This window comes from Chanodichthys erythropterus, chromosome 13 (genome assembly GCF_024489055.1).
Source record: "Chanodichthys erythropterus isolate Z2021 chromosome 13, ASM2448905v1, whole genome shotgun sequence".
Lineage (NCBI taxonomy): Eukaryota > Metazoa > Chordata > Actinopteri > Cypriniformes > Xenocyprididae > Chanodichthys > Chanodichthys erythropterus.
In genome coordinates, this window is record NC_090233.1 from 16,366,721 (window position 1) to 16,943,436 (window position 576,716).

The 576,716-nt window shown below is 38.4% G+C and overlaps 12 protein-coding genes and 1 long non-coding RNA gene across 17 annotated transcripts; 4 read left to right on the forward strand and 9 right to left on the reverse strand.

The window, feature by feature from the left end:
* Nucleotides 1–7,733: 7,733 nt before the first annotated feature.
* Nucleotides 7,734–193,444, reverse strand: specc1 (sperm antigen with calponin homology and coiled-coil domains 1). The gene is made up of 8 exons (XM_067407929.1): nucleotides 193,394–193,444; nucleotides 88,893–89,087; nucleotides 84,934–85,069; nucleotides 26,594–28,050; nucleotides 14,414–14,621; nucleotides 12,789–12,862; nucleotides 12,307–12,482; nucleotides 7,734–10,389 (listed from the first exon to the last, which is right to left on the reverse strand). The coding sequence occupies exons 2-8, from the start codon at nucleotides 89,052–89,054 to the stop codon at nucleotides 10,335–10,337; spliced, it is 2,268 nt and encodes a 755-aa protein (XP_067264030.1). The 5' UTR covers nucleotides 89,055–89,087; nucleotides 193,394–193,444; the 3' UTR covers nucleotides 7,734–10,334.
* A 686-nt stretch (nucleotides 193,445–194,130) lies between these two features.
* Nucleotides 194,131–200,936, forward strand: timm22 (translocase of inner mitochondrial membrane 22 homolog (yeast)). Its single transcript, XM_067406256.1, has 4 exons — nucleotides 194,131–194,395; nucleotides 195,097–195,293; nucleotides 196,554–196,626; nucleotides 196,734–200,936. The coding sequence occupies exons 1-4, from the start codon at nucleotides 194,137–194,139 to the stop codon at nucleotides 196,808–196,810; spliced, it is 606 nt and encodes a 201-aa protein (XP_067262357.1). The 5' UTR covers nucleotides 194,131–194,136; the 3' UTR covers nucleotides 196,811–200,936.
* A 177-nt stretch (nucleotides 200,937–201,113) lies between these two features.
* Nucleotides 201,114–264,070, reverse strand: tlcd3a (TLC domain containing 3A). The gene is made up of 5 exons (XM_067407272.1): nucleotides 263,595–264,070; nucleotides 212,524–212,610; nucleotides 207,072–207,291; nucleotides 204,756–204,851; nucleotides 201,114–202,233 (listed from the first exon to the last, which is right to left on the reverse strand). Exons 1-5 carry the CDS (start codon nucleotides 263,714–263,716, stop codon nucleotides 201,913–201,915), a joined length of 846 nt encoding a protein of 281 aa, XP_067263373.1. The 5' UTR covers nucleotides 263,717–264,070; the 3' UTR covers nucleotides 201,114–201,912.
* Nucleotides 264,071–291,352: 27,282 nt separating this feature from the next.
* usp2b (ubiquitin specific peptidase 2b) lies at nucleotides 291,353–303,908 on the reverse strand. 2 transcript variants are annotated; one of them, XM_067407810.1, is made up of 12 exons: nucleotides 303,028–303,908; nucleotides 298,751–298,801; nucleotides 298,230–298,353; nucleotides 297,993–298,104; nucleotides 297,747–297,857; nucleotides 296,667–296,731; nucleotides 296,466–296,569; nucleotides 296,273–296,350; nucleotides 295,370–295,448; nucleotides 295,121–295,228; nucleotides 294,829–294,984; nucleotides 291,353–293,416 (listed from the first exon to the last, which is right to left on the reverse strand). In XM_067407810.1, exons 1-11 carry the CDS (start codon nucleotides 303,184–303,186, stop codon nucleotides 294,860–294,862), a joined length of 1,116 nt encoding a protein of 371 aa, XP_067263911.1. In that variant the 5' UTR covers nucleotides 303,187–303,908; the 3' UTR covers nucleotides 291,353–293,416; nucleotides 294,829–294,859. The 2 variants fall into 2 exon arrangements, with proteins under 2 accessions (XP_067263911.1, XP_067263910.1); XM_067407809.1 differs by having other exon boundaries at nucleotides 291,357–293,416; nucleotides 294,864–294,984; nucleotides 303,028–303,902.
* Nucleotides 301,426–312,658, forward strand: LOC137034687 (uncharacterized). Its single transcript, XR_010896967.1, has 3 exons — nucleotides 301,426–302,287; nucleotides 302,391–302,463; nucleotides 311,567–312,658. It is a non-coding gene; the product is annotated as an uncharacterized lncRNA (long non-coding RNA).
* Nucleotides 312,659–356,578: 43,920 nt separating this feature from the next.
* On the reverse strand, nucleotides 356,579–394,259 carry tecta (tectorin alpha). 4 transcript variants are annotated; one of them, XM_067405599.1, is made up of 27 exons: nucleotides 394,249–394,259; nucleotides 393,968–394,084; nucleotides 376,326–376,398; nucleotides 375,817–375,956; nucleotides 375,365–375,652; nucleotides 375,090–375,227; nucleotides 374,738–374,903; nucleotides 374,309–374,541; nucleotides 373,350–373,529; nucleotides 372,609–373,179; nucleotides 371,830–372,443; nucleotides 371,042–371,612; nucleotides 370,306–370,955; nucleotides 369,519–369,623; nucleotides 368,854–369,394; nucleotides 367,879–368,078; nucleotides 366,514–366,894; nucleotides 364,951–365,237; nucleotides 364,566–364,846; nucleotides 363,956–364,066; nucleotides 363,507–363,709; nucleotides 362,375–362,538; nucleotides 361,753–362,001; nucleotides 361,420–361,582; nucleotides 361,081–361,165; nucleotides 360,593–360,712; nucleotides 356,579–357,813 (listed from the first exon to the last, which is right to left on the reverse strand). In XM_067405599.1, exons 3-27 carry the CDS (start codon nucleotides 376,387–376,389, stop codon nucleotides 357,710–357,712), a joined length of 6,609 nt encoding a protein of 2,202 aa, XP_067261700.1. In that variant the 5' UTR covers nucleotides 376,390–376,398; nucleotides 393,968–394,084; nucleotides 394,249–394,259; the 3' UTR covers nucleotides 356,579–357,709. The 4 variants fall into 4 exon arrangements, 3 of the variants coding, with proteins under 3 accessions (XP_067261700.1, XP_067261701.1, XP_067261702.1); XM_067405600.1 differs by lacking the exons at nucleotides 393,968–394,084; nucleotides 394,249–394,259 and adding exons at nucleotides 378,756–379,045; nucleotides 381,278–381,365; XM_067405601.1 differs by lacking the exons at nucleotides 393,968–394,084; nucleotides 394,249–394,259 and adding an exon at nucleotides 378,756–379,217.
* On the reverse strand, nucleotides 382,802–407,028 carry tbcelb (tubulin folding cofactor E-like b). The gene is made up of 9 exons (XM_067405602.1): nucleotides 406,945–407,028; nucleotides 402,770–402,926; nucleotides 400,271–400,440; nucleotides 399,471–399,610; nucleotides 398,551–398,732; nucleotides 394,774–395,030; nucleotides 394,249–394,375; nucleotides 393,968–394,084; nucleotides 382,802–386,393 (listed from the first exon to the last, which is right to left on the reverse strand). Exons 3-9 carry the CDS (start codon nucleotides 400,407–400,409, stop codon nucleotides 386,069–386,071), a joined length of 1,287 nt encoding a protein of 428 aa, XP_067261703.1. The 5' UTR covers nucleotides 400,410–400,440; nucleotides 402,770–402,926; nucleotides 406,945–407,028; the 3' UTR covers nucleotides 382,802–386,068.
* Nucleotides 407,029–408,226: 1,198 nt separating this feature from the next.
* On the forward strand, nucleotides 408,227–421,194 carry ttf1.6 (transcription termination factor 1, tandem duplicate 6). The gene is made up of 9 exons (XM_067405775.1): nucleotides 408,227–409,201; nucleotides 409,352–409,537; nucleotides 414,875–414,953; nucleotides 415,059–415,183; nucleotides 415,284–415,491; nucleotides 415,587–415,673; nucleotides 415,775–415,840; nucleotides 418,899–418,984; nucleotides 421,010–421,194. The coding sequence occupies exons 1-9, from the start codon at nucleotides 408,526–408,528 to the stop codon at nucleotides 421,192–421,194; spliced, it is 1,698 nt and encodes a 565-aa protein (XP_067261876.1). The 5' UTR covers nucleotides 408,227–408,525.
* Nucleotides 421,195–421,561: 367 nt separating this feature from the next.
* gsnb (gelsolin b) lies at nucleotides 421,562–428,429 on the reverse strand. The gene is made up of 16 exons (XM_067405774.1): nucleotides 428,318–428,429; nucleotides 425,817–426,013; nucleotides 425,572–425,726; nucleotides 425,294–425,455; nucleotides 425,048–425,197; nucleotides 424,528–424,617; nucleotides 424,307–424,439; nucleotides 423,909–424,213; nucleotides 423,675–423,808; nucleotides 423,331–423,421; nucleotides 422,855–423,025; nucleotides 422,554–422,728; nucleotides 422,322–422,443; nucleotides 421,981–422,058; nucleotides 421,820–421,880; nucleotides 421,562–421,741 (listed from the first exon to the last, which is right to left on the reverse strand). The coding sequence occupies exons 2-16, from the start codon at nucleotides 426,007–426,009 to the stop codon at nucleotides 421,572–421,574; spliced, it is 2,190 nt and encodes a 729-aa protein (XP_067261875.1). The 5' UTR covers nucleotides 426,010–426,013; nucleotides 428,318–428,429; the 3' UTR covers nucleotides 421,562–421,571.
* Nucleotides 428,430–428,996: 567 nt separating this feature from the next.
* Nucleotides 428,997–433,932, forward strand: rab14 (RAB14, member RAS oncogene family). The gene is made up of 8 exons (XM_067407666.1): nucleotides 428,997–429,107; nucleotides 429,788–429,846; nucleotides 430,033–430,086; nucleotides 430,741–430,918; nucleotides 431,040–431,106; nucleotides 431,279–431,366; nucleotides 431,815–431,845; nucleotides 431,956–433,932. The coding sequence occupies exons 2-8, from the start codon at nucleotides 429,795–429,797 to the stop codon at nucleotides 432,131–432,133; spliced, it is 648 nt and encodes a 215-aa protein (XP_067263767.1). The 5' UTR covers nucleotides 428,997–429,107; nucleotides 429,788–429,794; the 3' UTR covers nucleotides 432,134–433,932.
* cntrl (centriolin) lies at nucleotides 432,770–475,100 on the reverse strand. The gene is made up of 41 exons (XM_067407667.1): nucleotides 474,404–475,100; nucleotides 472,577–472,707; nucleotides 472,334–472,464; nucleotides 472,009–472,150; nucleotides 471,342–471,528; nucleotides 471,068–471,261; nucleotides 469,077–469,196; nucleotides 464,300–464,489; nucleotides 463,765–463,874; nucleotides 462,096–462,290; nucleotides 457,554–457,707; nucleotides 457,204–457,424; nucleotides 456,921–457,100; nucleotides 454,666–454,800; nucleotides 454,317–454,462; nucleotides 453,262–453,451; nucleotides 452,982–453,140; nucleotides 451,179–451,358; nucleotides 450,980–451,087; nucleotides 450,163–450,304; nucleotides 449,883–450,025; nucleotides 449,593–449,764; nucleotides 449,217–449,506; nucleotides 447,800–447,957; nucleotides 447,489–447,651; nucleotides 446,247–446,377; nucleotides 445,778–445,918; nucleotides 445,573–445,699; nucleotides 445,014–445,178; nucleotides 444,764–444,923; nucleotides 443,834–443,949; nucleotides 443,538–443,746; nucleotides 442,400–442,557; nucleotides 442,237–442,301; nucleotides 438,514–438,702; nucleotides 437,568–437,760; nucleotides 437,313–437,476; nucleotides 436,547–436,675; nucleotides 436,152–436,355; nucleotides 435,084–435,146; nucleotides 432,770–434,741 (listed from the first exon to the last, which is right to left on the reverse strand). The coding sequence occupies exons 1-41, from the start codon at nucleotides 474,549–474,551 to the stop codon at nucleotides 434,520–434,522; spliced, it is 6,525 nt and encodes a 2,174-aa protein (XP_067263768.1). The 5' UTR covers nucleotides 474,552–475,100; the 3' UTR covers nucleotides 432,770–434,519.
* Nucleotides 475,101–475,290: 190 nt separating this feature from the next.
* On the reverse strand, nucleotides 475,291–495,935 carry c5 (complement component 5). The gene is made up of 42 exons (XM_067407665.1): nucleotides 495,684–495,935; nucleotides 495,223–495,418; nucleotides 494,904–495,057; nucleotides 494,712–494,782; nucleotides 494,531–494,625; nucleotides 494,149–494,231; nucleotides 493,985–494,075; nucleotides 493,253–493,358; nucleotides 493,037–493,172; nucleotides 492,821–492,936; nucleotides 492,495–492,695; nucleotides 492,174–492,368; nucleotides 490,114–490,320; nucleotides 489,867–490,022; nucleotides 489,578–489,704; nucleotides 489,391–489,459; nucleotides 489,178–489,280; nucleotides 488,706–488,818; nucleotides 488,512–488,596; nucleotides 488,215–488,297; nucleotides 486,544–486,680; nucleotides 485,501–485,722; nucleotides 485,170–485,230; nucleotides 485,001–485,090; nucleotides 480,539–480,751; nucleotides 480,176–480,260; nucleotides 479,857–480,016; nucleotides 479,680–479,778; nucleotides 479,415–479,586; nucleotides 479,107–479,312; nucleotides 478,873–479,025; nucleotides 478,707–478,769; nucleotides 478,122–478,215; nucleotides 478,004–478,043; nucleotides 477,812–477,914; nucleotides 477,647–477,721; nucleotides 477,437–477,542; nucleotides 477,266–477,349; nucleotides 476,358–476,447; nucleotides 476,156–476,239; nucleotides 475,875–476,016; nucleotides 475,291–475,631 (listed from the first exon to the last, which is right to left on the reverse strand). The coding sequence occupies exons 1-42, from the start codon at nucleotides 495,746–495,748 to the stop codon at nucleotides 475,493–475,495; spliced, it is 5,070 nt and encodes a 1,689-aa protein (XP_067263766.1). The 5' UTR covers nucleotides 495,749–495,935; the 3' UTR covers nucleotides 475,291–475,492.
* Nucleotides 495,936–497,084: 1,149 nt separating this feature from the next.
* On the reverse strand, nucleotides 497,085–500,668 carry prdm12b (PR domain containing 12b). Its single transcript, XM_067408281.1, has 5 exons — nucleotides 500,449–500,668; nucleotides 498,684–498,874; nucleotides 498,421–498,576; nucleotides 497,677–497,791; nucleotides 497,085–497,509 (listed from the first exon to the last, which is right to left on the reverse strand). Exons 1-5 carry the CDS (start codon nucleotides 500,666–500,668, stop codon nucleotides 497,085–497,087), a joined length of 1,107 nt encoding a protein of 368 aa, XP_067264382.1.
* Between the last annotated feature and the right edge of the window lie 76,048 nt (nucleotides 500,669–576,716).

Consider the following 576,716-nt stretch of genomic DNA (forward strand, 5'->3'; position numbering starts at 1 on the left):
CACCAATCAACAAAGATTGACCATTTCTGGGCATAGAGACGTCTCGTAGACGGAGCTCTCGCCTGAGAGATGGTGTTCAACACGTCCCCGGGGAGGTTAACTGGCTCCCGTCGAGGGACCATAAGTGCAGAGCCCAAAGTTCTGGCTGCGGGTGCCAAATTGTCCTGTTCGCCTGAGAGAGAAGGTCCCGTCTCAGAGGAATGGGCCACGGGGCACTCGTGGAGAGCCTGAACAGCTCTGAGGACCAAACTTGGCTCCTCCAGAGCGGGGCCACCAGGAGGACTTTGTGCTTGTGTTCCTTGATTCGTCTGATAACCTGAGGGATCAGAGCGATCGGGGGAAATGCGTAAAGAAGGGTGCTGGGCCAATGGTGGGCCAGCGCGTCGTCCTTCTTCGAGAAATAAGTTGGGCAATGAGAATTGTCTTCTGAGGCGAAGAGGTCGACCTCTGCCTTTCCGAAGAATTCCCATATTGTGAGAACCGTCTGGGGGTGGAGCGTCCACTCGTCCGAGGGGACATTGCTCCGAGACAGCATGCCTGCTCCCAGATTGTTTTTCCCAGGAATGTGTGTCGCCCTGAGCGACAGAATCCTGGGTAGAGCCCATTCCAGAAGACGCTTCGCCAGTGTGCACAAGCGGCTGGACGAAAGACCTCCCTGGTGATTTATGTACGACACCACCGTCATGCTGTCCGATTGGACTAAGACGTGGCGTCCCGTCAGGTGAGCCTGAAAGAAGTGAAGGGCACGTATCACTGCCAGCATCTCCAGGCAGTTGATATGAAGATGGCTCTCCTCGTGTGACCACGAGCCGAAGGCTGGGATGCCCTCGCAAAGAGCGCCCCAACCCGAGTTGGAAGCGTCCGTCGAGAGCACCGTCCTTCGCGACGCCGCCTGAAGGGGTACGCCACGCTTGAAACACTCGGGGTTCAGCCAGGGTTTCAGGGCTGATAGACAGGCCTGATTGACCTTGAGACAGAAGCGGCCATGCCGCCAGGCATGGGGGGGGACCCGAAACTTCAGCCAGTACTGCAGAGGCCGCATCCGAAGAAGGCCGAGCTGTAGAACTGGGGAGGCGGAAGCCATCAGCCCTAACAACCTCTGGAAGGTCTTCAGAGGAAGGTAGGCTTAGTTTGTGACGGAAGCCGCGAGCTGCTGAATGGCCAGAGCGCGCTCTGGCGAGACCACTGCCATCATGCGGACAGAGTCGAAAACTGCTCCCAGGAACGGAATGCGTTGGCTGGGAAGTAGCGAGCTCTTGGATAGGTTGACCCTGAGTCCCAGGCATTGTAGATGGCTGAGGAGCACAGATCTGTGACGTTCTAGCTCTGCTCGCGAGTGGGCCAGAATGAGCCAATCGTCGAGATAATTCAGAACGCGGATTCCCATCTGTCTGAGTGGGGAGAGAGCCGCATTCATGCACTTGGTAAAAGTGCGAGGAGCCAGGGACAGCCCGAAGGGTAGGACCGTGTATTGGTAAGCCACACCCTCAAAGGCGAATCTCAAGAACCACCTGTGGTGGGGGGCTATCTGGATGTGAAAGTAGGCATCTTTCAGGTCCAGTGAGCAGAACCAGTCCTCGTGACAAATCTGTGCGAGGATCTGCTTCAGCGTCAGCATCTTGAAGCGGTTCAAGATCCTGAGATCTAAGATGGGTCTGAGACCGCCATCTTTCTTGGGGACCAGAAAGTAGCGGCTGTAAAAGCCTGACTCGCTCTCTGGAGGAGAGACTATTTCTATGGCCCCTCTCCTGAGCAGCGCCAAGACTTCAGTTCGCTGCGGAGGTCCCTGAAGGCAGGTGCGTCAAAGCCGGACTCGTCCATAGAGCGGAGAAGCTTGGCTTGAAACACTTGGAAGATGGCCATAGTGTGGAGTGCCGAGGCAGCTTGGCCTGCAGATGCGTAGGCTCGCGAAGCCAGGGTGGAGGTAGTTCTGCAGGGCTTGGAAGGAAGGGCCCTCTTAGATTTCCAGCCCACAGCCGTGGGAGGACAGAGGTGAGCTGCCACTGCTTCATCCAGGGGCGGCGGGTGCTTGTAGCCCTTCTCTTCAGCGCCATCCACAGTAGTGAGGGCTGAACGATGTGAGGTGTGCAGGCGGGCAGAGTAGGGAGCGCGCCATGACTTGGTCAGCTCCTCGTGTACCTTGGGGAAGAACGGGGCAGCACGTTGGCGAGGGGCCTGGCGTCTTCCCGGCAGGAACCACTCATCCAGGCGGCTACGTGACGGCTCTTCCGGCGGAGCCCAATCCAGGTCTAGCTCCTCCACAGCTTTTGAGAGTGTAGGGTATGCACACGTATCAGGATAATCAATAAACTTTGGAGTTTTCAGAACGCTTTTAACCTGATGAACTTTGTTTCTTAATCACTAAATCGGCTCCGAACTGTCTACTAAAGATGAGCCCACTTGACACCTTTGTGGCCCTCCGAGGTAACACAGCAGGCCCAATTTCCTTGCTCTTAGGACATCAAAGGGGCCCCTCATGTGGACTACGGGCCAGATCCACATTCCAGCACCCACACACACTGGCACACACAAAAAACACACACACAGACACACATACAGAAACACACAAACATACACTTTTAACTGTATATATATATATATATATATATATATATATATATATATATATATATATATATATACTACCACTATGCTGAAATATATATTTCATATATTTTAGGGCCTATGCATGTTTCCTAGTGTTTAAATGAGTGTATTTGTGCTAGTGTGCATTTTAATGATATAATTTTGTCTGTAAACCATAACTTCTCTCCTATGCCTTTCTGACCTATCGAGTTTGATCTCGTTTCAAAGCTCCGGACTCGAGCTATTCATTGAGACATGTCACCAAACGGACAAATGCATTTTTCTATGTGTTTAATGATACTGTGAAGAACACACTCCTTTTGGAGATCTGATCTGGTAGTCATAAATCATTGGATTAAGTCGTGAGGCCAAACAAAGGGAAAGCTTTCCCGCCAACTTTGCACCCATGTTATTGGCTACCCCACCTCAAGGAGGTGTGTCGGCTTATCTGTCATAAAAGCAAAGACGCACAATTTCTTGTGTGTTCTCTCCCGATTGTCTCACGAACATCTCGTGCACGTTTTTCCCGGACCTCTCCGGTGACCACGCGCTGCCATCGCGCTCAGCTTCGGGATCGCCATCTTCCAGCGAAACTCACTCTCGTCCTCAGTTCAAACCTTCCCGCTGAACGGAGGAAGCCAACGAACTGTACCAGCGCTAACCTGAAATTCGACACATGCAACCAATGCAAGTATACTGCCGTTTCTCAATCTTAGATGATGAAACTGATTTCCGTGCTGGCTTAGGACTGGTTGTGAGTTTGCTACTTGCCTTCTCTCTTTCCTTCTCTACTTCTATTCTTGTACATAGGTGTGTATTTTCTTGTATATATATTTAGATGTATAACCTCTGTATTCGTAGTTTGCATATATTAAAACGTTATTCATGCTCGATTGTTCTGTTTGTTCTTTCAGCTGAAAACCAAGTCACTTTAACGTTTTTCGATCGCTTTATGCTTTGATGTTATAATAGCAAGTTATTTTCATGGCCAGATAATAACTCTGTTTATAATATTCTGTGAGGGACTTAGTTTGCTGGACAAACGAACAGTTTCTCTAAATAATTATTATACCAGAACTAATCATATATGTAATTGATTATAATTCGTTGTAATTGATTCACACTATATGTTTAATTCCCCGTTGGGTCGATATATGAATCATAATTTATTCATAATCTTATGAATTATTATATTCATATTTCATCCATAAATTGGTTAATAACCGCTACATTTTGTTACAAGAGGACGCGGAGAAGTTCGCCGTCCATGCTTGAGCCGTGTTCAATGGGCTCCAGCGGAGGCGGGGGGGCGGGGTCGTCCGACTCGCCAGCCCAGCCTTCTGCTTCGGAAGCCGCGAGAGACATGGACTCATCTAGCGGCTCTTCATCTGATCCACCGAATGAGACGAGGTCACTTGCGTATGCTGAGGGACGCTGCTCAGGGTGGGAGAATCTGACGGGCGACTGCTCTCTGGTGGGAGAGGGCGAGGCACACGGGGGCTGGGCCGACGTGAGCTCGCTCGACTCCGTGCGCAGGGTCTCTCTACCCCGCTGTCTCTTCCTCGCAGGCTCGCGGCGGGACTGCTTCCGGTGAAGAAAGCAACCCGCGAGCGCAGAGAGGCCAGACTCATGCACTCGCAGTGCGGGCATGAAGCGTCGGTGAGCGCGGCTTCCGCATGGGGCTTACCCAGGCATCCAACGCACTCGTCGTGTCCATCACTGTCCTGCAGAGGGGCTCTGCAGGTGTCACAGGAGTGACGCGGCATTAAAAAACGCAGTCCACGAGGGCGCCGGCGCTGTCGTAGTCCGGCGGCTCAGCTGGGTCCGCTGCGGGGCCTCTTCAACGGCGGCGAGAGCTGCTTCTTCCAGGCGGCGAGCTTCTACGGCTTCAGCGCAGAGATCAGCGAAGAGATGTGTAGTCGTCGCTGAAGGAGAAAGGACTGAAATCCTATGGCGAAACGCCCGCTTATATAGCACTAAACCCCGCCCCTTTTGGCGGGAATATTCACGCGCTTTCTCGCCATAGGTCACACAGCTATGCCGCGCCATCATTGGTTCATCAACTTCTCATGAGTGAACCATTGGCGATGCAGTTACACTGCGTTATTGAAAAAGGCTTCAGTGACGGGGAAAAAGGGAGACTTTTCCCCCATACGCAGTACGAGTGAAGTATCGAAAGGGAACAAAGCATACAATCCTCAATGGTGGTGACAATAATTATTCATACTGCAGTGCATGAAAAACTAGGAGGTTTTTGTCCTATGGTGATACCCAGCATGTATTGCAGCGTGAAGCAGTTTTCTTTTTATCACCATTTTGAGATTCATATGCTGATTCTTGATGTCTCTGTGTTTAAGTGATCCTGTAGTTCAATTTTTTATGCACTGCATGGTTTTAAAATTACTTCTATCTCTATTTCTCTCTTTTCTTGAAATGTACAAATGACAAAACATATGATCAGTTGCTTTGGATGCAATCAGGCAATCTCACAATGTCTACATCATTTAAGAGCAGCTAATACCCTCTCAATATAAAGCACTGACTTCACTGCTTTCCAACAACATAAGCAGTGTTGGAGAAAAAAAATCTAACATCGAAAGTCAAGGGTCAAGAGCCAAACTTAAGCAAATGCTGATCTCCTTGATGGTGGCATCTTTTTCTTTTCTTTTCTTTTCTTTTCTTTTCTTTTCTTTTCTTTTCTTTTCTTTTCTTGACCAATAAACCTCTGTTAATTCTCAATTCTGTAGACATGAGAAAATAAAGTCAGGTTAGTAATATGTGAAGCTGGTAATCAGGCATGAAAACGGGTCAGGGGTGAAAAAGGTGAGAAGGATATTACCCCTCTAGGGGGGTCCGGGGGCATGCTCCCCCGTAAGAAAAATGTAAATATTCCACATTTTAAAGCATCAATCTGATGCATATATAATAATTTTCTCTCCTACTGTGTTCAATGACTTAATTCATCAAGCTGTAGCTAATGTTAGCTAAGTCTATGTCAACAGAGCTCCTGGGTAACTTATATACCAGAAAATATTAAAATTATTAAAACCATTCAGGACTCAACGCTAAGGATTTGTCTCAGTTGGGCCAGTAGTTAAAATTTTTACTTGCCCCGCCGAAATTTTCCGGGCCCCACAACAAAATAATTAATAAAAGTAAAAGACAAAAAAATGGGCCTATAAAATAAGCATATTTATTGTTTTCATTGTTTTTGATAAATTTAACCTCAATACATAAGGTTATAACACCCAAAGCTACTAGATGTATTTTAAATATTATTAGATAAATAAACAGTAAGTAGTAAAATAGTAACAAATAATCAAATTACGAGTAATAGCACAAATAAATACAACAGAACAAACATATAAATTAAATGGTGCTTTTCAAGTTTTTTATGTAGGTTTAAACAGAAGATTTTCAGGTACAGAAATTGTAATTAATGTATAACTATAGAATAGATAACTTTATTAAAGTTAATCAAGAGCAGTTACAGATGCATAAAAATGTTTTTAATGTTCAAAATATAAAACGCTAAATACTGTTATTTGAAATTTTTAAAAATGAAGACACTTTAAATGTGAAATTTAACCCGCCAGTAGGTGGCAGCGAATCACTGTTAATGAGCGAATCATTGAGATTCAACTGATTCATTCAAGCGGCTGATTCATTCAGGAAGTGCCCTTCTGGCACGTGCACCTGTTCGCAGTTCACTGAATATGAACACCCCCCCCTTTCAAAAAAGAATTCTCATAGAATCTACACGATTCATGTAGGTCACCTATTTTGGTTTCAAAACGGCGAATTTCGCCGAAAGGTGAGGGATTTTCATGCCTGGGTAATGCTGTTTGTGGAGTTGTTTAATCAGATCTACAGAGATTTAACGATTTTTATCTTCAGTTTCTTCAGTTTTTATCTAAGGCTGTGACTGAAGTCAGTTGTAGTTCTTGTGTTTCTCTTTTCTTCGGTGATTCGGCTTGTTAACAGCAGGTGTTCATCATTAATGTTCATTCATCACTTAATTAATTGCTTAATTATTTCATTAACTTTAACTCTGCTTTAGTGTTATTTTAACACTATTTAGAGAGGGACCAAATGTTATCTGAGCAGAGTTGATTTAACTCTGGGGATTTTACTGTGCATCATGTTCCTTATGCACAATAAAATTTCTATTTACTTTCTTTTGATTATGGGGTGCAATATGTCAGGTTTTCTGGACAAGTTTTGTCAAGATTCAACAAGTATAATCATTGTTAAAAAATGCTGGCTGATTTTCATAAATAAACGTATAATGTTCACAAAAGGCTTAGAAAGAACAGCAATAATGGATTATTAAATAATTTTTCAAACAAGAAAGATTTCTCATGTTTAATCAATACTAATATAGTAATTTCTTTGAGTCAGGCAAGTATTAAGACAGATTCTCAGTGCGCTTGTGTGTTTTAAAGACAACGTTGGTATATTAAGGCTAATTCTTCACACAGGGTGAGATTGTATATGGACATTTGAACACATTGAAGTGAAGTTTTACTACATGAGGCAGAAATTTCTTGTGTACAAAAATAGCTCAATATGCATAAAGGATGCATGCAAAATATCAGCAAGAACTCTTAAAACACAGTTCTGGTGATGCCTCTGTATTTTAGGATAAAGTCCTAAACTGCCTGTATCATGTTTCTTCACTCTAAATGGATTCATAGAAACATGGGAAAATGAAAGATGAGAAGCCCCAGAGGAAACAGCCTTAAAGTCCGGGTGAACCGGAAGTTGCAAACGACTTTTCTCCAGTGTTGTCACGTATTTCCAAGTGAAATGGAATATTGAATAGAGGGCAGAGTTTTACTTTAGCGCTCCTCCTCTCGATCTCTTGCTCATAGCAGACTAACGGTTGCAGGGGAGTGGTTTAAGCGATTTCAACCCAAGCCGTCAAACTGACGTTATCAGAGAAAGGGAAAGCCGTTGCAGAGGGGAGGAGCATTTTCAGATTATGATTAAATATTATGAAGCCAAACAATTTTTTGTGTGGATTGACTTGCACGGATGAATTGTTCACCACAAAACTAGCAATTTGAGCTAACAAAATAAATAAAGTCAATTTTGATTTCATGTGTACTGTACTTTAAAACACACATAGATGTGTTACATGCTGGAATGGTTTGATTTATTGACCTCAAAAGAGCAGAATACATGGATGACACATTTAAACATGTACATTTAGAACCCCATGTGCTAGAGATAAACAATATGTATCTCTCATGAGTACACAAGTCATTGCAGTCACATAGAAATAGTACATAAGTTACATTTGCACATTCACTGACTCAAAACATACACTGCATCATTTAAAGGCAGAGGAGGTGTGATACTACTGAACATGTAATCATATTTCGGCACAGCCATGATCTGAACTGTTGAATACCAGCATTGTGATTTCTGATGGACTGCATCTAGAGGAATATGCTCCTGTGAGACATACAACCTGAGATTTGACAAACCGGCAGTTGAGGACCTGACACTTCACGCTTGAAAATCATGTCTTATTTGCATTCCTAATTTCACTGTGACTCACATCCATCGATTTCAGTGAGAAACTTTCAAAGTGAAGTTGGCCACAGATCATTAACCAGTACAAATAGGAATGGGAGTGGAGTAGAAAACGTCATGCATGAGTAACAAAAACAGAAGTGCTTAGCAAAGTTGTTTACTTCAAACGTGATGTAAAGCAGGTTTCTCAAAAGCTCAACTGATTTCTTATCACTACTTCTAGTGATGAAACAGAAACAGGGATGAGACAACCACCTTAACTCTACAGCAAATGTAATGCAATACAAGTAATCTTCAATGGTTAGTGCTTGTGTAAATCAAATGAAAACACGTATATACTGTAAACCAACTTGGTTTTAACTATTAGAATCTAATTGTTTTTAAATACTATAGAAAGCTTGATATGTTGGAGTGTTGATAAGAATTATTTGTCTGCCATCTAGTGTTGGACTTGCACACAACAGTAAAAAAAACAATATTTCATCATTTGAAAAGTAGCACATGAAAATTCCCAAAGTTTTCATGTAACTCAAATAGATGTATCTGCTATGCCTAATGTGTGTAAACACAGAAACTATGAAAGAAATAACACAGAATATAGGCAATTAAACTGTTTACCCTGTTTAATTACATATATTTGCCTATGTAATTCAAGTTATGATTATTTTAGGCAGAAACAGCTCTTTGGCTGCTGTCAAAATAAAAACCATTAAGACAAAATCAAAAAGTGCTGGTAAAGGTCTGTACATTATTGGCTTTATTCTTAAGGCAGCACAATACAAAGCTATTTTTGTACTTTAAAAGGACAGTTAGGGATTTAATAACTTAATGTTACAGATATATCCTTACACAATTTGTTTACTTTTTCTTCTAACTATCACCCACATTTTAGTTGGCCCTGCTTAAAGGTGCAACAACACAAACCTAAAGCAGGTAACATGATCAATTCAAACACATTTCAAATAGTGCAGAGGGCCTGTACCATGAAGATGGATTAGCTGGCTAGCCAGGCAAGTTTCAGATTAGTTTGCGCCAATCTTGGGTTTTAGGTACCATGAAAGTGACTTGGCTTTTAGCAATGTTCATCACCATAGTAACTTATGCTCAACAGCTAACCTGATCCGGGGCAGGTTATGTTCTGGGTCAGAGATCTCAAACCGAAACTGGGCCAATCGAATGTGAGCTAAGTGACACATCCAACGCAATAAAGTCACTCCAGTTTCTCTTCCTCCAAATTAAAGGTCACTATACAGTAAAAAATTGTTTAACAATGAAATTGTCTGGCTTTAATGATAATTACTCATTTCATATTTATTTCAATTATTATATGATATTATTAATTCTGCATGAAGGAATGGAGAAAAACATTTATTTCATAATGTAAGTTTCCCCCCACTTTCAATTATTTTCCTTAAATGAAAGGTTATAATTTTGTGAATTTTTTGAATGAAAGATCAAAAGGATAAACAATGCAGATTTATTTTCACAGCTGCTTTTGCTCATAAATACTAAGGGTGCCAATAATTGAGGAGGGCACTTTAATAAGCTTTAAATAAACTCTTTAAATATGCCTACATGTGACCTTACATATTTGAGTCTCTATTGCTATATATCATATAACTATATAAACTAACCTCACAAGTTTCACATTCACTGATAGAGCAAGATAATTTCTTTTATTTGTCCTCTTTCATGGACAAGTATTTTCAGTGTAAATTTAAATTCTTAATTTTCTTCAATATCTTAACCTTTAGCAAAAGAGTTCTGAATTGCGCTGACTCTCTTGCGAGAAGTGAATCACAGTTTCTCTCTGTTGCAAGGCATGTGACTGGCTGTTTGCCATTGATGTCACACATTCATGTGCATGCGCTCCACAAACTCAGGATCAAAGCCTGAATTTACAGAGAATGTTGATGATCAGCATCATGGTACCAACAAAGCCGGATTGGAGTGGTTTGGTTTTGTCAACTCGAAACCAATCCTACAACCCTGAGTTTGTTCAACTACCATCATGGTACAGGCCCCAGTTGCTGTTGCTTTAGAACAAATACAAATATCTCCTCTGAGCAGTTGTGGAAACAGCTTTTTTTTTTTTCTTGTCAAAAATTCATAATATGTCTCCACTTTGTTTTCATGAATAATACTGATACACAGATAACTCTGTATTACAATACTGTAAAGCAGTAATTGGTTTTAACTCTAACTATCTATCGCCCCTCAACTGCAGTCTTGGAGGTCTCAAATGCAGGTCCAGTGGTGATTCTGAAAGAAACACAAAGAAAACAATGGTGTCCAAATGAAGGTACTTTAAATACATGCTAAATTGAGTTCATTAGGATGAAAGCCTCAGATTGACTTATGAGATGAGCAGCATCACCAGTAATTTGAGCATCATTTATAAAACAAATGTTTTCATCTTGGCAGCAAATGCTCATTTGTCATTATCAACCTTCATGCATCTATCTGGAAATCAATAAAACATCTGACATTTTTTATTAGCAGATTTATAAGCAGGTCTGAAGACTTAAGAAAGAAAACCTTCAAACTTTTCCAGAAATATGAGATATTTGTTTGATATTTGTGTGCAAAAACCATAGCAAACAGCAGATGTCGCCACATACAAAGTTTTGAGGGCAAGAACTTAAGAAAAGGAAAGCAGACCCAGCAAGCAAAGCAGACCCAGCCACTTTTGAATAAAATGAGCACAGCCAATCAGAAAGTAGTATTGTTCAAAGCAGTGGGCGGGTGGCTAAGGCAAGGAAAACAGGCAAGACACATCCTTAAATCACTCTGACCATCAATAAGTATTCGTACTAGCATTCAGCATGAGTGCTGGGGCTGGTGCTAGCAGTGCACTCACCTGGGTCAGAGGGAAATCCTTTAGAGAGCAATCTCAGGGAGCATCAAGGGAGGGAGGGGGAAGATCGACGAACACTGGCTGTCCGTTTGAACGGAGGGCAAGAGTTTTTAAATATCTAGCAAGCAACTCAAACGCATTAATTATAAAAGTGCTGTATTTTATTAAGCCCATCTCAAAATACTTAAACCGGTATAATAATACACCGGTATAATACATGCACTCAGGCTCATAATCTTATTGAATTTCTGTTATGAAGTGCACAGATCTAGTGTCACGTGATGATAATAGGGAAAAAGTGTTGCTTGCACTGCAGTCAGATGCAAAATGTTCTACAAAGCTAGGAGTACACAAAAAGTAAAATGCATCAATGCCAGCCCAACACCAGAGTATAAACACAATTTAAGACATTTAGAGATGTTGCTGTTCATTTCCATAAACAGTTTGTTCTGTGCATTTCTTGTGTAAATTTCAGAATAATATTTCAAAAATAATATTTGTTAACTGAAATGGAGTTATAAATAAAATAACAAATATTTGATAAATTCCATTTGCCTTGACAACTAAGTTGAAGTACTAAAAACAGTACTAAAAATTACTAAAAACAGAAACTAAACGAAATTTAAATAAAAGAAAAAAAAATAAATAAATAAAATGACTTAAGAACAAAATTACTAAAATATGAACTGAAATTAAAATAAAAAAATGAACAAACTAAAAGATGATTTAAAATATTAATAAATAGTATAATAGTATATAAATAATACTAAAATAACACTGAACATTTACAAATGTCCAACTTTTTAACTGATTCCATTTCTAGGTAGAAATAATCAAGCAAATATTTAATGACTACAAAAAGTATCTAAAGTTCACTCAGATCTTAAAAAAACATTGACTAACTGAGCAGCAAGGCAATTGCCTTTGATCTCAGACACAGCAGGTGAATTTTTGGGGGGCTGTATCACAGTTTGCAGCTACTCAACACACACACACAAAAAAAAAAAGAGTAAATAGATGCAAGAAAGTGTAAAAGCAGAGGAGTGAGGGTAATTTTGCATGACTACTGGTTTGAGTGTTCATTGGTACAGTTTACTACAGCCTTTCAAATATCAGTTAATTAATGTCAAATGACTCATTTTTATCTGATTGTGAGATTCTATGATAATTTAACTTCATGATGCTATAGCAAACTATACCAGTGAATCCAGCCAATGGCTTTCAGAGATTGATATTTGAATAGAGGAGAGTTTTGTTAGAGTTGAGAGCCCAGATGGATAGCGGAGGGGAGGGCAGTGATGAGTTGATGAGTGACTGTGTACCTGGTGCCCTGGATCTGCTCTAACTCTGAAGCCAGTCTTGCGCTGTGCTCCTGCTCCTCCTGCAGACGTCTGCGCAGTGTGCGCAGCTCCTGCTGAGCTTCCACCTTTATGTCATTGGCGACTACTACTGCTGTCTGGAGGTCAGCCTGGAAATGGCGCCACTCCTCTGTCTCATCCTGAAAGTGCACACACACACACACACACACACACACATTTTTAGTCATGTGGAGCGGAAGTGTTTTGGCCTTCTCATGAGCTCATGGGGCTGGTAATGGAAATGTCATTTTCAATCAGTGTGACTGATGGACACTAACATGCTAGACTACAATACAGCTTGCATTTGCTCCTCGAAGTTCTGTACAGATGGAAGATACTTTTCTTGAATTATAGAAACTGACGTACGCTGTCAAACATGCCTGATTATGCTGTAGTTCATTAAAAAAAAAGAAGAAAGTACAAAAACAATAAATAAACAATTCCACCTTCATCTGTTTATTCATGGCCTTAATCTGCTTTTCCAGCTCAGCCTTGTTTTCTTCCAGCCTTTTGATTTGATCTGAAAAGTAAGGGGAAAAAATTAAAAATAATAATTCCCAAAAATGAAATATACATTATTTATATATACATTATATATTTTATATATACACACTACTGTTTTTACAGTAAATTATTTTATGTTTGGTAAGAGATGAATATTTAGGTATGTATTCAATTTATGATTTAAAAAAGTCACAGTACCTATATTTATAATATTACAAAAGATTTCTATTACAAATAAAGTTGTTCTTTTTAACTTTCTATTCACTAAAGGATCCTGAAGAAAATGCATCAGTTTCCAGAAAACTGTGAACAGTGACATCTAGAAATTGTTTTCAACATTGATAATAATAAGAAATGCCTCTTGAGCACCAAATCAGTGTATTAGGATTAATTCTGAAGGAAATTTCTGAAGGATTTCTGAAAATTTAGCTTTGCCATCACAGGAATAAATTATACTTTAAAATATAAATAAAAATACTTTACATTTTAATAATATTTCATAGTATTACTTTTTTTTCCAAATAATTGCAGCCTCAGTGAGCATAACCATCCTCTGCTAGTTTTAGCCAGTTGTGGACTAAAGGTTAGAAAGATCCAGTTAGGAAAGGTTTGATTCTCCTGGTGTGCGTGTTCACTGCTCACTGCTCCTAATATGTGTGCACTAACTTCACTTCACTTCATAAGATGCATAATAATATATATATATATATATATATATATATATATATATATATATATATATATATATATATATATATATATATATATATATATATATATATATATATATATAAATATATATATATATATATAAATATATATATATATATATAAAAACACACAAAAAAAATTGTGTGTGTGTGTTGATATATTATTTTCATGACAATAAAAATTTTCCCCTAAAATCCTCATTACTGAGACATGTTACTTTAACTTGTTTTTTTAAACAAAGTTCTTTTCTTTTTATTATTATATAATTTTTTTTATCTGGGGTAAACTATGATCCACTTTAATTAGGTTTTAATGTATCTTTATTTAAGTTATTTTAAACTGCAATAATATTTTACAGTATATATATATATATATATATATATATATAGAGTCTTGAAATATAAATACTATTTACATGTCACTAAGGGTCATAACAAGAAGCTATTTGAAGTTATTTAGTTCATTGCAGCTGGACTGGCATGGGCCGAGGCTGCAATAAAACTATAATCTGTACCATGAAATTTCCTCCCCCCCTGCTTAGAGAACAAAAGAGAGAAAGGCAGACAAGCTCACTGAGCAGATGAATCCTGCATGATGCAGTCTGGCAAAGATTTAAACTGGAGTTTTAAACAGCTCAGTATCTCAATCCATCCAGGTGCCAGATCCAATCAATGTGTTTTACTAATCACAGACTCCAGCCAGTGTGTGTGCAAGCCAGATTCTGCCAGATGATGCAGTATATTTACCATTGGCTGAAGGATAGCAGTTAAACACACACACGACATGTGGCATAACTCTTTGGCTAAGTGGTATATTGACAGCCAGAGACAGACAGGGAGACAGATAATGGTCATACTCTCAAGGTCCAGGATGGTCTGATTGGTGTGCAGACTAACTGCCCGTTGTTGCTCCACCTGGTCCTCCAGCTCAAAGATGGTCTCTTTCAGGTCCTTGATCTGGTTCTCAGCATCTTTGCTCTTTTCCTCTAGAGCGAGCATGTTGGCTTTATGATCTTGTACCCGTTTCTCCACCTTTTCCAGCAGCTGCTGCCTGTCTGCCTCCACCTGTACATACAAACACAAACATGCCACAATAACACTGTTACTATTTTTAAAACACAGTAGTGCTGCTATTCAGGGTTTATCACATATAATATTTAATAAGACCATTCTATTAAAGCTGTAGCTGGCGGCCTTCAATGATTTAACTGTACTAGCCCTGCACACTGACTACAATCTATGGCCTTTGACTAATCAAATAACACCTAGAGTTTATTGGAAAAACCTAATTACAAAACAAATAATTTTTAAAAACACCTGATATTGTTTTGAAGAACTAAAAACAAGATAATTAGAGGGTTTGCATTATACTGCCCATTCCAGATTTCCTATTGTATTTGACCAAACACATTTTTGGGCTATTGTAAGATGCATAAAAACAAATAAAAAATATGAAGTTGATTGGTTGGTTTATCCATGTTTAGGTCTACAATACTCTTGAAATGTTTTGGGTCAGTTTTTTTTTTTTTTTTTTTAAGAATGTATACTTTCATTCAGCAAAGATGCAATAAATTGATCAAAAATAACAGTAAAAACATTTATAATGTTACAAAGAATTTCTATTTCAAATACTTCTGTCACACAACAAAAGGAGGCAGACAGGTAAGTTGATATAAAACAGTTTATCTGAAACAAAGGCACAGAACTGGACAAGTATGCAGACTGGTGAGTATAACAGTTTGGAGATGTAATGATGACTTGATGGTAATGGTTATTGTATCTTTGCAGGTTTGACGGTGAAGACCAGGAACTGAGATGGAGCAGACGAAGGACAGAAGACAGATGAAGGATGACTGAAGACAGGTGACAGGTATCCACAAAAGCAGGTAAGTGTAACCAGGTAGATCATGTGACACTGAACACTGGAGTAATGGCTGCTGAAAATTCAGCTTTGCCATGACATTAATAAATTACATTTTAAATATATTTTAATAGAAATGTTATTTTAAATTGTAATAATATTTTACAATATTACTGTTTTTACAGTTTTTTTTTTTTATCATCAAATAAATGCATGCCTTGGTGAACATAAGAGACAAAAAAAGATTAAAAAAATCTTAGCGACCCCAACATTTTAAACTGAAGCGTATTTAACTGTAGCATTTAAGACAACATGTTAATGTGGAGACAACAGGTTTTAATTAATTTCAATTTAATATATACATATATGGCTGGATATATAAATATCAGTGGTGGTGACTGGGTGGTGCCTTATGTCAAAACTGCACCTGGTGCAAATACATTTGATGGACAGTCTTATTACTGCTTAGTTGCTTACTCTCATGACACATAGCAACACAGCTAAATGTATTCCTTGTTTGACCTTTTATTGAAAGTAGTCCACATTTACCTGTTGCCTTCATGAGCACCCATAAAAGCTGTTGTAAAAGCTGGGGTTTGAGTTGAAAATATGCTTTATTTTTGTAATTCCGCTAGATGTCACTAATGTCGCAGAAATAAGTAGGCCTATAATATAAATATAGCTGCAAGCAGCAATTACGGGGCCAAGCACAAAAACGGCACAACAAGCCAGCCAACATGGCATGGAGCATCAGACCAACTGCAACAGTGAGCAATTAAAGACCTATTAAGACCATTTTAGGAAAAAGAGCTGAAAAATTATATATACTGTCAAAAGTAAGGATTTACTGGTTCATCACTTTCGACCAATAGGTGGCGCTGTGACCAAATTAATGTGGTATGGTCAGAGTGAGGTGACAATGACACTTGCAAAATTTGGTGTCAATATGTCAAAGCATTGCAGAGATACAGCTTCAAGACTGGGTTTTGCATCATGCCTCAAATTTGTTGCTCTGGTATACGAAAACGGTTTAATGTATCGACTTGAAATCCATAACTTTTTGTCGGCATGGTCTGAAGATGATACGGTTTGATTTTGGTGAAAATCGGAGCAACGGTCTAGGAGGATTTAGAAAAAGTAGGTTTTTAAAGAAAAACAATATGGCGGACAGCAACTTCGGCCGACTATGGAAAATTTGATAACTGTGTTCACAGCAAGACCCAAGGAATCTACTGAGACCAGTTTCATTACAATCGGTTAATACAGTCAAATGTTATTAGCATTTTTGTAAATTGTTAAAACTTTTGACCACAAGGTGGCGCTGGTCCGAAACTTCTCAGGCTCCTTCAGGGCATTGTGCTGATGACCCATACCGAGTTTCGTAATGACACGCTAATGCGTTCGTAAAATACAGCATTTTAGCACAAAATTCAAAGTGTCCGATGGTCAAAATGTCCAATATGGGAAAATTTGATATCATTTGTTTTGGCATGATGCCCTGAATCCAACAACACTGAATTTATGATTTTTGGAAAAACCAATCAGAAGTTATAAGCAAAAATACCCATTTTTTTATATTTCCGCACCAGTAGGTGGCACTGCGATGAAACGCTGCATGATGCCTCATGTCATGATTTTGATGAGATGTACCAAGTTTGGTCTAAATACGATAAAGCATTGCGGAGATACAGGTTCAAGAGTTTGTTTTGCATCATGCCTTAAATTCGTTGCTCCGGTATACGAAAACGGTTTGACGTATCGACTTGAAATCCATAACTTTTTGTCGGCATGGTCTGAAGATGACACGGTTCAACTTTGGTGAAAATCAGAGCAACGGTCTAGGAGGAGTTCGAAAAAGTAGGTTTTTAAAGAAAAACAATATGGCGGACAGGAAGTTCAGCCAACTATAGCAAATTTGATATCCGTGTTCTCGGCATGACCCAAGGAATATACTGAGACCAGTTTCATTACAATCGGTAAATGTATTCAAACATTATTAACATTTTTGTAAATTTCATAATAACTTTACCACAAGGTGGCACTGGTCTGAACCTTCTCAGGCTACTTCAGGGCATTGTTCTGATGACCCATACCGAGTTTCGTAACGATACTTGAATGCATTCATAAAATACAGCACTTTAGCACAAAATTCAAAATGGACGATGGCCAAAATGGTTGAAATGGGAAAATTGGATATCATTCGACTCGGCATGACTCCCTGAATCCAACGAGACCAAAGTTATGATTTTTGGACAAATCCATCTGAAGTTATAAGCAAAAATAGCCATTTTTCTTATCTCTGCACCAGTAGGTGGCACTGCGATGAAACGCTGCATGATGCCTCATGTCATGATTTTGATGAGATGTACCAAGTTTGGTCTAAATACGATAAAGCATTGCGGAGATACAGGTTCAAGAGTTTGTTTTGCATCATGCCTTAAATTCGTTGCTCCGGTATACGAAAACGGTTTGACTTATCAACTTGAAATCCGTAACTTTTTGTCGGCATGGTCTGAAGATGACACGGTTCAATTTTGGTGAAAATCGGAGCAAAGGTCTAGGAGGAGTTCGAAAAAGTAGGTTTTTAAAGAAAAACAATATGGCAGACAGGAAGTTCAGCTGACTATGGAAAGTTTGATATCTATGTTCTCAGCATGACCCAAGGAATCTACTGAGACCAGTTTTATTACAATCGGTTAATATAGTCAAAAGTTATTAGCATTTTTGTAAATTTTGTTATAACTTTTGACCACAAGGTGGCGCTGGTCCGAACCTTCTCAGGCTCCTTCAGGGCATTGTCCTGATGACCCATACCAAATTTATGAATTTTTGTCAAACCCATCAGAAGTTACAAGCAAATATAGCCATTTTTCATATTTCCCCTTCAGTAGGTGGAGCTGCGCCGAAACACTGTATGATGCCTCAGGTCATGCTTGTGATGACACGTACTAAGTTTGGTCTGAATATGATAAAGCATTGCAGAGATACAGCTTCAAGAGTCGTTTTTGCATCATGCCTCAAATTCTTTACTCTGGTATACGAAAACGGTTTGACATATCGACTTGAAATCCATAACTTTTTGTTGGCATGGTCTGAAGATGATACGGTTCGATTTTGGTGAAAATCAGAGCAACAGTCTAGGAGGAGTTCGAAAAAGTAGGTTTTTAAAGAAAAACCATACAGCGGACAGGAAGTTCAGCTGACTATGGCAAATTTGATATCTATGATCTCAGCATCACCTACGGAATCTACGGACACCAGTTTCGTTACAATCGGTTAATATAGTCAAAAGTTATTAGCATTTTTGTAAATTTTGTTATAACTTTTGACCACAAGGTGGCGCTGGTCCGAACCTTCTCAGGCTCCTTCAGGGCATTGTCCTGATGACCCATGCCAAATTTATGAATTTTTGTCAAACCCATCAGAAGTTATAAGCAAAAAATGGAGCTGCGTCGAAACACTGTATGATGACTCAGGTCATGCTTGTGATGACACGTACCAAGTTTGGTCTGAATATGATAAAGCATTGCAGAGATACAGCTTCAAAAGTCGTTTTTGCATCATGCCTCAAATTCTTTGCTCTGGTATACGAAAACGGTTTGACTTATCGACTTGAAATCCATAACTTTTTGTCGGCATGGTCTGAAGATGATACGGTTCGATTTTGGTGAAAATCTTGTTAACGGTCTAGGAGGAGTTTGAAAAAGTAGGTTTTTAAAGAAAAACAATATGGCGGACAGGAAGTTCAGCTGAATATGGCAAATTTGATATCTATGTTCTCAGCATGACCCAAGGAATCTATTGTTCTAACTATTTGTTATAACTTTTGACCACAAGGTGGTGCTGGTCCGAAACTTCTCAGGCTCCTTCAGGGCATTGTGCTGATGACCCATACCAAGTTTTGTAAAGATACGTTAATGCGTTCGTAAAATACAGCATTTTAGCACAAAATTCAAAATGGCCGACGGCCAAAATGGCCGAATTGGGAAAATTGGATATCATTCGACTCGGCATGATTCCCCGAATCCAACGAGACCAAATTTATGATTTTTGGACAAACCCATCAGAAGTTATAAGCAAAAATACCCATTTTTCATATCTCCGCACCAGTAGGTGGCGCTGCGCCGAAACACTGCATGGTACCTCAGGTCATGCTTGTGATGACATGTACCAAGTTTGGTCTGAATACGATAAAGCGTTGCGGAGATACAGCCTTACTTCTGTTTTCGCAAGCACTACGTACAATTCGTTCGTGAGTTTTTCGAAAACGGTTTGAGGAATCAACTTGAATTCCATAAGTTTTTGTCAGCATGGTGTGAAGATGATCTGATTCAATTTTCATGAAAATCGGAGTAACGGCCTAGGAGGAGTTCGAAAAAGTAAGTTTTTCAGAAAATTCAAAATGGCAGGAAAATTTTCATGACGGAAAATGACGTCATAGGGTGCGATCGATTCGTCTTGACCCAAGGAATCAGAGGAAGAAAGAGTTTTGTTTCTAGCCCTTACGGTTCAAAAGTTATTAACATAAACATAAGTGCAACTTTGGACAGCTGGTGGCGCTAGAGGGATTGAGTTAGAGACTCCAAATTGGCTATGGTCATAGATCAGACTGTCCTCTAACTGTGTGCCAAATTTCATAACTTTCCCGCAAGCGGTTCTATGGGTTGCCATAGACTTCAAGAGTGGAAGAAGAAGAAGAAGAAGAAGAAGAAGAAGAAGAAGAAGAAGAAGAAGAAGAAGAAAAAAAAAAAAAAAAAAGAACGCCAACAATAACAATAGGTGCCTCCGCACCTTCGGTGCTTGGCCCCTAATAATAAAAAAAAAAAAAAAAAAAAGAACGCCAACAATAACAATAGGTGCCTCCGCACCTTCGGTGCTTGGCCCCTAATAAGCGTACGGAACGCCAACAATAACAATAGGTGCCTAAGCACCTTCGGTGCTTGGCCCCTAATAATAAGCGTACGGAATGCCAACAATAACAATAGGTGCCTAAGCACCTTCGGTGCTTGGCCCCTAAAAAAAAAAAAAGAACGCCAACAACAACAATAGGTGCCTCCGCACCTTCGGTGCTTGGCCCCTAAATATAGCTGCAAGCAGCAATTGCGGGGCCAAGCACAAAAGCGGCACAAGAAGCCAGCCAACATGGCTGGGAGCATCAGACCAACAGCAGCAGTGAGCAATTAGACAAAAAAGTTATTAGCATTTTTGTCAATTTTGTTATAACTTTTGACCACAAGGTGGTGCTGGTCCGAACCTTCTCAGGCTCCTTCAGGGCATTGTCCTGATGACCCATACCAAATTTATGAATTTTTGTCAAACCCATCAGAAGTTATAAGCAAAAATAGCCATTTTTCATATTTCCCCTCCAGTAGGTGGCGCTGCGTCGAAACACTGTATGATGCCTCAGGTCATGCTTGTGATGACACGTACCAAGTTTGGTCTGAATATGATAAAGCATTGCAGAGATACAGCTTCAAGAGTCGTTTTTGCATCATGCCTCAAATTCTTTGCTCTGATATATTTTATATATTTGACTTATCGACTTGAAATCCATAAGTTTTTGTTGGCATGGTCTGAAGATGATACGGTTCGATTTTGGTGAAAATCTGAGCAACAGTCTAGGAGGAGTTCGAAAAAGTAGGTTTTTAAAGAAAAACAATATGGCGGACAGGACGTTTCGACCACAAGGTGGCGCTGTTCTGAAACTTCTCAGACTCCTTCAGGGCATTGTGCTGATGACCCATACCGAGTTTTGTAAAGATATGTTAATGCGTTCGTAAAATACAGCATTATAGCACAAAATTCAAAATGGCCGAGGCCAAAATGGTCGAAGTGGGAAAATTGGATATCATTCGACTCAGTATGATTCCCTGAATCCAACGAGACCAAATTTTTGGACAAACCCATCAGAAGTTACAAGCAAAAATACCCATTTTTCATATCTCCGCACCAGTAGGTGGCGCTGCGCCGAAACACTGCATGGTACCTCAGGTTATGCTTGTGATGACATGTACCAAGTTTGGTCTGAATACGATAAAGCGTTGCGGAGATACAGCCTTACTTTTGTTTTCGCAAGCACTACGTACAATTCGTTTGTGAGTTTTTCGAAAACGGTTTGAGGAATCAACTTGAATTCCTTAACTTTTTGTCAGTATGGTCTGAAGATGATCTGATTCAATTTTCATGAAAATCGGAGTAACGGCCTAGGAGGAGTTCGAAAAAGTATGTTTTTCAGAAAATTCAAAATGGCGGAAAAATTTTCATGACGGAAAATGACGTCATAGGGTGGAATCGATTCGGGTTGAGCCAAGGAATCAGAGAAAAAAAGAATTTAGTTTCTAACCCTTATGGTTCAAAAGTTATTAACATAAACATAAGTGCAACTTTGGACAGCTGGTGGCGCTAGAGGGATTGAGTTAGAGACTCCAAATTTGCTATGGACATAGATCAGACTGTCCTCTAACTGTGTGCCAAATTTCATAACTTTCCCGCAAGCGATTCTATGGGCTGTCATAGACTTCAAGAGCAGAAGAAGAAGAAGAAGAAGAAAAAAAAAAAAAAAAAAAAAGAACGCCAATGTAACACGGTTAGTAGTTGTGGGAAGAAGGAGGCGGGAACCGGCGAACATTCAACGTAACTTTTAATTCAAACCTCGCGGACGTCTGCCGGCCACACAAACATAATAAAACATAAAATAAAGTCCAGGCCTGGTCCTCTCTCGTCTTTCATTGTAGTCGCTCCTCCTTTTATGCCTCCGGAGCTCCTCTCATTATCACTCGCGTCACCGGCCTCGCGCCGTTCCCTCACGGCTCTCGCCCGCCCTGCTCGTCACAGCCAACAATAACAATAGGTGCCTAAGCACCTTCGGTGCTTGGCCCCTCATAATAATTAAAAAAAAAAGAACGCCAACAATAACAATAGGTGCCTCCGCACCTTCGGTGCTTGGCCCCTAATAATAATTTAAAAAAAAAAACAACGCCAACAATAACAATAGGTGCCTCCGCACCTTCGGTGCTTGGCCCCTAATAATAATAAAAAAAAAGAAATCTAACGGATACAATAGGTGCCTCCGCACCTTCGGTGCTTGGCCCCTAATAATAAGCGTACGGAACGCCAACAATAACAATAGGTGCCTAAGCACCTTCGGTGCTTGGCCCCTAATAATAAGCATACGGAACGCCAACAATAACAATAGGTGCCTAAGCACCTTCGGTGCTTGGCCCCTAATAAATGTAAGTATAATAAAAATATAAGTACTCTTTAAAAAAATAAGTTAATAATAATAATACAAATTCATTTAATAATGCAAATTGATGACTTTAGCAAAAGCATAACCATAGAATATCAATTAATAGCCTCGGATAGTTACAGTAACCTACGTCTACTTACTGTAGGTCTGTCTTTAACAGTTTATACGTTTTCGCTAAACATATATTTCCCTGTGGAGAAAATGAATTACTATTAAAATAGTTTTAGTTATGACTTGATTTAGTCTAGTTAGTATTATCGGTAACACTTTATAATAAGGTTCATTAGTTAAACATTAGTTAATGTATTAACTAACATGAACTAACACTGAGCAATACATTTGTTACTGTATTTACTAATCTTCGTTAACGTTAGTTAATGAAAATACAGTTGTTCATTGTTTGTTCATGTTAGTTCATAGTGCATTAACTAATGTTAACAAGATTTTAATAATGTATTAGTAAACATTGAAATTAACATTAACAAAGATTAATAATGCTGTATAAGTGAAGTTCATTATTAGTTCATGTTAACTAATGTAGTCAACTAATGTGAACCTTATTGTAAAGTGTTACCATTTTATGTCAAATACAATGTGATTTTTGTTTGATCGAGATCTGGCAGCAGCAGCTCATTTTTCCTCTTGGGCGAGCGATCTGCTCATAGCTTTTCCTGCCCATGAAATCCCCCATATGCCAGCAAACCAATGGAATGCGGGACAATGATTGCGATACATAACAACAGAGTGACGGCGGAAAAGCTGCTGTAGATCAGCTTACCCGGAAGCCTCTGTAAACTGGCAGATTTAAAGAAAAAATTACAGTTGTTTGGCAAATAAATAAATATATATATATTATCTCATGTTTAGGTTCAGTCATTTCACTTTAATGGCAATTAGAAGGTTATTAGTTATTGAAATGCCTTATTTTCAAAAATGTCACTTTAGTCAATTCATTGGTATTTAAAGGTGTGGTATGTAAGAATGACAGCTAGTGGTTGAAATGGGTACTGCGGTCCAAATTCAAAATATTGTTTGCCCCGCCCCCTCCTCCTCTTACTCTACGCTCAGGCGGGTTGTCAGTTTGAGGACACGCAACAGGAGCAAGCTGAATTGACATTGGAAGTCGAGGAGACTTACACTTATAATTAAGTTGATTTATGATGAGTTGATATCGTGTTTTAATATGCTCCCGTTCAGAGATTTTTAGATGGATGCTGAGGCTTTTTAGGTCATGTAGAAATCAAAAACCTCATTGGACAACAAGACAAAGTAAAACATCAGTTTCTGTCAGTTTTACAGCAGCAAAAGGAACACAGTTGTGTTTACTTGTTACTCGCGAAATCCTGTCATTGCCACTGTAACAATGGACAAAACATGATAAAAACTTGCAGCTTGGCAATTGAAAGCAGGCTCATACACACACCGTCATTCATCTTGAAATCCTATAATGAAATTTGCATCTTCCGATTGGTTCTCCTGTGGATTTAGAGGCTTTTGCTGACAAAGGGAAGTGGCATTTAGCGATTTCTGCCAACGACCAGTATTTATGAATGGGCTGACGTTGGGATTTAGCGGATTTGAAGCGAAAGTATTTGATGAACGTATACTATGTAGGGAGAACATTCGCTCAATATTATCTCATTTTTGAGGTGGCGTTTAGTGGCTTTTGCATCTAAACTCTTCATAAACGGGCCCTCGCACCAATGCCGCCAACCACCCGGTGGACGCTTAATTGAAATTTCGTAGGTTGCGCTATCGAGCCATTTTGCCACACCTAATTCTGAAACCCATCAGACGTACATCTTCACCACTTCTGATGCATTTGCAAAGTTTCATGAGTTTTCCGAGCATGTTTAGGCCCTCAAAAATGCAATTCATTTAGGAGAAGAAGAATAATTGACCAATCAATTACAATAGGGTCCTCACAATCATTGGTGCTCTGGCCCCAATTCAAGTTTTGACACTTCTACTAAAGTAGTAACAAGTACCTATAATTATCCTCCTAAACTTAACATCTGAAATCTCTAATATGTTTAGATCAGACAGCAGAAATCAATATTGCTCCAGTGTTGCATACTAATTCATTGAGAATTAGATCACTCTTGTAGCAGTATAGGCCAAGCCATGATTCACTTGACAGCTGGAACATAGAGCAGAACAGCCGAGTCACACACACACCTCTTTCTTCAGAGCCTTGTGTACAGAGCAGAGCTCCGTGAATGTGCTGTGAAAAGAGAATGGCATCCTAAAGCTCTTTGTAATGGCAACTCCCTGGATGACATCTGGACTGAGGGTGTATGTTAAAGCCAAAAGGCTCGGCTCACTCACAGAGGTTAAATCTTAAAGAAAATTAAAGTTCATTTTGCATTTCGTGGTGCACTGGGTTCAAGTGACAGCCATGAGGTGCCAGTGATGTTCATGTTCTTGTGGGTTTATAACAGTCCTGTCTGTGTATAATTATTTTAAAGGATGAAGTATACCTCTAAACTACATGACTACAACATTTAGAAGTGCAAACTAGGGAGCTACAAAAGTTTGCCTTTCGATATTTATGGGGCTCTATATAGAATATGAAAAAAGATATATTCTCTGTGGTTGGATGTAAAACAACATCTGTATATGTGGTAGCATTTTTATAGGTTACTGCATTTCTTTTTTGACATTAAGTGTGAACTAGAGAGCTGACAGGGCACCCAGAGAGGGTATTAGGCACCAAAGTTGTTTACAAAAGTTGTCCTTTTAAAATTAATATACCACTTAAATGTTCCCCAATGGTACATAATAAAATGTCCTGAAGGACCAAGGTCTAAAAAGCTTTCTGTGTCCCAAAGACTGTTGTTCAAAAAAATCTATAATTAAAATAGGACTCTCGAGAAGCTAAAAATATAAGTATGTCAAAAATGAGTCATGACTAATTTGGCACTAAAAACATCTGAGGTGATGATAGTCATAATACAGCCACCTGGACAAAGAATTCACCCATTTCCAACACCAAGGCTATTTTCAATACTTTATGAATTTAAAGTGCCAGAGCTTTGGAACTTTGAAACACCAAATGCTCTTAAAATAACAATAATAAGGTGCTGGAACTGTTGGTTTGTGTATACCAGGGCTTTCCACATTCCAGCAAAGTTCAACAACAAAGTTCAACAACAAAGTTCAACATCCCATATACACACCTGAATCATCTAATCACAGTCTGTGTCTGAAATCGCCTCTATACCCTAATACAGAGCACTATTTGAGGAGACAGCCATTTTTAATGGTGTCCATAGTGGACATTATCAAGTGCACTCATTGACCTCCATTATGCAACTAAATAATGAGTTAGCAACCGCTGTACACTCAATGGCTAGCTGCTATAGAATAACCATGGACTATGATCATCACGCTAAATAAATTCACGCATTTCGCTGGAAGATGGCGTCCGCAGCACATGCACACTCAGTGTCTGAATTCACACACTCGCTTTCATTCAAGTCTTTTAGCAGACTATATAAGTGAAGTAATGTAGGGAATAGCGACTGAGGGTGTAGGGGCAATTTCTGATACAGCCGTCTTCAGGGTAACTACAAGCTTCCAGGCAGGTGTGTTGGAGCTAAATTCTGCAAGAAGGTGGCCCTCCAGGAATAGGATTGGATATCCGTGGTGTATACTATATGACCACCTGTATTCATAGAACATTTTACAGTTTGCTTTACAAATCCTTTAACAGTTGTAGTTGCATCTGTGGACTTCAAAAAATATCCTAATTGCATACAAGCATTACCAAATTAAAAACTAGTGATAAACAAATAACTTTCTAGTATTTTGGCCCCTTTAAGATTATCAGAATTGGGTGATACCTGCATTTTTATATAATAAATTACCAGTGTCGTTCTCTACCTAGTCTAGCGTGCCCTGAGCACACTCCGTTGTACTACGCACCTGCTGCAGCTCTTGACGTAGCTCCATGCAGCTCAGCTTCAGCTTGTCTCTATCTTCATGCGCTGCTTTGAGCAGACTTTGCAACTCTGTGTTGTCACTGGCGCTCTGCACTGCCTTCAACTCAGCTACTTTCTGCCTCTCCACCTCAACCTGTGTCTTCAGACTGACATTCTCCACTCTCAAAGCCTCAGAGGATAGCCGCTGTTCCTCAGTTTTCCTCACCGCCTCATCTCTAGCAACCTTCTCGCTATCCAGATGCCCTTGAAGAAGCTCTAATTCTTCATTTAAGCTCTTCACAGCAATTTGTGCCTCCTGATTCTCCTTTTCCAGAGCTCTAAGACTCCCTGTAAGTTGCTGCTGGATGTCAACCAGCTTCTCTCTTTCGAAGCGGGAGCTCTCCACATGCTCAGCCAAACGCTGTTCAAGCTCTGCAACCCTAGAGGAACGTGAAGCCTCAGCTTCTTGACTTTGAGCTTGTTCTCTGAGCCTCTGGAGAAGGGACTCATTCTGTTGTGCCAAGAGTTCTACACGCTCCCTTTGCTGCTGTAGGGAAGTCTGTAAGAGACCATTCTCCTCCACGAGACGCTCATTTTCAGCTGTTAGCTCCTGGACAACCTGTTGCTGGTCGGCCAGCTCCTGTAGAGTGGCCTGTAGTTCTTCGGCCGTGCTGTGGTGACTCTCTTCCATCTTCTGGATGCGGTCTGTCAGGGACTGCACTGAGAGCTCCTTCACCACACAACTGGGCACAACACTCTTAATGCTGCCACTGACTGAGTTTGAAAGTGAGGGAATCTTCTCAAACTCTGAGGAGTCTGAGGAGGGTAAAGGAACGCCTTTAATATCACTACCAGATGACACAGAAGTTTTAAGGTGGCTTCCGTTTACGGCATCTGAAGTGGTATTATCTGGTAAAACCCCATTTACTGAATGCTTGCTGGAGCTGGTAAGCAGTGTTGTAGTGCTCTCTAATGTAATAAGCTTCTGCTTCAAAGCCTGATTCTCTTCCCGCAAGGTGGCCAACTCAAGCTGGAAACGTCCATTCTTCTCCCTCAGTTCCCCTACGAGCACCTGGATATCGCCAGGCTGTGCCGGTGTCTTTTCCATCTCTGAACTCCCCTCTGGTGTACCAGCCTCTGATGATGAATCCTTTCCTTTGTGTCGTTGGAGCTCCATCCGTAACTTACTGATCTCAAACTCTTTGGTTTTGGCTTCAGCCAGGAGCTCCCTCACCTGACTCTCCAGCAGAGTCTTGTCCAAAACAACAGACTCTGCTTTGGTCTTGACAGAGCCACGAGAATGCTTGGTCAACGTGGACAGGCTGGAGGTGCTGGCACTGGTGACCATCTTTTTGGATGTAGAGCTTTTCTGTTGGTCACGCAATGAGACACGTTCTCTGGAGATGCTTTGTGGGATCTCACGAGGAGCTGGGATCCCTGACTTTTTGGTTGACTGGACACCTGGGTAGAGAGGAAACAATGATATTTTGTTAGTGTTGGACATCTTAGTTGCAGCATATGCTGTACAAATTTGTTTGAGAACTACGACCACCCAAAACCATTCCTCTGGGCAACTATATCTCTTTTTTAGCACAATATTTGATATGATAAAAAATGAATGATGTTTTCGTATGACTAAGCCATACAAATTAAATAGCAATATCTTGAAACAAATAAAGAAACAACATTTTTCGAGTCTAACAAACTCATGTCCTTCATACCAGGGATATTTGACAATGTGACCATTTTTCTCATTCCACTGTACAAAGCCTGGCGTATCTGTGTGAGGGATCATTCATTTAGAGTGATGACAGGACAAAATGTGTTTTGTCCCGTCACATTCAAATGGCCACCAGGCACTGCTTCACTGCACTGTAGCCACAGCAGCACAGCAAAAACAAGAACACTGGCATCTGAGTGGCATCAGAGCGGGTGTGAGTGACATATATCCCCCCTTTACACTGTTTGTAAAATGGAGGTTAATTATTCTTTGGGAGGGCAGGCTGGTGAAAGGAATTTGTGGGTTTTGGAATAATCAGCAAATACCAACACAAAATATGCTGGACTGGGGATTGTTAAAGCTGATGCCTTACACTAATACATAGATTATTTCAGATCTACAGGGTTTTAAAAAGAAATCACTGTTTTAGAGATCAGAAATAACATGAAGCGAGCCAAATCAGTCACTGTAAAATGATGTTAATCATTGAATATTTTAATGGTTGTGATTTGATTATGAACCTATTTCATCAGAAATTGATTGTATTGTGTGAGATTTTTAAATAGAATTTCTTGGTAAAGAACAGGACAGTTAACACAACTCATTAAAAAAATGTTTGCTGAGGTAATCTAAAAATGTGCTTCATTTAGTAACTTCTAAATTAGCTGCTTGTTTTCAAAAATCTGATTTAATATTAAATACCCACCCTCTAACACTATAGTCATAGCTGAGGCCTGGAAATGTTTGGTTCGCGATGATGACGTCAAGAAGACACTGTTTTCTGTGCTGCAAATTCACTTTGCATGCACATCAAAAGGATAAGGCTTAAATTGATACGGTAAAACTGAGGCTATCAATACCGTTGGCATCACCTTCAAATACATGTGCTGAGGAAGCCTCCAGAGCTGAAATTTAAATATGGTAATAGACACGCTGTAAGCTGTAGACAAATCACAACAGACTGGGCCATCTGACCAATCAGATCAGAGTAGGCTTACAGAAACAATAACCGTTTCAGAGAAATTAGGTGATGTGCAATGTATATTAAAGTTATAAATTAAAGTGTTTGACCATGGGTGCATGTAATCCTGTTGTAGGAGACCTCCAAAACAAAATACAGCATAATAGGGGCACTTTAAGTTATATAAAATAATTAAAAAAAAAAAAAAAAAAAAAACTTTTGCACAGCAAGAACAAAAATTAAGGAGAACATTGATAATCACTATTATTACTGCTCATATTTTTATTTGAAATCCCAAACCCTATGAATTATATTTGGTGTGTAATACTGTTTGTGCTCTGGATATGAATGATACATCAAATTGTGCAGCTTGTAAAGAAGAGATGTGCAGTTAATTTTTCAAGCAATCAGACTAATAATTTTTCCTCTGGTTTACAATAAAACAGACCAAAAAAATAAATAAATCCATAGTCTTCATTGAAGTAGACTTGAAGTGGGCTCTTTTTACTAGTTAAGTCACCACCCAACTCAAATCTCAAAAGTAATTCCCTGGCAAGCACCTAGAGTGTGGTGGCATATGTGCAAAAAGACACTCAAACTGTCTTTAGAAAATGTAATAATTTAGTTTACAGAGCCATAACATCATCTCCACTTAGCCACACTGGTTGTTTAGTAGCAGTAATGTGTTTTATAAATAAAAAAATAGCAATAGAAAATAGAATTACAATACAATAACAATGAATGAAATTGTTTAGCGCTGTGGTAAGGTGAAGCATTGCATGGGAAATGTGATGGTACAGTTTAGGGTGGCAAAGACTGATTTTAGAGAAAGCATGATAAATTTGATTGAGCTCCCTCTCTCATATAACACTGAAAGGATTGTTCTGAGTGACTGGATATAGATATTCAGATTCAGATTAATGTATTTAAGTTTTCCGTCCCTATCTCAGAGCTGTAAGTGAATGAAACACTCCACTGGGATAGGCTGTGCTGGGACCAGAGATGCTATAAATCTATAATCTACCACTCTCACACACATAGATTCATCAAAGACAGAACCAGGACACACACTCCTGCATTATACATTAACACTTTCATCTTCAGCAACATCATAACTTCTCAGAATTGCTTCTTTTTATTGCTTCTTACTTCTTAATAAAATATTGGGTTTTAGCGGCACAGGGACATCACATCACCAGAATTGCTTCTTATAGAGTAAGAGCATTTTAGATGTAGCCTATGACCCCCAACCCCCAGCCCCCCATGTCAGGGAACGCCAAGAATGCACACAATAGACAAGTTTCAGTCAAGAACAGATAGTACAACCTGCCATGATTGACTTCTGAAGTTATTTGTTATTAGTAAAGTTGTTGATTCTGAACAACTACAAATAGGCAAGACAACTAATTTGACATGTTGACTAGTTATTGTGTTCTTTTGTCCAGTATACATGCATATATGCAACTTAGGAACTAAATGCAACTTCATTACATCTGAATATATGGTCTGCTGGTGTTGGGTGATTCAAAGGGTGAATTTATAACTCTTGTTAGTTGGCAAAGAGGTTACAAATCTACTGCTGGTTCACTCAAGCGGTTAAATAGAACAAAAAAGCTGGATTATGCCAGAAATTGATTAATGACCACACAAAAGAACCTTAATTCTTGTGCAAGACAAGCTTTTCCTGACTCTAAATGTATCTGTGTTTGGCTGTCCTCATGCTTGAATGACTATGAAAACTTCCTATTTTTAGCCTTTGGAAGGGGAGAGAAAAAAGAAGAAAAACAAAAAGAGTGACAGAGAAAGCAAGACAGAGATGCTGTGGGACTGAGAATGTAAACATCAAGCTAATGCATTTGCAAAAAAGACTAATTGTGTGATGAAAGAGGCGACAATGAAGGTTTGAGAAAAAAACAAACAGAGAGAGAGTCCTTACTGAAAGCAGTACTTCAGCTTTGTGTAGAAGATCAGACTGTGGAAGATATACAGGTCTGAGTCATCTGTCCATCCTCAATCTTGAAAACCACAAGACAAGGTCTGTATTGTCCTACTTCCACTAAGCGGAGGCTGTTACTGGTACATGGAGTAAATAAAATCGGACACTTTATTCAGAGACAAATATATTCAACATCACAATGAATGGGGTTTTGGTTTCCATAGTGCCAGTAATGAATTCACTCTAATTTGAGTTGGTTTAGTGCATAAACATAACTCAAAGAAAGAGCTCACTGTTGGCTGAGCTGCAATGTGAGGGAAGCTAATATAATCATCTAAGAATTATGTTGTCAAAAAGAGAAGCCAATGAAAGCCAAGACCAACAGTTCTGAATGCAATAATACCACCATTAAAAGCAATTGTTATCTGAAAGGGGAATGGTTCATCTTAACACTAAGTAACATTACCAAAAAACATTATACTTGAAAAAAAAAAACAAACAAAAAAAACAAACAAACAAAAAAAAAAAAAAACCGTTTTCAGTCTAAATAAAATGTTTCACTGCATTATGTGGACAGCACATTCAATCATCTGCAGGTAATTGTGGATCAAGTTTTACAGAAATAATAATCACAAGACTGGACAACTTTGATGGAGTGCATCATAAAATGACCCTGGAGTAATTAACTGCAATGTGTTGAAAGATAAGTAAGCAAAGTCTTGGGCAATCAGCTGTCATGGCATTAGGTATCAGCAGTGTGATGACCAAATCACAGGGATGATCAGAGATGTATTCATAAGATGGGTAAAGAATCCTCAGAAATTCATTTTAAATGGCTAATAAAAAACCTTATCCTCAGGGCTGGACTAATGTTTTCCAAGCAAATGTACTGTATGTAGTAGCAACCGCTTAAAAACAATTCCTGGTTCTCTGCCACATCTTCCTGTTGTCCAGCTAGTAAATGAGATGGGCATATTGTGGCTGGTTGTAAACATGTAGATGTAGCCAGAGAGCCCTGCTGACATTCCACTCCACATCCTGCATGCAGGGGAAAACGGAATCAATGACTTTCCATGTGCGTCAGAACAGTGACATACTTTGGCCATCCTGAATGGTGAGAGCGTCCATGGAAAGAGAAGTAAAAGCCTTTTATAATCTTCATATCACTATGCCAGTCAGGGTGACACCAAAATCTAAGTAGTCTGAGAAAGTGTCCAAAGGACCTTAAAAGCATACCAACCTCTTGAATGAAAGTGTGGTTATAAAGAATTGCATGATTAATAGAAATATACATTAAAATATTTAAAGTTCTCAAACAATGTGTTAAAGTGAAAGTGTCATGCTTTGCACCACAGATAACTTGCAGACTTTAAAAATCTCCTTGTCTTGTCAAAGCAGGATATTACATAATGTGGAGGTGTTTGCAATGATATGCGGTTAGGCCTAGAACCACATTATGTACAGTAAAAGGATCTGGTCCTTTTACATATGTGAAATTTAACACTGTAAACCCTGACATATGAAATAATAGAGTATAAAAATAGAAATGAAAGTTTATTGAACCTTTTGACAAAATCTAAAAAAAAGGTTTGCATGTATGTTTTTGTAGAATATTATATTTGATACATCAGACTTTTATGGCTCATATGATATAGGAGAAATTGGAGCTTATACTCGAGGAGGGGAAAAAACCCCACCTCAATTTTATATACAGGTCCAAACTAAGCAAAAATATGTAATTTGGTGCAGTTGTTGTTATTTATATAGACAAAAAGTCAGATGAAATTCCAATAGCTGTAATGTAAATCAATTAAATGTTTATAACAGTATAGCAGATTTACATAAAGTGCATTAAAATATCAGTTGTCACTCTTTATACAGCAATTTTTGGTCTTATTAATCTATTACTGGCAAAGACCATCTTTGTGAGTGAGTCAGTCAGTCCCAAAGACTTTTAAATTGAATGGGACTGAAACAAGATTGTAAACAATGATTTTATTTTTACTTTAAACAACATCTTACAAGACACAACTGACATGCATTGACTAGCGCTGTCATGGGAAATCCCCTTAAATGTTAAAAGGACAAAGGTAATGCACTTGCTTAGTCAGTCTCTCTCTCATAGTACTCTACTCAGTGTTCCTTCATTACAAGTTGTAAAGTTACATTTTAGAGTAAGTAACAGAGGCTTGGGCTCAACTGTTAAACTGTCAATCTGTGGCGGAAGAAAGTAGTGTGTCACAAAAGAGGTTAAAGACACTCGATTGTTTCTTATTTACATAATTGTATCATCGAACTGTTGTATAAATGAAATATCACACTTGCAGCCGTGCAATATGGCTCTATATCAGCACAGCTGTGATTACCTACAGTCAAATCACAACCGTGCTGACATAGAGTGATATTGCAAGGCTGATGTTGTGATGTGGCTTATATATCACCCAATAATGCAGTATGTAAGCAGACCCCCACTGTTTTCTTCAGAGCTACTAGATGAATTGAACTCATTCCATAATTGAATTGAATGAATACAGTTATTGAACCACACTGAATCAACACAAATGATTTCAACTGAACAATGACACTACTGTCTTTCTATAGCTGCTTTTAAATTACAGCAGAATTGAATTCTGTTTGCATCATTCATCATTATTTACCTGTTTATTACTGTAAAGCTGAAACAATCTGTATTGTGTAAAGTGCTATATATGTAAAGGTGACTTGACTTGATGTGAATGATTTTTTAAAAACAAATAATGTAAATAATTAAATGAACCTTAGTGGCTTTAGTCCAGCAAGTGTTCATCTTTAAATATTACAAATATATAAGTTATTTGTGTTGTTTACTTATAAAAAACTGTAAAGATTTCACAGAAAAAGGACACATGTACCACAACTTGAAAGTGAACATTTTTACAATTATTATAAGTTTGATTGTATAACTTCAGAGCAGTGTAGGGATTGCCATTTGGCTCTAGAAAAGAATGAAGTTTATGTATCGTATGCAGTAATGAGGATTGCTGTGGTTGTCCAATATGCATTCATCACATAATGTGGTTTGTGGTTACTTTTCATGATTAAAATGTAATTATACAAATATTTTAACCACGCTGATTATCCATAAAATATATATATATATATAAATAAAAAAATAAAAATAGGACAAGTATTTAAAATCCATAAAAGGCTCTATTACTTGCACCTATTACCTTCCCTTCAGCATAGACTTCATGTTGTCCTTGTTGGGAAAACTTCCTATACTTTCTGGTCTAATGTATTACATACCAATGTTCTGTGCAATCAGCTGATGGACCTTTACTGCTTTCTCCTTCATGAACCAAATGCATTTTAAGCCGTCAACTTGGATACTGAGTCAGCTGTTTGATTCTACTTGGATGCTTGCCCCAGTCTTGTCATTTGACAGTATGTTGTCTCCATTTACTGCACTGCATGACCTCACGCTTTGGTCAGCTTAGCTGTATGGTAAAATTTTGCATAAATTCTTTAAACAGAATCAGTATCAGATTAAATGAGAAAAAGCAAGTGAGTACACAGTGCTTCTGTCTTAATTTACGTTGGTCTAAGGAAGGACAGCTAACCGAGGTGGAAACAGGGCTGTATTAAATCTGGGCAATTTGTAGTTACAGGGAAATGTGGATTGTGTAGCTTAGTATGCCACTAGTGGCCAGAAGTCCACTGACCTACCACTTACCTTTCTACCACTTACCTTTCTTTCTAAGATCTGAAGTGGCATAAAATGATGTATGGACACTGAGCTAAGCTGCCTTGATGAGAACATTTTAGCACTTGGTTCAGACATACTTGGTTCAAACCCAATAAAAATGCACCAACTTATTCTGGGAAAGGAAAAAACAAGCCAAATATAGCTCTGGAATAATTTTTCTTCAGAAACAAAAAGACCGAAAATATTAAGAGAGCATTTATGTACACTAAATTTTGATTTCATTCCATTTCTATTTTGAGATATTTCTGCTATGTGCATAATATTTCTGAAGCATCTCCAGTAATATTAAGACTGCCCATTTCCACTTGGAATGGAAGAAAAAAGAACTTCATGTGCATTGGGACAGATCTGACCACGAACTTGACTTATGTAGAACTTTAACCTCATCTGCTGATAGCAGAGGTAAGTTCTTGCAACCTTGCCCAGAGAAAGACAGGAAAATACCAACTAAGCAGCTTCAATGGGTGCGTCAAGCTATCCTGTCTGTTGACTGTGAAAGCTTTTTAACACCATCACTTTAATGTTTCATGACAGGAAACAAATGACTTCTGTAATGGACAAATAAATTCAAAGGTGCCTATCTATAGATCTGCAAGCTAAGTGTTTTATAATTATTTGATTATATCATGGTGATCTTATCTTGTCTTGTCTTTGCAAACATAATAAATGATACTGCATCACTTTATATGATCTAGCTGCACATATATACTTTTACTTGTGTATGTGCTGGGATACAACACCCGTAGTCTAACAGGACAGAGAAGTAATTCAAACATGACACACCTGAGCTGGCAAACATACAGTGTGTACAAGAGAGTATGTTTACTACAGTAAATAAAACTCTAATATCAGCAAAAGAAAAATGAAAAAGGAAAAACAAAGAAAAAAAACAATACAAAGAAAAAGACAGAAACACATTAGCTACATTTCCATCCACCTATTTTTATGTGCATTTTGGGATATTGCATAAAAAACGCTGAATGGAAACACCAAGATGCGCATAAATTCTAAAAATCAAGTCAGATAAAAAATTTTATCCGATAAGAAAACATGTGCATAAACTACACATTTACATTCACACGGAAACACATTTACTGAATAAATTCCACGATGCACATCAAAAAAGACATCTGAAATGCTGTTTTGGTCATTCAATGCTGTTTTTGAAATGCCTGAGCAAAATCTGTTGTCAAAGTGGTCTTACACGACTGCTGTATAAAGAGTGACAACTGATATTTTAATGCACTTTATGTAAATAATCTGCTATACTGTTATAAACATTTAATTTATTTACATTACAGCTATTGGAATTTCATCTGACTTTTTGTCTATATAAATATCAACAACTGCACCAAATTACATATTTTTGCTTAGTTTGGACCTGTAAATAAAATTGAGGTGGGGTTTTTCCCCTCCTCGAGTATAAGCTCCAATTTCTCCTATATCATATGAGCCATAAAGTCTGATGTATCAAATATAATACTCTACAAAAACATACATGCAAACCTTTTTGGACTTTTTTTTTTTTTTTTGATTTTGTCAAAAGGTTCAATAAACTTTCATTTCTATTTTTTTACTCTATTATTTCATATGTCAGGGTTTACAGAGTTAATTGGAGTAGTAGCACAAGCTACGTTTACATGGACACGTTTACATGATTGGATTGAAAATCCAAAACTGGAAAGTACTCTGAAAGAGCAATGGAGTAGAAATGCAGTAATGATGTACGACGCACGGAACGAGCTGTTGTTGTTGAATGAAGTGTCATAACTGTCGTGTCACTCTAAAGTTCTTCTTTCACCCGTGTCTATGAAGTGGAGCAGGACAATATCCCGTTAGTCTTTGTTTCGGACTCTCATCCACAAACACCTTGTTTTGGGCACAGGAAGGGGCATTTTTACTGCTTGATAAATATAAGCAGCATGGCACAAAACTTCATGTTTTTGTAGTTTCATAAATTAGCACCCGAAATAGAAAAATATTACGTCTACTCTTTAAAACAAAGGAAAAAAGCAATGTAGGAGAATGTAGATGCTTTTGACATATAAACACGCACACCAACCCGATCACTTTATTTAGCGGCCAGGTAAAACCTAGGTTCGGATTCATCAAATCGGAATGAATTCATTCCAGCATTCATTTTCAGCATCATTACTCCAGTCTTCATTGTCATATGATCATTCAGATATCACTACAATATGCTGAATTTGATGCTCAAGAAACATTTCTCATTATTATCAATCTTAAAACAGTTAATATTTTGTGTGGAAATGGTGATTTTTTGTTTGTTTTGTTTAAAAGAAAGAAAGTTCAATTTAAGTAACAATGGGTGACAGGTAACAATATAAACTGTCACTTTTGATGCATCCTTGCTGAATAAAAGCATTCTTTTCTTTTCTTTCCATTTTTTTTTTAAGAAATACATCTTTCTACCATGGGAGAAATTCAAGCTTGCAGTACCACCATTGTTGTGCAATAATTATTCAATTATTTTGTCTTTTTAATTACGTTTTTTCTTTCTTTCTTTTTTTTCATCTTTTTTTTTTCATCAAATTGATATATGAGCAATATATTGGAGATGATTGTGGAGATGACTGTAGACTTTAGGAGAAACACCTCAGCATTACCCCCACTCACCACCATTAACAGCACTGTGGAGTCATTCAGGACCTGAAGTGGGACAATCATATTTGCTCTACTGCAAAAAAGGCCCAGCAGAGATTCTACATCTTTCACCAGCTGAAGAAGTTCAACCTGCCACAGGAGCTGCTGATGCAGTTCTACTTTGCAGTCACTGAGTCTGAGCCTCTGCACTTCCATAATTGTCTGGTTTGGCTCAGCTACAAAATCAGACACCAGAAGACTACAGAGGACGGTTCGGACTTCTAAGAGGATTATTGGTGTTTCCCTGCCCACCCTCCAAGAAATGTATACTCACATCCAAATCACTTTCTCTTTGATCTGCTGCCTTCTGGCCGGTGCTACAAAGTGCTGAGATCCGAAACAGCCAGGCACAAGAAAAGTTTCTTCCCCCAGGCAATCTACCTCATGAACAGTTAAATATTCTCCCCACTCAGCAATAAGTGCAATACCACTTATATTTATTTGACAATAACCTACCTCTTTTTATTCCATTCCATGTAAATTCTAATCTGCTGTATATACTGTATATGCACACCTGTATATACAAATTTGTCTATTTTTGTTATATATATATCTATATATATATATATATATATATATATATATATATATCTATATATATATATATATATATATATATATATATATATATATATATATATCCCATATCTCTCTTTATTCTTTCTTTATTTATTTTTTTTACCTAATTACCTTTATCTGTGTACTGTTGCTGTAACTGTGTACTGGAAGCTTCTTCTGTCACCAAAACAAATTCCTTGTGTGTGCAAACATACTTGGCAATAAAGCTCTTTCTGATTCTAATTTCTGATATTGACATATGAGATTAATTTCATTCATTAATCAGCACAAAATTGATTTTATTTCAATTTGCAATTTCAATTGACAGCCCTTGTTTGCATCCATTTGGCTGCAGCAGGAAAGTGTCACTTTTAACCGTGAGAAAGAAAACCTGCTGAAGTGAGGGCAGAGCTGTGCCCTTGAGCACAACAGCAGGTCACCACCCTTTTACAGGTGAAGCACTTTGCATAATCTCCCCATTAATCACACCTCTCTGCACACAGGACACAGAGGCTCATTCAGTGAATAGCTTATAAGACTGGAACTAATTTACCTCACACACTGTATATACTGCACATAATAATACATCTACATGAAAATCTTGAAGAGCATTGTTTATTTAATTTATATGTTTGTTCTGTTGTATTCATTTGTGCTAGTACTCGTAATTTGATTATTTATTACTATTTTATTAATTGTTGTTTATTTATATAACAATATTTAAAATTTAAGTGAGCTAATCTTGTAGATTTTGGTGTCATAACCTTATTTATTAAGGTTACATGTATCAAAAACAACAAAAACAATAACTTGGCTTATTTCATAGGCCCATTTTCTTTTTTGTTACTTTATACATTTTTTAAATTTGAACCACTGGCCCGACTGGGCCAGTAGAAAAAATCCTTAGTGTTGTGCCCTGCCCTTAAAGGGGTGATTCAGTGTTTTTTTTTTTTTTTTTCTAGGCTTGATTGTGTTTTGGGGGCACAGTTTAACATGTCTTAATGCATCGTTTTTTTTGAAAACGCTGTATTTTTCATATATTTTATCTTTATTCTACACCTCTGTTTCCACTTTCATATGAACGGCTCATTTGACTTCCTGCTTCTATGAAGCCACTCCCTCCGAAATACGCAATGTGCTCAGATTGTTCAGCAGGTTGGTACCTGGCCCATTGTATCATGATTCGCTGAAGCGTCCGGAAACGCCACGCCCCTTTAGTTAGCGCTTCAGAGGAAATGTAAATAATAGCGCCTATATTGCTGTATCAAATCGAGTCGAGTCAGACCCAGATGAAGAGAGTAAAGCAGAACCTCTGCAATCGCGGGTTTTAAAGGACGTTTATGAATGGTATTTCATTTTGTATTTGTGTCAAAGTGTTTAGATATGCTGTCACTGTTGTTTGTTAGTTTTTAATATACAGTTTTATCCTGATTAAAGCTTAACTGTAGCCAAATACATGAATGAGTAGTCACATTTTTGTAAAGGTACCGTTTAATTTATAGCATGAACAACTGTTTGTCTATGAACACAGACGTTTGTTGGTGTCTGTTGCACTAGAACTTAGCTAACTGGCTAGCAAAAATGAGTTGCTCTTTGTATATGTCCTTGATGCATTAAAAATAGCAACAGAACTATAACATTACGTTTAAAAGACATGTACAAACAATAAAACGTACTTACAGTTTGAAGCCAATAAACAGCAGCTTCTGCTTTTAAAGTAGGAACTGTTTCATCTTTCAGTAATAGCCTTTGTGCAAATCCAGCATTGAACTCGTGTAGATTCTGGAAACTGTCTTCAGCACCTCATCCAGTGTAGAAAATATCACAGATTATAATGGGTTCTATTATGTTTTGACGCGTCGCGTCACGCAGCTCGCGTTCAGTGTAAACAACTCTTCCGCTTCCATTATACTGCACCACATGGCCTCGCCCACTTTGTTGCTTGTTCCCGTGGGCAGTGTTTATGTTAATAGCAAGGGTTTATGATGTTATCAACCCGGGGAGAAGCTTGTTGTAGTCCAAACCGGCTGTTTTTGTAGGAAATAAACTGCCATATCTTTAAAAGACAATATCTCCGTTTGCATTGAACTTTCAGTGCTGTAACTTTGCAGATACTGTTTATGCTTAAGCAGCAACATTACACACTAACTAAAGTTAAAAAAGTGAAATCGCATGTAACCACCCCTTTAATGAAATGAAGAAGACTAAACAAGCTAATCGTTGACACAAAGCCTGTTGGCCTGAGCTGGAGAAGAAAGTTCACGGCTTCTCAAATAGTTCAGCTGCACTCTTAGCCCGGATTTTATATTTACTTAAACTATATAATTACAATATACTTAAAATATTGAAGTTTGATTGCATTACTTATAAAATATAAGTATATTAAATTGTGGATGTAATTAGAATGTGTTAATAAATTTAAGTTAAATGCACTTAAATTATTAAGTTTTTCTCTTGACCACGCCTCTTACACATTGGTTTACGGCAGGTAATGACGCCATTTTGTCGTGGTGTGTGTGAATTCAAGGAGCTGTTGATGAGAAGTTGGAACATTTGTTTTGGCAAGTTCTACAGACATTTTTTTTCCAAACATTTGCCTTTTTATCGTTTCCCCCCCCTGAGAAACTATTTGTGAGCAGTGAAAATCGTTTGTTAAAGTTTAAACGACTTTTTTCTCCGGCTAGCTAGTGTTCTCTCGCGTGCGGTGGATCACCATGCATGAACCCCTGATCGGCGAGTTCGACGCGTGTTATTTCGTCGTTTGTTTCTTTTTCACACGAGGAGCTGTTGTTGGGCGTGTAAACTTAGTTTGAACCTCTGGCTGTCGGCGAACGCCGCGGCCGCACCCGCGCTCCCAGCAGAGGAGGGAGGATGAAGCGCGAAAATGGTGAGTGCAATAATTTAACGACCGTGTTTTATTTCGACACGGCTATTGATTGAACGATTAAGTTAAAGTTAATTAACGAGTTGAAAACAAAAACAGATGGATATACTGTTTTATTTAGGTTCATAGCTTTCTTAACAACAGACTATCTTGTTTTGTGTTGCAGGTCAAGAAGAGATGCTTTGGATTAGAAGTGTAAGTATTGCCCTTATAACTGTGAAAAAGCTCAGCTATTTAAACATTATAGGCTCAAACAATGAAGTTATACAAGAACAGAACAATTTCCTTGTTTACATCTGGAACATATACATGTACATTTATATCACATGTTATGCACAATATAAAACTCCATATCAGCTGTGTGCCATGTGGGTTTACTGAGACCAGTTCTTTGGCTGATTATTTTATTAATCTGCATACTGCACAGTGCACAATTACATGTAAACCATCAAATCAGGTGCCATAATCAAGACTTTAACTTTAATGTTTGCTCCTCACAGAAAAGTTGTCAATGACGAGCCTGACTTCAGCCTGATGGTACTTCAATGGCCAGCTCTTTCTACAGTAAACCAGGTATGTATTGATGCATGGAGTATTTGACAATACCATTATCTGATGCATTATTATATGATAATGTCTTTCTCGATCTTTGTCTTCCTCTACTAGGTTGCAGCAGACAAGGACTCATACAGGCAAACTTCAGTGAGAATCGTCTGTGTTGATCTATAAAGTGCTCAGCTAAACCCATCATGAGTGAAGATCGTCATGGAAGGATGTTTGGTGATGGATGAACCGACCAACCTCAGGACTTCTGTGTCCTTTTTTCTGACTGATTTATGCCCTGCAACTGGACTACCCTAACTGTATGAAAAATACTTTATATTTTATTCAGCAGGTAATGCTCAACCTAGGAAAATGTGAGCTGGCACCTAAAATGGAATACTGCCACTATTGTGAACTCAGGAGTGTGAACAAACCATATAGTTTTGATGCAATTTGTTGTGATTCTGAGATAGACTATTTATGTGCTTAACAATAAGCTGATTTGTTAAAACTATTTTTTTCACGTTTTATAAGGAAATGTTTTCAGGACATAAAATGTTGTATTTGGAATTGAATTAAAATAAAACAAAATTGAATTAATGTACCTTTTATTTGCTTTTTTTCTTAATTTTGTGGTAAAATAGAAGTTGCTATAAATTAATTTGCTTAGTACATTGAACTTAACTGTACTATGTGTAATAACTACAAAGTAATTAATATTACAAAACATTTTAAGTTAAATGAACTTGAATTTTTAAGTTCACATTACTTAATCATTACTTTTTTAGGGCAACCAGTTTCCTCATTTTTTTTTAAAGTAAATTCAACTTATCCGGGCTAACAGTGTGCCGGCAGAGATGGCTCCACTATAAAATAAAGTTACATCACTGTGCACATTCACATTTGTTTCATAAATGTATTTAGGTTTGGCGTTTATAATAAATATTGTTTATATGAACACAACTATAAGTTATGTTATGCACTGGTATTTTATATTATGAATGTAATAATAAAATCGGACTTTCACGCCGATGAGACTTTCTGGAAAATACAGTACCTACTGGACAAGAAAAGTTGAAGGTGGAAATAAAGATTTTTGGAGTGTTTTACAAGAAAATACTATTTCAGTTTTTCTTCTTCAAAATTTGGATACCCCATTAGAGGAAAACCTGAAGAAAAATCATCTTTTAAACCCTAACACTATCTTTAAAGAAGAACATCTTTATAAAAGTGTTAAAATAACTAGATGTGCTTAAAACAAGTATCATGTTTACTCCCACACACAGATGAACCATCAACACTGTAGCTGTTCTCTTTGTAGTGAACGGGCATTTCGAGTCCAGAAATCCAGACCAAAATTCCATTTCCTTCTGTTGTTCTCAAAAATAACTCTCCCTGCTGACAAGTAGATACTGCACACTTAAAGACTGATGAGCTGGACAAAGAAAACAAACAGTGCTGTTGTTATAATGACCAGCATTGCTGTGTTAAAATCAAAACACTTTCCGCTCAACAGAACACTTGGCATCAAAGTTCAGTATTACACAGACCCTAAAACATGTGGACAATATGAACCTAGCTGGAGCTCTCATCAGTCCTTTTTTGTTCATGCATTTGCTGTATTTTCCTCCAGTTTTTCACTATTTTTCTAACCCACCCCGATGGACAAACAGCATACAGGGTACAGGCTGGTGCTTTTTATTTCAGATCTGAAAATAACCTCACTGTTGGGCCATATTTGAATGAGAGGGTCATCTGAATAGCTGCTGAGCACAGGCACCATTTCATTCTCCGCTCAGCTTACTGCAAAATAACACCCTATTGCTTTGCTGGAACATCCCACATTGCTGCAATTAAACATCCAATCTGTCTACTTACAGATACACATGAATAGAATAAAGTTTAAAAGACACATTCCGTTTATGAGAAAATAAAGAAGAAGAAGAAAAAAAAAACGGAAAAAGAATGTCATGTATTTTTGGGATAGTCGCTTTTGACTTCCGTCCTTGGTATATCTCAGCTGTAGCAGAAGGGAATGTCTGAAAAAAGAAAAATGAGATTCCACTTCCAATGAACCACCTCATTCTCACAACATGAAGCCAAACACCAGCTCTGACTCAGAGACTGTAACCTAAGCTAACCTTAAAAGAGTATTTCTGCTGTGAAGATTACTAGGTTTTGAGTCTCTTCTCTCTCACTGGATCCAGGGGTTGGGGGTCTTCTATAAAAGAAAATCTGATGGCTTTAAAAATTCAAAGAAAAAAGATGTACAGTTTTGCATGAATCCAAATATTATGGTCCAATGTAGGTGTAATCATTAGACAGAAAAAACCCACTTTATTTTAATTGTCTTTAACTACTACACTGTAAAAAAAATCCAACTTGCAAAAAGTTTTAACAACTATTATCTATTAGTTAACTGGACAATAAAACTAAAAAAAGTTGACTTAAGTGGAAATAAGTTGGTTCAAAAATTGTCTAACCAACTTGATTTGAACTGTTGACTGGATATACACACGTAAGTTTACAAGCACACATGTTGGTTTGGTGGTTGGAGCATGCGCACTGTAACATGCAGACGTTGGAGCTCACATGGAATGATAGCGCCATTGATCGTCAGTCAAACGTGCAGCAGGAGATCACAATAAACTTCATCTTTTAAAACTTCGTTTAAAGTAAGTATCTTTATTGATTTTATTTATTAGATTGTTAAAATGTTTGTAAAACATAAGTGTAATCATTAAGCATTGTTTGTGACATGTGATCTAACAAATATAACTTCATGTTTTGCAATCCTGGCTATATTTACCAGTTAACAGAAATAATGTGTAGATTTGTTATATAGACTTAACTCAAAATGTAATCGTGTTGTTAATTACATAACAGAAAAAGCATGATAAAGTGGACTAGTTAGATTAACCGTCTACATATCGCACACAAAAGACTCAACGGAAATGGATATGAATCCATAATCAGTGTATGTGGCGTGAAGCTACAAATGTCTTGTTCTTAATGGGTTTATTGTCTTTTGTCGTGTCGCTATCATGTCCAGCGTAGACATGGTGTAAGACTCAGTGTAATGCGCTTAAAACTCTTCTTTTACAAGGGGCGCAATATGATTTATTAGGGCCAAAGCCAAAGGCTGAAGGCCCTATTGTTTTACCTAGGAAAATATTTTTTTCAGATTATTCGGGCATTTTTGGGGCCCTTAACATGTTTGGAAAACGCATGCTTTGGAATTTGATATACTCCTAGACGATTAATCCGATCACCACCAAACTCGTCAGCTTGAAATCAAGACATTGAGGATGCTAAATTGTGAGCGGATTTTTGATGTATCGAATTTGGCCGTGGCGAGGCAACGAATTTATGGCGAGAAAAGGGAAACAGGAAATATGTTATAACATCAGCATACATTGATTGTAATTTATGAAACTTCACCTGTGTGTTCGTTATAGGATACTGATCACATGGATGTGACTATTGTGAGTCAAAATTATAGCACCACCAATTGGCAGCAGGAAGTGTGTCACTTTCAAAATGCTTTGAGATCACCCTCTTTTTTTTACCCGTTTTGTTTCAAACTTCATCAGAATAATGTTAAAACATGGCAGATGTAGACCTGTGAAAAGAATTGTGATATCTCAAACACTGTTGCCATGGCAACGCATCAAACTTTAATTTTTGTTTTGGGTGCTTTTGAGATGCTTAGCATGCTTCAAATTGGATGAAACTTGATACAAACATCAAAGATGTCAACCAGTAGACATGGACAAAACCGTAGAAACAGGTGGGGAGGAGGGCCTCTATAGAGTCATCTTTTGACAAATGTGGGGGGGGGGGTTAGTTTAAACTTACATTATTAGTTTGATAATTAGGTTAATTCAAATATAAAAACACACTGCAAAAGATAACTTCACACTCATTTGAAATTTAACTATGACACTATATCACTATTGGTACAGGACTAGTTTTCAAAATGTTTGAGTTATAATAATTATTTTTTACAATTAAAATTATTTTTAAAATTTAAAAATTCAAATTCAAATTATTCAAATAAAATCTTTAAGTAAATTTCACAAGATTATAAAAGTGTCTGTTTAAAACAAACTTGCATAAGTGAGTAGAAAAATCTAGACAAATACCTTACTATTACCTGAGACTGACATTAAAATGGTCTTTGCAGGTTCTGTGATTTGGCTTTATTTATTAATTTTTTCATTTTATTTTTTTATCTTATACCACACATATTAAAATTAAATGAAAGCATGCTTTTGGTGCATAAGATTGGTGCACAAACAACAGCTCAGGGAGGTCAAAAAAACATGAAAAGAAGTGTGAGGATTATTGACCTTATTCCTGACTAGCCTACTGTGTTTCGAATTATGGATTCCACTACCGGTTTGGGGAACATCTAGCCTGGGTGCCAGCCCGAACCCCGCCCACAACATTTTTTGGACGGGAAGTTCGGTCTGGACTCGACCCATTGTGGAGTAACTATGCTCGGCTCCCAGAAGGCCGAGCCAATCAAATTGCCAGGGCGGGCTTTAATCGATGATGGACAGGTTATCTGCGGTTACGTAACCACCCACGTCATCAAAGAGCTTGGGGAGTTTGATTGACAAGCGATCTAACCAATCAGAACGCCGCATCCGCCATTTTGTCCAACAAAGCAGTCAGGAGTTAGAAGACTTACATCGGTGGAGTTAAACTTGAAAAATTGTACATATTGACGTCTTTCCGCGTTTGAAACAATATTCATTCTCATGTTCATTCATGTTTATTTGATACTATAAATGGACTAGTAGGAAGAGATGATCGGTTCACGAGCCTCTTGAGCTGAGGCGCTACAGCAATCTGTCACGATCATGGTCACAACACATTAAAGAGCCACAAAACGGTTTTTATTGTTTGAATTTTTTTAATAACTACACAGTTTGAAAGCTGGGACTTTGTTTAATATCATAAGTAACCTGCTCTGTCTCGTCTGTCGATGTGTTGTCAGTTTCTTCTTTGCTCCGCGATGTATTTTCCACTCTGTGTGGCGTGACAGCACCACGGCTTGTCGGACAAAGCAACAGTAACTAAGGGGGACGAGTCTTTGCAAAAGGTCAATTAGTTTACAACAATGATGGCTGTTGAAGAACTGAGATATGTAGATTCCGCCATCGCGTCCATTCAAAAAGACAAACTTATTTCAAATCATAAGGTTGCCCTACAAATAAAGCTTATCTGTCAGCTTGACTGAATGAGCTGTCAATTTTTCTTTCATGTTTTATTTTCAGACTTGGTATTGCAACATAACATGTTATAACAAGGATATCTATGGCAAGAGTAGAATAATGTCATCTCATTGTGCCAAGTTTAAAAATAAAACGCATTACTGCATTCATAGAGTCTATCACTGACTGTTTACAGCTTAACGGAAATTAATCCCATAATTTGCACAAAGCATCATGGGGTGTTGGAATAAGGTGAATACAACATAAGCAATCACAGACATTTGCATTAAGGCTGGATTCGATTTATCAGAGCACTGTGGAGTTTGCACAAATAACAGTATGTAATTTGCTCTAGAATTTTTATAAGGGTTGTCTGAGAAAAAACAGACATGGCAGATTAGGATGATATTCTGCACTCATTTGAAATTGACATAACATTCTATGACATGAAAGTCATTTCAATTTAAACGATCTCATGGATGTGGCTGTTGTGGTTTGTGATAATAGGAGCATCAGCTGCTGCAGTAAATGTGGTGTGAAATTGACAGTCATTTTATGTTTAACCGTTTTAAATGCCCATTGCCCGCCGTGCACAGTTGCCCTGAAGCCACCGGGGTGGCGATGCCACCAGATTTTGTCCCATCATCGCTGCTTGCAGCTATATTTATTTTTGTATTCTTTCTTGAAAATAAGTTTTAGATTGTTGGTGTACATCATATATTGCCTGTAGCTACACCATAGCATAACATGCATTGGTCAGCAATAGCCACAAACACATACAGCTTATTTAGTGGCCATGTTTTTGGGTTTCAGGTTTAATACCCTTAACAAGTATTTAGCTCTAGTGGTCTTTATAATTTTGTGATGTTTTTATGTTTGTTAAACAATTTTATAGCTGAAACCTGTTTTTTCTCTCATCAGATGACTTGAAACGCATTACCAGTGTGGACCTCCTCGATACATTCAGATCATAGCTACACCAACATACACCACAACTTCTGAAGTTGTACAGAGCAATACAGGGGGCTTTTGGAAAAGAGATGGAAGATGATCTTAACAAGCTTGATCAACAGGTAACATGTTAATGACAACCATGTGTAATCTCTAAACTGTATGATTTATCAGAGCCCTTTTGTTTTATTTGCAGAAAATAACATTGTCTCACTGTTTTCAGGAGGAAACTGATTGTGTATTTCTCAAGTGAACATGGGCTGAAGAATTTAGAATAACACATTGCTACAAAGATTGAAAGAATTTACTAAATGCCTTTTTTTTTAAAGGAGTCAATTCATCGGCTCATAAGTAGATGTTTTATTATTTTACAAATGAAGCATGCATGTAAACTCATAAGGCCCTGTGCTTTAGCACACAACGTGGCACTACATGACATATCTTTAGCAATTATTTTTATTTGGTACCTATTTTTCAGACCTCAAATATTGTGAATCACAGAAAGCAAGCAGTTCTGGAAGGTCTCCCTTTGTTTCTACATGAGGATCCTTCTGCACTGTTCATAAAATGTCTGGTGAGTATGTTTCATTAATTCAAAACTTTTATTAAAGGATTAGTTCACTTTGAAATGAAAATTAGCCCAAGCTTTACTCACCCTCAAGCCATCCTAGGTGAATATGACTTTCTTCTTTTTGATGAACACATTCGCAGAAATATTAATAAATATCCTGACGCATTCAAGCTTTATAAAGGCCCAATCCCAATTCTATTTTATACCTTTCCCCTTACCCTTACCCCTAAGCCTACCCCTTCCCCTTGCACCTTGAAACAGAGTGTCAAGGGGTAGGGCTGAAAATATTCCCCTAAGAAATGGGACACCACTACTAGACCGTTACACGTCATCATAAGTCGTCGCTAGCTCCTACGTCATAGATGCTCTGATGTATATCACACACTTCTAAAGGCCAATTCACACCGCACCGACAACACTCGTCTGTTGGAGTTTGTTGGATCGGCGTGATACCCCTGTTGGAGTCGGTTTTCACCCGACTAAACATGTTTAATCTGCGTTTGTCGGGTTGTGGAATGTCGGGGCGTGGTGTGAACAGTTTTCCAAGAGACGGCAACAAACTCTGACGTAATCTGACCTGGCCACGAACCATTGCCATGACGATGAGGCAAGTCCCCTGCAAAGACAGCTGTTTGATCGCGCCCACGCCTCACACACACACAACAAAGCAATGGAAACCTGACATTGCAGCTTGTTCATTATAAGAAATAAAATACTGTTTAAAAAAAAATAAAATATACAAAAGGTACAATAGTCCATAGTGCAATCCGTGTCATTCAGCAAGAGCAGCTGCTCCACTTCACCGAAAGAGAGAGGTAACGTTAACCACTATGAGAGCAACACAGGTTTACCTTCAGTTTCGTTTTTAATAATTCGTTTTGGCTTGTTTAGCTACATGGTTGTATATGCTTATGGGTCTCATTAATAAAAAGGGTCGCGCTAAAAAAATTGTTTGTTGGTGTGGTGTGAATTGGCCTTTTAAGATGCCATCGATAGCTGTAGTGATCTCTGTTGCTTGGGCGACAGCTATTTTTTTGCATTTGTCTTCAGTTCTTCGCATAAGACAAAGGAGACAAGCCTGCGTGTTTCCTCAGGAGTCCCTGGTTGATACAGAACATACAATACTGATGAATAAGCACGCAAACTGAATGCACTTTTTGTTTATATCATGTAACGTACATGTATTTATGGACGTAACCACAACAAAACAATACATTAATGAGGCATGCGGCAAAAAGACAAGTTAGCTGCCACCGGATTTGAATTTATGTTGTCAAATCAACGCGGGTTTCAATAAAATATTTTAAAAAAATTGTTGTGGAACTATAAAGTAAAAAACATTAGCGAACTGTTTTCATAGAGATTTTAAAAAATCTTTTTTCGGAGAACATAACCGTATACATGAACACAAGATTAAGGCAACATAAAACAAGTGATTATTTATTACTAAAATACTGTTTACCGTAAAAAAAAATACTTACATTTATGGGTCTCTCTGCTCGCTTGGTCGGCCATGTTGGAAATTTATCATACCCCTTCGTCTGAAGTGTGGTCCCGAAAAATCTTCGTTTGAAGGGCTACCTGGCCCTTCCCCCTACCCCTTCCCCTCTAACCAAATGAGAATTGGGTCACCCTTACCCCTTCACGTGAACGCGCGAAACAAAGGGGAAGGGGAAAGGGGAAGGGGTAAGGGGTAGAATTGGGATTGGGCCAAAGGCAGTGATGGGGTTCAATGAGTATGAAGCGAAGCGATGCGTTTGTGTTAAGAAAATATCCAGCTTCCGCACGAGCTGCCTTCCATATTCAGGTTATGATGAAAGTGTAAACTGGGGTTGCATCTGTTACACTTATTCCGTAAGTTGAACAGGGAAGGCGTAGAATGTAACTTAAGCGTTGTGAACTGCTAGAGTTTTAAACTTTCTTTGTATCTTGGATTTTGGATACTCAAAAGAACTCAAATATACTTTTGAGGCAATTCAGAAGGTGTTTGTGGAAATGGGCCCTGAAAACTAAACTCTTGCTGTGAACGTTGAAATCTTATGTGAGCATCTTTAAACCGATATTTCATGACTATCAAGATTGTTTCATGTCATTATTATTTTTTAGTTTTTTTGGTTTTATGGAAATAGGCACTTTCTGCTCTGCAAGGGTACAGTCCCTGAAAACGTCTCGGTTACGTATGCAACCCTTGTTCCCTGAAGGAGGGAAAGGAGACGTATGTCAGTAGTGACCGACGAATTGGGATATCACTAGACAGCCCTATCAGCTTCGAGTGAACTAAAACAAGCCAATGGAATTGGCGTGCGATATTTGTATAATGTGCACCGCCTCCGACAGGTGTATATAAATAGGAAGCAGATGCAATCGCACTCTGTTTTTCGCTGAGGAGACAACTGGTGTCTGCACAACAGTGAGGGTACAGAAACTGTGGTGACGGGACGTACGTCTCAGTTCCCTCCTTCAGGGAACAAGGGTTGCATACGTACCCTTTCAGTCGGTCATGTTCAACGTACGTCAGTAGTGACCGACGAATTGGGATCCCAAATAAAGCACCACAGTTACGAAACCCCTTCCAGTGCCCAGCTCAAGCTCTAGCCACCTGTCGCACCAATTGGGACGGTGAAGGGGGCGAGCTTATGCCGAGAGAGTCTACTGCTGTTCTGACATACCCACTAAGTAAACTAGACTACACTGGGAAAGCGAACGGAGTCCCTGGGATGGCTCCACCTGGGTAGAGGGAGACTCATCTGACAGGTGACAGCAGAGCTGGCTCTGCTAAGGAAAAGACACAGGCTCACCGTAGGGAGTAGACCGTGGACAATTACACATATGGGACCACTTACGTAGAGGAGTCACAACATATGGAACCCAGCCAACAGACAATGTCAGTGATGGATGTTGGCCTGGCATCAGACACTCCGCAGTGTCCGAGCCGAAGGGGGAGGCGGAGGAACTTGACAGGGTTCGCCAAGCGGGGAACACGACTGGAGTCAATAGATGCACGTATCCGGCCCAGGGGGCGGGAATGGCATTGCATTACACTTGGAGCGGGTTCAACGCATCTACCGGCTGGTGGAAGCAAGTACACAGGAAGATACCGGCTCTACACATAGGCTAAAAAACCTAGCGAACGTGTTGGGTGTCGCCCAGCCCACAGCTCTACAGACATCTGTCAGCGAGGCACCCTAAGCCAGCGCCCAGGAAGAGGCCACTCCTCTGTTGGAGTGGGCTCTCAACCCGAACGGGCAAGGCACGCCCTGGGATTCATACGCCAGGGCGATGGCATCGACTATCCAGTGGGCCACCCTCTGCTTGGAGACAGCCTTTCCCTTCTGCTGGCCTACGTAACAGACGAAGAGCTAGTCTGAGGTCCTGAAGCTTCACGTTCTGTCAACGTACACTCGCAGAGCATGGACAGGAGAGAGTGAAGCTAGGGCTGGGTCTGCCTCCTCTGAAGGGCCAGAATGGAGCCACTAGCAAGATCTGCTCCTCGTCCTCCCTGACCTTGCACAGGAGCTGTGCGAGAAAGCTCACTGGGGGAAAACGCATATTTGCGTAGGCCCCAGGGCCAGCTGTGTGCCAGGGCATCCGTGCCGAGCGTGCCGCCGGCCATGGAATAAAACCAGTGGGCAGTTCTGGGGAGGCAAACAGATCTATCTGGGCCTCGCCAAAGTGCTGCCAGATCAGCTGGACCACCTGGGGATGGAGCCACCACTTGCCCGCAAGTGGAGGCTGCCGTGAGAGATAGAACTGTTTACTTCATCTCCAGGTCGCCATATCCCCAGGACCGCCTCCCGCTAACCAATTGGGTTGGCTGCGGGCGGAGCAGGCTGGGTTTTAGGCCAGCTTGTGACTAGCCAGGGGTGTTTCCGGACCACCACGGTGGACATTGTCTGGCCAGGGGCCTGCTCTATGACTTGCATCATGCGTAGCTCAACCCTGATTCAGAACTACCCACATGCAATGAGTGCTTTGGCCTACCACGGACTTGCCGGGGGCCAAGACTCATGCAGGGCAGAGGTAGTGTGCCCGTAGCGCTGCCACCCCACCCTAAAGGGTAGTGAGAGAGAAAAAACTTGTAATGCAGATTATGGCCCTTTTGGCGTTCCATATTTGACACCAAAAGAGGCTACAAACTGCCAAGTTTTTCCATGCATGAAGTATGCGAAGTAGGCGAGTATGCGTCGCACGACGCCCCCAGGGGCCCAGGAAAGCATGATTATCAAGTCTGAATCTGACTCAGCATGAGCACATCACAACCGTGGGACGCTCAGCATCATCTTCATGTTCAGAGCCCAACAATACTCTCTCCAATGTAGCAGTAGACATCTGATCCTCTGCTGGAGCCCTGACTAAGACGCCCCTGACTAAGACGCTAGGTCCCCCATGAGAAGGACCAGCAATCCATGCAGAAGCTACCAGCCATGTTGGACAGTGAACGTGGCCATCCAACTGGACGACACACGGCGCACTGGGCACCGACGTGGCCATGTAGTACTAAACATGAACCACCCACGAACATAGTCACAACATGTTTGCAATGCACTAGAGGAGTGGGGGGCCCACGGAGAATGGCTCAGCGGGTATTGCCCCACTGTGATCCTCTGGTCACCCAGGCTTATTAACCAAAGTAGTATTTTTCTGATTCAGAAAAATAAACTAGATCGGGGAATAAGAAGGGGACTCCACCTCATTAAAGGCGCTTGAGTCTCGACCATGCATCTAGAGCGCCAGACAATGCTCAAGCCCTTACGAGAAAGGTGAGACAAACAACACGCCGACGTGGGCATATTCTCATAAAACAGCAGTTGAGAGCTTAAACTCAGGCTCCCCGGGAAGCTCGCGACCTCGCTGTTGTGCCTTAACACCAACACAAACAGACACTGAATCTTCAAGAAGGCTGTTTAATTTCACTCTTGTGAAGTCTGAAAGCTGGACACTAACTGTTGGCCCCGAAGCGAAAGAAAGAGTGCGATTGCATCTGCTTCATATTTATATACACCTGTCGGAGGCGGTGCACATTATGCAAATATCGCACGCCAATTCCATTGGCTTGTTTTAGTTCAGTCGAAGCTGATAGGGCTCTCTAGCGATATCCCAATTCGTCGGTCACTACTGACATACGTCGAACATGACTGACTGAAAGGGAACTAAACTCTTGCTTGTCTTCAGTTCGTTTTTTTTTTTTTTAATTATTATTGATTTTGACATTTTTCCAGGATTTTTTTTTTTTTTTCCACTGTCATTTTTTCTGTTAGGAAGTATGGCTATTATTTGACCTTGTTTGTATTTCTTTCAACATTCAAGATAATAAAACTTGAAGCCTGCAGTTATAGCTTTATTTTATAACATTGTGTAAATGCTAACTAAAACATCTTTGTCCATAAAACTCATGGAAAAAAGTTAACATAACATCATTTTTTGAAAAAAGTTAACATAATTTTTTGAGACACACTGGAAAAGAATTACAAGTTTTTTTAACCGACAAAACTGTGTTAGCTGAACAAAAAAGAGACCTGTGACTTTACTCCGTGATTTGGGTTGAGTGAACAACTTGGTCCAAAGTTGAGTAAACTCAAAAAAGCTGTGCAGCAAGTTGCCTTGAAATTTTAAGTTAAGTTATTAAGTTAGTTTTTACAGTGTGTGTGTTAACATTTAAATAAATGATTTGATACAGTGTACTTATTGTATACATACATGTGTTTTTATATTTAAAACATGTGTTTTATATTTATAGTACTTTATATTTAAAATATACCTGTATCTGTCACGGTTGGTGGCTCTAATGAAAGCGCATGACAATAAAGATACTCTAAAGGGGGTCGCACACCGGACGCGTAGCTCGGCGCTGCCACGTCTTTAAAATTCGAACGCATTGTTTTCTATGAGAGTACACACACCGGCGGCGGCGCCCAGCAACGACTCAGGAAGTTGTTTAAAATCCTGCCGCGCCACAGAGCGCCATGTACATTGTTTCACATTAAATGTATATTATATTTCTCTCAAATCGTTAATGTACATACTGACTTCACCCTGCGCTGCAAGATACATCAGTTTCACATTCTTAGTTTAACAGCTTGAATAAAGTCTAAACATGTATAATAAACGTAGCATTTTTCTTTCCTTTTGCTTTGTTGTGCCATTTTTCCATGTACACTAACCTCAGTGCAAAATATTAAAGCATAGGCATGTAACGTTTCCCTGTTGACGTAAAACCCTCCCATTGTACAGCTCTTCTATCAGGAGTCGAGTCAAAATTGAGCTTGCGTGTATATGATGTGCGCGGCCTGTGTGCGATACCTGTGAGTTGTCAGAGACGCGCCGCTGCGCGGCGCCAAGCTTCGCGTCCGGTGTGCGACCCCCTTAATAGTCTTTAATCCAAGAATCGAAACAATAAACAGGAGAACCAACAAGGAGAAAACAAAACCATGAACACGTTAACATCAAATAATCCAAGACAAAGAACTGCAAGAGACTAGGGGCTGAAGTTCAAGGGCAAACAAAGGAGCTATCGAGATAATTAACAGGGGACAGGTGAATGGGAAGAATCAATGAGACACAGAAAAACTGGGTCAAAGGAAAACAGCAACAGAACCCCATGAAAACTATGACAAGACAGAACATTGTATATGCGACCCATGCTGGCAAAATGAGTCGCAATGAGCAAATTTTCAAAAATGATTTTTTGTTATTTTCACAATCTCTATTAAAAAACCTTCAAAATGAAGGAGGGGAGCACGAGGCACAAACTAACGCGGGTTTAGCTGTAACACACATGGTTTAAATACATCCACACATAGCATGAAGAAACTTAGCGTATTTACTAGTTGCCATATCGGCAATATATATAGAAAAAATTGCGCCAAAATTCAGAAATTTTTGGGAGATATCATTGAACATTTATTTAACAATAACATAAGTAAACGTATTACTTAAGCTAATTTTTCATCTATATTTTTTTGCGTTTATTTAAAATTAGACAAATCTGATATTATTTTAATCTCTTGTTTAGCAGTTTGGGTAGTTCTTTAATGCTTCACTATTTATCAGATGACACTAACCAGGTTTAAAGTCCAGTTAAGCAAATAGGGTTCGTTGTAACTGTATTACAATGTGCCCCGCTATTAGAACTATTCTATTCTATACAGTTACGATACAACTGGCATAATCAAATTTTATTAATTTCTGTTGATAAACTATGGAAAAAAAGGTGAATAAAGACTGAGAGGAAGAACCTGAACATCCAGAAAATATTTCAAGAAACGTTCAGCATTTGTACTGGCTTGTCTATTTGTCTCATGTTCTGTGAGAGCTGTGAGTGGAGGGAGAGGAGTGTTTTTGTTCAGCTCTGTGTTTTTCTGAATGTCTGAATATATTTCTTCATCTGTTTGGGTGTATTGTTTTGACCAGTGCTGTATAGCTTTGTTTTACAGAGTGGTTCATTGTCAAACTACAAAATTATTTAAATTTGAATTTCTAAAAAAAATGCTATTTTATATAAAACAAATATTTATTGTCTTTTATTGACAAAATATTTTAGTTTGTCATGTATATTTTTTTTTTATTCAATCACATAACATTTTTAGCTGTCAAATAGTCATGTTACAACGTGCCCCATCACGTTACAATGTGCCCCACCTATGGGGCATGTTGTCACATTTTACTTCCCTTCTTTCGGGGTAAATAAAGAAAAAAGTATACACCGTATTAATAAAACAAAGCCACATATTTGTACCAGACATGCGTGAAATTAATGTGGAACAAAAAAATTCTCTGAACACTAAGTAGATTTACACAAACTGAGAAAGTCAAAAAGCGTTAGGTTGTGCTCCGCGCTCCCTTATATTTTGTTGGAAAAATGACTGAGCTACACTTGTTTGTCAATAGAATCAGCAGAGTTGGCAAAGTAAAATCACCTAGCGACCATACCTTAAAATCCCTGTTAATAACACAGAATTTGGCACACACCTCGTAAAAACCAAATATCTATAGGAAAATATATAATCAACTTTTTTTCAATATTTTACTTCAATATTTTGAAGTGCTGTAATTCTGTTTATATGTGTATATCAGGATCGCATGCTGTCTGAGGCATCTTTATTAGAGCGCTTCGGATCTGTCAGTAAGCGTGAGTAAGATGTTTACATCAGCATTAGTTTGAAAAACACATTTCATTGGTTCAGACTCATGCCATCAAAAACTGAAGCAGAGAAAACGTACTCGGTTACGAACGTACCTCGTTTCCCTGAGATACGGAACGAGTACTGCGTATGGGGAAAGGTCTCCTTTTTTCCACGCTGCTGAAGCCTTTTTCAATAGTGCAGTGTAACTGCACGGCCATTGGTTCAAACTTGAGAACTTTTTGAACCAATGACGCCGCGGTGGAGCTGCGCGAGCCTATGGCGATGAGCCAGTCGTCAAGATAATTCAGAACCCGGATTCCCATCCATGGAAAGCGCCGTGTTCCTGCACTTCGTGAAAGTGTGGGAAGCTAGGGACAGCCCGAAGGGAAGGACTGTATACTGGTAAGCCACGCCCTTAAATGCGAATCTCAAGAATCGCCTGTGGTGGGGGGCTATCTGGATGTGAAAGTAAGCGCCTTTCAGGTCCAGTGAGCAGAATCAGCCCTCGGGGCAAATCTGCACGAGGATCTGTTTCAGCGTTAACATCTTGAACTTCCGTCTCATGAGGGAGAGGTTCAGGAGTCTGAGGTCTAAGACCACCATCTTTCTTGGGGACGAGAGAATAACGGCTGTAGAACCCCGATTCGCTCTCTGAGGGGGGAACTATTTCTATAGCTCCTTTCCCTAGCAGAGTCATAACTTCAGTGCGGAGGACATGAGCGTCGTCCGGATTAACTGAAGTGGGAAGCACCCCGCTGAAGCGCGGGGCCGTCGGGCGAACTGCAGTGAGTAGCCTTGATTTATTATCCCCAACTTCCATCTTGACACTCCGGGGATGGCCTACCAGCCTCAGCCCGTGTGTAAGGGATTGAATCAGAGAGAATGTGTCATGTTCAGCTAAGCAAAAAAGAGCACAGAGTGCGCTCTCATAGAGAGGATGTGTCCTCAATGAACGCGGCTTGGATGGGCTGAGCTGGCAAGCGACACGCTGACAAACTCAGCAACATATACAGCTATGGAAAAAATTAAGAGACCACTTAACATTGATTTCTGAACTTGGAGTGGTCTCTTAATTTTTTCCATAGCTGTATATGCTTCTTAGAAAAAATATACATCATGAGTACCACCTGAGTCAGGGGAGAGCGTCAAGGTATATTCAGCAGGGCGTTGTCGGAAGTGAGACTGCTTTTCCTCAATGAACATGGCTTGTGGGGCAGAGCCAGCAAGTAACATGAACAGAGGTCCAACATAATGAGCATATGTTAGTTCCACCGAGCACGAGTGAGCATTGAGCTCGCTTTCAGTGAGCGAATACGTCCTCATGAACGTGGCTTGCAGGGGCGGGGCTGGCAAGCGACACGCAGAGAGACTGGAATAAATATATGAAGAGTTCAGATGCAAAACCCTCTAAATCCATCAGACATCTTTTCTTTTAAATGAGCATTTTTTACCAGGCTTTTACAATCAAGATCAGGAGTTTCATTTTAAAGGTAATGATAAGGTTATTAGCTAGTGAATAAAATAAGTTTTTTTCAAAAATGTCACTCTAGACAATTTATTGGTTTTTAACGAGTTAGATTTTCTTTTGCATCAAAACCAGCTAAATCCACTTGTGCTTATTTTGCAAAAACCTAGAAATCCACCTATTTGTGGCAAGGCATAGTAAATAGTTGAAAAATCACTAAAGATACAAATGACCCTGAAAAAGAAGATCATTTAAAAACTAAACAGTAGACAAACCTCTTTACACCGGGATCTAACACGTCTCTTCTATTCAGCCTCCACGTTTGCCTCCTCCGTTTACATGGCACAGCTTCCATATGAGACAGAAGAATAGCATCTTGTTTGACTTTGTCTTTGGCGATATAGAGCTGTTGTTTGATGTATAATAAATCTGATTCCTTCAAAGTAATGGCACTGCACGAAGAACTGTTATGAGTGCATGATACAACTGCGACCAAGCCATTTCCTCTGTAGGCTATTTTGCCTTATGACAGGCGGAGTTTTGAGGTAAATAACGTTTTCTTCTGCCATTCAATGTTAGTAGGACAGGCTGATCCATTTCATCGTACTCCATCTTTTATTTTAAAAAACTCAATCTGAATCTGAATCTAAAAAAATCTCCTCAGCGCTATATTGAAACCGCTCGAAATCATATGATTCGATTCGCGCCTTCTGATTGGTTCTCGGAATATAGCGGCATTTGCTGCCAAAGGGAAGTGGCGTCTAGAGGTTTTTGCCAACAAACCGATATTTCTGAATGGGCTGACGCTGCGATTTAGAGGATTTGAAGCACGTGATTTGTTGAACGTGTACTACGTGCCGTAAGCATTCGTTAAATGTCATTAACTCATTTTTGACAGAGATGGCGTTTAGCGGCTTTTGCATCTGAACTCTTCATATATAACATAGCATAATATAAATAACATAGGTCTCACCCAAGACGGGGGAGAGTGTCATGTTATATTTCTCAAAGAACGCGGCTTGCAGGGCGGAACAGGCAAGCAACGCGCTGATAAATTCAACAAACTCAGCAGAAATACACTGTATCAACTGAACATATATAACATAAATCTCACCCGAGACAGGGGGGAGAGCGACATGTTATATTTCTCAATGAATGCGGCTTGCGAGGCAGAACCGGCAAGCAACGCGTAGAGAAACTCAGAGCAAACAGCAGAATAAGCTCAATAAAATAGAGTACATAAACATGTTTCTCGGCTGAGCTGGGGGAGAACGACATGTCATATTTCTCAATCGACGCGGCTTGTGGGGCAGAACCGGCGAGCAACGCGCAATGAGATAAGGAGATACACTCAATCAGATAGACAATGTATCATGAGTCTCGCCTAAGTCAGGGAAGAGCATCATGTCAAATTCAGCTGAGAGATTCATATAACTCGGCAAAAATCTGCTATATAAACTGAATGTATATAACATGGGTATCACCCAAGAGGTTAACGAAAATTAGTGCATGTAAACGTAGCCACTGTCTCTAAGAGAATATGCGCTGTAGTGAATAGGCCTAACTGACTGGAGTTTGAGACTTCTTCACCCGCATAACTCTCACGCAAAGTTTGCACATTGTTTGTGTGATATCAACTGGCTCACCTTCAAGGTTTAAAATGGAAATATTTTCAATATTGCGACGTGGCATTTTTCTTTATCACCAGTTGTTCGCAAAATGATGGACACTGATTCACATATGGTCCACATCATTTCCTGTGATAATAAAATTAAGTGAATTAATAAATAAATGAGTAAATAAACAAGCAAACTTAAACTTGTTTGCTTAAAATTTCTGCAAATAATTTGCTGATGATTTGTAAAAAATGCACATAACACAGACTCTCTTGCATTAATGTATATACAGACTGTTCTATAAATGAACAGGCACAATCCCAGGAAATGAAATATTATCCATTATTACTGTTTCTGTATTACAATCATTGTATTCACGTATTTATGTGTATGTTTTATGATACATTTAAGGTAACTTCAATCATGCCATGTTTAGTGTCTATACGTTCGTAGCGGGAAGATTTAAATGCTTGTGTATGCGGTATGTCCATACCTGTGCAACACATCAGTATTACAAGAATCTTTAATAGTTCTTATTCAAAAACCAAGCTTGTTAATCTGCTTAGTCGTAAAAGCCCCTTTATGGGGGATGGTGGTGTTGCCACCTGGAATTACAACATCTTCATTGGTCCGGTCAACAACTGAGAGGTGTGACTTTGACCAGAGGTTAAAAGCCAGTGAAAAATGCCACTCCCTCTCTTTTTCCTTGCACCTGGGACCACCGAACAGACATCTCCTTGCTGCAAGGCCTTTTCAGGCCAAGGCCTTGCCGTTGTTTATAGGCCCGCCGGCCTCGGCCTATAAACCAGCCATGTGCTCAACATCCAACATAGAAAAGACTTACAACAACTTCAGACGAAATCCTCAAGATCTCTCCTCAACCTGCCGATCCGACGCTCCTCAGCCTAAAGGCATCTTGCAAGTATCGTACATTTGAACACTAAATAGCAATTTAGTATTGATGTGTAAAACTTACCTTTGTCAGCAAAGGTGTTTTATTACTGAGGAAACAGATGATTCTTTTCCAGATTGTCTTTGACTTTTCCTATAGCTCTAGTAACAGTACCTCTTCCGGTTCAACTCTATCATAACTCATTCTGACCTACGTATGTGTGTGACCCTTTGTGTATGTTATGTTATGTGTTTGTTAGTTTAGTTATGTGTTTGTGAGTTAGTTAATAAAAATTGTGCAGGATACATGTTTGGTTCTGACTCTGTCTGCTAATAAGTTGCCTCTTAAGTGATTTAGATCCCGATTTAGATATGGTACAATAAGAATGTTATTTTTCATTAACCTGGAAATTAACATTTCTTAGAATTAAAAAACAATCAACACTGAGTGTTCACTGGACAAACAGGTTAATTGATTGTAATATTAATCTTAATGTAGCTACATCCAGTTAATCCAATTAACTGATTTACATATTCATAATTAATCATAATTAATAATCATAATGAGTTATGAATAATTATTAATATTCCCCCTTGGAGTTAATTTCGATACAGTATGTATGTGTGTATATATATAGTTCTTGATTTTCTTGACATTTATAGTCCTCAGAATTAAATCTATACTATATTGTGAACAACTTTCTATATGGAGAGTGCATTAAAGGTTTATCAAAGGTCATAGAAACCGCAAACATCATTTTATTTAACTGGGCAAGTGGTCAAAGCACTGAGCTCTGAATTAATGACTTCATACAGATCTGTAGTTCAGACAAAATTGAGGGCTTGTATATATTTAGTCAGATATGTTCCAGCATGCTGTACTTGCTTATGTAGTATTGAATATTGCATGTATTATTCATGTACTCATTAAAAATTAATACATTTAGTAAAACATACAAACAAACAAACAAAAAACTAAATTACAGTGTTAATACATTCCATTCCAGATGTGAGACATCCAAATGTTATCGTTATAGCAAAATCTCTAATAGGGTGATCTTTATGAGAGGGAGACAACTGCCTATGGTGAAGAGGGAGCATTTGCATTTCCTGACATGAAGGTAGTGACAACAGATCTGTAGTACAGACTCATGGATTCCATCTGTTTTAAAATGATGTTCACTTATTTTTATTTTACAATTTCAATTTTAATTTTAAGATTTATCTAATCTTGACTCTTTCAAAGACTCTTTTATCAGTCCAAGCCTTCTACATCATAAATTAATCGTCACTCATTCTCTTTTCAATGTGACGACTGCTTTACTAAAAATTATACTTGATGAATCAGAAATTATCAGCATCTGGACAGTGGAAGGAAATATTATCAGCATCAAAATGAAACTCTTTATGTGAACATTCACAGCACTGCAACTGATATTTTTTTAAAACAATCTTTACTTTTGCCAAAAGGTGTCAAGCTGTAGGGGTAGATAAAGCCTAACCTCAGCTCAGGAGTGTTTGTGTGTGTTCAGTATAAGAATCTACTGTTTCATCTCAAACACATACATAAAGACATACAAACACAGAGTTTGGCAGCACTTTCCATCGTAGATAAGGCTCCTGCAGTGGTAAAAGTGGCAGTCAGCCACAATCTCTCTGCCAGACAACACACATCCTTATTTACCAGCCACACACACATCAAGACTTCAAATTCCAGCAAATCTAACAAAGAAATGTACTAAGTGGCCTTACAAAGAAAACCACCCGCAGAGAACTCAATTTTCAGAAAAATCATGATTTTCACTTGTGTAGCAAGCCCACGATTCAGTCACCACAACAGGAGAAGATTACAATAACATTACCATTGAACTGAATGTCAACTTTCATAAGCCACAGTAAATAAGTCAAGAACAGAGACAGCCCAATATATAAAGTGATATGGTGAAAGAGCGACCCAAGAGACTGAGGATGTGCAGGAGGACAGCAAGATAAAGCAAACTGTTGCTTTCCATCTGCTGTTAAGGATGGTTGAAATGAAGCAAACTTTGAAATGCAATAGAAAGTTTATCCCACAGGGTGGATTGTGGATATGTAACCGCACACACTGTAGAGAGACAATATATTTTTAGCATTGAGACTCTTTTCATTCACAGGCATGAAAACGGGTCAGGGGTGAAAAAGGTGAGAAGGATATTACCCCTCTAGGGGGGGTCCAGGGGCATGCTCCCCCGTAAGAAAAATTTAAATATTCCAAATTTTAAAGCATCAATCTGATGCATTTTGAGATGCTTTTTTTGCCAACCTGGGGAGAGCTGGAGAAACTTAACTTCAGCCATGAGTCAAAAATGATGGCCTCCTTACTAAGTATTATGCAAGCCATTTCATGCCAGCCTGTCACTGGGTCTAACATTTACAGTATATTTGGGGGAAGAACCTAGCGCTATGATTGGTCGAACTCTTCTTATTTTGCTGTTGCTTGATTTGAGGACTGCGCGTGCACAGAGGTGTCATCAGGTTTTTGCATAGCTTAGAGTTACAAATCGTACCAGCGTACTTTGAAGTCAAAATGCGTATCCGCTACGTAAATTGCGTACAGGTTGGCAGGTCTACTTATTAGAACAGTGGACCACTTTACCTTCTGCCTTGTCAGTCCCCTCACCTCAAAATCTAACTCCTCAAAAACGGTAGCATTAGCTAATAATTTTCCACCGGAGCTTTAGCTAGCTGGCTAACGTTGTGTTCTCTCCTACTGTGTTCAATGACTCAATTCATCAAGCTGTAGCTAATGTTAGCTAAGTCTATGTCAACAGAGCTCCTGGGTAACTTATATACCAGAAAATATTAAAATTATTGAAACCATTCAGGGCTCAACGCTAAGGATTTTTTCTGCTGGCCCAGTTGGGCCAGTAGTTCAAATTTTTACTTGCCCTGCCGAAATTTTCCGGGCCCCACAACAAAAAAATTAATAAAAGTAAAAGACAAGAAAATGGGCCTATAAAATAAGCATAGTTATTGTTTTCATTGTTTTTGATAAATTTAACCTCAATACATAAGGTTATAACACCAAAAGCTACTAGATTTATTTTAAATGTTATTAGATAAATAAACAGTAAGTAGTAAAATAGTAACAAATAATCAAATTACAAGTAATAGCACAAATAAATACAACAGAACAAACATATAAATTTTCATTTTCAGGTACAGAAATTGTAATTAATGTATAACTATAGAATAGATAACTTTATTAAAGTTAATCAAGAGCAGTTACAGATGCATAAAAATGTTTTTAATGTTCAAAATATAAAACGTTAAATACTGTTATTTGAAATTTTTAAAAATGAAGACACTTTAAATGTGAAATTTAACCCGCCAGTAGGTGGCAGCGAATCACTGTTAATGAGCGAATCATTGAGTTTCAACTGATTCATTCAAGCGGCTGATTCATTCAGGAAGTGTTGCTCAGAGACGCAAAACAATTCGGTGGACTTTGGAACTATTTTCGTTGGCGAAATACAGCGAAACAGACGATTTGGTGTCTAAAATGTAAGTCACTTGATATTAAGTTCTTGTTCATTAAAATGTATGCTGAATAAAATCAATATCACATTTGTAATCATGCTAATATTTGGAGAAAAACAGAGCTCTTTGTGTAATATTGATTAACTTTATTAAATTATATATGAAATATATACAGGGCCATTTTTGCCCCTTATCTTGAATTTTGGGGGCATTTTAATAGACTAAATCACGCAGTGAAAGCATACACTTTAATATAAGCACACACTACTCTAACCATAGGTAACAATAACTATGCTGTGTCTAGTAACATTAGACTGTTTTTTGTAAAGTGAGGGACATACTCGATAATTTCAGATCGTTAAATCAATAATTAGCCTACGATATTATAGACGATATATAACGCACACCCTACATCACTGGCCCGATCGGGCCATCGGGCAGTCCTTATTGTCGAGCCCCGCCCCGCCATCACTCACCAAATTCAGTCAGGTAAATCGCTGAGGCCAGGCGTGCTTTCAGCTTCTGATGGTGGTCTGCACTGGTGATGCAAGGCCCTTCGCGTTAATATTTCCATGCACTCGCGCGCCCTTCTGGCACGCGCATCTGTTCACAGTTCACTGAATCGCAGGTCGCAGTTCACCGACTCTCGCGCTCCCTTCTGGCACGTGCACCTGTTCGCAGTTCACTGAATATGCAAATTCACACACACTGAAAACCGCATAACAGGATTTTTATATACAGATTTTATAGAGCTTGCAAATCTCACCACTGGGTGTGTGACTGCTTACAGACCCAAAGTCTAAAGAGCCCAGTCTTAAAGTTAAAATTAAAATGTAATGGTTTATCGAATGAGAGAAAAAAAAAAAAAAAAAAGGGGGAGAATGTCTATTGCTACTGAATGGATAGTAGAAAGTGAGCATTGCGTAATAATTCCTTAATAAATAAATTAATGATTGTTTCATGTGAGTGACAGGTTGCTGAGGTGAAAGAATCAAATTCTGGCCATTAAACAACCTTATAGCCCAGCCCTCATGTATACACGTAGTCATAAAAGAGATGTTGTTGTGAGGGGGAGGGAACATTAATATTTTTTATGAAAAACTATATATATATTAAAAAAAAAAAAAAAAAAAAAAAAAATATATATATATATATATATATATATATATATATATATATATATATATATATATATATATATATATATATATATATATAAAACATTCTATAAAAAAAAATAAGAATTGCCAATTTTGAGTTTCTATGATATTATGGTCTCTAAATATAGCTTGGGTCCCTCTTTTAAAGTGAATTTATGATATTTTTATTGCCCGTCAGATCGCAATCAAAAGTCGTCGCAAGTGTTAGGGGTTTGAAAAAATCCCTAAACCTAAGTACGAACAAAAGTGATGTTTGAGAAATTTATTTGCACTTTATTTGCGCTTAAACGGTCAAACACACAAAATTATGTCAAAATGCCTAAAAATTGTTGTGTAACAGTATATTGGATCTGTACATAAGCTTTGTCATGTTATTCAGAGAATAAAAGACAAAGAGAAAGTCATTCTTTGTTCTTGACTGAATAACTTTTGTAACTTTAATTGCTAGCATTAATCTATATTTATTTATTTATTTTTACAGTGAAGACTATGCAGTGTCATTTTACATTTGATTATTTAATTTCTGTAGCATTTCTTACTCGAATACTAGTGTTAGACCCACCTGAAAAACTTTCAGTTGTCTTTTTATACTGTTGTATGTATTTGTGCTATTGTTTGCAATTTATTTGTCCTTATTTTATTACTGACTGTCTACTTGTCTTTTTATTTGTAAATTTAAAGTTTCAAATAAAGCCTCTCTGTGCTGTGTGTAAGCTATTGCAACAAAATGCAAAAATTACCAAAATTATCAAAAAAAATATGAGATAATAAAAATATCTATATGGCAGTACATGTGGCAGTTTTCCCAGCAGTATCAAAAATAGTACTGAATATCGATATTTTTCAAGGTATCGTATCGTAGTTAGAAATTCCAGTATCGTGACAACACTAATCCAGACAAGTTTGAATAAAAGCTCCATTTGTCATTCAATTTACATTCACCCCTACAGCTGGACGCTCACAACAGTGCCAATGACAGAAAGAAGAGGTTGATAATGAAAAGATGCAGAACAGACAGAACCAACAGATATATAGAGTAAAAAGAGAAAATGTAGGAAATAATAATAAACAGAGAGTAAGCATATTAGAGAGCTAATCACACAAAGAGAGTTGATCGCTCTAACAAACACACAATGCCAAAATGAATGATTATACAACCGTTCTTTCAGAACAGTGATATGTTAGTCAGACCTGTGTCCGGCTCCTCCACCCGGGTTTCCTGGTTCCCCATGGCTGCTACACGCTGCTCCACAGAAGACACTAATCCATTAGAGCAGAGCTCTGACACACCTGACAGTGCACACTCACTTCACTGCTGCTGGTGCATACAAGACAAAGACAATGAGACAGAGGTGTTTGTCCTCTCCTCTCACCCTGCTGGCTGTGAATCAGCAGCCAGACAACATTCCTGCTGACTGTCAGTCTGTCCCAGTGCAACTCTTTCAATTTTCTTCTCATTCACTTGTTCTGTCGCTCTCTTAGCGTCGGGCAGCAGCTGCAGCAGGAGTGTATTCAGTATGTTATTAGTAGAGTCTCTGTTTTGGGGGCGTGGCCTCTGTCTGTATATCTGCTCCTCCTCCAACTGAAGCATGAAAATTAGAGCAAGCAACTCCCTCTTTTTATCTTGCTCTATCTTTCCTTCAGTTTACTCCATCTCCAGAAATAAAGAGTATGTATGATGGAGAGGAGGTTCTATTCATCTCCTTCCACATCAACTTTTCTGACCTCATTCATCTGTTCTGTAGTGGAGGACACTGGGCAGAAAGGGGGCAATTACACTGGGACACACATGTGCAAAGCTACTGTCTCATAGATTGCTGCATTATCACAGTACAGGAGATTAGAGCCCCCGAGTTAGACTGATCCATTTTTTCTGTTCTCAGTAGGAGGCATGAAAAGATAGATGTGTTATTTTCTTTAGCTCCATCCCTCCCCCTTATTCTTTATTCATGTAGAATGCATACGTGTTAAAATATTTATGCCATCTTTGCCTGAATCTGTCCCTGGCACAAGTTTATGATGAGCTACCTGATGATCATGTTGTCCAGCATGATTTGAGATGATTGAAGCTAAATATGCTCTTTAAATAACATGATCAATGACACTAAATATACTGACCTAGAAATTGTTCAGAATAGTCAATATTATTTTAAATCATAAAATGTATTTGTTTTAAATTCTTCAAAGTACTAAAAATATCAGTTTATTTTCCAGTTTTTTTTTTTATTTAGTTTTTTCAGTGGTTTAATATGGTAAAATAAACTCAGATTATCCTGCTTCTTATACAGCTACTTACAAAATCAATAAATAAGCAGGCATAAAATATTGATTTGAGTTATTTTGTGTGAGCAGCAAGAGACTGTGGTGTGATATTAGAAAAATTAAATCAGCTATATAAAAATTTAGTCAATTGTACAGTTTAGCATGACAAACATACACAAAAAAATCTGACCACAAAATTCTGCTAATTTACCAATTAGAATCAAGTGTTCCAGAGAACCATGTATTGACCTATTCATTACATGTTTTTATTTTATTTTAACACTAGTAGGACAAACTATTGTCATGGGGTGGAACCCTTCCCCGTAACACTTCTCACCAAACTTAATTGCATAACAATGTCACATAAATACATATTCAACAATTAATTTCTTACATTCCATCATCATAATACCAACAAGCACAACAAATAAAGCATGAAAGAAACATTTAACACATCATAGCATTCACACATCTCTCCCTGCTTTAGAAAATATATTCACCATATTTGAACAATTGCTGTTGGTATTGTCTCTTAATACATACATCCACATGCATCAGATAACAAACCTTTCATACAATCAATGCAAACACAAAAAAATACTGATTACAAGTACTCTAGTGATGATGGCATTGTCCAGGTTCATCATCACACTTTTTGATAGTTATTTTAAGGGTGTGTGAATTATTAAAGTAATTAAAGGGAGTGTAAATTATTATAAGAATTATTTTATTATTTTTATCTTATTCCTGAATTTTATTGGGGTTATAAAAGTCTCTTCACCCTTGTTAAATAAGCCCAGTTCTAATCTGCACTCATGTAGCTCACAAAGCCTCTGTAAACTACAGCTGAGTGGATCTGTGTCCACCCAGACCTCTTACTGATCTCATGTCACTGACCGTACATGAGTTCAAAGTTAGCACTGTTAAACATTAAAGGAATGTTCCAGGTTTAATACAAGCTGAGCATCAGATTTTCTATTACCTCTAAAATAAATTGTTGGTGCATCCCTCAGTTTGTAAAAACAAACAAAACATTTTACAATTGAATTCAATGGGGCAAGGCATTCCAGGAGGGTTTACAAACAGGAATGTGCAGCTAATGTTTTTTAAAGGACATACTGTATATTAATTTTACATGCAAAATGTGTATTATTTGAGCTGTAATATCTAAATCATTTTATAGGTAGGACTACTAGTCTAGGAGTTTGTGAACAGGACATTGCAGATACTAATGTCATGTCCCATTCTGGTATTCCTGTTGGTATAAACCCCAAAGTATACTTCAGTTTTGAAGCAAACACTTAAGCCATACATACTGCGGAATGCATAGCCTTTTAAAGAATAATGCATTTGCTAGCATGTGCAAAAGCAGGCACTCGGAATGTGCACTAGAAAGTTTCATCCGTATCCAGTGTCAGCACTATTTTTCTACAGAAGATAAAAATGTCTTTGTACTCGTTTAAATTACAGTGGGGAGGTATGTCTGAACCCTGTCACACAACAATCTTCAAAGTCCTTCTATAGCCACATTCACAAAATGTCATCAGTCCTGTATTTGATTCATTAATACGATTACGTTCACACACAATTTAGTTATCTACAGTAATGACCGCATTCTATAACCAAACTCACATCCATATTCAGGTATCATAAACGCAATGGATGACGCCATCTTTGGTATTACTTTTGACACTGACGTTATGGTTACTGGTAAGAGAATATAGGCTTGACTCCTGCACGTTCATACAGACAGAGACACTACTGTAAGTTGCTGTGTGAATAGGACATTTCGAGACATTTGACACCTGTAAGTAAATGCTGTTGTCAATCCCAAAAACTGACAGCATGAACATAGCCTAATTTATTAGATTTTAAAATGTAATTTATTCCTGCGATGGCAAAGCTGAATTTTCAGCATCATCATTCCAGTCTTCAGTGTCACATGATCCTTCAGAAATTATTCTAACATGCTGATCTGGTAACATTCCGTCTTATTGTCTGAAGAATATAAATCTAATGTTACAACTTTTGTAACATTATAAATGTATTTACTGTCACTTCTGATCATTTTAATGCATCCTTGTTGAAAATATTAATTTTTTTTAAAAAAAGTAGGGAAAAAAATCTTTCTTTCCCTAAACTTTTTTTTTTTTGCATAATTTAGTATGCAGAATGGCAACACATGGCCTATCAAGGGAGAGATTAACATGGCAGCTCTGTCTAATTTACCATCAGCTTCAGCTGAGCCCACTCTGTGAGTCTCAACTACTGTAAGATGGTGGTGTGGAACAGAGTGACAATGCACTATTCACACATACGCTAAATCCTCAACACTGAGTCATAAACTTAATACGTCTGACAATGACATAAGCGCTATTATAGCCAGCCTAACTGCTCACATAAGCAGTCTCTATATGGTAACTGATACAGCATCACAGAGCTGGGAAGTGTTATGTATTGGAAATGTGAGTGTTAATTAAAAGACGACACAGAAGGACATGTGACCTTAGGCACAAATGGGCAGGTTGTCCACTAACGCTGACATAGATGTTATTTATAGACGAGAGACCAAGTGGCTCTCACTTCATTGCACTTTTGAGACCTAAAAGCAAAGGAAAGCTTCATTTAAATATTAATGATGCCCTGCTATGGCTGGCTAAGGTGATGTGAGTTGTCATATACTGTAGCAGTGGCTGATAAGTCTCCATAAAACATTGTTACTGTCTCAAACTATATATCATGGCAGTTTGTAACAATTTTACATTTTGGCAAATTAGTGATGAATTTGTATGATCTCATTTATGTGTTTTCATACAATCTGCTTAAAAGCCACTTGAGGGTTAGGTTTAGGGTGGACTTTTTTTGGGGGGGGGGGGGTTGTTATTTTTAATAATAATTATATTATTTTTTTTATTTTTTCTAAAAATCGTATGGTTTCATACACATTAAGTTGTGCTAATTCATACTAAATATTTTCTCATTTTGATATTTCAGAATGTAATTTATGTAGTATGTATTATTTTCATTCTGGCATTAGCAGGGTATTTTTGTATTATATTAGGTGAATCCCTAATTTAAGACCAGCTTCTGAAGGGCTGCTGATGTATCATGATATGTAATAATTAAGACCAACCGTCTAAATTTTCATGGTATTCCTTGGTTAGCAGCCAGCTACTTAATCATTCAGCAACATGACAACAAAGCACATCAACAGACAGAATAGGAGCTGAAAAGGCGGTTGCCCTGCTAATATACCGAGAGCAAAAACATGACAATATTAAACCATCAGACATCTTGACTCACATGATGAAATTATTACATAGCTATGCAGTCAGTGTTATATTTGCTCTCCTTTGATTCTAAGAGTTGTTTCACCAATGTTGCAAGAAAAAAGCATCATGCTACATTTCCTGTCTAGTGCATGTAAGATTTTGATTTTGTTCTTATTAAAAAATATATTTATTTCTACATTTCATAACAGTAACACAAATATTTTATTACAAAGATACACAAACGCTAACACCATTTTTTTTTAAGTTTTATTTAATACTTATGTATGATATAATATAACATTTTAGAAATATGTAATATAAAATTAATTTAAAATACATATAGTTTTAAGTTTATTGGAATTTGTATACAGCAAGGACACATTCAATTGATCAACAGCGACAGAAAACATGGCGTTAGTTTTCACTGTTATGCAGATGATAGTCAGCCTTTACTTCTTCGAGGCCTGATGAAACATACCATTTCACACAACTAACAGAACGCATAGTAGATTTAAAAAAAAAAAAAAAAAAATTGGATGACTAGTAATTTCCTACTACTAAATTCTGAAAAAAAAATGTAATAATTGGACTAAAAAGCTCCACACACAATAAACTAGAATACTATCTTTTTAACCTAGCATACACATAACACACTATCTCATTCCTATAATTAAAATCTGTTAAATGATTATTAGGCTACATAAATTAGGACAAGAACTGGGAACACTACCTATAACATCTGATGTAACATCACGGCATTTACGCTTATATTATTCTCTCAGCTTTCTCACTACAGCGTTCTGACACTGGACGATGCCATCGCTGTTTTCCATAGAACTGTTTTATAGTTGAATTGAACTCATTTCACATTTGATTTTGAATTTAACTCTGTTTGCATCATTGAATCATTTTCCTGTTTATCCTTGTAAAGCTGCTTTGAAACAATCTGTATTGTATTATATAAATAAAGGTGACACGATTTGACTTTTACATTGTTACAAACAATTTCTATTTCAAATTTCTATTCTATCCATCAAAGAATCCTGAAAATGTTTCACGGTTTCTACAAAACTTTTAAACAGTAAAACTGTTGTAACGAATGTAGCGGTTATTAATCAATTTATGGATGAAATATGAATATAACAATTCATAAGGTTATGAATAATTATATTCATATATCGACCCAATGGGGAATTAAACATATATTGTGAATCAATTACAACGAATTATAATCAATTACATATATGATTAGTTCTGGTTTAATAATTATTTAGAGAAACTGCTCGTTTGTCCAGCAAACTAAGTCCCTCACAGAATATTATAAACGGAGTTATTCTCTGGCCATGAAAATAACTAAAGCATAAAGCGATCGAAAAACGTTAAAGTGACTTGGGTTTTCCGCTGAAAGAACAAACAGAACAATCGAGCATGAATAACGTTTTAATATATGCAAACTACGAATACAGAGGTTCTAAATATATATACAAGAAAATACACACCTATGTACAAGAATAGAAGTAGAGAAGGAAAGAGAGAGAAGGCAAGTAGCAAACTCACAACCAGTCCTAAGCCAGCACGGAAATCAGTTTCATCATCTAAGATTGAGAAACGGCAGTATACTTGCATTGGTTGCGTGTGTCGAATTTCAGGTTAGCGCTGGTGCAGTTCGTTGGCTTCCTCCGTTCAGCGGGAAGGTTTGAACTGAGGACGAGAGTGAGTTTCGCTGGAAGATGGCGATCCCGAAGCTGAGCGCGGTGGCAGCGCGTGGTCACCGGAGGGGTCCGGGAAAAACGTGCACGAGATGCTCGTGAGACAATCGGGAGAGAACACGGGAGAGAGGGCGTCCTTGCTTTTATGACAGATAAGCCGACACACCTCCTTGAGGTGGGGTAGCCAATAACATGGGTGCAAAGTTGGCGGGAAAGCTTTTCCTTTGCTTGGCCTCACGACTTAATCTGCATGAGTTATGACTATCAATTCAGATCTCCAAATGGAGTGTGTTCTTCACAGTATCATTAAACACATAGAAAAATGCATTTGTCAGCGGTGTGACATATCTCAGTAAATAGCTCGTGTCCGGAGCTTTACGGCGAGACCAAACTCGATAGGTCAGAAAGGCATAGGAGAGAAGTTATGGTTTACAGACAAAATTATATCGTTAAAATGCACACTAGCACAAATACACTCATTTAAACACTAGGAAACATGCATAGGCCCTAAAAATATATGAAATATATATTTCAGCATAGTGGTAGTTTACAAATACAGTTGAAAATGTATGATTGTGTGTTTCTGTGTCTGTCTGTGTGTGTGTTTTTGTGTGTCCCTGTGTGTGTGGGGTGTTGGAATGTGGATCTGGTCAGTCTCTGGGGGGTTTTACAACCCAGTCCAGCATGCTAAAAGCATTCTGAACATTCCAAAGTTTATTGATTATCCTGATACGTGTGCATACGCTACAGATTCCCCCTTTCGGCCAACGAAGTTCCTGTGCGGACTTCGTTGGACGGTAACCAAGTTCGATGGCACATGGATCCGGATGGTCACGCAGCAGGTGGTTCCTACTGGTCCTTGAGGGAGGGCAGATAAGCACCTGTCCATGGATTCTTGCATCCCTTTGATCCCTTGGGATAGGATGAAGGCCAGGCCCAGGGCGAGTGCGTACTTGATTGCCATGGAGAGGCAACGGATTGTGTTGGCAGCAGTCCAAGCTCGGGCTCTAGGTGAGCTGGTCAGGACAGGCAGTCGTGAGAGTGCTTGGAGGGCTGCATCAATAGGAGTACTGTCACTTAGCTGGGACCCCCTTTGTCAATCCTCAGTTCCATTCCTGGATCTAAGGTGTGATTGTGATCCCTGGGGGAAGATGGGATTTCCAGTTCTGACTGGTCCTCTTTGCTTGAGAGACAGTGCACTGCCAGATGGCTGTGATAAAGGATGGAACTCAGGGGTACCTGGATCCTCTTACTTGGATTGGGCAGGCTGACACGAGTGGTGGTGTTGTGCTGATTGTAGATTAGGATGGCAGCATGAGTGGGGGTGTGGATGAGCAGTCGATCACCCACAGTCTCGGCTTGTGTTCCGATAACTGGGGTGCGAGGCTTGGCCGGGCAGCGTGTGTCGCTGGTCATGGGCTGCAACCGGCCCATTCCTTCAGTGTGGTTTCTGAGGAAGAGCTGGTTTGGGCAGAAGTACTGAAAGTCTTTGGTGAAACTACACCTGCGAAAGTGGGGAGCCGGGCACAGCCGTGGGTTGCTGTTGTGGTAGGCTACCGCAACTGAGGTGTGTTTCTTGGCATGGGTGTTACGTTGCCGCCACCTGACATTGACCATGTCTTTGGGTCTGCCAGTAGCAAAGTCCAGCACAGTTTGTGTAGGATACTGAGGACTCCTATTCATAGCCACTCTGTCCATAGAGAAGCTAATTTCTCGCAGCAGGTCTGTCAACAGAGCTATAACCAGCTGATTTTGGGCAAAGTCATTCTGGAGGACTGTAAACAGTTGCTTCCTTGAGTTCGCAGTTTGGATCAGCAGGAAACTGTGAGTGCGGAGAACCACCGCAATACCTTTCCAGGATTTGCAGGTGGTTTGCAGGGTTTGGCTCTGTGTTGCGAGTTGCTTTCTCAGTTGTAGGCGGAGCTTGTTGTGCTGCTGATGAGGGGAGCAGGCTGTGATGAGACTCAAGTCTCCTGGTTGGTACAGATGCAACGGCAGTGGCACCTGCCGTGCCAACAGTAGTTCTGTGGGGAACACCTGAGTTGACTCCTGTACGGTGTCTGTGATGGCCATGAGCATCAGAGGAGGTTTTACCGTCCAGTCTTTCTGGTCGACTGACCGTGGAAATGTGATTCCTCGGTTTTGCAGTGAAGCTCGGTGCTTTGCGTTTGCAGTCTGGACATGACGGTAAACTTGACATCCTCTGGCGTGCTCTGCCACATCTTGCTGCATGCTGGGCCAGTGCGCCACTTGTTTTAATGTCTCGTCCGTAGTTCTGGTGCCATGGTGTTTGGCACATGGTGTGTCGTGGGTGTATATCAGTTCACCCCCCTTTTGGCCCTGTGGCAGTACAAGCTTTGGCGCTGTGAGGACATCAGGGACATACTTTAGAAAGTTTATTCCCACACGCAGCATGTGGTCGGTCTCGTGCAGTCGTTTGTTGCTAGGGGCCGCCGTGGGACCAGATGCCGGGAACGGGAGGTTGGAGGGGTCTGAGTGGTGGTACAAAACATGTCGAATGGAAATGTTGGAAAGTTTGGTTGTCAGTGGCAGTGGCAGTAAGGTGGGAAATGTTGCAGGAACAGTCCGCTGGCTGCGGGTTGTTGTTGCCACACTAAGGGTGGGTGAATGGGGTGGGTGTGACCATAGCTTGTTATGCAGTGTGCCAGTCTTGGCAAGGGCATTAGTTTGGTCGTTCACACCTTTGTCACGCCCTGGTTGCTTCAAGCATCTTTTCACCTTTTCCCAGTAAACGATCATGTCGTGTGCTTGGGTGAGGTGATCACGTGTCTGGAACATGTGTTGATGTTTCACCTGCTTGTTGCATTCAGTCTTGAAACCAGTTTGTTTCCAGCCCAGAAGATGGCATGTGAAACAAGGTCTGGCAACGTGTGAGTCTGTGCACATGAGTTCCCTGATGTTATGAGCTGAGGAGACGTGAAGGGTTTTGAGGGTAGCTGCTGCTTCACCATATTGACATGACTGGGGGCCCCACCTGCTGTTCTGTGGTTGGCAGGGTTGGTTTCTTAACCATCGTACCCCTGCATTTGCCTGTGGGATGCCCTCATGGTTGTAGGAACGTCCATCGACATAGGCCGTGGGCATTCCTTGGCACGCATTCTCTTTGAGGTATCTGTGACAGGCTGGTCGCTGTTGTTGGGGTACCAGTATCTCAAGTGTCAACGCTGGTGTGCTGTTATAGCAGTTTTGATAGGCAGCTGAATCTCCGCTCCGTGCAGACTTGTGCTTTCTGGCACGTTGTGGCAGTGGCACCTGCTGGTTCAGCCTCCTGAAGTCGCTGGTGGGTCGCCACTTGCTGTCTGGTTTGACAATGGACCAGGTAGGGACTGAATAGGTGCTGTTGCATGGGCAGATAACACCTTTTCCTTCTGTTGAATGAACAACCACCTGTACTGGTTCATGTGGGGCGATGTGACCTTCGTACTGCCTGATTAAGGTGGGAGGAGCATTTGGGTGTGTTGCACTATGCACTGTGTGAAGTTTAGTGAGACCACAGCATAAAAGGTCTTTGTCAAATGTCACTTTGAATTTGTGCAAGACGTTTCTGAGTCTTCGACAGTCTGCATCATTCTTTAGCGCACTTGCATCTTTCTGGATCTGTTGGCCTTTAGGCTCAAACCTTGGGAAGGGCTCCTCTGTTGTAGTGTAAGCTGTCAGGTTGGCTGTCCGAGGTGCAGCGCTTTCCTGAGTTTCACAGGCAGGCTGGTTAGCGACTGTGGGTACTGCAAGGTGTTTGTCCTCCATCAGCTCCGTTCTGTGCACCTGTTCTGTGGGTACCAGTTTGATGGAAGTGATGGAGATGCTCTTGAAGGATGCTGTGAAACTTGTGTTGCTTAAGCTTCCTTCTGGGACCATGGCAGCTGGTATTAAGTTAATGACTGTTAACTTGCGTTCAAAGTCATAGGGGCCGTGGTCCATTATCCATTCTAGATGGTGGGCTTTGGGAATGCTGATGTCTGTGACCATGCATTCGTTGAGCCAGCTGTGAACTACGTAGGGTGACACTTCAGTTAGCGGTGTGGCTTTTAGAGCAAGTCCAAGTTCCACGCCTTCAGGTGACAGTGTGAAGGAGCCCAGCATGTGGCTTAGGGTTTGACCACATTGCCTGTTGAGCCAAACAGCACCCCCTTTGGTGTAAGGTGGTACTACAATTTCCTGTATGTTGATCCAAACAGCACCCCCTTTGGTGTAAGGTGGTACTACAGGTTCCTGTATGTTGATCAGGATGCAGACCTGTTGGATAGTCTGGCCTGACAGGAAGTTGGCAGTGTTGACAGGAACAACAGGAAGCTGTACAGTCATTGGGGCCCACAACAACTCATTTGCACTGTCCGTATGAGCACTAGAGTGCATCAGGATGTCTGGAAGGACCAGGAAGTGATGGGTTAAATGCCGGTTGTTCCATTTGAAGTTCACAACGCAGATGTCCTTGACGGTCATCATGGTTGACAGACGAAAGTCCAATGGGAAGCGTATTTGCATGTTGACAAATGGGAGGTCCGGTGTTCCTTCAATGAGGGCACTTAACAGCGTGTGGCTGAAGGCTGAGTTGTCTGCCCACAGTGTGAGAATAATGTCTGTTGTAGTTACATCATTCAGCTGTGAGTCTGTCATGACCTTGGAGCAGAGGGAGCTACAGTCTATGGTGGGTTGAAGTGTGCCGGGTAGCGAACTTGAACTGTGCTCTAAGACCGGGTTCCCGCGGTTAGCTGGGAGATTTCCCGCGACCTCTGTGACCTGACCGTCTGGCTCAGGTGGCCTGGGTGACTGGGAAGGCAGAAGTTCACACACTTGAGCCCAGATTTTCAGTGGTCTGGCGTTCAATAAGGGCTCAAAACAGTCTAGCAGGTCTTTGTGAGTGGAACAGAGAAACGTGTCCATTTGCGCTACGCACACAGGAGGTACCAGGCTCACTCGACCAATGGTGTGGTGTGTGGGAGCTGTGTGTTCAAGGTGGACCTCATTTGGACTGTGCGACTGCACATTCAGCTCACATCTTTGTGACTTGAGAGTCTGAGTTTGTCTTTCAGCTTCATTTCTCAGTCTTTCAAAAAGGTAAGGACAGGTTTCTGGACAGTGATCGGAGTCTGGGTAACTGGTTGGAATTTCTACAGTCTTTTTAGACGCAGTTCTCTGCTTGGCTTGAGCTTCGTCGACCAAGTCTCGCGGCTGCTGAATAGACATGCTGCTTGAGCAGGCCAAGGCTGCCAGATGATCACTCACCGCAGGGTGCAGCTCTCGGAGAAGCAGAGGGTTGAAGATGAAATCTTCCTCCGTTGCTGGCTGGTTACGTGCTCCGTAGTACCCTCTTTGCATTCGGCTGTAGAAAGTGTATGGGTTATTCAGTCTGCCCCGTTTTAGGTCCATGGCAGCAGGGAGCCCTTGATCTGATGCAGGGTCAGAAAGCTTTTGGATCAGAACCTGTCGCAGGTGCTGGCAGTTGGATGTGACAGCTGCTGGCGAAGGTTCTTGGCCGTTGGACGTTTTGGGCAGTGGACTTTTAACCCCATTTGGAATTAGGGCTTCTTGACTGGTTAGGGGAAACTCGGTGATGTGTGTTTCCCCTCCCATGCCACTTTTCAGTACTCTGTAACCAGTGTCAAGTTCATTCACATAGTCTCTTTGTTGTTTCGGAGCCATAACTCCTTTCTGGGCCTGTTTGAGATGATTTTCACAGGTCAGGGCTTTAGTGTGTCTGTCTTTCAGTGTAGTCTCTGCTTTGGCTAGGGGAGCTTCGCTGTGTTGGAGTTTTCCAGTCAGTTTTCTACGCTCCACCTCCAGGTGGAGCTCTGCAAGGGCTTTTTGAAGTCTTTGCAGCTCCTCCTGCAGCTCGGGTTTGGATTCGTCCGCTGTCCAACGCTGGTCCTGGGTCTCGACGAGTCGCTGATCGTGGTGACGATGAATCTGGGCCTGATTCCTCCGGGCGTCCTCCGCCTGGAGCTTGAGGTTGTGGGCGATGGCTCGGATGACTCTCGCCCACTCTTTGTAGCTCGGCATTGGATCGTGGGCCATTAGTCGATTCAGGTTGTCGTCCAGCTGCTCGTTGCTTAGGTGCTGGGGATCCACAGCGTCGTTGGGCAGGATTGTGCTGGTCAGGGAGCCCAACCCGGTCTTGAGTCCGTCCCCATGGGTGCTGGGGCTGGCTGCTCTGAACACGTTAGCTTGCTGTTGGCGAGAGAAAGACAGCACAAACAGAACCAATGCAAGCACGCGCAGGGCTAACGACTTATAATAATGCATGATTATATAATTCTTTGGTTTGGTTCCAGTTAACTGGTGCAGACAGTTAGTGGAATGTAGGCTAGACACTTAATTGTCGATAGCCAAAAGGACCACGCGGGTCAATTTGTGTGGGTGAGTGCCGGATTTGAATAAAGATTTTGACAGGCGGTAGCCCTAAGAGTCCTTTGATGACTCTCGCTGCTCGGTCGTCTATCTATTACTCAGTTTTCCGTGATGGCTCTCACAGGCTCTGCTTTTACATGAACTGAAAGAAACAAACACAGTAGAGAAGCAAAACAGAACAGGGTGGATGCAATTAAATGAGAAATATAGCAGTAAACAAATAGAAAGGAATAAAAATAGAATCGCAATAAACTAAAACAGAAGGGCTAGAGGGGAGAAGTGAAACTTAAACTTCCTATTCCAGCTGGGTTTATGACGGTGTCCGGCGAGTGCACTGTTGCGTCATAAAACCTAGAGGGATGGTATGGATCGAGAGCATAAGGGTTGGCCCGCACCTGAGTAATTGAAGAATATGTAATATTCTGTGGCTTTCAATTAGGTGAAATGACTGTATGTCACTAATTTAGGCCTGGGTGAATTGTGGGTGCTCAGATAAGAACTCAATGGCAGGCAACCTTTCCTCGACGTTCAAACACTCTACTGCGGTGTCCGTGGCCACCTGTCCCCTTTGTACCACGGTGCAACCTCTCAAACAGGGAACACCAGTACAATTGCGCACTTCGGTAAGGTATTTGCGCCAACGGCCCGAGTGACCAGTCAAGATTGAGTTTTCCCTGAACTCAGAGTCTGTCCCCTTTACGGGCAGTTACTCCAAACGGGCGGTTCTGTCGTGCAGAAGCCTGAGCAGGGAAATTAAACAAAATTGCCGCTTGTTGTCACCCCGGGTCTCGTTGCCTCCCTGTACCTGATACACAACTCGCTGATGTCCTTGCGTGTTGCCCGTGATACGGGGTCAGAATGTCCACGATTCACACACGGTTAGTGTAAGAAGCGCCAGGCCAGGTAGCTCCACTCACTGGAACTCACTGGAGCAACCGTCAGCTCACCCCAGGGCGCTAAAGGGCCTTATCTGCAAGTGCACAAACAATCAGGTAAACACGACTTAATTGTAAATTTAAAACTCAATTTAAATCTTGTTTAAATAGAATTTAACTAATTAAGTGTGTAGGATAAAAGAGTAGGGGTCTAAAATGAACTAGCTAGAAGCAGAACAAAAGTAAAAATAACAGAAAACAAAAACAAATCAGATGCACTTGATTCAAATTTGAATTAAACTCTGTTCAATTCAATTTAAATGAGTGCATAGAATAACAGGATGGGAAAAAGCGAAAAGAGGATAATTCAGAGGCACTTGATTCAAATTTGAATTAAACTTGTTCAATTAAATTTAAATGAGTGCATAGAATAACAGAATGGGAGAAAGAAAAGAGAAAGCCTTCCCTATTTGCAGATTTTTCCTAAAGAGAATTGCTTGTTGATAGCAAAATGCCAACTGATTGACACTACTTAATTTTAAAATTGAATTAAATGTTATTTAATTAAATTCAAAAATAAGTGTATGAAATAAGGGAGGCTTGGGTGTGCGTGAATATTATTGCCAGCCAATAACACACAGGACCCAGAACTAAGAGTGAATAAAATAAAACATTAAGTAATAAAGGGAATGAATTTCCAAAGTAAACTAAAGAAATAACTTGAGAGAGAGAAAAGACAAAAAGGGAATGGATGAAATAACACAAAGTGGAATAAAAATAAAATAAATAAACTGAAATAAAATAAAATAAAGTAGATCTGTGAATACAGGAAAAAGAATACAAGGGAAAAGAGAATTGACTTATCTGACAGTGTCCACCAGGGGGCGCACTCTCAGAAAGTGAATTCCCTTGTTGGAAGGGAAACAATTTAAATTAAAAATTTAAACGTGTTTAAATTAAATTTAAATCAGTAAACCACATTCCAACAATGATTGGAAAGCATAACCACCAAAAGCAAATTACTTTTACAACTCCCCGCAGTATAGAGAAGCAAAAGATAACTTGGAGATAATTTCAGTTCAAAGTATGGAGCGGCTTTAACTCAGAACGTCCACGCGGTGGCGTCACTGAGTCCACACAACCAATAAGTAGGGAGGGGTGGCACACCTGAGCAGACTGCCCTCTGGCGTCTGGTCAGAGTTACTGCATCCCCTTTCTTTAATTCGTGATACAAAAACGAGCGCGCTTGTGGGTTTCTGACCCTTACGCTGTTTTAACTGCACGGTCACGATTACAACTATAGAACCTCAGCGGATTCTTTCATAAATATATGTGTACCGTTTTACTCACGGGTACACAACTCTGGGAATCAGTCCCTTTGGTGCAAACTTTAATGCACGCGAATATGTAACTTTTGCGGGATTGCTTCGCCGCTGTTACTAATCAACATTGGATCAGAATGCTGATACGAGCTCCAAATTATTACACATCAATCGATAAACCAGACGGACTGCTTTTCCGATTAGATCTGTAACGGGGATCACGTGGTTTTGGGTAGCTAGTCCAAACGACGTAACCCAGGAGCAAACCGGCTATTGTGAATTTTTGGACGACACAAGAAATTCAGATTCAGTAGCGGGTAAATATAATGAGGCCTCGAAAGAGTGGTCGCAGGAATCTCGCCACGACCCTCTAAACTTGCTGAACACGATTCAATTCGTTTATTCAAGCGGAAATTAATATTCAAAACTGTAACTTACTGCAAAGATTGTCGTCCTTCACAGATACGAGCTTGAAATATCAATAGACTGCAGTGTATTTCACGGTCAACCAAGGCTAGGCCTGCAGTGTTTTTAGACACAAACAGCAGCTTGTTAACGGTGCGTAGAGAGGACCCGTGCGTCTTCTCACTGAATAAAACGCGCATGTAAGTTAAATCATACAAAATTATTCTACATTGCTCTTTTACCGAAAACCAAGTTTAAAACGTTGCTCGCGAATCCTCCACCAAATAATATATGTAACGAATGTAGCGGTTATTAATCAATTTATGGATGAAATATGAATATAACAATTCATAAGGTTATGAATAATTATATTCATATATCGACCCAATGGGGAATTAAACATATATTGTGAATCAATTACAACGAATTATAATCAATTACATATATGATTAGTTCTGGTTTAATAATTATTTAGAGAAACTGCTCGTTTGTCCAGCAAACTAAGTCCCTCACAGAATATTATAAACGGAGTTATTCTCTGGCCATGAAAATAACTAAAGCATAAAGCGATCGAAAAACGTTAAAGTGACTTGGGTTTTCCGCTGAAAGAACAAACAGAACAATCGAGCATGAATAACGTTTTAATATATGCAAACTACGAATACAGAGGTTCTAAATATATATACAAGAAAATACACACCTATGTACAAGAATAGAAGTAGAGAAGGAAAGAGAGAGAAGGCAAGTAGCAAACTCACAACCAGTCCTAAGCCAGCACGGAAATCAGTTTCATCATCTAAGATTGAGAAACGGCAGTATACTTGCATTGGTTGCGTGTGTCGAATTTCAGGTTAGCGCTGGTGCAGTTCGTTGGCTTCCTCCGTTCAGCGGGAAGGTTTGAACTGAGGACGAGAGTGAGTTTCGCTGGAAGATGGCGATCCCGAAGCTGAGCGCGGTGGCAGCGCGTGGTCACCGGAGGGGTCCGGGAAAAACGTGCACGAGATGCTCGTGAGACAATCGGGAGAGAACACGGGAGAGAGGGCGTCCTTGCTTTTATGACAGATAAGCCGACACACCTCCTTGAGGTGGGGTAGCCAATAACATGGGTGCAAAGTTGGCGGGAAAGCTTTTCCTTTGCTTGGCCTCACGACTTAATCTGCATGAGTTATGACTATCAATTCAGATCTCCAAATGGAGTGTGTTCTTCACAGTATCATTAAACACATAGAAAAATGCATTTGTCAGCGGTGTGACATATCTCAGTAAATAGCTCGTGTCCGGAGCTTTACGGCGAGACCAAACTCGATAGGTCAGAAAGGCATAGGAGAGAAGTTATGGTTTACAGACAAAATTATATCGTTAAAATGCACACTAGCACAAATACACTCATTTAAACACTAGGAAACATGCATAGGCCCTAAAAATATATGAAATATATATTTCAGCATAGTGGTAGTTTACAAATACAGTTGAAAATGTATGATTGTGTGTTTCTGTGTCTGTCTGTGTGTGTGTTTTTGTGTGTCCCTGTGTGTGTGGGGTGTTGGAATGTGGATCTGGTCAGTCTCTGGGGGGGTTTTACAACCCAGTCCAGCATGCTAAAAGCATTCTGAACATTCCAAAGTTTATTGATTATCCTGATACGTGTGCATACGCTACACTGTTTTCAACAGAAATGTTTCTTGAGCACCAAGCTGGCAACAGAAGATTATTTAAAAAAAAAAAAAAAAAAACCTTTGTTTTTTATTCTGCATAAAAAGTAACAGCTTACAGGTTTGCAACAACATGAAAGTAATGTAAATTATGACAGTTATAAGTGAACTATCCCTTTAAGAATGAAAAAAATCTCCCATATTTCCCACTGTCCTCTTGTCTAGTACCTGACCATGATGATTTTCTGTCTATTCTTTTTTTCATGTCATAATCCATCTTAATAATTGAGCACTATAGCACCTCCTTCACCTACAGATAAAACAGCCAGCAGAGCATTATATGAAGTACAAAGAATTCTGCTACACCCTGATACCGGTATTTTAACATATAGCCAATCCCACAGAGGTCATGTGGCCAGGCAGCATTCCTGTTCAACACAATGTCTATTCCAGCTTGTATCTTTCTTCTGTGTGTGGGAATGTTGACAAAAGAGGAATTATTGATATCAGACTCCATCAATCTACTCCAACAATCAACACAAGTACAAAATAGTACAGGGCATAAAACAGTCTATCCCTTGTTTTCATTTGCGAATACATTAAATATCCCCATCTGAGGTCAATAGAGAGCACAGATACATGCACTCTACAAAGACACAATCCCTCATATCTAATTTCTCAAAGACAATTTAATCAGAACCAAATCAGATCACTTTTGGTGGTTCTGTTTTCATCGTCTAATACTGGAAGACTAAGTCATGTTTTCCATATCAGCTTTGGATTCTGTTCATTTCTGCTGGGAAAACAAATCTGTTGTATTTCTTTAGTATAGTTCAAATTCAAGGAGTTGTCTTTTACACAAATACTGTACATTGTTAAATATTGAACTGCCATCATCTGCATACAATAGAGATTTAATATCAGAGAACGGTCTCCTGGTGCCCTCTAGAGGTGATCATCTGCACTCACAAGAGCTGGGCAGTGATTTTATTCTAAAAGGGACCTTAAAGGGATATTTCTGCAGGATTTGTTTGTAAATTTAAGACCAAATAAAGAAAATTTAAAGACTAAACTGAAGGGAACACAATACATCAATATATTCTCTGAATGTAAATATCTAGGAAGAAACACAATCATTTGTATTAGCACTTCGGAGTACATTTACTTTTTAATTCATTTATTAAAAAAAAAACAAAAAAAAAAAAAAACACATTTGATTCGCTCTGCTCCCAACCACTACAATATGGAAATATCTTTCTAATCACACTGCAAAAAACTATTGTTTTCCAGTACAAACATCTAAAGATTCTAAAATCAAGATACATTTACTGGAGATACAAAATATAGGAAAGTATGAAGTCTTGTTTTCTGTGAAACTGATGAAAATGAAGTGAGTTTATGATTAAAACAAGAATAAATATCTGCCAATGGGCTTGGAAAAATCAGCTTAATTCAAAGGGAAGTTTTGATAACTCATTGACAGATATTTGTTCTTGTTATAAGCATAAACTCAATTAATTTTGTTAATTAGTTTTTTTTACAATTGCATTTCAAGTTAATGTATCTAGATTCAAAGATGTTTAGATATTTGTATTGGAAAAAATACTGAGGAAGATATTCTTTTTTTGTAATGCATGCAATGTTTAATGCCATGATTTTAGGAATTTAAGACCTTCTGCTCTGATTAAAAGGAAATATTAAGACTTTTTAAAGTTTTTAAGACCCGCAGAAACCCTGATAAATATCAATATAGTGAAACGTGATTGAAATTTGAAATATATAGTATTCCATCCACACGTTACTTACCATTTATGAGATAAATTAAGAGATTAAATAAACATAATTATTAAATAATTCAAAAAGTAACAAAATCATCTCTGTTTAAACCGCACACTATTTAGGAAATAAGTATGACTGCATGAGATTTATGTCTATAGGTTGTAAAATCCTACTTGAAGCGCTGCGTGGTCTGTTGTCTGTAAGCTCAGAGATGGCTCCTGTGGTGATGGTCTTCTTCATGCGGGACACTGCAGCCGCTGAACCCAGAACAGGTTTAGCCAGAGCATCATCACTGCTCGCCCTTTTTATCTACACACAAGAACATTAAAGGTGCCCTAGATTCAAAAATTGAATTTACCTCGGCATAGTTGAATAACAAGAGTTCAGTACATGGAAATTACATACAATGAGTGTCAAACTCCATTGTTTCCTCCTTCTTATATAAATCTCATTTGTTTAAAAGACTGAGGGTTATATTAGCTGTGTGAACTTTGTAAATGCGCTGTAATATAGTCGACAGCTCATGTGGCAGGAAGCACGCGTCTTAAAGGGGCGGCGCCGAGTGTAAATCAGTGCATTGTTGATGGTGCCCGAAAATATGCAGTTAAAAAAATTAATTAAAAAAAAAATCTATGAGGTATTTTGAGCTGAAAGTTCACAGACACATTCAGGAGACACCTTAGACTTATATTACATCTTGTGAAAGAACATTCTTGGGCACCTTTAATACTGGCAGTGAAAACAGCTGAGAATCAATTTTTTCACAAAATATTGTACTGTGACCGGGAAGGGACATGTTCATGGTCACGACATATTGGCTGCATCCGAAAACCTAGACAGCTGACTTGTTGCCTCGCTGCCTTATCAGGTAGCGTTTGTGCATGAAGGCACTTAACGAAATGGATTTCTGAGGCAGCATAACAGTTTAATTATCTATAGCAAAATGGCACTAGCTTTTGTGAAACCTAAACAAATATTTATTTACTACAGTTATTTCTTGCTAGAAATGACATCAAAAGTGGAAAACGTTGGTCAAAAACACACATTTACAAACAAACTGACCAGCAAACGCAACTTTCGGATGCCATCTTTATTTTTCTAGCTCAACTGTCACAGAATGGAAGGCACAGACAGGATTGTGGGATATCAAAGGCAGCAAAGGATACATCTATGCTGCCTTCAAAAATCGATGAGATGAAGGGATCTTAGGAAACAGTGAAGCTAACGATGGATTTAGACATGCCTTGATACCTTCCTACCTTGAAATGTGTCCTCCAAAGGCAACATTTTCCAGTTTTCGGATGCAGCCATTAACTCATGAGAAACTGATGTAAAGTCATACCTACGAGGGAGTCATACCTATTGAGGGAATGATATATTTTTCTCGAGGCCACAACTTCTTTATGTTGAGGGATCGACATATTTCTCATGGCCATGAGTTAAATGTGTAAACAACCTGTGTGACCATAGCAACCTGGAATTATCAGAAATGGATAGGCCTATGATCATTTTTTTTTTTATTAAGAAAAAGCGCAGAATTAAGAAATTAGTATATTAACATATTGCATATTGTATTGCATGCGTGTTAAATAAATATTGTGTACATTTTTATCTATCCAGTACAACAGTGTTTTAAATCCATTCACTGATCGTTTTATTTTTTATTTTTTATATTATTATTATTATTGGTTGCATTTTTTTATTCATTGTTACGTATTTGCTTTATTTTCCCCTTAATATCCCGTATCTCTTTAACTTTCTGTACATTATGTTACTTAAAGTATAACATTATATTGTGTAAATACTGTAAATGCCGATCATGCCAATAAAGTTTTGAATTTATGACTATTTCTGTAGACTATTAGCCTGTTTTCATCTGTAGCCCCTCGTGCCAGTGACAGCATTCAAATGAAGTTTGAATAATTTGTTATTATTAAAGGCTTTATGTTAAAAGAATATTTAAGCTACAAAAAAGCCTATTTGTGTGTAGCCCTATAGGCTATATAAAGTAATAAATAATAAATAATACATTTGATCTCATTATTTCTTTACCAAATTAACGTTATGTATTATCTTATAGTCTACCATATAGCCTATATTTGGTAAATACTGCAAATACCCGACAGTCATGCAGGAATGCTTATTGTAACATATAATATTTAATTTTATTTAGTTTTAATAGGCATAATAATAATAAATAAATAAATAAATAAATAAATAAATAAATAAATAAATAAAGACACAATCAGTGAATAGATTTAAAAGGCTATGAGATGGAATGGATAAAAATGTTTTCTTGTAGGCCTATATTATTTTATGTTTTTACATATTCTTTTATCATTTATCAATAATAACAAACTTTATTCAAATGCTGTCTATGGCAACATTGCTCGCAATATAAATGGCTATAATATATTATTATAATCATTTCTTATTTAGTCATTCTTAATTAAAAATAAATATTATTACAGGCCTGTCATTTCTAATATTTCCAGGTTGCTATGGTCGCGCAGGTTGTTTATGCATTTAACTTGTGGCAATGATAAATACGTGGTTCCCTCAACAAAGAAGTCATGGCCACAGGAAAAATATATCATTCCCTCAAGATAGGATCTTGAGACCACGACTTTACATTGCGTGGCCACGAGTTAATATGACGTTCCCACTAATTATTAATGTCATGGCCACAACAAAACTAAGTGAACCGAAACATGTCCCCTCCCGGTCATCGTAGTTTTGTATTCAAAATTATGTAAATAATTGGTAAAAAAAAAAAAAAAAATGGTAGTTTTGTGACTTTTAGTCATGCTTGTTATGCTTGTGTACTTATAAAATTTGATAAAAGTATCTTTAAGCTGATTTATGAATTTAAATGAACAGTTTTTCTCTATGAAAATGAACCTTTATACTAGAACTGCTCAATTCTAGATAAATTAAGAATCACATTTGTTTGTCTCAAATAGAAATCATGATTCTCCCACAATTCTGAATAAGCCAATAAACAATATAACATGTAATTTACTAGAGGTTCTGCAAAATGTTAATTGCTGCAGTCTAATTAAAACTATTTAACTAATATTTATTATTTAAAAAAACTGGTTTGAATAAATGATTCAATGACTTACTCATAAAAACTCCAATTGGCTCATTACTGGATGAATCAATATTTTTAAACTACTCTTGAATGAATAATTCAATGATAAATATATTTTATTAATGGTCACTTGTCGCCACCTACTGGTGTAATGATGTAATAGATACAATGTTTATTTGAAGCATCAAGTTGCTTTCAAATGTTGATTTACTCTATTCTGATCACTGCCGTAGACATCAGTGTTTATATCTGAACTATAAACTTTTATCCCAGTACTTCTGTAATAATTTGAATTATTGTAATGCAGAAACAAAAAGAAAAGACTTTTTGTGAAGTTGTTTCATACCTATACATGACACCTGCTCGCTCTGGCACAGTGGCAGCGCAAAGATAGATTTGAATGTTCCATTCTGATCATACTTGTCAAAGGTTTAATAGACATAGCCGAATCATTGTCATTTAGGAATAAGATTGCATAGGTGTTTGAATTGAGATGGTGATCTTTTTTACCAGTTTTGACTAGCAAGAGCAATAGCAATGTATCACCAGCTGTCTTAAACAAACCTCTTTGGATCAGTACGAATAACATAAATTACATTATTTTGGATTCTGTGAATTTAGCTGAAAGGTGACACGTTTACAGTGCTGCTAAATATTGAGATATATATCAAATATTAGGAATATAATTTTATAAATATAACATTAGTAATAAATATTAAAAATATTTTAGCAATACAGCCCAGTCCAGTAGTGACAACCAAAATAATATATACTACGGGGAAAAAAATACAGTTTTATTAAACTATCATACACTATAGCATACACAGGTAAAGATCTTTTGTCAAATGTAATTTTTAATTGGTCCTGTGTATTGTACACGTTGGAAACACATCTTTATGTGTGGCATCACATCTTGCAGCTTACTTAGTGTTTTGCCTTTTTTTTTTTTTTTTTTTACTCAAGAACCTGTGCTGTATCAGGGTCCCATGACTCCCACTTCTCATCCATTCCACTGTCAAATTATATATTTAAGCTCACCTTGCTAAGTCGCAGATCAGAGGCGATGGTGCTGGATGATCTCGAGGTCTTCATCCCGATGTTGCTGGAGTAAGAGCCTTGAGAGCTATTTGTAGACAGTTTTGCACGTTCTGGAGCACCCATTCTGGGCAGTGCCGCCTTGACGGTGCCCCCTTTCAACATGGTCTTCTCAGTTCAAGACTCTCGCTACTTGTTCTGTGGACAAAGCAATAAAAGTAAGAAGATCAGAGTTTCCCATAAATTACCTAGACTCCCACCATCTAATCTGTCCAGCCATAATTTTCTAATGAACCGAAAATATTAAACCTCTAATAAACCTCTAATAATAATATAAAAGGTCTCTATGTTGCATTTCGTAGCATTTCTTTGGCATAGCAACCGTCAGTCAAATGAACAAAAACTGAAAGCACGAAATGACTTAATGCCTTTATCAAATCACAAAAGGCTGCTATTTAACTGTTGCACTGCGTGTTTCAAAGCGAAGAACAAATTTTGCTCACGTGATCAACTTGTGATTCAATGTTTTCAGCATCTTCGAGCAGCTCGGTTCACAGTGAATGCAGCAAACTCCATCTTTGCATGTGCTGTGAGTTTAATATGCATTTTGGAACACAATAGACACCAGTTATTAAATTTCCTGCATTTTTGCTGACAGTTGATAACAGCATTTCACTAGACTTGTCTGTAAACCTGTTTTCATAGAAACTGGAGTTTTCTGCCAAAAAAAAGGCTTTATAATTATAATTATTAGTAATATTTTAATTGTTTGGCTTGCTAAAACACCAGTGTAAATGTAATCTAGACTGAGACACTATATCTCACCTTAAAAAAATCCACTTTAAAGACCAGGTACAAGTCAATCTATCCTCATATAGAAAAAAAATATCCTGAGGGAAACACTGGAGTTAGATGGTTGAGTTCAGATTAAAGTACAGAAAATAGTTTAGTCCCAATGGGATTGCTGGAAACAAACACAACACAAGTGCTACACTTTTCATCATAACTAGAAACTGAACAGACAAAATTCAGCAGAATCAGAACACCCGTCATTAGAACACGCACATTCTACGCTAAGCTGCAGGTCTGCTACCTGACCCAAGCCAGATGAAACCTGGCAAACTTTAGAACTTGATACAGATTTTTCATGTAGGTTATAACTTTTTAAGTTTCAGAGATTTGGATTTGTTGGAAGTTATTATAAAACATTAAAATAATTTAATTTTTATTTTAACATTAAATTAACCAAGTCTGTGAGACTACTTGCTCATTGAAGAAAAATTCAAGTTTGGTATTAAAAGTTCATAGTACCAGCTGGGTCAGATCATGGGGTTGATTTAGTTTTAGGCCTCAGCCAACATAGTGCTCATTAAATCGTTTTCAAAACTTTAAATGCACAAAAAAAAAAAAAAGGCAGCAACAAAATCTGGAAAAAGGAATAACCCGTCCAGGAACATGCAGGATCATTCAAGAGATATAAACTTAATGCAAGTGAAAGCAGGGCAATTTAGAGGAAAATAGATAGGGAAGAGAGAAAATAAGAGACAACCCAGGGAAAAATCCCAAGAAGCTTCCTGTGACTAAGCATGTCCTTTTTAAGTGATCTATTAATCAAAAGCCCCTATCAGAGACCCAACACCCTCAATGCAAAGGGTAGGTTTCACCTTAAAAGATCTTTAAAAAAAAGACTGGGTGACAAAGTGATATATTAGTGACATATTAGTGAACAAAGCAGAGGTAATGTAAGAGGAATGGACAGGTGGCCACTGACTGAAAGAGGCATAAGTGCTCTTCAAAGCAGAGAAGGGAAAAGGGTGAGGGAGCTAACGTCTCCTGCAGAGAGCTGAGCATATACCCTTGTGTATTGCTCTCATTGACTTGAATAATGGTGGCATGCAAATGTACATAGGTTCAACCATTAACAACATCCCAAGAGATGTGGAATGATAAATATATGAACATCAAAAATCAGTGAGAAAGACTTGCTCAGTTCACAAAAAAAAAACACCTCTTTGTTTTTCACTCTCTCTGTTCTTGTCTTTCCATTCACAAAGAGCCATACGTTGCCTAATATTCAACTATAATATATAAAACTATTTTTTGCAATGCAGGGTGTCACAATCACCGTCTGCCCCTGTCAAGTTCCGGACTACATTTCCCATCATTCCCCCTGCCGGTCACATGCTCACACTCCCCTCCAATCATCATCAGCCACATACACCCTAAGCACACTCCCTGGACTATATAAGACTCTCACACACACCACCCATTTGCGAAGTCTTGATTACCTTGTGTGTCATTTCCGAGCGTTTATATCCTGTTTACCTGTTGTTACTGTTCCTGTCTGTTACCCGTTCTTGACCCGTTGCTGCCTGTCCTGACCCTTGCCTGTTATACTGTTCTGTGAATGATATCCGCCTGCCTCGATCTACTGCCTGTGCCCTGACTACGATTCTGCCTAACCCTCTGCTGTACCTGTTTGCTCCTGATTTACCCTGCCTGTACGACCACGCTTACTTTTGTAATAAAAGCTTGCAAATGGATCTCCGCCTCAGTCCCGCTTCGTTACACAGGGTATAGAGCTGCATGATTAATTGTTAAGATCACAATCTTGATTCAAACACCCGTGCAATCTTATTCCTAAATGACACTGACTTGTCAATCATTGTCAATCACATAACATAGTGAAGCAGCCACTGTATCGAGTGAATTATCGATTCTCGAGCCATCGATATCAACCAATTCAGCCTCAACGCCATGGACAGCACCTGGTAACATCGCACTTAAGAAGATATACCTTAAGCAACCTCCTAAGGGATAGTTCGGGGAACACGCCTGAAAAAGGTATATTCAGTTAAGGTCTACCTTTAGGTTCTTCGTAGCGTGCTGAGAGACAATGTTATCGGGAAATCCAGCCCTGGAGCACATGTCTGTCTCTGGTTCAGTGCCAAAGCACATTTTAATTTAACAGTGAAGTTTTTGCATTTTATTCTTTGCCATAATCCTAATCGAACACTGGGTGTATTACAACTTCAGAATTAAATTCGTACAGGCTGTCAACAGTGATAAGGTATAGCTAAGAGTGGTTCAGACCAACCTTACGAAAGTATGACTTACAGAAGGTATACTTAACTAAGAACATTTCGGGACACACAAATTAACGTTAAGGTACAGCTTAAGGTATAATTTAAGAACGACGTAGAGTTAAGAAGGTTTCGGGAAACCCAGCCCAGCGCGTTTAAATAATAAATAGGATATAGGCTATAGCATCCAAATAGTGCATATGGAAACATTTGGATTTATGCCAAATGGGTTTCTATTTCAGTTTAGCTTTAAATTAATTCGTTTTAGGTTGACGTTTATATATTATATTTTTCATTATTGTTCTGTTTTTCTGAATACCATTAAATTTAAAATATTTGTAGCGCAAGGGGAACTAAAAAAGCCTACGTAGTGGTGGGATTAAATACCCCTATGCCAACCTGAAGCCGAGCTAGCCGGTAAAAAAATAAATTTTTACAAAAAAATATGCTAAACATGTATTTTAGGCTATTTCCACAACAAATCCTTTACATTGTTCTATACAAAATATAAGTATTAAATAAACATAAATTATATTGGCATTCATTACCTACAAACAATATTTTAAAGGCTAAATTTTGTCATACATTCAAGTTAATTTTACTGCACAAAGGTAGAGTTTAAAAAAATAGTGTTTAAAAGATTACATGTATTGGAAAAAATATTAAAAAGAAAATGTTAGCCACATATTGCCAATCTATACAACTAAGTGACAACTAAGCCTACTAAGGTATTCTGAACGAATACATTTTTCTGTGTACTATGCTTTCTTAGTAGGCTACAGCGTTTAATATATAGGCTAGGCCTATACATTTTTTCTGGACATCGCTCCTTGTTTCTACCTTAATACATTGTTAAAATTAATGTTAGCTAACTACATATAGCCTATGTAGGTTATATATGTCTGAAATTAGGCCATAACTTGTACAGTCACCTTTGATAACAGATTACTCCAAATTGTAATGTTAAAGCATTTCCTATAAAGCGGCTTTAAAACTATAGGCCTAAGTATTGTGAAAAGCGCTAAACAAATAAATGTAAATTGAACTGATATTGGCTATGAGCTCTATAGATAAGATAAAGGTATACAGGTATTTTTCGTACACGTCACGTACAAAATATGTCGTTTTAACGACATAACATCTCGTTTTAATGAGAAAAGATGTCGTTTTACGACATAACTGAGTGGAAAAATATTACGCCAGGCAATACGCCACCGTAATATATAGCCAAGATGATCATACAGGTGTAGTATTTTATTGGCTCCTTACAAACTTGATCGAAGGTATATCCACTGTCATCCCCCCACGGCTATTTTAAATAATAGTTTTACGTTTTCATATGCATATTTCATATTAATTATACTGTATTATAACTCAACCATTATAATCATCTGCCAAATTTATCCTCGATAATTCCATGTTGTTTTGGTTGAGTTTAATGATAATGCTGTCCTAAACCTATAGCGGACAAAAACATAACAGACTCAAAGCCCTAAAGAGTGAGCACACGCTTTCGACATGCACTTTTGAGAACACTAAGGAAAGAGCGCGTTCTCTTCGCCTGATGGACACTTCAAACACACGTTTGCACTGCCTGTTTGGTTTACCTGTTTAAACGTTCATAACGAGCGTTTTGTCTGACTCAAAACGCACGTATTCGACGCCCATTTTTGTTATGAAAAACGCACGTCAAAAGCGCGCGTTTTTTGGTAACTCCAAAGCGCACGTCAAGAACGCGCGTTTTAATAGCAAATCACACGTCAAGAACGCGTGTTTTCCATGATACCAACGCGCACGTTAAGAACGCGCGTTCTTAATGCAAATCACACGTCGAGGACGCTTTTGACGCATCAGTGTGCAATCAGACGTCCGACCAGGCGTTTGTGAGTACTTTGGCTTGCCATAGCCACACCGCTTCTCCTTATTTCCAAAGCGCTTGCGCTCCTGTGACGTCGGTCGTTACTATGCAACCATGAACTGGAGGATCAGGAAGTTTTAGCAAAGGATAAATGATTTATAGCCCTTGCATTAGCTTTACTACGAGATATATTAATGGAGATAAGATATAAAAACCACCCTGTACAGCTATGATTGTTCATCTCGATGCGCCTGGAAAACGTACCGCATGCGCACCACGACCGCGAAGCTACATTTGAAATAACTGACTTGCACGCGGAAAAGACGCAATATGTGAACGGCCCCGTGGAACTTCTTAAAGCAAAGCATCGCAAGCATCTTTTGCTTTTCTGTGAGCACAGCTGTTGCTGTGGAACTGCAGTGAAAGAAAGCCATGACTTTTCTCATGCGACCAAGCAAGAGACTGACGCGAGAAACGTTTAAACCTGCTTGCAAGATTCGATGTGTGCACAAAACACTTACTGAACTAGAGAGCTGATTGAGACACACCCTTTATATGCGGTGACAACCTGGCTTCTCTCACTGCCACCTCCATGTTGCAGAGTAGGTCACGTCGGCAGCTCAACCAATAAGATTAGACTGACGTCATATCGTAAAAGTATCGCCATCACTCAACGATACATATCGTAACATTTTTGCATTGCGAAATATTGTACTGCGATAAATTGTTACACCCCTAGATGCTATGCAACTAAATTTGCACATAGTGTAGACACTGTGTTAGTTTTAAGTCCATTGGACCACTTGAGATAGATTGACCCCAAAAGCAGTGGAAAACTATTCTAAAAGTAATTCAACTACTCCAACTCAAATGCCATTGAAACTACACACTGACTGCTAAGTTTATCTGATTACAGCACAGTATGACGACTGTCTGAAAGAACAGTCATTACAACACAAGTACCCAACAGGCCCATCTAAAGATAATACAGCAAACAGAGAGCACACAAGTAGACCGTGATATGGACCTATGGATTGCAATTGTTAAGTCATTATTTAAAATGCATACATTTATAAATGCTGAAGTTTGAGTGTAAGTGTTAACTCTCTGGAATCGGAAAACACATCGGCACGTTTTGCAGGATTTTTTTTTCACATTGCAGCAAAACAGATTTAACCCTCTACTGCATAGTGTTGCCATATGGCAACATACTCTTTGTGTTTCATTTCCTTGCCACCGTTTCTTTAAGAGAACATTCTCGTTTTTTTTTGTTGGTAAGAGAAGACCTTAGTTTAGCCAATGATGTGCTTTGGTTAAGTCACATGACATACATTTTTTTTCTGTAGCGCGATTTTCTGACAGACTGCCGTCTCTTGTCAGTAGTTGCTGAAAGCAAACTAAAACGTCAGTAACAAACAAGGACCCGCCCATGTCACATTCACAAAAAAATTGTTAACATCATCTCAGGTAAGTTATGATGACATATTCACCACTCAAAGTTTTTATGAAATTAGTTTTTGGTAAATCGATAAAATGTCTGTGTTGCCATATGGCAACACTGTGCAATATTGGAATGAAATTATTAGAATAGGTAAGATAGCTAGCAAAGGCCAGCTGCAGTCTGTTAAACTATATCAATAACAACATTAATGCTAGTGATATAATGTTGATTATTCATATGTTAAAGACTGCCACGACATTTGTATTATGGATTAAATCAACATCAGAGATCTGCCACCACAGCCAGTATACTGGCCCAGAACAACCACTGGCCTACCATAGTGTCTCAAAAAGGCAGGTGCAAGTGGATGTAAGTGTATTGTTAGGGTGAAGAGCACCAAATGTGATGTGTACATGTGTCTCACCTCTGAAAAAAATGCTTTTTGAAGTTTCATACAGAAAAAAGGTGAAGTTTCAAGGATTATGGGGGGTTCATGTTCATAACCTTCCTCTCATAAGTTTGCGTAATGTTGAATTTTCATGAACTGCAATGTTTTTGGTTTTATGTCAATGTTTTATGATCAATAATGAACAATATTAGATTTGTTTTTAACTGTCTACATTTGCAATTTAAATAATATTCACGAAAAACGTAATGAAATTCAAAGAATATAAAGCATTATTCAGCAAAACAGAATAGAATAAATAAAAGCACAAGATGTTGGAAAATATGTATAAGGTGTTGTTTATATTTACAGCTAAAGCTTATAATAGCACTAATTGATTCAATACAAACAACATTTCTGAGGAAAAATATTAACTATATACACTTACACTTATTTTAAGTTATTTCCACTATTGCACGTTGTTGCCATATGGCAACATATCATAAAGTACCTTAAAATTATATTTTTTTCCAATTTTTTTTTACAGCACTTTAAGTTAAGCCATTCTAAGAAAAGAAAAATAGTCAAATTTTTTTTTTTTATAGATTTATCATAATGTGTGCGGTAGAGGGTTAAAATACTCCGTCAGTTTTTTGTCATAGAGACAGAAATAATATATCAATTGGAACTACAGAATGTCTTCTTTTATTTGTGTACACTCAGAGTAAAAACAAAATGTTGTGCTTTTTGCAAAATAAAGGAAACAAACATGATGCGTGATCTCTCGTCTCCCTCTGAACAAAGTCCAATCTGATAGTTCTCAGAAAATGAACTGTAACTTAGTAAATACTAATGACACAAAAATGAGTCTTATGTCTAAAGAAATGTCAGGTTTAAAATCGTGAGCGAGTGCTATTCAGAAGCAAATTCTGAGTCAATACATGTATACATTGTAATGATCAGCCAAATCGGTTAAGTCACAAGATTTAAAATTGGGTCAGATTTTACTGTGCGAGTTTGTTAGTGTTTAAAAGAATGAGACATAAAACAGTGATACGTTTAAATAAGAATTGTGTATTTACAATATTCACATGAAACTTTAAAACAACACAATAAATCCAGGAAAACTCAGTCTGTTAAAAGCATACAGTTTAAAGTATCATACTCTAAAACAGTCCAAGAATCCTAGTGTGCTGACAAAGTCCCAATGTGAGCGTCCACCAGTGTATACAAATGTCCACGGCAGTGATAATCCAAAGATTTGGAGGGTTGTGACTGGAGAGGTAAGTCTGCAAAATGGAAACTACACAAACCAGGATGACTGTTAGTGAGACTGTGGGTGTGTCTCAATCAGTTCCCTAGCTCCCGAGCTCATGAATCAGTATATCGTGTACATGAATTCGGGCACTGGTAAGGACAGTAAAAGATGCTGGTTCACTACACATTGGGACACTTATGACTATTTCCAACATCCTCATTGTACAACATCACTACTGGTATTTATGAACAATAACAGAGCTGATATTTTCTGACATTACTTGTAATGTTATTTAAACTACATTATGATTAATTATTTGCTTGTTACTTATACGTGCAACATTTCAGCCGTGAATAAATTATAAGTGTTAGCTAGATTATGTTCATTGCCTGTCTAGCGATGTATGTTTATGCTGAAATATAATAAAATAAAGATTTGCATTTTTAAAAACATCTATCGCGTATCGTTATGTGTAGTGAGTTGGCTCACGTGATTCAAGTTTCGCGCTTTAGAACTTCTGTTAAGGGAGCATAGTGAGCATCGATGCTCCCTGGTTTTCACGGTGCATTGTGGGACTTTTCAGGGAGCGAACGTTTAAGTGCCCTGGAAGGATTCTGCGAATGAGACAGCCCTTAAAATTGCCGACTCCCTGGTCAGTGCCCTGACTACTGAACTAGGGAGCTGATTGAGACACAGGGTGTGTTTGTTTGCCATGCTGCTCTCTTTATACAGATGTATTTGCTGCTTCCTGTCATGTGACTGGTCACATGACAGGCTAACCATTCATTTGTTAAAGACACACACACTTAAAATGTTAAGAGGAATAAAATGGACTAAAAACATGTAAACAAATTAAAACTCTATTATACATAAAATCTTTGTAATAAATAGAGCGGTAAAACATGTATTTTATGTGACAGTGTCACAACATCATCGCAATCGTGTATTTATTATCTTCAAAAGTGTTTATCTGCATGTTATAGCCATGGTTAACGTTCTCTGGAAGCCTCTGTCACATGGTATGCCTATTCTTCACTGAGGCATTTGTGGACTAAATATGCACAGTGCGCCCTCTGGCTGCAAGTACGAATTGAAAACACAGTATCCAGCACTCATAGTGATGACAATATAGAATAAATGTTACTCCTCTGTATAGAAAATTGACATAAACATGAGAATCCATCAGTATTCCTCCAAATGTGCATGCTTTTAACTCCCTCGGGTCGATGGTTTTTTTCATACCAATGTGAAAGAGACTCAAAATACTCAGTCAATGTTGCACATACAAATAAGACTTGTACACCATTTTAATCTGTGGAATATCTTATTTTATTTGTGTACACTCAGAGTAAAAACAAAATGTTGTGCTTTTTGCAAAATAAAGAAAACATGATGCGTGATTGCTCGTCTCCCTCTGAACAAAGTCCAATCTGATAGTTCTCAGAAAATGAACTGTAACTTAGTTAATACTTATCACAAAAAAATAGACTTATGTCTAAAGAAACATTGAAATGTCAGGTTTTAAAATGTGTAAGTCAAATCAAAAAACAAAAATTCTGTGTTTATGTAATCTGTATGAAAAGAGACATGTCAGAAGTCTGTGATTCAGCTCATTATCCGCTAATGCGGCCACGCCCACTGAGGAAGCGCTATTCAGACGCAAATTCTGAGGCAATACATGTATACATCATCTCAATCGTGTATTTACTGTCTTGAAAAGTGTTTATCTGTATGTTAAAGCCATGGAAGACATGCCATTAGTTCCTGGAATATCCTGTTCTTCTTTAGATTAATTTGTGGACTAAATGTGCACAGAGCGCCCTTCGGCTGCAAGTATGAACTGAAAACACAATATCCAGCGTTCATAGTGATGACAATAAATATTAAATAAATATGACTCCTCTGTATAGAAAACTGACATAAACATATGAGAATCCATCAATATTTCTCCAAATGTGCATGCCTTTCAGCTAAAAGGATATATGAAATGCCATAGAGGTAACATGAATGTTCAGACGCTTTGCATCACAGAAAAACATTATATTTTAAAGTATAACAGAATACAATTATTTTAAATTGTAATAATATTTCACAGTATTGCTGTTTTTTCTGTATGTTTGATATACACCATGATGAGACATGATCACAGAGGGTTTTTTCACAGCCTACCTGACTGAAAGGCCTCATAAAAATGCAGCTCATTACAGGTCTTTTATGTGATTCTTTTGTCTTCTCAGGCGTGAATTACAGTATTATTCATGATGATTCATGCCTCCATGCATACTGTGTTTCTTGACAAAAAGTATCTTACAAAAACTAAAGCTTTCTATTGTTTTATTTGAAGGAGTAGGCAGGATAATTTTTACATCATTTTGAAGCAAAAACTCTACTCTACAACCTCCAATACCCAGAAGTCTTGTGAACACAGATTTAATATATATATATATTTTTGGCTTTATTTCAGTGACTTAAGTTTTTTGTTTTTTCAATAACCATGCATAAACGTTATTCCTTCAAAAACACAAACATGTACATACATGTTCCTCACATATTACGGTAGCCTAGTTTGTGCTGAATTCAATATAATGACACTTTTTCCATTAATATGTTTATGAACAACTGAAAAAGCACAAATGTCAGGGCATGTCAAACCTTCTCCAGGGCCCTGAAAATCCTCAGACCCCAGAGGGTTAAGCTAAAAGCCTATATGAAATGCCATAGAGGTAGATATAGAGATGTTCAGACGCTTTTCATCACAGAAATACATTATATTTTAAAGTATATTCAAATAGAAAACCATTATTTTAAATTGTAATATTTCACAGTTTTGCTGTTTTTTTTCTATATGTTTGATATACACCATGATGAGCTTGAGACAGAGGGTTCACAGAGGGTTTTTTCACATAGCCTACCTGACTGAAAGAGCTCATTATGCAGGTCATTATGCAGGTCTTTGTCTTTTCAGGTGTGAATCACAGCATTATTCATGAAGATTCACACCTCCATGCATACTATGTTTCTTGACAAAAAGTGTCTTTAAAAAATTAAATATCTATATTGTTTTATATGAACAAGCAGGCAGGATAATTTTTATATACAGCAAAAATTCTAGTCTACAACCTCCAATACCCAGAAGTCTTGTGAACACACATATAATATTAGTTTAGTGGTCTTAATTCAGTGACTTAAGTTTTTAGTTTTTTTCAATAACGCATAAACTTTATTCCTTCAAATATACAAACTTGTACATACATGTTGCTCACTTATTATGGTAGCCTAGTTTGTGCTGAATACAGTGTAATGACACTTTTTCCATTAATATGTTTATGAACAACTGAAAAAAGTACAAATATCAGGGCATGTCAAAACTTCTCCAGGGCCCCAAATCAGCCTCAGACTCCAGAGGGTTAAACCATGATAATTCACACCTCAATAGGTTGCAGGTCCACAGCAACAAAAACCATTCATAACGAGCCACCTAACATAGACTGTCATTGCAAGTCTCACAGCCATTTCTTCAGGTCAAAATGGTGCATTAGTTAAGACTTGTGTATTGCAGCCAAAATTTCAACTTTAGGAACTCAAGAGAATTTAACATTTATCCTAGCTGTTTCAGCACAATAAAGGTTAGCACACATTGCTCTAACAGTTTGCAAACAGACCGTTACACTGGCACAGAACGTACAGTTATCTGAGGATAACCTTTAGTTTGTCTATGAAAAACATGTTGGTCTAATGATATTGTCCCTTATAAAATGACCTAAATCGAAATCCACCATTCAAAAAGCAAGAAGGTAAAATCTAAACCTCCAAGATCAGCCTTTAAAAATGAACCTAGCCAGAATGTCAGATAATGGTAATTATGATTTTTATAATCTCCACCACTATATAAATTTAATCTATTTAAATAAGGATCAAAGTACTATTCTACAGACTATCTATGAAAAATAAATGTCCTCTCCACATACTGCACATTTAAATAAAGGCTTTTGGAATACAAAGTGCAGTTTTAATCCAATTCAATATTTTCTCTTGACAGCATGTTGAGCAATAGGGCTGGGTTGATAATATTGATTAATTGGATTTAAGCTATCTTTTTTTTTTTCCGGTTAATGATTTTTATTATCCAATATTAATTCTCAAATCCCAAGAATCAATGCATTCTTCCTAGTATATATATATATATATATATATATATATATATATATATATATATATATATATATATATATATATATATATATATATATATATATATATATATCCAAACTATCAATAATGAATTGAAACAGAATCAGAATCAAATCAAGAGCTTGTATTAGGGCTGGGCGATATGGCCAAAATATAATCTCAATAATTTTTTTCCCATATCGATCGATAACGATATATATTTTGATATATAAACTGTTAATGCTGCCAGCTTTAAAAGAGTGTCCCAACTATGACTGAAGCCACAAAAATTTGAGGATTTATTAATTACATTTTAAAGTATAGTTTATTAACAAAAACAGATTACACATTTGGCCTTAAAAAATTAAGAAAATTTACTAACTTAGCATGTGACTTTTAATTATAAACAAGCCCGGGACAACACATTTGCAGGCTGATCCTTCAGATTCTTACAACCGTCTAAAACATTTTATATAAAGGCCATAAAGTAGACATTGTCATAATTCATCAACTTGAGTTCGCGAGCATGTGGAAGTGTAGAATGTGCAACAGCACCGCCTTGTGACATTGCAACATGCACGTGCGAATGTCAGCGGGAGTAAACCGTTCTGACACACACAAAACGAGCAGGTACAAAACACGTAGGGCGAGGGAAGATTTTCCACTAGTTAATCGATCGTGGATGGTTTCATTATCTTGGGCGGATACAAAAGTATGAGAGGATAAAAATAATAAAAGTATAAATGTGTCTCCTAATATACTTGTCTGTGTGTGGGAAGCACTGGAATAGGTTGGTTGTGTTGCCAGTCTTGTTTTTCACCGTCCGACAACATATTTTACAGATCGTTTTAATCTGCGCCTGATCGCTTTTCAAACAACTAAACCACTTCCATATAACTGAATTTGTGCTACCTTTTTTGTCAACAATTTCATCATTTTTGGATGATAACTCGAGGTTAGTTTCACTTTCGGCGCTGCTTCCACTCATTTTTGTCGTCCTTGTGTAGAATTTTTTTTGCAAAGTGCCATGGGAAATTCACATTGTTCTTTGACGTGAAAGCTACACGCTGATTGGCTGTTGTCGCATATTTTTGCTGTATGATTGGCTCTTAAATTAATCCATATAGAGTAAAAATGCCTAGAGCTTATCATCGTTATCGACATATATTTTATCGCGATTCGTTATGATATCATTTATCAGCACAGCCCTAGCTTGTATACAAAAACATTGATTCATGAAATCTGTGTCAGATTTTGTGTGCTTAGAGAAAGACATCAACTAATACCTACACTTTTCTCATTGCCTGATGCATTCCTTTTACACAAAATACTCTAAGACACAGACAGAAACACTAAATGACTAACTAAGCACTAATTGTAAGCACTGAAACTGACTATAGCTATTCTGAAGCAAGTAACAAAAATCACAAATAAAATCAAGTGACTTGCTGTCAGGAATTAGCAGACACAGAAACGAGAGGCATAGGAATACAGATGGTAAGTTTATTGAACCAACGACAGGAGAAACACAAGGCAGGTGACCAGGTTGACCTTTTCTAGGATGGTTAAGAGACCAAAGTATCTGGGACTGAGCTTCTTAAAATTCATATTCAAATTCATTCAAAAAATCTTACCTGCTACTTTATTTCACTTCAGAATTCTAGATCAAACAGCCATAGATAAAATAACAAACGCAAATTACCTTTATTTTCAGGGCTATCTATATCCGTTCAGTCAGATTTCACACTGCAAAACATCCATGACACTGACAGCTGTTTACTTATCCATTCTGGCAGGTAATCATGGCTAACCGTTGTCTGGCTATCACCAGACCAAGCTCAATTTAAAATTGAACACTGGTCTGGAGAGTCTGTATTTTCTACTGCACAAGAGGCGTGATCAACGAGCATTACTCACGCAAATGGATAGTCCTTCAACCAATCAGATCAATGATCCGGGTGACGTACTTTGCAAAGCGACGCGAAAACTCCAGACAGGTTTAAGCTGCTTTCCATTCAACAGGGTCCCTACGCAGTGTTCACTGCTCCCTACACCCTGAGCACGGTATATCCGTTGAAGTGGACTTCGCTAACAATAATCACTCATTTGGAACACACTACAAACGTCATCAAAGAAAATCAATGATGGTGTCGCGCAGATTATGATATAACAAATAAATAGATATTATAATTTACTTTCAAATTTAAAATGGACTCAACAGATTTAAAGCTGTAGCCTCTCATGCCATATGAAAATAAATTCTCATTTTGGTTAATAACTGTATAAATGTATTCTTAATCCACCGTCTGGGTCACATCTTGTGTGCTTTTTCTTTTCACGCGCAGCCACATAATAAACACTTCTGAGGTAAATAAAGTAAAATAAAAAATGACAGAGCCTCAGCTGCTTTTCAACACTTTTACTTTGTCATGCCTCTTCATACAATAAAATATGCAAATACACTCATCGCCATAATCATTCATACTTTTGTTCGTATAATAATAAAAAAATTTATGAATACTCAAAATTCAAATGTAAATTCCTCCATCGGAGAGCCGTTAAAAAACTCTCTCAACAGCTCTGCTCCATCGTAGTTCTGACTGGTGACGCGGTGCCCAATGACAGTTGGGTGATTTTACCTCTCTACTTCCTGTGAAGTGATGTATCGATGTTCCCTTATTCCCTATGCCGTTTGCAGTGCCCTTCGAACTGAACATGTTCGCTCCCTTCGGAATGGAATCTCACTTAAGATGGTGAAATACCCTGTGAAGTCCACTTCACAGTCCACTTGCGGTCGAATGGAACGCACCTTTAGTTTGTATTGGTTTGTAGCATTGATCAGCGGTTTGCAGAAGCAGCAATGGCATCGAGCGATTTTTGCAGGTTGTGCAAAAAAAAACAAAACAAAAAAAAAAAAAAAACATGAAAGTGAGTGGTATTTACACCCACTTGAGTGATTTGTTTGCTAAACTAAAGAAGTCATTCAGCATCGTCGAGAGGTTAAAAGGAATTGGATTGACGGTCGTGCTTGCCATCGCTTCTCCATCGTCATCGTGTTATACCCGCCAATAGCGGGTAAAAGTGTAACAGACGCAGTAGAAATGAATGTACGGGTTTCCAGACTGAGTTACCGGACGAAATCAAATCGCCGGCAGATCAGGCTGGGTTTACCCAGTCTAGGCTAACTGATGTGAAATATATAAATAATTTTAATAGCATGGCCATTAAAAACCCAAGGGTCTACCATGTGCACGTAAAGCTATCAATGACAATCATTTTGGGTGGGAATTAATGTAAACACAGATATTGGATACCAGTCATGTCTAAAGTGAATGTAAACAGACTGGCCAAAAAATCGGATATGGTCAAAAGATTGGATCTGTGCATTAAAACTTGCAGTGTAAATGCAGCCATTGTCAGCTCGCACATTGTCAGCTTAACACCCCTAATTACAGGCATTCAAAAGTAGTCAGGTACTTTCAGCCAAGCATTTGGCATTGACATGAATAGCAATGCTAACAAATATTTCCAGGAATTATAATCCGCCAAGCCTCTTGAAAAGTCAGGGAGAAGAATGAAGCAAAATTTCTTCCTGAACAGCATGCTAAATGCTAAATGTAGGGTGAGTCAAACAGTGTTTTTATAATCACAGATTAATTTCTCCTACTTGCAATTTGAGGATGATGCAGTATAACCATCTTCCTGTTAGTGAGCTACAAAGGAAGAGAGAGAGGAAGCTCATAATGACTCAAAGAGTTCTCAGTTTCAGCTGTTAATGACACATGTACTCGAGCCACAATACAAAGTCTGACAAATACTGGTCACTGGTAAATTTAAAAAGGACTACATCCTTCCCTTTCAACAAAATAAATAATAGCATGCTATTTTTTTTAACAAAAGAAAACTACAAAAAAAAGCATAAACATTTCTTTTGTCAATGCATTTGAAATAAGGCTGAGGCAGACAAATCCTTCTGGTTTGAGGTTCAGTTTGTCCTCAGTAGTGTGTACTGCATGTTATCGCTGAGAGACCAGTCATGTTTAGGCAGAGTCGGTTTGAGAGGATGTAGAAGATAAATATCAGGCGGCTTCATCACATCCTCTCAACATTTTTCTGGCCTCAGCTAGAGTCTTAAAATAAAATCAACAGCATTTCAACAAAAGGGGACATGAAAATCCAGCTTAGTTCCTTAAATTTTCATGTAAAGACATGAAACTAAAAACAAGGAACTTGAAATGAAAGCTGTTTGTGCAAGTAATTGGCCTCTGCTCTCTCAAACATAAGCTCATTACACACACCCACCCACAAATATGTAAGTCCTCCCATTAAAGCACCAGTACCAGTAGCTAGAGGTTGACCGAATGATTAGTTATGCCATTTAATCGGCACGATAGCAGATTGCTGGAACAATAGGTTTTAGGTTTTCGCAGAGGAACGGAGCAGGTCAGCCGGCCGCACAGCGGGGTACAACGACCGTGGGGACAGGACGTACGTCTCAGTTCCCTCCTTCAGGGAACGAGGGTTACCTTTGTAACCGAGATGTTCCCATTCAGTCGGTCACATTCGACGTACGTCAGACAGACCGACAAATAGCGATCCCTACCAAAGCACCACGGCACTGCCCCCTTCCAGTGCTCTGTGCAAGCCTCCTGCATGCCCTTGCCTAAAGGACGGTTGGACAGGGCTAACACAGAGAGTGTCTATCACTGCTGTTCCACACAACCCATTCAGTGAGACAACCGGATAACACTGGGAAAGCGTACTCTTTCACTAGGAAGGGAATGCTGTAGAAGCCACATACTTCCCAGAAGGAGTTATGTGGAGATGTATATATGGACTAACCCCGTAGGGCTGCAGTACATATGAAAGTACTGTGGTGACTCCAACCTGATAAGAGGTGGGTTCTCCCAAAGGGAAAGACACAGGCTTTGTTTAGGAGCAACCGTAGAATACAAATATGGGATCTCCGTAGGGGCACACATATGGAACCCAGCCTAAATCGGGTTCTCAAGGATGCAACGGAGTATAGGCCTGGCGCCAGATGCACCGCCACGTCTGGCTCCCGAAGAGTAATTGGAGGACTCAACAGGGTCTGCCTTGTAGGGATTCTCTGGAGCAATAAGCGCATTAAGCGCAGCAAGTTGACAGTAAGCCGGGGCCCCTCTGTGCCTCTGACCGGTTGAGGTGAGAACACTGGAGGAGACCGGCTTGACACGAAGGCTATAGAATCTAGTGAACGTGTTAGGTAGGGTTGGGCGATGTCCCCTAAATTGGCAGTTGGCGATGTTTACAGTAAAACATCGTGATGGACGATGATATCGTCCGGGGGGGGGGTCTTTATTACTTTATAATAGACGCGTATGATCACACCGGTGCATCACGTGATCAATTGCCAAATTCAAATGTGCGTGTGCGCTTTAGCTGGCGCCAAACCAGAGATGGACGCGTGCGCGTGCGCGTGCGCAGCACTTTTCATATATCACAAATATGCAGTGTTTTCAACCACATAATGTTTATTTTAGGTTTCGGACGTTTAAATACATATAAGATGTTGTGAATCCAACAGAACCTGCGGCATATAACGTGTATAGCTCAACTAACGCAATCATTATAAAGTTGTTTAAACAGCAAAACACATCCACTTTCACATATTTGACAATTGGAATATCAGATATTTCATGTTATAGTTAACAAATTAGTGAATATTTTGAATAAAAAAGGAAAACTGAAATAAAAGCAGATCATCAGTCATACAGCGCTGCGGTGTGTGACATGACAAGTAATGACGCGTCACCATGGAAACCATAAAGCGATACGTTCTAAATAAGTGTCGCCTTGAAAAACTCACGCTGGGGGGGCAGCCAGAATATTTTAAACTTATGTGCGAAAGGGTTATTTTATTTCCCAACTAATGACTCATCCAGGCTTTCCAATAGGTTGCACATGAGGGGAATAAGAGGGGAATAAAAGGGGCGGAGCGGGGCGGGGGCGTGGCATCACGATGGTGTCTCTCCATCGTGATGTCGGTCAGCCATCACGATGGACGATGATATCGCCCATCGGCACAACCCTAGTGTTAGGTGTCACTGAACGCTTGTTAGGTACTACCACTGTGGCTGCCATTTGCCCCAGAAGCATCTGAAAGAATTTCAGTGGGACCGCTGTCCTGCCTTTGAACGTACTCAAGCAATTCAACACCGACTGAGCTCTGTGAGGCGTGCTGTCTGATCAACCAAATCCAACTCCATACCGCGAAAAGAGATCCTCTGCACAGGCGAGAGTTTGCTCTTTTCCCAGTTGACCTGAAGGCCCAAATGGCTGAGGTGACTGAGCACCAGGTCACTGTGTTCGCACAACTGATCCCAAGACTGAGCCAGTTGTCAAGAGAGTTGAGGATGCCAACACCCTGTTCTCTCATGGGAACAAGGGCTCCCTCCTCGACTTTCATGAAGACGCGGGGAGACAGGGCCAGACCAAAGGGCAGGACCATGTACTGATATGCCCAACCCTCAAACGCAAAGTGCAGAAACAGCCTGTGCTGAGGGAGAATCGAGACATGAATGTACACATCCTTCAGGTCGATTGCTGCAAACAAATCTTGGGGAGGGATGCACTCGAAAATGCGTTTCTGTGTGAGCATTTTGAATTGTTTGCGGAGGCTCCGATTCAAAACTTGCAGATCCAAGATTGGTCGTAACCCACCGCTTTTCTTGGGTACAATGAAATAGGGGCTGTAAAACCCTGACCTTATATCGGCTGGAGGGAACAGCTCTATTGTGTCCTTCGCCAGTAGGACCGCGATCTCTGCACGCAAGACTTGGGCATCGACAGCTTCCACTGAAGTGAAGTGGATGCCCCAAACTTGGGGGGACGCTGGCCGAATTGATTTGCATAGCCAAGCCTGATGGTCCGAATGAGCCAGCGAGACGGACTGGGGAGCACTAGCCAGGCTCGCAGAGACCATAACAGCGGGACCAAGGGGACTGTAGGCATACCCGCAGTGGGGCAGCGAGGTGAAACACAGGGACATGGCTTGGGGTGCTCTCTTTGCGAGGTGGCCCCTAGCGGGGTCTAAGTGTGCTGTGCAACACTTACCTGGTTCCACGGTTGGGCAGGGGGTGCAGGAGAGGCTTTGGTTGCCTTCTTCTAGATTTTGGCACTTTTGGCATTCCATATTTTTGGCACCAATATAGTTCCATACTGCCAAGTTTTCCATGCACATCCAGAATGACCCGGGAAAGCATGGCTGTAAACTCTGAATCTGAGTCAGCATAAGCACACACCATTACAGTGGGAAGCTCAGCGTCACCCTCATTTCCAGAGCATAACAGCCCTCTCTCCAATATTAAATCGACATCTGACCCTCAGCTGGAGCCCTGAATGAAATGCTAGGTTCCCCTATGAGAAGGACCAGCAATCCAATCCAAAAGCTTCACAGCTTGCAATGCGCTAGAGGGGGAGGGGCCCTAGGGGTTTGGTTCCCTGAAGGAGAAGCATTCAATCACCCTCAAATCACCCAAGCTATTTCACCAAAGTAGACCTCTTCTGGTGCACCATAGAGGGAACTACAATGGAGAGGAGGCCGCGCATCTAGAGCGCTGAGCGAGCGCTGGGTTACTGTGACAACCCGTGCTGCAGCCTGACAGCTCGATGGTACACGACACGCAGAGGAGCGAGAGGTCTGCTCTCGCTGATCTCCACAGTCTCCCAGAGTGTTGGGCCAACCAGCGGCTGTGATTACACACAAGCGGCAGCTGACCAACAACAGAGGGGACTCAAGCTTCCCGGAGAAAGAAGAGCCATGACCGGCGTGTCGACATAATCATGTTCTCGTTCGAAGACATGAATCACCCACAAACATCATTTCTCATTTATGCCCAGACATGTGAAACAGTGATCGTAGCCGTCAGTGAGGACAGGAAACTACCGTATCCAGAAACACACGGGTGGAATGTCATCTTTGGAAGACACAACTCACACCCATGTAAGCTCTTTTAGGAGACTTGCTCTCTTGGTGCTGAAACACACGGGGGAAAGATCATGGCAACACTGACAGGGAATGTGCAGCCTTTAGTGTGCACCTCATTGAAGGCGCAGCTCTTACCAGCTGTAATAACAGCTTTTTAGCGTTCTGAAAATGCGCACAATTGCCAGCTGTAAGAACAGCCTTTTAGCGCTCACTGAAGGCACACACACACAAACGAGAGGACTCAATCACAGCCGTAGCGCCATCATGCAAACACCAATAAAGAGAAAGCTTCTTCCCTGAAGAACTGGCTCTTTTTTAGAAAACACTGCTTGCAGATTAGAGACAGGAACAAATGAACCACTCAGCTCCAATGCAAAAATCTAAAGATGCAATGCACCTGCTGCTCATTATATACCCGTGCAGAGCAGGGCAGAACAGCTGCTGCAAATAATTGCATGCCAATGTGCATTGGCTTGTTTTAGTTACACTACACATCAACTATGACAATGATAATCTCAGGTACAGTGTATGTGCTTTATTTAATGTTAAAAGCATCTAATGTGAGTTTGAATATCAAAAGGAAACAAGAACGTTTAAACTTTCAGCAACTCAATACGTGTTTTCATAATGTTAACCCTCTGGAGTCTGAGGCTGATTTGGGGCCTGGAGAAGTTTTGACATGCTCTGACATTTGTGCTTTTTTCAGTTCTTCATAAACATATTAATGGAAAAAGTGACATTACACTGTATTCAGCACAAACTACGCTACAATAATATGTGAGGAACATGTATGTACATGTTTGTGCTTTTGAAGGAATAACATTTATGCGTGGTTATTGAAAAAACAAAAAACTTAAGTCACTGAAATAAGGCCAAAAAAAGTATAGTAAATCTGTGTTCACAAGACTTTTGGGTATTGGAGGTTGTAGACTAGAATTTTTGCTTCAGAATTATATAAAAATTATGCTGCCTACTCCTTCATATAAAACAATATATTGATTTAGTTTTTGTAAGACACTTTTTGCCAAGGAACACAGTATGCGAGGAGGCGTGAATCACCACTGAAAATGGGCCATTCTCACCTGAGAAGACAAAAGAATTGGATAGTAATGAGCTGAAATGACTTGCATATTAATGAGGCATTTCAGTCAAGTAGGCTGTGAAAAAAAACCTTCTGTGATGTCTCAAGCTCATTATGATATATGAAACATACAGAAAAATATTATTACAATATAAAGTAATGGTTTTATATTATACTTTAAAATATAATGTATTTCTGTGATGCAAAGAGTCTGAATATAGGCTTTTAGTTTAAAAGCATGCACATATGGAGAAATATTGGATTCTCATATGCTTATGTCAATTTTCTATACAGAGGAGTTATTTTTATTTAATATTCACTGTCATTACTATGAGCGCTGGTGTTTTCAATTCATCCTTGAAGTCGGAGGGCGCTCTATGCATTTTTAGTCCACAAATTCATCTAAAAGAAGAAGAGGCTATTCCATGAATGGAGTTTCCAATTCATACAGCAGCAGGAGGGCGCTAAAGAAACAAAAACTCATCTAAAATTCATCCATAGAAGAAAAGTAAACAGGAACTAACTGTATGTCTTCTAGAGATCGCTAACCATGACTTTTACATCCAGATAAACACTTTTCAAGACAATAAATACACGATTGAGATGATGAATGCATGTATTGCCTCTGAATTTGCGTCTGAATAGCGCTGGCTCCGTGGGCGTGGCCGCATTAGCGGATAATGAGCTGAATCACAGTCTTCTGACATGGCTCTCTTTTCATACAGATTACATAAACACAGAAGGTTTGTTTTCGATTTGACTTACATGATTTAAAACCTGACATCTTAACGTTTTTTTAGACATAAGTTTAATTTTTCTGTGATTAGTATTCACTAAGTTACAGTTCATTTTCTGAGAATTATCAGATTGGATTTCGTTCAGAGGGAGAGGAGAGATCACGCATCATGTTAGTTTTCTTTATTTTACAAAAAGCACAACATTTTGTTTTTACTTTGAGTGTATATAAATAAAAGAAGACATTCTATAGTTTCAATTGATATATTACTTATGTCTCTATGACAAAAAATGACGGAGTATTTGAAGTCTGTTTTGCTGCAATGTGAAAAAAAAACTGCAAAACGCGCCGGCGCGTTTTTAGACCTCAGAGTGTTAAAATGGTGTACTATTCCTGAACTTGATTAAAATTGTTGCTCGAAATCCACCAAGTAAATGGACTAATCTGTTTAGGTCTGCCCCCTTATACGTCACGTGATTGACAGCAGAGCGCCGCAAATGGGGAAGAGAGAGGAGAGAAGTGATTGGGATTTATGTCTGAATCATTCGCTAATCTCTGGCCTGATTGGTGTATTAATAGTGTTTTGTTTTACACTGTGTGAGTGTGACCAATAAATTTGACTGAAATAGTATCTTGGATTGTTGTAAAGTAAGTGAACACGTGAATGCAGCATAATCTGAATACAGGGAAATACATGCAAGTAAATCGCCGTCATTTAGAAAGAAGATCGCATTTATGTATGAATCAAGATCGATGAAATGAGAGGGTGCTAACATTACTTCAGAGCGGTTAAAACAACGTGAGAAAAACACTGCATTAATTTATATCAAGCTGGTCAATTTTATGCAGTCGTTAGCCAGCAAAGTTGCATAATGTCATGAGAAAGCAAATCGATGTTCATGCAGCCGACAGAAACATAAACAAATATAGCTGCAAGCAGCAATTATGGGGCCAAGCACAAAAACGGCACAAGAAACCAGCCAACACGGCTGGGAGCATCAGACCAACTGCAACAGTGAACAATTAAAGACGTATTAAGATCATTTTAGGCATAAGAGCTGAAAAATTATCAAAAATGAGGATTTACTGGTTCATAACTTTCGACCAATAGGTGGCGCTGTGTCCAAATTGTTGTGGTATGGTCAGAGTGAGGTGACAATGACACTTCCAAAGTTTGGTGTCAATATGTCAAAGCACTGAAGAGATACAGCTTCAAGAGTCATTTTTGAATCATGCCTCAAATTCTTTGCTCTGGTATACAAAAACGGTTTGACATATGGACTTGAAATCCATAACTTTTTGTCGGCATGGTCTGAAGATGACACGGTTCAATTTTGGTGAAAATCGGAGCAACGGTCTAGGAGGAGTTCGAAAAAGTAGGTTTTTAAAGAAAAACAATATGGCGGACAGGACGTTTAGCTGACTATGGCAAATTTGATATCTATGTTCTCAGCATAACCCAAGGAATCTACAGAGACCAGTTTCATTACAATTGGTTAATATAGACAAAAGTTATTAGCATTTTTGTAAATTTTGTTATAACTTTTGACCACGAGGTGGCGCTGGTCCGAAACTTCTCAGGCTCCTTCAGGGCATTGTCCTGATGACCCATACCAAATTTATGAATTTTGGTCAAACTCATCAGAAGTTATGAGCAAAATAACAATTTTTCATATCTCCACTCCAGTAGGTGGCGCTGCACCGAAACACTGTATAATGCCTCAGGTCATGCTTGTGATGACATGTACCAAGTTTGGTCTAAATATGTCAAAGCATTGTAGAGATGCCGAAACTTCTCAGGCTCCTTCAGGACATTGTGCTGATGACCCATACCAAGTTTTGTAAAGATACGTTAATGCGTTCGTAAAATACAGCATTTTAGCACAAAATTCAAAATGGCCGACGGCCAAAATGGCCGATATGGGAAAATTGGATATCATTCGACATGATATCGGCATGATTCCCCGAATCCAACGAGACCAAATTTATGATTTTTGGACAAACCCATCAGAAGTTATAAGCAAAAATACCCATTTTTCATATCTCCGCACCAGTAGGTGGCGCTGCGCCGAAACACTGCATGGTACCTCAGGTCATGCTTGTGATGACATGTACCAAGTTTGGTCTGAATACGATAAAGCGTTGCGGAGATACAGCCTTACTTCTGTTTTCGCAAGCACTACGTACAATTAGTTCGTGAGTTTTTCGAAAACGGTTTGAGGAATCAACTTGAATTCCATAACTTTTTGTCAGCATGGTCTGAAGATGATCTGATTCAATTTTCATGAAAATCGGAGTAACGGCCTAGGAGGAGTTCGAAAAAGTAAGTTTTTCAGAAAATTCAAAATGGCGGAAAAATTTGTGCGATCGATTCGTCTTGACCCAAGGAATCAGAGGAAAAAAGAATTTTGTTTCTAGCCCTTATGGTTCAAAAGTTATTAACATAAACATAAGTGCAACTTTGGACAGCTGGTGGCGCTAGAGGGATTGACATAGACTCCAAATTTGCTGTGGACAAAGGTCAGACTGTCCTCTAACTGTGTGCCAAATTTCATAACTTTCCTGCAAGCGGTTCTATGGGCTGCCATAGACTTCAAGAGCGGAAGAAGAAACGGAAGAAGAATAATAATAAGCGTACGGAACGCCAACAATAACAATAGGTGCCTAAGCACCTTCGGTGCTTGGCCCCTAATAAAAAAAAAAAAAAAAAAAAAAAAAAAAAAAAAAAAAAAGAACGCCAACAATAACAATAGGTGCCTCCGCACCTTCGGTGCTTGGCCCCTAAATAACATAAGCATAGGCCTAAACAAATCAGAAATGCAGTTATTTTATCGTCACTGTAACACATTTTGTTATTAGGGCCCGAGCACCGATGGTGTGAGGACCCTATTGGAATTGCTCCGTTTATTATTATTATTATTATTAGGGGCCAAGCACTGAAGGTGCGGAGGCACCTATTGTTATTGTTGGCGTTCTTTTTTTTTTTTTTATTATTATTATTATTATTCTTCTTCTTCTTCTTCCGCTCTTGAAGTCTATGGCAACCCATAGAACCGCTTGCGGGAAAGTTGTGAAATTTGGCACACAGTTAGAGGACAGTCTGACCTTTGTCCACAGCAAATTTGGAGTCTCTATCTCAATCCCTCTAGCGCCACCAGCTGTCCAAAGTTGCACTTATGTTTATGTTAATAACTTTTGAACCATAAGGGCTAGAAACAAAATTCCTTTTTCCTCTGATTCATTGGGTCAAGAAAAACTTACTTTTTCGAACTCCTCCTAGGCCGTTACTCCGATTTTCATGAAAATTGAATCAGATCATCTTCAGACCATGCTGACAAAAAGTTATGGAATTCAAGTTGATTCCTCAAACCGTTTTCGAAAAACTCACGAACGAATTGTACGTAGTGCTTGCGAAAACAGAAGTAAGGCTGTATCTCCGCAACGCTTTATCGTATTCAGACCAAACTTGGTACATGTCATCACAAGCATGACCTGAGGTACCATGCAGTGTTTCGCGCAGCGCCACCTACTGGTGCGGAGATATGAAAAATGGCTATTTTTGCTTATAACTTCTGATGGGTTTGTCCAAAAATCATAAATTTGGTCTCGTTGGATTCGGGGAATCATGCCGAGTTGAATGATATCCAATTTTCCCATATTGGCCATTTTGGCCGTCGGCCAGTTTGAATTTTGTGCTAAAATGCTGTATTTTACGAACGCATTAACGTATCTTTACAAAACTTGGTATGGGTCATCAGCACAATGCCCTGAAGGAGCCTGAGAAGTTTCGGCACAGCGCCACCTTGTGGTCAAAAGTTATAACAAAATTTACAAAAATGCTAATAACTTTTGACTGTATTCACCAATTGTAATGAAACTGGTCTCAGTAGATTCCTTGGGTCATGCTGAGAACATAGATATCACATTTGCTATAGTCAGCTAAACTTCCTGTCCGCCATATTGTTTTTCTTCAAAAACCTACTTTTTCGAACTCCTCCTAGACCGTTGCTCCAATTTTCACCAAAATTGAACCGTGTCATCTTCAGACCATGCCGACAAAAAGTTATGGATTTCAAGTCGATAAGTCAAACCGTTTTCGTATACCGGAGCAAAGAATTTGAGATGTGATGCAAAAATTACCCTTGAAGCTGTATCTCTACAATGCTTTGACATATTTAGACCAAACTTGGTACATGTCATCACAAGCATGACCTGAGGCATTATACAGTGTTTCGGTGCAGCGCCACCTACTGGAGTGGAGATATGAAAAATTGTTATTTTGCTCATAACTTCTGATGAGTTTGACCAAAATTCATAAATTTGTTATGGGTCATCAGGACAATGCCCTGAAGCAGCCTGAGAAGTTTCGGACCAGCGCCACCTCGTGGTCAAAAGTTATAACAAAATTTACAAAAATGCTAATAACTTTTGTCTATATTAACCAATTGTAATGAAACTGGTCTCTGTAGATTCCTTGGGTTATGCTGAGAACATAGATATCAAATTTGCCATAGTCAGCTAAACGTCCTGTCCGCCATATTGTTTTTCTTTAAAAACCTACTTTTTCGAACTCCTCCTAGACCGTTGCTCCGATTTTCACCAAAATTGAACCGTGTCATCTTCAGACCATGCCGACAAAAAGTTATGGATTTCAAGTCCATATGTCAAACCGTTTTTGTATACCAGAGCAAAGAATTTGAGGCATGATTCAAAAATGACTCTTGAAGCTGTATCTCTTCAGTGCTTTGACATATTGACACCAAACTTTGGAAGTGTCATTGTCACCTCACTCTGACCATACCACAACAATTTGGACACAGCGCCACCTATTGGTCGAAAGTTATGAACCAGTAAATCCTCATTTTTGATAATTTTTCAGCTCTTATGCCTAAAATGATCTTAATACGTCTTTAATTGTTCACTGTTGCAGTTGGTCTGATGCTCCCAGCCGTGTTGGCTGGTTTCTTGTGCCGTTTTTGTGCTTGGCCCCATAATTGCTGCTTGCAGCTATATTTATTCTTCTTCTTCTTCTTCTTCTTCTCCAAAATGAATCGCATTTGAGAGGGCCTAAACGTGCTCGAAAACTCACGAAACTTTGCACACGCGTCAGAAGTGGTGAAAATTTACGTCTGTTATGGGTTTCGGAATTGGGCGTGGCAAAATGGCTCGATAGCGCCATCTAACGTACAGCCCCGCTCGCTACATTACATTAGGGCTTTGAAATTCGGTACACACATTTATCAGCCCAGTACCTACAAAAAATTCTCTTGGAGCGAAATCCGAAACCAAACAGGAAGTCAGATATTTTTAATCAATTCACCGTTTTTTGCATTTTCCAGACGTTGTACTTTAACGAACTCCTCCTAGAGATTTAATCAGATCAATGTCATTTTTGGTCAGTCTAATCTAAAGGCCTTTGTGACGTTAAATTACGAAGATCTAGAGTTTTCACTGAAGGGCGTGTCCGTGGCGGCCTGACAAATTTGATGTCTTCGCCATGAAAAAGGAAGTTGTTGTAACTCAGACAAACAATGTCGGATCTGCCCCAAACTTCACATGCTTTATTAAAGTCCTAACCTGAAGACATCTTCATAACAATATTCAGTTACAGTCATAGCGCCACCTGCAGGCAACAGGAAATTACATGTTTTATACTGTGATTAACTCCTCATAGAGATTTAACCAGATCAACATCAAATGTTATCAGTCTCATCTCAAGACCTTAGCAATGATAAATTTCAAAGATCTTGAGTTTTCGCTGAAGGGCGTGTCTGTGGCGGCCTGACAAAGTCTGATGTTTCGCCATGAAAGAGGAAGCTGCTGTAACTCAGGCATACAATGTCCGATCTGCCCCAAACTTCACATGTGTGATAAGAGTCCTGGCCTAAAGACATCTATATGACAATATTTAGTTAGTCATAGCGCCACCTGCTGGCAACAGGAAATGGCATGCTTCACAATGTAATTCACTACCAGAGTCACATTTCATTATGCCACGAAGTACCAAACATGCTAGAGACACGTTAAATCATGCAACACTTGGCTGAGTGCTAATTTATGCGATTAACGCCACGAAAGAAACAGGAAGTTGTTGTAACTCAGGCATACAATGTCCGATCTGCTTCAAACTTCACGTGTTCAATGATAGTCCTGGCCTGAAGACATCAACATGGCAAAATTCAGTTACGGTAAAAGCGCCACCTGTTGGCCGCAGGAAGTGTGGCATTTCGAAATGACTTTGCCATAATTCTCCTGTATTCACTCACTTAAATGCATAACGGCCACTGTTCGCTGTTTTCCTGAGGCCAACGGGTGGCGGTGAGCCCGGGTGCGAGGGCCCTCTCAACGCTGCTTGCAGCTTTAATTCTGATTAGATTCTAATAGAAGCAAATAAAATGGGAGAGTATACATAATATACATTTCAATGCTATGGCCTTTGTGTAGATATTTAAAGGTGACCTAGAATCAAAAATTGAATTTACCTTGGCATAGTTGAATAACAAGAGTTCAGTACATGGAAAAGACATACATTGAGTTTCAAACTCCATTGCTTCCTCCTTCTTACGTAAATCTCATTTGTTTAAAAGACCTCCGAAAAACAGGCGAATCTCAACATAACACTGACTGTTACGTAACAGTCGGGATCATTAATATGTGTTTACAAATGTAAACATCCAAATAAATACTATACTCACATTATCCGACGCATGCATGAAGTATGGATGACGAACATCTTGTAAAGATCCATTTGAGGGTTATATTAGCTGTGTGAACTTTCTAAATGCACTGTTTTATCATCGAGAACTCGGGAGGGGGGGGGGGGGGGTTCACGATTTAAAGGGGCCACGTGCTGAATTGGTGCATAGTTAATGATGCCCCAAAATAGGCAGTTAAAAAAAATATTTAAAAAAATCTATGGGGTATTTTGAGCTGAACTTCAGACACATTCAGGGGACACCTTAGACTTATATTACATCTTGTAAAAACTGGTTCTAGGGCACCTTTCTTTTTTCATATTTTTTATATTTATATGAAATTGTAACACTTTACAATGAGAGTTTATTTGTAACATTAACTAAGGTTAATAATAAATGCTGTAGAAGGTTCATTGTTAAATTCAACATTTACTAATAAATTTAAAAGTTGTATCTCTTTGCCTAACATTAGCCAGTGCAGTAGAGAATGACACAGAATTTACTTGCAGACTGAAGTCTATTAATACTGTGATCACAAGGGTATCAAACCATTCCCAGAGTCGCAGCTAAATCACAGTAAGCAGCTTTCAGCATCTATGACGCTATTGTTATTCCCCACGAGTAAGTGACTACTGTCAGTACCCACAATCACTATGTTGTGCTGTAACTTCCTGCTGAAAAAGACCTTTTACAGGAGTAGAAAGGTGGCTGTAAATCACAACTGGACAATTTCAATTTAAACTATATTATGTGATCTGATGTCAGATGTGTTTTCTATCTATAATATGGCATATATGTGCAGTGTGTAATTTGAGACTGAGCTACACAGATATTAAGACAATTGACAGTTTTATTAAACCAACCGTAGCTTGTGTCATCTTTTGCACCACTGTGAATAAAGTTCTAGCTGCTTTTTGTTGCGAGATCTACAACATGACTAGAGTGGAAGGACGGAAATGTGAGCACAGTTGTTTTAGGAACATCCTGGCCTAAAGTTTGGACAATCTAAAGGAATCTGTGAGTGTCGTGAGTATAATAGTGCTGTGACAGAGGCTTTCCTAACTTTGAGCAATTTATACACATTTTGTGTAGTTTTTTTGTGGTTGGCCACTCATAATGTAGCAATAAGGGTAGAATGAAAAAAGAGAGCTAGAGAAACAGGGACAATCAGACTGCATTAAAGACCATCCTTGTGATTTTTTTTTTTGTTTGTTTGTTTTATTTTAAATTATTTATTTTTTAAATAAAACAGCGGCAGTTTGTGGTCTTCAGTACAATGGAACCTGAAGTATAAAAAAAATTAAATAAAAAAATTATTTTATTTATTTTTTATTTTTTCCCCCAAAGTAAAACAGCAGCAGTTTGGGGTCTTCAGTAAAATGGAACCACGTCTGTGTGTCCACGGCTCAGCATCTATCTTTTCAGACTTCGCTAATGAGCTAGACATTTAAAGAGGGCTTTATGAGCCACTAAATTCTGTTTTACACCCAAGACAGAGATTTCAAACGTGATTAAGGCCACATCCTGCATACTTGTAGCCCAGGATCATGCAAGGAAAACAAACCTAGCTTTTAAAGTTTCAGACAGGCCACAGCATGATATTGTGGAAATTTTTTTAACAGACTGCATGAGGTGGATAGAAAGCAAGGAACTTGGGCAGCAGTGGGGAAACAATTTCTCTGATCAGCCAAGCTTGAGCCACACTCAGGTGTAAATTAGGAAAAACATTTGGCTGGGTTCACTGTGGGTGAGCCAACTATGGATAATATTCTCACAAGCAAAACTTTAAATCGAATAAATTACCTTGCAATCATATCAGCTGCAAAGACAATATAAACTCTAAATTAAAGCTGCAAGCAGCGATGAAAGGGCCCTCGCACCCGGGCTCACCGCCACCCGCTGGACTTAGGAAAAGGGTGATCAGTGGGCGAAAAATAGTAAATAGTAAATACCAGAGAATTATGGCAAAGTCATTTCAAAGTGCCACACTTCCTGCTGCCAGCAGGTGGTGCTGTGACCGTAACTGACTTTTTTGTAGGGATTGGGCTGTTATATGTGTGTACCGAATTTCATACCTGTACATGAAACATAGCGCAAGGGGCACTTCATTGAAATTTTGCAGGTGGTGCTATTGAGCCATTTTGCCACACCTAATTCTAAAACCCATAACAGAAGTAATTTTTCACCACTTCTGATGCGTGTGCAAAGTTTCATGAGTTTTTGAGCATGTTTAGGCCTTCAATAAAGCGATTCATTTGTCAGAAGTGCAAGAATAATAATAAGAAACGGAGCAATTAGAATAGGGTCCTCACACCATCGGTGCCCAGGCCCTAACAAGGGTTGACATAAATCTCTATAAATCGATCGTTGTTTAAATTATTTCAATTGTTAACCTTAACCTCTTAAATCCAAAGCAGGGGTGCTACTAAGTTATCATGTTACTTAACCACTTGCTTAACCAACACAAAATAGGTGCCATTTTAAAACATATTTGTTTTGGTTAGAGACCAAAACAAGTATGTGTATGAAAAAGTGCCGCCGTCGCAGCATGTGTAAGCAGTGAACACATGATGCTTTTGCTACACGTTTTGGTTTGAAATGTAACGTGAAATGTTTTTGTAATTTGAAACATTAGTAAACCATAGTAGATAGTGCATCTTTATTTAGAGCAGGTGGTCTCGAACAACACCAAAAACAATATAAGACAATGCAAGCTATAAGACTTCCGGGATCGGATCTTGTCGCTATCATAACTCAGTGTTTTTCAACGTCATTTGAATAGTTCAACCATTGTAAACTGGATTTTGGGTTTGGTGGGTAGGGATGATGTGTTGAGATGTGTGTTTGCTGCACTTGTTTTTGCACATGAGCTGCACACACTCAAAACTACAGAATCTAATGATGACTAGGGCTAGGTATTGATACAGATGTCCTGATTCAATTCGATTCTTAATTCATAATTTGAGATTTTCGATTAGATTCAAAGAAATCACTGGCCCCACCACAAAAAAAGTAATAAATAAATAAAACAGTTACTGTTACCCATATGTCTTTGTATTGTAATAAATATGGTTATGACACCAAAATTTTAGATACCATTGAAATTTAACAATTATTGATTGCAATTTCAATACCACAATTTAAACTACTATCTAACTAATATAAACTTCAAAGATTATTAAAGCCAAGTAAACAGTCATTAATAAGAAAGAACAAATAATCAAACTACAAGCAATATCACAAATAAATAAATACAATATAACAAAGATTCAATTGAAAAAATCTGTGCTTTTCAGGTTTTTCCCGGTAGACCTAAGAGTAGTTTAAGTACAGAAATTGAATAAAGTAATCAAATGTAAAATAACACTGCATATAATCTTCACTGTATAAATTAAATAAAGATTAATCCTTATTCTGTCATGACAACTCTTGGGATATTGGTGTGATATTTGACATTGGCATGGACATGGTAATGAATATGATGTTAATGTATTTGGTCTTGGCGGAATAGATCTGCTACGCTGCTGCAGCTGCAGAGCAAGTACTGAGACTTGCTACTGCCAGTACATTCACAGACATTGCTGTGAGCATGTAAGACATGCTGCTGCTGCTGCTGCAGCACATGTAACATACATGAATTAACCCCTGTAGCAAATCTATACAGGTTGAGCTGGGGAAGGAAGAGGGTTCTGAAAGTGCGCTGCAGACTGCTAATGGCAAACAATGCCAAATATTTGAATGTGTCAGCAGCAAGCTCATTGGCTGCTGATGCAATCTTGCCAACCGGCTTAACATTAGTGACCTAAGGCTATGTGTGCCTTGGCTACCTTGCCGACTGGTTTAGCAATAGAATGCATGCTGTGTGTTCTCGTGAGCAATAGATATAACATTTGCAAGCTGATAGAGATGGGAACCCAATAATCACCTGAACATTCTAATCAGAAGAATCTGCTTATAATGCTGTGCCATTTTTTATTATCTGTGAATGTTTCAGGAAGTTATGAGCAAAAGACATATGACACATGACTATCTGAGCAGTATGATGTTATAAACTTTGGTTTATAGGGACTTATCCGCACTCGTTAAGAGGTGATCAAAATGGTTAGATTCATTAAAAAGCTGAGTTTCTACGCTTTAAAATGATATCTATTTTGTGTTATTCCATGTTGGAAAACAATCATGTGCATGTTTCATGAATTTATGAGCAAAAACGCCATGTGAGATCTACATATTTATTTTCAGTTAGTGCCTGTGTCCTGTTTTTGTTGTAAACGCATATTACGCAATTTGTGCAGACTCATTACAGGGTGAAAACAATCCAACAGTAGTATGTTGGAGGCTTGATCTTTGTATGCAAAAGGAATTATTGTACCAATTATTTGTTTTCAGTTTCTATTGGCTCTTACACAGAAACACGCAAATGGGAGCATGGGTGCTCCCGTAAGTTATAAAGGGTTAATCGAAAAATCTATTTGCCCAGCCCCAGTGATGACCTTGCTTAATCGACCAGCATCCTACTCTAAATCCTTCAATTATGCTGAACTGTAGAGACAGTATGTTTTTACTCTCACAAACTGATGCTTGTAAAAAAAATATTATTCCCTTTGTTATGTAGGGTAAATGCTATTTAATGTAAGATCAAGCTCATTTAAGCAGTTAGTTCCTCTGTAACCACATACAACTAATAACTGTAAATGGATGCAATGAGCAGCCACACGATAAAGCAACAGAACATAGTGTAACAGTGTTAATAATGCAGAGGAGTGGGTAAGGCCTACAGCCAATACAGACAGACTTTCTGATACTGCCACCTGTTCTGTGATGGAAAGAGAAATAGAGACAAAAAGTGCAATCTGTGGGCTGCAGCTCACAGAATCTTTTCAAATCTTTTCTAAATTTGACCGCACTTATAGAGATGTAGGAAATTCAGAATCTGGGCCAAAAGAAATGTAGGAACAGTTAAAGGGTTAGTTCACCCAAAAATTTGGAACACAAATTAATATATTTTAGTTGAAATCCGATGGCTCCGTGAGGCCTCCATAGGGAGCAATGACACTTCCTCTCTCAAGATCCATAAAGGTACTAAAAACACATCTAAATCAGTTCATGTTCATTCAGTGGTTCAATATTATTATTATAAAGCAACGAGAATATTTTTGGTGCGCCAAAAAAACTAAATAATGACTTATTTAGTGATGGCCGATTTCAAAACAATGCTTCAGGAAGTTCAGATCATAAATGAATCAGTGTGTCGAATCTGCTGTTCGGAGCGCCAAAGTCACATGATTTCAGCCGTTTGGCGGTTTGACACGATACGAATCATGATTCGATACACTGATTCATTTATGATCCGATGCTTCCTGAAGCAGTGTTTTGAAATTGGCCATCACTATATGAGTCGTTATTTTGTTTTTTTGGCACAGCAAAAATATTCTCGTCGCTTTATAATATTAATATTGAACCACTGTACTCACATGAACTGATTTAGATATTTTTTAGTACCCTAATGGATCTTGAGAGAGGAAATGTCATTGCTGGCTATGGAGGCCTCACTGAGCCATCGGATTTCAACAAAAAAATCTTAATTTGTGTTCCGAAGATCAACGAAGGTCTTACGGGTGTGGAACGGCATGAGGGTGAGTAATAAATGACAGAATTTTCATTTTTGGGTGAACTAACCCTTTAATGCAATAAATAACTGGCAACTTCAATCATGAAAAGTATAGATTACAACATCTGATTTACTCTATGTCTACTGCCATTTTGTCATTTATTTACATGTTTTTTTGCTACTATTGAACACTTTAACAATTTTTAATCGGAAATCACAAATTGATTTTTTTTTTTTTTCATGAAATCGTACTGCCATAATGCAGAGACTTGTTAGTTGTGCATATCAATGCAATGCAATCAGTAATAAATCATGATTTTTGTCATTATCATGCAGCCCTACTTCAATGTTTTAATGGTGAATTTTTAGTTTGTTAAAGGGCTGGACTGGCAGGAAATGGTCCAGAGCATTTTTTAAGTGCTGTATTGTTTTTGTTTGCTATTGAAAGCACACTATACAACTAATGTTAAATCTTTTCATAACCATGTCTAACTAAAATGCCCAAAGCACAAATGACCAAGCAATGAATAATGACACTAACATGCCAATAGCAACATGGTTTTATTTACTCATCCATGTTTTAAATCACTTCTTGAATTCCTTCATCAAAGGAATCCTGTTGTGTCTCCTTTTCATTCAGATGCTGCAAAACTACAGCGTCAAAGAAAAATAAATCAAGGATAAACTAACCAATCCCAGAGTAAATATCAACCATCCGCATTCAATGTCTATTAGCCAATGAACAGTGAGGCCAACACCTACATGCTGGTATACAATAGCTCCCTTTACAATATTAACATGCAACAATGCAGACAGCAGTCTACAACAGAAGACGGAGGCATGTGTAGTAGGGCCAACTATTCATGTCTTTTAAATGACCCAAGACAACAAGGCACCTACACAATGAACAGACAAGGGTCTCTATTTATGCATTACTCTATGACATGACTAGTCTTCTGAAACACATGGAGATTCTGGTTGTGTCCCAATCCCCATACCTTCTGCCCTAAATCAGATGCAAGAAAAAAATGATTCAGTCTCAAATCATGGTATTAAAAAAAGTATGCCAAAAGTGCGCAAATGGTATACTACTGTATATATATTTCTGGAAGGTTTACAAAGTGGGCAACTGTGCTTGTCTGAAAAAGTTCTGAAAGTGATTCCAATGATATGAGTCACTATCGTAAGTTGTGGTGTGGACTGCTATTCTCATAGAATTAGGATGATCATTAAAACTTAGTTATCGTTATCTTCCTTGGTGTGAACGTCCTTTACACATAAAAGTGTGCATTTGTCATCATCATAACTGAAGTTCATACTTGGCCTAAGACTCTGCTGAATCCTCTACAGCAAAAACATCAGCAACAGAGGAGGGTTGCATTCAGTCACTACTGTGTTGATGACTACATCTGATTCTCCAGTCTCAGAAAAAAACTCATAAATATCACATGAATGTATGATTTTAACATCCCCTCAACCCAGTTTCACTTCACTGTCTGCTGCTAACAAAACCAGAGTACTTTCCAGACTTACTGCTGATTTGACATAACCAGTTAACGACTAGACCTACTCTGCAAGTCTGGACAACAGCTGTATCTCATATGAACAACTGGTTTCAGTCAGACCAATCTTTAACTGAAGGTCTACATTCTACTTCAAACTCTACCAACTCTGTCTGAGAAAAGGGGAAACTTTTTAGTAGTAGTGTAAGATTTGACAAACAACAGATGTGCCTTGATTTTCTGAGCCATTGGCTGTGATCCAGCCTAACAACTGATGTAGACAGCAGACAAGCTCAAAGAACTGCCAATTACACATGTGTAACTCTGCCATTTGTATGCAGGCTCCTGTCACCCCATGAGTCCACTTAATAAGGGTAGTGATTTTTACTTTCAGCATAAACTATTAAACTATTTAACATAAGCGTAAACTTAATTTAAATGTGACCCACAGAGAAGGGCAATACCTGAGCAGAAACAGCAAAAATTTATCATGAAAACACAATTGTATGACCTGATTTCACACTATTCAAAGTCAGATGTATTCATATGTGCCAAAAATGTGTTATATTGTGGATTTTAACACTTATTGATTTATCTGATCAGTATTCAAACTGTCAAAATGCACACCCCTAGGGATGCTGAGGATTTTTGCAGCAAGTGTGACTACCAGTGTGATCATGATGATATTTTCTTATCATCATGATCGGCTGACACCGATCTCGATACCGAACATTCAAGCTTTTTCGGATAAAGTAATACCACAGATGTTGTAAGACCACTTTATTTTGTGCAGCTCTAGCATGAACACAAATAATTTTACCTTTTACTACATATTGTTATTTTCCTTGTTATTTAGAATAGTGGCTGACCAATATTGATTTTGTTGATGATGCCAATATCTTAGAGAGCAGGGTGGCTGCTCTCTAAGATATTCTCTATGTCCGATATAAAGCATACATATACATATCAGTGTTTAATTTAAAGATAGTAAAAACACATGCATAGCACTTAAACTGAAATTAAGTTTATATTTATTTGACATATTTACTAATATTTACTAGAAATGAAGTATAATAATAAATAATTTGAACTAGTTAAAAATAAATCTGTAAAATAAACTGATTTAGATGGCAATAGATGATTCTGTAATCCTAGTATATTTCACAAATTTAAAAAGTTTGTGGTTTGTGCATCTCCAGTGACAGCTGAACACGATTCGCACAGACTAACTGTTACACACAGAGTAACATGCGTTTGCATACAGGCTACAAATGTACACTTCACAAGATCTCACAGCTGGATTTGCCAAAGTTTGTAAGGTATGTGAAATTAAATGTTTATTAGATATTCAAATACTTGCTTAAATTATATAAATGCTTATTTGCTGAATGTAGACAGTAGATGAGAAAGTATTATAGCATTTGCTGTTGTATTACTAATAATAGAAAAGAAAATGCCATAAAACATTTGTATACGTTTACTTTTTTGTTTAACAGCTCTGTATAATCATTTATTAGACAGAACTGTTGAACAGAAACAGTAAACTAATGAAGATGGACAATGGGAGCTTGGATGCTCAGGTGCTGGATGGCGTTCAATAACAGCCCTGCAAAATAACAGCCCTGCTTCCAACAGCCAAACAGAAAAAAAACATATCGGCCGATTCTGATAATTAAAAAAAAAAAAGCCAAATATCAGCTGATATATCGGCCTTGGGAATATACAGGTGCTGGTCATATAATTAGAATGTCATCAAAAAGTTGATTTATTTCACTAATTCCATTCAAAAAGTGAAACTTGTATATTATATTCATTTATTACACACAGACTGTTATATTTCAAATATTTCTTTTAATTTTGATGAGTATAACTGTGCTACTTTCGATCACTTTTCCAGTGACGCTGTTTTAATGACAGCGAGGAGCGCTGGGAGCACAATAATTCCTCTTTAAACTAAACTGCAGATGACAAAATATTTTTTCGAGAATGACGATCAGTGATGCACACTTAACTTAGATATTATGGAAGACACTGCTGGATTCGGTGGTTGAACGGACTGTTGTCCAGTTTGAATAGGTCCAATAATATCTTACTGTACAGCCACAGCTGCAGGAGGTGTTGATGTTGTGTGAAACAATTACCATTTGAAGGATATAATTTGAGGAAAACGGTAAGATTTGCATGTTTTCTTTTTAAAATACTTTGTCAGTGACGCGCCGAGTCAGACAATTGTATTTACACTGCAATAAATAAGTAGGCCGATCTGTTTCCACTAAAAATAGCCTATAAACTTCCTAAAAGATATGTTCACCTCATCAGCAAAACTGCATATATTTGATTTGAATTGTTTAAAACTATTAAAATACTATCTGGCCAGTGGAAATGAATGAATCAACTCTATCCTAAAACCTTTATCTGAAGTATTTTATACAATTTTGTTTTTAAGGATATTTTGATATATTTATTCTAAAACATAAAAAGGATATTGGATGATCTTTATCAATATAATGTGTGGCACAAATGGCATTATATTTTCCAATGTCTTGTACCTTTGACGGTCTTAACCGTGGTGTCACATGGATGGGAATATGTATGGAAATTATATGCAGATGAGGTTATGCATAGTTAAACTAGACGTCAAAAGCTCCATATATGGTAATGTCGGGGAGGAGACAGGGTGGAGATGGACGTACGCACAATATTCCGCTGACTGGGATTTATAAAGGGATTTGTACGCAGGTTCTGGCGTACGCATGGTTTTATAAATCTGATTTTTTTTTTGTGCGTACGCAGAATCTAGCTTTTGCGCATACGTACACTTTTAGTAGGGATCCTACGCACAGTTATATAAATGAGACCCCTGGTTCCTTTTCTTCTTTATATGAATTTGTGGCCTAAAGGTGTACAGAGCGCCCTCCGGCTGCAAGTATGAATTGAAAACACAGTATCCAGCACTCATAGCGATGACAATAAATATTGAATAAATATTACTCCTCAGTATAGAAAATTTACATAAATATATAATAATCCATCAATATTTCTCGAAATGTGCATGCTTTTAAACTAAAAGCCTATATGAAATGCCATAGAGGTAACATAATTGTTCAGACACTTTGTATTACAGAAATACATTATATTTTAAAGAATATAATAGAATACCATTATTTTAAATTGTAATAATATTTCACAGTATTGCTGTTTATGATGAGCTGAGACATTATTACAGAGGGTTTTTTTTACAGCCTACCTGACTGAAAGGCCTCATTAATATGCAAGTCATTTCAGGTTATTATTATGTGATTCTTTTGTCTTCTCAGGTGTAAATGACCCATTATTCATGATGATTCATGCCTCCACGCATACTGTGTTTCTTGACAAAAAGTGTCTTACAAAAACTAAATCAATATTGTTTTATATGAAGGAGTAGGCAGCATAATTTTTACATAATTCTGAAGTAAAAACTCTAATCTACAACCTACAATACCCAGAAGTCTTGTGAACACAGATTTAATACTTTTTTGGCCTTATTTCAGTGACTTAAAACAAAAAAACTTTTCAATAACCACGCATAAACATTATTCCTTCAAAAATACAAACATGTACATACATTGCGTTCCAAATTATTATGCAAGAGACAGATTTCAGTACACAAACTTTCAGATTTTAGTTTTTCTAAGATAATGTTTGTTTGTTTATTTATCCATCTCTTTTTAAATGACTGGTATCAATCTCAGACAAAATAATTTGCCAGATCTATGGAAACCCTACTTAGAGGTTGTTCCACATTATTAAGCAAGTCACAGTTCTCATGTATTATGAGGATGAAGAAAGATCTTTCTGAATATGAAAAGCATGAAATGGTGCAATGTTGTGCAAAAGGCATGAAAACAACTAATATTGTGTGAAACTGAATGGAGATTATCTAATTATCATAAGATTTGTGAGTGATTTAGAGCACAGCAGAACTCGGTCAGAAAAAGGCTTATTGAGGAAAGTTCCTGTCAAAAAAGTTAATTGTATGAAAAGGGCAGCTATAAAAAAGCCAGTGTTGAGCAGCAAACAGGTATTTGAAGCTGCTGGTGTCTCTGGAGTCTTGAGAACCTCACCATGCAGGCTGGCAGTTGTGCTTAAAGATGCATTTTAGACACCACTAACCAAACCTCACAAAGAGAAACATTAACAGTGGGAAATCTTACTGATATGTCAATTGCATAATAATTTGGAACGCAGTGTACATGTTCCTCACATATTATGGGAGCCTAGTTTGTGCTGAATACAGTGTAATGACACTTTTGTCATTTATATGTTTATGAACAACTGAAAAAAGCACAAATGTCAGGGCATGTCAAAACTTCTCCAAGTCCCAAATCAGCCTCAGACTCCAGAGGGTTAAAACAAATATTTTATGTGATGACATCTGACATTCAAAGTGCTTTCATGGTGCCTCTATGGTCTGTATCATTCATCAGTGATTGACCTCTGCTCCAGATACACAAAAACAACCTAGTACCTACTAACAGAGGATTATTTGTGTGTGTCCACGTCAGTGAAGTAACATCTGTAGAGCACATGGGAACAATAAATGTGCATGCTGGCCTTTAAAGTGCCAACTCATAAGCTTGGAATAGCAAAGCAGGAAGTTATAATTTTCATCCGATTACTTCTCCCCTACTGTAAGATAACTATCCCACAATCCCCTCTGATCTAGCATGGGCTTTTGGACACTCTCCCCAATTAATTATCAGGAATAAAAACTCATTGATTAATATATAAATAACAGCAATACCTCTTCTTAAGGCAAAAAAAAAAAAAAAAGAATATATATAATATATATATATATATATATATATATATATATATATATATATATATATATATATATATATATATATATATATATATATATATATATATATATATATATATATATATATGGTGATATGGTGATTAGAATTGTGTGCTAAAAAAGATGATGCAAAGCTTCTAATAACCACAACACTTTTACCGAAGCCACCTTTCTTGCCACATACACTCTATGCACAAACAAATGGTTTTATTTTAAAGCCACGGGTACACTAAAAAAACGCTGTGTTATTTTGTCAGTCAGACAGTCAGTTTATTTATCCCCATAGGGAAAGTAAGTTTGCAGCATACTCACACAGACATTTAACAATCACAGTTGGCATATATAATCATATATATAGAGGGTATGCATCAACGTCACTTTCCTGCCGAAAACGCACTCCCTCAGCTGGACTGAGTGGCAAAAGAACCTGCTTGCATGACTGGATTTAATAAGGGAAACTGCGAAAACGCGAGTAAAACTAACTAATTACACTAAAGGTTGGAATTGAATGTGTTCCTTATCTCTTTTCAAATAAACCTAATCCATGGATACTGACATGCAGCCAGGAGTCTTGTTTCCTGACATTTATATGTGCCTGATTTCGACGGCGGGGAAATACATAAAGCAAATCTGCCTGTGAATATTTTATACTACAATATAGATAGGTTTAAATCCACGTGATCACTTATATCAATGTTATATTGTCATATTGTCCATCCTTAAAACATATATAGTTTTATAGTATAGTTTTTGTCAGTGTTGTTTATTTAAAACAACCTATTATGCAGAATATAAGATGGAAAATATTTAATTGATGAATTGTCAACATAATATATAACAATACAATATATACGGAATGATTTTACCTCAAAATCCAACAATTTGACACAAAATGATAACTACAAATGTTTCTCTGCTGGAGTCCAGCTGTTTCTGTGAATTGTAGTGATCCATTTGCTTTTTTCTGTTGCTTTCTGCAGTAGCTAAAGCTATTTGTACAGTCAAACACAAAGCTCTTTCCCGTTTTGGAAGTGTTTTGTGTGTTTTTTGCGACATTCACACTGAAAACCAATGCTGCCACTCAGTCTTTTGCCACTTAGCGGGCGTGACCGCAGTCGTAACGGTCGACGGTGACGTCAAGTGCATACCCTCTATGCACTATATTGCCAAAGGTATTGGGACACCCCTCCAAATCATTGAATTCAGGTGTTCCAATCACTTCCATGGCCACAGGTGTATAAAATCAAGCACCAAGGAATGCAGACTGCTTCTACAAACATTTGTGAAAGAATGGGTCGCTTTCAGGAGCTCAGTGAATTCAAGCGTGGTACCGTGATAGGCTGCCACCAGTGCAATAAGTCCATTCGTGAAATTTTCTCACTACTAAATATTCCGCGGTCAGCTGTTAGTGGTATCATAAAGTGGAAGCAATTGGGAACAACAGCAACTCAGCCACGAAGTGGTAAGCCACTTAAACCACAGAGCAGGGTCAACACATGCTGAGGTGCACAATGCGCAGAAGTCGCTAACTTTCTGCAGAGTCAATAGCTACAGACCTCCAAACTTCGTGTAGCCTTCAGATTAGCTCAAGAACAATGCGTAGAGAGCTTCATGGAATGGGTTTCCATGGTCGAGCAGCTGCATCCAAGCCTTACATCACTAAGTGCAATGCAAAGCATCGGATGCAGTGGTGTAAAGCACACCGCCACTGGACTCTAGAAGAGTAGCGACATGTTCTCCGGAGTGATGAATCACGCTTCTCTGTCTTCTCTGGCAATCCGATGGACAAGTCTGGGTTTGGTGGTTGTCAGGAGAATGGCACTTGTCTGACTGCATTGTGCCAAGTGTAAAGTTTGGTGGAGGGGTAATTATGGTGTGGGGTTGTTTTTCAGGGCTTGGGTTTGGCCCCTTAGTTCCAGTGAAAGGAACTCTTAATGCTTCAGCATACCAAGACATTTTGGACAATTTCATACTCCCAACTTTGAGGGAACAGTTTGGGGATATTGGGGATGGCCCCTTCCTGTTCCTACATGACTGCGCACCAGTGCACAAAGCAAGGTCCATAAAGACATGGATGAGCGTGTTTGGTGTGGAGGAACTTGACTGGCCTGCACAGAGTCCTGACCACAACCCGAGGTCAAATTTGGGATGAATTAGAGCGGAGACTGCGAGCCAGGCCTTCTCGACCAACATCAGTGTATGACCTCACAAATGCGCTTGTAGAAGAATGGTCAAAAATTCCCATAAACACACTCCTAAAACTTGTAGAGAGCCTTCCCAGAAGAGTTGAAGCTGTAATAGCTGCAAAGGTTGGGCCAACTTTTAAAACCTATGGATTAAGAATGGGATGTCATTAAAGTTAATGTGTATGTAAAGGCAGGTGTCCCATATATTAGTGGTGGGCCGTTATCAGCGTTAACGTGCTGCGTTAATGTGAAACTCCAGCACCACCGCCTCGGGCAGCCTATTGCGGTCTTCACTCTCGTGCTGCCCGAACTCCGCAGCACCGCGATCCCCCTCAGCAGCGAGGGCTCTCCGACAGCATGTCCCTCCTTCCTCCCAGGTTTCAGCACCAATGTAACACAGTTCGTAAATATGGGAAGAAGGAGGCGGGAACCGGTGAACATTCAACGTAACTTTAATATAAAATAAACAAAGAACAAAACGAAAGTAATGCCGGCAGACCCTCGCGGACGTCTGCCGGCCACACAAACATAATAAAACGTAAAATAAAGTCCAGGCCTGGTCCTCTCTCATCCTTCACTGTAGTCGCTCCTCCTTTTATGCTCAAGGCCGGTGCGCCTCCCAGGTGAAGCTCATTAACACTCGCGCCACCGGCCCCTGCGCGGTTCCCCCACGGCTCTCGTCCACCCTGGTCGCCACAATATATATATAAAAGACAAGTCTAATTTAAAATAACCAGACCAGCTGATCAATAATTACTGCAAGAAGAAGAATTTAAAAATGTAATTGCTTGGGGGATGAAAGATAATTTGGACCCATTTTTCATGCATCAGGGAACACAATACCACCAACCAGATGGCAATAGTTCAAAAGCATAGGATAAGGCATGCATCTTATCATTCACAATGACATTAGCTTTATTCAGCACTCTCTCTTTATATATGCTCTCTATACTTTTTTCTATTCAAACGCTGGGTTGAGCCTGTTGGGTACTTTTTTTAGGTTATTTTTTCCATGGTCGGGTAGTTTTTATTACCCAGCTGTTGGGTTAGGGGCTGGGCCAATCTCATTGACAGTTGAAACAATACACCCATCTCCCACACCCATCTACAACCCATTGTTGGCATTACTACAACAACCCAGCTGTCACAATATCTTTTGGCTATGAGAAATGTGGAGCGACGGTCTGAGGTTCACAGTTTCCCTGCCGAACACCAGCCAATCACCGGCTCGGATTTTGGCAACACACACTGCTGCACTTATGACAGGAATATATGTGGAAAACAGAAGGAAACTAATCAAAGTGGAGAGTATAAAGAACTGTTAAATTATCTGCTGCGAGGAACGTTTTCTTTCAAAAGTGCAGGATTTTGTCAGAGTGTTTTCTTAACATCCGAATCACCCGAGCGGTGTCGTGTGCTTATAAACGCTTTAAAAGGAGAGGGTAAAATCCTGTTGATTCCCTCTAATACATAGTTTGTTCTCAACTTCCAATGTTTATTAAAGGCTTTCAGTCAGTGTGTTTCTTGGTTTTGGCCGTAGTGCTATTAGTGTGTTCATTGCCGTGAGAAAAAATTAAGCGGAATATGGTCAAATTTGTCCTTAAACAAAAAACGTTTAAATGTTTTTAAAAAGCAATTTAATTTACCTGCAAAATTAAGCTGCAAAACTGTTGTCATATTTTTCTGCACTTTTCCTAACTCACATAGACATTGTTTTTACTCTTGACTATATTTTTGTTCTTGCTCATTAATACTGAAATTTTGATTATTGTCACAGAATGTGGACTCAGACAAGATGATGATGTTTAGAAGAACAGTTTATTAACAGCAATGAGCAAACATAGTGAATCAGGTGAATAAACAATTAAGGTGCAGGCTGGATATACCCGTTGGAGATATGCGCTGGGGATTCACACTGGAGATCAGACACTGGAGGTCCACGCTGGAGATATACACTGAGATACAATTCGTTGGAGATACACACTGGAGATACACATTGGGCATTCACACTGGAGAATGAGATACACACTGGAGAACAGGAGAGTAGTCCACTTTGTAGAAACGTACAAACGTATAAACGAGACTGGAAAAATTAATGGAGAAGAGGTGAGTGCTTAAATTGGGTGCTTCTCAAATGGAAGGCTGCATCCTACGAAGGCTGCATATCTCGGCTGCCATGTCATCAAACATCGCTGAAAGCATCTCAATATGGAAGGATCCATGAAAGGCAGCCTTTGTTTCACGTCCTTCATTCAGCTTAATCAGATTGTGCACAATCCTTTGTACACATTCCAATTCACGAAAATAAACTGACGGAAAATGAGACGGTATTGAGCTCGTCTGAATTTATTATGAAATGTAAAACAAAAATAATGTTTTCGGACATGAAACCATAGATGTTACCTTTTGTTTTGGTGTAAATTACTCACTTAACTCTAAACTAATGTAAGCCAATGGGACACTGCAGATGGCTGTTATTCTTTGTATTGCATAATTAGAAAGCCAGATAATATAAAGATTTGTAATAAAGTATTTTTCAAAAGTTAAATTTTATTAGTATTTTCGTGCCGTGATGGTGGGGGCGGGAACATGTGTGACGTAGCAATGTGCACTAGACCGTCTCATTGTAGCATTTAATGCTGAGGAGGTCTCAAGCCTACAAGCCTCTAAATGACTGAACTACGAAGGACACAGCCTCTGTAGGAAGCAGCCTTCCATTTAGCACCCATTAGTTGTGTCTCATTTCATTTAATTTCAAAGGCTGCATCCTCAAGAGGACGAATCCTGTTAAGGATGCGGTATATGTGTGAGTGTCCTTAGCCAGAATTAAACAAGACGTCCTTCGTAGGACACACAGGCAGGAAAGGAAACTGGAAGTATATCGTTGCTATGCCAACGTGTTCACGGCAGCCTTGTTGCGCTCTCAGCAAATGAATGAAAATTATTAATACATTTGTATGTAATTTGAAAATAAAATGTATTTACTTGTTTTATTTTGGTTAATGCTTACGGAGCTGGCTTATGTACAACATATCTGTTACAGAGACAAAAGAGGAGGATATTAGGAAGAACAAAGTTTAAAACAAAAACAAGCATGAAACTACTTACATTTAAACACATCTTCACTTGTACATTTGATGACGCCGCCATTTTATTTTATTTTTTTTCAAATAAATTATGGTTGTTAACAGCGACGCAAGTTGAGGGCTATCTGCAGCAGCAAAGGATACACCTCATGCATCCTCTGAATTCCTGTGAAAGAAGGATGCATTCCAAGGTCGCGTTCGGAGAGTCCTACTTACTTTTCTGAAATGATACAGCCTCAATGACATATGAAACCTTCGAATGCGACCTCCGGAGGATGCAACCTTCGAAATGAGACACAGCTATAGAGTAGCTGATGAGGGTGATTGCTGGCAGGTGCAGCTGATTGTGAAGTGCATGCAGGTGGGAGCCAGGGAGGATGATTGTAGATGTACTGCAGAAGTGACAGACCTAGTGACCGTGACAATTATTATCATTGCCTGTGTTGTAGGACTGTACGATTAATCGTAAAGTAATCAAAACCGAAATTCAGAACCTCTAACCTACGTAATTTTCCCATGTCGGTTATTTTGGTTTTTTAATCCTGTTAATACTTCCCCCTTAAAAACATACTACAGCGTGTGAAGCCACGTAACTTGGCCTTGTCCAGTCTGCGGCATGGAATCAACACAGAGTTGAACCTAGGGCTGCACGATATATCGCATTAGATTGTCACGCGCATTTCCTCAGTAAAGCCGGTTCCCTGATTACCACTAAATCGCCATCACCTGCTTTCAAATGGAGTGGCATTTAATAGACAGAGCCGTAGTGCACTGAAAAGGTTGATTTTAGGTCATAATCGTCCAGTCCTACTGTGTTGTTACTCTAGTAAATCTGTGTGCGATTTTAATATCTAACCCATTTTGGGTCCATTTTAACCCAGCAACATGGTCATTTTAAATATCATGTGAATTGTTTTTCATCACGATTTCAAATTAAAAGTTTAAACCCTCTCTCTGAGTTTTCATGTTTTGATGTCCACTAGGGGTGAAATGGTTCTTGGTAAAAAAAAAAATAAAAATAAAAATAAAAATAAAAATAAAACCATACCGTTCTGCGCACTTGGTTCAGCACGCACTTGCACCGCGGTTCATATCATATCGGATGACGCATAGGCATCTATAATATGGTTTGCAGAAAATAAATAAAATGGACAGACAGAGTTAGGCTAATGTACGTTTCTGTCGATGGATACGCATTCTGGCTTCCCCTTAACTTTGGTCATATGAGCATACGGCACTCGCATTGAACAGTCATTTATGCCATGTAGGGACCCACACCCTAGGAAGTAAAATTAGCTCAAATCAAATAATTTATAGGGAATTATAAAGAGTTTAGTTTACGACCGAGCAACTGAGTCGTCCAGCGTTCATTTGCTCAAGCCATAATAAGCTCCTGTAGTAGATATGAATATCCAACAATTGTGAAAACACTGATTAGAGCATGGTAACTTTAAGATTGACAGTTTAAAACATTAAATTTTAGAAGCACATAATACAAGACACTTTCTTTTAAAAATCTACAAGAGACTTTATTTATTCTAACACAAACTAATCTAACACCAACACACACACATTCATTCATACGTGTTGCAGTAAGAAAGGAAATGAGAGAGAGTTTTAAGAGAGACAGTGATTTGATGAACAGAATTCCTAGCAAAATTATGCACTTAAGAAGGTCTGACCTGAACGAACCATGAATCATTCATTTAAATGCACCAGTTCAGTTTTAATCTGAGGTACTTGCTTGAGTCGACTTTAAATGTGAATTTCAGAATCAGAAAGAGCTTTATTGCCAGGTATGTTTACACATACTAGGAATTTGTTTTAGTGACAGAAGCTCCACAGTGCAACAGAGTGACAGCAACAAGACAAGACACAGATAATAAAAAGAATAAAAGAATAATATACAAATATAGCTGCGAGCAGCGATGGCGGGCCCAAGCCCGGTGGCACCGCCACCCCGGTGGCTTCAGGGCAACTGTGCACAGCGGGCAATAGGCACTTAAAACGGTTAAACATCAAAGGACTATGTCAAATTCACTCCACATTTACTGCACTACAAGGTGCCGTTATAGAGCCCCTCCTCCCTGCCCATTTTCAAAGGATTACATGTGCCAAGTTTTAACATTATTCTGATGAATTTTGAAGCAAATCAGGTAAAAATAAGAGGGTGATCTCAATGTATGCTGAAAGTGACACATTTTCTGCTTCCAGTTGGTGGCGCTATGACTTTGAATCACAATAGTCAAATCCATGTGATCAGCCTTGTACAACGAAGACTAAGCCAAAGTTTCATCAAAATCAATTAATGTATGCAGAAGTTATAACACTTTGTTTCCCTTTTCTTGCCATAAATTCGTTGCCTCGCCACGGCCAAACCGTTTGAGATATCCAAAATCCGTTTGCAATTAAACAACTTCAATGTGTTCGCAACAAGTTAAAAAAAGCTTGGTGTAAATTGGATAAACCCTGTAGGAGTAGTAGTATAAAATTCATAGCCTGTTTTTTCAAAAAATTAACATTCAAACCAAAATAGCTGACTTCCTGTTGGTCGGAGCTAATGAATGTAAATTAGAAAATTGTCCGGCTTGATGAGAATAATATGTGTACCGAGTTTGGTGACTGTAGGAAAAACTAACCCCCACTTTTGTCAAAAGGTGGCGCTACTGAGCCCCTCCACCACGCCCATTTCTATGGCTTTGTCCATGTCTACTGGTTGACAATATTGATGTGTGTGTCGAGTTTCATGCAATTTGAAGCATGTTAAGAGCCTCAAAAACACTCAAGAATATTATTACAGTTTGACCTGTTGCCATGGCAACAATATTTCAAATATCAAAAATCCTGTCATAGGTCTACATCTGCTGTGTATTGACATTACACTGATGAAGTTTGAAGCAAATCAGGTAAAAATAAGAGGGTGATCTCAAAGCATTTTAAAAGTGATACACTTCTTGCTGCCATTTGGTGGCGCTATAACTTTGACTCACAATAGTTACATCCATGTGATCAGACTACTACAACCAACACACTCCTGAAGTTTCATAAACATCAATCAATGTATGCAGAAGTTATAACACATTTCCTGTTTCCCTTTTCTCTCCATAAATTTGTTGCCTCGCCACGGCCAAACCGTTTGAGATATCCAAAATCCGTTTGCAATTAAACAACTTCAATGTGTTCGCAACAAGTTAAAAAAAGCTTGGTGTAAATTGGATAAACCCTGTAGGAGTAGTAGTATAAAATTCATAGCCTGTTTTTTCAAAAAATTAACATTCAAACCAAAATAGCTGACTTCCTGTTGGTCGGAGCTAATGAATGTAAATTAGAAAATTGTCCGGCTTGATGAGAATAATATGTGTACCGAGTTTGGTGACTGTAGGAAAAACTAACCCCCCCACTTTTGTCAAAAGGTGGCGCTACTGAGCCCCTCCACCACGCCCATTTCTATGGCTTTGTCCATGTCTACTGGTTGACAATATTGATGTGTGTGTCGAGTTTCATGCAATTTGAAGCATGTTAAGAGCCTCAAAAACACTCCACCACGCCCATTTCTATGGCTTTGTCCATGTCTACTGGTTGACAATATTGATGTGTGTGTCGAGTTTCATGCAATTTGAAGCATGTTAAGAGCCTCAAAAACACTCAAGAATATTATTACAGTTTGACCTGTTGCCATGGCAACAATATTTCAAATATCAAAAATCCTGTCATAGGTCTACATCTGCTGTGTATTGACATTACACTGATGAAGTTTGAAGCAAATCAGGTAAAAATAAGAGGGTGATCTCAAAGCATTTTAAAAGTGATACACTTCTTGCTGCCATTTGGTGGCGCTATAACTTTGACTCACAATAGTTACATCCATGTGATCAGACTACTACAACCAACACACTCCTGAAGTTTCATAAACATCAATCAATGTATGCAGAAGTTATAACACATTTCCTGTTTCCCTTTTCTCGCCATAAATTCGTTGCCTCGCCACGGCCAAACCGTTTGAGATATCCAAAATCCGTTTGCAATTAAACAACTTCAATGTGTTCGCAACAAGTTAAAAAAAGCTTGGTGTAAATTGGATAAACCCTGTAGGAGTAGTAGTATAAAATTCATAGCCTGTTTTTTCAAAAAATTAACATTCAAACCAAAATAGCTGACTTCCTGTTGGTCGGAGCTAATGAATGTAAATTAGAAAATTGTCCGGCTTGATGAGAATAATATGTGTACCGAGTTTGGTGACTGTAGGAAAAACTAACCCCCCCACTTTTGTCAAAAGGTGGCGCTACTGAGCCCCTCCACCACGCCCATTTCTATGGCTTTGTCCATGTCTACTGGTTGACAATATTGATGTGTGTGTCGAGTTTCATGCAATTTGAAGCATGTTAAGAGCCTCAAAAACACTCAAGAATATTATTACAGTTTGACCTGTTGCCATGGCAACAATATTTCAAATATCAAAAATCCTGTCATAGGTCTACATCTGCTGTGTATTGACATTACACTGATGAAGTTTGAAGCAAATCAGGTAAAAATAAGAGGGTGATCTCAAAACATTTCAAAAAGTGATACACTTCCTGCTGCCAGTTGGTGGCGCTATAACTTTGACTCACAATAGTCACATCCATGTGATCAGACTCCTATAACGAACACACTCGTGAAGTTTCATAAAGATCAATATATGTATTAAGACGTTATAACACATTTCCTGTTTCCTTTTTCTCGCCATAAATTCGTTGCCTCGCCACGGCCAAACCGTTCGAGATATCAAAAATCCCCTGGCAATTTTTAATCATCAGTGTCTTGACTTCATGCTGACCGAGTTTGGTGGCGATCGGATTAATCGTCTAGGAGGAGTATATCAAATTCCAGAGCATGCGTTTTTCAAACAACCCTTAATAGCTGACTTCCTGTTGGCGTGGCGTAACTTAGAGCGCGAAAGTTGTTCGGCCCGATGAGGTCTATATGTGTACCGAGTTTCATACTAATACGTGCAAGCATGTTTAATATATGGACCAAATTTTCAGACTTTTTTCAAGGGGGCGCTGTCGAGCCCCCCTGCCACGCCCGGGTACCAGCCTCTCGGCATCCTAATGGCCGCGGATTCCAATGTGTGTGCCAATTTTCAAGAGTTTTTGAGCATGTTAAGGCCCCCAAAAAGCCCCGGAAGACGGAAAAAAAAAAAATAATAAAAAAATAAAAATAAATATAGCTGCGAGCAGCGATGGCGGGCCCAAGCCCGGTGGCACCGCCACCCCGGTGGCTTCAGGGCAACTGTGCACAGCGGGCAATAGGCACTTAAAACGGTTAAACATCAAAGGACTATGTCAAATTCACTCCACATTTACTGCACTACAAGGTGCCGTTATAGAGCCCCTCCTCCCTGCCCATTTTAAAAGGATTACATGTGCCAAGTTTTAACATTATTCTGATGAATTTTGAAGCAAATCAGGTAAAAATAAGAGGGTGATCTCAATGTATGCTGAAAGTGACACATTTTCTGCTTCCAGTTGGTGGCGCTATGACTTTGAATCACAATAGTCAAATCCATGTGATCAGCCTTGTACAACGAAGACTAAGCCAAAGTTTCATCAAAATCAATTAATGTATGCAGAAGTTATAACACTTTGTTTCCCTTTTCTTGCCATAAATTCGTTGCCTCGCCACGGCCAAACCGTTTGAGATATCCAAAATCCGTTTGCAATTAAACAACTTCAATGTGTTAGCAACAAGTTAAAAAAAGCTTGGTGTAAATTGGATAAACCCTGTAGGAGTAGTAGTATAAAATTCATAGCCTGTTTTTTCAAAAAAAATTAACATTCAAACCAAAATAGCTGACTTGCTGTTGGTCGGAGCTAATGAATGTAAATTAGAAAATTGTCCGGCTTGATGAGAATAATATGTGTACCGAGTTTGGTGACTGTAGGAAAAACTAACCCCCCCACTTTTGTCAAAAGGTGGCGCTACTGAGCCCCTCCACTACGCCCATTTCTATGGCTTTGTCCATGTCTACTGGTTGACAATATTGATGTGTGTGTCGAGTTTCATGCAATTTGAAGCATGTTAAGAGCCTCAAAAACACTCAAGAATATTATTACAGTTTGACCTGTTGCCATGGCAACAATATTTCAAATATCAAAAATCCTGTCATAGGTCTACATCTGCTGTGTATTGACATTACACTGATGAAGTTTGAAGCAAATCAGGTAAAAATAAGAGGGTGATCTCAAAGCATTTTAAAAGTGATACACTTCTTGCTGCCATTTGGTGGCGCTATAACTTTGACTCACAATAGTTACATCCATGTGATCAGACTACTACAACCAACACACTCCTGAAGTTTCATAAACATCAATCAATGTATGCAGAAGTTATAACACATTTCCTGTTTCCCTTTTCTCGCCATAAATTCGTTGCCTCGCCACGGCCAAACCGTTTGAGATATCCAAAATCCGTTTGCAATTAAACAACTTCAATGTGTTCGCAACAAGTTAAAAAAAGCTTGGTGTAAATTGGATAAACCCTGTAGGAGTAGTAGTATAAAATTCATAGCCTGTTTTTTCAAAAAATTAACATTCAAACCAAAATAGCTGACTTCCTGTTGGTCGGAGCTAATGAATGTAAATTAGAAAATTGTCCGGCTTGATGAGAATAATATGTGTACCGAGTTTGGTGACTGTAGGAAAAACTAACCCCCACTTTTGTCAAAAGGTGGCGCTACTGAGCCCCTCCACCACGCCCATTTCTATGGCTTTGTCCATGTCTACTGGTTGACAATATTGATGTGTGTGTCGAGTTTCATGCAATTTGAAGCATGTTAAGAGCCTCAAAAACACTCAAGAATATTATTACAGTTTGACCTGTTGCCATGGCAACAATATTTCAAATATCAAAAATCCTGTCATAGGTCTACATCTGCTGTGTATTGACATTACACTGATGAAGTTTGAAGCAAATCAGGTAAAAATAAGAGGGTGATCTCAAAACATTTCAAAAAGTGATACACTTCCTGCTGCCAGTTGGTGGCGCTATAACTTTGACTCACAATAGTCACATCCATGTGATCAGACTCCTATAACGAACACACTCGTGAAGTTTCATAAAGATCAATATATGTATTAAGACGTTATAACACATTTCCTGTTTCCTTTTTCTCGCCATAAATTCGTTGCCTCGCCACGGCCAAACCGTTTGAGATATCAAAAATCCCCTGGCAATTTTTAATCATCAGTGTCTTGACTTCATGCTGACCGAGTTTGGTGGCGATCGGATTAATCGTCTAGGAGGAGTATATCAAATTCCAGAGCATGCGTTTTTCAAACAACCCTTAATAGCTGACTTCCTGTTGGCGTGGCGATTAACTTAGAGCGCGAAAGTTGTTCGGCCCGATGAGGTCTATATGTGTACCGAGTTTCATACTAATACGTGCAAGCATGTTTAATATATGGACCAAATTTTCAGACTTTTTTCAAGGGGGCGCTGTCGAGCCCCCCTGCCACGCCCGGGTACCAGCCTCTCCGGCGTCCTAATGGCCGCGGATTCCAATGTGTGTGCCAATTTTCAAGAGTTTTTGAGCATGTTAAGGCCCCCAAAAAGCCCCGGAAGACGGAAAAAAAAAAAAATAAATAAATAAAATAAAAAAAAAAATAATAATCCTTAGAAGAACAAGAGGGCCCTGCGCGAATTTTCGCTTGGGCCCTAATAATCCTTAGAAGAACAAGAGGGCCCTGCGCGAATTTTCGCTTGGGCCCTAATAATCCTTAGAAGAACAAGAGGGCCCTGCGCGCTAATTCGCTTGGGCTCTAATAAAAAAATAAAATAAAATAATAATAATCCTTAGAAGAACAAGAGGGCCCTGCGCACTTAATTCGCTTGGGCCCTAAATATAGACAAATATTATATATTTCCCTCGTCGGCGTGCAGAGACGGGTTCCAAGTCGATGATTTGTCTCTTCAGGTCCAGATAGTTTTGAGGTTTGAGCTTGCTGGAAAAATTAAAGAAAGGAAGTCTCTTTGTCGTGGCTGGAGTTAAAGCTGAAGCAGCAGAATGCGTTGGTTGAACTCGTAGAAAAACGAGACTTTCAGCGGAAAAGAAAATTTAGTAAAAGAAAAGAAAAGTGAGTGAAAGTTGGATGGCTTGAATGAGCTGCTTGTCTGTTCTTCTTGTTACTCCATGGTTACGCGTTGTTCTGATTACCCTGATCTTTGCTGACTGGTTCTTTCTTCTGTTTGTCTTGTCTAGTCTTAACTTGACCAGTTCACTATCTTGCGATATGACTATTTAAACTTAGGTGTTTGTCACACCTCAGAGGAGTTCTGGCCAATCAGATATCGCCCTGTTTCAAAAGGGTTTTTCTCTGCCCCCAATCATGAATAGGTGTTACTTCCTGTCTCTGTACCATTTTAACCACAATTTCTATTAAATGGAATATGATACATTTTAAACAGATTTCATTCAAGCCTGGATTTAGGAAAGAGGAAAAGAATTAAATCAAGTCCAAATAAGGCATACTTTCAGTCAGTCATTCAAGAATTATCACATTTACATGAATTGTGAGTGTTCTAAAGCAAAACTGGTTACAGGTAGTATTTGTGGATACATGATGTAAAATGTATGTAGTTAAAAGATGTTTGGTAAGTCCATTTAAAATTGTTTGGAACAATATTGATGCAATTTTAGTTGCAGAACAGTCTTCATTGGTTTTTCTGTAAAGTTTTAGGTCCCTTAGAGAAACCAAAAGGGCCTGCATTGTTTCGCTTTTCTCTTTTGATCTGGTGATTAAAGACTCTTTATCTTCTTGGATGACCATTTGGTTTGTCACTTCTCCTGCTGTCAGGAGGCATGGGGGTTATAAAAGTAATTAACGTTGGTTTTCTCTGTAGACGAGCTGGAGTCGGAACCTTGATTCTGAATTAGAATTATGTTCTGAAAGAATCATCTGAATGATTCATTTGTCTGGTTTATCCACGGTTCCTACAGCCATCATCACCAGGGTGTTGATAGGGCACGAGCGCAGCTGAGACCTGAACAGTACACGTTGCTATCTGCGTTTAAACTAGACTCATTTAAGCCTTGCCAATTTAAACATCAAGTGCAAGGCGCAAAAGAGAAATTGCGCGAGCTCTGCGAGAAGATTTGTGCTCTCATCCGAAGCGAGCACGGGAAGCACGTGTACAGCGTGCAAATATTGAGGTCTCTTTCAAGTCTTGTTCTTGAATGGACAAATTCACACAAAATTATGTCTACATGCTGGGCTTGGCGAGTATCCTAGCAAGCATAGTTGGTTATGTCTTAAGTGAACTTAAACACTCGAGAAAGAACGCATGTGTTCAGTATCAGTGTACTGATCTGTGTATTATGTCTTAAAAAGATAGCAGCCCTTGCATTCTTGCTGTCTGAATGTGTTTTTTTAATGTTAATCAAACAACAAAAGACAAGGAAATCACTCATTGCATTTGACCGAATAGTAACTTAATAATTAATAATGATTGATCTTTATTTCATTTATACAGTGAAGATTACATGCAATGTTGTTTACATTTGATTAGCCACTTTATTCAAATTCTACCTGAAAACTGGATTAATGAAAAACCTGAAAGGCTTTATTTATTTGTATCTTTGCTTTACTGTATTTATTTGTGCTGTTTGATTATTTGTTCTTATTTTCTTTATTTTTATTTGACAGTAGTATTTTTTTACCTGAACATAAGACATACTGAACAGTACCAAAACCGTGAGCCTAAAACGGTGATACAAACCGAACAGTGAGTAATCTGAACCGTTGCATCCCTAATGTCCACATGTTCTTGTTCAAGAAATTACAGTGGCTGTAATTATGGACATTGAATTGATTTTCTGAGTTAAACGTAACGTTACGTGACATTGTTTACAAGCTGTTTCTCTTTCCTCATTTGAAACACTGATTGGGTGATTAATACATGAGACAGGATACATTTCAGTAAGTTGTACTGTATCTTTCAACATACCTTCTTATTCATGTTTATTTCACGCTGTAGTAGTATAAAGAGATGAAGATGAAGAGATCATTGATTCACAGCACAGACCAAAAGATTGATTCTTCAGATTTAACTCCCTGAGGTCTGAAAACGCGCCGGCGCGTTTTGCAGGATTTTTTTCACATTGCAGCAAAACAGACTTAAAATACTCAGTCATTTCTTGTCATAAAAACATAAGTAATATATCAATTGAAACTATAGAATGTCTTCTTTTATTTGTGTACACTCAGAGTAAAAACACAATGTTGTGCTTTTTGTAAAATAAAGAAAATGAACATGATGCGTGATCTCTCCTCTCCCTCTGAACGAAGTCCAATCTGATAGTTCTCAGAAAATGAACTGTAACTTATGAATACTAATGACCAAAAAAAAAAAAAAAAAAAAAATGACACTTACGTCTAAAGAAACGTTGAAATGTCAGGTTTTAAATCGTGCAAGTCAAATCGAAAACAAACATTCTGTTTATGTAATCTGTATGAAAAGAGAGCCATGTCTGTGAAGAAGTCTGTGATTCAGCTCATTACCCGCTAATGCGGCCACGGCCACAGAGTCAGCGCTATTCAGACGCAAAATCAGAGGCAATACATGCATTCATTGTCTCAATCGTGTATTTATTGTCTTGAAAAGTGTTTATTTGGATGTTAAAGCAATGGTTAGCGATCTCTAGAAGATATGCAGTTAGTTCCTAGTTCCTTTTTTTTTTCTTTATATGAATTTGTGGCCTAAAGGTGTACAGAGAGCACCCCAGCCTACCTGACTGAAAGACCTCATTAATATGCAAGTCATTTCAGGTCATTATTATGTGATTATTTTGTCTTCTCAGGTGTAAACGGCCCATTATTAATGCAGATTCACGCCTCCATGCATACTGTGTTTCTTGACAAAAAGTGTCTTACAAAAACTAAATCAATATATTGTTTTATATGAAGGAGTAGGCAGCATAATTTTTACATAATTCTGAAGCAAAAACTCTAGTTTACAACCTCCAATACCCAAAAGTCTTGTGAACACAGATTTACTGTACTTTTTTTGGCCTTATTTCAGTGACTTAAGTTTTTTGTTTTTTCAATAACCACGCATAAACATTATTCCTTCAAAAACACAAACATGTACATACATGTTCCTCACATATTATTGTAGCCTAGTTTGTGCTGAATACAGTGTAATGACACTTTTGTCATTTATATGTTCATGAACAACTGAAAAAAGCACAAATATCAGGGCATGTCAAAACTTCTCCAAGCCCCAAATCAGCCTCAGACTCCAGAGGGTTAAAAACCGATATTGGTTCATCAAAATGAAAATCAAGTCAAATTGAGAGACCCATATTGTCAACCAAGCCCTAGCAAATATATTTGTGCTGGAATTTCTTGCAATATGAATATGTAACTTGCAGGAAATGATTATAATTGTGTGCAATACACATGCTGAATTTCAGGCTCAGAAAGTTCAGAATAAGGAAGGGACAAAGGTTTATTAATAAAACATTCAGCTGAATATCACAAACAAGGCACAAGACAAAAAGGGGGGATAATAGTTTATTTTTTCATAACTGGACAGAATGCTCAAGGGTAATCACTACCAACATTTCCTTATTATAGTGGCATATAAAACATGACTTATTAACAGAGTATGTTTACTGTTCTATGAATGATACATTTAATCCCTAAGAGATAGTGGAGTGAAAATGACAATTATTATCAAAAAGGATAAGAGCATAGAAGGGCTATCAAATTAAAATTTGAATTTGTAATATTAGTTGAATTTAAAATAAAAATCCACATTCGTTGTTGTGTTTTGATGTTTTTGTTAGCCTATCCAGTTGAACCCGCTAGATTCAAAACATTGCAAAAACAGAGAAGCTCAATGCAGAGAAGATCTTGGTTATGTCAAAACCATAACCAAGCTGTTCACACAGAATTTTCTGCACTGCTTTTCCATTGTTTTATTCCTTCTCCAGTAACTTGTTTTGAACTGAGCATCGGGAGTACCGGCACTTTTATTTTTCCCACTTCAAGCACTGCCACCCATAGCCATATATCAAAATGCTCAAGCAGTATTCACAGCAGCGTTCATCTTTCTCAGAGATTTGCAGTCCATGGAGTGTAGCTTCCTGTATGTGTGGTGTCAAAGCACTGGATGTGTAAACACTCCACAAATTACACTATTTTTTTTTTTTTCTTTCCTGAAACACTAACCTCATCTGACCTACACACAGACTGAATTCTAAAGGATTCACATGCATATCAATCATTAACATTTCAATGAATGCTGCTTTGTGTTTACAATGTATTTGGATACTTAAATCATGGTTAAAATGTATGAAAATACCAAATTAAGATAAAACATATTTGGACATTTTCTGCATGTCAAACGTTAGTGGATCACCTTGCCAATTAATGCAATAGGACACTTGTGTGAACTAGGACTTAATGCATCCACTAATCTTGCAATCAGCTGATTTAAATTTCATTACAAAAATGACTAGTTAATTGTGAGAAAAGGTCTGGGGATGTCCAATCCTGCATCTAGAGTCTTAAAGTCCTGCAGAGTATAGCTTCAACCTGCCTCAACACAGGTGCCTGGATGGGTATAGTAATCCTGAAGATCTTGATTAACTTGTTTAATTATGATTGTAGTCAAACTCTGCAGGACAGTGGCCAGCCAGGAACAGGACTGGAAACCCCTTTTCTAGCATAATTTGCTTGCAGATGGCAGTTGGTTTGATAAATTGTATCGCAGTACAAAACACAGTAAAATTCATACAGTAAGTGTGACATAAGTGACCAAATACCTCTTGTAGCACATGCCCTATTTGTTGATTCACTGCATGTTACTGCATGCTTAGGGCCCTATAATTTCCGCGATCACGGAATCGTGGAAGGAATTGCGGAATCCATTCATAAAAATGGAATTTACTATATACAGGGTTCCTACACATTTTCCATTTCAAAATTCCATACTTTTCCAGACTCAAATTTCCAGACCTCCTTCCAAACGTTTTTCTGCGATTGGTAAGCCTCTGTCTAAAAAGTATGTTTTCTCTGCTACATGTTTGTAGTAGGGTTCTTACAGTCTTTTAGTGATTTTTAAATCAGTGTTTGATTGTTGAAATAAAGTTTTGTATTTAGTATTTACGTCTAGGCCCTTCTCTTCTTAAAACTACGTTGCTGTGTGTGTGACTTCTGTTGTGGATTAATTTACAAGTACTAATATATTCTCTGTTTAAAAGGGCAGTGACTTTGTTTCCCTTTCTGACCATACCACTCGCTACATAGGCGTAAATATTTAATTTGTTTAACATTCTAATAATTCGACACATTTACTTCATGGACATCCTTCTCTGATTTATCCATTCTGTTCTGTTGTCAGTATTTGTTGGTATCAAAACATTTCTATAGAGTAGCCTACAAGTACAAGTAGCCTACAAAAGCGCAGTATCAGTTTTAGAAATTGTAGAAATATTTTAGAAATTCACAAGTTTATAAACATCTGCAAAGTAAAAAGAGGTGTAAAAGGTGATGTGTAGGGGGGTCTGGGGGCATCCTCCCCCAGGAGAAGATTTTTGTGATTTTAACATGTAAATGAAGCATTCTGGTGCACTCTGACAACAACATAAATGGGAAAACCAACATTTCCTTCAAGTAAAAAAAATAAAAAAAAATAAAAATAATAATAAATTATTGACAGTATGGCTGAGAATTGACAAATTTCACAATTGAATGCGATTTTGATTCAGAAGCTTGCTTGATTTTGATTTTGAAAATTTTGATTTTGATTTGATTACCTTCGATCCAATATTGATTCATTTGGGGCCTATCAGGTCAAATACATGGCAAATTTCCGCAAAGAAAAAAAAATTCAACTAATGCTGTAAATTATACAAGGAACCACAGCTGGTACATCATTATAATAATTGGTTAAAACTGATTTGCAAGCTACTTTCATATAGGCTAAATTACACATAAGGAAGTTTATATACATTTTTAATGACAATTATTTTTCTATTTTTTTTTTTTTATTATTTAGGCCTTAACATTTAAATGGTGGCTGTCATGAAACAGATTTATACATTTAACAGGCTAAATGTGATATTTTTACATGCTGTTTTATTGATGCCTTTCTGCAGTTGAAACAATGATTGATCGATTGCATGTGATACAGAATTCAGTAAGTTGTACTTTATCTTTCAACATTACTGCGGATGTTCAATCGTGTTTATTTTGTGCTGTAACTAGTAAAGCAGAAGAGATGGTCGGTTCACGAGCACTACAGCGATCTATCACGCCACAGAGCACCAAGAAAGATCACGACTCACTCCAGTCTATGGGAAAGTAGCCCATTTTCGATTCTTGTGAGAATCCTGAGACACGCGCTCGCCCTGAAAAAAACCTCTTCGGATCTACACGATTCACATAAATTATGTATTTTGTTTCAAAAGAGCTAACTTCGCTGTAAAGTGTCTAGTTTGCAGGTATAATAAACTAGAAAACTGAATAGAGACAATAGTCTGGAAACACAAATATTTTTCCATACTCTGATTTCTTTTTTCCATACTTTTCCAGACCTGGAAATTACTCAAATCAAATTCCATACTTTTCCATACTTTTCCAAACCGCGTAGGAACCCTGTATATAACCCGGAATGTCACGGAATTTGTCAAATTTTTGATAAATGAATTAAATCAGGTCAGTACACTTAAATTAAATCACGATATGGACTAGTGTCTGTGAATATTAAACCGCAAAAAGACTATCTAAACATGAATCCTGCATGCCTGTGTGCCTCTGAAATAAATGATGCGGAAGCGCAGTTTCATTTACCTCACACCGCCTCACACCGCCTCACACACACTCGCGCGGGGGCGCACACATGCTGAAGCACGTGCGATGCTTGCTGTGTTTTCGTCCTCTGTCGCCTCACCTGAACACACGAATTCATCTCCAGAGCTGCTCTGAAAGTCACTTCATCAGCATTTAAATGCTTCGTTTGAGAAAACTACCATCATAAACACAGAGAAACTCAAAGCTCTAGACAAACCGTAAAAATAAAAGTTCGATTTAACTTGACAGAAATATATTACTGTTGTACAGTAGAATTTAGATAATTTTTTTTTTTTTGTTAAAGGGCATATTGCAGGTTAGAGCTTTAGTGATTCAATGTGTAGAAAAATAATGTATGAAATAGATTTTCTTGAAAAAACACGCATAAATACGTTACATAGGCTTCTGGAGTCGTTTTTTGTGAGAGAATTTTACTTCCGCATCTGAAAAATGCCCAATCAGACGTGATTGAATCAGTCACTGAAGGGAACGCGATTAATATAAACCATAGGAAAACAATGGATCGCAATGACAGTTCGGATGCTGAGGAAATTGTAAATGCTTATTTATACTCGTATAACTAATCACAGCCATACAATTAGCCTGCTGTGTGGTCAAGAGAGCAGGGACAGGCCAGAATTAGACAGAAAAACGGTCAAAAGAGACAAATTGAGCTGTTGTGTGAGGAGAAGCAGTGGAGAACAGGACATAGACCGGTGTTAGCTTATAGATACACTGCGTTCCAAATTATTATGCAATTGACATATCAGTAAGATTTCAGTACAATAAACATTCAGATTTTAGTTTTTCTAAGAAAATGTTTGTTCGTTTATTTATCCATGTCTTTTTAGATAACTGGTATCAATCTCAGACAAAATAATTTGCCAGATCTATGGAAACCCTACTTAGAGGTTGTTCCACATTATTAAGCAAGTCACAGTTCTCATGCAATATGGGGACGAAGAAAGATCTTTCTGAAGATGAAAAGCATGAAATGCAATGTTGTGCAAAAGGCATGAAAACAACTAATATTGTGTGAAACTGAATGGAGATTGTCGAATTATCATAAGATTTGTGAGTGATTTAGAGCACAGCAGAACTCGGCCAAAGGCTTTTTAATGAAGTTCCTGTCAAAAAAATGTATTGTATTAAAAGGGCAGCTATAAAAAAAGCCAGTGTTGAGCAGCAAACAGGTATTTGAAGCTGCTGGTGTCTCTGGAGTCTTGAGATCCTCACCATGCAGGCTGGCAGTTGTGCGTAAGGATGCATTTTAGACACCACTAACCAAACCTCACAAAGAGAAACATTTACAGTGAGTGTACAAATACATTTTCAAACAGTTTTATTGCTGTGGTGTTTTTTGCAGCATGGGATAGTGCATAGTGCATTGTACAATAGTGCATTGTACTATGCACTATCCTCCTTTTTATACCATAGCTGAAAATGGCCAGTTATGAACTCCACATATCTTGCAAAAGTCATTTTAATACCCTCCATCTCACTTCCCAATATTCCAGCCCAAATCATCACCCACCAGCTCCTTGCTGACATCGCAGTCTTGTTGGAACTTGGTGGCCATTCACCAACCATCCAGGAATCCATCCATTTAGACCATCCATTGTAGTACGCATTAGTCAGTGAATAAAACTATTTAAAAATGAGTCTTCATGTATTTCTAAACCCACTGTAAATGTTTCTCTTTGTGAGGTTTGGTTTGGAGTGGCTGAAATGCATCTTTACGCACAACTGCCAGCCAGCATGGAGAGGTTCTCAAGACTTCAGAGATACCAGCAGCTTCAAATACCTGTTTGCTGCTCAACACTGGCTTTTTTTATAGCTGTCCTTATAATACAATTACTTTTTTGACAGGAACTTTCCTCAATAAGCCTTTATCTGACCGAGTTCTGCTGTGCTCTAAAGCACTCACAAATCTTATGATAAATATAGCTGCAAGCAGCAATTCGGGGCCAAGCCCCAGAAGGGGCAGTAGCGCAATACGGAGCAGGAAGAGCAAAAACAGCAGAAATTGAATGTACATGCAAAACAGCTGGTTCAGAAGGACAGGTGGAAATGAAATGAAAATCAATAGAAGTTCAGAGAATGAACAGGGAATGAACTAAAAACACTTGTATCTCATTCAAGAGGAATAAAGATTAGTACAATGCTTATTTGGATAAAAAAGGTATCAAAATGACTCATTACACACAATTGTATAAAGGAACCCCACACGGGATTCGAACCCACGACCTCCGAGTCCAGTGTCCATTTCTCATCTCATTGCACCACTGTGCAGGTGAATGTTGGCACACCTGCCGAAGTTCATTAGTTCATGTGAAAATGGACTCAAAATGAAGAATTTTTATAAAACTGCACTGAATGTTATATTTAATAACTACTTTAGATCATTCTGCAGCTCATCATGCTGTAGCGCAATACAGAGCAGGAAGAGGAAAAACAGCAGAAAATGAACAAACATGAAACAGCTGGTTCAGAATTACGGGCGAAAATGAACTCAGAATGTACATAAGCTTAGATGAAAATGAACACAGCATGAAACAAAAAGCATTTATTTCTAATCCAAGAGGCAGTAAAGGAATCAAAACACACTATTTCATAAAACCACTCCACCTGGGATTCGAACCCACTATCTTGGGGTGCAGAGCTCATCAGGTAACTGGCTTTACACATTGAGCTACTTGAGGATGCACATTCAACAATCTGTGGAAGAGAACTTTTAGTGTAAGAAAGAATTTACAAAAAAGCATTACTTAGCATGCTAACCATATTAGCATGCTAAGCTAACTTAATGCTAATGAAGCTCATGGTTAACTTGATAGCTGAAGAGCCACATTAAAGAGAATGACAACTGGTTAGAATGCTAAGCAATTAGCATGCTAAGCTAACTAGCATAAGACAACAAACACAAGCAAGGTCACATTCAGAGATGAATATCTTGGGAATGGTAGCGAATATCAAAAATCTGTTCAGTCATTTCTGTGCGGCTCAGACCAAAGATCACCTGATCAAAGTTTGGACAAAATTGGACAAAAATTGTAGGAGGAGTAGTGAAAAAATGGAATACTGTACTTTTCAAAATGGCCACTACTGTACTGGGTGGAGTCTTAATGTAAGATATTGAATGTGATCAGTATGAAGAGAGGAATCAGTTGTATTGACATTCATTTTTCTGGAACAAAGGGTTCAAAAGTTATAACCTTTACAAAAGTGAATATTTGAACTGGTGGTGGCGCTATAGACTTAGTCCTAGATACTCCAAAGTTGGTCAAATTACTTTTAATTACTATCACTACAAGCATGCCAAATTTGATAATTTTCCTTCTTATGGTTCATTGATTACCATACAGGGGGAAGAAGAATAACTACGAATTTGGACATAAAGGAATTGCATGTGATAGCTTCAGATTAGACCAGTTTTAGGCAGAATGCCTAGAACAGACACAAGTTCTGCATCTTTTCCTGCCACAGTACCTCATGCGGTCTGGGCATGTGTCACACTGAGTTTCGAACCCACGATGCAGAGCATTCGGGATCCGTGGCGTAACACATTGAGCTAATCAGCCATGCAAGTTCATCAGTATGCTAAGCAGAGGTTTCAGTGTGAGAAAGAGTTCACAAAAAAAAAAGCTTCATAGCATGTTAACCATATTAGTATGCAAAGTTATTTAATGCCAACTAAGTTTTGGTTAACCTGTTGACTGAAGACCACATTAGAAAGAATAGCAATAGTTTAGCATGCTAAGCAATTACTGTGCTAAGCTAACTAGCATAAGACAACAAACACAAGCAAGGTCACATTCAGAGATGAATATCTCGGAAATGGTAGTGAATATCAAAAATCTGTTCAGTCATTTCTGTGCGGCTCGGTCCAAAGATCATCTGAGCTGATTTTGGACAAAATTGACCAAAATTTGTAGGAGGAGTAGCGAAAAAACTGTTTTTCATTTACTTCAATATGGCAGACAGGTACATTTAAGGAAAATTACAAATGATACATTGTCGGAATCGGCATAAGCCAGGGAATAAAATGACATGAAGCATACACATTTTGGAAAGTGTTTTCAAAAGTTATAAGCGTTTTTGAAATAATCATTACATCTGTGGAACAGTAGGTGGCGCTGTGCTGAAACTTCTCAGGTACCTTCACGACCTTCTAAAGGTCATACATACCAATTTTTGTGAAGATATGTCAAATTGTTTAAAAGATATCGCAATTTATGACAAAATTCAAAATGGCGGACACGTGATTCATCCAATATTGACAGAATCGGTATCGTCGGATTCGGCATGATCCAAGGAATCCATAGACACCAAGATCTTGATTTTCTGACAAACTGTTCAAAAGTTATTGGCCAAAATAGCCATTTTTCATATCTCATGACCTGTAGGTGGCGCTGTTCCCAAGTTTGGCATAGACCCTCAGACCATGGTTCTGATGAAGGGTACCAATTTTTGTTTCGATTGCTCAAAGTTTGGCCGAGATACAGCCTCTATACTAATTTTGGGTCGACCTCGTTAACTTCGTGACATCATAACCTTTGAACAAAGATGAATAAAAAAAATCTGTTCAGTCATTTCTATGCGGCTCAGTCCAAAGATAATCTGATCAAAGATTGGACAAAATTGGACAAATTTTGAAGGAGGAGAAGCGAAAAAAACAAATACTGTACTTTTCAAAATGGCCGCTACTGTAATGGGTGGAGACTTAATGTAAGAAGTTGAATAGCATCAGCATGAAGAGACGAATCAGATGAACTAAATTTAATTTTTCTGTGACAAACAGTTCAAATGTTAAAACCGTTAGAATGTTGAAATTTTGAACTGGTGGTGGCGCTATAGAGTTGGTTCTAGAGACTCCAAATTTGGTCCAATCACTATTCATGAGCATCTCTACAACTGTGCCAAATTTCATCATTTTCTCATGTTCCGTTGATAGGGCTGCCATAGACTCCCATTCGGGAGGAAGAATAATAATAATAAAAGGGAAAACGTACAATTACAATAGGGGCTACAGCCCCTTCGGGGCTTGGCCCCTAATTTGATAATCTCCATTCAGTTTCACACAATATTAGTTGTTTTCATGCCTTTTGCACAACATTGCACCATTTCATGCTTTTCATCTTCAGAAAGATCTTTCTTCCTCCCCATATTGCATGAGAACTGTGACTTATTTAATAATGTGGAACAACCTCTAAGTAGGGTTTCCATAGATCTGGCAAATTATTTTGTCTGAGATTGATACCAGTTATCTAAAAAGACATGGATAAATAAACGAACAAACATTTTCTTAGAAAAACTAAAATCTGAATGTTTATTGTACAGAAATCTTATTGATTTGTCTCTTGCATAATAATTTGGAACGCAGTGTATAGAGTTAACGACATGTGCTCAGATCACAATATTGTACAGATTATTATCATGAGTCAGGCAATAGCAAAGCTATTGGTCATCTAGGAGTAGGCCTAACTGATAACTAATAACAGAAACGAATAAACTTTGATCAAGCGTATGTCACACGCGTTAATATCCGTCCACACTAACGTTACGTGATATAGCCGTTTCTCATCACGACTGCTTTGGTAGTTAGCAAATGTAATAATCAAACACAAAACTTCAAATGTGCACCGTAAGTCTTCATCGAGCTGCATCTCTGACGGATCCGTGATCATGTCCCCCGCCGGCGGCCAAACATATAACTAGTGTTACTGTATGTTTCATGTTATCCTTTAGTCATTAATTCTGTGTTATGAGTTTATTCCGTGCCCATTCACTGATAGTGAGGATGACGCCGTGATTATATAGCTGTGTGAACTTATGTATATATAAGTTTACATACATGGCATGCATGAAATTGGAGTATTTACATTACCAGCACATAATTCAAAACTGTTTTGTGTAAGTTTGAGACTGTATGCATGTGTACATAATTTGTATTCATCAGTGTTGAAATTGATTCAAGTAAAAACGGTGAAGAAGCATAGCGTGTGTAAGTTTATTCATTTAATATAATCATCTACAGAAGTATTACAATGTTGAACTCCATATTGCCAGTATGATAATCCTCCAGTCTAAAATGAACGCGTTTTTCGACGCAGATGCAGAAGTGAAGTCCCGTCTCTTCACCTGCTCAAAACACCCCGGCACGGAAGATAGCAGCGTCCTTTTTCTTGTTAGTAAACCTCTGTACTCGATGTCCTGACAGGCTGAAGTTTGTGCAACCTCCACAAACACAATAATTTACCATTACGATGATAAATAGAATACAAAAACTACCGAAAAAACACTGATTCACGGCCGCTGTTGCTAAATACCAACATATTCTGCACTGAATCAACACAGAGCTCGGCGAACATCTCCCTGTAGTGACGTAAAATGGCGCGACGCTGAAAAAAAAGCGGTTTTTACAGAGACCGTCACTTTATCTACTAAATTAATGCCCTTATGTCTCGCAAAACATTTTTAAACCCTGCAGTACCTTTTTATATGGTATTTTTGTACAAGGTTATATATTCATCTCGAAAAAAATGTTAAACCTGCAATATGCACTTTAAACAATAATCTCAATGTTTCTTCCATGTTTTAATTTTAACAGTAAAGCTCTGTTGTGCAGCACATTGTTTGACAAAAAAGTTGTCATGATTAAAAGATAAATTAAATGTTATGCGTTCATTTGATTGCCAGAAAAATGTAAATACACAACAGAACTTCTGAAAAAAAAAAATAATAATAAAAATAATAAATATTGTTGTTTTTAAGAATTCAATTAGTTATTAATGTTTTTTGATTATTAAAATGGAATTAAACCATTAAAATGGAATCCAGAAAACAGAATTTGGTAAAAATAAAATTTGAGGGGAAAGAATAAAAAATATTTATCATAGGGCCCTAAAAAATTTATTTTTTTTTTCTTAAACTTTTATTACATTGTTAGTAAATTGGACAAGATTCATTATTTAAATTAATTAGACATGCTTTTTGACTATTCAATTTAATTTAACCATTAAAATGGAGTCAAAAAAATAAATAAAACAGGAAAAAAAAGGAATCCAGAAAAATGTAAACTGAATTTGGGAAAAAATAAAAGGGATTCCATAGGGCCCTACATGCTAGGGCTGTACAATTAATCGGAAAGTAATCTAAACCAAAAATCAGAACCTCTAACCAAGGTAATTTTCCCATGTTGTTTATTTACAGTTTTGTGTGCTGAACATCATAGAAATCAATGTTACTATTCGTTAGTTTTGAAAGTAGGAAAAAAAAAAGTTAATTTTAAACCTTTTTGCACTATTTTCAACTTCCGGGTTTAAATTAGTCTTTGTGTCAACGTCACAGGATGTGACGTTTTCTCATAGTATAGTACAGTGATGACTCATCTGTGTCTTGTAACTAGGGATGGGTACCGAAACCCGGTATTAAATTGGCCCCGGGGCTAAATTCTGAAAGACCGGTAAGGTCTGACATTAACGGTTCTGCTATCAGTACTGGAGAAATTATGAAGAAAATACACGTGCATTCATTATTGCTATATAGACATTATCTTGCGAATTCTATCTCGCCAGAGTCGTCAGCTATGTCTGTATGCAATAATATTAGGACACTTGTCCATAATGCATTTTTGCTTTCGCAATCCAGGAGAGATCACGCTCACGCGCTCAGGAGCTACAGCGCGCACAGCCACTCACATGAAAGCCCTGTTTAATGGTGACGATTGAGGAGAGAACTAAACAACTAAACGTCTACTTACACTTTAGGACTGTGATATTAAGCAAATTTAATTTTTGATTTCGATTTTGGCTTCCAAGGATCAGAAGGAAGATATCTGAGGTAAAACTAGTAAAGACTAGCCAATTTTCATCTAGCACACCTTCATTCTCTTCACAGCTGTGCGCGCTCGTTCCTCCCTAAACTCAAACTTAACGTCAGAATCAGAACAATCGGTGATTGTTGTAAAATGTCTTTACTGTTGCTAAATTGCAGTAAATGTTTCAAAGGTTTTAAAACATTGAAAGCATACAATAATCCACGCAATAGATGCTGTTCCTCGGGCTGAATTGTGTGTGCGGCACGCGCTCCAAAACGGATCACAGATAGACAAACAAATTACATGTTGGGCTTCAGGTGCACGTCCAAACAATCAAGTACACACAATAATATGTTAAAATGACCGGATTGGAGCGTTTAGCTACTTAAACACACAGTTTATATCGTAAGTGTACATGAATAGCTGGGAGAAAATCCAATGTGTGTTAATACCTATTGTCTTAAAGTGACAGCAGTCTCCTTCTGACAATTATACCATCAGTGTTAATCAAACAACAAAATGCAAAGAGAAAATCACTCACAGCGCATCATCTAAATATATAGTTAGCTTTAATAAACATTAATCTATTAATTTACACTGCGTTGCAAATTATTATGCAATTGACATATCAGAAAAACTAAAATCTGAATGTTTATTGTACTGAAATCTTACTAAGAAAATGTTTGTTCGTTTATTTATCCATGTCTTTTTAGATAATTGGTATCTATCTCAGACAAAATAATTTGCCAGATCTATGGAAACACTACTTAGAGGTTGTTCCACATTATTAAGCAAGTCACAGTTCTCATGCAATATGGGGACGAAGAAAGATCTTTCTGAAGATGAAAAGCATGAAATGCAATGTTGTGCAAAAGGCATTAAAACAACTAATATTGTGTGAAACTGAATGGAGATTAACGAATTATCATAAGATTTGTGAGTGATTTAGAGCAGTGGTTCCCAAAGTCAGGGGGTCACGAGACAGTGAGGGAGGGGTCGCAAGATGATTTCCAGAAAAAAAATAAAAAAATAAATAAAATAATAATAATAATAATAATAATAAATATAGCTGCAAGCAGCAATTACGGGGCCAAGCACAAAAGCGACACAAGAAGCCAGCCAACATGGCTGGCAGCATCAGACCAACAGCAGCAGATAGCAATTAGAAAAAAAAGTTATTAGCATTTTTGTCAATTTTGTTATAACTTTTGACCACAAGGTGGTGCTGGTCCGAACCTTCTTAGGCTCTTTTAGGGCATTGTCCTGATGACCCATACCAAATTTATGAATTTTGGTCAAACCCATCAGAAGTTATAAGCAAAAATAGGCATTTTTCATATCTCCACTCCAGTAGGTGGCGCTGCGCCGAAACACTGTATGATGCCTCAGGTCATGCTTGTGATTACACGTACCAAGTTTGGTCTGAATATGATAAAGCATTGCAGAGATACAGCTTCAAGAGTCGTTTTTGAATCATGCCTCAAATTCGTTGCTCTGGTATACGAAAACGGTTTGACTTATCGACTTGAAATCCATAAATTTTTGTCGGCATCGTCTGTAGATGATACATTTCAATTTTGGTGAAAATCAGACCAAAGGTGTAGGAGGAGTTCGAAAAAGTAGGTTTTTAAAGAAAAACAATATGGCGGACAGGAAGTTCAGCCGACTATAGCAAATTTGATATCTATGTTCTCAACATGACCCAAGGAATCTACTGAGACCAGTTTCATTACAATCGGTTAATATAGTCAAAAGTTATTAGCATTTTTGTAAATTTTGTTATAACTTTTGACCACAAGGTGGCGCTGTGCCGAAACTTCTCAGGCTCCTTCAGGGCATTGTGCTGATGACCCATACAGAGTTTCATAATGATACGCTAATGCGTTCGTAAAATACAGCATTTTAGCACAAAATTCAAAATGGCCGACGGCCTAAATGGCCGAAGTGGGAAAATTGGATAACATTCGTCTCGGTATGATTCCCCGAATCCAACGAGACCAAATTTTTGGACAAACTCATCAGAAGTTATAAGCAAAAATAGCCATTTTTCATATCTCCGCACCAGTAGGTGGCGCTGCGCCGAAACACTGCATGGTACCTCAGGCCATGCTTGTGATGACATGTACCAAGATTGGTCTGAATACGATAAAGCATTGCGGAAATACAGCCTTACATCTGTTTTCACAAGCACTACGTACAATTCGTTCGTGAGTTTTTCGAAAACGGTTTGAGGAATCGACTTGAATTCCATAACTTTTTGTCAGCATGGTCTGAAGCTGATCTGATTCAATTTTCATGAAAATCGGAGTAACGGCCTAGGAGGAGTTCGAAAAAGTAAGTTTTTCAGAAAATTCAAAATTGCGGAAAAATTTTCATGACGGAAAATGACGTCATATGGTACAGTCGATTCGTCTTGAGCCAAGGAATCAGGGGGGAAAAGAATTTTGTTTCTAGCCCTTACGGTTCAAAAGTTATTAACATAAACATAAGTGCAATTTTGGACAGCTGGTGGCGCTAGAGGGATTGAGTTAGAGACTCCAAATTTGCTATGGACAAAGGTCAGACTGTCCTCTAACTGTGTGCCAAATTTCACAACTTTCCTGCAAGCGGTTCTATGGGCTGCCATAGACTTAAAGAGCGGAAGAAGAAGAATAATAAATATAGCTGCAAGCAGCAATTACGGGGCCAAGCACAAAAACGGCACAAGAAGCCAGCCAACATGGCCGTGAGCATCAGACCAACAGCAGCAGTGAGCAATTAGAAAAAAAAGTTATTAGCATTTTTGTCAAGTTTGTTATAACTTTTGAGCACGAGGTGGCGCTGGTCCGAAACTTCTCATGCTGCTTCAGGGCATTGTCCTGATGACCCATACCAAATTAATGAATTTTGGTCAAACCCATCAGAAGTTATAAGCAAAAATAGCCATTTTTCATATCTCCACTCCAGTAGGTGGCGCTGCGCCGAAACACTGTATGGTACCTCAGGTCATGCTTGTGATGACATGTACCAAGATTGGTCTGAATACGATAAAGCATTGCGGAAATACAGCCTTACATCTGTTTTCACAAGCACTACGTACAATTCGTTCATGAGTTTTTCGAAAACGGTTTGAGGAATCAACTTGAATTCCATAACTTTTTGTCAGCATGGTCTGAAGATGATCTGATTCAATTTTCATGAAAATCGGAGTAACGACCTAGGAGGAGTTCGAAAAAGTTTTTCAGAAAATTCAAAATTGCGGAAAAATTTTCATGACGGAAAATGACGTCATATGGTACAGTCGATTCGTCTTGAGCCAAGGAATCAGGGGGGGAAAGAATTTTGTTTCTAGCCCTTACGGTTCAAAAGTTATTAACATAAACATAAGTGCAATTTTGGACAGCTGGTGGCGCTAGAGGGATTGAGTTAGAGACTCCAAATTTGCTATGGACAAAGGTCAGACTGTCCTCTAACTGTGTGCCAAATTTCACAACTTTCCCGCAAGCGGTTCTATGGGCTGCCATAGACTTAAAGAGCGGAAGAAGAATAATAATAAATATAGCTGCAAGCAGCAATTACGGGGCCAAGCACAAAAACGGCACAAGAAGCCAGCCAACATGGCCGTGAGCATCAGACCAACAGCAGCAGTGAGCAATTAGAAAAAAAAGTTATTAGCATTTTTGTCAAGTTTGTTATAACTTTTGAGCACGAGGTGGCGCTGGTCCGAAACTTCTCATGCTGCTTCAGGGCATTGTCCTGATGACCCATACCAAATTAATGAATTTTGGTCAAACCCATCAGAAGTTATAAGCAAAAATAGCCATTTTTCATATCTCCACTCCAGTAGGTGGCGCTGCGCCGAAACACTGTATGATGCCTCAGGTCATGCTTGTGATGACAGGTACCAAGTTTGGTCTGAATATATCAAACTATTGTAGAGATACAGCTTCAAGAGTAATTTTTGCATCATCTCTCAAATTCTTTGCTCCGGTATACGAAAACGTTTTGACTTATCGACTTGAAATCCATAACTTTTTGTCGAAATGGTCTGAAGATGACACGATTCAATTTTGGTGAAAATCGGAGCAACGGTCTAGGAGGAGTTCGAAAAAGTAGGTTTTTAAAGAAAAACAATATGGCGGACTGGACGTTTAGCTGACTATGGCAAATTTGATATCTATGTTCTCAGCATAACCCAGGGAATCTACAGAGACCAGTTTCATTACAATTGGTTAATATAGACAAAAGTTATTAGCATTTTTGTATATTTGCCGTGTATAAACTGTGTAACAGAGACTTTGAACTATATGAATCTATGGTGAAATTACTATTTTCCAATACATGTTTATTTTAATGCGAACAGTGCGCTGTCGTTTTAATTCAGCGCTGTGCAGCACAGCAAAAATAGACTCGGCGCATAAATGATCGCTGCACTGCTGCAGACGCGCTGCTCCTGGAACGCACTGCCGAACCGCATCCGCGTGCAGTGTGAAATCCGTTAATATGGGCACAGAAAAAAATGCGCACTGCAAACAGAGTATGTGTGAAACATGCGTTAGTGCGTGTGCGCCTTTGTGCACAACTCATTAACCACCTCCAAGGATAGTGGGGGTCGCGAATCACTGTCATCGTTATTTTGGGGGTCGTGGGCTGAAAAGTTTGAGAACCCCTGATTTAGAGCACAGCAGAACTCGGCCAGATAAAGGCTTTTTAATGAAGTTCCTGTCAAAAAAATGTATTGTATTAAAAGGGCAGCTATAAAAAAGCCAGTGTTGAGCAGCAAACAGGTATTTGAAGCTGCTGGTGTCTCTGGAGTCTTGAGAACCTCACCATGCAGGCTGGCAGTTGTGCGTAAGGATGCATTTTAGACACCACTAACCAAACCTCACAAAGAGAAACATTTACAGTGGGTGTACAAATACATTTTCAAACAGTTTTATTGCTGTGGTGTTTTTTGCAGCATGGGATAGTGCATAGTGCATTGTACAATAGTGCATTGTACTATGCACTATCATCCTTTTTATACCATAGCTGAAAATGGCCAGTTATGAACTCCACATATCTTGCAAAAGTCATTTTAATACCCTCCATCTCACTTCCCAATATTCCAGCCCAAATCATCACCCACCAGCTCCTTGCTGACATCGCAGTCTTGTTGGAACGTGGTGGTCATTCACCAACAATCCAGGAATCCATCCATTTAGACCATCCATTGTAGTACGGCATTAGTCAGTGAATAAAACTATTTAAAAATGAGTCTTCATGTATTTCTAAACCCACTGTAAATGTTTCTCTTTGTGAGGTTTCAACACTGGCTTTTTTTATAGCTGTCCTTATAATACAATTATTTTTTTTGACAGGAACTTTCCTCAATAAGCCTTTATCTGACAAGGTTCTGCTGTGCTCTAAATCACTCACAAATCTTATGATAATTTGATAATCTCCATTCAGTTTCACACAATATTAGTTGTTTTCATGCCTTTTGCACAACATTGCACCATTTCATGCTTTTCATCTTCAGAAAGATCTTTCTTCCTCCCCATATTGCATGAGAACTGTGACTTGCTTAATAATGTGGAACAACCTCTAAGTAGGGTTTCCATAGATCTGGCAAATTATTTTGTCTGAGATTGATACCAGTTATCTAAAAAGACATGGATAAATAAACGAACAAACATTTTCTTAGAAAAACTAAAATCTGAATGTTTATTGTACAGAAATCTTTTTGATTGTCTCTTGCATAATAATTTGGAACGCAGTGTATACTGTGAAAACAACTCAGTGTTATTTACATTTAGTTCCCTTTCGATACTTCACTTGTACTGCGTATGGGGGAAAAGTCTCCCTTTTTCCCCGCTACTGAAGCCTTTTCAATAACGCAGTGCAGCTGCATCGTCATTGGTTCACTTATTGCAAGTCGTTGAACCAATGATGGCAACAAAGCGTGTGAACCTTCCCGCTAAAATGGGCGGGGTAAAGCCCTATATAAGCGAGCGTTTCGCCATAGGCCACTCAGTCCTTTCTCCTTCAGCGACGCCTCGTCTTCTCCTCGCTGATCCTCGCCGTAGCCTGCTCGCCTGGAAAGAAGCTCGCCGCCTCGGAAAAAGCTATGCCGCCGTCGAACAGGCCCCGCAGCGGACCCTGCTGAGTCGCCGGATTCGCCAGCGCCTTCGCCCTCGCCGACTGCGCGCCATCGACAAGCCGCCGCCTCCCGCTTCCGGCCCGCTCTAAGCGCGTCTCCTGCCGCCATCCGGCGCATCTAATTGAGCGTTTTTCCGCGGTTTACCAACCGCTTCAAGAGCACTTTCCACAGCGGTTTTCACCGCTTACGGCCCTCGATGTTCTAAGAGCCACACAATAGCAGTTTTCACAGCGCCCCGGCATTTTTCAATGTCCCACCACTGTACAACGTGCAGAGCCCCTCTGCATGATGCAGATGGCCACGACGAGTGCATTGGATGCTTGGGCAAGTCCCATGCGGATGACGCGCTTGCTGGGGGCTCATGCCCGCACTGTGAGTGCATGAGCCTGGCGTCCTTGTGCTCTCGGGCTACTTTCTTCAGGGGAAGTGACCCCGCCGATCGCGCCCTCCTCTCGCCTTCCTCCCGCGAGCCGGCTAGGAAGAGACAGCGGGGTACCCCGGCCCAGCGCACAGAGTTGACCAGTGCACAGTGGCCACCCACCTCTGTCCGCCGGCGGATGTGGGCTGGAAGACTAAGCGTTCCCTCCCGTCCAAGCCCTGCAGGACCACCTCCGCCCTCGCAGGAAGAGCGTACACCTCTGTGGACCAAGCCGCCTCAGCGCTCCACTCTATGGCCATCTTCCAGGTCTTTCAAGCCAAACGTCTCCGCTCCATGGATGAGTCTGGCGTTGAAGAAACTGCCTTCAGGGACCTCCGCAGCGTGACTGACTTAGCCCTGCGGGCTAGTGATGCGCGGGTCGGCTTTTTTTCCAACCCGCGGGTCCCGCTTTTATGAAATTATTTGGCCCGCCCCAGCCCGCCCCGCACCACTGTATCCATTTTTACAACCCGCCCCGCCCCGCACCCGCAGCCATTAAATATACATACTAGTAAGGTGACCACCCGTTCCGCATTTCGCGGGACAGTCCCGAAATTGGGAGCTTTGTTCCGCGTCCCGCAAGACTTAAGTAGTGTCCAGCATTTCATTTACGTCTGTAGTTTTTTTTTTTTTTTTTTTTTTTATCCCTGAAATTACAACACAACAGTAAGAAATATAATAAAAACTATGACTGGCAGGCATTTAAAAATCTGTTTGTGCAGCCGTCATATTCTAGCTGTGAAAATAACTAACCAATGCAATCAGTGCCGTTTCTAGGCATAGGCAAGCAAGGCGGTCGCCTAGGGCGCAAACAGCTGGGGGGCGCCAGTGAGAGCCCCCGCCCCTCCAAGATTTTTTATTTATTTATTGTATTATTATTATTATTATTATTATTACTAATATTATTATTTCGTACTTTTGCTATTTTGAGGCATTATGATTAGGCTAACGTTACTTGCGATTATCTGAGTGACAAGTCTCCTGGTGATAGGCTAGTGGATCGCATCGGGATGTTAAGTGAGCTCTCAGATTCAACCGCTGCTGTTAATAAGAGAATAGAGAAATGAGACGTAGAAGGCGGCAGGGAACGTCGTTATCCATGCTTACTGGATTAAGTGTTTTAGTTTCAGAAAGAGGATGAGAAAAAGAAAGCGAAATATGCAGGTATGTTACTAATTGATTAATTGTTCTGTTCTATACAAGTTGCTCCATCATCACGAGCAAAACATGACACTGCATATTAACACAGGACAGGTTTACCACGTCATGCTCATTTCAGCAACGGAATATTAATTTATAGCATAATAAAGTTGAATAAAAAAATCATTATCAGAGATGGCTGTTTAGTGTAAATTGACCAAGTGATAGTACCATAACTATGACAAGTTTGACAACCAGCGTGGACCTGCCAAACGAACATAGCTTCAACAGAAAAACAAACAAAAAATAAATAAATAAAAATTAGTTTACATGAATTCAGTGCATATCAAGAAATAACTTAAAAACATCAAATATATACATTTCTTCATGCTGTAATAGTGCAGTTGAAGTCACAGACAGACAGGCATTGTGATTTGGGTGTGTAGATCACGAGAATCTGTTTCTGCTGGAGAGTTTTATATTAATTCTACAAACAATCATAAGGTGCACTCAACACATTTTTGGAGAAACACAAGGCAGATGCTACTGTAGAAAGAGAAGCTAAAACAATTATAGAACATAAATGAGTGGTGTATTGTTATTCAACACATTTTTTAACTTTGGAGAAAAAAAAACATTCTTAAAAATATTTTATTTCTGTAGGCTACATGAACACCAAAATACCATCTTCATTAGATTGTATTTAGAGTTAAACTAATAACAGTTTCATGTAGTTTATTTTATTAACTATCATTTTTGTGAGTAGAATACAATTTTAACTAGCTTAAGAGTTTCAGTTTGCTCTGAAATATATGTTTAAAAATTTTTTTTCATCATCTTTTTTTCATGCATGGGTTCTTATAAATATTTTTGTAAATATATAACATGCAGAGAGCTAGTAGAATTGACTCACAAAAATGGGGGGGGGGGGGGGGGGGATGTTAATAGGAATCTTGCCTAGGGTGCCAAAAAGTCTAGAAACGGCCCTGAATGCAATCATAGAGAGAGTGGACATAAACTCAGTTTACTCAGTAAACAACCAGGATTTATCTCACATAGCCTACTAGATAAGAACCTCAGGAGCTGCTCAAAGCTGCCTAAATCGATGATTTAAAGCATGTAATCATCCATTCTGATGGCAAATATTTCCAACGAACGGCAGCGATCAAGCGCCACACACGGAAATGGTCGAGCACCTACGAAAAAACGAGATATTCTCCATTTGTTTTAACCAATACAAAATTGCGACGTTCAGACACGACTTTCTTCTCACGTTTATAGTTCATTTAATGCGGGTTATATATGGCGTTGTTATAATGAAAAATGTTGAGAGCGCATTATTGTATCACGAGAGCGCATCAAATGCACGAGCGATCTCCGCTCACAGGCGGATTAACTGGACGCGCCCGCGCTCTCTCTCAGATATTACATCTGCGCGCTCAAAATTTGTCATCCTGCATGTGTAGCCGTGAATCTAGAATTTTCTGTTGTATTTAATGTTCTGTTGTATTTAACATTAAATTCTGTTGAATTTAATGTTGCCATAAGAGCAACATTGTAGTGTGGGCACCCAACGGCAGAAACATTAATCGGCGCGTATGCCAAGTTTGCCAACAAGTGTAAATCACTATTTACATTTTAATTCACAAATGTATCTGTCTCACGTGGTGTCTCGCATTGTCCAGCAAAATCACATCTACTGTCCTGCAACAGATCAATAGCCAGGTGGTCACCCTACATACTAGGCATTGTAATATAAATGAAAACAGCCTTTATTTCAGCCTGAAAGTGCTTGGAAACATCGCCCTGTAAACAGGCAACAACACACGATTATGAATATGAACCATAAATCAGGTCATATTAATAACAAGATAATGATAAACATTTTCAACATTTACAAAGCAGCGTCTGTATTCATCTAACAGGCTTAATAATTTTTTATTTCAAATTTGTATTGGCCAACAGTTTACAGCTACATAACCACTGCACTTTTGTTTTATTTAACACACGGAAAATATGTCTTGACATGCTGGAAGTGCTCATTTTGTGGCTCTCGTGTTTGTATATTTTTTCACACGAGTTGCACTTCACGTACTGTCTCGATTGTCTCTTGCTGCAGCTATTTCTGAGAACCGGTCCCAAACATTAGATTTAGCAGCCTGAATTTTTTTTCTTTTAATTATGTAAATTCCCGACCTCAATTTCTCCCACACCTCGTCTTCCATCTGCACATTTATTTCTCCGTTTTTGTTGTCGTGGCTGGCGCCGGGAGCTGCTTGGTGCGCCGCTTTCATGACGTGACGCCAAAGGTTTGGGGACATCACGCAAGTTATGTTGCTACGGCCTTCGTATTGTAACCTTATCAAAGAACCTAATAAAATATGAAAATCGATATTCCCAAATATTTAATATAGGCTATAGGGAATTGCACGCAACAAACATGGATTTATTTATTTATTTTGTTTTTAATGACCCGCCCCAACCCGCCCCGCAAATAAAGTGACAATTTCTTTACCCGCCCCAACCCGACCCGCGGGTTACCCGCGGGGTCCGCGGGTTATGTGACGACCCGCGCATCACTACTGCGGGCCACGAAGGCCGCAGCCCAGGCCATTGGGAGGTCGATGGCCAGCCTGGTCGTAGTGGAGCGCCATTTATTGCTTAACCTGATGGAGATTAAAGATCAGGGGTCTCATTTATAAAACCGTGCGTAGGATCCCTACTAAAAGTGTACGTACGCGCAAAAGCTAGATTCTGCGTACGCACAAAAAAAAAAATCAGATTTATAAAACCATGCGTACGCCAGAACCTGCGTACAAATCCCTTTATAAATACCAGTCAGCGGAAGATTGTGCGTACGTCCATCTCCACCCTGTCTCCTCCCCGACATCACCATATATGGAGCTTATGACGCCTAGTTTTACTATGCATAACCTCATCTGCATATTTCCATACATATTCCCATCCACGTGACACCACGGTTAACACAGTCAAAGGTACAAGACATTGGAAAATATTAGATATGGACTATAAATGCCATTTGTGCCACACATTATATTGATAAAGATAGTATTTTAATAGTTTTAAACAATTCAAATCAAATTTATGCAGTTTTGCTGATGAGGTGAACATATCTTTTAGGAAGTTTATAGGCTATTTTTAGTGGAAACAGATCGGCCTACTTATTTATTGCAGTGTAAATACAATTGTCTGACTCGGCGCGTCACTGACAAAGTATTTTAAAAAGAAAACATGCAAATCTTAAAGTTTTCCTCAAATTATATCCTTCAAATACAGTGGTAACTGTTTGAAGATCCTTCACATGACATCAACACCTCCTGCAGCTGTAGTTGTACAGTAAGATATTATCATTGGACCTATTCAAACTGGACATCGGACCGTTTGACCACCGAATACAGCAGTGTCTTCCATAATATCTAAGTTATGTGTGCATCATTGATCGTCATTCTCGAAAAAATATTTTGTCATAACATCTGCCGTTTAGTTTAAAGAGAAATTATTGTGCTCCCAGCGCTCCTCGCTGTCATTAAAACAGCGTGTCACTGGAAAAGTGATCGAAAGTAGCACATCTACTATCTCAATTCATATCACTTTTGTCTCCAGAATGTGCGTACGCACAGCTCAAAGTTTGCTTAAAGGTGCGCACATTCTTCCGTCAAGTTTGCTTTTATAGATCACAACCTTTGCGCAGGAACTGGCGTACGCACGTTTTTCAGCCCCATTTTGTGCGTACGCACGCTTTATAAATGAGACCCCAGGACAAGACGGCCTTCCTGGATGCACCCGTCTCCCCGTCAGGACTCTTTGACCAAGAGGTAGAGGGGTTCACAGAGTGCTTTACGGCAGCACAGAAGTTCTCAAGCGATGAGACATTTCCTGCCCAAGCGTTCAGGCTCCGCGTCTGCTCCAAGCCGCCCCAGGCCTGCGCCGGCTCAGCAGACAAAACCAGCTCCCTCTGCCTCACAAGCTGCGCCACCCAAAGAGCACCGCCAGCACTCGCGCTCCTCTAAGCGCTCGACTTTCCCAAGACGCCAGGGACCCCGGCCCAAGATTGTGCTGGACCCGGCACCTCCTAAGTCATCCTGATCGGCCAGAAAGGAAGAGGATTGGGGCATGTCTCATTGGACCACCCCGAAAGCTTGCTCGTGCATTCTCCCCTCTGCCTCGTTTAACTCCGGTCACGGGACAAATGCAGTCTGCTGTAAAAGGGCTCACACGTTGCGCCCTCAACAACCGCAGTTATCACGGCGACCAATTTTTTACACTCTCCTCAAAAGAGCTTATTTCCTCTTCCTCCCATATCGGTGTGCGACCCCCCTCTATGCGGGCCACCGTCCGATGTCATTCTACCCCTTGCTACCCGGGCCGAGGCTTGGCAGTCCATCCCCGGCATATCAAGTTGGATTCTGAGAACCATAAGCCTAGGCTACTTGCTCCAGTTTGCCAGAAGACCCCCACGCTTCGGCGGGGTTATTCAAACTACGGTACAGCCGGACGATGCTCACATCCTCCGGGCCGAAGTTTTAACTCTTCTGAGGAAAGGGGCTATAGAAATAGTTCCCCCTTCGCAGAGCGATTCGGGCTTCTACAGCCATTACTTCCTGGTTCCAAAGAAAGACGGCGGTCTCAGACCCATTCTGGACCTCAGACTTCTGAACCTTTCCCTCATGAAGCGAAAGTTCAGAGTGCTAACGCTGAAACAGATCCTCACACAAGTATGTCACGGGGACTGGTTCTGCTCGCTGGGTCAATTTAGCCAAGAGCTCGCTGCTTCCCACTCAACGTATCTCGTTCCTGGGTGCAGTTCTCGACTCAGTCCGTATGACGGCAGTAGTCTCGTCAGAGACCATTCAGCAGCTCGCGGCTTCCGTCAAGAACAAAGCCTACCTCCCTCTGAAGCTATTCCAGAGGTTGCTGGGGCTGATGGCTTCCGCCTCCCCTGTGCTGCAGCTAGGCCTGCTATGAATGCGGCCACTTCAGTACTGGCTGAAATATCGGGTCCCTCCTCACGCGTGGCGGCACAGCCGCCTGCGCCTCAAGGTCAATCAGGCCTGTGTAGCAGCCCTGAAGCCCTGGACGAACCCTTCTTGGTTCAGTCTTGGAGTACCCCTGCAGGCGGTGTCACGAAGAATGGTGCTTTCGACAGACGCGTACAAGCTGAGGGCAGTCCGGCCTTCGGCTCGTGGTGCCACAAGGAAAGCCATCTGCACATCAACTGCTTCGAGATGCCGGCAGTGATTCGAGCCCTACAGGCTTTTCAGGCTCACTTGACGAATCGCCACGTCTTAGTCCAATGGAACAGCATGACAGTGGTGTCATACATCAACCGTCAAGGAGGTCTTTCGTCCAGCTGCCTATGCGCTCTGGCGAATTGACTGCAAGAATGGGCTTCTTCACGGGTTTGGTCGCTCAGAGCGACCCACATCCCCGGAAAGAACAACCTGGGAGCATACATGCTGACCCGGAGCAATGTCCCCTCAGACGGGTGGATGCTCCATCCCCAGACAGTTCACACCATTTGGGAGTCCTTCGGGAAGGCGGAGGTAGACCTCTTCACCTCTCAAAACAACTCTCATTGCCCAATTTATTTTTCAAAGAAGGACGCACTAGCCCACTCTTGGCCCAACACCCTTCTCTACGCTTTTCCCCCAGTCGCTCTGATCCCTCAGGTCATCAGGCATGTCAGGGAAGACAAACACAGAGTTCTGTTAGTGGCCCCGCTCTGGAGGTGCCAAGTTTGGACCTCAGAGCTGTTCAGGCTTTCCACGAAAGCCCCCTGGCCGATTCCCCTGTGACGGGACCTTCTCTCTCAGGCTAACAGAATAATCTGGCACTCACGGCCAGAGCTGTGGGCTCTGCACCTGTGGTCCCTCGATGGGAGCGTGCTAAATACCATTTCGCAAGCTAGAGCCCGTCCACTAGATGCCTCTATGCTCAAAAATGGGAGGTCTTTGTTAGCTGGTGTTCTACACACAGCATAGACCCCGAGGAATGCGACGTAGCCGCTATACTGTCCTTCCTCCAAGAGCGCCTGGACGCGGGGCAAGCCCCCTCCACGCTCAAAGTTTACGTAGCAGCCATCGTAGCGTTTCACGCTCCCATTGCTGGCCAGTCAGTAGGTCAGAACAACCTTGTCGTAAGGTTTCTAAGGGGTTTCCAGGCGGTTGCATCCACCCCTACGGTTCCTTCCTGGGACCTCTCTTTGGTCCTCAGAGCTCTAAAGGGCCCACCCTTTGAGCCACTGTGTCTGGCAGACCTTAGGCCCCTGACGCTTAAGACCGCCCTGCTTCTTGCACTGGCGTCGATCAAGCGTGTTGGCGATTTGCAGGCCCTTTCTGTTAGCCCTGCATGCCTTGAGTTTGGGCCAGGCGACTCTAAAGGCCTGAGTGGCCTATGGCGAAACGCTCGCTTATATAGGGCTTTACCCCGGCCATTTCGGTGGGAAAGTTTGCGCGCTTTGTCGCCATAGGCCGTGCAGCAAAGCTGCGCCGTCAATGGTTCAACGACTTGCAATGAGTGAACCAATAATGATGCAGCTGCACTGCGTTATTGAAAAGGCTTCAGTAGCGGGGAAAAAGGGAGACTTTTCCCCCATACGCAGTACTCGTTCCGTATCTCAGGGAACCGAGGTTACGTTAGTAACAGAGTAAGTTATTTTACTTAGATTTCTTTTATAGGCTAGGCCTACATTACTTACTTGAACAGATGAACAAATGAAAGCACTTTGTTTAATTTGTATCTTTGTTTTATTGTATTTGTCAGTTTGTTCATGTTCTTACTGTATCTTATATAAAATACCAAAAATGCCAGTCACTATATAATAAAGCAATTCAGCCCTTATATATATATATATTTAATTTATTTTAACAAAAAGTACCGATAGGAATACCGTTAAAGTACCGGATCGATAAGCAGTATCAATAAGAGTAGTAATACCGTTAAAACCTTAATGATACCCATCCCAGTGTTTCCCATACATTGACTAGACTGTGGCGGCTCGCCACATTCTAATTTGTCCCGCCACAGTCTCAGAATGAAACGGAAATTAGGTTTGTCGCGATATATAAATTACCGTCTGATAATTGCGCCCTTTTATATGGCAAAAGTGGGAGACATAGAGCAAAATAAGTAGACTAGCACCAATTCATTTTTCGTACACTATATTGAAAGTCATCCGAAGCCATTCCATAGCCGCATGTGAGGGACAGAAGAAATATACATCGATAAGTTCACGGTCAGAAACTCCTCTTCCCTCCGCTACAGCTGTCAATCATTCAGCATTTAAACAGCGCGTCGCGTTCGGTAACGACAGTCAGCACGGTAAAACTCTCCAATATGATATATTCCCATTATAATACTTCATATGTAGATAAAGGGCTGTGGATTTGCATAAAATGACTATCTTACTGGAGTTTATTGCTGTTTCTGAACGATGTCATCATACACTACAGGATGTCTGTTAGATCGCACAACACAAGGACTATGAATTCGTGTCACACGCACAATAACTGGAATTTAAAAATGAAAGAAACATATGATTAATAAACTGTTAGATACAGTCAGATGTACACAGGGATTCTCTTTGTACCGTGAACTTTTCAATGCGCAGCACAACTGCGCGCTCTGACTCGATATTGCTTCAAGCGCATCATTCTGCACACGGGATGCGCATTAGCGTTTTTTTGCTGCTGTTTTGAAGCGTTTCATATTATCATGGTTTTGCACACTGAAATATTATTAATAGCCTATTTTGTTCTGTCGTATCTATAGCTTGTTGCCCCATTAAAAAGCTGCACAATACATTTAAAATAAGCGCCTTTTAATGTTACATTAATATAAATACATTTCATTATTTACATATAAAACTAATATAAATCGTTTTTTCATTTCAGAATACAAATAGTAATTTTAAACTTTTTATTAACATTTGGATTTATAAAATTACTGTGCAAAGTTTTTAGGCTAGAATATTTTTTGCTGCTGAATTATATACTCGCCTAGTTTACTTATTTATTTATTGGTCAGCTTATGAATATATTTTTATTCATTTGTTATTTAATGAGATGTTGTGTTTAGTGCATTCTGGATTGGTTAACAAATCAAAGATACAGGCTCCCACTAATAAATTAATTCAACAAAGGTAACCTCTTTTGCTACATATTTTTAATGGTTTAAATGTGTACTCTACATGTTTGACCACTTATGAACTCTCATTTAGCCTACTATATTGTGTACATGACTAATGTGCCCTACCATCACCAATAAATAAATTACTTTTAGAGCACAAAATTGTTTACAAGAGAACAAATTTCTTTATTGATCTAGTCACGTAATTTTGCTCTCAGAATACACCAGATTTATGCATTTAAATTTAAAATGTACAAAATTTTCCTCCGGGGGGGCATGCCCCCGGACCCCCCTAGACGAACCGATGTCCACCCACAACAGTCTCACAAAATCCTGTGGGAAACACTGCATCCCTACTTGTGCCTAAATCCTACAAGAAGACATGATGCTTAATTCATGACAGCACGCATTGATTTCCTCTGACAGGCGCTCCAAAACGTGAGATCGGATACAATAAATGAGATGCATTAATGGATAAAAAGACAAGTGTTTGTTTTTGGTTTGTAAGAGTTTCTGCACCGCATAAGTTCGAATCAAACAGTGAGATCACATACAACAAGCGAGAGATGCATTAATGGATCAAAAACGTGTGTTTGTTTTTGCTTTGTAAGAGTTTCTGTGTTGCATAAGTTCTCTTCAATATCTGTGTCTATGACACAAACACGATTCATCCACATTTTTCTCCTTTAAGCACTGCCACCCATAGCCATATATCAAAATGCTCAAGCAGTATTCACAGCAGCGTTCATCTTTTGCAGAGATTTGCAATCCCTATAGAGTGTAGCTTCCTGTATGTGTGGTGTTAAAGCACTGGATGTGTAAACACTCCACAAATTACACTAGGTTTTTTTTTTTTTTTTTCCTGAAACACTAACCTCATCTGACCTACACACAAGTGGTTGTTTTTGCTTTGTAAGAGTTTCTGCGTTGCACAAGTTCTCTTCAATATCTGTGTCTATGACACAAACATGATTCATCCACATTTTTCTCCTTAGCGTAAGGTTGAGAGGTCCATCTATCACCCTTTTCCATGTTTGTAGAGTTACTTCGTCGACTAAATATATAGGCTGTGGTGTTGTCATGATACTGGAATTTCTAACTTCGATACAATACCTTGAAGTACAGATATTCGATACCATTTTCAATACCATGGGGAAAATAACAATGCATATTGTTTTTACAGTAGGGTAATTTGCAATATCTTACACACAGCACAAGGAAGCTTGATTTCAAATGGTAAATAAATAAGAACAAATGAACAAATTACTAACAATAGCACAAATAAATACAATAGAATAAAGATAGAAATTATATTTAATTTATTTTTTTATTTTTTTATTTAACAGGGACATTGCACAATACATATATTGTACAGACCAGAGATGGCTACAAGCTAATTTTCATCTGTTGTCCCTGGGCAAGCAAAGTAACAGCAGGTTAACAGTGCATTTAAACAGCCTATCACATACAAAATTAAAAAAAAAAAAAAAAAAAAAAAAAAAACAGACAACCAACATAGACTGCTTTATTTTTTTCAGTTAGGTCTAACAGTAGTGATCAGGTAAGAAACTGAATAAAGAAACAAAGTAATCAAATGTAAAATAACATTGGATAATCCTCATTGTAAAAATTAAATACAGATTAATCAATTGAAGTTACAGAAGTTCGCCTGCTGTCCCTTTAATGATGCATGGACACATTCTTCCTGAACTGTTTTACGTTAATACTCACCAAGATGGGCATTGTGACATTGTTTCCGAGTGTATTTGACCATTAATAAGCCATAATTTTTATTATGTGTTTGTGAGCGCGAAATTAGCAGGAAGGAATAGAATTATGTGAAATCCCAGGCTGAAATTCAGACCCGGTCACACCAACACTATCGAACCTGAGAGCTTGAGATGATTGAATGAGAGGAGGCATGTGCATCTCAACTCGCTGTCAGAGAGGAGAGCAAGCAGCTGGTATCGGTGTATCAATACTGCAGAAAGGAGCATTGGTATCATTTCAGATATTTCAGTATCGATACATATCAAAATATCAATATTTTTGACAACACTACTGTGTACACGGCTTTTTAAAAATGGCGGGTCCTGGTGTTTTCCATCAGCGTACACCTATGTCACTGGTAGCTCCTTTTGTGGTGGGTAGTGTTGTCAAAAGTACCGGTAGTTCGGTACCAAGTCAGTACTGAAATTTTGAAAATGTGACGATACCAGCCTTTCTGTAGTACCGGTAGTACAGAGAATCCGGGTATATTCGGTACCCACTGATAGGGCTGTGCCAGTATTTACTTGAATATGACACAAGTGAAGCACAAAGCTTTGTTTACAGAAGAAATAATAGCTAGGTTAGCAATTAAATGTGACATCGCAGCCATGGAAACATTTTGGTTCATGCCGAATGAGAGAGGTGCGTGAGTCCATACATTTAAGCTTTTCTGTTTTGCGAATCGCAATCTGGTCACCCGATTAGCAGAGAATTTAACAATATTCTATAGTTATTCCACGGAACATGGAATCCGTTTCTTTTCCAAAATCTTCACTCACGCAGGGGATTATAAACATTTCTTCCTTTGGTTCGCTTTTATTTAAGCCTATTATATTCTGATTTTTTACTGTGGTAAAGTAAAAGAAACACTGTAGGACAGAAGCCTTTTTGCTTGTACATCAATTTCTATTTAACACAGTTTGTGATTGTTATTAGACTTTATAAGGCGCGTCAAGTTTATTTGTATAGCGCGTTTCACACACGCTGGGGATTTTTACTTTCGTTTTCTCTGACAGCGCAAAATTAAACATAGCCTGAATGTCTTGCCCCTGCGGAGGATAAAACTCGCTCTTCAGACCTTTTACAACTTGTGTCAGTTTCTTTCTAACATCAGGAGATAACATTAAGATATTATTAAAGAGAAATGGTCTTTTTCCTGCTCGTGTCCCACATACCTTTCAAAGCGCAGAACGGCAGGCTTTATCAAAGACTATAATAACAGGACTTTGGCTATATGATGCATCTTTGTGTGGAAATAAAAAACGAATGTTTGAAGCTGGTATGCTGGCTTGAGCTGGTTTATGGTGGTCCAGGACCAGTTTAGGACCAGCATGGACCAGCACTTGACCAGCATAAACCAGCTCCAACCAGCATACCAGCTTCAAAACCTACCTTACCAGCATATGCTGTTTTTTTTTTCAACAGTACAAAATGGATGTTTGAGCATTTTTTTTTTTTTTTTTTTTTTTCCACAATTTATTTCATTGAAGTAGCCTATATACACACACAAACAAACATACACACACACTCCAAATCATATTTAATGTTTTTAAAATAGGCTATATAAAATAGTAGATTAGTTCCAACAGATTTTGCTGTGGTACTGAAATTGGTACCGAGAACCGTAACATTTTCATGGTATCGGTACCAACTACTGGAATTTTGGTACCGTGAACACTAGTGGTGGGTTAGACCTTTTACACTCTGAAGTAGTCGTGATTCACCTCTCATAACATGAAATGCTCATAACACCTCTTAAACACGCAGAATAATATAAGTGGATATTTTTCCTTGTAATGGCGCCTTTGAACGAATACAAAATCATGATCATGATTAGAAATTTGATTAATTGTGCAGTCCTAGTTCACGGCTAGGTCATTTGCCAATCCTACCCCCCTCTCTCCGCCCAATGCTTTCCTGTCTGCTCTCTACTGTCGTCTCCGAATAAAGGCACAAAAAGCCCATAAATATAATTTAATAATAAAAAAAACACCATACTACCACAGGTGCAGTCACGTGACTCCACCCCATCCAGTCAGCTGTGAGAAATGTTAGTGAGCTGTCAGAGCACTTTCATTAGGAAAAATATCCCACCTTTAATAGTTAAGCAAATTTACAGTACACATCTTGTCAGCAAACTATGAGGGCAAGAAAAAGAAGCAAAAAAACAAAAACAAAATAATCATTCATTAATTGTAATCAAGGTAAAATGTTCAATTAATCATCATATCGTCCAGCCCTACTGCATGTTTAACATTATTTCTAGAAGACTACAGCAATAGAATACAAACGTTGGCTCCTAAGAGCTGAATCTTCCTGAATGACAACCATCACAGAACATAAGAGGACAGACTATTATGGATGTACAATGTCTTTTAGAGTGTGTTATTCAAGCAATTACTTCACTTTGGGCACACAAAAGACACACACAATGACACAAGTAACAAATAAGCCTGTACTAATTCATCAAAAATGAAAACTGGCCAAACACAGCTATCCTAGTTTGTCATTGTAGGGTAATGTCCTTTCTGCCTAGAATGTAAACCACTCCACACCAGCTATCTTTTCTACTATTGATATTTCTCATTTCTGCTTACCTAAGTTATAGCACTCAAAAAAATAAAGTGAATTCTGGATTAATTTACCAAATTATAATGCATTAAACACAAAAGCAGTAATGAGTTTAAAATAAAAAAAAGCACTGTCTGCTTTCCTCAAGGGTCAAGAAACGTCAAAAATTCAAGACTGGATGTATGAAATTAGCTGTGGCATTTCACTATCTGATGTAGCGACAAAATTCCACACAGTTACCCAGGCTGACTGAGATTTACACAGCAAGTATGCAGTCCATTTCCTGTCGTCTGAATTCAGACTTGCCAAATCCACTTCGACTGCACTTTCAAATATTCGGCTTCAGAACACATCTGTCTGTTCTTCAAAAATCTACACTTAAGTTTCTTTAAATCAAAATGCAACAGGCTTCATTGAACTACAAAACAATAATCACCATCATCAAACATGTTCACAAAAAAAAAATCAATAGGGTCAATTACCTTTTATCCCAAACTCCTCTGTAGTGTGGAAGGATAATTATTTCCTAAAAGCAGAACAAGGAAGAGCCTACAGAATGAATGAGCAGCATTAGATAGACTGAAAACACACCTCCATCTGCCAACTCACAGAAAATATAAGAGGCTGGTGCAACAATCATTCTCGGTAGCAACCAAAGGGTGTGTACTTGAAAAAATGCAAACAATCTACAGCAAAGTATCAATGACAACATCAGTGGTGTTTACATCAGGATCACTATGTGGGAAGTGTAGTCTAATGAAATGTTTGAGACTGAGAGTGAAAAATCATAGATGAAAAGAGATTCAGATACTGTACCTTTGGATGAACTTTTAGGGTTTCACACATACAGTGTCCATCCAGATACAAAGGTAAATTGGAACATGTCCTATCACCCTGCTGTCTTTATGTCTGCAATTAGAGTCACAGCCCTTAGTTCTCCTGGGTACTGCTAAACTAATCCACCCACAAACCAAACAGCAGCCACAGAACAAGAGAGAAGTTGAAAATATGATCAGAGGAGGAGGACTTAATGACTGCCTGTAAACAGGTCATGAATAAAGTGAGTCTCTTGCTCCAAAGTCAAAACAGGCTTCCCTGGTTTTCAGAGAAGTCCAACACTATGTCCTAACCAGGTGTGACACTGAAGATTCCAGTGAGAAGCAATTCATGTAACAATGAACATGACAATGGGGTGTGACATGACACAATCACAAAACACAGCGAATCAGATCAGTTCAACCTGTTTGTGTTCTCTTGCACTAACAATGCACTAGGATAGCCACACTTTTTTTTTTTTTTTTTTTAATTATTATATTGCCTTACACAGCAAAGAACATATATCGAGTCAGAATTCTCTTCAGACCTGGCAGACTAATCTTTTGTTGATTTGTTTGAATTCATGACACATCACATGCAGTTTCCCTGACAACTAAACATGTCTGATGTTGCCAGGTCACATATTCACATATTCAGTGATTGATAATGCTAGGGGTAGGCGGTCTGATGATTTTCTATCATGATCAATCTTGAAGACATCCACAATCTACTTTTCACAATCTCCTTTTTTTATGTCCTCGTAATAATGTAAAAATACAGCAACAACTGCCTAGATGGCTGGCCAAATTATATCATGTGTCCTTGTTATATGTCTTTGCATGGTGACACATTTGAAAAACAATTCAACAGCAGTATAGGGCTGTGCGATTAATCACATTTTAGTTTCTCTTTCGATTTTGACTTCAAACAATTATGAAAATGTATTTTTTATTTTAAATATTTTCACAAGATAAAATGATCACTGTGATGCATGCTGTTCCTTTCCTTTAAACGTGGTGTGGTTTCGCTCCTCCTTAAAAGCCTAAACCTAAAGTACAAATCAGTCAAATCATGTAACATGGCTGTCTTAAAATGCAGACTATGTGGGACATTTTAAAACGGCCATCTGTCAGAAGCTAGTTATTTTAGTTTTTAAAGTTTTAAATATGGTTATTTTTCTTACACAAATGCTTTAATTCGCTTCAGACGGCCTTTTATGATGGATGGTTGCACTTTTTTGGGCTTCAAAATCTCATTCTCTATTCACTGCTATTATAAAGCTTGGAGGAGCCAGGACATTATTTAATATAACTCTGATTATATTCGTCTGAAAGAAGAAAGTCATATAGGATGGCTTGAGTAAATCATGGGGTAATTTTCATTTTTGGGTGAGCTAGCCCTTTAAGTGAATAATCAGTTGGGAAAGAAAACAGATGTGTGTCATTATATTAGATCTATGCATTCCGTCTTAAAGCCTAATACAAGAATCAATGTATATTTATTTTCATACAGTGAAGACTATGCAGTGTTTTAAAGTTTAACTCAGGGTTTAATAACTATTTTGACAACTGACTGTTTAATGCAAAACTGTGCTTTGAATTGTGCAAATATAAGACCATAGGCTAGTTCCAGTCAGGATATTCTCGATTGTCCATCTCAAAATTGGGAAGATCACGAGTCAGATTCAGAAGATTGCCCACCCCGAGATAATGCATAGTGTATGTAGATGCAAATAACTAGTACATTACACATTGTCACCAAACGAAGATGAAGACAGATGAAGGCAGATTCAAAATATATACAAGGTTTAAGCCAAAAGCAGGCGAAAAGGTGTAACAGTGTGCCCAACAGAAACACATACAACAACAGACAACTGAAGGCTGAAACAGAGCAACTTAAATACACAGTGATAATGAGATAATAACGAACAGGTGTGATGATTAGATGAGTGTCTATGACAACTGATGACTGCCAGGAAACTAAGACAAAGAACACATGTGACACATAAGACACATAACTGATGTAAACAAACTGAAAGTTCATGAAAACAAAAACTAAGAACAAACAAAACTGACTACTTTGAAACATGCAAGTAGTAGCCTAACATTAGCCACTCGCTCTAGCTTTAATGTTAACCTAGATAAATGTGTGCTATTATTAGGCGCATATCCAAGGGTCCGTGCAGAGTGTGGAAGTTAAAATTAATACAGCGGTTACTGCATGACATGTTTATCTTAACATGCCTTTTTCTCTATGGACACATCCACTATACTGCAGAGATAAGAGTCAGCATCGTTAACTTCATCTTTGCCGCCAATACTGACTCAGAAAACTTTAAATTATTAAAATGTCAAGACAGTCCTCCAAATCATTTTGATGGCAGTCTTTGTCTCAGGTTTTTCAAAATTATTAAACCAAATTTTGAGGTTATGTGCAATGAAATTGGCCCACTGGTAAGTCCAGTTATCCAATCACATACGCTGTTGAGGCAAAGTCACGTGATTTTTTTTTTTTTATTGAGAGGTTTATTCAGTAAATTTGTTTCCAACGTAGTTTATGCGCAAGTCTTCTTATTGTATAAAAATGTATTGTATATTCCTCAATTGAGCACATTTTTTTGCGCATTTGGCATCAAACATCTTTTATGTGATATCCCAAAATGCGCATGAAAATAGGTGGATGGAAATGAAACATAGCTAGTGCTCTTTCAGTTAAGTCTGTGAAGTGTGACTTCAGAATGACCCTTTATGCAAAATGGAAATACTCCTGCAAATTTAAAATATTTACAGATATGTCAGCCTGGTCTTATTGTTAGTACGTTGTTATTAATATGTAACTTTCAAAGACACAAAATGTATATTTTTGTTAGGGATGGGCGATATGGCCTAAAAAAATTATCACGATAATTTCAGGTATTTATTGCGATAACGATACCAATGACGATATACATCCCAACCTGCAAAAAGTCATTTCAGGGAGGTATCATCATGTCACCGAACTTGTCAACTCACCTCACTGATAACTGATTGGTTGATTTGCCAAAAAAGGCCATTCGGGATGCTCTCTGTCATACATGCGCTTCGCACACACGCACACACACGCAAGGTCTCTCTTTCGCTCCCTCTCCCTCTCTGCCGTGCGCGCTGGTTTGAAACACAGTCTCTATGTGCGCTCTTGCTCGCTCGCTCTAGATTCCGGGAGATTTTAACTAATTTGCGGGCATCAGGGAGCCGCTATCAATATGCGGGAGACTCCCCGAACTTCCGGGAGACTTGGGATATATATAAACCATAAACTTGATAGTCATTAGTCAGCAAGAAAAATAAGAAAACAAACAATTTAAAACAAAACGAACTGGATTAGAAACTGAATTATTTAAGTATCATAACTTTATTATTATAAAATATACCTAAACTGAGTGCTTGTAATCAAACGCATCATTTTATTCTGGAGACTGAACTCACGCTCTGCTGCCACACTGGAGCGCGCTCACCACCTACTGGGCAGGGGTGGGAATTACATTTACAAGCTACATCAGCCTCAGTAATCTTTCAAAATGACGGACGGCCTTCATATTTTTTCCGTCATTGCTAAAAAACAAAAACAGTTAACGTGACCTCATATATATTATATATATATTATATATATATATATATATAATATATTATATATATATATATATATAATATATATATATATATATATATATATATATATATATATTATATATATATATATATATATATATGTCACACGACCGCGGTGGCGCGATTGTCATGCGGACCGTAACAGCCCTAACTGTATCAAAAAGTAACAATCCCAACTATGTCTTCAGAAAATTACAAAATATATCTGACGCAGCTCTCCGTGTACGCGCTTCGGATGAGTACACACAAATCTCCTTACAGCGCGCGCAAGTTCTCTTTTGCGTCTTACTGTTGAATGTTTAAAGTGGCAACTGGCAAGGTTTAAATGAGTTTAGTTTAAACAGTAGCAACGGGAGATGTTCAGGTCTCATCAAAACCCGGGTGATGATGGCGTGAATGACATACGGCTCATTCATTGAACATTTGTTTATAGTGATTACCGTAGTTTGCTCCACATCTGATTTTCTATAACCAAACCAGTTCCAAACGGTGAAGGGAACTCTTCGCTTAACAACAAGCTGCTCCTCAGCCTCACGTCTTTCGTCATGCTTGTTTTAACTCCACACGTGAACAGTGAATCGGTTGCGCACGAAATACGTCAACAACTAGACTTATCGTAATTATCGCTAGGAGACAAATTTTTATTGTAAGGAGAATTTTCAACGGTATTCATCGCTAACGATAATATCGCCCATCCCTAATTTTTGTACATTTGGATAGGTGCTGAAACATACAATATGGACATATTGGCAGCATTTAAACGTAGCATTATTACGTTTTTACAGCGAAAAAACCTAAAATATTTTTACGAACCTTTCATGTCAAAGATATGTATAATTTCCCTTTTATCATTTTATAGATAAGATCCCTAAGCCCCACCCCAAACCTAAACATACCCATTTTACACAGAATATTAAAAGAATAAAACATAATGAACAGAAATGTGTAGGAAAATGACAATTTTAGTAACAATATAGCATTAAAATTATATTTTGAGCCATTATTCCTAGGCCTATCCTTAAACCCATAGCTATTTCTTAAAACTACATACGAAAACGTCAAAAGTGGTACCAAAAGTAGTTCAAACGATGATGAGCTGCAGTCACAGTCCTCTCCGCAGGTAAAAGTTTTTTAATGGGTACAGAGCAGAGTTTAAGTTATTAATCCATAAAAATATGAATACGGCTTCTCTGCTTGAAGGCACGCACTCATTACAAATCTTCTGCATGTCGCAATTTGTGATGAAGCAGATGAGAGCCAATGAGCGTTGTATATCAGTGCCATAAACCACTCTTAACACTTCTTAAGGGTGCAACTTTCAAATTTGATTCATAACGAGCGCGGGCTTTGACTGTGATGGTCGCTGCTGGGAATGAAGATAAAGATTGCTGGATAAAGGGCTGAATTTGGATCTGTTCCTTGCAAGCATATGAATTCTAAAGATTTGGAGTACAGCGAAAACAAATAAAATTGATGTGATTTGTGAATTTATGTTGTGTTTTGGTGTATCTTATGATTCTATTGTCAGTCGCTGCATAGGAGAAAACACCTTTTGTGTAGAGATCGACCGATAGAACGATCTACCAATATTTTCCCTGATATTTAAGCATTTTACAATAATCGGATATCGGTTTTGTAATATCGGATTTACCAATAAACGGCGCCATCTTGTGGGTGTTTTGAGAATTGCGCACAGGATCGCCATTACAGCGCATCTGAGTTGAGACGAGACGACGGCATGCAGAGGTAAAGTATACTTACCTGCTTTGCTGTAATTAGTAAACTTTATTTAACATAACAGCCATTAATGCACAAATTAGATGCCAGCCAACATGGCTGTGAGCATCAGATCAACTGCATCAGTGAGCAATTAAGAATCTATTAAGATCATTTTAGGCAAAAGAGCTGAAAAATGATCAAAAATGAGGATTTACTGGTTCATCACTTTCGACCAATAGGTGGTTCTGTGACCTAATAAAGTGGTCTGGTCAAAGTGAGATGACAATGGCACTTGCAAAGTTTGGTGTCAGTATGTCAAAGCATTGCAGAGTAGGGCTGGGCGATATGGCTGAAAACTGTATCACAATATCAGTGTTTCATATCGGTCGATATCGATAATTATTGATATTTTTTACGACCCATTTAAAATAAGGACCAGGAGAAAAATATATTACATTTAAACATTTTTATTTTAAACTTAACCTTCCTCTGATCATAATCCCATCAGTTATTAAGACAGAAATGTCAACAACCATGGAAAACTCAAATAATTAAAATTTAAACATAAGTCTAAAGTCACAATGAACACTTAACAATTATCTCTTAACATTTAAGGTGCAAAATGAAAGAAAATGTAAGAAATGCTTAATAAAGTGTAATAAAATAGTGCAAATAATAATGCAGCTGTTGGTTGAATACAGCTGTGCTCCAAAGGGTGGTACGTCAAGTTCGCGGTATTACCAGTCTTGGCGGGGACGACGGTCTTGCATAATTTGCAGGCGACATTGGTCTGACTACGGTCAGACTTATAATATCCAAAAAACTGCCATACTGGTGAGCTGACTTTTCCTCTTTTATTTACAATTTCCTCGCTCGCTGCAGCACTCATTTTCTGCTTATCAGTCGCCGGTTACTGAAGAGTAATCCAGCAGACCAGCACGAGACAACAATATGGCGCAACCAAACATGATACTGTTACATGATTGGCTGTTAGCATGTCACTCCCTACGTTGCTAGGTTACCAGAGAGCGAGTGCCTTTGTTAATGCAACCAAACTTGCTTCGCAACCTCTGTTTTCTTCCGATGAAGAATAAAAAATATCGAGTGTTTTATCAAACACATTTTTTATTGATATCGATCATGTGTCTATCGCGATACATATCGTTATCGTTTTATCGCCCAGCCCTATTGCAGAGATACAGACTCAACGGTCATTTTGGCATCATGCCTCTAATTCATTGCTGACATATAGGAAAATGATTATGTCTGTCAACATGAAATCCATAAGTTTTTGCCGGCATGGTCTGAAGATGATACGATTCGATTTTGGTGAAAATTGGACCAATGGTCTAGGTGATTTTAAAGAAAATAAAAGTAGTGGAGAGTTATGCTGACTATAGCAAAATTGGCATCAATGTTCTCAGCATGACCCACGGAATCTAATAAGACCAGTCTCATTACAATAGGCCACATTTATATAAAGCTATTAGCATTTTTTAAAAATATCATTATAAAACTTGACCACAAGGAGGCACTATCTCAATCAATGCATTTGTATAATATAGCATTTTATTTCATAATACTGTATTGTAGTTAATGTAAATTTAATGTTTTGTTCCATCATAGCGCCACCAAGAGGCACAATCCCACCAATTTTTTTGTGTGTCCTCAGGGTGACCCCATTTTTTTGCCACTTCCTATCAAAATTTTGACACTTGGGTATTAACATTTAGTTAACCAGCTTAGGTTTCGTGTTTCCTACGCTGGTTTCATCTTGATCCGACTAACGGTTCGGAACCTAGCATGTTTGGTATCGTTGGACTCGGCAAGGATTCAGGAGTCTAAGGATATGACTCCCGCGAAAATAAGTTAATCACATCAAATGTTATAAGCATATGAAAAAAAAAATTCTCTACTAGGTGGTGCTGGTCCGAAACTTCTCTGGCTCCTTCAGGGCATTGTCCTGATGACCCATACCGAGTTTCATAATGATACGCTAATGTGTTCGTAAAATACAGCATTTTAGCACAAAATTCAAAATGGCTGATATGGGAAAACTGGATATCATTCGACTCGGCATGATGCCCTGAATCCAACAAGACCAAATTTATGATTTTTGGACATACCCATCAGAAGTTAAGCAAAAATAGCAATTTTTCGTATCTCCAGACCAGTAGGTTTCACTGCGCTGAAACGCTGCATGTTGCATCAGTACATGCTTGTGATAACATGTACCAAGTTTGGTCTGAATACGATAAAGAGTTGCAGAGATACAGCCTTATATCTATTTTCGCAAGCGCTACATAAAATTTGTTTGCGTGTTTTTCGAAAACGGTTTGAGAAATCAACTTGAATTCTATAACTTTTTGTCGGCATGGTCTGAAGATGATCTGGTTTAATTTTCGTGAAGATTGGAGTAACGGCCTAGGAGGAGTTCGAAAAAGTAGGTTTTTCAGAAAATTCAAAATGGTGGAAAAATTTTCATGACGGAAAATGACGGTTGCATAGTATGCATTCGAATCGTCTTGGGCCAAGGAATCAGAGGAAAAAAATTTGTTTCTAACCCTTACGGATCAAAAGTTATTAACATAAACATAAGTGCAACTTTAGACAGCTGGTGGTGCTAGAGAGATCGAGTTAGAGACTCCAATGCTATGGACAAAGGTGCCAAGTGTGTCAAATTTCACAACTTATTACCATACGGTTCTATGGGCTGCCATAGACTCCCAGAGCGGAAGAAGAAGAATAATAATTAAAAAGAAATCTAACGATTACAATAGGTGCCTATGCACATTCTGTGCTTGGCCCCTAATAATTCTATAAATATACCAGTTGAGAAATGCAATAAAATACGATGTTTTGTTTGTTATATTCCAATATTCCAGAGAATATTATTCAGTTATTTAACATTATCCAGCAAATTATTCTTCACTCTTTAGCCTATTAAACAGCTTATCTACTAAAATTGTAGTTTAAAATGAAGTATTACATTTCTGCAAAATTAAAGGGATAGTTCACCCAAAAATGAAAATTTGATGTTTATCTGCTTACCCCCAGAGCATCCAAGATGTAGGTGTCTTTGTTTCTTCAGTAGAACACAAATGATGATTTTTAACTGCAACCGCTGCCGTCTGTCAGTGGTATAATGCAAGTCAGCGGGAACTTGGACTATAAGAGTAAATAAAACACGACAGACAAATCCAAATTAAACCCTGCGGCTCGTGACGACACATTGATGTCTCAAGACACTAAACAATCGGTTTGTTCGAGAAACCGAACAGTATTTATATAATTTTTTACCTCTAACACACCACTATGTCCAATGGCATTCATCACTCGATTCGTGAGGTCGGATTGCGCTCTGACAACGGCAGCGATGTCTCGCGCTCATTGAAGTACATGCGAGTGATGAATGCAGTTGGACATAGTGGTGTATTAGAGGTAAAACCGATCATTTCATGTCTTAGAACATCAACGTGTCGTCACGAGTTGCAGGGTTTCTTTTGGATTTGTCTGTCGTGTTTTATTTACTCTTATAGTCCAAGTTCCCGCTGACTTGCATTATACCACTGACAGACGGACCTACATCTTGGATGCGCTGGGGGTAAGCAGATAAACATCAAATTCTCATTTTTGGGTGAACTATCCCTTTAACATAAAAGACTACTAATTTTCAACAAAAACAGTATAGTAACAGTGCACTTTTTTATTTTTTGCACTTTCAGACCCCTCTATTTATTGGTGTATAAATAAGATTTGTTTTGTTTTCTATGCAAGGAGGGAGCGATTGTTATAAATAAAATGGTTTGTTCAGTTCAGTGGTCTTGTAATCGTGTCAAAAACAGAAGTATAACAGTTAGGGGTGTAACGATACACCAATGGCACAGTTCGGTTCGGTTTATGGTTTTGGAGCCATGGTTCGGTTCGGGACTTTTTCTTTATTAACTTTGGCTTCACATTTTTAGTGCAGTCAGCATACCTGAGTAATAAATAAATAAATACTTCCAATGTAGAATAGTCAGAGTAAAACATTTATCTCTTTAGTGCAGTCAGCTTAACGGAGTAAACTCAAATTAAATAAATAACTCCAAAACTAGTCAAAAATAAATTTAGTAATGTATTGCGCCGTGATCATCATGAAAAACTCGCACCCGCCCGAAATTAAAGCAATGAATTTAGCATTGCTTCAGTTCCTTGACTAGTTTGGCTTTTACTTCGCTGTAAAAGTAAGGCAGCACATTCTGACTGAAATGCGGTCGGCTCCGTAATTGGCATCTAGGCTCCGACACACTTAGCAAATGCGTGAATCCGTCATTCTCAACAACAGAAAACAGCTGCATATATAGTGCCATGAAAAGACCTATTGAGTTAACTATTCTGAAGGCAGTGGGAAAAGTTTCCTGCTTTTGAGGCTTCTTACGTTTGCCGCTAATATCAATGTTGGAGTGATGTCTCCGGAGATGCGCTTGCATATTAATCGTGTTTCCTGTCATATGTAAGTTTTGTTAAACACTTACAACAGATTGTGTTTGCTTTGTCTATGACACGAATTCCTGTACTTCACTGGAAAACCAAAATGTTCCCACACAAGAGACTTAAATCTGTCCAGGGGATCTGCAACCTCAGGCGGAGCAGCCATCCTGCGTGTGACGCTCACTACCAAGTCACGTGACATGACATGCACTTGGAAAACATTAACTTTGGAATATAATATTTAAAACAGCATTTAAAAAGCTCTTATTAGTCATTACTAATACAATTTAATCAAATGTATGCAAAGAAAATTTATTAAATTAATAGATTAGTAAGTTAAAGAGAAGTGACATTTACCTCAACAATGGGCAGCAGGAGGCGTGAGAGTACCGTGGTACGCCACGAGAGTTCCGCGATTCGTATCGTGGGTGGTGTATCGCGATCTTTGGGTTCGGTTTCTGATATCGTTACACCCCTAATAACAGTAAATAAATATCGGTTCTGCAATAAATATCAGTTATCAGGCACATAAACACAAATTATCGGTATCGATCATAGACTGTAAAAAAATATGGACGTAGTGTCCGTGACGTCACCCATAGATTTCTGAACAGCAGTTCTGATGCATAAATGAGGCCGCGGCCATCTCAGCTGCGCGTCACCGCACGTCACTCCTGGATAACTGAAAATGGGCAGAGAGGCAGGGAGGTGGTTTGAGCTGATGTGACTGGTTGCTGAAACCACGCCAGCCTAGCTCGACGTGACCATGTTAGCAAGCAAAGGAGCTATCTATCTATCTTAGATACGATCTAATATATTAATGAAGATAAGTTTTATCATCAGAAAGTTATAAAGTTTACTCGATCTACAGTGTTTAGTCGATCTACAGTGTTTTTTTTTTTTAAGATATAGAACACCAGTAATTTGTGTTGGGTGTGCAAAAAACAACATGGAAAATTAAAATGGGACTTCATACCTTTATAATAGAGATCGCGAGATGAATCCAATCTGTGGCACTTGGGTAAAATATAAATGTCCATTGCAAAACAAAAAACAGTACTTTTTGTCCATGAAATATTGATATATTATCCATTGTTGGCATAACATTTCTTCTTAATGATCTGCTCTCTGTCATCGTTCTTCAAGAAATAATGCAATCTGAGCAGCGTTTATGTTGTAAAACTGTATACGATCGTATCTAACAAACAAATGAGCCCGTGTCCAAAGTATATTTTTTCAAAATAGTGCAGCAGTTTTAGTTATAATATCCAAGCAGTGCTGTCAGAGTATATCCTCCTGGTATTGTCATTGTAGTAAATCTCACAAACAAAACTTTCAGCCAACGCCACGATCCAACAACGTGTGTTCTGTTTCTTCCGCATGCATGCACGCACATCTGAAATATTGATATATTATCCATTGTTATAGATGCATCCAATTCTGGCTGCATCTATAATTCAGATTTTTAATCCCCGTGTCCGCTTACATATATTTATATATAATCGATTTTTAATCTCTATAATAAAAATGTACAATTCAGATTTTGATCTCCATATACATTTACATATATATATCTTCCAAGGGGTTTTTTCCCTCCTAGGACTTTTTTCCCAGTGCTAGCACGCTGGGTTTTTCTCCTAGGGGTTTTTTTCCACCCCTGGAAGTCAGCCGACATTGGCTTAATGTAGCACCATCTTGTATATGTTACATATTACCACGCTTGTTTGTACAGTTTTAACCACTTCCCTTTTTTTCTGTGCTTCTAATATGTAAAGCTGCTTTGAAACAATTACCAATTGTAAAAGCGCTATATAAATAAATTTGACTTGACTTGACTTGACTTGACATCTACACAGACACACATCAGTCTCAAATATTGCAGCAAGCCATATTTTATAATTGTATAAAATAATCGAGCACAAATACGGCTGAGATGCCAAATTTAGCTGCTGGAATTAGCTGAGGTAAAGTGACGGCTCTCAGACAGCAGCGGCATCTACCTGTCACTCAAGTGACCACGCCCTTAATTATGCAGAACTTTAAGGCTCAATATAATTTAAAAGAATGAGTTAGAAAAAAATTCACCCCCCTCAGAGTTGTCATGAAGGGCAAAATTAGCAGTATAGACCAAAACCACAATTTGAACCAACTTGCAAACATGTTTTTTTATGCTATAAACTTGGCCAATTTAACATGGAACTCAATGAGATTCTGCTCTCTTTTGGAGCCTGTCCCTAGCGGCCAGTCGATGAATCACAGTTTAAGTCACTTCCGTATTGGCTTCACGAGAGACTGGGGGAGGTGGCCGCTTGGTATCGGTTCTAAAAAAAATTAGTATCGGTCGATCACTACTTTTGTGTCTCACAGCAAACAAACTAAATATTACAAAATGGTTAAACAATTACAGAAATGTTATCATTTTAAGGTTTTATAGAGTAGTCTTGTTTAACATTACGTAATCATCTGAAATGAGTTTGCAGCACCAGTCACGAACAGAAATGTTATTTCATATAAAGAAGACTAGTAAACCACATTTAATAAATACAACAAAACCATCAGCCATCACGTCAATTTAATGAATAACCCATTTCTAAAATAACCCATTTCAAAATAATCGTTAGTTGCAGCCCTACTTAAGTCACCACTCTTTTCAGGCTAAGAACTGACACTGTAGAGACATGCTGAGCATCCCTGTTACTAAAATAACTCCACTGAATCAGTTCTCTTCTAATAGTCTCATTGATTAGACCAGAGCTGTGACATAGTGTGGTGTTGCGGTGGGATGTATGATGCTGAGCTGCTGTGTAAGCAACATCCCTAATGTAATGTAATTAGGACTTTACTTTACACACTCACATTCAAGCAACCACAAAGGCAACATAAGAACTAATGGTTAATTTATAACTTTTTATAGCAGAACTAAATCATATATTCAGATCTTCTAATTTATATTTACCCAACAAGTGCCTAAATGTTTTTAATTACCTATTATGCTAATAACAGGGAATTTTGTCAAATTCAGTGACTACCGATCAAGTCATAGAACGTGATTATCCGCAGATACTGATCTGCGGCTGATCGATCAGAGCATTCTTATTTTCCAGAGGCCAAAGACTATTTATAGTGACTTTTTATAGTGACATCTGTAAATGTGTGCTTTTGTTAGAGCAAAGAGGATATGACCAGGAAACTGGGCTGTATAATGTCAATGCTTTTCTAAATTATCAATTGATTTTGATATTCTCTGAGTATCAGTCAAAGTCTATGACTATTCAAAACACCTGCTGGTATGACCTCACCAAACCCTGCATCTCACAAAAACACTCTAGTACACATTATAAAAAAGCAAAAGACATTTAACCTTATCATTTGAGACAGCAGGGATTTTATTCTGATCAAACTGCTGCAGTATAGACTCAGAGATGCAGAGAACTCTATCTAGGGCAGTGTGTTCTAGAGAGCTTAGCTGTCTATGCCAGAGACACACTTGCTATTTCCTTCGATGGTTTACCCAGAAAAAAAACTTGAGGCTGTAATTAACTACAAATAGCTAGACACTGGGTGATTTAGGGAAGTTTTACTTAGGCTGTTTTTAGCTCTATTTTGGTTGGTCAAAGGAGAAGTATGAAAGTTTTCGAATAATATATAACTTGTTTTTCATTGGGTTTTTTTTCTATTGCGGTGTAATCACACTGGAGGACTGCCCAGGACTGATTGACTTACTAAGATGCAATAGAAGTCTAAACATTTCCTCTATCGAGGGTATCTGTAGTAGATCAGTTTAATTGTAAGTTTGTATGCAAAGCTGTAGTTATGAAAGCTGATTCACTCTGACGTACAAGGTCTCATAAAAAGTGATGGACTTTATATTGTTACGGCTACATTTTGTTTAACATTTCTCATTATAAGTTCTGAAATACTATAAGAAATGGTTGTGCTCCACATGGGTAAAAGATCATTTTAGGGACCAACACAAAACTAATCAATATGGCTAGAATAAAATAACCACATTATTAGGCCTAAGTTACGCCATCAAGACGCACATGTGACAGCATGATGAACTAGGTGCTTTACAATTCCATAATGATTCCTTACAGTCTCCTTAATTTTTTCAAACAAGAAGTAAAAATCAGCTTAGTGGTCATATCATAATACGTGTGTGTGAGCACTTAATAAGCCTTTGAGGATCTATTAAAATTCAGACAGCAAGTTCTCACAGACGCCCATAGTAAAAACAAGAACTATACTCTAACCAAGAACAAATGGTGAGAAGACTATAGGTGCTTCAAAACACAACTAACTGTTGTAAATCCTATTAATATTCTAAACCTAAATTCGACAGTTCCCATTTCCGACCATTTGAACGGGCGGAAATATTTGTTCCTGACATTACCCACATCGGAAAACATCGGCAAACTATACATATATAACGTTACATATCAAGTTTTGCTTAAAAAGTTTAAGTTAACAGTTAACGCGAGACTCTTCTAAGTCCCGAAAATTACTAACACACTAGATAGATAGATAGATAGATAGATAGATAGATAGATAGATAGATAGATAGATAGATAGATAGATAGATAGATAGATAGATAGATAGATAGATAGATAGATAGATAGACTAGTAAGTTCCCTTCATAAACATGTACAATCTTAAAAATACGCTTTCAAATGAATTAAATATGATATCTAAATCCTGTCAATGCATCTCCGCAGTGACTGGAGTCTTATGTCTCTAGTTCACACAGCTCTCAGAACAACTGCAGTGTCTCACCGTTGACTGTATCGCTGTCCAGAGAAGTCATCAAGCGGAAATAATATAAAATAAAAGCAATATATGTGCGCTTTGAATCGCTATCCTTATCACACTAAAGGGCAGGTGAGAAAGCACAGCAGCCAGACAGCGGTCACCATTAAAAACAGCAGCTCATTCACTCAAGCGCGCAACACGAAAACAACATCCGTTGATAAAAGTGCGGGTAAGTAACGTTACAGTGTTTCTCCCAATGACGACTATAAATGATTTCTTTAAGTGATAAAATGAATTAAGCAGAAGCACTGCAATGACAATATAATCTCCGAGACAAGAAAAACAAGAATAAATATTCACCTACTCACCTGTTCCCTGACGCCGAGGAGCACCGCTGGCCGCTGCTACCAACTGAAGATGCTTGAGCGCCAAAATCAACTTCTCCGCCAGGTGGGGCGCGCGACATTTTGGTGCAGTGAACGAGGGGCACGCTGGGTATTGTAGTTGGCATAGATTATTTACAAGTACATTTATATTTGAATGTAAGCTTCTTAAGAGAGTCAGAAACAATTTACACATTTTACACATATGTGTTTATTATTAATGTATATTTGTTTATTATTAATATGTAATATAATATTACATATTATAATATATATATATATATATATATATATATATATATATATATATATATATATATATATATATATATATATATATATATAATATGTAATAATTCTAATCTATGTAGACTTAAAGAAAATCATTTTAGGATTTAAAACACAAAAAAGTCGCATTATCGTTATATAAAACATGCTCAATCGTGACAGTCGTGATAGGTCGACTGCAGTGCCAATGCAAAGGTCACCTTCCCTTTCTGTCGAATCTGCAGAACCAATTATTATTTTATGGGAAATCAAATTACTAAAAAAATGTTACGTGAAAACACACATATTATATAATATTATGAGTATTTACGGGACTTTAAAACTAAACAAGCTGTGTGATTTATGTTATTTGGTCGGGTTTTTTTTTTTTTTTTTTTTTTTTTTATGAATATTGACGAAAGTGCTCTTGTTTAACGTCCCCGTACATGCTTTGTTTTAACATGGCTGCGCCCGCAAAGATCACGGATGCATCACTCTCAGTTACTACAGGTCAATCGGCAACTGTTTCATCTGTGGAAAATGTCCCACTACAGTATAGTCTTCTTTTGGATCACCTTATTGGTGACAAAAGACAGATTAAAGACTTGAATCCGACCGTTATGGGTGCTTTACCGAGTCCTCAGAAAACAGAGGAGCAGAAGATGATCGAGAGGGGAATGGAGAGCTGCGCGTTTAAATCACTTATAGCATGTGTCGGAGGTATTTCATTGATAGACATTTAACACGTTTTACACTGGTTGCATAGTTACCCGATCAAATAAATGTGCTGTCATGTTTGACAGTTTTCAATGAACACTGTAGACTCAAGTATTAGGCATTCTGGGGTACATTAATACTAAAATACTGAGTAATGCAAAGCCATATAATACATTCCAATATTTGTTGAGTTGCTCAATATGTTAATAATTCATATGTGGATGATAATTCATATGTGTGAGGTTTGTGACGAAACAAGCGATATTCCCTATATCAATATATAGTCAAATCAAAATTTATTCAGACACCTTGAACATTTAATTATTTAATATAGTTTATTTACTATAGTTTAAAAAAAATGGTAATAAAAATGACTAGATCTCAGAGTTAAACTGTTTCAGAAAAAAAAATCATCTTAATTATGTCAGATAACATAAGAAAAACATGGTCAAGTCAAAGTGTGAATAATTTTTGGTTCCAAATTTTTATCAGTTTTACTGGTAGTCCACTGTATGAAGAATTTTTGGGTATAATATGTCACAGTTTACTTTATTTTGCTATCCTTACTTACATAAATGAACTATAGTGTCCTGCACCCACTAGTAAAAATATATAAAAAATGTCTGAATAATTTTTGGTTTGACTGTATATTTAATTCATAATCAAAATCAACAGCTCTAATTCAGCCTTTCTCTCTCCTTTAGGGTTTGTGTTGGGAGGTGCTTTTGGTGTCTTCACAGCCGGAATTGACTCAAATGTTGGTATTGATCCCAAAGACCCCCTAAGGACCCCCACAGCAAGGGAGGTGCTGAGAGACATGGGGCAGAGAGGAATGTCATATGCTAAAAACTTTGCTATTGTGGGTGCAATGTTTTCATGCACGGAGTGTCTCATAGAATCAGTGAGTACCATTGTCTTATTTTGTCTGTCTGATTACATTCCGTTGTCATCTCCTTTTTCTCTATCAAATAAACACTAGTCTCGTGTAGCCAGACTGACAGCAGAAGGTTTGGACTCCATTGCAGCTTTTATTGACCAAGAACTGCCCAAGAGGCTGTCTGACTGACATGAATCGGCCAGTTGCGATGTCAGCATCTGTTCTTTCATGTTTACCCCAAATATGCTGCTGATATCCCCTTCTCAGCTACCTGATCTTTCATAATTGATGTGAGAGGGCACACTAGGGAATCATTCCAAGTGCTAGCAAATGGTCGGCCAGGCTTGAAAAATAATACTCTTCCAATATCCAATCGGCAAACAGGTTAAAATATCTTTTTTTCGTTTTGAATAAGTGCCTCAAACAAAACTCTTGGACTTTTTTTTTTTTTTTTTTAAGTCTATGCAATGAACTTCACATACTTTTGAAAATCCAGTGTTGAGCTGATTCCTGATAAACGCTTATTGTCACAATAAATATGACGGCTTTTCTTTCATGAGGGGGTTTGGTGAAACTTCAGCTTTGTTTCCACATGGACCGTTAAAGAACACGACATGCACATCTTCTGGAAATCAGATGATGATTTCAAAACTCCCGAAGTGTTTACTGTTTTGTGTGCCTTATGCATCAGATGTTCAGCCAACGGTGGGGGTTAAAATTTGAGGTTGAGACTAAATAATCAAAAATTTTCACATGGTGGCAGTCCAAGGAAGAATTTTCTAAAATATTACTGCTGAATGTAAACATGTTGTTGCATGTGAAATAGCACACGTTTGTATTATATTTGTAAATGTGAAATGTTTTACATGATATTAATATTTTATGCATGCAGATTAAAGCTGTCAAATTCACTGTCTAAAAACAACCAGTTATTTAGTGTTTTACTTCCCACAATGCATTGCATATTCAAACTTCCACTTTCATTTTTTTTCATCTATCCACTTAAATAAAACTAGCCATCATATTTAATTTACTGATGTAGACTGTATGAAATACTATAGCAGTATACTATTTCAAATATGTTTGACTAATTCATTAAAAAAAATGTACTTGCATTTGCTTATGTTGCTTAATATCTCTCAGTTTAATATGGATTTATGGCGTCACCTAGTGGTTCTGTATTTGAGCAGTCTACTCATGCATGGATGTTTTGCAAAGATTTTTCAAAGACCATTTTTTTCAGTACTGATCTTCTGTGTGAAGAATTTTATTTCTCTCTTCTAGCATCGTGGAAAATCTGACTGGAAAAATGCAGTATACAGTGGCTGTATTACAGGAGGTGCCATTGGATTCAGAGGTAATTTCAATTTGGGATTAAAGATCAGAAAGAATTTAGATGTGTGGTAATTTGATATGGTTATTATTATTTGGACAATATGAATAAGCTGTTCCTCTCTTCATTAGCTGGTCTTAAAGCTGGAGTTCTGGGCTGTGGAGGTTTTGCTGCTTTCTCAGCTGCCATTGAATACTACCTAAGATGAACATCAGCTTCAGGACAGTTGCCATGCACTATTGTTTGTTCCTCACAGTATAATGAAAGACATTATCACAGGGGACATCGTGCAATCTTCCTTTCTCCCACTAATCAAGAGGTGTTCCATCCCTCCAGAAGAGATTTGGTTGCCTGAATGGACCAGTATGACAACAAACTCAAGCAGAAGTCTTGTACAATTTAAGGGATGCCTTGACCTTTCTGTCTCAGACCATCTGATGATCTGAAAAACTATTTGTACATAATTGTACTGAAAATGTCATCCTTTGTGTTGGTTGATGCTCTGAGCGAAGTAAGACAAAATGTAAAGCATTACACCTTGTCTGTGCAAAAATAAAGTGTGGTATCAAGTATTTATTGAAGTTCGTAGTGTAATAGGTCATCATTTCTTTAGATTTTTTCACACTTGTTGCCTGTGGTATGTTGTATATCAGTGAAATGTTAACACACAGCTTCTTAGTAAACAAAGGCAGCTCAGTTTAAAAGAATTCACCAAATCAGATTTATTTTCTCCAAAGTGGTGTTTGGATTTACAAGTTTCAAGAAAATAAGCTCAATCAAGTGTTTATATTAGTTTCACTCTGTATCCCCTTTCTAAAAGGAGAGTTCTTAAAATGTCATCCTACAAACAAACAGAAACCTATATATTTATATGAAATCTGATACAATATATGTGTGAAAATCAAAAATAAGAGGCAGGGAGTGCTAAAGGTTGTGCATTAGGAAATTACAATGAAATCATGCTTTGAGGTCAAGCTGACATAGCAAGGAAATGAGTTTTCCTCAGCAGGAAACAGATAATGCAAACATGCTTTCTGGCCTCTGCCCAGTTCTCTGAAAAGTTTCCTTTCCCACTTCTCTAAACAAGAGTTAATAATGCTGAATTGAGTTTGGAGATGCAACCAAGGAATGTGTTTGAAGATAAGATGCTTCTCAATCCGTGCAAAAATCTAAAAAGAGTAGATGTGTAACATGGCTTGAAACCTGCCTAAGATTGTGCCAATACATTGTCCAATTATGTCTATTTCATGAGGAATGGACGCAGTTCAGAAAACTGGGTAACATTAAAGACCTTTAGAGTTTAGATTTGTTTTAAATTGGCTTTAAGAGTGCAAATATAAAGACAACACAGCAAGCATAAAGAACCTCACTTAAAACAATTTTAAGACTTAGAAGCATGTTTGAATAACAAAGTTAGCTGTAACAATTTATCCAAATTAAAATCAAACCTACTAGCATAAAGGCTTTAAGTGTACAGTACACTGTGCCTGATGATGCAGAGATTTTTCTTAGTTTTGTGTAATGTACTGTGAACAAAACAAAAGTGTGAGTAGAGACAGTCACAACCTAAAACACCACCTGCCCAGGGCTGCTGTGCACTGAGCTTGTGTCAATATCACACACAACTTTAATACAAGGCACTGTATTTTACGATATTCCAGACAACACGTAGTTTGGGGGTAAAACAAAAATTTTATAGATATTATAATATTTAATATAGCTCAATTTTCTATCCTCAGACTTTTATGCATATATTTGCCTTCATCCATTCTTGTTACATCCATTTACAGTAAACTATAAAGCTCCAAACAAAGCACCCATCAAACCAGCAAGAGTGCAGTCTAGTTTTGATATGTATTAAAAAACAGAGCAGCTGATAACATTCCTGAACATCTACATCTATTTCTCAACTTCTGCCCTTCTCACAAAACCTGTTAAAAGCATGTCCGGGTCATATATTTAAGAAAATGAAGTCCATTTCATGACCAATAAGCCTTTTTTATGACAATTAACTTGTTGATTTCTCTTTTCATTTTATTTTTATTTTATTATTCACTGCTTTCGGGGGTGAAATCTGATCTGGACATGTTTTCATCGGATTCACCCAGTTTGTAATTTACAGTAAAACAACATAAGCTAAGCCCAGTAAGTATTCCATATATTCCAGTAAGAGAATTCCAGTTTGCCTGAGCCATATTCACAGCCATTCCTGTAGAGATCTGATCCTGTGTGGATGTTGAGCAAGGGAAAGGCAATGATGTGGAGTCTCAGACAGTTTAGCTACATGTCACTTATCTATAAAAAGTGTCTAAGAATCTTTGGTCTACCAAACCCAAAAAGTGTTGAAAAAAAATATTTCAATTATAAATGTGTCTTATGTAAATCCTTTTTAATCACAGTCTCATCTTTCATCTCTAAATAATTGATGATAATGTCTTTATCAAACCCTGAGCTGAGAGAGGAGGCTTTGAAGACACTAGACTTGTATTATTATTTCCAAAAAAAAAAAAAAAATTTGATTATCAGCATTATACACTGCACTATGATTTAAAGGTTAAGTGTGGCATAAATAAGCCTGTTGGACAGTACATATATTGATTTATGATAATGTTCCATGCATTTCAAAACTCTGAATATAAACCTGTTCATATATTCTACGCTTACACTACACAGCAAAAAGTTTGTGGACATCCATTCATAATTAACAATAGGCCCCTTAATTCAAGTAAAAACAAATCTACACCACACAATGATATTCAACTGAATAGTATGCATCCAACTTTGTTCCTCAGATTGGGAAGAATGTAAGATGTTATAGCAGCAAAGGAATGACAAACTCCTAATTAATGCCCATTGATTTGATTTTAAATGCTTGTTGGGTGTCCACATGCTTTCTGCCATATAGTGTATATATTACATTATGGGTATGTCTTATAAAACACAATCTGAAAATGAAGGAGTGAAAAATGAGAGAATGTTGGTTATAGAAAAACGTACAACGTACGCTACAACTGAGAAAAACAACTGAGAAAAGCATTGACATGATATACTACTGAAAAAAAATGAAAATATCAGAAACATAACATGCATTATGATTAATATGGCCAACTCATCTGCCAAATGCATCCCATCTCAGCAAAACTAAAGAAAGCATAGTGTTGCCATAGACAAGAAGCAGCAGCTTGAAAGACTGCATAGTTAGTTTTGAAAAGTACTAAAGCTTTAGAAATGGAGAGCAAAACATGCATTCTCTCTTTCAGTCCAGCAAAGACCCCGTTCAACCTCCTAGAGAGTGAGCTGGGAGCTTATACACACTGTTATATAAGTCTTCTTTCTGTCTCTCGCACACAAACACACTTGCTAAAGGCAACCTTTAGGTCCAGTTTGTCTTAGAAACACACTAAATAAGAGTGCATGGGTATGTACTGAGCAACATTTTAATCTGACAGTTCTGCACTACTGAAAAGTGCTTAATGGAATCTACAACTGTTAGTTGCATTCATTCAGCATCCAGCATTCACTAAATGTATTATGAAAGATGCTGCAGGTTATGTTAAAGCCCTGAAACAAAGGCTTCTGAGTTCCTTGCTACACTTACACAAGCTCTCATAATCCACAGATTTTCCCTAAAAATGACCCTAAGCAACAGCAAATCACCCATTTATACTGCACTATTCATCAGTATAGAAATAAATACAATTATTTATCTACAACTTAAAATTTAGGCTCAGTTAATAGAAAGATTCATAGAAAACTCATGCCCCACGTCAAGAGCATTTCACACTCACAAACACGACACTATTACCAAGGATCTCACATCTTTTGACCAGCAAATTTCTGACTTTTTCCATGATTACTCAAAATTTTCTAGAAATTATTTAGTAGACATTGCAATCATAAAAAGTGATTATAGCCGAAAAATGATTCCTCCGAGGAGCTGAGCATAACATAAAAAAAAATTGACTACTGAAATTATGAATTTTAAAGATTACCAATGACTGTTCCATACATGAAAGTCACAAACATAAAATTCCCTGATATTTTCCATCTTCCCAAGACCATAGGAACCCAGTATTGTGCCCTTTAGATATACAAATATCAGTTTTCAGAGTAGGTGGCATGCAACTTTTCTATCCTTGCCCATTTGTTCACATGAGCTATCCAGCTACCCACAGTCCCTTGCTTTGAAGCTCCCTGTGTTATTGCTTTGACTACTGCCTGGAGATGCCTTTGGGCATAATGTGGCCTAAAAGATATGCCAAGCGTTATGTGCTCACTCTTTGTACCCTGCAAAGACCCCATCCCCCTATAGACCCGAGTCCTGTGTATGCCAATTAAACCAGGGATGGGCAACTTTGATCCTGGAGGGCCACTGTCCTGCAGAGATTATCTCCAGCCCTAATCAAACACACCTGAGCAAGCTAATCAGTGTCTTCCAGATCACAAAAAAGCTACAGGCAGGTGAGTTTATTATCAGGGTTGGAGCTAAACTCTGCAGGACAGTGGCCCTCCAGGACTGAAGTTGCCCATCCCTGGTTTAAACATAAATACTGACTCTCTACTGCCCCCTGTGGATGGGAGGACTTCGGATTCTAAGAAGGCCCACAGAAGTGAAGCAGAATTCATTAGCAGCCTCCAGAGCATGTGTGGGGCGGTGTGTAAACAGTCACAGCAGGGCAGTGTGTGTGTGCAAACACATTCACAGAACTCTAATGAGCTGTAAACAAGAACAGCAGCACTGCAGCCATGGAAATGCTTACCATGTGATAGGAGCTTTGAGGCGAGTGGGAAGTGATGTAAAATGTTGCTCGGATGTGATCTGAAATACTGTAGGTTTAATCTGATGAATTTATTATAATGATGGCTAAGCCATTCACATAATAATTTCTCTCATTTAAACCAGTGTATTTCTGTACTTTAAGCACACATGGGTAGAATTTCATATATGCAACAAAAACAATAACCAAAAAGTAACAAGATAATTCCAATGACATTCAAAGACATCAGTCCAAACTGTAACAGATACTCCAATCAGAGAAGGAAGAGAGGGTCTTGGCCCTCGATAACTGACCTAAAAGATGTTCCCTGGAGGTCACTGCAGTAAATCCAGTGGAGCGGCATTGTAACGGTCGTACATGTAAATGTGAGTGTGTGCGTGGAATGGAGTAAAGCAGAGAAGAGTAAAATGAAGAGGAGTGATAAGGGTATGTCTAACATGAAGTCTTGGTTGTACTGTAACAGTAGTAGATGCAGTGCCATAGCCTTCAGCTGTGACGTCGGTTGATTGTTTGTTCTAGATAAACACCTTCACTAATCAGCCTTGGAGATATCCAAGAGAGGCTCAGGCGAGGACAGCGGAGAGGCCTGGTTCTGAACATCCCGCTGACGCTTGTAGAGTCGGAAGCCTTTACGGCAGAGGAGGACGAACCAGTAGACCTGCGGCGACAGGATGCAGAGGTTGCCCAGGTTGGTGGAGAGCGGCAGATGGAAGGGAACGCTGTAAAGAGGGATGCCGTAGTGGGAGCCGTAGGCCCAGTACATGTAGGGGAAGAGTGCGATGCGGCACATGAAGAAACTCAGCAGCACCATGCCACCATTAACCTTGTGCAGCCAGCAGTCCTGCATTCCCAGCTACAGAAGAGAGAGTCAACAGAGAATAATAAAAGGAAGAGGAAAGGAAGATTAAAAGATGCAGGCAAAACAGGGTTAACATTAAATATAATGGAGAGCTCACCCAAAAAATGAAAATTCTGTTATCATTTACTCACCCTCATGTCTTTCCAAACCCATAAGACTTTAAAAGATTTTTAATGAAACGTCAATGGTTTCTTTCCCTCCATTGAAAGTCCAGGAAACCAAAACTTAGAAGTCAAATGTAAATGAATCCATATGATTCATGCATTTTAATCCAAGTATTTTGAAGAGATACAATCGATTCATATGAACAGATTTAAATTTAGTCTTTTTTTACATATTAACACACATACATAGAGCGCGTCACATATGGTAAACACAAACTCATGTGGGCGTCACACATTAGAACAACCTCATTGGATCTCACACATCACAAACACAGTTTGAGCTTCGGTGTTTACCATGTCAGTGTTTTCTCTATGTATGGTGTCAATCATTGTTTCGATGTAAATAAAAGCAGTAGCGGCTCCTGGTCCTAATTTTAGGTAGGGCATATTCTGGGTCTTAGCATTTTATGATAAATATTTTGTAAGCTTTATATTTTAATCGTAATCAGTCTGAGGGTGGCATTCTAATGATGATTGACAGACTTTAGTACACATGACAAACGCATAGAATGCCATCTTAGAATTGCCTTAATGTACTATATATTGCCTCCGAATGTTGTTTTAGAATGATACAAGTTGTGTAGGAATTCCAGTGAGGAAAACAAAGTCATGTCTATTCTCAGAACAAACATAAAACAAACACAACAGGAAAAAAACTGTATATAAAGGCTATTCACATGAACACATTTAAACTAAAGGATTTATACTTTTATTTTTTGATATGCTACTCCACATAGGAAGAACAGACATGCTACTAGTTAGCAGGGCAATGTATTAGCCAACTGACCTGATGCAGACACATAGCTGAAACGGACTGATATCGTCTTGGTAGGGGCTCTGGCTGCCCCACCTGCCCTAACAGAGGAGCCACGGCTGAATAAAAGCCTAAATTAAATCTGCTCATTATATAAAGTGATCGTAACTTTTCACAAGACTTGGATTTAAATACTTGATCAATATGGATTAGATTTAGGATGCTTTTATGACCTTTTTGGATCCTCTAAGTTTTTCTCTAATTTTTCATTAAAAATATCTTAATTTGTTATTTGAAGATTAACCAAAATTTTATGGGGGTGTATGTTATGACAGAATTTTTGACTATATTGGTGGATTCTATGAATAATCATTTTTAAATGTGACAGTCTCAGTTCAGAACAAAATTCCCACAGAACGCCTATTGACTGTTTGCAGACCATCTGATGATATACAACTCACACAAAGTGATTTCTCAAAAGGAAATGCTCAATTTTTATAATTTTATTATTTTTTTCTCACCCTCATGTCATTTCAAACCTACATGACTTCTTTCTTTGGAAAACAACAAAATATTTTGAGAAATGTCTCAGTGTTATTTTTTGTTTGTTTGTTTGTTTGTTTGTTTGTTTGTTTTTTGTCCATCCAAAAGAAGTCAACTGGCACTCAAACTCTTTGTTTACAAACAATCTTTAAAAAATATCTTCTTTTGTGTTCCGCAGAAAAAAAGAAATTCATAATTGCTTGGAAAAACATGTAGGTGTATAAATTATGACAGAATTTTCATTTTTCACCCTATTTAACCCTTCAACCACAGATGCTGGGACTGCTTTGAAATGTAATATCCCTGACTACCAAACGGGGGCATGTGGAAGCACATAAGTGGTGCATGTCTGAAAGCAATTTCACCTAATCACTCCAAATAAGCAAAGATAAAGAATCAGCAGAAAAATAGTTATTTGGAAAAATACAGAGTTGAGAGACAAAGAATGCTTCATCTAGCAGGGACATGCTGTTATCCACTACATTTTTATGTCCCTATCATACACCACCACTTAGATAAGATTTCTATTTCAAATAAATGCAGTTCTTTTGAACTTTTGTCTTCATCAAAGAAAAAATAAATATCCTCAAACATATTAAGCAGCACAACTGTTTTCAACATTGATAATAAGAACTTTTCATTTTACAAGTTAACAGAGAGGTGAATTTTAAATCATTTTAATCATTTAAATCATTTAGTCCCAGGGTCCTAAACATAGCTTTTAAACATGAAAACCCCACAAATTATTAATTATTATTATTACTTTCTCAAATTAAAATATTCCAGTATCATCACACATAATTGTTGGTGGGAAAACAACAGCAGAAACATAAGCGAGTATTAGCTATAGATTTTATGTATTTTCACTTTAAAGCAGAAACACTGTGTGAATGCTTAGATTATTTGGTGCGCTGACAGACCTCCATCTCTGTATTTAATTTATCTTGACTAAAAGAAAACAGAAAAAAATGTTGAGTGGTGGCTCCTGTGCAGCACTGTGAAGGACAGCTGAGTAAAATACACAATCACTTTGTGAGCATGTGTGCATGTGTTACCTGAATGAGGATTTTGCCCACTGAAACAAAAGGAGTGCTGAGCTCTGTGAGGAAGAGACAGCCAATGAAGTAATCACCCTGGTCCTTCCTGAAGAACTGATGTACACAAAGAGACCAAAAACCACAGTCAGCACAAGCATGAGCACACACACCACCTATGTGAACAATAAGGGTATAAATATGTAATATATTAATCTGATAATGAAAATTAAATGCATACACTACCATTCAAAATGTGGGGTCAAGTATGATTTTTTTTCTTTCAAATGTTTTTAAAAGAACTCACTTTTGCTCACCAAGGCTAAATTTATTTGATCAAAATACAGTAAAATAATATTATTTTAATATATTTTAAAATGTAATTAATTCCTGTGATGGCAAAGCTGATTTATAAAAGAAATTAATATTTTTATTTAGCAAGGATGCTTTAAATTTGATCAAAAGTTACAATAAAAAATGTTACAAAAGATTTATATTTCAAATAAATGCTGTTGATTTAAACTTACCATTCACCAAAAATACCTGAAATATTGTATCATGGTTTCCATTAAATAACATTAAGCAGCACAACTGTTTTCAGTATTAATAATAAATGTTTCTTGACCACCAAATCAGCATAATAGACTGAAGGACAGAATTCATTTCTGAAGGATTGAGTGACACTGAAGACTGAAGACACTGAAGTCTGGAGTAATGATGCTGAAAATTCAGCTTTGCCATCACTGGAATTTTAAAATATATTGAAATAGAAAAGTTATTTTAAATTGTAATAACATTTTCAGCGTCCATTATTCCAGTCTTCAGTGTCACATGATCCATCAGAAATTCTATGCTGATTTATTATTATTAAGTGTTGAAAACAGTTGTGCTGCTTAATACTGTTGTGGAATATTTTATCACAATGCTTTGATAAATAGAAAAAAAAAAAATCTTACAGACCCCAAACATTTGAACATAGTGTATTGCCTATTTTCTGAAAATAAATAAATAAATAAATAAAAAATATCCAGTGTCCCCCCAGTTACATTTAGGCATATTTATTATATTATTATATTTTATTATATTATTAACTATAAACATTTAACATTTTTAAGAATTTAAATTTACATTCATTATAATTAATAAAATTATATATTACAATTAATAAATGTATATTAAAATAACATTTAAAATCATTAAAATAAGCAAATAAAAACATCAAACTATTATTGTATCATAAATCATTACACCATTAATAAAGAATTGTAATTGAAAATATTTACAGCCCTAGTGACAAATCAGGCTCTCTAGATCACAGCCTTGTCAGTGTTCTACAAGTAATCTTAGGCTAAAGTAAATCAAACAAAAATCAAATCAAGCTAAAATAAACTAATAGGCAATATTAAATTAAAAGACAAACAAAGTGAAACTGACCCTCATGAGCAAACACAAAAATAACACTAGACAATATGGAGAGAATGGTGTTTACACAGACGCAGATAAGGTCTAGAAATTACTCTATGGCTAATTTTGCGAATGGTCCACATAAGTCTGTGTTATGATACATGATGCTGGATATGGTGAATCAAAAGTGTGTAATGCGTGTATAAATGTAACAAGATAAGAATGACCAGTTAAAACAGGCACCTAAACCCTCCCAGCTAACCTGAAGTGTAATCTTAAACCACACTGTTTGGGGGGAGTCTATGGTTTCTGTAATATTTATCTATATTTTATTTATCTATACATCCTCTTTGTCCATGCAAAATGCCTTACTAAACATGACTGTATGGTAATGTATTAAATAATTTCAAAAATTAGTGAAGTGAAGTGTTATATTTCTTGTATAATAGCCAGATGTTTTGTTGTGGTGGTCTGGGGCTTTGTCTTTCTTTGTGTTATTACCATACCATGTCAAAATCTGTTTGTCCATGTTTGTGACTTTATGTTTCATGGGACATTTTGTGGAACAGGGTGTGTGAGAGGTGGTATCTGAGTAGCAGCTGTGTGTGAATAATGGAAGCGTGGGTAAAGTGATCTCATATCACCACTGACAGCCCAGAGACACCAAACAAAAGACCAGGTTTCCACCAGTGTGTGTGTCTGTCCCACTGCATGTACTCTAACAGCTGCTATTAAGGTAATTGTTTCTCATAGAATCAGGTACTTAATGGACACAAAAGCACTGCATCCCCCTTTTTACATTCCCTCCCATTTGGTCCTGGCTATAGGTGGATGTGGTTATTTGAGAAGGCCCATTACTCTCTCTCATTATATTATTGGTTGTCATATCACTCATTCGAGTCTCTGTCCCTTTATTTCTATCCTCTCTCTCACCAGAGTCACAGGCAGTAGAATGGTGAGTAGTGCAATGTGATGGAGGACCAGCAGGAACTCTTTCCTCACAAATGAGTTGACGGTTCGTAGAGAGTGGCTTTTATAGTCCTTGTGACCTTTCACCCGGAAGCGATAGTAATGGCTGAGGTACATGGCGAAGATGTCATATGACATGTAGGGAACGCCATACCAAATGACAAAATAGGTAGTCAGCCAGTGTCTGGAATAGAAGATGAACAGAACAGGTGAACAAATCATGTTGACAGTGTGGAGTGATTTCAAACAAATTACAAATATGCTCATTCTTATCTTCTAAAAAAATTTTTTTTTACTATTCTTAAGTATTCTAAAAGTTTGTATTTCAAAAGTGTGTGGTCAGTAAGAACTTATTTTAAAGAAATTGATACCTTAATTCAGCAAAGATACATTACATTGATCAAGAGAAACAGTAAAGGCATTGATTTTGCATTGATTATTTACCTAAGAATCCTGAAAAAAATGTATCAAGGTTTTCACAAAAATAATAATAAACACAACTGTTTTCAACATTGATAATAATAACAAATGTTTCTTTAGCATCAAATCAACATATTAAAATGATTTCTGAAGGATCATGTGACACAGAAGTCTAATGGCTTACATTTTAAAATATATTAAAATAAAAAAGGGATTTAAAATTGTAAAAATATTTGACAATATTGCTGTTTTTACTTTATTTTTGACCAAATAAATGCAGCTTTGGTGAGCATAAGAGACTTCTTTCAAAAACATAAAAAAAAAAATAAAAAAAAAATCAGACCCCAAACTTTTGAATGGTTGTGTACTAACTAGATTAACTAGGCTATGACATTTTTTCACCTGGTTTATCATCTGATAGCTGATAGTTCTTTATTAAAATAGAACTGTAACATTCAAAATTATAATTGACATAATAGCTTAAAGAGCCTTCATGAGGGTGTGGATTGAAACCAACAACCTAAAAATGTATTCTGTAAGGTGTGGCTAAAATGTGTCATGTTTGTTTATCACATGTCATTAGGTCATAAGCTAGTGGCAATTTTAAATATCCTACAGGCTACAGATAAAGTCCAAATTTAGAAAAATCTATTAATAGATGGATATAAAGTTAAAATAATACTTTACACATTAGAAAATATAAGAAAAATAGTCGTAAACAAATTTGTCTGCAGAAAATGTCTGTTTGGGGACATCTTCAATTGTAAAAGCTGTTTATGCATTATTTATGCATTATTCTTTTTGGGGCAGCCGGCAGGGTAAGACTTAGTGATTACTTATTATTACCTTTATAAAAAAAAACAATAGAAGTCAAAAATATGTACTCATTTTTAATATCTAAGTATGTGTGTGTTTGGATAACCTACAGCAAAGGGACACTGTTCCACAGACTTCGCACATGTAATCAGAGGTGAATTCTTTAATGAACACAAAGAGAGCTTACTGCTACACTGTCCTGGAACATTTCTATATTGTTCATACGCAACACAGATGAGATATGCATCAATTATATTGTAAATATAGGATTCACATAGTATTTTCTCAAGCACTTTATTTATTTTTCAAATTTAGAAACTAAAAGAAAACATAATAACACTTTACATTAGTTAACATGAACTAATAATGAACTGCACTTTTGTTAATGTTCATTTTCAACATTTAAAGTTTAACTAATGAACCTTATTGTAAAGTGTTAATGAAAACATAATAGCTAAGGTACAGAAAAGCCTGGACCATTATTATCATAGACATACAAATTAACATAAATGCATATCAACGAACAGTAAGCATAAAGGTTCAGAAGATTTGGAATATAGCACATAAATTGTTTATGATACTTTTATGGTGATTTCTTTATTTTTGGAGCAAAATAAATCACAATCCACTTCCTTTATAAAAGAAATGAATATTTGTATTTAGCAAGGATGCTTTAAATTGATCAAAAGTTACAATAAAAAATGTTGCAAAAGATTTATATTTCAAATAAATGCTGTTGATTTAAACTTTCCCTTCACCAAAGAGACCTGAAATATTGTATCATGGTTTCCATTAAATAACATTAAGCAGCACAACCATTTTCAATACTAATAATAATTTAAACAATGTTTCTTGACCACCAAATCAGCATAATAGACTGAAGGACAGAATTCATTTCTGAAGGATTGAGTGACACTGAAGTGACACTGAAGACTGAAGACACTGAAGTCTGGAGTAATGATGCTGAAAATTCAGCTTTGCCATCACTGGAATTTTAAAATATATTGAAATAGAAAAGTTATTTTAAATTGTAATAATATTTCACAATATTGCTCTCTTACTATATTTTTGACCAGCCTTGGGGAGCATAAAAGACCTCTTTCAAAAACATGAAAAAATCCTACCAACCCCAAACTTCTGAACAATAGTGTAAATCTAAGGTGTTTTTTTGTATTTTGTAGTCTTTCTTGGGTGGAAAACAAAAAAAAGTTATCTAGCAGAATATGTAAGCTGTTACTTTCTATATGATCAAAGTGAAAGGTCTGAAAAAAAAAATATCTGAAATATTTCTACAACATGAGGGTGAGTAAATCATGACAGATTTTCCATTTTTGAGTGAACTATTCCTTTAACACTCACAGTGTCATTGGATGCTCCTTGTCACTCAGGATCACGGCTGCGCATGTGCTCAAGCCAACTATTAAGCCTTTGGGGGATTAGCAGGGTGGTTGGGAGTTTCTCTAGGCCTGCCTGGCAAGTGCCTTCCATGGATTACTCTGTTATGCCACAAACACACGCACACATTTCACCCAGCCCACATGAACAGGTGGCAGAGGCTGAAATTGAAGGTGTCAGTCTAGTGCCAGGGAAGGGCAGAGGGAGGAAGGGTGCAGAGGAAGGTAACAGCTGTTGCCCTGGGACTCCGTGTACCTAATCTCCTCCTCCCTCTGTCCTTGGGGTGGGGGCGGAGCCAAAGGGGTCAGCAGATGTGGAATGAGAATAGAGGTACGCACTGTTGCCCTGAGGCTGTTGTGATTGGCCACTGAGGTGAACAAAGGCATGGGCAGGTAAGGTGTAATGGACCGCCTTCTTAAAGCAACATCACACTAATTGTGAACATCAAACTGTTGACGTAGTGTAGTGATGCTTTAGAGAAAGAGGATTTGAGCAGGTTTTATTTTGTAATTTAATTCTATATTTTCGTAATTTATGAGAACAGAATTTACACTGCCACTGAGTAGTTTGGGGTTAGTAAGATTTTTTTTATTTTTTTAAGAGAAGTGAAGTAAGAGGTGACTTATGCTCACCAAAGCTGCATTATTTTGATCAAAAATACTGTAAAACAGTAATATTGTGAAATATTATTACAATTTAAGATGTTTATTTTAATATTTCTATTTTAAAATGTAATTTATTTATTTGATTGTAAAGCTGAATTTTCAGCATCATTACTCCAGTTTTCAGTGCCACATGATCCTTCAAATATCATACTAATAAGCTGATTTGGTGCTCAAGATACATTTTGGTAACACTTACAATAAGGTTCATTTGTTAACATTAGTTAATGTATTAACTAACATGAACAAACTATGATCGATTTGTTACCTTTAGTTAATAAAAAATATAGCTATTCATAGTTTGTTCATGTTACTTCACAGTGCATTAACTAATGTTAACAAATATAACTCTTGATTTTAATAATGTATTAATATGTTTGTGGAAACATACATTTTTTCGGGATTATTTGATAATTGAAAGTTCAAAAGAACAGCATTTATTTGAAACAGAATTTTTTTGTAAAAGAAAATTTGTTAACATTTTAGCTTAGGGTCCAATTCTCACCATTAACTAGTTGCTTGTTAGTTTGCATATTACTAGTATATTGGCTGTTTATTAGTATTTATAAAGCACATATTAATGCCTTATTCTGCATGACCATACATTATTCTACATCCCTTAATACTACCTAATACCTAAACTTAAAGGATTAGTTCACTTTCAATTGAAAATTAGCCCAAGCTTTACTCACCCTCAAGCCATCCTAGGTCTATATGACTTTCTTTTTTTCTGATGAACACAATCAGAGAAATATTAATAAACATCCTGACGCACATCAAAAAGCTTACACTACATCCTAAGCCTTCCCTATTCAACTTACAGAAAAGTGTAACTGACGCTTTTCATTTGAAAGTGAACTAATCCTTTAAAAACTACCTTACTAACTATTAATAAGCAGTGATTAGGAGTTTATTGAGGCAAAAGTCATAGTTAATAGTTAGTTAATAGTGAGAATTGGACCCTTAACTAAAGTGTGACTGAAAATTTGTTAAACATTGTAAAAGTCTTTACTAGGGCTGGACGACTAATCGAAAAGTAATCAAAACCAAAATTCAGAACCTATAACCGACATAATTTTCCCATGTTGGTTATTTCAGTTTTTTAAATCCTGTTATAACTTCCCACTTAAAAACATACTACCGCGTGTGTAGCCACACACTGACTGGACTCTGCCCTGTCCAGTCAGTGGAAGCAACACAGAGGTGAACGCCAAGTCAACACACAGAGATGGTGTGTGAGCGGTGAACCTTGCATCTTCACTAAACTTTGTCAGTTGTATGTGTTTTAAGGTTTGCCAGTTTGGACATGCAAGCGATCGGATATGTATTATTATATAGAGCTACCGTGCTCACGCAGCTGAATAGTGGTATGAACACTCATACAAACAGTAACGTTAGCTGAACAAAATGTGAAGATCGCACGCACATAGAGAAATGCAGAAACTAGTTGTCAGTGCTGTCCTGTGATTTATCACTAAAGTAGTTTACAAACTCAAAAGTTATTATAGCATATATATTTTTATACTTTTGAAGTAACTATTTACAACCCACAACTTCACAATTAATAGAGAGACGGTATGACTAATTCACACACACAATTGCTTTCATTACGAACTGGTACTGTGCTAATTTATCTTTATCTGATTTACAAGGAGCAGAAATCTGTAAGAAATGTTACGAACCATAGATAAAATAACTGCTTAAAGTGAGCTGTTATGTCAGATCACTCTTTCAATAGGAAAAATATCCCACCTTTAATAGTCAAGCATATTTACAGTAAAATGTAAATAACAATTAATCAACAATTAATTAAGTAACAATTAATCAAGGTTTTGAATTTAGGTCACTTCTGTGTCAATTTAATGTGCCCTTGATGAATAAAAGTATTTCTATTAAAAAAATCTTACTGACCTTAATTGTTTAAATCATTTAAAAGAATTTAATTGTAATTGGTTACTGAAATAAGTGTTTTCTACACTGTATTGAACAGTCACCATCTAGTGCTGCTTTATCTGTTTTATCAATACCTTTACACAAAGATGCAGGACAATATAATAATTTGCTGCAGAAAAGCTCATTATTGGTGCATTGTGAAAGGTGTGGAACAGGATTGGTCCACTTACCGGTCCATAATCACATTGCCTTTGCACGAGGACACCACGATGACTCCAGCTGCGGTGGCCATAACAGCATGAATGGATGACACCAACCTATGAGAGAAAGTGAAAACAAATTCATGCAGGTTACCTCATATTTAGATATTTCCAGACTAGAGGCTATATAAACAACATAAAAGATACATTAGTAAAAAAAAAAAAAAAAAAAAAAAAAATCACTATTATTTATATGGATCCTTTAAAGCATATAACAGTGACTTAGACACTAATTTGACAGTATGTAATTTAACTGCAACTAAATGGCACATCAAGGAGAGCTAGTGGATGTCAAGATTTTCAGTGAATAACTGACCACTATGGATCACTTTTAAAATACCTTTATGATGCTTTTTTGTTATTTTTATTTTATTGTCACTTTTAATTATATTGAAGTGTGGCCAGAATATTCTGACTCTAGTCTTTATTTTGAAAAATCTACATGAATGTTCATTGATCTGGCATCCGCTGCTCATCAGGACAGATTCCGTCGTGACTTGGCATCCAAGCCGGAGTTAAGTGACAGTGCTCTGAGAAGCTTCAGTGTTAATAAGGTTAAATGTTAGAGTTAGCCAGGCCTGATAGTCATCCACCACCATCAAACCCTAAATGGAGATAAAGTCAAACTCTTTGTGTGTGGAAAAGATTAAGTGTTTCTGCTGTACCTCACCAACCTTGGACCGCTGGGTAAAACTTGGGTCAAATCATAAAAAAAAAAACTTAGATGTATTTATTATTAGGGAAAAACTGCTTTAAAGACCCATCTTAAAGGGTTTTATTCTAAGCTCATAGTGTATTATTATTATAAAAAAAAAAAAAAAAAAAAAAAAAAATCCTTTGAGTAAATAGATTCCCTTTGACTACTGCTGCTTATATCCATTTCCTTTCGGGCTGAATCCATTAATAATAGTCAGAGGTCATGTGATATCTCTTTCTATGCTGACTGACGGTGTGTCAATATTTTCTCTTGGGCCTATACTCTGAAAATGCTCATTCACATTCTGGAATTAATAAACTGGTTAAAGATGAATAAACAGATAGTACATTCATATACCGAATCATATTTCTCATCAGTACGTTAATTGTTTTTGTACCTGCCTGTTTTAATATCTAAAAAAAATTACCTGAGAATAAAAATTGCAAAAGATTTTTTTGTAAAACTTATTAGTTAACATGAACTAACAATGGACAATACTTCTACAGCATTTATTAATCTTAGTTAATGTTAATTTCTAAATTTACTAACACATTTTGAAGATTAGAAGTTAACATTAGTTTTAACATTTTTATTAACTAATTCATTGTTAGTAAATGCATTAACTAATGTTTACAAATAAGACCTTATTGTAAAGTGTTAACCATTTTTCTTTCTCATTTTGAATAGAATTTTAGCTTGTTTTGTTCCATTCAAGCAAATGTTTGTGATGCTGAAAAGACAAAATTTGCACATTACAAATGGAAAAAGGAAAATTTTCAAATTATATTGTCTGACAACAAGTCTTAATGCCTTACACAATTTTACATCTCAGGTATTGTAAATGTTAACTGTTTACTGAAAAAAATAAGACAAAGATTGCATAATAATTTGATCTGTAAGCAGAGGTCACATTAGACTTTCTGACTATCCGTCATTTTCGGAAGGTTGGAGTAATGGGCATGGCGAAAGGTCTTTACAATTGGTCATGAAAGCTGCTGGTTAGGGTGTGGGGTTAGTTACTGTTGTAGGATTCACCTTTCGGAACGCCCCTCACCTTTAGGCATGCCCATTACTCCAACCTGCAGCTACCCCTGTCTCGGAGAGCGTCTTAAACATTCTGTCATAATGTATTATTACCCATCATTTTAATTTTAATATTTTTATGATAATAAGAATTTTAATATCTTTTGTTTTCGTTCAGATTTTAATTTTTAATCATCTACAGGATGAGAATAAGGCAGTGGTCTCAAACTGCCGGCCCGCGGGCCATTTACGGCCCGCCCTCGCCCTCTACCCGGCCCGCAACTGATCTCAAAAATAAAACATAATCCGGTCCGCGAAATTATTATTATTATTATTATTATTATTATTATTATTATTCTCTAATTGCTACCTGTCTGATATGCAACGAAAAAGTCACGGTTTTATGAGGGCATTCACATATCACGTCACATAAACGGCCGCGCCGCATTCTTCTTCTTTCCAATGCGCTTTCGCTCCAGTGGCATCTGTCGTTGCTATGCAACCATGAGCCGCGCTCTCAACCGCGTCGCTTCTATTATGAGCGTGTTTGCCTAAATTACAGTAAAAGCACTCGACTTTAAGTCACGAGCGCCGATTTTAAAAAAACTAAACGCCGAAACGCGTCCGATAAAACCATTAAACGTTACCGATGCTCAAACAGCATCTTGGAAAAATGTGGCTCAGGTGTGTGAGCAGAAGCGCTGCAGGTGTCTGTCAAGAAACAGAAGAGTGTATTTGTTCAGTACAGTGTTGTTCAGTGCAAGATTTTAATTTTATTTAAGCAAACATAAAGTAAGGGAAAATACTTCCACTAGATGTTAAAAACGAATAATTTATGTAACAATGAAAGATTTTTTTTGGCAAAATAAAGTTGATAGGCTATATATAGCAAGTGTTGCTGGTTTTGTTCCTAAATTACTCATTTTTTATTCCATGCACCTTGTTGGATGTGAGAAGTTGCACCAGACTATTGCAATTAATAGTATTATCTTAGTAGTATTATATTAGGCTAGTATATTAGTAGTATTATATTAGGCTAGTATATTAGTAGTATTATATTAGTAATAGTATTATATAATTATATTACACTGTAACTATGAGAGAGACACTGCTGTTTACATTTAGTATGGTAAATAAAATATTTATAGTATAGCTATAAAAATATTTTAGTAGGCCTAATGAAATTTGAAGTAAATGAAAAATAATGCAAAGGAAATTAAATTTTCTGAAATGTTGCGCTTTCTTGCGCTTTCTTGCGCTTGAATGTTAATATGGCCCTCCAATGAGGTGTCAATCACAGAAACGGCCCCCCCCGCCAATTTGAGTTTGAGACCCCTGGAATAAGGACAAGATTATACATTTATTCATTTAGGAAAAGAACAGATGAATAGAGACTGTGCATTACTTTTCATGTTCAACACCACTCGAAGCAGATGAATGTTTGTTTTATGGGCCTTATTGGCCTGAGCAGGCAAATATGAACACAATATATTAATAACAATTCAGATAATAATATGAACAAAATGTAAAGAAATTAACTGAATTAAAAGTACCCGGATGACTTACTACTTTCAATGAGATTCTGAAGTGCGCATACGATGGACACTTTACTATCCCATGACTCCACGGGAGAAGATTTATGAATGGAGTTGAAGGGACGTAACTGACGCTGGTAAGTCATGTAACAGTAACAACATAGCGGATGTAGTACGTCTGAATTCATTCAGACTACACGCATTCATACTATATAGAACGTACTTTTTCAACGGTCGTGAAGTAAATTTAAATTCAAATGTAGTACCTACTAAACAGTACGCGATTTCGGACGCAGCCCTAGAATCGCTGATGTTGTCAGTAGTACAGCTCTTCTTCTACTTCACTTTCCTCACTTTTTAAGCTTCACTATCGCCACCTAGTGATAAGGAATACAGACTGTATAGTGTTACATAGATCACCAGAAGCTGTATGTTCGTTTTTAAAGTATTTTAATTATGAAACTCTTATGAGTCTGTATTAATAGCTGTTATTTCATACTCCATAAGATTTGAAAGAAATATATGTTAGTCTTACAAAACTTTATTTACATAAATTTTTTTTTTTAATCAATGACATCCATGCTTGGTAGTTCGCGGAAGACTAGTAGTAGGTGTAACTTGCAGAGGCATGGTTTGTAGTACTGCGGGGTGCAGACAGACCCTTCTCCATGCTAGAGACAGGAAGTGAAGCTAACATTGGATTTGGACATGCCTTGATGCCTTCCTACCTTGGAATGCATCCTCCGAAGACTGCATTTTTCAGCTTTCAGACACAGCCAACTTCTTATGGCAGTTTTAATTTTGTTCTGGAGGCTGAACCCACGCTCTGCTGTCAAACTGAAGTGCCCTCGCCACCAACTGGACAGGGGTGGGAATTACAGTTACAAGTTACAATAGATCACCTAGTGTAATCTGTCAAAACGACGGACAGCCTTCAGATTTTACCATCACTGCTAAAAAAAATTAAATGACGGAAAATATTCGGTCAACGCAACGTCTGCCTGTAAGCCCCTTGCACAATAATGTAATTTCTTTGAATTATCTTCATTTTGATGCTTTTCTCAGTAAGTATCTATCAGGAGTGTTTCCTCCGAGGAGGCAAGGAAGGCAGTGCCCTTCCAAAAAAAATAGGATGTGAAAATGATCCATATTACATATAAAACAACACAAATATTACAAATTATGATATTAAAAAGAGTGCAAGTCGCGCGTATTTCTAAAGGAACACTGCCCAACAGCGACACCCACAGGTAAAGTTACAGCAGAAGTAATGTCTCCCTTTTCACTCATAGAAAACCATAGAAAACCATTAGACCCCCGGCGTGTGATGGGTTTTGTGGGGGGTAATTGAGAATGAATGGGGGAAAGTCACGTGAGAGGAGGCAATGTCTCCATCGCGCTATGATTGGATGTAATTGGTTATGATTGGCTATGATTGGTTTGTGCAATAAATCCCCCTCTTGTTGACGTGCAAGTTCCGCGCGTCAGTTTAACTGAACAAATGATGGCGTCAATGGGAAGACTAATTGAAAAGTAAATAAACAGATCACCCAGTTAGATACCACTGCTTTATGTCACATCAAAATTACACTTGAAATGGACTGAAAGCATGATGACTGCTGGGTTTTTTTTAGCGCAATCAGCTTGGTGAAATTTAAAATACAATTCGTATCTGTAACAGACGGTGTTTATGGAGCATGACTGATGATCCAAAATAGCATAAGTTGACAATCAAAAAGAAAAACATCAATACACAAATACAATATATTGTTTAAATTATTATTGCCTTTAGTTAATATTTTGAAATGAATGTAGAAATGCTTAAAACACTAACTTAATGAGATTGAGATTGTTTTGATAAATAGAACATTACATTGTTAATGTAAAATTAAAAAATAGAATTGTATTTGGTTTCTTTTTTGATGTAATGTAAAGTGATGTTCATTTAACAAGGAAGATGTGTCAACGTTAAGAGTAATGCATGAATTTACATTGATTCATAAATAAATAAAAAATATGCCTCCTCATTTCAGAACACCACTGCATGCCACTGGCGTCTATATATACTGCAAATTGTCAGTTCGTTTCAATTCAAGTTTATTTGTATAGCGATTTTCACAATACATATTGTTTCAAAGCAGCTTCACAGAAAAAGCTTATTTCAAAGTTACAATTTAGGAAGTATTCTGTTACCAGCCACAGAGTTGCATGTTTTTAAGTAATGTCCATTATTAAATTGATTAAACTGATGTAATAATCATCATTTTCATTTCATTTCATTTATTTTATTTATAAAGCAAATTTAAAAACAACGCAAGGTTGACCAAAGTGCTGTACAGATCATAATACTCAAAGATAAAAAGAAATTACAATATATAAAACAGCAGACATTTACGAACCGATTCCAAAAAAGTTGGGACACTGTAAAAATTGTGAATAAAAACAGAATGCAATGATGTGGATGTTTCAAATTTCAATATTTTATTCAGAATACAACATAGATGACATATCAAATTTTTAAACTGAGAAAATGTATCATTTTAAGGGAAAAATAAGTTGATTTTAAATTTCATGGCATCAACACATCTCAAAAAAGTTGGGACAAGGCCATGTTTACCACTGTGTGGCAACTCCTCTTCTTTTTATAACAGTCTGCAAATGTCTGGGTACTGAGGAGACAAGTTACTCAAGTTTAGGAATAGGAATGTTGTCCCATTCTTGTCTAATACATGCTTCTAGTTGCTCAACTGTCTTAAGTCTTCTTTGTCACATCTTCCTCTTTATGATGCACCAAATGTTTTCTATGGGTGAAAGATCTGGACTGCAGGCTGGCCATTTCAGTACCCGGATCCTTCTACGCAGCCATGATGTTGTAATTGATGCAGTATGTGGTCTGGTATTGTCATGTTGGAAAATGCATGGTCTTCCCTGAAAGAGACGACGTCTGGATGGGAGCATATGTTGTTCTAGAACTTGGATATACCTTTCAGCATTGATGGTGCCTTTCCAGATGTGTAAGCTGCCCATGCCACACGCACTCATGCAACCCCATACCATCAGAGATGCAGGCTTCTGAACTGAGCGCTGATAACAACTTGGGTTGTCCTTGTCCTCTTTAGTCCGGATGACATGGCGTCCCAGTTTTCCAAAAAGATTTTTCTGACCACAGAACAGTTTTCCACTTTGCCACAGTCCATTTTAAATGAGACTTGACCCAGAGAAAACGCCTGCGCTTCTGGATCATGTTTAGATATGGCTTCTTTTTTGACCTATAGAGTTTTAGCCGGCAACGGGGAATGGCACGGTGGATTGTGTTCACCGACAAATTTTATCTGGAAGTATTCCTGAGCCTATGTTGTGATTTCCATTACAGTAGCATTCCTGTATGTGATGCAGTGCTGTCTAAGGGCCCGAAGATCACGTGCATCCAGTATGGTTTTCCGGCCTTCACCCTTACGCACAGAGATTGTTCCAGATTCTCTGAATCTTTGGATGATATTATGCACTGTAGATGATGATAACTTCAAACTCTTTGCAATTTTTCTCTGAGAAACTCCTTTCTGATATTGCTCCACTATTTTTCGCCGCAGCATTGGGGGAATTGGTGATCCTCTGCCCATCTTGACTTCTGAGAGACACTGCAATTCTGAGAGGCTCTTTTTATACCCAATCATGTTGCCAATTGACCTAAAAAGTTGCAAATTGGTCTTCCAGCTGTTCCTTATATGTACATTTAACTTTTCCGGCCTCTTATTGTCTTGGGACACTTGACATTTGATATTCAATAGTATTATTGACATTTATTCAACAGTGCTTCTGATCTGCCTGCATTGACACTATTATTTAAGAGCTGCTGTGCAGCCAAATTATGTACCAGTTATCAATGTAAAGCTGCTTTGACACAATCTGCATTGTAAAAAGCGCTATATAAATAAAGGTGACTTGACTTGACTTATTGCTACCTGTCCCAACTTTTTTGGAATGTGTAGCTCTCATGAAATACAAAATGAGCCAATATTTGGCATGACATTTCAAAATATCTCACTTTTAACATTTAATATGTTATCTATATTCTATTGTGAATAAAATATAAGTTTATGAGATTTGTACATTATTGCATTCCTTTTTTATTCACAATTTGTACAGTCTCCCAACTTTTTTGGAATCAGGTTTGTAAATACCAACCCTAAGAAGATGTTTTTTTAAGTTTAGATTTAAAAGAGGAGAGTGATGGTGCCATTCGGATCAATACCGGAAGTCTGTTCCAGAGTTTAGGGCCTATTACCGCAAATGCTCGGTCTCCACGATATTTTAGCCTAGATCTACAAACAGAAAGCAATCCAAGGTTGCTAGATCTAAGTGACCTGGATGGATTATGACAATGTAGAATGTCAGATAGGTACATTGGTGCTAGGCCATGTAGTGCTTTAAAAACAAAAGATAAAATTTTGAATTCAATTCTCAGTTTGACTGGTAGCCAATGCAGTGAGATCAAAATTGGGGTGATGTGATCAAATTTGCAACTATCAGTCAACAGCCTGGCTGCAGCATTTTGAACCATTTGAAGACACCCAATAGATGTTTGGTTTGCCCCATAGTAGAGTGAATTGCAGTAATCGAGGCGTGAAGTGATAAACGCATGAATAACTGTTTCTAAATTAGAGAGAATTAATTTGTTTATCAAACTTAAGACCTGAGTCAAATAACACACCAAGATTTTTCACACAGGGAGAAACATAGGGACTTAAGTCGCCAAGGTCCAGATTGCCAAAGTCATAAGAGTCACTAGGACCAAACAGTACTACTTCAGTTTTATTCTCATTTAAGGCCAAAACATTTTGTGAAAGCCATAATTTCACTTCCTGTAAACATGCTAGCAGGACCTCTATGGAGCTAGAATCATTATGTTTAAATGGGAGATACAATTGGGTGTCATCAGTGTTTAAGTGGAATGATACTCCATATTTGAAAAAGAGGGAACCCAAAGGCAGCAAATATAAAGAAAACAATGATGGAGCAAGAATAGATCCCTGCGGAACACCACAGGAAAGATGTGCAGCTGAAGACATATGTTTACCAATACATACAGAAAACTTCCTATTATTTAAAAAAGACTGAAACCATTTTAAAACGGTACCCCGAATGCCTACTAGATTTTTTAAATGGGAAATGAGAATTGTATGATCAACCATATCAAGGATGAGCTGAGATCTAAAAGGACCAGAGCAACAGCACTCCCATTATCTGTAGCCAGCATAATGTCATTAGACATTTTAATTGTCACGACCGTGCCGGGCTCTCACTCATCTCTGCGTTCTTTCAGTCATTCGCGCTCTCCGGATTACTGATGATTATCACCTGGACTCAATCAGAGGATGCTCTACTTAAACACAACAGCTTCAGTCCTTCTTTGTCTATCCTCTATTGTGACTACGGACCTGTTTTCCCTGCGTGAAGCTTTCCTACTCCTTGTGTTTCGGGATTGCAATCATTCCCACAGATTATTCTTCTGGTTGGCTATCCTGTGCTAAAAGACAGTTTATTCTCCTCACGAGCCAAGAGGGACTATACTCTCCTGTGTTATTTCCAGTGTATGTTCTTCGGACTACTTGAGTTAAGTTTTCCTGTTATTTGCTTCTCCGTAAGCTGTTTAGTTCAATGAGTTATCGGTTTAACGTTTATAGTAACCCGAGTGGATTTGGACTCATTATACTCACTTCATTGCTCTCATTAGTGAGTTTCCCTATGTATTTTGATCACGTGGGTGAGATGATGATGCACTTGAAGCTATTTATCTGAATACTTGTCTGTATCAGTTTATGCTGAATAAACTCCTGCGTTTGAGTCCACCTCTCTCTCTTGTGTTTACATCTTTACATTACAGAAGGACAAACCATAATTATTGACGCAACATTTGCAGACATGGTACAGCTATTACGGGCTGCTCTCCTCAGCCCTCAAGGTCAATCCACTCCCTTAGCACCACTACCTTCTTCTAGCCAGGCCCATGGTCAATCCATCTCCATTCACTGGGTCAGCAGAGGAATGTAGTGGATTTATTTTGCAGTGCCAGCTTGTGTTGGAGATGCTGGCTTCTCAGTTCTCTACTGAACACTCTAAGATTGCTTATGTAATTTCCCTGCTGAAGGATTGTGCTCTACAGTAGCCTCACACAATCTGGGATCAGGGTGGGTCCCTAACAGATTCTTTTGATGATTTTATATGGCACTTTAATGTGGTGTTCAGTCAGCCTGCCAGTGATTGAATGCTAGCGGTTGGAATGAGCCTGCCCTGATTTCCATCTATCATCAGGGGTTGGAACCTTGCCTGCGTCTCCAGTTAACCCCCTATGATGACACCATTGGTTTGGAACGATTTATTCAGTTATCAATCAGAGTATCCCACCACATGCAATCATGTCTTCTTGAACAAGCTGACCCCGCCGCTGACCCCCTCACATAGCAGTCAGCACCCTCCAGAACCCAGCCCAGAGCCAATGCAAGTAGATGTCACACACCTTTCATCAGAGGAACGTAAGGAAAAGAATCAATCAAGAATCAACTGTGTCTATACTGTGGACAGAAGGGTCACTTCATCGCTCCGTGTCTGACGTGGCCCTCTCAAACCTCAGAGTTCCATCTTAACTGTGAAAAGTGTTAAAAATTCCCTGTGAACTCCCGTAACAGTTACCTATGGTCTTTTATTATGCCACCTATTAGACATACCCAAGATTCCTCTCACTCAGACCTTACTCATTACCTCAATACTGGGCAAACCTCTTGGACGGGGCTACATCACTTACAAGATACCACCCATTAAGATTCTAGTTGGAGCACTACATCTGGAACAATCTCACTTCCTGGTTCTGGAGGGTTCTGTCATGGACATTGTGTTTGGCCACCCCTGGTTGTGCAAACACACCTGTTCGGTCCTGGCATACTGGTGAAATAATTAAATGGAGATCAGAATGCTTTAAGACCTGCATGATTCCTGTTCAACGACCAACACATTCCAGGGAAGAAAGCTTGTCACAAGGAACAGCGGTGAGTGTATGCACCACTTCAGTTGAAAGCCCAGCTAGTGATTGTCCGATTAACATCCCTGACTGCTATAACTCCTTCCTTAATGTCTTTTGCCCAAGGAGAGCTGCCCAGCTTCCACCCCACAGATCATGGGACTGTGCTATAGAGCTGCAACCGGTGGTGACAGTGCCAAGAGGGTGAGTTCATCTACTATCATTGCCAGAGCAGAAGGCCATGGAAGATTACATCAATGAGGCACTGGAGCAAGGATACATTCGCTCATCTACTTCCCCTGCCGCTGCTGGTTTCTTTTTTGTTCAGAATAAGGATGGAGGATTAAGACCATGTATATTACTGTGCCTTGAACAACATCACTATCAAATTTCGTTACCCTCTTCCCCTCGTCCCGTCTGCCTTGGAGATGCTGAGAGGAGCAACCGTGTTCACCAAACTCAACCTCCACAGTGCCTACAACCACGTTCAAATATGGAGGGGGATGAATGGAAGACGGCCTTCATTACTCCCAACGGGCACAACGAGTACCTGGTGATGCCGTATGGATTGGTCAACACCCCCTCCGTGTTCCAGGGCTTTATGAACGAGGTGTTCTGGGAGTACCTCCACCGTTTTGTCATCATTTACATCGATGACATCTTTATTTACTCCTGGAACCTGACCGAACATCGTCAACACGTAGCCCTCATGTTAGGTTGTCTGCGGAGGCATCAGCTGTTCCTGAAAGCGGAAAAATGCTCGTTCCATCAGCACAGTGTTCAGTTCCTCGGTCACAACACTGACAATCATGGTATACAGATGGACAAGGGGAAGGTAGAAGCGGTTCGTTCTTGGCCCATTCCAAGGACCATTAAGGACCTCCAGTGATTCCTTGGCTTCGAAGATTTATCCGAGATTATAGCTTCATCGTAGCCCCCTTAACCTCACTCCTGACGAAGGGACCGAGGAATGCTAAGTTGGAACGAGGAAGCCTCTGCCGCATTTTCCAAACTGAAGCTGGCCTTCACCTCTGCTCCCATTTTAGTCCACCCAAACCCAGAACTCCCCTTCATTGTGGAGGTGGACGCTTCTACTACAGGAGTTGGTGCGGTATTGTCTCAGAAGCAGGGGATGCCAGAAAAGCTCCATCCTTGTGCCTTCTTCTCCCATAAACTCTCACAGGCCGAGCGGAACTATGACATTGGTAACCGTGAGCTCCTGGCAGTCAAGCTGGCACTTGAGGAGTGGCAACACTGGTTGGAGGGTTCAAAGTATCCATTCCAAGTTATAACTGATCACAGGAATCTGGAATACCTTCAATCCGCTAAGAGGCTTAACCCACGCCAAGCACGCTGTGCTTTGTTTTTTTACCCGGTTTCAGTTCACCATCACATACTGTCCTGGCTCAAAGAATATTAAGGCCGATGCATTATCCTGCCTTCATGCTCCAGATCAACAAGCCAATAATGTTGAACCCTATTGCTCCTTCAAGAGAAGTACTGGTGGCCCCAAATGCCTCAGGAAGTGCATTGATTCGTGCAAGGCTGCCCTGAATGTGCCATCTCCAAAGCTCCCTGCCATTTACCATCAGGCAAACTTCTCCGGCTGCCTGTTCCTGATTGACTATGGTCCCACTTGGGAGTCGACTTCATTACCAACTTACCCAAATCAGAAGGTAACACCTGCATATTGGTGGTGGTCGACCGTTTTTCCAAAGCATGCAAGCTGATACCCCTGAGAGGATTACCATCTGCTTTGGAGACGGCTGAGAAGCTCTTCCAGGAGGTAATCCGAAACTTTGGCCTTCCGGAGGACATCGTATCGGATAGAGGTCCTCAATTTGTTTAACAGGTATGGAAGAATTTCTTGAAATTACTTGAAGTAACAGTTAGTCTGTCCTCAGGGTAAAATACTCAGTCGAACGGGCAGTCAGAGAAAGATACAAGAAATCGGTTGCTTCCAGAGGACGTTCTGGGATTCTGACCAACACAGCTGGAGTCGTTGTCTTCCATGGGCCGAGTATACACTGAACTCGACAGGCAGCCACGGGGATGACTCCATTTCAGTGCATACTCGGCTTTTAACCCCCCCTATTTCCCTGGTCAGGGAAACCATCACACATTCCAGCTGTGGACCACTGGCTCAAGGAGAGTGAGAGGGTTTGGAATGCAGCTTACATCCAACTTCGCAGGGCAGTCCGGCGCCAGAAAAGCCAGGCTGACACACGGAGATCCAATCCTCCCCAATATCAACCTGGGGGGGATTAATCTCACGAGCGCGCCGGGCTCTCACTCGTCTCCGCATTCTTTCACTCGTTCGCTCTCTCCGGATTACTGATGACTGATGATTATCACTTGGACTACTGATGGTTATAAGAGGATGCTATACTTAAACAGAACAGCTTCAGTCCTTCTTTGTCTGTCCTCTATTGTGACTACGGACCCGTTTTGCCTGCGTGAAGCTTTCCTGCTCCTCGTGTTTCGGGATCGCGATCATTCCCACAGATTATTCTTCTGGTTGGCTATGTGTTCCGTGAGCCAAGAGGGACTATACTCTCCTGTGTTGTTTCCAGCGTATGTTCTACGGACTACTTGAGTTAAGTTTGTTTATCTTTTCCTGTTATGTGCTTCTCAGAAGCCGTTTAGTTCAACAAATTATCTGTTTAACGTTTATAGTAACCTGAGTGGGGACTCAGGACTCGTTATACTCGCTTCATTGCGTTCATTAGTGAGTTTTCCTATGTATTTTAACAAATTATCTGTTTAACGTTTATAGTAACCTGAGTGGGGACTCAGGACTCGTTATACTCGCTTCATTGCGTTCATTAGTGAGTTTTCCTATGTATTTTGATCACGTGTGGGTGAGATGATGATGCACTTGAAGCTGTTCATCTGAATACTTGTCTGTAATATTACTTGTCTGTATTATTATTAATTACCTAAATCAGAAACATCAAGATTTGGCTTCTTCAATCATATAATGTAAATAATCTGAATGATAGTTTTATTTTATTGACAACTCTTCTAATATAATATATGTTGATGTTGTTAAAGTAACGGACAAGTTATTTGTAAAAAAAAAAAAAAAAAAAAAAACTTTAATGGATAAGTATTTGAAATTGATTGTGATTGTAAAGTTGATATATATCATTATATCACAATCAAAATCTGATTAAAAGTTTTTAATTAATATAATATAATATAATATAATATAATATAATATAATATAATATAATATAATATAATATAATATAATATAATATAATATAATATAATATAATATAATATAATATAATATATTAAAATGTAAAAACGAATATACAACTACCAAGATACTGATCAAGAAAAGTTTTTTTTTTTTTTTTTTTGGAGCATATTGCAAACTTTATAAAGCACAATATATTAGAGGGACATTAGGGCTGTGAATCAGAATTAAATGAAGTGTAAGTTCATTGTAGAGCTCAGTCTAAGCCTCTGAATGTCTGCTGAGCTGCACGGCTGAGCATTGTACATGGGATGACGCTTGCTTGTCATGACAACGGCAGTCACGTGATCTGGGCCTGACAGTTTACGCCTGAGTTGGCCACTGGATAAGCGCTCCCCACCACAAACACACACGCACAGAGCCCTGCTCCCCACATCACTCTATACTTGGAGCCCTGCTGCCTGAATACTGTCACAAGACCCATTTTACACAATCCACTCTTTGTATCCCTCTCTCTCTCAGTTTTTCTCTTACAACAAGCTAGGAAAGAAAGAAAAAAGGGAGGAGAAGAAAACTCTTATTTTGTGTAGCTTTGGGGGTGGCATGACATACTTTCTCCAAATATTAAACAGTAATAAAAAGTAGTAAGCAAGAGTGCTCAATCATGCTCTTTGATTAAGGGCTTCCTGCAAAACTTAGTTACAATACAAGTAATTTTAAGGCAAATGGATTTACTTGCTTGTTTGGTAAATCCCAAGGGCATGCATTTTCTAGTCAGCTCCTATCTACCTGACCAAAATCTTACAAAAAACTGTTTGCCAAACATACAGTATGTTCAACACGAATCAAATCTTACAGTACTCTAAATGTTTCTGGTTTTGCACAATGTTAAATATCTGTATTTTGGTCTGGCTAAAGTATGTGCACCTTTAAAACTGTTATTTTAGTATTACTGATGTAGTTTTTGTCAAGATTTTAAATTATTTTTATATTTTCTGTTTTCATTTGAATTATTTTAATTAAAGTTTTAGTAATATTGTGTTTTGTCATAAATGTGTTATAAATGTGTTTTTATTTTTTTATTTTTTTGTAATTTTAGTACTATAAAATGAGAAATGTTGCCTTGGCCACTACCTGAAATAAAACAAGTTTGCTTTTATATTTTGTTTTATTTCTGCTAATGTTTATTTTATTTCAAATAATGAAAATGTTTTTTTGTTTTTTTAAAATGGTTTTAGTTTTAAGGCAAGACACCCCAGGTGAATAGGTTAAAAAAATTAACTAATAGATGTCACCATACTTACCCAGCTGATTAATTACATTAAAAATGGCAAACATTTTTTGTTTTACAAGTTTTCTAAAATGTTATGTTTAAATATGCAAATGAGGCATTATCTAATTAAATATGTGCTACGTCAGGTTCAAAAAAACTTTTTTTAACATGTTAAATTCAAAGGTTTTTACAGAGGAAATTGTGGTTGTTATCTCTTTTTATTACAACATAAATCAGAAAATACTATCAACAGCCAGAAAAAAAATAATTGATCATTTTTTTAGGAATACAATGTTGTATAAAATCAGGCAAATTATATATCAACAAATCCCTCCGTAAAAACCATCAGAATATAGATAGGAATGAAACTGTAAAGTTTGGTGTATGTAAGTTCTGCTGAAGTAAAGATTTCTAACTCAGAGCAGGCCTTTAAAGACATTTACTGTAATTGAAATCTATAGATGCAAAAAGATAAAGTGCAATAAAACAGTGTATTATGGACGGTTTTTTCCACCAGTCTGAAAAAAACACTTCTCAAAATTGACAGGTGCCTGAAAAAACTGTTTTTGCCTGTAGTGTCCCCCCTTAATTAAAGACAATAACCCTGCTTAAAAGGCAAAAAAGTCTAAGTAATGTCTTTCAAAATAACTAAATGCACAACTTCCTTTCATATAACCACTTTATAGGCTGTGTGTGAAACCATAAAAAATGATGTTTTAACAATCAGTATCCAGAGCTAGGAAGAAGGAGATCTATAATACTTACAGATCTCCTATATAGCTATCAATTTGCATTATCATTGACTTCAAAAAGCACTTGCTTCATTACAGGATCCCAACTGTGATTTGAAATCTGCCATATTTGCTTATTGGCAGTCAGTTCAGGGGTTTTTGATCAAATCACCCGTCATGTGACTAATTAATTTGGAGCAACAGTAAAATGATATAATGACTTCAATTAACTTGTGGCATCACAAAAATCCCAAACCCTGTAGTGACTAATAATACAGAAGAAAATATAAACCCCACTGATATGGTTACATATGGAAAAATAAGGGCCATGCACACCAGTCAAAACTCGACACAAACATTAAAGGGATAGTGACTCCTCTCACTTATTTTGAGAGACAGTGGTCTGTCTCCTGTCTTTGATTTCAATCGAGCTACAACAACAGTAAGCCTGTCTATCTGTGGTTCAGTTGTGTTTAATTAGAATTGGAATAAAAGCCTCCTTCCAGTTGCAGGGCACCCCTGTTAAGTATCTAAAAGTAAAGTTTGCACTGTTAATCCAATCAAGTCAGAGATCGTTTCAGTTAGCACACACATTTCTAGTTTCCAGAATTTTTTACAAAAATTTAAGAAAAGTTGAGAAATATTATTACAATAGAACATGCGATGGCCAATCTGGTGGTCCTCGAGCACCACCTTTGGCTAAACTAAATGGAGATCAAGGATGCAGATAAACAGCCTTCCTTGACTCCCTAGTTTCTCCCACAGGACTGTTTGGCACTGCTGTGGGCGGCTTTGCTGAATATTTCACTGTGGCCCAGAAGTCATTACAAGCCATGCGCCACTTCCTGCGGATGCGATCCAGCTCGGCTGCTGCTTCTAGCTGCCCTCGTTGATGGCACTCCCACACTCCCAATGGTACCCCTTTCCCAAGCACCAGGATCCCCATTCGAGGATAGTGTTGGATCCTGAGTTGCAGCCAAAGGAGTCATGATGCGTCAGACGAGAGGAGGAGTAGGCTAATCCCGCAGTGCAAACGTCAGTCCTCCCGCTCGAAATGCTCCAGGCCCTCGCCACCCAAAGCCAGGCTTTTGGAAAGCCATTCCGGGTGTGTCAAAATGGGTCTTGTAAACAATCAAGCAACAGTGCTTCCCACAGGTTTGAAATATACTTGCGGTGGTAGCCAGGTGAAAAATCCTCCTATTATCCACGGCACAAAACTGGTCTACTACATCTGACAAACAAATAATTTGTGATTTTTAACAATAAATAAAAATTGAAATTCATTTTTAATTACATAGGCAACTATTACATTTGATTAAATACTAATATTATTGAATAATATGTGTCAAATAATGTTCTTAGGCTTTTCTTCCTGTGATGGAGCATCCCAGCCAGAGACTACAATAGTTTACTATGAATTAAATGGATATCAAAATAAAAACAATTTATTGTGTAACCAAAATATCAATAATGCCCAGAAGAAAAAAAACGTAGAGTGTGACTTTTAATTATAAACAATCCTGAAATACACCGGGACTCTTATTTTGAAATGTTTAGCAGGTAAGAAACACTTAGGGCGAGAGGAGATTTTTCACTAGCTAATCGATTGCGGATGGTTTCATTAACTCGGGCAGATAAAAAAAGTATAGGATGATAAAAATAATAAAAGCAAAAATGTGTCTCCAAATATACTTGGGCGGCCATTAATATACCTGCGTGGCCCTCCCAAGTAAAGCCTATGTGTGGGAAGCAACCAACCAACGTATATCCTTCCTTGGTGCATTTTTCAATTCATCACAGATCAGTGCCTAGCTTTCGCTGGAACACTCTCGGAAAATGCAACAGCAATCTCAGGGTGACCCACAGCTGTGTCAAGGCATTGGCCTCTTGGAGAGCACCCCAAACTGTATCAGTCTGGGACAGATCTGGGGTTGGTCTCCATAAGGAAAGTATGTCACGACGAATTCGATTCCTGGTCGGGCCAGTAGCAGTGCTGGCAAATCAACTGCCTGGAAATGATGGCAGTTTTTCTCAAGGCCATCCTGCCAGAAATGAAGGGGCATCACGCCCTGGTCCACCTGGACAACATGATGGTGGTAGCCTACATAAACCACCAAGGGGGACTCTGTACAAGCTGGAAGGAGCCTCCTCCTGTGGGCACAACACAACCTCTGTTCTGTTAAGGCAGTGCAGGTGCCGGACAGACTGAACGGACATGCCGTGCCGGAGCAGAGTGTCTCAAGGGGAATGGAGACTCCATCCCCAAACGTTTCAGATAGTCTGCACTGTCTTCGGGCAAGCGGAAGTCAAACTCTTTGCCTCTTGGCCCAGCTTGTGCTTGTATGCCTTCCCCCAGGTAGCTCTTCTCCCTCAGGACATTAGACAAATCAGGGAGGACAGACTCTCGCCCTTCTAGTGGCTCTGTTCTGGCAGAACCAGTCGTGGTTCCCCGGAATGGTGCAGCTGCTGTCAGCAGTTACAAACGGTTACAAAAAGTTACAAATCAGTTTTGAGTTTGTAGTACTCATGCATGATAATTGCTCCTAACTTGAAGTACTGAGTTAGCTAACTCATACAATTTGATAGCAATTAACATAATATATTTATTTAATTAACTTTTTTATTTTGAGGTCTTTCAAATCGAATGAGTTATATTCTTCACTGTAAACCCTAATAAGAAAATTAAAAATTGCTAACATGTTAACAATAGCATGGTATAGCATTTACTGAATGAGTACAGCAACTTAAAGGGTCATGAAACCCCAAAACACTTTTTTTGAGATGTAAACAGATATGTATAGGCTGAACATCATTGAAAACAATAAAGGTACTCGTTAATGTTATTCATAAGTGAAAAATAGTTATTTTTGCATTTTTCAGGGCGATTTTTGTCTTCCGGTTTGAAAAGCTGAGTCGGAGCAATGTCACAAAATCTGACATAATCATGTACTTTCGGCCCAAGTATGGGCATGCTGACGTAGACCGTTTCGAGCGAATCTTGACATATATTCATGACTTAAAGCTCATTTAATCCAATCACTGCGCTGTAGTATGCATAAGATTATAATTGTGGTATTATGCATGAGGAAGTATCACTTTTCTCGCCTCGGTCTCTTGTCATTCAGAGACATATCGTTGGTGTTCATTTCCTCGGTGCTACAACACAATGTGTCTTTCTGAGATGCGACCAGAGCAGAGGTTTGTGTGAATGTGTGCATTATTGTTTTGCTGTAATCTACCAGCACAAATGGAAAATATGTTCACATGAGGTCGCATTACAGCAGAGAATTCAAATGTCACGAAAGTGCTGTTCATTCTCCTCTACCTGCTCTAGCTGTGTTCAAACACGCGAGCTGTATATGTTTCCTTCAGCACAGCAGCACGTGTGGTGTTTGTATTTTGCTCGCAATGCAGTCAGAGCTGGAGTTTGAATACGAACACATGAAAAATATGATTGTTATTATGATATACACGCGGAGCACGCATATGATCGGTTTCAGCGCGGAGCTCCGCGATATTCTATACGATATTCTATATTTAACCACTTGAGAAATGTATAAACATGTATCCAATTTTCCCATCTCATGATTTTCCTTTTATAGGCTTTGGCCTATGTATTAATTCTCTCTTTTGAACTCTTTTGGTATTGATGTTTCAGAATTGCATTATATATAATTAATAAATAAATATATAATTATAGTTAACTAAAATCCCATGGGTAGCATGTTTGGTCTCGATAGACTCCAACTTCCGTTTCCTATTTGGTAATTAATGTTACATGTTGCTAACTCCGTGACTCATTAGTAATATAAGAATCTAGAAGGTTCTTCTCTCATTCATCCAATCCAATGTCTTATGCTAATATCCTGCCAAAGGGACAAAGACTCGTGAAGTTCCCTCCGAGGGGACAACAATTGGCTCAGACACCTCAAGAGGGTGTGGCATCTTCACCCCTTAAAATCACTGATCACAAGACCCTTCCACTCTTCCCTCTCTCTTGCTCTTTTACTGAGAAAACTCTGATGTAAAGATGATGCTAAGAAGCTAGAAGCTTCTAAGGAACCCCAAGCATGTGCCAGGCTCTGGCTTAGACTTTTCATTCACCAAAGATCCTCTGAATCCAACTGGTTCTCTCTCATCAAGACAACATCTGCAAAGATCAACTTAAAGGGTTCGTTCACCCAAAAATGAAAATTCTGTCATTTATTACTTACCCTCATGCCGTTCCACACCCGTAAGACCTTCGTTAATCTTTGGAACACAAATTACGATATTTTAGTTGAAATCCGATGGCTCCGTGAGGCCTCCATAGGCAGCAATGACACTTCCTCTCTCAAGATCCATAAAGGTACTAAAAACATATTTAAATCGGTTCATGTGAGTACAGTGGTTCAATATTAATATTATAAAGCGACGAGAACATTTTTGGAGCGCCAAAAAAAACAAAATAACTTATTTTGTGATGGACGATTTCAAAACACTGGTTCAGGAAGATTCAGAGCACAAATTAATGTAGTGTATCGAATCTGCTGTTCGGAGTGCCAAAGTCACGTGATTTCAGCCGTTGGCAGTTTGACACGCGATCTGAATCATGATTCGATACACTGAATCATTTGTGCTCCGAATCTTCCTGAAGCAGTGTTTTGAAATCGGCCATCACTACATAAATCATTTTTTGTTTTGTTTTTTGGCACACCAAAAATATTCTCTTCACTTTATAATATTAATATTGAACCACTGTAATCAGATGAACCGATTTAAATATGTTTTTAGCATCTTTATGGATCTTGAGAGAAGAAATGTCATTGCTTGGAGGCCTCACGGAGCCATCGGATTTCAACTAAAATATCTTAAATTTTTTACGGGTGTGGAATGGCATGAGGGTAAGTAATAAATGACAGAATTTTAATTTTTGGGTGAACTAACCCTTAAACAAGCCTTAACAAATTGCATCAGGACAGTTAAATTTAAATGGGCGAGACCTGCAAGTATCAAACTTTGTCTCATTATTTAAGGATACATTAAGTATCCTTACTCCCCTTTAAAAAGGGGTTTGTTAGAACTAAACTGATGGTTTGCTCATGGCTGTTGATCTGCTGAATTTCAAACAATGCAATAACTTCTTGCTTTCCTGTATTCTGCTACAGCTCTCTCTTTCCCTTGGTAAACTGTATGTATGTATGTGTGTGAATGTAAGAGTAGTTTAAGTGTTTAGTTTAGTTAATAAATTCTTGTTCATGTCACACGTAAAGTTTCCATGTTTCATGGCCATATACTGGAGTCCCTAATCATGCAGATCTTGGCTACATGCTCTGAGTAGTACTGTACAATAAGAATGTTATTTCCCATAACCTGGAAATTAACATTTCTTAGAATTAATAAACAATTAACACTGAATGTTCATTGGCCAAACAGGTTAATTGATTGCAATATTAATTTTATTACATTAAGTTAATTTAATTAACTGATCTAAATATTTATAATTAATTATAACTAGTTATGATTAATTTTTCATATTTCTTTTGAGCTAATTTGCTACAAGTGCACTCAGAGAGTTGCCCCATGATAGGATGCCCCAATTGCTTCGGCCTCATGGCATGAGCTTATCAACGTTGGGCAAATACTTGCTTCACCCTAAGTATTTTCAACCCAGTGTGGAATGATAAAAGGCCTGTTATGGGCCCTTACCTTGAGTTCCCTAGGGTCTTCCATTCTGCGCTTGTACAGTGCTCAGCGTAAATGAGTATACTCCCTTTGAAAAGTAACATGTTAAACAATATCTAAATGAACACAAAAACAATTTCCAAAATGTTGACAAGACTAAGTTTAATATAACATCTGTTTAACTTATAACATGAAAGTAAGGTTAATAATATAACTTAGATTACACATTTTTTAGTTTTACTCAAATTAGGGTGATGCAAAAATGAGTACACCCCACAACAAAAACTACTACATATAGTGCTTTGTATGGCCTCCATGATTTTTAATGACAGCACCAAGTCTTCTAGGCTTGGAATAAACAAGTTGGCGACATTTTTCAACATCCATCTTTTTCCATTCTTCAAGATTGAGCTCTTTTAGAGACTGGATGCTGGATGGAGAGTGATGCTCAACTTGTCTCTTCAGAATTCCCCATAGGTGTTCAATTGGGTTCAGATCAGGAGCCACTGAATTACAGAAATCCAACAGTGGCCTTAGATGTGTGTTTAGGATCATTGTCATGTTGGAAAAGTGCACGACGACCAAGGGCATGGAGTGATGGCAGCATCTTTTCTTTCAGTATAGAGCAGTACATCTGTGAATTCATGATGCCATCAATGAAATGTAGCTCCCGACACCAGCAGCACTCATGCAGCCCCACATAAGGACACTGCCACCACCATGTTTCACTGTAGGCACCATGCATTTTTCTTTGTATTCTTCACCTTTGCGATGCCATGCTGTTTTGAAGCCATCAGTTCCAAAAACATTTATCTTGGTCTCATCACTCCAGAGTATACAGTCCCAGTAAGTCTTCATCTTTGTCAGCATGGGCCCTGGTAAACTCTAGGTGGGCTTTTTTGTGCCTGGGCTTTAGGAAAGGCTTCTTTCGTGGATGGCACCCATGCATGCCATTCCTCTGCAGTGTATGCCATATTGTGTCATGGGAAATAGTCACCCCAGTTTGGCTTTCTACTTCTTTAGATAACTGCAGTGAACTTGCATGACGATTTTCTTCAACACTTCTCATCAGAAGACGCTCCTTCCGTGGAGGACCTGGACGTTTCTGTGAGTTCCACTTTTGCTAAAGCATTCTGACTGATAAGTATAGCGTTGCTGATCTTCTTGTAGCCTTCAAAGAAATTAATTTCTTTCTCAGGTCTTGTGGCATTTCTCTTCCATGTGGTGCCATTGCTGATAGCATGAAATGAGAAGGGGTTTTAACACCCTTTTATAGTCAACTGTCTGCTGGACACCTGTGTAATGAATAATTAGACTCACCTGTGGTTGAATTCTTGTTAAACTAGACATTTGTAGTCTAAAATTTAGCTTTGCTCCTGAGACTTTCAGTGGGGTGTACTCATTTTTGCATCACCCTAATTTGAGTAAAACTGAAAATGTAGTTCTCTAAGTTATATTATTAACCTTACTTTCATGTTATAAGTTAAACAGATGTTATGTAAAACTTAGTCTTGTCAACATTTTGGAAATTGTTTTTGTGTTCATTGAGATATTGTTTAAAATGTTACTTTTCAAAGGGGGTGTACTCATTTAAGCTGAGCACTGTAGCACAGAGATATTGGATTGCATTCCCCAAAGTGTCAGTAACTGATGCAATGCGAATGAACTGTATAAAAAGGGAATGTTTCCTTTCTTTCTTTCTCTCTTTCTCTCTTTCTCTCTCTTTCTTTCTTTCTTTCTTTTTCTTTCTTTCTTTCTTTTTCTTTCTTTCTTTCTTTCTTTCTTTCTTTCTCTCTTTCTCTCTTTCTTTCTTTCTCTTTCATTTCGAACAAACAATAAATGTAAAAAAAAAATATAAAGCTACAATAAGTGTGTTACAACATATCAAAGGAAAAATCGATATCTATAAAGTGTTATAAACAATGACTGCATATGTCCGAAAAGGAGCAGGATGAAGCAAAAGCTATTTATTTTTCCCACCCCTTATGCAACTCTAAATAGTTCCAGTACATAGTATTTATTTTTTATATATATATATATATATATACAGCTATGGAAAAAATTAAGAGACCACTTAACATTGATTTCTGAACTTGGAGTGGTCTCTTAATTTTTTCCATAGCTGTATATATATCATTATATATTATATATTCATAGCAAGATAACAAATATACAGTAATTTTAAACACCAACCAAATTTTTACATTTTACACCAAACAACCCATCACCCTTTAATCACACATTCCAATGCAATCAGTACTTTAACTCACACTCACAATCACCTCTGTTCGTCCTCATATCCTTTTAATAAAGTGTTTTTATACAACTTTTAAACTGTTTAATGTTTGTACAATGTTTTAACAACTGCTACAAACCCTTCCACAACTTCACCCCACAAATAGTGATGCACATACTTTTTAGAGTTGTTCTTATTTTAAGCTTTTTAAAGTTTAATTCTTCTGTCAAGTTATACCCACCCTGCCTTTCCATAAACATTTATTTGTAAACTTCCCAGAAGTAGACTATTTCTTGCTTTAAACATCACTTGTGCCATCTTAAATTTAACCAGATCAATGAACTTTGGTGTGTGACTTTAAAGCAGAACTAAGTAACTTTTTTTACCTTCATAAATAGTTTTCTTATCGAAGTCCTTACGATGGTTAATTGACTTGTAGTGGTGTGTTTGAGGCGAGCACTAACCCCCTTTGGCACGTCTACACCAGAATACAGCACTTGCAAGTTGAGCTGCACCGACCCGAAACAATCTCGCCTCATGTTCACGTTCACGCGAGAGTGACAAAATGCTTTACGGTAATTCAAAAACAATGTATATATTATGACTTTATAAGACAATTTTGAAAATTACCCACCTCCATCGAGTGTACTGTACTTGCAAATTACCCACCTCCTCTTTCTTGTACTGTATTTGCAAAACTACTGCACTGGTGAGTGTAGTCGTTGTAGTCCAGAGCTGCGCTTGGAGTATTTACGACAGTGTGATTCACTGAAGGAAACTGTAGGGGGAGCTACATAATTTTTACTTGGCCAGTAAAGGTTGAGTAATTTCTACTTGTGGAAGTTTCTTTTGCAATACATTTTACTTAAACAATATAACACTGAATTAAACCATGCTTTTAAAGTGCATGCTTTACTTTAAAAAAATCTAAGTAAATAATACAATACATATTGTGTAGACACCATATCTACATATTAGAAGTAACATGACACCTGAACACAGAGACCTCAATACTTGGTACACAATACACAATGACCGTAACATTCGATGGATCGTTTTTGAGTGTGAATGTGGCATTTTGAGTAGAAAATGAACTCCAAATGTCCCAAAATGGCAAGTTACTAAACATAACATGTGAGGATTCTGCAGGTGTCAGATCATTTAGAGCCTTTTCTCACAGCAGCTGGAATAATTAAATATATCATTTGATGGCAGATTGTATGGTATGACAAATTAGAGATTAGACTAAGACAAACGTTAGAGATTAGACTAAGAAATTGAAATCTACAGGTAACACTAATACACACTAAATAGACGTAGTCACGCAATGCTAAAATTAACAATTTGAGAACAAAGTGTAACGATAATAAAAATTTGCATGGTTTGATGTGATATGAGCTAAGCGATCGTTAGACCCTTTGTACTACATACAACACGTAGCACGTCATGTCATTGTGTAGAACATCATGTCATTGTGTACACTCTACACTCACCAGTGCAGGAAGTTAATGCTTTTTGGACGTACGTTGAATGCGTATGGCTGTTGCACCGGAAGCTTGTTATTTTACAGAACTATTATAAACCTTGGAGGACAAAGGATATTTTTAAATATATCTCTGATTGTGTTCGTCTGAAAGAAGATAGTCATATTCACCTAGGATGGCTTGAGTGTGAGTAAATCATGGAACAATTTTAATTTTTGGGTGAACTATCCCTTTAACGTGTGTCCATGTGAGAGAGAGAAAGAGATGTTAATCCATTTATTACAAAAAGTGCATATTTTAATGCATCACAATCAGCATACATAGTCTTCAACTGACTTAAAAATTCTGAGGTTTGATATTTTCTGATGACTGTCGTAAATAACAACACCGCTGCATAACAAACTGCTGTATAACAAACTGTAACTGGCGCCCTCTTGCGTCCAATTAGCGACTGTATTAAAAATGACTAATTATCTTGTTGCCAGGATGATTGTTTTGTACATTGTAATGCATTATAAAACAACAAGCTGGATGTACATTATCCCTGATGTAGCAAATTAGCTCAAAATAAATATGAATAATTAATCATAACTAGTTATAATTAATTATTAATATTTTAATCAGTCAATAAAATTAACTTAATGTAATAAAATTAATATTACAATCAATTAACCTGTTGTTCAATGAACACACAGTGTTAATTGTTTATTAACTAAGAAATGTTCATTTCCAGGTTATGGGAAATAACAATCTTATTCTACTAAAAGCCTGTAGTCAGGACCGACATGAATAGGGACTCCCGTACATGAGCGCAAAACACGGACAACCTTACGTGTGACATGAACAAGACTTTATTAACTAGACTAAACACTTAAACTACTCTAACATTCACACACATACATGCATACAGTTTACCAAGAGAGAGAGAGAAAGCAGAGTACAGGAAGCAAGAAGTTACAGCATTGTTGGACATTCAGCAGATCAACAGCCTTGAGCAAACCATCAGTTTAGTTTTAACAGGCCCTTCTTTAAAAGGGGTAAGGATACTCAATGTATCCGATAATGAGACTAAGTTTGATACTTGCATGTCTCTCCAAGTTGAATTAAAACTGTCCTGATGCAATTTGTGGAGGCTCCTGTTGAATCTTTGCTGATATTTTCTTGACGAAAGAGAACCGGCTGGATTCAGAGGATCTTTGGTGAATGGAAGGTCTAGGCCGAGGCCTGGCACAAGCTTGGGGTTCCTTAGAAGCTTCTAGCTTCTTAAAGCATCATCTTGACGTCAGCATTCATCAGTAAAAGAGAAGAAGAGGAGGAAGAGCAGGAAGAGAGGGGGTTCCTTGTGATCAGTGAATATAAGGGGTGAAGATGTCACACCCTCTTGAGGTGTCTGAGCCAATAAGGAGTTCCCCTTTCAGAGGGAAGTTTTACGAGTCTTTGTTCTGTAGCAAAATATTAGCATAAGACACTGGATTGGATGAATGAGAGACTAACCTTCTAGATTCTTATAATACTAATGTGTCACAGAGTTAGTAACATGTGACATAAATTACCAAATAGGAAATGAAAGTTGGAGTCCGTAGATACCAAGCATGCTGCCAATGTGATCTCAGTTAACTATACATTTGCAACTATGGAACATTAATACCAAAATAGTTCAAAAGAGAGAATTAATACATAGAATAAAGCCTATAAAAGGAAAGTCATGAGATGGGAAACTTGGATACATGTTTATACATTTCCCAAGTGGTTATATAGAGAATACATAGGATTAAGAGAGTTTATTTGTCCTTCTCAGGAAGAATGAGTCACTAGTCTCTCCAGAATTCTTCTGGATCATAAAAGTACCATATAACTGTAACAGGACACCTAGGTTGGCCTGTGTGCTAGCAACATTGGGATGCTGGTTACAGTTTTAGGGGGATGAGTTCAGAGAACTTTGATAGGGAGAGTGAGTTTATGGGTAATTCATTAAATACAATGAATAATTGTGTGGCTGATTGGTCCAGACGTTACATCCCCCTTTCGGTCGTTGTTGTTCTTTCTATGGACACCAGCGAGCGACGTTGAAGGTGTAGAAAGATCAGACACACCACTGGCACACAAGGCTGGAAGGCTGTGATGGGCTCTGGTTGTATGTGTCTCCTGGAGTGGTGGTCGTTCCATTGCGGTTGATGTAGACAGTAGACAAGCTCAGGTCTCTGAGCTGGTGTTGTGTGAGTGGTCAGAAGCTTGTACTGCTGAGTACTCCTCAGGTAAGAACTGTTCAAGGAGCTATCTTACTAGCGTTAGAAGCTCCTGCAGGTCCGATGCAGGCGTGTCCAGTCGTCCTTGGGCTGCCTGCTGTTGGAGATCCTGCTGTGTCTGCAGGGAGAGGATGCTCCCATCCCTGGCTTCTCCCTGTGGTAGGTCTGGTACCTGGGTCTGTCTGAATTAATCCTTCTCCTTCTGCAGCTGCAGAGGATTTCAGGAAAATGGCTGATAAGGTGTCAAGCAGAAGGCTTTGGCCTCCCCCTCTGTACCTCTGTGCTTGGCTGGGGGAGGTTCTTCTGCTGACTCCATGCGGTGAAGTGAGACGTTTCTCCTGCAGTGGTTCTGTTTGCTGCAGGTAAGAGAGTCTCAGTTCTCTTTTCTTCTGTGTCTCTATTCTGTCAGGTCCTTGTGTCTGTCCCGAGCCTCCATCTCTAGCTGGTCTATGTGGCTTTTAGCATGCATCAGCTCCTTGTGAGTCTCTGTGATCTGGAGTTTGAGGTTGTCCACCTCCTGTTTCAAAACAGCGAGGATGTGGGCCAAGAAAAAGTTGACTTCAGTCAGATCATTGTGATCACACCTCTGGTTTGAGTCATCTGCCTTTACTTCTCTTCCATCTTTGTCCAGTTGCTTTTGGCTCTGGTGCCGTAATTGCTCAGCAGCACTGGTTAGGAGGGTGTTCCTCACGACACATAGCCAGTCCTTTTGGTCTGCCATCTGGGCAGTTAGGCTGAGCATCTGCAACATTTAGGCACGCTTGTGGTGAGAGTAAGGGCAAGAGACTACTGCAAGATCAAACAGAATTTAGGGCTAAAGGCACAGTGAGCAGCCAGGTGTATAAAATACAGCTAGCTTTAATAAATGACTTAAGATGGTTCTTGTGGTCAGATTATTTCTTAGTATTTCTTACTGATGGCTCACAACAGGCTTGACCTCCGAACAAATGGAAAAGAGAAAGAGAGAGGAAGAGGAGAGCTTTCCTATTGGATTGTGCTTATTAGTGGTGCTCAAAATTATGCCATAGCAATCATTCGGATTCCTTTGTAACTGGCTCATAAAATTGAAGCAACTGTTGTAAATAAACAAAATCAAGAAGGAGAGTATGTCTAGTTGCTTGTGGTTATATTGGGAAATTAAACCACACAAGACTAAACAGGAAAATGTAAATAAATCACATAGATGAAAGAAATACTAGTAAAAACAAATAGCTGACTGCTATTATAATTAAAATCAATAAAATTTTTAAAGAAGTGATTAAAACAGCAGAATGACCTGGTATTGGGAATAGTCAATAGCACTAGTGATTAACAATTAGATTAGCTTTGGAAATCACTCTATAGTTGGTCACAGCTGCAGCGTGTTCAGGACCACACCATGTGTGTGTCCCTCCCAGAAGTTTAGTCAACGTGTTATTGAAATATCTCAATAAATCCTAGAATTCTTCTTTAGTTAAACAGTTTACATGTAATTAAATTTAGATTTAATCACCCTAGTAACTGCAGATTTAGCTGAACAGTGTTCAGGGAGAAATGCACCTAAGTGCAGGTGAAATTAGCTGAGAAGAATTAAAGGTAAGGAAAGAAAGAAATCAGAAAACCAGGAATGTGGTTAAGGGAAATTGGTTTAGATCAGTTCACACTGCATACACACAAGCTATAGTTAAAGGCTTCACGTAAATGATGCTAACCACTAACTGTAGAAGCTATTAGTTAGCTTAGCCTGAGGTGCAGGGCTGCTAGGTGAGGTTAGCTTAGCCACCTAGCCTGGTTTGTTTGCAATATGGCATCACAGGGTGATGAGTTAGCACTTCCTGTGACAAGTCGTTTTCATGGGAACCAATGCACATTTGGGCAATTCAAACAGTTTATTGAGACTGTCTGCTCATTTCAAACAAGTTACGTATAGAGTTAAAATGTGACGCTTATACTTTCAGATTTTCAAAAACTTGATATTACATTCAGTAAAATGCAAATATGTTTTGGCATTTGCAAATTTTACTCATGTAAACTCTTCTCTCTACTTTAAACAACGTCTTGTACTTGTTTAAAGGGTAATTACACAGTTTGCTGTAAGTCAAAGCTTGTTTAAGCATATATAGTTAAGTCCGTCTTGTGCATGAATACTGATATTCCTTTCAGCGAGTGAAACACAGTTTTGGTCAAAAGATAGCTATGCTTGTAGGTGCAGGCAAAGTTTAGATGAATGACATCAATCTTAACTATAACAGGGGAGCATTACCCAAATCTACATTTATATAACACTGTACTGAGATTCATTCATCAGAAACAGGTTAAGCAATACTGCAATTGGTATTTCTCCAACCAAAGCAGAATAATCAATTCTGGTACAGTTTACATGCCGCTGAGCTGAGATTCCTTCGTCAACACAGGCTTACGCTCTAATACTGAGATTAGGATTTCTTCGCTAAAATCAGATTAACTTTACACTGATACCATTTGAACATATGCTAAAATGTGTCAAGAGTAGACTCTTTCAGTTACAGTAGAGATGTCAATTCAAGCCATCACTTTATCAGCATCTAACAAGCCAGCAATTAGTGACCAAAATGCGCATCGTCTGACATATTCTGACTGGAATTATCAAATGCACACTTTTAAATTGACAGTGGTTTAAGCTCATAATCTTTGTTTATTCATGCCCGCATTCTCCACCATTTGTAGCAAATTAGCTCAAAATAAATATGAATAATTAATCATAACTAGTTATAATTAATTATTAATATTTTAATCAGTCAATAAAATTAACTTAATGTAATAAAATTAATATTACAATCAATTAACCTGTTGTTCAATGAACACACAGTGTTAATTGTTTATTAACTAAGAAATGTTCATTTCCAGGTTATGGGAAATAACAATCTTATTCTACTAAAAGCCTGTAGTCAGGACCGACATGAATAGGGACTCCCGTACATGAGCGCAAAACACGGACAACCTTACGTGTGACATGAACAAGACTTTATTAACTAGACTAAACACTTAAACTACTCTAACATTCACACACATACATGCATACAGTTTACCAAGAGAGAGAGAGAGAAAGCAGAGTACAGGAAGCAAGAAGTTACAGCATTGTTGGACATTCAGCAGATCAACAGCCTTGAGCAAACCATCAGTTTAGTTTTAACAGGCCCTTCTTTAAAAGGGGTAAGGATACTCAATGTATCCGATAATGAGACTAAGTTTGATACTTGCATGTCTCTCCAAGTTGAATTAAAACTGTCCTGATGCAATTTGTGGAGGCTCCTGTTGAATCTTTGCTGATATTTTCTTGACGAAAGAGAACCGGCTGGATTCAGAGGATCTTTGGTGAATGGAAGGTCTAGGCCGAGGCCTGGCACAAGCTTGGGGTTCCTTAGAAGCTTCTAGCTTCTTAAAGCATCATCTTGACGTCAGCATTCATCAGTAAAAGAGAAGAAGAGGAGGAAGAGCAGGAAGAGAGGGGGTTCCTTGTGATCAGTGAATATAAGGGGTGAAGATGTCACACCCTCTTGAGGTGTCTGAGCCAATAAGGAGTTCCCCTTTCAGAGGGAAGTTTTACGAGTCTTTGTTCTGTAGCAAGATATTAGCATAAGACACTGGATTGGATGAATGAGAGAATAACCTTCTAGATTCTTATAATACTAATGTGTCACAGAGTTAGTAACATGTGACATAAATTACCAAATAGGAAATGAAAGTTGGAGTCCGTAGATACCAAGCATGCTGCCAATGTGATCTCAGTTAACTATACATTTGCAACTATGGAACATTAATACCAAAATAGTTCAAAAGAGAGAATTAATACATAGAATAAAGCCTATAAAAGGAAAGTCATGAGATGGGAAACTTGGATACATGTTTATACATTTCCCAAGTGGTTATATAGAGAATACATAGGATTAAGAGAGTTTATTTGTCCTTCTCAGGAAGAATGAGTCACTAGTCTCTCCAGAATTCTTCTGGATCATAAAAGTACCATATAACTGTAACAGGACACCTAGGTTGGCCTGTGTGCTAGCAACATTGGGATGCTGGTTACAGTTTTAGGGGGATGAGTTCAGAGAACTTTGATAGGGAGAGTGAGTTTATGGGTAATTCATTAAATACAATGAATAATTGTGTGGCTGATTGGTCCAGACGTTACACTGACATCTTAGGACCTTTATTACAAACAAGCCTTTTTTGTAAGACATGAAATGACTTGAGACTCGACTCTTGACAAAAGAGTCCATACTTACAAGTTTACAAGACTGCAAATTTACAAGTATGTGACTAAATCGATTGCTCCTGTCTGCTCCTGTCTGCCTCATTGCTCAGAGTTGTTTGCATCTGTAACTGCGTATAGCTTCGTTTTGAATCTCTTACTATCATTCATTGTTGTTTATATTATCATTGCCATATATCTAATATTGTCTACCACATTAATCTGAAGTCGCTAGCTTTTAATCTTTTAATCTAAATCGCTATCACAACGCGTTTGCATCTCGCTAGCTTGTTAACTTGTCATCTTGTCATCAGTCTCTCGCGCACTCCTTTTTCTACGCGTTTATCAAACAGCTGTGGTAAGTCGGATCAGTCTACAAACACGGTGAGTCATGTAAACCTCTACTTCTATTGCAACGTGCTCTGCCTGTCACATGTTCAGTATAGCTATCTCTGTCAGCGACGAGGGATTTACATGTCATAAATGTAGGGAAATAGTCAGGCTGACAGAGAAAATCTCAGAATTAGAGACACGCATCCAAACTTTAATCAAGGATAGTAAGAATGCAAGGGCTTTAGATACTGTTTTGGATGCGACTAGCTTAGTAAACTCTGTACATTGTTCGGTTCCGGCTGTATAGTCTGTGCAGCAGGGCAATTGGGTAATGGTGAGGTGGCCTAGCTGCGGAAAACACCACTCTTCCTTTCCAATAAGAACATCAAACAGGTTCTCCCCACTCAGTGACATACCCACTGAGAATCATGTTGAAAGTGCCCTAGTTATTGGAGATTCTGTTACACGGAACATGAAAATAGAGACACCAGCCACCATGGTCACATGTTTGCCAGGAGCCAGAGCACCTGACATCAAAGCAAATTTAAAAGTGCTGGCTAATGCTAATTGTAAAAACTCTAAAATTATAATTAACGTCGGCACTAATGATGTTCGACTTCGCCAGTCGGAGATCATTAAAATTAACATTAAAGAGGTGTGTGAACTCGCAAGTACAATGTCAGAAACAGTAATTTGCTCTGGCCCTCTTCCTGTTCGTAGGAGTGATGAGATAGTTAGCAGATTATCATCACTCAATGGCTGGCTGTTTATGTGGTGTTCGCAGAATAATATAGGTTTCACAGAAAATTGGAAACGTTTTTGGGGCAGACCTGACCAGTTGAAAAGAGATGGTATTCATCCCTTCTGGGATGGTGCTGCTCTTCTCTCTAGTAATATGGCACATAGTCTTAGAGCTGAAATATGACAAACTGTGGCCCAGGTCAGGAAGCGGAAAGACCAGCTAAACCGACTGTCTGCTAGCTGCCTCACGTAACAGAAGTCAGATAATTCCCAACACATAGAAACTCTTCCACCTAGATATTATCACATAGAGACTGTAGGTTGTTGAATATTAGATCCCTTTCTTCAAAAGCACTTTTTGTAAATGATATTATCACAGACAATAATATCGATTTGCTGTGTTTGACAGAAACCTGGCTAAAACTGGACAATTACATTACTTTAAATGAGTCTAGCCCTCAAGGTTACAAGTATCGACACACTCCTCATCAGAAAGGCAAAGGGGAAGGTGTTGCTGTAATTTATAGTAATATTTACAGTATTACTCAAAAGTCTTTCAAATATAATTCCTTCGAAGTGATAGTACTTTATGTAATGTTATGCAAGTTGACATTTGTGCTGGCTATTGTCACCAGGACACCATACAGACTTTATCAAAGAATTTGATGATTTTCTATCGGAGTTAGTACTAGCTGCGGATAAAGTCCTTGTTGTTGGTGATTTTAATATCCATGTAGATAATGAAAAAGATGCATTGGGATTGGCATTTACAGACATTCTAAACTCTATTGGAGTTAGACAACATGTGTCAGGACCCACTCATTGTCGTAACCATACTTTAGATCTAATATTGTCACATGGAATCGATATTGATGCGGTTGAAATTCTGCAGCAGAGTGACGACATCTCAGATCATTATCTAGTCTTATGTATACTACATTTAGTCAAGGCTGCTAAACTGCCTCCCTGCCACAAATATGGAAGAACCATTACTTCTACCACTAAAGATCGCTTTATAAATAATCTTCCTGTTCAGTTTCATCGCCTTAGCATACCAGACAGCTTATAAGACCTCGTTGTTGCAACAGAAACTATTGCCTCTGTCTTTTCCAGCACATTAGACTCCAGCACATTAGGCTCTTTTGCGCTTAAAAAAGATTAAGGAAATTAATCCAACGCCATGGTGCAATGAGCACACTCAAGACCTAAAGGGAGCAGCCAGAAAAATGGAGCGCAGCTGGAAAAAAACAAAACTAGAAGTTTTTCGCATTTCGTGGAGAGAGAGAATAATTGAGTACAGAAAGGCCTTAAAAACTGCTAGATCTGCCTATCTTTTAGAAGAAAATAAACACAACCCTAAGTATTTATTTGATACAGTGGCTAAATTAACAAGAAATAAAGCTTCAACTTCTGATGTTTCTAAACAGCTCAGCAGTAATGACTTTATGAACTACTTTACTTGCAAGATTGACAATATTAGAGAGAAAATTATAACCATGCAACCGTCTACTACAGTATCACATCAGATTGCATTATAGCGTCCCTGAGGAAAAATTTAATTCATTCACTGCTTTAAGAGAGGAAGAATTGTCTAAACTTGTTAAATCATCAAAATCAACAACATGTATGTTAGACCCTATACTGACTAAGCTATTGAAAGAGATGCTTCTAGAGGTCATAGATCCTCTTCTTAACACTCTGAGGTCTGAGGTATCGCCGGCGATACCACCGCGGTTTTTTTCTTACCAGTGTGAAAGAGACTCAAAATACACTGTCAAAGTTGCACATACAATTAAGAGTTGTACACCATTTTAATCTGTGGTATATCTTTTTTTATTTGTGTACACTCAGAGTAAAAACAAAATGTTGTGCTTTTTGTAAAATGATGAAAATTAACATGATGCGTGATCTGTCATCTCCCTCTGAACAAAGTCCAATCTGATAGTTCTCAGAAAATGAACTGTAACTTGAATACTAATCACAAAAAAATTAGACTTATGTCTAAAGAAACATTGAAATGTCAGCTTTTAAATCGTGTAAGTCAAATTGAAAACAGAAATTCTGTGTTTATGTAATCTGTATGAAAAGAGAGCCACGTCAGAAGTCCATGGTTCAGCTCATTATCCGCTAATGCGGCCACACCCACGGAGCCAGTGCTATTCAGACGCAAATTCTGAGTCAATAGGTCAATACATGTATACATCGTCTCAATTGTGTATTTATTGTCTTCAAAAGTGTTTTAAATAGCCATAGTTAGCGATCTCTGGCCTCTGTTACTTCCTGGAGAGTCACATGGTTGTTCTTCTTTAGATTAATTTGTGGAATAAAGTTGCACAGAGTGCCCTCTGGCTGTAAGTATGAATTGAAAACGCAGTATCTAGCGCTCACAGTGATGACAATAAATATTGAATAAATATTACTCCTCTATATAGAAAATTGATATAAACATATGAGAATCCAGCAATATTTCTCCAAATGTTCATGCTTTTAAGCATATTAAGGAATTAGGTCATTATAAGATTTTAAGAGTCAAAATGTAAAGCTTGAGTCTTGGATCTTTTTAATGATGTATAGTTTGTCAACTGCGCATTAACATTTAGGCTATATAATATAACAAATATAGTAGCCTATATGAAATGCCATAGAGGTAGGAATGTTCAGACGCTTTGCATCACTGAAATACATTATATTTTGAAGTATATTAAAATAGAAAACCATTATTTTGTTAGAGACTTAAGACTTCTTTTAAAAAAAAATCTTTTGACTGGTACTGTAATTTAACATAGGCCTATACAAAATTTTCTTAAAATCATGTGCAATAATATGTGCATGCATGAGATCACAAAAATCATGTTTTTTTTGTTTTTTTTTTGTCCAGAGTGGACAATAATCCTGTTATCAGCATGATCACAGAGGTTTTTTCACAGCCTACCTGACTGAAAGAGCTCATTATTTATGCAGGTCATTACACTTCATTATGCGATTCTTTTGTCTTCTCAGGTGTGAATTACAGGATTATTCATGATGATTCACGCCTCCACGCATACTGTGTTTCTTGACAAAAAGTGTCTTAGAAAATTTTAATTTCTCTATTTTTTCATATGAACGAGTAGGATGGATAATTTTACTTCATTTTGAAGCAAAAAGTCTAGTCTACAACCTCCAATACCCAGAAGTCTTGTGAACACAGATTTAAAAAAAATTTTGGCCTTATTTCAGTGACTTAAGTTTTTTGTTTTTTTCAATAACCACGCATAAACGTTATTTCTTCAAAAACACAAACATGTACATACATGTTGCTCACATATTATTGTAGCCTAGTTTGTGCTGAAAACAGTGTAATGACACTTTTTTCCATTAATATGTTTATGATCACCTGAAAAAAGCACAAATGTCAGGGCATGTCAAAACTTCTCCAGGGCCCCAAAAATCCTCAGACCCCTGAGGCTTAATATTGTTAATTCATCTTTATCACTAGGATACGTACCAAAAACCTTTAAGCTGGCTATTATTAAACCTCTTATTAAAAAAAAACACAACTTGATCCTAGAGAATTAGTCAATTACAAGCCGATCTCAAATCTCACTTTTCTGTCAAAAATACTAAAAAAGGCAGCATCACCACAATTATGTTCCTTTTTTACAAAGAAATGGTATCTGTGAGGATTTCCAGTCAGGATTTAGACTGTACCATAGTACTGAGACTGCTCTCATTAGAGTTATAAATGATTTGCTCTTATCATCAGATCGTGGTTGTATCTCTCTATTAGTGTTACTGGATCTTAGTGCTGTATTTGACACTATCGATCACAGCATTAATTTAAATAGACTCAAAAATTATGTTGGCATTACGGCTGGGCGATATTTCACATGCGATTGTCACGCGCATTTAGTCAGTAAAGCCGGTTCCCTGATTACCGCTAAATCGCCATGCACGTGACAATCGCATGCGATATATCGCCCAGCCCTAGTTGGCATTAGTGGAATTGCATTGTCATGGTTCAAATCATACTTATCTGACTGTTATCAATTTGTAGTAGTAAACAAAGAGATGTCATATCGATCACAAATTCAATATGGAGTACCGCAAGGCTCAGTACTAGGACCGTTGCTTTTTACTGTAAATGATCTCATGGATGTTTTACTGTACATGCTATGCTTGGGAAATATCATTAGGAAGCATGGCATTAGTTTTCACTGTTACGCTGATGATACTCAGCTCTACATTTCTTTGCGCCCTGATGAAACTTACCAATTCACAAAATTAACGGAATATATAGCAGTTATAAAAAATTGGATGACCAGTAATTTCCTACTGCTAAATTCAGAAAAAACAGAGATTCTAATTTTTGGACCAAAAACTTCTACATATAATAACCTAGAATTACTAACTAACACTTGACTAAGACTTGATGGCTGCTCTGTTAAGTCTTCATCTTCAGTTAGGAACCTGGGTGTGCTCTTTGATACCAATCTTTCATTAAAAGGCCATGTTTTTAGCATCTGTAAAACCACATTCCACATTCCATCTTAAAATATATATATATCAGTGTTTTGATCTGCCTGCATTGGCACCATTGTATGCAAACTGAACTGAACTGATCTGGATGATGACATCACTGTTTACTTCAGTGCTGATATAGATAAATTAACTAAATTAATAACTATTGTTTCTTACATCGGAATGAATCAATACTGAATTTACTTAAGATGGATACTGACATCATTTTATTTAACTGCTGGTGTGTAGCCAAAATTATATACCAGTTATCACTGTAAAGCTGCTTTGACACAGTCTGCATTGTAAAAAGCTCTATATAAATAAAGGTGACTTGAGTTGACTCAGACTCCAGTGATAAAAAAAGACTTCAGACTTGACTCGGACTTCATATGAAAGACTTCTTGAACATCTCTGCATTCAAGTGTCTGACCACAAATAAATCCACAACATCAACTTAAAAAAAAAACATTATTTTTTACATACAAGGTATCCTTCTGACATCGACGATAAGCCACCATCAAGATAATGGTAAAATTTTGACATAAAATACATTTTATTGCTGTTTTTACAAGGTACTGTTATTAAAAGTTATGCACACATAAAGGGTTGTCATCATAGTACCAAATAACATTTTGCAGTTCTCTGAACCAGTTTCGGTACCAGAGCAAAAAATGTTGAATTAAGTACTTTTAAGAATGCTGTCCCGTTTTGTCTCGTCCATTTGTTATCACTGTCAATCATTGCAGTTTCTAATTTAATAGTGCATTTAAATATGGTCGTCAATTCAGAAACTTTGCAGTGTACTTAGCAGCATGAACATTAAACTTGTATACACTCTTTATAATCACAAAGCCTTTAAATCTCTAAAGCCCAGAACACACCAATCGATGCCGACAAACTAGTGGTGATGAAAGTAGACTGCGGGGTTGGCTCATGTTGGCAGCATCTGGGTCCAAAGTTGCCCTGACACACCAAACCGACGCTTGACACCCGACGAGCAAGTAGCACATCCGTTCTGCACCTGTGTAAGAAGAAATGCCTTTCCGTACCAGCCGGTGGCAGTAGCTGGACAGCCAATCAGAATGATCAGATGGCCCGACTGACCAACGAGCTCCAACGGCGATTAAACATGTCGAATCGGCCAAAAAAAAAGCCAACGAGGACCAACTACAGCCGACCAACTACGGTGCGGAACACACTGAGAAAACTTAGTAGGCCGACGAACAAAAACTGGCCGACCATCGGCTTGGTGTGTTCCGGGCTTAAAGCACAAGCTCACAGAATTCTGCACTTTCATGAAAACTCCCCATTTTAATAAAAAAAGCTGTCTTAATTGTACAATGAATCTCTTTTTTACATTTTGTTTACAGTTTGTTGGTTATAGTGAATGGATCAACGAGTGTGCGGCTCGTGTTTAACAAAGCAAAATCGCATGTGTTTTCAGCAGAGTTAAGCGAATTCTGACTAATTAACTGACTAGCACCTCTGCTCTGATCGGCCTTTGCATTCACAAGGTCAGCAGATATGATTGTGATTGGCTACAATGTTCAACTCTTATAAAAACACACTGTAAATAGAAAGATTTGCCACTCATAAAGCACTCAAACATGTACAAGAGCGTTTAAAAGCAGCATCTATCATAGCACATAACTTGTGCTCATATTGTTACTTTACTGAGACACAAAAACTGTTAATGTTAAATCATGTTTCTGACACTTAAATGATGGAAATGTAAACCAGTAAGCTGTTTTCTTTACAGTCTGGACTATGTCATAGAGTATGCCGTCTGGGACCAAGGAGATGATAGGAAGGCATAGGTGAACACCGGGATAATCCAAAAAGCGCTTTTTATTTATGCAAGCAGCAATCAGCTGGGGTGATTTTTACAAATAAGTGAGTAACGCATAAAAAAAACAATAAATGAGCCAAAAAAAACAAACAAAAAACAAAAAATTACAAACGCTTTGCACAGCGTACATTTGCTCTAACTTACCAAGAACAAAGTAAATTTGCTTAAACAGCATAAACATAACCTGCAGTTACCCCCAAAGGCTGAGAAGGTCTGGCTTAAATATCTTAAATTCCTGCCAGAATAGTAAGTGGACTATACCACCTCTTTAGCCAGACAACATAAAAAAAAACAAGTAATAATAAAAAAGAACAGCAATCTCATGTTTAAAGAAGAGCTGGACAGCCATTGCAACAGAAAACTAACAGATATAGAAAATACAGTTAATAAACATAACAGTTAAACATGTTTTCTTATTCAGTTCATTTGTCAAAAGAAAACACCTGAAAAAAAAACAATTGGTTCGTTCCAGCCCTTTAAATGCGCAACTTTGAAAGCGCCCCTCCCTTTGGGAAATCCCCGATACAACCAGGAAGTAAGCGGAAGCGTCTAAGCCAGAGCAGACGAAACAGCAATCATCTTTACTCTTCAATCTTACAAATAAACGGTATAGTAACAAAACAAATGTGTCATGTCCTTATTTAATGAAAACTGAACTGATAAATGAAGCGGGTTGTGATGTTCGCTGATATGTGCACCTATCACCGAACATTAGGGGTGTAACGATACGCTCAGGTCACGATACGGTACGTATCTCGATACGGAGTACACGATACGATACGTATCACGATATTTTGAACAAAATGAAACTGAAATTCAAACAAGATTTATTAAAAAAACATTAACAAATTTCAATAATTTTCCTTGTTGTACATACAAGATCACATTTCAAGGTTTAATAAAAACCTTCTGTATTCAAATTAACAGTTGAATAGGGCTGTCTGTCACTGAAAAAAAAAATGTTAAATTTAACATGAACTTAGAATTATGTATAGGGGCCGTTCACATATTGCGTCTAAAAACGCGTGGAAGGCGCGGCCGCACCGCTTCTCCCTCTTTCCAAAGCGCTTGCGCTCCCGTGGCGTCGGTCGTTGCTATGCAACCATGAACTGAGCTCTCCAAGAGGATCAGGATGTTTCTGCAAAGGATAAATGATTTTTAGCCCTTGCATTAGTTTTACTATGACATATATTGATGGAGATAAGATATAAAAACCACCCTGTACAGCTATGATGTTGATTCTTGTCACACAACCTGCTGTGCGCTTGCGGCATTTGAGAATTGCATGCGCGTCGATCCCATTATGAGCGCGCCTACCGCGCGGCTACATTTGAAAATAATAACTGACTTGCACGTGGAAAACACACAATATATGTGAACGGCCCCACAGAACTTCTTAAAGCAAAGCATCGCAAGCGTCTTTTGCATTTCAGTGAGCACAGCTGTTGCTGTGCACTGCGGTGAAAGAAAGCCACGACTTTTCTCACGCGACCATGCAAGAGACTGACATGAGAAACGTTTAAACCTGCTTGCAAGATTCAATGTGTGCCCGAAACACTTACTGAACTAGAGAGCTGATTGAGACACACCATCTACGATAAATCGTTACACCCCTAATACTTATAGTAATTTAGAAATGTGGTAGCATTGGATCTGGACAGGAAGGATAACTCTGGGAGTTGGAAGGGGTGTGTCGCGATTCTGCCTTCTCACATCGCGATACAGGTTTGTGGACCTGCGTATCGCGATTTCGGTTTCATATCGCATATCGTTACAGCCCTACCGAACATCCACCATGGCGTCCTCAATCCCCCGTTCATGCCATCTTACCCAAAAACATGACGACTGACCACGGTAACTAAACTTTTTAAATATAAACGGTTTTATTGTCTGAGTGTGAAAATAATTTACGTGAATCATGTAAGGACTGTATATCACAAAACCGGTGACGATATAAATACATGATTAAACACATCTCATCGTCACAGACTACAAGAGAGTGATAAATAACCATTACAGTGATTCAGACTGATTGCCTCATTCTAACATGTACACACAGAGGACTGACTGAATCAACACTTCTGTGTAAAAGTCCAGAGTCTGTCACTTCATTATCACTCCTCTAACAGCCATCATCCTCTTCAATGAGTCCAGAGGCCCTCAGCACATTGTCTAACTACCATCAACCAAGAACAAAGACCAACTACCCAATCTACCCCAATCTACATGTCCATGTATCTATCTTGTGTTAACTATGCGGCACTATTCCTCAGACAACAACATCTCAAGAAACATGCACTCTGGGCTAAGTCTGACAAGAGTTTGGGCCAAAACTATCCATCTATTATCTTTTTTTTGATACACAAGGAAAGAGAACAAACTCCCTTCAGTGATGCATCTGTTGTTTTTTGACATTGATTAGTTATTGATTTTCCTATAGCTTTTTTATCTTGGATTCCTTAAACTGTCTGCAAAAATATACTGAATCTTAAAATAGCCCATTTCTGTAACCTTTGTGCTGAGTGTTGGTTTTCTTGGAAGGGAAAAAACATGAAGAACCAATTCTAAAATATAGCTGCAAGCAGCGATGATGGGCCCAAGCCTCGGCACTACGACCACCCCAGTGATTTTAGGACAACCGTACACGACAGGCACTATGCATTTAACACTAGAACTGTCACAGGGTAAAATTTACCCATGGCATATTTTCATAAAAATATCCAACTCTCCCAGTCATTTACTTTTACTAAAATTGTGCTATTTACAATCCCCTGTTGTTAAAATATGTTTAGATAAAACCAGATTAAAAACGGGGCATTTATACCTAAAACCACCAGCAGGTCAATTTTACCCCTATATAATTCCTTTATTTTTACACTGTGTAAGCTTACTGTAAACAGTCACACACTGCATGTTCAAATGAAGAGGTTTTAGATTTTTTATTAATTATTCATTTTTGTTTTGCAACCTTTTTTTATCTTGTATTGTTTGGCACTGTGTTGCTGTTTATTCAAGTCTGCTCGTTTCCTGAAAAAAATATTTCCGATCTATGATGTAATGAATAAAACAATTTTTATGATTACCCCACGTTTAAAATAACATAAAACAACAGGACAAAAACATAGTTGATGACTAAAAATAATCATTTCAGGACTCTAGACATTACTTTGTGAAGACAGAGACATAATACAGTGACATAATTTGTTTTTAACCATATCAAAACAGTAATCAGCATGGGCAAATTTTACCGCTGGCGGTTCTAGTGTTAAAGCGGGTAAATATAAAAGGACTATGCGAAATGTGAAATGACTATGTGTGTCATTTGAATATGCCACATTTACTGCAGCCAGCTGGTGCCACTATGACCATAAACCACAGCAGCCACATCCATGAGATCATTTAAATTTAGATGAATTTCATGTCATAGGATTTTATAGCTCACTTTCAGATGTGTGAAGTTATCATCTGCAGCTTAAATTTTTTTAAGTCCAAAAGTATTTATCTTGAGGTTTTTTATATATTTATTAACCTTATTATTAAACTAATTATATAAAACTTTGTTGTCAGTGCACTACAAATAAACTGGTTCTGTGCCTTTATTTTGTCATTAAAGGGTTAGTTAATCCAAAAATGAAAATTGTGTCATTAATTGTTTCATCAATCAAGTTACAAAGAAAGTATAAACTAGCGTCAAGTCAGTTAAGTTTTTTTTCGTAAGTTGAATAGGGAAGGCGTAGGACGTAGCGTAAGCGTTTTGAACTGCGAGAGTTTTACACTTTCTTTACAAGTAGAATACGGAAGGTGGTTTGGCGAAGCTAGATATTTTACTTTAGGACTTGTTAAATATGGATTTTTTTTTTTTTATTATTATTTTTTTTTTACAAAAATGCATCGCTTCAGAAAGCCTTTATTAACCCCCCGGAGTCTTGTGGAGTACATGTTTATGATGGATAGCTTTCTTCAGCTCATACTCAATGATCCCGCTCACTGCCATTAAAAACCTCGGATGCATCAGGATATTTATTGATATTTCTCAGATTGTGTTCATCCAAAAGAAGAAAGTCATATACACCTAGGATGGCTTGAGGGTGAGTAAAGCTTGGGGTAATTTTCATTTGAAAGTGAACTATTCCTTGAATTTTATGAAGCAAAGAGAATACTTTTAGTGGACAAAAACAAAACAAAAATAATTACTTTATTCAACGATATCTTCTCTTCTGTGTCATTCTCTTACGCTATTTACATCCAGCGCTTCCAGGTTCTAGGGTGAACTAACCCTTTAAAACTGATAGAAACAGATCCTAATCAGGGATAGGTAATGTCGGTCATGGAGTGCCGCTGTCCTGCAAAGTTTAGCTCCAACCCAAATCAAACACACATAAACAAGCTAATCAATGTCTTCAGGATTACTAAGGCAAGCCTAGCCTTAGTAATCCTGAAGACATTGATTAGCTTGTTTATGTGTGTTTGATAGGCAGGCAAGTTTTTTCAGGGTTGGAGCAAAACTCTGCAGGACATTGGCGCTCCAGAAGCGACGTTGCCTATCCCTGTCCTACATCTTTATGAGATTTCTTATCCTGTAATGCAAGCAAAACCACAGAGCAATGAAAGGGTTAAATTATAAACCATCAAGAGTGTAAAATAGATTCAAACACCTAGACACACACACAGAGGCAGAGTGAGATCAATGGATCAGCTGGATACTATTTCCCAGTTAGGTGAGCCAGAAGATTCAAAAACATCTAAATCTAAAGAAACAAATAAAATGTAAATTGTGCCAGAAAGTATTTTGATAATTTTGATAATGTCTAATATTTATCCAAATGCAATACCTAATAAAAGCAAGTCATTATTAAGTCCAGAAGTATTTATCTTAAGGTCTTTTTATATTTTTATTAACCTAATTATTAAACAAAACTAATTGCACTACAATTGGAATGCACTACAAATCGAATGCAGGGCTCCAGACTGCGACTAAGCGAAATGGTCATATTTTGTAACCTTTTTTTCTGCTAGTGTGACTAAATTTTGTTAGAGGTCACGCTGGTGCGACCACCTCATTGCACAATTGATAAGAGCTGCCATTTCTGTTTAATATGAGAAACATCAAATGGCAAATTAAATGAAACAGTGCTACTCTTTTGAGCTGTGCAGCGCGGACCGTTCAGCATGTGCAGATCTCGATCACTTGACACTGCTAAAAACACACCGCTGGGAGATCTGGTGAGAAGCATTTAAATTCGCTGCAAAATTAATAACATCACTGCGAGATTTAGTGGGAAATTCAAATTCAGCAAAGAACTGACTGTTCACAAATACACACCCTCTTTAGTAAATGTTGCTATGTCCGACAAGACATGCAATTCTCACACCACATATCATGTTCTCACACAGTGAAAAATACATTGTGGAGCAAAGAGGACACGTCAACAGACAAGACAGAGCAGGTTACTTTTGATATGAAACACCTTTTTTTTTAATTTTGCATTTAAAATAAATTTAAAGTATAAATACCGTTTTGTGGCTCTTTAATGTGTTGTGACAGATCGCTGTAGTGCCTCAGTTCAAGCGGCTCATAAAGCGATAATCTTTTCCTATTAGTTAATTTATAGCATCAAATAAACATTAATGAACATCAGAAGGAATATTGTTTCAATTGCGGAAAGATGTCAGTACACACAATTTTTCAAGTTCAAGTCCACCGACGATAATATGCTAAATCCCGACTGCTTTTTTTGGACATAACGGTGGATTTGGCGTATGGCTGTGCCAATAAACTATATCATATCGAATAGCGATAAAATATATGTCGATAACGATGATAAGCTCTAGGCATTTTTACTCAATATGGATTAATGTAAGAGCCAATCATACAGCAGAAATATGCGACAACACATTAAACGTTCACGTCAAAGAACAAAGTCAATTTCCTATGGCACTTTGTAAAGAAAACTCGACACAAGGACGACAAAAATGAGTGGAAGTAGCGACGAAAGTGAAACTAACCTTGAGTTATCCAAAAATGATGAAACTGACAACAAAATAGGTAGCACGAATTCAGTTATATGGAAGTGGTTTGGTTATCTGAAAAGCGACCAGGCGCAGATTAGGTATATTAACGGCCGCCCAAGTATATTTGGAGACACATTTATACTTTTATTATTTTTGTTCTCTTATACTTTTGTATCCACCCAAGATAATGAATAAACCATCCGCGATCGATTAACTAGTGGAAAATCTCCCCTCGCCCTACGTGTTTCGTACCTGCTTGTTATGTGTGCGTCAGAACTGTTTACTCCCGCTGACATTCCCACGTGCACTGCAGTATTTCACAAAGAGCGCTGCATGTTGCAATGTCACAAGTTGGCACTGTTGCGTGTTCTACATGCTCACGCAACAGCACTTCTAAGTGATTTTCAATCAATGAAAAGCACAGATTTATGCCAAGCGATTGCTAATGAACTCGACTTTAGAAGGTTGTTTTAGAAGTTTGTAAGGTTGAAGGTTGTAAGAATCCCCGGTGTATTTCGGGCTTGTTTATAATTAAAAGTCACATGCTAAGTTAGTAAGTGGTCTGATTTTTGTTCTGTTTAGTTCATGTTTAGAGTTTGTTTTTTCTTTGTCACATGTTCCCCTTTGTTCTCAGTTTCCCGCCACTTGTTTGTTGTCATGGTTCCTGATTTGATTAGTGGTTGAGTTCATCTGTGTCTTGTTAGTTAGTCTCATTTGGTCCTCTGTTCTCCTTGTATTTAAGCCCTGTGTTTGTTCAGTTCCATTGTCAGTTCTCTTGCATTTACCCAGTTGTTCTGTTTGGATTTCCCTATGCAAGAGTGTTATGTTTTTGTTTAAGTTATTGTAAATAAACCTCACTGCTTGCAATTAGATCCTACACCTCATCCTTTGCTGCAACCAGCAGTTACAATAAGTTGTCTTAATTTAAGTTTTTGTTAATAAACTGTACTTTAAAATGTAATTAATAAACCCTCATATTTTTGTGGCTTCAGTCATAGTTGGGATACTCTCTTAAAGCTGGCAGCATTAACAGTTTATATATCGATATGGGAAAAAAAATATTTTTGCCATATTACAAAGCCCTAATTTGGCATTATGATTAGTTAGATAACCTGTCAATCAAACTCCCGCCGAAGTGTCAATTCTCTGCTATAAACCACAGATATCAGATCAAATAGCACCGACATGGAAACCAGGAGAAACACTGTGCCACGAACACTTCTAAGAAAACAAAACACTTAAAAACATGAAATTAACACTAGATGGCAGCAGAGGAGCACTTATTGGCTCCCTAAGATATGGAAAAGTCTCATGAAAAACAAAAACTTCTTCAAATTGTCACTGAATTATACAGAAAGTAGAGTGCTCCTTTTATAATCACTGAAGCTGTCTGTCAATTCAGTATGGTATATTTAATAAGAGTGGAATATTTACATTTTTCTTTTATCTGCATCTCAATTCAAGCTCAGTGCTTTACTGTCAAATTTCCAATGAATAAACATAATATTATTAGTAACTGCACTTGTTAATGCAAAACAATAGTAATATGATTAAATTATATTTATGATTTAAAAAAAAAAATGGCACCACCAAATTAGGTGCTGGCACAAACTTCTGTACAACTTAGTGGCACCAGCGCCACTGCTCTCAAAGTCTGAAGCCCTGTATACCCAAATGCAATAGCTAATAAAAGTAATTATGTCTGAAAACACTGTTCTCAGCAACAAGGCTGTTCTCAACCCCATTAAAAATAGGCCTTTTTATATAGTTATACTATGTATTACATTTACATTGCATTTTATTTCTTTCAACAAGATAAAATGAAATCTGCATAGTTTTAACTTGCACATAATGCATTAAATATAAAAAAGAATGATTTTTTTTTTTTTTTTTTTACTTTTTATTTGCATTAATTTATGTAGAAATAAGTGGTGTATCATTTATTATATAAGACCAGTTTCCCTTTTTGTCATTACTTTAATCCCTCGCTATGGCAACACCATTCAAGATATCCAATACGTGTTAGCATCTTCAATATATTGGCATCATGTTGAGAAAGTTTGGTGTGAGTCTTATGAAGCCCTTTGGAAGAGTAGTTAAAAATTCAGAACTTGATTAAAAAAAATCCACATTCAAACAAAAATAGCTGACTTCCTGCTGGTTATAGCAAATGACTGTAAAATAGAATGTTATGCGGTATGATGAGAAAAATATATGTACAGAGTTTGGTGACTGTAGGTAAAACTAACCCCCCACTTTAGTCAAAATGTGGCACTATTGAGTCCCTCCTACATGCCTATTTCTAAGGCTTTGCCCATGTGTACTGGCTGACAACTTTAATTTGTGTTTCGAGTTTCATGCAATTTGATGCATGCTAAGAGTCTCAAAAACACCCAAAAAGAATATTAAACTTTGACATATTATGTAGAAAAGTATATAAAATTCCAAAGCATGTGTTTTTCAAACAACTCATAATAGATGACTTCCTGTTGGGCTGGCATTTGACTTCGAGCGAGAAAGTTGTTTGGCTTGATGATATCTATAAGTGTATGAAGTTTGGTTACAGTAGTTGAAAAGGGATGTGCTACAAAGCCCGCAAATACAACCATATAAAAGGGTGTGCCACAATTTTTGGTGTGTTAAGTATTTTAGTTATAGGAAAGCCTTTTGGGGGGACTAAATTAACTCCTACTTCACAATAGTGTCTAACCTAGTACAACTAGAACTACCAATGACATAAGTGTATGTTGATTGTCCGAACGCGTGCCATATGAAACACCTGCACCCGCCGATTTTAGAAAGCAGTGTAAATAAACAAATTTTATATATACTTACTCCACAAACACGGAAAACAACGATAAGACATAAACATACAGAAAGCTAATGCTAACAGCATTTACTTGTCGCCTTTGTCTGCAATATTTTTGTTCTTTTCTCAGCCTCGATGATATGTAGTACTCCAAGTTGTCGTAGTAGATTTTGTCTCTTAGCCCTCATTTTTGCTCTTTCGATCACATAACTTATACATCTACATTCCATCTCTGTTACCACAAAACCCATGACACAACAAAAACACAGCTCCAATCACGGCATCCTCCATCCTCCAGTTGTTGACATTGTTGAATGCCGCACTTAAGTAATGTCGCTGTTGACTGGCTTACGTCACTTCAGGGTTCCTACTGGTGGAAAATGCCCTAGGGCAGTGGTTTTCAAACCTGTCCAGGAGCACTGCCAGTGTTGCCAATTGCTTTCAATTGAAAGTAGCTAAAAATGGTAGCTAAATGTCACTAGATGACATCATAATGGCAAATTCAATGATGTATATAAATATGAATATAGATCAAGTGGGCAAAATAAGAATCTAGAAAAAGTTTGTTCAAGAAGTTGCTAGATTTGTCCCTAAACTTTTGAAAAAAAAAAAGTCTCAAAATGGGCAGGGAAGTCACTAAATCTTGTGACAAAATCCCTAAGCTGGCAACACTGAGCACTGCACATTTTGTATATCTCACTCATCTAACACACCTAATTCAACTCATTAGCTTATGACTCCAAGACCTGAAATGTGTGTGTCAGATAAGAGAGAGATAAGGTGCTTCTCGTTTCTTATTTATGCAATCCTCATTTCCTTTCCTCGCACCTCAGCTCCACCCCTGTAGGATGTGAGGGGAGGATGCAAGGAAAGAAAATGAGGATGGAGGAATCGAAGAAAATGTTATTTGTATTGGAACGTTATTGATCCCTCAAGTGTCACTTCAAAGCGTCATCAGCTGCGCTCAAGGGATCTGCCCTTATGTTGTTAAAGTTTGGTAATTAAAAAACTCATAATATTAAAGCAAGATGTTCCATTGAAATATGTGAGATGTAAAGATTATTTAAACTGCAAAAGTAAAGCATACATTTAAATTATTGCGACAGATGTGAAGGTGGAGGAGAATGTATATGTGCGTCAGGTTTTTTGACGAGAAAGACTTCTGCAAAAGATACACTTGTGTATCCTCGCTCATGACTCCTCAGGAAGCTTCCTCAATCCTCGCTCCTCGCCTCCTCATGGTACAATTAGAGAATTGAGATGTCCTTCAAGATGGCTGAGTTCGATCGGTTTCCGGGTCACAGGATGGAGTAGGAGTGAGGAAGCATCAATCTGAGTATTGAGAAGTACCCATAATGTGCAAAATGTGTTTGAAACCACCTTCCCTAGGCGAAATTAAGTTCTCGGGGGACCGCCCTGGTGGCTAGTTCCTATAACTGAGTATAACGACCCAGTGTGAAAGCCCAGAGCCGTAGTTCACTGACAAGCCACGCAATATCACGTTCAATATCGATATGAATCGCCATCGATATTGAACGCGATATTGCGTGGCTTGTCAGTGAACTACGGCTCTGTCTATTAAATGGCGCTCCATATGAAAGCAGGTGATGGCGATTTAGCGGTAATCAGGGAACCGGCTTTACTGACGATATGTGCGTGACAAAAGCATTCGATATATATCGCCCAGCTCTATAATTGATTAGATTAGAAGAATCTAGCAAGGGGTGCCCAATCCTTTTACTGAAGATCTACCTACCTGCAGAGTTCAGATCCAACCCAGATCCAACACACCTGCCTCTAATTATCAAGTGCCCCTGACGATCTTAATTAGCTGGTTCAGTTGTGTTTGATCAGGTTTGGAGCTGAACTTTGCAGGAAGGTGGATCTCCAGGAACAGGATTAGGCTCCCCTGATCTAGCACAACAGGAACTCAATAAAAAAGGTCAAAGCAAAATTAAAACAAAATATTGCCGTTTAGCCAAAATAGCAGCTGACCTCCATAGATGCAGCAGTCAGAAAACACAAACACTGATAAGAACTTTATAAGAATACAAAACACAGCAAAATGGTGGATGGCACATAAAAAGCAAAGAGATACGAAGCAAATATAGGCATTAGCTAGGATTATGGCCATTGCTAAAAAAAATGCAAACAATTGGGACCGCCATTTGGTTAGGTTTAACAACATTTTCTAATGGCAACAATAATTCAGACAAAGAGTGAAAATGGGCAAAGATGAATCGTATATCGTATAGCATAGATTTACCCATGGATCTGAAATTTATTCCACACAGATTACCAACTACATAAATGACAGATTCAAAAATAAAACAAAAAGATTTAAAATTCTGTGTTAAAATTACGAAGCCCAAATATCCCAAAGCTGAGTTCACACTATTGTTTTATTGCACATTTAGTTAATGCAATTTTGGCTATTGCATAAGCAAACAAGAGAACAAAACTACTGTCAATGACAATTTATGATGAACCCACCCAGAACTGATCTGAAACTGCTTATCTGTAAAAACATGCATGTATGTATGACCACAGATAAAGGCTTCCCTCATTTACAATTTTAAATAGTGGCCAGTTTCAAGTATGCAGATGTTGAGTTTGAGAATATCTCACACTTGTGTTTAAAGATTGACGGTGTGTATTGGGTTTATTATCCAGATGTGTTTGTAGCAATCTGACTTCAGGTTCAGATCAGTGAAGACTCATTTCACCCAGGCATATTTGCATGGAAATCTGACAATATAGAAGAGGTCTGTACATTTCTAGAAGTTGGTCCATTCATGCTCATTCTCCATGGACTGGAGTGATTAAGGTCATGTGATCAGCTGAACATATCATAGGATAACATGAGCACAACATAGTCCGATTATAAACATAATTGATCCTTTAAACACACAAGCCTCAACATATGACTCTATCACTCCAAGTGCTATAGGGTTTTTAACCAGGTGCCCCTGGGAGTCCAAGGTCTTGGACAGATATTTGAAACATATTTTCTTAAAAAATGATTTCTCAAAAATCTATATATTTCTAAATGTATTCTAAATATATTCTAAATAAAGCATTTCTGCATGATCTGATAAGCATTGTAAAATGTAATAATTTGTAAATGTTGATTAAAACGTTATACTGTAGGCAAATCTATCCTTTTATAAATTGGTGTCCCTGGGTAGGCTGAGGGCCTGTTTGGTGGTCTCTGAGTCTGTAAAGCCCCTTCTACAGGTCAAGGTGCAGAAGCTGCATTTTAGCAGCTGGTGTGATCGTTTCCATCAAGTTGTTACAATGTACCGCTAATGTAAAATAGCTTTTTTATGTGAATATTACAGTGAAATGTGCAAAGCAAACCTGACCTTTTAAACTGACACAGTGAGACTCGTTTTACTACTAAACAGCAGTAAACCAGCAAATGATAATACAAGAGCTGTCTGGCCTTAAAGAACTGCTCAACTGTCACCAAACTCACCTCTCGCTGACCAGCACGACGTCGGCATCTGTCCACTGCTTGAAAATGGACGGAAGCACTTTTCTAAAAGTGAAGAAGAGACCGGGGAAGACCACAACGCCGCAAATCAACACTTGCAACATCTTGTCCCGCTATAAAACCTGATCTGATGTTTTGTCGAAAACAAGATACCGCGTTAAAATAGCAGCGCTGAGTTGGTGTGGTCAGGGAAGCATTAGAGCAGCGGTTCCCCTGCCTCAGCAGCGCTCACTGTACTGTACACACACGAATAACGGTGGAGGTGTCCGGTGATTGATTGCTCTTCACTCCTGCTTCACAAGCGGGGACCAGCGAGTATTCTGTTACATGTTAAGGTTCGTGAACTGACGACCCATTTTAGCATGCGATATCTACTTGTCAGTTATGCGAAATTGCATGAACGTCCACAGGAACGATTAAAATAGGTTACTTGTTTAGAGCAGGCGAGTATCCGCTGCTCGGCGAGCGTTGCTCATTCCTGCGCGGGTTTAGAGTTGGAGAATAGCAATGGCCGAGTCGTAAACGGAATCGTTCTTTTGAGTCGGATCTTTTCGATGAATCATTTGAAACGGTTCACAAAAAAATGATCTGTTCACGAAACGGACTGAGCGGTCCGAGTGGTTCTTTTTATTGAACATGCAAAATACATTTATTATGGCAATATATAATAAATTAATAATTAATAAACTAATAAATTAGTAATAAATCAAGGCAAATCAATACAACAGTGAAAAGGAAAACGTGTACAAATGAACTAAACTAAATGCATTTGAGTCTCTTATCATCCCAGCAATTTGCAGGCCTGTTTACCCTTCTTATATTTCAATTTTAGAAAATAGTTACACTCAAAATGTATTTTTTAAATAGAGAAATAAGGTTTTGTCTTACATTTATGGATATAGACTTTACCCAGAATCAACATTACATTAACGGAAAAAAATCTGCTTTGTCAGAGCGGGTCATGAATCAACAGCTCACTGAATCATTGAAGCATAGTGAATTGAGCAGAATGAACGGAAGATTGACCGATGGGCCGAATAACATAAATGCTACTACAAATAAAATATTCTAGAAATATTTTCACGAAACTTAATTGGTTTAATGAATAGCTTTTTAATGCTAACTTGTTCAGCGGAGAGAAACAATTAATTGTAGTATTGTTTCAATGCAATTCTTCAAGGCTAATGACTCAAACATCAAAATTAGCTTACATATGGCTTTACTTGAGCTTTTATAGAGCATGTAATATGCTACGTGTGTTGGGGACAACGTGATGACGTAAAGACTCACTGAACCTTTTTTGAAACGAACTGTTCGAAAGAACTGATTCGCGGGAATGAGTCAAACTTACCAGCACTGGAGAGCACGCAGCTGCATTGAACCACTCCACTTACACTCTATGCGCACGACAGCGCCATCTAGACGCCTCACCGTTAATAACTCCAAGTCAATTCTGTTTATTATTATTTTATTAGTTTAAGATGTTACGTTTAGGTTTATTGTACGTTTAAAATGTCAGTGAGAGTCTTTGCTCAAGAGTTTCAGCTTTTTTGTAAAATACACAATGTCTTTTGTGAAACTTGTGGATATATGTTTATGTGGTCTAGTCTAGGCTATATCTTTGTGTAGACCTACACGAGAAAGGGGTTAAAAAGTCATAAAAGCTTTAGGATCACTGATTTTAGCTACAAGTGATCACACCATGCTGAGTACACATACAGAAGAGCCTTTGTTCCCAAACAGCCTACACAATCCTAATCCATCTGTCCCACCAACCCCCACTTCTTAGCTGCCCATTCATGCTGATCTAGGAAAGACGAGAATGTGACTTCCACCCTTCGGTCCCCAGGACATAGTTTCCTCTCAGTGGGACCAATTACAAATGCTCCTTGTTGTGCCTTTCCACACCACTGCTCCACAGTTTTCCCCATCAAGCAACTAGATAAACCAGTCTTCATAAACCACTGTCTTAAAAAATAACTTAATAATGAAGACACAACATTTTTCTCAAGCTTGAAGTGAACTATGAAACCATCAGAACTTTATCACCTGCAATATACTGAAAAATTTCCAGGAGCTTAAGTTATATCCATTAATGATTGTTTTAATGTTGAACAGGACTTGAGGCGGGACTTGATTTCGTCCTTCGGGAACTGATTGGATTGTTGGAAGTTGGGCGTTGCTAACAAAATGGAGGCAGAAAATGTAAAAGTTTGAAACAGAAAATAGGGGTTTTCATCTTGCCACTTTCTTGGTAAAGAAAACATCTTTTTACTCAAATGAATCAAAATGGAGTTATTGCGTTTTGGAACCAAACTCTTCAAATATTAGACACCTTTTAAAAAAAAAAAAATCTATTAACCCCTATTGAGTGACATTAGAAAAGAAAAAAACATTTTGTGAGAAAATAAAAGAAGGAAGTTAGGTCACACTCTATATTAGCAGTCTTTAACTACAATGTACATAAAAATGGTGAGGTAAAATGTACTTATTGTGTCCATGTTGTATTGCAAAACACTTTTGCTGTTATTGAGGTGGGATACTGGCAAGGCTAGGGACAGGTTTGGTGGTATAGTTAGGTTTACGTGTAAGGGACAGGTCATCAGTAGAGATGTAATTACAGAAATGACAATTACATGCAGGGTTTTTTTTTTTTTTTTTAAATATATATACAAAGTAAAAACATGTATGTACACAATAAGTATTGTATTAAATAACTATTTTAATAAGTAAATAGTAGTTAAAGACATTTAACATAAAATGGGACCAGAATCTGCACCAAAAATAATTCCTTGATATGTAAACCTTTATTTTTGCATCTCTGTAGCCTGTTGCTTTTTCCCAGTACTCCAGAATCAGTGATTTTTTTTGTTTATAATTTCTGAATTTACAGAAAGACATTAAAATTAACTTAATGTAGAGAGATTACTTCTGATTGCAGAAATTGACTGTTTTTGTCAGAATCTCATGATTTCAACATTAGAGAAAATGCCATGACATGAATGGTGACGTATGAAACCTGTGATAATGACCTGTTAATTTCCACATGGATAATTTGTATGCAATAAATCCATGGAGACTGGGGCTTTTTATAACATCACTCTCATAAAATAGTGTGTCATTGTAATTTCAGTATACAGATCTGGTAGGTTGTTATAGTGATCAAGCTTTTAATAGGATATGTGATATGAAGAATAATATAAAACAGACAGATGAGTGGAGAGTGATTGAAGTTCCAAGATATCCAGCCATTCTAAACAGGTCAGTAATGTCATTTTGTGTCAAACAATATACATTTATATTTGCAGTTTACTTTTTTTTTTTTTTTTTTCAATAATAACTTTTAGTTACTTTTATTTTGTTTTATTTTTTATATTGCTTTTTTTCTTGGTAATGTAACATGCATCATCGTTTATTGTAATTTTTTACTTGTTCCAATACTAAAAAAGAATATAATTTAGTGTTACTGGAGTTTTTGGTAACACTTTAACTACATTATTATTATTATTAACTACAGTTAACTACATTTGTTAACATGAATTAAGAATGAACAATATTTGTACATCATTTAATAATCTTAGTTAAATTTAATTTCAACATTTACTTATACATTATTAAAATCAAAAGTTGTATTTGTTAACATTAGTTAATGCACTGTGAACTAACATGAACAAACAATGAATGACTGTATTATTATTAAAGGTGCAGTAAGTGATTTCTGAGAAACACTGTTGAAAGTGGATCGGACTGAGTACCACAGCTCACTTGTAGCCAATCAGCAGTAGGGGGCGTGTCCACTCATGAGCAAGAGGGAGATTTGAAGAAAGACTATAGAAAAGAGAGATGGCTGAGAGACATTAAAAGAGAAAAGGTCAGAGGAATATCACTGGAAAAAGAAGGGTTATGGTCAGGCAAGAGCTTTGGGACTCATGTTAATAATAGAGAAGCTTTCAAGCACTGTAGAGACCCTAGAAAATGGATGCAGAGATTGTGTTGTTTCTGCTCCATATGTGAGTAACATTTCTTTTGTTATTTCACAGAACCAAGATATGCTGTTGTTGTAATGTTAACTGTAATGGACAGCTTTGAGTGTCATTGTTTATCTGGAGCTAGTGTTCAGCTGGCGACTAACAACCTTTAAAAAAACCTAAAACTCTTGCTTGAATATATGTGCTCTTGTGTACTGTACGTTCATTTTTGTACTTCCTTGTTGTTAATCATTTTCGCATTGAAGGGGGAGCGTGTTTATTTGGGTTGATTTCAAATTTCAACAGTGTCGCCATACTGCACCTATAACAAAGATGAATAAATACTGCAACAAATGTATTGCTCCTAGTCAGTTCATGTTAGTTAATATATTAACTAATGTTAACGAATGTGACTTTGTTGTAAAGTGTTAACATTTTTTTTTTTTTTTACATTTTTAATAATATGCCTTATAATTTTTCTAAAAAAATATATTTTCTTTTTTTTTTTAGATTAGTTTCCAAGGACACGTTTGATGTTTGTTGGTTAATATTTGAGCCATGTATAGAAACATCCTCTTCTTTCTGATCCTGCTGCATTCAGGAATTGTTTGCCCTTTTTTGTATGGGTTTTGTAAGTGGTTATGTGTGAATCTCACATGTATATAAGTGTATTATTTAGCAAGACACTAAATTGTGCAGCACAGTCGGCTGATAGTATGTACTACATACTATGTACTAAGAAATTAAGAGCTCTTGATTGTTTTTTGTTTTTCTCAGTGGTCTGCTGTGTAGATAACACTACTGTTGAGAACTTCCCTGGAACAACTGCAATGATGTCTGTGAGCACTGAGTCTGACTCCACACACACAAGCCAGTTCTCTTCCTCCACATCCATGGATCTGTCCACTACACAGATTCAGCCCAACAGCTCTCTCAGTGAACTCTCAGGAGAGCCACAAGGTTTAACATCAGGCCAGGTTGTATGTGTAGCAGTAGGATCCATCACTGGGGTGGCAGCGCTGGGTAAGTGACTGAATCTAAGAATTTTTAAATATCTATGCAGTACGCACATACTTTCTAATTTATTTGTCCATGTGTAAGATTTAAATCCAGACACATGCATGCAGAACATGAATATTAACCATAGGTATAATTCACATGCTTGAACAAATCACATAATTTAATGAGTTACTAATATAATCAGTAACCCATTAAGTGATGTGATTCTCAGTTCAAGCTCATACCGCATGTGAAATCCCCTTAGAGGGTTAATGTTCATGTTCTGCATGCATGTGTGATGTGTTCTTATCTAAAATTTCATAACTACCTTCAGAAATTACTGCAAATTACTGCATCATTCAAATTTTAAGTGATACGAGGTAATTTTTATATATATGCAAACATATATACCATATGATATGAATAGAGCTGCCATCTTTGGGTAAACTGACCAGTTTGACTGAATAAAAATAACACATGAATTATCTAGCATTTTTTTATATAGCCTATTTATTATTATAATTGCAATAATTTCTTTTTTATTATCCTTATCTTTTTGTATTATACTAATTAATATTTTATTTATTATTTTGTTTATTGTTTATTTATATATATTATTCTTAGTTTTCATAGTTGTTGTCATGGTAAGGTTTTATTAAGGTTTTATTTAAGTATATAAAACTTACTTTATGTCCTCTTTTCATTCCAACATTCCTCCCTTCAACTCATATGTCATATCAAGTTTGTAGGGAAATATGGGAAACAGTAACTTAACTTTCCTCAGACTGTTACCTTTCTTTCATTTCACTTTCACCGTTTTGGGAGAAAAAGGCACCTTGCTTAAAACTTCAGGGCTAATAATATCAAATTTTATGTATTCACTGGATGTACACAAAGATTAATTTTTTTTTTTTTTTTACAGAATATTATGTAATAGCAAATGATACACAGCAGATGGCAATAATAACTACAAACTAATAAAATACCTGTAATCAAAAATACTTAATCTAGTGTGAAACTTTGAATTATACAAATTAAAACTGTAAATGTTATCAGCATGATAGTCACCGTCTGCTGTTTTTGCTCTGTCTAGGTGGAGGGATATATGCTGGGCTGAAGTACACTGGCAAACTGGGTGGCTAATTTGAATTAGCCATCATATTCCATCATATAAAACATAAACACTATATATATCTATGGTATGTATGTGGTACATTTATGATATGTTGATATTTTCTTTGTGTAAACAGAAGCAATCCTGAGTTTGTATACCTGGAAAACACAAAGCACTGAAGCTTGTGTGTGTGTGGTGTGTGTGTGTGTGTGTGTGTGTGTGTGTGTGTGTGTGTGTGTGTGTGTGTGTGTGTGTGTGTGTGTGTGTGTGTGTGTGTGTGTAAAACCATAGTGTTTGTCTGTTATATTAGAATGAACTGATAAACAGCACACAGGAAGCAGAAATATACATCAGAGTGTTCAGTCACACAGCAGGTAAAAGAGCTCTCTATCTCTCTTGCCATCCAAACACAGGACAGCGCATCAAATATTTATCCTTCCCTCCAGCAACTGCTTTATAAACACTATCCAGTTTAATCCCACATGCTGTGCGTCTCTGAATGCAGAGGAAGATAGATATAGAGACAGTCCTGAATTGGCCCTGAACTACAATGTCACATTTGTAAAGCTTTTTGTAAATTTGATTTTGATGTGTGTATATATATCATTGTGCATAAAATGGCACAATTAAAAATTTATGATTTTGATTTCAAGACATAAAACCATCTGAAAATAAATAGTTGAAATTCTCAGAACTACCTTCACTTTTTAAGTGACCTCCAGTCTGCTCTCCTCCAGAAAGTATTCAAATACAAAAACATGACATTGTATATAACCGTATAAACCCTAATAAACTTTTTTTTGTGTGAAAAATTTCACTTGTGATGCTAAATGTGCTTGTGCTACTATGTAGTATTAAAATCTTGGTTTGAAATGTTGTTATAATGCAACAACATAGATTTGAAGTGCAACCACTGTATAAAATACCATGAAGAACATAATTAATCAAGACTGGTATGATGTTTACTCTAGAAGATGTTACAAAACCCCTCTGATTGATGTATAAGCTTTAGTCTGGACTGACGGTGTCAAGGTCAGAGATTAGGAGTGTATATTTTAAGTATATGGGTTAAGAAAAGGGCAGTTGGGTAAGAGCAGTTTGTCACTACCACTGAGAGGAGTGTTGAGTTACTAGTGGCACAGTCAGCCCAGTGAAGTGAGATAACACAATTTAAGTTCTTCTCCAACAGATCATCTGCCTTAGCCTGGAAACCTAATCTGCAAAGGTACTAAGAGCACACACACACACACACAAACGCACGCATGCATGCACGCACACACGCACACACGCACACAAATATTAACTAAGGACATTATAGTATGTCTGCCTAAAAAAAATGTTTTGCATATACAGTATAGGATTTTGAGGTACTCTTTTGTGTATATATTTCAATAAACATGTATTAATTACCTCTACATCAGTGTTTCTCAACCCTTTTTTAGTCATGGCACCCTTTGAAAATTTTCAATTATTTGTGGCACCCTACACTAGTGTTATTACGGTATTTTGATTGCAATAACACAAGAAATTACACAATAACACAATAAATACAACAGAAAATCTAGATGCAAATAAAATAAAATGCTTAAAGTTTTTCAGGTATAAGTGTAGGGCTTTTCAGGTAAGAAATACTACAGAAACTGAATAAAGCAATCAAGTAAAATAACACTGGATAGTCTTCATTGTAAAAATTAAAGGGTTAGTTCACCCAAAAATGAAATTTCTGTCATTGAGTACTCACCATCATGTCATCCCAAACCCGTAAGACCTTCGTTCATCTTCGTAACACAAATTGATATATTTTTGATGAAATCTGAGGGTTTCTGAACCACACATAGGCAAGCACCGTCAGTGCATCTTATGAGGTCCAGAAAGGTATTAAAGACATTGTTAAAATAGTCCACGTGACTACAGTGTTTCAACCTTAATGTTATAAAGGAACAGGAATATTTTTTTTTCTGCACAAAAACAAAACAAAAATAATGACTTTATTCAACAATTTCTTCTCTCCCCTGTCATTCTCCTACGCTGTTGACATAGTGAACGCAGTACAGTGTAATGCTTCTGTGTTTACGTCCGCAGTAGCGGTTTTAGGCACGGGCGAACCGGGCAGCCGCCCGGGGCGTCATTTTTTCGTGACACATTGGGGGCGGCAGCACGAGCAGATAAAAAAAAAAAAAAATCCTCTGCGTCGCGAGGCGGTTTTTCATCATTTATATAATTTCACTGTGTGTTGAATTGGCAAATTGGCGCTCCCTGCAGCTGCCGGCGCCCCTGCTTGCTGAAAATGTACCGTGCACAGAAGCTGTGTGTTGTGAGAGAAGTGTAAAAGGGGGTGGGGCGAGAGGCGCGAGCGACATTTCACCTCTGGGTCTCTCTCAAATGGAACGTACAGGGCGGGGGGGGGGTGGACGGGGACGGGGATCCACACCAAGGCTGCGTTCCAGTTCGGTTTTTAAATGCCCTTCCCTCGCTAACTTCACTCGGTCTCGTTGACTCGGATGTACATCATTGCTTACGTTGCACGAGTGCCCACTTCTGGCGGAAACTTTGTATGGGCTGAACTGGAACGTCCTAAGCCCTTGATCACTTGGAATCCGCAATGGAGCTGTTTATTATTTATTTTTTCCCCTTACAAAATTGTTTAATACAGCATTCTATATGTATATATGTGTGTTTTAAATGTTTACAAAATAATTAATATATCATAGAGTTGTTTGTGGTGGGGTAAAATAAACGCGATATGCTGTGACGTCACAATCGTGTTGCATTGTGGGTTATGGAGCTGCCTGAAGTGTACATATGAAGTAGACTCGCTCCCTCGGTCACGAAGTGGAACGCACTTCAAAATGGCGGCAGGGATTCCCCCGAGGGGAAGTGTGTAGGGCAGTTCGCGAGAGCGTGTCTAAAACCGAACTGGAACGCAGCCCAGTAATATAATTAATAATAGGCTAAAGTCAGTCACACACCTCGACTTTCTTCCAAATAATGCACATTTCATTCATAATGTTATAATACATATTTTATTTGTATAATATTCTTAATATTTTTTGTTGATAATAATATTGTTGCTCTCTGCTTTTGTTACTTTTTATACTTTTTGTTATACTTTTTATTTATTTATATATCTGATTGTATATATTTTTATATTTGTTATTTGTATATTTATTTAAGTTCTGATAACTTATACTCATATTTTGTGCAGAATGGTGTTCATTGTCCTTTGGCAATGTTGGAGGTGGAAATTGTGCACCTTAAAAAGTGTGTTTGCTGTTTAAATTGCAATAGTTAATAGCTTAATTCTCTTAAGTCTGGCTTTCTAATGAAGGATTTGTGCAATTGGGGTTGGGGGGGGGGGGAGGGGGCGCTCGAAAGGGGTCTCGCCCAGGGTGTATTTCAATGTAGAACCGCCACTGTACGTCCGAATGCCGGCTCAGTATTGGCCGACGCTGTACATGTGAGAAGCATGATGCATGGGTAGGGTGCAGGAACCGGCCAATAAGAGTCGGCGCTCTGACATAGAACACGGAAGCGCTGCACTGCGTTCACAACAATCCTGCACCAAAATTCAGACCAACCTTTCTTATTATTTGCATTTTTCTGTCCATTTTTGTGTGTTCTTTGTTATTATTAGAGACATCGGAGATTGGTGCTATATATGTTGAATGCTTTATACACATTTGAGCAATTTTAAAATGTTGGAAGGATTCTTATACGGCACCCCTGCTCTGACCAGATGGCACCCCAGTTGGGAATCTCTGCTCTACGTAATGAGAGTTTCTGTCTTGGGTTTTCATGTTTTATGGGGACATTCAGACATAATAATTGTAGAAACTGTATATTCTATATTGTCTAACCCTAAACCTACCATCAAAGAGAACTTACTAAATTTTTTTTAGATTTTCAAAAAACATCACTTATTATGACTTATAGGCTGTTTTCCTCATGGGGACCACAAAATGTCCCACCAAGGACAAGGATTTTGGATATTGCCATCGTTGTGGTGACATTTTGTCCCCATAACATAGTGTTCACCTGAACCACTCACACACACACACACACACACACACACACACACACACACACACACACACACACACACACACACACACACACACACACACACACACACACACACACTCTCTCTCTCTCTCTCTAATGACCTGTGACACTAATAAGCTCAGTGCCACAATAAGTAAGACTTGAGTTTCTCCACTTTCAGGTCAATGTGAGGAGGATGGTGGCCAGGAGCATTTGTGTGTGTGTGTGTGTGTGTGTGTGTGTGTGTGTAAATGATATAGTGAGGACTAATGTCACCCTCTAGTGACCATACAGTAGTATATAGTGCATGGAAGTGAGCTAATTTTATTTTATTTGTTCTGGGTCATTTACAGTTTTTTTCAGTTGCTAACAAGCATTATTCAATACTGAAATCACATTTTCAAAACACAGTCTGCATTACCAGCATGAATGTTGGCCAAACAGTTAATCTCACCTACAAAACTCACTCATACCAACATAACTCTGGCAACAATTCTCATTCAGAAATCATACATTTCATTCACAACACACTGACCTAAAAAACACTAACAACAGGAAGCATTACATAATTAAAGTTTCAATGATTTTTCACATAAATCAGTTCTTCATATAGAATACTGTAACACAATTTCACTTTATTGAAAACATTTGTAACACGAATGAATCAGAAATTAATCAAAATTTCATTTTTTATATGAATATAGTACTTGAAAATTATAACCAAAAGGTGAAAAAAGAGGGAAAAAACTCCAGGGTTGCAATGATAATAAAAAAATAAAATACATTCTACACATTAATGTAACAACATGTGTAGTTGTTCATTATAGTAAATTACAGTGATGGTTCTAGTTTGCTCTCTCTTGCATTTGCCCACAAGTTCTCATCAACATCACATCAATAATCAAAAATATGTTTTTTTTTTTTTAATTTTTGGCTATAAAATTGAGAATATTTTTAAAAAATTACTGCATAAATGCTTGGAATTTGCCATCATTCTGTTTTGAATGTTATTTTACAGTTTTTTTGGATTGCTTAAGCACGATTTTCAAAACAGGGCCCGCTTTTAGCACAACCACACACCCAATTAGCAAAACACTAAAGATCCTTTGCATAATTAAACACTCTTGTAAAAACTATACACTTCTGTTTAAAAACCACACTTTGTTACCATATGAAACACACATTTCACATTACTATACTCTGTTTGCACGAGTTACACTCTGCTGTGATAAACCTAAAACACTTTTAGCACTTCTACTTCCCTATGATTGGAGTAGGCTGCTATCAACAAAGTACAAATATACAGTTTTTTACGATTGCTTAAGCACAATTTTGAAAACAGGGCCCGGTTTGTCAAAACACTACACACAATTAACACAACCCTACACCAAAGTAGCACAACACTTCAGATCATTTGCAAAATGAAACACTTCATTCATAACTTTACATTACAGTTTTTTACGATTGCTTACACACCAAAATTAAAAAATAACACACAATTACTGAAACTCTACACTCAAGGAGCAAAACCTAAGCCCAGATCTGCACAACTATAAGCACATTCTCAGCCTCACACTTTTTGCAAAACACTACACACATTGTTTTGCACAACACTAAGCACACTTCTCTACATTAGACACAGAAATCAAACATAATGTCACTTCTTTGCCATTTCAAGACACTGCTTTCCAAAATACCACCCCTATAAACCAATTGATCAAACACAGCCGTCAGGTGTGCAGACACTTAGGTGCTTAACTGTAAACTCAACAATCAGGTGCAAGTACAATAAAAAGGCAAAAGAGTGAGTTTATGTGTCTTCATCAAAATGAAAGGCAATGTTGCAGAAAGAGGGAGAGGGAGAAACATCATTTTGAATGTCCCGGGCCACCGTGGTGTTGACATCACAATATATGTTGCAGTCCTCCACCAGCATGCCAACTTAGACCCTTACAACACGGCCCACATATTCACATTTCAGACAGATTGCACAAAATCATCACAGCAGAAGACCAAATGGATGCAGAGCAGATGAGATACATTGTCATATGGGGACAATGTAAATTTCCACCTATCTGCTCTGGTCCAAAACTGGTTTCATTAGCATCCACAATTTTCACTCTAATACATCCTATGCTGTCCCTTCCTTAAGCCCTTTGAGTTTTTTGTTTGTTTGTTTGTTTGGCATGGAAGGTTTTTCTCCAGCCCTATGTCAGTGTTGTGAATAGGAGACTCAGGCTGGAGATCCAAGTGCAGCGTTTATTACAGTTTTTTCCAATTGCTAACACACAATTTTTCAAACTAGTCTGGTTTTATCAAAACACTTAACACAATTCACAAAACCACACACCCAAACTGCAAAATACCTCATATATCCTGCAAAATGAAGCACTGCAACCGAAACTACACAGAGCATTATCAAAACCAAACTTTTGCATGAAATGGCACACACTTCATTCATATTACCAGATTTTTGCCTAACCACCTACACACTGTTGGGCATAATGAAAAGCACCCCCATCTTTAGTATGCTTTGCCATAATACTAAAATATGTATCAGATTGTTCACATGCACAGAAATATTTGCAGATACACACACATGCTGTTGCAACATTTTTATTTTTTTTCCTTCACTACAGTAAACAAGTCAGTACAACATAAGCACAGCAGATATATTTACATTGGACTGAACAAAAATATTCTTACAAAAAAAGTAAACTGAAAAAGAAAATTTCTGAAAAAAAATATATTACAGTAAAAAAAACAAACAAAAAAAAAAGGCAAGAAAAATAATTAGGCAGCATCTTGCCGCACAGCCGGGTCTGGCCACAACGCCTCGTCAACATCACAGGCAATATCTTCCCTTGCCAGACATCGAGGGAAGAAGCGCCTTGAGTGCCTTATCCATCCCTGAATTGCACCCACATCAATCTCATCACATGCCTCTTCCATGGCCTGCACAAGAGGCATGCGCACAAAGGGCTGCCGGTCGTATACCTTCCACCGCCATGCCGAAAAGAATTCTTCTATGGGGTTCAGAAATGGTGAGTATGGTGGGAGGTATTGCACGAGAAATGTTGGGTGGTCAGCAAACCAGTTTTGGACTGGGGCTGCACGATGAAAGCTCACGTTGTCCCATACTACAACGTACCGGTTTCTTTGATGGTCTGCATCATTCATACGCTCTGGTGGTATGAGAATGTTGTGAAGTTTGTCCAGAAATGTGAGAATATGGGCTGTGTTGTATGGTCAAAGTTTGGCATGACGGTGGAGGACACCATGCATATTGGAGATGGCAGCGCACATTGTGATGTTCCCACCACGTTGGCCAGGAACATCTATAATGGCTCTGTGGCCAATGTGGTTTCTCCCTCTTCTTCTGGTCTTTGCTAGGTTGAACCCAGCCTCATCTATAAAGATGAACTCATGTGGGATTGCATGAGCATCCATTTCCAGTACTCCCTGAAAACAAAGAACAAAAATCACTCAATATGGTGTTATCCAGTACACTGGGAAACAATGTTGTGTGTAGTGTACTGCAGTCAATATAGTACTTACATCCACATATGCTCGTCTGAACTCTTTGTTTCTTTGAGAGTTTCTCTCAAACGGCACCTTATAAAGTTGTTTCATTCTGATTTGGTTTCGCTTGAGAATGCGAGCCAATGTGGACAGACTAACTCGTTGAATGTTGTTGAATAAGGTGTTGTCTTGGATGATGTGGCTTTGAATTTCTCGTAATCTGATTTCATTATTTTCCAAAACCAAGTTTACAATGGCAGCTTCCTGTACCCCGGTGAACATTTGGCCCCTTCCTCCACCATGGTGTCGTCTCTCAGTCCTTTAGAAAAAATAAAATAAAAATATATATAGGGCTTGGACAATGCAGCCTAAATATTTTCCAACACAGTAGAGTACATTGTACAGGAAACTTGTACAGTTCATGAATGGCTGATGTCATACACTAAGTAAACAGGTGTCACCCAACTGATACACTATGACATGGGGTATACTACATGTGTACTACATGAAATTTTGGTTACATACCTGTTCTCCAGTCTAAAGGTCCGGATGACAGAGGCGACAGTAAAACGGCTCAAGTTTGGCTGCACTCTCTGTCCAGCCTCACGCATTGTCAACCCATGGTTGATGACATGATCTACCAAGGTTGCTCTGATTTCATTTGAAAGTGTTTGTCTTCTTTGGCCATGAACTCCTCTACCTGCTCTACCCCTACCTCTCACTCTTCCTCCCCCTCTTATTCTCAACCTCCCTCTTCCTCTTCCTCTTCCTCTCTCTGCAATGTCTTCCATTGTTGTTGTAAAAAAAAAGGTTCTCACCTGTGGTCTTTTCATAGTGTTTACATCCTGATTGAAGTGTTAACAATTAACCACTGAGGTGTTTGGCCAGGTGGCACATGTAATTGGCCAATTAGCTCATGTAGTGTCATTTTGAATGGCAGTGTTTTGAAATGGCAAACATGTGACTTTATGTCAGATTGTTGTGTCTTATGCAGAGAACTGTATTTAGTGAATTTAAAAAGTGCTATTTTGAAATGCAAAATGTGTGTAAAACAGAAAAGGTGTTTAGACTTTTGGAGACTTGAGAAGAAGTTTTGCTCTCTGTGTGTCAGTTTAAATAATTGTGCTGTGCATGTCATTTTAGTGTGTTAGCAATTGGAAAAAACTGTAAAGTAGAGTGGTCGTACAGGCAGGGTCAAAACAGGAACAAACAGGAACAGTGAGGAACAGGCAGAATCGTAGTCAAGGGACAGGCAAAGATCAGGACAGGCAGCAATGGGTCAAAAAACAGGGAACAGGCAGTAACGGCAACAAGGAACAGGCAGACAGGGAATACAGGAAAACGCTCGGAATTGCAACAACAGTTAAACAATACTTCGCGGTGAGGTGGTGTGTGTATGAGTCTTTTATAGTCCGTGTAATGAGCTGCAGCTGGGTGTGCTGATTAGTGATTAGTGTGAAGTGTGTGCAGGTGAGTGGCAGAGAGGATGATGGGAGATGTAGTCCGGGATGTGACAGGAACAGGCGTGATCGTGACATAACGCCCCCCTCCCGGAAGGCGCGTCCTCGCGGCGTAAAAGGAACAGCTAGGGAGGGGGGGTGGGTGCATTGGAGACTGGCGTGTCGACAGGAACGAGGTCCCCAATGCAGATCCAGGAACCCGGGCAGCCATGGAGGGTCAGGTGGTTCAGGCGGCCACGGCGGGTCAGGTGGTTCAGGCGGCCACGGCGGGTCAGGTGGTTCAGGCGGCCACGGCAGGTCAGGTGGCTTGGACGGCCACTGCAGAACAGAGTCCATAGATGACCCCAGCGGGTCAGAGTCCATTAGTGGCCATAATAAATTGCAGTCCAAAGGTGGCCATAACCGTTCAAAGGCCCATGCCAGCAGTGGTCGGGCAAGGTCCCCACCCACAAGCTCCCCACCCTCAGGTATACTGCCCCCCCCAAAAAAGTTCTTGGGGATTTCTGCGGGGTCTGTCGCAGGTTCCTGGGCAAGGAGTTCGAGTGGAGCCGGCAGGGCCAGGCGTGTGGGTGAAGCTGGCAGGGCAAGACACCTGAGTGGCGCTGGCAGCGCAAGGCGTTTGAGCGGCGCCGGCAGGGCTGGAAGCTTGGATGGCGCTGGCAGGGCTGGAAGCTTGGGTGGTGCTGGCAGAGCGAGGAGCTCCGTAGATGCCGGCAGGGCGAGGAGTTCAGGTGGCGCCGGCAGGGCAAGGAGCACAGGTGGCGCCGGCAGGGCAAGGCGCTTGGGCGGAGCAGGAGAGACCACTGGAATGGTCTCCAGACCCACAGCGGCCTCTTGAAGAGCGTCTGTGTCTTGAGGAGAGGAGGACGCCTTCTTCCTCCTCCTCCTCCTCCTCCTCTGAGGGTGAGGCGATGGTTCACTGGTTGGAGCGGATTCTGGAGCGGACTCAGTGGCTGGAACGCCCCCTGCATCCTTACGCACCGAGGGGGCGGCCATCTTGCCCGTGGGCACTGGCAAAGCAGCCATATTTTCAATCGCATCCAGGGCGCTTGAGTCCATGGCAACCGGTGAGCTTGAGAGCGTTGCAACCGGCGAACTTGAGAGCGTTGCAACCGGCGAACTTGAGAGCGTTGCAACCGGCGAACTTGAGAGCGTTGCAACCGGCGAACTTGAGAGCGTTGCAACCGGCGAACTTGAGAGCGTTGCAACCGGCGAACTTGAGAGCGTTGCAACCGGCGAACTTGAGAGCGTTGCAACCGGCGAACTTGAGAGCGTTGCAACCGGCGAACTTGACAGCGTTGCAACCGGCGAACTTGACAGCGTTGCAACCGGCGAACTTGAGAGCGTTGCAACCGGCGAACTTGAGAGCGTTGCAACCGGCGAACTTGAGAGCGTTGCAACCGGCGAACTTGAGTACGAAGCGTCCGGCAGGCTTGAGTGCGAAGCGTCCGGCAGGCTTGAGTGCGAAGCGTCCGGCAGGCTTGAGTGCGAAGCGTCCGGCAGGCTTGAGTGCGAAGCGTCCGGCAGGCTTGAGTGCGAAGCGTCCGGCAGGCTTGAGTGCGAAGCGTCCGGCAGGCTTGAGTGCGAAGCGTCCGGCAGGCTTGAGTGCGAAGCGTCCGGCAGGCTTGAGTGCGAAGCGTCCGGCAGGCTTGAGTGCGAAGCGGCCGGCTGGCTGAGGCTTCGGAATGCCAGCTGCTCGAGCTGAAGTCAGTGGAGGATCAACCACACTAGAACGTAGTCCTCTGCGCCCTTGGACAGATCCAGAGACGTGACGTGGCTCTGGGCGATCAGCTGAGGCGTGACTTGACTCTGGAAGATCTGGGAGGACGTGAGTTGTTGTTGCGGCCGCCATTTTGTGCGTGTTCTCGGGCGTGGCTGCTATTACGGGATTCACCGTGGTGTCGGAATCCTCCGCGACACCCACGGTAAAACGTGAACCAACTGTTAACAGGGCAAAGTCCAGAAATTCACCGAACGATTCTCGGGGACCGTTGGTGATTAAATTGTTCTTTAGTGGTTCGTTTAACCCATAACAAAAAAAGTCAATGAGGGCACAGTCCGGCAGATCAGACAAATGAGCGATATCTAAAAAGTTCTGAATGTGCACTTCAAGGGTACGGGTACCTTGGCGAAGGCTGACCAATCGCACCGCTGGGTCCATGTTGAGACTGGACACGCTCGGAAAAGCTGCTGGATCCGGGTTTGGCGAAGTATTCTGTTGTGAATAGGAGACTCAGGCTGGAGATCCAAGTGCAGCGTTTATTAAAGTAGAGTGGTCGTACAGGCAGGGTCAAAACAGGAACAAACAGGAACAGTGAGGAACAGGCAGAATCGTAGTCAAGGGACAGGCAAAGATCAGGACAGGCAGCAATGGGTCAAAAAACAGGGAACAGGCAGTAACGGCAACAAGGAACAGGCAGACAGGAAATACAGGAAAACGCTCGGAATTGCAACAACAGTTAAACAATACTTCGCGGTGAGGTGGTGTGTGTATGAGTCTTTTATAGTCCGTGTAATGAGCTGCAGCTGGGTGTTGTGATTAGTGATTAGTGTGAAGTGTGTGCAGGTGAGTGGCAGAGAGGATGATGGGAGATGTAGTCCGGGATGTGACAGGAACAGGCGTGATCGTGACAGTCAGGATATGCCTCATTCATGGAGAAGGCCTGACCTAATTGATGCAGGGTGTGTGCAAGGATGAATTCACCTTTCAAGAAGATTCTTCAAAAAGATTCTTCCCTCACTTGCGAGAGGGGACATTGCCTGTGATGTGGATGAAGCGCTATGGCCAGATCCAGCTAGGCGAGGAGATAATGTATAGTATGTTTACTGTAGTATTTTCTGTACAATATTGTCAGTTTTTTCAGATGATTTTTTATGTTTGTTGTTGTTATTTACTGTAATTGTAACCTGTACTGGATACAGTATTTTACATTTGTCTGTTGTTTGCTGAGCTAACAGTGTTATGCACACTACTGTAGTAGCATGACAACTGGGACATGTTTTGTTGTTATTCTCCATGTTGACTGATTTTGGGTATATGGAGAGAAATCAATGATATTTTCTCAGTCTGCAGCATTGGTCTTGTGTAGTGTTTCACGAGTTCACACTTACAAATAATCAGATAGTAAATAGTATGCATTTCATGATTTAACGTTAGATTAAATTTAGATCATAAAATGCCAACTGACAAGTGCTGTTTAACTTTATTAGATTATATAATCATTTGACTTACTACATAACCATTATTTAGTTAATACAAATTTAAATAAATGCAGCTCTGTGGAAATTATTTAGTATCTCCACACGCAATCGCGGTTATAGTTTTGTGTAAATGCATAGATAAGTTACAGCATTTTGTCAGAAAGCATTTCATGATCTAGACCAACAAAACATAATAATTAATAACACTAGTTGGAAAATGCAATGATGTATGCTGTTTTGTTTGTTACTTTCCTGTTATATATTCCAGCTAATATTATTCAGTAAGGTTTTTTTTTTTTTTTTTTTTTTGTATGCAAGGAGGGAGTGATTGTTATAAATAAAATGGTTTGTTCAGCTCATTTGTGTTGTAATAATTGTCAAAAACAGAAGTATAACATTAAATAAATATCGGTTCTACATATCGGTTATCGGGTACATAAACATGCAAATAATCGGTATCGGTTATAAAAAATCAATATCGGTCGATCACTAGTTTAAAGTTGGTGTTCATTTGTGTGACGTAAATAAGTGTCAACAAAATTTCAGCCAAAGCAGAGTGATCAGACCAATAGCACTAGATTGCTTTGGTGTGCTTTAACATAGACTGAGAAGGGGAAATTGAAAGACAAAGTACACAGCCTGTCTGATGTGTCAAAGGCTATGTTCACACTGTCAGTCTAAATACAATTATTGGTGTATCCGATTGTAATCTGATCATGGCATGAGAAAGTGACATAAACCATGCAAAATCTGATCAGATTGGTCAAACTGAAACGGATTTCCAGAAATTACATTTGAATATGATTTCAAACCACATATGAATGTAGCTCAAAGCAGATTAGTAAAAATCACATGTAATTTCATGTCATTTGTTTTGTGGTTCACACTTTATGATCACATTCCAATCGGATTTCCACAAAAATCGGATTGGGACTGACAGTCTGAATGAGGCTTACATCTCATCAGAATTGACTACACAAAGCAATAGTAGAGGCTCATATAGACGAGCCTCACAACTGTCAGATTCTTGATTTACTGGGACAGTTACATGAATATCTAACAGCTTTCTTCTTTTTTTTCTGCAGATGCCTCATGGGAATTAAATGGCACATATGAAGTGGTTTGTAATACCATGGTTTTCCGACCTGTCCTGATTGGTTCTTGATATGTTTATGGTTCATTATATGAAATTATTTTTTGTATGCTTTTTTTCCCCCATTTCTTCTATTTTTTTCTTCTTTAAATATACATTAAGAAAAGTCGTGAGATTGTTTAACTGTTCATGTATCAATGTTTTAAAGGATAGTTCACCGAAAAATGAAAATTTGCTGTTAATTTACTCACCCTCAAGCCATCCATGATGTAGGTGACATTTTTTCTTCAGTTTACACAAAAGACTTTTAGCGTGGTCCTTGGTGATTCGTATAATGCAAGTCAATGGCTACTGTCACTTTGAGAGTCATAAAAACATATTACAGGCCAAACAAAGTTAATACCTGTGACTGATGCTGACGTTACATTGAGGTCTTATGAATCATCCAGAGCCACAGGTATTCTTTTTGTTTTGTCTGTATATGTTTTTTTTGATTTTCAAACTGACTGTAGCCATTGACTTTTATATTATACTTTTATATTATACAAATCACCAAGGACCACATTTTCAGCTAAAAATCTTCTTTACTGATAGTAAATTAACGGCAAATTTTCATTTTTGGGTGAATGATCCCTTTAAGCTTAGTGAATATGATGTAACTTGAGACTTAAATGATTAGTTCACTTTCAAATGAAAATTTCCCCAAGCTTTACTCACCCTCAAGCTTAATACTTTAATATATCTCCGACTGTGTTCATCAGAAAGTCATATACACCTAGAATGGCTTGAGGGTGAGTAAAGCTTGGGGTAATTTTCATTGAAAGTGAACTAATCTTTTAAAGGGATATTTCACCCAAAAATGAAAATTCTGTCATTAATTACTCTTCTAATTTTGTTCCAAACTTGCAGGGGCGTAGCAGCCATTTTAAAAGTGGGGGGGACAGCTGTATGGTGATGTGACCCAAAGCTGATATTCATAATAATAAATTCTAAATAGAATACCAATTGGCATTTTACAGCACCCTAGTGGCAATTTTGGGAACATGCCATGATAGCTTACAGGAACCTATTTTTGTGAAATCATCCTCAAAATTTAAAAATACTGCAGGACTTTGAGACCAATGTGAGACCATCTATACTTTATTTAGATAAAGATATTTTATGATATTTAAAATATTTCAGTTACACTACATTTGAACAATAACTTTTCTTACTTCTTAATAGTTGTGTTAAATGAGTATACAGATTACATCTACAGTAATTTTATACAGCATACATTTTATGAAAATATATCAATAAAACCTAAAAAAAAAATATATTTACAAGTTTTTAATATTTTCATGATCGAAGTGAGATTTTTAAACAAAACTTCCAAACTGAATTATACATTAATATACATTAATTAATATAATTATAATTATACATTAATTAATACAGTAGTTAACACTATTGGAACACACAGCCTTTATACATAAAACTAATTTTAACATAAAATAGAAAATGTTATCTTTTTTTTCTAGCGATTATCGTTGATTTGATTACACAGATCCTATTTAAACTGAGCTGACTTAGACAATGACGTCTCTGCATTCAATAATAAAATTCCTTAAACTGGAAATTCAGTGTTTAATCGTGTCATTATAAATTACTCTATTCTCCTATTTGATACTGTTCAGTGCTTTGACGCAATCTGTATTATTAAAAGCACTATATAAATAAAGGTGATTGATGGTTGATCTTTTGTTTTAAGGAATTAAATTGATGTGTAATTCCTTAAAATATTGGCAAGCAGTTCCAATTAAGAAAACACTGCCTTAAAATAGTCAATCTGCTTTTTTTATACAAATCTCACCTGTACACATTCTGGAGAGGTTGAGCAACTGTCCCCTCTCTCTGTCAGTGACGTGACAGCCTGCCTTTCCTACAGACCAGTTAGGACATAAAGTAGAATATTTACATAAAGTATAAAAATATATATATTTTAAATTTGATAAAGTATTTTAAGATATTCGGTGCAAAACAAATTTGATTTATTGTGAAAGGATAATTCTACTCCGCGAGCAGCACGTTGGCAACAAAAGACAGAAGAAACCAATAATTTGTTACGTCTCATTTAGCAGACGCTTTTATACAAAGCGACAAGTAGGAGAGCATTTAACACACTGAATCCGGCGCGACGTGACGAGGTCCATACGGGTTCTGTTGTCTTTTGACTTTACAGTAACAGTTAGTTTAAATCATAACATGAAAACTTTATCGCGTGATTCGTGTCATCGCGACATACTGTAACATACTTACAGTGTGTGTTTGAAAAAAAGGTGTAATCGCCCTTTGCTTTTTTCTGGGGTGCATTTTATCCCAGACGGCCTAATAGAAAAGTGAATGAACGAACGAAAACTCACAACAGCAACAAGAGATTTGAAGCTCATAGCAGACGCTTCCAAGAGATGATTCGCTCTGTGATTGGCTGAATGTTAGTTCACTCAAATCTAAGTAACAAATCAGAGAACACTGCCGGTGCCGGAAATATTCATGCTGGATCCAAAAAAAAAAAAAAAAAAACCAGGGGTCAGAATCACCTGTTTCTAAAAGTGCGGGGGACGTGTCCCCCCCGTCCCCCCCGGTTGCTACGCCCCTGCAAACTTGTAATACTTTTTCATCTTTGGAACTAAAATCAAGATCTTTTTGATGAAATCTGAAAGATTTCTGTCTCTCTGTTGACAGCTACACAAGTACCTCTTCTACACTTCTATGAACTTCAACTACAAAGTTCATAAAGAGATCGCCAAACTAATCCATATAAATTGAGTGGTTTAATCCAAATTGTCTTGAATTTGGATTAAACGATCATTTTATATGATGAACAAACCTCTTGCTGATGCTCAAGTGTGCTGTGTAACACAAGAATGAACCTTATAGCTTCCCTTTACCACAACTGACGTGTGAGTTGATAAATGCTTATATGTGAATAAAATCCTAAATTCAATCCATTCATCATATAAAGGGCTTGTGTCTCTTCAGAAAATTTTGGACTAAAGCGCTCGATTTATATGGATTATTTTTACAATCTCTTTATGAACTTTTTAAGCATCAGAGTGGTAGTTGCATAGCTGTCAACAGGAACAGAAAGCTCTTGTATTTCATCAGAAAGATCTTCATTTGTGTCCCGAAGATGAAAAGTCTTATGGTTGTATAGAACAAAATGAAGGTGAGTAAATAATGACATTGTTTTATTTTGGGGTGAACGAACACTTTAAACGGCAACTTAAGTGTTTTATATAAACTTTGAGTACTTGTGCAAAAATGATCAAAAGAAAAAGATCCACTGTTTTGTGTATTTGTTTTAATATGCCAAATAAATAGAAGATGGATTAAAAGATAAAGCCCTTGATTATGTCAAATTTACTCTGTCCAATTGTATTTTGAATGTATGTTTACTGTAAGTAGTTGCTAACAATAGATTATAAGGTAGTATTTTAGTGTAAAAAAAAAAGTGTTCAGTACATTAATTGTCTATACATCTAAATCAGTACTTTAAACTTTGTATTGCCTAAGTATTTCATGTTAAAACTAAACAGAAAAAATATCAGACATTAAAATACTTAATCATGTATATGAGAAGATTCTTGAAATTCTAGATATGTATACTATTTAGAGGGGTGAAGGGGGGTACTGTATACAAATTGAGCTGGCCCTGATCCGGCACGGACTGTCTGAAAGACTGTGATCGGTCTATGTAGGTCCTCAATGCCCTGACTGGGCAGAGTAGCTGCAGCTCTGGTTCGTCCGCCGAGGGAGGAAGAGCAGAGAGCGAGACGACCTGAGCTCTAAACGGAGTTGAGAGCACTTTAGGGACGTAGCCATGCCTAGGTTTCAGAACGACCTTAGAGTCACCAGGCCCGAATTCGAGGCATGCAGGGTTCACGGAGAGGGCCTGCAAATCGCCAACACGGCCAGCAACAGGAGCGTGGAACGCTGCAATGGCTGCTACGTAAACCTTAAGCGTGGAAGGGGAGCGCCCCATTTCCAAGCGTTCTTGGAGGAAAGACAGTATGGAAGATACGTCACTCTCCACAGGGTCTATGTTGCGTGTTGAACACCAATCAACAAAGACTGACCACTTCTGGTCGTAGAGGCGCCTCGTAGACGGGGCTCTAGCCTGAGAAATGGTATTTAGGACGTCCTCGGGGAGGCTAGTCTGCTCCCATCGAGGGACCAGAGGTGCAGAGGTGCAGAGCCCAGAGCTGCGGCTGTGGGTGCCAGATTGTTCTGTTTGCCTGAGAGAGGAGGTCCCGTCTCAGGGGAATCGGCCACGGGGCTCTCAGAGAGAGCCTGAATAGCTCTGAGGACCAAACCTGGTTCCTCCAGAGCGGGGCCACCAGAAGGACTCTGTGCTGGTCTTCTCTGATACGCCTGATGACCTGGGGGATCAGTGCGATCGGAGGGAAAGCATAAAGGAGCGTGCTTGGCCATGTGTGGGCCAGAGCATCTACTTCCTTCGAGAAAAATGTTGGGCAATGAGAGTTGTCTTCTGAGGCGAAGAGGTCTACCTCTGCCTTCCCGAAGAGCTCCCAGATCGTGAGGACCACTTGGGGGTGGAGCATCCATTCGTCGGAGGGGATGTTGCTCCGTGACAACATGTCCGCACCCAGATTGTTCCTGCCAGGAACATGAGTCGCTCTGAGCGGCTGAAGCCTCGGAAGAGCCCATTCCAGCAGACGTTTCGCCAGAGCGCATAAGCGGCTGGACGAAAGACCGCCTTGGTGGTTTAGGTATGACACCACCGTCATACTGTCTGACCGAACTAGAACATGACATCCCGTCAAGTAAGCCTGAAAGAACTGAAGGGCTTTCATCACTGCTAGCATCTCTAGACAGTTGATGGCTTTCCTCGTGGCTCCACGAGCCGAAGGCCGGTCTGCCCTCGCACACAGCGCCCCAGCCCAAGTTGGAGGCGTCTGTTGAGAGCACCGTCCTCCGTGAGACCGCCCGTAAAGGGACTCCGCGCTGGAACCATACTGGATCCATCCAAGGTTTCAGGGCTAGAAGACAGGCCCGATTGACCTTGAGACATAGGCGGCCGTGCCGCCATGCGCTGGGAGGAACCCGGAACTTCAACCAGTACTGAAGAGGCCGCATCCGAAGAAGGCCTAGCTGCAGCACCGGGGAGGCGGAAGCCATCAGCCCTAGCAGCCTCTGGAAAAACTTCAGAGGGAGATAGGCTTTGTTCGTGACAGATGCCGTGAGCTGCTGAATTGCCAGGGCGCGCTCTGGCGAGACTACTGCCGTCATACGGACTGAGTCGAAAACTGCTCCCAGAAACGAGATTCGTTGAGTGGGGCATAGCGAGCTCTTGGCTAAGTTGACCCTGAGACCCAGGCATTGTAGATGGCTGAGGAGCACGGATCTGTGGCGTTCCAGCTCGACTCGCGAACGGGCTAAGATGAGCCAGTCGTCGAGATAATTCAGAACCCGGATTCCCATCTGTCTCAGAGGGGAAAGTGCCGCGTCCATGCACTTGGTGAAAGTGCGGGGAGCCAGAGACAGCCCGAAGGGCAGGACCGTATATTGGTATGCCACCCCTTCGTAAGCAAATCTCAAGAATTGTCTGTGACGGGGGGCTATCTGGATGTGAAAATACGCATCCTTCAGGTCCAGCGAGCAGAACCAGTCCTCGGGGCAAATGTGCGCGAGGATCTGCTTCAGCGTCAGCATTTTGAACTTCCGTCTCATGAGGGACTGATTCAAAAGCCTGAGGTCTAGGATGGGTCTGAGACTGCCATCCTTTTTGAGGACCAGAAAGTAGCGGCTGTAAAAGCCTGTCTCGCTCTCTGACGGAGGAACCGTTTCCACAGCTCCTTTTTCCAGCAACGACATGACTTCGGCCCGGAGGACATGAGCGTCGTCCGGATTGACCGACGTTTGAAGCACCCCGGCGAAGCGGGGGGGCCGTCGTGCAAACTGGAGCGAGTAGCCCTGGTTTACAATCCCCATGACCCATTCTGACACATCGGGGATGGCCTGCCAGGCCTCGGCCCGAGTGGCTAGGGGTTGAATAATGTTGGGTGACAGACCGCCGTTGAGAGGGTCGTACACCACGAGGGGTGGAAGAGGAAATTTGCTCTTTTTGTGATGAGGTAAAAATTTGTTCGCCGTGAAAACGGCGTTTGGAGTGGGCGCAACAGGTGTGGGCCCAGCTGTCACTTGGAGTATGTTTCCCACGCCCGGAAATAAACGAGGCGGAGGGGAAATTACTCGTGGGAGCTTTTGGGGTGGTCCGGTCGTAACGGGACGGTCCCCCATCCTCTTCCTGTCCGGCGAATCAGGACGACTTCGGAGGCACCGGGTCCAGCACAATCCTGGGCCGGGGTCCCTGGCGCCTCGGGAAGGGAGGGCGCTTCGCAGGGCGCGAGCGCTGGCGATGCTCCTGGGGCGGCGCTGCCTGTTTTGCAGGTGGGGCTGGATTGTTCTGAGCCGGCGCAGTCCTGGGGCGGCTAGACGCAGAAGCGGAGCTGGAGCGCTTAGGCAAGAAATGCCTCATAGCCTGAGACGATTTCTGCGCGGCAGTAAAGCGCTCAGTGAAGCCATCCACTGCAGGCCCGAAGAGACCGGAAGGCGAGACCGGGGCGTCTAAGAAGGCCGTCTTGTCTAGGTCTTTGATCTCCGTTAGGTTGAGCCACAGGTGGCGCTCCAACACGACCAGGCTAGCCATGGAACGACCGATGGCCTGGGCCGCAGCCTTCGTAGCTCGCAGGGCAAGATCCGTGGCGCTGCGGAGATCTTTGAAGGCTGGCGCGTCGATTCCAGACTCATCCAGAGAGCGGAGGAGTTTGGCCTGGAATACTTGAAATATGGCCATGGTGTGGAGCGCAGAGGCAGCTTGGCCCGCCGAGGTGTAAGCCCGACCAGCCAGAGTAGAGGTGGTCCGACAGGGCTTGGAAGGAAGGGCCCTCTTCGTCTTCCAACCCACAGCCACGGGAGGACAGAGGTGAGCAGCCACCGCTTCATCTAGGGGTGGCAAGCGCTCGTATCCCTTCTCCTCGGCGCCGTCGACGGCGGTGAGGGCGGAGCGGTGCGTAGTGTGGAGGCGGGCAGAGTAAGGAGCGCGCCACGACTTCGTCAGCTCTTCGTGGACCTCAGGAAAGAAGGGCGCTGAACGCTGGCGAGGTGCTTGGCGGCGGCCTGGCAGAAACCATTCGTCCAGGCGGCTGCGAGACGGCTCCTCTGGAGGGGCCCACTCGAGGTCCAGCTCTTCAACGGCCCTAGACAGGATGCGGAAGAGCTGGGCATCCATGCCCTGGCCATGCTCGATGGGTTCCAAGGGAGGCGGTGGAGCGGGGTCTTCCGGCTCGCCAGCCCAACCTTCCACTTCGGAAGCCGCAAGAGACATGGAGTCGTCTTGTTCGTCGTCTGAGACGAGGTCAGTCGCTTCTGCGGAGGGACGCTGCTCAGGGCGAGAGAACAGAACGGGAGAAAGTTCCCTGGGAGGAGAGGGCGAGGCACGCGGGGGCTGGGCCGGCGTGAGCTCGCTCAACTCCTGGCGCTGAGTCGCTCTACCCCGCCGTCTTTTCCTCACCGGCTCGCGGGAGGAAGGAGACGGGAGGGCGCGAGCGGCGAGATCGCCCTCAGTGAAGAAGGCGACCCCCGAGCGCAGGGAAGCGAGACTCATACACTCGCAGTGCGGGCATGAGTCTCCAGCGAGCGCGCCGTCTGCGTGGGGCTTGCCCAGGCAAGCGACACACTCGCTGTGTCCATCGTCGTCGTGCAGGGGGGCCCTGCAAACACCACATGAGTGGCGGGACATCGTGAGACGCCGCTGCCGTGAAAACGGCAATTGGGTGGGTCTTTTAGAGCGGCGAGGGCCGCGGAAGCTCTTAGAGCGGTGAAAACCGCTGAAATTCGCTCTTTTAGAGCGACGTTTAAGCCGCGGATGAAGCTCTCAGGCGGCGCGCCGGATGGCGGCAGGGAACACACAGGAAGCGGCCGGAAGCGGGAAGCGGCGGCTCGGCGACGGCGCTAGAAGCTGCAGTCCGCGAGGGCGCCGGCGCTTTCTTCCACCGGCGAGTCCAGGCGAGTCCGCTGCGGGAGCCTCTTCAGACGGCGGCGAGAGCAGAAGGCGGCGAGCTTCTTCGGCTTCAGGCGGAGATCAGCGAAGAGAAGTAGATGTCGTCGCTGAAGGAGAAAACACTGAAATCCTATGGCGAAACGCCTGCTTATATAGCCCTATACCCCGCCCATTTCGGCGGGAATATTCGCGCGCTTTGTCGCCATAGGCCGCGCAGCTATGCCGATCACTATACACTTATTCAAATGAAGTAATGCAGACACTTCACAATTACTCATGTTTTATTCATATTTACTTCTTTTAAAAAGCCAAGAGCTCTTGATATGCAGTATACTACAGTCACATTTCAGACACAATATTACCACTCATTTAAAATCTCTCAGTAGAAAAAAACATTGTCTGGTTCAAGCACAATGATAAGCTACATTCACAACATTCACTTCATAAATAGAGAAATAATACATAAAGGCGCACACATACACACATATACACAAACATAAGCCCTCCTGGTGGCTTTCTGTTTAATGAAGACCTTTTCACAAATAAAAGTGAATATTGTAGTCCCTGACAGAATGAGAAAAACATATTAAGGCCTCTTTCAAATCTGGCATTGCCCCTGCAGGAAAACATTGAGTCGGAGAAAGAGCCTAAAGAGGGAATACTTTGTATTCTTCTGGAGATGGATTTCCATGGACCCTTTACACATTTCCAGGGTTCTCAGAAGCAGAAGTCATCATAGTTGGGTAAACTTCTATAGTGGTGAACATAAAATACAATATATATTTTTTTTCCATTCCCATTTGCTCCAATAGCAAAAGAAAAAAAATTATAGCATTTCTATGACTTCCCAAAAGAAACTTGCAGTGGTGTTAACCGGTTTTCTGTAATTCAATGCTAAGGTAATATAGCACATTGTATAGTGATATAAGTACATTAGAAAAAAAAAAAAAAAAAAAACAATATTAAAAAAGTATGATGTTCATAACTGGAAATGTGGAAACTGTGGGTCCATAGTTTTTATTTTCGGTTTTACATTTCCCGGCCACCAGGGGGCAGTCATACAATCTTCTCTGTAATGGTGAGGGTTTTTGGAAAAGGGCACAGTCATGCATTAGTGTAAAACTAAGCCCTTCTAATGTGCATATTCTGTTGAAAATAAGCAAATCAAGCAAAGCAGAGACATAGCTTGAAGAAACATATCTGTTTGAAATAGTAAACGATCCACTGAACAATCCAAGCATCATTTACACTGTTGACCTATATTTTCTCTTAGCAAGACGACCTCTTGTTTAAATTAGTAGTAATTAGTTTTGAAATTAAGTAAAACATTGAACTCATGTTAATAAATTAAATAAAGGATGGAGATTGTTTGAGTCGTAGTGACTGCTTGTAGACCCGGACGGCTCCAGTTACACAGTGCATAGAGTCCTACATTATCAGTCTGGAGACTGACAAGTACACACACACACACACACACACACACACACACACACACACACACACACACACACACACACACACACACACACACACACACACACACACACACACACACACACACACACACACACACACACACACACACACACACACATACTTGTTTTTGTGAAATGTGGGGACATTCCATAGGCATAATGGTTTTTATACTGTACAAACCGTATTTTCTATCCCCCTACACTACCCCTACCCCTAAACCTAACCCTCACAGGAAACTGTGCACACTTTTACTTTCTCACAAAAACTCATTCTGTGTGATTTATAAGCCTTTTGAAAAGTGGGGACATGCTGAATGTCCTCATATTTCACCTCTTTTTGTAATACCTATGTCATACCCATGTCATTATACACATTTGTGTCCTGATATTTCACAAAAACAAGTACACACACACACACACACACACACAAACACACAGTCCTGCTCATTCAAGAGAGGTAGTAGTTCATGTTTCTCTGTCTGTCTTTGTCTGTTTCAGTTTGTTAAATCCATCCCCAGACTAGCAGCCTCTTTCAAGGGGAGTGATGGATGGAGGAGCCCTTACAGTGAAGCTCAATCTGGGCTTAGACCAAACACTCATCACAGGCTTCATTCCACTTCACAAGACACGACCATAATTTAATTCCAGTGTGTGTTTGGCCTTGGTTAATAGGCCTGGGATAAAGTCCTATGGTACTCCAAGCATGTAGACCCTGACCAATATGTAGTGCAACAGCAGCAAAAGGTTTATTTTATCCAAGGCTTGTCCGTTTCAGGCTTAATCACATGCGTGAAGAGGTCGCCGATTCATAGAACAGCACATATGCATCGCTGCTGCGCACCTGGCTGGATGACATGGGGCTCACCCTGAAATAGAGACAATTTATTTTGAAGTTATTTTAAATTGTAATAATATTTCACAATATTACTGTTTTCAGTGTATTTTTTAAATAAAATATATGGTAATAACAAAATATATGTTAAACAAATAATAATATAATTATTATAATATAAAAAAATATAATATAATATAATATAATATCTTGTATATGTCCAAATACATTTTGTAGTCACTACACATACTAATTACATTATAGCCTACAATGCTGTAAACTACAGATCTATGTTAGGTAAATAAGACTAAAACAGTAATGCATATGCTTAGTTGGGTCATTCCTACAGTTTGGTGGATTTTTTAACTGAGAAAGTTTGTTGAAAACATTTTTTATAATTTAATAATTCTTAAGTCTTGTCAGAGGGAGAAAATGTCTGTCTATCATAAAAACACACTGTTCAAGCTCAGGGTAGTACAACCTACAGTAATAATCCTAACCAAATATTTCAAATTTCACATTCACATTCTATAGCATTTGTCCATCCTGTTACATGACATATTTACAAAGCAATGTGTAACAGGGTGGATGTTCTAAGCTAATAAAGCCCATTAATAGATAGGACAGAACATGCTAGCAGAAGATTAAGATTTAGGAAGAATTTTAACAGATATATAAAATCTATTTAAAAATAAACATTTTATGTTTATGTTTTACGCTATTAGATATGTCACTTAATAAATGAGGAAAAGAGATAAAAGTTTAATACTGATTCTTAATTTGTTCTTGAAGTTGCTTTCCCTCCAAAAAATTACATTACTTCAAGCAAGTCATGCGATTTAAGGCGTACGCTTAAGATTTTAAAGGGCAAATATGGTGGACTGGAGTTTGAGGGACATAAACTAATGTAATGGTTTTACACATAAAAAAAATATGCTTCACAATAAATTGTATTTTATGTCAAAGAGAATAAGTAAATATATTTACTAATACTTAAAATGGCTAATTGAGAAATATATATGTTATTTCAAAGTGAAATTGAGAAAACATGATTGTCAGGCCGGTGCTTCAAAAAGTTGTTTTGTAAAGACAATATTCTTAGGTGTTTATCATTATGAAATTGTGTTAATTGGGGTACATCTATGTATGGTAGACCATGTGGCATTAAAGTTGAATAACATTTTATGTATAATATGAAGTATAGATGAAATTAACTAATTTAATAATTGATGATCTTTACAGCAGAACTGAATCAACAATGAACAGACTTCAGCCATACAACAGCCAAAATGCATACTTTTTCTATTATCACTGTAAAGCTGCTTTTGAAATCTATATTGTATAAATTGCTAAATAAATAAATATGACTTGACTTATTTTTTTTCAAGGGAACATAAAATCCACCAAACTGTAGGAATGACTCCGTTATAATCTGACTGCACAAACCTTTTTTTTTTAGACATTTTGTCATGTCTAATTACCTGGAGTCATTGTACGTGTACCATTCTCCTGTACAGGGACTGCGGCAATATGCTGTATAATGGCCACCCAAAGATGTACCAGTGTGATTGGACACAGCATACAGATTATAGACTGCATTTACTGTGAGTAGAGAATAGTAAAGAGAGAAGAGAAACAACAACAATTAAACACAATTATCCTGGAGCTACAGTAAAATCCGCATTGCTCAAACAACTGTACAGAATACAGATGTAATAAATGATGAAGCAAAACTCACCACTGTTATCAGAGGCAAATTCCCTGAGGTCCAGCTCTTTGAGGGGGAAGTTTACAAAGGTAGAGAGTTTGCTGGTTCTCACTCGACACTCAGAGAAACGCTTCAGATCTGAGATAGTAAAGAGTCAAGTGCAAACAAATGCATGCCGCTTTTTATCCAATACGTAACTTAATGATATTTAATTCATCAATACACAACATTAATAAAAAATGCAATTCTTTGTATTGTGGTTTTGTTTAAAAAGGATACGAAGCACCAAGATTTTAGGAAATTTCTGAATAGTGAATTTTTTCGTGCATTTCCGCCTGGTTTTACACCTGTGGCATGTCTGCATGAAAAAAGAGAGGTGGTTAGGATATGTCTAATATATATACAGATATTATATATATACTACATTACTTAACTAACTACATCTACATGAATTAACATGAACTCACAATGAAAAATAAATTTATTAATCTCAGTTAATGTTAATTTTAACTTTTACAAATACATTATAAAAATTCAAAGTGATCCATTTATATTACTTAATGAACCAAGTTAACATTAACTAGCAATAAACATTTGTATTTTTATTAACTAATGTTAAAGATTTAGAAATATTGTAACAAATGTGTTTTTCACTTTTGGGAGAACTATCCCTTTAATGAGCATTTCGTCATCATTTATAGAAACCCATACAGGTTTCAAACAACATATGGGTGTGACCTCATGTTGTTTGAAACCTGTATGTTTCTATCTTCTGTTGAACACAAAAGAAGATATTTTAAAGAATGTTGGTAACCAGACAGTTGATGTAAGCCATTGACTTCCATAGTATTTTTATCCTACTATGGAAGTCAATGGCTACTGTCAACTGTTTGATTACATTCTGTACAATATCTGTTTTTATGTTCAACAGAACATTATTTTTTGGTGAACTATCCCTTTTACTGGGATTTTATTGTAAAATATTACCATATACTGTGTATAGACCACATTAAAAAAAACTTTAAACAAAGGGAGTTTATGATGTAAAATTAATAAGAAATATAACTAATCAAATAAGTAAATGTATAACATTGATCACTTAAACTCCTTAGTACAGACAGTCAGATGTTCTTGCTTCCATACAATTAAAAACTGTCTTAAATTAGTAAAATGTATACTTACTGGTCTCTCATTCCCATCTAGCACATCCTCCTTGGTGAAAAGTCGAAGGCAATCGATCAAACTCACTTCTCCTGAAGTCTGAGGAAACGAAAAACAACAACAACAACAACAACAACATGAAACACATACATTAACACAAACATGCAGCCATGTCAATAAGCTTGTATTTGAGTGTACCAGTCTTTATATTAACCTTGGTGATAGGCAAGGATAGATCCCAGAACGGATCAAACACAGTTGAGCAGAAGCCACACTCACTGCACGTCAACGAGCTTTTCAGCTGACCAACAAACAGATCTGTGAAAAAAAACCCAACAAAAACACTTTAAAACCAGAGCACGGAACACACACACAGTAAGACTGTTGCCAGTGTCAATATAGCAGGTCAACTCACCGACTACTTTACTGTCCTCACTCTCCAGGTACTTGTTCCACATTCTCTTGCCTTTCTCGTCATCCCTGTAGATAAAACACATTTAATTTAAGACCCCAGACAGACTGCTCACTGTTACTCTCAGATTGCAACAGTTAAACCACACACCACAGGTGATTCATCTGTTAGATCAATCACCACATCATATTCCAGCACAAAACTGTAATAAAGCAGTATTAATATGTTCTCAGGGGCCAATCCTGTCTAAATCTGTTTAGAAATACATTATTAGCTTTCCTGAGGCCATGGGTAAAATTTCAGTGCAGAGATTATTCTGTCAGGGACTCTAAACCAAAACCTAATGAGCTCCCTCGACCCCCATACAGAAACATTCTACGTAAGCATCAACTTCATGCTCCACACAAATAGTGCTCTGCAAGTCTCTTATGCTCACCAAGGCTGGATTTATATGATCAAAATACAGGAAAAATGGTTATATTGTGAAATATTATTACAATTTATAATTATTTTCAATTAAGAAACACATGATCCTTCAGATATCATTCTTATATGCTGATCTGGTGTTCAAGAAACATTTCTTATTATGATCAATGGTGAAAACAGTTGTGCTGCTTAACATTTTTGTGGAAACTGTGATACATTTTTTCAATTTTTTCTGATGAATAGAAAGTTCAAATGAACAGCATTTCTTTGAAATACTATTATTTTGTAACATTATAAATGCCTTTACTGCAATTTAATGCATCCTTGCTGAATGAAAGTATTAATTTCTTTATAAAAAATCCTTCTAACAAATCTTGATCACTTTTTTCGCCGAGCTTACATGACACAGTGCATTCTGGGATTGCCTTCACTGTGAACAATACATGGGATGCTGCCATAGAATTTGTCAAAAATGAGGTCTTATAAGTTGGCTAATTTTAAAACATCCTAATTTTGACATATTGCTAATTTTGAAAGAACAAACACTGATATTGTTGAAACAACAAACATGATGGGAGGGTGCCCATGATTCCTCATAATGTTACACTATGTGGAGACAGCTCAGAAGGTTTTTAGAAAGCAGGTGTTTCTACGTACGAGAGGTGATCAAAGTCCTCCATGGATGCTCTTGGTTTCACTATCACTCTGTTTACTTCATTATGGAGTCCATCCAGGAGAAACCGCAAGAACTCCTGAGCATCCTGCTGACTATAAGACAGAAAACAGAAAGGAAAGAAAGTATATTTTAGGAGGGAGTTTCAGCTGGTTCAAAACTACTTGAAGAATACAAGTACAATATGAGGTTAGCATGATACAAAATATTTTACTGTAGCTGTAACTTACTTGTAACCAACGAATCGAGGGGCATATTTCTGGATCTGCATTTTGAAGTCAGAAGGGCTGATCGCCTCACTGCTAGCTGATGTCCAAAGAGTCTGAGTGAGTTTGGCAAACTCTGAAAAGAGAAACACACACATACTGTATGCAGGCATTTGACTAAGACACAGGACCCAAAGGCTGCCTGATATGCATGATAAAAACTAATGCTCTACTATATGAACTGGTAAATGTATCACTTACCCTCCATCAGCGCAGCTTTGGCCCTGCAGTTGTTGTTGAGGTCAGTGCGGTGCGAGTTACGCAGACAGTAGTCCCTCAGGTCATGAGTGTTGCTTAGGCATTGCAGAATGGAGTTCATGAAACACTGCAGAGACACATACAACAAAAGGAGAATTAGATGGCTACTCTGCATTCCTCTGAAATATTTAAAGTCATAACAAAACAGAAGTAGCGACAGATTTTCTTTTTCCATTTCTGACATACATCCATGTGTAAAGGATTATAGAAAAAGATTAAAAATTAAGAAGTCAATTTTTTTTTTAATGAAACATACAGTACATGAAGTGAATTTTCATGTCATGCCAACTTTAAAGGAACAGTGCACACAAAAACATGCACATATTCAGTTCTTCAAAACATCTTTTATGTTCCACAGATGGAAGTCTTTCGAGTTTGCATTGGCATGAAGGTGAGTAAATATTGACAATTTTTATTTTTGCACAAACAATAAATGGAACCATGCATTAATGAGAAATACTTACAGTATTTCCTAGATTCCTGAGGCCCACCAGACCCTGAGCATTCTTTGAGTTCTACAAGAGAAAAACAGCAAAAAGAAAAGAAAAAGTTCAAAAAGGTTAGTGAGCTTTCTAAGATAACCTTTGAATCAACTGTCATTTGAGTTACAATGAAAAATGTTTTAATAAATTTAAATATAACTAACACACATGACTCACTCAGGCCACATAATTTGTTTGGCACAGATACTCACAGTGAAGTGAAAGTGCATGTTTAAGAAGAGAGATATGTCTAATAGAGGCATGTCTAATAGAAAAATTAAAATAAAAGTGTTTTTGATTGTAAAAAATTAAATACTGTACATGTCTGTATTGTATAATGAGTCTTTACAGTATTATTTTTGTCAGTACTATTATTCAGTTTCGAGGTCAAATGTGTGTGAGCTGACTAAAGGGCTCTCTCTGGGTTATTAAATGGCATATTAGCAGATTTAGACAGAGAGCCCTGCTGCTGAAGACTTGACACAAACAAATTATGCCCATCTGCCACACCACAACAAAAAAAGTAATTTATTCTACTAGGGATGAATCATCACTGTTTGGTCAGTTTTACTGTAAGTGATAAGTGATCAAAATTCAGACAGCTGGGAAGATGATGATGATATTCTCAAGTGCTCAGCCTGCTGACCATGACATAATACAGAGCACTCCAGAGATCACGAACAATGTGTCAGCAGTTTGAATCTCACGCATGAAACTGACACACTCCGAATCAGTGATATCAAGGCCTGGAATAGCAGTGCTAACTTTCATGTGCGTCATTCACTGATTGCGGTGTTAACTATGTGATGTTACAATAGTGACAGTGATGCTTGGCAGTACTCGAAGAAGTTGCAAACATCTCCTCAAACAGGTGATTTTGAAGTCTGTGAGTGTTTGAGAAAGTGTGTGTCTGAGTGACTGAGATTCAAAATATGAAAGTTGCTGTTGTGTTAGGCAGCCTTGAAAGTGTGTGTCTGAGTGACTGAGATTCAAAATATGAAAGTTGCTGTTGTGTTAGGCAGCCTTGAAATTAGAGTTATGCTAACTAAAATTAAATCTATTGAAAATCAATTAAAATAATATGAATATTAGATGAAAAACTTGAAAATATTCAAATGAAAAGCTAATTCAAAATAAATATATGTTATAATAGTATATAAATAATACTAAAATAACACTGCTTGAAATATTTCAAAAGCTAAGGATTGTGGTATTGGTATGCTCTCTACGGATGAGTCACTGACTGTACAGTGTGTGACAGAACCGTATAGCATGTTGAGTGCATCACATATTGTACACTGATGACACTATGCATGGTTGCTCACATACAAATAGTCAACAACAATTCATCCATACACACATTCACACATTACACATACAGAATAGTGGCATAAATCTGACAAACCGATTACAGTAAGAGGTGAAAACTGAAAATAAAGGTGAATTGAATTCACAAAAAAACATTATTTTAGTACTATTTGAACCATGGACCACTACTAAACAGCATCATGTTATTATGATGGTTTTCTTGGTATATCTGGAAGTAAATGCTATTGTTTATGAATAAAGTAATCATTCAGTACCATAGTATATATCTAAATACCATCACTGTCACAATATGTTCGAACATATCAGAATACACTTCAATTAAAAGTAATGAAGTGCACTAATCAAACACCTTCTATTAGCACCTCTGAGGATAGATACATCAGGTTCAAACATGTTCAGCTGTGACTTATCCCAGGAGTTTTTCTCTTATTCATTTATTCATCCAAACATCTGATGAGATTTTTCTTCCCCAAAGAAAATGAGAGAGGGGGAACAGATGGTCCAAGGCCTCTGGCTTTCACACCCAGCCCTTAAACCAAACAGATTGGTATGACAACAGCCAGCACCCAGCAGCAGCCATGGGTACGGCAAGTGTAAGGAGTTCTGCCTCGAAAGCGATTGGGTAACAAGAGGGCAGCAGGATCTCACACTGGCTGTCTCTTCAAAGATCTTCGGAGGGCTGTGAGCTAATTGGCTGGCTTGAGTTAAAAGCGAGCGAGTAGGAACACAGTGTCCTGACCTTAGTTTCTGGAAGCCACCAGCATAAGAACTCACTGTGCTCTGCAGCCAAAAGGCTCGTCACAAGCACATACTGAGACATTTTATTCAAGCAGACTCCTGAGGCTCAGCTCTTTATTATCTTAACCTGCATTTATGTATCTATTCAACATCCTTTATTTGTGTCCTTGATTATTTTAGACACATTTGTAAACAGTTTATAGTAGCTCAAATTTGTCCTATATTTCTGTGAATTCTGTTCTAAAATAAAGGACACATTTTGGACTAGTTGAGAAACCTGGAAAAAACTGTCTCATCAGAAATGGGACATCTGGCCGCCTTAACTCAAACTCAACCATCAATGTTGATGATAAGCCACGACATTTCATTACACAGTTATCTTGAAAATGATTGACAATCTAGATGGGCAGGAGAGAGATTTTGTGTAAGGTCACAAGCATGTGAAGAACAAGACCTTTGGCAATTCTTGGAATGTAATCACTAGATACACAGATAAGAGTAAGACACATTCCTTCAGAAAGGCATTGCTTACTTAGAAGTCCATTTGTACCTGAATATTACATAACGTTCTGATTTTTCTTTGTTGCATAACAAACACTGGTTACACTGGGAAATGTGGTCATTGCCACTCTAATAATTGATGTTATGGCCCTTGGACAGAACTGTTTTAAATGGATTCTCACACACACACACACACACACACTACATTTTATAGTACTATTTAACATCTAACAGTACACTAATATTGGGTAAAAAGATTAATAAAAAGACAATATTTTCAAGATATTTCAATCATTTCTTTTTACTCGTACATAAAAATGTAAAGCATAATTTAAAAAGGGGGTCATAAATAAAATATCTATGTGCTATATTCACTACATGACAACAGCATGTATGAAATCTAGCTCAGTATTGAGAGTATTTTAGTATGAATATGTAGCCCAGCACAAATCTGGCACAGAAAAACTGACATAGACATTCTAACACTTTGCCTTTCTGGACTAAATATGGCCCAAATTTGTAATTTAGAACGATCTAACGTATACTGCACAATGAGATGGTAGCATGCACATACCTCTAAGTTATGTAGCCTGAACTACATAACAGATGACTCAGTATCATCCGTTTTAATTTACACTCTAATTAACAGTTCTTAAATGGTTTTCTGACTTCTCAATGAATAATGCGCCGCCTCCTCAGCGCGACGCAACAGCTGCGCAGGTAGATGGCGTCAGTCGCTCAATGCAAAGCCAGGGGCTTAAAACGCAACTAAACTATGTGTGGCGTTACGTAACAGTCCTCGCTACGAACATTTACATCATTTATATACTATAGGCAGTGATACCGACGCGAACAAAGTAACGCTTCCTTATGAAACAGCATTATGAATTTGAAAACACACTGAAGTAAAGCTGACATTTCAGGACGCGAGAAGGCTGGGCACTTGGCAAGGTCAGAGATAGCAGTCAGCATCTGTAACATGTGCTTCTATTGGGATGTCTGGGACGCATTGGGAAACAAGTCAAATACTTAACGTACATATTTTTTATTTCAGAAGAAAATACTCAATTTATTTCAATTGCCTTCATATGCGCAAAGATGGCATGCAACTGTTGCTTATTATTCAGGTGCGTATTACATTTTCTCACATCTCCATCAATTAGACTCAGTACCCCCAGCACATTTAGGATGTCTCTCTTTGTTATTGTCTCTCTTTGGTCGAGCAGTTTTTGCCTATATTTAATATTTTGTACTTTTCTAAAATCTGTTGTCATGTTTATCTCAGGGGTTTCTAAACTGCAAAACAGCTGTGTTGATATCCCTACCCACCATTTACTAACGTAAACAATATCAAAAACAATTCAATATTGTGAGGACGTATTTTGCTTCCATGCTCACTTTAGTGTAATGAAGTTCACAAAGCCCCAACAATATGAGTGTGGGGATTTGATTTTCAGAAAATAAGCAAATCTGATTCACAGTGATTTTACACTATGATCTGCAATCAAACCATCTGAGGTATGAAAAAGGTTGTGGAAACAGTTGACATGTTAAGTAATAGTCTGCATGACTACAAAAGCAATGAGGCGTTTAAGAATTTGTGAGCTTGTACTATTGAGTGTTCACCTCTATTTTAGACGCAGTATACATAAAGTGGAGATGATAACTTATGAGCTGTGAGTTAGGCTTACCTTTGCCTGGTTAATAAGAAGACCCACAAAGGTGGACACCAGCATAGAGCGAGACATCGTCGGACTTTTTCTGCGCATATCCTGTTTGATAAAGGGGAAAGCTGAAGCCGGCGGTTCCTCTGGGACAGTGACCGTGTACGACTGTCGTATACTCGGCATTATGACTGAAGAAAATAGCGGAATAAACGTCGCAATGTCTTAGTATGATTTGACACAAAAGCCGTGGTATTCCTGCGTATCAGTAATCCTCTTTTTTATCCAGTCTTTCTGATGTTTCCTTGTAGGCTATTCCTCAGGTGATATTCTTGTCATGCACTGCTAGTGCTCAGTCTATGTCCTTGGGCTCACGAGAGCTTAACATTCACGAATAATACGGACGAATCGCGCAGGTCGCATACAATAAATAATGAAATAGATAAAAAGATACAGAACTGTACTAAATCGACTCGCGTTTAAATGCTCCGTACAGTTGTTCTGTATTCAGCCGGTTGTAGTCCGGCTGCGCGAGCGCTGAACGTCAGATACCAGCAGAGGAATAATGGAAAAGTCCGAGTGCTGTTTGCATTTACTCGGGCGAGCACACGCCCCCTCGGCACGAGTGAGACGTCACCACACGCCTCATGCTCTTCTGACGTCACCCCGCAGAGGACAAGTCCTTCCCATTCATCTGTGACAGGAGCACTGAACAAAACCAGAGCATGTCCGTGTAGTCAGATAAGTGTTACGGGTTTGGAACGACATGAGGTGAGTATATGATGACAGAATTTTCATTATAGGTTGAACTAACCTTTTAAGAAGCAGCAGCCTTAGAAATGCAACAAGCAAACACAGCACAGCAGTGAGAGTTATCACCAAAATAAAATGTAATAAAATGCAAACCCTCATTTCAAATAATTGTATCATCACACAATCCATGTGTACTTCAGTGGAATATGGTGACAACTGTCCGGGTTGCAAAACGTCAGACAGACACCCCCTCCTACTACACAAATGCAAAATGTAATGTAAGCTGACACAGATACTTATACATCATATACAATGGACAGCGGTCGTGGCATTTTGGAACCCACCACCAAACAAGCAGTGTTGATAATAAATAATATTATTAAATTGGTACAGCTATTGGTACCTATTAAATGTATGTAATGGACCGTAATAAATGTACAGTTTATTTGGGGAAAAAAATTAACTATTATGCAGAGTTACAGCAAATGTGCAAAATAGTCACTGAATTGGTAAATTTACAAATTGACCAGTAATTCTACAAAATGACTGCTTTCAGTCTCCTCTGATAACAAATCACTCTAAACTGTAATGAAGACACATGCATTATCTGTAAAGCTGCTTTGAAACTATGTTGTGAAAAGCGCAATACAAATAAATGTGAATTGAATTTTCTTAAAAAAAAAAAATAAAAAAAAAAAAATGAACAGTGCCAAAGATGGCCAGAGTAAAATCATTTGTAAAATCAATTCTCATTATCGATAAGTTGGGTCTGCCCACCGTGCACGGAAGACTTCCGCCAGTCGCGTCAAATTACAGCACTGAATAATGCATTTCTATGGACAAAATGCATCTTTTGCATCTAAAAATGCAAAATGCATCTATTGAGGGAAACAGATTGAGCAGCTGCGGGAAAGCCCCGTGATCAAAGCTGATAAAAACTTGAGAATTCTTTATTTTAAGCTTCAAGCTAATTCATTAGCATAATGGCACAAAATGTTAATTCTACGTCTATATCCCTATTCTATAAATGTTACAAATTCACGCAAGCATTTACATTTTGCATAAAGGCTCGTCCTGACAGTCTGCATTAAACTTAAAACTTTACAGAATGAGCGCCGGAATGTGGGAAAGAGAGAGACAATTTATATTCAGCGCAAAAATATTGATTTTGCTGAAATATATGTTGTTTAAAGTTAAATTTAGATTTAAATATCAACATTCCATTCAAGTATTTTATGAGCATAGTAACTGTAAAGGGATAACAACATGTAATTGAATATTAATGTAAGACGTTTCTTAAAGCCTTCACAGGAAAAAGAAATGACAGTAAGAGGTGATTGTGTCCGAAGTGAATGTGCTTGTTCCTGCAAAACATTTATCTTGCTTGTTGGTTAACAGTGAGTTTGTGTTTTTCTTTATTATCTTTATTACCATCTTAATTTTTAATGTAGTGTAGTGATTTAAACTATATTCACTATATAGGGTGAATTGCCCTAATGTGGGACATTTTTTGCATTTCAGACTTCTGTGACATATTGCAATTTGTAGCCAAAACATTAAATTCACACACAATACCATTTTAAAAAACCCAGGATGTCTCCTAATCAAATCAAAAGAGAAAATGGAGATAACACATTCATAAAAGAAATTATAGACATATTAGTGTTCTTAGTGCAAGTCGTCTAAAAAAATCTGGTGCTTCCTAATGTGGGACAGTTGTGTCCCTAATGTGGGACACTGAAAATTCTATGATAAAAGGCCAAAATCTGATGATGAAAATAAGAATAATGATAATAATGATGATAATAATGATAATAATAATAATAAAAGGTCTATGAAAAGGCCAAAGTCTATTATAAAAGGCCAAAATCATTTTATTCATGCAGAATAGTAAAAATCTTCTTAAGTTAGTAATTCTCTTCTTGGTTATGGATGGATTGATTGATAATTGAACATCATCAGAAAAATAATACAATATGATAGTTTTGGTGCATTTATTGTAAAGACATTAGGCAACTATTTTCATAGGCTATGTTATGTTATATATAGAAAATAATTAAATGCAGTCAGAATTCTTTACTGTTCTCTTCAACATATAGCCTAGGCTTATTTGAAGGCAAAATATAAAATCTTGCAACCTGCAAAAAATAAATTAAAAAAAGCATTGAACATACTTTAGGCTGGATTTAACATTGAGTCAAGTCAAGTGCTGCGAACTGCATAAATGTTTATTTGGCCTAATGTTTTCTATTTCACTAAACAACAAACACACACAATCATTCTATTATTGCATAACAACACTAAAACTGTAAATAACCATTTTTGTCCCACAAACCATGCCCCACCACACATTTTTGACTGACTAAAGTACTGTCCCACATTAGGCAATCATACTGTCCCACTTTTTGAAACCATATTTCCTAAAGTGGGACAGTAGGAAATTTGATAAAAATATAAAATATATAGTTTACACATACATTGTTATAGTATTTTTGATGGACATACATTTCATAAGCACATTAGGCCAAAAGATATCATGATTTTTTTTGTTTAAAATTAATTTATACTCCTTAATGTCAAGTTTGTCAAAACTCTATGTCATTGACCTCCGGGTGGCTTTCACACAAGGTCCTTCCTTTTTGATGATTGCTACAGTCTCATATAGACCCTTTTACTGTTTGTACACAATGATGTATGATGTATGCGCGCACATTTTGGCAACGGAAGTGGTGTTGTTCCCCATAGGTTCTAACGTGTTAGCAACTCCGAAAGTGATATATCTACAGCTTCGCGAGCGGATTAAGCAACACAGACAGATAAAGTTATTTTAAAAAGTTGACTTTATCAAATGGTATCCGGCTATCAGATCCGTGTAGTCGAGTGGATAGAAGACGTTAGCAGATGGCCAAATACAGTGGCCAGATATATATACATAAACCAGGGCTCTCAAGTTTTAAAGACAGGCAAGAATAACAAATATCCAACAACATGACATGATTTTTAAAGTGACCAATAACATTGACGATGTAATACACAATAATTTATTTAGTGCAAATAAAATTATTAAGCCTATTTGGAGAGAGAGATGTTTAATGTGACAAAATGTCAGTCATCGTGTGATAACGAAAATATAACTAGGTCTAGACTACTGAGCATGTGTTTTCAGTGAACAGGCTGTAAAACTGTTGACTAAGTTCAGACACTCATGAAAAACTGATGCTGATTATCTGGGAAACATTCTCTAACAGCAGTCAAGTTGTCATTGTTTGTGTCAAACAAGCTGTGAATTTGTTGTAACATTAAAATATGAGATCATGACTTGCTCTGTGCTCAAAGTGATGCTCAGAGCTCTAGTGTTTTCCTCTGTGGGTGAACGAGGATGATGGTGAACAATTCCAGGATATGCTTTTTTTTTCATTGGTTGTTGCGTTAAATCTTACCCAGATACAATAGTGCTATTTTCTGATTGGCTACTGTGTAGCCTCTTTCTTTTTTTGATTGGCTGATAAGTGGCAGGCTACTCAAGGGGAGACGCGCTTGATTCCTGCCCGGCGTAGCGGCATATTAAATTATGAAAAATAGTTTTTCTGCATGAGAAATACAATGTGTGGTGGGAGTGCGTGACAAAAGACCGAAATGAGTGACTGTCACGCTCAGTGCGTTACACTTGAGAGCCCTGAAAAACGTTCAGAGTTGGTAACACGTTAAAACCAATAGGCAACAACACCACTTCCGTTGCCAAAATGCACGCGCAACTATTTGATCACGTGGGCTGTAAAAGGGTCTATATGACTGGACAATTGAGAAGTTATGTGATTTTGATCACATGGCACCACAGCTTCAGATAACCTATAGTTTCACTGACATTCATGTATTTATGCGGGACCTACAAACACTAAACCTTAGGTGTCCCACATTAGGCAGTGTCCCACTTTAGGGCAATTCGCCCTACAGTGCTAAAGTTATTAGACATCTGAAACCCAATGTATGGTTTGTGCCACTGCTTTCCTAAACTATCAGTATTGGTGCTAAAATAATTTTTCATGTTTCTGTAATGGTTAATCCACCAGTATGTACAGCAGTATTTCTAAACGTACAATATATTTATTGTTGTTATCCATGAATTTTTGATTTTACAGTTTTACAAGAAAGGCAGGAAAAAGTAAAACACTTCATAGTAGTTTTTTTTTTTTTTTTTTAGAAACTATTTAGTTGTTTCAGTTTGTTATTTTTCTAATAAATGGCAATACCATTTTTAGCTTTAAACAAGTTTTTGATAGAATCCTAAAATATTTGTGTTCTCTCTTTATTATGACAGGTAGTCTAATAAACACTGTATGTTTTCATAGCATTCAATTGGCACATTTGTTTGAAGTACATTGGGCAGGATGTGCAATACTGTTTTTTTTCTTCAATAAAATACAAACACGATTCCAAAAAAGTTGCAGGACACTGTACAAATTGTGAATAAAAACAGAATGCAATGATGTGGAAGTTTCAAATTACAATATTTCATTCAGAATACAACATAGATGACATATCAATAGTTTAAACTGAGAAAATGTATCATTTTAAGGGAAAAATAAGTTGATTTTAAATTTGGCATCAGCACATCTCAAAAAAGTTGGGACAAGGCCATGTTTACCACTGTGTGGCATCCCCTCTTCTTTTTATAACATCTGGGGACTGAGGAGACAAGTTGCTCAAGTTTAGGAATAGGAATGTTGTCCCATTCTTGTCCAATACAGGCTTCTAGTTGCTCAACTGTCTTAGGTCTTTTTTGTCACATCTTCCTCTTTATGATGCACCAAATGTTTTCTATGGGTGAAAGATCTGGACTGCAGGCTGGTCATTTCAGTACCCAAATCCTTCTTCTACGCAGCCATGATGTTGTAACTGATGCAGTATGTGGTCTGGCATTGTCATGTTGGAAAATGCAAGGTCTTCCCTAAAAGAGACAACGTCTGGATGGGAGCATATGTTGTTCTAGAACATGGATATACCTTTCAGCATTGATGGTGCCTTTCCAGATGTGTAAGCTGCCCATGCGGCACGCACTCATGCAACCCCATACCATCAGAGATGCAGGCTTCTGAACTGAGCGCTGATAACAACTTGGGTTGTCCTTGTCCTCTTTAGTCCGGATGACATGGCGTCGCAGTTTTCCAAAAAGAATTACAAATTTTGATTCGTCTGACCACAGAATAGTTTTCCACTTTGCCATTTTAAATGAGCCTTGGCCCAGAGAAAACGCCTGCGCTTCTGGATCATGTTTAGATATGGCTTCTTTTTTGACCTATATGTTTTAGCCGGCAACGGCGAATGGCACGGTGGATTGTGTTCACCGACAAGGTTTTCTGTAAGTATTACTGAGCCCATGTTGTGATTTCCATTACAGTAGCATTCCTGTATGTGATGCAGTGCTGTCTAAGGGCCCGAAGATCACGGGCATCCAGTATGGTTTTCCGGCCTTCACCCTTACGCACAGAGATTGTTCCAGATTCTCTGAATCTTTGGATGATATTATGCACTGTAGATGATGATAACTTCAAACTCGTTGCAATTTTTCTCTGAGAAACTCCTTTCTGATATTGCTCCACTATTTTTTGCCGCAGCATTGGGGGAATTGGTGATCCTCTGCCCATCTTGACTTCTGAGAGACACTGCCACTCTGAGAGGCTCTTTTTATACCTAATCATGTTGCCATTTGACCTAATAAGTTGCAAATCCAGCTGTTCCTTATATGTACATTTAACTTTTCCGGCCTCTTATTGCCACTTGTCCCAACTTTTTTGTAATGTGTAGCTCTCATGAAATCCAAAAAGAGCCAATATTTGGCATGACATTTCAAAATGTCACTGTCAGGACTCCTGGGTGATCGATGGTGTGTGTGTGTGTATGTTTATTTACTTACCTGTTGGTGGCGGTTCCTCACGGGTACACTAGCCCCTCCTGCTCGTTTCGGTAATTGTTCACCTGTCGTGTCTCATCAGCTGTTCTCTTTAAGTAGCATGCTGTCCTGTCTCTCGTCGCGCACTCATTGTCTTGGTTGGTCACAGTCACGCTGTCCAGTCCAGTCGGAAGCTTTTGTTCTTACTCACTTCAACTCTTCTCAGGTTCTGTCGCCGGCATCTGGATGCTTGTCAATGCCCGGAATTCACACGCCTGTGGATGTACGTGAACTTGCCCTCAAGTGAACCCTGCCCTGTTTTTCCGGTGTGGCTGGTGCGCTTTGTCTTTAGGCGAGATCCAGTCTCCTCCAGGTTCCGGTGAGCTTCCTTTTCTGTCGGGCGTGATTTTTTGCCTTCTGTCTAGCGTATGGATTATACCTTCAGTCATCTCGTGTGAGGATTTCTCTCCGGTCACCGACCAGAGTGGATTACATCGTTGGACGCCACGTGTGGTCTCTCCTCTGTGGATTGTGACTTTTGTACTCTGTCTAACCCTCTCTCTATCTCTTCTAAATAAACATTGTGAACTTGCATTTGGCTCCGAGACTCCTTTTGACAGAATGAGCGTGCCAGAGATGGAGTCAGCGAGTTCAGAGGGTTCGGATTCCGTGCACGCCGCACTTCATCAGCAGGGAGCGGCCATTGAACAGCATTCATCTCTGTTGAGTGCAGCTGCCAGAGATTTCCGTCTCTTGTCTGAACAATTTACGGAGCTCAGTTCCCGGGTAGATCAGATTGTTTCTCCGGTTGGTGAGCGTTTCCCTTCTGCACCTGTTAAAACTGCACTTGCAGATCGCGAGCCACACACGGCGACCCCAACACCTGCCGGGCCTTTCTGCAGCAGTGTTCCCTTGTCTTCGCCGCTTCAACATCTAAGGTGGCATACGTTTTGACACTACTCACCGGAAGGGCGAGACAGTGGGGAATGGCTGCATGGGGGGCTAAGGTCTTAGTACGTACACTTGTTACGTATCAAAGAGGGCGATGAGTGGAAGACAGCTTTTAATACACCATCGGGGCACTGGGAATACTGCGTTCTTACGTTCGGCCTTTGTAACGCACCGGCTGTCTTCCAAACCATGGTCAACGAGGTGCTGGGTGACATGATTAACAAGTTTGTTTTTGTGTATCTCGATAACATTCTCATCTTTTCTCCCTCTATGCAGATACACACCCAGCATGTTCGCCAGATTTTACAACGGCTGTTGTAAAGGGAGAGATTCGTCCCGATCCCGCCAAAGTTAAAGCGGTCGCCGAATGGCCAGTGCCCGACACTCGTAAAGAGCTTCAGCGATTTCTGGGTTTTGCCAACTTTTATCAGCGTTTCATCAGAAACTTTGGTCAGATCGCTAAACCTCTTACCGCTCTCACTTCCTCTAAAGTGTGTTTCCGTTGGAATAAAGAAGTTCAGGAAGCCTTTGATGAATTAAATTCCTGTTTCATCTCTGCGCCTGTTCTTTCTATTCCCGATCCGGCTAAGCAATTTATAGTGGAAGTGGATGCATCTGATGTCGGGGTAAGCGCCGTTTTATCTCAGCAATCCCCCGTTGATGGTAAAGTGCATCCGTGTGCTTTTTTCTCTCACCGGTTAAACCCAGCAGAGCGAAATTACAACATAGGTAATCAGGAGCTGCTGGCGGTTAGACTCGCGCTGGGTGAGTGGCGTCACTGGTTGGAGGGAACCTCGGAGCTCTTTCTGGTCTGGACGGATCATAAAAATTTGGAATATATCCGTTCAGCCAGAAGGTTAACATCTAGACAGGCTCGCTGGGCACTTTTCTTCGAACATTTTAACTTCACTCTCTTGTACCGGCCGGGGTCTAAAAACACTAAACCTGACGCTCTCTCTCATCTGTTCGAAGGTTCCGAGTCTGAGCGGACCGAAACCATTCTCCCGGAGGGGAGAGTGGTCGGTACCCTCGTGTGGGGAATCGAACAGCGGGTGAGAGAGGCCAGCCGAGAGGGGGAATTTCCGGAGGGGTGCCTGGCGGATCGTCTATGGGTTCCTGAGCATTTACGTTCCGATGTCTTCCGGTGCGGTCACGAATCCAAGTTTGGCGCTCATCTGGGAGAACATTGGCTGCCATCCGTCAACGTTTTTGGTGGCCTTCTATGGCTACGGACGTCAGACAGTTTGTATTAGCCTGTTCAGTCTGTGCTTGTAATAAAGCATCTAATCAACCTCCCGCTGGTCTGCTTAAATCTTTGCCCTTGCCCTCCCACCCCTGGTCTCATATAGCCTTTGATTTTGTCACCGGCTTACCAGCGTCTAATGGTAACACTATTTTATTGACTATAGGGCTGTAACGGTATGCGATATGAAACCGAAATCGCGATACGCAGGTGTGATGTGAAAAGGCAGAATCGCGACACACCCCTTCCAACTCCTAGAGTTATCCTTCCTGTCCAGATCCAATGCTACCACATTTTTAAATTACTATAAGTATTAGGGGTGTAACGACTTATCGTAGATGGTGTGTCTCAATCAGCTCTCTAGTTCAGTAAGTGTTTCGGGCACACATTGAATCTTGCAAGCAGGTTTAAACATTTCTCATGTCAGTCTCTTGCATGGTCGCGTGAGAAAAGTCATGGCTTTCTTTCACCGCAGTGCACAGCAACAGCTGTACTCACAGAAAAGCAAAAGACGCTTGTGATGCTTTGCTTTAAGATGTTCTTTGGGGCCGTTCACATATTGCGTCTTTTCCGCGTGCAAGTCAGTTATTATTTTCAAATGTAGCCGCGCGGCAGGCGCGCTCATAATGGGATCGACGCGCATGCAATTCTCAACTTCTCAGAATGCCGCAAGCGCACCGCAGGTCGTGTGACAAGAATCAACCGATCAGCTATGGCCTTTCCGTAACAAAACATCAAAAGCTCAGCCGAACAGCTGATCATAGCTGTACAAGGTGATTTTTATATCTTATCTCCATCAATATATCTCGTAGTAAAACTAATGCAAGGGCTAGAAATCATTTATCCTTTGCAGAAACATCCTGATCCTCTTGGAGAGCTCAGTTCATGGTTGCATAGCAACGACCGATGCCACGGGAGCGCAAGCGCTTTGGAAAGAAGGAGAAGCGGTGCGGCCGCGCCTTCCACGCGTTTTTAGACGCGTTATGTGAACGGCCCCTATTCATAATTCTAAGTTCATGTTAAATTTAAAAAAAAATTTAAGTGACAGACAGCCCTATTCAACTGTTAATTTGAATACAGGAGGTTTTTAAACCTTGAAATGTGATCTTGTATGTACAACAAGGAAAATTATTGAAATTTGTTAATGTTTTTTTAATAAATCTTGTTTGAATTTCAGTTTCATTTTGTTCAAAATATCGTGATACGTATCGTATCGTGTACTCCGTATCGAGATACATACCGTATCGTGACCTGAGCGTATCGTTACACCCCTAATTGACTGTGGTGGATCGTTTCCCTAAAGCGGTTCATTTTATTCTCCTACCTAAACTTCCTTCTGCCAAGGAGATGGCTCAGGTTTTGATTAATCACGTCTTTCGGTTACACTGTATTCTGACTGATGTAGTTTCAGATAGGGGTCCTCAGTTCATCTCTTGTTTTTGGCAGGAGTTTTGTAGATAGATCAGCGCTACAGCCAGCTTGTCTTCTGGTTATCACCTGCAGACCAATGGGCAATGCGAATGGGCTAATCAGGATCTCGGTCGAACGCTTCGCTGTCTGTCGTCACAATATCCAAACTCCTGGTGCCAACAGCTTCCGTGGGTCGAGTATTCATATAATTCTCTTCCCGTCACATCTACTACTTTGTCCCCGTTTGAATTATCTATCGGTTATCAACCTCCCCTTTTCCCATCACAGGAGCCCAACGCAGCGGTTCCGTCTGCTTTAGCTTTCATGCGCAGGTGCAGACGCACTTGGAGGAGAGCTAAAACACTTTTATTACAAAACTCCAGATGAACCAAAGCTGCGGCTGACCGTCACCGGCGACCTCCACCCCGTTATGTGTGTGGACAAAAGGTATGGCTTTCCACCAAAGATTTGCCTCTCCGTGAGCCTTCTCGTAAGCTGGCTCCTCGTTTCATTGGGCCATACAGTATATCTAAAGTCGTTAATCCGGTAACAAGCTTAAGTTACCTCCTATTCTTGATCGGGTTCACCCTGTTTTTCATGTATCCAGGGTTAAACCTGTGATTTTTGCCTGTAACAATTCCCCTGTCTCTGCCCCAAAAACCCCCGCCCCTCGTCTAGTGCCTCCTGCCTATACTGTTAAGAGATTACTAGATTTTCGTCGCAGGGGCAGAGGTTTTCAGTATTTAGTGGACTGGGAGGGTTACGGTCCGGAGGAGAGGTGCTGGGTTCCGGCCCGGGATATATACTGGATCCTGGTCTGATCGAGGACTTCCGTCGCCGACAGGGTGAGTCTCCTCCGTGCCCGTCCGGTGCCGGTCATGGGGGGGGGGGTACTGTCAGGACTCCTGGGTGATCGATGGTGTGTGTGTGTATGTTTATTTACTTACCTGTTGGTGGCGGTTCCTCACGGGTACACTAGCCCCTCACGCTTGTTTCGGTAATTGTTCACCTGTCATGTCTCATCAGCTGTTCTCTTTAAGTAGCATGCTGTCCTGTCTCTCGTCGAGCGCTCATTGTCTTGGTTGGTCACAGTTACGCTGTCCAGTCCAGTCGGAAGCTTTTGTTCTTACTCTCTTCAGCTCTTCTCAGGTTCTGTCACCGGCATCTGGATGCTTGTCAATGCCCGGAGTTCACACGCCTGTGGATGTACGTGAACTTGCCCTCGAGTGAACCCTGCCCTGTTTTTCCGGTGTGGCTGGTGCGCTTTGTCTTTAGGCGAGATCCAGTCTCCTCCAGGTTCCGGTGAGCTTCCTTTTCTGTCGGGCGTGATTTTGCCTTCTGTCTAGTGTATAGATTATACCTACAGTCATCTGTCGTTTCTCTCCGGTCACCGACCAGAGTGGATTACATCGTTGGACGCAGTGTGTGGTCTCTCCTCTATGGACATTTGTGCTCTGTCTAACCCTCTCTCTATCTCTTCTAAATAAACATTGTGAACTTGCATTTGGCTCCAAGACTCCTTTTGACATGTCTCACTTTCAACATATGATATGTTATCTATATTCTATTGTGAATAAAATATAAGTTTATGAGACTTGTAAATTATTGCATTCCTTTTTTATTCAGAATTTGTACAGTGTTTTGTAAAAATTTTTTTTTTTCAGATTAATCGATTAATTGGAAAAATAATTAATCAACTAATTAATTATCAAAATAATTGTTAGTTGCTGCCCTACTTCAGTGTATTGCTCACTAATTTAAAGACTTTACACTATAGGCTAATATTGAGCGACTTCCGGGAACATTTATAAAGCCTTCCTATTCAAGTTACTCTTTAGATAGCTCAGGCCCAATAAAGTGTACAGCTAAATGTTGAAGGAGGAGTCATTCACTGCCTCTTAACAGAATGTCTGAATTAATTGTACAGTTCCTTACACAAAAAGCTCTCTTTTTTTCTTCTTATTATTTTCAAGGTATTTATTTTTGTTTGTTTTACCACTATTTGCTTTTGGGAAAATATTTATTATATTATATTATATTTAGGGCCTATTAGTCTTAGCATTTCAATATTTTGTTTTATGCAACCATATAATGTACTTTTCAAAAGAATTTACTTCTTAACAATATGATGTAATAGAAAGTTTTGTGTGATGTGGTTGTTGTAGTTTCATGACTCAATAGTGTTATTAATGTTACTCTAAATCTATCCTCCAGTGACCTCACCCTACATTGCACCACACTAAAAGGCCCAGCAGACCAGTGACCTAGAAGCAGCTGTAGGGCAATTTGTGTGGGAACAATGGCAAAAGCCCTAGTGGTATTTCTCTAAAGCTCTCCTGAGTCTTTTCACCAGCTTATTATGTAAGCACCATCTAAAGCATGGCAGAGCTGGCCTATTCTGTGCAAATAATTGCATTCATCTTATGAAACACACTCTGAATCAAGCTTATATAAGAGCTGTTTGAAGCTGTGTGCTGAGCCTTATATTCATGCCAGCCACAATCCACATCATCAGTGATGGACATGCCAAAGCGTCACCATCTCACTGCCGCAACTAACAGATGTGCTTATGTGAGAGAGACACACTCAAAGCGAATTAGAGAGGCTGTCTGTTTTGTAGATATCTGAATAACAGACCTCTATATAAACAAACCAGAGTGACACATGAGCACAAAAGAAGAGCATGCCTTCAGAGAGCACACATAATAACAACAGAGGGCATACACATACAGTAACTCTCTCTGACTATGACAGATTGCCAAATGTATTGCTGTGGACTTTAGGCCAGTGATGGGCTTATGTTTAATGTCATGGAAACAAGTAAAATGACTTTTTAGTATTATGGCTACATTCTGTTTTTGTAATGTGTATTTATTTGTTCATAAATTAAATTAAATCAATAAATCAGATTATAAATCAAATCTGCAATAACAATATATCATATGTCTTTGAATTATCTTCATTTGTGTTTAGCCCCAAATCTTTTTACTTTTTTGTGAAGACGTCTTTTTTTGTTCTTTAGTGGTATACAGAAAGGTAAATAAGATAATTGGAAATTGGATCATTAATTGGGCAGCATTCTATCTGGTCCTATCTGTCGTGGAATTAAGTTACTTTTACAAGTATATAAACTACAAAAGCAGCACACCTGCTATGAATGACTGGTGTTTACATAACTGAGCTAATCAGCATGCAGGCCTGTTGCACAACAGGCCTCCACAGTTAGACTGAAACAGAGGCCATTGCACTCAGGGAACCAACCAGTGGAGCCTAGCATGATGGAGGATTTAAGTCCAGAATAAGTGAGAATGATTGGGCGTGAGCCCTTGTCTAACATTCTTGGTAATTGACCTCTGACTTAATTATTAACTGTTAGAGGTCCTGAAGATGGTTTAAGCAGGTTAGTAGATAAAGTGTCAAGTCAGCATGGAAGAGTTCTAGTGATTGTGGAAAGATACCAAAGGACAGCGAAAAAAAAAAAAAGAAAGAAAAAAAAAAAAAGACAAGTATATCTTCTCAATTCTGCCACCGTTCACAAAATATCTTTCTATTCACACAGGTGCATGACAGAAAGAAAGACCGCTTGTGTTTGTGTCTATCATAAATAGCAGTCCTCGATGCAGACACAGTGATGTCACCAGAACCACTGCAGTGACTCATTCTTAACTCGCCAGTCAAAAATAGACCAAAACATCACAATGACCTCTAAACACTTCCAACACACATAGACATATCACAACACAAAAAACATCACAGTGACCTCTAAATTATTCAAACCGTGCACTAAACACAACAGGCAGAGCAGCAGAAATCATCACTTAGCAGCTTTGAATATAATCATACTCATACTAACCACAACACATGCCTCGGTCAGTGCGAAAAAAGGAAAAAAGCCTTTTTAAAATGTGGTTTAAAACACATGTGCCAAAACCTTCATTTCTGTCATATGGTTTTTAAAATGTTTTCTACCACATTTTTTGAAAAAGCTGAAATATAATGAAGCTAAAAGTACACATTTTGATAATTTGTTTAAACATATAATATTTATTTCTGTCAATCAATAAAAATAACTAACTGCATAGTACAGTAATAATTTTACATCGAATTTCATTTTACATGAATGAAGAATCGGCGAAACCAATACTGATACTGATGTCTCTATTGTTTTTTTTCCCTCAGTTTTAGCAATTTAATTATAGCCATTCAACATTACGGTTTAATTGAAAGCCATCATTTTTAAAGTCCCCATGAACCGGAAGTTGCAAATTACTTTTCTCCAGTGTTGTGACGTATTTCCAAGTGAAATGGAATATTGAATATAGGGCAGGGTTTTAGCTTAGCGCTCCTCTCCATCTCTCGCTCACTTTTGATTTAAGATTACCACTACAAACTATTTTTTACTGTGTATAAACTTGCACGGATTAATTGTTCAACGCAAGGCTAGTAATATGCACTAACAAAGTAATAGGGTCAGTTTTGATTTCATGATGACTTTAACAGTTATTAAAGTTATTGTTTTTGTTGTTTTTGACCAATGTAACTGTGTAAACAGTGCTTTACGTTTTTTAGGAAGGTCTAATGGTAATATTCAGGTACTAAATGTACAGAAATAAAGTTACCAATGTAAAATAATCAGTCTTACTGTATAAATTAAATATAGATTAATCCTTATTTAAGCTAGTGAGTGATTTTCTCTTTTGTACTTTGATTAACATTAGTGATACAGACTGCAGCAGGTTTATTAGGCTGCTGTCACTTTGAGACCCGAAGTTAACTGACGTGGATCTTTTAACTAATTTAAAATTGTGCTTACAAGGATACTCGCCAAAAAATGGGCATTTTGACATTATTTTGTGCATTTTTATCCATTCAAACACGATAAGACGCAAAAGAGTATGGCTTGACAAAAGGGTCAGAATTATGCTATAGATGGATTGTGCTTACATCCAAGACGGCATATTTGACAGGTTTAAAATGGTTTTAGCCGCATTAATTATGCGTATTTTATGGCATCACATGGCAAGCCAAGTGGCATGAAAAGTTGGTTGATGATTTGCACAGGTATTTTACAGAATTTGAAATCAGGATGAAGTATTTCAAAGCCCTAAAACCATTTTAAACACGGTCTAATACAGATGTAAATGCTATTCATCTATAGTGTAATTCAGACCCTTTTGGTTTGCCGTACTCTTATCGCGCTTGAATGGTTTAAATAATACTGCTGTTACGTGTACTGGTAGAGAGATGAGGCAGATACGGATTTCCACAATCAATGACAATACTTTACTGAACACAGGCAAGGAGAACCAAACATACACGTAGAATAACATTCAAGACGGACAAGGAGTGCAGGGAGTGAGTGCATAATAAAGGGAGTGCAGATGATAGAGTCCAGGTGCAGGTGATCCGTGATGATGAGGAGACGACGAGGGAAGTGAGTGCAGGTGTGGAGAACAGGAGGATCTTGGGAAATGGAGTCCAGGGGAACAAGGGTTCTGTGACAACTGCTCCCCCTTCTTTTAACAAATTTATAATGCAAAGAAGTAATACTCAGGGTACAAAAGGAATGACTAGAAGGGACTGTATTGTTCCGAGTATTTTAGTCAGTCCACTTTCTCAGTAACTGCTTCGAAGGAATGGAACTCTTTGCCAGTGTACATTAGAGAAATTAATACCGTCATACACCAGTATATGATTTGTTTGTCATCTTTGTCTTTAGATATATCTTTTTTTGTTTTTGTTTATCTTTATCCATATTTTCTTCCGTCTTTGATTGTATTGTATTTTATGTTACATTTGTGATAAATTTTGTTATATTTTTAAGTTGTAGGTTGCCTTTTTAGAACTCTCCCACTTCACTTTCTGTCTTCACTATATTATCCTATCTAAATAAAGCTAAAAATAAATCTTTATAATATTTTAAAACAAAAATGAAAAACATGCTTATTTAGATGTGTATTCAAGTCATTCAAGTCATTGCATGAATGAATTGCACTCTTTAAATATGTCGATTCAGAATAAATTAATAGATAGGACAAAAAGGACAGGTCACAGGATGTGACCTGAATAACTTTAATACTTATTCAGCAACTTTTTGAGCATTGTTGCTGGGCAGAGTCACCAAGCGATGATGCTTGGGCACTTTCCCATTGAGAATGGTCAACAAATTTCGATCTAAAGTATCCAGATAATTTTTTTTTGCCGTGTATCATCACCTTTAGAATTGTGGTTGAAGGTTTTCCGCATATGCCATTCACATTTTCTTGAGAAAATTTACAGTCTAATTCATAATTACATTTTTCAGCGTCACTATTAGACATCATGACCTACAAAACAACAGGTACTCTAATGACTTCATGAAACTTAAAGGGTTAGTTCACCCAAAATGAAAATTCTGTCATTAATTACTCAACCTCATGTCATTCCACACCTGTAAGACCTTTGTTCATCTTCTGAACATAAATTAAGATAATTTTAATGAAATCCGAGCTTTCTGACTCCTCAATAGACACGTGAACAGCACCTTCCAATACTAAGGCGGCCTTCTGATGTAGAACCTGGAAGCACTGGATGTAAACAGCGTATGAATAAAGAATAAATGAATAAAAGTGAATAAAAGAATAAAGTCGTTATTTTTGTTTTGTTTTTGCAAACAAAAAGTATTCTCGTCACTTCTTAAAATTACAGTTGAACCACTGCAGTCTCGTTGACTATTTTAACGTCTTTACTACCTTTCTGGAACTTAAAAGTGGTGGTTAAAGGTGCAATATGTAATATTTTCTGTCTGCTAGAGGTCACTAGAGGCCTTTTCAAAACAAAGGCATAGCTTGATAACGCCAAGTTTGAGCGCGGAATCTTGGGACGTGGTCTTCACCTCAACGGCCGGTGGAAAAGAACTGGTATAGGACTTGAGAAGAAATCATGTTCATGGATGTGATTATTAACGTTACTGTAGTATGAAGTAGAGCAGGACCGAGTGTTGTGGGAGCTGAATGAGGCCTCTGGAGTGATTGCGCAACACACGCCTCACAAGCAGTGGAACTTTTATTATGCCACAGTAGCCGGCGGTAACACAGTTCTGTTTTATCATATTAGATACATTTAAGTGTGTTGAAAATGATGTTATAACGTTACTATGTGCGTTCGCTCGGTGGCTGCTGTGAGACACTATTGCATAATGCAGTAAGCTAGATCGATTTTAGAATATCATATTAATAAATGTTGGATGGCTTGTGTTGATAAATGGCATGCAATTAATTTTAAAACATTGTATGATAGAGAAAATTCTGTATTACTGTTACTAAAAATAAAGCTGCATCTGATATGCTATGTTAGCTACTTCACAAAATAGTTTTTTTCTCTGAGGCATGGTAAAGCATGGTACTCGCAAAAAATTTGATTTAAACAATAAGACTAAATGTGTTGAGCTATATAACAATAATTAGTTGTTATAACAATAAAACCGCTGTTCCCTTGTCTATTTAAATATGTAAATATTAAAGTGTCTTTGGTGTTTCCATGGTTTCTACAAAATAAAACCGGAAACCGAGGGTAATGCCGGTATGACGAAATTGACAGAAGCCTTGGTTAAAATTGCAATATTCTCACGATTTACAAATAGTTGCAAACATTTGGGATATTGTAAGTACTCAAGTGAACAAAATATATATGTTACAACAGAGACACCGGAAGCAGAGATAAAAGCAGTTGGGTTGTTTATTGAGACAATCAGCAGAGCAAACAGGTAAGTGACTGGTGAATATGAAGGTCTTGGAGGTGAAAGAGAGGTAATACTGTCCTTATTCTTTGTATAGCAGGTGATGGTGGAAGGAGACGCTGGAGAAGGGTGACTGGAACACTCACACACACAAGCAGGTAGGGACACGAGGAGTACTGGAGACAATGGAGACGAAGGAGATGGTGTAGACAGGTCAGTATCGTTTTGAGAGTCCTTGAGGTAAGTGAACAACGGGGTGTATCACGAACGAGACCGGACAATGTGTGTGTGTGAGTGTGGGGTTCTTATAGTGAGGCTGATGACTGTGGTGATGAGCTGCAGGTGGCGGTGATTAGAATTCCGGTGATTGAGTGCGCGGGTAAGGGAGTGAGGTGGAACCTGACGTGTCTGTGACAGTACCCCCCCTCCCACGGCCCGCTCCTGAGGGCCGAGGACCCCGACGTCGTGGTGGTCGTCCTCGAGGTCGTGGGGCAGGTCTGTCCGGGTGGTTGGTGTGGAAAGTCTGTAACAGAGTAGGATCAAGGATATCATTCTTAGGGACCCATGAGCGTTCTTCGGGACCGTAGCCTTCCCAATCCACCAGATATTCTAACAGACCACCACGGCGCCGGGAGTCCAGGATCTCTCGAACCTCGTAGGCAGTTCCCTCGTCCAGGATGAGTGGAAGGGGGGGCTCGACGGCTGCCACGTCAGGTTCTGTGGAAGGAAGAACAGAAGGGTGGTGAGGTTTTAGGAGTGACACATGGAAGGTTGGATGAATTCTTTTATATTGTGCAGGAAGTTGTAACCGGTAGGTGACGGGGTTGATCTGTCGGAGGATGGTGAATGGGCCAATGAAGCGGGGACTCAGCTTCTTGCAGGGCAGGCGCATCCTGATGTCTCTGGTGGACAGCCAGACCTTCTGCCCCGGTTGGTAGTTAGGAGCGTGGGAGCGCCGAAGGTCGGCTGTCATCCTGCGCCTGCGCAGGGCTCTCTGCAGCTGGTGATGAGCTGAGTCCCATACCCTCTCGCTCTCCCGGAACCAGTAGTCGACCGCTGGCACGTTGGAGGGTTCCCCGTCCCAGGGGAACAATGGGGGCTGGAAGCCGAGCACGCATTGAAAAGGTGTTAATCCTGTTGTAGCTTGACGGAGGGAGTTCTGGGCGTACTCGGCCCAGCCCAGGTACTGGTTCCAGGAGTCCTGGTGACCATGACAGAAGGTACGCAGGAAGCGCCCAATCTCCTGGATCTTCCGTTCCGTCTGCCCGTTCGACTGAGGATGGTATCCAGACGATAGGCTGACGGTCACACCCAGGAGGGAGAAGAACGCCTTCCAGACTCGAGAGATAAATTGGGGTCCTCTATCAGAGACTATGTCTTCGGGGATTCCATAATGACGGAAGACATGGTTGAACATTAATTCTGCTGTGGCCATGGCAGTGGGTAGACCTTCCAGGGGGATCAGACGGCAGGCTTTGGAGAAACGGTCTACGACTACTAGAATACAGGTGTGACCATCAGATTCTGGGAGGTCGGTAACGAAGTCTACTCCCAGGTGTGACCAGGGTCTCTCAGGAACGGGCAGAGGATTGAGCTTGCCGGTTGGAAGATGGCGTGGGCTCTTGGAGATGGCGCACTCCCTGCAGCCCTGCACGTACCTTCTGACGTCGCTGGCCATGTTTGGCCACCAGAAGCGCTGTTTGAGCAGCGAGAGGGTCTCATTGACCCCCGGGTGACCAGTGCCAAGTGATGAGTGTACGGAGTGCAGGAGTGGAGTGCGTCGTGTCCTGGTGATGTAACGCAAGCCTGGGGGACAACCCGGCGGAGTGTGTGAGGAGGCATTGGAGGAGGGTAAGGTCTCTTCCGACCATTCGATGGGGCTCATGAAGAGAGACTCGGGCAGGATAGTTTCAGGGTCATCATTCTTCTCCTCGGGAGCGTGGAGACGTGAGAGAGCATCGGCCTTGATGTTCTTTGATCCAGGGCGGTATGAGATGGTGAAATTAAATCTTGAGAAGAACATTGCCCATCTGGCTTGACGTGGGTTGAGTCGTTTGGCAGCTTTCAGATACTCAAGGTTTTTATGGTCAGTAAGAACTTGGAAAGGGTGGTTAGCTCCCTCCAACCAATGCCTCCACTCCTCAAGGGCGAGCTTGACAGCCAGGAGTTCACGGTCCCCAATGTCGTAGTTTACCTCCGCCGGGTTGAGCTTGCGGGAGAAGAAGGCGCATGGATGGAGCCTACTTGGATTCCCCTGCTGCTGTGAGAGGACCGCTCCCACTCCGGTGGTGGAGGCGTCCACCTCCACGACGAATGGTAATTCTGGATTGGGGTGGACGAGGAGGGGAGCGGTGGTGAAGGCTTTCTTGAGGGTCTCAAAAGCTTCTGTGGCAGGTTGGGACCAGGACAGAGACTTGGGCTGTTTACGGAGCAGGTTGGTGAGTGGGCTGACGATGGTGCTGTAGTTTTTGATGAAGCGACGGTAGAAATTGGAGAAGCCGAGGAAACGTTGGAGTTCTTTAATGGTAGTGGGAGTTGGCCAGTTCTGGATGGCGGAAACCTTCCCCTCGTCCATCCTGATGCCACTGTGGTCAATCACATATCCCAGGAAGTGGACAGAGGACTGATGGAAGGAACACTTCTCTGCTTTTAGAAAGAGTTGGAACTGCCGTAAGCGCTTGAGGACCTCCGCAACGTGGTGGCGATGTTCGGCCAAGCTCCGGGAGTAGATGAGGATGTCATCAATATACACCAGAACGAACTTGTGGAGGAACTCCCGGAGCACCTCATGGATGAAATCCTGGAATACGGAGGGCGTTGACCAGGCCATACGGCATCACAAGATATTCATAGTGGCCGGTGGGCGTGACGAAGGCGGTCTTCCACTCGTCCCCCTCGCGTATCCGGATGAGGTTATACGCGCTGCGGAGGTCCAGCTTGGTGAACACAGTGGCACCGCGGAGATGTTCCAGGGCCGCTGGGACGAGGGGAAGTGGATACCTGAACTTCACGGTAATCTTGTTCAGTGAGCGATAATCGATACAGGGCCGCAAGCCTCCGTCCTTCTTGGCCACGAAGAAGAAGCTTGAAGCAGCAGGGGAAGTAGACGGGCGGATGTATCCTTGGTTAAGGGCCTCTTTAATATATTCCTCCATGGCCTTCTCCTCCGGTACTGATAGGGGGTAAATGCGTCCCCTAGGCACTGGCTCACCCGGTAACAGATCGATGGCGCAGTCCCATGGCCGGTGTGGAGGAAGCTTGGAGGCGCGTCGCGGGCAGAAGACGTCACTGAAGGGGGCGTAGTCGGGTGGAACATCGACGGAGCGTTTTTCCACAGGACTTTCGATGGAGGTAGCGTTCACGGAGATATTCTTGGAGAGAGGAGATCTTGGAACAGGAAGTTCTGGGAAACAGCTGGAGAAGCAGTGGTCGCCCCACTTCAGGACTTCGCCCGTGCGCCAGGAGATGGTGGGATTGTGGAGTTCCAACCACGGGCGCCCTAGAACCACGTCAGCGGTGGATTCCTCCAGAACCAGCAGATGGATGGTCTCAGAGTGGAAGATACCCACTTGCAGTAGAAGAGGACCAGTGACGCGACGAACCATCTTTCGGCTTAGGGGTTTGCCCGTGATGGAGTGGACCTGGTAGTTAACCGGAGAAGGCGAGGTCTTGAGCCCGAGGTGTCGACAGAGGGCGCCGGAGATGAAGTTTCCTGCTGACCCTGAATCGAGGAGCGCCACCACTGGAACGGAAGCATTAGCAGCAGTAAGGTTTACGATAGTAGTGAGTGGTTTCATCTTTTGGATTGAAGGAATGATAGCACTCACCACAGGTCGAGGAGGACGGGTTGGGCATGTGGAGATGACATGCCCAGGGGATCCACAGTACAAGCAAAGATTCAGGGTCAGCCTTCTCCGCCTTTCTGCTGGAGACAAGCGTGAGTTATCCACTTGCATGGGTTCGGTGGCTGGTTCTGGAGAGCTGACGGGTTCGGACCGACGGAGGAGGGTGGTGGTCAGTGGTTGGCCCTGGTGCTCAAGGAGACACGACTGCATACGAGAACCCACACGGATGGCGAGTTGGATGAATTGTTCGAGTCCCATGGAGTCCTCGTATGCAGCGAGATGCAACCGCACATTAGGCTCCAAACTTTGTCGAAAGGTGGTGATGAGGGCTTGTTCATTCCAGCCGCTGGTTGCGGCGAGCGTTCTGAACTGCAAGGCATAATCGTTAACAGTCTGGTTTCCTTGTTTTAAATTGTACAGTTTCTCACCAGTAGAAGAGTCAGCCAAAGGTCTTCCGAAGACTTCTCTGAAGTGGGAGACGAACGCTGGATAGGATTTAACGACTGAGCCTTTTTGAGTCCAGAGGGAATCTGCCCATTGAAGGGCCTTACCTTGCAGTTGGGAGATTATGAACGCTATCTTTGCCGTTTCGGTGGGATAGAGGTGCGGCTGCATCTCCAGGACCAACTCGCACTGAAGAAGGAATCCGCTACAATCCTCCGCCGATCCTGAGTAGGGCGCTGGTTTGGCCATGGGACTGGCGGTGTAAACAGGTGAAGCAGCGGTGACAGTGGATGCGGAAGTGGCAGCGGTGAGGGGTCCTGGCGACGGTGACTGTGGTTGAGGGGTGAGTGCTCGTCGCAAAGCGTCCACGAGCTCTTGAAATGGGTCATGGTAGCTCATGCTGATGTATGGCTGTTATGGTCCGGTCTTCTGTTACAACAGAGACACCGGAAGCAGAGATAAAAGCAGTTGGGTTGTTTATTGAGACAATCAGCAGAGCAAACAGGTAAGTGACTGGTGAATATGAAGGTCTTGGAGGTGAAAGAGAGGTAATACTGTCCTTATTCTTTGTATAGCAGGTGATGGTGGAAGGAGACGCTGGAGAAGGGTGACTGGAACACTCACACACACAAGCAGGTAGGGACACGAGGAGTACTGGAGACAATGGAGACGAAGGAGATGGTGTAGACAGGTCAGTATCGTTTTGAGAGTCCTTGAGGTAAGTGAACAACGGGGTGTATCACGAACGAGACCGGACAATGTGTGTGTGTGAGTGTGGGGTTCTTATAGTGAGGCTGATGACTGTGGTGATGAGCTGCAGGTGGCGGTGATTAGAATTCCGGTGATTGAGTGCGCGGGTAAGGGAGTGAGGTGGAACCTGACGTGTCTGTGACAATATAACACTGGCCTACTGGTTTTTGGATATTTTACTGCAAAATTCTTACATATTGCACCTTTAAATTGCTGTTTATTGAGTCAGAGAGCTCTCCGATTTCATCAAAAATATCTTAATTTGTGTTCTGAAGATGAACGAAGGTCTCCAAGTGTGGAATGACATGAGGGTAAGTAATTAATGAATTTTCATTTTTGGGTGAACTAACCCTTTAAGAATATTGAACATCTTCTTATGTTTTAATGACTACACCTTGAATATACTGTATAGTGCATGGTTAAATAGTGCTCTGGATTTCTTGGTTTTATAAAAATCCTAACCCTATAACATAATTTTCACCAAAAAACACCTCACAGTACAACAAGGCATATACTTACACTGCTGTGTTTCCTGAGAATGTTGTGTGTCATGGTTTTACAATGTACAGTATGCAAAATATGGATATGTGTGTGCGCGTTAGGTTCCACTGACTACAGACAGTTAAAAAACGGATGGTCCCTGGTATGCATGCTGCTAGTTTGACAAAGGTTCCCATCAGATATCACTATCATGCACAGACACACATTTGCAGACCCTCACAAACGCACACATTCTTAGCTTCATCGTTAGAAATGGTTCCAATTTCTGATAGAAATCTGACTTCTCAGAATTTATACATAAATAACCACACAGTTAAACTACAATCCCTGCAGCTTCTGTGTAATGAGCAACATGCACATTGGTGCTGCTGGTTAATGAATTTATAATACCATGTAACACATTTGGAGCATCCAGGAAAGCCAAGTCAGAACTGACCCTTCCCCCGTTCTCAGAAGGCATGTAACACTTAAAGCATTCTTATTTCCAATCTGCATATCTTGCAAATGGCTCCCGGCCAAGAGTATATAATGGCCAGCTTGTTTTTACTGAAGTCCTCTCGTGATTTTTACTCATGCATGAATAGTGTGCTGTAAAACATGACTGGTTATTAACTCAAATGATTGATGGAAAACTATTGCATTATTTATATCCCATAATATTATTCATAGGCATGGTCTAGCTTTCATATTGCACTTTATACACAAGTACACTCATCTAGGACAAATAAAAACAAGATAAAGTCATTTGGTTATTCTGAATTAACGTATATACATAAAACAAAAATTATACTGATATAACTCAGTTATAAAAAGGTCAGCAGAGGTTGGGTGAGGTGATGCAAGGTGTGCTGTATTCCAAACAATTAATTTATTATCATCTCTATGGTTTTATTACAGCAATAATGAGAGTGTTCCAGGGTCAATGCACATCTACAGGGGTAGAGAAAGAAGAACAGAGTGGAAACTAGAAGATTTTTTCATTTACTAAAGACACTAATGTGCCTCTGCAATGGTTTAGCTATATATGCTGTTGTTAGTGTGTTATTTATGCTACCTAAGGTGATGTTCTTTTTTAAGATTGTTGCTCTTCTGTTGCAAAGGTGTTTTGGATGGTTTGTAGCACATTGCTATGCAGTTGCTAAGTGTTCTATATGGTTCCAATTAGGGCTGTGCGATTAATCGAAATCAAATCAAAATCGTGATTTGGCTTAGTGCAATTAAGACATCGCAAAGGCTGTGATTTTTAATTATATAAATATTGAAGAGCTGTTTTGTGATCAGTAGTAAATGACGTAGTAAACTGTGCTATTTTGAGACTTAATGAATATATACTAAAATGTGCTTATAACATACTATCTCTGTATTAAAAACAATGTAATTAGTTACCACTTGTAGTACACATGAACACATCTTTTATACACTTTTAAATATATTCATCAGACATAGAAAATACACTTGTGAATTATTTAAAATATAATAATATATAATAAATATATACAAAATGTATTTATAATGTATTGCCCACATATTTTTATACATTAAATAATTTCAAATGTATTGTAACTATGTTAATATTCCGTGAAATAAGGAGGATTCAATAGCGAATGCAGCAAATATTAGTTTACTAAGAAAAATAGCAGCAGGAAAGATAGCATGGTCAGGTATTGTGGGTGCAGATTGCAAAGTATTTCTTGGTAGTGCAAAGACTGCAAACCAGTCCTCCGACAGCAAAATGTCAGCCTAATTCGGCCCACATCTGGTCCAGGTATAATCCACATGGGCCACACAATGTTGCTGTCTGGGGCAGGTAATCTAAAATGGTCTCAATGGGGAATATCCAGAACAGGAACAAGGCCAGAGAGACTAAAACACAGCCAGGACTAACACTGCATGAACACACCAACCATCTGACAACACAGGGCAAAATGCACAGACATTAAATAGCGGCACTGATGAGCCCCAGCTGACACTGATCAGCTCATCAGCAGCAACACACACTCACAGAGAGACAAAACCAGTGAAACCGTGACAAGTACAATCAAGTACACTATTAGTATGTCATTAGTAGTACTTTTTCCCCCACATTAAAATATATAAAATATAGCACTTTAAGTACTTTATGCTTACTGTTAAATTGTGAATTTTATTGTGAAATTTAGTACACATTTAACCTGCATGTTTTATTTTTCATGAAAATCCATTAAAATAGAACTGTATACATAAAAATTCACTAAAATTTTATGTACAGTAAAGCGTTCATATGCATACTTTGTTAAAGGTGCTAAAGAGGATCTTTTCGTCGTCTGAGAAACCAAAGACCAACCCCCAACGTAAGAACAACCCCCCTCCTTCACAGCTCATTTCGCGGGAACGCCTCCCAAAACTCGTGAACGAGTATTGGAACACAAGTGTTTACCACCGGCATTCGCTGTGTCGTGTTAGTGGATTCATTATGTCGGACTCACCGCAGGTAACTCATAATCTTCAGTTGTTACTCCTGTCTCCTGACAAAAACATTGCATGCGGCGCCTGTGGAGTGTGGAAAGTTACTGGAGCGCGCAGCCGCGCATGTCTTGCACAAGGAACGTCATGGCATTGACTGACAAGCCAGAGGGCCAATCCGCGCACGTCTTTCACAAGGAACGTAATGGCAGTGATTGACAAGCCAGAGGGCCAATGGCTGATGTTTTTAAGGCCCTACCTCATGCACAGATGATGTTTCAAGTAATATTGCAAAAATGTATAAATTTAGATGTGTTTAGTGCTAAATAAAGCTCACTCAATCCTATTCTGGGTAAAAATAGAAAAAAAAATTCTTCTCTCTGAAGAATTTTGAAACATACAATCAATATGTTTTTCTCCATAGTTCGAAGTCAGAACACCTCCTACAGGTAGTTTCAGGTTCGGTCTCCTGGTGTGCTGCCAGGTCCTTATGACAGATTTCACATTACCAATTTTTAATGTGAAGCGTGCTCCGTTTCGACTAAAAACCAGTGTGAAAGCACTCTTAGTGGCGGGGTTATTTTCAGCGACTTTAATGCAGGTTACATTGTTACGCACTAGGTGATGGTAAGGGACTGTCTTCATAAGCGAGTTAGTAAATCATTCAGTCAATTCAAAAACACTGATTCATTCAAGAATGAAAAAAAGGTTTTAAACAAGGAGATTATTTGAACTTGCATACCACCTTGAGCAAGGTTCAACTGACAAGCAATGCGGCACCAGGGTAACGCTAAATCTGTCGCTTCACTTTATAGAGATCAATGCATTGACCATTGTTGACGACTGTCATGTAAAATCCACTTAACCACTGAAAGGATACTACAAAAAAATATTGCATTCATCAGAGAAACACAGACATGGAAATCTGATTTATTATTTTTATTAATGACTTGACCTAGAACTGGAATGGGCAACTTTGGTTCTGGAGGGCCACTGTCCTGCAGAGTTTCTGTCTGTAGTTTTCTAGTAATCATGACTGATTAGTGTTGGATTAGGGTTGGAGCAGGACCTCCAGGACCAAAGTTGCTCATCCCTAGAATGAAAGCTATACCACCCTGTTGAAAAAAACAGCATATGCTGGTTAGGTATGTTTTGAAGTATTGCAGCTGGTTTGAGCTGGTTTATGCTGGTCCACACTCTCTCTCTATTTCTCTCTCATAATATTCTACTCAGTAATACTATACTAACTTCACTTAACTTCATACTATACACTAACTGCCTTGACCCGGTGAGCCTGGTCTTGCCAAAAGCTAACATAGAAGCTGAATGCCACGCCTTCTGTAAACGCTGTCAGGTGTTTTACAGTACGTTGCTGCTTTGCAGGGGCTTGTTGTTTCATGTAAGTTTGGTGCCAGTACTGACAAAATGGTTAACCGACAAATATGTGAGAGACTTTTACTAGAAACTGATCTCACACTGGACAGAGCTGTTACAATAGCAAGCCAGATTGAATCTGCTGCCGATTAGGCTAAATCCATTTCAAATTCCCGCCAAGTTACCACCCTGTACAAGCGATGGAGCACACACTAAAATGCAGAGGAAGTCATGCTTTCGCTGTGGATCGGAGACACCCAGCTGGGTGCTGCAATGCTGCAAACTGCCCAGCTGCAAATGCAACTGCAACATTCTAGAAGTGTAAAAAGATTGGACATTACTGTGCCAATTAGTGCAATCAAATATATGTGAGGTCTGCGAAAATTAATTACCAGAAATTACTGCATGTACACTGAATATTTAGCTCATGCTCTTAGCATTACAAGCACAGTGACATTATCTTCTTCTGACTCACAGACTTGTATGTTGGATTTGGTGGTTGACACTGGGTCTTCCATATCTCTCCTTCCCTACAGCACTTATTCATGCCATTTTAGTAATGTTGTGCTGTCACAACCCACAGCCAAGCTTGTGGTATATTCAAAAAACAAATTCCGGTGGTTGGATGTTTGTCACCACTCAGTTCCTGCTACGTTCTTCAATGTGGACAAAGGAACCCCAACTCATGGGGAGGGATCTAATGCCTGCACTCTAATGCATGTATGACAGTCTTTCAGTGTACTGTTGCCAAGTCAACTGAGTTTAAATATGCTAAAAACTTTATAGACTGCATAAAACAGGATGAAACAATCACACCTTTGCGACAAAAACGTTGTTGTCTGCCACTTCGTAGCGCTGTGTTAGAGGAATTAAATCGCTTGCAAGCTGCTGGGGTGATAGAACGCATCGACGACCCTGCACAGTTGCACCAATTGTTGTATTGCAGAAAATGTCAGGTAAAAGTAGGATGTGTGTGGACCTCAGAAAAGACAAATAAAGCAGTGATTGTGGACTCTTTTCCATTGCCACAAAAGGTTCTACTGTTTTCTCTACTATCGACCTGGCTAATGCTTACTACCAAGTGGCACTGCATGAGAACAGTCGTGACCTCACAGCCTTTATTACTCATGACGGAGTCAAATGTTACATTTTTGTTGTGTTTCTTATTGATTGGCTTCAGCACCCAGTGCATTTCAGAAGATGATGAACATCATCCTGACTTGCTTGTCAGGTGTTGAGAATGACCTGGACGACAATATCATCCACGGACTTGACATGTCTATGCATGACAAAGTGGTCTTACAACAACTAGAAGCTTCTGGCTTGCAGACAGGTCTCGCTTCCAGCAAACCATAGAGCCTGCTGTTTTTAGGTCATACTGTTTCAGCAGAGGGTCTTCTTCCTGAAAATTCACATGTACAGTACAGGCTACTCTCAATGCCCCTGCACCTTCTGATGTATCTACTTTGTGCTCCGTACTTGGGCTTATGTTGTGGTACAGTACGTTGATTCCCTATTTTTCCAACATTGTACCCCCAGTGCGTGCATGCCTACAAGATCCAAATGTATTCAGCTGGTCAGATGAAAGCTGAACAATGTTTGACCAAAGTAAAATGAATGCTAGCAAACTGCCTTGCTTTGGCAACCTCTCTCAATCTCGTGATCTCTATTGGTGGTCAGGGATGGATGTTCAGGTTCATGATGCTGTCCGTTCTTGCAACGCTTGTTAGCTCAATCACAAAATTGTCAAGTCACACCTTGCTCCTCTCCAGCTGGTGTCGCTGCCAGATGGACCATGGCAGAAAGTGGCTTGGATATATTTGGGCTGTTTGACACCGCTACATCCGACTGCAGGTTTGGTATAACACTAACACTATTACAGCAAATGGCGCGAAGTCTTCTTTACTCACACTTTCACTACAGATTCTGTGGTTTCAGCCACCATGGAAATCCATTGACTATAGTCACTGATAATAGTGTTCAGTTTATGTATGCTGCTTTCACTGATTTTCAGGAAGGAAGGAATATTTGTCACCATCTTTCCTCTCTCTACTACCCAGTTAGAGTAATGGTGTTGTAGAGAGGTTCAACAGAGTGCTCAAACACAGTGTCCAAATGGCCATCCAGCAACATCAGCCATGGAAACCTTGCAGGTGTACCATGTCTCTCCTCATGCTGCAACCAGTACTTCAGCCTTTTAGCTTCTCTATGACAGGAAAATGAGCACAAGGCTGTCTATTTTGCCATCTGCTCCTGTGTACCCACCAACTGACATGACTGTTCGCCGAAGGGTTGCAACACCAAATTAAAAGTTACAATGATGCTAAGCGTGGTGCTCGCATTTCTAGTTTCCAGGAAGGGGATAAAATGAGGGTACTGAACCCCTTGCATGTTCCTAAGGGACACAGAAGGTTTACCAATCCTCTCATGGTTCCGAAAAGACTTGGGGTTGGTACATACATTCTTAGTGATGGAAAGACATGAAATGCATCCAATCTTACTGCATTTCCATTCATTGCACACCAATAACTGAGAACACTGCTCACTACACACACACTCATACTGCTAGACCTAAACGTGAGGTTCATAAGCCTGGATGTGCTTGTTGATGTTATATTCTGTTCTTAACACTCTGGAGTCAGAGGTATCGCCGGCGATACCACCTTGGTTTTTTTCTTACCAGTGTGAAAGAGACTCAAAATACTCCGCCAATGTTGCACATACAATTAAGAGCTATACACCATTTTAATCCGTTGAATATCTTCTTTTATTTGTGTACATTCAGATTAAAAACAAAATGTTGTGCTTTTTGTAAAATAAAGAAAACAAACATGATGCGTGATCTGTCGTCTCCCTCTGAAGTCCAACTGATAGTTCTCATAAAATGAACTGTAACTTAGTCAATACTAATCACAAAAAAAATTAGACTTATGTCTAAAGAAACGTTGAAATGTCAGGTTTCAAATCATGTAAGTCAAATCAAAAACAAAAATGTTCTGTTTATGTAATCTGTATGAAAAGAGACAGGTCAGACGCCCATGATTCAGCTCATTATCTGCTAATGCAGGTGTGAATCACAGGATTATTCATAATGATTCATGCCTCAACGCATACTGTTTCTTGACAAAAAGTGTCTTAGAAAATTTAAATATCTCTATTGTTTTATATGAATGAGTAGTCAGGATAATTTTTACATCATTTTGAAGCAAAAACTCTAGTCTACAACCTCCAATACCTAGAAGTCGTGTGAACACAGATTAAAATTTTTTTTTTGGCCTTATTTCAGTGACTTAAGTTTTTTTGTTTTTTCAATAACCACGCATAAACGTTATTCCATTAAAAACATATATATATATATATATATATATAGCCATAGATTAGCAGCTTTTGCCTTTTATTGTTAGTAATTCTGCCCATTAGTTTGATCAACATTTAATCAATGTTAATTCATATTTATGTTATTAAAAAAACATGGACAAACGCACTCCGTCCGAGGTGCAGGTCAAGGTCTTTCAAGACGTTGGATAATAAAAAAAACTTTTTGCAAGTGAATGTGCGGTCAGATCTCATATATATATAATTCTTATTTATGTTCATAAAAATAACACTCAAGAGTGCATTCAATTGGAAAATATGCCATATTATAATGCTGTTACCCATCTGTGCATTAATTAATGTTTGAGGCTCGACTGTCTTGTGAAATATAAACAGTGTTATGTTAGAGGTGTGTAATAGTCGTTCACTGAATTTACTAGAATGGGGTTGAGCTTTAAACAGAAACTTTATTGTTAGGCATTCTTTGTTATATTTAGCCACAAAGCCGATAGTTATGTTATGTAAAGAGGGCGTGACACAAGCCTGGTCAGAATCTGTGGGGCATTTTTCTCTATTAATTTTCATGGAAAATCTGCATAATTTTCCAGAATGGACTGAAATATAGTTAAATAGGGGAGAGTGTACTGCAGTCTTATTTGTAATTATTAAAAATGCAAAAAATATGTGACATTTAAACATGTATGGGGCTGGGAATGCATAGAAGTTTGTTAAATGACAGGCATCCCGATTCTATTGAAATGAAATTGTTTTCTTAGAGTGATTAAACTGAAACTGGTGGTATATATATATATATATATATATATATATATATATATATATATATATATATATATATATATATATATATATATATATATATATATATATATATGTGTGTGTGTGTGTGTGTGTTTTTATGTAGAATAGACATATTTCAACTGAGACATGACTGTGCAAATTACTTTTCACATTGTATGCAAACAGTTTTCATGAGGATCAAAGGTTTTTCAGTGACAGCTGGAGTTATAAGAGGGATTACAGAGATTGGTGAGTATATGTGTGGCAGTGGACACTGAGACAGGCAGAGACAGTGTGTACCCTTGTATTTGCTATGGGAACACAAATAGACTCGAAGCCTAAAAACTGAAAAAGACTCAGAGGCTTACTGTTTTCAGAATGCACAACTGTTAAGTAACTCTGGCAGCGGCTTTTGTTGCTGCTTTTCTGTCCCATGTCTCTGATGTTTCCTCTAATTCCCTCCGGACATTTTATCATCGCCATGCCAACCACAGTGTGTGCTGGGAGTGTGTTACACCATAATGTAAGAAAAAGTAAATCACACCTATGGTTAAATCATGACTTCTAATCAGTGTTTCCCTAACCTTTACCTGAATCTGCCCTATAGCCATGAGCACACTGCTGTGAGGACTGAAAATAGGGGCAAATTATCCACATCATTAATCTGAAATGGCAACAGAGACACAGCTTCTTGGGATAGAGACAATAGGTTAGAAACAGGTCAAATGTTAATGTTATCAGAGCAATCAGAGATGGCTTAGTTGGCAAGTTAGTTGCATAACCAAGTTTGAGGTTCCTAGAAAAACAAGTCTGTATATATTCATTACAAATCAAGGAGGCGATCAAAATGTACTCTAATAAAATAAGCCATCATGCATTAAGGCAATAATTATAAAGATATTTAGATATTCTGGTTTAGAAAAGAATTGCAGGATACTCCCTCAATCCTTAAGTCACTTCTGTGCTGATTCAACGGAAGTGTTTACTCAAGGGGGCTAATTAATCCTGTGCTATTAGGTGTTTGTTACCTCTGGAGAGGTAGAGCTCTATGCAGTGGCAAACTAAAGCACCTCACTGTGCACTAAGTGTGGCTTGGAGCCTGGAGGTGGATACTTGCATACCTATCTTCTTTTGATATCATCAGCTTAGAGAGTCATATGACATGGGTGGTTCCCCATAAAATTATATGATATGATAGAAGCCAAAAGATAACTGGTGACATGAAAGCAGACATTGCGTTTAATCACAAAGTATTTTGGCATAATCCATTACAAGGTTCATGCAGAATTTGCACTTTTTGCATTTCTGCAAAGACTGTAGGAGAAAAAGTGCAGAATTCTGTGGAACAGTTTTAGAAAGTGCATTGTAAAATGTGATGATTTTATTATTATTATTATTTTTTTTTTTAAGCACGCTTACTTATCTGAAGCTCATCACCAAGATGCTAGAATGTTCTGGGTGCTTGCTAGAACATTCTTATGCAGTTGTCAGGGCTTTGCCAGGTGGTTGATAAGGTGTTCTGAATGTTTGCTAAATGGTTATTCACTTAAAGGCTGCAATACACTATATGACATCTTGAATCGTTCCACTGCAAATTGTTTTATAATCAATTGCAGAGAAAATTTTATTGAAAGAAGTAGTGCCAACTGTAGCTACAGTAGCTACATCGCAAAGCATAAGTAAGTACTTTCACACAATGCTTTGTACATGATGAATCAACAGAGGGGCAATAGAGGGGTGCAGGTATCATTTCAGAACCTCTAAGTATAATTCGATGATGGTTCCTTCGAGATTTTTCTATGGGGTTTTATAATTGGGTTTTTCAATTTATGAGTAAAATAAAGCCTGTGGTAAACATAACTTGACAATACCTTGATGTTTTGTTCTACAGCGTACACTGCACACACTCACATCCCAAGCAATCTTATCTAGTTACTTATAAAAAAAGATACTTACAAAAATTCACGAAATTCACAAAATTTCTCTATGGGTGTGTACAATTTATGTCTTAGAACAAAATGTTAAAGTATAGTCAAATAATGTTTACCACAGGCTTTATTTTACACATAAAAAACCCCATTATAAAATTCCATAGGAAAATATCGAAGGAACCAGTGGCGAATTAGTCTACTGGTTTCTGACACCACTCTATAGAAGGGGCCCATTGATAGCAATATTAGCCAGTCGTAACAATGGCAGTTTGCTGACAAGTCTTAAAGGAGACACAGCACTAAAATGGAATGTTTCTGACAGAGGATCAGAATGACACAAAATGTTTTTGTGCAAAAATATTTACTAACATTAATGAACCAATACTTTAAAACTCTAATATTGCCCGATAATAGCTATAGTACCAATAGATGGTGCATCCCTAAAAATGTGGGCTACTTTTTTTTAAGGATTCTATTACAGCAATTACAGTAAATCTTCTAACATTATACTTTGAATAATATAAAGCTGTAATTCTAATCAGGTACATATATAAACATTTTCAGGTATGATGCCAACAAATGGGAGGATTTTTTTTTAAAGATTCTTCATACACCACACAAAAGGAGAAGGTTGTTGCTGAGTTGTTGCTCAACACATACAACCAGATGATCAATGATGCATATATCAATGATGAGCTATGATGATACACACATGCTCTTAATTTACGTCACCCAGACACATGGCATGTAAAGAATCTTGCAGGAATGTTCTATAGCGCAAGCCAGAGAGTACAGAAAGCTACTGGATTGTGTGGAATGTGAGTGAGATGAGATGAACTCCTCATCACAGATTGAGGAGTTCATCTCCAGATTATCTGGATCTCCATATTATCTCATCACATCCCTTCATCTGAGCCAATCAAATCTTAGACAGGAAACACAATCTAGCATTGCATTTGTATCTTTATTTATGATAGCAAAATGAAATGAATCTGACAGCATTGACTGTTTAGATTCCCTTGAAGGCATCCTGCTGAGGTTTTTGGAGTTTTTGGAACCCAAATGGTAATTGGTTTACATTTTATGCTGAATTTAAAATCTAATTCTATACTGTGCCTATAAAGTCATGTGGTGAAAAATTGTCAAGCATGGAGATGCACATGATCATTAAATCTAATTCTAGACATTTAGGCTGTTCCATTTTGTAGAACTGTAAGTGGGGCTTTATTTGTAGTAAGCCTATGTGATTCAAGCCATGGCTTTCCTCAGCCTGTGCAGCCTGTAAGAAGTCTCCATTGTCTCTGGAATTTATCAGGGGAAGTGTTGTACTGTCACTTCAAATGGCTCATTCCCAACCAAATACACAGCTGGCCCTAGACCTGCTCTTACTGTGGGCCAAAATAAGCCAAACGGCCTTGACACTAATTTAGATGAAAGTACATAGTTGCTCTTTCTGGCAATAAACCATCTTATCTGGGCCATGAGTAATAAGCATGATCTTAACTGCTTTACAATCCTTTAAATTGTATGTGTGCAAATTTTCAGTCCTTCACTAATAAAAACCTTATGACAAAAGCCTCTACTAATAATGGAGCTGAAAAAATTACTTCCATGCCACAGGGAGCTGAGTCAAGTAAATTATATTGTATAGAGCTTTCAGTTGTCACATTTTGGAAAGTAAGGCTTCTAAGTATAGTATATTTCTGTAGGTAAAAAAAGGGTTTAGAGGAAGTAATGGGTCATTGACTTGGTGTTTAACATGAGTTCTGTGCAACAAGCATTCTGCGAAACTTGGAACATTTTCATTAAACATCAAAAGCAGTAAAACAGTCTAGTCTAGAGCCAATTATTAATACCAGAAAAAAGCCAGATGAAAATTTCATAGCACTCCTCAGTGCTTAGTAGACATTTTTTGATGAATAGAAATGTCAAAAGAACAGCATATATTTGAAACAGAATTATTTTTATTTGAATTATTTAGTTTTTACTGTCACAATTTAGTGCGTCCTTGGTGAATTAAAAAAAATTACTACTTAACACAAATATTACTATTGGACCATTATTATTGATTATTATTATTTTTGTTGATTAGTTGTAATACCTACTTTTTTCAATGGTAATTTCTCATTATTATTGTAATATAGTTATAAAAAAAATATTACTATTGCAATTACAAATAAAAAAGGTACACTTAAGGGGTACACTTAATTGTCATGAAAAAAAATACATTAAAGCATCTTAATAGTCCTAAATATATGCTTTATGTTGTTTGTGTAATACAGTTCCTAATTATTTCTTTTGATTTTGGATTGAAACATAACCCAGACATGATATGTTCTTGATCTAAGACAGGACAAAGATCAATGTTCCTGCCACGCAGGAAGCTGCAAATTCATATAGTGATACCCAGGCAACATAATATTCCCTGTAACTAGCAGTCCTTTTATGAAGCTCACAAGAAGACTTGACTCATTCTGGTGACTTGTGCAGACATGTTTGGTTGTCATGGTGAGAGATCGGCACAGATCCCGGGAGGTGATTCGCGTGTGATTTGGAATGCAGGACAGAGTATGTGTTCCCAATTTCAATCACAAACCACAGGCGTATTGCTGAGTGTTTCTTAGTTTGTATGGGAGTGTATCTTATGTCTATTATGTGTATGTATGTGTAGAAATATGTACCTAACACATCCTGAACCTGAACCTACAACATGCTTTGACTTGACGTGGGAGAGTGAAAGGAGTGGCATCAGTATAAGACTCTCCCAATGACTGAACTATGATGTTCTACTTAAGAACTCATTTAACATTTATCTCTTGCACTCCACCTTTCTCTTTATAACAGACACACACACACAAATTAAATTGCACAGACATTGCATAGACTTCTATTGTTTCTATATGCAGCTAGTTAAAAATACTATGACCGTCCTAACCCTAACCCATACCCTAACAAAAAAAAAAAGTTTAAAAAACAAATCTGTATTTACTTTATTTGTATGCTGTTTTTACAAATAAGGATGTCCCCAAAAGGAGGTATTGTCAGGTTTAGCTCACTTCTAAGAACAAATTTGTCCCCAAAATATGGTTAAACACACACACACACACGCACAGAGAATCTAACGTCATAGACCTTGAGTTGCAGTCTGACAACATTTTCTTCAGAAACTGTATCAAAAACAAAATTATAAATGGATCACCTCTGTGATCCATCTCAGTGGCATGACTTTAAAGCCATACATTACAAATAGTTAAACACATATTCCATCTCCGTAACAGTGGTATTTTTCTTTAATAGTCTTAACTTTTTGTTACTGTGAATGCTTACAGTGTTTTTTGGTTTCAGTTTGCCAGGGGCGTAGCAGCCATTTTAAAAGTGGGGGGGACAGCTGTATGGTGATGTGACCCAAAGCTGATATTCATAATAATAAATTCTAAATAGAATACCAATTGGCATTTTACAGCACCCTAGTGGCAATTTTGGGAACATGCCATGATAGCTTACAGGAACCTATTTTTGTGAAATCATCCTCAAAATTTAAAAATACTGCAGGACTTTGAGACCAATGTGAGACCATCTATACTTTATTTAGATAAAGATATTTTATGATATTTAAAATATTTCAGTTACACTACATTTGAACAATAACTTTTCTTACTTCTTAATAGTTGTGTTAAATGAGTATACAGATTACATCTACAGTAATTTTATACAGCATACATTTTATGAAAATATATCAATAAAACCTAAAAAAAATATATTTACAAGTTTTTAATATTTTCATGATCGAAGTGAGATTTTTAAACAAAACTTCCAAACTGAATTATACATTAATATACATTAATTAATATAATTATAATTATACATTAATTAATACAGTAGTTAACACTATTGGAACACACAGCCTTTATACGTAAAACTAATTTTAACATAAAATAGAAAATGTTATCTTTTTTTTCTAGCGATTATCGTTGATTTAATTACACAGATCCTATTTAAACTGAGCTGACCTAGACAATGACGTCTCTGCATTCAATAATAAAATTCCTTAAACTGGAAATTCAGTGTTTAATCGTGTCATTATAAATTACTCTATTCTCCTATTTGATACTGTTCAGTGCTTTGACGCAATCTGTATTATTAAAAGCACTATATAAATAAAGGTGATTGATGGTTGATCTTTTGTTTTAAGGAATTAAATTGATGTGTAATTCCTTAAAATATTGGCAAGCAGTTCCAATTAAGAAAACACTGCCTTAAAATAGTCAATCTGCTTTTTTTTATACAAATCTCACCTGTACACATTCTGGAGAGGTTGAGCAACTGTCCCCTCTCTCTGTCAGTGACGTGACAGCCTGCCTTTCCTACAGACCAGTTAGGACATAAAGTAGAATATTTACATAAAGTATAAAAATATATATATTTTAAATTTGATAAAGTATTTTAAGATATTCGGTGCAAAACAAATTTGATTTATTGTGAAAGGATAATTCTACTCCGCGAGCAGCACGTTGGCAACAAAAGACAGAAGAAACCAATAATTTGTTACGTCTCATTTAGCAGACGCTTTTATACAAAGCGACAAGTAGGAGAGCATTTAACACACTGAATCCGGCGCGACGTGACGAGGTCCATACGGGTTCTGTTGTCTTTTGACTTTACAGTAACAGTTAGTTTAAATCATAACATGAAAACTTTATCGCGTGATTCGTGTCATCGCGACATACTGTAACATACTTACAGTGTGTGTTTGAAAAAAAGGTGTAATCGCCCTTTGCTTTTTTCTGGGGTGCATTTTATCCCAGGCGGCCTAATAGCAAAGTGAATGAACGAACGAAAACTCACAACAGCAACAAGAGATTTGAAGCTCATATCAGACGCTTCCAAGAGATGATTCGCTCTGTGATTGGCTGAATGTTAGTTCACTCAAATCTAAGTAACAAATCAGAGAACACTGCCAGTGCCGGAAATATTCATGCTGGATCCAAAAAAAAAAAAAACCAGGGGTCAGAATCACCTGTTTCTAAAAGTGCGGGGGACGTGTCCCCCCCGTCCCCCCCCGGTTGCTACGCCCCTGCAGTTCGCGGCATATTAGTACTGTACATTTTAAGGTAAACATAAGATTCTTATTTTGAGTTCAATTACATTAACATTATATCACTAATGATTAGGGGTGTGACGAGACCGGTATCTCACGAGACGAGACGAGACTCGAGACTGAGTTCACGAAACGAGACGAGACAAGATTTTTACACACTATTTTTAAGAAATCCTCAATTTCTTACATGACTAGAAAAAATATTCTGCAGGTGTATTTGAAATGTTTTAACTAATCATCTTGTAATGAATGTCATTTCAGTTCTACTTTCTGAGTATGAATTATCATATGCAGTAAAAGACAACAATTCTCAAGCACTGAAAAAGGTTTTGCCACTAACTCAACTGACTGACTTCTCTTCTGTATAATTTCAGTCTCTTCAGATCTTACTGTACATGATTTATGAGCTTCTACAACTTTTGACCTCCTAACTGAACTCCTTTCCACAAACTGATCATAGAAATAAAAACAGTTTAAATAAAAATGTTAACACTTTACAATAAGGTCTCATTTATTAACATTAATGTATTAACTAACATCAGCTAACAATAAGCAAAATCTCTGCTACAGTATTTATTAATCTTTGTTTATGTTTGTTGTGAATGGGAGTCTCAGGCTGGAGATCCAAGTGCAGCGTTTTATTAAAGTAGAGTGGTCGTACAGGCAGGGTCAAAGCAGGAACAAACAGGAACAGTGAGGAACAGGCAGAATCGTAGTCAAGGGACAGGCAATGATCAGGACAGGCAGCAATGGGTCAAAAACAGGGAACAGGCAGTAACGGCAACAAGGAACAGGCAGACAGGGAATACAGAAAAACACTCGGAATTGCAACAACAGTTAAACAATACTTCGCCGTGAGGTGGTGTGAGTGGAAGTCCTTTATAGTCCTGATAATGAGCAGCATCTGGGTGAGGTGATCAGTGTGGATGTGGCAACAGGTGATTGGTGTGATGAGTGCATGTGATAGGTAGAGAGGATTGTGGGAAGTGTAGTCCGGGAACTGACAGGAGCAGACGGTGATCATGACAATGTTAGTTAATAAAAATAGTCATACATTGTTAGTTCATGATAGTTCACAGTGAATTAACTAATGTTAAAAAATGAAACCTTACTGTTTGTGCTTAATAAGATTAAGAGAAAACTGTTATTAATTTTCATGGTAACACTTTTCAATAAGTGCAACCATAATTACACTCTCTCAATATTCAAAGTGCAAATAAGACCAAATTTTTCTTTGATATAGAGCTGAGAGATGGTTACAACTACACTGCCCAGCCTAAAATATTGAGAGATATTTGTATTCATCAGGGAGGCGCTTTCAAAATGCGGGGTATTGAAATTGCGTTTGAATGTGCGCTCGCGTTTACTTTCACTTTCAGCGATTGCACGTAACTCTGTGAATATGGAGCGGCGGCGTCCGTTATCCAACTGAATTAAATGTTTTTTATTTAAATACAAAGCAAAACGACAGTGGAGGCGTAATGTAAACGTAGCAGTGACATATTCTTTCCTAATCATCCTAACACTCTGTCATGGCAATACCACGAGACTACTTTTCGCCTCGACGAGAAATTTCGTCACAGTTTAGTCTCACGAGATCTGGTGACACGAGATCTCGTCACACCCTACTAATGATATATACGGTTATAAGTTGTAAAATATATTACAATTTGCCATCTGATAATACCTGTAACATTTTCACCGTATTCATGAAAATGGCATTAACCAGTTTTATTCAAGTAAAAATTATATTTTTTAATGTGAATAAATCTATCTACTGACATATCATTTGATTCTTATTTCATTAGTGATAGCAATAATGTCATCAACTTACATCACCAGTGGTGGTATGAAAAAAAAATGCAGCTTACGTGGATATTGGGACACGAGTTAAGTACAAAGCTTTGTTTGAAATATAAATAAGTTTATAAGCTAAATGTTATTTGCCGAATAGGGAAAAATTTGGATTCTTGCCAAATGAGGATTACACGAGTCCACGCATTTGGATTAAGGCATATGTCAGCTTTGTATTTTGTCTTGAGGTCTGTCTTTATAAGTGTTTCTTAGTGAATTAATTCTTCATCTTTCCTCATATAAGATTTTTGCGCAGTTTGTATTCTTTAGGCAAGGCAAGGAACTCAAGTAGCTATATTTGTATTGGCTATAGTGCATTTCACACACGCCGGCAATTCAATATCACTTTCCCAGGCAATGCAACACCAAATATAAATGTATTGCTCTTGCAGAAGATAAGATTGCTCTTCCAAACTTTCACTATAACTGTTAGTTGCTTTGGAATATCGGGAAAAATATGAAGACATTAAAGACAAGAGAGAGGGCTGCTCATTTTCCCAGAAAAAACGATTGCACAATTTGAATGAACAGCGTGGCAAAGAAACCATACAATGTGGGGATTTTTTATTTTTTTGGGGGCAATGGATCTAGCATTCTGCACGCTTTAAATCAGACACATTTAATTTCAGACACATTAATTGAACTAGTGACAGAGAGAGAGAGATAGCATTATCACGTGATAGCATTAACAAGAAGTTTCTGTGTTCCCAAATGTTTGTGTCTGTGCCTCGCATAAACGGTGAACAGCGCATTAATATCCCTCACAGCCCTCCTGACTACTATAGTCTGACTGATGCTAGATCAACAAATGTTATATGGGTCAGGTCAATTAGAAATAGATAAATACTTGAGATAACTGCACATTTCCAATTTTTGGTTTAATTTCCACATTGTGGTTTCATTTTCTTAATGAAAGCCAATGGCACTTCAGTGCAGGAAGGCCTGGCCGCTATATAAGTCTGCTCTGAATGCTATGGTCTTTGAATCTTTTGACTGAACGATAACATATTTAAAGGTTTTTGCACGGCATCTTATGCAGTGTCTCTTTCCCTTCCTTCAGGGAACCATGGTTATGTGAGTAACCCAAGACAATCCCTTTCAAGGTCGGTCTCTCAACATTGCGTCAAAAGCTAACACAAGACATTCCCTTTCGAGGTCGGTCTCTCGACATTGTCAAATGCTAACACATTGGGGAACGTATAAAATCCCTGCCGTGTAAAAACAAAGCACTAAAACACTACCCCAAATCTAATAGAAATAGCTGAATGGGAGTGAATATATACATAGCTCATGACTCAGGTAAGTATGAGCAGTAAGAAACTGCCATGCCTCCCCAGATTACTGACCAGACCTAGCTCAAACACTCCACTAGGTCGTTGGCAGATGGCCAAGACAGCGCCGGCGCCTTCAGTACCGCTCAACACAGTGCCAAAGTCATAGCATTAGACAGTGTGGGAGGTGATTGAAGCAACAATAATATAATTGGTGCCCTTTAACAGCTTTGACAAGTGGGTTAACAAATATATTATCAGCTCTGACAAGTGGATTATTATTATATACCATCATGAGTGTAGAATGCACAAAATCTGGCAGGCAGCTGGAGCCCTGTCATTATACACTAAGCGAGGCACGAGATGATTGTTGTTTGTTCTCAGTCATCCAATGGCAGCTCATTAAACTGTTGTGCAGACAAAACGTGTGGTGCAAAAGAAGATATGTTGAGGTTATAGAATCCAGCTAAAGTATTCTGGGAAGACTATCCCACTTCTAAGCAAATGTCCTGAATAGACATACCTTTTGACCAAGCTCAAGATGAAGCCAAGCTCCTAGTGGAGTGGATGTGAACACCTATAGGGCAGTCTGCCTCCTGAGAAGCAAAAGCCAAGCAGATGGCTTCGGCTATCCAGTGCGAAAGCCTTTGCTTTGACACCAGATAGCATTTCTTAGTGGTACCATAGCAGATAAATTGCTGCTCCGACAGGCAAAAGGAGCAGCATGTGAACAGGGCACAGCAGGCATTGATACGATTGTTATAACCTGTGATCTGAACAGAGAGCACCGAGTTGAGAGCACTTTGGGCTAGTGTTGTCATGGTACCAAAATTCCAGTAGTCGGTACTGATACCATGAAAATTTTACGGTTCTGGGTACCAATTCCGGTACCACAGCAAAATCTGTTGGAACTAATCTACTATTTTATATAGCCTATTTTAAAAAAATATTAAATATGATTTGGAGTGTGTGTGTATGTTTGTGTGCGTGTATATAGGCTACTTCAATGAAATAAATTGTGAAATATATAAAAAAATAAATAAATGCTCAAACATCTATTTTACTGTTGAAAAAAAACAGCATATGCTGGTAAGGTAGGTTTTGAAGCTGATATGCTGGTTTATGCTGGTCAAGTGCTGGTCCATGCTGGTCCTGTGCTGGTCCTAAACTGGTCCTGGACCACCATAAACCAGCTCAAGCCAGCATACCAGCTTCAAACATTCATTTTTTATTTGCACACAAAGATGCATCATATAGCCAAAGTCCCGTTATTATAGTGTTTGATATAGCCGGCAGGCTCTGCGCTTTGAGAGGTATGTGGGACATCAGCAGGAAAGAGACCATTTCTCTTTAATAATATCTTAATGTTATCTCCTGATGTTACAAGCAACTGACACTTGTTGTAAAAGGTCTGAAGAGCGAGTTTTATCCTCCGCAGGGGCAAGACATACAGGCTATGTTTAATTTTAGATAAAACGAAGGTAAAAATCCCCAGTGTGTGTGAAATGTGCTATACAAAAAAACTTGACACGCCTTATAAAGTCTAATAACAATCACAAACTGTGTTAAATAGAAATTGACGTACAAGCAAAAAGGTTTCTGTCCTACGGTGTTTCTTCTACTTTACCTCAGTAAAGAATGCAAATATAGTAGGCCTAATTAAAAGCGAACCAAAGGAAGAAACGTTTATAATCCCCTGCGTGAGAATATATAGAATAGAATATTGTTAAAGTCTCTGCTAATAGGGTGACCAGATCGCGATTCGCAAAACAGAAAAGCTTAAATGTATGGACTCACGCACCTCTCTCATTCGGCATGAACCAAAATGTTTCTGTGGCTGCGATGTCACATTTAATTGCCAACCTAGCTATTATTTCTTCTGTAAACAAAGCTTTGTGCTTCACTTGTGACATATTCAAGTAAATACTGGCACAGCCCTATCAGTGGGTTCCGAATATACCCGGATTCTCGGTACTACCGGTACTACAGAAATGCTGGTATCGTCACATTTTCAAAATTTCAGTACCGACTTGGTACCGAACTACCAGTACTTTTGACAACACTACTTTGGGCGTATAACCATGCCTAGGCGTAAGCCTCACCATACATTCGTCCCGAACTCCATACAAACACTATTAACAGAGAGAGTTGCATATCCTACTCGTTTCCCACATGCTAGTGCGAGCAGCAGCGCTGTCTTAAACGAGCACTTTCAAGCAGTTCGAAGGGCGGGCTTGACAGCGCTAAGTACTAAAGACAAGTCCTAAGCTGGCATCAAACGAGGGCAGGGAGGATTCAATCACCTTGTGCCCTGCAGAAAGCCTGCTATTAGAGCATGCTTGCCAACTGAAATACCACTCAGTAGTGGTATGAAAGGCAGCTATAGCTGTCACATATACTTTCAATGTAGAAGGCGAGCTTCCCACATCTAGCCGGTCCTGCAATAAGACCAGGATCTCGTTTTTGGCTGCACACCAAGCTGAGAACACTTTCCACTTCAGAGCGTACAACCACATTGTTGACGGAGATCTTGTCTCCGCTATTGTGTTCAGCACTCTCTGCGAAATATCTACCGGGCTCATGCTGTGCTGATCTGACACACATGCAAATCCCATAGGTCCGGCCTTGGATGCCAGATGGTGTCCCCTGCCTGAGACAGGAGGTCTCTCCTCAGCGGAATGGGCCATGGTGGGGCTACAAGCAGGTCCATCAACTCCGGAAACCATGGCTGGTTGGGCCACTTGGGCTACCAGTAACAAGGTTTCTCTTTCTTCCCTGATTTTCTGTAGCATTAGCAGCAATATCTTCACTGAAAGGGAAGCATATTTTTGTATTATGAGCCAGCTGCTCGACAACGCATCCCCATCCAAGGGGCTGTTCAACAGAGAAAAGAACAGAGGTCAGTGAGCATTCTGTGGCAAAGAGGTTGACCATATTAGGCACACCTTTTTTGGGTGAAGCCTCCACTCTCCATTCATTCTCCATGCTTAGGGCTTCCCAGCCGCTCAGTGGCACATCTGTGGTGATCACTTTCCATCTGACCACCCTGCCCATGCTGATCCCATGATCGTACAAGGTCCTGTCAAACCAGGGAGACAACGTTTCGTGGCACATGCACCGGTACATGCATTCTCCCCACCTTCCACCTCTCCATGGAACGCAATCTTTCAGCCAGAGATGTAGTGACCTCGTATACAGCATTCCCAGGTGGCAAACTGAGGCAGCAGAAGCCATTATTCCCAACAATCTCTGGAAAGGTTTTAGGGGAATGGCTCTGCCCAGCTGAAACATGGTCAAATCATTGAAAATGGTCTGAATCTGTTCCGCTGACAGTCATCCCAGGAAAGTGATGGACTGAGAAGGCTGAAGGCTGCTCTTCTGCATGTTAACTGACAGGCCAAGGCAAGCCAAATGCACAAAAAGTTTTTGTGGCTCTCCAGCACCTCGCATGACTTGGCAATGATGAGCTAGTAGTCCAGATAATTCAAAATGCAAATCCCACTGGGTCTCAAGGGGGCAAGCACTGCATTTATGCACTTTGTGAACGTGCAGGGAGCCAAAGCCAGTCCAAATGGCAAGACTTTAAACTGATATGACTCCTTGGAAAGTGAATTTCAGAAAGCACCTGTGATGAAGGGCTATCTGAATGTGGAGCAGAGACTGTTGTGGCAGAGGCAGTGCACCAGTTGGTGGGAATGCGCTGCTCAGCATAGACTGGGCAGGAGATTGGTTCATGGCTTGGAGCATGGGAATGTTCTTGCCCTTCATACTGAGTTGCACGGAGCTCACGCTCTTCAAAACCCTGCCCATAGGAGGGGTTTTGCTTATGTCGTGCAATAGAATTTAAGGTAGAAAAGAGCTCTGATATTGAGATATGTTTGGTTTTGCATTTATTACAACATTTACATGTGGCAACACAACACACAAACATTTCTCTTTGCCCACCGCAACTGGCAGGGGGGGTTTTGAAAGAACTCCAACTCTTTTTAGAGGCGACTGATTGGTTACCGTTTTGTTCCACATGATAACCTACAGTACAGAGTGTGCACGTCGGTCCTTGGGGTTCCCCACACAAAACAGGATTTCTGATCGTAAATATGCAACATGTTGGATATTTATGGTTTAAGATCGGTGTGGCCCCGGCGTTCTTCCAAGCAGATTCAATAACTCTTAACATCACATTACAGGAAAATCGAATAAGATGATCTAATCAAGATAATCGTGACTTTGCCTATGATTGTTGGAAGGCCAGAATTGGGCCAATTATCTTGTAGTGTGTGGGTGCCTTAAGAAAGAGAACATTCAGAACTGCAGTAGATATCTTAAAGGGGCTCTATGTAAGATTTTTACTTTAATAAAGCATAAAAATACCCTAATGTGTTTGCAGATATTTAGGAAACATGCTAAGTTCACCTACTTGTTTCTCAGAAAAACAATGCTACAGCCAGATATTCTACTTTGAAAATGTGTGTTCCATGTCGGAATGTCTGTTTTTGTTTTGGTCTCTTTGAAACCGTGTGCTGCAGTTTATCCAATAGTATTTCAACATCACAGGTTGCCAGTTGGCGGAAAACACCGCATACTGCAGCCATGAAAACCAGCAAACAAACTGGGTCAGAGAATCAGGCAATAACGTCAGCTGCACATTCTCGCTCTCTTCTCTGTCACGGTGAAGTGACACACACCCGCGCAGGCGCCTCCTCTCTCTCGTCTCATTAGCTCTGCTCACACCAAAAGTGCGCGCACCACTGATCTATATTAGTGAAGCGAACAAGCCACGCTCAGTCTCCAACAGAGACAGAAATCAAACAGAGTCACAAGTACCAAAATAAGCGCCTTCCTGCACTTAAACTGTCAAATACATACAAAAGTATGTCAAAACCAGCAGCACAGGCAATCTTGGCGAGTATACAGATAAACACAGTCAGTTTTGAATCGTTAAATAGCTAAGAAAGTGAACCCATGTCGTGCGTAACCCATGTCCGTTGAACACCGTTCATAAACTCTTAAAGGGACAACAGTCCAATACTCCTGTCTGTCATGTTAATCAAAGAACAAAAGACAAAGAAAATCACTTTCTGCTCTTGACTGAATACGTTGTATAACTTTAATGGTAAGAATTATTTGCAATAAAGACTACAGAAATTAAGGTAACCAATGCAAAATAACACAATGTGTTATTTTACATTTGATTACTTTAATTTCTGTAGTATTTCTTACCTGATTAAAAACCCAGTTAACCCGAAAAACGTAGCTCTCTTTATTCTGTTGCATTTATTTGAGCTGTTTATATTTTATTACTGACTTTTACTTGTTTTTTTTTTTTTTTATGAAAATAAAACTGCATTGAAGAAAAGTAGATTTTTGTCATCGTTTATAGTTCTTAGAAAGAAAATCGGAATTTGCAAAAAATATGTATCGGTCGATCACACTAACCAAAAAATCGGAAATCGGAATCAGCCAAGAAAATTGCAATCGGTGCATCGCTACTAAAAAGCCTCTGAATCCATCTAAATATCTCTATGAACAACAGCATATGAAAACAGATAAATCAACTCATCAGCTTACAGTGTTTAAGTCTCCTCAGCTTTCATTGTCAATTGCGCTCCCTATTGTTGCCGGCAACCATATGCTGTAAAAGCTGGCAACCCGTGCCTTTGAACGAGGGGGCGGGCCAAACAATATTTTGAATTTTGAACACTGGGTGTCATTCCTACATAAAGCCCCTTTAAAATAATTTAGAACTAACTTATAATAAAACTGCTAGAACTGCTTGGTCCTGCAGATTTGTCTTACACATCATTAGGAAGATCAGGCCCTTTCTATCAGAGCATGCTACACAACTCCACAACTATCCAGACTGGACTATTGGTAATGCTCACTTCGCATGCCTTCCAGCATACACTGTCAAACCTCTGCAACTGATCCACAATACTGCAGCAAGAGTGGTCTTTAATGAGCCAAAGAGAGAGCACGTCACACCTCACTTCATAAATTTGTACTGGTTGCCAATTGCTGCTTGTATCAAATTCAAGGCACTGATGTTTGCCTAAAGAACAACCACTGGCTCTGCACCCCTATACCTAAACTCACTAATTCAGACCTACTGTATGTGCCCTCCAGAACTTCCATTCTGCAAGTGAACGGCACCTTGTGGTGCCATCCCAAAGAGGCACAACATCACTTTTACTGACCTTTACCTTGACTGTTCCAAGCTGGTGGAATAACCTGCCTAACTCAACCCGAGCTGCTGAGTCTTTAGCCATTTTCAAGAAACGGCTGAAGACGCATGTTTTTACTCAGCACTTGACCCATTAATACTAACACTTACTATTCTACATATCTGTTTTGTTAAAAAAAAAAAAAAACAAAAAAAAACATTGCTACATGTCTTGTGCTAGAATAACTGGGACTAGTCACAACACTTGCACATTGTTGCACTATTGTTGGTTTGATTGCTTCAATTGTTCTCATTTGTAAGTTGCTTTGGATAAAAGCGTCAGCTAAATGATTAAATGTAAATGTAAAATGATTAAATAATGACTATTAAAAGATAACACAAAATAATAAAGCTTAATAATAGACTAATTTGATAAGATTATGCTGAACTGTATCACTTTGTATAAGTACTTCAGCTCTCTGCTTATCCTTACAATAACACTGAACCCTTTTGTAGAGACTTATGTAATCTAAACACACACGGCAGGCAACAAACCTTTAATGTCAACATATGAGGATTAAGACAGGTCATAAAGACACCGCTCAATCTCTTTTACAGCCTCTCCCAAGACCACAAGACATGGGAATGAAATGAAGAAGAGAAACAAAAACAAAACTATACATTCTGGCACAGTGAAATCTATTGATGTTTGAAAAATGTGTAAAAAAAAAAAAAAAAAAAAAAAAAAAGGTGATTAACTAGATGCTTTGAAAGTTAAAGTTATGTTATGACCGGAGGAGAGTGGGAACGAAAATAAGCTTAAGTCAGAGTTCAGCAGAACTGCACCTGGTACTGCACATTTTTATAACCCTGATTTGGCTGACAATACGCTATAGGCCTGACAATGACAAAGTCCAAGCTAACCACATGAAATTGTGCTGATATACAGGTTTGCTACTGTGAACAAGTAATTATATTCAGCACTGTACAGACCTCTGGCCCACTATGACAGCAATCATTGTGGCACAAGGTCAGCTGATAAATGAATAATCTCTGAACCAGTTGTAACCTCAAATCCAGTTGTAATCTGAAGATGTTTATGGTAGGCCAGAGTCTATGAGACCTGATCAAGGATTAGTTATTGTATGGTTTGTTGTATGGCCATAACAAATCCATTCTAATATAATTGCATATGCTTATGTATAAAAATGTGAATATTTGTAACAGCCAGTAACAGCCTGCAGAAAAAAAAATACTAAGTACACCTTTGAAATCTTTTCTTGAGGGCAAGTTTACAAAATGAAATTTTTATCAAAAAAGTAAGAAACTCAAATGAAACCAATCGTTCATGTACTTTCCATTGGTTCTTTCACATTTATGTACTACAATGCATGTGCATTTTTTTCATATCTTACCTATTACCAAAGATACTTATTGCTGTTCCCCACTAAATACAGCACTAATCACAGCACCTTAAATTAGAGACAAACAGCGCACTCTAGTGAGTAAATCTGAGTATTACAGGGCTAATAGTGGTGTCAGTAATTAGAGCTGTGCCTCACTTTGTCGGACCAAACTTGTTTATTCTAGTCATGATGCATCATTGTAACATAATACCTATTGTAGCATAAATATTAAAATGTAATATCCATTTTATCACAACTGACAGTGATAAAAATGGCTTAAGTGTATAGGACCAATGTTTGTCTGTGTGTGCTTACATCTATGTACTATTACACAGACTTAGGGCAGTGTGGTGTTGATTGTTCTAATTTATTCTCAAGTGTGCTTGCAGTGAAGGTGTGTGAAGTGAAGGTGTGAGAGTGTCAGCCTACAAGCTCATACTTTATATGCTATCAGTAATCCAAATGTGGTCTAGAATTAAATCAATATCATGGCACAAAGTACTTCTGAACTGAGATGATAGTAATATACTGACAGTAAAGATGATTAAAGGAATATGAATACACAATAAGTTAAATCGAAACTATTTGAGGCATAATGCTGCTTATGACAAAAAAAATTATTTCCAGTCCTCCCTCATTTTCTTTATAAAAAAATCTTAGTTACAGGCTGTTACATTCCATAGACATTAAAATACTCTTTGTTTCAATAGTATAACCACAAGACATACACCATATGAATGCTGACATGATTTTACTGTGAGAAATTGCTTATTGATCTTTTCTCTCTAAAGTTTTATCTAATTTTACAACTTTGTCATCAAGAAAATGCAACAACATAAACCAGGGGTTGGCAAGTCCGGTCCTAGACTCTATAACCACAGTAGATGTGTTTGATTTGAGATGGAGCTAAACTCTGCTGGACAGTGGCCCTCCAAGACCAGAATTGCCCACGCCAAATGATTTAAACAGCTTTACAGTTCAAATATCATAGCCTACATGTTACTGAAAGAGTTAATGTAAGAGCTTTTATAAAATGATCTTCAAGTGAACAATCCAATGCTCACAAAACCATATAAAAATGGTTTAGTGTCTATTGACATAGAACACACAGACAGGAATCAATCAATCAATATTATTTTTTACTACTCCCAGTGCAGGTTAGTTGAAATCGTGTTCCAGGGGGTTCCTCCTCAGTTTGCAGGGGGGTGGCGGCTGTGTTGTCACCAACGTTCGCCCCATTAGCGACGGCCCTGCCTGCTTGAGCTGACGCTTTGACTTTGAGTGGCAAAGTACCAGCAACATGTGAGAAATGCCGGTGCGCAAGAAAAAGTGAAGGTACGCTAAAGATTCGAATATAGAAGTGCCGGTACTGTGTACCGGTGTGTACCGGCCCACTTTGAGCACTGGTAATAATAAAAGTTTTCTGGTAATAATAAAACTTTTTTTCAATGCAAGTCAGAACTGGCTGCCAAGCAAGTCAAAAGTAGTTTTTGTGGTAATCAACATTATGCCACAAATGCTGTTGATTGAGCTTAAGTAGTGTTGAAAAAATAAATCAAATAAGTCAGTGTAAAAAAAATAATCAGAAACTCACCTCTGAGCTCCAGTAGAGAGGCCCTGAGTAATCTGTCCGTCCCCTGATCATGCTCTCTTTGACTGTGTACACTCCTCTCTCCACTGCTCCTTGGTCACAGATCTCCAGTGTGGCGAGCTCCCGCATCAGGTCTGACTGACTGACCGACCTGCGTTGCCTTGATAGGGGAGATGTGCAGATATGTCCAGTCCTTGTAGGCGAACGGCCCCTTTGCCAATTCATTCGGGGAATCTGACCTTTAACCTGCATCCTACTGTAGCTTTCACTCCGGCGGCCAATATGGGACTCAGAATGGGGTGCAGCTTGCCCACGTTCAGGCTCCTGAGGAAAGAACGGGACACCTCGGGCGAGGCAAGGGCTGGGGTTCAGGTAGCGGGAAGTAGAAGGAGCATACCTGGAAAGCTGTGGTTGACCTCGGACAATATATCCCAGGGTGGGATCGCAGGGGTCATAGGAACTGTATGGGCTTAAGAGGGTGGAGCCAGTGGTGTATTTGGGGGGTGAGTAGACTGGAGACATGATCAAGATGTGAAGAGAAATCAGCCCCAAGGTGGAGAGAGCCAAACTGTCACAAAGACAAACACAGTCTACTAGAAACAAAGCTAAAGAAGACTAACCTCAGTCAGACTAATGCTTTTTATATCAGAGATCGTGTGCAAAACTTTCAGCCTCAGCAAATAATCTATATTAGGCTATAGAAGGTGGAACACTTAGGGAAACTGCTTTTTTGTCTTGCTCATGCAAACACAAAGACAACATGATAAACGTGACTTGTCTCATCTTTCAGTATCAGTTGTGTGCAAGTAGGACAACAGTCAACTACAGTTACTAGCAGGTAGCCTAATGTACACTGAGACTCAAAAGATTGATGATGAATGTTATAATTCAAAAACATTATAAATTTAGTTGGACAAAAAGAGAAATGAAGAAGAAGATGACCATTTCAAAGACTTCCACAACCTTCAGGAAATGGCTGAAGACACACCAAAAGTTATGTCTCTCACAAAAACAAAAATGACTTGTCACGTTACAGTCTTTACAAGTCATTTATTTTAAGATTTATGTATGAAAATTGTGTAAGGCAAAATTATATTGCTTTTAAATCTTATGAAATATTAATAAAAAAAAGGCAGCAAAATACAATAAATTATACAATTTACAGGGGTTTAAAAATGACTTTAGAAAGATGGCAGCATCATTATTTTATTTTTATACAGTGATTGGTAAGTTTTCTAGTAAAATCTGTTGACTTTAGCAATCTTTGTTTCATTATGTCAATGGTGACAAAATGGCAAAAAGCACTTGTGTTTGCATGCCTGTAACTGAAGAAGTATTAAAGATATCTTAATATCCTTTTAGATTCTGGTGAACCATCAGAATCTAAAAACCAATCATGAACCCTCGAGGGCCTTTAAAATGAAGATATCAAAAGGAAAGTTTGTTAAGAACTAGAATCTAAAAGTATATTAAGATATATTTAATACTTCTTGAGTTACGGACATGCAAACTTGAGGCAAAATTATTTCTTTCTCAAAATAAAGAGTTTTGATTTCTAAGTGAACAAATTATGTGTAAGTGTTTTCACACATAATTATTGTAGGTAATTGGTAATTGAGTGCTCCATTTAAATGCTAGTGTTTCCCAAATGAAACACAAGAGCTGTTAGTTTTGTTTGATGTGTCTAATGTAGGGAACTGTGTTTAGCATTTTGCAAAACGTTTGTTTTACAATTGCAAATTGTAAAGCAGATAATGTGATTGCAGTTTTGCAGGCAGACTTGGTCTGAAGATTAGGTACATGAGTAAATGGTTTCACTGAGTGGGCCTCAAGTACCACTTTTAGTGTGTAAGCAATTAAAAAAAAAAAAAAATGTAATACCTTGGTACTGGATGAATACTGGATACGTTTTACGTCCTAAAAACATATTAGTATTGTTTTGTTTTAGTGTTTTGCTTGTTTTTTACTTGGAAGTGGAAAAAGAAGCTAATGAAGATATGATAAAAAAAACTTCACGCTGATAAGGAAGACAATTAAGGTGAAAATAATGACAGTAAAGATGATGGTAAATATGAAGCAGAAGTAGAATATGATGATGACGATGATGATGATGACGACGACGACGAATAGTGTTTGTAGTGATGTAAATTTCAGGAGAGAACTGAATCATGGGGAATGAAGGAATGCGCATTGGCTAAAGTCAGAGCAATCAAGTAATGCACTGCTACCTATTAACGCAGTGGACGCAATCTGAGCGTGAGTCAAACAGAGACTGTTACTGTAGGATACAGCAGTTACTATAAACACTGCATTTACTGCCCACTCATTAACGCTGACTATGGAAAACTGCCTTTGAAAACGGCTGGTGGTCTAATAAAATGAACTGAACGATATAATCATCAATAGACAGGGTTGCTAATAGTGAGCTTAGCTGATGTGGGTAAGTTATGTCACATGTTTAATCCTGCGCTAGAGCCTCCCCGCACAACCCTTAAGATCCTTACCAGCGGAATTCCAGTTCATCCTCCCGAGTGACCAGCAAAATATTCCTGTATTTTTTCCTAATTACCACGCGCTACTTCAAGATCCAACAGAAAATCATACGGGCTCGGTGTTAAGGACTCGATCAGTTGGTTGGAGTGACAGCATACCAGCACAAGTCCTGATCCAATATGTGCTTTTCTCAAGTCGGGATTTAAGGAACCGCCTCCCAAGCGGTCGCCATAGCAACGCGGATCGTTCTCTCTCGCGCGCTCTCTATCTTTGGCTTGCTGCAGAAGCCATGACTAATGCACTATGAATAGAAGCAGAATCAATGTGAATTGCTCACTTTATTCTCAAATAAATCATATCGGATTAAAAACAAACAAACCAACAAACAACCCCTAGAATAAGAAAACATTGTTACAGTAAGTATGGACATCAAGGGTTCGGTCACTTGACTACATAAGTGACTACAGCTGACTAAATAAGTTACCATGGTGTTATGGCTGTCCCAAACCTACAGGAAATGAAGTATAGTTCAGCTGTGTGGTGTCATGAGGGAAGTGATTAGAAACAGTCCTTGCATCTTTCATTAATATCATCATCAAGTCAAGTATGAGTGATATTGCCAGACTAAATTGCAAATGGAATTGATGATTCTAAAAAATCACTTTATGTCAGTGATTCATACAGTACATTTGAGTATTTATTGTACAGGGCAAAAGTGTTCACATCCATCAAACATGGCCTACTATATACAGCTTAAATAAGTGATGCTTTAAAAGTTGGCTACTCAAGAACATTTGTGTGTTGGTACTGAACGCTATTCACTCATTTGTATCCACAGGAATACAAAGCAATGCAAATGTTGATTGGCATTTTGATCTCAGCATTACTTTAGTATGGCAAAAAGGGATTTAAATAACAAACAAAATGGCATATTGAGAATTAGAGCAGGAGAGGATATGCATTTCATCAAATCAACTAAATAAAAAACAAAAACAACATAACGTGTTGAGAATTATCATCCATTCTTGCAACATGTGCTCTCACTCTTCAGTGATTCTCAGGAAAACTCATCATCTAATAAGTAATACTTGCTAATCTGTCATTAGTGGCTGTGAAATATTCAGTAGCTGTCTCTCTATCACTACATTTCAAAGTGACAGTTTCTCTCTTTTTTTGGTTTATGGCGTTTAGATGTTGCGCAAAAGAAAAGAGTTGGATTCTTTCAGGGTCTGAAGGGTGTCATGTATTTATGTTGGACCGAAGCACGTTGTTTTATGTCTGAGATATCCAGCTGGTGAAGGATCACTTGGTTGTATTTGATCAGAGTTTTCACTTCGCTGAAGGGAACTGCTCAGAGGTGGTCTTCACTGCAGGGCTGCTGATGCATCACATGCATATCCCCTCACTGGCTGTTTTGCTTCACTCTTTTGTCTTTATACGCCTCTCTCTCCCTTGGCCTTGCTTGGTGGGTGTTAAGAGAACAAAATTGAGGTGTGTGTTTGCAGTAAGATGTTAATGCTTACAACAGCAGCTGCCAGAAGAAGCAGGGGTTGAAGGTCAGTACTCATACTGGTGACTGTTAAGACAGGGAAAGAGAGACAAGAGATTCGTGAGAACGGAGGGTCAAGGAGTTTACAATGAGAGTTGTGTGTAAAGCGACGTCATAGTCAAGTCATGAAGAATGCACAAGACTTACTTTGGTTTAAAGTTACAGTACAGAGAAGCTGAACAGCTAAAATAGTGATGTCTAAGGGTGATGCTGCTGACATTTAATACTCAGAGGATCTATTTGTGTGAGTGTAGTGTACAAAAGTGTAGACAAACAGCAGTATAATTACAAACCTCTGGTAAAGGAAACTGTTCCTCAATTAAACATACTAAAGTTAGCTATAGTTCTTTAAATCGATTGGCTAAACTTAGTGGTGGGGCTTTTTCAGCGATTTACTACAGGTCAGTGACTCAATCAATCAACCGATTTGTTCAAACACACTGATTCATTCAGGGACAAAATATGTCTTTATGAGTGAGTCTTTGAATCATTCATCAAATGATTCTGATTTAGAAAAATCCACTACTGTATGTTGTTCAGAAACAACCTTTAATACGAGAAAGTTCTGTCTGTGTCCGGCAGAACTACAAAACACATCCCTGCAAGTTACTTTGTCTACTACAACAAGTTAAATCAAACCCCTATAGACCTTATTCAGGGAAGCGCCATATTTAATTTTTGACAGGAATGAAAACGAGGCTGTGAGGGATAGAATAAAGTATTTTCAATGGATTGTACTGTTGTTTAAAAACAATCCGGTTATTCAGCTGATAAAATGTTTTTCCTAAAAGAAAAAAAAAACTTTCAGTTTACAAAAACTCAATAAAACAGTTTTAAAAGTCAAGAGTTGTGAAAATTACGTGATCTACGACCTTTATACAGTGTGTGCCATTGTAAAGACTGCAAGTCTATCCCTATTCCTCACGTTTTCATCTGTATTAAATTCCATATGGCGTCTAAACTGATTAATATACACTTAAAGTACACTCATTCCATCCTACAGTGCACCTCAGTAAAGAGTAACCAATGTACACTGAATGGCTAGCCACTAAAGAAAACCCATGACTGTTAGCGTTGTGCCAAATTAATTCCCACGTTTCGCTAAAAGATGCAACCCCTGTATTAAAAATGTCCTTTGTGGAGCAATTTGTTTTGTATGGTACAGTGAACAGTAAATTTTGCCTCTTCGCTGCACTTGTTTGTGGCCAGTTAAAATTTTTTTGCATATATGAAATATTTAGGCGGTTGCTAACAAGTGGGACTACAGAGGTTGTCGGAGACATTAAATGTAATCATATCTAATAGGAACAACCATCTACTCACTAGTAAACATTCATAGCCTTGTTGCATTCATAAGCATGTTCTTGCAAACTATTCTAACTCAAACTTTCAGGGAATATGTTTTTAAATAAAGACTGGATGAAGCAGATGCTTCAAGAATTAGTTCACTTTCACATAAAATTTTCCTGATAATTTACTCACCCCCATGTCATCCAAGATGTTCATGTCTTTCTTTCTTCAGTCGAAAAGAAATTAAGGTTTTTGATGAAAACATTCCAGGATTGTTCTCCTTATAGTGGACTTCAATGGACTCCAAAGGTTGAAGGTCAGAATTACAGTTTCAGTGCAGCTTCAAAGGGCTTTAAACGATACCAGACGAGGAATAAGGGTCACAACGATCGGCCATTTTCGAAAAAAAATACAACTGTATATGCTTTATAAACACAAACGATCACCTTGTACGTGCTTCCGCCAAAACCACACTTTCGTAGTCTTCAAAAAGCTTACGCTGTATGTCCTATGCGTTCCCTATTCTACTTATGGAAAAATCAGAACTGACACTGCGTTTGTTCCGTAAGTAGAATAGGGAAGGCGTAGGACATACAGCGTAAGCTTTTTGAAGAATACGGAAAGCGGAAGCACGCAAGGCGATCATTTGTGTTTATAAAGCATATACGTTTAAATTTTCTTTTTGAAAATGACTGATCGTTTCGCTAGATAAGACCCTTATTCCTCGTCTGGTATCGTTTAAAGCCGTTTAAAGCCGTTTAAAGCTGCACTGAAACTGTAAATTTGACCTTCAACCGTTTGGAGGCCATTGAACTCCACTATAAGGAGAATAATCCTGGAATATTTTCATCAAAAATCTTAATTTCTTTTCGACTGAAGAAAGAAAGACATGTAAGACATGCACAAGATACAACATCTTGTATGACATGGGGGTGTGTAAATTATCAGGAAATTTTTTTTCAAAGTGAACTAATCGTGGTATGTTTAGCTTTTTACTTCTAGTTATTGTGTTTAGGTTTCAAAATTCCTAAAAGTTTTGTTCATTTTAAAAGATTATTATAATGAACAAAATGTGTAAGAAACTTTTTTTGGTCACAGAGCTGCTTTTCTTCAATAATCCAAAAGCCACTGGACAACATCCACCTATTAAAAATGTTAATACAGTACATTTAAATGTGTGTGTGTGTGTGTACTTGTTTTTGTGAAATATCAGGACACAAATGTGTATAATGACATGGGTATGACATAGGTATTACAAAAAGAGGTGAAATATGAGGACATTCAGCATGTCCCCACTTTTCAAAAGGCTTATAAATCATACAGAATGAGTTTTTGTGACAAAGTAAAAGTGTGCACAGTTTCCTGTGAGGGTTAGGTTTAGGGGTAGGGGTAGTGTAGGGGGATAGAAAATACGGTTTGTACAGTATAAAAACCATTACGCCTATGGAATGTCCCCACATTTCACAAAAACAAGTATGTGTGTGTGTGTGTGTGTGTGTGTATGTGTGCATTTCACCTCGGCAGCTCTTCCCATCTCTTTGCAGCATTCCTGTCACGCAGCTGCACACAGCGCCTGTTACTTGACTAGTGCAGATCTGCTCACAGCCACCATTATCCTCTTCACACCAGTCTGAATCTGAAACACACACATTGGGTTTTCATGTTATATGGGGACATTCCATAGACATAATGATTTTTATAATGTACAAACTGTATATTCTACCCCCAAACCTTAAACCTACCCATTACAGAAAATGTAGTATGATTTAGATTATTATTTTGTACCTATAACACAGGATATACCTGAACCCCCACCCCCACCCCACACACACTTTTATAGTTGTAATCACCTTGCTACTATGCACATACACAAAACAGCCATTTTTTACACCCACATCTTATTTTGCCTTCACTATTACCATCTTAAACAACACACATATTCCTCACACACACACACTGACTCAGGACATGCATTCATGCAAAAATCTGAAATATACTTTATACCTCTTCTTCGGATTGGTCCCACTGACAGGATCTGTTCTTTATGCTGACTGTAATCTGTATAACTTCGTTTGTTATGAGGACAATTCTGCAAAAGCATGAAAGTTATTATGAATCTAAAAGAAGCAGTTCTTCAAAATGACTGATGGAGAGATGAACAAGATGTAAAACATCACTAAAAACCTACTCTAAATCATGTTTGCATTTGTCAGTTCAAGCCTTTGTTTAGAGGCACATCATGTACCAACCCCTTTTACCATTGTCTCTTATGTTATAAATTTCAAGACGACTAAAAATAAAATAAAAAGGTGTTTGTCTGTATGTGTGTGTACAAGCTCTCACCACTTTGCAGGTGTTGGTCTCTGAGTCACACAGAGAGACGTCACAGTGCAAATGCACCTCATCATAATCACCAATAAACTTAAAGACGGTGACGTGGAAGCGGCATGTGAGGGACACGCCATTCTCAGCCATGCCTATAGTGTTATCCTTGATATTAGGACACCTGGAAGTACAGTTATGTGATGTGAGAGCTGTAAACTCACTGGTATGTATGTGGGTGTGTAGTCCTTTGCGAAAATTTGTGCAGTATTTAAATGCTATTCTGTTAAATATGTATCAAAACATGTTCAGTGCTAGTTTGTGTAAGATTATTTTCATAAGCTATTTCCTTACCCTCTCTCTATGATAATGTAACGAAGGCGATCGCTGCTGTAACGAGATGGTGTAGCCCAGCACATGTTAACAATGAGAATAAGCTGTTTATCATCTGCTCCTTCCACAAACACCCCCACAAACAGAACATCCCTGGTGCTCAGCACAACCTCTCCCTCACGGTACGGGTGTCGGTATGAAGCGTTTTTATACAGGGCCATTTTTGTGATGAAGTTGCCCTCTTGGGTTGGCAGTGTGAGGTTTATTACACTGTGGACAATAGAAAGAAAGGGGGAAACGTTATCTTTTTCATTTGTCCCATCTCTGGGGCATCCAACTGTAGAATGTTAAAGTGCATATAATTTGATTTTATGTAATTTACTTTATTTGTTAGATGTGTTTGTTATTAATTATAATAAATGCGGATATACAGGTACCTTGCTACATAGATGAAAAATAGCCTACCATGATAATGTTATATAAACCATGGTACATTATGATTATTATATGCATTTTTCCGGTATTTATAGTATTTAGTACTCTGAGGTACTTCAAATACCAACATACTGGTATTACACAGTGGTAATTGTTAAACGTAATACAGTGGTAGTTTTATGTATGGTGTGCAGGTGTGACAGCTAACCTGAGCATTGGCTTCAGTACTGTCTCCAGAGAGATCTTGATGTCCAGTTCATAAGCACAAGAAAACTCCACATTGATCGTCTTATCACGTGTCACTACATTCCCTGTGTTGTTCACACTCTCGATCCACACCGTGTTCTTGTACATAATGTGTGTTCCATTTGACTGGACAAATACACAAACACACACACACACAGACAAAGTTACAGTGAATTGAATTACCTTTCCACAGAAAAGCAGACAGCACATTAAGCAAGCATATAATGAAAATTAGATTATGAAAAGCAAAACTTTAATGAGAAGAATATGAGTTTATCTGCTATAAAAAATGAAAAACGAAACAAAAAAACGACAAAAAAAAGATCTTTCTTGAAAAACATATGAAAACATATTTGGAAAGCACTTAAATGATTTATTTTGTACCAAACTGAATAATTTCAGAACTAGTACACATTTAATACTCTTATACAGTGGACCATTGAGGACTGTTTTATCTTTAAAATCTGGGATATTTATCAAAGCATAAGACTAACTTTAACTCATTGAGCATGCATCACACGGTTAAATAATGCACTGCAATCACATGGAACTATTTTCAGTGATGCTATTAATTACTCAAAAAATAGATAAATTTCCACCATAGTGGATGGAAACTACTCATTGAACTCTTTATAAGACAACATTTAGGATCTGCATAAAATTACCTCAGTTGTTGGCCAAAAAAAGCCTTCTCAGTAAGTAAAATTATTCCACCAAGTACTAGCTGCCATTGCATTATGAATATATTTATGATGCCAAAAAACATTAAGGTAGGCAGCTGACTAGGTTTTGATAGACAGTCTAAAAATACTGTTCCTTGTTGAAATAAATATATTAAACCAAAGCTGGTTAGCTGGTCTAAGCTATTGTTCAAATGTCTTCTTTATACAAATCTGTGTATTCGCATGTAATTGAACGTACTGGTCCTGGTAAAGAAAATGTACTGTTCCATTCACATGAAATGGATGTAAATGGAACAGTACATTTTCTTTACTAGGACCAGTACATTCCATTCTCTCACAAGGAGAACCACCGAGCCTGTCTAAATTGAGACAGTCTGCTCTTGAACAGTTGTTAATGAGAGATTTGGTCACCTGTACAATAGAGCCACAATGTCCCTTGGTATTGTTGATATGGAAAGAGATGAAATCCTCTCCCTCGATACCAGCACAGTGCTGGTCGTTAATTCGTACATCCTCTCTCTCAAAGCCCAACTGGAACAGACGGCACTTAGAGATAGAGACCTCCATCTGAGCATGTTTACAGGTCACCTCCGCCTGGATGATGTCATCTTCACCTACATCACAAGAACAAAATGTTCTGTATTGTCGTTTAAATGTTTCTTCAATATTTCATACCAATTCTTAATGTGACTTTTTAATAAATTAGCAGTTAACCCTCTACTATAACATAAAAGGTAACTAGTGCAGGATGGTTTATGTGCCTGGGTTTAATACGTAGCGTTTGAGTATGAGCAATAATAATAATAATTTTAAAAAGGATATATGTGGTGTTCTGTTACAATATGATTTGTTTTACTCACTAATGTCAGTGCTAGGTAGCTCAGGGCAGCCACACAGATCTCCTCCATTCTCCTGCTCACATGTGTTGTTAGAGCAGATCTCTCCTGCACAGGGGTCATAGATCCATTCTGCTAAAGACAGGTCCAGTTACAAAGTTAGCACACAGAAACACACACACGCGCGCACACACACACACACACACACACACACACACACACACACACACACACACACACACACACACACGCTCACATACAGTCATTTACATTAAAACAAGTAAAGGTATCCATATATCCATCTGCTAATTCATAAAGTTTCTTAGACAATATTTTTGTTTTTTCAAAATTTTGAGAATGATTTGTGATAGTCTTGTAAGCATCAAAAAAATTATAAAAAATGTCTATTGCGTGTTACACTACTGTTGTAGTTTTTCAGCTATAAGTGCAAATTAAAAAGCAAATTATTTGCAGTATTTTTTGCAAATGTTCAAATGAAAAATATACATTTCCTTTTCATATATATATTTTAAATGTATATAATACATATAAAATATATTTGTAAAAATGAGCCTGGCTGCCTTTCACTTCCTACACTCTCCCTCTTATCCTGTAGGTGGCAGCGTCCCCTTACAGCAGTTTTCCTGGGCGATCCATTTGGTGGTAAGTGTGCCGAAAGAACGGCAGGCCTCAGCGTAGGCGGCCATGGAGCCGCACACCTGGGCCTTACGGTGGTTGTAGCAACCATCCATGTAGCAAGACTGGTAGAAGGGGTGAGGGTCCAGCAGACCATGGCAGGGCTGGAAGAAACCTTTTAAATCTGTGAGTTTCAGGCAGTTGTCCTCCCCCTGGAGCTCTGATACTGCTGTATTATCACAGGACTGAGCCAGGGCTACATACTGTGTCTCATCACAACTACAGGCAAGCAATGAAGAATAAAAAATTAGTTGCAACAAAAAAAGGACAGAAATTTATTAGAAAATAGTGGTAAATATAACAGGACTCTTTTTCTTTCTAACCTGTTCTGCATGCCATTGGTTTTCCAGCTCTGAGCGAGCTCCAGTGCACTGACGGCAGGTTTTCCACGAGAGGTGATATAATCATCAGTGGGGTCCCCGTTGAAGTTCCCACACAGTCCACACACCTTGTTCTGCAGCCGTGGGCCCATCGTAATGCTGAGGGTGTTGAATCGGTTATAACGCACCTGGATGTCCTGAGGAGTGTCAATCACTAGGAATCCTTCTGATGTGGATACTCTTGTCATTAGACCTGTGACAAAAGGTACGGACACGGGCGTACCATTTACCTGAGGTAAAACAGAAAAAGACTCAGCATTTAGCTTGGAAACATGTAATATCTTAACCATTATAATAAATTCATAGTCAACCTATAAAAAAGGCAATCTCATAACTCATCCTCTAAAGCAAGATTTCTCAGCCCTCGGGCTCGAGGTCAGTTTTAATCAAACTGAACTGCCTTTCCACCTTTTTTTGTAAAAATTGCACTACAGTTTTAAAATTGTGACAATACATTAATAGTATAGTAAGAAATACCAGTTTGCAGTATTAAGCAGCATACTAAGCTGTTTTGTAGCTACAGCTAAAAATAATTGGAAGCGGATGACACCAGAAGCCAGACACATTAAAGGGATAGTTCACCCAAAAATGAAAATGTTGTCATCATTTACTCACCCTCATATTATTCCACACCCATATGAGCTTCTTTTTTCTGTTGAACACAAATTCTGTTGTTGTATCTGTTGAAAATATTTTAAAGAACTTTGGTAATCAAACAGTTGACAGTAGCTATTGATTCCATATTAGGAAAAAAAAAATACAATGGAGGTTGATGGCTACCGTCAACTTTCTGGTTACCAACATTCTTTAAAATATCTTCAACGGATACAACAACAGACTTCTGCTCAACAGAAGAAAGAAACTCGTGCAGGTTTGGAACAACATGAGGGTGAGTAAATGATAACATTTCATTTTTGGGTGAACTATTCCTTTAAATTTAAAATGGTCGTGCCTGTTCTTACGTTAAAAATAAGGTGGACAATGTTTTAGGGAGAATCTCAATCAGCTCCCAAGTTTGTGAATCAGTATATTGCATTCACAAATTAAGGCACTGGTATAAGGACAGTAAAGGACACTGGCTCTCTACACATTGGGACACTGATGACTCTATTTCTGGTGACATGATAACGTCCTCATTGTACAGCATGACACCAGTTTTTATTTATGAACAACAGCAGAACTGATATCTTTCTGACATTACTTATAATGTTATTTAAAGTAAAGCCCCTAAAATGGCAGACTCCCTGATCAGTGCCCTGACTACTGAACTAGGGAGCTGATTGAGACCCACCCTAAGTAATCTTAAAGAACTTGATTAGCTTATTCAGGTGTGTTTTATTAGGGATGCAGCTCAACTCTGCAGGACAGTGGACCTTGAGGGCCTTGAGAGTTCATTTTAAAATACTATTTGTTTTCCTTTAAATTCTCCTAGGAAATTGTACACCACTTCACCTAAGTGATTTCCTGTCCCATACATCATTTGCAGTACATTTTCTGTGTTCCTACCTTGACCGTGTTTCCCGAGATGAGAATGTTCTCCTCATTGATGTAGAGGTAAGCATGGGAGATGGTGGTTAGGTTGGGTGTACTCCACTTGTCAAAATTGGCAATGAGCTGAAAAGATAACTCTGGCAGCTTGTGACAAATTGTTGAAAGAACAAAGGAACATGAGGCAGGTAAACGAAGAGAGGCACCATCGAAAGTACGGAAGACGCCACCGCCTGATGCCACACAGTGCTGGTTACGTCGGGCAAAGCATCCTCGCACACCGTGACGTAGAACACATTCCTCCTCTGATTTACATCGTCGTGGGTCACACTGAATCAGATTCCGTCCAATACACTGACAGCGTTTAGTGCAGTCACTGTTCCAGAACAACTGCTTAGGCTGAGAGACAGAGTACATTGATCAAAAACAAGTAACAGATTTCTTGGATGTGTATCTAATAAAAAGCAAAAGAGCAATGCTAATTTTTTTGTTTGTTTGTTTGTTTTTGTTTTTTCACATTTCTGAAAAACATGCGAGTAGTGGTTGCCCATACAAAAGTTGACTCAACAGTGCTTGGATATAGTGTGTGGTTGCTAAGGTGTTGAGTGTACTGAATTCAGTATCGTAAAATCCAGTGAATAACAGTGTATATGCAGAAAGATCAATTAATATTAAAATTCCATATTATTATTATTATTATTTCTTAATATAAGAAAAGATAATATAAGAAAAAAAAAAAAAAAAACAATTAAACAATATTTTGAACACATGAAAAACTGTGCCAATGTAACCACACAAAATATATTCACAAAAACAGGTTTTGATGTCTTATGTAAATGAGATTCTCAGGTAAAATTGACTGGATACAGTAACTGGTTAAGAATATATAAATGAGGTTAGAAGTCGGGATTTTATCACACTGATGTCCGGCTTCACAGACAATACTTAAGTCTAGTCTCAGATTAAAATGCATGTTTGAGCTGTCTTAAAGGCACACTATGTAGTTTTCGCGTCTAGAGGTTGCTTATTCAAAACAAAGGCGTAGCTTAATGACACCTTGATTTCACGGAATCATGGAAGGTGTTGTCTTCACGTCTACAGCCAGTGGAAAAGAATCTGACGAGACTCAGTTTCTATTCTAACCCTTTAACCCAAAATATCGCTTCTCTGTGATTAAAAATTTGAATCTATTGACAGCCCTAATAAAAATATATATAAAAATCTTGCAGTGTAGCAATAATTTTAAGAGATGTTTGTTATACAGCCTCATTTCCACCCTCATCCTTCATGTCTGACAAGCAGAACAAATTGATTTGTTCTGCACAGTCATACAGCTTCATGATGGATATTGGCTTTGTCCAATTTTGTGACATGCTGTCTCACCTCATAGTATTTACCATCCGTGTAGCATCCACAGTTCTGACTGAGGATACAGCTCTTGCCATTGAGCACATAGCCCTGGTCACACTGGCACCCTTCAACACAATACTGGTTACAGTCTCTCTGTCCACGTGCAGGGGCACATTGCGGCTGGCACACCATCACACAGCTGGAATAGTGGCTGTTCACAGGGCACGACAGCACTGGGCACACACACAGAGAGGGCAAAACAAGAGTTCATTGGACGGGTGAGTTTCTTAAGAAGTAAAGGGGAAGATGTATTGTATTTCACTGTAAAAGGCTTATATAAATGTGTGACATTCACGGGGCTTTGATTGTGATAAAATGTCCTCTAGTTTCTATGTTGGCAAAACAGAACATATGTAAATTAATCCATGGTTTGTGGTTAGCCAGCATAACACCAGGAATTAAGGGGTTTCAGAATAGCATTTTCATGTTAGCCCTAGAAGTGCAAACAATATTTGCATCTAAATGCATAAAAATTACTCAATAGTTTAATAGCAGCCTCATAAATGTTACTAAAATTCTAAATCTTTACATTTCCTGAAGAAAATATGCATGGTGCTTGCCTAGAATGTGGTATGTGGTTGCTAAGGCATTCTGAGTGATTTTCTAAATATTTCCTTACAGTTGCTAGTACATTTTGGCTGGTTAAGTGAATGCTTACTGGTCCAAGTCAAAAAGCCCACCCCCATGTCTCTATGGTATTCTAGTCTCTAGAAATGGCTCTAGTCAGTCCTTCAAATTAAGTCTGTTTTCTTTTCTTTTCTTTTATCATCAATCAGGTGAAAGTCTGACAGTTTAGAAAAGTAACAGCACCCTTCTCCTCGATAAACCTCACGATTTACTGTAGAACAAACCCCTGACCTCAAATATGAGCAATAATAATTGTGATGCTTGCCTTAGCAAGCATCACTAATTTTTATGCATAAGATTTTGATAAGACATATTTCTTACCGCAGGGTGTGGAACTTCTCCAGCCAATGACCGACACTCCTTGTATCTGACAGGTACTGGCATAAATCTGTAGCCAATTACAGATGGTCTCTCTCGCACCTTGATCCACACACGTATCCTGAAGACAACTTTGATAGAAGTAGGCTGGTGCCACTTTGCTGTGACACCGTGCAAACACACCTCCACGGTCTATAATAAGTCCACATAATCTCACCGCCTCAGGCTCGACATAAACATACAACCCTTCAGCAAGGTGAAAACGGTTTCCTGGGTTACCGTTATCCATGTCAGTGTTACCAACAGCATCCGTTACTTGGGCGGGGACCTCAGCAGCCAGGCCCCTCTCAACCAATCCACAGCGGGGGCAGGAGTCCCCACAGCCCACTTGGCAGAAGGTGTCACGGTCTGCCCATGCCATGCCCCATTCGCTGACACTTAGAGTGGGACCAGAAATGGGCATTCCTTGGCAGAGCCCACAGGTGGCATTAAAGAGACTGCGAGGAAGAGTGAGGAGCAGTAGAGTATTCCAGTCAAAAGCCACCTGTAGAGATATTATTAACCAACTTATAAAGTGGATAACATAAATGGAGAGGTTTTGCATTTTTTCTGTCTGTGTTTTACAAGAAAAAAGTGGTTTGCGATATGTATTTTGGTTTGTACTCCACCTTCAGACCAAAGTCGGTCTCCACAAGTAACTGCAGACCAAGGGTGTAGATGTTAACTTTCCCTGGGCCGAGTTTTATAGGCAGATAAAGGCGCTCTTTATTCACCTAAAAGAGATAAAAACATTTTCACATTTGTTTCATTAATAGTCATCAACCCTTTTGGTACATGATTCATCCCTTACTGTCTCATCTCCTAGCTTTTATCCATCTCTTGTTCATCTTCTATTTATACTTGGAGTTCAAAAGCCATTTTCTTGATGATTCAATCTGTCTCTCCTTCTCTAACTTGTGTTTCTTCTCCCCTCCATCTTTATTTGATCTAAAGTTCCTCAGATCTCCCAGACAAGTTGTGAACTCATTCCAGACGTCACTCAGTTATCACTTTCCCTCTGTATCTGCTCCAGTATGCTAACAGATGCTGACTGAAATATTACACCCCTCACCTGAAAAAATTACTCCTGGTTTAGCTCTTCTGTCTGGTTGATTAAAATAACTTTGTGTCATAAAAATGAGGAGTTTGAACTTCAAAAGGTCGTGTTCTAGAATTACAGATGAATTCTTGTGATTATGAAATGTCTGACGCTCAAGCAAATGACCAAAGAGTATCAGTAGCTGTCTGTCCTAGTGCAGGTGAATTCTGTACTGATTTAAATCAGCTTTGGATCACATCTATACACATTGCGAAACAAATACAAACATGGCCCTGTTTAAAAAAAAAGAGAAAAAAAAAAAAAACAAAAGATACACATTATTCATAATCTCAACACATTTTCCAGGATAATCTTACCGTTACTGTGTGTTTGAAGCTTCGTGACACCTCAATTTCATATCCATAGACCTCCAAAACAAATCCCCGCACCCATATAGTCTGGCTTGTGTCTCTCTCTTCATTCCGAACTGAAAACTGGAACATGGGCAGTCCTCCTAGAACTGTCTCTGCACTGTCTAGTCCACCAAACCCATTCTCGTCCCCTTCTCCACACTCAGTAGTGGCCAGACGAAGAGTACAGCTGCTCTGGAGGTCAAATGGTACACCTCCAAATGGCAAAAAGTGCCCATATCCAGCAACAACACACATGGCCTCAGTCCTCGGCTGGCAGAAAAATATGCCTTCATTCTCCTGGCAGTACTCCTCTGGGTGACAGGGTGAGAAGGTGCAGTAGACACTGTTGTCTGTGCCATTACAGTAGCAGCGCTCCTGGCACTCCCAGTCGGTCCAGAATGTCTCATTGGTGGCCAGCTGGCGACCCAGGTAAAAGCAGCCGCAGTCACTACGTGACACACAGATGCCATCACGCAGGGCAAAGCCCTCCTCACACTGGCATCCTTCGGAGCAGGGTAGAGGGCACGGCTCCTCGGGATCATCCAGGTTAGAGCAAGTGAGAGGGCATGCAGATGTACACTCATCGAAATGACTGTTTTCTGGGCAGGGTAGAGCTAAAGAAAGAAAGAAAAAGGAAATCATGTAACTATGATAAAAAGTTTTGAAAATGGTAAAAGAGAGAAACAATCAACACTCTTACGACAGTTGGTAGCACTCCTCCAGGATCCCAGGTTGATCTGAGCATCCTGGCAAGCTGAAGCATATGCCTGGAGGGAGTTACACAGGGCAGAACGGTTTCCCTCGCGTACACACATGTTGTAAAGGCAGTTCCTGAAGAAAGGAGAGGGATTAACAGCTGTGTGGCAAGCCAGGAATGAGCTGTTTACCAGGTCATTGATGTTTCCACACAGCCACGGGCTCTGGTACAGCCTTAAATCTGTACACATACGATACAAGTCCTCACAATCGCCATTGCATGTCAGATCATCTGCAATGGCTCTCCAGCCTTCAATAAACTGGTCGGCTGTATCGGCCTGCCTTCCACTAGGTAGACGGAGGTCGTCAATTGGATCTCCATTGAAGAAACCACAGAGACCACAGGTGGTGTTGTAAAAGAGAGTAGAAAGAGTGATGTTTAGCAGGCCTTGACGTGAATATCGGGTGCGGACTAAGCCACTCCACTCAATCACTGTGGTATTACCAGAGGACCGGTATATCATTAGAGGCTCCACTGGGTGGACATAAGGAAGAATCGATGGTTCACCATTGACCTGGGCAGAGAGAGATATGACATCATCAGTCAACATGTCGTACAGTCAGATAACTTGGTCTCAGCAATATGTGAGAATATATTGAGGAGCAATCAAAGCTACTATTTAAATAATGATATTGCTATAGTTAGTCTGTCTAGTTAGTCTGTCTTTTTTAACAGCATCAGTTTCAGTTTCACAGACCTGCAGATTAGAAGCTATGCAAGACACCACAAACCTTGATCAAGTCGAAATCCGAGCCACCTATCTGTGCTTCCAAATGTCCCACTCTAACGACCACTGGCCGTAGCCATGTTGGACCTTTATTCACCAGTTTTCTGCCAATCTTCACCTCCACTGAAGTAACATTTGCAGGCAAGCGTCCCAAAGTCTTCACCAGGTAGAATGAGCTCTCATCAGGGAACGGCATTGTGGACCCATCAAACGTGGCCAGTATTTGAGACTGGGACAGCGAACAGACTGCTTCACGACGAGGGTAACATCCCAACAACCCAACTTCTGCTGCACACACCTCGCCTTCACCACAAGAGTCATTGAAGCATGTTACTTCACCTGCCGGGCCACACACACAACGCTGGGTGCATTCTGCACCTACCTCACCCCCTTCCCCTGCCCAGAAGGTTTCATTTAGGGCATAGTACAGGCCGTCACGTTCACATCCACACTCAGACCGGCGGACACAGCGACTACCACTCAGCACATAGCCCTGGTCACACTGACAGCCTTCAGTGCATGGATGGGTGCAGTAGAGGTGAGATGTCAATTCGGAACAGGAGGCAGGACATGCGCTTGTGCAGACTTGGTAATGGCTGTTCTCAGGGCATGTCAACGCTAAGAGCCAGTAGCAAGTGGAAAAATGGAAGGTCAGTGAAAAAGAGAGCATAGAAAGGACATATTCATGACAAAAAATGAGAATAGGATTAAATAATGTATACTTGATTTAATCTCTCTAAAAGATGTTGAATTAACCTTAAGATCACATCTGATCTCACTCACCACAGAAAGAGCGTGATCTCCAGGGTCGTATAGTGACTCCCAGGGCCTGGCATGCAAGTGCATATGCCTGTATAGCCTGGCACAAGGTGGTGATGTTATCGCGATTGCTGCACATATCATAAACACAGCTGTACACAAATGCTGTAGGGTCTACCACAGCCCTACAGTCTCTGAATGGCCCATCAGTTTTATTGATCAGCCCACAGTAGTCTGAGCGAAAATAGAATGCTTCAGCTGCCGGTTCACACAAGCTACAGTTCTGGGCACAGCCATCTGTACAACGAAAATCTGTGTCCTCGGCTCGCCAGCTACCACCCAGTTCCACTACACTCTCTGCCAGAGAGCCATCTGGCAACACAGGGTCATCGGCGGGGTCATCGTTGTAGTTACCACATAGGCCGCAAGTGTTGTTGAAATAAGAGCTGGGGAGGGAGATGGAGGCGTAGTGCAATCCGTCATAGGTCACCAAGAGACCAAAGTCTGTTTCCAAAGCGACAGCAACACCAGATTGGTATACCTTGACTGCGCCTAGTTGAAGTTGAACAGGGAGAGTCTTTATCAGGCCATCCACCTGTAACAACAGAAACACAAAGTAAAAGACATTTAGAAAGGTTATATCGCCTGTGTCCTGCAAGAACAATTTAATCTACTAAGCTGCTATTCATACTGATTGTACAGTTGGGCAGTTTAGTAGGAGGAGTAGCTTCAAATTTAAAGGACTGAAACATGAAGAGAGCCAACCTGCACAGTTCCCAGAGTCCCTTTGGGTAGTGTGACACGGTGGTTGTACACCTCTACTGTCACGTCCCGTAGCCAGGACACAGTGGTCACACCACGGTTTTCATTCTTGGCCTCCACACTGAAGAAAGGCAAACCAGGCATTTCCCAGCATGGACGAGCCAACAGGTATGAGCAAGTACCCTGGATGAGAGACCAAGGAGATCACATAGTTTCATCCTACAGTTCTTTACAAAGCAAAAAACAAACAAAAAAACTAAATGATAAATATATGAAAAACTTAAACAGCTTTTTCTTCCAGCATAACCCACTGATAACAGATATCTTATAAAATCAATCTGTGAAATATAATGATCCTCATATTTTTATTATTTTTAATATGTTTCTTGGTTCAGAAAATGTCATACTTTACCATTTACAGAAGCATCATACACATTTAATGGGCCAAGTGCACTTTGAATACTTAATAAAATAATTAAAATAAGTTTATTAATAAAATAATTAAATAACTTATTTAATAAAATTAAATAAGTTGCTTGGTTATTGTGTCTAATTGTGGTCAGTCCAGTCGAGCTGCCAATATTGTTGCCATAGGGGCCCTGGTCAAGCCACTTTGGTCACTATGCCCCCGCACTTCTGGTCGCCTGTTATTATTTGAGCTATTATTGAAGTTATTAAAATATCAAAGCTGAACTTCCCTATAGATTGAAAATGCATGGTTTTCTGACAAGCTTAATTGCAATTTTGTTTATTTAAAAAAAAGTAAATATTAGGTCAGGATTTGAATTTTGGTCCCTTTGTGTGCTAAAAAAGTGAGTATATACTATTAGACTTTTCTCCCTTAGGTCATTTTCTAGGGCACAAAGTAAGCCAGGACTGCCAATAGTGCTCCCTTAAATAAGGTCCATAACTATTACTTGCCATTTTCATAGAAACTGGCTCATTTTAACCCTATACTTCACCTGGAAGTGATACAGAAATCCATCAAAAGTGTGGTAATGGGGGTCTCCAAACACCACACAGGTGCTGGTGCGGGTAGGCTGGCAGTAGTAAGCCCCCTCCACTTGTTCACAGGTCTCTAATTGACCACATGGAGTTTCCTGGCAGATGACCTCATTATCCAGATCAAGACACCTACATCGTTGAGTGCATTGGTCTGATAGCCAGAAAACCTCCCCACGCCGGTAAAAACGTCCTGGAAAAATAAATTTTGCAGAAATGCAGAGAGAGAAAGAGAGATTGGGTATGGCACGATAACATGTTGAATTAAAAGTGTACATACAAAATAAAGAGAACACATTTCATAAAGATATCCTATGAACAAAATATTAATTACATGTAAAAATATAATCTAACTCTCTCTAACTATAACTATATGCATTTTGTTATACCAATGTAGCTGCAGCCATTTGCTGGGTCTATCTGGTCGGCATCAATGCGGAAGAACCACCGTCCAGGCATGTTAACATTAGTGGTCTGTTCAATGTTGACCACTTCATTCGAGCGTGATCCAGGAAGGTTAAAGAAATGGCTGACATCTCCACCATTGAAACCTGCCTAGAGAGAGCAAACATAGCAGAGAATCATGAGATCAAAGAGATTATGTTGGGAGTTTGCAGAGGGTGAAAACATTTCCCAGGGAACTACCTAATGCAAAGAACCAGAAGAAAGTGATGAAGTAGTCCATAATATACAGTAACCTCTGTACAGCTGTTATATCACAGATGCAATTTTCAAGATTACCTGTGCTGTGGTTCCTCCCAAGCCTGTAAGAGGGTCTCCTCCACTAGCTGTGCCTGTGCTCCAGCTGATCTCTCCATAGTTAAACATCGCAAAATAAGCTTGGCCATCTGAGATCAAGACTGCCTGAAATGTATTTACCTGGAAAGAAAAAAGAATTATTACTCTCTTTTGTGGTTCATGTGGTGATCAAACAGTACATACTGCTCAGTAGCGCAGCTGATATTGGTCATGCAAATAAAACAGTGGCAAAATGAATATATCTCTTTTTGCCTCACCGGTGTTGTCTGGCTACCTCCGTAAAAGGTGACCTGATTCCAGGTAGTAATAAAGATCCAGGTGGCAGTGAAGGATGCCATACTCTTGAAATACTTTCTGACATCCTGAGTGGCCCTCTCCAGGATCTCTGGGTCTGAGCTCTCACGGTAGTACACATCTCCACGGATACCATTATGTACGTCAGCCCATAGAGGGGCAATGAAGGAACGGCTGTCACTGAGGGGGAAAGCCTCTGGAGTGAATTGACTCACCTGAATGTTGAAGGAGATCACTCCATTGTTGTTGACCTGTTGGGGAAAAGAAGATAGTAGTAGATGGATGAATAGATCACCAAGAACACCAAGAATATTTTTACCAAGCTCCCAATTCACTACTGAACTGAACACCTATGAGATTTTGCAGATTTTTGTTGATTTATCTCACAGTTCTTGTTCATATTTTGGACACTTACATAAAGGGACCTATAGGGCACATTGAAGAATATGAATGGAATAAGTAGTGGAATCTCTGGAGAGCTGCCATCATCCATCTTAGGGGTTTCTAAATCCCTGTGGGCTGGTCCAAAGGGGTAGAGGGTATCCTGAGAAAATGCTAAGCACAGATAAAAGGAAATGCTGAGAAAGATATTGTTTCCAAAGCAAAAAGCATTGATCAACTGGCCTTGTCTGGGTGTCTGGATATATTGTGAAGAATGGATTTAAACTATGTAATTTCAATGATGTGTCTTTGACTCTTTTTGCATAGGTGATGTAGGTGATAAGATGTAGAGAAGTAATTTACAAAGACTCTGAAAAGGTTTTGGTTCTTGGGTTCTTTTTATCACATCTTTATTTAATTGATTAGCTCTTTTTTTAATGCCTTGGCTCTTTTTGTCTATCAATCACTGTTACATCTAATGATTACGAGGGGCTGTGGAGGCAAGCAGAAGAGGGTTTATACGCAGTTGTGGACATCACTTACCTCCTCTGGGAGCAAGGGTGCTGAAAAGCTGGAGCAGAGAGAGTAAAGTGCCTGTTCTGACCATCCTAAACACCTGGGAAACAGAATCAGAAAGAGCATTATTGCCAAGTGTGCTTGCAAACACAGAGCAATTTTATTTGGTAAATAAAGCTTCAAGTGCACATATATAAATACAACAAGACACCTAATAATACAATTCAAGATAAAAAAATATGAAAAATGTGACTTAAAATATTTATCATCAAATATCAGCAATGCTTTAGTGGCACCAGCCTTCCAAACATCATTTATTTTAAGATTAAAATATTTGACTATTTTATAAAAAGAAAAATATTAGCACGAAAATAAGCCTATTTACAGAAATTAACAACTAGGCCAAGATGCATTTGTCTCCAATCTGCCCTGGTTTAAAGAGCAGTCTCCCAGGTCTCCCATGGGGGCAAGTCTCCCCCTTTCTCCCTCTCCATGGTGGGCCTGTTCGCCCTGAGTTGAAAAGGTTCTATTATGTGATGAAGAACAATGTGTTGGGATCACATTCTCCAGCACTATCGTTTGAGTGGACTATGGTGATGCAGTTCCAGGCCTCCACAGTGCCAGTAAGCCTGCGGCTGGGAGAACTTGCCTTGCTCCTCTCCATCGTCTGAAGGGTCTATTACAAAGTGTTTATGTGCTATGACTTGTTGGCATCAGAGAAAGGACTGTGAACAGTGAGGCTAATGGGTTTAATTTAGCAGGCTTGAGTTGCCAGGGTCTTTACGGCAACCCTGAGGGGCTGAAGTTTGGGTTTCACTCCCTTTAGATTCTCCAGCCTTAGTGTGCCAAAATAAATGGACATCTTTTCAAATCCTAGTATCAGGTACGGAACGGAAATGATAACAACCTGAAATGATTCTGACGTTAAAACTGTCAACTGGAAATACTTTGTCACCCCAGATTTCTTATTTTAGGTAGATCTATATTTTGAATAGTAGCACCAAATGTCTTTTAGAAAGTGCAATGACAGAACAGATAGTAATCAATAGTAAACAACACTAATTTAAATTGATACATCCAAATTTTCTCCCAGTCTTTTTCAGCCTTAAGCGTGTTAAACTTGCATCTTGCCTCAAAATAATACTAATGTAAATACAAAAGCAAAATGCTGCTAAAGGTCTAGTGTCTAATTAAATAATTAGTATTTAACTTATATTTCAAGTGTATAAAATGAAAATATATTTTATATAAATTGATTGTAGTAGGCACGTCAATGCAATGCATTTTTTCCCCCTATAGTTAATTATGTATGCTCAAGTTCTTCCAAGTTTCACAAATCCAGAATGATGTAGTCAGATTTATAAATGAATAAATTAAAACAATGTCATTACAGCTCCATTAACCAAGACATGGCATCTAATATAAATTTAATTAAATTTGTCATATTTCACACAATATTGGAATCTTAAAAAATGAATCAGATGGTTACGTGTGGATATACCTTGCCCTTACTAAAAAAAATATCCAGAGGTAGAAAACTAAATTTACCATTGAGCTGTCAAAGAATACTGTGAATACACAGAATCATACAGTAAAGATATTTTCTTAATTTTCTTTAATAATTTATTTTAAAAATAAAAGAATGAAATAAATCTAATAATGCAAAAAGACTAACTATAATATATAACTATAATAATATAAAAAGACTAAGAATAATATGGAAAAATACTATTTAAAAAAATACTTTTTCATTTACAAAATCAGGAATAATTTATAAAATAAAATAAAATAATTTAAAAAGCATTTCAAAACTTCCATGGAAACAACCTAATATTTAAATTCAAGCTGCTTGCGTTAGGAATGAATACTTAAGTCACAGTCTTACAAAAAAGGAAGTCTACCATTTCTTCCTACTGCCAAATGAGAAAAAAATAGCCACCTTCCAACATAACTGAAATCCAGTCTCCTGTAGTGAGCCTATGTATTTAGACAATGTCCTGTATAACATCTTCCGTCATGAAACCAAAGCACAGACAAAACTGGCATTTGATGGGATTCCCAAGTGAACCATGAGATACTGTGTGAGATGCCAAAAGGCAAATCCATTGCTCTCCACATCACATTACATAGACTGGCAGGGTTCATTTGGCTAACCTATCAGAAACCGATCTCAAACAAGCTGCCTTGTCTGACGACTGGCATTAATAGCAATGATAGATGTTATCAAAATTTCTTAGTTACCGATTGGCAGGTAAAACCTATCATTTACATTTTCACACACAAAGTGTGTTTTCAAAACAAAGAGAGAGAAGAGAGGTGTAAAAGAGGCAGAGAGCACCTGAACATCACTTGTGAGAAACTGACAAGGAGTGAAAGACAGCAAATTTGTCATAAGAAAACAAAACAAGAACAAAACAGTTCCAGTTCAAAGACCACAACTCAGAAATCAGCACTCACCTGCCTTCATAGGACGGAAGTTCAGCACGTCACCTGTGCATCAGCCTCTAAGTCACATCCAAGTGGGTACCATCAACACAGTCTCAAGAACGGAGGGGCTCTGCTCTTGGATGCAGAAAAGGGAGGGGGAGACAGCCCAGAAAAACCCTCCTAAATCCTCCACTCACACAGAGCACTGTGCTGGTCCAATTCCACAGGACAACCGCCAACGACAAGAATGGCAAACACGGCCCAATCCGTGCTTCAGGGTACGCTTGATTTCAAAGAGCAAAAGTCTGGAGAAAGTGATCCTAGAATGAGAGGACAGAGGAGGAGTGAGAGAGTGGGTTCCCTGTACGGATCTACTGAAGGGAGACGCATCAGAGGCAGGCGCTACCTTTTGCACCAGGGATAGTGTTAAAGTTAATCTGAGATCAGTTTTTTGGGGAAGGGGGAGGATAGGAGAGTCAGAGGAAAAGAGAGAGGGGTGGGGATGGAGAGTAGGGTTGAGACTTTTGAAAGAGGGAAAGAATAAAAAAAGAACAAGAGCAGAATGGTGAAGAGAGAGTGGATGAGAGAAGGAGGTAGAGCTGAGGACCAGTGAAAGGTGGCGTTTAGTTAGTAACTGAAGGGAAATATTGAAACTAGAGCTGTAAGCACAAAGAGGATTTCTGAAGAAAATGTCAGGCCTTTGGATCTAACTCCAATTCCCTAGATAGCAGCCCTCTCTATAGCTAGTGCACAGTCCACTGCATCTCTTTTGGGGCTCTTCAGCCCACCCTAGGGGCATTTATTTACAAAAGAAAACACGGCAGAAAAACATTGCTTTATTTGATTGAAAAAAGGGAGAAGAGCTTGGGTTACCACATTAACATGAATCAGCTTGGACACTCTATGTGTGTGCGTGAGTGAGCGAATCAGTGCTCCCCCTCCTGTCTTACTGGCCTCCCTGCACCAATTAAGGACAGCCTCATTTGCAACAGCTCACTCAACCCTGGATTGGTCTCCAAATGGGGCTCATTTCCATAGATGCAGTGGTAAGATAATGACAAAAAGGGGGGAAATCATTGGTGCATCCACGGTGATAGGGTCTGGGAAGGAGATGGGAGCAAGATCTGAGTCAGACTCAGCATTGTTTCTAGGAGGACAGTGGACGTAACTAGATACTAGAGGGGGGCAGGATGTGTGAAAGCCGACTGGACGGACGCAGACCCCAGATTCCCTGTGACCAATGTGGGGGTCCCAGTGGAGGGTTCTTTTACACCTTGTTGCTTTGTTGTGTAAATGCAGACCATACTCTTAACCAAACCAGTGCATAACAAGGACAGAGAATTTGACAAAGAGTGCAATGTGGTCCCAGACTGACTGTTGAACAGTTGAATCATCTTGTGCTGGAATGAACAGATACAGAAGAAAGAGTGAGTAAGGACAAGGAGGAGACAGCAATCCTTATCTTCTCACCATCATCTCCTTCTGCAGTTGTAATTAGCTTACTAATAGGGTTTATCATTCTGTCTTTCTTTTTTTTTATTCGTCCCTCATTCTACTTCATGTTGACCTACAAACAGAAACATTGTGGTTGTGGAATAGGTCAACTCAGCTGAGATAATCCTGCATCTTTACAACCAAATCGTTACAAAGTTTCAGTCCCACCAAGAACAAGAGATGGCTATGTGCTTGGTGATAAGCATTAACTCCACTGTCTGGGCATTGGAGTCAAGTGTCTGATAAAATGTAATCGCAAACTGTCAGCCCCATCAACCACCTGCCAAACAAACCTGGCAGATTGGAATCAGGCTGACTGAATTACCATAATGTCAACGGGTACAACAAGGACCTTTGGAGTCATCGAACAGCTTCCGTGGGAAAGAACTCAAGCATAGATGAGAGCACTAATGCTGCAGTTGCTTGCTGGTAGGTCCACCAGGCTTGACCCTGTATGCTGGAAAAGGTCCTGGACAAGAACCTGGCTGGGTCATCCAATATCTTAATTTTCATCCAAACCCCCTTGATGCATCCATTGCCAAGCAGTTGCTTTGCCCTCATTTTCTTTCCTCAACAATGTCAAGCCCCCTTAAGGTAACTCAAACCTTCTCAGAAAACATCTCCCCCTCCTGGCCACACAATGAGCTTCCTTCAGGCTTCCTTGCTTTATGGTGCACAGGGTAGATCAGACTACTAGTTGCCCAGCCAGTTCTTTTTGCTCTAGCTACAGAGTAAGGCATTAAAAAAAAAACTTTCTTAAACCCCCACCTATCCAAAACACACCAAATCCCTCAGCAGCTCCCAGTATGACCTTGCCTTTGTAGCCCACCCCTGCTTTCATGCCCTGGTAACCCCTTGTTCCTCTTCCCTGAGATTGGCACAACTCTCTGTGTTGCCGATCCACCAGTGAACTCTGGCTACAGCTCCACTCTGGGAGGCTATGCTGCCCAATAGTAAGGCCGCTAAGGAGATGGAAGTTTTAAGCCTTGGTTGGAAAGAGCTGTGGGTGAGTCTGAGAGTGTGACAGCGATGCCAGATTTGACACGTGTAGCTTTCACCTGTAGGCGTGACAGGAATAGGCCACCACAAACGTGGTGAAACCAATTAGGCATGATGCTTTTTATCAGCCAAACCACTGTGGTGATCCAGGTGGCAGGCTAGCTTGTGGCTGTCGGGCTGGATAGACTCCAGTTGGATGCTAGCATTTGCCTAGGCTCTAGGTCTCCGCAGCGGCTTGTCCCTAGTGTAAGTTGAGTAAATTCACAACAACAACAACAAAAGAGGAGCATATACAAGAAAGCACAGCAAACAACAAAAAAGGCAAAAGGTGTGAAATAAACATGGTGAAATCATTCCTGGTGGAATAAACATGACAGAAGGTCATACAATTTGTCCTCAACACACCTCCTTATCTAGAAAAACTACCATCACCTTAAATTCACCAGGGTATACTGGTCATTAAAGGGTTAGTTCACCCAAAAATTAAAATTATGTCTTTTATTACTCACCCTCATGTTGTTCTACACTCGTAAGACCTGCGTTCATCTTCGAAACACAAATTAAGATATTTTTAATGAAATCTGATGGCTCAGTGAGGCCTCTATTGTCAGCTATATGTAAGTTAATTTACACTTTCAGTGCCCAGAAAGGTACTAAAAACATATTTAAAACAGTTCATGTGAGTACAGTGGCTCTACCTTAATATTATAAAGCAACGAGTATACTTTTTGTGTGCCAAAAAAACAAAAAACCTTTTCAACAATATCTGTTGTTGGGCGATTTCAAAGCACTGCTTTGAATCTTTTGTTTCAAATCAGTGGTTCGGAGCACCAAAGTCATGTGATTTCAGAAGTTTGACAAGCGATCCAAACCACTGATTCGAAACAAAATATTCAAAGCAGTGTTTTGCAGACTAAGCCTGGTTTCTCCCAAGGTTTTTTTCTCCATTTTAACAACTATTTGCCACTTGTTTGCCACCTGATGTCACCTGTTGGAATTTGGGTTCCTTGCCGCTGTCGCCTTTGGCTTGCTTAGTTGGGGACACTTGACATTTGACTTGACATTTGATATTCAACATTATTCTTGACATTTATTCAACAGTGCTTTGATCTGCCTGCATTGACACTATTCTTTAAGAGCTTAAAAAAATATGTACCAGTTATCAATGTAATGCTGCTTTGACACAATCTGCATTGTAAAAAGCACTATATAAATAAAGGTGACTTGACTTGACTTGACTTTTGAAATTGGCCATCACTAGATATTGTTGAAAAGTCGTTATTTTGTTTTTTTGGCACACAAAAAGTATTCTCGTTTTCTTTTTCATTTTTGGGTGAACTAACCCTTTAAGCTCTACCAGTTTTACATGTTCAACAGCTGGACCAGCTGAGCCAGGACATAACATGGGGATCTCTGGGTACTGTTGTTAACTTAATTAACATGAACACATCTCTGCTCATGTCAGATGAAACATGTAATGTTAAGTCCACTAACAATAAAACAAATGTCATTAAAAAGGGAAACTTCATTACCTTAGCAGCTTGGGGGACATTAAGACTCAATGAATTTCATGCAAAGCCTTGGCTTCTGTTTATTCTTAACATTTTTCAGTATGGCATTCTGCAGAACTTCACATAATGGTAAAATATCATTATTCATTGTAACACAAATGACACACCTTTTACAACAATATTCCATGTCAATGTTCACATAATCATTAATACTGAATTATTATCCATGGCACAAGCCAATGGCCCTCTTTACTCTCTGTAAAACACCATTATACAGACCCAGCAATAAGTAAATATGTCAGCACCTGCTCTGTTAACAACATTCTGCCGTTAAAGGCCAGATGTCCTTTGGGAGCAGAACAGAGAGGATCAAGTGTCATCACCACAACCAGAACACAATGAGAACAAAATATGAGCAATGAGAAACTTGTAGAGACACAGGTACTGCTGAAAGACGGGAGAAAAGGGGTGCCCTAGCATACAGACTCTGGTTTGTATATGAGAACGAAAGCAAACATGCATTTCTATCTAGTGAGACATTGGCATAGTGCAGAATTATTATCCAAATGAGGAAATTAGTAAGCATTAAAAGGGATTTCCAATTATCAGTGAAGAATAAAATTACACAGGGAGAAGTTAATTAAATGTAGCAACAATATGGTATAATCATAGGATTTGGGCAAAAATATGACAATTAAGCTCAATTTCCAGTGACAGGACAAAACTGAAACAGTGATGGGACTTAACAGCATAACAGATCATCAGTGTGACATATGCGGTTACACTAAAACAAATATCTACCAACAATAATCATGCAGGCTCTTCCACTATCAATAGTGATAATATAGCTAATCTGAGACCCTAATGGATTCTGAGCTCAATGTTAACACCTTCTTCTGGGATAGGGTTGCATAGAGACAGCTTGGTAACTAGAGAGGGAGTCTATACTATATCAGTCATTCTAACATTAGAGCCATTCTGCTAGGAAATGGTATGGGAGTGAACAGGAAAAGCCCTGGTAATCCAATTCCTGAAATGTATAGACTGGTATGTGCTGACTGTGGTTAAAAAATACTGAATGTTAAAATATTAAAACTACTCCCACAATCTTTATGAAATCTTTACATCTGATTATTATTCAGTTTGAGGGGGCACGGTTTAAGTTTAACTTAATTTTAATTAGCTATTAAATAGACAGGATGAGATTATTTGTGTATAGCTGTCCCTTAATGTTTCACACTCAACAAATGACAAAAGAAATATCTTCAAATTCTATTAAAACCTTTAAAATATCAAGATTTTTTTTTTTTTTTTAAATAATTAAAAAATAAAAGCCTGTGAAAATGAAATTAATCAAAGTGGTCGACATTTCCACTTAAAAAAAAAACTAAACATATCTACTCATCTCTACATATCTATTATACCAGATAGTACTTTTAAAATTTTAAAATTAAAACCTTAAAAAAAATTAAATATTACTGAATTGTCATTATTATTGGTCCTCTAGTTTTCATTGTCCGGAAAATGGGAGCGATAATAATCAAATGCACCCAAAAGCACATGCTCTGCTTTGCACATCAATAAGAGTCTGGCATCTACATACTCCAAAGAATCCTTCCACCAATGAGAGAGGTTGCACAGGTCTTGCTGAAAACATGCCTGATTATCAGATGACTAGAGGATTGCAGTCAGTTTGTGGTCATAATAGGGGGAGGCAAGTTTATGAATGTAAAGTGTGTAAACCTTAGAGGGCTTCAGGTTTGTAGGTGACCCTGTTGTAATTCAAGCAGAAAAGAAGTGGCTGGTGTTACAGCTGGTGGATAGAGCTCACTTTCTATATACCCCCCTCCCCCCATGCCAGACCACCTACCCATCTAATGGCTATGTTAAGAACACAGGTAGCCAAAAGTTTCTGTCTCCCCTTCTCTAAACATTCACAATATGCATCTACAGATATTTAACTTGTATTCAGTAATTTTGGCATTTTTCAAGTCTAGCCAAGATGTCTATCCATTGTTAAGCGTTTCTTAGGTAATGTAGAGCAGTGTTTTGAGAGAAAAGCATGTATTGTATGTCTGGGGAAACCTACCTCATTGTAGGAACACAAGTAAATTAGATGCAGTGACTATGTTATTTCTGTACAACACTACACTGTATGTTCATATACATATATATAAAATTGAGCAACGCCTTGTCTTACACTGTCTCACAGTGGTTATCTTATAATAATCATTTATAATTTGAGCTGTTGGATCAAAATTTTGATCACATCTGTAAATAAAGAGAAGAAAGTCTGATTGTTACAACTTGTGTATGATTCTGTGTATGATGCTGTGGAAGGTGCATGAATAGATATCTAACAATCATTATGTCCAATATCAGTGTTGCCTAACCTTTGTGACATGATTTAAATTAAAAACTATTGTTTACAATGAGTCAAAACAACTGTTGGAAGACAGTTTCCTTCAACAAAAGATGTTATTGATGGATATTTGTCTTTTTTGTTTTTATTTATTTTTTACATTATATCTAACTTTTAGAAGGGGGTGAGATTTACATTATTAATCACATTTACTCGTATAAAATTAGTGCCTGTGCCTCAAACATCATATTCATCTATGCTGAGGAGCTGACACAAAAGCCCCAACTCACATAATTACCAAAACAATGTAACCTCCCCCCCAAATAATTACACCTTAACCGCAAGAGGGCAAATATATGGAGCCCCGGACATAACATGCAGGAAAAAATAGTAGGCTAAATCATGAGCACGATTTACTAATTCGTTCCCTCGATTTACTATTTCGTTCCCTTGATTTATAAACCATGTGCATGATTTATAAATCAAGGGAACGAAATAGTAAATCATGCGCACGTTTTAGTAAATCGTGCGCACAACTGAATTTATTTTCTTGCGTGTCATGTGCGGGGCTCCGTACAAATATTCTGTACTGCACCTTTAAAAAAATTTAAAATACTCTTTAGAGTAGAGGCATGTATGGAGTTGTAATTCCTGAGTAGCTGTCTCACACACATCAATAAAAATTATTAAGTCCACACATTTTTAAGCAAACATACATCCACAGAGCAGTGGAAGTTAAAAAGAGGTTTTAATCCTGATCCAAATCTCGTTTTTTTGGGGGCAATTTTTAAATAGGGTTGAAGATGCTGGGAAACCAGATTGGCAGTTTTTCTCTGTTGTAAATATAAGGCATGGTGACTTATGCACTTCACAGCATTCACATTGCCTTTATTGGAAGATGGTATTCCAATAACTCTGGAAACATCTCGACCAATACATTTTTTCCAAACAGTGCCAAGCTGTTACTCTCTTTTCTGTCATTGTGTCTTAGGCACCACCAAGATCTCATCTCCATCTCGTATACTGTAGGAATGAAGTGCTCGAGCTCCATATTTCATCTCCTGAGGCTCTAATGCGTAGCCAAGCTGACGGTCGATATAGTACACACGTATCTTGTTTGGAGGTAGCTGGACCACGGTTCTCAACTGCTTCTTTAGGTCTCCCACTGTCTGATCCAATCTGAGCGCTAGGGGCTCTGTCTGGTCCCCGAAATGCACCTCCACTTGGACATGGCAGAGAGGGCGCAAATCCACTTCTGCAAGTGGGGCTAGGCGGCCATAGCGTGCTACCAAAGTGTGGTACCTGAAAAGAGTGGACAGCAGTGAGGAGAGAACCATGTGAGTTTATCCCATGCTATTTTCGCTGCTACACCTAGTGACCCATTTATGTTAAAACAAAATGTTGAGTGGATTTTAGTTAGAAAGACTGAAGAAAGCAAGCAGAAAGAATATACAATAGCTCTGTTTTAAAACCTAATGAATGGCCTACATAGAAATCATTTTGAATAATCATAGGCATACTCACAAAGACTATTATTCTAGACTGTAGGCAGCAATATTTTGCTTGCTTTTAAAGTAATTTGTTTTGGCCAAACTGTAAATAACACTAATAAAAACAATACTTTTGATTAAAAATAATAATACAAAATGTGCAGTGTTGGGTCCTCAGGACCAGAGTCAAGAATGACTGCTATAGAGTGCTACAGGAATGAGTTAGCTCAGCAATATGCTAACATTATTGGAATCAATTGTGGTACAAGTTTATCATACTTTTACATTAGAACGCAATGTGTGTGAGATGCTGCCAATGTAAATTTGTTCCAATTGTTCTAATTCAGGTGAGGTTTCTTGCCTTAGAAGGCAGCTGCAAGGCACTGGACTTGCAAGTCTACTCACAAGGATTTGGAATAGAGCTAATGGGCTACGAAAGCGCACGTAAAGCACACTTCTACTTAATATAGCCTATGCTTGCAAAACCTGGCATGTTGACATGTCGTTTTCAACAAAAATGTCAATCACAGTCAAATGTTTAAGAGAGACATCTCCTCTAAATCATTTTAAAGGCAAAATTAATATCAGTGCACCAAAAATGTGACCATAAAGTTGTGCGTTTGTGAGAAGACGTGGTTGTGTATTTGTGTACCTGTTTGTGTGTTTGTAAAGCACACTGAGTTTTTAAACTGTGAGAAAGTTCTCACCACCACCCCTTTTACCCTCCCTTCTTTCCCGTCTTGCTGAAGGATTGTGGGAAAGATAAGAGGAGATCGGCAGGGACAATTAAATAAAATCTCCACAAAAAAGTCTTTTAGCTTTAGAGGGCTACAGTAACCGACACAGCCAATCAAAGTAATTTCCCCAGCCTGTCCAGAAAAGTCTCCCCACAAAGCAGAGCCTGAGCCTGGGTAGGTGCCTGTGGCTCCCTGCCTTCACCATGGGAATACTGCCCCCTCTATACAAAGTGCCACTCTGTCTGAGAGAAAGAACAGTCTCACTCAAGGGTCTCATTTAGTGTGGCTAAGCTCCTTAAATGAAGGCGAATGGGTGTTCGCTGTGATAACATAGCTGCCTTGGATTCCTCAAACAGTGCTAGATCAGTCTCGAAGATGGGACTGGACAGTCGCCACCGTACAGTTTTCATCGTAGAGCCATACAGTGAGTCTACTGTAGATACTGCATTTGTTGATGGTCTCAAAAAACAACATGATCTGTTTTCAGGTACTGTAGATAACATGCACATTCACCATTAGCTCAATATTTAAATATCTACAACTTAACATAACAATACCTCCTGGGACCCAAGGAAATTCATTCATTATTTACTTGTCAGCAATTTGGCTTTTTATCTAAAGCAACTTCAGTACAGTGGCAGTCACCCTGGATGAACCTGGGGTAAATGCCTATTTGAAAGGCACAGCAGAGATACAGAATCTTAGGCTTTGTTCACATTCCACACAAATGGAATCTGTGTTTTCCAGTCTTTAGGACTGACTGTCATTTTGCATTAGTTGAAATCGGATCTGTTTTTTCAGACAGTGTAAGCAATAACTAGAATACCTACATGGGTTGCTATAGTAATGATGTAGGTGGTTGCATGAGACCAAGAGCATTGTTTTCTTTTACAACAACTGAAAGTTACACAAGAGAAAATAAGAGACAACAAAACAAGAGTCATTACTGTATTTTCTGCATACATTAGTGTCCAAAATTGTTCACCTCTTCACTACAAAGCGTATTTCACGTAGTTCACTACAGGGGCTATGGTAAGATTTTTATGAGCGAGACTCAATAATTTGGCCTCAGTGGGCCCGGGACAATGTTGTCAGTTGTCCCTCCAGACAAAAGCCTTGATTTATTATGGAAAAGAGTGAATTGAAATACATTTGGACATAGCTGTAGACAGTGGCGTAGCGCAAATCCCCCGCAAATTAATATAATAATAAAAGTAACCTAATAGTAATAATTAATAAGTAACCTAATAATAATAATAGACTAGATGAATGTAATAGTCCTGCATTAATTGGAAATGCCATATCTTCTTAATATTGCCAATATTTTATGCTTTTGACAATATCTCTGGTTATTGTTGATACTTGATCATCATCACAACCCAGCACAGGGGGTTATCACGGGGCCCCCCAACACGTGGCCGCAGTGCATGCCCATCTGCTATACCACTGGCTGTAGACACTACTGCACATTGTGTATGATGTCAGTTACATGCATGTTGTGTCCTGAGTGATGATAAAAAGTACTTGAAATTTGATCTGATCGCTCAGACTGAAATGCATTTAAGTCTGATTTAATTCATTTTTCAGCCCTGTTAATACAACAACAACAAAAAAAATTTTTTGAGTTGGATATGCAAAAATAAATATGTGCTGCCTGTTTGAAGTGAGCATTATTAATTATCCCAGGTCCTTTACCTCAAGTAATCACAGTCTCAGTGTAGATTGCCACAATACCCTTAAATTCATTAAAACTGCAGTGCAATGCTTAAATGGGAAAAAGACTTGTCTATATTGTCTATGAATCCTTCTATCTTGACATCTTTAGCATCGACATCCACCATGATGAATGCTAAAGAGCCTGGTCACTCAATCCACTTCAACTCAATCTTCTTAAATTTCTCATTGTCTGTAAAGAGTGACGCACTTAGATTTTCCCTATACATTTGCCTTCTTACATCCTTGTTCTCCTCTAGGCCCCTATGTTGTCGTTCACCATCAAAATGTCAACAAGGTCCCAGGCTATGGTTACTCCAATAGCCCCTTTCATTTCCTTCACACTCTCCTCCTCTCATCCCTGTCTTTGCTTCCTCTACTCTGCTATCATTCCTGTGTTTCCAGTTACTCCCAGGGAGGATCAACGTGCCCATGGCCACAGCTCAGGTTTTAGTTACTTAGAGGCTGTTGAATGTATAGGACTCCTTCACCTATTTCACCCTCTTACCTATGTAGGCTACACTATGTAAAAAGCGTACCTCACAGCTGCCTAATGGAGGGTGAGTAGGACCAATCTGTTTGGCAGCCTTGGTACAACTAAACTAAAGCTAAAGTATTTAACACTTTTTTCTAGCAGGACAGTACAAATAGCTATTCTAGTGCCTATAAAGTAGTTTCGGAAAGTATACACTAAATAATGTATATAGGCCTCAACTAGAAAATCGATGTGAGCAATCAAGCAGTGAGGGGTTTGAATTACACTAGCCAGCGCTCAAATCTCTATATCTTTTCAGTGTTATAAAGATAACAGTCCCATGCATACTTATACCTAAAGTTTATGTCTAAGCAACCGTAAATGCGACTAAGGTTACTGTGAAATCACTTTGAAAGTCTCTCAAATGGTTCTATCCATTACTTTATGCTACCACAGTTTGAGTTTCATAAGTTAGTCTGAATGGGTCTCTGCACTGGTTACGTCTCATGTATTCAAAGAGGGCCCAGTCTAAAGGTGTGTTTGAGGTCAGAGAGGCATAATTTCTTTCTGTCCATCTCTTTCTCTGTTTCTCAGATCTTTGCCCTCTTTCAGAGTTTTATCGCAGAGTCGGTAACATAGCCTAAGCTCTGATCTGCACCCAAGGGGTGGGGGCAAGGGCAGGCTGGGTTCAAAAAGGGGGCAACCTTAACCCATATCTAGAGCTTACCATCTAATTCTGCACCTGCCCTTTCACCCTCTAGTGCCAACTCTCATCTTAACCTCATCCCTCTGGGAAAATGGCTTTCCCTCCAGAAAAACAGACAGAAAAGGACAGAGAGAAAGAAATATAGAGGATGTGGATGGTGTGAGGAGGTCAGAAATGAGGGGTTAGTGTAACTCGGTTTTAGTTTACATAGGAGTTGGAAAGAAAGTGGTCCCGGTGGGCACAGGAAGAAACAAATTAAAAAGTGACTTGTAAAGAAATAGTCTTTTGAAATGCTTATGATTTTCTTTCTTCTTTCAAACAATAAATATACCCTTACAGAAAAACCTGTTCTATTTTCTGTTTTTATAAATAATATTAGGAAGGACTTGCCTACAGTTAAAATGCATATTTTTGTAGATGATACTGTAATCTACTTTCTAGTTGCATCTTCACTAAAGGCAAGCTCACACTACAGAACTATGAGACTGCATGAATCACCATGGTGCTCACACTACACAACACGTTTTCTTGTCGTCTGTAGTCTTCTTGTCTTAGCAGCGCTCATACTACACAACACAATGATGATAAGGTGCACAACCTACAAGATCTTTGGCAACCCCGACCAACAAAGAAAAAAAACATTTTTTCACATGAATTCACCTGAGACATTAGAGAGCCGTTCATGTGCTGTCGCTGCCCAAGTCATATGTACAGAAAAAAAAGATTAGACAAAGAAAGAAAGAAAGAAAGAAAGAAAGAAAGAAAGAATAAAATGATGGTAAATAAAATATATCATAATGTTAAGTATAGAGAAAAGACCATTTATTTTCATTTTAAAAATATATTTCTTGTTAGATTATTAGTATAAAACAATTATGATCAAATTGTTGCCTTGTATTCATGTACATTAAGGTGCATGATATCATTAGAGCAGTTTACCATGTTTCATTGCTCACATGACAAGATCACGTGGGATAATATCAAACAGGTTTGAAAATATCGCAGCGTTTTTGACTGCTGGAGACATGCTCATGTTTGAGGAGTAACAGCAACTGCAACGAGCACCGATTTGACAGCGATCCGGGGCTTTTGTCGCAGACCTTGGAAATCTGTCTGCGACAGCAAAATCCAGCCAAAATCTGTGTAGCGTGAGCCTACCTTAAGTATGTTGCATCTTCACTATTGCACTCTTAACAAAGAAGTTGAAGGTTAGGTTCAGATTTTATTACCATAAATGGTATAAAGACTTTTGCTTATTTACCACCCTGGTCATGGTATAACCTTCAGCATGCACAACAGCTTAATCATTTTGTTACCATGGGGTAATTTTAAACTTTGATAAAAAATATGTAACCTGAAGAGTGTAATTGCTATTCATGGGCTGGATTTTGTATGATGTATATGTAGTCTTATGCTTATATGAATGTATTTTATTTTTGTTCTATGTCTTTATTCTATGTATTTAATTTTTGTTCAATTGTTGCATTTAAACTTAATTGTGTTATAATCTAATGGTGTGCCTTTTTGGCCAGGTCTCTCTCAAAAAGTGATTTAATCTCAAGAGACTTCTTGATTAAACAAAGGTTAATCCACTTTCATTTTATGGAAGAGAGACGTTCTGCTAAACTTCTCCTTGATGTTCCACTGAGGAAAGAAATTTATACAGGTTTGGAAAAATATGAAGGTGAATAAATGATAACAGAATTTAAATTTTTGGGTGAAACTGATCCCACAACTTATTTATTCATGGCCACAATGTACTGAATCATTCCCTTGTTTTAATTTAGTTAAATCATGGCCACAATATAATTAAACCAAGGCAAATCTTGGGGATACCTTTGTGAGAGTCTGTCAATAATTTTTTTTTTTTTGAGCCATGGTGTGCCGACTTTCTCTTTTTTCTGCTAAATGTTATCATGATCCCTTTTCATAAGCACATGTTTAAGAGAGGTTGTAAGAAACCTCATTTTAGTATCTGATACTCTAGACATTTTAAAAGGATGTTATTTCTGAGAAAGTTCTGCTTCTATCTCATCTCCAGTTTCCCGACCTTCTATAGCTAGAGCGGGAACTTCTGTGTCATAACTGTTTTGACACTAGGTCTAAGAGCCATTCCAGAACAAAGGAAACAGCGTCTCCTTTGCTCAACGGAAAAAATAGGAGAGACTGAGTCAGGGACGTCATTCCATCCCCTTTCGAAAATATCCTCCAGCTAACTCAATCCCCTCTAAAGCAAATGAAAAGGGGCTGTAGAGAAGAACACGGAGGGAGAGAGGGGGATGTAAGGAGGGGAAGAACGAATAAAGCTGCCACCTTGTGTATCGATTTTCTGATTGGAGTATTCCAGTACAAAGGCGTCTTTGAGGAGGGAGAGAGTGGACACATTGTCTCCCAAAGGTTAGAATCCCCTGCTGGAAGCTGGGGCTTGCCGCGGTTACTGAAAATGTCTTCCGTACACTCTCTTAGGTTAAGTGGAATGGGGTGTGCAAAGAATGTGGGTGATCTGTTTTTCATATCTTTGACCTGCAAAGACTCTCCAAAATATCCCCCGAAATGCCCACCAAAATATTCCCTGAAAGTCCCCCAAAAAACAGAAGCAATGCGGGAGGCTGGAAGAAATGAAGGATGGTAGAGTTAAGCGTCACCTGAAAAACTGGAAATGCCAAACTAAAGAAAAAGAAGTGACAGGAAAATAGGTTTGAATGTAGTGGATGGCCACCATGATACTTTAGACATGGCCAAAGAGAGAGAGGATATTTTTGCTAAGCCGGAAAGAGGTGGCTGGGCTCTACCATTGTTAAGATTTTATTACATTGCAGCAAAAAAAAAGAGAAAAAGAGAAAAAAAAGTCAACTAAAGCCACTTTTAACTACTTTTAACACTTTGAATAGAAAGCTGCTCAGAAACAAGCAATAATGACAAATGAAAAAATGCAATAACTAAACTAAACTTTAGTGTTTGAGTAACTAAGAGAGAACCAAAATTACGGAAAAACACTTATTCAGCCCATTATTTAGAATTTAATACTGGTGACAGTATCTCTGATGACAGGATTTTTGTCTCTTACTTACAATCGACTTCAAGCTCGTATTCAGCTGATCTGCTTCCATCCAATCAACAACCAATACATAGAACAAACCAAGTCGACTGCCCTACATTTTTTTTCTTTTTCGATAATCCGTTTGATTCGTGTGTACTTCACAACACAAAAGCTACTTCCATTTCATCGAGACTTTAAACCCTTGTAAAATGGTACATTTCTCTACCCCTCTGTATGTTTCTGTATAGACCTATTTTGTGGACATTCAAAAATTAAAAGGAGTTGGAAAGAAATACAAATCCTGCTGAATATACTTGTAAAAGATATACTGTACCTCATAAAGGATGTTTTTATATTCTAAACAATTGACAAATAGCATTTTTAGCCAGTAAAGAAGTACTGATTTGGGAATGACTACAACTGCAGAGAGTAACCATAGGGCTAGTCAGATTTGATAGGGAACTAAAAATACATTTCCCCATCAGCATATTAAACTGTGGGAAATTGGGTAACATGAGTCACAGATAAGACTTGGGTTTGCAGTTATGAAGAAATAAAAATAAGCTATTTAGGTTTGTTTTTAGACAGGACAAATTATATATATTTCCATGATACAGACACCAGTCATTTTCTAAGATCTATTGTATATAGTTCTTTAAAAAGAAAGAGATTGAAAGAGTTGTGTATATTGACTGTGGTGGTGTAAGGGGGTTACCTCTGTGGTAGCTCATCCTCAGGGCAGTCTAGGTGGTAACGAATGAAAAAGCGTTCTGCATCCTCTCTTTCTCCATCAGTGACAACACTGCCGTTCAATACAGTCACATTAGGCAACCTTACAAAACACAGCAGAAGGACAAGTGTGTGTGTGTGTAAGGGAGTGCATGAATGCATGGACGTGTACAATTCCATATTGGTGGCCACATTGATTTGAGTAATCATATCTAACAATTGCACATTTCAAAAGTGGCTACTTTTGTGTACTGATCATTTACTCACTGTGCTACCATAAGACAACGTCTCTCCTGATCGGTGTAGGGCTGCAGTAAAGGAATACCCATCACTCTGACCTCTTGAAGCTTTGGGAAGAAATTCAGTTTCTCAATGTCCTCCCAGCGACTTAGACCTACAATAGCACAAAGACATAATATTAGCTAGTAATCTATAAAAGGGTTAGTTCACCAAAAAATAAAATAAAATTAATAAATTACTGAACAAATATCTTATAGTTTGGAATGACATAAGGGACTTGAGTAATTGATGACAGAATTTTAATTTTTGGGTAAACTAACCTTTTAATACTACATGATTATTTAGGAGAGGTACTTAAAAATATTTACACAGAAAGCTGATGACTTGCATTGAAGGAGGGAAAGATTTTCAATGAATTACAACTTTTTGGTCTGTTCCTCATACAGATATTGATAATAAATTTTACATTTACTGGTAACTATATTTTCTTTATTCCCATAAATCCTTTTAAATCATTCTGTCTACAGAGATGGTGTTTATGCAGTCCAGCACCTGAGTTGTGTAGATTTATGCTACGCAGGTTGGGGAAGAGTCTATGTAGGGAGTCCTCAGGCTCGTGGATAGATGAGAGAGAGTTGTTTGCCAGGATAAGAGACACCAGGCCTGGATATATAAGGCCCAGCTTTCGCACCTCCACCCATTTCTGCAGCTGGTTATCTGTGATATGCAGCAGGCGCAGGGATGGGTATGATATAGATGACAAACTCACGCTCTCATACTCGTTCAGACACAGAAACAACTCCTCCAGCCTACATAAGTACAAGCACAAGAAAACACACAAGATTTAGTGCATGACAAAATGATCGGTGAATACTTCTTGCAACTAGTGGGATACGGCAGCCGCACAATGCTAAAAATAATCTCTATTAAAAATAAGTCTCTGTCTTAGAAAAAAAAAGAAAAAGTGCATTAAAATAAAAAACATGCGAGTTTGATATAATCTTTTATTTCTTGGGAAAAAAATATTTTAAGAAAACTGCTTCACTACTTGGTAGCCCTCCAAAACAAATCGGGCACTGGCAAAACATTCACTCTATGTTGCTTACAAAAAATATCATTACATATGGCTACTTTAAAGGGATAGTTCACCCAAAAATAAAAATTTGATGTTTATCTGCTTACCCCCAGTGCATCCAAGATGTAGGTGACTTTTTTTCTTCAGTCGAACGCAAATTATGATTTTTAACTGCAACCGCTGCCGTCTGTCAGTCAAATAATAGCAGTAGATGGGAACTTCAACTATAACAGTAAATAAAACTTGCTTAGACAAATCAAAATTAAAACCTGCGGCTTGTGACGACACATTAAAGGGTCATGAAACCCTAAACCAAAATTTCTGAGATTTTAACAGAGGTATGTGTGTTGAACACCATTGAAGACAATGTTAGCATCTGTTAGATTTAATAGTAGGGGGGAAATGGTTAAATTTGAGTTTTTATACGCTATTTTCGTCTTCCGGGTCTAAAATCTTCATCCTGTCCACGTCACAGCAGAGCACGATAGTGCTTTGATGACTCATCGGTGTTTCATAATTATTAACGGGACTGAGTTTTTTATCCAATGAGAAGACACTCTCTTAATTATTCATGACACCACGTGGATCTTTCCAATGACGAGGACGGTTAACGGCACTAAACAGTGAGAGAGACTAGGCTTGTTTGAGATGAGCAAATTCTGCGCAGAACCGATCAACGGTGATCACCGCAAGATGCATGCCGGTTAGAAATGTGTCCGAGGGTGGTCCGCCTTGCTCTGATGTCATGCTGACGTGTGTCAAAAACCTCTCACGAGCGCGAGGCGTCCTCATCGGATTCTGCAGTCGAGCGCAGTTGCTCTCCACTGACTGCGCTGACCAAAAGCATGATGGGAAACGGCTTGCTGACGACACAGCTTAAAGCTTATTGGTTTAAACAACCGTGATATATTGATCTGATTTAAAATGTTTGATTTTAAAACTCTAATGCCATGATTTTATGCGTATAAATTATGTGTGAATATTCCAAAAGTCTCTGTGTGATCTTTCTATGGGTTATATCATATTTATAAAAATATATAAAAACATGTCTGTAATTAAAATAAAAATTATTGATACACACATTCTTCGAATGGAAATAAATAACAAGTACTTTGGGTGTCTTGTTCATTATGTTTATTTTCATACAAAAGCAGCAGAATGTAAATTACATCCAGTTTATCAGCAACACAGCGCACAAGTGTGAATCCCGCGATATCCGGCTTAATCTCGCAGGTGTCTGATACACTACGAGAAAGGAGAATTGTCCGTCTTGCCTGCACTTTTTTCACTCCTCCCCTCACTGCAGCCGCCTACTCTCGGCTGAACTTCAGGCAAGGCTAGGCACATCTCAAACAAGCCTACTGACTGACTGACGGTGCGTGTCCATTGGCGCGGAGCGAGCGGGTAAGCGCAAGTGTTTTCGGTTCATTCCTATGGAAGTTGAGTAAGTTAAATGTGACGCTCAACTTCCATAGGAATTAATCTAAAAATGCTCTGGTCGCTTGCTCTGCTCCAGTCGACACGCAGCCTGACTGACTGAGCATGTTGCAGGTTCGGCACGTAGATCTATGCTATGTACGCAAGGTTTTTTTTAAGCGTTATTTTTTTTTTCAAATATATGCATGTATAGTGTGTATATAAACAACTATATATTTTATAATGACTGTAATTACACATGTACATTAATATGTTTTAAATAGAATTACGATTACTGTAGGATATATGTAGCAGGGCATTCAGTAAAAAAGATAAAAATAAAGTGTCAGTGTATTTTATTAGATTTTAACTTTTCTTTTTAAAAAAAAAAAAAATGTAGTATTTCCTCATGTTTTACCACTGATTTTTAGTGACAGTCGATATGCATGGGCTACTGGCGATGAGAGTTTCCTCCCTCTCCTCTCCTCTCCTCTCCTCTCCCCTCTTCTTACAGCCACCACGCCCATTTAAGTTGCATTTTTCAAAAAGATTGTGAGCTAGACTTGAGCGGAAAGAGGGGGGTTTCATGACCCTTTAATGTCCTAAGACACGAAGCGATCCGTTTGTGCGAGAAACCGAACATTATTTATATAATTTTTACCTCTAATACACCACTATGTCCAACTTCGTTCAGCTTCCTGTTAGTGAGGTCAAAAAACGCGTTGTGATGACGGAAGTGATGTCTCGCCCATATACTTCAATGAGCGCGAGACATCACTTCCGTTGTCAGAGCACGATCAGACCTCACTAGCCAGAAGCTGAACGAAGTTGGACATAGTGGTGTATTAGAGGTAAAAAAATTATATAAATACTGTTCGGTTTCTCGCACAAACCGATCGTTTCGTGTCTTAGGACATCAATGTGCCGTCACGAGCCGCAGGGTTTAATTTGGATTTGTTTATGGAAGTTTTTTCGACTCTTATTGTTCAAGTTCCCAATCACTGCTATTATTTGACTGACAGACGGCAGCGGTTGCAGTTAAAAATCATAATTTGCGTTCGACTGAAGAAAAAAAAGTCCTCTACATCTTGGATGCACTGGGGGTAAGCAGATAAACATCAAATTTTCATTTTTGGGTGAACTATCCCTTTAAAGGAACACAACACTATTTTTGAACATAGGCTCATTTTCACTGCCCTAGAGTTAAACAGTTGAGTTTTACCATTTTCGAATCCATTCAGCCGATCTCCGGGTCTGGCGGTAGCACTTTTAGCTGCAGCTTAGCATAAATCATTGAATCTGATTAGACCATTAGCATCTCGCTCAAAAATGACCAAAGAGTTTCGATATTTTTCCTATTTAAACTTGATTCTTCTGTATTTACATTGTGTACTAAGACCGACAGAAAATGAAAAGTTGCGATTTTCTAGGCTGATATGGCTAGGAATTATATTCTCATTCCGGCGTAATAATCAAGGAACTTTGGCGCCTGAATAGAGGCTTACTTCCATCAACATGACAATCATGACCACAGCCCTTTACAACACACATAACCATGGCTAATTGCACACAGGTACATCCAGCCAGTACCCAATTAGCCGGCTGCAACTCTGCAACTACACAAACTTAGTGCCAGTCACGTTGGAAGTTACCTAGCTGTGGACTATTTTCAGGTGCTGATGCTAATGGTCTAATCAGAATTAATGATCTATGCTAAGCTACAGCTAAAAGTGCTACCACCAGACCAGAAATAGCTATAGATAATTTGCAGGGGGCAGCAACACACACACACACACACACACACACACACACACACACACACACACGCACACACTTACTCTGGGGTCTCTCGTGTAAGTGTGTGCACCATGTCCCAGGTGACATGTGTGTTATTGAGCACAAGGCGGCGGAGGCCTGAGAATGCTTCAGCAGTTCCAGGATCCAGATTCGACCCTCTCAGTGGATTCATACTCAGATTGAGAAAGTCTAGATTAGGGATGTTACACAGGATCTTACTTATCTACAGAGAGGAGAGAAAAAGAGAGAAAAGAATGAATAATTGACCGAACCCAACCAGGCTTGTTGAGCTTGTGTCAGGTAGCAGACCTCTATTTCATTGTACTTTTGAATGTTACAGTCTCACCTGTGCATAAAATAGACTTGTCAAACTAAAGGTGAGGTTACGTGAGCCAATTAAGGCCAGCAAAAAAGGTCCACTGTTAATAGTGTAGTGATACACAAAGCACTCCTCAGACAGAAGTCACTTTCAAAGCAAGCAAGCCGTTTTCTGTTGGTCAGTGTAGTGAAATTGTCTAAAAAAAACTGAATCCAATGCTACAACTATGTGGGGATATTATTCAGTAAAAAAAATTTCAATGGTACATGTGACCATAACTTGAAACTCATTTTCCTATCCACCAACATCAGTCTAGTGAAATCAGGTAATACTTTACAATAAGGTTCTATATATTAACATGATTTAATGCAATAATACTTTTACAGCATTTATTAGTCTTGGTCAATGTTCATTTCTACATAAACTAATACATTTAAAAAAAATTTAAGCTACATAAATTAACATTAAAAATTGCTGTTCATTGTTAGTTCATGATACCTAATGCATTAGGTAATGTTAATGAATATTATTGAATCTCACAGTAAGCATTTCTGAACATTGAACGGAGACATTCTTTGCGCTATATACATAAATGTAAATAAACCCGAGGCAAAACTTTTGACACAAACACATTTTTCTCACCTCTCCCCAGTCTTTTAACTGGTTGTGAGAGAGGTCTAGCTCAACCACATGAGCACAGAAAGTGGCCACCTCCTCTTCATCTCCGGCCTCCGTGATTCCACAACCATCCAGAACCAGGATGCTGGGCAGATTCAGACGATCTAATACACACACACACACAAATATAAACAGGGCTTGATTTGAGGCAGGATACGGGGAGATGGTATCCCCGTTCTTGAGAAGAAAAAAAAAGACACCTAACATTTACATTAAATTAACACTGTATTAGTTAAAACTTATCATGCAAATGAAAGGTAAAAATTCTCTATGTACGATAATTAACAAATTATAAATAACAGGCTAGACCAATCAGAAATCAATATTATAACGAGCTGTTCACAGTCAAGCAAGCTTTTGATTCCATTCAGAAATGATCATCCTACTGTTTCGTCTTTATCATCCATTGTTAAAGCCTTGGATCCCTGAAAAGTGTGGTTAAGGTTAGTCTTAACCTGTAATAACAATTTAATGTAAATGATGAAAATTCATTAAAATTTGAAGATATAAACATATTTACCAGTACCAGTACATTATTTATTTAATGGATTAACCTAATATTTTTGGAATAACCTTTAGTTTTTTGGCCCTAGAATATATTACTTTAATGATAACAATATATGCTCTTTAACAGTTCTACAAACGTAGCAAAACAGTGTTAAATGGCAACGAGTAGTGTGTCAGGAAGGATCCAGATCATATCTAACACACCCTTTTTAACTAGCAGGCTCAGCATTTCACCTAAAGCCAAAAATAAAACTGACCTTTGACAGGTGAACCCTGGGGACTTGACCGGATCACCACTCCAACTCCTGGCCCACGGCAGTATGGGAAGTTTTCTGGGCTGTACTTCTCACTGATCACCTGCACTAAAGTGCGCCCTTCTGTTTCCTCTGTCTCCATCTCACCTCTCCTCCCACTCTCACACCTTCAGCTAAACAAACACAGAGAGTATAGCATGTGCATCATTAATTTGAATGTTGCATCGGTTCTAGTGAAACAAACAGGTTTATCAGAGTGGACAGACATGTGCTTAAAAGAAGAAATGATTTGCTCACATTAGAAGAGGGTTGTTTGGAATTTGGAATTTCAACAAGGGCAAAGGTTAGTACAAGTTTGAAAGAGCTGACATTTAGGTCATAGGGCTGGACAATAATTCAATATCAATATATATCGCGATATAATTTTTTTCGATAACGATGATATGATTTTTAAACACATTTCCGGTATTTCGATATATACATTACAACATTTCTCACTTGAGGCGCAGCCGTTAGAAAGAGCAGAACGCGATTGGCTATTTGCGTGATGACGTACATCACAGATACACGCTGCCATCAGCGTATCTATTGGTTAATATGGTTTGTTTAAAATAGCAACGTGGAAAACAGACAGAGTTCAGATAATGTATGTTTCAGTCGATGGATGCGCAAAACGTTACAACAACGATAATCAGAAAGCGTGGACAAAACAGTCACTCTTTGTAAACTGTTAACAGCGAGTGCCGTGTGCTCTAATGTCCAGTCATTTACGCCGTCATCACCCGGGTGTTGATAGCGCGCGAGCGCAGGTGAGACCTGAACAGCACACGATGCTATCTGTTTAAACTAAACTCATTTAAGCTTTGCTGATTTAAACCTTTAAGAACAAGACGCGAAAGAGAACTCGCACGCGCTGTGAGAAGATTTGTGTGCGCTCATGCGACGCGCGCACACGCTTATTTCAGTCAGCGCTCAAATACTGAGTTCTCTTTCACGTCTTGCGCTTCGGCGGACAAATTCATACAAAAATTAAGTCAACATGCCAGTCTTGGCGAGTATCCTAGCAAACATAGTCGGTTATGTCTTAATTGAACGTATAACAGTCGAGAAAGACATCGCATGTGTAACAGTATATGTAGCTACTGGATCGTGCATGTCTTAAAAGGGAAAAAAATATTCCTGCTGCCTGTTTTTAATGTTAAATCAAACAACAAATAACAAAGAAATCACTCACTGCTCTTGACTGAATAGTTTTTGTAACTTCAATAATGATTAATACTATTTATTTTATACAGTAAAGATAATATGCAGTGTTATTTTATATTTGATTACTTTATCCATTCTGTACCTCAAAACTGCTGTTCGATACCTGAAAACCAGAAAAGCACTGTTTATTTTATTTGAATATTTGCTTTATTGTACTTATTTGTGATGTACTTATTTGCTTGTAGTTTGATCGTTTGTTCTTATTTTCTTTATTTTTATTTGACCGTAGTCTTATTTTTAGGGTCACGGTTTCGGTACGTGCTAATAGCACATACCGAACTGTACCAAAACCGTGACCCTAAAACCGTGATACGAACCGAACCATGAGCAATTTGAACCATTGCACCCCTAGTGTCATCAACACTCAACAATGTTCCTGCCCCAGCAATGTGTTTTTGTTGTTTCTCACTGTTTTTTTTCTGTTTTTACTTTTCACAATCTTTATCTTGGCTGAAGCACTTTTGTTTTAATCTATATTAAGGATAATAAAATCAGCCTACGTTATAGTTTAATGTTAAAGATATTAATATTACAAAAGTGAGTGAGTCTTATGTTTATTTTTTATGTTTGTATGAAGGCTAAATACAAATAAAAGCTGAACATAAATTTATTTGTACTGTTTTTATTTCTTAAATATTATATAGTTTTATAGGAAGAGATTTCATAGATTTGGCAAATTCATTTTTCAGACGTTGTGGCCATTCTTGGCAGTTTTTCTGAGGCTATTATATAGTTCATATCGATATCGGAATTATATCGTATCGACCGAAATTAAGAATTATATCGTGATATAAATTTTGGCCATATCGTCCAGCCCTATTAGGTCAATAACATAGTGTCTGTCTATGATTAAAAAAATATATATTTTAAAACATATGTGCCAAGTTCCATTTGTACTCTGGTTTCTCTGTGGTTTTATATGGTTTTGAAAAATTGTTATACCATTTACAAGAAAAGTTAAATTTATAATGACTTGTGTCATGTGCAGTGAAAATGTTTTGTTAAAATATTTTTTCTAAAAAATAATAATAAAATATGCAAAAATACTTGCATTTTAATGTATTTTTGGATAAATTAATTGATAGGACAAAAAATTAGTGTCACATTATTGATCCTTTTGTCACTTGAATCTATGTTCAAATAATCAAAACACTTATACTAAAAAGCAATTGATTTCTATATTAAGAAATAATTTTACAATTGAAATTTTTTACAATTTGAAATCTGTTGACTCACATTTGATCTGGAGGTCAAATAGGAGCACATTGATGGTGGGCCTCCTGTCTGGTTCTGATTCTAGTCCCCCGATGGCTATGGACAAACAGCATCCAGGAATGGACCTCTTAACCTGCAGCCTTGTGGGTCAGGGCCGGGGGTGTCCCATAACCCCCGACTCAAAAATAGCAAAAAGAATAGACAGAAATGGACAAATGAGATGATGCACATGTGTCACATGGAAAACTTGTGGTCACAGAACAATCATTCTTCTATCCTTTTATGATGTCTAAAAGAGGTAACACTAGCACGGGTATGGAAAGGTCTGCCCTTGAAATCAGATCCAATAACTCTTTGTCCGACTCCCATATGCTGCTGTTTTATACAAAAGCACAATGGGAACACTCCAGTGGTGCAAATGGATGTAGCGCTCTGGTCCGATCTTCTTTTGTATTGACAGGTGAAACTATAGGAGTAAAGAGATCTTAATTGCTAAAATATTGGCTTGCTGAGTTACTCTGTCTGTAGGTTTCTTTTCCTAAGCAGAGTGTGATCTAAATCTAATCCTCAAAAATGAAACCATCACAGACAGATATCTGTCACAACATCCTGTGAAGTCCATTCAAAGTATATCTCACAAACTTCACTTCAAAGCAAGATTCATCTTGTTCCAAAACCTTGTCTGTCCAGACCAGACCTTTTTTTTTTTGAGAGAGAGAGATAGATAGAGAGAGAGAGAGAGAGAGAGAGAGAGAGAGAGAGAGAGAGAGAGAGAGAGCAAGACTATAAAACACCCATAGTGGGTGGATGGGGCTGCATTACTATTAGAGAGCAAAAGTTTTTGTTTATGTTTCTGATAAGCAATATACAGAACCAGTTTGTAATTCCTGTTTAACTTCCGTTTTTTGACACAATAAAAAAGGGTTACATTTTACAAGAAGGTCTCATTAGGTAATGCTAATGCATGAACAAACATTAACTAACAATAAGCAATACATTTGTTACAGTATTTTTTAATCTATGTTAACGCCAGTTAATAAAAATTGTAACACTTTACAATAAGGTTCATTTGTTAACATTTGTTAATGTATTAACTAACATGAACTAACCATGAGCAATACATTTGTTACTGTATTTGTTAATCTTTGTTAATTTTAGTTAATAAAAATAGCAGTTAATTGTTCATGTTAGTTCATAGTGCATTAACTAATGTTAACAAAATACAACTTTTGATTTTAATAATGTATTAGTAAATGTTGAAATAACAAAGATTAATAAATGCTTTAGAAGTGCAGTTCATTATTAGTTCATGTTAACTAATGTTAACTAATTAACCTTATTGTAAAGTTACCAAAAAAATACAATTGTTCAATGTTAGGTCATGTTAGCTCAGGTCCATTACATAATATTAAGAGATACAACTTTTAACTTTTAATAATGTATTAGTAAATGTTAAAAAAATGAACATAAAATAAGGTTATCAAAAGTATTTTTCATTATTAGTTCATGGTAGGTTGAACCTTATTGTAAAGTGTTACTAATAAAAGTTATGAAATGAACAGTTCTGGTCTTGGCTCCCACAGGTCAAAACAGCATTTCAGTTGGGCTAAAATCCACAAAATATTACAGTCTGCATGAAGCGGAAATAACAAGGACCTTTGCATTTCTATTGTGATGTATATATGCGAGTGAAATGGCTTCTTGAACAAGATAAAAAAAAAAATGTAAGCCAGGACTTGATTTTGCCCATCAGGAATTTACTGGATCATTGCTGTTTGCTAATTGCTGCAATCTCATGTGAGTGACAGGTGTTTGGAAAGGAACGATTACTGTCCAGTCCTTACCATCAGAGAAGAGATGTCATTGCGAGGGGAAGGGTGATTTAATATTTTTGATTAAAGATTATGAGGGCATATTAATTTTTTTTTTTTTTTAAATGTGATATGCATGAATAAATAATATACAATTAACTGCAATATTCAAAAAAAAAAAAAGCTAATTTTAGATGCGTTCGACTTGAAGCAGCCCTGCGCAGACTGATGACTTTGTATGACATCAAAGTACAGTGAGAGTGATACAGAACCATCTGCTGTCTAATTGCTCTCACAGAACTTTGTTGTCATACACCGATCTGTCTGCGCAGCGTCACTTCAAGTGGAACACACCTTTTGATTTCATGGTAACTTTAACAGCTATGATGTGAAACACCTGTTCACCATATCCCATAGTGGCTCATTACATTGCTGAATAGCACTTGTTGAGCGGAACCTCCCTTGTCCCTTAGCCATGACTATATTCACAAATAACAATATAGCATGACCTTAAAGTCTGTTAGGCAAGTCAGTCCAATCAGCAGCCATAATGCCTAGCAGCTATTTCCAGCCATGCAAGTGTAGCTCTACTCGAACAGTGAAAGACCAAAATTGTTAAAATTACATATCAAAAACAATTAAAATCAGGAATAAAATCTGACAAACAAAATAGGTATTTGGCTATTTAAAATAAAAGGTGGAACCTCCATTCCTACAACCACCATTCTGAGTAATGCAATGACTCTATCAATAAGGCAATTGGCTCTTTCAACTGTTAGGTGGGACTACAACTGTTTCTCACTTGAGAATGAATTATTGTTGCAGTATATTCCATCTATTTTCCAAACCGCTTATCCTCTGTAGGGTCGCGGGGAAATGGTATAGAGTGCATTGGTGCCTGTACACATTTTCAGCAGTGTTGGACCTAGAAGTATTTTTAATTTTTCCATTCATTTTTCTCACTGGTATCTGGCACCAAGACGTTAGCAGCAGATCCTTCCAGTCCTGTAGGTTGTAAGGTGGAGCCACCATGGATCCAACTTGTTTGTCCAACACATCCCACAGAAGGGCAACACCTTAAACGCTTTATTCATATTCCTCAAACCAAATTTTTTGTGACCTTTTCCAAAGTGTACCTTCCATTGATGCCCCAGTTCATCAATGAGCCAAACTCTGTCGCTGGTTTGTGGTTTGTCCCTCCTCGGACCACTGTTGGTAAATTCTCACCACTGCTGAGAGGGAGCAACACACAAGTCTTGCTGTTTCAGAGATACTCTGACCCTTGCCATAACGCCTTGCCATAACAATATGGATAACAATATGGCCCCTGTCAAATTTGCTCATATCTTTATACCTGCCCATTTCTCCTGCATCCAACATGTTGATTACAAGAACTGACTGTTTGCTTTTTGCTACCATCTAATCTACCCAGACCTTAAAGGTGCAATAAGTGATTCTCCACAGAAACATTTTTTTGTTGTTGTTATACTGGTTCAAAGTCTCCTCATATCCTGTTAGCAATCACTATGTTTTGAAATGTGCTTTATAAATCAACAATAAATAAATGAATAATATTGAAGAAACAATCACAGATAGAAAAGTGTGAATATCAAAAACCTTAATCAAACCGACCATTGGTTGGTATGTAATAACTATATATCTCCAAAAACACACACAAAAAAGTTTAAAGATAAAATTTTCGAAAGCTGTTAACTTGACTCGACTTGTTCTAAAATAAGCCTCGGGTCAGGAGTCAGACGTTCATTTGAATGCAGTGCAAACAGCTGCGCATTGCGCATTGACAAGTTGTTGAATTTCAAATACACGGCTGCCATGACAACGCGTTTGTTTTGGATTAGTGCTGTTCTGTTCGACCAGATTCTGCAGCTCTGCAATAGAAAATTCCATAGTATTCTTAACGCTTCTGTTTTTAGAGTGTCATAAGTTTTAGTTTTTTTAATAATGCATAATACATGTCCTTGTGAACTCACTTAATGACTTCACGATAAGCTAAATATAATGTAGAATCAAGCATAGGCATCCACAGAGGTGACAACAGCGAAACAATAAGCGCATGGAATTTATTTATGTATTTATCTATCTAACGCTACCTATCTATCACAAAAACAACATTAGGGCTGCACCGAAATGTAGTTTAGCGTTTTAACTGAAATGTTTATAAATGCTACCAACAAAATTAAATGGCAAATGTCGTGCGTTGACCAGAGGAGAGAATACTTACGTTGCTGGACGTGTAAAAAAAATAAAAGTATGCAATACAAGGACTTAATTTATAACACATCGACCCTTTCTGCATCTACAGCCACAAAAATAAAAGGCGATATACATGTGTGACATTTTACGTGAGTTGTTTGAGACGCTTACCAATGACAAAGGTTCAGCAAATCGCTCTGCTTGTTTTTGTTGTTGATCCGTTGACAGTGTTTTGAACACGAAGCTCTACCGTAGTTACTTCCTATTGGTGAAACAGGGTTGTTTTGCAGACAGCCTGCTTCTCCAGTACAGAGGGTGGCAGCATTACACCACAGACAATAATCACATTCTGTAAATTGATGTTAAAAATAGAGGTAGTGTTTATTAGGTTTATATATGAGGTGTTTGTTTACAAGTTTACAAAAGCATGTTTACTAAGAGCCCTTGGAGAACTATTCTAAATAAATATTAAATAGGCTAAATATTACATTCACAAATGTTGGTGGTCAAAAGGGGAGTCTTATAAATAAGTACATGGGAGGATGTAAACAAAAAGAAAATAAATCTTCCATGAATATTTATTTTACTTTCTTTTAATTTGAAAATTAGTTTTGTGTGCACATTTTGTTTCATTTAGGTTTTTTATTATTATTATTATTTACCTATAGCTAGTTTGTATATCGGTTTTAGTCTCTTTTCTGTTTTTTGTTTTTTTTTGCCTTTCATATTTTAGCCTATATACAAAAACAACAACAACAAAACAACTCGCTAAAATTAAATGCTGTCTAAAAAAGTAGACAAAGTGATGCAATAAAGTGATGATGAAAGGTTAACTGGCTGTGAAAAGGTCATTGCACTTTTTTTTTTAGTTCAAATTGAAATTTCTACAATATGTAAATTATTCTACAATATATATTTCTAGAATGTCGAAACTCTGATTTAGCCAAGAGTTCCATGTCTGAAATGTCTGAAACTCTAATAAATTATTAAATGGTTATTTGTTAAATGGATATTTTGGATATTGGATATTTTGTACCTAATATAATTATGAAAAATCTATGTTTGACTTTACAATTTCACAATTACTCTAGTGAATAGGGAAAAATATAATTAGAGAAGGAATCAGCATAGAGTGGCTGTTTTTACTTCAATATCTACACATATGTGTATTACTGATGACATTTTATGGCATTTTATGACATTTTAAAACCGATGTAGACAGCATTTTGCACACACATCAGCAATATTGAGATAGAAGCAGGTACAGGATGCATTCGGAATAATACTATCCTATTCGTACATTTGTCATATCTTTAAATGGCAATTTTTTTAGTTTATGTGTTTGCTATCATATTTATAGGGAAGCTAACATGTTTGTAATGACTCTCCTGTCTGAAAGGTGGCACTATACCCGCTGTGTTACTGAGTGCACCTTGCAATCGGCGATAAAGAAGTAGAGGAGGAGGATTCCGCGTGGAAAACATTGCGCTAGAAGTTTTCTAGGCGTCGGTGAATTCGTTATATACTTATATATTGCTAAAAATATTTTCTCTAATCATCGAAGAATTTGCTGTATACTTACATATCTTTACTTTCTTCTTGTGATGGTTTCTTTAAATTTGATTCAAATCACATGTGTGGATGACGCGCGATACACGTGCAAGACTGTCCAGAGACATGGATTTTTGTGTTTGTGAAAAGCTAGTTTTTTTATATGTTTTCTGTGTCGTCATGATTTTTGTTTTTTAAAGAATGGATGAAAAGCAGTCAGATTTGCGTAATAACACAATTGGCCGCATTAATGAGGAAAAGGTGAAGAAGAAGAAGAAGAAGAGGAGGAAGAAGAGAAAGAAAAACATGAACTTGCATGAACTCACTGAAAGTTCAAAGGTGCAGACTGAGAAGCACAATGAAAAGAAGCAAAAGAAAAACATTGGAGAATTGGAGAATACAAGTCAGCAGACACCTAACGTTACAGGTAAAAAGAAAAAAAGAAAATTGAATGAAGGAGGCGAGATTGTCGTCTCTGGAGAGGCTTCAATGGATGGTGGTGTAACAAGCTTGCATCAAGTAAGGAACATGAAAGCACCCACAGGTTCAACTGAAGGGAAGCCTGCTAAATCAAAGAGAAAGAGAGCAAATGTTACCGAGACAAACTGTGATGACATGGCACAAGAAGAACAGTCTGTCATGACGCCAGAACCTGAGGAGGTCCCATACATGAGCAAGGAAAGTGGGTTTTCTGCCCTACCAACTGGGACTAAAAAGCATCACAAAAAGAAAAAGCTTTTGGAGGAACAACTAGTTGATACAAATCCTCTGAATGAACTGAAAGAATTTTGTCCTAAAATAGAATCCAGACAGCCGGATGAAATCAATAAAATGATCATTTATGACCTGCCAAGGTTCAGGGAATTCAAAAAGAAAGGTTGGCTGATTATATCAAATAACTATATAAAATATTGGACTAATATAACTAATTGGAGTAATGTTTTTGATTAGTTATATATATTTTATTAAACAATAAATGTATACTGTTCAAAAAGTAATGTTTTGCTTTTCACTCTTATGTCTGCAGGTGTCATGTTGAGACATGGAAGATTCTCTGATGCAGAAAATGAGAGGTTAAAACAAAATGTCGAAGATTTTATCGCTCTCACAGGAGTGAAAGATGCTACCAAGCTCTTTCATCCAAAAAGGTTCCCAGAAGAGAGACATGAATTGATAAAGTTGAAAAAGGTCTACAGGTTTTTTGAAAAGATTGGTGAGTCTCAGTGATCGCATTGGTTTTACTTCCTTTTCTGTAATTTATGTTTGATTTTTGTTTTTGAAAGTTCGAAGGTTATTATCCTTCTGCACTATTTACATTTTTTTTTAGACACAATCAAAGCCTTTTTTAGACTGTCAGTAAAAATCAAATTTTTGTGCATATCCATTTGGAATCCAATCATATTTAGCAAGTGTGAAAGCAAAAAAAAATCTCATGAAATTTTACTAATCCGTTTCAAGTTAAATTCATATGTGTTTTGAAATTCTATTCAAATCTCATCCTATTCAAAGCTGGGTACCACATGAGCCCACCAGTCACTGTTAGTCAGTCTGGTTCACACACCTCTTTGAATTTTGAGACCAGCAGAGACGGCAGCTTGGGATAAAGCCACGCATACTAGCTTCCTACGTTTCTGCCACTGGTTCGTTAGACATCAAGCGCCGCGGCTACGCATCGTCATATTATAAAACAACATTTTAAAACCCCTCCATTCTGCTGTTTTTGGTAAATGTCTACCAATGTAACGTCATTGCCATAGGAAGGGACACCATTTGTAGGGGTGTTGAACTACTCAATCCCTTCACGAAGAGCCCTTCCACAAGGCCGTTAGCAAAGGGTACATGCAATGGCCACTTCATGTGACCCAGTGAATACTCATGATTCATTCCTTTTAAAGCTAGATGGCAGGAGAGTTCGAGTTAACAAACCTAGCAATTCAAGCTGTTGCTGTTGTTTTTTTTTTGTTATATAGGCTATTTCACACATTTTTGTCATGTTATGTTTAAGTTTCATAAGTTAGAAATGTGTTAAGTAATGCATTGTCCAAAGATGAGATGGCAAGTTTTAAAGTTGAGAACAGAGAAATACCCTCACACACACTTAACATATTTTAAATTATTTATAGCCTAAATGTATATTTATTTGCAACAGCTATGTTAACAGCAATAGTAAGACATTTCGTAAAAAACAATTAGCTGATGGACACTGTGCTGCGTTTTCATGGGAACATCCCAATTGAACATAATGAAGAAATTCGTTGCTCCCTTCCCCAAGTTCATTCCAAATGGCTACATCATGGCACACAAGTGCCCTGCTCCCTCAAATGAGGGCTCTGCCCTTGGAAGGGTGTAGGGCATAGGGATTTTCCCTTCTGTTTGCAACTTGCCCACAGTTCAGTTCATGTAGCTCTTTTCTAATGAGCTGATAATCTGAATCAGGTGTGCTAAATAAAGAAGACTTTTAAAGGTTGCATCCTTCGAAGGATCAGGAGTTATTAAATGGGACAGTCTAGCCTATGGATGACTGTTCTTGTCGCCTAGCAACTATACAGCTGCCGTTGACAAGCGGGCAGTAATGTTTGTACTGGATTTTTTTTTTTTTTTTTTTAAAGTTATATTCAACTGCCAAAAAGCAAAACGGGGTTCAACACCTGTCTAAATATGTTCACCTTGGTCCATTTATGTACATAATAAATAGTATAAACTGTATAAAATCACATCTTGGTAAGATCTGTCAAAATTTGAAGTGCTTTATATATATTTGTATCATTAGTTACATTAAGATTAAATCCTGTCATCACAGGCGCACAATGAATTCTGGGATAGGCTAGGCAGTGAAGGATCCATCCATTATATCCTTCATTGCCCGTGAAGCCTTCGAATTGGGACAGCCTTCGTCGTGCTGAAGTGACTTAATCAGCCTTTGAATGCGGCCTTCGAAGGATGCAGGCTCTGAATTGGGGCGCAGCTAAAATGTGCAGAGGGGTGGGTCGCCGGAGTTGAGAACCACTGCAATACACAGTGTGAATAGTCAATCATTTAGATCCAATTCCGTTCCATTATTTTTGTATCCAATTTGGATACAAAAATAATATGATTTGGAGTGACGGTATGATAGTAGTTTACCAACTACTGGAGGCACACAAACACTGCACATTTGGGGTGCTTCCCTGCAAGTTTAACTTCTGCAAGTTTCACTCAGTGGTGTCAATTCACTAAAAGTCAAGTTATGGCAAATTTTTATGATGTCATTCAATCTTACAATATCATGTGATGATATGAATATCAAATAAGTGTAGAATGACAGAAGAGAAAGATAAAACTGCAGCAAAACATTGACCAACAGTATCGGCCAAATGAAAAATCAGAATAATGACATGGCAAATTAATAGGTAATAGGCAGCTGCTGATATTTGAATGAATTAAAAAAAAAAGTTACCACTTACCTTAGGGCCATGATACACCAAGCCAATGGTAAGCTGTCGGTGAGCATTTGTTGTGCTTGTTTTGAGGTGTGTTCCACACGTCAGTGGCAGTTCACCCAGTCAGCATTTTGAATCGGCAACGGGGCCGTTGGAGAGAGAGATTGCTCTGATTGACTGTTCAGTTTAGCGAACAAGTCCGTGTATGAGAATAAAAAAAGAAAATATAATATAAGCGAGCAAAGAAGTCAAGACAGCACAGACAGAATGCTGTTCTCATATCATGTTATCTTACCTGAGCATTCCAAGGTGCAAATATTCTAGGGCTGGTGAAATAAATAAATGCATCACAATTCGGATAGATTCTGAGATTTTCCCGAATGTATCACCATTCTCGGTCTAATCGATTAATCAAACAGTAGATGCCGCTCTCGGCTAGTTTTTAACCACCCATTCAGATGCTTACAAAGAAGAGTGTTCTTGCATTTGGCTGAGTGTGAGAATGTACTTGCACCTCCGAATGCATTTATGACGTGAGATTAACATAAACACTACTACTGCAAACACCCTTTATGAATGATTATTTTAGACTTTTAGAAGGTTAAGTGGTGTGTGAAAGGAATTGGAAGCAAGCGGAGAATGGCTGTTTCTGAAGCACGCAGTGCCATCTGCTGTTAAAGGTGCCGTAGAACATTTCTAAGGTGTCCCCTGAATGTGTCTGTGAAGTTTCAGCTCAAAATACCCCATAGATTTCTTTATAATTTTTTTTTTAGGGCGTCATTAAACATGAGCCGATTTAGGCTGCGGCCCCTTTAAATGCTCACGCTCCCTGCCCACGGAGCTCGCGCTTGCCTTTAACAGCATAATAGTTCACACAGCTAATATAACCCTCAAAATTGTTCTTTACAAAGTGTTCATCATGTAGCATGTCTAATCGCGTAAGTATGGTATTTATTTGGATGTTTACATTTGATTCTGAATGAGTTTGATAGTGCTCCGTGGCTAAAGCTAACATTACACACTGTTGGAGAGATTTATAAAGAATGAAGTTGTGTTTATGCATTATACAGACTGCAAGTGTTTAATAATGAAAATAACGACGGCTCTTGTCTCTGTGAATACAGTAAGAAACGATGGTAACTTTAACCACATTTAATCGTACATTAGCAACATGCTAACGAAACATTTAGAAAGAATTTAAAAATATCACTAAAAATATCATGTTATCATGGATCATGTCAGTTATTATTGCTCCATCTGCCATTTTTCGCTGTTGTCCTTGCTTGCTTACCTAGTCTGATGATTGAGCTGTGCACATCCAGACATCCTGCCCTTGTCTAATGCTTGAACATGAGCTGGCATATGCAAATATTGGGGGCGTACACCCCGATTGTTACATAACAGTCTGTGTTATGTTGAGATTTGCCTGTTCTTCGGAGGTCTTTTAAACAAATGAGATTTATATAAGAAGGAGAAAACAATGGTGTTTGAGACTCACTGTATGTCATTTCCATGTACTGAACTCTTGTTATTTAACTATGCCAAGGTAAATTCAATTTTTAATTCTAGGGCACCTTTAAAAACTTGATTTTGAAAGAGAATCGCGATGCATTTAGAAAATCTCAGAATCAATCCACAATCATTTCTCAATTGCATTTCTTAATACATTGATTTATTGTTCCAGTCCTGGAATATTCTTCTCATAACAATATTAGCTGCCAATGGAATAAAGAAAGTGATCAGCATGATTGAAAGGTATTGCCTTTAACCTGCTTTATTTACCCACAAAAATTGAAATTCAGTAATTATTTACTCAACTTGACTTTGTTGCCTTAGTTTCTTCTTCTTCCTTTTTTTTTTTTTTTTTTTTTTTTTAAAGTATGCAACTGTGTCATAAAATAATCCTATCTAATTTATTCTGTATTCCAAGTGTTATGAAGGTATAAAGTAGGGTTTTATTATGTGAAAAATGAAAATCTTTACTTCGGCTGCTGTCTTGTTCATTCATTTGAGTGCCAGCTTGCACTAGTGCACCCAAGAAAAGCACACAAGTGCATCAGTTTGAGATATCAGTTATAATTAATAAAACTTACACTGTTTTCACTTCAAGCAAACGCATGTATGACAGTTGACTGGAAGCGATGCATACATACATGAACTAGTCTGGTATGGATTACCATTGTTTTGCATGGTTTTTGAATCTGCAACTTTGAGGGATCGGTCTACTTGCATTTTCTAGACTTACAGAGGTTTATTTTTCTAATAATGTTTGTGTTCAACTAAAGAAAGACATATCTGTTGGGGTGGGCATTATGACCAAAATTTTATGTTATGCAGAAAGTCCTGGCAATAAGAATTTCAAATGGCCCAAGAAGGCTCATCCCCTTTTGCCCCTGTCAATGAACAACTCGTGCTGAGCACTCTTGTAATTTTCTATCTGGATGCATCTTCTTTCAATTTTGTGTGAGTTTGCTTTGCAAGAGGATTATATCTGTCTGCTTCATAATTGCTTCATATGTTATTAACCGCTCCGGTGTAGACACAGCTACTTATCTTGCGAGCGCCGCTTGTATTAGGTTTATGACAGTACCGGCATTGATGCTGTGTCAGACATCAATACTGTAATGGAGACACTGCAATACCGAGATGCCGGTAAGCTGGAACAGGTCCCCCGTTCACTACCATTATAAAGCTTGGTAGAGCCAGGATATTTTGTCTGAAAGAAGATAGTCATATACACCTAGGTTGGCTTGAGGGTGAGTAAATCATGGGATAATTTTCATTTTTGGGTATCCCTTTAAGCGAATATTCACATAGCCGTGAGAGACGGCTATGTGTGTGTGCTTTAGTTGAGAGCGCACTGTCTGAAAAGAGCGTAGAAAAACAAGTATTGTCAGGATTTTAAAATGTTGATATGAACTTGGTACCAAAGTATCGGTTCTCATGACATCCCTGTTTACCGGTATGTTGCCCACCCCTATACATCTGGCATAGCATGAGTAAATGATGAGAGAATTTTTGTTTGTTTGATGTCCCATTAACTTGTCACATTTGAGTACATATTGAACATAATAAGAAACCACTGAAAATGTGTAATTTTTGTTGCTTAAAGAATCTGTTCTTTTTCACAGCGGAAGGAATTCCCAGGCCTTGTCATGATGTTTTTGGCCGTGGAAGGAAGGTTTTTGACGGTACAAACTATAAAGGAAGGTAAATTCATTTTAAAATGTCATATATTTGATTTGAGAAATTTGAACTGCTATGCTTTTAATTTAGTTCTGTTACAAACCATGTTTTTTTCCTTTTTCTCAAAAGGTTTTCAGAAGAAGAAATCAAATCATTGCTCAAGTATCACTCATTACATGGCAGTAACTGGCAAAAGATTTCTGAGCTGACTGGTCGAAGTTCTTACTCTCTTGAGAAACGCTTTTCCCAAATTAGTACTGTTCTAAATTATCAAGCCTCTTTTCAAAATTTCCAAATATATAAATTCCAGGTTTAATGATGGTTGGTCATTTTGTTTATGATCTCATCATACAGCTAAAAAAACTGGACCATGGTCCATGAAGGAGGAGCAGAGACTTTTGAGGGCTGTGCGAGACCATATTGTAACAGTGCTGAAATCAGAGTCTCCTAATAACACAACACCAAAACGAGTCAGTAGAGAAATGCTCTACCAAAAATTGCCCTGGTACAATATTACTCTGAAGGTTAAAACCCGAAATTGGACCAAATGCAGAGAGAAATGGTGAGAGAGTAATTTAAAACACTTTTATATTAAATGGTGGCACGTTTTATGCTATTCTATAATAATGTTTTTGAATTTTCACCTTCACCCTTAAGGTTGTCCATGCTCGCTGTACGGATGTCCTCAGGGACTTTATGTAGGGGAAGGAAAGCTCAGGAGGCCAAAATCAGACTCATTAAAGCGTAAGAGATCTTGTTTTTGCATGCTTGCTTAGCTTGTGTTACTCTGAAATGTTTTTCTTTCTTTGGCTTTTACTTTAAAAAAAAATCATCTATTCACACAGAATGTATCAACTGCAAGTGGAGGATGTTACGGATGTCGACTGGGATGATCTCACGACTGTATTCGGGTGAGGATTATTTGCAGTTGAGGTGGAGCGAAATGGATCTTATCACTTTTTTTTTCATATTGGTTTGTAAGAATTTTTTTCAATGCTCTATTTAAAAAATATAACCTTTCAAGGGGGGAAAAACAAAAGAAAAAAGAATGACAGCATTTAGGCAAAAGTAAGGGTTGAGCAATATAACCAAAATCTTATTTCGCGATTTATCATTTTATTTAATGAAAATAAGACAAACAGTAGAGCAATTAATACATTTATCATGTACAGTATATTTTGAAGTAAGAAATACATTATGTATTTCAAGAAAGAAATTTAATAATAAGTTGTAAAATTAAAACACTACATAATTTCTACTGTATGAATTAAATATACATTGATACATTGAAGCTACAAAAGTTATTTTTGAAAAGTAATTTCTTTTTCTTTTGTTTGATTAACATTAATGACACAGCAGCAGGTTTATTAAGCTGCTGTCACTTCAAGAGATGCAGAGATATATTTGACATTATATTTGACTTTTGTATTCAACAATTTAAACGCAATAAGATGCAAAAGAAATAGTGCAATTTTTATTTTCAGAACTTTCATGATAATAAAGAACTGACATGTCGTGTGAGCATAACTGCAATAGGGCCTTTTCGTGTCAACCCAATCAGAGGTCCCTAGCTCAAATTTTTAATTTTGTTAATTTTTTTTTTCTGCCATGGATAAATATTTACTGAGTAATCCACTATTTTGTAGAGGAGGGTCAAAATGACAATTTTCATGTAAAATTTAAAGCCAAATTACAGTGGGAGAAAATTACTTGAGAAACATAGATAAGTAACATTAGGTCTATTAGTAAATTCTGTTGTCTTTAGCAATAGAACATTTCTTTCCAAATCTCGTCTAAAAATTGTCATTCTCACACCCCTCCACAAAATAATTGATTGCAAAATATTATATATTCATTCGTTGCATTTTTTTGGCTTTCATCACTATTAAAAGTGCCCTAGAACACTATTTCACAAGATGTAATATAAGTCTCTGGTGTCCCCAGAATGTGTCTGTGAAGTTTGAGCTCAAAATTTTTTTATTATTCCATGTTTTAACTACCTATTTTGGGGTGGGATTAAAAATGCTCTGATTTGGTGTGTGTACACCTTTAAATGCTCATGCTCCCCGCCCCCAAGCTCGCGACTGCACTAAACATTGCATGAACAATACTGAAGTTCACAATATAACACTCAAAATGGATCTTTACAAACTGTTTGTGATGCCGCATATTGGATCACATAAGTATGGCATATTGTGGATGTTTACATTTTATTTCTCAATGAGTTTGATAATGCTGCATAGCTAAAGTGACACTGTTTGAGAGATTTATAAAGAATTCAGATGTGTTTACAGACTACAAGCGTTTTCGGGTTAAAAATAAAAATAACGACATGGCTCTGGTCTCTATGAATACAGTAATAAACGATGGTAACTTTAACCACATTTAACAGTACATTAGCAACATGCTAACAAAACATTTAGAAAGACAGTTTACAAATATCACTAAATATCATGCATCATGAACAGTTATTATCGATCCATCTGCCATTTTCGCTGTTGTCATTGCTTGCATGCTTCACAATACCTGCAGAACTTCTGATGATTCGGCTGTGCAGCTCCAGATGTTAATACTGGCTTGTCTAATGCTTAGAACATGGGCTGGCATATGCAAAAGCTAGGGGCGTACATATTAATAATCCCGACTGTTGTGTCAGTCAGTGTTATGTTGAGATTCACCTGTTTTTCTGTGGTGTGTTTTTTACGCACAAGATTTACATATGAAAGAGGAAACAATGGTGTTTGAGACTCACTGTATCATTCAACTATGCCAAGATAAATTCAATTTTAAATTCTAGGGCACCTTTAACGTTTGTCTTTATTCAGAACATTAAAGGGTTAGTTCATCCAAAAATAAAAATTCTTTCATCATTTACTCACCCTCGTGTCATTCGAAACCACTTAAGACTTTCGTTCCATCTTCAGAACACAAATGATGATTATTTTTTATGTCTCTCCATTGACAGTCTTTGCAGCTACTACTTTGATTCTTAAAAATGTTCATAAAGAGATTGTAAAACTAATCCATATGAATTGAGCAGTTTATTCAAAAAAGAGGCATGATCACTTTATATGAACAGATTTAATTTAGGCTTTTATTCACACATAAACATTCATGCTTGACGTGCGAGAACCAATGAAGTTCATTCTCATATGGTCAACAGCACGTTTGAGCTTCTGCAAGAACCAATGAGGTTTATTCTCGTGCATCAAGCATGTACAGTTGAGCTTCTGTTTATGTTTGTTGATCAATGTTTATATGTGAATAAAAGCCTAAAATTAAATATTCCTTTTATAACGCAAATGTCTAATAAGAAAATTTAGACTAATCCGCTCAATTTATATGGATTAGGTTTACCATCTCTCTATGAACTAACCCTTTAACAAAATCCAAATTTGATTTGACACCGAATGACCAAATAAAGATGACAATAAAAAAAATAAATAAAATAAAAAGCAGCCATAGACCTGCAACTGATCAAGAAGACATTTTAACTTTTTTTTTAACCACAATTTAATTTGAATGCATCTATATGATCGTAATTATAAATTTAACACTGTAATATTTATTTTGTAAAAAACCATTAATCATTACAAGGTCTCATGTTTGACCTTTTATTTTTTTATTTTACAATTTTTGTCTGTAGTTTGGTATAACTATGTATATAACTGATATGAGAACCAATTCAGTGAAGACCCAGATTAATTTGAAACTGTAGTGTTTGAAAATTAGAAGCTTTTCAAACAATCATAGATACCCGAGGTGAGATTGCTAGATCTAGAATATGGAAAGAATATCCTCTAAGGAGTTAATTAAGTTTGGGTAAATGGCATATGAGTGCAATTACACAGGTTACATTCAGGTTCCCAGAAAGTAAGTGGAATAATGCCCCTGCTTGTTCAAGCATGATGATGATGCTGCAGGTGTAAACAAGCTTAGTGTCACATCTTTGTCCTCTGTGTCTCATAGGGATGTTCCTCCAGCACATGTGCAAGCAACGTGGCACAAACTTAAAGTTTGCTATGTGCCAGAGTGGAAGACCAAGTGTTTTGGAGGTTAGTGCTTTACACTATGGCTGCATTTACACTGCAAGTCTTAATGCACAGATCCGATCTTTTGACCATATCCGATTTTTTTTTTTTTTTGGCCAGTGTGTTTACATTCACTTTAGACGTGACTGGTATCTGATATCTGTTTACGTTAATTGCCGTCCAAAATGATTGTCATTGATTGCTTTGCATGCACATGGTAGACCCTCGGGTTTTGAATGCCCATGCTATTAAAATTATTTATATATTTCACGTCGGGTGGTCATGATTACCTGCCAGAATGGAAAGTTAACAGCTATCAGTATCATGGATGTTTTACAATGCTAAATCTGACTGAACAAATAGACTGGAAAATAAAGGTAATTTGCGTTTGTTATTTTATCTGCAGTCGTTAAATATATAGTTCTCAAGGTAAATAAAGTAGCCGGTAAGATTACATTTATTTGAATGAATGATAACAAGAGAGCGAGTGAAGAAGAGAGTGCACACGAGAGAGAGAGTAGCCTACCCAGTGAAGCTTTTGTTTATTAAAATAAAAAAACACACGGCGGTCTCTTTTAAATTACCCGGGCAGAGGTCTGTGTGTGTGATTTCTTTCAAGGAAAAAACAGATAAAGTTTCTACCTCAGTAATTAAGCAGCATTTTTTTTTTTTTTTTTTTTTTTTTTTTAAAGTGTGAGTGCATACAAGCACATCTGCTTCATAATACAACATATAAGATACCTTTAAGTAAGCAAATGTGTTGCCTTCACCTTGTGGTGGCTTGGAATTCCAATAGGAATCGGATATGAGTGTTTAGACGTAGGTTGCATGTCCAGATATTGGATATGCATCTGATTTAAAACCACATTTGGAATTGGCACAGTTCGGATGCGAAAACATTGGATCTCGTGCAGATTTTTGTGTTTCCACATGTGCAATATATTCTGATCTATGTCAAATGTGAGCAAAACATCAACAAAAAAAAATTTGTGCCAGTGTAAATGCGAAAAGTATTGGGACACCCCTCCAAATCATTGAATTCAGGTGTTCCAGTCACTTCCATGGCCAAAGGTGTATAAAATCAAGCACCTAGGCATGCAGACTGTTTCTACAAACATTTGTGAAAGAATGGGCTGTCTCAGGAGCTCACTAAATTCAAACGTGGTACCATGATAGGTTGTCACCTGTGTAATAAATCCATTCATGAAATTTCTTCACTACTTAATATTCCACGGTCAGCTGTTAGTGGTATCACAAAGTGGAAGCAATTGGGAACAACAGCAACTCAGCTACAACTCAGTTGTAGGCCATGTAAAATCACAGAGCGGTGTCGGTGCACAGTGCGCAGAAGTCGCCAACTTGCAGAGTCAATAGCTACAGACCTCCATACTTTGTGTGGCCTTCAGATTAGCACAAGAACACTGTGTAGAGAGCTTCATGCTCCCAACTTTGTGGGAACAGTTTGGAGATGGCCCCTTTATGTTCCAACATGACTGTGCACCAGTGTACAAAGCAAGGTCCATAAAGACATGGTTGAGCAAGTTTGGTGTGGAGGAACTTGACTGGCCTGACCTCAACCTGATAGAACACCTGAAGAGTTGAAGCTGTTATGGCTACAAAGGGTGGGTCAACTCCATATTAAACCCTACAGATTAAGAATGGGATGTCATTAAAGTTCATGTGCACGTAAATCCAGGCGTCCCAAAACTTTTGGCATTATAGTGATTATTCCACATTATTGCTGAATTTAGCTTCATACCGTATAGATTATAGAACAAGTTGTAGCTTCAACACTGTTCTCCATAGTGTACTTTTAAAGATGGCTTCTTAAAAAAATTAACAAGGCTATGTTGTCTCTCAAAACTATTTACTTGGATTACTTTAATGTAAAGTTTAAAAATTTGACTCTAGATCAGAGACATGAACATGTCTGGTGTACACTAAAAATATTTTTTGATGTAAAAAGGTTTTAGGTAATGCAGTGATTAGAGTATGAATTTTCTACTGAATGTCTTTTAATGTATGTCATGTCTATGATGTTTCTTCCAGACATTGTTGACTTCCTCTATGAGAAAGTCTTGCCAGTCCTGGAGAAAGATTGTGAAGACCTTGATGACAATGAACTGAAGGTTGACCAGAAGCAGAGCTTCCTTCTTTCTGACATTTTTTCTGACATTAATGAGGATGATTGCAGTGACAGTGATGCAGAGAGTGGCCAGAAAGAGGACACTTGAACTGATTACTTGTACTGGATAATTAGACCTTAAAAATGATTATTTTAAATCATCATGCTAAAAATTCCACCACTGTAGAGAAAAAAGGACATGTTTAAGATGTTTGATAGTTTTTACTTTTCTGTTCATACATTTTTTTTTTATTCAAGCATTGAATAAACAATTTCATTATGTCTTCTGGATATGGACATTTTATCTTTCTCATAAGGAGGTAAAACAAGGATGAGTAAGGTAAACAATGTTTTGGTCTAGCAGGTGAGAAATGTTAGGTAGTATAAAGTGTTTATAGTCAACGTGAAGCATTTGCCTTTTTACATTAGAACAAAATAACACAAACAACCCTGTCTCATAGTAATGGCTTATTACTAGCCTTTAGATTACATTTTCAAACCAGTCATAGCCCGTTGCAGTGGGTCAGAACTCCAGAAGTCATGGTCCCAACCCAGGAACCAGCCTGTGAAGGTGGGAGGTTCAAAGCCCTGCTTTACTGTAACAATGGGAGTTCTCTTGTCCCTACTGGCAGGATCCGATTCAATATATTTGACAGCTAAAGTAAGAAGAAACAACGATGAAGAAATTATTAGCTAATGGAAACAGCAATGTTGCATAAAATGTTTTTTCTCACCTGAAGTCAAAGTTTCACTTTTTTCATCTTCATTAGATTCATTTCCAATCCAAACAAAGACCTAGCAGACAATGATTTCAAGCATGAAAGGAATTAGATTTAATTTTCTTTAGAGTGCATTTTATTGGTAGTGTCATATATATATTTATTTATGTACTTACTTGATCCCAGGTGTCCAGAATCATGATATCATCTGGAGCCAAGTCCTCCTGGGTCATCTCTCCTGGCACCTCTTCAATCTAGATTGTTACAGAACAAACAAAAATTGTGAACTAAGAAAGCAGACATTTCAGTGATTAAGTCTCCAGAATCCCTGTGACCCTGCAGAGGTTAAAGCAGTTTGGAGAATGCATGGATGTATTTCATTGATTATTTTCAGTTGACTATAAGTTGAACCACATCTCTTTCATCAATTTAAGAACAATAAGAAGCATTGACTTTTCTGGAACTTAAAGTCTTGATTACTACAATTGTTAACATTCTTGGCAACATGGAAACTCACAAGGAATAGTCCTGTCTTGTTAGAGCATGCAAAGAGTTTAGGAGGATGGGTGTCCATTTTGTTCTTGAGCCTTTCAGAGGTGCGATACTCTGCTTTTCCTCCAAGAGCACTCCAGAAGTCATCTACATAGAAATTTGAAAAAGATTTGTTTTATATTCTTTTATATTTTGAATGCAATTTTAAAATAAATACATTAAAACACTCCTCTACCAAATGACTGAAGTACACCCACCTCCCTCTGCTCCTTCGGATATCTCTGAAAGGTCCACTCCTAAAATGCTACCAAGCCCTCTGGCTCCATTCTTTTCTGCATCACTTGTACCCTGACCAAGCCACAGCATAGAGCCTGAAGGAGTCACCAAAACAAAGGCATCGTTGGAGTTAAGGCTGGAGGCAACAGCGTCAACCTGTTTTAGACAAAGTGAACAAATTTAGTCTAAGAACCAATTATGCATACATTTTCAAATGAAAAACATCTGACAAAAACTAATCATACAATGGTACAGCTAAAACACACTTTCCTCATGACTTACCTCAACAGCTCGTGTGTGCCCAGCAGTGTTGGCACGCACTTGGAAAAGGCGGACTACAGAAGCCTCTGATTGGCCACCCTCTCGTGAAGTCCCACCCTTGTGCACCACCATTGGTTGACCTCCAAAGATACTCATGAGGTGAAGGGGCTCTTTGCCTTGAATTACTCGCACCTTTATAAACATGCACATTCAAGCTAGTGTTACTGATTTGTTTTGAAGGTCTATGTCACACAATTCTGCTCCTGGAGGGCCACTGTCTTGGAGGGCTCCAATCCTAAGTAAACACACCAACCTGCAAATCAAGTTCTTCAGGTTTGCTAGAAACCTTCAGGCATCTGTGTTGGGCCAGATTGGAGCTAAACTCTGTAGGATATTAGCCCTCCATGAGCACGTTTGGACAACTTTCGGTCTAAAATTTAGTAGACTACATATAGAAGGTGAATGTTGTAATTATTAATGCACCAAGCAAGTGTCACCTGCACAGCACTTCCACCAAGCTCTGCATCAAGCTGGGCAGCTAGAATGGCAGAAGTTCCTCTTTCATCTTGACTGGACTCTTCCCCCTGCCTGTGGACATAAACAAAATGTAATGAACCTCTGTAGTGATGACTCATCCTATTGACGAACAGAGGCCCAGCCTGATGGGGCTGAGAGATATTACTCAAAGACCATTGTGTTCTGTTATCCGAGTGTTCTTGTGTAACATGAGCAGACAAAGCCCTTGGCTTTGGACCAACTCCTCAGACATTCAGTGTTTATTTTCCAGGTTCAGGATTCATAAGGACTGAATGGAATCCAAAAGTAGGTCTGTAGCTCTTACCATATATATATTATCTGCCCCTGACGTCCCCCATGCCTGTAGGTGTACAGGATGATGTAACTATCTCCTCCAAAGAACTGCCCATGAATGGATGGGTCAACCGGAACCTTGTCTGATCCCTCAATGCGCCAAATCTTTCCAAATCAATCAAACAACACATTGTCCATTCATTTGTCTACTTAAAAATGATTTGATAGTTGCAATCTGTGGCACAACAGTACAAAACACATTTACCTTTATCTTCCCCTTCCCGTCATCTACCATTCCATGCTGAGCAGCCATTGCCTCTGATTTGTGCAAAGATGATGCATCAAAGGGCACTTTCTTGATCTTGGCAATCCTGTTTGGCACATAGGCTTGTCCCATACCCTTTGTCTGCTCCGCATCATGCCAGAACTTGAAGAATTGTTTGAAAAGAGGAGTCTCTCCATTCTCTGGGATTATCTGGACCTCAGTGTGTTTAGGATAGCCCACCTTACTTATGAAGTCCTCTGCAGCTTTCAAACCTGCACTCCGCTCTTCTTTATTAGCCTCTTTACCTGTTTTAATAAAGAAATAAAGGTTAAGATTTACTTTTAGGCATGTTTCAAAATGCAAATTCTGAATAAATTTGAATGATCTTCTGAGCTGACCTTTCCAAACAAATATCTTGCCATTGGAACCATGGTCCAAGATAAAGCAGTCGGTGGACTCCAGTGCACTCTGGGGAAAAGGGTTCTCTTCAGCCACCAAAGTGACAGATATAGTCCCACTGGCATTTGACACCTGAGCAATAATGACCACCAGAATTACCCATTTAATAGATTTTTCAAGATAATTTCTTGGGGAAAAGCTAGAGTATAGCTTACTGTACCTTGTACAATCTGGCCGACTTCCTATTGGAAGCGTCAGTCTTGGTGTCTTCAGACTGCGCATCAGGAAGATCAGGCTTCGGTCCAAGAATCTGAAAAAATATAGTAGAGCACTCACATTTAAAACAAAATACTTACTAAAGGCTGGAATACACTACATGACTTTTGCCACAATTTGTAGTCTGCAAGAGTCAACCCCAGTTGAGAAACACAGACAGTTTAAGAAGAGGAATGATATAAAAAAAAATGTTTGATATTTTTATATTTCTGATATTAGAACACATATGGTTTACATTTGTCATGTGTTATTATTCAATGATGCACATGCCTCTGTGTAAGATTGTACTTGGAAAAACTTGAAAGTGTAATAGTGTGATCCTCAGTCAATCAATCAGTCAAAATCTGATGTTTGATGTCTGTTTTAAGATCTGTTCAGATTTTATAAGTTTTGTAGTGTACTCCAGCCTTAAGGCACTAGCCTATATCAAAAATGAATGAAGCAAACATCTTCCTACTACTAACCGCTAGTATCTTCTCATTCTCTGATCCTTCTTCACATACAAAAAGTTTTGCTCTCCCACAACGCTCATTATCACGAATATCTTTGGAAACATTGGTGGCCTTCAGTCTTTCAAACTGGTTACACTTAGACCCACACCACTGGTATATCTCCTGATGCAAATATAAGAGAAATAGCATGAATAATTGAGATTATGATAAAATGCAAAAGACAGAAGTAGCAGAACATTCATTCATATCATCTTTCACCTGTCCAAAGTCTAGGATGAAGCAATCACCCTGGTTGAAGCTGGCCCAACTCACAGGTACTTCGACTGCCCGGATTACACGTCTGCCACTCACATGGAGAACTCGCTTCACATTCACTGCACCTGAAGCTATATGTTTGAATCCAGAGGTGACGCCACCTTGCTGAAGAAAAAAAAAACTGTTTGATAAGAAGAATGGCATCTGTGGTTTTGTTATGAACCAAGTATCCAAATAAATTTTGTTCATCAATGCATTGTAAATGTAATAACTCTGCCTACCATGTATTTAAGGCCTGATTTGAAGTAGCCTACAAAGGTTTTTGACTCATAGCCCTGGACTTCTCTGTACTGGATGGGTTTTCCTCCAAGGAAATCATCCATTTGGATGGTGAAGATAGCAGCTGCCCCACTCTCGTCCACTGTGCATGCATCACCTAGAGACACCATTTAACATGTTCATAAACAATTTTTCAATAAAAGTGCACATAGTGGACAACTTAGATGTACGTTAACCACAGTATTACCAATCCAGAAGTGAAGGTCATATTGTAGACTCCCAGAGTTTTGCTTTATAGTATTGAGGATGAGGTAGGTATCACCTGTGTAGAAGCCACCATAAAGATTCTGAGGGACAGGCACCAAATCCATGTTTTCAATTCTCCATACCTGCAAGCCTGTCTGCTTTCCTGCTTTTTCAAATTCAGGGTGGTACACCATGATGCTGTTAGAAAAAAAAAAAAAAACTATTATAATAATACAATAGCCATATATTTGCATAATTGTGTTCCACATGGTCTAATGTTAAAAATAAATTAAATAGAGGAAGGGTGATGTACTTTGTTCTTTATTTCCCATGAAATGCATTATCATCAGCTTCCATCAGAAAGAAAAAAGGCAGTTCCTGTCTATATGTCTGGAACACTTTTTCTACATCTCAAAATTGCTCTAATGCTTCCGCAAATCAAACTGCTCTCCTGGTGATGATGCCCCCAGGCATATTTCCACCCCCGCTGGAAAAAAAGAAGAACCAGAAAGGGCGGGTCTCACTTACTGAAGCACTGCAAAATGGCACAACGCTACTCAACACTTACCGTTATCCAAGACTTGCCATTGTATGTCATTCAGGACTAGACAGTAGTACAAGGTTAAAGGTAAAAAGGTAAAAGCTACCCTGCTGATGTAATCTGACATAAAATGCATTTTATTGGTTACTACAGTACGGTGACCGGGAGGGAACATGTTCGGTTCACTTAGTTTTGTCGTGGCCACGACATATAAACTTGTGGGAACGTGATAATATGTCGTGGCCACAAGATATTAATTCGTGGGAACGTTATAATATGTCGTGGCCACGCGATGGAAAGTCGTGGCCTCGAGATCATATGGTGAGGCAACGAGATATTTTTCTCGTGGCCACTTCATTATGTTGAGGGAACGACATCTATTTGTCGTGGCCACGAGTTACATGTGTAAACAACGCGCGCTACCATAGCAACCTGGAATTAAGAATGATAAAATAAGTGCGGAATTAAGAAATTATTATTTGAATGCTGTCTATATAGTCAACATCGCGCGCAATGTAAACTATAAATAGCTTATATTGCGCGAGATGTTGCCACTACAGCAAGTTTGTTATTATCAATTTGATAAACTTCATTTAATGATAATGAACATTTATCAATCCCATCTCACAGCCTTCTGATCGTGTCTTTATAATAATTATAATTATTATTATTATTATTATTAATAATATGCATATAAAACCTAAATAAAATGATGAACAAAATTAAGTTTTTGTCTAGGCTATATCAGTGAATTGATTTTTTTTTTTTTTTTTTTTTTTTAGCTTAAATATTCTTTGAACAACCAATTAATAATAATAAATTATTCGAACTTCATTCAAATGCTGTCACGGGCACGAGGGTCTACAAATAATAACACGCTCATTTATCCTATATTCACGGCTACAATACAGTCATAAAGTCACATTTTATTGGCATGATCTGTCATTTAAAGTATTTACAAAATATAGCTAAGCTAACAACATAATATAGGCCTACAGAAAGGATACAAGAAATTAAGGGGAAAATAAAGCTAATAGGGCTACATAACAATGAATAAAAAACATTTAACCAATAATGATAGCCTAATAATAATAATAATAAATAATGTAAAAATATTAAATAAAAAAAATAACAATCATTAAATGGATTTAAAAGACTGTTGGATGTGATAAAAAATATGCACGGCATATTCTAATATTTATTGATAAACTTCATTCGAATTCTGCTGTAGGCATCGCGCACAACACAATAGGCAACATGTTAATATGATTATTTCCGCGCTTTTTCTTTCTGATAGTTCAGGTTGCTATGGTAGCGCGCGTTGTTTACACATGTAACTCGTGGCCACGAGAAATAGATGTCGTTCCCTCAACATAATGAAGTCGTGGCCACGAGAAAAATATCTCGTTGCCTCACCATATGATCTCGAGGCCACGACTTTCCACCGCGTGTCCACGACATAAGGATGTCGTTACCTCGACAAAACGATCTAGTGGCCACGACTTATTACGTTCCCACGAGTTTATATGTCGTGGCCACGACAAAACTAAGTGAACCGAACATGTCCCCTCCCGGTCACCGTACTACAGTGATAATATCATCATTTGCAATGTTTATAGAGTACAATGTTTTTTTTATATATATAAATACCACTGGCCTACAGCAGATCAGTTTGTCATTTAGAATAATGCGTTAATAAATGCACAAAATAAATTAGTATAGAGCAAATAATAATAATATAAAAATGCAGGCAAAAATATATACATTTTTGCGCATAGATACCCAAGATACCTACCCTGAATCAATTACGGCTGCTTATAGTGATGCTTGGGAAAGTAAATAATTAATAGCAACATCAGATGCACTTAAAGGTGACTATCAAGAATTAATGTTTCTCTATTAACAAAAACATCATCAGCAAGAATGCATTCGCTTCTTAACATATAAAAAATTAGACCTACCTGATTGCTAAAACTTTCTTTTAAAGGATTTTCAGTAGATGAGTCTGGGACGACAGTTGTATGTTTAAGTGAGTTAAACAGTGAGCTTCCGCAAGTACTGGGTAAGGAGTAACAACTTCCACAGGTGTGTTTCATTTGCATATGAAACCCCTCCTATTATTTGAAACAGCTCTTCGAAGACGCGTTTCTTTCAGGGAAGGGGAAAAAATTATATATATATATATATATATATATATATATATATATATATATATATATATATATATATATATATATATATAGTTTGCGGTTTAATATTACGTAACACAGTTATAATATAATTTGAATGTTTGCAATGATTCAGTTGTTAATGTGTTTCTATGATGTTTGATATCGCACCAGTCGTAATAAAGCCGTGCAAGGTGCCATTACCCAAATTACCGTTTTTGGCTTTCTGACAAAAAGCGTCTTCCCTTTATGCTGATTTCGCTGTTGGTCAGTGTCACTTTAGAAAAAGTACGTGATACCACTTGATCTCATTTTGTTTAGCCGTTTTTTCTGAAAAAAAAAACAAAAAATCTTCCCGATTATTTTTCTCATCCATTTTTGAGGAAGCACTGTTGTTACAGTATGTGTGTGTTGTATCTTCAGTAGAACTGAGTGTAGTGTAGTGTGCTGTTTCTCCAGTAGAAGTCGCTGCTTTCACTGTTTTCATCGCAGCAGCACTTTTAGAGGAAGAAAGCGACCGGACGGCTCACACACGCCGATAACCTACCCAAACCTCCAAAAACCACTTGAATTTATATTTTAGGTAAAGGATACGCACATCACAAGATAATTTCACCATATTTCGTTTCAGGATTGATTGATACTAACGACTGACACTGTTTTTTTTAACGCTTTACGTGCCTTTCTGGGAGTAGCCGTTAGCTTTAGCATTTCGGGGTTTGGTTCAGCGCGAGGTCAGCTAAAGCTAACTAGCCCTTTAATGCTTAACATTAACACATTTATCGTCTAAAATGCAACACGGAAACGCAATGGCCGCTGGCCTACGCGTTAAAACGTTACTTTTCAGTGATTAAATTAGGTGTGGTCTAACGTATAGCTGTGAAACCTTTGACAGGAGTGTGATTAGCTGATTAGTCAGTCATGGCGCTGGCCGATTGTAGTGCTGCAGCAGTGTTTATGCTGTTTTAGCTCAGTGTCACGTTACTATGTGCCTGTATACATTTCAATTCACATAACTATCGTGTTTGCTTGTCATCTATACATCATAATTATCCTGAATTTGTTTTGTCCTGATCTCTCACTATCGAGGTTAGGTGATCTTAGGGAGGAAAAGGGAAATGTGACTCGAGACAATAGTAGAACAGTCGGTCAGCTGAGCGCTGCTTGATTGCTGTCAGTGTGGTTTCATTTTGTTGCTATGAATATGAATGTATATTTGATATGTCATTTTAAGCTTTGTATCATTTTCTTTGTGCTTTCCAGAGCAAAAATGACGACTGCACCATATAACTATTCCTATATTTTCAAATATATCATTATTGGTAAGTGAGGAGTCTCTATCGAACTCGCTCTCTCTCTCTCTCTCTCTCTACATATATATCTATATATAATATAATATAATATTATATGTGTGTGTGTGTGTTATATACATGTTGCATAATATGTAATGTATTTTTGGACATTTGGTTTGGCTCAAATATGTGTGTGATTGTTTGATGTCTTTATAGGTGACATGGGGGTTGGAAAGTCATGTTTACTGCACCAGTTCACAGAAAAGAAATGTAAGTGCCAAAGGTGGTATGAATTACACTAAAATAAGGAATCCTTAACAGTACTTATTGAGGCACAGGCTAATCTATATACGATTTTGTCTTGAAACTGGAATTTCTAACTTCTATAAAATATTCGCATGCGTATTACTTCACAAAGTGACCTCATATTTCTTTACAAAGTCACATCGCCAATATCTGGCATGCATAATAAGGCATTTTTATTAATTTACATGGATCCATCTGTCTACAAAAATGGAGATTACGTGTATATGTTACTTGCATGTTGCATTGTTAAAATCATGCAAAGAGCACATGCAAAGCTGGAGTTTGCAGCATTTACTGTGAACAAGCTGCTCTGAGATGCTGAAAACACCAGATTATGAGCTACTTGTATGTAAGAACACAGTGCCATGCTCTGAAACACAACAGAGAGCAGAGAGACAATCACAGCTGGTATCGGTGTATAGATAAGGCAGAAAAAGAGTATTGAAAGACAATTTCAGTATCTGTGTATAAAAAAATATATATATATATATTTTTGACCACATAAATGTTTTTCTTCTTATGTTGATTATTGATTACAAAGCTTTTGTCATTACTTTAAACAAAGAGGCTTCAAAAAAGTTATTTTACTTGAATAACTTCTACTTTGTATCTTTTTAGTTATGGCTGACTGTCCTCATACAATTGGTGTTGAGTTTGGCACACGGATAATTGAAGTGAGCGGGCAGAAGGTGAAGCTTCAGATTTGGGACACGGCAGGGCAGGAGAGATTCCGTGCTGTCACACGCAGCTACTACAGAGGAGCTGCCGGGGCCCTCATGGTGTATGACATCACCAGGTAGACCAATATTCTGCTCTGATCACATTGAGGTTACATGTTCAATGCTTTCTTTTTTTTTAATGCACTTGTTATTAAATAAGCCACAAGGAACATATGTGATTCTTGTTGTTTTTTGCAGGCGAAGCACGTACAACCACCTCAGCAGCTGGCTGACTGATGCCAGGAATCTCACCAACCCCAATACTGTAAGTTCATTCAGTTTTAACAGTAATTTAAGTCCAAACTTAGTACACATGATACTTTTAAATTTCTACTCAAGTAAATGGTGTTGGGGCTTCATACATATTTTAAGAGCAGATGTGGTTTGCACGAAGATTAAATTTGAGCCCATGTAAGACAATGTGAATCTTTCCTCAGGTGATCATTCTAATTGGTAACAAAGCAGACCTAGAAGCCCAGCGTGATGTCACATATGAAGAGGCCAAGCAGTTTGCTGAAGAAAACGGTAAGGTGGTTGTAATTTAAATGAATAAATGATTATTAACATCTTTAAATCTAAATCATCCAATCATATTTCTTTGTTTCCCTCAATAACTAATGTTTTTATTGAACATACAGTTATTGCATATAGAACAAAACGTCTGGAATAACAGAACGACTAGTGGTAAATTTAATATATTAAATGAACCTTGTTCATTTTATATCAATAGAAAGTTTTAAAACAAGCAGTTTTGTCATAATTACAGCCAAAATACTGGAAATATCTATAGTGAAATATATGAGCTTGATGGGCTTGAGTCAGAATGGTTGAAAACCACTGATTCAGTCCATTTATTTTTGTTAACTGAATAACGATAAAAGTGATAAAGTGGTTCACTGTTGAATTGACTGCAAGGCTAATACATTGCCAGACAGCCTACACTCACTTTCACATCTACAATCTTTTCAAACAGGTTTGTTATTCCTTGAGGCAAGCGCAAAAACGTAAGTGGCCTTTAGAACATCTGCCATCAGAGCGTACGCACGTAATTTGTAAAATGCCTAGTGTGATATTTCAGTTCTCTTTAGCATCTCTGCCTATGTCCATCCAACAGAGGTGAGAATGTGGAGGATGCTTTCCTTGAAGCTGCAAAGAAGATCTACCAGAACATTCAAGACGGCAGCCTGGACCTGAACGCTGCCGAATCAGGGGTCCAGCATAAGCCTACCGCACCCCAGGGTGGGCGGCTCAGCAGCGACGCACAGCCTCAGAAGGAGGGCTGCAGCTGTTAATGACCATGGAGACTTCTCTCTCTCTCTTTCTCTATTACCCCCCCCCCAGATCTCACCTCTGCCTCCCTCTGTATCTAAATGTCTCTCCCCTTCCAGTATGATTGCTCATGGAGACTGGGGCCAGATGGCTTCTGCGTGATGGAGTTGTAACATAATTCATGCTCTCTTCTTTCCCACCTCCCCTTCTGTCTTCCCTCACTTGTTTTGCTTGTTTCTCATACGCACACATCCCAGTGCTCCCATTAAGCACTCATGGGAGGACAGCTCCTCCGCTGAACACTAATCCTGAAGAGAGAAGATGATTGTCGATAAACTGAAGAAATGCTGGGTTTATCCTTTACAGACGTGATGTGCATAACTATAAACTAAACATCTCATGTACAGGAGCTGTCTGAATACTAGAGTAATGTAAATGAAATGGAAATATTGGCAAACGTTATTCGTGTTGAAGTGATCAGGAGGACATGCATCAACATTGTATGTAACATTTTGTTAAAAATCTAAAACTGAAATATTGTATTCTGTTTTAAATTAGTTTTTGCAGTTCACATCCAATCACCAAATATTTATCCCTGTTTGTACCTATTCAGGAAATAATATACATGTACTATACAAGATTAGTATTGTTTTGAGAAGAATCTCAATGGAAGGTCCATTGTAAAAAAAAAAAAAAAAAAATCATCTTTGGTCGTTTCAGACGCAGTTATTTTAACTTAGTAACTGTTATAGTAATATATTGAAGAGGATGGGACGTATTTTATGTCCTGAAGAATGTTTTCCGCACTTTGCAGCTTTGATTTGGTTTTTCCGAGGGCCTGGAGCTGGTTTTGTGTTAAGATATTAAGTCTGAGAGGTTTCAGATCCCCTTTGGTCTGTTTTTGAGCATCTGTAATATTTCGACATCACAGTAGCTTAAGAAACAGACCAGCAGGAGAAACGTACCAAATCTTCAGGCCCTGCAAATCGTCATCATATCAAGATATATTGTTTTTACATTGATAATTTCAGTTGCCTTATGATTTGCTTTTGTTCACTCTGATGTGCTGCCCATTTTATTCATAATCCTCTTGTAGCTTTTATCGAAAGAATTCCAGCAATTCACTTGTAATAGATATTTTGCCTTTTCAAAACATTCCATTAAATTGATTTCCAAACACTGATCATCTTTTGCGCTGAGCTGAGTTTCTTGAAGGTTTCTTAAGCATGATGCACGATAGTACTGCTTTTACAGGCATCATGGTTTCCCCCCTGATCCAAAGGGAGTTATTAACACCCTACACTTTATGAATATATAACATACAGGCCACCACAGCATGAGAAATATCATTGTGGGAAATTTGGCCAAGAGCTGATTAGTACAGCAGCTTGAAAAAAACAACTTAAAATGGGCTGATGCGACAACCAGCTGTTTTCTTTTTCCATAGATGCACATTTGCAGTGGACAGATAAAAAGGCAAAAACAAGCACTCCAAATATGATTTTCTATAAAAAAAATAATAATTGTGTATTACAGTAGATTTTAGATGTTTTGTAAACTGAAAATCCATTTTTAATTTCTTTTTACTGTCTTGCTTTTTCACATCTTAATGACATCTGCAAAAATTAATCTTCTGCTCTTGAACTCAAGTATGTCTTCTGACTGTAAGTGACTTTTATTTGTAATTATGTTAATAAAGACGATACTGTAGACTGAGTTTTTGTCCACATACACGATTGATCACACTGTATATGAGCAATAATGACATACATCTTGGAACATGAGAAACTGGACAAGAAACAAGGCTATTGTATTGCACACTCGCTTTAAATTGTATTTCATTTGAGACAAACTGTATATAAAGAGAAGTGCTGTAATAAATACTCTGTATATCTTGGTTTTGAATACAAGATCATTTTTGACAAGTCATGTAAAAACGAACTAATTCATTCCAGAGCACAACCTGTTTTTTTTTTACATGATGAAACATGAAACCTTCCTTCCTTCATCAGTTTCAACTGTAAACATTAACAAGACATTTTCTGCTTTAACATGAGCAAAAGGCACGTAACAGTCTTGTTAAAAATAATTTCATAAAGCAATAACAAATCAGAGGTAGAGAATGAACTTTCACCATCTTATTTTTACCTCAAGGTTCATTGTCCTTGTTTGTCTATGGAAAGTGCTGATGCACACTTTTTTTTTCCTTCCAGTCTCTGCCCTAACCAAAGCAGGAAGTCATTGAGACTGTCTTGTGGATTTAGCTCAATGGTCTTTGTGTACCCTTTTCTTGTAGATGCGGGTTTAATCGAACAAGCTCATCTGTAACCACCTGCTTTCATAATCTGATAATGGAAGATAGCTCCTTCTTTATAAATGCAGCATGGTTTGGTATATGCAAATATTTGCTTATGTCAATACAGAAGTGCCAGTGGACCAGTGTTTCGGATCCCTTACATTGGCATGTTTGGCTTCCAGGTCACTCAAATAAGAGGAGTCTTTGGAAGAGTTGCTGAGGAGCTGGTCCAGTTTGTCAACATGTCTGCGCAGACCCTGAATGCTGCCTTCAGTCTGCAGTCGGCGCTGACTCAGAGCCTCTTGCTGGGAAAACATGCGACTGCGCAGTTGAACCTGGAACCAATGGGCAGACACTTAAATCAGTCTTGAGATTTCAAATCTTTTCAGACAAAATCTAAATCGGTGTCTAATAATATAAAGTTTGTAACCTTATCACATGGGTGTCTAATTCTGCTCCTGGACGGACGACGTTGTGCAGAGTTTAACTCCAACCTGCCCCAACACACTTGCTTAGATATTTCTAGTAATCCTGGAGACCTTGATAAGCTCGTTCAGGTGTGCTTAATTAGGGTTGGAGCTAAATTCTACCAGATAGTGGCCCTCCAAGATCAGGATTGGACACCCCTGCCTTATCAAATGATCAAGATATTGAGATCCTGATTAACTTAACTGTACCTTCAGATGGTCCTCCTGCTGCCTTAGTCTTTCCCTCAGTGCTTCCCCTCGCCACTGTTCATCCTGTTTGTAACAAATGATCAACATTAACCCTGTTGATTACATCTCAACTCATGGTTGACAAAACAGTTTGCAAATGTGCCAGGTTTGAAACTGCAGAAGCAGAAAATAGAATAGAATAATCAGACTTTTCAGAGATAGAATGCTGACTAAATGTTACTTTAGAGCAGTGGTTGTCAAACTTTTTGACCCCTTAATGCCCCCTAATATTCACAGGCCCTCTAATTTTGTTTTCAAAACTTATTTTAAACTAAATCCTTGTTTCTGTAAATTAAAAAGAAAAATTTGAGTAATTTTAATGATACTTATTCTGCTGCGATGCATTTTAACCAATGCATTTACATGACTCTTTCAGTTGTTTGTGATCTACTGGATAGGGATTAAAGGATAAGGATTTTAAAAATATATATTTTATATATAATTTGTACCCAATAAAATATTTTAAATCTCAACTAGTAAAAAAATGTATAATAACTAGTAAATTGCATGTCAATTATAAAAATGCCCACTGTGTTTTAAGATTTTATTAATTTACCAGACTTTTCCAGGTCTAGAAGTCACACTTTTAAAATTAGGCTTCCCCATACAGTACATCCAGATTTACCAAGACAGCAGGAACCCTGGTTCATCTGTGGAACAGCTATTTTGAAGAATGTTCTTAAACATTTCCGGATCCTATTGACTTCCATTGTATTTTTAGTACATATAATAGAAGTCAACGGGAACCAAAACTGTTTGGTTCCCAACATTCTTCAAAATATCTACTTTTATTTTCAGCAGAAGAAAGAAAAGTATACAGGTTTGAAATGAGGGTGAGCAAATTATGAATTTAATTTTAATTTTTTTTTTTCATTATTTTAAATAATTTAATTCATCATGAGGACCCCTAGATGTTTGCTGAGGCCCTCTTGTGGGTCCTGGCCTCCTGATTGAGAACCACTGCTTTAGAGTAGTTTGTGCACAATCTGTGCACATCTCCCATACTAACACACTTGTGAAAAGGCTCACCTTAGTGTTGTATGCTGGATTCCCCAAGGAGAACGTAACACTAGGATGGTTCTCTTTCAGGCTGTCTGTGTCTGAGGAGACACTAGAGGGCGACTCCAGCTCCCTCAACCCACTATCAAGCTCTGCTTTCATCTGTGACCTCACAGAACGCAAACTGTCCTTAATCTGGCATAGCCGAGTATTTCCTTCCTCTTGGCTCTGCAGCTGAGAGAGGCACATGACGGTCATTCATCTTTCTCACAACTCACAGATAACCATATACAGTAACATCACATGTGCTTCAGAATTAATTGCAGCCCAAACAAGTAGAACAAGTACATTTAATATGTTTATCTGCAACAGATCTTTTACAGCAAACAGATGTGGTGTGTTACAATGCTATTTTCTGTTTGTACCGTGTCTTTGAGGCAGAGCAGCTCTTGGGAAATGGTGCTGAGCTGTTCCTGCAGCATTCTGGCTTGTTTATGGTTTTCTTTAGCAGCTTTTTCCACAGTCAGCAGGTCCCTTTGCAGCCGTACACACTCCTGAAACAAGCTCAAGTTAGTCTGTTGGCTATAAACTCCCTCTGTGTTCCATGGATAGAATAAACTAACAGCCGTAATTGAACAAAGACTTTGTAAAATAAAGGAATGTTAAAAAAATAAAGCCAGCACAACATACCCATTCACAACCGTATCATACTTCATACCATTCATACTTACAGTCTAATAATACTGAATTACTGCTCCAAGTCTTTCAAATATTTTACTACTACTTGTGGGCCAATGTTGAACATGATAATCTCAAAATTCAGCCAAATATCAGCTGAATAAACTTTATAATGTTGTTATTAATAGCTAAAACTATGAAAAAATATTTTCATTAACTGAAATAAAGCTTAAATAAAATAAAACAAATATTAGATGAAAAACTTAAAATACGTTCATGGAGTACTAAAATGAAATATAAATTAAATTTACATTTAATTTAAGACATTCTTTAACATTTCTTCTTTTATGTTGCACAGAAGAAAGTAAGTCATACAGGTTTAGAACAACATGGGGGACAGAATTTAATTTTTGGATGAACTTTCGCTTTAATATTTTTCTATAGCACCTAGGCAACAGCTCCAGTGTCCATTAAATTGCCAGTGTACTACTAATGGGCCCGCCTGCCAATCACCTTTTCCACTCCCTGCAGTTTTTGCCTATTTGTGTGGCTGTGGTTACTCTGGGCCTCCTGACGTCCCTCAGCGCTTGTCCTCTCAGAAAGCAGAGCCTCTTGCAGGCGATGGGTCTCCTCAACAGCATGCTGGAGTCTGATGTCCCGCTCACACACCTTCTGCTCTGAACACACACTCACACTTCAGTACTCAAAGTCAAATTGTTCTGCGCTCACCAGGCTAAACATAAGGGAACACATGCTAATGCAGCTCACCCAGTTTATCCACCTGCTCTTGTAGTGCAGTGCACTGTTTGTGCTCCCTCTGCAGGTCCATTTCTGCTGCTGCGACCTGCTCCATCCGGTTCAGCCTCAGGGCCAGAGCACTGTCTACTGCCTGCAGCTTCTGCTGCTTCAGCCTGTGCTGCTGCTCCAGATCAATGCTCTGCTGCTGATGTACCCTCATCATCTACCCACAGGACACAAACATGATGACCTCATTACTCCCAGAAAATGACTCAAACTCAGGACAACGACATCAAAAAGCTGTTTGGTTTGAAAGTGTCTTCTGTGTAAGCAGAGCATCATACATCTTAACTATTAACAACAGAAATTACCTTTTTCCTACAGCTTAAGACTTTTGTTCTTAACTTTGTAACACAAATAAAGTTCTTTTCAACAAAAACTGAAAGATTTTTGTCCCTCTATTGAAAGTCCATTAGGCTAAAACTCAAAAAAAGATAAAATAGAGGTGAGAGAGAAATACTTTGTCTTTGACAAACTCTAATCTCATGCAAAAGTTTTACAGCTATTTAAAAACTGATAAAATGCAAATGTTAATAATGGAAGACAGTTAAAAGAAGTCTTGATCAATATATTCAAAAACCATCATTGTACATAAATTACAGTATGTACAGTATAATGATTTTTTAAATCTTATTTTTATTCAGTACTTATAGATATTTCTTGTTCTTGTCATTCCTTGTTTTGCATATAGTGTGTTGGCAATATTGTATGTAAACACAATAATGTCAATAAAGTACTGTACTTTACAATTGAAAACTGAGATTGTAAAAGAAATCCATAATGGACTTTCAATGGAGGATAAGTAATTGAAATTTTCATTTTTGGGTGAACTGACCCTCTAACATAGTTGATCATCTAGTTTTAAAGGTGAAGTGTATGAAATAATGGTGTATGAAAAGATAGTGTGTCACTTTACCTTTTCATGTTCTTCAAGCTGTGTCTGTTTCACGGCTACTTCTGCCTTGAGCTCCTCCAGCTGCTGCCCTAGTCGGTCCAGCTTCTGTTGTCTCCTCCTGATCTTCTCCTCTTTCTCCTGCAGTTCAGCCTTTTGCTCCTTTTGTTGCTTCACAAGCTCTTCCCGCTGCCTTCTCGCAGTCTTCACCTCCTACACATGATCAAGAGAAACACTTTTCATGCTATGTAGTGATGCACAGTAATTTCCGTTTGGAGTGCCGAAATCATAAACCGAAATGGGGATGTTTAATTAGCACTTTTCTGATGCAGTGTGTGTCAGTATCTACAACCCCTGGCAAATATTATGGAATCACCACACTTAGATGATGTTCATCAAGTTTTTTACTTTATAGCAAACAATCAAACAAAAGATATGACACAAAAAAGGTCTTGTTCAATAGCTTAAATTTCTGGCTTCGTTAAACATGCCTTCAACAACATCACATTTTTTTAATTAATGGAATGTCTTTTTACAGATCAAGATCAACTCTTTGCTCTGTGGCAAGATGCATTGACATCCTGAAAAATTACAATCATCACCAAACCTATTTTCTATGGATGGGATGAGAAAAGTGTCCAAAATTTCAATATACACCTGTGCCCTGACTGTTGAGGTAATGATTGCCTGGTCTCCCCTGGTCCTTTACCTGACATGCAACCCCATATCATAAATGAGTTGGGAAATTTGATTGTTTTCTTCAATTAAATTTTTATGTTTCGTTAGAACGGCATGAGACAAAGGTTCCAGTGTCATCTCCTTGGGCAATGCAGATTCATGATTCATCACTGAATATCACTTTCATCCAATCATCGACACTCATTGATTGCTTTTCCTCAGCCCATTGTAAGCTTGTTTTCTTCTGTTTTGGTGTTAGTGCTGGTTTTCTTTTGGCTTTTTTATATTTAAATCACATTTCATTCAGCCACTTTCTTATAGTTCTGTCACAAACAGAACGCCTATTTGTTCATTTGTTTTATTGTGAATTTTCTGTTTTTGGGGCATATTGCTTTGAGTTTTCTATCCTGACGTTTTGATGTCTTCCTTGGTCTGCCTGTACGTTTTCCTTTGTATAAACTTCCCATTCAGTTTATACTTGCACCAAATTTTAGACAGCTGTCTAGGAGCAACCAACTTCTTTGGCCACACTCCATGTTGCAATTCCTTATTGAATGAGTTTTATAATCCTTTCCACTGTTTCAACTGATAAGTCTTTCGTTGGAACCATGTTTCCTTTCAATTAACCGAGTCCAACAGCTCGTTAAGTGTGTAAGCACTTTTCGCTGATGACTTATTAGCATTTTTAGACTTTTTTTATTGTAGCAATGGAAATTAAAAGATAATTTTTTTTCCTAAACATTGAGTGATTCCAAACTTTTTCCTCTACTTGAACTGGAAAAAGACAAGCCGTTAATAAAATAAATGTCAGTGAATTTTTTTGAGGAACGTTTCATGAAGCTATAATGTTAAGCTATTGAACAAAACTTTTTTTGTGCCATATCAGTGATTTATGTGTTTTCTATAACGTAAAAAATTCTGAGTGCATTTCCTCCAAGTGTGTTGATTCCATAATTTTTTGCCAGGGGTTGTATTTAGTGCAAAAATGTGCATAAGCTACAACAAGTCAACATGTTAGCTGTGTGGAAGCTAGGGTTGGGTTGACAATACCGATTTCTCAGTTTAATAGCAATAGACTTTGTGCTTTGTTACTTTTGATATGAAACAAATTCTCAGCTTTCAAATTCTGTTAGCAGATCAGATCTGTTCCTCTTTTACTACTAGTTATAGCGCAAAATAAACATGATTGAACATCAGAAGGTACAGTGTTTACGGAAAGTATTCAGACCCCCTTAAATTTTTCATTCTTTGTTATATTGCAGCCATTTGCTAAAATCATTTAAGTTCATTTTTTTTCTCATTAATGTACACACAGCACCCCATATTTACAGAAAAACACAGAATTGTTGACATTTTTGCAGATTTATTAAAAAAGAAAAACTGAAATATCACATGGTCCTAAGTATTCAGACCCTTTGCTGTAACACTCATATATTTAACTCAGGTGCTGTCCATTTCATCTGAGCATCCTTGAGATGGTTCTACACCTTCATTTGAGTCCAGCTGTGTTGATTATACTGATTGACCTTGATTAGGAAAGCCACACACCTGTCTATATAAGACCTTACAGCTCACAGTGCATGTCAGAGCAAATGAGAATCATGAGGTCAAAGGAACTGCCTGAAGAGCTCAGAGACAGAATTGTAGCAAGGCACAGATCTGACCAAGGTTACAAAAAAAGTTCTGCTGCACTTAAGGCTCCTAAGAGCACAGTGGCCTCATAATCCTTAAATGGAAGACGTGTGGGACGACCAGAACCCTTCCTAGAGCCAAACTGAGCTATCGGGGGAGAAGAGCCTTGGTGAGAGAGGTAAAGAAGAACCCAAAGATCACTGTGGCGGAGCTCCAGAGATGCAGTCGGGAGATGGGAGAAAGTTGTAGAAAGTCAACCATCACTGCAGCCCTCCACCAGTCAGGGCTTTATGGCAGAGTGACCCGACGGAAGCCTCTCCTCAGTGCAAGACACATGAAAGCCCGCCTGAAAGACTCCAAGATGGTGAGAAATAAGATTCTCTGGTCTGATGAGACCAAGATAGAACTTTTTGGCCTTAATTCTAAGCGGTATGTGTGGAGAAAACCAGGCACTGCTCATCACCTGTCCAATACAGTCCCAACAGTGAAGCATGGTGGTGGCAGCATCATGCTGTGGGGGTGTTTTTCAGCTGCAGGGACAGGACGACCGGTTGCAATTCGAGGGAAAGATGAATGCGGCCAAGTACAGGGATATCCTGGATGAAAACTTTCTCCAGAGTGCTCAGGACCTCAGACTGGGCCGAAGGTTTACCTTCCAACAAGACAATGACCATAAGCACACAGCTAAATTAATGAAGGAGTGGCTTCACAACAACTCAGTGACTGTTCTTGAATGGCCCAGCCAGACTTAAACCCAATTGAGCATCTCTGGAGAGACCTAAAAATGGCTGTCCACCAACGTTTACCATCCAACCTGACAGAATTGGAGAGGATCTGCAAGGAGGAATGGCAGAGGATCCCCAAATCCAGGTGTGGAAAACTTCATCTTTTGCAAAAAGACTCATGGCTGTATAAGATCAAAATGGTGCTTCTACTAAATACTGAGCAAAGGGTCTGAATACTTAGGACCATGTGATCTTTCAGTTTTTCTTTTTTAATAAATCTGCAAAAATGTCAACGATTCTGTGTTTTTCTATCAATATGGGGTGCTGTGTGTACATTAATGAGGAAAAAAAATGAACTGAAGCAAATGGCTGCAATATAACAAAGAGTGAAAAATGTAAGGGGGTCTGAATACTTTCCGTACCCACTGTATATTGAAATAAACAGTACTAAATGAAATGTATCATGTTTCATGTAAAGGCTCAATAAGTGTTTCAACTGTGGAAAAACCTCAATAAAACAGAAATGTAGAAACAATCATATTAAAAAGATGATAAAACAAATTGTGCATTTGAAATTTTTATATACAAGATTTTAAATAAAACATTTATATACAAGTTTTATTTGTTGATTATTAAATAAACTTTATTTTCGGTTTCAGCTTTTTGGCTAAAAGAAAAAATGCTAGATATGCAGTGTTTTGCTGTATCTCACCTCTCTCATCTCATCTAACTGAGTTTGAGATTCCACCAGCTGTTTCTTCAGTCTGCTCAACTCCTCTGTGGGTAAAAACAAGCATTTCAGAATGTTTGTTTACACATTGCATGAAAATAAACACATAAAAGCTGATGTTAAAGTAAGGCAGTTTAGCGGATACCCTCATGCTGCTGCTGCGCTGCTGCCATGTCTCTGCTGATCTCCTGATGCAGATCATGCGCATGTTTCTGGTCCTGTTGTAGTTTGTCTAGCTCAGTCTGTAGTCTGAGCAGCTCTGTTTCTGCTGCCCTTGCCTTCATCTCTGCTGCTTCCAAACACCTGAAACCAAGTCAAGTTACCTTTATTTATGTAGTGCTTTATACAGTACAGATATACAAAGAAGCTTTACAGTGATAAACAGGAAATTAATGATTAATAAAGCAAACAGAATTTAATTCTGCTGTGAAGCACCTCTAAAAATGACAATAGTGTCATCATTCAGCTGAAGTCAGTTCAGTATTGATTTATTTCAGTTCAATAACTGTGTTAAGTTCATTATAAAATGTAAGACAAAAATAATGTTTTCAGAGATGAAGGCATATATGTTATCTTTTGTTTTGGTGTAAATTAATCACTTAACACTAAACTGGCAATAATGTAAGCCATTGGGAGGTCACAGAAGGTTGTCATTTAATGTACAGCATTAATAGAAAGCCAGTTATTATAAAGATTTTTGATACAAAGTATTTTTCCAAAATTAATAGTATTTTTGTGTCCTGACTATAGGGGCGGAAACATTTGTGTGACGTATTAGCCATGCGCACTTACTAGACCTCATTCTAGCATTTAAAGGTGCTAAATAGGATGTTTTGTTTGGATGGGTTGTTCTTACGCATGCGCTCATTTCAAAAGCTCAGTAACAGTCTTTGGTTTCTCAGTCGACGAAAAGATCCTATATAACACCTTTAATGCTGAACAGGACTCTAGCCTACAAGCCACCAAAGGACTGGACTAGGAAGGACACAGCCTCAATACAGTAGCATGCGCAGCCTTCCATTTGAGAAGTAATCCTGAAAACCTTGATTAACTGGTTCAGGTGTGTTTAACCAGGGATGGAGCTGATGCAGGACAGTTAAGAGATAACTCTGGAATCATAGTAATTGTCATGATAACAATAACAACTAACAACAAAGTGGAAGATTCATCAGATATTGACACAACAATATTTCCAATATGACTCGGAAGTCTCTGAAGAATGTACACACAATGCCAAAGAAATGTGAGATTTTATTTTATTTTTTTAATTTTCCATATGTTACCTCTGAGCATGTGTGCGTCTGGCCTCCAGGTTTCTGCACTGCTCCTGCAGGCTGCTCCTCTCTTTGTCCGTTTGCTGTTGCAGGTCAAGGCTCTTCTGTTGGAGGGTGTGCAGCTCTGTTCTCTCTTTCTCCAGTAGGTTCATCTGTCTCTCAGCCTCCCCACGCTGCTCCTGCAGGTCTTGCTGCACATGCTGCAGTTCCATGCGCACCTGAGCAGCAGAAACTTACATATTAACTTCACATCAAACATCAGAACAGACAGTACAGGCGAAGACGAAATAATGTTTAGGACTGACCTTTAGAAGAGTTTCCTGGCTCTTCTCTAGCTGGTCCAGTTTCTGGTTATGTTGCAGCTTTACTCCCTCTAATTCCCCAGTCTCCAACTGGATCATTTCCAACACATGCCTAAGCTCTAAACACACAAATTCTCAAAATTAATGCTCTTTCTATTCCTTTTATGACCTTCATAGGGCTGGAGCCTATCCAAAAGCACCCTGGACAGATGGCCAGTCCATCACAGGGCTCTCTCACACACACATAATCACACAAAGGCAATTTTGACTGTCCAATTCCCCTTACCTGCATGTCTTTCGACTGTGGAGGAAACCGGAGCACCACTGTGCCACCGTGCCACCCAAAATTAATTGGGTGAACCATATTATTTCCCAAACAGATATTATTCAGTTTTTTTCCACTCATTCAGACTTATTTTTGTAAGTTGTCCATTTCTGTACCACAAGCAGTAGTTTTTATTTTTTTCCCCTCTCTACACAGACACATATATGTATATATTAGGATAACCTCATCTCTGGTATAATACTTACTGACTTGCTACAAAAATATATCACAGAAAAACCAGACCAAAATGATCAAAATGTCAAATTATATTAATCATGTGACCAATAAAGTTTGAAATGTTTGTCATTTTTCAGTAAAGCAGTGGCTTTTAGCATCTTTTTTTCATTATTAGAGTGTGCGGGCTTCCTTTTGCATCTTTTTCCATCCACCAGTTTTTAGCATTTATAAATGGCGCGCTTAAAGACGCCGCTGTTGGCTGCTTCACAGTTCCTATTCCTGGTGTGAATGCCAGGAATAGGAACTGTGTTCTGTAGAACTAAGTTCCTAAAACTATTCGGTACGAAAGCCCCTATTGTTTGAGACAGATGTTAAACGATGTTAAATTAATGTCATGACATGTCAAACTGCCCACTCTTAATGTAACAGACCTGCTGTGTGTTTTTTGATGGCTGAACGGATGCTCTGCAGGGTTTCTTCCTGCTGCTGCTGATCTTTCTTGTACTGTGCCAGTCTGGCTTTACTCTCGGACAGCTGAGAGTCCAGCTCTCCCTTCTGCACGGCCAAAGACTGCACATCCACACGGAGTTCCTACACATATCCAGACCATTCATAAATATTCATCAAAAGTATTTCCTAAATAATTAAACACTGCACTGATATTTTGAGTGTGTGAAAAACCTGAATGCGCTGGTGTAAGTGTTTGGCATCCTCTTCTCCCTGTCTGAGCACATCCAACAGGCCCTGCCTGTGCTGCTCCAAACTAATTCTCAACACCTCCTCTTCCTGTTTCCACTGCTCTAGCTTCCTGTCCAGCAAAGACAGCTCCTCCTGCTGCAATACCACCTGTATCCCACACAAGACCCACAAAGTCACACTGATGTAATACTTTTTTAGCTACACAATACTGTTCAAAGGTTTGGTTAATTTACAGTAAAACTCAATTACCATTTAAAATAACTGTTTTCTATTTTTATATATTCAAATTATCCTTTGGAAATCATTCTAAAATGCTGATTTGGTGCTCAAGAAACATTTCTTATGATCATGGCTGAAAGAAGTGCTATTTAAAGAAAGTTTGAAAACCATTTTTTCCCCCCAGGATTTGGTGGGCAGAAATTTTGAAGAACAGCATTTATTTAAAACCAAATTATTTGTTGCATTATGTCTTTACTGTCATTTTTGAACTATTTAATTAGTTTTTGCTAAATTAAAGTATCAGTGTCTTTACACGTGTTACCTGAGTGTTGACTTTGCCCAGTTCAGTTTTGCGTTGTGTTAGGCTGTCTTCTGTCTCTCTGCAGCTCTGCAGGAGTTTCACCTCAAGGTTCTGGGTCTCTCTGAGCTCTTTCTCAGCAGTTTCCAGTCTATATACAAGAGACAGACAGTTCAGTGGAGAGAAATTTTCTGCATTCAGTGATTTACTGAAATTATAGTTGTAGTACCTGTCAGTCACCCTATCAAGCTTTCTGTTGACTTCTTGAAACTTTGCATCTTGACATGCGAGGACCTCCTCTACTTCTTGTAGAGTCTGTTCTTGGTCCCGTTTCCTTTTTTGCAGCTCCTTAACCTCCTCTTGAAGATTCCTTCAGTAGCACATTTACATTTCAATTTTTCCTAATACCAAGTTCTCCAGCTCAAACTAAACTTCCTTAAAAGCTGCTATATTTTTTTTATGTTAAAATATTTACATTAAACCATTCATAGGTTGATTTCCCCCGAATGTGTAAACACTTGCTTTCAACACCATGCTACCTTTTTGTCTGAACAAAAAAAGAGTTTGGCAAACCTTTTTGAAACGGTTCTGTTTGGTGCCACTAATGATGTATAAATTACACACAGCAGTTGTAAGGATTCAGAATTGAAAATAGTAATTAGTTTTTTTCAATGTGTGTTCAATGCAATTGTGTTCACCTGAGCTGTTGTTTGGTTTGGACCAGCATTGTGGCGCTGTCTTGAGCTCTCTGTTCTATCTCCACCAGCTCTCGTTCTGTCTCTTCCACTCGCCTCCTGGCCTCATTGTAGCGCTGAACACTCTCTTTAGTCTGCAAACCCACATGCATTAGACATAGCAATTTGGAAGTTGATGTATACATGTAATATTTAGGAAGACCAGTGTTAGGAAAGCTACTTTGTTTATTTAATGTAGTTTAACCACAGTCAAGTTACTTTTTAAAATAATTAATAAATAACTTCTATTTTAATATTTTAAGTTATTTAATATTTAGCATGTTTAAAATATTGTTTATTCCTGTGATGTCAAAGCTGAATTTTCAGCATCATTACTCTTGTTTTCAGTGTCACATGATCCTTCAGAATTAATTCTAATATGCTGACGTGCTGCTCAAGAAACAGTTCTTATTATTATTATTATAGTTCATTATTATTATGTTGAAAACATTTGTGCTGCTTAGTATAATACATTTTTTAGGATTCTTTGATGAATAAAAGGTTCAAAAGAAAAGCATTTATTGGAAATATAAATCTTTTGTAACAAATTTCTTTACTGGTCAAAATAACTGGTGAATAAAAGTATTAATTTCTTTAAAACAAAAAAACCTTATTTGATGCTAAACTTTTGAATGGTAGTGTATCAACTGATATAAATAAACAAAATAATCAAATTAATAAAAAAACTATAAAAACCTTAATTTATATAACTAAATAAAAAACATTGATTAACAGCAGTATTTAGATAAATATTTATTGTACAGGGAGCACAATGTTTTTTTTTCAATAATTTTTATGTCAATATTATACTTATTTTATGTCATATATCATACTGAAGATTTGATAGGAAAGTGGAGGGAGAGAGAGAGGACATGAGCTACTGTACACGGGACTACTGTAAGGGGTCATTTACATAGAATGTGTTTTTGCTTTTAAAAAGCAAGATGCAGGTCGGGAGTGTTTTTTTTGTAAAAGCTGAACTTTTTTTAACTTGAGTGCCTCATCATGAACAAGATGCTGGAAAAGATGTGAGACGTGAGAGCAACGGTTAAACGTCTCTCTAGTCCTTTAACGTAAAAAAAATAAATAATGGAAAAGTAGCGCAGTGGAATGTAAAAACACGTTCTGTGTGAACAGAAAAATGTGCTACTGAAAAATGTAGTTAAGAGAGTGGCTCCCCAACTAAGATGAACACTAGAGTCAGACCTTGGCTCGAGTGTCTTTAAGCTCTGTCTCAGCCTCTAGAAGCCGTCTGTCAGCTTCTCTGAGCTCTGCTCTGCGCTTCAGCAGGGTCTTCTCCACACACTCAACCTCTCCCAGCACACACTGCTCCTCCTCTGCATTCAATAGAGTGCTTTCCAGCCCACTCCTGATGAACCAAAAAAAATGAAAGGCACTAGATATTAAATTATTATTGATAAATGTATCAATAATATGTAGTTTACATTTCAGAGTTGCTGTGTGTTATGCTGAGTTCATATTGAGTATGATATATTGGTGTTGCCATGCTCACTGACGTGTGGCGCTGCAGTGTGTGGATAGTCCTGCGCAGACGTTTGATTTCCTGCTGCAGCTCTGTTGTTTTTTCCTGCAGTGTGTGCTTTTCTTCCTCACTGTGAACTCTATCAGCACACTCCTCTCTCAGCCTACGCTCTGCCTTCTTCAGATCACGCTCCTGAAACACAAACCAAAACTACTTTTACCAAAACTTACTTTCTGATTTAAAAAAATTCCAAGTACACTACAGTGCAAAAATTTGGGATCAGTTATATTTTTTAATGTTTTTGAAAGAAGTTTCTTATGCTCACCAAGGCTGCATTTATTCGATCAACAGTAATACTGTGAAATATTATTACAATTTAAAATAACTGTTTTCTATTTGAAAATATCTGAAAATTTAATTTACTTATTTTACATTTAATATTTAATTTTCAGCCTGGAGTCAGTCTTTAGTGTCACAATCCTTCAGAAATCATTCTAATATGCTTATTTTGGTGCACAAGAAACTTTATCAACAGCCGATTTTCCACCGTTGAGCCAAACCATTCTTGTTGCTTAACCATTCCATTCCGTGCCGATCCGGCCCAGCCGGTACGGATATGGTTTTTATTTTTCACTATGGGACTGAAAACAGAGCTCTTTGGAATGTAATACAAATGCATCAGTTGTTGCCTTGGTAACGCAGATTGGTTTACAGATGATATGAAATGTAAATAGCAACAGAGTTGGAGGAGGATGATCAGATATTTCTTTCAATTTTACTGAAATTATATTATTAATTTTATTACCAACCAATCGTGCTGAGAATTCCTGACTGAGAATGGTTTGTAATCGTGCCATGCTGTACCAGGCTCAAGTGGAAATATAACTGGAACTGCTCGGCTTGATGGTGAAAAAGTGGCTAATGTTATCTTATTATAATCAATGTTGAAAACAGTTGTGCATCTTAATGTTTTGTTGAAATTATGATTTTTTTTTTTTTTTTGATTCTTTGATGAATGGAAGGTTCAAAAGAACAGTCACTTTTGATCAACTGAATGCATCCTTGGTAAACAAAAGTATTACGTTTCCAAACAATAGCACACGAGAACATTATTTGTAAAATACCATTGCAAAAACTCACAATACTTTTGATCTCTATTAATATTTAAAAAATATATATATTCAAATTTCCCCATAATTGGAATATTGTCTTAATTGGGTAATCGTGCTTGCATTATGTTATAAAATTCTGATTAATATTGCAATATAATATTGTGTATGTAAATATTGTCAATGTAAAAATGTAATGTTAAATAAAATGTCTAATACATTTAAAGTCTAATATATTTATAAATTACTGTAAAATTATGTAAAATAATGTAACAGTGGTTTAATTCAACAGGAAATAATAGAGCTCAGTTTAACTTGAAATTTGTATATAGTATCTCTCACCAAGTCCTGGTGTCCAGGCACATTACAGTGCAGTGTCCCGCTGGGCACCAGAGGAATAGTAAGATTGCTGGGAGGAGGTCCGTACACCAGCCTGGCTCCATCAGGAGGTGGCCCGTAGAAGACTGTACTTGAGCCAGTGGGGAGGCCATGTACCGGGTGACTATAGATAAATGAACCCGAAGGAAAAGCGGTACCATCAGGTAAAGTAAATCCAGCAGAGCCAGATGGAGGTGTAAAGCGTGTCCCATCCATATCGCTCTCTCTTCCACTGTCTCTGAACATCTGAGCATCTGAGAAAACATGTGGACAGATTTAACAGCTTTGACATGATATTCATTACCATGATGATGTTGAAGAGAGAGACTGTGGCACTTGCCTCTCTTTCCTTGAGCGTGCGGATGGGGGGAGTAGACCCAGTATCCTCCATTAACAGGAGGTCTTTTTTCCCTTTGTGCTCTGTGGCCAGACCGTCGGCCTCTCTCAGGGGCCTGAGGGTGCACAAAGCCCAATCCAGAGTCTTGCGTGCCCTGAGATCCCAAACTAGGGGCCTGAAGACGAATAACATGCTGATTATAATACAAAACTGACACTGGTAAAGTCAAGTCACTTACAAGAGTATTCCTTTTCTAATGCTAAAATAACATTTTTCAAAATATGATATCTTACATTCTGATTTGATGGTACATAGTACCAATATCCTGTGTTTGGCAGGGGATCTACTAAACTGGACAGGAAGTTATTCTGCTGTAGAAGAGTCTCCCTCAGGGCTCCAATCTCGTCCAGCAGCTCTTCTAGATTTCCGTTGTTATCTATACAAACAACAATATATAACAAGTAAATTTTTGCATTGAAGGAAATATGCATGGTGCTTTCTTCGCCACAAAACACGCCACCATGATGCTAGGGTGTTTGTGAGGAGTTACCAATGGAAAGATGGCAAACAAACCTTCTTTGGCTTGTGTAAGTTGATCTTTGAGACGTTTGGTCTGAGCTTGTTGCCTTTTCAAGGTTTGGTTTAATCTGTCCAAATCTTGCTGTTGAATACTAGAGTTTGGGACACTGTGGAGATTCCCATCTGTCTCATGAACCTTCATTCAAAAGAAACCAGGGAATGCATTAATGTAGCATTAACAGGGCATTAACAAACTAAAGCCACCTTTTCACTATCTCTGACAAGCGAGATGCTGGAAGTCATTCATTTCCAATTGAGAGTAGTACAGGAACTACATGGAGTTTCGAAAATCAAGTATGCAGAATATTCTGATATTTCGATTTGAGCTTTTGGTGCACCGAAACACCACATTTGACCTTTTGCAGCTAGACCATATGTGACTGCCTGACAAGATGTGATGTATTCTAATCAAAACTATGAGCATGATGTGAGAATTAAAAATATTTTCTTAACTAAAATAAGTTTAAGAATTAAACTTATTCTTTAAACACTATTTCTTTAAAATGGGCCATTATAAATAATTATTGTAATTACATAACAGTTTACACTGATTAGCTCTAGAAAACATACTATGCTTTTCTTTCAAATGTATTGGGGGTAATTGGTTTTGGGTGCACAAATTCACACATTCATTATTCATTAATTTTACCATAGTGAATAAGCTGAGGGTTCTTCATGATCAATTTGAAAGTTCAGTGCGACTGCCACTAGGTGGTGAAATGCGACAATCATAAAATGTCAGAGATCCGTTGAAAGGATGATAAAACGGAAGAATGAAGTCTAACGATACTGAGCAGATACTGTACATTACCCTATCTGTCAAAAGCTTCTGGAGAACCTGGATTTCTGCTTCAGCACTAGCCAAGTCCTGAATGGCTTGGGCAGCCTGAATCTTGGTGCTCTGTAACTCCTCTGCATTCTACATGCATATAAACACATCATCATCAGTGAACATCTCTCACATTGATGTTGCTCCAAAAAGATCTTAAGTAGCCTGCACTTTGTCTTACCGCTGCTCTCTCCAGATGTATTTTTTCTATAGTGCTGTGAAGTGAGTGAAGTTTGTCCTTAGCTGCAGACAGTTGTTGGGCAGCCATTCTGTCAGCAGAGGAAAATGATCTCCTGAGTGCCTGCAACTCCAGACTGAGAGAATCTAACTGCTCCTGAGTCTGGCTCTCCTCAGCTTTCATCTTGAACAACAACAACAACAACAAAAGCTATATCCAAAGTAAAATGAATCACGGCTGACTGAAAGTAAAGCATTCTCATTCAGTTATTTAGTTGTCCATAGGGTCAAAGGGTAAATAAAAAAGGTTCCCCACATTACAACATAGGTTCCCTAACATTACATTTTGATTTAAGCTCTGAAGGTATCTCAATCATGACAACTCTGGAAATAGATTTAACAGCATTATATTGTTAAGAATGGATATTCTATGCTGCTGCTACTGGCATGAGTGAAGTACAATCAGTTCTTTGAAGAGTTTCATGACTTAACTATGCATTTAATCTTAAAACTGAGCAAAACAGAACAAAATCAAGAAGGTGGCAAACAAATGTAACTAAAGATGTTTAAAGAGGTCCAATTACATTTTTCACTTTAACTTTAATTAGTGTGTAATGTTGTTTGAGCATTAAAGATCTGCAAGGTTACAAAGCTCAAAGTCCACTCTAAAGGAGGATATTTTCTTTAACAGAAACCACTTTTCAAGAACTACAAACAGCTCGTTGGGACTACAAGGCACTTCTTCCAAATGTCACTCAATTAAATAGTCCCTGCACAAGGAATATGCAAAAAAAAGGGGGCGATGTCTAGTTGAGCTGCACTGGAGACGACGAAGATGACCTGCTTTAGTAGTGTGTTTTTGCCATGTCGAAGAGACACTGTTTTTTCCACCCCTGTTTCAAAACCCCTTTGTTTGGCCTTCCTAAGGTGGACAGATTTAGAAAACAGTGGTTAAAGTTTATTTTTAACACTGTTACTGAACATTAGAACGCCAACGTTTGTTTGTGTGCTGCACAATTTACAGAGGACAGCTTCCAAAAACTAAGACAGTACAATGCCAGTTACGGACAAAAGCTTCTCCTGAAAGACGGAGCAGTTCCCTTTTTGTCGGGACAATCAGTTTGTGGATCACAACCTGTAAAGTATTTATTATTATTTGTTTTCTATTAATAGTTCCAATGATAAGTTTTATGTTGTTGCTACGATGTAAACAAAGGCTCTGCTAGCCTGCTAGCTAACATTAAAGTGTTGATGTAGTGTTTAGCTACAGGGCTCTCGCTTTTGTAAGCTCTTGCTTTTGTAAGACTGTACACTGAACCTTAGGAACTTAACACTGAAACATTCTGTAAAATCTGTGTTTGCTAAGGTTCGGCACGATCCTCTTGTAAGTAAATATTCTCAGGGTATGAATCTGGCTCGAATTGGTATGGCAAAATTGATGCCATCATTAATGTTTATACCTGAGCAGATAAAACTTATGAAATATGGTAAGGGGAGTGACATTTCTGGAACACGCTCTAAGTAGTTTGCCAATCACAACACACTAGGCCAACTAACCAATCAGAGCACATTTCGTATTTTGAAAGGAGGGGCTTCATCGAAACAAGAACTAAACAGAGCATTTGAGAAAGACTGGGAAGAGAGGTGCTGAAATATTGTAAAATATGTGAAAAATAATGTGTTTTTTCAACAGTCAAGCATGAAAACCTATTCTTGTACACCCCAAAAACAAAATCAAGACTTCGTAAAAGGGCATAATAGAACCCCTTTAAAATTTTGAATATGTTAAACACTCTCATTCTGGCACCTGTTTATCTTGTTCTTCTAATTCAGCAAGTAGACGGTCCCTGTCGATTTCGGTCTCCTCTAAACGCTTCAGCATCAAGTACTGCTGTTCATGAGCATCTTCCAGCTCCTCCCTTAACCTATGGAGCTCTGCCTCCTCACCACACTTCTCTGCTGCCTGCTGGAATCAAACAGAGGGAGATCAGCATCACTTCATAGGAAGACATTATACTGGAATATGTGAGCATCTGATTGATGATATTTCAAATAATGATGAACTGAATGCCACAATGTCAGCACACCTGAGTCTGGTATCTCTCTTGATACTTCCTAAGTCTCTCTTTGAGCGAACTCATCTCTCCAGCAAGTCTGTCCTGGCAATGCTGGGCCTCATCTCTATCTCTCTGAGCAGCAGATACTATACAACGCACCTCCTGTTGTAGCTCTATAAATTTCTTGTTCACTGGTTCCCCAAGGTCTTCAAAGCTGCAACTGGATGAGATAACAAAGACATATCACCATCTGATGGACACATCTGTAGCCACACAGTTCAATTATTAGGCAAGGCAAGGCAATTTTATTTGTATAGCACATTTCATACACAATGGTAATTCAAAGTGCTTTACATAAAGAATAATAATAAAAATAGAACATAAGGAAAGGAAATAACAGTAAAAACAGAATTTTGCTATCTGGATGGATGAGCTAGGAAGTCTTAGGGAGATTTTTGTTGTTGTTGTTGTCCGTCAGAGTGGATCTAAACGGATCTATCCATCAGAGCAGATCTAAATGGATCTTTCTTTTTCAAAATGGCACTTCAAACTGATAAACAAAGTTTCAATCTCCCCTTTTGCCAAGACACCTCAAACTGCGCCACACAGCCCTAATCCCCCTTCTGGAGATATCTTATCTATGCAACACAGTTTAAATTTCCCCTTTGGAAATTTCCCCTTTTGGAAAGTGTCCTGACTGTAATCCAGAGATATCTTAACCATGCACCACAGCTCAAATTTCCCCATGGTTTGTCCCCCAAATTTTAACCTAATCACTTTCTTCCTAATTCTCCCAGCTCCTTCAACCAGACAGCAATTTTTAAAACGCATTACAGGTCAGAAATAACAAGGTGATACATAAAAGATATAAAATACATTAAAAATGAAATAAAAACAGGAAAAGGAATTAAAAGAATAAAAAGATAATACGTATAAAATAAAACGCGAACAGTTCAGACATAGCACAGTGCTCAATCAGCAAATGCATAGATAAAAAGATATGTTTTGAGTCTGGATTTGAATGTGAGAATGTGAGATTATTCATTTATTAATTTGCTAAAATATATAATAAAAATCTATCATACCTTAGTTCCTCTTGTCCTGTAGCTATGGCTCTTGTCAGCTCTCCTAAATGTTTAGCCACTTTCTCAGGGCAAATCAGCTCCTCCCTAACTTGCTCTAAATCACCCTGAAGAGCATCCACCTTCTCCTTAAAACTGTCTCTCTCCTCCTGTGAAACACATTTTTAGCCAAGCAGCAGAATGTACAGTACACTTTTTTACAGGCAGTGAGAAGGGTTTGAATGAAGTAAGCAGTGTTTATACTTCAGTTGTCCATCCTTCTGTCTTTCCAAGAATTTTCCCATGCTAATACAGGAAAAAGTCTCACTGAGCATTATAACTCTGGTATTAGGTCTGAAGTGCAGTAACACACCTGGAGAGTGTTGACTTGTTGCAGAAGCTCTGTGTTCTCAAGCTCTCTGTCGGCAGCCATGTGCATCTTTGCCAAAGCATTCTCCTTTGCCTGTCTTTCTTTCTGCAGCTCTGCCTGCAGTGCAGAGTGCTCCATCTGTAAATTGAGGACAAGAAAACTTAAATGTTAAACTTAAACTTTAAAAGGATAGTTCAGTTAAAAAGTTCACTACTAGTCTATTATATCTCTAGTGTTTTAAAGCCATATGTCTGAGGAACAAATTAAATTTTAGTTATTCACTCTTCCACATATTCAAATACTACACTAATGTTCAAAAGTTTTGGAGTCAGTAAGATCTTTTTTTTAACCCTCTATGGGACGGATTATGAAATCACAGTTAGAAAAAAGTAATGACTTTATATTTTACATATATTTAAGGCTAAAATAATTTTCCAAAAATTTGACCTTTGACCTTTTTTTTTTCTTTCGTCATTTACAACCGAATTCCAGAAATGTTGGTATGTTTTTTAAATTTGAATAAAATTAAAACTAAAAGACTTTCAAATTACATGAGCCAATATTTTATTCACAATAGAAAATAGATGTTCTCCCAGCTGAATCTTCTTGCTTTTTCAGCCATTTGTTGCCCCCGTTCCAACATTTTTTTTTTTGAGACCTGTAGCAGGCATCAAATTTGAAATGAGCTCATTTAGTGGATAATATTGTAAAATTTCTCTGTTTAAACATTTGTTATGTTATCTATGTTCTATTGTGAATAAAATATTGGCTCATGTGATTTGAAAGTCTTTTAGTTTTCATTTTATTCAAATTTAAAAAATGTCCCAACATTTCCGGAATTCGGGTTGTATAACTGACATTGTCCTATTAGGGTAAATAATTTGGCAATACTGCACACAAATTCAAATGCATTTTCACTACCTGAAATGTAGTGAAAAGGTCTTAGTGTTTCAAAAAACATTAAAAATCTTTATTAACATTCCATTTCAGCTTGTACTGCTTTATTTCATTTGGAACTCACATGTGAATTCAGATGTAACTTCACTGCCTGGAAAATAGTGAAACCATGTCTTAGTTTTTTTTAAAAAACATTAAAACAATCTTTAGCATTGTTTCTTTCTTGGAATTCCAAATCATTGATTGTAGCATGAGTGAAAAGCAACAAGATTCATCTTTTTCAGTGTAACCCACACTTTCCGCACCTAACTCGATCTTGACCCGTTTAGTCATCATTTTTGGAGCATCCCTGATTGTCAGTGTAGTAAGGCCAGTAGGCAGGGGCATCTTTCCTGACTTTTCTCTGGTTGAAGTATGGATCATATCTTGCATAGGATAATGTATGCAAATGCCTGACTTCCACAATCTATGACTTCTATTCTTCATCTCTTCCATCACTACCACTGCTTCCAGGAACTTCCCAAGCAGCGACCTTATTTCCTGATGCGCTGTCATCACTAACATCAATACTTTCTGGATACGGTAGCTTTTCCTCTGTCTTCTATAAAACTTAATAACATAAACCTAAAACACAGGCAAAAAGGCTATTATACTGCCCTGCCAGTAATAAACAATAGTGCAGCTATACAGAAAAAAATCTACCCCCTAATAGGACTTGCATACCACACAAATTTTTTTTGGTATTTGAGTTAATGAATTTACAAAATGTGCATTAAAAATGGCCAAAAACTTTAGAAAACACATTTGGATATACAATGAATATTTTTTAAATTGAAATGATATGTATTTCCTAGTCTAAAATGAACTCACAATGGAGCTTTGACAGATTGTGACTGAACATGTGCTCATGTCTCCTTCACTTCCTTGTTGCCAAAAATGTCAAGCACATGGCACATAGATTTTAATTTAGAATTGAAGGGGATGTCATATGATAATACTAAATAAATCTATAAATTAAAATAAAACTATAATTGTTTTTTGGTTGAATATTATTATTGTATTTTAAATGTGATTTTTCTATGCGTCATTTAATACATTTTATTCAGCAAGGATGCATTCAATTGAACAAAAGTGACAAAAGTAAATACTTTTATGTTAGATCCAGCTTGTTGTTGAAGGATTTCAAGAAGATGTAAGAGGACATATCAGCAATATTTTAAATATAGTGCACAAGTGGTTTTTTTGTGAATTGAAAAGAAAAAAACAAAAACAGATTTTTTATTTTCAGGTGAACTATTCCTTTAAAAAAACTATATTATATTATGGATAAATGTGTAAAAATCTATGAAGAGATTTCCTACTTGACTGAGTCGACGCAGTCTGCTCAGCTCCTCCCTCAGTTGTGTGGCCTCAGTATCTCTCTCCTGCAGTTGGGTTTCCAGCTCTGCCTCATATTCACTGACCTGACCCTGAGCTTGCGTCAGCTCTTTGTTCTCCTTCCTCAGATCCTCCAACTCCTGCTGCTGCTGATGCTGCAGCTCCTACAACACAACAAACAATATGATAATGTTGATTTGACATATTATTACAGAGTGGTGTATTAAAACTGCACCGTTGAGCATGGTGTCAAAAAAAGAATCTAACCTCCCGTGTGTTTTCAGCACTCCGAGCATCTTTCTCCAGCTGTGTGCACTGAAGCTCCTTCTCACATAGGAGGTGCTGCAGAACATCTTTCTCCCTCTGCAGACGCCTGCAATCTGACTGCGCTCTTCGTGCTTGTTCCTTCATCCCCTGCAGATACTCCTGGAGACCTGAGATGATGCCCTCCAGGTCACGCTTAAGTGCTTCATTAGCAGCTATCTGACCTAAATGAGTGGAGATTGATTCTTCTTACTTATTTAAATTTAAATATATTGTATTCATCCATAAATTCTCAATAAATCCAAGCATTTTTATCCAATAAAGGTTTAAAAAAAATCTTTACATTTCCTCACCATCAGTAAGCTGTTGCTCTAGTTCTTTGATCTCCTGCGTTTCCTTGTGGATGCGTGTGATCATATCATCCAGCCTGCTCTCCAGTTCCTGGTGCTTTCTGCTCATGATGGCCAGAAGCTGTGTCTTTTTGGACAACTGAGCCTTCACATGGGCCTGCAGAAGTGATGGCAGAGAGACAAAATCAGTAGACACACAAGTGGTCAGTTTAATGTTGTACATCTTTATTTTTAGTGTTTTTTTTAGATTGTGTTAATATAACTACATTAAAATTATTTTTAGACTTGGGCACCCCCTTGAGAACTGGTGGGCAACGATATGTTTGAGAAAAAAAAAAAAAAAAATCCCATATACTTAGCAGGGACCCAAGCCATATTTAGGGACCAGAACATCATAGAGATTTCAGGCCAATTTACACCAAAGACGATAACTGCAATGATAATTATAACGGATTAATTATCGTGCTAATTCTATGAAAAAATTTATGTCCACACCACAACTATAACAATAACAAGACAAAGGAATAATATCAATGGAATCACTTTCAGAATGATTTTTTTTAACTAATAAATGACAAAAATACTGACATCTAATCCATCCTGCTTTAAAGAGCTTAAGCACTGGAAGTAGAAGACAACATAACTGCAGTGCCTGCTTATAATAAACATAACATTATCATGCGTTGGAGTGGACGCTTATATAGTTATCGTTATAGTGTCATTACATTTATGGTTCCTGATGTAAATGCGCCTTTAGGAGTTGACTCATTTGACTGGGCCAGTAAGCATCCATCCAGCAACCATTTGAACACCTCAGCAACTGCATAGCAACACCCTGACAACCACCCAAAACACCCTAGCACCCTGGAGGGGGCTTTAATTGGAAAGCACCCTCACATTTCTTTGGAAAATGTAAAACTACTAGATTTCATTAGTCATTAACGCATTTAAAACTTTTTTCTTTTTTTTTATCAATCTGATGCAAATCTAAGAACAGAACTGAAAAAAGACAAAGTCCCTGCATTCCAATTCATATACACTGAAAAAAAGGTGTACAAACAATTTTCACTCACAAAATTCTGGTAAATTTCTAAATTAATTACGTTATTGTTATAGATGTGGTGTGGACTTTAATTTTTCATAAGGGACACTTAATATTCAACAATATTATTGAGTTGACTGCACTGACACTACTGAATGAGAACTGAACTGAGCTGAATGATGACATCACTGTTTTCTCTAGAACTGCTTTATAGATGAAATGAACTAATGTAATAATTGATTTCAATCTTTATAACGGAACTGGATCAACACTGAACTGACTTCAGCTGAACAATGACACTATTTTACAGTTATCACTGTAAAGCTGCTTTGAAACAATATGTATTGTATAATAAAAGGTGACTTGGCTTAAATTAAATGTGAAATTAAGTAGGGAAGTAGAAAGACTGAAATATTATTTTCTTTTAAAACATATTCTTTGTTTTATATACTTTATAATTTTTATTTACAAATTTGAAAAATCTTTTTTACAGTGTACTATCCGCCCCCAAAATGTTGCTAATCTCAAATACTGTTTAGGGTGGACAGTAAGCGAATTGGGAAGCAAGGACTTCCTTGGACTTCTGCATTCGTTACTTCTCCACCCATCCACTTCCGCTTGCCTTCCAACACTATCTCAAAGTGATAATGTAACACTTTTATTAAGCATTATTTTACACATAATATATTATTTACAGTAAAGTTTGACTTAAAAACTTTGGACCGACATTATTTATTAATAAATATACCAAAAATCCCAAATTCCAAAATCTAATAATTTGGTCATAGTAATTTAACAATGTACATTATTATACAAACTGCTCTCAAATCTAAAGTAAATCATGTAGAATATGCAAGCCAGCAAACCCTGATGACATAATGCTTTTGCAATTTCCTGTTTAAAAACACGGACAATATATTTAATATATATTCAAACTTTCATGAAGCATGTTTTGATCAACTTAAAAAATAAAATAATGTTCTTATTGTTAGGCACCAATAATCATTTCTACAAACAAAATCGAGAGTCCCAAATTGCAACAGTATGACAGCAGCCTCCGATAAGCCCCTCCTTGACCCCAGTGGAGTACTTACTACAGCAGTGTGGCTGCCATCTCTTCAATCTCTGTCTCTATATATCCATTTTTCTCCTGTTGCTGCACCAGGAGGGGTAACAGGAACACTTTGTGCAAAAAGAGAACATTTCCTGTCTCTTTGAGCTCCGTTACTCTAAACTGCAGAGCTTTTGTCTACAGAGTCCAACTATCATTAAAAGTAGCCCTCTCCTTTAGACTTCATTCTCCCCCTCCTCCTCTGTCCCTGAACTGTTTCCACCCTCCTCTCAACTCTCTTTGAATCAACACAGGAAACTTTCTGCTTCAGCAAATCAGTGCCCTTGTCTGGGGCCGGGTGGGAGTAAGGATCTCTTTGGCTCCACCCACAGTATCAACAGATTTCCCCTAGGTTCTCTCTTCTTTCTTAAAGAGACAGGAGCCTCATTTTATATGACTGCTACTTGTTGCTGAGCATCGTGGGTTAGAGATGATTAATTCCACAGAGAACTTCATCTTATTATTGTCACCTTTGTTGTTAGGGAGGTACCACAACACATCAGTGTTTGAGACACATTTTCGACTACAATGTTTGTATGCCAAACATTTTCTTTAACAGGAAACAGGAAGACATGCACTTTGTTGTTTTATAACATAAATAGACTAAGGATCTGAAGAGGCTTGTGGTGAAGACACAATATACATAGACAATATAACACACCCATGAAAATTAGTTTGTGGCATTGGCATATGTTGTTGAAGGCGCAGCATGGACCTTTAAGAGTGATGATCACACATAGGTGTAAACAGTAACACATGTTGTGGAAATGTGTAACCATTGTTCTTAGAAGAAAAATGTTCTTGCATATATATTTTACATTTGAATGTATAAAGTATACTAACTACATGATACAATATTTGTTCTAAGCGTATTTATCAATCTCAACCAGAGAAACATAGCAAAAATAGACAAAGCTGTAACTGCATTTCAATTGTTTTAAGTTAATGCTTTAAGTTATCTGGCAGCATATACTTTAAACAAATGTTAGCAATTGTTACAGAAATAAAAATGTAATGTTTTATAACAATGTTAAAGTTTTTACTGTCAGTTTTGGCCAATTCAAATTGAAAAAAAAAAAAAAAAAACGTTCAAAAGTTTGGGGTCATTGTATTTTTACAGTACAATATTGTTTATTACCATATGTAACAAGTTTTGGTGTTTTATTTTATATTTTATTTGTTTAACTAATTTATGTATGTTGCATTAATTTAGTGTCATGTATTTTAGCCAGATGGTTTGACTTTGTGTAGGTAACAATGTTCTGTTTATGTTTATTTATTAGCCATTGTTTATAGAATGGCTGGTTTTGATGAACTGTAGTTTTTAATGTGGCCTTTTATTTTTGTCTGTAACATCTGTATTGTTATGAGGGTTTATCTTAAGCAGATTTATATAGTTTAAGTGGTAACACTTTACAGTATGGTCTCATTTGTTAACATTAATGTATTAACTAACATGAACTAACAATGAGCAATACATTTGTTACTATATTTATTAATCTTTGTTAACATTAGTTAATAAAAATCCAGCAGCTCATTGTTTGTTCATGTTAGTTCACAGTGCATTAACTAATTTTAGCAAATACATTTTATATAAATGTATATATATGTGATTTTAATAATGTATTAGTATATGCTGAAAATAAAATGAACTAAGCTTAATAAATGTTGTAGAAGTGCAGTTCATTATTAGTTCATGTTAACTAAAGTAGTTAACTAATGAAACCTTATTGTAAAGTGTTACCGTTTAAGTAGATTGGTATATTAAAGTTGTGATGCAACAGAAGAAGCGACAGATATTTTCTTCCGTACTGTAATATGTATTTGAGTGTAACGAATTATTGAAAAAGAAAAAACAACGTATTGGTTGTTGATTGAATTTTAAGATGTTAGAAATCGTAGAGAAATCTGTTGTTTTTATTGGACAGTCATGTAATGACATTTTGATTAAACATTAAGAAATCAAATTTTTAAAAAAAGAAACATATGCACATATGAATTGTTCAAAATTAAGATTTATAACATGCATTTAAAAAATAGATAGGGTGGATTTTAATTTCATGCCAACTTTAACATTATATCAGTTCATGAAACGTTTATAATCTGTAAAATACGCTCTTTTTTAATTACATTTTAAATTAATATCTGGCAACCACAGCTGCCAGTTTTTATACTGTAAATTTAACAGGATCTCTTTTTTTGTAATTATTATTAAGAATAAATTTATTTACAGAACATTGGTGTCTTTTTAACAATAATACACAAGAATTTGCGCATAACAGATTTAAACATAATTAAGGGGGTTTTAGGGACGTCACAACAACACTACTTAACCATGGTAAAATCACAGTAATTATTGCTTTATCGTCATAAGGTGATGAGTGTTACTGACATGTCTGGGGTCACTGGGATCCAGGCTGTGCAGTAGATTCTGCAGCTGGTCCATTTCATTCTGGGCTTGATTCCTCTCAGCATTCAGTGTGTCCAGCTGCCTCTCTACGGCCTCCATCTCTCCTCTTAGCTCTCCTAGTTTCTGTATCCTCCTCTGAAGCTCTTGCCTGAGCTGCTCCTTCTCAGCCTCACGGATCTATGAACAAATCAACATAAATTAATTACAATTAAATAATTCATAATAATAAAACAAATCTGAATGGAGACTCTGCTATCAAGTTTTACTTAAACAGAAGAAATCTTCTCAAAGAGATCAGCTATTGGTATTTTAAAACATAGAGCCATTCACAGAAGATTTTTAAAGGGTCATGAAACCCTCCTGTTTTAGCCTGGTCGTTCACACCTCTGAGCTGCAAAAACTCTGTTAAAATGGGCGTGTAAAGCTCTGGAAAAGGGGGGTGAAGAGGGGAGAGAACAACCAATGAAACACAGATATAGAACTCACTCATTATACAGAATAATGAATATTAATATATGCGCATGGAGAAAATGACAACAAATTCCCAAGCACAAGGGAGAAATGCGAAAGATTATTTAATAGGGCTAATAATAGGCTACTTTGATTACGTTTACGAGCATTGCAGTCTCAAAATCAGTCTTTTGTCTATTAGAATAATCGTGTCGTCACGTTCAGATAGGCTACACTGTATCATTGTCCAGTTTGCACATATAATTCATTTGAAGAAGACTTGATGAAATATGTGTGCATAACTACACCATGCTGGTTAATGTTTGGTGCAGGAGAATGTGTGAAATAAAAACTTTAAACAAAGATACTTTATTCTCTATGAGCTATGTGCCATGTGGCTAGTGTTATTAAACTCATCGCGGAGCTCCGCGCTGAAACCGATCATATGCGCGCTCCGCATGTATAGCATAACAGTCATATTTTTCATGTGTTCTTATTCAAACTTAAGTTCTGACCTCATCGCGAGCAAAATACAAACATCACACATGTGCTGCTGTGCTGAAGGAACACGTCGCGTGTTTGAACGCAGCTAGAGCAGGCAGAGGTGATGAACAGAACTTTTGTGACATTTGAATTCTCTGCTGTAATGCGATCTCACGCGAACATATTTTCCATTTGCGCTGGTAGTTTACAGCAAAACAATCCACATGCACACAAACCTCTGCTCTGGTCGCGTCTCAGGAAAACATATTGTGTTGTAGCACTACGAGCACCAACGATATGTCTCTGAATGATAAGAGACCGAGGCGAGAGAAGTGATACTTCCTCATGCATAATCATAATCAAACCGCAATTATAATCTTATGCATACTACAGCGCAGTGATTGGATTAAATGAGCTTTATGTAATGAATATATGTCAAGAGTCGCTCGAAACGGTCTACGTCAGCATGTTCGACCATGCCCATACTTGGGCCGAAAGTACACGATGACGTCAGATTTTGTGACGTTGCTCCGACTCAGCTTTTCAAACCAGAAGACAGAAATCGCTCTGAAAAAATGCAAAATAACTATTTTTCCCTTATAAATTACATTAATCAGTACATTTAGTGTTTTCAATGATGTGCAGCCTATACATATCTGTTTACATCTCAAAAAAAGTGTTTTGGGGTTTCATGACCCTTTAAAGGGGAACATCTCACCTGTCTCTGAGAAACTGTCTCCTCTAGCTGCCGGAGCTCCTCACTGGCTCTAAGGATCTGCTGCTCTCTCACCTCAATTTCTGTAAGTAATTGCTGTAATCGCACTTCAGCTAAAAACAAAACAAAAAACGAAAACATAGATGCATTAGGAAAACTGCAGAGATGAAGATATTACAGTGGTCCCATAAAAATGGTAAAATGTCCTGCATCATTTGTTTGCAGATGTCACTTGGTTTGATTATTTTTGTTAGGCCACTGCTCCAAACCCACCAAATTTATAGGTCATCAACAGTCCTTTCAGTTTTATTTGAGGGTGTTATTGTTTATACAGTATGCACACGCAAGGCAATTGTATGCAGTAGTACCAAAACTGAGCAGCAGTGCTGGTAATAAGAATTGAAAACTACAGATTGTTACAAGTAAAGCTAGTAAAAATGGATAGCATGTGTAATATACAAATGTATTTACTTTATATAACTATTTAGACCCTTTAATATAATGTGAATTTACACACAGTACCCTTGAACCTTTTTACCTCTGAGCTGCGCATGTCTGGGCATGTCATGTTCTCTGGGGCAGTCTGCCTCTGTCAGGTCCACTGAGGCTGGCTGCTGCTGGTCTTGTGCACCCATGCTCTCTGTCTGCAATGGGAATGTGATGTTCCTCTTCTGACAAGACTTTCCTAAGTAGGGACTCTCGCTAGAAAGGTTCCCTACCTCCAGCTCCTGAACAACATAGAGAATGATGTCTCTAAAAATTAATATCATCCTACCATATATAAATAATTAAAGCAAAGTCATTTGGAGCTTTTGTATTGCATAATTTAATCATCAAAGCTCAAATGTATGAAATGTCACCTATGAATAAATTATAATGTCACTGTTAAAGACTCACACTAGCCAAAAATCTTATATTATTAAAATATTAACATATTTCTTTTCTTAAAGTAGAACTGAATGAAGTAAAACTTCATGCACTACTTATTGAATGGAAAAGGATAAGTCACACTACTGTTCAAGAGTTTAGGGTCAGTAAGATGTTTGTTTGTTTTAATTAAATGAATACTTGTTATTTTAATTAATACCAGCAAATAATAATCAAATTCAAGTGACAGTAAAGACATTTATAGTTACAAAATATTTTTTAATTTAAAATAAACGCTGTTCTATTAAACTTTATATTCAAAGAATACAGAGAAAAAGAATATATTGGTTTACACAAACAGATTTATTAGTAGATTTAGTAGTATAACTGTTTTCAACAGTAGGACTCAACCCGAAATAATAATGTGGGGCCACCTCCTTGAAGGCTATTGTGTTGGCAACCCAAAAAACGTTGGTTGACACCAGCGGTGAGGGAAGCCGTCACATGGAAAAAAGAGGCCTTTCAGGTTCGGTTACACAATGGATCTCACGATTCAGTTGTCACAGAAGGAAAAACTTAGATGTGGGAAAAGCAATGAAGGACTTTTGGTCGACCTCAAAGAGGTTCTGACAAACCATCAGGCAACTTAGTTGGGGAAAGCATGGGCTGGTCCAGGCTGTGTTAAGTCAGGACGGGAATTTCCTGATCTTGCCTGACAAAGGAGGAAGGAACATTTTGAGGATCTTCTCAAACGGACGACATACCCGCACAAGAAGATGCAGGGTTGGAGGGCCCATCCCAGGGCACATTTCCCTAGTGGAAGGCACTGAGGTAGTCAAAAAGATGAGAAGTAGCAAGGTGCCAGGGGTGGACAGATTTGCCTTGAGATACTGAAGTATGTAGTCGGGCTGTCTTGTCCTGTTCAATAGCGCATGGGAATCTGGGATAGCGCCTGGCGGTCGGCAGAATGGGTGTGTTCCAATTATAGCGGGATCACACTCCTCAAACTGCATGGCAAAGTCTATGCCAGAGTGTTGGAAAAGAAGAATCCAACCAATAGCTGAATCTAGGCTGGAGGAGGAACAAGGAGTCGTTTTTGGAGTCGTCTCTGAATCCTATTTCCTTGATTCCATTTACTTTACATCCAGTATCAGGAATAATTCAAGATTGCAGTCATTATTATACTTTTCCCCCCGCGACACAAAGCCTTAAACAACACACTTTTAGCGTGACTGTCCAAATTAGTCCAAATTAGCAATGACATTACCTTGAAATGAAAAGTATCTATCAACATTGTTACCTAGCAGTTGCAATACCCAATTTTGTAAAGGTCACAAGAAAAAGCTGTAGTCGAATATTATGTCAGAATTAAATAAACAAGAAAGTATTCTTTAATGAATTCATCCTATTATAATGGTCAGGTGATGACACTAAATGCCAATAATAATTGTCTTAAAAAGCTGCTTGGACAGGAGATTTAAATAAATAGGTGCAATATGCCTACATACAAATATATACATTAATATACACTTACTGGTCTGTTTAGTGATTATAATCCTTATTTAATGATTATGAACACAAATTAGGTTATGGAAAACTAAACCATTGCATTAATGTAACATCAATTAAACTACACTGTAAAAAGAATTGTTGGTTTAACTTTAAAAAAGTAAAAATTTTAAGTTAAAATTTTGAGTTCATTGAAATAAAAAAAATTAGTTAATTCAGTGAAGGCGATTGGTTTAATCAACAGAAACTCAAAAAATATTATGTTATCTGAACTACTTTATTTACTGAAGTTGATTTGACAAAAAAAATGTTAATAAATCATGAATTTTTTTACAGTGTACAAGCTAGCTGTCAGTCATGCAATCAATTAATTTGATTTGGCATTCAGTTCAGCTGTGTGCACCTCATTATCTCTAGTACTTAAGTTATCTCTGTTTCTGCTCAATTTGTCTGGCCTCATCAATGCTTTGTAGGGGTGTAACGGTACACAAAATTCACGGTTCGGTACATACCTCGGTTTTGAAGTCACGGTTCGGTATGGGTTTCTTTACAGCAGGTGGGGAGAAAACAAAACATAAAATTACTTTTTTTTTAATAAACAGTGGTTTACTGAACAAATTGTGTCTCTGTCTTTAAATATATTAAAGTTGTACTATCTTTCAACATACACTAGTATTAAAGAGAAAGAGATGATCGCGCTCACTCGCGCTGCCGGTTGAATTGTGGCACCTATACAGTGATCTGTCACGCCACACCAAAGCACTTCAAAACCGCATTTTCTGTTTGAATTTCATGATTTCGTTCACGATTACGTGTACCGTTATACCCCTAATGCTTTGTGGAAGTTTATCCTGTGTTTTCAAATTTTTCAAAGAGTTTTGCATTTTGTGAATACTTGTTTTTTGTTTCTTTTTTTCGTCACCACAGACCTTCCTGCTGTTCACCTGTTGTGCCTTGAGCAGGAGGACCTATAGTACAACCTACCCAGACGATTGACTCTGCACCTTTCTGAACTCCACCACCACAGCGCAGCTTTTCAGGGAAGGTCCTCGAGGGTGCCATGTATGTGGAGTGGATGCTGAGCACCTGCAAATCAGCATTCACTTTCGACTCAGCAGATGACAATGCCAGCCTCACTCCCAACCCAGTGCCCAGACAGCTATCACTCCGCTGTGAGGAGCTACAGCAAGTGCCCACCGCATATGGAAAGAACACTTCAGCCGTGATGTTGGAATGGAAGCGAGCCCGCCCACCCTTTACGTTGTTGGAGATTTGAATATCATGCATCCCTTGATTCTCCCTGAATGCGTATCATCTTAATCAGACATGCTGGACCTGCCCAGCCTCCCTTCTCCCACCACAAATCCAAACTGCCATTATGGATTTATTTTGTTTTTCGTCAGTCTCCTCTTCAGCCCTCAGCCACACCTGCCACCCAATCATCTATACCAACCATTAGTCCCTCAGTTCCACCTCAGCCTCTTTGTGGTGCGGCTATAACTTGGACCTGCTGGGAGCCATCTCCTCCTGGGCATGAGGAGACTGTGGCTCCACCTCCAGCCTTTGAGTGACCTGGATCCTGCGCCTGTGCTCCTTTCTCCCTTGACTCAAGAATGGACCATCAGGCATTCTGCCTCACTGGGCTTCCTCGGACCATCGGCTCCTTCAGGGTCGGACATAGCCATGCCTTCACTGTTTGCTGTTCTCCAGCCCTTCTCCCCTTCGGCTTCGGCTAGTCCCTCAGGCTTTGCTTCTTCCCTTGGTCACTCCAGCTCCACATTTGCCCTCCTGATCCCCGCTTCCATGGGGATGGGGATCGCTGCAGCCTAGGTCTTCGGTGTCTCTTCTCAGCTCTCACCATGACTCGTCCTAACAGCAACGCCACCATGGAACACAGTCCTGGCTGTGGCCTGAGTCTCCATCAGCTTGCCGCTGATCAACACCATCCACTGGATCAACCCACCATCCTCACCACCCTTGACTTTCCTGTTATTCATCCCTCTCCCGGATCTTCGGGAGCACCTTCCAGGAGGGAAGTTGCTCCCGAAGTTAATTTAACCTTTAATATTATAGTTAATTTAACCTTTAATATTATAGTAATGTACCAACTGACAGGAATTGGATTGAATCGCAAGCTTGTGAATCGAAATCAAATCAAATAGTTAAATTTGTGTCAATACCCACCATTAGTGTCCAGTGGAGGGCACTTCGGGAGTATGGGGTACCAGGGCTGCTTATGTATGCTATCTTGGTAACACAAGAGTTTACAGACAATACGAGATATAAATAGCGACTGCGCTATGAAGGATGACCAGATATTTATTTTAAATGTATTATTGATTTGTGTTCACATCATTCAAATATTGTGTTTAGAAAACTATGGAGAAACTGGCAGCCAGGTAACACACAAGTGTTCGATCCTGACTGGAAGTATCACTACCATGATCACTACACGAATTCTAGCAGCACGGTAGTTGGTGAATGCAGGGAAATTTCTCATACCCTTTCGTTCGAAGTGTGGTCCCGAAAAATCTTTGTTTGAAGGGCTATGTGGCCTTTCCCCTTACTCCTACCACTCCAGCCAGAAGAGAATTGAGATACCACTAGCCCTTCATGTGAACGCGCAAAACGAAGGGGCAGGAGAAAGGGAAGTGGTAAGGGGTAGATATGGGATTGGGCCTTAGACTGATGCCACCACAACTCAGTCCCGGATAAGTGAAGGAGAATGGATGGATGGATAAATGTAGCCTTGGGTAGCATAAAAGACTGCTTTCAAAAACCCTCAATCCCAAACTTTTGAACGGTAGTGTAAATTTACCAATTAAAAACAAAAAACGATAATTAATCCCTCATACTCAAAACAAATCACAATGAATTATCTACTTTTATTCACTTTTATCCTCTAGCTATTATTAAACCCAAATAAAACAAAAACTTACAGGGTCTGGATAAAATGGAAGAGGTTCAAACTTGATATCTATTTTGTGAAAAGCCAACTCCTGCTCGAGCTCATAGTGTTTTTGACAGGCCTGGGTCAACTCCACTGTTTTCTGCTTCAGCTGTGTAATGAGGAAGAGATCATTCAAACAAAACACTTTATATACCACCATAAAACACATCAACCACACATCACTACAAACATCTCAGCTTAGAATGAGATTGGATCTTAAAGATGTGTACTACAAACTGTTACAGTACACTGTGTATACTGGAAATACACAGCAATGAATGATTATAGAATGCACACATGCAGACACCTCAGAAACATGCTAAAGAACATATCAATAGCATACCATCAACAATGCTCTCTAAAGCAAGCACCTGAGAGGACAGGAGAACATAATGTTGACATCATTCAGTAATTGGTGGGGCACATAGGTTAAAGGACATGTAAATACCTGACAGAGAGAATCCAGCAGAGGAGCATGATATGGAAGCTGAGATTGAAGCAGGAAAAAGAGAAGAGACAGTAGAAGACATGCAGACAGTTTATGTAAGAGCACAGGAGTAAAAGATAAATCAATAGGGAAGGGAAAGTTAGAGGAATGGCATTAGAGCGAGATTTGCAATAACCCCTAATGAAGTGGTCTCAAGTAGACTAGAAGTAGCAGATGTACTGTATGAAGTCAGTTCTACTCAAATTTACCTGTGTCCAAGCAAATGACCATGAACGTGATCCACTAATGTCTGACAGAAAGTGTCCAATTACAAGCAGTACCTTGAACAATATATATCTATTGTTTTTTCATTTAAAACCTAACAAAACTTTGCTTGAAAAGTGTGCTTGTGCAATATAAATAAATGCCACGTGGTTTGAAATTTTGTATACTATAAAAAAACATTCTGAGCAAGTGCTTTAAAGCAATGAGCATAAATTTGCTGTTCTAATAGTTGAAACAGATTTTGTTCCCCTTTTGTTCTCTTTTTCCAAATGCAGGCTCTCCAAGAATTTCTTTTCTATTAAAGCGATTTTCAATACCATTCACAAAATACTTTTGGAGTAGGTGCAAAATCATGGAGTAAGAAGACAGAGCTGAACAGGAAATTGGCTAGAAATACACAGGAAAATTAATGTACATTTTGGAAAATTAATGTGTACTTGAGTGCTCACTGTGTGTGCATTTTCAGTGTGCACGCGCAAAGATTTGGAAACTAATCGGAAAGAAGATATAAGTAATTTAAAGATAAAATTTTAAGAGAAGTCAACATGAAATAACATGAAAAATTTACAACCCATTTTTCCTTCCGTTATGTGACATATTTCAGATTAAAACAGTATTCAACAAGAGTAGTGGGAGTACAAGACTCTGGGAGTACATTAGATCACTCTGACTTGCCAAGAAAAAGTGACATAAAATACAATTCCCAGAAATTCCAAAAAAGTATCTGTTTACTTTCTTCACTGAGATGAACATCTCCAATCTCAAACTCCAGAAAGATGTGAACATGATAACTTCTTGTTGAGGCGAACACAAAACATATATTCATCTCAGAGAAGAAAGTACATGGATTGTATTTTATATCACATTTTTATTTATCTTGATTTCTCACAACTTTTTTGGGGGCGAGTCGGAGTGAACTGCTAATAGACTCTAATAAATGCACAGTCGTGCACAGAAGACAAACAGCCAAGGTCAGGATTTTCATTAAATAATACATTAAATTTCACGTTGTCTTTTTTTTTTTTCTTTTTTTTTTACCAAACCCTGTCATGTACCCCCAGAACACCTGGAATAGTGTATTCCAGCCTTTAATATTCATTTTTGTGTGAACTAAGCTTTTTAAAAAAGTAAATCTGGATTTAATTTTGACTTTAAAAAGCTTTTTTACGAAAAGCTTTTTTTTTTTTATTATTGTTTACATAAGATATCACAGTTGTATGTGAGGACAAAATGGTCCACCCTATGACAGCGAAGACTCCATCACCCACCAGTTCAGATTTGGTGTCCAGCTCACTCCTGAGTTCCTTGTGACCCCGCTGTTGTTCCAGATTCTGGTGTCTCAGGCTTTGGTTTACTGTTTCCTGCCGCTCCAGTTCTTCCAGTGCTGCGGTCCGCTCTCTCTGAAGCCGTGCAGTCTCCTCAGCTCTCAACTCCAGCTCTTGCTCCAAACGCTCCACTTCCTCTGTAAGGACAGCACAAAGGGGCTCAGATTATAATAGCACATATGAAGATAAGATAAATGTAGAAGACGAGATGGTGTACCCATGTGAAAGCGTTGATCTGCTTGCTCTCTTTCCTGTGGACTGATTGGTTGCCCATCCAGTATTTCCAGTGACCTCAGATGAAAGATTAGGAATAGGTGATAATGGGGCAGGCTGGAGACAGGGTTTTCTGCTAATGTCAGACTCGTCAGGTTCTTCAGAGGCTTTAGTTTAGCCATCTCATGAAGCTAGGTCACAAAAGTGGAAAATGTTGTAAGTAACATAATTGTGCATTACAAAAAAAATGAGTAATTTACTTTAAACACAGTTAAATATGTGACATTAAAGGGATAGATCACCCAAAAATGAAAATTCAAGTCATTCTTTACATATTCTGATGTTGTTCCAAACCTGTTTTTCTGCTGAATACAAAAGAATATGAAGCATGTTACCAGTTTTGGTGCCTTGATTTCCATTGTATGGACAGAAAAAAAAAACAAAAAAAAACACAGATATTTTCCAGAATATCTTCTTTTATGTTCCACAAAAGATTAAAAGTTACACAGGTTTAGAACGACATGAGGGTGAGAAAATAATGAAACAAGTTTCATTTTTTTGGGTAAACTATCCCTTTAAGATTTTTTTGCTGTTCATTGGCTGTTTTAAACACATGATAAACAAATATAAGCAAATGCTGAGATAGAAAAAGCCAGATAAATTATACCTACAGAGAATATCTTGTTGCTGTGTAGGTTTATGGTCTGAAGGGATTTGAGCTTCTTTGCCATCCAGACTGGAAGATGTTCAATGTTGTTGAAGGCCAAATTTAGAACCTGAAGTTTTGTCATGTGCTCTAGGCCTTCAATTTTTCTGTAGATAATTAAAATATAAATTATATTTTAAAACTTTTACTGGCTTTTGCAACTTTGTATTTTTTATTCTGTTACAACACTATGGAAACAGTAATTGTTTGGATATGTGGTACTACCACAGTTTTTTTTTTTTTTTGTAAGGGAATGTTTGTTGTTAAGGAGACAAATGACATATTCTTACTGTATCTTGTTACTGGAAAGGTGGAGTTCCTGTAATTGACATAATTTCTCTAGTTTCTCAATTCTCTCAATCCTGTTGTTATTGAGATTGAGAACCTGCAGGTGCTCGCACTTGTCTAAATGTTCAATATACTAAAAAAAACAGAAAAACATGAACACACAGAAGTCAATATAAATGAATGTAAATTGCAACTATATAAACTTTACACTCACACTGTGCATTAATCAAATGTCCAAATCTTACCCTAAATTGTTTGTCACTTCCCCTAGATGTAGACAGATCCAGAGTACGCACAAGGACTAAATTTTCACATTTAGTCAATCTCCTGATCAAGTCTTCTGTGATGTATCTTGTCCCATTATTTTTTCTTTTGTCTATGGGTAGATATTTGTGTAAATGGATAATACACTATTGAGTGCAGATATTTACAAAAACTGGTGGCAGCCAAGTAATTAATGATCTGAGAAGCTGATATGGTTGCAAATTAAGTTCAAGTAAGGGTGAAACTCTTAAAAAATAATGACATTTTTTATCATTGTGCTATTACAAAATGCTTAATTGCATTGGATGATTTTTTTTTTTTTTTTTACTTTTCGCCCTGTGGACTTTTAAAAATTAAAGGTACACTACATAACTTGAGATCCTTTCCATCTAAACTGGTTATATCTAAGTAGTACATGTTTAATGAGCAGTAGGATAATCTCTCTTTTTTTAGTTATGAGAAAGGTGAACCATATTCATCCGCACAGACATGCAGAGCCAAAGCACAACCAAAACAATCCTGTCTCAATCAGCTCCCTAGGTCGTGAATCAGTAATCAGTATATCGTGAATAATGAATGTATTATTCACGGTTATATGTAAATGAATGTGGCCGAATCCCTGATTAGTGCCCTGAATACTGAACTAGGGAGCTGATTGAGATGCACACAATAATGTTCTTCCGCAAAACGCATGCAGTTTTGTTTTTTAACCGCTAGAGGGCCAAAAGTTACATAGTGTAGTGTTTTTAAAAACATTGTTGTTAAACATACTATATTAATAGACCCTTTTCAGACTGTGATGATGAGTTTTAATGGTCAACAATATTGTAAATCCTGTTTTTTATATTTTATTTTTTTTTAAATGTATGTACATTTATAAAATGGTTAGTTCCTGTTCTTGATTCTGAGTGGTCAATAGCTGTGTTTTATTCACGATAAAAACTAGTTAACGATGCTGTGAGGGTGTTTCTATTACAACTGCTATGGGAGTGACGATAAAAAAAAAAAAAATTTTCTCTCTTCTGACTGCCATTATCAATCGCTCTCTATTTTCCCCCTTTTTGAAAGTTTTGAAAACAACATTGTGGAGTTTTTCTTTTGCTATTTGCACAACTGGAAACACAAAAAATATATTTAATGAAGTCTCTCATACACCACTATAAAAGTTTACCCAACTATGACGACTTCTGTTTCTGAGAAACCCAGAAATGTGAAAAGGGTCTTTAACATTTAATAACATTACATAGCTAAATGATCAATAAATAAATACTATTTTCACACTAATTGGGTAACATTTCATCATGATTTGAAATGGCTCTAAATAAAATATTTAGTTCACATGTGACATTGAACAATTTTTCATTTTTTTTTTTTTTTTTTTTTACACATAAGGTCTCACAGCAAACAAATACACAAACAAACTGTCGATTGCAGTACCAAATAATAATATAAATGGTTTTCTCACATAAATGCTGAAATGATTTATGCTTATTTCACTCTTTCTCATCATAGTTTTAAACACAAAATAATTCACATTTTTAATGGATTTTTAGTTTTAATTATAACTCTAAAGTAAAGTAAAACAAGAACATCTAAACATAAAAGTAATATGAAAAGTAATAAAATAGAAATAAATGAAGGCATGGTGAAAGTTACAGTTTTATTAAAAAATAAACCTAAGGACATAAAAGTGCCCAAAGTTAAAGAAACATCCACTTGTTGAATGAATTTGGAGACATTACCTTCAGATGAGAGTGACTCCTGTAACTTACTGTAGGACATATCTAAGCAATAAGAGACAGATTTACCATCATCGCTGGGATCTTCTCTAGGACCTCCATCCTCAGTCTCCGACAATGAGATGGTGTTAGGGGTCACAGATTTTTTCTGGAGGCTCTTGGAACATTTGGAGCCTGTTGTTGGTGACTGTTTGCGATTCTGATTGCCTCTTTTCATTTTATTCTAATGGGGTAACGTATTGATTTTATCTGAGGAGGCGAGCGAACACGATGCTCATCCTAAATCGACTGCTAAACTCGACTGCTAAAACGTAACAGCTAACAGTAACGTTAGTTTCTTCTGCTTTATGTTAAAAATTACAATGCAGACCAAATCTGACAAAATGCAAAGAACGAAAGTCATCTAATAACAAAAATTGCATATTAAAAATATTTTTTTACATTTAACTGTATGGCAACTCACTGTTTTAGGAAGACTCGTCAGTTTTTGTTAGCCCAGTTTCCATAGCGACCGGTTAGTATTCCTAACAATCATCCAGTAACCGTCAGATTATTATAATTCACTCTTAAAAACGGTCAAAGCGGATACAAGCCTGTTACCTTTATCTCTTGTTCCAGGTGTCATATATAGTTCATGCGTTTCTAAAGGTTTAAACTGGGCTGTCATTCTCTTTTCTGATTCTCTAGCACGAACTCAAATGATTCGCGGTGATGTTTAGGTCATGTGACTCAACTGCTGGTATTTCAAAATAAAAGTACTGTGAGCTCATAGCAGACTGCATATCTAAATAGCCAGAATATTTTTCACAGTGTTTAGCAAAATATTATAATAACTGCATGCACATACATAAATAACAACAAACACTATTCTAAACACATTTTTGTCATTAAGCAATGTTTGATTCAAGTTTGATAATTCAAATTTGAGGTAAATTGCACATATAATACTTTTTTTATTGTTTTACATTGCATATGTTTGTGGTTAATACAAAATAAATGGCTAAGTTTGTAAAATAATCACATATATTTAAAATTTCTAGAATTTTAGAATTTCTAAAAAACATTTTTTATTGAACATTTCTGTTTATTCTTATTCAAAGGATATTGAATAAGAACATGCATAAAAATTATCTCTTCTATTGACATTGTAATTTACAATTATTCACAGCCAGATAATAAGAATTCAAATTCAAAATCATCCAAAACACGGGTGTATTGTTTGCAGGCATCATTCCTGCAGTCAGCTTCAAGTGGCCACCAGTCCACCCAAGCATGTGAGTCCAAAGGAAACTTATACCTGAAACATGATATGATAAGAAAATCAGTTCTGAGGCTTCTGTAGCCTAAATAATAGCTAATTAATTAATGTGAAACACTCTCACTTTATAATGTGTTGTACTAATCCAAGGTGTTACGTAACAGATTTAAGGAATAAAATTGCAAATATTTTTTGGTGGGACAGGCAGATAGTCTTGCCCAAAATCTTGATCTTTATGATGTGATTTTTAAAACATGAGCAAGAAAGCAAAAAATAACTCACTTATAAGCACGATCCACTTTTATCTTTATACTCTCAGCAGTCATGATCAGATATTGCTTGCCAACTTCAAAATTTGTTTCAGTGCAAGTTGCCTTCTTCACAAAATCTATCTCTGAATCTGTTTTTAAGTCGTCCGTTTGTTCTGCAGAAGAGAAATTCTTGATTGAAGGTGATATGCAAATTATTTCATTGTTTATTCAGATTATATTACTTTAAATCATTTACTTAACTTAAACTTTATAATATATTAACACAAATGATCAAATTTGATATACTCTTGCCTTTTTTGAGCACTGCTTTAACTTTTGCTTTGTAGGTCACAAAATCTCCTCCTGCCACAGAGGATTCAATTACCACTTTAAATGCTAGAAAAAAGGGAAAAAACATTAAATGACATGCATCATTGTGCAAATGTATACCACTGATCATGTGACATCTTGTAATTTTTATGTGACCTGAAGCTTCACGAGGATCAGTATTTACCATATTTCATGCTTTCTTTGCACATATAATTTTTGCGCTGTTCAGCAGTGATTGTGGGATCAATGGTGGATTTAAAGTTGCAGCATTCCGCTAATTTTAAAAAGGACATGGAAATACAGATAAATTGTTATTATACTAACACAGATACATTAAACTCAGTACACTTATATGTAAATGGTAACTTCATGGGTGACAGCAGTATACCCAAATAGTAAAACCTCCAGTGTTAAATGAACACTTTTAGGGTTAAATGAACACTGCCAGCGTTTATATAATCCACATCAGATCATATAAACACCAGATGACACTGTCAGTGTTAATTTAACACTGGCTGTTTGGCTGTAAAGGGAACATTCTCAGAACTTTGGCTTGCATTCTGTCAAGGTTCTCTAAAAGTTATGAACAAACATTATTCCAGAAATAAATTGAATATTCATTTAAAATGATCTGATCAGTAAAATGTTCTCAAAACGTTAGCACAAAAACATTATTTATTCATCGATCATGGAGCGTTTCTTTCTGAACATTTTTAAATGTTTCTACTTGTTTCAGAATGTTTAGAAGACATTCAAAAGTATTTTTCCCATAATGTTTGGCAAAAATGATAAAATGGAATGTTCCATTAAAGTTCGGGTATAACCATGAAAAAACATTTTTAGAACATTTCAACACTGAACTTTGAACTTTCAGAGAACATTCATAAAGAACTTAATGGGAACGTTAGGAAAAAGTTATCTGGGTAAATGACTGTTGTGAGAGTGTTGTAAGTCTAAATTGGCAAAAATACCAGACTGCCAGGGGCCTGAAGAAGTGAGATACAATAAAAATGATTCATTATTTTTGTTAATAGCTGTTTAATTTCTGTTTTTTTGCTTATTTCTTTTTTGTTCTGCTTTTATGTCGCTTACCTGCCATGCACTGACACTGGTCTCCCTCACAGAGTCTCAGTAGTTTGCGGCTTTGTTTCTGGTAAAACTTCATACACTTATTTTCTATTAAAATGAGATGAGAAAGCTTGTTTTATGTAGCCAAAATCAGTTCAGCCTGACATAAATCAAACATTTGTGGAAACACTATACCTTGATCGTAAAATTCATAAACTCTGAATACCGAGGCTCTGGTCATGCCAGTTTCAAATTCCTCTTGAATACGGAAACCCACACAGTAGAAATTTTTTGATGGTATCTACATGATAAAAATTGTGCAGTAGAAATAATCTACAAGATGAAATACACACCATAATGCAAATAGTGAGAATCCAAAAGTTTGTTTTGTCCAGCAATGCTCACCGAATCTATTTGAAGGATGACTTGGTCACCCATTATTTCATAGTTGGAAATCACAGACTCAAGTCCATTTTGGTACTGCAAAATATAGAAACATAAAATGTCTCTACAGTTTTACTGAAACAATGGATTTTTTCAATGTAAATGTATTTGCATTTAGCATCTCACCATATCTAGATCCTCCTGGATTGGGATCACACCGGTTGGCAAATAAATTTCCATCACAGTGAGTCCTGACTCCGTTTCAAATGTATTTTCATGTGGCTTGTATCTTTACACATAATGGCATTTTTTTTAATGGCAATTGTTTTTAGACACTTAAAACATGTAACTTCTTATTAGGAGTTTCTACAGACTTACTTTGCACAGGCCACAATTCTCTGTGACAAAAGCATAGGATCTGCTCACAAAGAAATCAAATTAGCTCATTTAAAAAGACAACTGAGTGTATAAAAGTAGACAAAATTACAGAACGTACCATCTGAAAATGGGACACTGTCATGAATGTCAATTGACATTTCAAATTGGCAATTTTCATTGATCTCTGTCATCTCATAGTAGACTGTTGTCAGCTGTCAAAAATTAGGTTAATAAATAAAACAACAAATAAATTTGGTTCCATGCATAGGATATTTAAAAAGAAGTCTAACGTTGCAGTGTTTATTTAATACATTGAAAATAACCATCCTTTAAAATTAATGTTTTAAAAAATATATTTTTAAAAAATCTGGTCGATATACTGATCAATGGCATATATTAAACTTTGACTGTACTATTTTGTGAAAGCAAATAAAAACAAATAAAATCAATAAAATCAATTTTAAATTATAAATTTGGGCATTATTACACTATAACCTGAAAACTAAAAAAAAAAAAAAAAAAAATCACTTTGAGATCGAATGCTAGAAGATGACAGAGGTAGTCTAAATGTAAAAATAGATGAAAGTGAGGGTGGACAAATAAATATCCAATATTGATATATATTATTAATATCAACCAATAACTGATACTGATATTTAAACAGTATACCTATGATACCTATGTTAAGTACAAGCTCACTTACTTTGGCAAATGAAACACCAGAGCTCATTGCTGTTTTGATTATTATATCATCATTTTTGGTCACCTTTTCAAAGAAAACAGAAAAATGTCATTTAAATCATAAATAATTTATAAATACTAATAATAAATGAAAATAATTCAGTTAACATCATTAAAAAAATTAATACCTCTATTGGTTTAACCACAGGCTTTTGCTGAGTTAGTTTGATTCTGCTGATGTCACCTTTAGTCTTGTATTCAATGTCAACCACCATGTCTAAGGTGGCTTGACTGGCTAAGATGCTGTACTTGGTAAGGGCCTCCAAAGTAAGAATGCTGTCCTGAAAATTTGAGGAAAGTCAGATCACATTTGATAAACACAACATTAAAAACTTAATATACTGTATATATTGAATTGGTACCTGTGTTGAATGAAAGCCCCCTCCGTATCTCTGGTCTTGTGTTAACCAGTTCAGGATGGGCTTTGCATAGGTGGAATCACCTCTGACTAAAGTGTTAAGCAGGACGTAAACTGTTGTTTCCACAGTCTTTGCTGTCACATAATTGGGTTTTAATGAATCCTTCTTAGGTTTAGAGTCTTCCCAGAAACGAATTGTAGCTGGGTTTCCTGAAAATGCGAGATGTACAGACAAATTGGTCGTTTTAAGTTATTGGTCAAAAATGAGAGGGTCTAACCCCTAATTAATTTTTTTTTTTTTTAAGATTTTACCTTTAACTTGAGCCTGCTGTTTGATTTTTTCATAAAGACCAACTGCTGGCATGCTATGGATGTCTACCAGTGTCAAAGCATAGGATGCAATGGCTCTAACATATAAACTTTCAGTCTTCTTTGACTTAGAGGAGAGGTACTGCGCGGCATGATCTAAAGCATCTTTAAAGGCCTAGAGAAACAATTGTGCTGTTATTTACTGACTGAATAAGGAATAATCCCACATTTAAGTTTCTGATTGGTCAGATTTTACTGCCAGTCATACCTGTATGTTAACCTTTGGGACCTTCAGAGCATTTTTAATTCCAATCATGACAAAAGATGTGAGGAAGACCGTCTTTTCAGTGACATCTGCTCCGGCACCCTTAAAAAACAAGACAATCTTGATCAAAACACTGAAATATACAGTATAATATCATTAACACTTTTTTTCTTCACATACCATGAGTTTTATTGGATTGGTTTGTGATTTCTCATAGAACGAGCCATCATCATTCTGACAATTTTTAATTAGCCAATAGATGGTGTTGATCAGCACTTCAGACTCCAAAGAGACATATTCATGCATGTCAGCCAAAGTCTTGGCTATAAGAGCCGTCACCCTAAAGAAGATTTTACAGCATTACACCTTCAGTAGAATGTTAGTAGCACATAAATTGTACTTAATTTCTGTATGTATTGCTATCTGAATATTTAAAACATTGAGACAATGATTTTTTTTCAGTTGCCAATGAGGAGAAAGAAATTGAGCAGTTGTTTACCAGGTACTAGCTGATTTGTCCTTGTTCGACCACATGCTGAAAGCATATTCATTCTTCAGCTTATATGACATGATGCTGGTGATGCCTGTAAAGGAACAGTGAGTCATTAAAGCTAGTTCATTATACTGACATCAACTGATATAGTTACTTTGTACCAGATAAGCAAGTAAAAACAAAATGTAATTATTATAAGATGGAAATTATCCTTAAATTGTTACTGTTATATTGAAACCTAGTATACAGAAAATTTTAAATAAAAAAGTATAATAATTTAAAAAAAGAAACATGATATACAAGAAATATGAAGAGGAAAAACTACAATCATTCAACAATTTTTATTCTACTCTACTGAAACAAACGCACCAGCTTGCATCTTCCTCTTTAATTCCTTTTCACTTGCAGCTAACTCTTTCCCCAGGATGTCCCATTTCTCTGTCTTTTCTAGGTAGTGGTAGCCATAGTAGATCGGCAGGAGACCCATTAGCTCCATCTCTGCATTTCCCCGTGGCAGGTTAGTCAGCTGTTTTAAACCTTCTGGGTTATTTATTATTGACAGAAGCTCTCCCAGTACTTCACCTGAACATGAAGAGTTACAAAGTGTGACTTGGCAACATTTCCACACTATAAAACACATATAAGGCCTCTGGAGCCTCCAGTATAATCATTTTTAATCTATGCAGTTTATAAAAGAAACTTTATCACAGAAATCTGTTTTAGTTCTGTGGTTCTACTACAGTACTATAGTAGTTCTCTCTACACTGCGTCGAAACGCATATGGGGAACGTCACATGTGAACCGATGTCTGAAAGCCAAGTATCAAATCTCTCCAATCCTATTGGCCGGCGACAGCCTATGACATCATCATAGCACGACCCGGAAGTATATAAGGAGTGCCTAGAGAATCAGTCAGTATCTTTTCGTCTTTCCGGACTGTTTTGTCTGATAGCGATTTCATCGAATCTGGTAAGGGGATCTTATATTATGCCTTACAAACGTTTCAGAGAATGTGCTCACCCGTGTCCTAGGTTTTTGACACTTGGTGATATACACATTCTGTGTGTTTCTGTCTGGGAGAGGAGCATGCATAGACAGTGCTTGAGGGTGCTGTCTGTGTTTTTCTGTTATTTATTGTGAGTGTCTCCCTATCGGGATGCTCCGGTCTCAATTGGCACTCTTCTCGAGGGAAGAGGTGTCCGTATCTGTGCCTGGTGGTTCTGGCCCCATCTGTGCTGAGGCAAAACGGCGGCTGCAATCATGGGTCTCGCAGGTGAGCTCGTTGGGAAGTTTGAGAGAGTTTATATTCTCTCTCAGCCCCTGGGGCTGATGAGGATGAGTTGTTGGATGATGATGACATCCTTTTTGACATCATCGTGTCTGGCAGCAAGCGCTCTTCTGACTGCTGTGTATGCGGAGCTGCTGGAGTTTGTGGGACGCATTTCTCGCAGGCTGCAGCTGCCTTGGGGGCGCGTTAAGAAAGAGGCCGCACACGGACGGCTCGACGAGCGGTTCCTTTCTGTCCATAGCCCTGCAGCTCCCGTGAGCCTTCCATTCCTTCCCGATCTCCATGTTTGAGATCGGGAGGGCATGGAAAAACCCTAGCTGCTAGGCGGTCTGCTTAAAATGCCTCTCTGTGAGCGCTTGAGAGCGCTTCAGCTGCGCAGCGGTTTGTTTTAGTTGAGACGCTTTGTTGCTATGATACGGAATATCTGTGGCACTGTTACTTATAACTGATTTTGCAGGTAACTTGTTTCAGACTAAAAATGTCAACACAATGTGGAATTACTTGCTATGTATGTTCGGAGACCAGCAATATTAATTTCTCATCCATTTTGTTTCATTTTCGTTTGTTGATGTCGCTGTACAGCAAGAATGTTGTGACAGTTGGTCCATGTTGTATTTGTCCCGCTCTTCCTCCTTTCTGATTGGATGGCTGAATAAAAAGTGACAGTAATAAGCAGAGCGTTTTATTCAAAGTTGAACATTCTTCAACTTGAGTCGACCGGTAAAAAACGCCTAGCTCTCAGCGCTTGAGCATGAAAAGATGCTCGGCGCCTCGTTACGCACCTGGCATTTAAAAAACGCGGTGTTCCCATTGAAAACAATTGAAGAAATACGCTAGCAGCTGGAAACATGCTTTGGTGGACACATGTGCTGCCACATTTAGCATCTGTTCTCATAAGTAGTAGGCTTGTGTTTAGCCTCTGTTTTAGAGCATGGTGACTATTTGTACTCCCCGTTAAGGGTTTTGGTGTTTCACTTAGTGCATCACCTGATGGATTGCACACTCAGGTTGAGTGTAGGGAACCTCACTTTCAGTTTAGTTCTGTTAACTTACTTTAAGAGTAAAAGGTGCTTTACTGAGTGCATGGCCTGATGGCTTGTGTGGGATAATAGCCACTTCCACGAGCTGATGCCACGTGTCTGTTTGGAATCATAGACCTGTCTTGGGGTCTCCTTAGGACTCGATGGCGTATGTTATACTCCTCTTGATTAGAGAGTAAAAGGTTTTTTACTGAGTATATGGCTTGTTGGTTTGTGTCGGTGTCCTTAGCTCTAGTCAAGCTAAATAGCTTCCTCATTAAGTAAGTTGGTTCTATTTTGCTCCTAGAACTTTAGTTGCCACTAGCTAACGCCATGTGTCTACAAGTAGTAGGCCCTCTGGGCCTCCTTTGAGAGCATGTTGGTGTATGTAAATGTGTACTCCTCTCGCTTCAAGAGTAAAAGGTGTTTTACTGAGTACACTGCTCAGTGACCTTTGGCCCAGGTTGAGTTGATTTAGTGAACCTCTCTGTCGCCCATGGATTTTCCCACTCCCACTCCTACTTCTGGGGTTGTAACTTAAGCAGAATAAAGCCATGGAGTTTTCTATGCTATGTAGAACTATTGTCATGTCGTAGGCCCCTTCGTTGGCCTCCATGATTGTGTGCCTACAGTATGGTCTATCTGTTAGGTTGAGTTTTGTACTCCCCCGTTAGGGTTGTCCTATATAGTGCTTAGCTCCCTAAGCTGGTCATTGGTTGAAGGCTTCTATGAGGCCTCCCGTTTAAGGACCAGCCCCCTGTCTGGTTTGTGCTCCCCTTTATCAGGGTTTTCTTGAGCGCACAGCCTTCTCAGTGCAAATAATCAGGCGCTGAGTAGATCCTAGGATTGAGCAGAGTTTACTCCCCTCAATAAGTGGGTTAAGAGCACTCAGCTGAGTTCTGCTCTCCCGGATGCCAGTCTCTACGCTCGGGTTTGAGTTGCTTACTGCCTTCTGCAGTTGCTCTTACTCGCTGTCTTCTCTGAAGAATGCGTTGTTGAGACAGGTTGCTGGCCAAATACTAGGTTTTTGTCAGACCAGGTCAGCCTTCCTGGTGGCATTTCGGGTGACTACATCCCCCTTCTAGTGGCTGGCTGGGGTTCCTGTTGAATCCTTAGCCACATTCCCTTAAAGGGACCTTCTTTCTTCAGAAGATTTGGTCCCAGAAGCCTTTGAGCAGCCTTGGTAGGCTTTCTGCGGAAGGCCTCTGAGGTTAGCTTGGGCTGTTGGCCATAAGGAAAGCTGTCACTGACAGCCTTTGTGTGACCCAAGGGTGGGTTGCTCTGGTGTTTCTTGACGAAACTGCTTTTAGATTTGTCTAGCCATTGTGGCATGCACTCCCCTTAAGCATTGCGGCATGGGTATATCGTTCCCCATATACATTTCGACACAGTGTAGAGTTCTCTTTCGAAAGGGAACGTCTCAGTTTACGTATGTAACCATGGTTCCCTGAGAACAGGGGACGAGACACTGCGTTCCTTGCCAGGCTCCGGGGCTGCCTGGTGAACAGTTCCTCAGACAATAGAGTGCCCCAGGGATGACGCATTTTTGTAGGCAAAACCCAGAAGCGAGTTAGCATTTTAGGACTTCCTGTTCCAACGCCGTAAAGTCTATGGGTTTTTTGAATGGGTTTTTGCTCAAATAAGGTCTGTGGTTAACAAAGCCTCTAAATACTTTCACGTTTTGATCTATGACATAAAACACACCAGTTATATCCCACTTGTGATTTTTTAAACTTTTACTGCGTCTTCAAATCGGCGGTTGCTAACAAATTGCTAAAAGGGACTACTTCCTTTGGCGGGGACTTTAGACGTCATCATTAAAAACGGGACATTTGGACAGCATTTCTCATGAAAAAGTGGATAAGTATTCATACACAGCGCAGATCATAATCAGTGAGCATGTTTTTAAATAGAGTTGTTTTCTAAATAAAGTTTGAGGACGCTTGGTGGTGACGACGTTGATCCGCGACCATGGTGTGCTGTAGTACGTTTATAGCCTACTGTTAGCCTTTTATATCTGACGGCTTTATTTAGCCTTCAAAATCTATAAATGTTGTGTTCACTTGTAAAGATTATCTTGATAGACAAAACGTGTAAGTGTCATAACCCTTTGTTAAACACAGAGCTTATTTTCTGCGATTTTCCAAAAGTCTATGGGAAAAATGAATAGGCTTTCAGTCGAGGGAACCCGTGCGCCGCTAACTTCCGGGTTGGCCTACAAAAACGCGTCATCCCTGGGGCACTCTATAAGATTGATTCTCTAGGCGCTCCTTATATACTTCCGGGTCATGCTATGATGATGTCATAGGCTGTTGCCAGCCAATAGGATTGGAGAGATTTGATACTTGGCTTTCAGACATCTGTTCACGTGTGACATTCCCCATATGTGTTTCGATGCAGTGTCTCGTTCCTGTTCTTAGGGAACTATGGTTACATTTGTAACCTGAGACGTTCTCTATTGTATAGTGTAGAAAGTGTCATTTAACATCTGCACAAATGTGTTCAAGCTTCACAGGCATCATACCATTAATTGTTAGAATACGATCCACAGTTGACTTGGGTGCAATGTTTGGTGGAATTACATTTTTTAACTCAAGTTTTCGCATGGAAGTGCCTAAGAAAGAAAAAAAAAGGGGTGAAACTCCATCAGGACATGAGCAGAGAGCATGCTGTTACTCTTCAGATGTCTTTACCAAAGACTCCATTTGGATCTATTCTTCCACCACTTTGTATTTCCTTTCTAATTCCCTCTGGCTGTGAAGTACAAAAACATTATTCTGTCATGTCATAATCACAGGCATACTAAACTGAAATATGATTGGTTTAGTTCTCAATTTTAAGGCAAAAATATCATGAGGAATCATATATACTGTACTCTTTTGAAATAAAAGAGATCAATGTACAATGAAAACGCACTGTAACTTTCAAAATAGTAACTCAAACAAATCAGAATTAAAAATTTAGTTTGTACTTATTTAGAGAGTAGTTACACAGCTACAGTCCTGACTGTGTATTGCTTCTTACCACCACTTTCAATTTCTTGACCACAGTCTCACCCCCCCACTTAGTTGTTAAAGTGAAAGTGAGTGTATGAGTGCCCGCTTCCAAGGCCATGATGTAGAATGTGACCAAAGCCACTGAACGACTGTCTATTTGCCCCTTGATTTCATTTGGCTTTCCATTTTTCTCCTGTTGAGTTCCATGAAACACACATACTCCCTCTGTTGCCTTTAGGGTCACACTGAACTATTCATGCATGTGTGAGATATAGAAAGATACAGAGAGAAAGAAAACTGTAATGAGTTTATCACCATAATGTCACATATATTAGATATACTATATACACCATTGTTCAAAAGTTTGGGTCGGTAAGATTTGTTAATGTTTTTGAAAGAAGTCTCGGTAACACTTTATTTTACAGTGTCCTTGTTACATATGTTACATGTACTTTCCATAGTAATTATGCATAATTACATGCAAATAACCCTCAACCAAACCCTAATCCTACCCTAACCCTATAGTAAGTACATGTTGTTAATAAATATAACTCAGTAATTAAATATATAATTACACTGTGACACCTTAAAATAAAGTGTAACCAAAGTCTCTTATGCTCACCAAGATTACATTTGATAAAAAAAAAAAAAACATTAAAACAATAATATTGTGAAATATTATTACAATTTAAAATGATTCCAAATGTTTCTATTTTAATTGTAATTTTTTTGTGATGGCAAAGGTAAAGTTTCATCATCATCACTCAAGTCTTTAGTGTCACATGATCCTTTAGAAATCATTTTAATATTCTGATTTATTGCTAAAGAATCATTTCTTGTTATTATCAATGTTGAAAACAAATGTGCTGTTTAATATTTTATGTGGAAACTAATGTTAGAACATTAAATAGAACGTTCAAAAGAGCATAAAGTCTTTACTGTCCCTTAAGATCAATTTAATGCGTCCTTGCTGAATAAAAGTATTAATCATTAAAAAAAAAAAAACTGACCCAAACTTTTTGACGGTAGTGTAGTTCATAAAGAATAATTTCTGAAAAGTGAACCGCTTACCCAAGTATTTGAAGAACGCTGATTGTAGACTGAACCCCTGAGCTCAATCTGCTCTCCACGAACCATGGAATATGGCAAGGGAACATCCACACTAATGTCCTGGGACACCTGAATCTTTTCATCTGACACACAGATCCCTGATCAAAAGAACAGGAAAGTCTGAAATTCTAATCAAAAACACCCCAAAAGGTCTGTATGCATACTGGATTATTTCCTGAATGCACTGTTTTTAATGAATTCTATTTTTGTGAAGCTTACGCCTATTGTTAGCATACTACTGTTTAAACAGTATTTTGTCACATGACCTCATTATGTGTAAAAGTACAAATGTTAAAAAGTGTGGCTGTAATTATTTCCGGTTCTTCCCTGCTGAAAAATCCAGTATAAATCAGCCATGTTGGTCCGGGCTGGTTTGCTGGTTAGTGCTACACCACAAGCACTCCCGCTTCCCATGCTGGGGACCAGCAAATTAGCAACCAGCATTCCATGCTAATCCCAGCATGGAAAACATATCTTATGCTGATGACCAATAATGCTGCAGCTGGATTTTTCACCAGGGTTCATTCACAGTAGAAATGTAAGGTAAAGCTGAGCACACTGCATACTGTGATACAGTCAGAGATCTATAGCCTTAAAGGGACTTTCTTTTTTCTGTGAAATACAAAAGAAGATATTTTTAAGAATGTTGATAACCAAACAGTTTCTGTTTCTGTTTCTGTTAATTCCATTGTGTTTTTGTCCATACATTGGAAGTCAATGCAAATCAAAACTGTTTAGTTACTAAACACTCTTCAAACTACCATTGTGTGTTCCACAGAAGAAAGTCATACATGTGCGGAATGATGGCTGGGTGACTAAGTGATAATAGAATTTTCATTTTTGTGTGCACTATGCCTTTAAGGTAGAATGTGCTACTGTAATTTGTAGTTAATTAGTAGGTAATTCTAATCAATGCATATAAAAACATTGCATACTGTATACTGAAGCGATAATAAGAATTAAAGGGTTAGTTCACCCAAAAATGAAAATTATCCCATATTTACTCACCCTCAAGCCATTCTAGGTGTATATGACTATCTTCTTTCAGACAAACACAATAGGAGATATATTTAAAAATGTCCTTAGTCCAAGGTTTATAATGGTTGTGAATGGCAGCCCAAATTTTGAAGACAAAAAGAAAAAAAGAAATGCACCATCCATAAAAAATTAATCCATACGACCCCAGGAGGTTAATAAAGGCCTTCTGAATCGAATCGATGCGTTCATGTAAGACAAATATCCTTATTTAAAACTTTATAAAGCAAAATAATGAGCTTCCAGCTTGGCAGCCATATGCATTCGATGCATACGTCCAAAAAGTGTTAACTTCCATGACGTAGTACACAATGACATTGCGTACTATGCTATAACCTAGAGTACGTCATGGCATAGTGTAGAACATCATGGCATTGTATACCTCCATATGGAGTCTACGGATTGATTTTTTTATGGATAGGTGCATTTTTTTGTCTTCAAAATTTGGGCTGCCATTCACAACCATTATAAACCTTGGAGGACTAAGGATATTTTAAATATATCTCTGATTGTGTTCATCTTAAAGCTACACATATTTCCTTTTTCAACCACCAGATGATGCTAAAACAAATAATTTCGAACCAGCTTTTTGCTTACCCTCACTGAATACCCCAACTGCTTTCAGCTCCCATGTAGTCAGTGAATCTGGAAGATTTTTGGTAATGCTTACTGACCCAGACCTTAAACGGATTAAAATGAAAGGTATAACTGGATAATTTAACAAAAAGAGAGTAATTTCACTCATATGTAGATGTTGTAGATGTATTTTAAATCAGTTAATTAGCAGTGCAATCCTAATGGATATATTGGATATATTTTAAGAATATTTTTCAGAATTCTATTAAAAAGACTATCAATTAGACAGAGGGTACTATGTTCAGAAAGTTTTCTTACTTGCTGGTGTGTTCCTCCCATAACCAGCTCTCAGGGAAGTAGCTCCTTATCTGAGATGGTATTGCATCCAGCAAAAAGTCGATCGCTGCATTACGTAATGGAGAACTTTAGATCCTGCCTTTTTACATGTTTAGTCATCTAAGTTACTATAGACATTCATTATGTTGATGATGTCACATAAGTAACAATCATACCTCCACGACTTAGAATGATTTTATCCACATTCTCTTTACGGAGACTTATAGCAAATTCACAGCACTCCGAGAAGGCACGCTGGCACATTTTCTTCCAGTTCTCAGTAGCCTTTCTACAGGTTTGTCAGAAAAAATAGTCATAAATTGATTCACTATAATACTTTACACAGTGTAAAGATACAGGTTAATGTTAAAGTAAAATATATAGTTTCATTGTAATATATAGTTCCATTCAAACATATATATGTTTCATTCAGTTAAAGCATGTGACTGCCATTTAAGTGAACTCACAAAAAAATTACATGATTAAACTTTATTATGTAAATTCTATTATATGTAATTTACAGAACTTTGGCACTACAATCCAAATGGCAGTAATGAAAAAAAAAAAAAAAACCTAAATACATAATATGAAACTCAAAAAGATCTCTAAAATATGATTTCATGTAAGTGTCACATTAAAAGAACTTACTCAGGAAGAGGCAATCTCTTAGAACGATCCCCACAGGTTTCAAGCGTCGGGATACTGTGTGCCCCAGGTAAGCAGCATTTCTTGAATGCCCCGTACTTTTTGGCTGTACAACAAACATGTGGGCATAAAGGAATTTTAATGATGTTGCAATGATAAAAAGGCTATTAGTGTATAATGTTACTGTTTTCAAACAAGAAATGCTTGCAAACAGACCTTTTGCTTCAAACCTTTCCCCTAGGACTGGTGAACGCTTCAACCTAACCATGTCTGAGCAGGCCCCCTCTAAAGAAGAAGAAAAGAAAATACATTTGCCAGTGTTCCAGCAAATTATCTCATCCTACTGAGATGTTTAGATGTAACAAGTCACACTCACTCATTGACTTTACAAGCGAGCATGTACCTGCACTTGAGGCCATGGCGTTTGAATTTGTGATGAACATAAGGCCAGCACGGTCAAACACATCAGCATTATTTTTGCCTCCTCCTCTTCCACAACCCAAGTCACTTCGTTCAACATGTTGTAGCACCTGCAACAATGAGAAACAACACATATCATCACTCATTTTTATCATGACATTGATTTGTAGTTTTTGTTTTTAAAAGCATCATCCACATCTTCTCATTGTCATTTCCACACACAAAAAAGTTGACCATATTCAACCTCTTTTTGAACAAATCTGCTATTTCACCTTTTTCAGAGGGTCTTTGTCGTTAGATTTAAGGTTGTACAGGGCCGTATCTACAGCAGAAAAAGCCACCAGTGACTCTTCTCTAGTTTTAGTTGACACTCTTAATTCGAGTTTATCTTTGGGTTTATACTGTGAGTGTACTGTTGATATGTCCACCTGAAATATATTCCAATGAGGTCATTATTTCACAATTCATAATTAACATAAAACACATCACAACTACTGATGACAGAGAAAAAGGCATTACATTTAAATTTTTAACACATTTCGCCTTCACATCAATCCATGCAGAGTCTGCCACCAGCTCTGCTATTTCCTCCCCATACAGGACGTAGTACACCAGTAACCGAGCCGACGGCACCATGTCAGGGGTGATCTTAATGTTAAGGCTCTGACTCTTTTCACTGACACGCTTAACTGTGGCAAACTGCACGACTTTTCCTCTGGAAATTATCTTTAAAAAAAAAAGAAAAAAGATTGTGTCAGTAGATGATTCACTGAAATACTTATAACACATTAAGATTGATACCATTTAAAACACTTACATATTGTAGTGTATAATATTTTTACACATTATACAATAAATTAATTACAATAGTAATACATAATTATAGGCTACTCCACCACAAAATTACATATTAAGTAGCTATAAAAAATGTTATTTAATGTGTAATCCCCTGGTTTCACAGACAAGGCTTTAAGCCTATCTCAGACTAAAACTCATATTTGAGCTGTTTTAACTGAAAGCAACTTGCACTGACATATCAAATTTGTCAGTGACATTGTTTTGTCTCAAGATGCACACCAAGATGTGTTTTCTATGGCATGTTTATAAAAGCTAATTAAATGTCCTAAATGAACTAAGGCATAATCCTGGCTTAGTCCTGTTTAATTTAAAATAAATGCTGGTCTTTCTATTCATCGAAGAATCCTGAAAATCCATCCTGGTGAAAATACAGCTTTGCCATCACATAAATAAATTACATATTAAAACATTAAAATAGAAAACCATTATCATAACAAAAATATTTTACAATATTCCTGTTTTGATCAAATAAATTTAGTCTCATGAGCATGAGACTTCTTTTAAAAACATCAAGAAATCTTATCGACCCCAAACTTTTACTTACCATTGAAAAACAAAAGAAATATATAATGTGAACTTCAACACAGGCACAATTTTCATACTTTTGTCTTTGTATGCCACCAGAATAAAATGAAAATGAAACATCGAAGATGAATTTGAAGTGCAGACTTTTAGCTTCAATTCAAGGGGTTAAACAAAAATATCAAGTTAAAATTTTAGGAACTTCAATTTAGCAATTTTTTTACACAGTCCCCTCATTTTCAGGGGCTCAAATGTAATTGGACAAATGAAAATAATCATAAATAAAAATATTTGTAGTTTTGCCTTCAGCAAGTGAAATGCATGCTCGATCAGGTTGAGATCAGGTGATTGACTTGGCCAATGCCGAATATTATGTGTTTTGAATTCCTATACACTCAGAATTCATCCGGCTGCTTTTGTCTTCTGTCACGTCAACAGTAAACACCAGTGACCCAATGCCACGGGAAGCCAAGCATGGCCATGCCATCACTGCCTCCACAGATGCCTTTACAGAAGACGCTGTATTCTTTGGATCATGAGCTATTCTAAGCCTTCTCCATACTTTTTTCTTCCCGTCATTCTGATACAGGTTGATCTGAAGTTTCATCCGTCCAAAGAATGCTTTTCCAGAACTGGTCAGGCTTTTTTAGATGTTTTTTGGCAAAGTCCATTCTGCCCTTTCTATTCTTGAGGCTTATGAATTTGCACCTTTTATGTTGTTGAGTTCACAAGTGCATTATTTTTCCCCAGAATGTACCAAACTGTTGATTTGGCCCCTCCTAATGTCCCCTCCTAAAAGCAATAGATTCCAAATGGAAATACCACACTTAGAATCAACCCCAGACCTTTTACCTGCTTAATTGATTAGGAAATAATGAAGGAATAGGCCACTGCTGTCCATGAAACAACTTTTGATTCAATTGTACAATTACTTTTGGTCCCTTGAAAAAAGGAGGGGTGGCTACTCTCAAGAGCTGTAATTCCTAAACCCATCCTCCAATTTGGATGTAAATACCCTCAAATTAAAGTGTGTTCACTTTCAGCCCATATGCATTATACAACTATAGCTTGAATACGTTTTGATAAATACCTGAAAAAACAAAACAAAACAAAAATTGTGCCTGTGTCCAAATATATATGGATCTAACTATATATTTGAAATCTGTCGTGGCCCAACAAATCTGTTTTTATTATTTTACCTGGTAGCTGAAGGTCTCAAGAGAAAGGTAGTCACGATAATGAAAGAAAATCTTGATGTTAATGTATCGTCCAACTTCAAATACTGTGGATCCATCATGTAAATCAATGTACAGGTAACGATGGTTGACAGACACATATGATTCAGCCTTTAGTTTAAGTGGAGCCTGACTCCAACGAGGATCTTCTGTCTCAAACTGAAATGATCACAATATGAATGGACATTTAGCATATATATCATATTATAATGCTAAATAAATAATTAAATGATTAAACTGTTGTCTCTATATTTTGAACCTACTCTTGGCCACAGTTTTACTCACAGTGAATTCAGCTTCTTTCACATTATCAGGTATATTGCAGGTGAAGTAAGCAATTCCATCTCCCCGACTCGTCACTGTCATTGTATCATGGTGCCCTAAAAATTTGAGGTCCTCTCGTTCATTGTTAGCTGTAATTACTGTTGCCGTTGTCTTGACTGACACACCTTTCACTGGTTTACCCAAAGGATCCTTCACCAAGACCTATGGGTCCCAAAATATTCGCATGGATAAAACACACACACACACACACGTATATATATATATATATATATATATATATATATGTTTAAATACCATAAATCTACTGGAGAAAATAGGTTTCTTACTCTCATAGTGTATGGTAGACCCGGTTTGATGAAAGGAGGGGTTGCAGTCAGACTCAGGGTAAATGGAGTTTCTACAAATTTTACATTTGAGAGCACTGCCTCCTGGGAGATACCACCTGACAATGAAGAGGGGTTTCGAAACTTGTCAAATTATTTTGCTTGATACTTTGATTCAGGAAAATACATTCCTGTGTTTTTGAAACCAACTAGACCTACCAGTTGTCTCTTGGAGCAAAACTGTCACACGAAGAAAGGTGTTTTCTTTCATGTCACTCAGGCATTGAGGCCCATCGGGCTTGGTTGACAGAGCTGACTTAATATTTAAGTTGACTTCCTTCTTTCCATTTATCAGCTACAAAAAAGCCAGAAAAAAATGTATTCTCTGCAATTAACCATTAAATAATGTCTAGTTGAGTGGAATACTGACTTTACCATATATCTGCTATATGTTGATGGTATCATAACGGTTTCTTCTGGAGAACTGTATCCAAACATCAAGAAAATATCCGCTGAACTAACTGGAGTTCCATAGACATACCTGTCAGCACAAATGTACACACATTTAAACAATTTATTTACAAATATATAAATTGTCAGCAACTGAACTGATAGTACCATTTCAAAAGTTTGGGGTCGGTAAGATTTTGTAATGTTTTCAAAAGACTGTTATGCTCACCAAGGCTGTATTCATATCAAAAATAATGTGAAATATTACTGCAAACCTGTTTTAAAATGTATTTTATTCCTGTGATGGTAAAACTGAATAAAATGTATTTTATTCCTCTGATGGTAAAACTTAATTTTCAGCATACTCCAGTCTTTAGTGTCACATGATCCTTCAGGAATCATGCTGATTTAGTGCTCAAGAAATTGTTTCTTATTATTATCAAAGTTCAAAACAGTTGTTTTGCTTAATATTTTTGTGAAAATGGTGATCATTTTTTTCAATATTTTTTGATGAACAGGAAGTTCAAAAGAACAGCATTTCTTTGAAATATTAATTTCTTGTAACAATGTAAAAGTCTTTACACTTTTGATCAATTTAATGCATCCCTGCTAAACAAAAAAAATAAATAAAAAAATAAAAAAATAAATAAATACAATACTGACCCTAAACATTTAAACGGTAATGTATATATGTCAAATAAAACAGGGAAAGCATACTTGGCTAAAATCTTCAGCTGGAAAGACTCAAAGTTCTCTTCGCTGATGTAGTTGGATTCAGGCTCAATTTGGATTGAAATACTGGGAAGCACTGAGAAACATACATTGATTTTAGATTTCATAAACTCTAAATGTCAACATAACACTTGAAATGGTGGTCTTACCATATTCTTTGACCTCAAACTCAGCAGTGGCAGTTGTTTTAAAGGTGTCGGCATAGGTGGCCTCAATTTTCCAAATTCCATAACTGATGAGATTTGCATTGTGAATAAAAAATTATGCAGAGAGAGAGAGAGAGAGAGAGAGAGAGAGAGAAAGAACTAAAGAACTGCATAAACAGGCTTATTATCTTATCTCAAGACTTCGTTTGTCAACAAAACTTCACCTGTTTTTTTTTTTTTTTTTTTTTTTTTTACAGTGCAGTGCAGTACAGTCCAGAAAGCTAGTCTTCAGTAGAATATCACTATTAATACAATTTTAAATTTAAACATCAGATCATTTAAACATACAGCCTTATTATAATAGACTGTAATGGATTTTTCTTACGTCGGCTTTAAGGGTATTTTGAACGGTGGAAGAAGTGGTTTTGCTCCATTGATATCTTCCATATCAATAATCTCTACCTTGATACCGTTAGGGTCCTAAAAATCAATTTAAAACATTAACAAGGTTCAAACATAAAAACCACAATTCCTGTGAAGTAGCTATGATGAAGAGAGAAACTCACCACGAATGTAAGGGTGACGGTCCGTCTAGATTTCCTCAGCTCCTCGTTGAGGGAGTAAACACGCACTTGTACTAAGAAAAAAAATAGATTCATTGTTTTGAGGTGATTCTCTCTTTCATTTACTCGCGCCATCTTTCTCTTCATACATAAACTCTCGCTCCAACGCGCAAGAGAGATTCTTATCATACTGACCCTCTTGTTCGGGTGTGTATAGCGGCTTGTCAGTCTGAATAAAGAGAAAACCATTGACAGTAGAGACTGGGATTTTTTTATATGCAGTGAAAGCAGAGGAAATCGCCTGAAGGTAGACATATTTGTCCTCTTTTGGGAAATCTATAGGCATGATCTGGGAAAAAGAAGAATGTAGCCTATTTTCAGGGAAGAATCATTCAAAAACATCAAATGCTTATTTAAACTTTCCATATTTGTTTGGAATTGTAAATAGCAATAGATTTAATCCAACATTTTAATCAAAAATATCTTCCTAAGTCTCCTAACTTTGCAGTCCTACCCGTAAAGTAGCCGAAGCTTGATAGTTATTTGCAGCATTGAGCTTCAGGGACTGAGATGCATATTCTTTATAACCTGGTGCCAGTGTGTTCTTCAGTTGAAGATTTACTGTAGTTTCCTGGTCATAACCGAACAACTGCACCACAACATTTTCTGAAGCATCGAGACGCAAGGTTTTAGGTGCAGTGATTAAGTATCTGTAAAACAAGACAACATTTGTTCTGTTTCAGTGGCAGATGAGAAAAACAAAAGTTTACATAAAACATAAATGCCTATAATTGCAGACAAACACGAGGGATTACTCACTCCCAATCTCACATAGGCTAGCTATTTTTCTTGAGGGTTGGGAGGTTTAAATTTTAGTTATTATTTTTTGTTTTACAGTGCTGCTTTTCGACAACAGAGACCAGTAGGCTATTCTCGTCCTGTAGAAAATCTTAAAAGATGGAAATTGCAACTTACACTTTTTCCGAAACAGTAATGCAGACGAAGAGATGAAGTATACAGAACAAAAATATACGTGCCATTATAGACAGTTTGTTTATGGTGTGGGGGAAAAAAAAACTGGTCAGGCATTTGCTCTCTTTTTGTCAGCCAAATCAATATCTGCTGTGCTTGTTTTAAGTTACTTATTAGCTCAACTGTCTTGAAAGCGGTCATAAAGGTTTTTTGAGCTTAGCTATAGTACAAATACGATGACTACAAAATAGCCCACACTAGTCATTATGATTCTATATATTTCACTGTTCTGGTGAAAAAGTTTAACTGTTAATTTTGCAATGTTCAAATCAGTTTGCTCAGTCATTAAGTTAAGTTGTAGAGTTAAACAATCTATTCAATACTAAAAAAAAAGGATTTCATTTTTTCTTTCCATGGGTTGTTTTGTTATTGTGCAATTCTGGAAATATCTGGACATCAGTCTGACTGGCATTTGTCACTGATTTACTGAATCTGAGCAAAATATCTTCTGTGTGCACTGTTGAAGAGCGCTGTGGGTTCTTAGAAAAACACTGAAATGAGAGACATCATGGAGGTTTTGTAACCTTAAATAACAGATTTAACAATTTACAGTTTTAGTTCTTAAAAAAGCTCACAGTCCCCCTGGAGATGTATTATCATAGCAAAATGAATAATTAAAAAAGTGACAAAAATATGGGATAATTTGTTAATTATTTATTGAGCATACAAGTGAATACCCAAATAATTTTATATAAGCAAACATAGTATACATAATATAATAGAACCAAGTTTTGTAATAATACTTTAAGCTTTACATACATACATACACAGATAAAGTGACTATTTCTTATTTTTGGAAGTAAATCTTCAAACCATATGTACATTCCTTTACATATTTCATATTGTTCATTCACAATAAACATGCTCTGATTGGACTGCAGTGACACAAATCGGTCAGTAAGTGGTGCTTCATCCCAGTGGATCCATTAAGTTCATAGTGGCTAAAGCGAATGGGGTGGCTTTATCCTGAGTGGAATGGGGCAAAAAAAAAAAAAAATATTGCATGCAAATATGAATAAAATATACACTGACTACCGATCAACTTAAATGACAATGTTTGATCAGATATAATGTGGCAGCCATCACTGTGCGTAGTTCTGGCAATGCTAAGAATTCAACATGAACATATAAAACAGCCCTTCCATGGCCATTGTTTTCACTTCAGTGCTGTCATGACTGAGTTCTGCAGGTGTTGTTCATCATATCTGACCACGTCTTCACCTTTAAGGAACTACGAAGCATCCACTAAAGGTGATAGTACTCAGGGCCGGATTGGCATAGACATACTTGTGCACTGAAGAACAGCCTGTGAGATTGCAAACAACTGAGATGCTTCATGCTATCTCATAGCACCATAGTAGGTATGTGATGCACTAAGGAGGCCGGGTGAGGAACCTGTGCCAGCTGAGGTGGTGGAGGCGGGGGCGAGTGGGCCTGCAAGCCCACTACAGACCCTGTGCTGGCTGGCCGGTGCCTGGCGCTCTTCTGGTGTGCCCGCAGCCCTGCTAACTGGGAATAAGCGCTCTGGCAGACATGGCACTTGTAGGGGCGCTCTCCCGTGTGGAGGCGCACATGGTTACGGAGAGTGGATGACTGGCTGAAGCGGCGGTTGCAGAAACGGCAGACGAAGGGCTTGTCCAGAGTGTGTATGCGCATGTGGGAGCGCAGGTTACTGCGGGAGTTGAAGCCGCGGTGGCAGATGACACAGCGCATGCGGCTGGCGGTAGAGAGAGAGGCAGTAGAGGAGGTGTCGCACAGGTGGAAATCATCTGTGGGGAAAGGACAGAAGCTTGATCAGAGGACAGAAGCTAAAAGGTCAGGTACTTAAAACAGATGCTAATGGAGTTTTAACTAAAGCTATTGTAGAGCTGTGATAAAGATCAACCTTTCTTAGCCTGAAACTCACCCAAAGCCCTGAAGCGACTAAATAACTCACCATTTTTAGTCTTCTTCTGCTGTTCATCCTCTGTGCCAGGGACTCCCGGGATACCCAGGAAAGTGTTGTGGGAATTCCCATACCACACAAGCAGTTCTTGGTCTGGAGGTATTGTCTGTTATTGAAAAAAAAGAGATATATTTATTTAAATGAACAAATAAGTACCTATTAGTATATATATATATATATATATATACACACACACACACACACAGCATATACTGTTCAAACATTCAATTATGAACTAAAATCAAAGAGTTTAATTACTCAAGAAAATCTAGTTGAAATTCTAAAAAATCATGTAGAAATTATAAAAATGTAATTTTAGTTAAATGGGTGGAAACTAAAATGTTACGTAACATAATAATGGAAAACTATTGCACAGTGTAAGTACATTGTCGTTTGAAAATTAGGTTACACTTTATTTTACAGCGCCATAGTTACAATGTAATTACTCAAATAAGTACTGAGTACTATTAATTAACTACATGTACTTACTATTTACAGTTTGGGTTACAGTTTGGGTTTGAGTTTATGTTTGAACCTTGTTAATGTTTTAAATTAATGTTTGGGTTTGGTTTAAGGTTAGTTACTTGTAATTATGCATCATTTACTGTTGTTATCATAGTAAGTACATGTAGTAAGGTGTAACTACGGCACTGTAAAATAAAGTGTTACCGAAAATTATAAATATAAAATAATATCAATATAAAATTATCAAAACTAAAACGGTATAAAACGAACCTCTACTGCTTTGTAAAATATGCTGCTTCCGATCTGCACAACCTCCAGGTTCTGTTCTTGCTCATTGCGCGCACATTTGATGTAAGTCATCCAGCTGCGATGATCCTCTTGACTGGCATCGATGAAATAGCGCACCGTGCCATCCTCATTGAAAACCTGAGAACAACGAAAACGCTTGCCATCAGTCTCTGACTTGGGATGATATTAGGATAAAATCCAAAAAAACGAGCCCATGCATGCGGCACCTGTTGAACGCAGCCTACCTCCCACATGAGATTGTTGTTCTTGAAGAGATCCACATGCTCGGGTGAAATGACCCTGCCTGTGAAGGGTCCCATCTCGGTGCCAGCTTTTATCCAGGTTTTGGAGAAGATGCCAAGTCCTTCTCCAGGGATCGAGCTCTGAGCAATGATGACTTCACTTGGCAGCACTAAGCTGGAGAGTTTCTGGACCTCTGAAGATAGAAAGCGGCAAATAAAGTACTAAGTTAATTTGGAACATTTAGATTAAATAACTAATAAAAAACAGGAAACAAATACAATATATATATAAAAAAAGAATTGCAATGACGCAACCTGTATCCATGTTTTTTTTTTTAAATCGTTTGTATTGTAAAACTATCATAAGCTATAGGCTAATATAAAGGAATGCGCAATCATTAAGCCTTAAAATGCGGCTCTCAGGCAAGACTCAAATAAATGTCAAACACGTATTTACGTCTAAGAATTCAGCAATTTTCTACGCTTTAAATGTGACGAGGCTATATATTCATAGCCAAGAAACAACTTATTTCGTATTCATTATCCTTTCAGAAACTTTGTAGCACTAAATGTGCGCTGAAAGAAACGAGAACCTTCTTTAAACGGCCCAGGAATTTCTGACAAAACGCAGAAAAGGAGATTAGCTGCTTGACATGGTGTGAATAGCGGTAGAATCAGCTTTCACGGCATATTAACAGCGGGACGGAAAACTTTAAATGCGCCTGAGAGGAGAGAAAAAAGTGTCAAAGCGGGGGTGTGGAGACTGTCCCGAGCTGATGAATGACGGGCTTTTCTCTGTCTAACGTCCTGGCTTCACTGGCAACTTTCTCAGGTCAAACACAACGTTACCCTCATGATTTTAATAGCCTAGTAAGTGACTGTCGATTTTGCAACGCTTAAATCCCGAATTCATGATATTGCATTCAGAAAAATTGATTTCCCCTATATATTCGGCTTCTAACCAAGTGCGAATTATTTAATGACTTTCAAGTGGGTGGCTTTATTCGAATGAATTTCTGTCAGTGAACTTTTTAATTACGTCTCGCGCAACCCAAATTGTCTTGCGTCGCCCACTTTCAGCGAACACTTAAATCTCATATAGACGTTTTAAAAACCAAACAATAAAATTATTATTAAAATTATTACCTTGCAATATGTAAATAATTTATAGTAAAGTATTTCAAATGACAGTACTTATGTATTGTCAATTACGTCCCAGAACATGAGCAATTTAGCCTGCTGTTGCTATGGATAGGCAGGTGAACTCGACTTCTGTTCTCAAGCGTCCATTTTTATCTGACTTTATGACTTAACTTTTGTTGTTATTAGAATCTTTGAAAATGACTTTGAAACGTATACTGTAAAAATAATAAATACTTTTAAGACCCCCATTTCGCATCCTGGAATGCAACAGACTGAAATCAGGTATTTTTACCTGTGAAATGTGATGCATTGAGTTTGTTTTCAGTTGATTTTTTTAATAGCCATAAGCCATTAAATTAGGCAAGTGTGTCTTTTGTATTGCTGTAAAATATAGGCCTACATTTCTTTTTACGTTGAAGTATCATATGGCATATAAATAAAACTTGCCTTGACTCTTCAGTGAGCGATTTCACATACGATCTAGTTTACAATAAAGATAAAACATAAAAAAAAAAAAAAAAAACACTTTACAACAAAATACTATTGGACTATACTGTAAAATACGTATTCAAAACTTTCCAACAAATCCATAATCAACGAATGAAGTGAAACCTTGCGGACTCACCTCCGGAGAATGACTGCGCCAGGACCTCGGCGGTGAAGGCAGTTTTGGGGCTGACAGTGTTGGTCTTCTCCTCGAACAGGTGTTCCCCCAGCACGTTCCTCCAGCGGCCGTACAGGAAACTGTGCAGGATGTCTGATGTGATGATGTCGGACAGGGCCAGAGACTGCTGCTTAAATCCAGCCTTCAGAACCAGAGCATCTGCAGGCAACACTGAACCCATGATGAGCCAAATGCAAAACCCTTAACTAATGATCCCTGCGATTAAAACCCCTGAAAATATCCCCTTGCTGTTAAATTTAGACCGAATGTATATGTTATAAAAGGCGAATGTAATCGATGAATCAGTCTGAGACCAATGAAATGTGAATATGCTCTCTTCTTGCTAAGTGTCGAGAGAATATGTTTCGTCTTTCCAAGGTCCCGGTGGGCTTTATATGCGTCAGGTCTGACCCACGGTAATTAGTTATTAATGACCCTCCCCTTGTGTTCTTTAGACTTGTTCAACCAGAGGAAAAAAACGCCACACTCTTTATTGAGTGGCTACTCCTGAGGGGGTGGGGGAAGAAGGGGGAGCGATGTGTGTGTTGATGTTCAGGATCCAACAACCGCGTTTTGGCTTAAATAACAAGCCCCATCTCAGCACTGTGAGCTCCGCTCCAGCTGTTTGCTTCTGAGAGATGAACATGAGCACTTCTGGCATAGAAAACCTAAAGGCAAACTTGACTCTCAGCATGACGACTAGTAAAGGACCAGAGTTAAAATCTGTTAGCTGATTTATTTCGTTTGTCCAAGAGAAACTGACAATATCAAATTAGCATATATTAGTCTATTTAGGTGCGACTTTACTTGTAAAACAAGACAATGAGAACAGGCATAAAAATAACTAGTGGCTTTTGTCTTTCATATTTTGCCCGGTGTATTTTCTTCCTGAGTGGAACTGAATTAAAATGCCCAAGTGTTTTCTTCATTTTGTACCACAGCATTCAACATTAGATCAATAATTATATTAAATGTATATGCGTAAATAGTATCATATAGTCATAAATATTAATTCATTATTAATTTATTAAAAACATCGTACAATTGTGTGAAATGTATTTAGTTGAACCAACATAAGCACAAAACTTTGCGTTTCTGTTTTTCCTCTATTAATGTTAAATGTACAGAACTCTGTAATCATATCGAAATTACATTCGCATAAACAAACTGAATAGTTTTTAATGATGTGCTTTGGAGTACGAAAATATGCAAAGCCGTCTGGGTCAAGTATATCTTTTATTCAATCTTTTTGAGGCCGAAGTAATTTAATATTCATGGATGTTAATTTAAAGTCTTTTAGTATTGTGTGAGGTGTATATGAGCTTTTTTTTCAATAGCCTCTTGCCTTTCCCCCTCTTTCTCCAGGGTTGATGGACTGAGACAAAATGGGCAGTTTCCCCCCTTTCCAACAGGGAGGACATCTTTATTCCTTCCCCGGCTTGCGGGTTTCCTATTCAGCTCTCTTCAAAATAATGCCGGCTGAATGAAAAGTGCTGCAAATCAATCTTTCATGGTGTTTTTGAGGGCAATTTGACATCCATGCACTCTTCTTTTCTTTGAGATAAGTACAAGGGGAAAAATCTGGACAAGGATGGGGTCTGGCGAGTGGGGAACTTCCAAAGAGAGATGCGAGGAGAGCGCTGAGGAGAATATAGGTGAGTGATAGGGCAAGAAAAAAGATTAGGACTCAACAGCTGCTTTTGGGGGATAACCCCCCCCCCCCCCCCTTCTGGCTTTTCTTTTTCTTCAGGGGTTTCACCCTCCTTGCTGAATTGGATTTGCACAAGTACAGATTGATTTGTTTTTATTGCACTATTATTGGTTTCATAAATAAGGGCAAACTTAACCTGCATGGGGTGAGAGATGCAGTCATGACTGGGCTATTACAATTAATATCGGAGAAAAATGAACACAGAAATTTAGAGACAAGTATTTAAAATTTAAGCAAATAGAGAGTTAATTTGTGATCGATGGAAATCGACTGATAAATTTCAACAAGGTTGATCACATAAGTGAAGCAATTTTTAAACAATATTATCGTCTCAAGAATTATGACTGATATAACATTGGTAGGCGATTTGAACTTTCTTTTGCCTTTTGCAGGTATCGATTATTGGTTTGGGGGCTCCGACTGTAATAATCAACACGCATTTGTATATACCAATTCGGGACAGTCTCCTCTTAGTGATTTTAAGCTTCAGTTGTGAAGAAAAAAAGCGACTATTCCTTACATTGAAAAACAAACAAACAAACAAACAAACAAACAAAAAAACTTACGTAACTGACTGATGTAAAAAGCTGCGTATCAAGTGGCGACAGACCTTGTAGGGCATGCAATGATAATTAACAGACGGCAAATCAGTATTCTATGAAATAATCACATGCAAAAGATGGCGTGGAAATAATTGTGATTTCAATAACAGGGTGATAAAGAAACTTGCAGCAGCGCGTAATGCCTTTTGCATTCATGGCCTTCGTCTGTCCCGCGCGTCTCGGTTGCACAAAGCTGCAAGCTGTTCCGCGGTGCTTTTATCACAACAGAAAGGAGACAAAAATCCTACAATAATGGAGATTTGCAAATGTTTTTCTATTGATTTGACTCAATGAACACTGGATTTTTAGGGCTAGGAAAAAGAGAGGACTTGGGCTAGAAAGCTGAATTGGGAGCGTGGAGGAGAGAAATGGTTTTTATATGGCTGGATAAAATTTAATTAGCGTAGTACAGCCCTTGAAGGACAATAGAGGACTCAATATGTACCCAATCTGAATCTCATTGGGGACCAGGACCGCAGAAAGTCAAAAGAATTGGAGAGAGAAAAGCAAGCTTTGAGAAAAGGAAGGAGCGAGGCAGACGGCAGGTGACTGGCACGCGTAAAAACAAGAGGGACACTTTTGGCACACGGCTGATTATTTGAAAGAGAGAGAAGACAAAACAAAAATAGAGGTTTCTTCAGGTTTGGCCCACTTAGACCAGCTGAGACTAAGGAGTGAATAGAGCACAGGGACCAGAGGGGGACTGGAAAGCAAACAGAAAACGCGAAAAAGCCGAGTCACATCACACAAGTGCTTATGGGAATGTACCCAAATGTTGGAAGAAAACCGTGGCCAAGAGCAGACAGCAACATCACACGAGTATTATGCATATTCATCGTCTGTATTCGTACAGTGCAAATCAAAGCTCTTATTCAGCAATTGATAGTACAGGAGCACGTGCGCAATTTCCATGGAGAGATTTAAAGGACCAAAGCATCTGGCTCGCTGCCGCTAATTTGGATTGACACTTGGACGAAGAGTACAATGTTTGTGTTTTATCAAAGACATTATTAAATGCCTGTTTTGAGTCCAGAACCGTGGTGTAGAAATGCTGCTGGTCTTTTGGTAACCGAAATGGCTTAAAATTTCATTTGTTACTAAAACTAATTTATTTAGAAAGAATAATATACAAGATCTGTTACACGGTCCTATAAAAATAGACAAATTGACAAGGAAAGAGGGGGAAAAAAGTATTTTATTGCATTTCTTGAGAGAGTGGGCTGCCAATATTATTCTTATCTTTTAGTTTAAGTTGACAGTATGTTGCAGTATGACTAATGTGTAACGTTCAGATTTTATAATGACTTAATTAGGCGGTCGGTGTTCAAAAATAATTTGGAATTAACTAAGCGCTACCCAGTACAATTCTCAGATGTTAATGTAATCGTAATCGACACAATTTGAATATGTAATACCCAATTTTTCAATAAATAGATATTTAAAAGTTATCATTATACATTTGGCTATACGTTAAAATAGCTGAGATATTTTTCAGATTGTCAGTAAATGTAACATAACCTGGGAGAGAGGAGCAGATTTCATGCTGGGTAACAGAGTTCCACAGGTGACAGACAGATGGCAGAAATTGTAATTTATTACTACTACTACTACTATTATTATTATTATTATTATTATTAATTATTACAGTCAATTATTGCCAGGTGAGCAGAAGAAACCTTAAACTCTGCTTTGTCTATTAGGATTTCTTGACCTAAAGATTAGTTTTATGTATATACATATGCTACTTTTAATCTTTTACAGAGAATACATTTAAGACAGATCCATGTGAAATAAATTTTTACATTTTTCACAGAGCCAGCACATCCCAAATGAAAACCGATCAGGCTAACTTAATGGATATTCATTAATTAATACTGAAAACGTATAGGTCCAAAACTTTCCATGGTATTTTTATTCATAATACAGCATAACTGAATAGATTCATTGATCATCCAATCAGTATGCTCTGAATGCTCGCACACAGTTATGTGCTGTTAATGATGGCAGTTTCTTTCCGCTTTAGTAATTGTATTATTTGTTGATTGATCTGTAAGTGTTCAATACAGATTGATTATTCTAAAGTGTCTATGAACTGCAGAATGAAGTGCTGTATAGGGGCATTTGCCCTGCATTATCTTTTCTCTAAAGTATATAAACAATCAATAAAGTGAGGATTCTTCTGAGTACATTTTAAAAGCTCATTGATAATGGAATAAAGCATGGAATGATCTAAAAAGGACCAGCATTTGAAAACAGCTGCTGACAGAGTCAGTGGGAGATAGAGACAGGTCTCCCGGTGGGTGGAGACCACAATATGCACCAACAGCGGATTTGGCAAATCGGTGTGACACAGTTCATAGTGAGAAGGATCCCAGTAGCAATCACGCAGCACAACCTCTCTCTCTCTCTCTCTCTCTCTCTTTCTTTTTGTTATAAGAGCAACAAACCTGTTGAAAATGCCAAAATGGAGTAAAAGCTATATTGCCAAATTGATTTTATACCATAAATTAGGATTTTATTTTTGATTAATTTGATTATCAGTCATATCATTAATTATACCTTGTATCTGCTATATTTAAAATCTAAATGATAAATTATTTAAAACCGAATTATGAGACTCAAAAACAATATACTTCCCCATTGCTTCAATTTCTAACAATGTTTTTTTGTAATCAGATGTGTCACTAAAACAATTAAGACATTTTTCCCTTTCTGTTTATGGCAATTATTAATTCACTTCTCATTAATTAATTGCTGGTAATATAGCAAAACTTTTTAATGTTCATTTGAACAGTTTTAAAAGGGTATAGTTCACCCCAAAATTCTGAAAATTCTGTTATAATTTACTCACCATCATGTCGTTCCAAACCTGTATGACTCACTTTCGCCTGCTGAGCACAAAATAAAAATGTTGGAGCAATTTTTAGTGGCCATTGACTCCCTTATGTTACACAGAAGAAAGTCAGTCATTCAGGTATGGGATGACAAAATGATGACCGAATTTTCATTTTTGGGTGAATCATCCCTTTTAAAAAAATATCCACTTAACAGCTGAATAGTGGGTAAGAAATGGGTCCCAAACATTAATAATAAAAATAGCCCCCCCCCCCCCCCCCCCAACCCCACCCCACTTCTCAATTCAGAGGGACCCATTTTAAACTGTACAGCAACCAGTTACAGTTACAAAACTTAAGGTGAGAGTACAAGGATAAGCAGCAATATAGACCGAACACATCCGAAACATGTAGATGTGATGGCAATAAAACACGACCCACATCATTCATGCAGATAAGTGATGGCAACAGCAGGCAATTTCCTTTGAGAGATAAGTGCATTAAAAGAGAAGGTAAATGCTTGTAAAAAGTAAATATGGCTTTAACTGACGCCTGCATTTACATAATTCACCTATCATTTTGCAAAAAGGTAGAAAAAGGCATACCCCTCTTGGGCATTGTAGTCATTAGAGTGATCTTGACATTTCACTGGGAAAAATGTCACTGCATCAAATGATCTCAAAACAAAAGACCTCTTAGTCCACACAATAGTCCACTTACAGCTTTTCCTAAAGTTTTTTTTTTTTTTCTCCCAGCACACGTCAATTTTGTGACTAATGCATTTTAGAATTAAAACTGAATGTGGTGGATAGATGTCTATTATGGTCAGGAAAAAAAAAAAAAAAAAAAAAAAAACGTAAAAGCAAAAACCTCTTCTCCCTCTAGAGCCTAAATTTTTAATCAGTGGTTATCTATGTAAAGGTCAGAGAAATAAATGCAGGCTCATCAGTATTTACCCTTCCACTTAAGAAGATATTTCCTGAAATAATCCATCTGCTTTTATTACAGTGTGGCACCACTCTCCCTACTTTCACAATTCAATTAAGGGACACCTTCTGGGTCATTACCCAATAATTACTCATTTGCTACTGATGCCAAATGTGCTTTTGGCAATGGGCTTTGTGTGTCTATTACTGCAGAGTGTGTACAGTACAGCTGCCCTGACAATTCCCATGCTGACACCCTCATAACACGGCCTTTCACTCAGCTTCCTGTCTCAAACTTTTAAAATGGCTACTTAGCGCTCGTGCATAGGACATCAATTTTAAGTTGTTGTCATCTGATGTGTAATTACTGGTAAAGACTTGATGGCTGACATCATCATCAGTCTGACCACAGATGTGGGAGAAGGAGATGCACTGCACACAATGGGCTAGGCATGAAGCTACAGTAGGTTTGATACATGCTGGCTTATATCTACAATATTAAAAATAAAGACTCAGAAGGGGGTGGGGGTGGGGGGGTTACAGTGGTACCATAGAGAAGAATAATTTATAGGTTCCCCAAAGAACTTTTCAGTGAGCATTTCTTTATTAAAATACTTTTTTCAGTGTGAACATCATTTTAATAATCTAAAGAAGATTTTTCTAAAGAGCCTTTTGTGAAATGGAAGCATTTCATGGATGTTAAAGGTTCTCAATGAAACCATAGATGCCAATAAAAAGCTTTATTTTCAAGAGTGTAATATATCAAAAGAAAACAAAAGGGCTTTAATTTCAAAACTGTATTTTATGAATAGTCAATGATTTCTAAAAATCATATATAGTAGGCATTTATATAGGGTGATTAAACTTTGAATGGCTCATAGATGTCTTTTCATATTAAATCTGAACAGAAGAAGAAGTATTTTAACATTATAAACAAAGACATTTTTTGGTGAAAATAAAGTGAAATTAAAACCAAAAAGTACAGTACCGGTCAAAAGTTTGGACACATTACTATTTTTAATGTTTTTGAAAGAAGTCTCTTATGCTCATCAAACCTGCATTTATTTGATCTAAAATACAGAAAAAAACAGTAATATTGTGAAATATTATTACAAATTAAAATAATGGTTTTCTATTTTAATATACTTTAAATATCATTTATTTCTGAGATGCAAAGCTGAATTATCATCAGCCATTACTCCAGTCTTCAGTGTCACATGATCCTTCAGAAATCATTCTAATCTTCGCCAAAAATGTCTTTGATAAAATACATAATGTTAAAATACTTCTTCATCTGTTCAGATTTAATATGCAGAGACATCTATAAGCCATTCAAAGTTTTATCGCCCTAAAAAAGTGTGAACACTATGGCACAATCAAATCATTGCTCTGTTGTTTGGGCATCTTAACCTGGGGTGCATTTTCTAAAAGCATTGTTACCATCATAGTTTTATGATTTGGTGTTTTATAATATATTATAATTACACTGTAAAAAAATCCCAGTAAAATGTACGGTAAAAAAACAGCAGCTGTGGTTGCCAGAACTTTACTGTAAAAAATACAGTAGCAACGTAAAAAAAAAATCTGTTAAATTTATGGTAAAATAGTGTTTAATTAACTGATATAATGTTAATTTACCAACCTAATGAAGTACTAATATCTGTTTTGTACCTTTATAATACACTGAAAGTCACCAAACACAGTGGTGATAAGAGTCACATGATGAATCAAAGTTCATCACAAGCAGATTTTCCACAAGCTGAGAAGGACAACACTAACATATAGAAGGTGCACACAGTGTCATTCACACACACACTAAACACCATCATGGTAACATGCATGAAATTTTAAAAATGTAACATAAAACCCTAATGTACATAACTGATTAGAAAAAAATGAGAAAAACTAAGAAGAAACAGAGTTATTTCAACGAAAATATATCAAATGTGAAGTGTCACGCAGGGAATTGTGGGAATGTCAATTTATGGTTTTTCACTGTAAATTTTACAATGAATTGTTATTTTTCACTTCCAAAAACTGTGAATTTAATGGTATTTTACTGTAAAATTACATTAAATGTACCGTTAGATCTATTACAGTTATAGAAGTTACAGAAACTTTCTGTAAACCAATTGACAGTTTTTCACCGCAGCATTTTTACAGTCTTTTACTGTTAAAATCACGGTCATTTTTTACAGTGTAGGAATGCACCGATAGGAATTTTTTTGGTCGATACAATACTGATTTTAACAAACAGCTACTGGCCGATTCTGATCATGTTTTATTAGCAAAGTTCAAAAACGCATACATAAAGGTATACTATCTAGTTTATTGCTGGATCATCAAATCATCTTCATTGAACATGGATTGGATCCATTTAACATTCAACAGGCCAACATAAATAGCCTACAACAGAACAAAAATGCAAATGAAATAAACATTGCTATTCAGGTAGGTCTAACTATAGTTTTCAGGTACAGAAATTGAACAAAGTAATCAAATGTAAGATAACACTGTTGTATAAATTAAATATATTAATCCTTATTAAAGTTACAAAAGTTATTTAAGTTATTTTAGTTATTTTATTCAAGAGCAGTGAGCAATTTTTTTGTCTCAACTGTTCACATTCAAGCGATAACCAACTGTGTTGAATAGGATACTCGCCAAGATGGCTATTTTGATATAATTTTGACCATTAAAGTGCAAGAAGAAGCGAAAGAATCCTCAATTCAGTATAAGCACTGTCTGAGACATGGCTTTCTGGGTGCGCACTTTGGATGTTTGCACACGCAAAACTTCTCACACAGAAGTTGAGTACCAAATTGAGTTCTCTTTCGCATCTTTTTGCGCTTGAATATTTAAAAGGGGAAAGGCTTATAAACACATACAAAAGATAAAGTTTTGTGACAATGCAGCACTGGCCCCGATCGGGACAGTGAGAGTTTTGTCAGTTGTCCTGAGCGTCATTCACACTGGCACTTGGCAGTCCGTATTGTCAAGCCTGCTATATTTTGTACAGGTTTCATTTTGTTTGAGAAAGTATTTAAAGGATTAGTCCACTTTTAAATAAACTTTGCTGATAATTTACTCACCCCCATGTCATCCAAGATGTTCATGTCTTTCTTTCTTCAGTCAAAAAGAAATTAAGGTTTTTGATGAAAACATTCCAGGATTTTTCTCCATATAATGGACTTCAATGGGCACCAAAGGGTTCAAGGTCCAAATGACAGTTTCAGTGCAGCTTCAAAGGGCTTTAAACGATACCAGACGATACCAGACGATGAATAAGGGTCTTATCTAGCGAAACGATCGGTCATTTAAAAAATAAAAAAAAAAGTTTAAGTTTTATAAGCACAAATACTCGCCTTGCTCTGTTCTGGGATGCGCGATTGTGACTTCAAGTAATACGCAATTACGTTGAAAAGGTCACGCTTGACGTAGGCGGAAGTACGAGTCGGTGTTTACAGATTGAACGTGCAAATACTAAGTCAAACGCTGTTTACAAAAAAGGTAAAACAACAATGTCAGATGATTTTGAACTTCGAGGAGAAGATGAGTTTTTCGCTCTGCCCAAGCTTTTTGAACCGGAATACACAGAAGAAGCGACTGCTGCGGCAACACACACCTCTCAAGCTTCGGGCAGACGAAGATCTAACAAGACGTGGTGGTGCACATGTGGCAAATGCCAACCATTGCCAACAGAGGAAGAATCTCAATGCTGCGACGACTGGACCATTTCAATCCCGCCATTAGAATCATTCGGTAAGTCCCTGTTTCCATCTCGCTGCATTGCCGGACAAAATGGATTTCCACCGTTACTGAGCAACAGCGTTTTAAGGGGGTCGCACACCGGATGCGAAGCTCAGTGCCGTGCCACTTCTTTAAAATTCGAATGCATTGTTTTCAATGAGTGTACGTACACCGGCGGCGACAATCGGCGCCTGTCCGCCGCGCCACAGAGTGCCATGTACTTTGTTTTACATTAAATTTATATTATATTTCTCTCAAATCATCGTTAATGTACATACTGACTTCACCCTGTAATTGCATATTACAGGACGTCACGAACGCGCATCCCAGAACAGAGCAAGGCGAGTATTTGTGCTTATAAAACTTAAACTTTTTTTTTTTTTTTTTTAAATGACTGAACGTTTCACTAGATAATACCCTTATTCATCGTCTGGTATTGTCTGGTATCGTCTGGTATCATTTAAAGCCCTTTGAAGCTGCACTGAAACTTCAAAGGGACCTTGAACCCTTTGGTGCCCATTGAAGTCTATTATATGGAGAAAAATTCTGAAATGTTTTCATCAAAAACCTTAATTTCTTTTTGACTGAAGAAAGACAGACATGGACATCTTGGATGACATGGGGGTGAGTAAATTATCAGCAAAAGATTATTTAAAACTGAACTAATCCTTTAATTATTTTACCCAGAGAAAAACGCTGGATTATGCAACACACTTTATAGAACCCAGTGCCTTCACACAGTTAATTAATCAAAACTATATTATTAGTTCATAGGGATATGCGCAATGCAGTCACGCTACACTGACAACTAATGTTAATGTTTGGATAGTCATGAATAGCGGGTTAGTTTCTCTGAACATTGTTCAGTAGTTTTCAGGCAGTGAGCTACATATTTGATGTAAATGCACAGAGGAGTGTTCGGGAAACCTGTTTGAAATAATCCTTATTTTTCACAATTCCATTTGAAAAATTACATACTTCAGCTTTAAGACTTTTTTTTAATAATGTTTAAAGAAAAATGGTAATTTCCTAATCAAAATGAATTTGGAACATAACTTTGAACCTTAACGGCAAAAATATTTACCAATGTTCATTCTAAAAAATGTCACCAGGGCATCCTCTTGGCATTCATTGGCATGTATTGCTTCATTCTACAAATTGCTGCTGGTTGTTATGCAAAGGTGAAAATAAAAAGAGCGTTGAGTGCTCCTGTTCCAACACGGCCTGATAAAAGGCCTGTGACTCCTCTCGACATTTTCCACTAACATCCATGAAAATCAGAGACAAAAACAGACAGTGGTCCCAGCTTGGAGGAGAAAGAGCCATTTCAGGAACACCAGCAGTGTATACCACCCCCATCACGACCTATGTGCGGGGGTTGCATTTCAACAACAAGCAAAACAGAACCGATTCAGCAGGGGTTATAAAAGGAAAAATCCAGGAGTGCCCCTCCACCACCACCCCACCCCTTTTTTTTAGCTTGGCAGATTGTGTGTATTCATGAATCGGTTTCCCCTTTCTGCAAAAAGTCCCTCAAAGACCAGACAGCACCCTCTTCAACGGGCCAGCCTCAAAAAGAGTCAGCCAGAGATGTCCGAACATCAATTACATGTTTGTTCACTTTTGGGTGACACACAGTTGACCCAGGGTGAACTTACTCTGAAAAGGCAGTAAAAAAAGCCTCCTCCTCCTGTTGGCCTTCTCCCAGTGCCAATAGACTACCCTCGGGCCATTAACCCATTGTCAACCAAATGCAACTTCTGCATTAATGAAGCCATTATGAGGTCTACAGTCAGAGAATGAGAGAAATAAAGACACCGACTATTCAATTCATAGAGTGGGCCTTGGCAAGAGGACATAATAAGAGACTCTCAATGAAGCAGGTTAGGGGTGCCACAAGAGAAGGGAGGCTGGGCGGACAGCTGCGTAAAGGAATGTCAAATGGCTAAGTCGCAAAATTGGTCCGTTCATGAGGATTCGGCTATGTGCGAAAGCGATCCGTTTTGAGGATTTGGCAGACGCTTTTATGCAAAAGTGCATTTTAGCAGTTCATGACTTCCCTGGGAATCGAACCCACAACCATGGTCTGTTCGATTCCCAGGTTGAGTTACAGGAACAAAAGAAAGCTTAATCAAGTTTTTCATTATGCATTTCTCATGACAACAATGACAATTATTTACAGGAACTGAATGTTTGAAAGTGCTCTATACACTTGACTCTACTTTGAGGACTTTGCAGGATCTCTCGTGCGAAACTAGAGCACCCAAATGGCACGGCAGTCTGACAGGGCGGGTCCAGCATGGCGCTGACTGTGTGAGGTATCGTAAAGACATTAATCACCTCCGCAAAAAGATCCGCTGACAGCACCCAGACCGGCTGACTTCCAGCCATATTGGCCTGTTTCTTATGTTAATGCAAGTATGGGGCCCTCTAAAACCAGGTCTATTTGTCCCATTCACTTCCACACAGAAGGCACTTGACATTTCTATTGCTCGCCTTTTTTTCTTAACTATCATAGTTAGAGCTGCTGCCCATCCATCCATCCCTGCCCTCCAACACAAACACGGCCACCACCGCTCATTGCACACTCACTGCGACCAACGGCCCGTCCCTAAATGGTCAATGACTTTTAAATAGCAGGCAATAGAGTGTACGTGAATGGCAAATCAGCTAATTTGACTCTGTCATTCACTCATTCGAGTCCATCGCCTTGAAAACGGCTTTCATTTAAAGCCTGAAGCAATCTTCCAGATGATTGAGGGCTGTTATTATCAACCTCAAACAATTAATGTCACATTACTTTACATGCATTATCCCCTTCATTAAGCACTTTACGTAGGGAGCAAATGGTACTTTTAAAAGCCATATATACATGAGCGGAGAGAAAGAGAATGAAAGTCAGAGAGAGAGAAAAAGAGTGGGAGAGAGCAAAAGAGACAAAGATACAGACACACACACACACACTGGCCACCCAGGTGTATAGGCCTCATTATGAAACTTAAAATGACTTCCTTTCTAAGAGATGAACTGGGAAAATATTGAAGCTCTACGGGAAGAATTAACATCATAAATCCTATTCAATCATCTCAAGCTTTATGATAGAAAAGTCAATGTTTTAAAATGTTAGTTATACTGTAAAAGGAAGACCCTGACCTCATAGTAAAGAGCAATACACTACAACAAATATTATCATGAAAACAATTTGGAGAGTAATTATAAGCAATGGTGAAACATCGAGACAGGTCAGAATCATTTAGGCATCATGCGGAGAAGGTTGAACAGTGAGTTTCTCTGGTTTGTGTTCTGAAGAGTGATAGGAATATATAAGACGACTCTTATCGATATCATCTTGTCGATACATTGGGTAAATTAAGTAGGTTTCGCTTGTACTGTCTCGTCAAGCTGGTTACCCACTGTGAGGGAAGAATGAGAAAAAAAAGATGATGAGAGAGACAGATTGAGAAAATGATTGGACAATATTGTAAGTTAATCTACTTTCTTATCTTTCTTAAAAAACTTAATACAAAAACAAATTCCGTAGCTGTCGGGCCAAAACACCAAAATGAAAGTGTTATTATCCAGGACAGATCTGATGAAAATGGAATGAAATGGCTATGTCAATATTTTCTATAACAGACTCTCAGTTGGGCGCTTGGTGCAGCAGTGGGTTCAGAATTCACGATAGACCATCCAGCACCTTAATACTCATAGACTGAGAAGCTACAGTAGCTGATAATATCTTAGCCCTCCTCATCTTTCATACTCAGCAGTGGGTAATGAATCTTTGTGCATATTGAAATTACTGACTGAACAATAAATGACTAAACATGCCAAAGATGCAATGTGCCAAATTGTGGATGGAAGCGTTGACAGAATTCTTCAGCCTAAAAATGAATTCAAATGCTTCCAGGTGTCAGAAAAACAATCATAGTTATCCCATGAAAGAATTGGCAAGGCACCTCTGAGCAGTGTAAAAAAATCCATGCTTGTTATTAATCCTCAACATGGATTAATTGAACTGGTTAAATAAATTGTATCATATTATAAAACATATTAAAAGAATGTGTCAGAAAGAATGTTTGGATGATTACCTTTGAAATTCATCTCATTTTGTAAAAATAAAACAAAAAACATGTTGGTGAAATCTATGAAATCTATCACCAGCTTTGTTGTTTTAGCAAAGTTTTAATGACCATCCATATTTATTTCTTGCTCTTTAATACGATATAAACAGAAAATATAGGAAATATGTACACAAAAGGTAAAAAAAAAAAAAAAAAAGGGTTCTTTAAGCATAAATCAGTAATTAGTGTTTAAGCATAAATCAGTAATTAGTGTTACCTCCTGGACTTCTTCCAGTTTCTTAAAGAAGAAAATCTGAGAAACCTGAAAAAATTTCTGTATTTTCAGGTTATATTCTAATAAAGAGACTGAGAAATAATTATATATGGTCATTATACCATTGCTAAAACAACGTCTAATTGTGGCCTAACAATTTTGCACAGTACTGTGTTCATTGTTAGTGAATTTTTACACTGTCACATTTTTTTTTCTCGGTGTATGCTGATTACACTAAAAAAACAAACCGGTGTACAAACAATTTTCACTCAGAAATTTCTTGTCAATTTCAAAAATAATTACAAAGTATCGCAATAATGCATTGAATTAAATACTTAAATGACATCACAAAACATACTCCAATAATCCTGGTTATATTTACAACTTCGAAAAAACATTTTTACAGTGTATGATGGAGAACACTTTTGAACAATGCTTGCAAAAATATGGAAATAAGAGCTTTGTGCGAAGACGCTCGCTGTTCAGGAATGTCTACAGTAGACCCTCCGTATTGCAGGATTTCGTCTGTGTATAATCTCGCCTTTGAAGCCTGCCGTGTTTCCCTCATCATGAACATTTTTGTCCTCAAACTGAGCTCTGTCTGAACTTAATCCAGTGGCTACTTCACTGAACCTTCAGAGACATTATGGCATGGTTCCTTGTTTCCCCCTCTCTCCCATGGAGTCTATTTACCTACAATAGGAAATAACTCGGGGCCTGGGGATCATAGATGAAAAGATCAGTGCCAATGGACAGTGCCATCATGTCGCACAAAAGTGTACGTCACTCACAGGCTAACTTAAGCCTCTTTCCATTTCTCTTAGGATGGTTAAGATCTCTTTCTCTGTTTCTCTCAACAGGACAAGCGGTGAGAGGGTCAGAGAGTTGGCAAACTCCCATGTTAGCCAGACGCTCTATTCTCCAACTGTTTGCCATTTCAAGGTCCTTTTTGCATTTTTGCTGAAAGGACTCCAGCATGGCTGAGACTTAATGGATGGCCCGACAAATACAAATTTCTGCATACCAACTGTCACTTTTTAATTTTTTTTCTGTTTGTCTTTGAGCGCCGAACACACATTGTGTAAAATGTTTTTTTTTTTTTTTTTTTATGAGTGGATTTAAATAAATTTAAAACACTGTTTAGTCAAAAATACCAGGGATTTATGAGTACTCCAGTGGAGGGCTTTTTTTAAGCAGGGCATACTTCCATTTCATGCTTTACTCATTATATTTTTGTGTGCAGATAATTTGAGGCAAGGCAGAAGTGAATTTGCAGGAATTTCATAAATGAAATGAATGAATTTAATAAATAAGTGGAGTATTTTAAATCATTCAAACTTCAAAACCTGCAAATACCTGCATTCATTGTTGAAAAGCTGTATATTGTCATGCTTAATGAGTCATGTTCAAAGAAAGCATAATTTCCTGACATCCCTGAGAAGCTGAAAACACTGCTTTCCACCTGTCCATATCAATGTCGTAAAGGTTTAATTAGCCAGAGAATGCCAGCATTCAAACCCTCCAGGTGAGTCATTACTCTAGCTAACGTGGCAGCCCTTTCCTTTTTAAAATCACAGCTTCTACAATTTAGGCTTGTGACATTTATCTCAACATATATGACCTGCAAAAGATGCCTCTATGGGTTCAGCTAAATGTTACAGCCCCCCCCTTTAAAAATGTTAAGCTAAAATATCAACTAATATGGATAAAAGATTGTTTCAAAGTCATATAATACATTTTCTCAAAACTTACGTAAAACTTACATAAGAAAATACAGTAAAAAAGTGGTTCTTAGTCAGGGAGCCTCAAGATGACATAAAATGTTTTAAAATAACAAAACAGGCACTAAAATAAGTGAAAACAACAAACATTATTTTAATTCACCTTCTCAACAAGTTTTTTTTTTGAAGAAGAAGAAGAACCTGAATTGACAGTGTTGCTTATTAGACTAAGCCTAATTTTAAGTGTAATTTCTAAACTTTGAAAAGTCAAATAAATTATTACAATTTTATAACTCCATGAACATCTTTATAATAAACATAATGTATAATCTTTCTAATTATTCAAAGCTTTGATGTATCATTTGAGATATGAAATATGCTTGCTGCTCTCTCTGATCTTGTACAATGTACTGCAACAGGATCTCAAATGATACATCATATATTACAGATTAAAAATCCATGGACAATTCTGAGTTGAAAAAAGCCTGAAATTTACTCTGGTTGGAATGTCCAATTAAGAACGCACAGCAACAAGTAACTCATTACGTTATAATTTCTATTTCTGGAGGAGGGAATTCACTTTCACCTACACAATACCCTTCTCAGCGCGTCTGATAGGTGATCCTCATGGAGGAAGCCTGACTTGCACCTTAACGGCACGAAATCCAACCCCTAGAACCAAAGTGAATGAGCTCAATGCATCTCCTCCTCTGACCCCTCTGAGTGACAGAGGTGACCCAAGACCTGCCCTGGTCACACACCTGGCCTGTAGGTCCAGATGGCACTGATTGGGGCGATAAGACAGATAAGAGATGCATTCTTACTGTAGTGGCATGTGTGTGTGTGCAAATGTTAGGGTGAGGGGAATATCACATTACCTTCTCTTGCATGGTGATGACTTATCTACATAGTGAGAGTGAGATGCAGTAGTTAACAGAATGTGACTGTTAGGGTGCACCAGTGGTTAGAGGTAGTGATGGGATAAAGAATTTATCAGTTCCATTTGCCAAATAATAGAGACAATAATATTTAATTTTCTTGTAATGACTTTTCAAATTCTCTTTAGAGGTGGCATAAATGTAATACAATATCTGTCAACATATTTTACTCATCAAAATTTAGAAAACACTACTGACAAAGTGCATATTGTTAGCTACATGCTCACTATAGGTTGTGTGTTTGATTTACTAAAAAGAACTGACTCATTAGAGTCATTTTTTTGGGAATCGGACTACAGGGGTTGGCTGTTCATTTTTGATTAACTAAAAAGAACCAGCTCATAAGAGTAATTTGTTCAGGAGTCAGAGTACAGTGCTTGAGCCATAGGTTTTTCATTTACTAAAAAGAACTGTCTCATAAAAGTAAAAAAAAAATTCAGAAGTACTACAGTTGCGCCAAATGTTTAGCAATGTAGGGGTGTTGCTGCACCACTGATGGACCCTTTTCACAGACCAACGACACATTTCCACAGTTAATAACATTGTACTGTAAATGGAGTCTTTATTTTTTTTAATGCATGTACATTTATAACACTATACTTTGTTATATGTTGTTTTATTACCTTGACATTAAATGACAGAAAACTGGTTAACGCTGCTCTAATACAACGGGGAGTAACCGCAGATTTTACATCTTTCTCTCTTCTGAAAAAAAAAAAAAAAATGTATTTTTGCATGGTATTCTGAGTGAGAATGCACATGCACAAATTGCAAATAGTTAACATTCAGTTTCAGTATTTATTTATTTAAGTTCTCAGTTCCCAAACCTAGTCAATGGCAAAAAAGTTACATAGGGTGACTAACTTTCTTTGAGCAAATAGTGGTTCACTTAAAAAAAAAAATCTACAAAACAAGCAGTAGGGCAATACAAGTCAGACTTTGTCTGAAAATAAAGTTACATCATCATTATTATCATCAGTATGCTATCAGATCTAATTACTAAGACTATTAACACGCTTTTACAGACTGTAGCTCCTCCCCTCTAGGACATATCTAGTGGACTAATTAAGGAAAACAAATTAATTACACAGAAAACAAACAAGTGTCATGGCATACTTCATCAATTGATGTAGAGTATAGGCCTACAAGCAAAAAAAATAAAATAAAAATAATTCAGCCACTCCCTGCTTTCTCCCTCTGATGTCACAGCTGCCCAAGAGTGATTTCACTTACTGGTGAAAATGATGGTCTACGTTTTCACGGTTGGGCTGTTCTGCTAATTACAACATCAGACAAGTAGGTAAGTCATATCATTATCAGGCTCATGGCTAAAATTCACAAGCCCCGAGATAAAATTTATGGGTGTGCCTCATCTACCCTGGGCCCAATGAATGACTAAACTATATCATAAAAGACATTCTTATATTTTCTTCCCTGATAATGGCCCTGAATATTTTATTGTTGAAATGACATCATAATGTTATTAAATATGATGTCTAATCTCGATTTTAATGTCTATTACAATGTGTAATTAGGGCCCAAGCACCGATGGTGTGAGTACTATTGTAATTGCTCGGTCAATAATTCTTCTTCTCCGAAATGAATCGCATTTTTGAGGGCCTAAACATGCTCGAAAACCCATGAAACTTTGCACACACATCAGAAGTGTGAAAATTTACATCTGATATGGGTTTCAGAATCAGGTGTGGCAAAATGGCTCGATAGCGGCACCTACAAAATTTCAATTAAACGCCCTTCGTGCTACGTTTCACATACAGGTATGAAATTCAGTAGACACATTTAACAGCCCAATATCTATAAAAAAAGTCCCTGGGTGCAAAAACTTCCCATGTTTGATAAGAGTCCTGGATATCTATATGCCAATATTCAGTTAGTCATAGTGCAAATGCTGACAACAGGAAATGGCATGCTTTACACTGTAATTCACTCCCAGACACACATTTAAATATGCCATGAAGTACCAAACACGCTAGAAACCAGTAGCGGTTTTAGGCACGGGCGAACCGGGCAGCCGCCCGGGGCGTCATTTTTTCGTGACACATTGGGGGCGGCAGCACGAGCAGATAAAAAAAAAAAAAAATCCTCTGCGTCGCGAGGCGGTTTTCATCATTTATATAATTTCACTGTGTGTGGAATTGGCAAATTGGCGCTCCCTGCAGCTGCCGGCGCCCCTGCTTGCTGAAAATGTACCGTGCACAGAAGCTGTGTGTTGTGAGAGAAGTGTAAAAGGGGGTGGGGCGAGAGGCGCGGGCGACATTTCACCTCTGGGTCTCTCTCAAATGGAACGTACAGGGCGGGGGGGGTGGACGGGGACGGGGGATCCACACCAAGGCTGCGTTCCAGTTCGGTTTTTAAATGCCCTTCCCTCGCTAACTTCACTCGGTCTCGTTGACTCGGATGTACATCATTGCTTACGTTGCACGAGTGCCCACTTCTGGCGGAAACTTTGTATGGGCTGAACTGGAACGTCCTAAGCCCTTGATCACTTGGAATCCGCAATGGAGCTGATTTATTATTTATTTTTTCCCCTTACAAAATTGTTTAATACAGCATTCTATATGTATATATGTGTGTTTTAAATGTTTAAAAAATAATTAATATATCATAGAGTTGTTTGTGGTGGGGTAAAATAAACGCGATATGCGGTGACGTCACAATTGTGTTGCATTGTGGGTTATGGAGCTGCCTGAAGTGTACATATGAAGTAGGGTCTGTCCATATAAACTTCCCTCGTCCACTTCACGAAGTGGAACGCACTTCAAAATGGCGGCAGGGATTCCCCCGAGGGGAAGTGTGTAGGGAAGTTCGCGAGAGCGTGTCTAAAACCGAACTGGAACACAGCCCAGTAATATAATTAATAATAGGCTAAAGTCAGTCACACACCTCGACTTTCTTCCAAATAATGCACATTTCATTCATAATGTTATAATACATATTTTATTTGTATAATATTCTTAATATTTTTTGTTGATAATGATATTGTTGCTCTCTGCTTTTGTTACTTTTTATATATCTGATTGTATATATTTTTGGCATATTAATATAGCGTATATTTATTCGAAAGGGGTCTCGCCCAGGGTGTATTTCAATGTAGAACCGCCACTGCTAGAAACACATTAAATTATGCAACGGTCACCATGATTTTGCCAAGTAAGACATGTTCCTGTATCAACATGTTTTGTTGATCCTGGAACAACATTCCAGTCTGAAAATTTAGTCTTAACCCTATTCCTACCCCTAAACCTAATCCTACCCATAACTTATCTCTAAAATCAGAGGGGAAAGACAGGTGAATAACATTGATGTAGAAGCACCTAACCCTGGTTGCAAGCCTAAACTTGACATAAACGGTAAACTTGTCCCTCAAATCTGATTGGTTGATTGGAATGTTGTTCCAGGAACAACAAAAATGTTGATCCAGGAACATGTCTTGGCAAAATCACGGTGACCATTATACAACACTTGGCTAAGTGCTAAAGTGTGCGATTAATGCCACGAAACAGGAAGTTGTTGTAATTCAGGCATACAGTACAATTTGTCCGATTTGCTCCAAACTTCACGCTTGATATAGTCTTAGCCTGAAGGCAATATTCAGTAATAGTCAAAGCACCACCTGTCGGCAGTAGGAAGTGTGGCACGTCAAAATGACTTTGCCATATTTCTCCTGTATTTACTCGCTTACATGCATGTCGCCCACTATTCACTGCTTTCCTAAGGCCACCAGGTGGTGGTGGCCCTGGGTGTGGGGGCCCTTTCATCACTGCTTGCAGCTTTAATATAGTGTTATATCTTTATACACCAAATTATTATGCAAGTGAAAAAAGGGGTTGTTCCACATTATTAAAGGGATAGTTAACCCAAACAGTACACTCTAAAAAATGCTGGGTTAAAAACAACCCAAGTTGGGTTGAAAATGGACAAACCCAGCGATTGGGTTGTTTTAACCTAGCAGTTGGGTTAAATGTTTGCCCAACCCGCTGGGTAGTTTAATTTAAACCAACTATTGTTTAAAAATTGCTATATGGCTAGCTTAAAATGAACCAAAAATAGTTGGGAAATTAAAAAACCAGATGCAATTAGAGGCAACAATAATAGACAAAAGGTGAATGTTTATTAATAAGCTTTAATATTTTATTAATATAAATTTAATAGTTTATTAATATACATTTATTAATAAGCAATTTAATAAATGTTTATTGTTTAATAATTATTCATTGAACATTAATACATGTTCATTTCCAACATACTTTGGGTTAATTTTAATTAATTAATTTTTAAACAATAGTTGAGTTATACCTAGCAGGTTGGGCAAACATTTAACCCTACCGCTGGGTTAAAACAACCCAATTGCTGGGTTTGTCCATTTTCAACCCAATTTGGGTTGTTTTTAACCCAGCATTTTTTAGAGTGTATGCAAGTCAATGGGGCCCATCAACTGTTTGGTTACCCATGTTCTTCAAAATATCTTTTATTGACTTCAGCAGAAGAAAACAATTCTTACAGGGTTGGAACAACCCTGTGTGAGAAAATGATGACAGAATTTTTTTTTTTTTTAGGTGAAATATCAATTTAAGCAGTCACAGTTCTCATATGATCAGGAAAAAAGATCTTTCTGAAGATGAAAAGCCTGAAACCGATATTTCGCGAAAATGATTAGAAATTATGAAACTGTCGGAAGATCTGTGAGTGATTCACAGTACAGAAGAATTAGGACAGATAAAGGCTTATTAAGAAATGTTTTTGTCAGACAAAATAATGCTATTAAAAGGGCAGCTATAAAAAAGCCACCCCTATGAGGGTGTCAAAATGACCTCTTCAAGATATGTGGAGTTCCTAACTGACCATTTTCTGCCATGGTATAAAAAGAAGAACCATGTCTTCTGAAAGAAAATTATTTTCATGCAGGACAATGTACCATCCCATGCTGCAAAATACACCATTGACTCCACGGTTAAAAGGAGAAAAAATCATGATGTGGCCACCATCATCCACTGACCTCAATCCTATTGAGAACCTGTGGAGCATCCTTAAAAGGAAGATCTATGAGGGTGGGCGGCAGTATACCTCAAAACAGCAGCTCGGGGAGGCAATACTCGCATCCTCAAATTAAATACAGGCAGAAAGTTCAATGGATCAGAGTTAAAACCATCTCAAAGAAGGGCTGATATATTTATATGTAACTTGAACTGTAAATAGTTTTTTTTTCTTTTAAATTGTGTTCAGTTTTTTTGAAAATGATCTGTCCATGCAACACACATGACAAATTTATGTCAAAATAACAATAAAGCTGTTGCCATTATCAGTTCTTTCACATGTAATAACATTCATATTGCAATATAATCGTCTAGGATAAAAGAATCCTTAATTATACTGACTGTTTAGAAAAAAACGGAAAAAATTACATGTATAATAATTTGGAACACAGTGTATAATAAAGCATTGAAGGGATGACTTTTTTTTTAGGCCAAAAGCCAAAAATGGGGCCGCCTTCTGTGTTTGTGTAAAAAAATATCCATATTTAACAAGTAATAAAGTGAAATATCTATTTTCTGCCAGACCGCCTTCCTTATTCAACTTACGAAGAAAGTGTAATGCCTCTCGCAGTTCAAAAATGCTTACACTATGCCTTATGCCGTCCTATGCCTTATGAAAAAAGCATAACTGACACTAAGTTTCAATCAAAAGCAAAGCTTGGATGCATCAGGATATTTATTAATATAACTCTGATTGTGTTCATCAGAAAGAATAAAGTCATATACACCTAGGATGGCTTGAGGGTGAATAAATCTTGGGGTAATTTTCATTTTAAAGTGAACTAATCCTTTAATGTCCCTGACACCCCAGATGTAGTTCCATTTAGCCATCACACTGAACAGGTACATTTAAAAACAAAATACTATGCTGTAAGTTAAATGAAACACGCAAGCAACTTCTTCATATTGTTGGTCTAAAGTGGCAATACTCACTGGTCTGTGAGAGTGACCTCTTTAAAGTGAAAACGAACCCTTTTAACAACAGGATTCTCAAATAACTTTATTTGCTTTACATGAGAATTAGAAGTGAGTTTTGTAAACCTCAGAAGAGAGTCAAATAACTGCAAGACATTAGAATCAAGAAGTGCCATTCAAAGATAAACTCAACAATGGCAATGCTGGGCTACAGAGTCATTTGGTAAATTATCAAATCTTCCTGAGGAGAGAAACGTCCCAAAAGCAATATTTCCTTTCAGAACAAAAACCCACATCTCACTTGCATTCACTAAGTGAAATCTGTCTTCAAAAGGCAAGAGGCCATCGGAGACAAATTGCCTTCATTCTTACTAAAGGAAAGCATTACAAAAGAAGCCAAATGAAAACAAAATTACTTGAGGTAGGTATCCGGCTGAAATGACAACACATAAAAGCTCTGTGGAAGAAAAGAAAGAAAACAGTTTCCGTTCTTGTAAGAAATCGTCAATTGGATCTCCGGAGGGTACTCTTCTGTCTTATTACCTTCCCCCTTAGCTTTTATTCATCTATGTATCTGTATTTTAAATGACTCAATTACCCAGGACCCTGTGGTGAAAATTACATATGTTTCTCCCATGTTTCCTTTTTGGGGCTGGGGCATAGGAGACCTCGGTGTGCCCGAATCCCTCCCCCGCCCTCTTTCTCTGGCTCGCTTTTCTTCATCGCTCTCTTCTCTTCCACCATCTGTTGCAAAATGCAAAAATATGGTGGATGCACAAATCCACAGTGAGAAAATCACATGGAAAGATTTTTCGGCACACTGTATAAAATTATCGAAAGTTTAATAGCAAAAGACTGTAAAAATGCTATGATAAAAACCTGTTAATTGGCTAATGGTAACTGTAATAAATCTAATGGACATTTCATGTAATTTTACAGTAAAATACTGTTAAATTTACCAAGTCACCTTTAAATTTACACAGAAAAAATGTAAATTACCATTCCCAGAATTCCCTGTGTGACAGGCCACATTTGGTGTTTTTTCATTGAAATGATTGTTCTTTGTTTTTTCTTATCAGTAATGTACATTATTGATCAGTTAATAAATAACATTTTTTTAGTTAACTGCAAATTTAAGTTAAATCTGTAAAACCTAAAATGTTGCTATTGTATTTTTTATTGTAGAATACCATAAATTAATGTTTTTTTTTTGTTTGTTTGTTTTACAGTGCAGCTTTTATAATAATATTAATAATCATCATCATAATAATTCATATCCCATCAAACCTAGCATGAACTTTCTGTAAACCAGCGCATGTTTGTTACTGGCTTTGTTTGTTTTTATATTTGCCAATTAAATGAAAATGGATGGAAAGTTTTTTAGATCTGTATCTCTTATTTCGAACACTCCACCAGTATTTCTCAGACTAGCATCCTTAGATTTCCCATCTGTCTCTATTAATGGAAGGCTTTTCATCCTTGAACTGAAGCAGTTTCACAAGAGTCATTCCATTTTCAAGAGAAATGGCTTTTTAGTGGACTCATTATGCGCTCCTACGTTACATCTCAGCCTCAGGAGTTTGTTTGCCGTAATTGGCTTACCATTGTCTCGCTGAAATCTCCGATATTTACACACATGCAGCAACACATTTGACTTTGTCAAACACCATCAACAGACCACAGTAGACCGTCCTCTGCTGAGTCCCATCTGGAAATGCCTGAATCCTTAAGAGCCTTTAGCCATTAAGGACACACTTGCATTTCTTATTGGTTATGATTGTTTCATCCCACTGCGAGTAGGGAAAAGAGGTTATGTGGAAGCACTGTTAGTGGGCTGATGTCACATGTGACCTGCACGGCGCTCTAAGGCACTCTTAGGGTTGTGTTTTGTCTGCTTTTGTGTGGAGAGCTCTTGAGCGTCCATGATTTTCCACTTGGTGAGGCCTCTTTACACAGCCCAACACAATCAGAAGCTGTGTTGATTGAGTCAACACCCCGTCCCGCACACAAATATGTCACACTGAAGCATTCACACGCTTAGATAAACAATTGCGTCAAGAACAGCATGTGCACATACACCCTGAACACTTGCAAATCTCACAGCAGATCAGTGTGTAATGAACTGAATATTTATTACACTGCAAAACATCAGAGGTTTGCAGAACCTAAAAACAGTTTGCATAGTTTTTTTTTTTTTTGGTAATACATTCACTTAATTTTTGTAAGTAAAAGACTTGACTGAACTTAAAATTAGGACCTATTATGCAAAATTCTCTTTTATAAGGTATTTGAACACAGATGTGTCCACAGTGTGTGTGAACAGCCAGCCTATAATGGTAAAAATCCACCCAAATTTTTTTTTATAATCCCCATAAATCATTATCAATCTCTCTGAACATGCTGTTCAAGATTTCATCCTACAAAAAAAAAAAAAAAACACATTACAAATATTCAGTTGTTGGATGTACCAACGAACATTCGAGGCTCCATAGACTCCCACCATCTGAGTCACTGAGGACACCATGATTTACTGACTTTTCAGACCCTTTTAGCAACTATTTTTCAAAAAAGTGTCTAGCGACAAATCTAGCAACTTTTTGGACAAACTTCAGTAACTTTTCAAATGTCACCAGCAGTGTGAGCGCAAGGTCTTGCGGGAAACGCTGCCGTCACACCTCTCTCAGCATCTACTCTGTTCAGTGAGTGGCTGAGAGGATCAGCAGCACATACTGTTGAGTGCATGGCATCTGACAGACGTGAATGAGCAAACTACACACAGTGTTGCCATGGACCAAACACTATTTCTTATTCTTTGTTTTATATTTAAAGAATTTAGTTTGACCATTTTGATTTCCATTTTTCTCATGTGCTCATCACTTATATTACTCACTATCAAAGAGCTATAGTTCATCCAGTTTCCAAACTCTCTGAATTTATATAATATATATATATATATTTATATGAGAGCAGCTTTATTTGACATTTGGCTATATTATATTATATTAGGGTGACCAAACGTCCTGTTTTCCCAGGACATATCCTGTTATCACGTCCTGTCCTGGCCGTCCTGGTTGTTTTTTATAAAGTGATGAAAATGTCCTGGTTTTCATTGTTTTTCATTGGGCCATTCAATTGACCGGTGTTACGAGATTTTCGGTTTCTGAGATTTTCAGTTTCCGAAGGCTGAGCATACATGAATATTAATGAGTTAATATTCATATATTAATAATGCACGTGCAACTGAGAATATTAGTTCACATTGTATCTCAAGACATTAGTGGATTATTCCATAAAGGTAATATTCTCAGTGTCGAGGCTGACTTATGCCTAAACTACAATTGTTTACTTCTAGGTAACTAGGTACTTCTAGGTATGTTTTCATTAGTATCATTAGTATCATTCATTAGTATCATTAGTATCATTCATTAGTATTTGATCACGATTGGTGCAGTCGTCTATAACGGAATAACAGATACTTCGTGTATCAGCAGAGCAACCTTCAGCTATCGTCTACAATGAGTTCAGCTCGTTGTGCTCTTCCTTTGTACCTTGTGATGTAACAGCTGATAGGCCTATATACATTTCTTTATAACTTTCATGTTAAGTAACAAAAAACTGCTGGGAAAGATCAGTTCTACAGCAAAATATAGATGGGCAAACAAGGAGGATGAGGAAGAAAAACAGGATGAAGAGGAAAACAAGGATGAAGAAGAAAACTAAAGATATTTTTTGTTAGTTAGTTTTTGTAAGTTTTTGAGACCTATTTTTGTTATTTATTATTTTTCTAATACAGAAGAGACATTATTTCTATCATTATTTCATTCGTTATTTTTGACTTAACTTGTCATAATAAAACATGTTGAGTAGCCTAACCTTTGAGAAGCCTATCTGAATTTCTTTGGTTATAGATAGTATTTTGTATATAACAATTTTCTATCCATACAGATGGGGCATAGGCCTACTTTAAATGTATTGAAATTATAAGGCATCTTTGAGTAAACTTCGAATATCATTTGAGTATCTCATTGCTGGTCCGAGTGTCCTGGTTCCCTTTCGTGGGAACTATCGACGCTGCGTGACAACGCATTGGGAACCTTCTGCGTGATGTCGTCACTGAAGCACTCATGTATCTAACCAATCGCGTAGCGAGACGTCAGAGACGGGTGACGTCACGGACCAGGAAACTATAAAGCACACCCGGATGCAGAGCACGGTAGCTTCTGTGTCTTCAGCAAGCACTCTATGTTATCGTGTGTCTTATTTGGTGTTGTTTGTCTTATTTCATATAAACAAGTCACGATATCTTTGTCTGAGGACAAGAGTATCTCACACCAATCCATATATATATATATATATATATATATAAAAAAGACACGTATTATGGCGAGAAACAGCAGTTGAATGGGAGTTGAGTAAGCCTGGGCAGCTCTCGAGGGAGCCGTCTGTGTGCAATATATATATATATATAAAAAAAAAAAAAAGAAACTCGCTCTCAGAATACTGTGTTCCAGTGTTCCCCGCGGATCGCGGAAAAGAAGCCATTCGTGGGGTTCACAAATGGATCTGACAGAGGGGTTAGAGACGGGCGTTGCCCTTTCTCTGCCCTTACCTGCCAGGTTCAGTGCCGTCTCCCAGGTGGAAGCACGCTCTGCGGTTTCTTCCCCGGGTTGAGGCACCGGTATTTCACATGCCAGCTCTGAGGAGGTGGATATTGTGATATAGATCTGAGGACTCGCCACCTCACACACATCGTGTTAGGGAGTGGAGCATGCACGTCAGTTCAAAAACAAAGCAGCTGACGGTTCATTCATAAAAATGTCCCGGAGTGTAAAAGAAATGAACTAGCGGGAGTTTTTATCTCCACTCCTGTTTGCTTTATTCTCGAGGGAATAAAAGTCTAACACGAGGCTTAGATCTCGCGTTTGCCGAGGCAGCGCGTGGATTAAGCCTGCAATAAGGAATATATAGCTCGAATCTCGCGTTTGCCGAGGCAGCGCGTAGATTAAGTGTGCAACAAAAAAATATACGGCTCGCTCGGATCTTGCGTTTGCCAAGGCTGCGCATAGATTGCGTGCACGTAGTATATATTGTATATAATGTTTATACATAATATATATATCTTGAGGGAACTGAGTAGACGGGAGTTTCCCTTTCTCTCTTTCCCTATAATACCTTGCAAACTATTACGAGCTATAATTCTCTTTGTATTCTAATATATTCAGCCTGTCATTTTTGACTGTTTTGGGCTGCATTAAATTTAAGGATTAAATGAAATACTGAATACATTAAATTCTGAGGAATTTAAAGGAAAAGGGTGTCACCACCCTTGCTCCCCCGCAGAAAGCTTGGGGACCGGGACAGGTGACACAGCTGAAGTCCTTGTGAAGTAGGACAGATCTGCGGACTGTTATTACCACCAAGAAGGCTTCAAAGAGGTCCTGACATCTGTGGGCCAGGATCCATGAGGGCAGCCCCCTCCGGAGGGGGTCCTGTGTTAGAATATCTGACACCCGTCCCCCTTTGGCGCCCTCAGGGGGCCGTTATGCTAACCCTGCCACCCAGTGTGCGTCAGGGCACAATGGTCTCCACCGACTCTCCGAGGAGAGCCGGTTATGACTTGATTCGTCTGTTTTCTGCCGGTGCGCCGCTCCAGAACGTTGAATCGAGTGCTCAAAAACACCAGAGGTCAGTCTCGAGAGACTGGTTCCCTTAGTAGATTTTATGGTAGAATGGAAACTTCTACAGCCGCTACTTCATTGTTCCAAAGAAGGATGTGTCCTATCATAGATTTACGTGTTAAATCACTCAATACGAAAGCTCAAATTCAAGATGCTTACACTTAAACATATTATCCCACAGATCAGGTCCAAGGACTGGTTTGTGGCGATAGACCTGAGAGAGGCATACTTTCAGGTGTCCATCCATCCTTCCCATAGGAAGTTCCTCAGGTTTGCTTTCGGGGGCAAAGCTTACCAATACAGGGTTCTTCCTTTCGGCCTGTTATTATCACCCCGCACATTCACGAAGTGCGTGGATGCAGTGCTGGCTCCACTGAGACTCCAGGGCATCCAAGTACTGAATTACATAGAAAGTGATTCTAGCTCAATCAGAGCAACTAGCAGTTCAGCATCGAGATGCTGCTCTGTACCACATGAAAAGGCTCGGGCTGAGGCTCAATGCCAAAAAAAAAAAAAAAAAAGAGTGTGCTAGTTCCGGCTCAGACTACCACTTATCTAGGTGTAGTTTGGGACTACACCATGATGCAGGCACATTTGTTTCCTGCTCGTGTGAGTTCCATTCTCGCAGCCGTGAAAGGGGTGAAGTTAGGCCAGTCACTCACTGTAAAACAGTTCCAGAAACTGTTGGGTCTTATGGCAGCTGCGTCCAACATCATACCTTTTTGGCCTTCTGCACGTATGACTCTTACAGTGGTGGCTCAGGACCAGGGGATTTTCTCCGAGGGGAAATCCTTTTCGCATGATCAAAAGTCGCGCGGCAATGCCTTCGTGCTCTGGCCATGTGGAAAGATCCCTGGTTCCTGTCCCAGGTACCCGTGCTGGGGATTTCTGGTCGTCGTGTAATGCTTACGACAGATGCCTCCCTCACGGGCTGGGGGCGATCATGAGTGGTCGCTCAGCTCAGGGTCTATGGGAGGTCCTGGAAGGTGTCAGACAAGTTCTTGACACTTAAAACTATCTTTCTCCTGGCCGTCTCTTCTTTGAAGAGAATTGGTGATTTACAAGCGCTGTCAGCAGTTTGCACCTGGTATGGTGAAAGCCTTTCTGCATACCAGGCCGGCACATAAATCGGTTGGAGATGATGGTGGTGTTTCTAGCATTAAAACACTTTCTCCCAGACCAGAGAGGCCATCACGTGTTGGTCCGCACGGACAACACGGCAGTGGTCTTATATATAAACCATCAGGGGGTCTGCGGTCTTGCCAACTTTACTACTTGGCCCGTCGGATCCTCCGATGGTCCCTAGGGAAGCTGCTCTCTCTGAAGCCAGCTTTCATCCTGGGGTATAAAGGGAGCAGACGCCCTGTCGAGGCAGGGGCCGAGGCCCGGGGAGTGGAGACTCCACCCAGAAGTGGTGGATCTCCTATGGAAAAATTTCGGTCGAGCGGAAGTCGACCTATTTGCTTTCGGAGAGTCAACCCAGTGACCACTCTGGTACTCCCGAACACATCCAGCACCTCTGGGTCTGGATACCATGGTACAGACGTGGCCGAAGCTACGTCTGTATGCATTTCCCCCGATCACCTTGCTCCCGGGAGTTCTGGAGAAAGTACACCGGGAAGGGGTCAGCCTAATACTGGTAGCCCCCTTCTGGCCAACCAGAATATGGTTCTCGGACCTAGTGTCCTTACTAGACGGCTCCCCAATGGAGCTTTCCCTTAGACAGGACCTCCTGTCGCAAGCGGGCGGCTCGATAATACATCCCCGCCCAGAACTGTGGAAGCTATGGGCCTAGCCTCTGAGGGGGCCAGGCTCATAGATGCTGGTCTTCCAACTGAGGTTGTGGAGACCATCCTTAACTCCAGAGCTCCCGCCACGAGGAAGCTTTATTCCTATAAACGGAATTTATTTTCTGCTTGGTGCAGACAGAATAATATGGACTCTGTCCACCCTCCTATCAGCTTTGTGCTAAGATTTCTCCAAGAAAAATTATCGGAGGGCCTATCGCCTTCAACCTTGAAGGTTTACGTTGCGGCTATCTCAGCCTTTCATGCTTCTCTTGAGGGTGGCTTCTCGGTGGGACCCCCTCGTTACTCGCTTCCTCTGTGGCACACTGAGGTTGAGGCCAGCCTGGGACCTGGCTGTGGTATTACAAGGGTTAGCTGAGGCTCCCTTCGAACCACTCTCACTTTAAAACAGTTTCAGAGACTGTTGGGTCTGATGGCAGCTGCGTCCAACGTGATTACTATTGGCCTTCTGCACATGAGACCCTTACAGTGGTGGCACAGGACCAAGGGGTTTTCCCTGAGGGGAAACCCTTTTCGCATGATCGAAGTCACGCAGCGATGCCTTCATGCTCGGGTCATGTGGAAAAAGCCTTGATTCCTGTCCCAGGGACCCATGCTGCCGCCACGAGGAAGTTGCATGCCTACAAATGGAATTTGTTTTCTACCTGGTGTAGAAACAATAATACGGACCCTGTCCTTTCTTCTATTAGCTGTGTGCTAAAATTCCTCCAGGAAAAATTCTCGGAGGGCCTATCTCACTCAACCTTAAAGGTTTACATTGCAGCAATTTCAGCATAACATGCTCCTCTTGAGGGGAATATCTCGGTAGGTCGAGACCCCCTCGTCACATGCTTCCTCCGTGGCACATTGAGGTTGAGGCCTCCAGTGCGCACAAGGGTTCCGGCCTGGGACTTGGCCGTGGTCTTACAGGGGTTAGCTGAGGCTCCCTTTGAACCACTAGAGGAGGTTCCTGAGAGGTTCCTCACTCTTAAAACGATTCTCTTTTTTTGGCTATCACTTCTCTGAAGCGGATAGGAGACTTACAAGCACTTTCTGTTGCTCCTTCTTTTCTTGAATTTGCTCCGGGAATGGTGAAAGCATTCCCGTATCCTAGACCGGGTTATGTCCCAAAGGTCCCTACCAATGTCCCAGGCCCCATTGTGCTTCAGGCCTTCTATCCTCCTCCATTTGAATCTGCGGATCAGGAAAAATTTAATCTGCTGTGCCCAGTAAGGGCTTTGGATGCTTATGTCCACAGAGCTGCCCTGTGGCGTAAGTCAGATCAATTGTTTGTCTGTTATTGGTCCCCTAAAAAAAAAAAAAGGCGGCCCAGCATCGAAGCAGAGAATGAGCAAGTGGGTGGTCGAGGCCATCTCACTTGCCTATGAAGCGGCCGGACAGCCTTCTCCTTTGAATGTTCGCGCCCATTCAACTAGGGGTATGGCGGCATCAAAAGCTTTGATGTCAGGAGTTTCCATGGGTGATATATGTGATGCAGCTGGATGGTCATACCAGCACACATTTATTAAGTATTATAACTTTGATATCGGCTCCACCCTAGGGTCCTCCGGGTTGTCAAGATAACTTTGACAAGTGTTTGAGCTACGGCTCAGTTGGGATTGCGTTCCCAATGCGTTGTCACGCAGCGTCGATAGTTCCCACGAAAGGGAACGTCTCGGGTTACAGATGTAACCCTGGTTCCCTGAGTAGGGAACGAGACGCTGCGTCTCTTGCCGTACCCCTGCACACTTGTGAGTGCTTGCTTCAGACTTATCCAGAAGCTACCGTGCTCTGCATCCGGGTGTGCTTTATAGTTTCCTGGTCCGTGACGTCACCCGTCTCTGACGTCTCGCTACGCGATTGGTTAGATACATGAGTGCTTCAGTGACGACATCACGCAGAAGGTTCCCAATGCGTTGTCACGCAGCGTCTCGTTCCCTACTCAGGGAACCAGGGTTACATCTGTAACCCGAGACGTTTTCGGTAATCAAAATATGGTCACCCTATATTATATTGTATTAAAAAAACAGTATGTGAGCATGGATTAGCAGACAATGCAGCCGACGTGATGACGTCACGAATATGCTAATTTCGTAAGACGTCATCTAGTGTCATTTAGCGACTTTTTGGGGAGTCTTTTTTTTGTATGCTACTTTCCTTTGAAGAGTTGGCAATATTGGTTGTTATTACTCAAGGATGGATCAGTACAAACTGTTCATGATCCTCTCTGTGACACTGGTCACGGCAGAATGGGAGAGCCTGCATTTTATTACAGTCCATCAGAGCTGTTTTACGGATGTAAAGTTCACCAATTTATTAAGCACCCCCGAAAAGGCATATGGTCTGTATATATTTGTTTACAGTTAGTTGTAACAAGTGTTTTTGTGTAATTCGCTGTGTATGTTGATGATAATACAAGGGAGAGAGAGATTAGATAAAAGACTTCAATGCGCACTTCTTGTACTATGTTTTATCCAGCTCTTATGGTGATTTTCTGGAGTGAAAATATACGCTTCATGTTTTGTGTGATGACAAATAAACTTCATAAAACTCATCAACTCATCATTTGGCCATCATTCAGACAGGGTCCGGTACAACAGGCTTGTACTAATAATGGATAAAAGCAACATGACAACATGAGTTATAACCACAATTAATCTAAACTGTACCTGTTCTATCTCCATGCAGCATATATTCTCTGGCTCTGTAGGCATCATTTTCAGACTCTGGTTTGAACTGAACACCACTACGGAGAGTTTCTGACATTATTAGTGCATGAGATTGTTCTGTCACCAGAGCAATGTTGCCAACTATTTTCAAAGGAAAATAACTAAAGCCTGCCCAAAACGTTGCCAAATGTCACTAGATGATGTCATGCGTCAATTAGCATATTCATGATGTCTTCACGTCGGTTGCATTCTGTCTGCCTAATGTGTTTTCTCTCCTAATCCATGCTCACATTCTGTATTTTAATTCAATATAATTTAATATAGACAAATAAAACTGTTCTCATTTCCTATATACAGTGCTCAGCGTAAATGAGTACACCCCCTTTGAAAAGTAACATTTTAATCAATATCTCAATGAACACAATAACAATTTCCAAAATGTTGACAAGACTAAGTTTTATATAACATCTGTTTAACCTATAACATGAAAGTAAGGTTAATAATATAACTTAGAGAACAAAATTTTTAAAAAAAAAGTTTTACTCAAATTAGGGTGATGCAAAAATGAGTACACCCCACTGAAAGTCTCTGGAGCAAAGCTAAATTTTAGACTACAAATGTCTAATTTAACAAGAATTCAACCACAGGTGAGTGTAATTATTCATTACACAGGTGACCAGCAGACAGTTGACTATAAAAGGGTGTTAAAACCCCTTCCCATTTCATGCTGTCAGCAATGGCACCACATGGAAGAGAAATGTCACAAGACCTGAGAAAGAAAATAATTTCTTTACACCAGAAAGGTGAAAGCTACAAGAAGATTGGCAAAGCTTTACTTATCAGTCAGAATACTGTAGCAAAAGTGGTACAAAAATTTAAAAAAGATGGAACTGCAACCATCTCACAGAGACATCCAGGTCATCCATGGAAGTTAACACCTCGACAGGAGCGTCTTCTGATGAGAAGGGTTGAAGAAAATCGGGCATGCAAGTTCACTGCAGTTATCTAAAGAAGTAGAAAGCCAAACTGGAGTGACCATTTCCCATGACACAATCCGGCGTACACTGCAGAGGAATGGCATGCATGGGTGCCGTCCATGAAAGAAGCCTATCCTAAAGCCCAGGCACAAAAAAGCCCACCTTGGGTTTGCCAGGGCCAAAGTCTCCTGACAAAGATGAAGACTACTGGGACTCTATACTCTGGAGTGATGAGACCGAGATAAATGTTTTTGGAACAGATTTCTTCAAAACTGTATGGCGTCGCAAAGGTGAAGAATACAAATGCATGGTGCCTACAGTGAAACATGGTGGTGGCAGTGTCCTTATGTGGGAGTGCTGCTGGTGTCAGGGAGCTGCATTTCATTGATGGCATCATGAATTCACAGATGTACTGCTCTATACTGAAAGAGAAGATGCTACTATCACTTCGTGCCCTTGGTCGTCGTGCACTTTTCCAACATGACAATGATTCTAAACAGACATCTAAGGCCACTGTTGGATTTCTAAAGAACAGGGTGAAAGTGATTCAATGGCCAAGTATCGAACACCTATGGGGAATTCTGAAGAGACAAGTTGAGCATCACTCTCCATCCAGAATCCAGTCTCTAAAAGAGGTAATTCTTGAAGAATGGAAAAAGATAGATGTTGCAAAATGTCACCAACTTGTTCATTCCATGCCTAGAAGATTTGGTGCTGTCATTAAAATACTAATTTACGCTGAGCACTGTGTGTGTGTGTGAATATTATATATATACATATATTATATATATATATATGCTCACAGGACAGTGCTGGCGACATTTTGAAAGTTACTGAGGTTTTTGAAAAATTGTCGCCAAAGGAGTCTTAAAAGTCGCTATGTTGGCAACACTTCACCGCAGCTTGGAGCATCAGTTCTTGAAGCTCCGCCCTCTTAGGTCGGGAGGAGCAGCTGATTTGCATTTAAAGGGACACACACTAAAACGACGAGTTTTTGCTCAATTGTTCTGGCAATTTTAACGTTTTAAAAAATTATCTGTGGGGTATTTTGAGCTAAAACTTCACATACACACTCTGGGGACATCAAAACCTTATTTTACTTCTCTTAAAAAGGGGCATAATAGGTCCCCTAAAATCTTGCATCAATTTTAAAGGCCCATCCACACCAAGAATCATAAGTATAAGGATAAATATAACCATATTCACATCAATGAACAATATTGTTCAGTTTATTACAAGCACATACTGCAATTACAGTCAAACCACAATTTATTCAGACACCTTGAATATTTCATCCATTAAAACAGTTTATTCACTATAATTAAAAAAAAAAAAAAAAAGACAAGATCTCAGAGTTAAACTGTGTCAGAAAAAAATCATCTTAATTATGTCAGATAACACATAAGCAAAACATGGTCAGGTCAGGTCAAAGTGTCAGAATAATTTTTGGTTCCAAATTTTTGGTTTGACTGTATGTCATCTGCTGCTTTAAATGCTCAAGCTCTTTAAAGCAGGATGGATTCTGATTCAGCTGTCAATGTTTTTATCATTCATATGGAAAAATCCAAATGATATTTCTCTGGGTTGTTTTAGTTATAGTTGTGGTATGGACTATTCTTTTACATTCAGAATGATTTTAAAACTATATCTGTTTTGACCTGGTGGAACTTAACCATATAACTTATATATAACTTAATATCTGCTGAATAACTTAAATATGCAAATGTTTGCATGTTATTACCATGTTATAACTACATGTACAACATTTTATTAATCTTTGAAATTTCAAATTATAAATGAACACTAACTAAATCTATGTGGTGCAAGAAAAACTTTATTTTTAAGAAATTTTATTAGAATAATTAATAATTTATAAAACTGTGAGACAAAAAACGCAGTTACTAAACATGACAAAACAACAACAACAAAATAAACTTGGCAAACGGTCAAACTGTAACGAAGCGGGAAACAGGTTTGAATACAAATGCAAGCTTTATTGAATGAGAGTGTAGTAGTACAGGCCAGGTCAAAACAGGGGCAAACAGGAACAGCAAGGGATAGGCAGAGTCGTGGTCACAATACAGGCAGTAGATCGGGGCAGGTAGCTATCATTCACAGTCCAGGTAACAATATACAGTCCAAAGGTATGCAGCAGAGAATCGTAAACGGATAACAGACAGGATCGGTAAAAGGCAGGCAGGCAGACAGGCAGACAGGCAGGCAGGCAGGATAACAACGTTTAGAATTGTACACAAGGGTGAAACAAGACTTCGCAATGATGTGTGGTGAATGAGAGTCTTTTATAGTCCGGTTAATGTGCTGCATCTGGGTGTGGTGATTAGTGATTAGTGTGGAGTGTGTGCAGGTGACCATGATTATGGGAATTGGAGTCCGGGAAGTGACAGGAATCGTGACACAAACAATGCAACCATATGAATTATTCATGTTCTAGTGCATGCTGGGAGGAGGGTGAATGGGACTGAACCACAAAACCTTTTTATCAGCATAACTCAAAAAATGCATTAATCCAACTCACCTGCTCTGCTTTTGGGTTCAACTTAGATCAGTATATCAAAGTAGGAAAGCTGCATTACTTGTGTGTCACGTAGCACTTTACAATAAGATTGTATATTTGAACATTAGTTGATAAAAAAGTTAACGTGAATTAACAATGTACAATATTCTACTGAATTCATTCATCTGGATTAATGTAAATTTTTTACATTTTTAACTTGAAAAAATGTATGTTAACTAAATGCATCACGAACAAACAATGAACTATAGTTTATTTATAAATGAACACTATTAAATGCTGTTAAAAATGTAGTTAATCATACATAATTCATTAAAGGGTTAGTTCACCCAAAAATGAAATAAATGTCATCAATTACTCACCCTCATGTTGTTCCAAACCGTAAGACTATTGTTCATCTTCGAAATACAAATTAAGATAATTTAATGAAATCTTAGATATTTATCTCCCTCCATAGACAGCTATCCAAATCCCACTTTGTCGCTTCAAAAAGCTTATAAAGAGATCATAAAACTAATCCATGAATTGAGCGGTTCAGACCAAATTTTCTAAAAAGAAAACTCGATCACTTTACATGATGAACAGATTTAATTTAGGCTTTTGTTCAAATATAAACACTGATCAGTGAACACAAACAGAAGCTCAAATGTGCTGGTTGACACATGAGAATATCATTGTTTCTTGCAAGTCAGGCAAGCAAGCTTGAGCTTTCGTTTATCATGTGTGCGTTGATGAATGTTGATATGTAAATAAAAGCCTTAATAACACCATCATGTAAAGCGATCATTTCTCTTCAGAAAAATTGGACTGAACCATATGGATTAGTTTAATGTTCTCTATATGAACCTTGTGTATAGTGTCAAAGTGGTAGTTGAGACTGTAATGGAGGGACAGAAATCTTGCACATTTCATTGAAATGTCTCAGTGTTTCAAAGAGAAACAAAAGTCTGAAGGGTTTGGAATGACATGAGGGTGAGTAAAAGATCATTTTTGGATGAACTAACCCTTTAACACATAGAACTTTATTGTACAGTATCACAGTGTTCCTGAAAGAAGTAAATTTATAAGCAAACATAAGAACCTAAAATGTTTTTTTTTTTCCAGATTTATTTACATGATCTAAGATTTTTTTTTAGAATGTTCTTCACACAAATCAAATAGTTCAATACATAACCGTATGAGTGCACAGTTTTCTTTAGCAAATGTTTTCCCAGCAACCACCCAAGGGGGGGCATCAAAAACAGATCAAACATGTTCATAATTGTGCTTGCAAACAGACGACTGCACTCTGGAGACTCTGCAGTAAAGCCCCCAAAAGTGAGATGAAGGTATTGATTGGGATAAGCTGCTGTTGCATTATTGCTACCCCAGGGTGTTACGGAGACCAAACCGATTGAACAGCCAAGCAGCTGGTGAGAGGTTAGACACCCCTCATGCACTCACCTCTATTCACAGTCTAGTCAATACTTGACACTAGACTTGGTGTTCATAAGAGGACTCTGAAACTGTGTCTTGGCTGAGATTAAGTCTCAGCAGGTGGGAGAGTGAGGACTAAAGCTCTAACATCTCCTACATGATTGATAAGAATATCATTACTGTGGAATCTGAGAAAGGCAGACCGCTGCAGCTATGAATGGATAGAGTGAGATCAAGTGTGACATTAGTCAACTGTTAAAGAACGTGCCTTGGAAGTTGGGCACCATTTAAAGACAACATTTATGCAAAGAAAAAAGAAAGGAGTGCATTTTTAAATACTTCTTCCATTCTTACCTTGTCTTTCAAGGTAATATAATTTAGCAACTTTAGGAAAGTGCCATTAAACAGAATGGGTTTGCATTTATGATAAAAAGCTAAAAATGGCCCCAAAGTAAACATTCTGCTGTTACTGTAAAAGTGTCAGTGGTCAATAAGGTGAAAATGATATTTTTCTTGATTCAAACAGATATTGATTTAGCTGGGAAAAAAACTGGGATTGGATAAAGTATTCTAACATACAAAATTACATGTTACCTTAAAATATCAACACAATTGATATCTGAACTTCTGGAGCATTACAATATCTCTATGACAAGGACAGACTACTTTTCATCAGCTTCACTAATTACAACAAATATTTGCTGCTAAAGCACAAGAGCAGAGCTGATCTTAGATCAGTTTCTATCAGTGAAGACCTCAGACCACCAGGGGTCTGGTGGCCCTCCAACTAGAGCATTGACACTGATTCTCTTACATAACACACAATTCCCCACTCGGTTTAGAAGCAGCCATTCTAAGATATGCAGCATGATGAGATTACGCAACAATCACTAACAATTTGAGAGCAAGATTATAAATTAAATGAATGAATGAATGAATGAATGAAAGCTATTTGATCAGTAAAGACTGTAGTAGTCTCTCTGGAAAACCTGGGTTACTTTGTAACTAAGACTAAAATCTATAATTAGCATTGTTGCTGAATTTCCCATTTTGTAACCCCAGCTTTGGTTCCACAAGAGCAGAAAGTGTGACTAATGTCCGAACTCTGTGTCACAGTCATCTCCTGCTCTTTAACAGGAGGAACAACATAGGTTCAGGTCTTAGGTTACACCAGCCAAACATTTTACTGCCCTCATTTAGTAATTGAGCGCCTGCATGTATTGTTCCACAGGTTTCATGGAATCTGCTTCAGAGTGGTCAGGTCATCAGACCAGGACCTGGATACCTGAGTGTCAGGGATTGAATGACCCTCAGGTATCCAGATCTAGAGGATGAAGGCAAACAGAAGGAGAGAGAGAGGGAGAGATTGAAAAATATCTAATGATTAATGAGAGTACAATTTGACTATAAATAAACAATACAATCAGTTAGCAGGACTGACTTAAACACATAATCGTTCAAAAGTTCAGTATGTATATTTAAAAAATATACTTTTAATACTTACTTTTAATATGTACTTTTATTCAGCAAGCCTACATTAAATTAATCAAAAGTGACAGAAAAGAAATTTAGAAAACAATTAGAATGTTACAAGTTTTCTAAAAGAATCCTGTAAAAAAGTATCACAGTTGCACAAAAATATTCAACAGCACTACTGTTTTCAGCATTGATATTAGTAAGAAATATTTCTTGATGAGCAAATCAGCATATTAGAATGATTTCTGGAGGATCATGTAGCACTTAAGACTGGAGTAATGATGCTAAAATTTCAGCTTTTCCATTCCAGGAATAAATAACATTTTAAAATATATTGAAATAAAGGCAGCCGTGGTGAACATAAAATACTTTTTTCAAAAATATATATATATAAAAAAAATCTTACTGACCTCAAACTTTAGGTATTGTATACAAAAAACGTAATAATACTGACGACATATATGACTCATATCATTTAAGGGTGAAAAACATGATATGTCAAAGTTGCTGCATAAAAACAACTGAAATAGGAAGCAGCCAGCCGAAAGTAAATAATTTCTTGTGGCTTAGTGTGCAGCGAGAGCAAGATTTTCTTTATAAATTAGATGGGGTAGGTATATCACCTTAAATGTACTTCCCCCTGAAACAATGGCTAATATCTTAATGAGTGTCTAAGGGCTCCCGCAGGAGGCCAAGAGGGTCGTGTACTGTTATTAATGGGATATAATGGACGCAAGTCAAGCATCATTAATTTGACCTCCCACCACTGACAGGTACCTCTTACAGCCCCTGGCATTTCAGAAACATGAAACCTGTGAGTGGAAGTGAACTGAAGCTCTTACTGAAACTCAGGGCCAGAATTTTGTGCCAGACTCCATCATTTTAACAGAATTATACATTTATTAACTTTTAGCAAGTGAATGCAAAACCACTGGACATTTTAACACAAACACGCATTTAAAATGTTCATATAGCCTAACAGCTATGCTGATTAATGAAATGACTTAATCTTAAGATCATTTTCTTTAATTAGTTATCATGGCAGAGTAATTGAGAGGGCTGAGGCTTAACTGATTTTCATGACAACATACTACTAATCTAACTGAGAGATTGGTTAAATGAAGGGATACGCTTTAAAAGTGATTGAAGAAGACAGCTAATTATAGCCTAATTAGCCAGATGGGGGACCTCAGGGGATGCGTTGAACTACTGAGATGGTTTTATCAAAAAACTGGCCACATGAAAAATTTGCGACTGACAGTTAATTAGTTTTAGTACGACAACACTCACCAGTGTTTTCTGATCACATGGTATATTCAGTTTGTGCTGTTTTATTATTTATCAACAGCTAATATTAAATATGAAATATTCAAACGTTTTGGGGTAATTAAGTTTTGTTTTTTTGGAAAGACATACTTTTCAGATTAAACTGATCAAAAGTTACATAAAGTTACAATATATGTAAACTATATATACTATAACTAATATATATATATATATATATATATATATATATATATATATTAATAATACAATATTAATATATATAGCATTTCAAATAAATGCTGTTCTTTTGAACTTTCAAATTTATCAAAGAATCCAGAAACAACTGCATCACAGTTTTCACAAACTTCAAGCATCACAACCTTTTTTCAACATTTCTAATAATAAGAAATGTTTCTCGGGCACCAAATCAGGAAATTAGAATGATTTCTGAAGAATGAGATACTGAAGACTGGAGTAATGATGCCGAAAAATCAGCTTTGCCATCACAGGATTAAATTACACTGTAAAATATATGAAAACAGATTGATCAAATAAATTTTTTATCAAATATATGCAGCCTTGGTGAACATAAGAGACTTCTTTCAAAATACATAAAAAAAATCTTGGCGACTGGTGTACATGCAAAGCTTAACACTTTTTGATGCTGTAAGTAATATTTAGCAAGTAGAATAGAAACAAAGGACAAACAGAAACAAAATATTGGATATAATCTTGAACATTTGAACAGACAATAAAGAATTATAAAAAACCCATCCATCCAGCAGAAAAGTCTTGTTACAATTCAATTCAACAATAGCCATGTCATACAAAAGAGTTCCCAGTCTTAAACACCATGTGAGAAGGTGTCACAATAACTGACACACCATCTAGACCCTGTCCTGCCCCCGTAGCCCCTCTCTGCACGCTCATGTCCACACAGGTCTCACGACCAGCTGACCAGCACACCTGCTGGGTCCAAACCCATCTGCAACAGATTAGCCTTTCCTTCCACTACAACAGAGCCATTCCAGCCTCAAATAGTCCCATCACTTCCGCTACAGCTGAGAGATTGCCTATCGACCAGACTTGACCCTACATCTTTATACATAAAGATATATGCAACACGATTCTTTTTCCTGCCCACTATTGCACCTGCCTGCCCTCAAGAGAAGGGAGACGGTCTCTCTACTGTGAATGACTAAAGTGAGACGGTTATTATTTACGGCTGAAAGCAAAATTTCAATAATTGTGCAAGGAAAAAGTAGCAGGTTTCAAAGCACTTAATTTTTATGTGAGGTGGACCTTAGTCTTGACTGAAGTGGTAATTGATGATATTTTAAACATGACCTGGACCTGTGCGAAATGGAAAGATAAAATACCGCCTAGAGATCACAATACAGCACAGAATGTCGTGACAAAAGCGCAGCCTCGATGAAATGTCATCATTTCATCCATTTGACCCAAGATGCTGTTGGATTCACAGGCTTTAACAAAAGCACAACACTAACAAAAGGTGTAAAATTCAGATTGAGGAAAGCTTTTTTATTTCTTATTACCTGTTAAATGTATGTAGCCTGAAGACTCTTAATTATAAGCGTCTTATATTAAAAGGTCAGAACAATCAGTACTTATAACTTATAAATACAGCAGCGTCCTTCACATTCACTTCAAGTTCTCAAGCCTTCAGTGGAAAGAGGGGCTTTTAAAACTAGCTATGACAACAACCGGCCATCCTGACTTAGAGAGGTTTTTATATCCATTTAAAGGACATCTTTCTTTTGTAGCAGTAATCCACTCAGTTTTTTAAATCAATATTGTGAAGATTTTAGCGTTTTTGAACATTTATGCATCTTTCGGTTTGGTAATACATGTTGATATACAGTAAGGTGTGGACATCCAATATTAAGATATAATAGACATTGACTTTACAACTGCTCATCCAGGTTCAGTAATTCAGTGCTGAGAGGGTACATAAGGAGATTTCATTTATTCTGCCTGAGAGTGCATCACGTCCAGTTACATTATTGATCAGCCACTTTAATAGACATTAATACACAGTTTCAAGTATCTCTGCTTATTTTGATCACACTAATATCTTATACTGTATAAAGTTTTAATAATAAAAAATTATAAATATAAACCATATAATCATATGTAATATAAATGAACTGAATTCATTAAATTCATTGATTAAATTGAATTAATTTAAGTGGGAGGGAGATTAAGAGTCCCACTTCATATTAGGTGGCCTTAACTACTATATACTAACATTTAAATTAATCATTTGATACAACACACTAATTGTGTACATGCATGTTTTTGTATTGTACTGATATTTAAAAAAATTACCTGAATGTAATTAAATCTGTAATTTTTCTGTCATTACATCTATAATTACACTGTTGACCCATCCCTTATACTAACAACCCTGTCACTAACCTTAACTGTATCCCACCTCAATAGCAGCAAAAGTGTTTTGCAATACAATATGAACACAAAAAGTACATTGTACATATTTTTTGATGTAGGTAAGGCCACCTAATATAAAGTGGGAACAGATTAAGAATTGTAGGGAGATGAAAATAAGTGGAAATAGCATATGTGCTCATATGTGTCATGAGCGTGCACTATACACAACAATATACATGACAAAACACCACAAAGCTTTGATTTTTGACTAAACTTACCTCAGGTCTAATTCTAAGCTCAGAGGTCAGATCTTTCTGGACTCTTGCTGAATACTCAAGTGAAATTTTAAGCACGAGTGCATGATGAAAAATGATAAAATAAACATAATATTGTTACTGTTGATTAGTGCTACTAGTATCACTGCTGCTGTTTTTTTCATAAGGGACTAGAAACATGAGTGAAATATTCACTTACAAAAACTGAGGTATTCAAATTTCAAGTGAAACACACATCCTAGACAACACAGACCCTACAAAGAGTTAGATACATCCACTAAAAACAGACAATTCTCGTTCGGTTTAAGCTCTTTCCTCCCATTACAAACCCCATTACTTTTCTCTCTCTCCACTTATTTCCCCTTTTTCTTTTCTTTCAGCATGAAAACACACTTGCTTTTATTTTTGCGCTTTTCTTTTTTTAATGTGAGCTGCGTGTTCGGCCTCTTTTTCTCCTCCTCAGTGTGTCTGTACTCTATAATTACGGTAGTTTCTACCTACTGCGCCAAAGAGCGCCCACCCCTCTTCCTCCCCTCCCTGAGCGGCCGTGTCTCCCCATGCTTAATGTGACACCGTCAGTCAAAGCCTTTGGAGAGCAGCCGAGCAGAAATCAAAAGACAGGGATGAAGTGTGAGGGACAAAGAAGACAGTGGATGTGATAAACACAGAGAGAACCTGCATGTTACCTGACAAGGGCCCTCTGCGCTCCGAACCTGGTTCATGCTGCTTTTGAAGGTGTAGGGAGTGTTTGCATCTCTGTATTCATCCGAGAGTGATTTCAGTAAATGAACTGAATGAAAGCAATCTCTGTGACTCCTGCCAAAGTCCAACCTGTTATTTTGTGTCATCAAGTAAAAGACTGAAGAGATAGGAAGTTAGTATGAGGAAGAAAATACCACATACACACTTTGATAAAGTTAGTAATTTTCGTTTACTCGTGCATGCTGAATGAAGTCTTTTTAAATGTGAAACTTTTCAACTGAAAATTTAGCTAGTGCAGTGTTACCTCACCTTTTTTTCTCTTACTACTTTTTTCTCTTACATCGACATCAAACCAGATATGTTCAGAGTGATACCTGTCATTTATATTAATGAGAAGACCATCATAGAACTTCCTGTGGGCAGGAACATCTTGTTACATATATAAGATTAAGTGTGGAGAAAGCTGTTATATTTAAATACTGCTGATTTGCAGGCTCAATGGAAACATTTCTGGAAAATGATATTATGTTATCATGCACATTTCGTAACTCTTTTAAAGTGAAATGTCCAGTGAGTGGCACTAAAAGAGGTTTGATTTTATCTAAAACAGATTAACGTGAATCTGGCAAAGTTTTATTACATTGGTTGTTGTACGTGTTGTACGTGGCAGTTCAGAAATGAAATGTCCAGTAAGTGGTGCTAAAATATTAATGCTATATTGCATTAAAAAATAATGTACCACCTAGAGTAGCGGTGGGCAAACTCGGTCCCGGGGGGCCACTGTCTTGCAGAGTTTAGCTCCAACCCTGATAAAACTCACCTGACATATCAAGTGCAATGCTGTGTCAGGTGAGGTACTGAGCAAGTTTACCATGTCAGAAAGGTAATACTTATGGAGCTGATTATGTGATGCAAATGTCAAATTGCATTCATTTACAAACCATGCACAATGGTAAAAGTGTTTTGAGGTCATAAGCAAGGAAACGCATGAAATAAGTATTTATTCATTGATAAAATGCCTCAATTATCATTTCTGTGAAAGGGAGTATAAGTTCAAACACATTTGACTACATGAGTGCCTACACTATAAGGGTGCGTTCACACTTGTCATGTTTGGTTCGATTATAACGAACCCTGGTGCAATTGCTCAGTTAGTGCGGTTCATTTGAACATATGTGAACGCTGCCATCCGAACCCTGGTGTGCACCAAACAAGCGGACCGAGACCGCTGAAAAGATGGGTCTTGGTCCGCTTCCAAACGAACTCTGGTGCGGTTCGAATTATATATGAACGCAACACGGACCAAAGACATGTAACCGAACCAAAAACAGGAAGTACAGACCCTAAAAAGTACAGAATCCTCAAGCTTGTCGGTTTTTCTCGTCGAGTTTGCTCATCACAGGCATCAAACTCCACGCAGCAGATCGTTTGTGTGTGTGATGAATGGATTCCCGTCGGTGTTTTGACTACTTTACACATTTTATAAGCTCTTCACGAGTTCCCAACTGGCCAAAATACCATCACATGCAGGCTACGCCCCGCTACTCACACACAACGAGCGCATTTACCTCAGCAAACAGTATTGTTTTGGATGTTCGTTAAGTTCTGTCTCAAAATAGGCATTACGTCATAAAATCCGACCAATCTCGTCGTGAATGTATCCCTATGCCTTAAGGTTCGGTATCTTTTGGTTCGGTGATAAAATTGCCAATCTGAACGCTGACCTTCTTTGGTCCGGACCAAATGAACCAAACGAACCGAACTACAAGTGTGAACGCACCCTAAAAGCAAGTGTAGTCGGTTGAATGCCTTTTCAACTATCTCTGGAAAATTGTCTAAAGTGGACAAGCTCAAAACTTTTAAGTTTTAATACACCTGTATTTAGTGCTGACCACTTGTGATCCGATCCGATCGACCAAAATGCATATTAATACTAGGTGTAAACTGGGCCTAAGTTGCAAAATTGTCTGTGTGCTTTAATCCAATTTGAGAAATATAATAATAATAATAATCTGTGTTGGTTCTTTTATAATTTGATATTGTTTTTTCATGCTTTGAGAAGTGATTGTACAAAACCAGGACAGAAATTTTTAGTAATGAGGGGCAAAAAATTAAACAAAAAGAGAAATATGAGTGAAATGACTCAATGACTCAAACATCTATCTGGGTGCTTTAAATGCACAGATATTCTGCTATTTTAATAACATTAATCACATTAAACTTTTTTTTCTCCATTTTAGTTTGAAAAAAGCCAAACTAAAGCCTTTCAAGAGCACATACCCCTGGTTGCGAGTGAATTCCCTGTTCAAGAGATGACAATCAGATAATCCCATGCCCTTCAAATGGCCATTGATTTTGTTAATCTGCCTATCATTTACACAGGGGCAGGTCTGCCAGCTATCAAACACTGAGTCAAGATTAGTAATTATGACACATATGTTACTTGTCTGCCTTTAAAATAGGTGAATCTCACCTTTCCCTCTGTTTCAGTGCTCTCTGACAGCTGGGCTGAAGCCTGAGGACAGGCTCTCTCAATGGAGACTTTCACTGGGCCCATCTGTCCCCTTCTGTTCTATACCTCTCAAACACACAGCCTGAGGATAACAGAGCACAGTTCTTCACCTTCAGCACACACATCATCTGGATGACATGAAAACTTTATATAAAATAATTATTAGTTTACAACATACATACTTACAATTATTTTATACAGCTACAATCAATAGAATTATATATATATATATATATATATAATAATAATAATAATAAATATTATATATATATATTTAAATTTAATTTTAAATAATTATATTAACTGTATATATATATATATATATATATATATATATATATATATAACTTTTCATAATACAGCAAGAACAATTATAATAGTAATAATGTACATAAATATAATAATATAATTATTTATAATTGTAATTTTTCTATACAACAACAGCAATGATAATACATTTTATTGTTTTGCTTTATTAAATATAAAATAAAAACAAGAACAACAACAATAAACAACAACAATAATAATTAATTTATTATTATATTATATATTTATATTACTATTATTAATAATTAATTATTGTTATTATTGTTGTTGTTTTTGTTGTTGGTTTTATTTTATATTTAATAAACTTTATTTTATAAGTAATATTTTCTATGTTTTTATAATACTTTATTTTCATATGAATTCAAGACTTTATGCAGATTTCTTTGACAGTGATAGTTAATCTTAATTTGGCTTTAGTGCATGAGAATGAACTGTGTTTATCTTCATCCATTACATTGAGAAGTTGCAATGAGACAAGAAATGAGACACAAATGAACTCTCTCACTGCTCTCACAAAGGCATCAAAAAGGAGCAAATCAGGGGAAAAAGATTAGAAACGTCACATCTTGGTGACAAAAATGATCCCCCTTCACATTGACAAGCGCCCCCGCAGTTTGCCCCCCTTCCTTTTCTACCCATGCAGCCGTTAAAAGGCATCTGTCATTATAGCCCCGCTGAGGGGCAGACAAGTCCACTCTACTCTCGGGACCCGCCGTGAAAATCTCCAGCTTCCCCATGGATGAGCCGAGCTTGACGCAAGTAAATGACAGGGTAGGGCCCAGTTCGGCCGCGCAGCATCCAGGGGCACTGCACTCCCGTAACCCTGCAATTAAACCTCTCCTGCAGAAAAGGGAGGGGGCAGTGTTAAAGGAGGGGGACAACACAAAGAGAAAGTAAATCAAATGAACATTTAAGTGCGAAAATGGAGCTAGTGGCAAAGAGTCCAAAAAGAGGCTGCAGATCCATGGATGTGAATAAGGGCAAGAGAAATAATACCAGTTTATGTTTGTTTTTTCTCTTAATTTCATTTTTTAATCATCCAGACCCAAATTATAACCCTTTAGGAAAGTCACAAACTATGTCCACCCTGAATATTGTCGACAGTTGGTGCTCCAGACAGGTCAAGATGTGTGTGTGAGTGTGTGTGGGCTGTGCATTTGATGCTAAAATACTGCTAAGTGCTGTGTTTGGTTTTAAAGGAGGTGGGGTCGTGGTGTAAGTGCTCTGTGTGTGTGCTACTGGGTGTATTGTGTTGAGTGTAAAAGGTCTGTGTATGATGGCTCAGTGGAGTAGGGAGCAATTCACTGCTCCACACCTCCCCAAAAATGATATCCTCTATTGTGTCATACGTACAACTGAAACCAAGCTGGACACAAACAAGTTCTACACTAGATCGTTCCAAATGGAGGGTCTGGAAACTGTTCCACTCTCAAGGCCCTAGGAACTATGAATGAGAACAGAGACCATCATTAGATAAGAGAGATAAAGAGATGCCAAGAGACATGGAAAGAGATGCCTAAGGGTCCACCTTGAGGTGTGTGTTTAAAAGTCCAAGACAAGACTGTGTGGCCGGAGTCATAAACCAATAAATCAAGGGCTGGACCCACATGTCAGAATTAATCAGCCAGCTTGTCAATCAGTCAATCAATTAGTAAGGTCTTGATGGTCATGAGATAAATCAAACCAATGAGGGCCACGTCAATCATCTCAACACCTTGGCCAGCCACAATGTGCTCTATTGTTCAAGTTCTCCAGGGAAGTTCCCACGGAAATTGTAGTTACGATTTCTTCAACCAAGAAACACTATCTGTTTTCTCAATGCACCCTAATGATCTTATAGTGAATGATTCATCAATGCATGTTTTTCTTTCTTTCTTTTTCTCTTTCTTTCTTTTTCTCTTTCTTTCTTTCTTTCTTTCTTTCTTTCTTTCTTTCTTTCTTTCTTTCTTTCTTTCTTTCTTTCTCTTCTACCTTTTTTACCTTATTTGAACTTTCTAATCAAAATGCCATAACTCGATCTTTAAGTGAAATGACAGACTTCTCCAGTCATTTAGTCAGCTTAAACCCAGTCCCTTTCTTACAATGGACTACAAGTTCACATTCAGATCTGCCACTATCCAATTAAAAACTGCATAGTGTAAACTTGAAAACAAATACATTTCACTCATATGTCACAATCTGGAATAAAATATCTGTGGCTACTTCCGTTACTGTCGGATTCATGGACTTTCAGTTTGTTTTTTATTGTCATGTATTCAGATTCCCGCCACTCATCTATCTCCTTGGTTACCATCATTATTAGTTTGTATGTTTCAACTGTGTTCTATTATCCTTGTTTGTGTTTGCTATTTTAGTTGTTCTCTCTCCTGCACTCCTTTACTCTCCTGCACTCACCATTATACTCAGTGTGTGTGTTAACCTGCTACCAGTTTGGATTATTTGATGAACCATACTCTTCTTCGTCTGCCTAACTATGTTCAAAAGGGTAGCTCAGGAGAACACAGATTTCCTTTCTTTTTCTGCTGTTTTTTTTCCGTCTTGCCATCATCTGCCCAATTGATGACAAGACCCTAAATATCCTGTTCTGGATCGGGGCGAACTTTAACAACCCCATAAACCTCATAGACACCCTGGACTGAATTGGAGGGAGGCATTCATGAGGTGTCTGGAGAGCGTATGATTCAGACCCAGAGCCAAAGTTACCACCTTCGACCACGGAGAATGCGTGAGAGCCCCCCGGAGATGTTTGAGGGACCACCTGCCACCACATTTGAGCCAGAGCCCAAGGCCAAAAGGACAGAGTTCACCATTACCCAGGAAGTGGAGCCCCTGAGTGAGTCTGACAAGGGGTGTGAGCCGATGACATCAGAGGCCGAGGGAACGGGAACCGAGGACTGGCTGTTGGACGCCATTGAGGAAGGTTCGACTCCCGCCCTAGCCCACACAATATCTAATGCTTCTTCGCTGTTTAAAGACAGCACTGAGAGCGATAATTCTTCTGTTGGACCTTCATTGCTGTTTATGAACGATATGGACTGTAATTTGCTCATTTTTTTTATTTGTGTGGACTGTATCCTACTCGCCTTTATCATGTATAGTCTTGTGGCATCTCCATTGTCACAGAGCTCAGCCAGCCCTCCAGCCACACCGCTGCTAGAAGCCTGCAGCCCTGCGCCATCTCTGGAGATGCCGGGACTTTGAGCCGAAGTTCGAGCAACCATCAGCAGCGCCTGTGATAGAGGATCCTGCGGCTCTGCCTCCAGCCTTGGATCCCTTTGCTCCATCTTGGCCTATTGAACCGTCGGCTCCATCCTGGCTCCTCCCACCTTCAGCTCCACCAGGGACTCTCGGTCTAGTGGCTCCACCGTGTTCCCCCATCCAACCGGCTCCCCCTTGGTCAGTTGTCACTCCACCTACACCATATACAGGCCATCCACTGCGTTCCATCCCTCCTCCCTCCTCCCTCCTCTACGGCTGCAGCTGGCTCCTTCCTCCCTTCCTGTCCTCAGTCTCACTGGCATTGCCCCAGTCCTCGGGTATTCTGGCTTCACCTGCGATACTCGTCGCCATGACATCGCCTGGGTCTCCAGCACCAGCGATATCGCTTTGCTCCTCCATCGGCTCCATCATTTCATAATGGCATGAGGTCGCATCTTGCCGGAGGGGGCCTGATGTCACAGTTACCTTCAGCTAGTTTCGGTTTCATGGACTTTCAGTTTGTTTTCTATTGTCATGTGGATATCCTCCTTGTCCAGTCACTGTTATACTTTTTTATACTGTTTATGTTAACATGCTACCTATTTTGATTGATCTGTTTGGATTATATGAGAAGTAAACCTGTGTTGGAACCTTACTATTCTGTGTCTTCGTCTGCCTGCCTGGATACATCTTTACAGTTACATAGTGACTTTAAGGGTAATTCAACAAAATAAAAAGCAATGATGCAGAATGGGTGTGTAGAATAGATGTTTTAACTGTGCACTTAATTTTTTTTAACCACAGAGAATGATGGGAAAATCAGCTAAATAAGTAGTACTTTCTATTATTGCTAGTACACCAGTGAAATTATTGTTAACTAAAAAGAAAACTAAATGAAAACATTGTATTAACTGAACTGAAAATAAAGATGAATGGATAAAAAAGGAAACGCCAAAACTAAACAATTTTCATGACTCCATGAAGATTTATTTTATTTATTTACTTTTTCAAAAAAAAATAAATAAATAAATAAATACTTATAAAAAATAATTACTTATATATACATGCAAATTTGATTACTGTAATTAATTAATTCATTGTTCACATAGGTATGAAGAATGAGAACCTTAGTGCTTATCAATAAAGCTCCGAATGTGTAATATATAATTAAATAATAATTCCTCACATACAGTATACTCACAATAGGGAATAAATGATGATGGCAATTTCTTTTTGATGCTGACATTATTATTGATTAATTAGTGCATTAACTTTGGCAACCCTAAAATATTACAACTAAACTAAACTAAAAACCAAATATAAAATGAAATAGAAGCAAAATCTCAAAACTATAATAACCCAGGAGTACACAAAATGGGTATGCTTATGAATTGTGCGGTCAACATTCCCAATGACTTATTATCAATACAAATTGGTTTTCACCACTGAACTCGGAAATTCAAAAATGGGTTGGTAATTACATCTTTATGGTGCAATTCAGTCATGCTCAGCTTATAAATAGAGTCATTACAACATTTGTGCCATATGTGATTCAATGAACATATATTGGACACATAACGTATAAAGTTGCACATGTAGACATTTTCTTTCCCTCCCTGTAACTAAGAAAGAGCAGCATGGGCTTTAAAAATGAACGTTTAAAGGCAGTTATAAAGAGAGAGGGGCGAGTAAGGTAAGTGTACCTCATTTAATTGCTCTCTTGGTGGCTCGACTCACTGGGAGAGGGCTCTTTTCAGCCTCTTGTGTGACTGCACAGCAGGGCCTCCGTAATGGAACAGGTAGAAAAGGCGTTTATCAAATTTGCTTTTATTAGGAGGAGAATTTTAATAGACTGAGAAAAGGTAGACCTGCTGGGGAGAAAGCCGCCACTCTCACAGGCCTATCTTGGTAAATTAGAGGCTGCCAATGTCCACCGATGGCTCTGTGGGCTTAGCAGCTGACAGTCATCTGCACAATAGTGAAGATCAAGAGTCGGATGAAGACCTCTCGACACCGCCGGGGTGATTTTCAATCCGTTAGGTGCTTAAACGCTACAGCAAGGCAAATAAACCAACACATGAGTGACACTTTCAATGGAAGGATGGATTGTCTGTCAGGTTGACATGGACGGCTGGATTCAGAGAGTGACACAGCAGATGACAACAGCTGCCACGGCTCTATTCTCTCGAGCCGTCATAGACATGAAAACAAGGTGACAAATATGACACACTCTCCCCCTGAGCCTCTCTCCAGTCAGAGTTCCCACCTTCACACTCAATAGACTGCTTGTCACCATGCTTGCTAGTTACAGCTAGTTATGTATTTACCGCATTTATATGAAAAGGAAGGAGCAGAAAATAACCTGATGCAGAGAAAGAGAAGGAGAGCGTCGGTAATCTTTTGAGCAATCAGCGGAAAAGTGCGCTTCACATTTTTCAATTTCTACCTGCCACTCGCAAACTCAGGCTGCAGCGGATATGCTTGGCAATTTGCCAATCAGTGTGTTGTGTCGCACAGGGGGAGTCTGTCATGCTTCTCTGAGTCACACACACACCTCCAAAGAACCACGTCTGATCGCACACACACACCGTCTTCATTAGGAGTTACGTGGCACCAGCTAGCAGATAAAACAGATATGTCTGGTAAACAGGAATGATCTATGTTGATTTAAGTTTACATGGTGGAATATTCTACAGTTTTGACATAACAGAGATGTCAATCAGGTGAAGGTGATTTTCTGGAGCTAATTAAAGAGGGGGACAGACATGCATCCGCAGGAGTGCAGATACACTTGCTTATGATCATGTTTATTCACAGAAGTGCATGTGTCTGAGATTCAGCCTCCTAATTGGCCCTCCTCCTGAGAGTTACAGGATCATTTAATAAGGAAGGGACTTATTAAATGCTAAAGAGAAGTGCTGGATTAGATAGTATACTGATGAAACTCAGAGGTCTACTGTATGGAGTTGAAGTTTTTTTTTGTTGTTGTTGAAAAATGTCTGTTTCTTTTGTGAAAAAGAAGTGCACTTAATTGTATTGAATGTGCACTTGTAGTGTACTTCAATTATTAAATGTTTATTATAAAAAAAGGCAATATATTAATGAAACTTAAAAAGAGTACACTATGTTTCTTAAACTAAATTTATGTTGTGAGAAAAAGAAGTATACTAATTTTGATATGTTGACTAACATAATAAAGAACATGTAAAGTACTTGGTTATAATCTTATCTGTAGTGTGTTATTCAATATTACAGTTAAAGGTAATATATTTTAAATGTACTAATTTGCAAATTCATCATTACAAATGTGTAATTAAAGCTACAGTCCGTAACTTTTTTTAGTTAAAAATTATCCAAAATAATTTTGAGCAAATACATAACCAGCCAGTGTTCAAAACTGTCTCATTATCTTAGCTTGATTCACAACGGTAAGCTTGTAATAATGTTTTATAATAAGAGCGACATGGTAGATTTCCACAGGAAATTCGAGCATGCAGCAGTTCGTCTGTGTGTCATTACGTCACGTCCGAAAAAACAGAAAGGAAGGGGTCCCGTCCAGGCTAGTTTTTTTTATCACGTGATGATGCTGCTGGTAGCGGATCATATATAGCCTTTTCTCACAGCAGCTGAAATAATTAAAATCTAAAATAATTGAAATCTACAGGTAACACTAATATACACAATATAGCAATGCTGATGTTGTTAACATTAGGCTAACAATTTGAGAACAATATAACGGTAATAATAATTTGCACGGTTTGGCGTGATCCGAGCTAAGTGATCAATAGATTTAATCATCATTGGCAGCGTGATTTATTGTAGGCCTAATGCTTTTTTCCTCAGTTGGTCAGAACAAAAGTGGCAGACATGTTACTTACTTGTTCAGATGATATTTTCCAGTGAAAATTCTTATTTTGGTCATACTTTCAAGACGTAGAATCTGTGATTCTGAAGTACAGTATCCACACTGGTGCGGTGACTGACAGCAAGCATTAGATTCATCCATGCTGACGAGCTGTGCCGAGGCACAACGCACGTACAGATATCTATTCCGCATATGACTGCAATTGCAGGTTTCAAACAAGAGATGGCGACAAAGAGGAAAAATCGCGGACTGCAGCTTTAAATAACAAAAATATTTAAATACATGACGCAAGTTTCAACAGAAATTACATCAGAAACAAATATTTTTTAGTTTACCATAAATGCTTGACAGTAAATTTGGCAGTACACTTTAACCATATTTCAAAGATATCAAAATTATGAAATCACATATAAAGATCCTACTTAAGTGGGTCAAAAAGACTCTTAAATTCAGCTAATTATATATAATATCAATTTAAACAATAATACATTTTCAATTAATTCCAATTCTGAAATATTCATTCAATAATACATTCAGTTCATACTTAAAGGTGCAGTAAGCGATTTCTGAGAAACACTGTTGATATTTGAAATCGACAACCAAACAAACGCGCCTAACCCTAACACTTTCATTGCTCCACCTCCAAAATAACAAACACAGGCAATGACTTACAGCTGGCATATCAGCTTGTGCAAGTATGGATGCATCAGCTGTGATTTAACAACAACAGCAAACATCAGCATCTTGCTTCTATGAAACATAGAAAAACTAATGTTACTCACGTATCGAGCAGAAACAAAGCAACCTCAGTGTCCGTTCTTAGGCATTCCTGTTCTCTAATGTCCCACTGGCGCTAGAAAGCTTTTCCAATATTAACGTGCGTCCTAGACCTGATCATAACCCTTGTTCCAATTACATTCCCTATTTCTATTTGGTAATATCTCAGCTATCTCTCTCTTTACAGTTTTTTTCCTCCCCCATCATAAGCGTATACGCTCCCTATTGATGATTGGCTACAAGGGTTTTTTGGAGCTCATTCTGAGATCAATCCGATCCAGTTTTTCCATTTTTGATCCATTTTCTTCTCCTATTTACACAGCCAGATCTATGTACAAACACAATATTCTTTTTCAGCACACACACAGAACAGACATCTAGCAAATATTTGTTTAGGTGTTGATTAAAATTTTCGAATCACTAACTGAACATTTAAGTATATTCATTTAAAGTACAGTATCTCACAGAAGTGAGTACACCACACACATTTTTGTAAATATTTTATTATATCTTTTCATGTGACAACACTGAAGAAATGACACTTTGCTACAATGTAAAGTAATGAGTGTACAGCTTGTATAACAGTGTAAATTTGCTGTCCCCTCAAAACTCAACTCAACACACAGCCATTAATGTCTAAACCGCTGGCCACAAAAGTGAGTACACCCCTAAGTGAAAATGTCCAAATTGGGCCCAATTAGCCATTTTCTCTCCCCGGTGTAATGGACTCCTTAGTGTTACAAGGTCTCAGGTGTAAATGGGGAGCAGGTGTGTTAAATTTGGTCTTATCGCTCTCACTCTCTCATACTGGTCACTGGAAGTTCAACATGACACCTCATGGCAAAGAACTCTGAGGATCTGAAAAAAAGAATTGTTGCTCTACATAAAGATGGCATAGGCTATGAGAAGATTGCCAAGACCCTGAAACTGACCTGCAGCACGGTGGCCAAGACCATACAGTGGTTTAACAGGACAGGTTCAACTTAGAACAGGCCTCGCCATGGTAGACCAAAGAAGTTGAGTGCACATGCTCAGCGTCATATCCAGAGGTTGTGTTTGGGAAATAGACGTATGAGTGCTGCCAGCATTGCTGCAGAGGATGAAGGGGTGGGGGGTCAGCCTTTCAGTGCTCAGACCATATGCCGCACACTGCATCAAATTGGTCTGCATGGCTGTCGTCCCAGAAGGAAGCCTCTTCTAAAGATGATGCACAAGTAAACCCACAAACAGTTTGCTGAAGACAAGCAGACTAAGGACATGGATTACTGGAACTATGTCCTGTGGTGTGATGAGACCAAGATAAACTTATTTGTTTCAGATGGTCTCAAGCATGTGTGGCGCAAACCAGGTGAGGAGTACAAAGACAAGTGTGTCTTGCCTACAGTCAATCATGGTGGTGGGGGTGTCATGGTCTGGGGTTGCATGAGTGCTGTCAGCACTGGGGAGCTACAGTTCATTGAGGGAACCATGAATGCACACAAATACTGTAACATACTGAAGCCGCAGGGAAGTATTCCAACATGATAACAACCCCAAACACGCCTCCAAGATGACCACTGCCTTGCTAAAGAAGCTGAGGGTAAAGGTGATGGACTGGCCAAGCATGTCTCCAGATCTAAACCCTATTGAGCATCAGTGGGGCATCCTCAAATGGAAGGTGGAGGAGCGCAAGGTCAACATCCACCAGCTCCGTGATGTCGTCATGGAGGAGTGTGAAGCTCTGGTGAACTCCATGCCCAAGAGGGTTCAGGCAGTACTGGAAATTAATGGTGGCCATACAAAATACTGACACTTTGGGCCCAATTTGAACATTTTCACCTAGGGGTGTACTCACTTTTGTAGCCAGCGGTTTAGACATTAATGGCTGTGTGTTGAGTTATTTTGAGGGGACAGCAAATTTACACTGTTATACAAGCTGTGCACTCACTACTTTACATTGTAGCAAAGTGTCATTTCTTCAGTGTTGTCACATGAAAAGATATAACAAAATATTTACAAAAATATGAGGGGTGTACTCACTTCTGTGAGATCCTGTATATTATTTCCATAATATCTTTTTTTAAAAGTATGCTAAAGGTTACTTTTTTCAAAGGGTTCAATGAAGTTTTCACTGTATGGACAAAAAAAATATGATCTTTTGTGTTCCACAGAAAAAAATGAAGTCATACAGGTTTGGATCGTCATGAGGGTGAGTAAATGATAACAACATTTTTATTTTTGGGTAAACTTCCAATAAAGGATTAAAGATTTGACAGACAGATGTTATCTTGATTTCTTTCAGGTATTCATACAGCAGTCGGGCCATGAAGGCTCTTCACCTTATGACACATTGCTAGTGTGTTTCTGCACCCACTGACGTTGCTTTATTTATTTTTTCTTTTGCTATATTCTTATTTTAATGTAAATCATTAAGATCATTCATAATGCTGTTAGACCTGTGAATTCTAAGGTGATGAATAAGCCATACATAAAGTATTTAAAAAATAATTTTCTATAAATCTAGTCAAGGTCACCAACTCCGCCATTCAGAGCAATCCACCAGACGTGGTATGGTGTCAGACTGTATAAGGCATATTGTGCCAGTGAATAAAGAATATGAATGTATTTGATATTGTATGGAGTCTAGCAAAGAGAATCCTACTCACCCTTTCCCACAGAGTAGATGTTTGTGAAGCAAATGCTCCCTTTGCCACCATAATTAATCGTTCTCATTAAAATGACAATTCTTTCAAACTGCCGTCGCTTCATTTGTTAGGCACACATATGGGCCTGAAAGGAGAGATGTTTCTAAGGCCAATTCATTGAATGGGCTGTGCAAGGAGGAGTGGTGGAAAAAAAATCGTAATTAATGTTTTTGTTTGAGCGCTGAACAATTCTCTGCTTTCTGTTACCTTGATGCGTTAATGTCTTTATGCGTATCTAAATTCTGTTTTACTGATGGCACATTGTACCTCTTGTTTTGTTTTGATTATACCACATGCAATATGCAAACCGCAGAGGCAAATTTTACTTTCCTTTATTAGAGAGACACAGGGATAATTATTTTCTAGAAAAATAGAGGGAGACAAAAAATAAAGAGGAAGATTCTTTGCATTTGTTTCAAGGTGGACAAAACAATGTACATCCGTGTAACGATCTGCAGCTGATTGCCAAAATAATGGCCGTCATATTAAGATGTTAATGTACTGACTGATGAAAGCGTATGCTCTCGTTAATGCAATTGTCATGCAGTTATCAATACCAGAACAATCAGTGAAGAGCCTTGATGTTTTTGTTTATGAATGGAAAAAGAGCGGCAAACCTGAATGATGATTTTCATTTGCAGCAGGAGCAAATGTCTTGGGACTAAAAAAGTGAAATTGAATAGAGATAGAAACTGAAAACTAAAGCTTAAAACTAAAGCAAGCTTAAAGGTGCACAAAGTAAATTCTGGTTTGTGTTGTGCTTTCCGCTGTGAGAATCTTAGACTTTAGACGGACACCTGTTTGGTGTGGATGCAGCATGGCACAAAATGGCAGATTTTCAGTTACTGATGCCATTGTAATGTAATTGTAAATGTGCTATTCATTTATTCAAAGAGAGAATGGCTCTCAATATGCATTCTTAAGTGATCTTGCGTCCTTGTATTTTATAGAAATAGAACCTTTAAAAATCCCAGAAGTCATAGCGGGCGGATGATGTATGGAAATCTGTAAGCTTAAACTTCTCGTTCTTACTCAAGAGATTCCCGCTGAAAGCTCACAAATACATGACCGCTCGTGAAAGTAAACATTTGTCATTTTGTTTGGCATAATTTTAATAAAGTTCTAATACCCGGAAAAAGCCTGCAGCACTTTTTAATAGGCATATTTAAAAGAACCTTAACATTGACAAAGCGTATCATTAAAAAGGCTACATACTCATTTATACAAATACTAAAATAAAAAGATATAAAATAATAACAATAATGTAATTAAGTTATGACATCTGTGATGTTATGTTTTATTTATTGTGCATTGGATGGTGCTGTCCCACTGCCTAACATATGGTGAACGTGGTGAACGGTCAGTTAAGCAACAAGATCACAGCACATCTCAGTTCTCACAAAGATGCGTTCTGTGTCTGTGTCCGAGTTCTTTGTCTCCGAGTTTGTACTTTTAAGGTAGCCTGGTAAGACCGGTCTCCACAAGAACACAAGTCCGTTCTTTGCGTTATTGAGAAAAAAATTAATAGTATTCAGCTGGTCATGTGATTTCAAAATGGCAGCCTCCATGAGGGACCCACACTATGAAAAAATTATAACGACTTTTTGGGCCACTTATAAGATTGCCTGGCAAGGCCAGACTGATATATCTTCTACAAGATATATCAGTCTGGTCAGTCCGTCCTCGGTCGCGATTCGAGTCAACTCCAAACCGTACCGTGCAATCAGATTCGTTTATTTCAGTGACGCAAACAGTGTCACTCTAGTGCGGCAAAAGTCCTTTCAATATCAACAAAGATTGCGCACGGGAGACCCCAGAGTTTGTTCTATTCAGCCGTGGATTCAGTTTTAAATGACCAAAAACACATTAATTATTTACTTTTCGCTGTTGACTCTTGTCGCTTTGTCAATGTCATATCCACCCTTCTCTGATTGGTTTACTCTGCTTCCTGTTTTCTCGGATTTGCTCCGCCCTAGAAATCAAATTGATTCAATGGCCAACCAGACTCATCCGCTGGTACAGTGGTGAGGCTGGATTTTCCAGGCAACTTATAAGACTGGAATCTTCATCTTAAGTCAGTGTACATGATTTTAAAAATATTTATCAAAATCAGTAGTTTGGGTAAACATTATTACAGAAAAAATTTACTGCACCTTTGAAGTCTCTCAAAATCTGTGTCCATTCACCAATGAGCAATATGCCATTTTTGGACCTCCGATCTAACATTTTACCTGCACTTACAAAGCTAAGTGCACTAACATGCTCTTCATTCAGAAGGCATAGTGGCGAGGATCAGCTCTCAGGGTCATAATGTGTAGCTTTGTCCAGCACACTTCACGTCCATTATCCACTTCATTACATGTCTCTCATGCACAGTGCAGCCTTATAGAAGAGCCTTAATAACCTCAGGGCCATAAAGCTAAAGCTTTAGGACAGAAAAGCATATCTAAACCTTGAGACACAGAGACCTCGAGGTCACCTTTGACCCTTACCCCAGAACCAGTCAGAGAGAGGGAAGAACAGAGAGAGGGGAGAAGCATCAGGCCACACTGGGGCTTTGTGGATGTCCAGACATGAAGGAAAAGGGGGAAAGGGCTGGAGTAGGAGAGAGGGTCCGAAACTTAAAGTATGGATCACACCACTAGAAATTGTCCCATACTGTTTGTCACTAGTTTGCGCTCAGTTCTGTTTGCTGTATGAATGTCACTACTGTCAATCAGTGAAACTAAAACTAAACATTCAAGATTTTAAAGATCATATATTAGCGGCACTAGTGCATAATGCACCATATTAACTTGCTCTATGCCACTGCGTCCATATTTCTGATCAGAGAGAGCAAATGCACTTACAAAAACTCATTGTCAAAATTAGGAAATTGCTAATTTTTCTCATTAAATTATCTATCTTGCACTCGAATATGGTATATTCTCAGGAGATACATCACGTGACTTCCAATGTTTTCACTTTTATTGGTATAGTCACTGGATGCAACTGCTCTTTATCCACTTTAAGATCAGTTTTTCTCGAGTCACTGAACATCTACACAATGGCGAGGCCAGACATTTTAAAGTGAGTGGACCTTGGTGAAATAGGGTGGACCTCAATTACATCATTTTACAATACATGGGATAAAAATTATTTCACAATTAAAATTAGTTAAAGGATTAGTTCACTTTCAAATAAAAATGTCCTTATAATTTACTCACCCCCATGTCATCCAAGATGTCCATGTCCTTTCTTTATTTGAAAAGAAATTGAGGTTTTTGATGAAAACATTCCAGGATTATTCTCCTTATAGTGGACTTCAATTGGCCCCAAACGGTTGAAGGTCAAAATGACAGTTTCAGTGCTTATTTCACAGGGCTTTAAACGATACCAGACGAGGAATAAGAGTCTTATCTAGCGAAACGATCAGTCATTTTCTAAAAAGAAAATAAAAATTATATACGTTTTAACCATAGACGCTTGTCTTGAACTAGCTCTCTTTTTTTTTTTTTCTTCTTCTTCTCCTCTATTAGAATTTTGGCAGTGTAGATGCTGCTAAGTACTGCCCTCCACAGGTCAATGTTTGAACTAAATTGTCATATACAATATGCTAGTGCAAGTATATAACAATTAGTTCAAACTTTGAAGAAGAGAGCTAGTGAAGAAAGAAGGACATGGACATCTTGGATGACATGGGGGTGAGTAAATTATAAGGAAATTTTAATATGAAAGTGAACTAATCCTTTCAATATGATGTATTGTTAGCCAACAGTTTCTTGAAAACAACAAAATCCATTTATAAATAAATAAAATAACTAATTACCAGAATAAGAACAATGGACAAAGATATGCAGAACCATATGTAGAGTGTGTGTAAGGCCGGGAAAGGCTTAGCCTTCCCCTAGCCACAGACTTGAGATTAGCGTGGAATTCTCTAAATCAAACCACTACCTGCTGCTGCTTCTGACTGCTTTAAGAGGGAAAAGCTGCTCATAACTGTTGGTCTAGAATCAGTTTTCTCCGTAATAAAGGCATTTTGGCGATGTGGAAAAAAAGATTCAGTGAGTAGCCTAGCTGTGTTTGAGCTCTGGAGAGCGCCAAAGGTTACTATTTACAATGTTTTTGCATCATTGAGCAACATAGCCAATGCTGAATTCTCACAATGGCCAGAGATGTTTAAGTTAGAATCCACTCACTGCTCAAAGCCAGAGTTTTCGTCAAGTGCTGAGTTCTGCACGCTCACAATTCCTCTCAATTTATTATATAATAATATAATATAATCATATATTATAAAAAATTCAGAATTTGAATAAATCTTTTGTTTTTCATGACCAGTGTAGGCCACCTACAGGCTGAGTGTCATCCACTAAATGCATGTATTTGAGTGATTATTATTGTCATGTATGTGTGATTTTTCTCCTTTCCCACAAACATTACTTTGTGTTTCATTTGATTTGGTCAATCGGAGTGGGCCAGTACCACCCTGGCCCTTATGTAGCCATGCCACTTATAGCCGCCAACCTTTTTTTTTTTCAAAAGTTCAAAAGTTTAAGTAATTAATACTTTTATTCAACAATGATTCATTAAATGGATCACAAATTACTGAAAAGATGTTTATAATGTTATAAAAAGATTCTTTGAGCTCTTTTGAGCTTTCCATTCATCAAATTATCCTGGAAAAAATGTAGGCCTACAACAATTTCCACAAAAAAATATTAAGCAGCACAACTGTTTTCAACATTGATAAGAAATGTTTTTTGAGCACCAGATCAGCATATTAGAATGATTTCTGAAGGATCGTGACACTAAAGACTGAAGTAATGCCTGCTGAAAATATAGGAATAAAATGACATTTTAAAAATGATTAAAATAGAAAAGTTATTTAAAGTGTAATAATATTGTATATATTTAATATATAATATTTCTGTATTTTTGATCAAATTAACGCATCCTTGGTGAACATAATTTATCTTCATAAAACTGGTTTCACACCGGCTTCCAAAGCACCATAACATTATCTAATGTTCTTTAACAAATTCAAGGGAGATTTAGACATTTCCAAGCCAATATTTAATGACTACAATGGTTATTTCTACTAGAAATGGAATCATACATTTAGCATGAATAAATGTAATGCTCCATTCACATGCAAAGGATTGTAGGATACCATAGCAAAGGGAAGGTTATATCAATGACGCCTTCAAAAATCCAAACCAGATGAAGGTATCACAATAAACAGGATGTAAACAATTTAAATGTACCTTCATATAAAGTGCCTGTGAAGGCAGCATTTTCCAGGTTTAGGACACTATCAGGGAAAGAAGGAGAGGGGAAGAGGGGGGAGGGAGTTTCCGAGTTCCTCCACAGGTGTGTATGTCTAAATAAAAAGGTGCTCCTAATCTGAGCTGATTATCAGCAAGTTGCATCTCCCCTAATAGCACCTCGTCCGTCACATGCTCAGTCATCTGACAGAGAGACCCTGTCAGAAAAGGAGGGCCAGAGGAACTTGAGAGTGAAACTTAAACCAGTAATTAGGTTCTGCTCATCTGGTTAGGGGAAAGGGCCCCATTTCTTCACTGTGTTAACCAAAGAGCCCCCAAAGAACAGCTTAGAACAAGTAAAGCCGACACCTTTATCATATAATAAGTGATAATGTATGCTTATTTAACAGTAATGACCAGTTGACTGTACATTATCTCTTTTATTATGCAACTACTTACCCAAAAAATTAAATTGATATGAAGTATAATTTCTGAAATTATTTTAGAAGAAAAAAGACCACTGAGTTATATGACAGACATTAAACTAATGAGTTGCAATGTAAGTCAATCAGTGTTGGAAATGGTGCATAAAAGCCATGTTGAGAGCATTTTAATTTCAATATTACAGCTTAGTATGGAAACCTGGGAGTGAGGAAAAAGAATATGTTGCACAGGATAGTGAGAACAGCGGAAAAAATAATAGGACGCCAATAAACACAGCTTGATAATCTGTATTTGCAAGCAACAAGGGTTACATCTGATTTCATACACCCACTTTACTAAAGCCGTATCAACTGCAAAGTTTACCAATCATTATACTGTATAAAAACACTTTGACTTCAGAACACAGCAATTGACCAATCAGAATGAAGTGGAGAGCTGTGTAAATCTGATAATAAAATCAGAGTTGAATGAGAGCTGCATGTACAATTTTAATTTTGCCTTGTTTATACATATATCATTTAATTAAATGGTACATATACAATACTGAGGCTATAGTGTGTACAATATCTAGTAAAATATGCAACACAGCATATAAGAGGGGCAGCCAGAGCCTGACAGCTGTGTGCTAAGTGTTGCATTTATATCGATTATGGCTAATCTAATGTCCAAATCTAAACAATATTGAAAAAACATCATCTAATTGGGTTTAATTGCTATTAATGGGCAAATGTTTAATTGGCAGTTAGACATACCCCTTTTATCTCAGAGTGGTCCTCCAGTGAACAGCCCCCATCCACACATGAACACACACACACACACACACACACACGTTTGCATCCATCCCAGACACAAACACACTCACACGTAGCGCACAAAAGGGGATGAAAAGAATTCATTTGTCAGCCTCAGAGAGAAGATTAATTTTATATTAATACATTTAATATGACATACATACACCAAGTGTTATTAAGGAACAAAATGTATAGCATACATTTTAAATTATCAGTAACTGTAGAGATTGGATGAAATATTTATTGACATGTGATGGTGGTTAAATGGAGCTAATGAGGGAAGCAAAATACTCTGCCTTCAAGTCATCAGGCAAAAGAGGCTTTTGAAATGAGTTGATCTCTAAAGGTCCGATTACCTGCACAAACCCATTTACTGCAGGTCAAACAGCTCTACTGGGAAAAAGACAGTAAGAGGGTCTGGAATGAGATATTTGCCATGCTTCAATCACTAACAATGTTGCAAAGCATGTGAAACAACCTTTACATGTACTAAAGGTTTAATTAAGTCTGCCTCTGAATGTCCAGCAGAAATGCTTCTCTCATATCAAACATTTATGGGTCAGTGAGATGATGATAATGTTGTTTTGCTCACCCCTATTAATTTATTCAAACATAAAGTAAAAATGCAATTCATATCAACTTGAATAATTTCAGTAATCGATTTAATTTTCTAAAATAAAAAAAAGATGATTAAGTCGTACATTCCTAATATATATATATATATATATATATATATATATATATATATATATATTTTTTTTTTTTTTTTTTTTTTTTTTTTAAAACGGTATGATGGATAGTGACTTCAGGCTCTAAGCCATTTGATTTCTGTTTGTAACAATTAAACATCAGTATTTTCATGTGAGGGCACAAGCGTGATGTGGGTCCCCATGAAGCCCTTCTGGTCTGTCCTGCAGTGGCGCAGCTGTGGGGGGTTCAGTCAAACAGATGGGCTCAGACTGCCCTCCACCCTCTATGGGTCCCTCCCACACGCATGTATACAAACTCTCACCCTTTACCATCCACACACACACACCACACATTGACGTCCTTACAAAGGACAGCTGCCCGTACCTGCCAACATTCAAGACTGGACTAATTACTTCCCAGTCATCAGTTACCCAATGGGCCCTGGACAACAAAAGAAGAGGGGTTGGGGATCATAACTTCACAGAGCTTCATAAGAAAGGACCGTTTGTCAGGACTAACAAGCCAAGCTACTCAATGATGATGTAGATGGTCTCTACATCACCGTCTTCACAAAAGTTTCATCATCAAGCACAAATGTTATGTCGGCACAATCTCGGATATTACAAATTCTCTATATGTTGTAGTGAAATCCAAAGAAACAGATGCTGAAAGCTGCACATAGTATAAAAATTTTCATCCATGATCTGGTAAGTTTGACTGGTCAAGATATGATGACTTTGTAAACAAATGCAAAGTAAATGCATAACAGAAATAAAAATGCAGATAGAGTTTGATTAGGAGGACTCAATTACGGTGGAATAAGAAAATTATTTTAAAATATGGCCAAGGCAGCTGGGGAAAGATGCATGATGGGATTGTAGGAAAGATATAGACATAGGAAAAGGAGTCTAGCTTCGATATATCCAATGAAATCAAGAAAATTTAGTGTAAGGAAGACAGAGGCTAGTTGTCACAAAATGACTTGGCTCAAGGGTTCTATCTTAGTTATAAGCTTTGAAATCAAAAGACAAATTACACAAAATATACTTTCACTAGCCTTGTTTTTTGTATGTTGGTTTCAAACACACTGTAAAAAATGATTTTCATGGTTTGTTATCAACATTTTTTCTTTTGTCAAATAAACTTCAATTATTAATTTGGTTAATTTTTCAGTTTTACTCAAATTGGGGTGATGCAAAAATGAGTACACCCCACAACAAAAACTACTACATCTAGTACTTTGTATGGCCTCCATGATTTTTAATGATAGCACCAAGTGTTCTAGGCATGGAATTAACAAATTGGCGACATTTTGCAACATCTATCTTTTTCAATTCTTCAAGAATGACCTCTTTTAGAGACTGGATGCTGGATGGAGAGTGATGCTCAACTTGTCTCTTCAGAATTCTCCATAGGTATTCGACTGGGTTCAGATCAGGAGCCACTGAATAACTGTCACCCTGTTCTTCTTCAGAAATCCAACAGTGGCCTTAGGGTGTTTAGGGTCATTGTCATGTTGAAAAAGTGCACGACAACCAATGGCACGGACTGATGGTAGCATCTTCTCTTTCAGTATAGAGCAGTACATCTGTGAATTCATGATGCTGACAGCCACCACCATGTTTCACTGTAGGCACCATGCATTTTTCTTTGTATTCCTCACCTTTGCGACGCCATACAGTTTTGAAGCCATCAGTTCCAAAACCATTTATCGTGTTCTCATCACTCCAGATTATAGAGTCGCAGTAGTCTTCATCTTTGTCAGCATGGGCCCTGGCAAACTCTAGGTAGGCTTTTTTTGTGCCTGGGCTTTAGGAGAGGCTTATTTCGCGGACGCCACCCATGCATGCCATTCCTCTGCAGTGTACGCCGCATTGTGTCACAGGAAATAGTCACCCCAATTTGGCTTTCTGCTTCTTTAGATAACTGCAGTGAACTTAATGCCGATTTTCTTCAACCCTTCTCATCAGAAGACGCTCCTGTCCTGTCTGTGGATGACCTGGACGTCTCTGTGAGACGGCTGCAGTTCCATCTTTTTAAAATTTTTGAACCACTTTAGCTACAGTATTCTGACTGATAAGTAAGGCTTTGCTGATCTTCTTGTAGCCTTCACCTTTCTGGTGTAAAGAAATTATTTTCTTTCTCAGTTGATTATTTTCTTTTCTTTCTTGTGACATTTCTCTTCCATGTGGTGCCATTGCTGACAGCATAAAATGGTAAGGGGTTTTAACACCCTTTTATAGTCAGATGTCTGCTGGACACCAGTGTAATGAATGATTAGACTCACCTGTGGTTGAATTCTTGTTAAATTCTTGTTAAATTAGACATTTGTAGTCTAAAATTTAGCTTTGCTCCAGAGACTTTCAGTGGGGTGTACTCATTTTTGCATCACCCTAATTTGAGTAAAATTGAAAGTTTTTTTCTCAGAGTTATATTATTAACCTTACTTTCATGTTATAAGTTAAACAGCTGTTATATAAAACTTAGCCTTGTCAACATTTTGAAAATTGTTTTTGTGTTCATTGAGAGTTTAAAATGTTACTTTTCAAAGGGGGTGTACTCATTTACGCTGAGCACTGTACATTCTGTCAACAGTCAACTATATAACCAAATGAGATTTTAATTGAACAGTTGTTCTCAAGACTAGAGTGTTTATAAATTTCATCAGGTTTTTAAAAACATTATAAATGTGTAATTTTATAAGTATACTTGACAACAAAAACTTATGTATTTGTTGACTAGACAGAAAATCTGTGATGCAGGACCTTTTAAATACTATGTATATCATCAAAAAAAATAATATAAAAATAAAATAATTTCCTTGCCATTAAAAAAAGAATAACAAGTAAAGGTGAATGACTCATTTCCACAGAGTGGCAAATGTTTAAATGTTCACTTTAATGTGAAGTGACTATTAGAGCAAATACTAGTAGCAAAAACGTTTTGGTCCAAAGAAACAATAAGACAGAATTCGATTTCTATCACAACTAACTGAGCCAGATCTCCGAAAGAGAGAGAAAGAGAAAAATGGAGAGAGATATAAAGAGAGAAGGAGAGAGAAAGGGAAAGGGAGGGCTGGAGGTGGGGTGCTTACTAATGAGAGCAATGCCTAGATGGGCAGTAAATAGGAGTACCAATATATCAAAAGCTATTCTCTTCAGTGAAGGCTGTGAAATCTTGAGCAGACCCTTTCCTAATTGAATTTCATGCCTTGCTTTTGTCATGTGCCACTGCAGCTTCTGTCCCACCAGCTCTATACAGCAGCAGGGTCCAAAAAGGAGGGAGAGACAGTGCGCATGGGACTGAGAGATTAACACAGGGTGTGCGTGGCATTCGGCTCGCCTCGAAAGTGTGTGCAGTCTTATAAAAAACTAGATCCGACATTCAAAACGTGATAACGAGGACGGAAGGAACATGCAGAGAACTTCTGTCAGGATACGGACGCAAGAACGTTCCCCCACCTGCACACACTCCGGCCCCCGTCTCTGTCCCACCACAAAGGCCCCTCCTCTGGCCAGATCAAGGTTCTGGATCCCATGAATTAATTACTGTCCGCCTCTCCGCCTCCGGGTTATTAATAGTATGAAATGAGCAATAAAAGGGCTTAGGAGTGGGAACAGGGGTGGCAGACTGCAGAGGTGATACGGAGGGGGGGACATGAGGGGGGATTTGCGGAGACAGAGAGAAACTTTTGTGGATGGGGAGAAAGAGAGCAGAAAACACTATGGTGCTAATCTTCAATCCATCTGGGGTTCATTAGCATTTAGTGTGTTTGCAGTTGCCAATCAAGCCTTAAAGGCGCCTTTCTCATCCTCTTTCAGGCCTCCAATGTAAGCCCTGTTAGAATGGCGCGTAAAAGACTTGACAAAATATTTTTGGACAAGTGCTTTTGTCAGCGACCTCACCCCTCCCAAGGATTGGCCTCTGTACCGGTGCTCTCAACGGCACAAGAGCTCAGGCATACAATTCGCCTATTACAGCCGCAAAGCTTATTATCCCCCAAAATAGTTAATAATTAGATTAAAACTTCAAATAAATGAAGTGGTACTATGAATGAGCCAGGCGTAGTCTCTCTACATGCAATCTGTCTCGCAGTCTATCAATATGGATTGCCAGGATCTCTCTCTTTCAGAACTCTGGCACAATGCCGCCGCAGATGCAGCCGTGAACAAAATATTATAGCCATGTGTCCTTTCTTTGCAATACGAGGAATTCACGGCCTTTGCGAGAGAGGAGGTGGCAGAGGGAAAGACGTATAGCCATTTAGATGTGTTTGTTGTTGTACGCTGGTTCTAATAGCTATTCATAACGGTTTTATTTGCTGATTGCGGTTGTGGTCGACATTGAGAGCAAAGAACAAAGATTGAATAACAAAAATGCAAGTGATAAGAGAAAAGAAAACATCTTTTCAAAGTATATAAATTCATCTCTTCCAAAAGGTTAAAAGATATGTTTAAAACCTAGCCATGTTTTTATATTTTGCTGCATTATAGTCTCATTTATGCATGTATTTATGAGTTTTTCTACTTAATGTGAAGTGTTTACTGAGGAGTGTTTGTATTGCGTTACAAAAAAGGACAACCTTCAAACTTTAGATGAAGTAAAGTTATTTGTAATGCCTTTAGGATCTGTATTTCATTCAGTTTGGTCCAAAAGTCTGTGATGACTAGTGAAAATTATTATTTATTTTATTATTATTATTTAATGAAAAGATCTAATTTAAAAATTAAATGCTCAACAATTTGAGTGAAAAGTCAACACACTGTCATGGCAATTCATAACTATTTAACGGTTTGGTGAATTGCTGCAAGTCTAATTATGCATAGTATAAATATGAATTTGTACATTCTCATTTGTATGTTTTTATACGATCTGTTTACAGTTTTAGGGGTGGACCATCATGATTTTTTTTTTTAAAAATTGCACGTTTACCTACAAATCGCATTGTGCGAATTCATTCAAAATTGACATCTTGCGAAATTATTTTCGTATTCTAATGAGATCAAGTTGATCGCATCTTGAAATCTTGAACTGAAAAATTAGCACAAATGTCAAAATGTGTTAGTATTTGCTTTATCTTTTAATTTAATGACAGCAGCACTCCAGCTGCATGAACTCAATGTTCTCCAGCATGATTTAAAATTATTCAAAAAGCATCTTGAGCTTCAGAAGGAAAAACTGAACATCTGATCATCTGTATGAAGAGACACATGATCAGTTATCACCTATTTGATTAGTGACCTAATAGTGCAGAATCTAAAATATTTCTGTTAATTTTCTTTGTAGTCTCAGGCTTTTGGTCTTCAGAGTCCAGGCTATAACAGTGAAGGAGATACAGATCAGAAAAAAGAAACAGAGTCACAGAAAATAGAATGGGGGGGCAGCAAATCCAGCGAGAATAGAAAGAAGAGCGCAATGATATTTTCTCATCTTGATGGTTTCACTCCACTTGAACAAACATTCACAGCTGGAGGCTTGAGAGAGAAAAGAGAGAGAGAGAAACTCAGGGTGAGAAAGGGTAAATGAAAGCGAAAGAGTGCATGACATGCAGACAGAGACGGTCTATAGAGGTTAAATACTGCTTAGTTTCTGAGGTCACATATACTTGAACTGATGAGAACATGTAACAGTCATGGGAAGAAAAGTGCATTTCTCTTTTTAATTCAAGGCGTTGTTGGAATTTCTTTGAAAGATCAGTGTTATTCTCAACTGTATTTAGTGTGACAGTGAGTGTTAAAAAGAAAAGAAAAAGTATTTTCTGCTTGGAGATACTCGTCCCTGGAGCTATAATAGTGTTTCTGCTTGATACACAAGAGATGAAACTATTTGAATGTGAAGAGAGAGGTTCACAAGCACATGCACCTGCCACTTATTAAAAAAAAAGACAAAAAACAGAACAACTACAATGAAATGCTACTCATTTAGTTATTCAAAAAAATTCAGGGGGAAAAAAAATGGTATGGAAACTCTGCATCCTGATGTCCAGTCGTCGGACATGGCAGTGTAACACCGTTCTCTCGGACAACCTTCTCAATCGTTCTCTCGCTTTCTTTCTCCCTGACTCTCTTTAAATCCTTGGAACAGTTCAAGAGACAAATTGCTTCTTGTGCCCGTATCAATGCATTTCATTTAAACCTCCTCAGCAGGGGGGTCCGGCCGAAAGATGTCATTCAGCGAGAGAGGAAAAGATAAAAAATATGCGGGGGAGAAAGAGGAGAGCATTGGAGGCAAATGGGCCGTGAACTGAACCATCATGTAGCCGCTAAGAACCTGCTTGCAGGCTTTATTCAATCGCATCTCATTGTGGAGTGGCGGGCAGCTGAATGCTCTCTTTCAGAGAGGTCTGCAGCATGAACTTAAAGCAAGTAAATTTCTATCTTTCTGCACATTAGCTGCCTCATTGCCCTTCAATTGAGTCCCTAAGAGCCCAGAGAAAAGAAACTGGTGGCAGGGGAAAGAGCGAAAGAATGAAGAGAAAACTTAGCCACATATAGGCAGAGAGGATGGGAAAGAGAAAAGCTGGAAAAGAAAAGGACCGGAATAAATTGAGCGACCGTTTCCGTCTTCAAACTTCTGCACTTTCAAATGACTTGTATGCTCTGTCAGTACTAATGACGGATATCATGAAATGCTTGCTTTCCGATCTACACCAAAATATGCCTTGATTTAACCCATGACCTCCAGAGAAATCTGAGGACGGAGCCAATGACTGTCCCTCAGGCTCTTGCCGCTATGTCAATCAAACAACAGAAGACAAAAGAAATCACCGGCAGATCGGTCACACTTCCTGTAGCACTGTGAGGCATAATCTACCCCTCCTTCTCTTTCCTCTCCTCCATCACAACATCAACAGGTCGCTCTTGCAATGATCAAAGAGGCTCTTGTGTTTATCCAACATTGACAATAAGAGCAAATGTTAGATTTCGTGTCAGGGATAAAGGGCTGTAGGAAGTGTGTCGAGAGGTGGGAAGGGCTGATGCTGACTGATCTCTCGGGACTGAAAGAGCACCTGATCACCTGAGAGCTGTGTAAAGTTCACAACAGGTGGATCTATGCGGTTAGCAAAGTTGGACACTTCAGACAACTAGGCAAGAAGACTGCTACTGTTTGTTGGTCTGAATTAAGCATGAAAGGTTTGCAACACATGTAGCAGTAAAATATAGTCACAATGTAACATCCTCGAGTACCCTATTGCTTTTATGAAAATGGTACTACATTCAAATTTCATTTAAAGGCATAGTTCACCCAAAAATGAAAATTTGATGTTTATCTGCTTACCCCCAGGGCATCCAAGATGTAGGTGACTTTGTTTCTTCAGTAGAACACAAATTATGATTTTTAACTCCAACCGTTGCGGTCTGTCAGTTGTATAATACAAGGCAATGGGAACTCCATCTATAAGAGTAAAAAAAAAACATGCACAGACAAATCCAAATTAAACCCTGTGGCTCGTGACGACACATTGATGTCCTAAGACACAAAACGATTGGTTTGTGCGAGAAACCGAACAGTATTTACATAATTTTTTTTACCTCTAATACACCACTATGTCCAACTGCCTTGAGCATCCAGTTGGTGAGGTCTGAATGCACTCTAATGCCAGACTCAATGAGCTCACACTCATTGACACGAGAGATCACTTCCGGCATCAGAACGCGTTTTCAGACTTCACAAACCGGATGCTCAAGGCAGTTGGACATAGTGGTGTATTAAAGGTAAAAAATTATATAAATACTGTTCGGTTTCTCGCACAAACCGATCTGATTTCATGTCACAAGCTGCAGGGTTTAATTTGGATTTGTCTGTGCATGTTTTGTTTTTTTTACTTTTTTGAGTTCCCATTGCCATGTATTATACGACTGACAGACGGCAACGGTTGGAGTTAAAAATCATTATTTGTGTTCTACTGAAGAAACAAAGTCAACTACATCTTGGATGCCCTGGGGGTAAGCAGATAAACATCAAATTTTCATTTTTGGGTGAACTATCCCTTTAAATGTTCATTAAAGATGAAGTGTGTAATTTCTTAACCACAAGCATCCCCAGTTACAAAAACAATGAATGTTTCAAACAGGTTTCTGCCTCCATTTGTTTTTGGTTAGTCAAAAAAATCCTGTCCCAAACACACTCCTTTTGTTGAGTTAAATTCATGAAATTCATTTTATTCTCAACCCTTTTTGACTTGAAGGCCCCCCATTGTCCATAACAATATCTGAAGGCCTCTCTCCATAAACACCAAGATATTCTTGGTATTTCTGCTGTTTTTATGAAAAAGCTCATTGTTTTCTAATGTTCATTATTTAAAAAAAAAAAAAATTAACATGGTTAATTAATTTAATATTATAAATTAATTAACCACAAATCAGCAATATTTTGAGTCCAGAATTTGTGAAGAAATGTATGTTCTTCAATAAAAACAATAGTTACTGAGGGGGGAAAAAGATATATGATTTTAGTTTACATCTTGATTTTGTGTATTTTTATCATTATAATTTAGAGCTATTATTTTAAAATATTATTAATTTAAAAACACTTAAGTCATCCTGAGGTCCCTTGATCGAGAACCACTATTTTATTGTATTTAATGACATTAATTAAGTTCTATGCGGTTATGTTTATTTAATGGATTTACTCAAGTTAACACTTTTTTCCATCTGTATTTAACTTGTTCTGAAGTCTTCAAGAAATATGTAGTATTATAACTGAAAATGTCACTTATCTGCCCTTTATGGTTTTTATATTCTTGATACGTGGATAAGTTCAGAGTAGGGATGGGGTTAGGGGTACAAACATATCTAACTGAACATTGTACCTATACAAATACATTTATAATATAAGTATAAATGATTTGTGAAGATTTTAGCATATACAAATGTGTTACATACAAAAAAAAAAAAGCTATGAATTCTTATAAGAACAGGCTAACTTGTTTTTCTCATTTAAATGTCATATTCTTTAGTTTTATAGCACAGTCATGAAAATATTGGAAGAGACTGTAAATTCTAAATTTTCATAATTCTTCATATACTTTCCAATAATTTCATGTCAACTTTGTATCATCCTTCCATAACAGTCCCTGACATGTCAACCTACCTAGTGTTATGGGGAACAGTTGGTCTATGAACACAGTAGGTAGATGAAGAGTTAATTGTGGCGGTAACACTGTACTGGCCAATCAGCTTTTAGGACGAGACCAGTTGTGTCTTGGTGTGAGAGGTGATAAAATGTCTATGAGAGAAACAAAGAACATTCTGACATCAGACCAAATCACAATCACAAATCAACACTTGATTAAATTATCTGATGATCTGTCAACAATATGATTGCTTTCACAGTGCCAGCACTGAGAACAGACAACTGTTTAACCAGAGAATCTATCGAAAGATTGACAGCGCTAACAAGTGTGAGAAAGAAGCCACATTTCCACACACGTCACATCAAAGAGCAGAACAAGCATGACACCATTGAATCTGACTTGCTGAACTTGAGTCACCCTCACCAATGACCCCTTTTATGGCTTATGAGGAGCGTCGATCATGAATGCCTCCGATTTTGCAGCGTATGGTTAATGGTGACATTTGGCTGTCGGGGCGCTCCAAGTAAAAGCGTCCCGCACACACAGTGGCCTGCGGCTGGGGCTCTAACAATGGCCGGGACCCACAGTGGACACACACACTTTCAGCTGTGGCTGACCATCCTGGCCTCTTCTCCGGCTCCCATGAAATTGGAAATTATCAGGGCCGTTTCTGGTGACAAATCATTGTCTGTGTGTTCCTGCCACTTTCCGAGGAAGAGAACAGACCGAAGGAGGGAAGAAACTCTTTTTGATGGGACTTGAAGGCTGACCTCATCACCCTCTTCCTTCAAAACTCTGACCCCACAGAGATGGACTCAAAGTGTGGCCTGAGGTTGACTCTCTTAAAGTGCTACATTGATCTTTAACCATTCCCACATTTCCTGCAGAAGCATAGAGACCTTCAATATATGAACAGGAATTAACTAGAGCTATAGACCATAGTCAGGTTAGATGCCATATTGACCTTCACACAGATGCAAAAACAGGCTGTGGGGGATAGACTTAAAGGGTTAGTTCACTCAAAAATGAAATTTCTGTCATTAAGTACACACCCTCATGTCGTCCCAAAGCCGTAAGACCTTCATTTGTCTTCGGAACACAAATTAAGATATTTTTTGATGAAATCCAAGGGTATTTGATCCACACATATGCAGCAATGACACTGCACCTTTTGAGGTCCAGAAAGGTACTAAAGACATTGTTAAAACCGTCGACGTGACTACAGTGGTTCAACCGTAATATTATGAAGCGACGTGAATACTTTTTGTGCGCAAAAACAAAACAAAAATTACAACTTTATTCAACAAATTCGTCTGTCCCCTGTCATACTCTATTTCGTTGCAGAGCTTCAGTGTTTACGTCCGAATGCGGGCTCAGTATTGACCGGCTCCTGCATCAGCATCACACGCATGTGTCATGCTGCTAATGTGATCAGAGCTGGGGTGCGTTTCCCAAAAGCATCATTAGCTAACAAACATTGCAAGTTCAGTTGTTACTATCATAGTTCAACAATTTGGTGTTTCCCGAAACCATAGTTCAAACGAACGTTCGCAAACTAGATCACAAACTTGTGTGGTTAGAACGACAGCTCTAGAGCTGTGGTTAGAAGCATAGTTTCTTGTTTTTTATGACATGTGGACTTAATTGTCATCTTGAGCAAAATAAGCAAGCTGACATTAAGTACAATGTAGATCTTTTATTTCAAATACATATAAATGTCATTTACTAGGGGTGGGAATCTTTTGTCACCTCACGATCCGATCCGATTCCAAAATGATTCTCGATCTACTTTTTTTTTTTTTCTTATTAATTAATTAGTTTACTGACTTAAAAACCTTAAAATCCTTACATTTGCATATCCTTACATAAGTAATTATAAGTAGGCCTAGTTTTTTAAAATGATTACAAATAGAAAAAAATGACTTAAAACAATTGTATGTTAAGAATTTTAAATATAACTTAAAAACATACAAGCAAGTAAATAATAAAGAGGAGCAACAAAACATATTACAAGCAATAAACAAAGAGTGCTTCACTGTAAAAACGACAACTCAAAATTGTTCACCTTACTAAGATTTTTTCAATTAACTGACAATAAAATTGCTAGTTGGAACTTGAACTATCTGTTGTAAGCCACTTGAACTCACTTTCAGACGTTTCTGAGGAAGTTCATCTTATTTAATAAATTGAGTTGAATTTATTTTGAAGTTGTAGTTGACACCCACAAAGCAAAATCCCCAGTGTTAAATTAACACCCAAAGTGTACGTGAGTCCATCTTGCCGGGTGTTAAAAAGTAACACTGAAGCAGTGTTAAAGTTAATGAGATAATTGATTGATGATTGAGTGATGATTGACAATTAGTGGAGACACCTGATGATAATAAGCAGAATCACTGAAGAAACAACAAGAGAAAAAGAGAGACACACAACAACTACAACTGACTTCCAGCCATTAAACATTATTACACTTATTATTAACCAGATTGATTTGATTTCTGTCATACATCAACAAAAGTTCTTACTGAGAATGAACAGATGTTTAGATGTTAATGTTTTAATGAAAGTTTAGTTTGAAGTCACCATGATGGTGAAAAGCATTTCCTTTAGTTGGGCTCTTGACTCTATTTATTAATATTAATTTA

Coding starts and splice junctions, on each gene's coding strand:
- tecta (XM_067405599.1), bottom strand. CDS start 376,389: ATGGTCAGAACAGGCACTTTACTCTCTCTGCTCCAGCTTTTCAGCACC. Junction 369,624..370,305: donor GCTTCAAACACACAGTAACG/GTAAGATTATCC, acceptor TATCTCTTTTAG/GTGAATAAAGAGCGCCTTTA. Junction 364,067..364,565: donor GATCGCCCAGGAAAACTGCT/GTAAGGGGACGC, acceptor ACCTGTCTTTAG/CAGAATGGATCTATGACCCC.
- tlcd3a (XM_067407272.1), bottom strand. CDS start 263,716: ATGTTGCAAGTGTTGATTTGCGGCGTTGTGGTCTTCCCCGGTCTCTTC. Junction 212,611..263,594: donor GTCGTGCTGGTCAGCGAGAG/GTGAGTTTGGTG, acceptor TTTCTCTCATAG/GTTGGTGTCATCCATTCATG. Junction 207,292..212,523: donor GGCAATGTGATTATGGACCG/GTAAGTGGACCA, acceptor CTTCTATTCCAG/ACACTGGCTGACTACCTATT.
- rab14 (XM_067407666.1), top strand. CDS start 429,795: ATGACGACTGCACCATATAACTATTCCTATATTTTCAAATATATCATT. Junction 431,107..431,278: donor ATCTCACCAACCCCAATACT/GTAAGTTCATTC, acceptor ATCTTTCCTCAG/GTGATCATTCTAATTGGTAA. Junction 431,846..431,955: donor CTTGAGGCAAGCGCAAAAAC/GTAAGTGGCCTT, acceptor TCCATCCAACAG/AGGTGAGAATGTGGAGGATG.
- timm22 (XM_067406256.1), top strand. CDS start 194,137: ATGGCTGCGCCCGCAAAGATCACGGATGCATCACTCTCAGTTACTACA. Junction 194,396..195,096: donor ACTTATAGCATGTGTCGGAG/GTATTTCATTGA, acceptor TCTCTCCTTTAG/GGTTTGTGTTGGGAGGTGCT. Junction 195,294..196,553: donor CGGAGTGTCTCATAGAATCA/GTGAGTACCATT, acceptor TCTCTCTTCTAG/CATCGTGGAAAATCTGACTG.
- gsnb (XM_067405774.1), bottom strand. CDS start 426,009: ATGGTGTACCACCCTGAATTTGAAAAAGCAGGAAAGCAGACAGGCTTG. Junction 424,618..425,047: donor AGAATGAGAAGATACTAGCG/GTTAGTAGTAGG, acceptor ATATTTTTTCAG/ATTCTTGGACCGAAGCCTGA. Junction 421,881..421,980: donor TTCTGGACACCTGGGATCAA/GTAAGTACATAA, acceptor ATTGTCTGCTAG/GTCTTTGTTTGGATTGGAAA.
- specc1 (XM_067407929.1), bottom strand. CDS start 89,054: ATGTTGAAAGGGGGCACCGTCAAGGCGGCACTGCCCAGAATGGGTGCT. Junction 85,070..88,892: donor CTGATCTGCGACTTAGCAAG/GTGAGCTTAAAT, acceptor TCTTGTGTGTAG/ATAAAAAGGGCGAGCAGTGA. Junction 12,863..14,413: donor GACCATCCTGGACCTTGAGA/GTATGACCATTA, acceptor CTTACTTTTCAG/ATCAAATCAAAAGGCTGGAA.
- cntrl (XM_067407667.1), bottom strand. CDS start 474,551: ATGAAAAGAGGCAATCAGAATCGCAAACAGTCACCAACAACAGGCTCC. Junction 457,425..457,553: donor AGAGCAACAGCTTACTGATG/GTGAGGAAATGT, acceptor CCACTCATTTAG/GTCAGATAGCTGCTAATGAA. Junction 453,141..453,261: donor AAGAGAGATACCAGACTCAG/GTGTGCTGACAT, acceptor GTTTGATTCCAG/CAGGCAGCAGAGAAGTGTGG.
- tbcelb (XM_067405602.1), bottom strand. CDS start 400,409: ATGGAGACAGAGGAAACAGAAGGGCGCACTTTAGTGCAGGTGATCAGT. Junction 395,031..398,550: donor CTTACACGAGAGACCCCAGA/GTAAGTGTGTGC, acceptor GTACTTATGTAG/GCTGGAGGAGTTGTTTCTGT. Junction 386,394..393,967: donor GAGGATGAGCTACCACAGAG/GTAACCCCCTTA, acceptor CACTCTTTTCAG/GTACCACACTTTGGTAGCAC.
- prdm12b (XM_067408281.1), bottom strand. CDS start 500,668: ATGGGTTCAGTGTTGCCTGCAGATGCTCTGGTTCTGAAGGCTGGATTT. Junction 498,875..500,448: donor GGCGCAGTCATTCTCCGGAG/GTGAGTCCGCAA, acceptor TTCTATCTTCAG/AGGTCCAGAAACTCTCCAGC. Junction 497,510..497,676: donor GCAGAAGAAGACTAAAAATG/GTGAGTTATTTA, acceptor CTTTCCCCACAG/ATGATTTCCACCTGTGCGAC.
- ttf1.6 (XM_067405775.1), top strand. CDS start 408,526: ATGGATGAAAAGCAGTCAGATTTGCGTAATAACACAATTGGCCGCATT. Junction 409,202..409,351: donor CAGGGAATTCAAAAAGAAAG/GTTGGCTGATTA, acceptor TTATGTCTGCAG/GTGTCATGTTGAGACATGGA. Junction 414,954..415,058: donor GGTACAAACTATAAAGGAAG/GTAAATTCATTT, acceptor TTTTCTCAAAAG/GTTTTCAGAAGAAGAAATCA.
- usp2b (XM_067407809.1), bottom strand. CDS start 303,186: ATGCCGAGTATACGACAGTCGTACACGGTCACTGTCCCAGAGGAACCG. Junction 297,858..297,992: donor CCTCGATTCGTTGGTTACAA/GTAAGTTACAGC, acceptor TCTGTCTTATAG/TCAGCAGGATGCTCAGGAGT. Junction 294,985..295,120: donor ATTTGCCTCTGATAACAGTG/GTGAGTTTTGCT, acceptor CTCTACTCACAG/TAAATGCAGTCTATAATCTG.
- c5 (XM_067407665.1), bottom strand. CDS start 495,748: ATGGCACGTATATTTTTGTTCTGTATACTTCATCTCTTCGTCTGCATT. Junction 494,783..494,903: donor ATACACACCCGAACAAGAGG/GTCAGTATGATA, acceptor TTTTTTTCTTAG/TACAAGTGCGTGTTTACTCC. Junction 489,705..489,866: donor ACAAAGACCCTCTGAAAAAG/GTGAAATAGCAG, acceptor TCATTGTTGCAG/GTGCTACAACATGTTGAACG.